This window comes from Ooceraea biroi, chromosome 5, assembly GCF_003672135.1.
Source record: "Ooceraea biroi isolate clonal line C1 chromosome 5, Obir_v5.4, whole genome shotgun sequence".
Classification (NCBI taxonomy): Eukaryota; Metazoa; Arthropoda; class Insecta; order Hymenoptera; family Formicidae; genus Ooceraea; species Ooceraea biroi.
This window is the reverse complement of record NC_039510.1, coordinates 6,365,346-6,942,061: the sequence shown is the minus strand read 5'-3', so window position 1 is coordinate 6,942,061 and position 576,716 is coordinate 6,365,346. Positions and strand designations below refer to the sequence as shown.

Genomic DNA, 576,716 nt, shown 5'->3' with positions numbered 1-576,716 from the left:
AACGATGACGTTCTTCCGCAAATACTCGTTCACGGATCTCCGCCGGGTGCGAGGTTTGTGCCAATCGAAAAGTCATTACAACTTTTTGCCGACTCAATCAAGAAGTTAATGTCCTTTAACCTCGCGGCGTTCCCCGTAGGATTTGCCGGGATCCCGGGAATCGTGTAAGAAATCGACGGCTCTCACATGCCCGGTAAAATAGATCACCGGCGTATGATTGATCGCCTATTGGCTCTCCGCAGCGGGTGGCGATAGTTTTTGCCCGTTGCACCCGCTTGTATCGGAAGTTATTTTTCCAACGCGAAACCACGATGCCACCCGTCTTGACTTATTTCGAGGTTTACGTGCGGGATCTCACTGTTAGACAATTCGCGACAATTCGTATTTCAATAATCGTGCAAAACAACCTGAGCTCTCAAAGAGAGCTGTAAACAATTCGAAGCATCGTAAAATAATATATTGCAATTATAAACATGTTACAATTATAATAAAATCGTGAAGGAATAATGATGCTGAAATAGTTATTGTATTGTATACAATACAATTAATATCCATAGATACACAAATTTGTATAAAATTATTTTTCAGTTGACTTTTAATACGCACACACAAAGCTAATCTCCGAAAGAATTTTCAAATTTTCTGGCTCGTGAATCAGTGTTCCTCCGCATTTCGCATACGCGTTTCTGAAGCGATCAGCATCGTATCAGCAAACTCGAGTCGTCTGTCGAACGTCCAATATACCCGCGAGTCGGCCATAAGAAAGGTTAGTAAGGCCGGAGCGCGGGCGCTAAAAATATTCAAGATCGTTTGTCAGGCTGAATTACAACCCCCGGTACCCAACCCCCGCGCCGCTGCCGCCGCCGTTACCGCTACCATCGTCGCCTTTGCCACCCTGGCTGAGCGGAATTCTGCAGAACGCGTTGCGCAACGCGAACAGGGTAAGGTAGTCGGGCGGCGGCGAGGTAAAGGGGTGCTTCAAGTGCCGACGACGGCGACGGCGACGACGACGACGACGACGACGATCCCGGGCACATGTGTCGAACCTGAAATATGTAGGCGTGGTCTGGACGGTGCTAGCAGACGCGTCCCGACGAGCGAATATGTTCACCCCGTTGCTACGCTCCACCCCCGTATAACGCTGCGCACACCGCCATTGGCCGGTGCCACCCTCGTCGCGCCTCCACCTGCCACGCTCGCGCTACCCTCCGCGGCGGCTACCCCTAAATACGGGAGATGCGCGAACGGCACCCTCATTTTAACGTGGACCACCGGTACGACACACCGAGCGTTCGCCACTTTAGTGCGCTCCGGACTGCACACTAGATCGGTGCGTCCATTAGGGGGCTTTTCACCCCCTTGTGATTTACCTTGGGCACTCGCGTGCCCGTCAGGGTCAGTTTTCGGCGAGATAACTTTGTGAAAAATAGTGTGATATGATGTCTTAGAAGAGATCGAACAAGCACCCAGAAGGGTGGAAGAAACGTGGTCCAGCTAACTAGTGTAGCAGACCTTGTGTGTTTGGAAGAAAACTGCTTGCCGTCATAATCCCGTAAGTAACTTTTAATCTATGTATTTATATAATTATTAATAACGACATGCACACATGAATATTTAAAATAAAGTATAACATTTTAAAGGTGTCCTGTAACTTTACATAATTCTTTTATGATTTTTAGAAGTCTTTTTGTATTTGTGAATAAGGTAGTCAATAATGATATAAAAATTCTTGCGATGTTGTTGACGGGATAGTAATTAATTGTCGGATTACTATATTTATTATATTACTATATTTATACATTATTAAGTCAGCTTACATATGATGTTATCAATCTTCCTATGAATTACAGCTTCATTATAGCAAAAGAAAATTTCTAAAACCAAGATTTCTCTACAATAAAATTTATTCGGACTATAAATCTCTCATATATCCATTGTTTATCTTCGCAGTATGTTTATTAATATTTTGCAGAAATAATCGTGAGCGCATTTTATTGCGATATATCTCAGTAATCATATATTACATTAAATACATTAAAGGAATAACGTAACTTCATATTTTATTTAAACAAAACATAACATTTCTCATTTCACTTTTCTTTGATTATCCTGACGGAAAACCTTGTAGGCATTTACGTGTCTCCAATGTAGGACATCTGGACCGAGTGTATCGAATCTTCGGGGCGATCAATCACCCCGCGATCACCTATGCAACGTTAGCATTCACCGTTCACTCGCCGTCATTGTCACAGGTTGATCATTCGGAGCAGGATGACAATGGAAGATCGCACGGGTGGCATCGACCGCGCCGCCCCCGCGACCTCGACGCCGGCCACGACGGCACTAACATCGGCGTGCCCCGCGTCCATCAGCGACGTCACGCCCGACGCCTCGTATCCCCTGCAGCGCACCAGTAAACGCTCCTTCGACGTCGCCTTCCTCGTGGCGCCCGATGAGAACCTGGCACGCCGTCAGAACGAGAAGCTGCGACTGGCTTCTGGTCGGAAGGATCGTCCACGAAATGAATCAACGGATAACATCCTGGATGCCGATCGATTGCCGCAGAATCTCACCATCAAGCACTACAACGACAACGATTCCGATCGACGGAGACTGCTACATTGCACGGAGAATTCACTGAGTCCACCCTACATGTCACCCAGGACCCTGACGCCGACCCTGCCGGGATTGTCCCCGGATTCAGATCACAGTAGACGATACGCGCCTACGATCCCCGGCGGTCGACTTCAGAAGACTCCGAGTCCGCCCACCTTCGTCAGTCATCAGTCCATACTGGTCGGTTGTCCAGATGCAGATCCTACCTCGGTCCTGGCGTGCGCGAAGAACGTTTACGAGACCGGCATCCCATGCGCTGCAACGACGACTGACCGCCATGGTGAATCCCGCAGTGCCTTCACCAAGGTAAACCTAGCGGGACAACGGGCAGTGAACGGGTACAGCGACGACGGCCAAGCATCCTCCAGGTCGTCAATGTCGCCGGACGACCATGCGGCTTATCAGACAGGCAGCGTGAGTCCGCCGGTGGTGACGTTGGCCGGCGCGACCAGCTACAAGTACGCACCATTCCCCGCCAAGATGGCGTACCCGTTTCTGACCGTGGGCACGGACGCCGGTCAGACCGGGCTGCTGGAGAACCTGAAGATCCCGCAGATCGTGCAACCGCCCAAGGTGCCCAGTCCGAAGGTGCCCACCTTCCGATCGGACTTGCCACCGGTCTACTCAAATCTCCCGTATGGTCCCATCTCCGTGTTCCCGCCGATGGCGGACGCACTTGCTCGGCCGCGGTTCTTGGCGACAGCCGCCGGAGTGGCCGGCCTCCTGCCGCCGTCGTTTGCCGCTCTCGCCCTGCCCGCGCAGAACGTCTGCGCCAAGTGCAATCTGTCATTCCGGATGACGTCCGACCTGGTATACCATATGCGCTCGCATCATAAGAACGAGACCATCGGCGAGGCAGCGAGGAGGCGGCGAGAGGAGAAGCTCAGGTGTCCCGTCTGTGACGAGAGCTTCCGCGAGAGGCACCACCTCACCCGGCACATGACCGCACATCAGGACAAGGAGAGCGACGGTATCGTCGACCAGGTCGCGGTCAAGAGGAAGGCCACCCCGGTGCACAGCAAGTGACGACGAAAACTGCCGACCGACGACAACATTCTGACGACAGGCTACTCCTTTGAGAATTGAACCGCGGACAGGTAGCGGCAAAAACAGCAGCCGGTTTTTGATAATGACGATGAAACTGTTTATCATCTGTTTATCTCGTTGCATCTCAGTTAGATCGAAAGAGATTCAGACCTCCTGCAGAGAGAAAGATGTTGGAACTACGAATATCAGAAATAAGCGAATTTAAGATCATCATTTCCTCGATAGTTTCGCGTATGCGAAGTTTTGCACGAAGATTTGGGGCACACTGTATTAGTGTACTCGCGGCACTTACATTGTATACGTGTATGATAAAGAAGAATTTAATGTCTATAGAGAAATTAATATCTAATGACTGTACGTCAATCGATATACATGCATACTCCATGCACTACGATCGAGACATTCCCTGTCTAGTCAATATTAGGTAGGAACAATTTGTAAATATAAATTTAACTTCTTAAAATAGCTAAACCAAAGAGTTAGTCGTACTCGGAGAGTCAAGTGTAAATAAGTCGACAGCGTGTATCTCTGTTTTCGACGAAAATAATTAGGCACGATCGTGCCGAGCAAACAATACTCAAACTTGAAGCATAAAATTCCATATTTCTTCATTCTCATTGTTTTCGGGATAAACGGTTTAATCGCAAACCGTAACTCTCGACGCGAAATCAACCGTCGCGATAAAGTATCCGAGAATCACGCATATTTGGTGAAAAGCGACGTGCTAAAATTGTCAGGGGGCGAAAAATAGTCGCGGTCGCGCGTATCTCGATGTGCTCGCAAATTACATACGGTCCATTCGAACGACTCCATTTCCAGGATGCAGAAACTGAAATATTTGCCGCGTATTTACGGCGGCAGGCAGGTGAAACAGGCTCTGGATGCGGAGGAGTTGCGCGTGCGGGCGAGAGGAGGACCGGGTGAGTGAGAAGAGAGGAGGAACGGAGGACAGAGGGAGGATTGGTGCAAGCGTGTAAAGCGCATTTCGGCCGTGCGCACGGAGGTGAGGGCGGCGTGGCAATAAATAGATCGTAAACCGTAACCCGCGTCACACACAAACCGTCGGAGCGCGCATAATGGTAGGAAACAATGAATGCCGTAATCGGAAACAGTGCCGGTTTGTTATCTGCCATTTACACTCCATTTAACTTCAAACGGCGAATCGGCCGGCGCGCATTCGCGTTTTAAATACAGCCCCGGCCTCCAACCGCCGTTGAGTACCGCCCCCGCCGCCCCGTCGTCCACCTCTCTCGTCATCGGGGGTGTGCGGCTTAACATAGGGTTAAGCTGTCGCCGAGTGGCTTAATATTGTTCGAAAATTACGTGAATTATCACGCTGCGTTCCCCGCCACAGCCGAGAGAAGACTTTTGTTCGCGCATACGCTCGTAAAGCTTGACTCCAAGCTCTTGCGAGGAGCATAATAAAATGATAACTGACTATAATTTTTTATTGACTCGTTTTCGCTCAGTCATATGGTTCACACTGCGCGTCTCGTAGTGTAATGGAATTTGGGATAGGAGTATTTATAAGAACCGAAGAGAGAGGTGTAATCATTAAGGCACCCCAGCAGTATTCTGTACAGCAATAATCGGAGTAGCTTGTAAATATTCATAGTAGGATTTTGAATACCAAAGAGATTACGATTATGAATTATGGGACTATTTGTAAGTTGATGTACATCGATATTGATTGAAGAAAAACCAGAATCTCGAATATCGTATAGATGTTTAACGATGAATTCGATATTATATTCTATAATTGTCTCATATTGACAGGAATATTGATTAAGATATCGCAACACGCGCGAAGTTGTTCTAGGATTAAATGTGTAACATATATATAAGTCTGTATATAATATAGCAAATGATTAAAAATCTGCTCTATAAATATAGAAATATCGGCGAGAAACGTTTTGTTTCGTTTTATAGAAATTGTTTTATTCAGATATCACGTTGTACTTCCATTTTGTTGTAAATATCACATTGTACATAAACACTGTATGTAATCTCGAGATCGTTGTTAATTAATAAAAGAATATCCGTGACATTAAACCATACATTGTATATTTTATATCCCCTTAATTTAATATCTATCAGTAAATTTTTGAAATTTATATATATATATATATATATATATATAAATACATAACATTACATGTAATTATCAGCTGTTAATAAGATATTCACTTATATCATAAGATATTCCTACTTTTATTTTCCTACATATCGTATTATAGATATTTATTAAAAAAGTTTTGCACAAAATATGAGTAAGTAATCGATACATTGACTTTTTTATCTCTCTTTGCAAAATGTTTCTTTTTTACTGAGTTTGTTAAGTAGGATAAAGGTTTGACACTTTAACTTTTCAGACACAGAATCGATCTTGCTTTCGCGTCATAGACGTCGTCCGTCCTTCTCTTGTCTCTTCGGTGCTAAATCATCAAAAGCCGATTACACGGCAATAGATTAATTTCTAACCACTCAGAGACCTCTCCCTAACATCCGATTCACGAGTATCGAATCGATTGTTATTTTATACCTATGTTTCGGTAAAATAATGCATGAATATAACCAACAAACAATTATATTAATTTATATAACATTTAAAGAATTTTGAATTATAAAAATAACTTTTTTAAATACTTGTATGTAAAACAGAGATTCAATTTCTTAATTAATTTAGCAAAATATTATTACCACGTATTAATATAAGAATATACATACTCGAATTAAATTTTAATATAACCTTTTATTACTTGAATTATGACATCAAATTTTCAAATAAGATCTTGTGTGTAAATCAATTGTATATGTTAGTAAAATGTGAGTTCTAAACGTGAAAAAAATGTATCGTAATTGCTCACGTGTAATTCACATTGGCAAATCACGTCGAGATAAATCGATACATTGACTTGTTGAATTGTTGAAATGTACGTTCTCGCGAAGAGAGGATACCTTAAAGACTCTTTCGATGAGACAACTGTCTCTCTCCAGAGAGAGAGAGAGAGAGAGAGAACCACCGCAAAATCCCCTAAACGGGTAACGTTAAGCTCGTCGAAACCGCAGCCAATACGACAAACAATCTCTTACCGCCCTCGTTCCGGCTTAAGCTCGCCCCTTTGCCACCCCCGAAGTAAGTGTACTTACCCTCTGCCCGAGGTCCATAAAGATAAATAACATGGAGCACCCGGATCTCGATGGTAGTTGTATCCCTTACAGAGCGACCAAGAGCCCCCTGAGGACTCCCATCATCCCTTCGCTCTTTTCGTTATCCCCTTCTCTCTCTCTCTCTCTCTCTCTCTCTCTCTCTCTTTTCCGTATTTTGCACCGAAGCGAAATTCTGTGCTCTACTTCTATTTCTTTTCGTTATTTTCACCTTTCTTCTTTCGATCTCGATTTTTAAGATTTACAGTTACTGTTTCGATCTTAGAGATATGCTTTGATATTTTACATTCTTTGGGTTATTATGAACATAATTGTTTCGAAGAAATTTAATAGTAAATAATTATTTCATGAATTACAATCAGAATTTTTTAATCTATACCCATAAAAATGAAAAGGAAATATCAAATGAAATAGATAATAGATATATATAAATAGATAAATTAATAATATAAATGAATCAATTAGAGATTCTCTCGATTGAAAAGCAAATGACATGAATTAATGAAATAAAGGCGATATGCGCGATCGGGACTCCCCACGTTTTTATTTAAATCGAACATCCCATATCTCTATCTTCCTCCCTCGCGATCGGTCTGTCGTTCTTCCCACCCTTGTTAGCGATACTTCCCGTGGAGAATCGCGCGCATGCTTGTTCTGTCAGTGAAATAATGACAATGTCATAGCGCGGGGCCGATTCGCCACGGCACCCTTGCCACGTGGGCGACGATTGGACGCGGATATGCTAATATGGCGTCCGTTCCGAGACATTAAGTTCTCGGTTTGCCGATTCTCGCCAGACGAGCCGCGTCTTGACGTCCACATCGCCTTCCACCATTGTGCGTTCGATCACCGGATACGCGTTTTCTTCAGGGCTCTTATGGGGCTTTCGTAAGGGAAACCATAAGTCATTCCTCTCATTCGTAGACTTTGATTCTTTTACAATTTTCACTTAGAACGTTCCTATAAAAATTCAAAAACTATAAAAATTTTTAAATGGAATTATGTATATAAATGTATAACTTATGTATAAATCTGTATATATATTTCTTAAAACAAAAGATATTTTAAATTAATATTGTTTTCGACTTTGCGACTTTTGGTTAATATGCTAACACAAAAGTTAATCGAATTTCGCGTCGCTTTGGGAGCTAGATACTTGTCTGTTCTTCATCATCGGCCACCCCGATACACGCTTCGTCATGCTCTTTCGGTACGATTATGTAACTTGACTGCGAACACGTAGCTCACGTCGGTTCTCACGATCCAGCTTGTTACAGCATTTTGTTGTCAACCAGGCGTCGCTAAACGATTTTGTTCGCGCGAATCTGGCACTTTTCTGGGGCATATGCTGCGATTTGCTTGTGCAGCTTCGCACGTATGTTTGGCACGCTAATAATGCACATGAGATCTTCATATTCCGCTGACCTGCGACGTCGTTTTCGTTTTAGTGTTTTTCTTAAAGAAAACTTTTCTTGGAGCACCAAAAATCTATAATTTGACGAAGAAACTCTTTTCTGCCAACAAATTCTTTATATAATTTTTACATATGAGATTCAATCGAACAATCAACGCTTCAAGCGACAGATTGTGATAAAGTATATCTGTCATCTAAAACTACAGCCGTAATATTTCTATAAGATGTATAAAATATTTAGTGTGATCGATGTTATATATTTTGCGCGTATTTTATATGATGCGTGTACTTTCGTTCTCACCTTATCATCAAATTCTTAATTACGACCAAACAATCACGATATTGTACGGTACGGATTTCCCGTGACGGACTTCCGCGGTACTCAACTGCCCCCGAGAGCGCAACGGCCGATCGAAGCTCGCAGTGGCAACCTTGAACGTTGAAGTGGCGAGCCGTCGCGGCTTATTTACGACGCACGTATGATGAAAAACGGAAGCGAGCTCCGGTCTGCGCGATCATGCGGCCACCTCCGCGCAGCGGATCGTCCGGCGGAGGGATGAAAGGGGTGAAAGGATCCTCTCTCGCTGTCTTTCCTTCTTTCTCTCGTTCTCTCTCTTCTCCGCTGGAGCACCTTGATTTACTGTCGACGATATTTTCTCGTTGGCGCTAGTTGGCGCCTACCGCACCACCGCGCCCGACAATGGCGGGCCCCGCTTGACATTTTGTTTCGAATTATTGCCCGCGCGCTCGCGCGATGCCGGCCCTTTCTATTTCGCCGGACCGACCGTTTCTCCGCCCGAGTGCGACAATGCTCTATTTTATTCCGCGCTATTTTTATTCTGTTTCGCATTCCTGTTTGCATTCTTTTCCTCCCGCCACCCTCCCCTCAGCCTTTTTTTATTTCACCGCGTTATTTTTCGGCAGCCGCTCGCTCTTTGTTACGCCGTCGCGCGACGTCGACGTGTATCCGCCCGAATTTTGCGCGACTGCCCTGGCACAGATTTATAATCGCGATTATCTCGCGCGTGAGTGATCGCGCAAATGGGATAAGCGCATAAGTAAGCGCATTCTTTTAAATTTTCTTTGTAAGAAATATGATTTTTTTTTAATGTAGCTCTTTGAGCTTTTTACTTTTCTCCGTTATATCCTTCCATACATTATGCGAAAAGTTCGGAAAATATATCAGCGGCACAACGCAGATTACGAGAATTACTTCACGATAACCATGGCATAAATTTGTTATCACGATGGGGGAAAAGATCACGACGACAGATTTGCCGAAGACTCGTATTCGACTCCCGCGTTATCTTCCTTTTTGCGATGTTAGATGTTCGTATATATTCGTTTTTAATCAGCAGCTGGCGTGGCGCGAATTCCTAATCTGCGAAGATCCATTTTCGCGAACGGCGGCGGAAAGTTAATAAAGGGAAGCCGGCGCTCTCTCTCTCTCTCTCTCTCTCTCTCGCCCTCCTCATCCCTGCCACGTACCGGAACATTCGACACTGGAAAAAAGACTTTCGACCCTGCTTAAATATGTCCAACCGCAAAGCAATAAAATATCTTTATCTTACTCGTGCCATTACCCCCTTGATTCGGAGGGTTCCAATTTACATTCCTATCGGGGGGAGACTTCGGCAAGATAAGTCCATTTAAATAAATTAGTAATGCTATCTCCCGCGCCGCGAAGGTGGTAGGTAGAATTGGATTAAATAATATTTTATCAATTTTCGCCACGATTCGTTACGCGATGCGCGGCGTGCCATCGCATTTCGAATCGCCGTTTGTCTCGATCGCGTGTTTCCGAGCGTTACGCATCACGGTGAATCATGGTGCCGCTAAAAGTGTTTAGGGTGACCGCATTGTTATCGCTGCGATTAAAACGGTACGAGGAAAAGAATTGGCGCAGCAGAAATACATTTATTGTTCCGACACGCGTGCTGCGTTGTGCACCAAAAGAACGAATTTCTCTGACATTCTCACAAGCAATATGTACGATGAACGATGCGAATTTAAAATGAAGACCATTACGATAAATTTTCTCGCGGTTTACCGTATTCGGAGCGCGATGTCGCGAAAAGCCTGTATTTAGCAGAGTCAAACGAAGAACAGACCGTGAAAAGGCAGAGGGAGAGAGAGAGAGAGAGAGAGAGAGAGAGAGAGAGAGAGAGAGAGAAAAGAGAGAGGAAAGGTTTGCGGGAGGCACACACGTTTAATTTTTCAAAACGGACGAGTACGACGAGCCTTTTCGCGGGCCGTGACGCCCGTCTCCACACGCAATTGCCTTTCCCTCCTTTCGCCTGTGTTGGTAGGACAATATAATGGGGCATAACAACGGCGTTAACACGCAGTGGCCGACCCCGGACACGACCCGCGACCCACCCCGGATGAAATACACCTCTGATAATTACTAGAAATTAATGCGGCAACCTTATACACGCACGTACACGCGCGCGTGTGCACGCCGCCTATTGTGAGTGGGTGGCGCGCGAGTTTAACCGGCGGTCGAGTTTACGCGACCTCGTATTTACCTGCGTTAGGGACCGTAATCGTCATGATTCTAACAACAGATTAGCGAGGCTCCCCGTAGCACGTATTAATTACTTGCTTGCCAGCGAGAAGGTGGAAATATAGAGAACATAAAAAGAAAGAAAGAAAGAAAGAAAAGAAGGAAGAAAATTACATTTCTCTCTCTCCCTCTCTCTCTCTCTCTCTAACGTTTGTTAAAACGCTTGTTCTTATAAGAATCAGTTGTTTAGGATATTTATCCAAATCGAAATACGAATAATATCTAATCGATCGAAACAATATTTTCATTTAACAAAAGAATTATATTTATCACTGCCGATTATTTATTACTACGTAATCGAAGATTAATGAGCAACCGTGATTACGAGAACGTACGAGTGACGCAAGCAAGATCGTAAAATCGGAAAATTAAAATCAGCGCCGACAATGCAGCGGATAGACCGTCCGTCGTCCGAAGCGGCGGGGGTGGTTCCGCGCGCAGAGAGTGCAGGGAACGGGGGCGTACAGAGAGGGGGACAGGATGTATTAAAGCTGCGGCCGGGAAGCACAGCCGAGCAGATAGTTTAATGTGAATTTATTGCGATCGAGATATCGCGCCGGCCAGAGAAAGCGGAGTCGCGTGCTACGCGCGCACCGCCAGGCCGATAGCCGGTCGCGGTAATGCCTGTGATGGTCCATTGTGAGCGGCTTCAAAACTGGCCCCCCAAAATCGCTCGAGATGCGACGACCCGCCCAGGGGTAGATCGCGGCCGTCCGCTTTAAAGCGGGGAGACCTTATCGCGGTATCGAGGAGCGCGGCACGTGCAGCGTCTCTCCGGGGGTGCGCGCGCGATTTGTCTTCGGCAGATTTTTCGCCGCGACAAATTTGCGTCGGTGAACGCCCGACCAATACGGAAGCCCAAAGAATGCTTGAGGGATCGCTTGTCGGCGTCAATCAGACTCTGTCGAGCTAGTTGAACGTTAAATTGATAATCTCACAAACTTTCTTCTAGAATTGTCAGAAAAATGCAAAATTTTATTCGCGTCGATGAATGTCAACGAAGCTGAATAAAAGAACATAATTTTTGTACTCACTTTAATACTATTTTGTATGCTAAATAATTTTATAAATTATGAATAATTAATTCTCTCTCTCTCCGAATCAATTCATCTTTCCTTTGGAATGAAAAGCATGATTTCTTCTTTTATCATGCGATTTTGTCCCCGTTAACTGTTCTCGCGAGAGGTCCAGCCTTTCATGGTTCCGCGATTCCACTTCACCGGCGCCTTTTCCGCCTTTCGCGTTCCTTGGAGCCGCGAGTGTCTTCTTCAAACGCGGTCGCACTGGACGTGTCCCATGATCGTATATCACATTACTTTAATTCATATGGTAATCACGCGGCTCAACCGCGCTACGCCGGCTCGCCGAAAACTTTCGGGACAATGCGAGGGACAATGCCGGTGGGGGGTGCGTGCGGGCGGGCGGGGGTGACGGGAACACAGAGGTGGCTGTGGAGGGTACCAGTGGAGCCGGAGGAAGCGGGGGCTGTGCAGGGTTCGACGGTGCGAATGCGATATTGAATTCGCCCCCTGGCGACGTGCCTGTTATCGACAATGTCCGACCGCTGGACCGGAAGCCATTTGCTCGCTCTGTGACGAAATTTATGAAAGTTTCCAGCGCTCTCGCGGTGTACAATTGCCGGCGAGAGACGGAGATAGAGGAATAGAGAAAGAGGGAACGCCCGGTGGCCGCGCGCGTGCGGCGGCGGCGGCGGAACGTGCGCTAGGTGTCCGCTCGTACGAGCATCGTCGCCGCCGTGAACATGTTCCGCTCGTTTCTGCATTGGAGTTATGTCAGGGTGAGGGAGGGTCATCCGGCCGGAGACCTGCATGCGGCCCTTTTTTTGCCGAGGGAAAGTTCGGCTTTCGAAACTGCGGCTTCGTCTGCCCGCTGAAAGTAGAATAATCAGTAGCAAATCCCGTCTTTTGTGCGATCCTGATCATTAAGTACGTATTTATATATTATGTGTAAATTTTCGCAAACTTGTGCCAACAATTTATTACAGTTAAATGATATTCGAGAAACGAATGCATTAATATAAAATTATTTTTTACATTTTCTTTGTATTTGTCGCAAATTGACAACTTATAATCTCAAACCGATGATGAATACAAATCAGTGGACAATTCTTAATCGGCACGATTTCATCACAATACATCTGATTTATACGGAAAAGTCGTGGAGTAATCTCGATGGCGGCTTCTCCGCGGCGGGCAATCGTAGACATGAATTTCCCATTAGGGGATGAAAACCGCGGGTCAATTCGCGACGAATCCATATGCTGAAAAGCGCGCCATCCAATCTGAAAGTGGCCGGCCAATGCAAATAGCTCGTACACCATACGTTATACGTGGCATATACACACATTTGTGTATAAACCTTCGTCGTAAAATCGTAGAATCATCAATTTTAGAAGACATTAAGCAAATATATGTCCATTATGCAAGAAGCTATACGCGTCCATCAAGTACACGTCGCATATTATTTCTTCTATAATTATTTAATATTATGAAAGAAATTTCTGTAATTAATAAAAATGTGTTACATTAATTATGTACATCGAATAATGTATTATTTTAAATATCTGCTTATTAGCAACGGCACTTAAGCATATTTAATTCGATGTGAACTAATTCTTTTCTTTCCAAGATTCGAAAGTTGCTATCTAGAAAAGATTCCAGCGCTTCGCGGCGGGAAAAACCAAGTTTCTCCACGGACGGAGAATTCTCTTGCTATATTCGCGATGTTGGTGTTTCTGCGTGCGAGGAAATTGGCCGGCCGGCCATATGCGTCGACTCTCGTGCGCACAGCGAAAGGTGGCGACGGCACGGGGTGCGAGGGCGGTGTCGTGACGCGCGGGATCGGGGGTGATGAACGGGAGAGGGAATGGAGAAGAGGGGAAGGTGCGCGGAGTGTGTTCCCGCATTACAAATTTAATCTTACAAATGGATCCGAAAACTTGGAAACAATGGAATATATGAAATGCGGCCGCGTATATCACGCCGCGGTGGAGACGCGGGGTGGTCCCGACGGCAATATTGTCAGGGCCGATCCATATTCTCCGGGAAGTGCGACGCGATGCACGAGAGTACGTGGGGGAGGAGTGCCGAAAGTGGTTGGTCCCCGCCTGGGACAGGCGCGGCGGGTGGCAAAACACGCTTCTGGCACGACAAGAAGTCGCGCGCGGAGAGGTAGACGCACGGTTCCTGTCGCGTTCGGATCGCGTGGCGTGTGAAAATGCCGCTGCATGGTACCAGCAGCCTCGTTTCTGCATCTGCATGCCAAAAAGACGGTTTTCCCTCGAAACGTGGGTTTTAAGATTTGTTTTATATAGGGATAATCGTTTTCCAACGCGCGAGAAAACAGTTGAAAATAATTAGTATTATATTTTCGTTGTTGGAAACTCGTTGCAATTACAGCTGAATTGCGTCGAGCTTTCTGGGCACGGCACCCTCAGGAATCTACGTTCGGGAAGTTTGGGCACCGAAGTACCTGTCTCACGGTGGTTCGGAGGAAACGAAAGGGGGATGGTTTTCTACGGGGGGAGTCGGTTACTTGTGTACGCAAGGCCGCGGTGCCGCTGCGACCCCGTGTATCTACCAACCTACATCGGCGGTTTCCTTCCTGCGGTACTCCCGGCTGCGGTATCCCGCGGGGAATACATACCAGCTCGGCGATTCACAGGAGTGTGACTGGGCGAGTCCCAGGAAGCGTGTGCTTTGCTAACGATGACAAACTGCCCCGCTCTAAGACGCCATATTTATGCTAATCTCGGCGCGAGGGTGGAGAACGGCCCGCCGCCTCGAACCTACGAATTTACTCGCGCCCCCAACCCCTCCTCCGTTTTCCGTCGTCGCTCCGTCCCCCCCGCTGCACCGTCGGAACGCTCCCGACGTCGAAAATTCAGTGAATTACGAATTTCGCGAGTGTGCGCGAGTTAGCTTCTTGCTCGTCCTCGCTTTGTCATCTGTAAAACGGCTTTTCTGCTTCGTTTAAGTCAAGCGAATCAATTGAAAGTTCTGATTTTCTACAACAATTAAAAATTGAAGTTTAATAATTTCTATGCTTGACACGTAAAAAATTTCTTCCAAGCAGCATAAGATTTTATATAAAATTACAGCGTCATGATTAAGTGCGGCAATAACGGTTATTGTTTTATGTATAATCATATTTATGATGCCAACGAGTTCTCGCATGAGTCACGGAGAATTATAGCGCGGATTCTGTCAGGACGGAACTTTTTTCCTTATTCGGAAAGATTTGTCCGATTCGCATTTCGATCGACCGCCGCTATCGTCACCAATCTGCTAAAACGCATCGCCATACTTCATAAACACCCCTGCGAGCCGTAAGGCCATATTACAATCCAGAAGTCTCGACGTAGAGGGTTGGACATTACTTTTCTATTAGAGTGATTGAATCAAACCGCCGGAGAATCGATACCATTCCACGAGCGATGCGTACTCATATCATTCATACTCATATTGAAATTGCGAACTGTTTAACTTGTATTTGCTACCGCGCGTTCACCACTAAACGCGATTAGCTAAATCCACGTTTCGACGAGATAGTGTGTGTTACGCATATTTTCATGTTAACGAAGGCTTATAGCCGAACAGCTGCATTTAGTTAAATGGCCGGTGATAATACGAGATTCCTATTCGAGCGGATTGTTAACCATTATCTAATCTAGTATTCACATGATCATTATCATTCCCAAGTACATGATGCAAAAATTTACAGTAAATTAATCAATTTAGCTTTATATTTTGTTAATTTAAGAAGATAACAGGTTTCGGTAAATAATGTTCAATTGTATTTGCTAGATTTGATTTTTAGAGGAATTTTCACATGCCGTTTGCACAGATTAGAAAATATTTACAATAAAAAATTTACAAGCAGCATTTACCGTATTTTACATATAACTAGAAATAAAGTAGTAAATTTTACGGTGTCAAATAGCAACACATCGCGATCGCGCGAGAAGCGGTTAATACGGCATTAATAAATTTAATAACTCCGTGTTGTAACAGCTCGCTTTATTAAATTTGGTAAATCCGCGATAATGCATTTAATAATTCGCGTTATTAAATTCGGTAATGATGCGTTAATTTGATACAAGCCGCGTTATAATAAATCACGCTATTAGATTTACTAATTCTACGTAAGTACATCATTTTTATTACGTATTATATACAATACCGCTTATTCATATTACCATTTATTGATATCGCTTTAACGAATCTCAGCAATAATTATTTCGCGCGTCCGCGTCCCGGTTCCGCGTTATTGAACGCCAAAAGCTGTCGTTGGGTCGATCATCGTCTTAGAATAAAATCGCAGCCGACTCTCGGTCTCCTTCCGATCATCCCCGTCTGTCCTCAAGGGAGCGTTTACCGCGGATAATTCATATTTATGACCAAACGCTCTATCAACCCCACTTGCCTCGTATACATTTAATTGAGACGTCCGTGTCGGAGGCAATAGGGTGCGAACCCCGTTGTCTCAGGGGGTTGTGAACACAATGCTTGTCGTGCGCGGGGGCACGATGGACTTTTGCACCCGATTCTCAGAGCTGTCGTTAGCGCTGAGATTTTCTAGATACGCGAGAGCGTGTCCGGCGTCATCATTGTTCGGGATCGTTGCGGTCGTAGCGTGGATGATTCGCGTGATTGTTGATACGACGTGAAAGCGAGCTCTACGTTTGAGAAGTCGTCGCGATGCGATTGAGACCAATACATTTAACGGCATTCATTTCTAAACATCATTATAAAATGCAGTGCATTCTATTTTTTACAAAGTGAGAAGTTGAATATGTATTTACTTGTTGTCAAGAACTTTATTGGAATATAATCAATATAATATAATCATTTAGCTATTGCACTTATAATTTGTTAATGTAATGTTATATTTATCTACATACAAAACATATTTCTCACGCAATTCTAAGCTCAGTAGGAAGTATTCAAGTAATATATCAAACAATATTATTGTACCTTTTTATCCTGTTATAGCATCTTTATACTTAAACATTAATAGTTAATTTAATTTCATACAATGTACATCGTAATAAATCTTTCGTTTTGTAATGGTACAGACGACACACGACAGCAGATAGTTAAGTCATAACTCTCCATGGCACTTGTTTTCGGTATCCCGCCGTCGATTTCTCTCTTCCGACTTGCCGGTGGCAGTAAAGATTTGTCGCCGTGATGGTGGCCGCAGTAGCCGGTAATTTTTTTCCTCGACTGTTATTTTCCCGACACGAGGGCTTGTAATTCGAAGGTTGTAGCAAGTAGTAAATTTTCTGCAAGGCAATACCGATAAACGAGACCATGCCGTCCGTCGCCGACTGCCGCTGCCCGGGCAGATCCACTTAGTTTTTAGAGAACACCCTCTCGCGCGTGCGACGGCCCCTCGAGTATTAAATACTAATTCCATTAAAGCGAGGAAGGGTTGCGCGCCCATATCTCTGACCCATATTTCATGCCGAAAGCTTTTCAATCTGAGAAAATACTTATGGACCTCGCCGTCGACCCTCGACAAAGCACGCCGCCAAAATATGGAATGCCGCTGTGTTCGACGGAGAGAAACGCACTTCGATGACTTCGAGATTCCAGAAATTCGTTTTCTCATTCATCTTTCGAAAAAAAGGAAACTGTAATGAAATAATCCGCTCGCGTGTCTCTAATATTCTTATTCATATCCAAATTTTCTTAAACAAAATCTGCAGAAGGGAGAAAATTTACGAGCAATTTATCGTCGGACGTTTCTGATACATCTGATGATAATACATCTTTGATTAAGCATCTTTACGTGGAATGTTAAAGCACCAGGCCTCCCTGGCATTTATGACGTTCAATCGCGGTTAATACGATCTTCGGCGGGAATAAATTGTCGAATTACTAAAGTATTCGGCTGGCTTATCTGCGGCGTGGCCGTGTAACACCGACGACGGGGGATCGGTCATAATTCAGACTCGATTCGAAGTCGGCAAGCGCGCGCCATCGGCGGTATCGGCTAAAAAGCGGCGGTTTTCGGCCCGGCACTTCGCCGTTGCTCTTCGATCGCGAAGTTCTTGTCGCGGCAGATAAACGCGGGCGATTCGTTGCCGCGCGCGCTCGATGCAATCACGTAGAAGACCGTGATAACGGGATTATTCAATTACCGGACGATTCGCGCGCGGTAATGGGGAACGTTTGGCCGCGAACGGCCAGCCGATCCGGGAATCGAAGATTACGAGATCCCCGGGGAACGAAGGGAGAAGGGAGCAGTTCTGATAAGTGTCCTGGTCCAGGTCGCGTCGCCAACTTCCGTCGGACACGCTCGCCGACTCGTTGTCGCTGCTTTTTCTTTGCCCCCCTCCTCCGCGACATAGTCGCCGCTATCGGGACACCTACTGCGAGGGCGGAAAGTTTCGTTTCAATTACTTGGAGAACCGTTCGGAACTATAGCGTGATAACTCAGACGGCTCGGGCAGATACATGGCTCCAATCGCTAAAAGGTCCTTGGATGATGATGTGAGTGTTCGCCAAAGCGTAACGCTATACGACTAATGGTGTCGCTTATGAGCACGTAATAATTCGCTGTAAGTTGTGTCTTATTCAAACTTTTGGTACGCACAAGTAAATGATTTTTTAAGAGATTTTTGCTTAAAGCGAACAATATTTGATATTGTTTAACGTAATACTTAAAGTATAATGCTTATTATTCTTCAAGCATTTTAATGCGCAAAGATTTTCACTTGAAGTTGCTGATTTGAAATCAGAATTTAATAATGTATTACACACGCATATATCGATCATACCTTTCTCGTGTTTTCCCAGATTTAAAGATCCAAAATTTATTTCCACGTTTGGTGAAACGTTCGCGAATCAGAGAATACCGTTGATGATTTCATATTGGTTTCCGTGTCGGCGTAAATCCGGACGGAGTTCCAAGTCACGAGTCTATTTACCCCCAGCGGTTTTAACTCGCACACGCTTCTGCTCAGTGCATCGGGGCTTGGCGGTCAATGAGCGCAATAAACTCATTCGGCGATTTGCCGCGAATCGCTTTATAGCCGTCGGTTATGACGGCACCTATTTCTATCGTTCCCCTTATAATAACCATCCCTTTCTCTTCTTGCATTCGTCCTTCCTCCTCGTACGACCGATTTCCCGCCGTTCTCGCGCGGTCTCGTCCGAAATGGGAGAGAGAAACTAGTTACCGAAACTGCGCTAGTTTAAATTACGAGCCGCGGCGCCTTCGCGATTTATTTTTGAGGGGTGGCCGCCATCCGTAGCTCTTCCTCCACTCGGTGACGGAACCTTGAGTATCCGCAGCTCCGTTGGCTGGTGACACCGCGTACTTTATTTCTCGAGCGTGGCTCTCTCGTCTCAGTACTCCGTCCGATCCTCTCCCTATTTCTCACCCGCCCTCTTTTCGCTACGGCGACGTGCCGCTTAACGGCGAACTTTCTTTGTGGAAGTTCCAGTCGACGATGGTACGGCGACGATAACGGGGTGAAAAGTTTCAAAGTGTTCGAAGATTACGCGGTACGGCTTTCTATTGGCTCGCAACAATAAAGCGTTCGCCACGTTGCTTTATGTCGATGATCGGGGTAGTACGAGAGTGTTTGTCTCAAAAATTGAGATTGCTAATATTTGCTGCTACTGTAAGGAATTATGGACATCACGTATCGTTCATGACTTTTCTGATTAACGGCTACTGGAATAGTTCACAAGCTTCACTGTCGATACGGACTGTAAATAAAAGTAAAGTAAAAAGTGGACTAATATTAAATTTTTCTTATTGAGAGCCGTTCTTCAATGTTATGAAATATTATGCATGTAGAAAAGCTTATATATGACACTGCCCGATTAATATGAATACTTTTTATTATTTGACAGCACAAAAGAAAAATAAATATTATTTTAATCAATTCTATCTGGCAATTCAAACAATTCACTTCTTAACTTCTGAGCAACGTAACTTTCGAAACAAAGTTTTCAGAATTTATTTAAAATAACAAGACGGTAGAGAGTGAGTTGAAAGTGGCAGCGTTTTCGAGTTAGTTCCTTTCTGCGATAAACTATGCGCGTTTGTCACACTGTTGCGCTTTTACTATCACTTTCCGCGGGGTTACCTTCATCCTCAGCCCGGAAAGATTCTCGGCAGATTCGGATGCAGCCGCGACGACCCGCGGATCCAGTCCTCCTCCCCGTCCCCACCTCACCCGTATCAATCTCGCGCAATCGTTCCCTCTCGCTTGGACATTTACATGGCAATAGCTGGTGCACCTACACACCGGCCAAAGTGTAGGTGCGCCCCGAGGCCAGAATTGAAACCACCTCATTACCACGGCGGACCGTGGAGGGTTGCGAGGTGCCGGGGGGTCAAAGGGGAGGGGGGTTGCGCCCTGGATGAGGCGGCTGCCGGAGAATCCGTTTTGCGAATATTGGAGGTAATGTCGCGAGCGGTTTTATACAACACCCGTTTCCCCCGTCCTTTCCGAAGCCGCCCTCTCTTTCCGCCCGCTCCTTCCGCCACCTCTCCCCTTTCCACCGCGTTCTATGACCCGCCGCCGTGGCATCTCCACCCATCCTCGTATTACGGGCATCCTGATGAAAAATGGAAATAGCGAGAGAACCCGTCGGTCTCTTCCAGCCGACGTCGTTTATATTTAAGCGGCCGAAGAATTTTTTCCTCGGGCGCTGTATGTCGTCGCACGAGCGGAAGCTGAATGCGCTTGTCACTCGCCTAACCGGAAATCCTTACGGAATTAAAGCTTGCGCGTAAAAAAACTGTGCCCACGTAATGAAAATATTCTATAAAAACGGTGGCGATAATGTCTGTGTTCTTTACATCTTTTATATTTTATAATTTCAGCGATTTACTTTATACCAATATAATTAATTCTCTGTAGAGAAATCGCGTTGCATAAAAATACGATATAAATGCATCCGCACATGCAATTGTATAAAACTTTATAAAGACTATTCATTTTAAAAACAATCTCTCAATTTAAATTTCCATGATGACATATAAAACATCGCAAACTGCCTCGAAAATACCCTGTATTCGTCCAAAAGTTAAACATTAAAAATTGAGGGTGAGTTATTTATGACCTTCAATATAAATCAATTGCGATTTCGTGATCACGGAAACTTTGCGATGGATCAGAAGCGAAAGGGACTGCATCTCGCCTTGTTACCGGAAGGTATCAGTCGAATAAGGACATCGGCGGGTGCGGAAAGAGCCGGGGAACAGATGACACGTTCGTCCGGGGCGAGATAAGAAAACGGCGGGTCGTAACACGAACATGAAGATGCCCGCATTACGAAACACGGCGCAAACCGGTAATCGCCTTTACGACGCTGTGATACGAGAGAGAAAGAAAAAGAGAGAAAGAGAGAGAGGGCGGATTTCTCTACGCCTCGCGCATAACAACGGGGAAAACCCTTTAGCCGTGAGAAAGGGAGTGAGCGGGCGCGTTGTTACAAGTTTAATTAAATGTTTGCCATTATGCCGCCACTAAAGGCTGCCGAAGAAAGCGCGTCTGGACCTTCCGAGCGTTAGGGTTGAACCCCGGATGGCACCGCCTCCTGCTCGTTCTACACCGTGAGCTTGCGTGCTTCGCGTCGTTATCAGCGCCGATAGATCGAAATTGTTACACGATTTTATGGACATGGATATTTTTCCAAAATTCGGATTCTTCCGAAACTATTGCAGATTCTCAGATAATTGAAAAATATATTTTTTACAATAATTTTATAATGTAATTAAATGGCGCGCACACTGCAACATGCATCAAGCAAACATATGTTTCTAAATCAGATAAAATAAGAATATAATTAATTATTTATATTACTTAGCAATTTGCAACATTGCAAGTGCGATATAAATCACAGAATCGATAAGAATTACTTTGCATCGAATCTCCCGAGAATCTTTCCGGATGAAACAAGTTACGGAAAAATATCTGGATGGTAACTCTGTTCCTGTTTCCATTCACCGAAAAAGAATGGACTCGCCGTGTCGCGGGCATATTGGTAATCTCGGGCGCGGAGAATATTTCTGCCACCTCTTGCCCCCGAACCTGACAAGACGCTATCGCGGTCAAGATGGCGGAGTCGGTACAGCGTGCTCGATTTTGTATTAGCATACAAAACACATCGGACCCGAGAAACCGTTTTTCACTTTTACGAGCGCGACGCGGAGGCACTTCGATCGTGCACAATTTGGAAAAAATTCCATGGACTCTCTTCCAGCTCGAACAGATTGAAACAATTCTTTTTTGCATCCGTTGTCTTCCGTCGCATTTATGCTTCATTCAATCTTCTACGAAATTATATCAACGACTTAATTTCTTTTTTAAAAAGTAAACGTGAAAAGCCTCGCGACAAATAACGTTATGTGTAAAATAAATTATTAAATTATTTCTTAGAAATAGTTGTAACTCATAAGAAATATAATTTTCGGAAATTTTTTAGATGTTAAAATAGATAGGAATTTTAAGATTTAAATAGAAATAATTTTTCCAAGAATTAAAAAGATATTCTCAGTTTTGAGAAATAAATAGTATCGTGGTGCAATAGCCATATTGGCAATCTCGTGGTTCGGAACATTTTGTGCTGTAAATTTCCAAGACGCTACATTGCGGTCAAGATGGCGACCGGTGCACAGTGTGCTCCACCTTATATTAGCATATAAACTCCTAGCCTCCAGCAAGGGCCACTCGGGCTTTGATTTATGTACTAAATATGCCTTCCTTGCAACCAACCACCGTGGATGCCGTGTACAAGAGGGAGCCAACTTCTCCTTGTCGAGTTTCCAGCATAGACTAAATTTCTTCCTCGAAATTACGATTTTCGAAGAGATGATTCTTTCAAAGTTTTTCGCGCAATTCGTCGATCTTCATCCTCGACGCGATAAAAGTTTTACGATCATATAAAGTCCTCTTTTCCTTCGAAAGAATATTGGCAGACTACTTTATATTGCACTTGCAATGTATTCCAGTTCACGCAAACGCTTTTGATTAACATAATTCACTGCGCGAAGAAAATTTTGGAACCTATAAAATGATTCTAAAGAATAAAAAGTATATTATTAATGAAATTATAATTAAAATATAATTTTAACAGGACCAGATTACAGAGACGAATTTGATAAACGCGAGACGAACAAAATTAATTAGTACGCAAGCAAGAAAGTTATTTACAAATACCAAGAAGCAATTTCTGGTTCTTATCGACATTGACGTTCAATAAAATTTCTTATTGTCATGGAGAGATTCTTGTGAAAACTCCTGTTAGGACGGATGCGGGTCGGCGCGACGCGAATGTCGAGACGCGAATCGCTTTTGCACGCTACGATAAAACTATGGTAATACGTTAGAATTAAAAGCCCGGTTAAGCCGGTAATAATTCAAGATCCGCGGGTGTATCAAGGCGAATAAGCATAAATGAATAATTGCGCGATAGATAATTTAATGTGGCCGCGTTGCTCTGCCGCGCCGCGCCGGGCCGATTCATCCTCCGGATGTGGCTGGAGGTTGGACGGTTGGTGGGTCCGGATCGTTATCGAGCTCAACGTTCTTTCATTCTCGGTACGCGCGTGTACACACGTGACATTTGCGACAATGCAAAACGCGCGTTTGAAATTTTATTGTGTAACATGAATTTGGCAGAAACGGAAATTTATATGATACCCTTACCGTATTATCAACGAACGTGCGGTAACAAACTGGTAAATGATAAGGTTACTGTTTATCGTTTAAGTTATCGTTTGTGTGATGGTTTGGAAATATCTGAGATAGCGAATCTGTGCCAATTGCGTAAAGAAAGAAATATACAAAAGAAAGATACACCTTTTGTTATCAAGAAAGAGTGAAGGCTCCGATAAGAATCTTAAACTGACGCAAGAAGCATGTCGAGTTAAATTGATGAATTCAGTTGATAAATAAAATATGCATCTCCCTGCGAAAATTTGAACACCCGAGAATTGAATAATATTGTAAAATGTGGACTGTAAAGATTCTTTCTTTCTTTTCACTTTGAATTTTCGAACTAATTTACTTTCGGAGCTAAAGCAACTTATTCACCGCGATTGCTTCATTGTGCACACCTGTTTGTCTCGTCTCCAGATCACCGAGAAGAAAGAAAACGCGAACATCAATCGATTATCAGGAGCCAAACGGGAGAAGAGAGCTCCCGGTAACAACCCCGCTCGAAATGATTTTGCGTGGAGGGGTCGCGCGCGTGACACCGGGCGCGCAATCCCCGTTTTGTAAGCGAGTTTGCGAAGCCGTTTATGCATATCACGCAATTTTCTTACGGTTTTGTCGGTGTTAAAATATGTATGGAATCGAGTTAAGCCGCGCCGCGCACAACACAACAGTCGGCGTGTCCGTCGCGCGGGAGAGCTACGGGTGCGGAAGCTGTTACCGGGCCATTTGCATGGCATCACCGCGATTTCGTTAAAATCCCTCTCCATTCTCGGTCTCTGTCTCTCTTTCTCTCTGCTTCTGCCGCTCTTTCACTCTGTGTCCCTGTCCTCTCGCCATCTTTCTCCCTCGCTGTCTCACCACCCCCCGCAGAACGCCGCGGCAGCGGCGTCTACGTTGAACTCGATTTACCGAGCGCAATCTAAATGCATCCATCACGCTCACGCGGGGACGATACCGTGCTTTATTCTAGCCGGCGTTGAAATTGGATATCCTGACGCCGTCGAAATCCATCGCGAACGTGCAAAGCGTCAAGGTATCCATGATCCCGGAATTTGCCGGAACGTACATGGTATCTTTGAAGATGCACGAGTTTTGCGCTTGTGACTGCAGATTCTTCAGCGAATGTGGAGTACGTTCCCTTCTTGATGTGAAATGATGCCGAGACGTGATTTCTATCCGATTTTTATTTGATTTGATGTATTTCTTTATCATAACATTTATCACGTTCTCTTAACTTTAAATCAATACAAATAAATCATAATGGCATTGCGATCAAAACGTATACCTACATTGGATCTTCATTACATAAATCAAATTTTTCTTACAAGAACTTTGTTCGCTCTCGTTGAACGTAAAACGAATCGTCGAATCGCGACAAGTCGAAAAATAATCACCCGGCTGTGCCACTTTGGCGAACGAAAGTGGTCGGAAAGCGAGATAGGGCGATGGTTCAAGCTCCGGCGCACCGGAAGTCGTGAAGTTGGAAACACGCCTCGCGACGTTCCCAGCGCAATATTTCCCGTTTCCGGGAGACATATGCACGACGTGTCGAAGAGAACAGAACCGACGTTACCCCCTGCGCGCATACCCCGCTCCGCCCGCGGTGCAAGGGCATATCGCCAAAAGTTACGGCATCCACGAGCCAAAGGGTGACGGGTCGGCAGACCAGATTCACCGAGGGGGAAATCAAAGAGGGAGAGGGAGATAGATCGGCGCCCGGCAGACTTTTGTTTCCGAAGAAACATAAAAATCGTTCACTCCCGACCATCTCCCCCGTCCCCATCACTCCTCACCGCCATCCGAGCGAATCCCGGAGACAGTTTTATGCGTCTCACATTAATTTGCATAATCGAATATAAAATTTGAATAACGTGTTCCCGCGGCGCGCGAAGTCGTGTGTCACGCCGTCGAGACCACCCTTCACTCGCGCCGTATTTTCATCCCTCCCTCGTCGCCGATTTCCGTTCCCTCACGCGGGGGTGATTGCTTGATTGCCTGATGAGGACCTCGGCGTCCGCTTCAAGGAAAATCAAAGATCCGCGTATGCCAAAGTCGCCTGACGAATAATTGATTATTGACGAGAGGGAGGATTGCGAAAACACGGGAGACAGGATTATCATCGCCTTTGGTATCAAAAGTGTAGGATAATGTAAAAACACTCTGCATCGATGGTTGGTAATAAAATTTATTTGACAAGTTTGTTTCAGATCTCATTTTTACCAAATATAGATAAAAGCAAAATTGTAAAATTTGTTAACCGTAGGATATATACCGGATGTTAGTAATCGAACCAAGAGCGATCGATTCTACCTGACTAAAGGGTGTTGAGCTAGAAATATCGCACACGGGATTTCTGTTTTACCCGCAGCTACTCGTACGAGTCGCTATTATAGGATTCTAACAAAAAATTGCACTTGATCCTGTGAAGTCATCTGTTTCACCGACGAAATATTAATTGCTTCTCAAACACGAATTTATTATGTGTTATTAGGATATGTTTATTGTGTAGAAATAAAAATCCTTTTCTAAAATATTTCAAAATTAAATTTTTAATAGAAAGTTTTGTCTTACCAGAAAATTCATTCCACATAATACGTTATTGATTAAATATTATATTAAATTGCTCAAAAAGAGCTTTAGTAATCGAGCATCGGGCGACGCAGGATCAACCGGAAAGTAAATCCACAAATCTTTCTCCACATTTTCCAGCAGATGTCGACACGTCACCTTTTAAAGATTAAACTCGTACATTTAGGCTGGTAAAAAATATCTTTTTTAAGGAAAAAATAACGTTTTAGCAATATATTTGCAATATGCATTATTAAAGTGTTGTATGAATATCATTTAAATAACAGTTCGAAATTATTATTACAGTTAAATTTCAAAAAGCGATTTGTGCGATTGTCACATTCTGCATTGCAAATATAATATCATTTTATTTTTTTACTTGTCATCGAAAATATAATTTTTCAACATTTTCACGGCAGAATGTCGTTAAAAATGGTTGTTGCTGCAAAGCACTGCAATTTATTTGTTTTGATTGAACAGAAATTTCATGAATTCTAGATGAACATCATACAGCGCATGCAATAATATTTTTATTGCGCGAAATTATAATCACGTTTGAAAAGTCCGAGGATAAACTGCGCTTCCCACATATCAATACCATGTTAATCCTTTAAAAATAAAATCACCAAACATTGATGCGCTGAAAACGATACGTTGATAACGAAAATGCTACATCAATAGATTCACCGGTGGTCTCTAATCCGCGATAATAATATGCAAAGTGGCATGAATCAATAATTAAACTAATTAATTAATCGAACGACCGGACTAATTCGATAATTAGAGACTACCGACTTTAATCCACAAATTACAATGGGAATAACACACGGTGACCGCTCATGCGAGATTTGGTGCTGTGCCGATCAGATATTTTAAATGAGCATTGGCGAAATCCGAGCTTAGCGTATGCATAACAAATCGCAAATCCGGCATATGGCTTAATTGAGCGATTGATACAATTTTTGATTGAAGACGGATCTCCGCGTGATGCATTTGTCCCAAGTCGTTTACGATATATTATATTTATCATTTGAAATTGAGAATTGAGATTTATGTTTTCCGGATGTGAAATAGCAGAGGGAGAGTAGAAAAGTGTCGATAAAGAGAGAGAAAGAGAGAGAGAGAAAGCGTAATCGCATAAAAGAATGCTGTTCCGCGTGAACTCTCGATCGCGTAATCTTCGTGCGCACGAACGAGACGAGCGGACACGCACGGATCCAAATGAGAAGTGTACTCGACACGAGAAAGCGAGGGAAGAAATCGTCGAAAGAGACCGCATGCTGGCGCAGATGTTACGAGGGGTGGAATGAGGTAGAAATTGGCAAATTGCCTATCAACACGAATCACCGGACCATTCAATATCCGCGCGAGATATTGTGGCGAGCGGACCGTCGTGGACGGTCGAAAGGGTTGCAGAAGGTAGTTCGATGGGAGCACCAAGCACGGTTAGTTTTCGCACGTTCGAAGGAATCTTGTTCGAACGATTTCCTTCCTATGTATTTGTCGCTGATGTCTCGGTCTACGAGGTGTCCTGTGGCATTTTGTCATTTGGGGAATTATCTTTAACAATTTTTGTATCTACCAAAATGTAATATATCTTTACTGCATTTTCCTTATTTTTTATTAAAAAAAACTCACTAACAAGATATATAAAATAAATAGATTAGATAATGCGTATAGATTATTCAAAAAAGTTCGAGAATTATAATAGATTAATAAAAGATATATTTATAACAGAGTTATAAAAGAAATAATTCGTTTTGTACTAACAACTTTTGTATTACCAATGTTACAGTTATGCTGCTTGATGTTAGTTGATTTAATTGTCCTCATTAAATGTAGTCCTTACGCCTTCAAATTTGCGTAAATATAATTGAGGTATGTAAAGAAAGTACTTTATTATCGGAATTTTATTATCCGAAAAAATGATTAGATTTGCTGCAATTTTAGCATTCCTGAAAACGTAGTCAGTTCGTAGCAGTCGCACTACTTCTGCAGCTTTATCGTATGTCAGACGATTATCTTAATTTAGTTTAATTTCGTTTGTCGTGCAGTTGCTAACATGCGTGTACGCGGTTACGTGCGATAGCTCTCTCGTGTTGTATCACGGTGGAAAGTTTCAAGTGTTTGTACGCTCCCAACGTAAAGTTTTGATTAATATTGCACGCGTTCTCTATTTATCGCGATAATTAAGTGCGCAGAACCGAATGCCGCGCTTACTGAGAGAGTACACCCTCGTAAACGCGCACACATGATGTATACCAATTGCGTGATAAGGCATGGTCTCTACCTACCTACCCTTATTTCTGGCCCAACGAAACCAAATCTCGAAAGTTACAATAAATCATTACGGTAATTTACGCTCCCTTTATACAAAAGACTTGCATATCAACGTCGACATTAGACAATCCAGATTTGGAACCTCAAATTTTCATTTCACAACTTTCTTATATATACATGCTTTTTTATTAATTCAAATAAATTATTCGGTCGAAGAGAGAATGCGGCTGAGACAAGAACACGGCAGTCATTGATATAAATTTAATATTCCGCGTTCTGCGCTTTTCCAAGCGCTGTTTAAGATATTTTTATTCAAGTCCTGGAGCATCCTCTGTGTGTAGAATTAAATTTCTTGTTCGTTTATAACGTTTCCGCGTGGCGCGCGCGGTGCAGCTGGGCAAACGTACGAAGAACACGGAAGAGGCGGTTGTGCATCCGGTTTGCGTACCTTGAGGTACAAAGGTGCTCCTCAGAGCTTACGCCGGCACGTACGAGCAGACTTCCGGACGTGTCGGACCTGATTACATCCCTTCAAAGGAACGCGATATCTCCTCGGATATCCCCCCTTTCCCCCTTATACATACGTCTCGCGATATGAGTGTTTCTGTCGTTCGTTGTGCACGCTAAAACCGACGCAGCACAACACACGCGTGCGTGCATCATAGTTGCATCGCGACATTTGTTTAACAAACGACTAAAATATAATAAGCACGCATCATTTGTTTTTCAAAATTGTACATTGTTAACCAGGCAGCATATTGTTACTTAAAGTACTTATATTGCATTAATAGATTTTTAATCATGATTCTCTTTCTCTCATGATTATTTCTAATTTCTAAGATAAATGTCGCGAAAATTACTTTACAGTATTTTTCGAAAGTTCAGTTCCGTGATACTCTTCGGAAAGATTTAGCTTTTGTGTTCAATTTTCTTTTAATTTATGTATTTCTTATGTATCTTTTTGGGAGGCTGACATACAGATCAAGATCAATTAGAATTAAATTAAATTAGTATTATGAAAAGAAGAATAATTCCTCAACACGTCCCTTTTTCAAAATGGATGATTGCAGCCCCATCTTTCCCACATGGTTCTCTCGATGATATCGCGCGTTTCAGCCGCGTCGCGTTTCAACGATTTCGCGTTCCGCGCTTAAACGCCGATATTGATGATATTAGCGTAACGAAGCGTTTTCGCGCGCGCGATCAAATATGCAGAGAGCTCGTATTGCGCGATCGCGCACGTGCGTATCACATCTGCATCTTTCATGCGCGTATATTTTCGCGCGAGAAAGTCTCGATCGCAAATAACGTCTGAACCGCTGTTACAGTGTGATCGAGCTAAATATCGACATCCAATCCAAAAAAGGATCTCGACTGTGATTTCAAAAGTGATATTTAATTGAAGTATTAGCTATAAACATCCCCAATGATCAATTTTTCATTTTGGAAAAATAACCCGATGCGACATCGTGTTATCGGATGTCTGGGATCAAAAATAATGCCGCGTCTGCATAATTGAACATAACACTTTCATCAATGGATACGTACTCATTGAGGAAGAACGTGAATAATATTTACGAATAAAACCATTTGAAATGCTTTCAATATAAATAATCAATCTTCCGTTCAGAAAAACACTTCATACGTAATATTATTGAATGCAACGGCTGAAAATACGGTACCTTTTTCTTGTAATTTTCTAATCATCGAAGGAGTAAAGTTACGCAATCTGTAACGAACCGCTGCACCGTGGACTATACTTTATTGGATTAATTGCTTCGAACGTGAATTTGCGCTTTGGTACACAAATATTACTCGATTTCGTATCCGCCGCGTTCTGTATTTCCGTATTTGCGTATTGAGTTATCTTACTCGCGTGTGCATTTACACTATCGCATCAAAACTTGTACACAATTAGCGCAATTGCATTATACGAGGCTCATGTATCGACATATTAATTGAGATTTCCGGAAAGTCGAGTCTTCAATCTCATTGATTTTATTTTGCTTTCAATCGTAAAAGTTTTAATTATTTTTCACGAAGCTATAATTTTCTCCTAATTTCGCAAATCCTATTTATTTTGTAGCGCATAATCTGTCGTATCGTCATCGAAATAAGAACAACATTTTTATTTTTTAATAATACTACTAAATATAGCAATATCATTATAACACGCCTCGTTTGTCTGTCATTAATCCTTTCACTATGGCAAAACCGACCAAACAGCAATTAAATAGCGATGTATTAAGACCGCTAGTTAATATTATTTTATATTATTTATATTATTAATATAATATATTTTAGCAATTAGAATCACTTTCTTTACTTACACCACTGTTTTAACTCATCACATTAAAGATATAACATTCCAAACATGAAAACGAAATGAATTCACACATTAAAATAATATTTATTTAATCTTTTATTTAGTCTATAAGCTGTTTTACATGAATAACGACTATAGTCAGCAGGGAAAAGATCGAAGATTGCCTTTGCATCGCGCTGCTTCGTAAATTCTCTCGAATTTCACGATCGTCTCGGCATTCTCGGAAGACGAGCGGGTGGATAACGAAAGCGGATTTCGTGATCCCGCCCGAATTTTTCCTCCGCAAAGATGCGCTTGGAGACCGCGGTGTACGTATTCATTTCACTGTCTCTCCCTTGTTGCGTGGCATCTGCCCGTTCGCCAACGAAGAGTGGAGTGCAGTCCGTTTCAGCGGCGCGGAGACGTAAAAAAGGACGACGATTCGTCGAAAAGATAGCCTGGCGCGGGCTACGTCAGGACTTATGAGCACGAGCGTGCACGTGGCGTCGCGGCTCTCGTCCGCGGCCATTTAGAGTCAGCCTTGTCTTCGGCCGTTTATGGTGTATCGCTTGAAAAACCGCTTCCCTCTCTTTCTCCTGCTCTCTGTCCTTCGCGACGCGACGTTCCCTGGTCCACGCGATTCTCGTCCCGGGCCTTCGTTAATCCGATCGTCGGAAAGTCTCGTTCAACAAATTTATCGGATAAGCGGGTCCTAAACAGGTACAGCCTATAACTACGACCTTCCCGAAGCAATAAATTTCACGAAATGTCTTGATATTTCGAGCTGTCAAATATCGTCGTTTTATTATAATTATCACTATTATGAAAACAAAACTTTCATCTTTTAATAACAGCGTGAAAAGCACTTTCGCTGCAAATCATTTCGAATCGTGTCTCAACAGAACGTCTCGTTTCGCTTAAAGTTCCTTCAAAGTGGCTTCAATCCCCTGTCGTTTTCTGTGATCTCATTCGTACTTTAATCAAATTCGTTCCTCCACGAGGGAGTTTGAGTGAAAACTGTTACGCTGTGAAATCGAATCCCCGATTCCGTGGTCGCGTCTCGATCGTGCGGAATCGCCGCGACTGATGGCCGTGAAAATCGACGGCGATCTAAGAAGGCGCTCAGGCTCTGCGCGGGGAAAAAATTTATGCGACGAGATTCGACGGTCGGCGAGCGCATATCTCGAAATCCGTAAAAGGCAGGAAGAAGAAGAAGAGGTTCTCCCGCGCGGCGGCCTCGTCCAGCCTCGTCCAGGTGGCTTCGTGGCTCCGTTTCTGGCACGCATGCATACCGCGGTGCACCTTAGAAGGCGTCGAACCGCCGTAAGCCTTTGTCCGAGATCCTTCGAGCTCTACCTTCTACGAAATTTCCCGGAAGCGCGTCTCGTGATAGCCTCGTGAGTGGGTAACATGAACGTGGTCATCGAGAGCGGGCGAACAATCTCATCTGGAGGATTCCGCAATGGCCATTTTCCGGTCGTTAACGAGATCCGCGTAGAAAGTCTTTACTTTATTAACGTGTTGCACACGCGTAATTGTACGATTGTATGCGTCTACAATATGTGTGTCGCGAGCAAATGCGAGCATCTTGATTTAACCGACTTCCAAAATTGATTTCTATGTTAAGGAACTCTAATTGACTCTAATCTTATTTTAATCATGATTTTCGATATCGAGATATTGGCGTGTCTGTGAAGCAGGCTTACTTATATCTTGTGATATAGAAAAGCCGAAATCCTGTAATCTGATGTATTTGGGATTATTAATTTATAATCCATCGGAGTAGAATGGATTAAATGTAGCTCTCGATAATCGCTTATGTAATACTTATTAATTAAGCGATAATCTGTCCAGATATTAATTAAACTTTCCAACATCTACTTTTTAATACTTTAGTCACGATTAGTTAACGCGAGAAGTCTCGTTCGTCTGCAGAGATATCTCCTTTATGATAATTTGATGCAAACTCATTGCGTCTCATATCTCGTCTGTCAAACCGGCTCTGTTCTCGCGTCCCCATCGCCCCTTAGTCGGGGTGCAGCTTTTAAGGCGCGAAACTCGTTCCCGGAGCTTTTTCTGCAGGCACTACACGATGCGGCGACGAGGAGCACTTTTCGCGCGACCGAAGACAGTGCATTCGCTTCAGTAAGATTGATGCTCCCGGAGGCAGCAAGAGCTGAGGTCGCGAGATCGGCGTCGAACTAAGACGCAGCGAATGAATTTTATACACGGTGATGCGGGAGAATACCGTCATCGAACTATTTTCCACAACATGTTTGAAGGATTAAAAGCAACAGAAGATTCTTACGATCCGTTTACGTTTTTTACGCTCAATTGTCAAATGCAGATTAAACAAACATGAAACGTTTCGCATTTATAAATGAATTTCTTCTGCTTATGCATGGAAGTTGTTACGTTGTCGAAAAAAATATCGTGGGTATTTGAGGTCTATATGCGCCTCAGTTAATCAAAAAGAAATTTCCAGGATGCGAAATGAATCGTAAACAGTTTTGATGATATTACTTTTATCTTCTGGATAGTTTCTTCGAGGATATGTAATGCCCAGATCACCCTGTGTAGATCGATCCACCCTGAAACGTATCCGTCCCGGTTGCAGCGGTTCTTCTCGTAATAAAATAAAGCCACCGCGACTTTTTACGGTGGCGTTCTTATTGAGTTTACCGCGTCGACAATATTACCGGGGGAGAGTTTCCGTTTCACGTGCTTTCGGTTTTCCTCTCGAGGGAAGCAACGTTGGTTCATGTGGCTTTAATTCTTTCTGCCTACCGGCATAGAACTCGTCGCAGGAAAATCTGAATTTCGCGCAAACGCTTGATTGACGAATAAATGTAGATAACAAATTTATGGATTTCCGCAAAGAACATTACAAAAACGTGTATATGCAACATCCCAATGAATACAGAACTTTAATTATAAAACAACTTATAAATTAAACTTACATTTAACAAATTTGTTTTGTTATTAATCAAAAAATTGAACAGAATTTCCATTCGTAGAATACTAATAGGTCGGAAAAATTATTATCCAGTTTACAATGGCAATTCTACAAAATCTTAAAAGTGTGCTAAAAAAGATATCACACATTCCTAACGTATAAAAAATCTTTTTAAAATCCAAGAAAAAATAACACAACGAAAAGATTTTATTTATTTAGATTTTACTCGTCGTCGTTGATCGTATCGTTAAACACAGATCGCACACTCGGACATTGAGTCCGCGGATAAACGTCCCGTCACAAAGCAGGGTTGCATCTTCGGGAAGATCTCTCTGTGAGAACGGACATTCCGCTCGGAATCAACATTCACGCTCTCGCGGGGTTCGCTCTTGTTCAAACATACCCACTAATTCGGGAATTATTTGGGCAAACATCGCTCTGTCCCGTGCATCACTGTGATCGACACACCGCCGGGCTTCGTTCTCGCTGGGGACGTGGGAAATTCAAGATGCCTACTCGATGTCGGTCGCGTGTGTATGTAGATCCGAAGCTTCCAAAACTTTCGAGGAGGAGAAAGCGCAGAAGGTGGTCGCCGCGGACCTTCGTCTTCCTCACGAATTCTGCATTCTTGAATCCCCTCTCTCTTTCTCTCTTCCTCTGTGTTTCTCGCTTTCTCGTTCGCTAGTTCTCTCTTTCTTACTCTCTACCTGTGTCTCCCGGTCTCTCCCACTCTCGGGTGTTTGCGCATCTCGTTAGAGCGCGGCTTTTCAAAGGGCTCGGGGTAATATTGTAGATCAGGAGTAGTTCGCTCTCGGGCCCATCCCTAATTGGATAAGCGAGCTTTAAAGGCTCTGCCATGACTAATTGCGTCCCGCGTAACGAGATGTACGTTACGTACTCATGAGGGATACTTTTTATATGCGTATACTCCTCTGATTTTAATCAACTGAACAATAAATATATTTCGTCGAATGGAATTAATCTTTTCGCGCGGTATGAAAACATAAATCTTCGTCTCGACAGAAAACTCAATTCACTTTATGCAAAAGTACAATCGAATTGATATATCGAATCGAACTGATATATATGATGTCGGCGAGGTGTGCCGCGTTCAGAACCTGACCAATAGCGTTACATCGTGATCCGACAGATCATTATCAAGGAATAGTAGGGACCATCCTGCAATGGGCTGCAAACCGTCGAGCGATAAGATTCGCTGCCGCCTAGGAAATCTCTTTAAATGCATGACGCAATAGCGGGATACGTATTTACAAAGAATAATGCATATAAAGTAAGCCGTAGGACAGGAGGTAGAGAGTAATACAGTGCCGCGCGCGGCCGTAATGGGAAAAGCGCAGAAAATAAAAAAGAAAGGGTCGCGCGCTCGCGCGCGCTTTCCACTTTCGTATCCGCATATGTGTACGTGTGTGTATGTACGTGCCATATATGTACGTATATGCGCCAGTCTCCATTTCTCAGTTGAAAGAGCAAGAGAGAGAGAGAGAGAGAGAGATTCCGCCAAAACGAGAAAACTGACATAACGAGTCCGAGGAAAAGGCGGCAGGGTGGTCCCGCAGAGCGTATCCCTGCGTAATAAAAGGAAATCGTTACGTACGAGCTTACGTATGTTACATAAATCGACGGCGACATTTTTCCACCGGATTAAAATACCACCCTACACGCAACGCGACTTCATTAAATTAATTCCGTGTATACTGGACCGTGCCACGGCTATTCGATATTAATTGATATACCAGCGATATCGATACCAAATCCGCGATTAATTGAACAGCGGCTTTGCTCAAGCATATTTTTTGGTCACATCATGTATCAAAATTTTTAATATTCCATTTTTTAAGTACTTATGACTGAGAAATGCAATCTTCTTAAGATGACTTAAGAGGTAGACAATATAACAATGTTTGCGCACATGCAGAAATATAATGTTACCTGTCGCTCAGAGGAAGAATTGAACCCTTACACTCTTTTGGAGGCAAGCGCTTCAATTGATTTTCGATATCGGGGAAAGTTGACACGAATGATACGATTGACTCGCGATAATATCAGAAGTACTGAGAAGGAGGGAAGAGAGTCGGCGTGTTCATTCATCAATCTATTATTCAAACTCCAATCAGACGGTGAGATACGAGAGAATTGCGTCTCCGTAGCTCGCTCGGAGTGGAACATTCGCGAGTAATCGGAAAAAACAAATTCTCTCTCATTTGGCGTTGGCCTCGCATTTCGCGACTTTACGAATGCTCGTTTACTCCCTTGCACCGAATGACGAGAGAACGAGCGAACATCGAAGAGGGTTACGAATGAGGTCGCGTGTCGCGTCTTTGGGATTCCGGTATACGCTCGTGACTTTACGAGTATGTCTCTTGTTCTCTCTTCCGCTTCATGAAAATCGCATCGCAAGAGTTTTTCACGGGTTTAGCTTTTAGGCACTTATCCTGACTTATTCTCACGCTTTTTACGCAGACGGAATTGAACGTCCCGAAACTGAATTTCTGAAGTTCTCTCCTCACTCAGAGAGAAAGGAATATGATAATATCGTTCTCTCTTTCTCTCGCGTGTCGTAAGAATAATTTATAGTATGATAATTCAAGCTTTAATCTACTTAGGAAACTCCCAGGCCGCGCTTGCTCGCTGCGCTTTATATTATCGCAAAGGAGACAAATAGCGCTTCATTCTTCTTACATAAATATCCGGAACGATCTGTTCGAAGATCACGCGAAGAAATGATCAAGAGGCAAACCGCGCGCTTTGATATGCGCGCGTTCGTTAAGTTAAACATACAATCTTTTTTTCTCTCTTTGTAGCTCTCCCTTCACATCATGTATAATCAATTTTCCATAATTTCACGTACTCACACTAATTACGGCTAATTAATTAGTACAAGTCTAGTACAAGTTCCAAATGACAGTGCGCTACGATGAAGCGGCTCGTTTAGGGTCTGGACGTGTAGGGCCTCGCGAGGGATCTCCGCGAAATCATTAGACCCCCCCCCCCCCATGAGAATGCGATTTAAAGGAGCCTTACGGCGGTGGGCTAAATCTCCACGCTGGCGGTCGACGGACGCGCGCGCGCGCACCCACCGTTCGAACGGACGAGCGGACGAGCGGACATATATAATAACGTAAACTAGGTGGCAGGCAGGACCTGTCCAGAGTAAACAACGCGGTGGCCCAGGACTAATCGCCGTTCGACTCGGGTTATGGTTCCCACATCGAACACCGTGGCATTATGGGACCCATCGTGCTCTCACGCCTTTGCCTCCCTCGCTCGCTCTTTCTCTTTCCTTCCTTTGCCTTCCTTCTCCTTTGATCTGTCTTCGTCCTCTTCCTTAGTCCGGTACGATCGCTTCTTCCTCTTTTGTTCCGTGCCGCCGTCCGGGCTGCCTAGACCAGTTTACCGTACAAGAGAGACCGGCTACCAATAACTACGTACGTGAGGACCGAGCTTAATGTTGTCAATAGACACGAGGGTGAGTGGCGCGGGGGAGGACGGGAAAACGCGTTGTCTCCACCGTTCTGGCACGACCAAAGTTCCAAAGTTCCTATCATTCGGGGGCGGCGCGACGGCGACATTTGCTGCTGCAATTAATTCTTGGGTCACGTCCTCGATATCGCTTACGCCCCGATATCGATGGCATATGATGGCTTATTTAATCGCGGAGAAACCTCTGGAATAGTTTTTGGCCTGCGCGCGTTGTTACTATCGCACATCGTTGCGAATTGCGTCTTGCGTGAAAATGGCGAAATCGAAGTACCGACTTAGTCCCTTCTAAATTCGCTTAAGTTCTTAAAAATAATTCGTTATGTAAATGCTCTTAAGTTTGCATCATATGCGCATCTACAAAATAAAATGTATCGGGTAATTTATCGGGATAATTAAGAAAAACTACATTTGTATTAAAAATTAATATAAAATAATTCTTTATTCTTTTACATATTTCTTTTACATAGATTTTAAGTTATTCATCAATTTAATTATTTGATGGTTATGTGAGATGAATATATTAATTGTTAACATTTCTTTATCGACTCTCTTTCTCCCAAACTTAATTTACAATTAATTGTGATCACAATTACAATTACAAGGTGCAATAGAACTTGGAATCTCGATCATAAAATATTTTCGCTTTATCCGCAATCGGAAATGTTGCAATCGGTAATTAAAAATAACGGAAGGAGGATTATCCTTGATGGGGATGCAGCGCATTGCTATTTTTTGTGCACGAGATTATTCGAAGGTCCAATTTAATGTACACAAGTAAACAAGCACGAACGGGGAAATTTTTCTCAAATATCGCAATCGCATTTCCCTGTTCGCTCTGTGTCGTTATGAAAATATTTCTCCTTCTGCCTTCTTCTTCCTCTTCGTTCATCAGAAACGTCGAGCATCGCATCGTTCGTGATTGAAGCGAGAGAAATGCTTCGTTTTCCATCGAATCCTCTTATACTGTCGCTATCCGTCCATATCCTCCCCTCTCGCAACTATTAACTTCAATATTCATGAGCATACAAATATATAAAAAATATAAGAGATATACATATAAAAATATAAATTCTATATTAATTATATACACGCTCGCACGCATGTGTGAGCGTATAGAATATATATATATATATACATATATAATGAATATGAATATTAACGCATAAATATTCATGGACCGAATATTACCCCCGAATAGGAAGCGTGTTTCGTAAGGTAGAATGAAGGGGTGGCGACCGGAGGGAGCTCCATGTTGAAACTGCATAGAGCGGCCTCAAAGGGGCGCCTTCCAATTCGCCCCATCGTTATCGGGAACGTAGTCGCAGCCTTAAGCGAGGCCGCCGCGAGCCATCTCGCCGACAAGCAACAACGAAACCGGAAGCGCGGAACCGAAATTGCTTGCTAATGTCATAATTGTATCTATACTGTGGTCGTGCCCGCGCCTCCGAAGAGACGCGGTGCGCCGCGACGCCTGCCAATTGTGCGCCCTTTGACGAGAGGGTACTCGGTTAATTTATTCGAGAGTAACGTGTATGCGCACACGCGCTAAACCGCGCGAAACGTGTAACGCTTTCGGAGTCGCGGCCGCTGATTAACGGCAACGCGAAAGCTACACGCCGCAGAGGGTTATTCGTAAACGCGCAATATGTCGATACAGTCGATTCCACTTTGGAGGCTAGATTATCCATCGGAAATGTATCGGCATGCGTTTGCGGATCGCTCCCTATATGTTCGCGTACATGCGCGCATCTGCACGAATCGAACGATCGGTCTTTCAATATGCCCTTCTAGGTGTCTCCTGCACGCTTCGTACCTGTCTTTCGAGGGCTAACTTTGACCCTTGAACGTTAAGATGCCTTGTAACAGCTCAAAGATAGGATCGAGCAAGTTAGCGACGAGGGCAAAGCGGCAGTTTGAACCACTCTCGTGGGAAGTTGGATTTATTGAAAGACCAGTGATGGCGTTAATACTTTAGGTCTCTTGATAATTTCTGAGATATATTAGTTGCCCATAACAGTCTAGAAAATTTTCTATTTGCCACCAAACAGTTTTAAAACCTGTTTTTCAAGATTTAAAGGGATTTTGGTATCATGAATCACTTCTTTCGAAATAATGTCGAAAAGTTGTAAAAAGTTGTAAAAATGTTCATAATTCAAGTATTAATAGATATTATAGATAGTATACTTATAATGATCGTAGCAAGGAAACCGAGTCAGTTACATTGAATGGCTTTTCTTAAAGATTTTGAGCCGTCTTGGAGTCGGGTAACTCAAGGAAACGTGCGTAATAATGATATCAACTTGATATGAATCGCACGTAGATCGTAAAAATTTTTATTTCTCCAGATTCATTATACGTGTCATCTGCATTAATGTTCGTTCCTTCACAGGCACGTAAATTTCGCAATTACTATGCGCTCTGTTATTAACGCACGCACGCACGCACGCACGCACGTACGACACACGCACGTGCGCGTACCGTTACCATTATGCAGGTTCGAGTCAGTCACCTCAATGGCAATCGATGGAACTGCGAGATTTCTAACGGTAAGATATATGCGACCGCCTAGCACGTACGAGCGAAAGGTTCCCATGATTTTCACGCGCACGCAATAGTTTAATTGGCGCTCGCGCGATCTAACACGCTTATCTGACTCCTTTAATTGCGTATACGATATCTGACCGTCCGACGACAATAAAAATGTGTCGAAAGTCTTGCATCGACAGTGGAACTTTTACAAGAGAGCTTTGGATAGCATCGACACCGTTTGATCCTCATCTCGTAAAGCGTTAAATCACTGATGAATGAAAAATGCGCATTAAATAGAAAAGAGATTATATATTATACATATATTTATAATAAAATTTAAGTTTTCTTGTCTTTTTTTCCTATTTAATATTTGTTTAAAGAATTATTTAAAAACTTGATATAAAAGTTGTCTTTCAAAATCAAAATTGGTCGCGTACTCATCCATCTTATTTATAATCGAGGAAAATATAAATTCTGCGCGACAGTTGATATTAAAACGTTCTAAAAAAAAAACAGTTAAAGCATCTGGCACTTACGTAGCAACAGTTCGCAAAAATTCAGACTACTTTTTCCTCCATAAATAAAGCCTCGTTGCTGAGAATGGGTTAAATGAGACGGAACCCTTCTCACGAAATCGTGCGGGTTCACAACTTTGCAGGCAGCAGCGCGCAGCCTTCTTAGAGCTCACTGGAATCGGTTAATTACATTTTCTACGGGGCTACGTCTGGACGAAATGCAATTTCGATTCGCCAGTTCCGGCAACCGCAGCGACTGGCCGCTTTAAAACAAAACAGTTGATTTTCGAGCGGAGAATCGGAACGCCGAAACGTGAGGATTGGCATCGTCGTCCCTCTCTTTCTCTCTCTCTCTCTCTCTCTCTCTCTCTCTCTCTCGCTTTGTCTCTCGCATCGTTTCAGATGCAAGTAAATTAGGTAAATTAAATAGAAAAGGGACAGTAATAATGGTAGTAATTTTCTGAAAAGTATTAGCTGGTTTCTCGTCGATTGATGCTAAAACTGTGCCCATCCTACAACAAATACAGTATTGTACTTCTGAGAGTACTTTTGAGATCAAAGTGTCAAGATTATTTCGCTTCCTCTCAAAATGGACTAGCATCTTGACTTCCAGAATGCAGAATTAGAATACCCTTGAGACACGATATTACTTTGAAGAGTAACTTTAAAGTGATTCTCTGCTGCGTTAATTACACGTCGGAGAATTACACAAGATCCATCACGTAATCCGTACGCTTCTTTTATGTAAACTAGAATGTAACGCCCGTGCTCGCTGCTCGTTATTGTTTCTCAAAATTGTTCAACATCAAACGGGAACTTGTATTACTATAATAAGAAACTCTGTTATATTAAAGGACACTTTTAATCACAATTCACAGCTATCTCTTATACGAGAGGCAAGTTTTGCTCAATACATTTACAACTACTGTATTTTCCGAAAATAGTTTCGTGATACAACGGCAACCAACATTCACTTTTCCAGATTTAACACAAGGAAACTCATATGTTTCTCGTTATAAGTTGTACATTCACCAACGTACGACGAAAATCCTCGGCGTCCATCGCGATGACGCTCGCGTGTAACGAGCGCCAAAAACGCGTCCTTCGGGCCGCGTCGAAGAAATCGCTTGGCGATAGCTCGATAGCGTTGCTGCGCGGTGTGTGGGCACAGCGGCACGGCGGACCTCCACCGTGGGGCCCAGGGCCCTAAAAGAAAGGGAGAGCGAGGGGGCGGCCTCACATACGGGGGCCCCGGCCGCACCGGCGTGAGTCTCGACGCGAGGAGGTCTCAATCTCACGGGATACGCCGCGAGGCCCGACGTGTATACACACGTACAGGGTGGTCCGGCCGACTTTATCACCTGGAATAACTCCCGCGCGTTTAATTTTAATTCGATCGGGGAGAGATGCCCGCTGGATCGGGCATCGATAAAATCGCGGTTGGCATAAAGACGACGGTATCTCTTATCTATTTGCCGAAGAATCGGATGAGGAAGGAACAAGGATGATCTCTTCTTAACTAGATGATCATCTCGATGGGAGTAAGATCGAAATTATGGCGGAGAGATCACCCTGTAGACTCACGTATATTTTTATACGAATGTATATACGTAATAGATACATGCGTGGATATGCAATGCCGGAAGGAGAGGGGAAAGGAAGAAAGAGAATAAAAGAAAAGAAGAGAGAGAGAAGGAGGCTAAGTCGAATCGTCTCGGTCGACTTTACTGTCATGATTAATCGGCACCGCATACTTATCGTGTTAGGTTTAGACGGCTGGGGCCGCAGGGCCGACCGGGCCTTGTATTTCGGGCAGTACAAAGGGCCTCCGCGCGCCTGATTCATTGGGCTGCGAAGGATACTCGACGTATCGGCCCCGAGCTTTCTCGGGCCCCGATTTTTCCTCCGTTTCTTTTTCTATCGTCTGACGAAAATTGTCTTAACGATGTTACTAGCGTCTAAAATTATCTCTGAAAGCAAATGACGAAGAATTACGGAAAATAAACATTTTAAAATAAAGATATTTAAAAATAGAAAAATGATATGCAGAATTTTTATCCATATCTTAATGCATTGTTTTTTATGTTATAATAAACAATATGTCGTAACGAAAAAGAAAAATTATCATCAATTTAACGATAATTATTCAGAATATTTTATAATGTTATAATATTATTAGGAAACAAGGGATTGTTAGGAAATAAGATAATTTCATGTATGAGAGTATCTTGATCATTCTCTTGATTACTCAGCACATGTTCGTTTTCTTCTCTTAAAATGTAATTATAGGACTTTAGTTCTCGTGAACGTCGACGAAACCTATTACAGCGGAAGAGAGAACTTAGGAAGTTTCGGATTTTCTCTGCGCAGTAACCCCGGTGCTGCTGCAGTCGCCGTCAAGAATCTTTCTCGATTTTCCACACGCGAAACCTCCACGCGACTCGAATCATGTCGTACGTTTTCGCTTTGTGCACGGTTGCAAAAAGCGATGCTTCCGAGTCTCAGTCTTCCGAGCCGGAAGATTCGAAAGAGAAGAAGCGACGCGGGGGATCGTTTGCGCGAGAATCGGGAGTTCGTTGGAGGGGGGTAAAAATGTCGGTAAAATATCGAAGACGCGCGCGACGTCGTCGGGACCGAAATCCGAATCATTAATCACTGTGTTCTCCGCTCGATGTGTACCGATTCCTCCTCGTGTATCTGTCTTTCTCTCTCTCTCTCTCTTGCTCTCTTTTTATCTCTCCTTTCACTCTCTCTTTTCCATTTCCTCATTCTCTTTATTCGACTAACGCGGCTCGCAAGGGAGGCGTCTTACAGCCGATAGCTCGGTGAATGATGTAGTCGTCGGATCGTGCCTGGCATTCGTCCCTTCGCCTTTCGCTCCGCGAGAAATCCTGCGAGAGGAACTTCCGCCGAGATTCACCGGCCGGGTTCTGGTGATCCCTGGCTTCTTCCGACGAGTTTCTACCCTTCCTCGGTCACACGACACGTCTTGCAACGAGGAAACTCATTACAAAAACTTGCCGAGTTACTACTCGTTCCGGAATCATGACGTGTCTTGCCGAATTTAGCGGTATCACGATAGCGTGGCAGAATCGCATCAATCTAATTAAATACGTTAATTATTTTTATATCAATCATTTCACCTGCTTAGCTAGCAGAAATGTTTAACTCGCGAAACTTTAATACTCCAATATCAGAAATAATTCATAGCAATATCTGCCTAATTTACATATTTTTTCCTGCCTTAATGGAACGTTAAAAATTAAACGAGATTGAATTAATTAAAAGTTAAGGCTCAAATTCACGAGTTAAACTTATCACTTATCCGTCTCTTCGACAATAGATATTCATGAGATATCGATATCTCTGGACTAGACAAGATCTGAAAACACGTGGCGAGTTTTAAACTCGCGCCTGATAAATGAACTGTGAAAGATCAAATCTTCAGGCGACTATAATAAGCCACGCTCGTGCCACGCAATGCTGATCGCATCTCAGACTCTCGGTAGTGAGGGTCGCAATGCCCCTATTGTTAGATATGCGAAAGTTTATGCATGTAATATCATGTAACATTATGTAATATATGTATATTACGATCACGTAGAGATACGCGTGCGGAATTTTTACATGCTTTCGTCTCAGTCGACTTTCGTCTCAGTGACAATCCTGATCAAATGATAAATGATCCTTTAATGCCTCATGTAAAAAATTCTCTTCCCGCTCACGACATCTCATATATTCATATATTAATTACGCTTTTTATTAATCCCGATCCATTACACTTTATTAAAATTGTTGGTCGCGCAATTGTGTAGTCGCGTGACGTCAACCGTTTTTTAACATGTTCCGCGAACATTATCACAGTGTTATTTCGATGATGACAATTATCGTTTGTCTCTACTGATTTGTTGATCCCGATCGATCGTATATTTTCTTCGCGACGGATCTTTAATTAAAATCAGTGAAAGATATCCTAAACATTAAAACAGAAATTCTCTTTAATTAACTCTTTGATCGAGAAATATTCAAAAGATTTATAATTCATATTGATGCGCGCATAGCGGTTAAAAGCTGGATTATATCCACTAAATTAACTCAACTATTGCGAATCGAAGCATCTATTATACAAAATTTCGTGTTTACGTATGCGTCCTCGTTTATTAATTCTTTCGCTCCTAACACCGATTATAATAGTCATCCGTAAAATTATCTATGGATACTAACAATAAGCTTATTTTAATAATCATTCATTCAAAATAACCTGTAAACTAAACTTAAATAAATATTGTTTTTAGTTAACTTTATCTTATCTATATGCTTGGAAAGTTATAGGTATCTTTAATATAAATTAATATAATAAGTCAAGAAAAACAATGCTAGCAGTCTACATTGCCATACTCTACAATCGCTGTTCAGTCGACGCTACTGTAGCGAAAAAGCTTAAGTTTATCTTACTTAAGTTTATTTTAACAAACTTCATTTCTCGCGTCTAATCGGCAACATGACTTTTGTTTCAGGCCGGGGAACGCGGAATGGCGATTCCGAGTTGCTGTTCCGGTGAGTGATGAATAGCAATATACTTAATTAATGACGGAAATGGTTCTCATGACAAATCATTGCAACGGACATTGCAAGGCGTCTCAAGACATCGAGACGTGCCGTATTGATGCATCGTATTGAAATAATAAACCTCCGACGCTCACAACCCCGAACCCCGCACGCGCTTTTTATCCGCGAATGAGAATTATGGACGCGGTAATATCGCAGTTGTAGCGTAAAAGAGGCTTTTGATTGCCTTTGGTGCTTTAATACCACGTGATATAAAACTTCACCTTACTTCTTCCGTGCCACCCGTTAAGAGCACCGACGTTGGAAGTGTTCGCGTGACTCCCGGCGCACCTCCTCGCGCGTCCGGAATTACTTTATTCCAGTGGGGGCGTTCATTCGTGTTCCTTAAAAAAGCATCTCCGTGCCGAAATTAACGGTCGAGCACTGCTCCACTTACCGCTGTTCATGTTTCTGGCAGGAAGAGAGAAAAAGAGTGATTCCAATGATCTCAGTACTAAATACGTCGTGTTACCTATGTGAACTTAAGACACTCCACTTTGAATAAATTATGATTCGAATATACGAAATGGAATATACGAAAATAATATTTCGATAATAGTTTGCATACCGTATTCACGATATTTATCAACATTTATCTTCATTATTTAAAATCGCCTAACATGTATCCTTGTCTAATATTTTATTTGTGACTCTCGAGCGACAAAGGTTTCGACTTTTGCTTGTCTCTTTCTTTCCAGAACCTTCCAGAACCTTTCCAGAATAGTCTAAAAAGATAAAATTTACATTCGTTATTGACAGAACTCAATGCCACTGTACCTCGCGTATAGAACTCGCGAAGCATCTATTCTCGGAGAGAGCGACAGAATGCCCGTTATAAACGCGCGATTCAGCCCCCGTCGAGAGACGGCGTCTACAAAATGGATGTGAAAGAGCGCGGGAAAAGCGCCCTTTTAATTTCCGTGGAGAACGTCATCCCACACGGCGGTGCACGGAGACCACCGGAACACGTCGCCCTTTGTAAAACGCACGTCTTCACAGAGATTAAATAGACACTCTAAGCGGCACGTCCGCAGAGCATGGCACGAATTTATTTTCCATCAACGCGATGGGCATCGTTTTACCCTTCGACGGTACGTATCGCCTTTCAGAAGGGTGGTAATTATTTCAAACGCAACGGCAGGAAGTTATTCACGCTCTTACGAACGCGTGTGACGTCGCAGCGAGCTGCTTCGAGCGTTTTTCTCTCACCACCGCGATCCGCCTGCTTAATTTATTCTCTTCTCTCTTTTCTTAGCGCGCACGAAACCGCGCAGCTCGTCTTTTAAGCGAATTTGCGGTGATTTCTTCTCGACGAAGAAAAATCGTGGTTTGTCGCTGTGTCTTCGCGCCGCGCGATTTTTCGAGAATTATACATTTACGATCACGTAGCAAGATACGATCTGTAATGCAAATGCGCGATCTGAATAAAAGAACTTCTCTCTGCCAAATATGAAATGTGATATGCAAGCAAGCTAAAAAATTAAAAAGTTAACTAAATTGAAGTATTACGATTCCAATGCGAGTATCGATATCGCAGGAAGTCGCTCAAGAACCGCGTTGCACAAACATACCTTACCACATGCGAGGGTTAGCAACGGCGTTTCTTTGCTTGTGAATTATTCATTTTTCTTTGATCAATTCCGGAATCGCGGGAGAGCGCGCAAGGATGCTGCATCTCTAAAGCGATGTCAGGCCTAGAATCGACGGGGCACGTCGCGTCCTGTCGTTGATTCTACGCTATGACATCGGACGCGCGTTGCACCACGTTGAAGGAATTTCATCCCCAAACGTAATCCCGCGATCGATAATGCGCATAAATATTGACGCTCGCATCTGAGGAGAAGCGCGAGTGCTTGACGTTTAATTTTTTCGCACTGGAAAAAGCGGCACTGCCGTTAGATTTAACGAATTCGGAAAATTCTCTTGAATCCTGCCGGTAAATTCGACGTTAAATTTGCCAGCTAAAATTACTTTGTAATTTTAACAAGTAAAATTAACAAATCATGTACCATTAAATTCACCTAGAAGTGCAATTAAACATCACATAAACATTAAAATATTAAGCACGTCATTCAGAGTAGCTATAAATATTCAAAAACAAACCAAAGAGCTATTTTAACGAGACTTTTTTCTGAATTCATGGAATTGATGAACCTCTTCGTTATGCATTAGATAATAATACCTCTTATCGCGTTTTATGTAATTTGCGTCTCTCCACTTACACACGAAACCCTACGAGTGTACTGATACGTCATCCGTCCACTGTCAGCGCCATTGAACTTGATTTCTGCTTCCTCCCTTCTTCTGTCGGGGATATGCCGTACGCTCGAACCCCCTGCGGCTCCTCTCCTCCGTGTGGCAAATAAGTCCTTCTGCCTTAACTGATTTCGCGGCGGCGCCAGACTTGTTTACGACGTCCGTCTTGCCTACGCGAAGATTCGTCTCTTGATGGAGACGACTTCGCTCTCTCGTGGGCGACGCTTACGTCGGCTCCGTGGAGACGACGCTCGTACCCCGCGATATTCGGTAGTTCGTCGCGACGGGGAACGACGTATATAAAAGCATTCTCGATGTGGAAGCATAAGCCGGCCCCTCGCGACGACGAGTTATCCTTATCTCGTCGATGTAGACCCCGATGCGATAGAAGCCGTCTGAGACTGGCGCCGTCAGTTCTCCGCCGGAAACGCGCAGACGACGGAAATTTGTCTCCATTGTCGACAAAGAGAACTTGAGACCTTGATTTTTACCGCGTGGCATCCTCGCCGCGCAAAACTCCTTTCGGAATTATAGCGGAAAAATCGCCCCGCGTCGTTAAATGCTCGATATCGCGCGATGTGCGTTCGATATGTTTATATTATACATTTAACATGTACGCGTTCCTCTTCTATAAACGTATTTAATATTAATAGAAATAAAATTTCCCCGTTTGATCCCTGCGGAACGCACCGAAGCAATTTTAATTTATATTTGCATTTATTTCTGTCCGCGCGCGTTCCGTTATTTTCGAGAGTAATTAAAGCTTCATCGATTACAGTCCCCCAATTAATCAGCAGCGAATGATACAGTGATGCGCATTATCCTTGATTGCATCGTGTCGTACCGCTGTTTTGACGAAGGACGTAATGTAATATTATTTTAATTGACTGGCCGCGCGGCGCGAACACGCTCGCGCATTCGCGCAATGTCCGCTGCTGTGCATATATTATTTACATCGCACGCGTTATTTGCTAATTAAGATTAACGGCCGCGCATACGGTAAACGCGGCCTATTGAATTCACTTAATGTAACGACCGATATTTATCGACTGCGTAGTCATAATTGAGAGCGCACGGAAAACATATTCCTGTGTTCAACCCTATCAAAGAGAAATATCGGACGCTCGGGTTAACTGCCCCCGGAGAAATTCTATCGGTTTTAATACGCGAGAAACTCGATTCGGCGAATTTCGCGGATTTAATCGAGCGCAACTTGGAGCTGCCTCCCATGTTTCTTCTACCGTCCTCTTCCGACAATTTTATTCGGGCCAGTTCGCTTGTATGAGTAAAGACGCACGCGTATGGGCCGTCTGTAAGATGTATCTCCTCTCTGTCTCTCCAGAATCTTTCTCGTATAAAAATTCCTCCTCGCATTCTCGTAGTCTCTTATTACATGGTCGTTTTCTTTATCGGTATCTGCTTGCCAAAATCTAAAGTAATAACGTGCAAGATTGAAGTAATAAAAAACTGAGACTTTTTCTAAAATAAAATGATAAGAGTCCTCTTAAAAAGGCATTTCTTTTTTCAGGCGAAGTGATGTACGATGTCATTTAAGCAAAACTTTAATTGTTGGCAGGGAACAATAGAGCGTACGAGGCGCTTCTCTCTCTTTCTCTCTCTCTCTCTTTTTCTCTGCGCGATTTCGAGCGATAAAATTGGTTTCCACCGCCAAGAAATAGATCCGGGACGATCGGTTCCCGACACGCCGCTCGCATTATGAAACCGCGTTTTTCTTCCCCGTCGATCGAGCAAGCTAATCAGTGACGGATGCGATTTACGATGAATCGCGAGGTGTGCCGCCACACTCTGATTGCCGCGATAACGATTTCTCCGACCGCCACGATAATTGACGCCTCGGATTCGCCATCAACGAGATCTCGTTCGTTTATACGAGCGGCAGGGCGATTCCGTGTAGGTAACGTAATAGGCGACCGACGTTCGAAAGGTCGCACAAGGGTTTTCGGGGGTTGAACGATTTATCGGAGTAGGGTCGGCAGTCATCACGCCTATATGAGACACTCTACAGGGGGCGAGTAAATATTTGTCGTAAATGCGTCGTTTAAAAGCCTGGAAATGAATAACGAGTCGATATTTAAATTGAGTTGGCTGTTTAATGCTTATTATTTTGTAATGCAATGCATGTACTTAACTTGTATGAGCAAACATTTACAATTACGTCAATTATGCGCCGAGCGTTTCACTTTATATACATGAATATTTTACTTTATATACATGAATTTTAATTACAAAAATAATTGTTTCAACATGTTAAATTCATATCGAGTAATTTTGGCAATCATTTCCAGCGCATAAAAAATGATCCTGACTTTATCCTCCGCTTTCCGATATTTACTGCGATTCCCTTCGAATGTGACGCGCGATCGCGTTTTTCGATTAGTTTCGAAAACTATTACCACAGAGGCAACGAACCGCCGTTGGAGGAGTACAGCGCGCGTTCGATTTAAAAACTTTCTTCGTTTCGGAGTTTTCCGCTTGATCATAACTTTACGTATCATTGAACAGATTCTTTCAGTTATTTCGCGAGTATTACGCCCGCCCGTTTCCTTGCGGAACGAATAACCACCGCAGAAATTTATAGTCTCCGCAGAGAATGAAGCCATACACCCGTGCCGCGTATCGCTTTCATCATACTTCCAAACAATCCTCGATTTATTTGATATCGTAAAAGGACCCTGCGTACGTTTCATCGCGGCGTCAAATCGCGATAAAACCGGGAACTTAGCTGGGAAATTAGTCGACGTTACTTAAAGAATCGCTTAAAGAGAGCTGAAATTAAGTAATAATAATATCAAACAATATCCGGTTCTTGAGAGTTACTCGTTTTTTCTTACTAACAATCTTAATATTAGTCTTGCTGGAAATCTTGCGATGTAATAAGATTCTCTTCGTCGGCTACGCGAACGGCAGGAATGCCCGTTGATCTTCTCGAGCTATCCAAGTATATCCCGTGCTACGTTTGAAGACAGGCGCGATTTTCTTTTTACTTTTTTTTTTCTTATATCGGATATACGTCGATTCGCGTCCGGATAAAACCAGCCATCGGAGTTAATTCGCCTACAAGAAAGCGATCCTCGAGATCCGAGATCGATCCGAACTTTCGTGGCTTCCGCCTTTGAGATATTCTTTTTATTTCCTCCCCTTTAACTTACTCCCTCTTTCTCTGACTCTCGTTGCCCCTCTCGCTTCCGCTTAAACCATCCTCCCGACTGTCCACAAACCGCAATATGTCAGTGAAGCAACGAGAGAAGGTTAACCTCTATCGACTTGTTGCAACCGGAAGCTCGGACCAAAAGGTCCGCCCTGAATTTTCCTCGCAAAATTCTCTGAAGGTATCCATCTCTCGCGCGAAATTTTATTCGCAAATAAAGCATTGCAATTACGTATGCGTTTATTCTCGAAACTTGGATGCGAGAAATATTCCCATAAATTATATATAAAGGCTCGAAGTACAAATCAATCAGACTATGATGATGGAAATTTTGTATCGTTACTTAATTAAGAAATTGATTGCACGGAGAAATTAATAGGAAAGCAATTAGCACGAACAAAGCAATTGTTTATCGTTCATCGAGATGCGTGCTTCCTAAAGCAGACCGCGCCTTTCGATCGCAAAGAATGTTGAAAACGCGGAGAAAAGGGGGGGCCAGAAACCAACGTTATTCATGGGAACGGGCACGTCAGTAAATTTCCCGTGGATTTCCCGACGTCGATAGCTCTTTTAATTCGAGTTTGCCGAACTGGCAACAAGTCGGCGGCGCCCCTGCCTCCCGCCCCGGAAGAAAGTTGAACCGTGAGTCGAAGAGGGACCGGCCGAGAAGAGAAACCGAGAGAGTGAGAGGAGGAAATCTCGTAGGGGTGAGTGCAGAGAAAGAGGAAATAAAGATGCATAAGGGTGAAACGGATGAAACGTGACAGACGAGATCCGCTGGCAACGGACGAGGATGGCAGGATCCGAGAAAGGGTCGATGGAATGCTTCTCGCAAGTCCATCCTCCTGCGCAGATCTCCCACCTTTGGAGTAATGTTAAATAAGTAACGCGAGCGAGGCTGCGGAGAGGCACGTTTTCGACCCCGCGAACGGTCGACCGGCGCCTGGCCGTTTCCTCCATTTTTCAGTTCGGCGATGCAGTCACGCCGGGGGTTGCATTATGCAGCCCACCCTCATCCCTCCGCGACAGGCGACGCGACGTCCCGCGGGACCTCCCGACGCGTTATTCCGGTATTATTCCGCGTCATGGAACTTCCGCGAGACTTCGCGCGAGATTCTCCAGTGGGTGGCGTCCTTGAAAACGCTGGACGAAATAAGGGTATTCGGATTTCGACGAGGGTAATTTCTATTCACGCCCGTTATTTCGCTCGAGCGTTCAATAACGAAGCGAGCCTCGTGAATTGGTATTTGATCGGGGATTCGACACGTGTGCAAAGAGTGATTCTGTCTTTCCATATTCGCGCCTCGGACATTTATTTGTCTAGACGCTTATTCATTTGTTTAGACATTTATTCAGAATGCACTCCAATTATAAATGTTAATTATAAATATTAAATATAATGAATATTTTTAAAATTTTATATAATTTTATACATATATTAGACATATTTAAAATATATGTAATAAACAGATATAATACAACACAAATCAACAAAACATGTTATTCACATCTTTTTCGTGATATTTTTCATTTATTTATGCATTAAAAACATTTATTTAAATAATCCAATGAAAATTCAGTATTCCTGCACCTCTTACAGAGGCAACATAGCAGACAACACAATTAGTGCGAAAAATATAAAAAGTGTTTTTGGCATCCGCGTGTTGTTCTCCTCAGTAGTTCATGATTATTGAAACACGCGATTTCAAGCATTTACGTGGCGCGCGGTACAGATGTGCTCACATTATTATCCAACGCATTGCAACTATGCACAACGTGAATTAACGCTGCAAGAGAATACTCGTGCAAAATCGGTAGAACCGTTACGCCGCGCGTGGCAGTTAAATCTTCCGAGATCAGGGAGAAAAACGAACGAGAACCATCGAAGTGTTGGTAGTCGTTAGCTCTCCCTTTCCCGCGGAATGGTCTCGCTCGCAAAGCACGGAGGAATATGACGCTCAAATTTCTCTCTAATTCCAGCGATGACGGTGGAACTATTTTAAAGAGGATTACGCGTAATTCCTCTCTGCTTCGGTAGGGCGTGGAACTCGGCGCGGGCGCGCGAGGAAGAAAGCGAGTAAGACAGAGAAAGAGATTCGTTCTGCCGTTTGGCAAAGTAGGACGCATTATGCTGCAAGAATATTCGCGAGACTTTGAAATTCGCGCATCTCACGTAAATCTTCGCTGGACTGCAGGCGCGCGCGCGCGAAAGGCCTCGCTTAAATATTTCAGCTTAAACATTAAATATTCGTCGAAGCGCACGCGCTCTAATCGGAAATAAAAAGAGACTCGTCTGATGTGAGTCGGAATGTGTGTCACGAATACGTAAAAAATGTACTAGTTAAAAACGCTGGTGAGAATTTTATAAAAATGTCTACAAAGGGCCATGAAATACATAAAAGAAATCATTGTTAATTGATGAGAAATGAAATCTATATTTCAGAAATATGTGTCTGCATGGCTCGTCCTGAAGTGTCACGAGTTAAACATTTTTTTAATTTTATCTCACTTATCACTTTTTTATGTTCTTAACTTGTGGAATCAACCTGTGTTTGCAATATGGTCATGCGAAACATGTGTCAAATTATAAAGAGCACCGAAATTCCGATTTCTCGCAGTTCCAACTGTATTAATCTTTTAATACCACGTACATATTTAAATACTCTGAGCAGAATTAAAATTTCAGTACTCGTTTTCTTGACACAAATTGCTCGAACATTTTTTACCGTTCTCCCATTCAATATAAAAATTGTTGGAAATAAGCGTGCCAGTAGTGAGGATTGAACAAAAGACCATTTATTGGTAACACAAACTGATAATTGGACAAACGGAATATAGTACGTGAGCGAGATAAACTCTTTGCTGAAAGCGTGTAGACGACTGACGACACGAAACGAAAAATCTAAATCTAACCGCGCTACAACAGCAACGCCATCTCTGTTAACAGTTCTTTACTGCTTAACCATTAACATATTAATCGCAAGATCGCATACCAATAAAAATATCCAACGCGTTGCGAAAAATATTTATAATGAAATAACCAGATACTCAATTGAATAATGCCTACACAAATACTTCTCTTTATCAGCAACATTATCGTGATAAAGAGCAGCAGAGTTCGTGGGAACCGCGAAACACGCGATTGAATTTCTGTCTGTAGCGGCGTCGCCGGACCGATGAAGATTTGTTTGAACGGAAAACGCGCGAAATCGTACGCGAGACCTGCGCTCACCCGCGCGAAATCGTTAAACAAGACAGCTTGCAAACCGAGCCCTTGACGAGCGCGCGCGAAAGGGCGAAGGGCGCCGCGGCAGATTGCGCGAGTACAAACGGCGCGTGCCGGGGGTGCCGCGGTTCACAAAGTTCGAACGTGAAATCGTGATGAAGTTTCGAGTCGAGGGTGGCGAGGGCCACCCTTTCAAATTGATCAAAGTGCGCGACGCTTTCGAGGATCGGCGCTCCGGAATAAGACGAGCACGAGGACTCGGCGCGGAAATCGCGCGTTTCCGCTTCGCGACGTTTTTCAGGAATTTTCTCTGAAGACCGAAAGGTACTTACGCGGCAGATAAAAACAAGAAGAAATACACGCCGTTTTGCAAAAGATTCGATATAATCACGAGCGTTCAAAGCGATCCTTTCCTTCCACATCAATACGGATTCAATATCTGTGTGCAGTAACTTCGTATAATTCGTAATTAATGCTTGCTTGCTTAATGATTAACGACAGCAGTTGGTAGTCTGCTGAATTAGCTGCGAGCAACAATAATACGTGTACGAGCAATCGTGTTGCAAATTGTAATAATTTAATGATAAAGGAAATATTTGCTCTTTGCTCTGTTCGTTGTACGATAACGTGTAAATTATCTCGTTTCCGACATTCCGACACCCACGCAGAGAGCGGAGTACTCCAAGTCGCTTTGCCGTTCACGGAGCTTTCAATTCCCCACCGATCCTCCGGCAAGCGTGTCCGGGACGCGCGTGCCATTTAATCGTCCCTGTCGCGCGACGCTATTTAACTGTTTGCCGCGGGGAATGCAAAAAAGCTGGATGGTGGCGTGCGCGAGAAGTGTTTCCGAGAGCTTTTTAACGGCTCGTGTTCGAGCGGGTCTAATTATTTGCGGGGCCCGCGGGTTATCCCGGGCGTTAAAAGCGAACGTGACCGGACTGCGGGACGCTTCCTTTCACGCCGCGACGAACCACGCGAATTCGTGAAATCTCGCTTCTCGCAGACCCATCGGCCTTCGTGATTATTGGCTCGTCGAGAAGCTTCTCGTGAGCCAGCTTGCCGAGAAGATTCTGAAACGAATAGTAGAATACCTAATTGTTGGCGATAGAACGCAACATTCACGAATTCATGCATAAATATAAAATTAAAGATGATCTCGCCACACAGAAAAATAATCTGTAGTAAAATGCAATAATTTAATATCAAAACGCTACATATATATACACAATCGGTTTGTGAATCTTATTATGTCGGATTGTGTAAGGTTACCCTATAGTTTTTGTGAAGGGTGGAGGGAGAAATTTAAAATTCCGCCTCGGGCTAATTATTCCAAGTTGTGCCGATGGCGACTTGCGAATGAATTTAATTAGGGATACAAAAGAAACGGGAATCAGAGCGCGACGGCCGGAGGCGCATCGGCCATAATTTGTTATTAAGAGTTTGGACGGGATTAAAACGTCTCCTTTACCTCGAGGCAATACCGACTTTACTTACGAATTAATTAAAAATTCGCGCCTCTCTTCTTGAGAATTTCTTGGCGAGATATTGCGCGTTGCAGCTTGCGCCTATAGAAATGAGCTCCATAATATTTCGATACGCGAAAGCGGGACAAGTGTTGGGACTCTACGGCGAATAAAGTCGGTTCATACAAAGGCAAGAGGAATTTAAATTTAATCATCGCTATTGTGCAATCCATATGGCTATGTAGCAAGAGCATTTAAATTAAAAAGTTACGTAGATTTTTATCAAATTACTCTGATAAAATTAATACTATTAAATGCCAGAACAAACGAGATACTTTTCACGGTAAAATACAATTGGTAAAATACAATATTGTATAATAAAATATACATTGCATACTATATTAAATATATTATATTATAATACGATAATATCATTATATAGTTTGCATATTGTTTATATTTTATTATTTGTTATTCTTATCATTAATGTTATATTTTACAGTTTGTGATATTAATTACATTTATTAAAATATTTTTTTAGAAGATAATCGAGACAACTTTGCAGATAATTTTTAATACAGATTCGTATTACATAAATCCTTGAGCGCACATTTATGTTTCCGTAATGTTCTCCGGAATGAGTTTTTGGATCCCCCTTATATTCCCCCGGCCAGCCAGACGCGGGGTTAATTCTTCGTGGCGGCAGCGGGAGAAGAAACGGCCGGTCCGTGCCGGTCGCTTCCGCGGGGAATGAAACCAGTCCGAGAATCGTTCGCGATGCGTTATTAGTATGTATTACGCGCGCGCAATGCGTCAGTTTATCGCGGGCGGAAAAAGCAGGCCGCGTTATTTTTCAGGCCGCGTATCGGCCGCTCGAGTATAAATCGATGCGAAATTACTGCAAATAACGAATGCGGGGCCCCGGCCGGCGGTACCGTCGGTTAACTGGCCGCCAGCACGAGGTACTTTGCATAATATTTGGATCGCGTAACGAGCCTGAATAAACTTCGTGTCGGAGGGTCGACTCGGCGATATTCTCTCTCTCTTCCCTCCAACCTACCTCCCAATCGTGTCTCTCTCGCCGATGGCGATGTCGTCGGGCGTCGTCCCGAGGTGTATCCTCCGTAAAGCTCTCCTCGCCAGTGACCCATTTCAATTGTTTGTCGCCTATTCTAAGGGAAATGAAACGGCTTCGAGCTCACGGGTAAAAGAAGCACCACCCGCGCGATTTACCGCGATAAATCTTTACGCGGAAGTTAGTTACTCGGTTCATTGCTCGATCAATTGAAAAATTACAATGCGGTCAATCGTCGCAAATGCGATAAAAACTGTAATTTCTAAAAAATCAAGAGGCACTTTCCCGAATAATTAACGCATGCGAACGCAATAATATTACGAAACTGCAATATCATTTTATGAAAAATAATTCGCAAATCACCGAGCTGATTCGACGTATAATACTCATACGTTTCGCATTTATTTCTGTATCACTTCGTATGCGCCATACGAAGTTTTATGCGCAATTAAGTTTCTATCGGACTCGGGGTCTCGATGAAGAATTCATGGCGGTTCGATGAGGGACGAATATTTCTCTAAGGCCGAGCCGTGTCTCAGCCTTTCGCGAGGTAGTCTGCTCTAAAAGCGTAATTTATCGATCATCCCGAGTTTTCTGCCGCTCGCAAAACTTGCGCGAAAGTTGTCGTGCCTGTTTATGCAAAGCAGCCCGGGAAACTGATCCCATATTCCGCATATACAGTGGCACTTTAGGCACTAAGTCTTTCGAGAGGCGAGGGGAAAAGAATGTAAGTCACCCGGGCTGGCAATGAATTTCAAGTCTACGTCGTTGCGTAACGCCGGCGTACGCGACAGCTCGCTGCATCTCTTTGGAATTAAGTAACGATCACAAGGTTATATTTTATGGCGGCCAAATTGTTTGTGCTAGAGTATATTATATCTAATTTTCTTATTTCTCACTCTCAATGCACTTCCGATTTCCATTTATGGTCCACCGAAGCAAACAATATAACGTACGCACGTAACGTAGTTATGTCCTGTCATTTCCTTTCAGTTTTATTGTGTACTATCTCCTTTTATTTAAATATATGCAAGCATTCGAAAAGTTACAGAATGAAGTCGGTTATTCGAAACTACAAGTTTCTCTTCACGCCACAGGCTCAAAACCTATCACGTTAAGAATTTATACATTAAAAGCCGTTGCTTCGTTATCTCTTATCGCCATCCCTTTTGGATCGATAGTTCGCGTAGTTCAAGGATGTCGGAGGTAATTCGGCCGTGGGCGCTGTTAAAATTAACGCACCCCAAACTTGCCGTCCTTCACGGGATGTATGTAGACACGTAAATCTTAGCCGAAACGATCCGTCTCTCCCATGCGCCTCGTTTACCCGTGTAATAATCTCAACGCGCCTCCGAAGCCTTTATTTGTCACGCGCGCGGTGTGTGACATAATTCGCACGCCAGCCCGCAGAAATATTATCCGGCCGAAAATGATTTCGTTCGGGCGATGATATATCGCGCCGGCCGTCGACGGTTCCTCCGTTTTCGCGACATCATTAATTTGCCGTCCCGAGAGCCATCAATCACAGCGCGAATCGTTCGACTCGCGTATTCGATTCGTCGCCATGCTCTCAAGGGAGATTCGCGCGAGTCGCACCTCTTAAAAACCAATCGCTCTCCCGTCTTCGGTAAAGTAATTATCCCTCTTCCCCGTCGATCACCAAACGCGCAAAATTTTCAATTGAACTCTCAACCGACGAAATAGACAATAAAAACTACTGCAAAGAAGAAATAATAGTATATAGATAAATGAAAATCTGTTTCTTCAGATTAATTTATCCTGAAATGAATCTTTTTAAGATTAATTTTTTTATGTTCTTTTGTCAGGAACATTATTTCTGGGAAAAGCGCTTTATAATCTTCTTGCTTTTCTGAAATATTTAAATCTGATGTGACGTCAAAAGTTGAATCGAATAAAAAACAAAGAATATCAAATGCACTCTTTAAAGTATTTTTATCTTCTATCATAGCAAATTGAATCGATGATTAGTTGTTGTGTGTAAGCCCACATGTCAATGGCTCTTATTAATTTGCTTTCGTTGAGGCGCAGCATGTCGGTTATACTTGAACGGACATAAATCTGCCATGGTTTATACGGGATGGAAGAGAGAGTAGGAAGGTGGAGCGGCAACCCTTATCGGTGTCGGTAGATCGATATCGCGAGCTAGGTAACCCACCCCGTTAACAAGGCAATCAGGGATAGTTTCTCGATACCGCACCAAGCTGGGGTTAACTTAATTAAGGGTTGTTCTACGATTGCCGATTGCACCGATTGCGCAAGTCGGTTGCATTCGCCATGTATGTGTATATATATGAACGCAATTGGACGCGTACCGGCTGCGTCTTTTCGTTAGAATTGGAAATGTTTAATGCGTTGTGTCTAGTTTCTCGGATGTTTATTAAGAGAAGAGAAAAACGGGAGAGAAAAGAACAGAGATCGGAGAGAAAGAGAGAGAGAGAGAGATTTACTCTGCGGTGTCATGCGCTTTAAAACGTCTTCTGGTACAATTAATAATATCCCATGATTTTATTAAATAAGATTGTATAATACATTTAGGAAATAAAAAATGAAATTAACTGTATACAATAAATATGTAAATTACAAGCTTTTATGTGTGTGTGATTACGGTTGTAATAATATTAATTACATAACTTAGTTTACGTAAAATGCGCAATGAACATAGAATCTTTGAAGAGCAAAGACTGTAATTGGTGGGTCAGTTGGCCATTTGCTAATGAAAAACAGCTTGAACATTTAACGGAAACGAAAAGCTTAAGAATAAATTTCTCTGTCCCTTTCCTCTGCCAAATGTATGAAAATAATGATCTTGGTAAAAGCGTCGGATAATAATGGAACTTTCCTTTGAGTAGCATGTAGCTCCCGGTATCCAAGTTCCATTTATCAGAATTCCAGCGAGCCGGGAGTCTTGCATTTCTAACAATTCTTTCTGACACGCCATTCTTTTGCCGGCTACATCGCCCGGGAGTTAAACAGGACAAAGAATGCCGATTGCGAAACAAAAGACTCGCCAATTATGTTGAATCCAAACGTCGTTACTATTTTCGCCGCTTTAACGGAGATGAGAGAGTTGGGCGCATTTTCTTTTTGTGCTCCTCCGGCAGAGAAGAGAAAAGTAATCAATCGGTGACGTATCGAAATTCTATCTCGATTGACTTGCACCATTGTATCTCTAAACGGCTCAATTAATTCCGCTACAATGCTTTCCCGAAATATTCCGGCATTGCTGCCGCTACTGCCAAGATGCACCGTCGCCTTTCTTCCGGTTCTCTCTTTTCTGCGTCCGTAGCGGACCAATGGAAGAAGAACGGAAGGCTCATCTCTCTCCTCTCGCTCCCGAGAATCTCTCGAGTTTCATCCGGATATTCTTTTTCACGTCGTCGACGAGCGCCGAATGGCGCGTCGAAATTGCCTCCTTTGGGAGACTGGAAGACTTTCGGAAACAATGAACCGACGGAGTTCAATGGAGGCCCCGGCTTGAGGGTGCCTTCGAAGCGTTCCAAAGAGCAATTTCGATTAACCGTAAAAGCACTCGGCGTGCATACACACGTATTCGCAAGCGGCGTAGCGTACAACAGATTCGAGAGAAAGACGCGGGCAGGAAGAAAGAGAAAGAGAAAGTAAGAGCGGGGAAGAGGGATATATGTAGCGAGAAAATCTTTCTCGTATCCGGCAATGAACTATATTATTTCCGGTGGAAGGCGCCCCTTGAGCGACTAGAGAGGAGGCAGTCGGGCCCGTTTCAAACGCAGTTCTGTAATTGGTTCACTTAAAAGCGGATCGATATACAATTACAGAGTAATTGGAGTGCCAATTAAGACGACGGCGATCCGCGCCGCGCTGTTTTCTCCGTCGCTCTTGCCTCGCGTACACGTTTGCATATGTGGTTTCCGCAAACCACCGTGGGATCACCGCACGATTAACAGTTCATTCCACAAGGAACCAGTGCGAGAAACAAGGAAGCTGCGCGATGCTCGTGACAGCTACTTATATTCCCTTCGCGAATTGCAGTCACTATTGAAATTTTTTTCCAAAGAAGATGCTGCGCTAAATCAAATTATTTAACGTGAGTTAAATCGAAGATTCGTATAACATTGCATCGTGATTAAAAAATTACTGGCATTACAAGTTGAGGGAATTGAGTAGCAACAATGAAGCACGCAAGGTTTTAAATTTTATGTCGTTGTTTTTCAGAAGCTAGCCGATCGCAAAGTCCGCTACGATAAATGTCAGTGCGCAATAAATTGAGCGGCAAGACAATATCGCGGGCCACTTAATACCAAAATAAAAGAGGGCAGGAAAATTGTGGCTGTGACGGCATTATCCTATTTAGGAAGTATAACGTTGGGATTCTCCGCGTCCCTCTCCCTCTGCTCCCTCGCTTTCTCTCACTCGGCGGCCGCTGAGCCGTAAGCGGATTGTACTGGCTGTTCATTAAATTAAGTAATTAATATCGGAAATGGCCGCGCGATACAGCGCAAGCCGACATGCCGAGGCTAGTGAGGCTGGCCGCGTTGCGCAAAATTCAAATAGATTTCGCGAAGCTCGTGCTACCGCAATAATGCGGATCAGTGCGCATACGGTTCGATATTATTTTTTCGCGGGTCAACGCTGAAGTCACAATCGAAATAAACGTAATGGATGTATTTTATCGGCATATATTCCAGGAGAAAAGGCAATAAAGATGATTTTTTAATAGAAAGTACATATCTGCTGCAATTGGCAAATATCACTATTTTTCGATATATTTGCTAAATATTTATTTCTTCCTGGTTTATTAAGGTAAAAGGTCATATTCACGAACATCAATTCAATCGTGCCGAGAGTGATTCCATTTGGAAATAAATATTTGCAAAGTTGGAATTTTACGTAAAAGTCATTGAGATTAAATATTTCAAGGAAAAACGCAAATAGATCATCTATAAAATAGTGCGATTCGATAGTGCCATTTGTTTTTTAATACATCCCTTTTTAGAACCGAAATATATTTTTGCTCTCTGTACGAGAGACAGAAAGCGTGTGTGTGTGTGTGAGAGAGAGAGAGAGAGAGAGAAATTTGTTTAAAAAATAAATCTCTGTATTATGTTTTTTCAACGGATATACTCTCATGTGTATCAAAATGTATTTTAAAGTAGGGATGCAAAAACCATTCACAAAATATGGCAATTTACGTTGCATCGAGCTTGATTCCAGGAACTTAGCAATCTCCAAAGTAATTTGCTGCCACCCCCTATTCTACTTACAATTTGTTCATTTCGTCATGCCGGCAGTCTCTTTATTTTTGCCCGCGCGCGATCTGTATCCGGCCATCTATATGATTAATTCGCTTCACTTCCAGTGGCGTTGTTTTTCCCAGGTCCACCAGCGCGATTCGTTCAGCAAATCTGAAAGAGCCGCAAACACACGAGCGATTCGATTCGATCGGCAGGTTCGCTCCGGCTTGCTCGCGAGTAACTATTGTGGATTGTCCGAGATAATCTGGCTCGCTCATCGGTCTTCGTCGGCCGACCAACCACATCGATCGTCCGCTACTCACAATTATTCCGGCCGGGCACGTGAGAGACTTGCGTTTGATATTTATTTATCGGCCGCACGGCATATTCCACGTCGCGCGAGCAAACAATCGGCCGCTCAAACACTTGGACCGCCCTGCGACGCGGCGCACCGGTATGCCTCGTCGTTAGGTGACATGAAATTCCGTAATTTGCGTGTCATCGGAACGACAAGTGCTCTCGATATTGGGGGAGCATATCGTGGTTAATTCAACGGCTAGCGAATATGCGACTCGCGACGCACGGCCAATAATAGCGTCAATCTGCTGTAACTACTCGCGAGCGAATTCGACGCGCGAGTATAATGCGACTGGATCCACGTCAAGTTTAGTTAGATGCGAAGAGTGTATGGGGATAGAGAAAGAAAGAGAAAGGAGAGAGAGACAGAAAGAGGACGCAGGATTATAACGAAACCGAGCTGACACGATGGCTTGTTAATTATTCGGTAGTTCCAGTTGTAAAATTCACCGCAAAACCGATTTCATGGATATTCGTATGGAGAATTGTTTCCTCGGGCGAATTTTACGGTTAAGTATCCGTGGGATGTAATCGAGGAGAGAGATCTGCTCATTCATTGTGTATCCATAACGAGATCCAACCCTCGATTGATATAATTGACGTTCATTATTTAAAAACAGATAACGTTGCATTCGACAGCGATAGGTTGCAACGCAACGTTTTTGCTTTGCGTTTTTACACGCTAGAATGAAAACTATTTAAATAATGTATTAAAGTGTAACGATCGTGATTTGCCTCTTGTTCTACTTTTTTCACTTATTTCTGTAATACGGATACAGACATATTCTTGACAAATTCTGTACATTTTTGTAATAAATCCTGCATATACATTGAATATATGGAATGCAGTGCATATGATGCGAGCTATTGGATAAGCAAGATGTCAATATATAAAAAGAGAAAACAATTATTCAAGTTGGATTATATTTTTTACCATAATCTCTTTTTAACTCGACGTTATACTTAGTACATGTTCGAATGATATTCCAAGACCATTATATCATTTTTGCAGAACGATTTCAAAATTTAGATTTTTTCAAAACAGTCATGCACAACATCGACTTTACTCTGCTGCTAGAAAATTCCTCCGAGTCACCTCTTTAAATTTGAGAATAGATAGAAGTTGCAGTGCGGTAACAATTCGAATATTTTAATCACTCGGATGAAACATCCAGTTCAAAGAGAATTTTGTTGTTCTCGTATGTAAATATATAACTTTAGCATATTATATTTTCAATAAAAATTTGCAGATTGCTCTTAAGCTGTATATGTGTTCTCCAATTATTATATTTATCGGCGCGCGTTAAATTCCAACATTGTTCTGGTGATATTAGGATTTACACGGTTTAATCGATGAACATTTGCGATACAATAGGCCGCATGAGAACAATGTAATATTTATAACCGAGAGGCGGGACAATGTATTTCTCGCATCGAAAAATCCGTGACTTCACTCCAGCTTCATACCGTACGAATATACTAATTACGCGGTGTGCCGCGCGACACAAAGCGTGCCGATGCGATACTTCGTAGTGTTACGTTAATGCGCGTCCTGTCGCATTGTTTCCCGTGCACGCGGATCTTGCGCTGCAGCGGGTAGTGCGGCCGCTCGAATTGCTCAATAATTGGCGGCATAACAATGGGGCTTGGACCATAATCGTGAGATCATTAATATTCGAACTCGCATTCGCGGCGAGAACGTACGCGAGCGCGCGAGCAATCAACGTGTCCGCCGCGCGCGCAACATTGTATTTAATTCATCGCGTTTTAATATTAATTTTAATATCCATGCATACAATTACCGGATGGGTTTCCCGTAATTTGCATGCAATTACCATGCGCCGCGTCCGACGCGCCGGAGCGTTTGACGGTTACGAAAATAACGCGCGGCCAACGCCGCGATGCGTTGAAATAATACTACCGTCGTAGCCGGTCCTCGAATTGCCCGCTCGTGCTAATAATTCCATGGCGATCTTCTGACTTCGCCAATGTTGGTCGACTCGTTGCGTCCAGCATCCCTAATTTCAAGAAAAACATTGCTCTGACATCATTTTCCACTTGAGTTATAAAATTCTTCGTTTACTCAAACAGCTTCTGTTTCTTAATATGTAAATTCTTGAATCTTTTATTTTCCACCTTATAAAAAAATTTATTAACGATCTTGTATATACATAAAATATCATTTTATATGTGCAAGTATTATTTTTTATTTGTTTAATTACTTTCTAATCTTAATAATAAATGCACACACGGATAAATAAATTGCATCTACAAAATATATTTATCTTTAATAGAAGAAGCTTCATGGCTCGTTCTTTGGTCATTTAGTATTAAGAATGATATCTTGAATTAAATCGGATAACGGAGAATGTTTTCTAAAATTAACTTGAAAACGAGGTTTCAACGACGAGGTTCATCTATATTACGGCGCGTCGTCTATCGGGAGTCAAGTCGTCACCGCGACGTCAATCGGCGCTCCGATATCACCTCTAGGTAATACGATTCCTTGCGGAATTACATCGTACCCTAGGATAATCCGCGACCCGGAATCACCTCACCGTATTATGTGACCCCGCGCGCGCGCGAGCGTTTCGTACGTTTCGGGAGACGAAACTGATGCTGCAACCAGGCGCGCGCCTATTCCCGAGATAATCTGGGATCGGTGCAAGTTTCAAAAGGCTGTTACGTGCCGCCACCGATTCAATTCCGAGCAAGCACTATTACCTGCATTATTTACAAGTCGTGTAACGTTGAAGAAAAGTGCTCTGCCCACTTCCTTGCCGATTCCTCCCGCCTCCCGTTATATTCGCCTCTTTACCTTTACCTCGTTTTACAGTTGAGTCAGCCAAGGTTTGGGAACGCCGCGTAACTTCCCCGATTGGAATTGTTCGCCTGAAACGATGAGAACTGGGCAGAAAGTCGAGCTGTTTTCAAGCGGAGTGATATCTCGATAGCAAAGTAGAGAGACTAAGAAATCTTTATCGAACCACGAAATATGAAATCAGAAGATTCTTTTGGCCGGTTTACTTTCGCTCAATTTATTCTGCATTTATCAACCTTTCGTGCATTATTTACACGCAATATTCTGTTCTGATTAATTTTTTTATCATAATGGATAAGTGTACTGTCAGAATATCTTTATATCGATGTATTAATCTCATGAGATGTATATTGTTAAGTAATTGAATAAATAATTTTATATCAAGAAATGCGCACGTCGAACAACGAGTAATTTGTGTAGAATACAAATCTACATTTCACCAATTTGTTCTGACCTACATTTTATTAATTCACCTTCATGCTTTATTTATAAAACTCGTTGCATTTTAACGTCTTTACGCGAGTCTTAAATTCGAACACGATATCTCACAACTGACGTCTCACGAGGGACATTAGTACTCCATTTAGCACCAGATATCTATAGCACTCTAATTTTTATTTGTTAGCAACATTGACATTACGCAATATAGATTACTATTAGTTCAAGACAGTATTAGAATCGCATTTTGCCGCGTTTAATGGCAACTATTCTCGGCGTATCCTAAATAAGGGTGCATCATCGGGCCACTGGCTTTTTCGCTTTCCCCGCCTTCGCCCTGCGCAGGTTTTTTTATTCGATCCTTCTTTCGGCTGTCCCTCGTTCGTCTGCTAAATTATGCATCGTGTCTAGAGAGCAGCGTTATAATCCTAATATCCGCGCGCGGTCGCGCCGAGGGAGGATCACGAGCGCTTGTAATATGAAATATTGATGCGCCCGCGGTTGCAAGCGCGACTCGGCTTATCCCGGGATCGCAAGAGTGGCGTCGCAAGAAAGGAAGCCGCCGTCGTAATATCGACTCGTCGTCGCCGTTGGACGCCGCTTATTTAAGCGATTATGGCCGCCGGCCTGCCGCGACGTCGAGCGCCGGCCTGAAGTTTATTAGCAAAGCCGAAAGTTTCACCCCGTGACGGGGTGGGGAAAAACGGTTGCGAGTTAGCGCACCAGGATTAAAGGTTTTTTCGGGGCTGCAGGGAAGCTTAGACCTTTTTGGCGCGGCGCGGCTCAGCGCGCTGAACATTCTGGCCGAACTTCGTTATGAAAATACTTTAGAAAATGGATTCTCACGTTTTACCGGTTTTACGAGCCGCCCCGAAGCATTAAAATAAAATCCGCGCCCCCAGACGCCCGGGGCTCCAACAAATTCTGCATCGTTAGACATGCTTGAGCTCCATTCCTCAGCGGTTTTCCTGTCTTTTCGCATTTCTTCAACGTTCGATCCACGTTGAATCTCAAAGGTACCAGCTTAAGCGCTCATGGGCGACTTAAATCTATTCGATACGTTAAATATCATTATATTCGAAAAGAGATGCGATTGTTTCGGGCACGTACAGTTGTCTAGTAAAGAAATGAGAAATCGACCGAGAGAGAAAGAGCTTAAATGCTATAGCGCGCCCCATAGGTAATTACCCCGCGGCGAAATTAATCTCCCCATCGCGGCGGAGAACGATGAAGATGAAATTTCGTGCCATTTATCTCAATGCAACATTTTCATCGCGCTGACGCGTCCGAGGGATCACTCGCGCGTTGGGGGTCACGACATTTTTCATCGGTAAACCTATTTGCGCGTGACCGCGCTTTAAACGTTAATGCAGATGCCGTCCGGCATCGGCGTGCGATGAATTGCAGCACGGATGATCCACCTAACTGTTGTCGTGACGCCAAAACGCCTCGGTGGGAACGTAATATCGCGTCCTTCCACGCTTTAAATTAAATACCAGGTCAACGCGCGAACGAGACAGAAAGATAGAGCGAGCGAGAAAGAGAGAGAGAGGGAGAGAGAGAGAGAGAGGAGAGAGAAGGGGGAAGGAGAGAGGGAGAGAGAAGCCGTGGCGAAAGGGGATTCTGACGAAACAAGCTGCTCCATCGTTCGAATGTACACGTTCGACGTTCGGGGGACCTCCGAGAGCCGAAACATTTCGAGAATGTCGTAGTCTAGAAGCAGAGCGAGCAGCACTGCGGGATACGCGATACGCTCGCCCCCGATCTATTCCCTCCCCTCGGGATGAGCATACCGAAAACCCTCCCTCGTCTCATCACGACCTCGTTTTTCTCCTCTCTGGGTCTTCGTCTCTTCGTCTAGTTTTTCTCCCTCGATCCGTCATCCCGACTGGACGGAGGCTAGAAACGAGCGCGCAAGCGATTTGCTTTCTATTGTGCGTTCCGGTCGCGCGGGAAATTGTAATTAATTAATATCGGAGATGTGTGTGATCGACAGTTATGGAACTTGATAGTTATTGAACGCGGCGACTGATCGATAGTCTCCTCAATCCCGTTTCCATCCGAACGTTTCATTAATTGTCTCACGACTATTGTATTCAGAGTATTCAGAGATTCTATCCAGAGAAATACAATATAACGATTAAAATAATTGTTAATATCAAATTAATAATAACAGTGTAACTCGAGTAGTGCTCAATTTCAAATTATCAAACTCGCATAACAGGAAATGCATTCCTAATAGGAAGCATGTTCGCCGGGAAACTCCTCATTTACTCTATATTTTTCCTAATATGAAATAACCGGGTCGGATGTTCGTAGATATACGTTTTCTTAATATATTCGTCTCCATCGCTTTTGAACAGTATAATATAATCATCATCGGCCAGGCCTCGACATTAGCGGCATTCATGGCGTGTCTCGCACATTTCTCCGACACCGAACGCAAGGAATGCGCAATTTGTTCGCGCGGAGTATTGTCCGTGCAACGCTCGTCGTCGCGGCACTCGCATACGACAGCGACGGACCCGCACGAGAAGTCGCAATTAATGCTTAACAAATATCGCGACGAATATCGCTGCCGTCGAAAGATGACGTCGCGCGGCCTGACGTGACGTCCTGCAATCGCGGATTTATTCAAAGCGACCGGAAGCTACGGGACAAAGATTAATCGTCGCGTGCAGCTCGCAAATTCGCGCCAGGACCATTCAAGTTCAAATCGTCCGCTCCGATCCGCGCGAATACACCGCTCAACTGAACTCCGCTCCTCTCGCAATATGCACCGACATCGCGCGCGTAACGTTCCTTCCGCGCGTATTACTCCATGTCATTCTTAGCTCATTCATCTATCGCGCCACCCTCGCACATCACCCTTGCAGTGGCAACGTTCAGCTTACGAGCACTTTAACGAGATTTCCTGACTCACCCTTTCCGCTTTTTCGATAATCTTTTTTCATAACTCAGACAAATCTGATGGATATATAAATACTAGGGTGGAAGAAATTTCTTCTTGATTCCTCGTGCGTTTTAAACAATTATCGGTAAATCCGAAAAATGTGTAATTGTCGTTTTAAATTGTTGAGTTGGAAACGTGGCGAGAGAGCTCGTTTTCCGAATGCCTGCTTTGTCCATTGTATTTTATGGAAAATTGAGTGAACCGTGTTACGTGCAAGAGCAGCCGGGTTCTTTCTCCTTTCTTTTTTTTGCTTTTTTCGCAAAAATATTTTAACTAGTGCAATTCGGGCGCACATCCCGTGCGCGCGGACGATGTTTGCTCGCGGAAATATTTTCACCCGGGTGTGCAATTTGAGTGCGTATTTCGCACGGCTCTCTAACGTTTTTTAACACCGCTCCGTTGCTCGTCCCGATCGGACTTAGAGCCGCTGCTGTGCATCCCCCGCGACTTATTCGAGAAAGGAAGAGACCCATTCCCCGACCCCGAGTCATTATCTCGTGAGCTTACAGCCGGCAGCCTCGCCGTAGCTTAACACCGCTTTAATCATGGTTTCCTACGGAGTTGTCGGAGAAGAGAACAGACTCCGCGCGCTCCGGGGATGCGGTGTGAGGAAGAAGAGGAGGTTGCAGTGGCGCCGGGAAAAGAGGGTGGTAAAGCAGGAGAACGCGAGAACGAAGGGAAGCTGCTTCGTCGCGCTCGCACTCGGAGGACGCGTCCTTTCGAGTAGCAGCTTAATAACCCGAGCTGACGAATGCGCAACGACTCGCGGAAACCAGCAGACGTGTTTCCTCGGCTGATGAACGAGCTGTGCATCGAGGAGCAGATGCGACGCCGCTATTCCCGCTCGATTGTTCCTTCCGCTCTGCCTGTTGTAATCGAACGTGAGGATTAATTAATCACGAAAATCATCGCGTACCTCTCTCCCTTTCTTTTTCTTTCTTTCTCGATTTCAGACTCGAGAAGCGACTTGTACAGAGCAGAAGTAATATTAATTCCTGCAATCGCTAATGATAAAAATAACTGCTAGTCAGCGACGAAAAAGGACAATAACGGATCCGACTGAATCAGCTGATTACTCAGCGGAGATATGTCTCTGTACACCGATAATGAATGCACGTGTGCGAGTTGGTTAGCGCTCGCGTACTTACGATTTATGTGCAGTATTTATATGGCTGTGCGTGCGGCGTACGGGGGGACACACAATGCGAAACACCGGCCGCTTCCGGAAAAGCGTCTTCTTCTCCGCGTTTTAAGGCCGCTCTAGCTACTGCCGCCGATGCTCGGGTATGGTAAGCAAGACGCGAACGCGGGGAGGTTGTACGGTGAGCACCCCTCGAATTTATATATGTGGTGGTGAGGTTGGGCCTCCGCCGGCGACGACGGCTTTGTACCCAGTAAGTAGCAGCCAGGAAGGTCGTATGTCAGAGCCGTAAAGCCGGCTCGTCTTCCTGCCGCGCTCTATTTTATTGTCCACGCGAAGGATACCCATCCTTACGGCTCTCTTTGCGACGTTTGTAGAGAACGACACGGTTGACTTTCTCTTTCTCTCTCTTTCCCTCCGTTTCTCTCTTCTTTTGTCTATCTATTTAACTATCCATTTATCTATCCATTTATCTATCCATTTATCTATCTCGTTCTCTTTGCTGGTCGCTTTACCTTCGACGTTGCATGCATCGTACGTCACAATAATAGTCGGTTTCGTGTGTCAATCCGGTAACGTTGCATAAGCCCTGTCTGTGCTTCTCGCTCTCGCGCATTGTCTTGCTTAATTAAGCGTACAAAGGACAGACGGTTTGCAGCACGGAATGCGTGTTTACCACGCGTTTTAATACTGGAAAACGTTTCCGCAATTTTTTTCCGTTAATCTCGGATCGATCCTTGAAGCTTAATGACGAACGTAATTATGAAGATATTTGATATAATTTATTATCATATTATATATATCGAGTTAAAATAGGTTGAATATAATTAGATATTTAATATAATTTCCTACGCTTCGAGACGAGCTGCTTTGAGAACGTGAGTAACAAGATATTGTTTCTGCGTTAATTTTGAAGTGAACTTTACCATGACCGAGATTCAATTTGAGGCTTAATTTACTTTAATTGAAAGCTAACAAATGATGGTCTTTTATTACATTTTTTCTGAAAAAAGAATTACTCAAAAAATTCCTCAGAAAATTTGCTATACAAATTCCTTGCGATAATGATGAAGCACTTTGTGCCAGTAGTATCGCATTAAAATCACATTAAAAGTGCTCCATTCCAAGATCAATGAATATGTTATTAAAACATTTCTTTTTGACAGCGATTATACGCTACATCCTGACTAGCTTGATGAAGTAAATCAGGAAGTTTTATTAAATTTTATTAAATTCTTTCCCGTTTACGTACTTTGCGGTCACGGTTATTGAAATTCAAATGTTTAATAATCGATTCCCGTAACTGATATCTATCAATTTTAGACATTGTTTTCTTTTATTATCGCGGGCATATATCAGCTCGTCGGAACTTAACAAACTTCGATAGCAAACTTCAGTACAACAATCGTAAGGTGTAATTCCGGCGAGGCACCGCGAGAGAAGCGAGAGGTTAAGCATACAAATTGCCTTGCAGCGCAAACAAACTTACATTAACGAAGTTTACCTCGGCGAAGTGGAGTGACGTGAGTCATATGGGAGGAAAGTAGCTGGAAGATCGAGTCGAAGTTTTATTTGCCATGTAGCAACTTCACCACGCGCGTCATTCGCTGTCCAAACTTTTCAAGTGCGTGCGCGTTCGCCGCGTGACCCCTTATCGCACAAGTTTGCCATGCAAAACGAAATAACTTACTCACGAAGCATCGAAGCGTCTTATTCACGATCTAAAGACTCCTCCTTCTTTTACACAACCGCTCGACTAAATTTAGATAGGGCAGATATATATATCGAAAGGTAATATTCATGAAAAACGGAACTCTGCGAATAGATGTTTCAAATTTGAGAAAACTAGGATTAATATCAGCTAAAACTTGAGCAAACTGTTAACGAAGGTGGAGTGTGACTTTGGAACTCCTGGAAGATTGCTTCTAGCTTGTTTACTATTTAAACTTTTTCATCTCTCGAAATAATTTAACTTTGCCACGCTTCGATACGCAGAAGAAAAACGTTATCAAGCCCAAATATATTTAAACGTGCATTAACTTTATAATATTAGCATTATATTATAATCAAAATATTTAATATGGAAAATTGGAACGTTGGAGGAAATGATGATGCGAAAATCTCTGGAGAGAAATTTAGGAAAAAATTAAATGTTCAGATTTGTCGAAAAATCGATAAATCGCGAGGTCCGTGTGATTTTTCCAACATTCTGTAAATTCCGTTTGCGACGATCGAATTCTCGGATTGGCTCCGTCCTGGAACTCGCATGGTTCGACGATCCTCACGTGTCTTCCAGGTTCGGTGCTGCGAGCCCGAAATCGTGGTGGGCGCGAACCAGGAGAACCTGCTGCACACCCGATCGAGGTCTCAGAATGCCATGGGCAGCGTTATGGGCCGGTTATTACCCAAGGCGTCTCGAGCGTCGCGAGCTGATGCGAGATCGCCCGGAACGTGGCGGCTGCGATGTCAAAAATGTCGATCCGGGGCGTAAGATTGATGCCTAACGTGCCATACATGTGAAACGTGTGAATCGACGTGCGAAATCAATCTGTAGTTACCGCTTTCTTCGATCTATTCATACAACGCGCGCGTACTTTCTTTAATTAATAATAATAGTAATAATAAACACAGTATTTTTAAGAGAATTAAATACAGTTACGGAGAAAGGAGAAAGATGGATATTAAATTAAACAATATCGATTTAGATGAATCAGTCTCATAAAAGAAGAGAGGGCTATTTTTACAAAAACCACTGACGCAAAACTTTTCGTAATTAAATTATTCGTGAAGAGAAAACTTTTACAGACAAAGTGTATTTAATGTTTTAATTCGGCTATGAAATTTAACATCAGTCCTTTGACATTATGTCAAAAATGTGGTCTAAAATAAATTCTTGCTCGTGGCAAAGAGACGTAATTCCCGTCTCTTTGAGGTCTTTGAGCGACGTGAAATGTGTTACTTAGAATTTGCGATGCGCATTGCAAATAAAATTACCAGGTGGAGTGTGTGCATGCAGGTCGTAATATTAGGTTGCATAATGTCGGACCGGACCGGATTTGCGCGTGCTTCGTCTGCTTACAATATTTTCCGCGATACGTCGACCGAATAGTCCGCGCCGCGCGCATAGCATTATGTATCCCGTATTTTCAGTGGTATTACACAATACTGAATTATCGATGCGAATATTGAAATCAGGCTCGGATAACATATAATAACGTCCACAACAAACAATACGTTCGCGACGAATACCTCCGCTGCTATTCAGTCACCGCATTTCAACATTAAATAACCGCGCGCGATCGTAATTTGAATATTAATTATATTATCGAGGTAGACCGACGTTAAGTCCCTCAGTGACATTTAATTACTACTCTTTAATTATTTATCGAATCAAATCAAAATTTTTGGATGAGCAATGCTCACTTGATTCTGCATTCTCGAGTTTCGAAAGTATTCTTTCGCTTTCACACATTTTCTCTATTTTCCTCGAAATTTCCGAATTTTCTCATGATGCACCAACGAAAGTCTCATCAGGGCCTGTCTGCACCGCGGCGGGCGACAGTCCTTGAGGCGGAGTATGCGGGGACTCCGTCTGCATGCGGGCCCCACGAATTTCGTCGTTTTTGCATCGTCGGAGTCCGGCCGGGCGACTTTCTTTGCCGCGTGCTACGGATTTTCGGTAGGAGTCCGCACCGCCAGTCGAGCGAGGTGGTCGTTCGTGCACGCTAAACCCTGATTAGTTTAGCCGAGTAGTTTAGTCGATCTACCGCGACGATCCCAGAGAACCATGGGCCCCTCTGTCCGGGGAATCCTCAGCTCGCGCTTCGAGCGATTGTGCCTCACAACGAAACATGTATGCTTGCCCTCACATTGAATTATCCCACGCCGAATCATTGAATTATCTTATAATGAGCATATGTATTCACGATAATTCAAAATAAGAAATGAGTACCTTTTCATACGTTTTCATATATTCGAATTGAAACAGTCTCTTCTAAAACATTCTTCTGCAAAATTGTTCTTGTTTTTAAGGCTCTTTACTATGTAGAGAAAAGTTTAATAAAATTTTCAATAATTGTTTATACATCAAAAGAATATATTTAATTATTCAAAAGAGTCAAATGATATACTATTATTAATTCAGAAAAGCTGTTTCTCTTTCGCTCTCTCCTGTTTTTCCAATTCTATAGAAACGCAGAAATAATGTACGTGATTTGTACTTTGAGCCATTCTCTTTGAGCCGATATAGCCGAGATACGTAAAAGGAGAGGCTAGGAGAGACATTCGCACATGGTTTTTTACTTGTCAGTGGCATGGGTGAGCTTTACGAGTTGTCAGCAACATTACTCCCTTGGCGACATCAAACGCGACCGATTTTATTAATTACAATTAAAGCCGCACATTGCGCAAAAGTCGTTTTTACAAGCGCGGCCAGAAGGGAAATCTGCCAACAAAAGTGAATAGTCCAACAGATTTTATGTTTATTTTTCCGCGTGATGTACTATTTAAATGAGGGAACACTATTTAAATGATCGCGCACTATAGAGCGCGAGAAATATTTTACGCCGGTGCAATTTGGGATGCGCGGTGGTATAATGTTAACTAGTCGACGTGTGTTTGTACAAATTTAACGTGGGAAATTTATTCATCGGTCCGATCAATCGCGACCGACAAACGATGGTAATGATGTTCAGCCGGGAATGACTTATCCTATTATTAATAATATCGGCTTTATTATTGTCCGACGCGGAATTTCAACAAATGGTGAATAGGCACGGGCGCAACGCTTCAATTGTTGTTTCGCTTTAGCTTGTTTCGCAAGATTTAACGATCTATTCAACGATTCATAATTCTGATTCGAACGATCCATGTTTCAAACCTAAATGGACAATTGCGTTTTTCCGCAATTTCTTTCATATATAAAATATTTATATGAATAAATACATTTATCCTTACGCGCTTAAATATTGAAAAATTAAACACAGTATTACGAAGCTGGAAAATGGTTTCGACAAATAAATTTACTTTAGAAAAGTAAACTTCTTTTTTACATGTTACGCAAAATTTCTCATCTACATGAAATGACTCTAAGTTTATTTTGTTTCTTGCGTTAAACTTCAATTTTGGTTAGAGTTGGATTAATAAAAACTTTATGCAAAGTTTAACGCTTATCCGGACAACGCGACCCTGTTGTCGGATAAAAATTTAAAAATGAAAATCTCACGTTGTCCGCAAAAGTTGAAAAGAACACTGTTGAAACTAACGTCTGACACAACCAAGGCTTAATCCACTTCCTCAAAAATTTGAAGAAAGATTAACCCGAAGTCGCTTAATTTTTGCAATTAACTTGCTCAAGATAATCTACACTTAATGTTACTAACTTAAAAATCTATTTCTTTTTCCACTCTTAAAAAAGCCGTGTTAAATCAAATCGAAATCATTGTTACCTCTTTTCCGCGACGCTGATTAGTTATCTCGATTCGCGTTGTGCGTTATGTTCAGTTTAGATTACCATCTAAACGCGCGGCTGTCTTTGCGTGGAGGTTAACAATTTGGTAGTGTGATAATTGTGCATATAATAAATAATAGATGAATATTATTATTCGAAAACATTATTAATATTGAAAAATAAAATAGCGCGCGCCTGTGTTGTACTGGTAACAATATAAATTCCTAGAACTCCTCGGAAAAAGAAAAAAATTTTAATGGCTAGAACTTTTTCATTTATTGTTTTAACGAATTTTAAATCATCGAGAACTCTAGGCAATATGCCAAATAACAATATAAATATACCAGAACTAATCGGAAAAAGAAAAAATTTTTTTGACTAGATCTTTTTCAGTTATTGGTTTAAAGGATTTTTAATCGTCGAGAACTCTTCGCAATATGCCAAATAACAATATAAATATACCAGAACTAATCGGAAAAAGAAAAAAATTTTTTAACTAGATCTTTTTCAGTTATTGGTTTAAAGTATTTTAAATCATCGAGAACTCTAGGCAATATGCCAAATAACAATATAAATAGCACAGAACTCCTCGGTAAAAGAAAAAAATTTGATATGCTAGAACCCGTAACTTCGCTTGATATAATATTATATACTTCACGCAATAACGCAATGAAAAAGATATAGGAGCGACGCGGTCGTCATCACCGTCGCCGTCGTCTGCGGCGGTGGCGGCGATAATAATTACGATCCGACAGTAACGGCAAGCAGAATAGCCGGCCACGAAACCCGCTGTATCATCCGGCGTTCCCGTCGAATACCCTCGGAAAAAATTAACGACTGGCCGAACCCCCGGAGGCCACCCCAGCTCTATTCGTGCCACCGCCGTCGTGCCGCCACGCTCAAATTTGCATTTCCGTCCCGGACAATATTCTCGCGTTTCGAACATATCTCCGCGTACGTGCAGCCGTATGCATAATGCCCTTACACGGTGTTTTCATCGCTCGCAGAAGGGCTTTTCGAGGGACAGACCTCCTCGCTCTCCTCTCGCCGGTTATCCCACTCGTCGGAGTGCGTTTAAGCGAAAGATGCTGCTGCAGAGGGAGAAGAGGATAGCTATGTCTCAGGACGCGTCGCGTCGCGTCTCGTACGTGTGCTACATTATCGAGCATCCCTTTGGGTTTAATTACTTTTGTCTCGCCGTCGCGGTGCCATGTCGTCCATCGCGCCGACGGTTTCCCGAAACCGACCGGTTCCCGATGGGAAACCAAGTGGCCGTTAATTCAGGCAAATCGGGCTCTTGCGTTTTCAGAGAACACGAACGCGACTTTGGTCTCTTTTGGTGGATTTCTGCTTTCCAAAAAGAATTGCTGTGAAAAATCAGAAATATTGTTGAATTAGTTGATTTGTTAGATTGACAAGTACATATGTATATTTATATATATTTATATATATATATATAATATAAAATTAAAAATATATTATTGTATACCAAGTGACAAAAATACGCACCAGAGATCGACGTAAGATGACGCGAATCAGTGCGAGAGATTATGATTAAATTAATTCGGCTACTTTAAATTTTTGAACGTAATAAACAGGGGATTATTGCTCATTCCGACGTGCGAGATCGGCGGCAGACGACAATGAAAAATTGCATGGAATACCGACGTGTCATAAAAGCACCATTTTGTTTTATCAACGACTTCTCATTGTGATAGCTGCGCGAGTCGAATTTATCACATGCTTCGCCGTACACTTTGCCTCCTCGTTCGTTAATTACGTGGTATCGCGTGTACTTTTGAACGATAAGATGCGAGAGATGTTCGCGCTTGAAACGCTCGAAATAAAGCACCAAACAGATGGGGCAACTTTTATCGCTCTGAGATGTTGTTCTCCATATTAAAATGCTGATTAAATCTGATTGAATTGAATCATATTTCACGCAGAACCGAGCTAACGATATCACAAATGAGAAACTTACCCTTCTTCTCGCGTGACAATTTAGTAACGGAATACTGCAGATCGCAGATCGAAGTGTCCGTGAAAATAAAGTTTCGCGAATTAAACGAAGAATCAAAGTAGCACAGGGACGTGAAAATTCGTCCCGTCTCATGAAGCGGAAAAAGTGCTCGCCTTTTCGGTGACGCGCACCTGCCGGGCGAGCACGTGCCAGGCGAAGTTTGAACGCTCATCCCTTATTCGTGATAAGGCGCCTCCTCGGTTGCCTCTCGCACTTGGCTTCGTTTCGCCGGAGCTCCGAGCCATCCCCCGTGCCTCGCCGCCGCGGTACTCCGTCCCACAAAGTAAACTCTCGTTATATTATCAGGCACGAAGGTGGAACACGAAGAACTTGGTACTTTGCGTCTAGCCACCCTCGCCGCCGAGGGCACTACGCCTCCTCGTTTACGCGGTTCTCCTCGCGGCGCTTCCCAGCGAGAAATATCGGCACCCCGTTTGAGGGTAAGATAACGAAAAATACGCGCGCTCGCGCGTCAGGTATCACGGGTCAGTCGCGAAGGGATCTAACTTTCGGTAACTGTTTGAGTTACTTACTTCCGCTGTTGCGCGCCCGATTTCGCTCGAGGGACGCTCGAGAGAATTTGGAGTTTCGCCAATTCGCATTTCAATTATACGCACATAGCGTGTTGGATCGTGTCGACAAATAAAACGATTGTAATTTATCATTTTCTATTTTTGTAGCGAGCATAACCGAATTGTGTTTTTCGGCCCGTCTTTTCTAAGAATTTCGTGAAAATTAATTTGCTAGAGTTAAGAATGTTAAATTTGAATTAATCTATATCTATCATCACCGTTTAAATTAGCCGATTAAATAATATTCACGTTAATAATTAGTCGATTTAGACTCAATTGCATTTTAATTTATATAGTTTTAATTATAACAATTAAGTTATACTAAAATACTCATTGAAGTTAATACTCATAAATAACAAATACCAACGATTCCGAAATAATAGCGGCATCAAAGTTTTATTAACATTGTTTGAAAATCAGTTGCGGAACAATAACAAGAACATATAAATACGAAGTGGAACATTATTACGTCTGTGTCTTGAGATAATCTTGATTTTGGCATCGTAACAGCGTTACACCGATGTTATTTTGAGCGTGAATATCGCAAAGATGCGCGTAGCAAATTAACACTAAGATCTAATTTGATTAAACTGCATCGCAAACTCGGCGTGGAGAAGTAGCTGTTCGCTAATAAGAGAGGTATACCGCGATAGCGATTCGTGATCCCGTTACTTTCCCCATGGCTCTTTCAGAAGCGAAATTTCTACGAAGGATCAATAGGATTGAGTATGAAAGCACAAGCGACAATCTAATCTGCTTCTCGTATCACTCGCAGCTTTCTTCTTTCGCTTGCCTCATCGGATTCGCCAATCTGATATAAAAAAAAGAAACTTATTTTCGAGTTAACGCATAAGCAACATCAGCGCAAAACTCAAGCAATGGCGATCATTTTACAAGTAACAATCTCTTCATCAACCGAGTTCGCGATCTTGCCCCAAGAGATCTTGGAAGCGGGTGACAAAACAGAGGAGGCACATCGGCGTGGCTGATTCATCGGTTTTACGCAGTGGCGGAAGGTAAGATAACTCGTTTGTCCCAGGGTCGTATCCGATAGGTTCGGCTTCTTATCGGACAATTCGGGATGAACTTCCTCCCCGGATCAGGGGGAGGCGGAAGTTTGTTTCGCTATTTGCCGCCGCGGCGGCGTCTTGGCGGACGGGCGGAACGACCCGGGGAGGAAATTATTTGGTGGAAGTTCACCCCCGATATCGGAATTCGTGCAGCCGGGACGGAACGCCGCGAGACTTTCTCGCTTCGGTTTTTACGCGAGCGTCTGCCGGCGTCGCCGTCGCAAGACGACGAGCGGCGGAGCGAGATGGTGATTGTGATTCTTCGTTGAGAAACTTCGACCCTACCGCGAATCTTTGTAACGTAGTTTGGCTCCCGGCGAAACGGCCAGATAACGAGGTGGACTTTTCCTCGGAAATCTGGCGCGACGGCGATTCCCGCGCGCGGTAACCGTCGATTCCACCCTCGTGCGCGCGTGAGATCGTATCCGGTCCGCTGATAAAGATGCCTCCACTCTCTTCGTCCTTTAGATATCGAATATAAATTCGTAGACACGTGGCGCGCTCTTAATTATCGGGGCACAATCAAGACCCAGCAAGAGATTCGGATTAAAAACGACTCGGTTATAAGGAAAACGTTATTAGCAAGATTTTCTTGATCGAGCGACCGAGCGAAGCATTATGAGGAGAAAAAAAGTGTTTGCTATTATCTGAAAAAGATTTATACACACTGCTGAAAAACTGCTGTCACTTCCATCATGAAGAGAAGAGAATTGGATGTAACTGGTTTATCATCGGAAATTTTCATAACGAATTACCAATAGATTTATGCGGTTTTAATCAGTCACCACGTTGTGTCGCTTGTTGAAGGAGGATGAGAGATGACTTATTAATTTCGGCGCTCGCCGTGTGTACGAGGCCAAGGCAGGAAACGCGGTTAGGTACCTACCGTTAATCTCATATTTCTGAGATGCATTAACGTTTGATGAAAGATTCAGTCGCTTTAATGAGATGCGAGCGCGCGCAAAATTCGTGCGCTACTTGATGAATATTTGATTGACCATTTCAGGAACTTTCTCTCTCTCTCTCTCTCTCTTCTTCGTTGTGCAACGCGAGCGTTGAACGCATCTATTCCGGAAATTCGGATGCTGATATAAATAGAGTAAGTCGCGCAACACGATGTTCCTTAAAATCAGTTTCCCTTAAAATTTTTGTCGGATTAGAGAAGTTAGGATAAGAGGAAAGTAACTTAATAATTATGAATCTTGTTAAGATTAGAATCGAGATATTTGTGCATTCTAGATTCGTGACAAACGTCAATAGCGCTTACGATTTATATAGGTGACATTCTCATCTTTTTTGTAACGCGTGTTACCCGACTTCATCGACTTGCAATATTGTCAGTTGTATTTCTGCCCGTCTTATTCTGTTTCTGTCATCTTTGCGCTACATCCTTACTCTTCTGCATAATGCAGAATCGCTTTATCGACTTATACTAAGAGATTTATAGCTTCTCGTGGATATTTCAAGGCAGAAAGGAATAAAATGCAAGAATAAAATCCTTTAGTAACGTCCGAGCATTGAATTAATACTTGCGAAACACGATGATATTTATTATATAAATATCGGAAAATCATTCACCGTGTGCAAAAACTACAATGTTAAACAATTTTAAATCTGTTGAGTATAATCGTCGTATGTCAATTACTGCTTGATTATTCTTATTTGATTTCGAGGATCTAACGAAACATTTACTGTACGACAAAGGAAAAGATCTTTTGACCTCCTCTTCAAAACAAATGATTCATTCGTATGCTAACCATCGGCTATGGATAAATTCTGCGGGGCAGGCAGGGAGGGGAGAGGAAACCTCTTTTTCTCGTGCGGAATTAAACGCGCTTCCGGTTCTCTCCTGTAAGGCTCCCGGACGATTATTCCTCGGAACGATTCCCCGGGACGCGTCACGAACAGAATGGAATCGGGAGCGCGAGCGTCCCGATTTCACGATTCCCCGTTCGCGAGCTACGGCCCTTCCTTCCTTTCCCCACGTATCGTCGATGAAATCCACAGTCTTCCCGCGAACGCGCGTTTATCTATTCGCGCCGCGTACGTCCCTCGATCCCCTAAAACGCAATCCATACGGCGTGCGGGGGTGCGCGCCGATTGCCCTCCGTTTCGACCTCTGAGAATAGGATTGACTGCAGTCGGTGGATTTTCCGCGCGACGCGATATCGGTGTTCACGGTGGATTTCACGCGGATCCGACAATGGGAAACCGCGAGCGTGCGGGCTACGACTTTTCTACGACTCGGCGAAATAAATTGAAATCCCGAGGGTGGCGGTGGCGGCTGCTGCGACGTCGGTGGTGCCGGCAGTCTCGTAATTTGCGGCGCGAAAGTAACCCCCATCGTGGCGGCGTTTAACGTCATCCGCGCGCGCGAACGCACCGTTGCTCCTTTCGAGGGAAAACCATGAAAAATCCCTGGCGCTGTCTGCCGCCGACGATAAGGCTAATAAATTACCATGCATCCGTCTTTAGCTCCTCTATCCTAACTCGCCCGGCGAGTCGCGGGCACCGTCCATTACGAAGCGTCACGTGAAATATTACGACGTAATTCGGTCGAGTGTCACTGGGCCAGGTGCGCGACTATAAATGACCGCTGAATCTGTATGCTTGTATTTCTGTATGCACTCGCGAGCTGGGAGAAACAATTCTTTCTGGAAAAGAGGGTGAGTTTTTTCTTGTTAAATATAATCTTTTTCTATAATATATTACAGATATATGTATAGATATATCTATTTTCAACTTTAAATTGTACATATTATATATTTTATGTATATTTTATGAAGTTGACGGCTCGAAAATTTAAATTTTAATTAAATCTTAAATCTGATTTTAGTCAATTCTTTTAAAAATCACTATCTTGCAATGCAAACGGAAACGCAAAGATATGTTCAAAAAGCTTCAAATCTTTATTTGATTGCAAATTTAATATTCTGATTTATATCAAAAACGGAAAACTTTATAATTTTAAAATCGAACTCGTGTTTATTCGAATGCGTTTTCGTTGCAAGCGCGTCGGTACGTCGCGTCGTGCGAATTCTCTCTCTCTCTCTCCATCTTGCTGAATTTTATCCTTCACAGAGAAGATCAGCCACGACGAATCACGAGGCATGGTCGAGCGGACGGCTGGCGACGCGTCGCGACGCGCCCGAAAGTGGAAGTTCGCAAATTCAATTTCCCGGTTATGTGCGACGGCGCATATTTCGCCGTCTCCGCCAAAGTACGCGAAGCGTGTAAAGCCGTCGGTGCCGCCAAGGAGTTCTCGCCCGGGCGGCCGCCTTTCAGCGGAGTTTCCTCCCGTCGCGAAAAAGGCAAGACAGAAAGTTTCGCGCGCGCAAGGAACGGATCTTGCACCGCGCCGCGCGTATCTCGCGGATTCCGCGAGCGTTCTTGCGAGACGCGATTCGGATAAGTCGATGAGGAAACTCGCGAGGAAGATAATTATGAAAGCAGGTCGGGGAGATTTGAAAATAACATAACGCTCAATAATATGCTTCTCTGAAGTACATTCCTTGACAGGCATGTATGTTCCGTTATTATTATCGAAAATATCAAAACGATCAGAAAAATGCATCTAAAAGATGAAAAAACCCGATTAATTTTTACAGACATGCATATAACCTCAAGGTACCAATATTAGTATCAATAAAAATAGGAAAAATAAGAGAAATCAAATAATAGAGTTGACATTTTGTGATCAATTTAGTTTTGCAAAATCTAAAATACCATGCTTCTCTAATTATTTCTCGTGGAATATTTTTTTGATGCTCGACCTGTATTTAAGTATTTAAAGTGCTACATCGGTAAAGGAATTTCGCGTTACTTTTAGTACCGTATAGTAAAAATAAGTTAAATAACTTTATTTAGAGCACGTTAAATTTCTTCGCATTATCGAAAATTGAAGTCACTGGAATTATATCGACTGCAATTGATTGTGAGACAGCGTTATTTTGAGCAACCTCGTTGAATTGGAGAGGAGCGTACCTGCGCGTGAGAGAGTCGCAAGAGAGAGAAAGAAAGAGAGCCGCGTGCTCGAACGGGCTCCTTTTGTTTTTCTGCTGGCTGGCTCGCGCGATGCATTTGGTAGCCGATTCGACCATATAAAGCGACAAATGTCCTTTTGTGGCGACCATTGCCATCCAGGGACCGCGTGCCGGGAGAATCCGAGTCCGGTATCTTATGCCAGAACTTTCCTAGTAGCGGACAAGAGCCCGTTCCTTCTCCGGACGCACACAGACGGGTATTTGATTAAAATCCTTAATCAAATATCCGATCCTCCGCCCTGACCGCGATGAAATTTGATGATCCCTCCCGCGACGTGTTTTGCTCGCTCATCTGCGTTTCCAGCGGATACCGTATGCGTTTTCGGTCCACTCCGATGCTGTTTGCTACAAGATCGCAGATATTCTTATCGATCCTTTAACGCCGCAGTGTGATGAGAGTTTTCTTACATATAATTTAATTCATGTAATTAATTTCATCTTCAATTAATTTAATTCTTTGATATTTGATTTATTTACAAAAGACATGCAAAGATAAACTTACGCAGATCAACTTTAAAATGATAAATTAATAAATAAAAATAAGGGACAATATAATAAGGAACATATAACAATAATATAAATAGTAGCTATTGAGTTCGGCGTGTACGTCGAGCGTTAACGTTTCTCCACTTGAAGACGACGCCTAGCGATCTCTGCATGGTTTATTCGGTTCTCGATACGAGCAAGTACCGCTGCATTCGAATTTGCTCTTCGCGAATCCCCGTGGCCAATTCTCGTTAAGCGACCCGAGAGAAAAATACCGCTCAACGAGTCGACGACTTGGCGGACAAATGGAACCGAGCTTATTCACGGTCCTAGGCTACCGCCCCGTACATGGGAAAGAATCTCGTACTACTTTGTATAATGTACAAGGGGCATATTTCTACGACGCTCTCGTTTACAGCGCAATAACTCGCGCCCCTCGGAGTTGCACTATTTGTGCGACATCTAATATTTAGCATTATTAATTTCCGGATGTTATCTAAGCTATTTATCTGGCCTCTTTTTGTTGGAAACAAGTGCAAGTACGTCCACATACGAGAATGCTTCAGCGGTCACGAAAGATCGTTTGACAGCTATTATAATTAAATCGAATTTACGCGAAAAGAAACTTTATCGCCATGAAGGTTAACGGGATTAGCTTTTTTTACATTTTAATTAAATTCTCGAGTCAGCTTTTTTTAAAATTATTGCAATCTTGTAAAATCTTGTAAATAAACGATAATGTTGATTGAAAAACGCGAGGTCGATATGGCCTTTTTCTGAATTCTGAAGATCGAAGATGGCTCGCGGATTCTCGAATGCGTCCCTGCGCTCGCAAGTGGCGAAAGGAGATCACTCCAAGGAGGTAAGCCCTTGTACAGACGGCTGTCGCTGTTTCTTCTCGCTCGCGCCCGCAATCCAGAGAGCAACGCGCGCCTTTCTTCGTCCATCGGTCGGCGCGGATCTCTTTCTCACGCACTCGCACGCGTGTCGGACGGACGCTCCTCGCGTGCAGCTGCCACTTGAAGCGTGTGCGACATGTTAAGCGCGTACCTGCTACGCCCGGACGCGCATCCATCTACGGCGGCATCATCGATAAGCAACCGGCGAACTGCCGTGTTAGATCAGTTTTTCAGAGGCATTCGTGGTTTACTGTGTCACAGTCTCGTGATTTTATCTCGATTAAGAATAATTTCATACGCGTCTAACTCTATCAGCGAAACTTCTCTTCAATTTTATATATCCATATCAAGTTGTTCAATCTATCTCGACTCAGCCAACAAAATTTCGCACAAAGGTGATACAATTTTATCAATAGGACGCTTACGACGATCACGCGGTAACGACGATAAGTCATGTATGAAAAACTTCCAGATTTTTATGAAGTTCGCGATTTGACATCTCAATCCGCGCGCGATCACGAGTAACGGACTGCAGCGCGAGCGAGGAGAAACAACCGCGGCCAGAAGCCGACGGGAAGCAACGACCGCGATCGACGAAATTAAAACGATTCTTTTTTGTCTCATGCGGGATCAACGTTAATTCGCGTACACGCAGTCCCCGCCGATATATTATCTCAACGACGTGAGCGTGATACTTATTTCGATAACCGTCGCGGCGCAACATTGTACTTGATATCGGATAATCGACCAGGGATACCACTTTGTCCGGTATAATTATCGCCGTCCAAAACGAAATGCAAATAGGCTCCCCTTATCCTTATCCCTCCGCCTGCCCTTGCCCTTTCCCTGCAGCCTGTAACCGTGGTTCGCCGGCGCGATCGTACCGCGCGCGATATTATCTTAAATGTAATATATTTAATGATGTAAAAAACGAGTTCAAACTCGGGCGCGCGTTGCGTCGCGCTCGCCTTTACATCCACGATAGCCGAATACTTACGAGCTTCATCACTGTCGGTGAGAGAGAGAGAGAAAGAAGAAAAAATCGAGAGAGGGAAGACGGCCAACCGAACTGAGACAGTTTTATATCGTTATGCGACCGGACTGGTCCCTGTGCGCGTGAAGTCGGCCTGATCGGTGGGTCGGTGATCAACGGAACACGGCGCGAGGAAGGTCCATATGGAAAAGTCGCCCTTAGAAATGAAAGAGGAACACAAGGATCGAGAATACACGAATAAAAATACGCGATGCAAGAGAAAAAATGCCGAAATGGATTTATGAGAAAGCAGTGACCGACTTTAGAAAAGATTACTACCAGAAAAATGCATAACGAGTTCCAAAAATCGAGAGCATCAAAGATTCGAAAGAAGATGAGATCGATAGGATATGAGGAACGATTTAAAATAGAATTTTTGCTTCTTCTGTTTCTCATCGTGACGTCAAAGCATATCTCTTCGCGACATCTAAACTGAATAATTCCTCTGATACCGTAATACCGCACACACCGTTAAGCAGAGCGATTACTGTGTCAGAGAGCCGGACGCTCGTAAGGTACCTTTGACGGATCGCGCGTGACCACGTACGCGTTTGACGCACCGATGGGGACCACGTGCGCGCACGCGACAGTTAAGTAAGGCTCGAATCTCTCACACGCGCGCGAACGTTCGATCGAGCGGATTTAATCACATATTCACGGGACACAATCGCCCGTACGCGCGATGCGCGGTGGCCGAACACCGTCCGGCGTTCCGGGTGCGTAGCGGCTGTGGGGGATTAAGTGGTTGAAGGCTCAAAGGGAGATAACCGGTCATCGAAGCGATATTGCAACGTATCGATCGAGAAGAGAGGGGTCGTCGTGGGTAGCCACAAAGCGCTATAATTGTTTGAGCAATCTCTTCCTTTTTCTCTCTCCTCCCTCTCTCTTTCTCTCTATCTTAATGCACGAAAGGATGACGCAGAGGCCAACGGGACGATCAGGAAAGATGCGTGACGCAGTCCGGAAGCTGCGAATTGGACACTTCAGTGGCACAGAGGGAAACTCCACACAAATAGCGGCGTCGATGTGCATTCCTCTCAATCTCGATTTAAGTCACCGGCTCGCGAGATAGCGCGATTCTCGAGGAGATATGCAACTGGTATCCAAATACAGTCCGACTATGTGGAACGCAGCATACGGACCCCGTCTCACGGAGCCGCGCCGCGCGAGCGAGCGAGGAATCACTCGTCGGAGAAACGGAACCGAGGTCGCGCTGACGTTAGCAGGAAGTCGAGAATCGGGTGCTGCACGTGTCCTCGCGGTGGAATCCGCGCTCGCGCACCCGCTCTGCTAGCAGTCGGCGCGGGAATGCGGTTCCGCGCCGGTTACCGATTGCCATTGCTATCTGCGGTGGACGCGCGCCGCCGGTTAGGCTCGCGGGATATCTTATCAAGGACGAGTGCTCGGACACGCTCCAGCGGCACCGATTCGTCCTCATTCGCTTTTTCCCGCGCGCGTAAAGTCGGAGCAGGACGAGCCGCTATGAGAACGCGCGGGATAAATTACGAGAATTAAACGATACGTGTGCATCGCCGGTCGTTTCAGATGAGATAAGTAGCCTGATATCATCTCGATGTGCAACTATGATTTTGTCAGGTGCTTCATTTGTGTGATCAATCATGATTTATCGCAAATTTATCGCAAAATTTATGGTCTCAGTCTGGTACTAGTTTTCATGCATATTAAACAAGCAATGTTGAATCAATATTTGCTACTTTCTCAGTGGTAATCTTGTAATAATTAATTTTATTATCAAATAATAATGTCTTGGTCACTTCGTCACATCACAGTTATTCTGTTGATGTTAAATATAAAAGAGAAGAACTTTAATCAGTTTCTTTAGAGATATCACGCTGATTAAAGAAAGGACCAAGACGTACAGTGACTTCCACGTAAGCCGTGGAAATGACCACATTTCAAAGTTAGTAATCCTTCTTAAGCAACCCCTATTTTACGCTCTGTCCTTAAATAACCGTGGACGGTTCGAGTCAAATTGGGATTCCGAAGCCCTGCACCGAGAACGGAAGGCCGAGCTTCCCGTCTCGCAAGGCGGTGCACTTTGATCGCATTCAACCTACGGATTCCCCGACCGGGTAGGTCGTGGCTAAAACGGGGGTTGACACTATCCCTCTTCCTTCCACTAAGCATCGCTCGATCCGCTCTCGCGTTCTCTCCATTGCTCTCTCTTCCTTCGTTTGCTTTCCTCTCCCCTTCCCCCCTTTCGCTTGTGGCTCCTTTTTACCAGTGGACGTGGCAGTGACTAATTATTTAGAGTGAGCTCACGATCCTCTCTCCCTGTCTCTCTGACTGGTGTTCTCGTCCCTTCTCATCCCGTTCTTCGTTAGAAGGAAAGGAGGAGAAAGAGAGAAAGGGTCCCGTCTCCTTTCCTCTCTTCCTAGCCATTTATTTTTCCCCTTCGGACTGCATTTCTGCGGAGCCAAACGGAACACTTATATGGACTTCGTCACCGGCGAACGCTCGTTTCGTGCCGGCGTAGGGTATACCGCTACACCGCGGCCGACCATTGTTTTGCACCGGTTAGGCCGAACTCGGTCCGAGGTAGAACTCGCGCACCGTCCTTATTAGCAATTCAAATTGGCGGCAATTTTTTGAGCGCATTTTTGACCTCCTGTATCGGAGGGGGACGGGGGCCGCGTCGGTCCACGGCTTTTGTCCCCGCTATACATCGGCCGAGGTCCAGCAAGCACGCCGAAACTCCCTCTCCCTTATTAAGGCCGCCCTCGCCATATTAAGGACCACGCGCGCATTTAAGGACCACGAGTAATAATTGGACCCTGTGTCCCGCGATTCTCCCGCCAGCGCGGCCATATTTTCGCTCTCGCTTCGTATTCCCTCGTCCTCTCCTCGCCTCGGTTTGCCGCCCACCACCGTCTTTTTCTTCCTTTTCCGTCGTCGCGCCGCGACGACGAGAGGAATCAGCGGGCTGTAAATCGCGTCGCGCGTTCGTGAAAGTACCGGCACATTCGTGAGGCGAAACGCGCGATTCCCGTGGAATTGCGTTTGAGGCATTCTTCGGTGAATTCCACGTGCGTAGTGTGTCAACGGAGAATTCCGCGGCGCGCTAACGCGATAAATTGACGCTCAATTGTTCCCTCGAAAATCGCTGCAAGCACCTCAAAAGTTGTCGCATCTACGATGCTCTAGCGTGGCTAATGTAACTAAAAAATTCTCAACTAAAATACGTCTCGTAGAATTAACTTGGAAATAAATAAAAGTTTCTTTTATAACAAAAATGCTGTCTTTATATAGCAAAGAGGTTCAATTATCACATTGGATTGTCACGCTCTTCTTTATCACGTTCTATTATTTACTGCCGCGTTGCATGTCGTGTAACGTGGCCATTAGATACAACAAGACTTGCACTGCGTGACAGTGTGCGGGGATGATCTGGGAAATAAAAGAACAGACTTTGCTGCGGAAAAAGACAGGGTGGCGAGGAGGGCAGCGATGCCTTCGCTCCGATGCATTAAGAATCCCCTCATCCGCCGACCGCGTTTACTCTCACAAAGGTACTTAAATTCAACCGCGCCACTCTCTCGACGATCAACAAGAGAGTCAATATTTTTGCGGATTACATTATGCCCTCCCGCTCCGTCGCATTACGTCCCCCCGTTATTTTCCCGATAGAACGCCTGAAAATTGGAAAGTTGGCGCGGCACTGCATCGAATCCTCTTCGTAAAAATTCGCTCCTCTTTGTACTCTGTGTGCTCATCGTGAAGTCCGAGAATAACCGGTGTCGCGTTTGGCGTTCGGATAATTTCTCCTCGTGACGGATGATCGGCATTCGCCGATCACGTCGCGAAAGCAAGCGTATAATTTATTAGTGCTCGTTAAATATTGTTTGCAGCTGCAGTTGTTTGAGTTTACTGATCAACAAAAAAATCCGATGTTATAACAGAGCGATTTGTTGCTCCCTCCATTGGCTGTCCCTCCAACACACTACCGTTATTATACCTCGGACACAATATTGGGAAACTGCTAAATCCGCGATATGCTCCCGAAATAAATTTCCGTCGAACATTCAATTTCCGTTTGCTTAAGTGGACACATTCGTGGACATAATTTTATGTACGTCGCGGAAAAATGTACGCGGTACACCTATATAGGGTGAGGCACCTAAAACAGGCCACCTCAATATCTCGGCTGTTATTGGTGATAGAAAAAAATGTGTCAGACCAAACTTGCATGGTTTCGAGGGACACATAATTTGTTCTAAATAATTTTTTATTAGGTGGACGCGTAGAGGTCATATGAAGGTCAACTTCGTTTTTTTAAATGGTATGATATGTTTTTTTACGTACCATCTAGTAGAGCGTTTGAAGATGCGCACATATTGATCTACGGGTCAAAATCATTCAAGGTCACTGAAGACTAAAATTTCTAAGTGCTAGAACTTTTTCATTTCTGAGTTTACGGTATTTTCAATAGCAAAGAACTCTAGGCAATATAAAAAATAATAATAACAACAACTCAGAACTTCGCGGAAAAGAAAAAATTTCTAACGGCTAGAACTTTTTCATTTCTGAATTTACAGTATTTTCAATAGCAGAGAACTCTAGGCAATATAAAAAATAATAACAACAACTCAGAACTTCGCGGAAAAAGAAAAAATTTCTAAGGGCTAGAACTTTTCATTTCTGAGTTTACAGTATTTTTAATAGCAGAGAACTCTAGACAATATAAAGTAAATTATTTTCCCTTGCAGTTGGCCTTCAGTGACCTTGAATGATTTTGACCCGATCAAGATTTAGATCAATGTGCGCATCTTCAAACGCTCTACTAGATGGTACGTAAAAAAACATATCATACCATTTAAAAAAAACGAAGTTGACCTTCATATGATCTCTACGCGTCCACCTAATAAAAAACTATTTAGAACAAATTATGTGTCCCTCGAAACCATGCAAGTTTGGTCTGACACATTTTTTTCTATCACCAATAACAGCCGAGATATTGAAGTGGCCTGCTTTAGGTGCCTTACCCTGTATACCAATATCGATACACTCGTTTATTTTATATCCCCGTCAACTTTTTCCCTCAAGCGATAAATAACCGGAGATAAACTAACCGAATAAAAATCTGTCCACTCGTAATCTTTTCCACTCAAGACGCGCGCGTAAAACGAAGGACGACCATCTCGCGAATGCAATCGAATTATTCGACGATCTAACGTAACGCATTTGTCGATCGCTTCTTGCGTCCCGCGCAGTTCTCGGGGGACCAAACGGGGAGGGAAAGGATCCCTTCCTCAAATCTTACGACACCGTGCAAGCGCGTCGTCCCAAGGCGGGTCTCAGGTGCGCCGATGGCTGCCGTTGACGTAAAATTTGTCAGCGAGTTCCCACGTTAAATTTTCGTGCTATGTGCGCGGCTACGATCCACTAAATTCAAAGGAGTCGCGCACACATTACGCGCGGCGCCGTGAACCGGCCGTGAACGTCCAATAAGCGAATTGAACGGCACGACGAGGGCCCGCGCGCAATATCTAAATATTCCACGCGATGTTCCATGAGAGCTTCACGAGACGTTGCGAAAAATCTCGCCCTCCCATTCCCCGAATCGACAGTCTCTCCGGATCGCGACTATCTTCCCCGCGCGGGAAAATCCTTGCGGATTCCCATCGGGATCCCTCGATTAAATCGCGCGAGCGAGAAAGTAAACGAGAGATTTCTTCTATGCGCACGAATAACGTGCGAGTAACGCGCGAGTACATCACGAATCTGGTCTGTTTCTTTTTTTTCTCTCTCTCTCTTTTTAATTTGAATGCTCAACTCGTAATCGACTTCCCGCGCGCGAACAGTCGTCTGCGGAGATTACGCGGATCGAGACGCTGCAATCTAAGCTGTAGCGTACCCCCGCAGCGAAAGAACGGTTGCATGAAAGATTCAAGTGAATAATTATCTCACGGACGGTTTTTGCATGCGTCTCGTTTGCTGAACGGAGCGGCTATCTCGAGGTAGCGTTCGTGCCATCGAGGGTACCATCGGGGAAAAGAGCGAAGACACTCGAGTGCTAAACCCTGCCGGACTTAAACCAGTTAGAGGAAGCAGCCACTAGCATAGTAAAAATAAATGATGTCGCTTGAGGCGCAGTAACGTGCTCTCTTCGAGAGTACCGCTCTATCGTTGGCACGTGTCTCTCCACGGATCGTTTGTATATCGCTTGCACGTTTCCGTGTTTGTTTAGACACACGTTTGGAAAAGACTGGATGAGGAATCTTAAGTCAGCCCACAAGCTCCACGAAAGGACGATCGTTTAATTCTCAATAAAGAGAGAATCGAGAGAGATAGAAGGTCGAGGGAGAATAGCACTCGAAATAAAAAATATACTGGACGACATAAAGCACAGCGCAAAAAGTGGACCAGCATAATAATTTATCTTAATGTCGTGCGGATGGTAGATACATTTGTTTATGACTATCGCGTGGCGCGACCGGGGAACATAAATTTGCGGCCGTTTTTCCGTATTTATGCTTATCCATATGTGCATATGTTTGCTGAACTTTGGTAACGACCACGCGCCGGCAAAACGCGGCTCGACCCGCGCCACGGTGAGGGGAAAATATGCTCTTTAAATAATTTTAAACGGCATTAGCGGGATCATAAATTTTCGCGATGTCGTTAATGACTCCAAACGTATGCAGAAATTCTAATTGTATTGCATCAATCGGAATACTCATTACACCTTACACGGAGATAACGCATGCAGAATGGGGGAAAGGATAAAATCATGGAATGAAATGGAAAAAGACTACAATTTTCTCTGGACAATGTTTTATTTCTATTACATATTGTCACATCAAATTAAAATCAGGGAATTCCTTTGACAAAGAAATAATTTTCCGCGAATACGGCGTTTACTGCGTCAGGACTGCGTTTGCAACGAAATATCCAGTCTCGAATTCCAACATCTCTACTTCACGTGTATGTAAATCGCGTCGCAACCTGGCCGGAGTGTATCTCGAGCAAAGTACGTTTGAGGACGAAAGCGCTCGCGCTTTAAGTTTATGAGCTTCCTCGTCGAGATGGAAACGCGATTTATAGGAGCGCGGTACGCGCACTCCGCTCCGCTCTCTTCCTCGTCGTCGTTGTCGTCGTTGAAAGACTACACGCGCTACGTTTACGGCGCGGACGGGACGGTACGAGACGGTAGAGATGCGCGTGCAACCCTCGCATACGGATTATTATTCTTGTCGCATCGGAAGAAATATCAAACAAGCTTTGCGCGCGCCGTCTGCCGCTAACGCTGGCTAAATTAATGTCGCGCCGGTGTCTCGTACGCGAAATGTCATTTCGGCTTATTTGGGTTATCCGTATTTGCTGCGTGCGTGTTTTACGCCACGAGCGGGATAAACCACGGTGACAATTTCAAAGCGCCAGTAGCAGCAGCAGCAGCAGCAAGGGTAGTTGTATGCTGAACGTCAAGAGTGTGCGAGCTAAAAGTTTGAAAATTTCCGCGTAACCGAATAGTCTTGTTTAATGCGATCAACCTCGATTACAGTCTGCTTCATCATTGCGAAGAACAGCATCGCGTATAGGATGTCCCAGGGCTATCGCATTTCCCTGCGATCGGGAATTCTCGGGTGAATTTTTAGCCGGCTTTTCATTAGTAAGAGGTAACAGTCAAAGACGAGCTTGAGCGGAATTGAATGCCCGCGGGGCGCACTCAGATGGAGACAAAAACCGTGTTTCCAATTAGTCCTGGACTCAAAGCTTGTGCACCCGGAGATTCAATTTACGAAAGATAATTATGGCGGGAGGTGAAAAAGCCGCTGGAATGACACATTTCCATCGTCACGATTGGAAACAATTCATTCGCGAGCCAATCCAACGAAGTCAATGCCTAATGACACAGGATTGAGATCGATCTCGAGAAAGTCTCGTGGATGATCGTTTCATATTCCGGTGGATGTTTGCAATACATCCGCACGATAGGGGTGACGCGCCCACCGACGAGACGAATGAAACGAACCTCGCGAATTATTATCATTACACGGATCCGGCGTTTTTCCACCCCCGCCTCGGCGGTGGTTTCCGCGTGCACGCGGCAGGGATACGATATATTTGATTGCTCTCTATGTGCCTTAAATCATAGTGCTCCGCGGCACGTAAACGAGGCAATTCATCGACGTGAACCCGCGCCGCGTTTCGGACGGGGCGAACGGGAATCCCCGTGGGTGGTACCAGCCCGTGCGAAGCGTGTCTCGCGAACGTTCGATGCCTCCCCTGACCCTCCCGTCCACAGGGGGGATTTTCATTCCTTCCCTTGGCAGTCTTTCTCTTTCGCGCGGGCTGCATCTTCCGTCTCTTTCCCCGTTTCCCGCGGGTTTCGCGCGGAACGGGCAATTTTTCGCTGGAAAACTCGCAACACGCGCACCCCCCGAAGAATTTTCTCGCGTCTGACGTTCCCCGGTAGAACTACCGTATCTCGTGCCCTCCTCGTCTCCTCGAAACGCTCGCGAAGCGTCACGCGCGCAGCGGCAACGCGATGGATAAACGAGCAGAAGTTGAGGAAGGAGTTGAAATTAGATTTTATGCTCTTGCGTCAAGACCGGACATCTACCGTCCATGAGACACGAATTCTCAGTATCCTCCAACCTCATTCGTGGATCGTTTCTCATGAAGAAATTGGATGACGCGCGCGCAATCGTAGCAATCGCGGGGATTTCTCTTTATCTTCCTCCCCCAGAGAAGTAAGAACGGAAGCAGCGCGCGCGGCTGTTATCCGCCTAATTATCGCGAGGCATCCTCGGGATAGGCGCGGTGAGCTCCCCGAGGGCAAGAAAACGATTTGCGAAATGGCGGTCTGATCGCGACTCGTAAAATCCCTTCTTGCTCGGACCATCACGCCCGGTCGCTGGGAGTGCGACGTGGCGGAGTTAACTGAAAAATGTACCCGCTCGACGATACAAATGGCGACGTTCACTGGCACCGATCGAGAGGAAGCAAAACGAAGCTGTGCCCCTTAAACGCGCGCGCGTATGTGTGAGCACGATACGATACGGAAAATAATTTCACGCCAGAAATTGCAGCACGATTTCGGATTTTCGTGAAATCTCGTTAGATTCCTCGCAAACGTGCTAACTTATTTCGCCTCGCTCTGATTTCCGTTAAAAAGTCCATCTGAAAGAAATGTTACATAGATGTATCGAAGAACATCACAATAAATTGTTTTTCTTTTTCGTTTATATACTCTTGTTTTCTCTTTATTCCTGCCAGAGTACTTTATATACTTTCAAATGTATTCTAACCATTACTGATGTATTTGCGCGCATCGGCATTGGTCAATATCCAATAATATTGCATCCATCGATCGATATTTATCCATCTGCGTTTAACCGCGAGACGGATTCACGTGCGCGACGAGGCGATTCGAGGCCGACGACGACGAAGACGACGGACGCGGCTGGGAACGCGCGAGCAGTTTCGGTTAGGAGCGCCTTCATAAATATGCAGAACCAATTACGCTCGGGCCCCACCGCCGTCACGTCGTTCCCGTCCCCGTGGTCGCCAGTTCCGAAAGAAAGACGGAGGGAAAGAGAGAAAGATTGAGCGAGAAAACGAGATGTCTCGGTCGTGGTGGCCCCCCCGAAGCAAACGGAGCTTTAATTCGGCCGCATTTCTTCACTCGCTCGAAAATCACCGCGTTCCCGGCCGCCCGGGCCGTTTTCTCGGCGGCAAAGGTGGTCCTCGGGGGCCCGATTGCCGCTCTGGGCCCACCGCCGGATGAACACCGCCTGAGGAGGAATGCCGCACGGATAATATCGCGATAATAAGGGCAATTAATTATCACGCTTAACGCGATTCATCGTGACGCGCTTAAGCAGTGCACCAAGACGGCTCACAAGCGCACAGCTCCGCGCGCGTTACGTGCGCGCTGCATAATCGAGATACGATTGCGATACGATTAAGTGCGGGGAAGAACGAAGGGAAATTTGTAGACTGCCCGCCGGGAGATTCATGCAAAGACTGATCTGGTATTATGGGGAGCAAAGGATTTAATTAATGGGAAGTAAACGGGGTTAAATAAGGGATTAATTGCTAGACAAAAGATGAAAGCTGAAAATCGATGGAAGGGAATATTGAAGCTTAACTCTAAAGAGATTAAAATCTCCCGATCGATATCTCGTAATTATATCGCATTTTTCAATAATGTATACAAGTTCTCTTAATACGAATATTTCTGACGTTCTCTTTATTTGCGATATTTTTAGTACTATTTTCATAGTTATTTCATAGTTATCGCATCATTATTTTTCGATTGATAATAATTCAAAACCGGATGCATTCATCTCTTCAGTCTATATGAAAAATAATTATCGTGTTATTTCTGGAACGTACTACGGTGATAATATCGCGTGTCACCCAGATGAGCGCGTTTTAATCTGCGCGCTATTATTCGGAAATCTTTTTCGATAGTACGCGAATTTACGGATTTTTTTCGGTCGATGAGCAAAACAGCGGAATGGACGAGAGCAGTTTGTACTTCTTCCCGTGTCTTCCTTTCGGTAACTGTAATGGCATTTAAAATACCCGTCCGATATGTTATTTGCATAATGCGCACATAATTATTTTCCCAACGATATTAAAACTCGCCGATGGATATTCATCGCTTTATCTGAAAATAATTATTACATTATCGTCGGCAGGAGGGATTGCGTAGGATGTAATAATACCTGACGCGCATTACCCGGAGACGGGCACATTTTAATCTGCACGTTCTTTCTCGAGCTCGCGCGCGCGCGAGGAGATCGCTGCTCCTCGACGGCGAAACAGAATCAAGCATGTGAGAACGGCGTTTCCCCACGCCAAGGAGATTCCGCGCGGTCGCGCGCGATTAAAAAGTCGCTCGGCATTTTCGAACGTCGAGCCCACTCGCGATCCGGACTGATGGTCGATCACAGCTGGAAGAGGGGATAGGAGGAAGGGAATGAGTGATGCTGCCCGATTGATCTCGGCGCGTTCATCTCGCTGCCCGTGTCCCTTTTCTCTTGCCCGCGCCGATAACTTTAATGGCATTTAAAATACTCCGCGCCGATGTGTTATTTGCATAATCGGCGCGTAATTATTTTTCCGCCGATGATAATTCGGCGATGGTGGGATATTCATCATCGCTTTACCCGAAGGATGATTATTACATTATCGTCGGTTGAGAGATTGCGCGTAGGACGTAATAATACCTGACGCGCGTTATCCGAGCGGGCACGTTTTAATCCGCGTCGGTGCGCGCGCGCAAGCATACATGCACATACAGATATACACACATGCATGCATGCACTCTCGGATTCTTCCGCGCGGCGGCGAAATAAAGTCAAACACGTAAAGACACATTTCCGCGCGGAGCGCCAAGACACGTGGAGAAAGAGAGAGAAAGGGATCGAGAGAGAAAGAGAGGGGGGAGTGACGGACGTTTTAATTACGCGACTCCTCCGGGCGTACGTAGCGATGCATTAATCGTGCGGATTCCGCGTGGAAGGAAGGAACGACGGTGCCACGGCAACGACTAACGACGACGGGGATAAAGGCGGCGACGAGAGGGGGTTGGACGATGGGGCGACAGGGTGGCAGATTACGCGAAGGACTTTCATAATATTCGGCGTTTAAAATTCTCGCATAATATCCGACCGCGCGCGGAGCAGTGCGACAGCGGGAAAAAGAAGAGAGAGAAGTATAAAACCAAGAAGAAGAAGAAGAAGAGCAAGAAGAAGAAGAAGTCAGGACAGAGGCATGCGTCGCCCTGGGCGTCTTGGGATAGGACTCTGCTTCTTGTTTGTTTTAGCGCGTGCTTCGACGTGCACGCTTCGCACACGTGCGTACGTGTGCGTGTGTGGCTGCATGTGCAGCGCGTGGACGCGCGCGCGGGCCTCGCCGTACGCAGGCCGTTTCACTTAACACGTAAAGACGAGGAGGGTTCAAATAGCGTGCCCATCAATCTTCCGTTTACGATTCTCGTAAGGCTCGCGACGACATTAATCTCGTTCGGTAGGAGCGTCTCGCAAGCGTGCTTAGGAAATTATTCGGGAAAACAAAGTGCCCCCTCCGAAAACGGCGAAATTGCGCGGTACGTGCCACGAACGCTCTAGTTGATTTATTCGCCTTATTTGGACGAATAAAAAGTATCGAAACAGTGATATCCAGGAATATCCAGGCTATATCCACAATATCCACAATAGAACTGAATTCATTTTAACTCGGCGATATACGCATTGTGTGTGAGATACGCAGCCGCTTCGCGAAACCGTATTTTTGGGACGTTTTCCATATTTCTTCATTAGAACTAACGCAGAGCCAATGTAAATTCGCCAAAGATACGCGGATTACCTTTAATTATACGTTTGCATACCTTCAACACATTTCTGCGCGGATTTCGTGCCGCGCGTAATAATCTCGGATTCGTCAATTTCTCGTTGCGGGTATATTCGCGGTTTCCTCTCTTTTTTTTTTCTTTTTTTTGCTTTCCTCGGCTAAACCAGTCCTCTCACGTGATTATTATTCAGCGAGTGCGAGGATTCGCACTCGCGCCGGCGCCCTCCAATTAGCAATATAAAGCAGTGTAAGCGGCGAAATTTCGTCGGATTACAGTTTCAGCTTGCCGCCCCCGGCCGTGGCACGAAGTTCGGCTACTCGGTGGCGACGATTACGAAAACATGGCGCAAGTTTTATCTGCCCCACAAATTTGCTATCGCGTACCGGGGGTTACCCGTACCGGCCATAACGACAGCGCCCGACCCTGTCCATTGAATACAAATAAGACGTTCGCACACTGGGGTAGAATCGATGATGCAAGTTAATAAAAACCGCTGGATATCCCTCTTTCAATTCATCACCGGAATCGTTTGCATAGCGAGAATAAGTATCCTTTATCTTGGGGTCGCGCGTGAGAACTTGCCTCCATGTGTTCGCGTACGCAGTTATTGAAATTCGTTGCTGTCCGCAGCAAGGATGATCACGTCTCTCTTTAGTATTCTATAGAATAAACCAAATTCCAGGAACCAAAAAGTAACAATATTGCGCTTTACATTTATATCGTGCTACGTATGTATTATAGCATCACATTATAATCATGTATGTACATATACCGCGCGCGAACTTCCTCGCACATCGTAATTTCCTCTCGCGAAGGCGCGCACATCGCCTCGCGGCTAAGGGAAACAAACGGGCCCCGGTAATTTTCGCGTCCGATTAATTAGCAAGTGTTAATCGCGAGTGAAAGGAATCGGGCACGAAGCGGGGCGGTACGTAAATTCACCCTCGGCGCGCGGAACGATGACGGTTAATCCGATCGCCGCTCTCGTTTCCCAGCTAATTGATATAAACATTTACGCCCGCGAGAATCCCTAACGACAGTCCGGTCTGCTATGTTCATCCCTTTCCCTCAGCTATGGGTGGCTAATTGATAAACATTAATTACACGTTCGCGGGAATGGCCGGAAGCGGCTTCGCGCGCTCCGTCAAAATCGAGTTTCTGAATGGGCTCGCTCACAAATCCGCCGCGTTGGATAATTAAGATCCCACAGTCCCATAACCCGCGCGCGAATTCCGATCCGGGCGGATTCGGTACCCATATTTATCTAATTAGCCGTTCAGCTAACGAGCTCCGCGAACGGAGAGAAGGAAGAAGGGGAGGAGAGAAAGAGAGAGAGAGTTTCAAGTTTCAATTAGCTTCGTTTTCGATGCGCTCCGCGAATTAAATCATCTCAGAATCATCCCGGTCGTCTCGCTGGCATTCGAGACGATTGATCTGACATCGATCTCGCATCACATTGCTTTGATTTTGACGTTTGACTCGCTATCTCATTGCTTTACTGTAGTGTCTTGTGATGCTTTATTTATCCTGCACATCTTACGCGAAATTCCGCTAAACCACGACAATTCTCAGTGCATTAACGTAATTCCAGCATGATGCTCGAAACTGCAGCGTAGGTTCTATTCTCAACAACAGATGATTCAAGCAAAATGTTTTCGTCTTTGAGCACCGTGAGAGAATTCCGTTCACAAATCCGCACAAATCCGTTTGCCGATTTACCACAGTTATACTGTTTCCACACAAAATAGATTCGTTAATCGTATCTTCGCTCCGGGGTTCACGTTTCGAGGACGAAAATATATAAAATGAAAGAGTCAGTCTTGGATTTTGCGCGTGATTTGCACGCGTGATGTCCACGATATTTCGACAGATAATACCGCTAATACTTCAGGATTGAGTGACGTGTTATATTCAATATTCGCATTGCGGCTTTGCGTCATTAGTCGGTCGCGACGTCTATCCGCGTTTGGCGTTGTTTTGGCACGGCGCTTACAAACGATCGCACGATATCTTGTCGGCCACTAGTCGCACGGGTACATATCGCAGGTGCGATATACCCCATCATTCCACGCTGACAGTGCCATACGACCGAGGTGACTATAACCGATTCCATTTATCTGTGCACCCTTCTCAAGCGCCACGTTAACCGTCTCGTGCTTATGTCGTCGTCGTAACGACGCTGCAGATCCAGCGCCCCGTTTTGTATCACGATAGGATGGATCAGTGATCGTTAGTTATTTCCTTATCAAAAACATTCAATTTAGAACTGAAAGATCGACCGTGCATCGCAAGAACTAGTATAATATTAATTAATATAATAATAATATAGTATCAAAAAGTATATATAATAATAAAGTAATCTTTTCTACGTAATAATAATAATAAATTCTTCGTTTAATATAAACTCTTCTTCGGAACGGTCGTATTTGAATTTTAATATAATTTTACTAATATAAAAGTTAATATATACATTAATTTGCTTTCAAATATAATATTAAAGTTGGGCAAACAAACCGAGCACGAGATATCGAGTTTTTCGAAGTGCGCGCAACGATGACGCGACGGAAAAGTACGAAGTCATTAAATTGGCACTTAAAGTTCGCTTAAGGCACTACTGCGCGATAGGAATTCGGTTGCCGCGTTCTCGTGGGAGCTCGCTCGGCCGGCGCGACGGGCGGCGAACTACTTGGCAGGTAAAAAGGGATAAAAATCGTGAGCGATTCGTCCACAACAAATCGGTGAATCGTCGTGTCATGTCCCTCCTGCGGTCGCCTCCGCGTTTCCCTTCCGTCCTGCCGGCGCATCCTCCCGATAAGGTTTTCCATTTCCCCCACCCTCGCCTAGCTCCCCAGGGGCAGCAACCCCCTCACAGGATTGGCCCCGAGACTCTCGTCTTCCCCGATTCCGCCTTTGAATTATGGCTCACAGATATCCTGGGCCCTGGTGGCTATACCAAGCCGACGTTATGTACGTGTACATACACGTGTACATACGCGTACACGCGGTGTTTCATAAATATGTGTCGGCGGATTCCTGCCGTTCACGATGGCCTTCCGAAATTTGCCCATTTAAATTCATCACTGTTGATCGACACAGTAATTTGAAGCCTACAACTTCTACAGTCCTATTTCTAATATTCTTCATAAAAAGAAATATCATATTAGAAGATCTAATTTTCTATTTTATTCTTTATAACAGAAAATTCTTCAAAATTCTAAACAAATAAATTAGCAAAGAGCGAATGAGGTGTAACAGCGTAAAGATTGCAAGATTCACCATGCAATCCCAGAGATCATGCCCGAAAAAATCGGTTACTTGCCAGCCACCTTGTACATTCGTGGACACATGGACGTACATGCACGTTCGTGTACGCCGCGATAGAATTCGTGTACATATTATGTAGGCGTAAGTTCGCGCACGTGTACGAGCAGGACTCGTACGTGTGCACGCGCACGGAGACTATTCTCGCGCCTCGCTGGGGAACGAGACTCGTTCGTACGATTCCTCTGAAAGCGGCCACCACTTCCGAGGGAAAACCAAGTTCCGGTGGGCGGTCGGGATTGGCCCGCGTTTTATCATATTTTATTATACATGAGGGAATGTTTCCTCTCGCCCTTCTCTTCCTCTCTTTCTTCTTCTTCTTCGCCCTTCGTGGGATACGTTGACTTCTTAGTCCGCTCCTTCCTCGGAGAACGCGAAGGACCGCAGTTTCCGAATCTTCCTCGAACGCGCTCGCGCGATCGATTTCTCTCTTTTCGCTCGTTGATTACCGAGACGCAATTCTCGTTGGCCGATCGACATCTCTCCTGAAAGAACAAGTTCCCCTCGATCTCTTGAGCGTCCACATTGTAGTCGCAACGGACTTGCGGTCAGCTGAATCAGAGCGGCGCATCTGCTCGGAAGAAGAGCTCACTTTGTTCCCTGCAGGCCGAAAAATATTTACGATTATTTTAGCTAGAATCTTGATTAGCGGAATTGCAAGGTTTACGGTACAGTTTATAATAACATTCGAAATATCGGAATTATCTATTTGTTTAATGTCTTATTCGTTTATATAGCGCCTTATAAACTCGAGTTAAGAGAGTCCATTATGATGGTGTAATAGTCTCTCCGCAAAGCCTCGAATTCCATCGGAACCGTAAAATCAGATTAAGATTCCGACAATTCGCACGGAATTGGTAGTATTACGAGCTCATTTATGAGAGATTCTGCTTTATACGACACCGCGACGGGAGTAAGCGCGGATTCAGTGGTCATTCTCCGCCCCGACTGGTTATACTGGTGCCGTACACCGATCCTAGTGAAGCAGCCAGTGAAATTAGGAACTGGGGAAATGGGAACTATTCGAAGAACGATAATAGTTCGCCGGGACTGAATTGCGCGAGGATTTGCGATCGGCGATCCGGACTGTCGCTTTTTGTGCATCGCGCACACCGACCGCACGCGGTGTTCGCGCGAGCGCGTCCGTACACACGCGGGTTAAATCCACTCACGCGCGTCGCGACGAGATTATGTTTTCGCTGTGGCATAATTAGCACCGAGAGTGGTTGGCCACCGAGTTCAGAGTACATTAAATATCGACCCCCGATACAAGCGTACGGGAAATTCGATTCTCTCGCGTGGTGTGTGTATCGACGAGGGATTTCGGAAAACATGCTCGCCGATCATCGGAATTAAATCCCCGCAACGTATTAATAGAACGTATCCGAATAAAGATGATCTCGAGAGAAAGCATCATCATCGTTTTGATTTATTTCGCACTTGATTTATCGTCCGCGTCAATTATCAAATAAATTTCCACAATTTTTCTTTCGAGAAGCTGGAGAAGGTCCGCGTCCCTCTCGCGGGATCGCTCCTTCATCGAGGCGCGAGGGACGAAACGCGAGCGCTTTATAAGCCCCGTAAGTCCTCGACAACGACGACGACTGCGGCGGTGGTGGTGGCGGCGGCGGATAACGCGAATCGCCGCAAAGGGCTAAGCCAGGGCAGCCTCGATAAATCACTGCGCGCGAGTTCTCATAGTCCTGTCAACGAAAGAGGCACCCGCGGGACGCGATCTTAGGGCCCACCATTGGCTCGGCTTAACAGCATAGTCCTTGCCATCCTTCTCGGTTTCTCTCTCTTCTCCTTTCGACCCTGTCATTCTCCTTCTCTCTCTATCCCTCTTCGTCTTCGTTCTCCCGTTCTCTCGCGCCGTCGGTGCACTCTTCTCTGTATTTGGCGTTGGCTTTGCCGTGGCTATAAGAGGCCGTAGGGAAGACAGAAGGGCGCCGCGGCAAGGAGTTGTCGACACTGAAGAAATAATGATGGCCGTCCCGCGCGAGCTCCGACCGAAGCGGAGAGTCCGTCCCGCTCGGCTGTTGCGGCTGCCGTGACGCGGATGCGACGCAGTCCTTGCCAAAATAAGGCTGCCTGGGGGAGAGACTCCGTTTATTCCGTTCCGCTGGTTGTCTACGGTCCCGTCTGCGCCAAAAGAATGAATGTTCCTCTCCTCTCAAACGAGAGACAGCGAGAGAGAGAAAGGCGACTGCTCGCTTCGTTTTATGAACGGGATGCGAAGCGGGATACACGCTGGAATACGCGCTACAAAAGCCGGGTGCTCCACACGCGTATGCGATCGTATTTGCGCGCGCGCCGCGAATTCCGGAAATTCCTGGCGGCGAGCGATTTCTCGCAAACGCGCGAAAAGATTCCGCGAGACAGGCGGATAAAGCACGTACGAGAGTGCTGCTGTCGCCGTAGACAAATGCGTCGTTTTATCGTGTGCGGAGGACTGCGTCGAGGTCTATTATCCCACTATTGTTGTCCGACACGCGTGGTCTTTATTTAACGTATCCTTCTCCACGACTCGTGAAACGTTTCCCGCGATTAAGTTGGGATTGTCTGTATTATGAATCGTGACCCGCTTCGATCAATCGCAAATTTTCAGGCAAATTTAGAAATCTTATATTGTAAAGATATCCTCTACTCAAAAAGTAAAAATAAGGACCAATGTAACAATACAACAAAATTAAAATACAGATTAGATATTTTAATTATATGCACATTTATTTCTCAAGTTGTAATTTTGTTGATCGCCAGAGATCAGCATAATGCTTGAGAATACTAACCAGCGATGTTCGTTGTAACATTTGGACTTCCCGAGAAACGCGGGACGAAACGGGTGGAACCGAAAGGGTAGAAAAATTAGCGCGGCTAAACGAGGCTGCCACACGGAACAGGTTAACCCCAATTTACGTCGCGACAACCAAGCCAGAACGATGCCCGCGAGGGTCGCCGGCAGGGCCCGGGCGTTTACGGATGCGTGACCGCGGGAGAGATGAAGTGCCTCTGAAAAGTCTAACCATCTCTATCTTCTTAACGGGTCGTGCCGGCGATTCGTTCCCAGCCAAAGTCGCAAGCGGCGCAGTTTCGCTGCGGGAGGTCGCGCGAGGGTTTGGACGGAGGAGGGAAAAAAGTCCCGCGTATTTCACCCGCGCGCGCACCCCCCTAATCCAATGAAAGTCCCCGCCTGAATTCTCACGAGCGTAAATCCCACCCGCTCGGGGAACGCCGTCATCCGCTTCTCGTCTTCGACGCTCCCGCCTGCTCGCTGCACTTGCGACGCTCAAAGCGCTAAAAAGCGCCGACGTATTTTATGAAGACACAAAAATCTCTGGTATTTTCGCAGGCGTGGCTCTTCGATCGTAAAATTCGTCGGAACTGGGCGATAGAACGAGATCGCGAACGCACGAGAATTCTCATCGTTGTCTCATTCAGCGAGCTCATACTTTGTCGGGTCGCTCTCGTAAGCACCTCGTGCGAGTTCATTGTCTTCGTCGGTGTCGTCGTCGCGGTTAAACGCATAGCAGTTATCAGACCGTACCGGCGACGCGCGTGCAGCAGCAGCAGTTTAATCCGACTTCCGGAATCGACGGGCCGTGCGGGACGCGGCCCGGTAATGAGGCGAGGATGTCGCGAAAGCACTTGTCGTCGGGATTTCGCGAAATCCTCGAGCGTGCGTGCGAAATTGCGAGACGGCGCGGCGCGTTCTCGTAATTTCGCTCAAAGAAATAATTTGCGCGTCGCGAACGAGAGAGGGAGAGAGAGAAAGAGAAAGAGATTGAGAAAGGGAGACGTCGAGCACATTCAACGACTATGTCTCACAATCTCGCTCAAGTATGCGTTAATTTTTCAATGTGCCGTAATTATCGCGCTCGCGACTGAGCGCCGAGAGAAGTATGCTCGCGCTTGACGAATATTTGTAATTAAGATCCCGGAGATCGGCCGTGCGCGCACAGAGTCGTGCAGTTCCACGCTCCAGTTTCGCCCGTTACATACATATTTCAGCAACGTTAATTGTATGTGCGGTTTAAGCGTACGAACGCATTTAACGTTTCATTTGCAGACAGAAACACGGAAATCTTATTTATAATCTAAATTATGTGGCATTAAATATTAAGTCCATCTCCTTCTTTGAAAATGACCTCGATAATGAGCGCGCGGTTGACTTAATGTAGTTTTTATTGAGTAAGACTTCGCAACGACTTCGCGACGTACTCCGAATCTTCGACATAGCCGTCCAGTTTGAAGGTGAACGACAATTAAGCGGAGCGTGAGAAGTCGAAATCGAGATTCGCGCGAACGATTGCCGGCTCTCGCACGGCGAAATTCGAAGGAATTCGATCGTCCACGATTTCCCTGCTAAATTTTAGTGTGGCGAGAGAGACGCGGTCGCGCCTCGATCGTCGAGGGGCCTCGCGCGAATTAACGAGGGCCCCAAATACCTCGGCGGACCGCGCGGAATTTACGACGCCGCGCCGCTCGCTACCGCGCCGATCGCCAATTAGATTCGAATCGTCGCAGGTTAAAACTACGGGAAATCTCGCTGGGATATTTCGGGCCCTGGGTCCGCGAAACTATTATCAGGTAATTGCCATATATTCCGTAATTGTAAATATAATGCGTTTTGCGTCTAGCTGTCTGTACGATTATCGCCGTTTTTACGATGCAAATAGTGCAGATTGAACTCTTTTATATAAATCCGAGATTCATTATAAATTTAAGAGACGACAAAAATTTCCCAACTTGAAACTCTGAAATATCTGATTATCGAGTAGTTTTTTTCAATAATTCAAACTACTTAAAATATGTAGAAATATGCGCATGCGTGTATATGTGTGTGTGTGTTCTATGAATTGTACAGAAATATATAAAATTTCCAAGAGGCTGATCAGATCATCAAGAGTTTTAGTGACGTTAAACATGCCAGCGTTAATTGCGGAATTTTTAGTCGTTCGCGTTTTATATTTGAGCGACCTTGAGGTATTGGTGAGTTACCCTTCGTACTGGCCGGAGGCTTCGGGTTTCGCTTTCGTTTTGCATATAGATGGACTCTAGCCGAATCTCTTATTAATGGTTTATTTTGTTGCGACAGGGAATAAATCTTAACGGAAGTAAGTGGGCGTTTCAGGCACGCGGCTAGTTTGCCCGCTGCTACCATCGCGGTTCGCCACGGTGGGACCACCCGCAAGTCCGACTTCTTCCTCTCCTTCTTCCTTTCCCTTCTTCCCCATCTGCCATTTCTTCGTCGTCGCCATCGTCGTCGTCGTCATCGTTGTCGTCGTTGTCTTCTTCTTCTACGCGTTGTCCGAGGTACCTCTCTCGTAGTTAATGACTGAAGTCCGAAAGAACTGACTCGCCTCGTTTCTTTTTTCGTGCGGACGCGAAAATCGCACGGACGGCGAAAATGGTAGGAACGAAGAATCCTGGACGCCGAGAATAGAATTCCATCGGGAGTAAGAGATCCTCATGCAGAAATAATGGACTGAATATACGTAATGGGCGTATATTACCTGAACCATTCGTTATTCAACAATGGAACACCGTAAGAAAGTAATTCAATAATCATTTCTTTAATTTGGTGTCTTAATAATCGCCAAGTTATAAAGTCGTTGATTTGTGAAATCTAAATATAGTAGGATATGTACAATTAAATAAATATCATTAAAATAATAATCCACTGTTAATAATTTTATTACACGTTACATTATATGGTAACATATTTTTATTCTAAAAAACAAATGTTTTATTTCTCATGAAGACTTCAGTTTTGAGTTTCATAGAAAAGTTTGAAAAAATTGAGGAAGTTATTATCTCTGTGGAATCATGAATAAACACGTTTAGAAAAGGAAGAATATGTAGAAAAACTTTTATTTTCCATTTCTTTATTTTATTTATATTTATATCTAGAGTATATTTAATAATAATTAAATTTATATCACGCTGCAAACGTATTAGTATATTAAATTGACTTTACGAATGTCATAAATAGTACCACGAATTTCTCTCACTCATTCCCAAGAGTTTCAAGAACGCCCCGAGGGCTCTTCCAGTCACGAGTAAGGGTGATCCGTCATTTACGACTCTGCGACGGCAAACCGCTGACCAAAAGTTTGCTGTATCCTAATTGCATAATAAGCAAATATTAGGTAAAGCAACTCCTATTAGAGATACACTGATATGTACTATGAAACTGGTACAAGTAATTTCTACATACTATACACTACATTATATATGTTTATATAGATTTATATCCTGTATCATATTATAATATAATCACATCGGAAGATTTAAAAAGAAAAGTTTACTGGTAAACAACGAATAATCGCCACAGTCCAGCAAAAAGTTGTTGTCACCGTCACAACTCGCAAGGCTCACCCTTTCGCTGGATTCCGTCCTCCAACTGTTCACCCCCCTCGTCCTCTCCTATTCCCCCGCGTGGCCCCGGGGCTTCTTCTTAATCAGCGATCGCGTACCCGAGAAAAATAAATTGTCGCATTATTCAACGGGCCGGTAATATGGATCTCTCGCGGGGGCAAAAAGAGAGAACACAGGAGGGTGAGTTAGGCGCGACGGACGATGGTGTGCGAGGGCGGCGCTAAGCGTCCGCTCGTCCGCCGGCGAGATAACTTTCTGTAATTCAACCGTACGGCGACGAATACTAATTCCCGCCATTAATCTCGAGCGGGTCCGAGCGACGCGCGCGTACCGGACCTGTTCGATCCTGGGCATCCTAGTCTCCTATGCCGCCGTCGATGGGGAGATGCTGGTCTCTCGCCGCTTTGAGAGAGCACCATGCCGCGGACGACACAACACGGGATCGTCGATCGCGATCGACGAGAACGCCCGAGATAAAACGAGACTATCGCAACACGTCGATGCAGAAGCAGCTTCCAGGGGGTGATAACGTCGGCAAACTCTGTTCTCTTTAGTCGCGTTCTTTGAGCTGTTTCCTCCTTCTCTGATTCCCTTGTGGAAACGTACGTCCACTTTGAACGCTGAATCTGAGAGAAAATACACAGAGGAAAACTTTGGTGCTACTTTTAAGCGAATGGATCTAATGCGTGCTGGATCATTAATTTCCAAATATGAAGAAAGTGTGGTGATTTATAAATATCTTACAAAAGGAAGGGAAATAAAGAGAGAAACAATTGGGAACACATTACCTAAATAATTCGATATGATTAATGGAATAATTTAATATGTTTAATATTTAATTCAAAATTTAATTTGAAATGCAATTTTATTCTCCGGGTCGGAAATTTCTCTAAAAATATTAGAAGAAATCAAATTACGTGCGATTCAACTTATCAATGAACGGATCATGTATATACGTATCATGCGCATACTACGATTCTATTTTTATGATCTCCAATTATGGGATTCACGCAAATATGACGAGTATTTTATTGAAAAATTTGACAAATGACGTCACATTGTACGTACACAGACACACTGGCACACATTTATGGGCCACGAATGAAGGAAGTGCGATGAATGCATCAACGAAGCGTGATGCAGGGTGAGAAGAGAGAAAAAGACGAAAAGGGTCGCCCTTCGAGCGATCATGGGAGGAGGCGATGGGGAGGTTGACTCCGGGGAGAAATCGAGAATTTCAAAGCAAATTGTCGATCTCGCCCTCGAGCCCCCTTCTCTATCTTGTCACCTTGTCACCCTTGCCGGCTGATTTTACGCCCTCGATCCGTCCCCTCGTTCGTACGTTTTTACTCTTCCCTTTCGCGTTCTCCAATTGTGTATATACTTACAGCTCTTTCGTGACGCGTTCGTTACGCCTACCTGTTACGTCTCGTGAAAACTTTATCCAACTGATTACGCGATGCTGTTTGAAGCCAATTAGTCTCCGTTATCGCGCACTCGCATTAATAACGCGCAGCGACATCATGATAAAATGTCGCTTCCTATTAAATTATCATGGACGGTACACTATCGCGACGCATTAACAGTTACAATTTCGGTACTTTAAAGCGTCGCATTGTCGGCTTACGAGTGATTTCCTTCATCAGAAACGGAAATTTAATCGGACGCCTTTAGGTGATTAATAAATAGTCGGGAATTTCATTAAAGCGGTGTAGATCGATACATGATATATCTGCGGGGGCGGCGAATGGGGAAGAGTGAGAGAAGAAGGAGAAGGAGAAGAGTGATGGAATAGACGGAAGGCAAGTAGCGTTAAAGACCCGCCGAGAGTAACAAATTGCTTGATGAGCTTGCAGATGAGACGTGGTTCAAAGGGGAACATCCCGAGGTGAGGATAAGTAGAAAAGGTCCCGATGTTACAAGACGCCAGAATCGGGATGGCAGGTACGGCGGAGAGATCCTTTGACCACCCTTCCCGCCTTCTCTCTTTTGCGACTCCTGCGAGTTCCTCTTCCAAGCATCTCCACCTTTTTCGCGAGAGGGGCACAGCTCTCGTCGCGAGTTCTCCACGGTTCTTCCGCGTTTCTTGAGTCCTGCGAATTCGGAAATTGGAGCGAATGCGCGTAACTCGTTTAAACGCGATCTCGCTCGTCACCTTTCGCAGACACGAAACTAAACTCGCGTCACTCGCGAAAATAAATTCTCACGGTCGCGGTTTAAGTACATTTCGCGAGAAAGAGCGAGTTGCTGATGCCTTGTAACTTGCAACGTCGAATCAGGCGAGTGGAAGGGAATGTTACAAGCGAAATGCGCGCATCTGCACGCAAGTATGCACGCACGCACGCAGCAGACACGCACGGTAAACGTAGCCCACGACGCCTCGTTACAAATTATTATTAACGCATCCTCTCGAAGGAGTTTAATGAGGCGATCAAACGCTTAAACGGGAACTTCAAACGCGTAGCTGCGGTAGCATTCGTTCGGCGCCCTTAATCGGGTGCGCTTCGCGCAAAGGCTGTGTAATTTAAAGTTAAGGAAGAGCCCGGGGCGGTATCGCGTTGTGTCGGCTTGTCGTAAGCGAATATTAACGCACGAATATGACCTGTTTAACAGGAGGAATTAACGGACTGCGCCCGCCTCCGTAGTTCGGATAGGAGCTTGTAAGAGGATTTGTTAAGCCGGATTACATGTTCCTATACAAGCAATAGGCTCTTTGCGTACCTCACACTACCCTGTTGCTAGTTAAGATCGTCTCCCTCTTTCTTTCTTTTTCTCTCGTTCTCCGCGAGAAGTTCTTTGCTAACAATTATTAATTCTAAAGATGTATAAAGCTGGGAAACGTGCGGAAAATTCAATTGCGTTGTGGAAAAAACGCCATTTATTGCGCGGAAATGTCCAAAGCAATTTAATATGCGGATATATCCTTGATTTTTCACGCGTCGGCGAATACGGTTAAAATTATATATTCGATATTATCAACATTTAATTTAATTTAATTTAACTTAATTTAATTTAATGTAATTTAATTTGACGCAACGCAAATTTCATGCTCATTCAGAGAGAAAATAATGATTCGTTCTGCAACCTGTGCATAAGCCGTTGCCCACTTTATATCGTAAACAAGTATTAATTATATGAATGAGGCTGAATTAAAAAAGCGCATAATTAAAACGATATTATCCAAAATCAGTTAAATCTTATTAATGTTATTTCGATCAGGGCCAAATCCCATTTCCAAAGGATTTTAATCAAAATTGTAAATGAGTGAAAGAGATTTTCCGTGGCCGATAATCTTTAAGCGAAATCTTTATAAATCGTATCTCTTTCTACATTATTGTATTAACTAATATAAATAAATATAATTTACAACGAAAAAAGCTCATTTTTATAATAATATTCTGCAAATGTCATAATAATTTTTTTATTCTTCATATACATGTATATAATATTTTTTAAATTTCATATTATTTATTCAAATACTTTTCTGCTATCTGTATCATCGCTTTTAAATATGATTTATTAGTAAAAAAATATTGTTGTATAATTACAACGGTGATGTACGTCAGCTAATTTGCACGTACAACTTTGTATAAATAAACTAGCTGGCGCTTGTTCCTCGCGCGCTTCGTGCGCTCGGTATATTTAGAAAATATAAAGCATAAAGAACGTATTTTTTTGCGACGCGCACATTTTTAGAAGTTGTAAGACGATTGCACATAGTCTATGTTACTCAGGAAGATCTAAGCTATCCACCAGTGAAAGAATTTTTCAAATCGATTTAGTAGTTTCTGAGATTACCCCGAACAATGGAACAAACTTTACCTCTTTATTATATTAGTATGATAGTATGATTTATAAAAATAATAATTCATATTAAAATATTACATAAAAGAATAATATTTTGCGAGTTGCAAAAATATAATTTTTTTCATCAGAGTGTCGCGACTCGGTCGAGTTGCTCGGTGCTCGCAATGATATTTCTCCTCTCCGTTCCCTCAATTTTTCGAGCACTTGGCAACTTTTCCAGCGCGAAACGTGCAGTTTCCCCGCGGGCGGAAAATCCGGCGATCGTCGCATGCGTGCGGACACGCGCGTTTCGGCAAAAATCTGCCGCGTTAATCGGTGCGCACCATCTCTTCGCGAGAGCGACGATCTATCGAGCGCGATTCCGCATTGATATGCAATCGGATCTCGCATGCGCGCGATCGGGACGAGCGATGGAGCGCAAACACGCGGCAGAATTACGCGAAAAGCGAGCGCACTCTTGCGCAACACTAAAATGATATTTACTTTCCCGGCGTTCGACTAAACACGCGCTACACTAGTGTCCGCGGGCGGTTTAATGGGGCTCCGTTGTTTCGATGACGTGGACGTCGCGTGTCGATGTTGACCGTACGTTAATTGAGTGACAGCGGGTAAATAGTCGCACGCGGATATCACCTCCATTTTCGATTGTCGTCTACGCGCGGTTATCGCAGGGTTCGCCGTCCTTGCTGGTCAAGTCATCGTGCAGCCCCGATGAACATAGAGTGGGAAAGCGATCCTTAATCATTTACTTCTGACGCAAACTTCTGCAAGATATCGGTTATTGAAAAACTATTTTTTATGTTGGAGTAATTTATATTTATTATTAATTAATTTATATTTATAACGTAATTATCGTCTAGACGCGTTCCTATACATATAATTTTTTCTTCTTAACAAAGATATATTATTAACACGTTTCCTGCCGCGTGTACCACTTTCAAACACGCTGAAACTCATTTTCAGGCCAAGTAATTGTTTTATCACTGATAGATAAAAGTAAGCAACAAAATAATTGTTGGTATCACTATTACATGCTCTATGATAATGTTTATTAAGTTGCATCAAGTTTCACTATTTACTCTACTAAAAAATAAATTTTCAGCTCAAAAAAATTGGATCAGTTTTACGTATTTATCAAACTCTACGTACTGGTACATCTACTTACGTGGTTCAAAAACGGCTTAGAAGGGAACTTTTATTTAACATGCATATAAATATATATTTTAATCGAGTTCAAAAAAGACTGATGGTATGAAAATTTCAGACATTACTTCCACTGCTCGAGAGCAGTATATAAAAAGTACCTCATTCATCGTATTTTTAATCGAGTATTTTCGGAATAAAATCGAGCATTTTCGGAAGATGCAAAGACACATTAAAAAGAAACTGACTACGTAATAATTCAAGATATCCGATTGTCTGAGCAATGTATAAAAATATTTCACTCATCATTTAATCGTAAAATCGTATATTTTGAACTACGATTCAAACACACGATGTCATATTCGCGTCATATTCCGAAAGTACTTTATTTCATCCCTTCTTTGCGCCCCTAATTACTCGATGCGCGAATATCGTGTTCGGTGAACGTTAACTCGATTACGTTTCGGCCAATTTCACTGGCAATGCGTATGCATGAAAGGAAGGAGGAGAAGAAGACGAGGAAGAAGAAGAAGAAGAAGACGGGCCATGACAAAAAGTGAAATCGTTATTCGCGTAGCAGTCCGGTGGTGGGCCGCGTCGGTGCAACGGGGTCCCGTTTGATAAGACCGCCCGCGGCGAATAACATTTTAATCTGACGGGGCCCGCTCGCGGTCCGTTCCCTACTCGCGTCGTCTCTCTCGCACCACCGTCCTTTCCTCAATAATACCTCTCACTCGCACGTTCACCTGGGCCCTCCTGCGAGCATCCATCGGTGGAGATTGCCTACCTGCCGCCTCCTACACACACCTATGCGGCTCCTCTACGCGGCTTCTCGCTCCTCGTTACGACGCGCTTCGTCACGCATATTTACGCTTGCTTTATGGGCCAAGCCGCGCGCCACTGGCGCGCGCCCCTAATTTTCGGTGGGCCCCTCGCGAAGGGAGAATTTTTTCTTGCGTCTTTCTCTCGTGTCCAGTCAACTCCAGCTACTACGTTTTAGATAATTTCGCGTTGTTGCCTTTTCTTCGTGTCTCTTGTGCGCTTGCGGGCGGAATTGGCACGTTTTTGACGAACTGACAATTAGTCGAGTTATATCTGTGGATTTGAGAAGCAAAATGAAGGTCCAAACTGAGGAAGAATAAATCCATCACGAAAAGCACATACGAACGTATGTAATAATCATTAAACGAACTAACTATTTACAAAGAAAATTTTTTTCTTATACAATATTCTGAATATGAAGTTGAAAATAGAAATCATCACGTACAATCTTGTTACAAGTCGTAATGTAACAAGCTGTTATCGAGTTTCTACATGCAGTTCAAAAACGAGGAGAATGAAATTTCTCAGGAATCTCCCGGGCGATCTTTCTAGATCAGTCTCTCATATGCGTGGATATTCGCTCTGTCTTTCCGGTTTTATTGCAGTCTTCATACGCGGGGTGTCGGCATTAAGGCGAACGGCGTCGGAACCGCGGTACGCTTTTCAATCGGGTGATATGAATTATTGAACAGTGCCCCCGCGCTCTGTCATATCTACGATCCGGCTTTGCCGCGATATTGATGGCTGTATTTCGGAGCCTGCGGATTATTCCGATTATTTATATGCCGCGTTACGTCAGCTCGCCTACGATCGCCCGAAAGTGTTTTAAGTCCTTTTGCACCCCTTTTCTCCTCCCCGGACGATATAATTATTTTTCCGATATCGTAGTCCCTCTCTCTCTCAACCCCGACGCGAAAAAAAGGGAAAAACGAGAAAAAGCTCACTCGACCGCTCACGGCGGCGATATAAAAATGGAACCGCGACATATTCATGGTGTTTCGGCATTTATTTATGGTCATTGCACCGTTGCTTTTCATCCGCTGGTTTTAACAATAATCAAAAATACAGTGGTATAAAGTGGTATAAAGTGGTATAAAGTGGTATGAAGTGTCCGTTATTAGACACGTATTATTTAACAGCAGAGTTTCTGTTCCAGATTTTGCGCGAGAAAAACATCAATCCTAATTGTGGGGATGTCTTTTTTGATTTCGAAGTATCTTCGAAGGTAACGCGAGAAACGAGAATAATTTAAATAGAGTCGATATCTTTGCATTACGTGTCTTTGCATGACACGGATAGGTGACAGGAGGAGTCATGCGACGTGAGGAGGTTCGTGTAAAATATTGTACATTTCGCTGCATTTTTCAGCGACGATGCAGAGGATTGCGATACCCACGACGATTGTCTCGCATCCATATGTAATGGTCATCCGGCGGATATACTGTTATTTATTCAATGAGTGCTCGCGCACGATCACGTCATTTTGTTAAGCGACTTTTCACGTTTGTGGAACTCGCGCGATCGTATTTCTTGTCTGATCTTACGTGTCTCGAGGAACGAACAAATATTTAAATAAATGTAATTATTTAGAAGAAAATTGGGCGAGAGCATTGATCGCGCTCTTAGAAAACGCCCTCAATTTTTGATGAGAATCACGTAAAAAGGGCGACACATGAACGTCCGGCTTCTCGCTCGGGATTAGCGAAGAAACATTTCTTGCGCGCCGTGTTCGTACGGTTCTCCTGATATTTAAACATTTATTCTTGCTCTTCCGCTTCAGCCTCGAGAATCCTCATGCAGATTTCACGAGCTCGTATCCGCTAACGAGCGCGACTGTTCGTTCTTCGCCACGCTGTCACGACTGCGCGAGCATTACACTCTCGTGTTATTCGAAGGCGAACACGCTCGACCAGCAGCAGGAAGTTACATCCGCGACGTATCGCGACGCGAATGTTTCCCCGTGCAAATTTCACGACTGCGACGTCTCAACTCTCGAGTTTTCTTAATCCACTTCGAGAAATTCCCTACTCACTGCGATGTACATGTACATCTGGCGATTGTGTTCGATAAAAACAGAACAGAACGCAAACTGCGTCAAGGTGCGCGCGTCCACGTACGAAAGATGGCTTCTCGTCGACGGGGCACTGTGACATCTGCGAATCAGATTTGCAAACTGAATGCCAGAAATATATCAATTGAACGCATTCCACACACAACAACCTACACACAAAGTGCGAGAATTGCAATCTAAGTTTTTCCAACTTCGTTGCATTCTGACAATCACGCGTCGTATAGGCAACCTATATTTCTGCGCGAGGAAATACGAATTGTCGACGCGAATTTTTAGGGCAATATCAGGGCTCGCTTCATCGTCCCAGCTCGACTCTTCGTTGACGCAGCCGAAGGAAATTCTTTGAACGAATCGCGAACTCACCCTTCTGACCCCTTCAACCTACAGAGGACCTGTACGGATCCTGTAAAGGATCGGGGAACCAATGCAGAACCTATGAAAGATCTATATAGACTTTGGTCAAACGAGAAACATAGCGCCATAGGATACCAGAGTAGACGAATGCAGAGTGTCTTTGTCTTCGTCGGCGTGCAACGTGAGCTCCCGCACTCCGGAATTGCCACGGACGCGATCCCGCGTTGGCGTCGCGTCGCGGCGGCGGCCAACGTCCGAGGAATGCACAACAATGTGCCCCCCGGAGAAGGCGAGTCAGTCGAACGGCACACCCACGTCGGCGGTGCTCTCCGGTGTCAAGAGAACCGACTGGGCGCCCCGTCGTAAAAGTGTTATTATTTGCCCGCGTACGGTGTAACGCGCCGCGCGGCTCCCCCTCGGCATCGGCCGGCTCCCATGCTCGATGCTTTATTAAGTTCTCCGTTGCGCTCTCTCGAGTCCGGCGTCACGATGGCACTCGCGTGAACAACGACGAGGTAAGAGACGGACTTCCCTGTGAAGCGTGGTACGCTTCCACGAGGTATTCAACTTGCAACTGTCTCCATCGCTGTCCCTGCGATCCACCTCTCGTCCACTCGAATTTCTCGAGGCTTCGCTGGACGAGTGTCCAGAGCTGGCGAGTTCTCGACGGGCCGTCATCAATAGTGGAAACGATAGAAACAAATTTAATTTTACTTGTACAATGTGTGACATGAATATTTGGAGAAATTATAATTGACAATAAAAATTAATACAAAATGTTCATCCTGTGATATTTTAATCTAATTATGATTTTGCTTAACTTAATCTCGAGAAATCGATAAATATGCACGTCACTTGTACGAATAAACTGGCGACAAGCGACACCGTCGATCGCCGTTCCGCCCCCGACACTTGACGGTCTCTGAGAAGCTTAAGTTTCATCACGTTGATTTCCATATAGATCTAACCCCTGGCTCGCACGCGCTCCGCTGGAAACTGGGTAATATTTCCGCGTGGAAGTTCCCGGCGGGCGGGGGTGCTCGCGGAAGCGAAGCGGGGGAGGGGGGGGGGGGATCGCGAATGGCGACAATCGTTCCACGGTTCTCGAGTTAATTCGTCGTTTCCGCTACGCGGGCATATGTCCGCCGTCAGTCCCCGACGTCGTCGCAGGGAACCGAAGAGACCGTAAACCAGTTCGTAGTGCATAAGAGGCGAATTCGTATAAGCGTAATCTCGCGGGTGCTGCCGACACTCGCTCTCGTCTCCGTTAAAGTCCTCGTGCCCCGTTCTCGTTCTCTGTCTGCTACGCGCCACTCCGCCTGTTCCGCGCGCGAGTCGCGCGTTACGTGATAACATCTTTATCCTTTCCCGTATAACTTTTACGGTCAACGGCGCTTTACCGAAATACAGCCGTAACTGGCGGCACAAATTATAAAGGATCGTTTTGCAGATTAAAGGCACCTTACCCTCTCGTCCGCAACGATAAAGGATTATTTTCTTCCTTTTCCTGTAAGAGGCAGGAAGAGAGAAGAAAAGGAGAGAGAGAGATAGAGATATTGTTCACCACTCGCGATACGAGAGATCCACTTTTGCACGCTCGCTCAACTTGGACAGACTTAAGAAGTCATTCGTCCGCCCGATGACCGCGAATGAGTTTTTAAGCGACTGCAGCCGTGCTTAAAACTGAAGCTAAATCGGCGCCCGTAGGCCCGACCTCATCGACGCCGCCAACTTGAAATGAGCTCGTCATCGTGATAGCTATTCCGATGGTTATGCCCTCGCGGCTCCTTGCGATTAACTTGCCCGTGAGGACACCCTCGCGCTGAAGGGGATAATTGAGACGATCCAGTTTTTGTTATCGCGCGCGCGAATGCATTTCTCTCGATTTATTGAGACCAGCAGTCAATTCGTTCATGTGTGGAAATATTTCATCACTGCTAAAATAACTATTTGTATTTTTCTCAAATAAAACGCTAGAAAAAAAATATGTAGGAGAGATATGTTAGTTTACTTTTATTTAGCGAATGAACTATTTTTGTCGAACGGATCGAGATACGCTGACTGTCGCGCTTGCGATGCAATGTATTTTTATTCAAAATCCAATTTTGTCCTTTTACGTACATCCCTTAGTCCAATATATTATTCAAGGTAGATTTTTCAATAACAGTTACATTTCAGGAGACCCGATACGGATTCTCGCAAACTATATTTAACGTTAATTATAATAGGAATTAAACAACGAACTTAATTTTACGAAAGTGAAAGTCGATCGAATTTAAAAGAAGAATAAAATTCCCATCAGTATTTATTTTCCTGCCTTCCTTAGAGCTTAACTTTTGTTTATTTTGTTAATGTTAAACTAAAACCCTTCAATGTTCAATCAGCAAGAGCCATTATTGTCTGTAAATACAACGCCCGGATCAAATTAATTAAAGACCAAGCAAGATTCTATTATCCACCGACATTTTAAGCGTGTTGTAATTTATCGTCGATTATTATATTATATTATAAAAGCATCTTTACTTGCTTCGAAATTTAATAGTCTGTTAATATAAATTTTAAGCAAGTGATCGAGAATATTATTATACATATTTCGCGGCGTATTAGCTAGTTATCATCCGGTTACTATCCAAGCAGCTGCTTCTTAAAGTCGATTACAGGCGAACAAGTTGATATTCAGTTAAACTGCGTGCACGCAAATTAGCTCTGTGTTCGCCGCTGTGTTGCATGCCGGCACCGCCGAAACTTTCAGCGACTGGAGAGTATTTCGCTTTAATATTTTAGGTATTTCAAGCACGCTCAAAATTTCAAGCTTGAGACCACCCTAATGTAGGTACAGTTTCTAACTGGGGACTCCAAGAAATTCCGATAACGTGTGGTACAGTTTAAAGACTATGGCGTGAACGACGTGGCGAAACTACCGCAGCCAACGGCGATGTTTAGTGATTCTCCGTTCTTCCTCATACATTGCGACTCGAATTACGCTACTATCGAGCACAAAGAAATATTCGTTTCATACGCCATTTCCGTCTTAACAAAGCCTAAAATTAAAAAATATCGTAATGTTTCCGCATACACGTGTGGAAACTACGTAACACCGCAATTTTACATTTTAATTTTACGCCATAAAATTTCGCGTTTAAAGCTTTCCTGTCCACTACTTTACTTTTCGTTGACGAAAATATTAAAACAAATGAACGCAGGTTAACGTAGAATTAAAGTTATAATTGGAAACACTTAAGTAAACGTGCCGAAGGAGGCGGAAAATGTCGCGTATTTTATTTGTATTCCCAGACCAATCTCGAATGTCTCAGTAATCTTAATATCCTGCACTCCCGCAGTTGCAGTACGCGTAGCGGTATTTGAATTTTGTCGCGATTCCACGCGGGTCCTCAGATTAAAAACATTCATAATTAAAAGTCGCTACTTTCGAGTGACTCGTGACTCGACGAGGAAATCGCTGAAGGAAAAGTTACTCGGGTAGCAATCGCGCGTCATAGATGCACGCGTGCCAGCTTGAATAACGATCCAAGATAAAGACGCGAGAAGGAAACTGATTGTGAGCTTCACGATGCTCGAATAATCATAGTCCGAAAATACAAGCGTAGGGGTGTCAAAGGGAGAGAACGCTGCACGTAACGCAATGGCTCTCACGATGGCTCTTCCGAATACGTCTCCGCATACAGTAACGGAGGATGGAAGCTCAGAAAAACGTTTGTTTAATGTGCACCCTCACCGAGTGAAGGTGGAGGGGTTGCGGGGTTAAAGAGGCATATTCAATCGTGCTTATGCAGATGCATGCAAATGCGCCCAGGGGAGAAGCTAAGCAACATCGGGTTCGAGCCTCGTCGCGGAAACGGACTAACTGGGGCGACGAATGGTGGAAGAGGATTGCGGCAGGGAAGGAGCAAGGGGCAGCGGGCAGAAAAGGGGTTGTAATGGAATTAAGCGCGATACAAATGAGAATCTACCGACGGCGAAATCTACCGGGCGCGCCAGTACACAATGAAATATTTATGGCGCTCCCACGCCCGTTCACGACCGGAAGAAATCATCGAGAAAATCGCGAATTATAAATCATCCCCGAGTCGCGCGAATAACGTTTTCGTCTTACGAATTATTCTCGCCGACCTGGTGTCACGTCCCGCGCAGGGGATGCGCTCGATCACGTGCGCGCATATGTGTGTGTGATCCGTGTGGAAACGCCGAAGGAACGAAGACAGTGGAAGGTAAAATCCAGCAAGTACGGATATTGGAGCAACAATGATAATAAGTAAAAATAATGTCGTGATATAGTCAAGATATTATTACAGAGTTATTTTTAGTGTGTTATCGCGTGACGTCACGCAGGGGGTCGTGATTAATTTATCTCCTCGCCGCTGCAATGATATTCGATCACCCGTACCTTTGTTTCCCCGAAATGTTATTCGGCCGCTCTTATTGCATTCAATTTTTACGTGCATGATTTCATGTTCGCACGATACGTACATATACACGTGTATGTACGTGCGCGCGCGCATGTACTTTTGTCGAATTGTAATTTCCAACCATGCGTTGGAATTGTAATTTCTGCTCATTTACATGGTCGTATTATTGGACCTTACGCAGGAGTGCTTTCTAGAGCTTTCAAGAGTTGGTCATTCCCGCTCGTCGAGCAGCACTTCGAGATCTAAAGCACCGATTACACGTTGCATTTGGACGATGGGACTTCTCCCGTTACAGACAATGTTTCCAGATCTGAAACACTGATCGCGTATCGCATTCCGCCGACTTTTCTTTCTCTCCTTTGCTCTCTTTTTTTTTACCGCCAACCGTGTTGCCATTTCTAGATCCACCCGGTTGATCGTGCAATTCGCCTTTCCTGGTTCGCTGAGTTCTCGCAAAAACGTGGTGTTTAATTTATTCATAATTTCGCGACAAGACTGCGGGCTCCGCGCATTGCCAGCACATGCAATAATATCTCCGATGCCGGCAGGATGATTGCGCACTGTATTTTCCAGTTGGAAACTTGGTTCTCTCTCGAGGAAGGGTCACGGCACGATCGTGTCAGAGGAAAGCCGCGATTATGCAAGCCATTTGTAAATGCATTTATAATGTATGCCAGCGTGACAGCGAACCTTAAAAAGCAACCTTAACAGTGCCGTATTCGAGAAGCAATATCTCGGGGCAATTAAGAAAAGTACATGATAATATGATTAAGAATAAACTTGAAACTTTCAAAGAGGAGAGAATATAATTACAAAAATCAAATATTTGATAAAATTCTTTATATTTATGGTAATATAACTTTAACTCACGGTTTCACAGTCACAAAGAAGCATCCTTTTAAATAAAGCATTCTCTTAAATAATAAATAATCTTCATAATGTTCTTTTCAAATAAGAGAAAGAGAAAAAGGGCAAATATAATTTCTATATTCACATTTTATCGTTTGTCTTCTGGAGTACACTCTCGAAACGATACGTTAATTAAATCGTGCCGCGCTCTCCGACTTCTCGCGACTGTAATGAGTTTATTATGTCAGTCCGTACAGTTGTGAGACTGCACTCTCGTCCAAGTTTGCATAAGCAGATACTGCTCGTGATGTCACGTAGATTGCAGGTGTCACGTGTTTTCGTTGCATCCGCACGGGAGATCGGGACCGCATTACCACCGCCCCCATAGTCATCAGTGGAACTCGCTCCTCTGTAGTCAGACGTCGTCGCTATTCTTATGAGACGATATCCCACGCCGTCGACGATATCGGGTCTGTGTGGCGCGACGCAACAACGTGGCACAATCCTCCATTACACTTAGACGATCCAGTTATAATGGAGGAAGTTTGATTCCGCGGCGCCGTTACACCCGCCGGGACGGGGGCGGAAGCGGCGCATCTCGGCCCACGAGAATACGCCCGAAATCGATCGATACTCACTACTCGCCGCACGCCTCGTAATATGCCGGGGGAACCGCGGCATAATACGTTTCCTCCTCACCTGATGTAGATCGCGTAAGCCGGCGATCGCGAAATTGCATGGGAGCGTGGCTGCCGGTGCTGAATTATCCATTAGCAAACGGCTTAATAAGACCTCGTGGCTAAAGGCACCCTCTCTTCGCTAAAGATGAATGATATGCACAAACGGGAAAATTGATACTGAGAGTTGCGCGCGCGGGAATTATGCCGCGACCGTAGAGTTATTATTAGTCGCAGTTAATCGATAATTTAAGTGATTTCCTGAGGGATTTCGGGGTTGATTTCTTTCCGCGCTTCGTTTACTCATTTCTCTTGTTTTGTGCTAACGTTTAATAAGTTATATGGATTGAATGTAAACTGTACAAGTCTTTAGAGAAAATAATTTCTCTAAAGACAAAATATACCTATTGAGTTGTCACATACAGGGTGAGGCACCTAAAACAGGCCACCTGAATATCTCGGCTGTTATTGGTGATAGAAAAAAATGTGTCAGACCAAACTTGCATGGTTTCGAGGGACACATAATTTGTTCTAAATAATTTTTTATTAGGTGGACGCGTAGAGGTCATATGAAGGTCAACTTCGTTTTTTTAAATGATATGATATGTTTTTTTTACGTACCACCTAGTAGAGCGTTTGAAGATGCGCACATTGATATACGGGTCAAAATCATTCAAGGTTACTGAAGGCCAACTGCAAGAGAAAATAATTTACTTTATATTGCAGCATCTTCAAACGCTCTACTAGATGGTACGTAAAAAAACATATCATACCATTTAAAAAAACGAAGTTGACCTTCATATGACCTCTACGCGTCCACCTAATAAAAAATTATTTAGAACAAATTATGTGTCCCTCGAAACCATGCAAGTTTGGTCTGACACATTTTTTTCTATCACCAATAACAGCTGAGATATTCAGGTGGCCTGTTTTAGGTGCCTTACCCTGTATATTCGTTATTGAAAGTACTAAAAAACAAACGACACAAATATAAGTCATAATATTTTGCACCGGAGCTTCACAGTTTGCGATTCGAGATTCAGAGGGCAAAATTGCAAATCAATCTCGGAGTATTTAGTGCGTCTCTAATCGATTGATTGAGGCAGGGATTGAGATGAGAAGGAGGAGGACAGGGATCTAAAGGCGAGGTCGACGGCATCAGGAACGGTGGTGACGGTTGGATAAGAGGAAGTTGTAGGTGATCCTAGTAGCTGGCGGCAATTCCGGGTTACATGCTCGTAGGATAGGTCGATCGATCGTCCTCCGCTTTGTTCTTAAGGGAGCAGGTTCTAGGGGGAAGGAATATCGATCGAGTGGTCGACGACGGTAAGACGACCGGGATGCAACGAGGATGATGACGACGACGACGGCGACGAGGTCTCTATCCCCAAGCGAACGAGCGCACCGAGGGGCCCGTTTTGGGCAGCAGTACGCGGTATGCGGACCCACCGCGTTATCGACTCCCCGGGGGTCCCTTTTGGGCACCAACGGCGTGCCGCCGTCGCTGTATCTGGTTACCTGGTCCTCCGGCCAAGGGAGAATGCGAAAAAGGAATGATGAAGAAAGAGAGAGAGAGAGAGAGAGAGAGACAGAGGGAGAGTGAGGGAAGCAGACCGCGGCGCGAACTAAATCTGTCCGCGAAACCGAGATGTCTCCAGCGAGCGTATTTACAGTGTCGAGGTTTAACTTGATTATTCGGCGAGCTGAATAGAACGGTTAATGTATGTATTTATCGATCGCAGCAAACTTAGATGATTTCTGACCGGCTAATTAGTCAATTGGTTAATTAAGTAATGACATGATTACCTTATTTTATACATTATTCCTCTTATTTATCGACTTTTTCATTACATTACTCCTTTAAAAATGCAAATCTGCATAAAATGATTGATAATGACGGTTACTTGAAGTAGGACAAATATCGAATTGCAATCAATGATTCATGAATCTCGAGATAAATCAAGATAAATCAAGAAAATGTTTTGTGCGATATACAGAAATATAACTATAATTTATAAGATGAATCATTCTCATATATCACTTACGATAAATCACGCACGATGCGGAGAAAATAATTATACGAACGAGTGAGATTAAACAGATACTTGATAAAACGCTTGTCAGATAATCGTGTTACGTTCCAATTAACTCTGATCAAATCGCCGGCGAAGTGGATCCGACAACGCAGAGTGGCACTGTTACAAGAAGAGAAAGCTTTACGCGCGATAAAGCGAGTGGAACACCGGAAGAGGAAAAAAAATAAGACGGGATTTACTCCGGAGGGATAGAGAGGGTAGCAGGGTGGTGAGGGCGTGCCGCGGGTCCCCCTGGAAGATTTCAGCGAGTGATAGGAAGTTTTTCATACGGCGACCCAACGCACCACTGATAAGAGGGATAAGGACAACGCGCGGGAGGATCCCAGCAGGAGATCTTTTCTCGTTGCGGAGGGGAACGACCGTGCCGCACAAGTTAGAGAACTGGAAAGATGTTCTCCTTTAGGGAGAACTGCCGTGTATACCGCGTACGTGCGCATATCATTTTGCCCGGCGCGACCCTTCCGATGTTAGAGGGACCAAAATTAGCGGTTCAGCCAAAAGAAGTCCGAAGGATCCAGTAGAACTTCGTGCGACGAGAAGCATCACATGACGTCAGGCTTATACAATCCGATGCGAATCTGATTCACGCGTAATCTGATTCTCGTGATTCTAATCTTATCCAATCTTATCGTATCCTATAATTCTAATCTAATCGTAATCGTAATCCAAGATAGGAGAATTCCAAGACGCTTAGGTAGAAATTTGATGAGCTGTAGGTGAAATAAGTCTTCTGAAAGTGGAGAAAATCACGACTGCGATATGCAGACGTTTGCACACAAAATTCTGCTTCGGCACTTAATAATCACCAAGAGAACGCCGAAAAGTCGAAAATATATTTAGATATATTCAAATGCATGTAAACTACCCGATACGTACGGTACTCTCTCCTCGCGCTACACGCCGTACAAAAGCTTGCAAAGGGATATTGCCGTTATCCCAGAACGAAGGTAACGAAGAACGAGGTTAATCCCATAGAGAAATACCGACCACGTGTACTCCGGACGTTCCCTTTTTCTTTTTTCCTCTCTCTTTCTCTCTCTCTCTCCTTCTCTGTCGGGCATCTTCAATTCGCACTTCTGCACGATCGAGAGACCAGGGTCGCGCCAGGATGCAAAGTAGCTTCCCCGGCTTCTCTTCTCCCACCCTCCCTCGCCACCCGGAGACAAAGGGACGACCGAACGGGGAACAAGGTGGCCGGCGGCGCGATCGGCATGCGGTGCCCTCCGCCACCCTCCAGGCGCGGCGGCCTTCTATTTTTAAATCCCCGTCGCTCTCGCGAAACGCGCGGGTGGCCGCCGTGTTTTCCTAAGCCGGCGCAAAATTACACACTGCCCGGTTTCGGTTGTTCCTCGTCCCCTGGTCCCTCCCCCTCTCCCTCTTCTTACCTCGCTGCCGTAGCTCTTCTCGTTTGGTCCTCCCGATCCGCCACCATCGGCCGAGACCTTTTTCGGAGTCCTCCTCTCTCTCCCTCTCTCAATTTCAGCCGCGGACCTGTGGCCCCCTTCGTTCCCGCGTGCGATCGGTGGCGAACAAGTGAAGAAGAAAAAGAGAATGTGGGTGTAGGTATGGTATAGAGAGGAAGCTTCGAGAGGAAGAAGACGGAGATAGTGCAATACGAAATACTATATAAATATACATAAATCATCGATTGGTATTACCAATCTTGAGGTATTACGTACCATTGACATTCGCGTATTGGATAATCGAGAATTATGATAGGAACAATAGGAAGTATGGAAACTAACGAGTCGATTGATGTTAACTGGCTAATTCAATTAGCGACCACGCGCAGTGGTATAATCTACAGATATCGATGACATCGACACGTTATTAGCAATAATCGTGTTAAAGCAACATCAATCGTCAGAGGCGGCGGCTCTTGGAAAATCACGAGCGGATCTTCCATTATCCGCAGCGTGAATAAATCGCGGGACTTCATGTATTCAGGAGAACAACAAAAAGAGCGATTTGGCGAAGAATGATAAAGACGGTCTCAGGTAATAAGGAAGCAAGCACGGATAAAAGCGGAGCGACGGGGAGAGGGAATTGCAACGGATGAACGATAAAATGAACGAGCGATAATCAAGCGGGAAGATTAGAAAGCCGGAAACGCGTTCCTCTCCGGAAGATGCAGGAGCCGCGGCGACGAGCGGAATTTCTCGCGAGGCGGAGTTTGTTTCGATCTCACGATGGCGTGATAGCGCGGCGATAAAAAGGTCGTAGATATTCGCAACCCCCGATGCACCTCCGGTGCGCATCCCGTGGGACGAATTCGTCGGGTACGGGAGCCGAGAATGGCGGTGACATTACGACGGGCAATCCCGGACGGCGACAAGCGGGATCGTAAATTTTCGACTTCTTTATCGGCGCATTCTGCCTCCTCTTTTCTCGATTTCTCGCGTCGCTCTTATTCAAGCTCCGCTCCACCGCCGACGCGGTTATCGCCGGCGACATTGCCGGCGATTGCGACGGATCGACGGGAATTAAGACGACGAATCTCCACTTGCATTGTCGCACGAAACTTAGGACAAAGATGAGCTTGATTATGCAAATTATATGGCTGATAGGTGATCTTTCCTTGATTTCGTTATTTCTGTTTAAGATAGATACGTTCTGTAGTATTCTATAGTATTCAAATTTCAAGAAAAATAATAATCTATAATGCTTTTAAATTATATTTGTAAATGTCGAGTTTTAAAAATTGATCTTATTGGCAAATATTGATCTTTGAGAAACTCAATATCGTTTAAAGATTAAAATACTGTACTGTTTGAATAAAAATATAACAAAATAGCATAAATGTGATATAGCAATTACAAAGATTTCAATTATAATCCATTATCAATTATTCAATTATAATCAAATCACTGATTAAACGAAATATTCGGCAGTATATTCCATTGTGTTTTCGCGAATCACTGCACGAGGAGATGCGGGGCCATCATGTGGTTGATGCTCGCTCGTAATCCGGGACTGAGAAAAACCGGAGAATTAAAAGCACACGGAATGAGGTGTATTCAACGAGCGGGTTGACCTTATTTCCAGCCGCGTTAATAATCAGAGGCGCGAATTACGGACGGTAGAGCGGAAGAATGAGAGAAGTCGTGGGACTCCTTCGGGAAGGATGGAGCAGCGGCGGAGCGGGATCAGGGGGAAAGGGGACGAACGTCGCCGTCTCTCTACGGGACGTTAACGAGCCGGTAAATATGTTGACTACCACATCGGAACGGTTTGAAGCCGGCTCATATATACGCCCGTGCATCCGTCCCGGCCGCCTCCCTCGCCATTCTCCCTTCGCTCTGTCTTGCCAAGTCCCCTTTACCTCGCCGTCCTGCTCCCTAACCCATCCGACGAAATGATTATTATAGTTCGTAACCGAAGAGCTGCCCATTTTAGAGCCTGCGGATGCCGCCGTATAATTTTCCACCCACTAAAATAGCCATCACCCTGTCTCCCCGAGCAGTGAAGAGGGGAGATGACGGCAAGGGGGATCTATCCAGATCCGTGATTATCGGCAAATAAGGTACAGTACCGGCAAAAATCTAAGCGCGGCGCGCTCGGGTCCGGCGATGAACGAGGTCGAAATCCTTCGCTCGAAGCGAAGCGCGGAGTGACGTCGACTTCAGCAAAGAATTTTCGACGTTGATTAACTAGATCCGAAGGTAACGACGTACAATAACAGCCTGATGGTAGGCGCAAGAATTCACGCAGTTACCAAATTGGAACGGGAATAGGAAGAGTGATACTTTGATACCGAAGAATCACAATTTCGATCTCCAGGTCGGAAAATTAGGTTGCCATATTATGTGAATTATTATATTCCGAATTGAATACATCGTGAGAATTTACATGACAATTACGTCAATTGCCATCGGCGGAATGCGTTTGCATTCGCGAGTTCTTATTCGAGTTGACTCCGAGTCGAAAACGCGAACCGCGCATCGAGCAATTGAATCGATAAATCGAACACGCAGAAGCTTGGAACAACAACGTCGGTTTGAAGCTGCGGATTAATTCTCCGAGATTTAATTGGCGACCTAATTGACTGTCAATACAATTCCGGTATAAACTTGTGTTGTCTCGATACGGCGCGCGTTACGGACGTCGTCTAAGATCCTCCAGCAGCGTCTGTCAAACAGATCTATTTGTGCGCTCGCAGACGACCGATGATTTCCCGGCCGGTTCGAGGGGTAGCTACGAACGGAAGAGGAAGAGCGAGAGTAAGAAGCTCCCGATTGTATCTCTTGATTATACAGAATCGTTACTATCGGGAACCACAGATATCAGAGGCCAAACAAAGACGAATGCCGTCTGCTCCTTTCAATAATATCGGAAATCAACGTGCGCGAATTCACTTTCACGAATCAAGGAGTGCGAACGCGCGGCGTGATTTTTGACGCGCGCTCGGTTCCGAATTTGGAACTCGCGCTTTTGAATATTAAAACGAATTAAATCCGACGCGCACGGTCGCATCTGCTGCCGAACATGAGATACGCGAGTGCGCCCTCGAATGGTGAATCACGTCGCCGTCTGCCGCGATATGAATTATTGATCACGTGGTACAATGTCGTAGATTGCTGGCCGTTAACTTCCGGATGCGGATTAAGAGAGAACTCACGTAAGCAGCTAAATGGTGCGCCGTCGAAACGTCAATTCGATGAAATCTCGATGCAGGGATGCGCCGGCGTATGCTCGGCGTATTGGTGTACATTCGGGGCATCGAATGCGGGGCAGCAATGTACCCGGTACACACAGGATTAATTGCTGAATGCGTTACAACGTTAATTCGGTTTGCAGACATACGCGGGATCAGGAACTTTCTCACCGATGGCCCAAGGACGAACACATCTCCTCTTCCTCCCCCTACTCCTCCTCTTCCTCCTCTTACTCGTATTCTCTCCCCTGCTGGGAGCCCTGGTGCGAACCTTTGTCCTGGACGATGTTAGCGCCTCGGTCAACACGGTGCTGTACGAGGATCCCTCCCTCGGAATAGCGCGCCAGTAAATCCCTTATAAACCTATAGAGGTAACATGATTCAGCGTGGTATAGGTCAGATTTAAGCCGCCTTTGATATTTAAATCGGGAACCGGCACGGTGAGAGGAAAGGGGGAGAGAAATCGAAGCTAGAGAGATAGAAAAAGAAAGAAAGAGAGAAGAGAGGAAGGACCACACAGAAATTTTCCACGTTCCGCACCTTCCTCGTCGGAAGGCCGAGTTTGCCGTCCCTCTGCACCCTTCCCCCTCTTCCGTCCCCGTCATTCCTCATGTTCATTCGATTCGGTTCGTTTCGACACCCCCTCGCTCGCGTGTGTGGACATACGAACCGCGAAACGGAAGGATAAAAGCATCCCGCACCGCCGTGCCCTGGCGAATTTATGCACGAGTCCGGGACTCTCCCTTGTAACTCGGTTCCCTTCTCTTTTTCGGCGACAGCGACGAGGAGGAAGCGAGGGAGGAGGAGGACGAGGTACCGCGCGCTATAACTTGTACGCCCTGTGAATTTGTTATGGGAATTGTCATTCCAACATCGAGTATCGAGACACATCGGCGCCTTTCGGTCCCCCGAGGGATCGGGGGACCGCAGGCGCGCCTCGAACAACGGAGCCGTCTGCAGGCCGAGAGCACGAAAATTCTTGCTCCCGATTATTTATGAACGTCACAGCGAAGGATTTATGCCGTTTTGTTACATGACTCAAGTGATGCGACAAGCGAGAAATTCACACAGCAAAAATACGCAACTCTGGGAGATATTAAACAGTAACGTTTTGCGTTACAAATGAACAATTTACTATGTTAATAAACGTTATATGTATCTTACATACGTAGTCATTACTAGTTAATGATATGTACATACGTAAATGTCTCCATATTGCAGTTCCCGTCCCCCATGGCGCATTGTTTGGTTCTAGAGTTAATTAATTTCACTCACACATACGCATACATACGCGTGCACATGTATCTTGGTTTGTTTAAAAGTTGACTCTGTCAGTATTTGCGATAAATTGTAAATATCAGGAAGAAAAATACTCCGTAATTTGATTGTAAAATTTTACCTGAAGTTATTCGATATGTGACAAACGATGATTAAAATCCAAATGCACCTACATGAATGTTTACGCCTTTTTCATTGCAATTTTTATCTTTATAACGCTTTGCGTCATCTCATTTGCTTTTGACACTCGCGGGTGTAAGGCGAACGGAGCTTTCTTTTGTTACTGGTCTTGCTTTCATCAGTAATAAGCGGAATTCCTTTTTAATTCCAACCGTGGTTGGAGGGAAGGGAAAACTACTCCTATGTCCATGTCAGCTACATGAATTTTCGCAGATCAGATTACTCGGTAAAAGCGCTTATGTTGTCATTAGCGCTGCGTCCCATCCTTTGAACGTAGCGATTTTGCAGCTCACGAATTTATTCTTTATTCTAGTGTGCCCGATGAGACTTGCAAATATATAGGCGAGACATTTGCATATCTCGTAATTTAATTCTAAACGTTCGTGCAATCAAAAATTTGTACCGCTTGCCCGCCGTTTTCATCCATTCGTTTGAAACACGAGGAGAAATCAGGCATAGCAGAACGTCTACCACCACGAAGTTGAGATCCTTATCAGTGATTAGCGGCGCATTTCTTTTTAATTCCAGTTGCACAAGTACGCGCCGACTGGCCAGCACCTAGTTAGCCGTGTGTAAATTACTCGATAAGCGCTTGTCTCATCATTAGCGACTTGCTCCATATCCTATTCTTTCTGGACGGTGGGAAGGAGTCGCTACTGCGACTCTTGCATTACTGTTTTATGGCACCGTAAGGAGTTTCGTAGAGAGCGCTAACAACTACACGACGGCTTTATGGCCACGCCAGAGGACCTGTAGCTCACCGCTAAATTATTCCGCGGCGTTAATGTAACGTACGACGCCACGCTGGAAAGGGGTTGGATGGGTGAGCGCGATTTGCACAAGAAATAATCGAGGTTGAGTCGCAGCATGAGCAGCGAGACTCTTCTATCCCTTTCCGGAGGGAGAGAGACATGCGTTTCCAACGAAATAATAATAATAATAAATTACGTAAAAGGATCATAAAAATAATTGAAAGGTATATGTACACACACGTACGCTTTCTTTAGTCAAATTTCAGACACGTTTGACGCGCTCGCATCAAGAATCCTCATTTTCGTCTCTTTTTCTCGGCTTACCTTCATCTTTTTATCCACATATCACGTATAATTACATTGTAATTCCGTGGGCGATCCAACGCGGATAGCACTCTCCCTCACAGTTGCACACAGTCGCGCTATCCATGCTGATCTCACAAACACACGCACACATACACCTGGTCGGTCGCGTGTACCACCGATAAAGCCCGGCTAGTCTCACGTGTCGACCCGCGAATCGTCGCACCTGCACGGGTTTATCGGACGGAAGCGACCGCGGGAGTCACGGTAGCTCGTGCGCGGGTCTTAAACGGTTAACGGCAGTCGTAGACCCTCTCCTTACGAGCTTATCGCCGCCGGGTTTCCTGGCAGTCCGCTTTCGCGTGGACGTGGACTGCGACCGAGAGGGCCCACCGTCGAGGATGCACCTTTAAAGTCTGTGCGCACCGGCAGATTTCCGGTAGAGCTCCGAGCGTGCTCGACTGCGCGCCTGAGAGAGACAAATCATAATCCTATTTATCTAGATTATAATCTTAGCTACTTGCCAATCTTGTTCTATTTACTCATGTACACGAACAGCGCCAAATATTATGTAACTTGGAAACTTAGTTAACCGAAAGTAGATTCTCTCAGTCGGCTCTCGCGGGTTCCGCGGGTTCGCGGACTTGTAGGTAAAGTCCATTATCAATCATATGCTTCATAATACACTCGTACGTATCATAAATTATGGCGAAAGGGCAAGTAACATCACATCTACTCAGAAGATCATCAGGAACTATTCCGAAACAGCAGAAACGTAATGCGCGAGCGCGCATTAGTCGCGTAATACGCTGCGTCAGGCGCAGTGGAGGGAAGATGAGGAAGGGTGTCGTAAAAATCGCGCGGAAATAAATCGTTCGCGTCGCCCGCGCCGAAATTCACTTTAGATTAGGGCGGCCGCGGAGCGTGTTGCGCGCCGTTGCACTTTTCTCTCACGGGTCGTTAGAGGCTGCGAGAGCATCGCCGCGTGCGAACCCTTAATAGGATCCCAGAATGAGGGGATGGGAATGCCGGGAAAGCCGGAATACCAGACTCGTCTCGGCCGCGTGAAAGACCCACGCCGCGTCGCTCGTTACGGGGTGATCCTGCTTAGTTTCACCCTCGGCCGCCGCATCCCTCGCGTATCTCGACCGTCCCGCACGCGTGTTATGCTCGGCGAAATATTATCCGACAGCCTCGACGCGCTCTTTCGAGCCTTTATATTCCGCGATGTTCCCTTTTTCGCGTCTGGCTGCGGTCCGAACCCGCCCGACGCTTCACGGCCGATGCGTTCGCGCTCTTACACGAGCGGTTCTCGCCCTTTGGAAGTTTATCTCTCCGCCACGTTCACTCCAGCCCCTACATTATCCTCTCCAGGCTAGCCGCGAGAATAACGCGAATAGCAGCAGTCGCTGTTACGCCGCACGGGTGGCCCGTTTTCGATGAATAACGCGAGCTCGGAGAGCACGCGGTTTTCCGCAACCACCATGCGGATGCGAGAGACGATATGCTTCCCCGCGAAAAGCTAACATTCATGAATCAAGTCGTCTGAATCAAAATGATAAGAATTTAGATCATGAAAAGTTTGTATCTTCATGAATGCAAATTAACATTGGATCGAATGCAGTTGTCCAATAAAATTTTTACTCCTCGCAAAGTCGAAAGACTGTTCATTAAAAATGCAATCTGGATGATTTGCGAGTTCCATAAAAGTTCCGATGCATCGTAAACAATGCATGCACTTTTGAGAATGTTTGGCCGAGGTTCTTGGACTAATATTAATTACAGTTTATCAGACAATTATCTCCCCCCGAAAGTATGCGCCAGGTCAGTATCCCGAAGTCCTGCATCCCAATAAATCTCTTTAACGTCAGAAGGGGGATGTGAAAATTCGCTCATAGAGATGCGTTTGCCGTGCTGTTTCACCAGACCAGACTGGACCACAGACGCTGATTAACTTCACGCTCGATTCTTCAACAATGCCGTCGTCCTACCGCTCTTATTCCGCTATCATCCGCTTTCCACTCGCGTCTCGAGAATGCCTCGCATGAACAGTCGCGTCGATAACGGTAACCCGGACATGAGAATAAGATCAGCCGTAGCCCCGTAGCCGTCGTCAAGCGAACCGAAACTGTTCCTGGGGATATCCGGGAGCGGATCTTCTTGCTGGCCGGAATCGCATTGGAATTCCGTTGACGGCACGCTTGCACGCGTTCCTACTACGAGCGACGTCTATAATCGACATGTGTGCGGGCATTTACAAGAAATTAAATATAGGAGTTTGATTTAAATTAATAAACTTCACGTGATTGAAATAAAAGCTGTCGGGCTCCATCGTGAAGCTTCCGCTTAAACGAATCCGATGTGTCGTTTTCCGAATATCTTCATCCGGATGTCAACGTGATCGTTCCTGAGGCTGTCTCGATTCACGTGGCGATCCGCGACAGCGAACTCGGCGATACGCGCGCGTGTAAGACGTCAGCGCTCGCACTCACCTGATTAACACATCACCAAGCCGAGCCTGACTACCTTTTCGCGTCGACTGTATCGCTAATAAGACACAGGTAGTTAGTGCGCGAGGCGGAGAGAGCGAGGAAGCGAGTGCGAAAGAGAGAGGAAGACAGGAAGAGCACGAGGGAGCTCGAAAAGAGGGAGCAGACGCGGCGGCGAAAGGATAGGAAGAATGGAAGAGAAAGGGTCAGGGGAAGCCGAGAGGGGGGAGATAGAATGGGTAAAACGAGACGAAACGGGAGGCGAATGAAGAAAGATGAGGGAGATAGAGAAAGAGAGAAAGAGAAAGATAGAGTAGGCTCGATGATGAGGTAAAGCGAGAACGGCGACGAGCGAAGATGAAAGAAGAGGACGACGAAAGAGGGCGAGGGGGGATAAAGTAACGAGGAAGAACGAGGTTGGAGAACGTGGCGCGGGTAGTTGAAGGAGGTGGAGGAGATGACAGAGGAGGACGAGGGACGGGGAATCACGAGAGGCGATGGTAGGTTGGTCCCGCTTGCTCCTGTGGCTGCACACACCGTCACACATCGCCATCCCGCGTGGGCCTCAGCGCGTTTGCGAGGGGAAAGAAGGAAGGGGGAGAGGGAGGGAAGGCGGGAGGGTGGTAGACGAGGGAGCAAGCCGAGAGAGAGGACCACCAGAGTACCCGAGGTGAGTGGCGGGTACTCTGTAATCACGGTGCCGAGCCGCGAGCCGGCAAACCAAACCAAAAGAGATAAAGATAAACAGAGATCCAAGCCTATGAGGCGCCCGGGCGGCCGGGGGGAGGGAGAGGGAAAGAATAAAGCGGAGGTACTCCGAATGGAACGCGAGGAGAGAGAAACGGGAGAGAAACGAAGAGAGAGAGAGAGAGAGAGAGAGAGAGAGGGATGGGAAGAGAGGCCCCGAAGAGAGGAGGAGACTCGATGAGAACGGGGGGAGAGGCATGCAGCGGGTCCTCGTTAAGTATGACGTGCGATCGCTTCCTTTTGTGCAACTCGTTGCAACTCGCCGCAACGCCGCGACAGCCTCTTCGCTTTCCCTCTTCTTCCTCCTCTTCTTTCTCGAACTTCCCCTCGCCCTCACTCTACCTCCTGATTTTAGTTGCTTGCCGGCTGCGTTCGCGACGTGCACCGCTATGCAATCGCGGCACGATGTATTGGGCACCTTTTGTCGTCGATCGATCGACTCGACCCGATTCGATCGGAGGGCCTGAGAAAGGCCCGGCACGACCCGATAAAGACGACGCTGCGGCTGACAGCGGCGGCCGAAGGGCAAAGCGATGGCCCTTACGAGGGGGCCCCGGTACATGCCAGCACGCCCCGCGTAACGTAACGAGACGCTCGTTACGTATAATAAAAGGGGGGATCTGTTCGCGTATTTGATCGCACCGCGTCACTGATTTGCGTTATCGAGCAACCGTTACGTAATTTGCGTACTTTGTACGACACAGCATTGAAGTTTACATTATTAAATATTTATCTATTGAAATTTCGTAATGAGCTTTTGTTTCATTGATATATGTAATTTTATGTGGGAAATAGAAGTGTTGCAACAGAATCCACATTGCATAAATTTTTGATATAAGTATTATTTATTTGTTGCTGGATTTAAGTTGTCATATAAACTGAAATTGATTTGGCAACATAATATGACCCGCGTGATATAAATCTCATTTATTTTAATTTCCTCAACCGCGCTATCATCATTGAAAATATAATATCATCAAAAGAAGTCATTATTTAACATCTGTGATGACTAATATTCTCTGAATAATAGAAAAAATACTTATTTTAATAAGAATTGTCATATTTCGGAGAATACGTGGGACATATCTGTAATGTTAGAAGACAGATTATTGGAATGACAAAAAGATGAGTCCGAATAAGAAGAGCTCCGCGCAATATTGTGAAATTTTTCATATTCAAGACGCGATATTTATCCTTTTACGAGCCTCCCCATTTTACGCTCGGGAATACACTCCGCAGCGTCATAAACGTCATAAATGCATAGGACCGCAACTGCGCGTAAAGCACTAAGTTACTTTACCGTAAATCGCAAACGCCCGAAACTTTTCATCCCGATGATCAATAGGAGCCTCCACGAGATTTACGATTCTGTCAAGCTTGTAGAGATAAGAATGTCCCTACGCGCGACGCGCAGAGAGAGAGAGAGAGAGAATACGAATCGCGGGTATTATCCGTTATCATAATGTCGCATCGGCAGCGGTAACGCGCCGTGATACGGTATATACACGCGAAACCACCCCGACAGATTAGATATTATGTTACGCGGATGCGCGTGTGTTTACTGCCAACAATGGTAACCCCCGGCATTAAGATCAGAGACAGCCGTTTCAATCAGCGCGATCGATCGATCCTCCCATCTGTTATTCCCCCCTGGCCCACCTTCCCCTCCGCCATGCGCTTAGTTAATAACGCGGGCATCCGGCTTAATTGAGACGTAAACGCGACGGTCCGGATTTAGCCGGCCTCTGCCATCGCCGCCGCCGCCGCGGCGCGGCACGCCGTGCCGTTTCAGGCGGACGACATTCCGCGCGCAATTTAGCCCCGGTCCAATTTAATTTCGGGAAATCTGCGTCACATCTTTGCAAATGCAACGTACGCCACTATCCGGCTGCCTCGATTGGTCCGCCTCGCTGTCCGGCCCGATTCTCGGGAGAACAACGAGCGGCTCGTCTAAAACGCCGGCTCGTAATGGCGGGCAGGGTCGGCTGAGCAGGTGGGTTTATCGAGCTACCCAGTTTCTCGTACGCACGCTGTCCGTGAAACATAGTAAACCCGCGCGCAGCTTTCGCGCTCGTTCGTTCGCGCACGTTACATTAAAGCGATAATGGTGATCAGAGAACAGAAGAAGAGGAGAGGGAAGGAGAAAACAAGCGAAACACACGATCAAAGCGCGCAATCGTTGCTCCTGAAATAATTAATTACTTATATTTCCTAAAGTTTTCAGGAAAGGATGTTATATAGAAATTTTGTGATATCATACGAAGATTGCAAAATACACAGGATACAAATAGAGCGCTACAGCCGACCTACCGCCGCCGAAAATTCGGTCTCTCGCGGATTTTGTGGCATCGCAGGGAGCGAGACGAGCGCAGCTTGATTTACGGTTTTTCCACTCGGGCAAGACGTTTACGCGTTCCATTAGGGATACGTCGGATCAACTTTGATGCATCCTGGCCGCGAGCGACTATCCGAGATCTTTTTAATCGCCGATGCGCGAGAGAAATAGAGAGAGAGAGAAAGATAAAACGCGCGCGGAATGTCATCGAGAGATCAAGGGGAGTCCGCGGAATCGCGGAGAACGAGCAATTCGACGGGGATCAATCCCGATCCGATCGGGATCGAATTCAATTTGGTTTTGGAGGGGCAAGGGAGGGAAGATGAGGAGATACGGGGAAGGAGAAGAGATGAAGCACATTCCGCTTTTACGAGATTAATCTCCGGGCTTACAGACACGTCGGTCTCTAAGCCACGATCAAACCGCGTGACGGAGGAACTCTTGCGAAGTTTCGGGACGCGCCACGCCGCGCGCAGAAACGAACGAACGAGCGAACGAGCGAGCGAACGGACGAACGAGCGAACGAACGAGTTCGGAACGCGTCCGCCGTGCCGGCCCGGCCGTGGGGGCGTCTCTTTCTCAGTCGCATCAGACCACCGTGATCGCGACAGGTGCGACCAGCCACCGCGCTCTCGATGCAGAGGCCAACACCATTACACCGTCGTTCGGTTCTCTCTTTCTCTTTCCCTCTCTTGCTCTCTCGTCCTGTATCTCTATCTCACTCTTTTGCTCTTCTTTCTCTTTTTCTTTCTCTCTCCCTCTACCGTCTTCTCGCTCTCTTTTTCTGGCGCTTGCTCGTCCTCCTTTCGCACTCCTCTTCGCTGTCCTCCTTCAACCTAAACCCGGTCCCCCCGATGTCTCCATCGCGGGACTTCGTGCTCCGCCGCGTCGCTGAATTACTCGCCCGCCGCGCGAGTGTTACCGGGGAGTAATTAATCCGAGAGCACGGAAGGAAAACGAGTTCGACGACCCGCAATTGTCGTACAGTATCGTTGTTGTAGGCTCCTCGACTCCCGCATTATCGACCAAGAAGAAACGGACCTCGAGCACTCAATAGGAGTACTCACTAAGCTTATTGGGGAAATAGTTCTGTGACCCTCTTTAGCAGTTACTTCTGATGACAATTACTGTTCAACAATTGGAAAGGAACTAATCAATGTCGGTATTTATCGCAGAAAATCGCTCTTGCCGTGTTGTACGCATTTGATGAACGATACTGAACGTATCATTGAAGATCTCGAAATGTCGATGGGTGGAGAATACTTCCTAGTATCGGAACCCCGGTGGTCGTGCCTAGCACGCATTCGAGAGAGAAGGTCCAGAACTGCGACGCATCGTTCGCGACTGCCTTGCGGGGTGATGCTTTTCGTCTCGCCATCAAGCATGGGTGGGCCGCGACGGTGGCGATGGCGGTTGCCTGGCCTAACGTACGTAACGAAGGCGTAGGTAGAAAGAGAGGGAGAGAGAGAGAGAGACCTCTTAATATATCTTCGCTGGCGAGGCACAAAGCGGGGGAGGAAGAGAGGAGGAAGAGGGTGGACGCACGCAACGCCCGGGCCCGGATTCCCTTGAATTTTTCGCCTCGGGGGACCCTTCAATGTATCGGGAGATGCCGGAGGTTCATTATATTGTCCCGTGATAGACAAACGGGGACAAAAAAACGTGGAACTGAGGGCGCAGAAAAGTAAGAAGAAAAGGTAGAGCGTCAGTGAATGAAGGGTGGAAGAGGACATTCGCGAGCACAGTGGAGTCATGAGAGGAAATACTGTACATTACGACTCCTCGATCTGAAAGCTCGTGACGATTTAGAGATTCTTCGGTTTGGATATTGGGTCAAGATTTCGTCGAGCGAGAAGTCCGATCAAATGCGAAACGAGAATTGAGATTCTTTCAATAAGCCCTCGGTCCCGAAAATTCCTGCCCCGTAATACGAACGGCAAAGAGGGATGACGAGGAGAGAAACGCAGAAGAGACCAAAAGAAACCTGTGCTGGAGGACGATGGAGAAACAGGGGACGAAGGGGAGCGTTCTCGGGCGAAGTGGAGCTGCCGCACGAGGGACAGGGATGGAAAGAGGGGTGAGGAGGAGAGAGGAACAACAACCCGGTAGCTCGGTGCGCGCGGCTTCGTGCGAGAACCGACTGATGATGCAGCCGGCAGCTGAACTGCATCGCGTGTTGTTGCTCGGGACGAGCACGCGCCATATGCCGCATTGTTGCGAGGCCCTCGGTCCTTTCTTCCTCCCGTCCTCCCGCCCTTACCTCCCTCCGTCCCTTTTCCCCGTTCTCTCGCATTCCCTTCCTCTCTCGGCAGCCACCCGCCGCGCGCCCTTCGAAGCACGCGAAATAAATGTACGCCTGGTCGCGCGGCGATTTAGCGGATCGAGCGCCACCAATCATCGTCGTACGGACGCCGCCACCACCACCGTCGTCTTGTTCTCCGTTAGGAGAACCAAGAAGAAGAAACGAGAGGAACACCAGCGGGAGCGCGCGACGGGAGGGAACGAGAGCGAGGATCTTATTGCGAGAATGCGCCACATTGTTATCGGCCCTCTTCGTCATCCTTCTCTCGAGCTACCCGCCTTTAGGCTCCGCTGCCGCCTTGTTCTCCGTGTCTCTTCCTCCACCGTGTTCCCCCGTTGTGCTGTCGCCCTTGCTCCTCGATCCGCTCGACATTTCGCGCGACTGCGTCCCAAACTTGCCAGTGCAAGATAAGTCGAGCGGACGTGCATTTTCGCGACAGAAGGGGTGCGGAATTTAGTATATTAAACATAACTCATACGTGCTTTTTCACAAATTCGCCAAATAAAAAATAAACGGAAAGAAAAATCGTTTTGAATCCTCTGATGTGCCATTCTCATCTCGACGCCATTGATGCTACAGAAAAGAATAATCGACGCTCGCGCCAGTCTTACATCAAGAAAAGAGCATCATTCAATGAAATAAAATCTATCCACAAACGTCTAATGATCGGCTCGTATTATAACGTTCGTTTCGGTCGTGCTATCGTGAATGCTGTTTTCATACGATGTTTTACGAATCACGAAGTGACCGGCCCACTTCGAGCTGAGAGCGGCCAAGTGGCGAAAGGCGTACGCGCGCACCTCGTCGTTTCGCGCGCTCTTGCAACGCTCGAGCAACGACGGCAGGCGACGCGTGCACGCGTCAAGGGGCTGCACTAAGGCCAATTATCACCCTAAGCCTAAATGCACCGCACGGCGTCCCCCCCCTCCTCCCGGGGGCGTCAACGGCTGCAGCCGCGCGCGTGCATGCGCCCCGTGGGCACGATATAAACATAGCGAGGAACGTGCGAACGCACGCACGTATGCACGCATCGTCGGATTATTTTCACTTTGCTATCCGCTCGCAATTGGCCGGCAATTATAAGGATGCTAGACATTCCGACACATCCAGTTCGGTGCGTGTGTTCCGATGATGTTAATGGAATAATGAAATACAAGAAAAATGTTTATCAATTATGAAATAATCGACGAAATATACGTTAATGCATTAAACCTTAATTTGTGATGACATTTATACCGAATATAAATTGATATTGACTTACAAATGTGCAATTGATAATCTATACGTGTAATTATTAATATCTGCCGGATTTAATTGATTTCGACGCAGTCATCGTGAATTTTAAATTATGCCTTATTTTGTAAATTGTTACGTTTTACAAAGGAAAATGATGATATATATTAAGCAAATTCTCGTTTTAACAGTACGTTGCTGCATTAGCGATTAAGATATAAAATAAATTCGTTTGAGAACTGCTTCTCTTTCTTACCATTGAGAGGCGAACAAGTTACTCGCGATGATAACGCCGATAGCAGACAAGAACCGCGGAAGTGGAATCGCTAATGAGTCGCGACTAGACGGAATCTTAATTGCGCAACATCTAGCAATTTCAGAGTTTTAATACAGTACGACTACGGCAAGATATATAATTGCACGCTAATGTGCGTTCGCTGGCTCGTCAAATTTGTAACATTACATTTTTCCCCTTTATGATGTAGGTTATCAAGAAGAATTCTTTTAGCAACTAAAATAAGTGTGTCTCTTATAATTTGTGTCCACGTTCGATATCATCAACTATTAATGATTCACTGAAAATTTAACGTTAAATTACACAGGCACACAAAATAAAAAAAGTGGTCGATCCCAGAAACCAAACTATCCTATCCATATGTATTTTGGGTTGCTGAACACGAATCCGAGGTTGGTTTTCGTCCATCGGATCTTGTTTTTTTCGAACCTGAAAAAACCTGAAAAAACTGAAAAAACATTTCCGTTCATTTCTTTCTATGATTGTTGTCAATCTCAATCAGCAACTCAAAACATAAGAATATAGCTTTCTTCCTCGTCACCGTACCCATATCTATCTTTTGCATAGCAAAAAATGCGATTTTAGCAACTTTTTGGCGGTTTTTTCAGGTTCGAAAAAAACAAGATCCGATGGACGAAAACTAAACCTCGGATTCGTGTTCAGCAACCCAAAATACACATGGATAGGATAGTTTGGCCTCTGGGATCGACCACTTTTTTTATTTTGTGTGCCTGTGTTATCCAAGCGTTTCGTCGGTTGGGATTTTCGAAATCGCTTTAACACCGCCAAATGTATAATATTTTAGTCAACTTTTCGTGCATGCTAATTGAATTATTAAGATCCACTATAATATATTCACATTTAATCATTACCACAATTTTCATAAATTGACATACTAAATTATTTACAGATGTGCTTTGTCTATTATGCTTTTCGATATTATTAAACACCCAGTTTTTGCAAATGCAAATAATTACATGTTATTACGTCTTTATACATTTTAACAACATTCATTGTACAACGGTCATCAGTAACTACCGAAAAAGAAGATGAACGTAAAGCTTAGTGTCGGTCACCGGTAACCGTCATGGTGAATGTGTTAAAACAGAATCTACACAGACGGACGTGACGAACGCGTGTGAACGTTCCTCGCACATTCGACGAGGATTGTCCAAGATCGACGAGGCCCAGGGAAATGACCGGGTGTAGGCAGGTAACCGGGGGCGGCCGCATCGGCGGACGTATGGCGGCTCGCGTATGCTCGACACATGTGTACGGGTAATGATCTATCATTCCCTTACGCAGGTGCCGGCAATTATCATCCTCGGCTAAGCGCCGCGGCGTCATTCCCGGGGGAGCCGGTCGCGCCGCATCGTCCGGGAGCATCGGCAGTCACGCACGTGCCGCACGGACGAAGGTCATAATCGAGCCGCACTGCGACCGCTTAATCCCGCACCGTGCCCTCCTGCTCCTCTTCCTTCTCTTCCTCCTCCTCCTCATCATCATCATCATCGTCTCTTCCCTCTTCTGCCAACCGCTTCCCACTTCTCCCTCTGTCAGCCCGGGAATGCAGATCTGTTCGCCGGACGATCTCGGGAATCGCCTCGTTAGAGGGCCCGATTATTTCTCCTCCACGTGAACAGCATCCAACTAGTCGCGCACATGGACACGGGATTTCTCTGCGCTCTCTCTCTCTCTCTCTCTCTCTCTCTCTCTCTCTCTCTCTCTCTCATTCTCGCACACGGCACGCGCGTTCCACAATCCTAACTCAGGCTGTGGCTCGCGACGAGATCGGTTAGTGTCACCGACGACAAACGATCGAGATTAGTCCGCATGCTATTCGAACCTCGTGGCAACCGAGCAGGATATGATCTAAAGTGGACAGTATTTCTGTTCGTTTTTATATGTGCTAGGGTCGACGAGCAGTTTCAAGTCATCTCGAGTTCACGGTTTTGAATACTAGTACAAACGTCATATCATAAAGCTCTCAGTGAATTTTCCATGACCTCTTACACGTAATTTTCACTTCTTGGAAAAATATGGAATTTGTAAATGTGTTCTTTGCCTCTTTCATTATGACCACATTTTTCATAACGGCGAGAGGATAACAAAAACGTGATAACGGAGAACTCCTCCGTAAATTTTATTAGCAAAAATTTTATTTTTCAAGCTTGTTTCACGAGATAGATTTCAAAAGTAGATTCAAAAACGGCACATCGCTGCACGTCACATAATTATGTTTTTACCATTACTCGCGACGGACGCGGTCGACATTCTTATTTCAGTAAATTTTCCTACTTTCCGGGTATTCACATTTCATGACTTCCATATTTCAGCATTCCGCGAAAAGAGCTTTTGGTTTTCCTTTGAATTCACAATTAACTTATCTCGATGATTCGATATATCCACATTTTCGATAACAATATTATCGATAATTGGCGACAGAGAAAAAGAGAAGAAAAGAAACAGAAAAAGAAAATGTTTTCAATAAAATCTCCTGGAACGTATCCTTAAATACAAAGATAAAAGTACAAAGATAAAAGTACAATGATACAATAAAAATATAGACTTAATATTATAACACATAAATATGCAATAGGGAAATCAAAAGAAGAAAAGTAGTAAAATTAAAAAAAGAAAGTTGTAGTAAATAAAACATTAAGAAGGAAGAAATGTTTTACATTGCAAATTATTGCAAAATTCAGTAAACAAGCATTCAAGTGCAATAATGGTTAATTATCATCTCCTAGTAAATATTTATTTTAAATGTAAATTAATCTATCGAATCTTAATGCGCTCTGCTTAATAAGGAGGAAAATTATTCCAAAGTTTATTTGCAGTACAAAGAAATTAGCGTTTACAGAATTCAATATAGGTAACTTTGTGGCATGGAGAATACATTAGAGACAGGCTTAGTGTTTCCACAGGATATCGCATTTCTAGATTATAGTTCTTTGTATAGAATATGCAACCGCTTCGTTATAATGTTGCATTAAAAAAAAACAACCAACAAAGTACACTCCACTAATATTAAATTTAAACCAACGCACAGTGGGCCAGAAAACTCACAAAAGTGGCAAAAAACCAACACTCAAATTTTTACTCAATTATCACGATATCTTAAAATAGAGTAGTTGAAGTGGCCGTAGCGAAATGTTTTTACAGGTTATTCAATATTTGTTCATATAGGGGCATCATGAACAAGAAAAATGTTATTTGTTTCCTAACGTATTTATAATTTCTTTTTCTCATATGAAAAATTTAGCTTATCACTTTTAAAGGTTTTTCTTTTATGTAATATCAGTATTACGGGTATTTGAATTTGAAAAAGCTAATAAAGATCTGTGGACGTTAACCTGATTTGAGTATCATGACTTCTTGTGAAATCAATTTTATTCATTTCGCTTTTGTACAGGTTATTGTTTTCCTGCTCCCCGAGATTCCACTTTCTAATCAAAAATTGAAGGTGTCAGGATCTTCATTATAATGTCTACTTTAAACTTATTCGGCGATATTTTGCGAATACTGTAATTTGCTATGTGTACATGAGTTTTAAATCGCCCAGATTTGCTACGATTACGCGACTAGATACGTACAATAAGGTGCATTAATTCACGTGATAGCGAATATTTATTAATAGTAATATATTTATTAATGTTAATATATATATTAATATTATATATATGTATAATATATAGGTATATATATAATATTAATATATATATGTTAATATATAGAATGCATTTTTTCACGATATAAAGCTAGTTTGACGGATAGACACCAAAGTTTTAAGTTCGACAATTTATCTCACTAGTTTATTTCTCATTGTTCTAAATGTAACAAATAGAAAATATTTTGTCCTACGCAACGGTGCCCCATCTGCTGATAGGCCGCTCTACCGTGCCGGCACTGTCTCTCGCGGCGCTTGTACGCTCCGAGTAGGGAGTAGGAATTTTTGATGTCAGATTCGTTATCAGCAACCTTGAAAACCATTAAATATCAAGTTCCATACAAATCCGATCAAAAGTAATAGATATTGACCGCCATATTGGATCCACTAATTTGAATATTGAATTTTCCATGTCAGATTCGTTATCAGCAACCTCAAAACCTCAAGTACCTCGAATTTCAGAAAAGTCTAAAGAAATCTTGAATTTTGTCCGCTTTTGCATGCTTTCTGGCCCACTGTGCAACGTAGGTAGTTGTAGAAGAATTTAATATACACATCTCCTTTAACATTACAGATGAATCTTATGCATGCAGTAATTGCTCTATATTATGATAAAGAGAGAGAAAGGAAAAAGTGAAAGAGGAAGAAAGAGAGAGAAAAACAGGGAGGAAAAAAGATAGAGAGAGAACCTTCAGCCGCGCGTGTTTGCGCTAAGAGATTCGTCCCGGCGCGGCAGGCGTGCACTCCGCGCGCATGGCCGGGAATGCGGGATCGTGGAATGCAGATCAGCCCGTTCGGTTTATCCAGTCGTCGGCAGGTGCCACGCTGGACGGTCACCGTGTCCTCGTCTTCTCCTTTTTGCGCCTTGCATAATCGGTAGCACGGGTAGCACCGCTGAGTAGTAGTACGCGCGGTGGATACCGCCGGGATTATCCGCCTTAATAAGAAATAAAAATTACTAAACGTGACTCTCTTCCGTCCGAGCGACAACGATTATTAGTCCTGCCGCTCCTCCTGCAATTCTCCTCCTTCTTTTCTTCCGCCGCCGCCTCTCCCATTTTGCCGAGCTGCCAGCAATCTCTGCGAAACGACCTTCGTCGGCGCGAAAGGACGACGGGGAGGCAGCGGAAAGGGTGAAGGAAAAGGGCGGAAAAACGTTTAATCGGGCCACGTTGAAGCGACGATTATTAACTTAACGCGCCACGTCGACCGGCGCGAGTCTCTTCGAATACCAAGGATAATCTCTGTGGTGGATAAAAAGAGAGAAAAAGACGGAAGGGGGTTTATTGTCCGGCGCAATCGCGCGCCGCTCGGACTGGGTCCAATGAACACTGCTCGCGCGTGAAAGTCACTCGCGCGAGCGTAGCGGCGTATCGTCGTGCCGATGCGCGCGATGCACCCGAGATAGATAAGGCACCACGTCGCATCGCTCGCGATGGCTTCCGGGATCTCCTGTTGGCGTGTTCCCTCGTTGTAATGCGCGCAAACGCGACTTTATCTGTCAGGACACACGTATTATCTCGAGCACCGGTAATCGAGGATGTCGGAATCAACCGGGATCGCCCGTTCACGGATTTTTATAAGTATCGAGTATGATGTCGTATTTCATTGGGTCCAGTCAAATCAGTTTTGATATATCTAAAATACATTCAAACGCGAATACGAAATCGTCAATATTATCGATTCCGTCGATGTCCGGTGCAAAAGAGAGCACATGGCAGCGATGGAACAATTTATTGTAGAACAAACTACTATTGTTAGCGCGTAAATTCAAAGAATCGGAGCATACACAACACGGCGCGCGAATAAAATAATAGCATTCTGTTATATACGGAAATTAATAATTGTATTCACATACCAACATTCCCAGTGTGGTTGTAACTGCAGATACAAACTGCGCTCGAGGCGAATTATTACGTGGAGTCGTCAATTTTGAAGAACGTTATAACAACGAGATGCTAAAATAATAACTTTCTGTTTTTTAAAAACAAATCTCGCTCTCTCTCTCTACCTTTCTCTCTTTCACGCACATACGCACATACATCGACCTGCCTACGCGATCGTCGCAACAGGCGGATGTTTACTTCTCGTTCACTGATGAGGAATCATTTACCGGTGCAACCTACTGCCCCTCCAGCATAATGTCCATGCCATCCCTTTTGTTCTTCTCGAAGGGAAATATAATTACCTTATAAAGATAAAAGTATATAATGTATAAGATTTACGCGCTGTTAAACGCGCGCTCCCTTTCGGCTTCCGCTGGCCTCATTAAATTCGCGTTTCGATCGCGCGTCTGGCTGCCCTATCTCTCGTTCGGGGCTTAAAAATATAATTATACTACTTCGTGCACGGCGATGACGGGAGATAAACGCGGATCCGCTTATCATCCATTGCTGAGGGATCAGCGCACCTGCCCGCCGCCCTCCCTTGCTCGCCCTCCGCCCCAATAATGTCGCGCGAAGTCGACGATAGACGAAAGCCGCTGTTATCGAATAAAAATTTAACCGCGTGTTGTTTCAGTCGCCCGGAAGCACTTCCAGCGTACCCTCTCGAGATCGATACAAATTAAATCTCTCTTTTTCTCTCGCGCGTGCATGAGAGAGTCACATCCGTCCTCGTTCCGCTCTCCTCGCGATATATCTCGTTAGGCGAGACAAGCGATTGTTTTTCCTCTGATCTCTCCCCATTTCGATCCCCGTTTGCATTTGTTTCGCGTGGTTTACCTGGAAATTCGGCGGCGGATTCCTGATTATCCGACGCTGCTTTATCGAGCTCCATCTTGGAGCTTCCTCTTTGTCATTGATGTTAAACCTCTGACAAATCGTTGCGTGATCCAGAGATTCAAAACGGCGATGAGCATTTGCGACGGACGCGATTTTTTCAGAACAATTGGACGTACGAAAATGACAAAGTATCGTTAAAAATATATAATACTTTAGCAATAAGAGAGGAAAAGCCTGATCGCTAAAGGTTTAAAAGTTTTTTGTTGCAAAAACTGGATGACAGAACTCGATGCACAGCTGCGATTCGCACGTGGTAAGTTTACAAATCTTTACCATCATGATTTTAATTTAATTAGTCTTTGTACATTCGGTAACAAAAAGAATTCGATTTTACAAATCGGGAGGGGATAAAAGATACCGACTTCCGTTCATGCGATTTTACATAGCGGAGATCGGTAATCGTGTTACTAGGAACCCATGTTTCCTATCTGTCCCAAATAAAACGAGGAGCAGACAGTAGGAAGGAGGCAGAGCATTGTCGGAACGTAGACAATCTGTAGCGAAAGTAATTTGCCCGCCGTCGCCGCATTTTGGAGCGAGGCGAGGGTGCAGCAGAGGTTGATAGATTATGCTGCACTGATAGCTCTGTGCGTTCCATTTCGTATCTCGTTGCGGGTTGAAAAGGATTCCCGTAAATTCCGGATAGTTGATTTTGTAGTGCAATAAGAACAAGTGTGTGGTATGTATGTCGGTGACTCAAGTTTTTGATATTTATTATATTTTTCTCAGTTAATGATCTACATTTAATTTTACGGTTATTTCATATAATGTTTTGTTTTTTTTATTATTATTAATATTAGTTGAATCAATTATTTAAAATATCTTGTTATTTTGATTTAATCTCTGTTTAATTAACATATAAATATTAAATATTCTCAAGTGCTCTTTACGAAATTTTCTAATTGTCTTCAATTAAAACTCTAATTGAAACCAACATTCAATTTAACCAAATAAACTTAATCTATAAATTTAACAAAGTCAATAATTTATTAAGCTTTGAAGTCTTTATCTTACTATTATATTTATATCTTTTCTCTATGCTCAGCCTCGATATAGAAATATTTAACAAGCGATATTTCACGGAACATGAAACTAATTATAAGATGAATATTCATACGGCGATTCGGATGTTACTTCTGCCAGATCCTTGAGAACGCGTCCGGAATTTAGCGAGAGAATTCGGCGACGATGGAAGCGACTCGCGTGAAATCGCAAATGCAACGTAATCGTTCGCCACCCACCACGTGACAAATCACGGCGGTGACGTCGAGAAAAAAACGCAAGCGCGATCATCTTATCAAAAACCGCACAAGTAAAACTCGGCCGAGGATCCACTGGGTGTCCCGAGGAGCGCGATTAAGGCGAAATTAAAATAATTAATCCAGTCGAAGTACAATCGGAATCCAGTCGGAGCAATTGTGTAAAAATTTCTGAGTTTGCTGGTACCAATAAAAATAAATATACGTATAAAATGTAACTTCCACATTTATTTTTTTTCTGATAGAGGATTTGGAGTGCGGAACATGTAAGTCCCATTAGGTCTATGGTGTGAGGCAAATATGTCCTATTAGATACATAGATTACAAAAGCATATATAGGAAGCTTCAATATCTTTTTGACAAAAACATTCGCTTAATCTTACTTCCAGCTACTTCGTGCTCGCGTTTGCGGCCACCCTGTGGATTCTGTTGGTAGAAAGTAGGGTAACCGCATAGCTTTGTGAGGACGATTAAAGGGGACACGCAGCAGAGAGCAGCCTAGAGAGAATAAAATTCATCCACTTTGCTCGGCAGATCCGCCTTAATTGCCAGTACAATAAATCGTAAATTATTGTACGAGCTATTTATTCTAGAAAACAACGCGAACTGTAATATTGCGAATATCATTAACGGGTAAGGTAACATGATGGTACGTCAGAATGAAATCAGGATAGTGATACACTTACTTGAAATTACATATCAAAATTGCTGACTTGCGTCATTTTAGAATAAAAAAAGGAAGACTTTCTATCATGCGCCATGAAAATGCGATATCCCGTCCACGCATTAATTTAGTGACAGTAACATTCACGATACACGTCAGATAAAAAAAATTCTCAGCAGAACTGATGTCATGACGTGACGTGGTTTTTTCGCGACGGGCTATTTGCACGCCGAGCGGCCGAGATAACTCAATTGTCGAGGAAATCGCGACCGATCGACTTAGGACAGATCCCTTGATATATGTATCGGCCATGCGATAAACAGCCGAGGGAAAAACGTGTCATTAGCGTTAACGACCGTCCATGGCTCATCAGCGATTTAGCTCGGCTCTCTTTTAGCGCAAGCCACGAGCGCACGCGTCACGACAGGATCGATCGATCGCGATAGCAGCTCGATAGGGGCGTATCGGGACCGATCGCGCGCGCCGGCGCCGCTAATTCGCGACAGGATAATAAACGTCGGCCGTACGGGGGCGAGAAGCCCCGTGCCGATCCTAGCGCATTTATTTATTGCTTATACGAGCGACTAATGACACGAGCGACGGGAAATCCATTAACCGGGCCACTCCTTCCGGCAGCGGATCCTGCCGATAAGTCGCTGTGCAAGTAATTCGTCGCGCGAGCAACGAGCAACGTCGCTCATTATGGCTGGGAGGATTCCAACGGGTAGGTAACACGTCACGGTCGAATCGCTTAGATCGATCTGGTCTCGGAGCACGTACGGATCACACGCTCGCACTCGTGCGTGTAACTACATAACATACTCGATCTTTTTGTGTCTTCGAAAGCGAGGTTGAGTATTTATCTCTCTTCCTCTCTTGCGTGGGTGATGAGTAATAAATATATAACGCCGTTCGCAGAAATTTTCTTGATTACTATAAATTAAATTTGTACTGTAAATTAAATAGAATTTTTTTAATTACAAGTAGCAAATATGATTGTATAAAATTATTGAAGTAGCAAATAAATCTCGGTTGAATAAAACTTTTGTCGAAAATTGAACGAGTTTTTCATATTCGAACAATAATTCGTTCGAGTGATTGGCTGTGTTTTCTTCAATGTCAGGTAGAAATTCGTGGAACTTACATAAGTGTGAATAGTTATCTCTGCGAAAGATAGGCCATGTTAACTGGCACGTTTAAGACTAGAGATTTATATTTTTTTAAAAGTTTGTAATCTGCACGTGTAAGAGTGGAGAAGATAACAGAGAAAGGAAGAAAGATTAACAAGTTTTATTTCGCGTCATACAGTTAAATTCATAATTTCATATAATGCAATGCCCGATAAATAATTACATGTAACGGCGTTATATATGTAATATTTACCTCTTAATATTGCGAATAGGATCTTGTTACTTTACTTACTTTCTTTACACGTGGCTTTTGTCGTCTTTATTCTCTTTTCAATCAATCCATTTCTTATAAAATAAAGCGTTAAACAGAAAAATATCGAATAACCTGCACAAGAACAGGAAGAATAATCGCCACAAATTCACAGCTCTTTCTATATTATTGGAAGCATTTATTGAAAGCGAGCATTCACGCGACGACTGTTACAAACGATCGAACATTCATACGTCGTCATACGTCGTATTACATCCGTTACAAATGGCCGCAATACGTCTTCCCTGCACGTTTAATCGATCCAACCGTTGATCGAAAGCGCAGCACGGTTTCGGCTTGAAATTCAGTATTAGACTACTGTTACGAGACGACTTCCCCGCGTACGGTTATCGTACGATCGTCATTCGATTTTCTTTCACTTATCGCGCGTCCCCATCATTCCATCGCAGTTTTTCCATCGGTTCTATCACCGTCGGTGTCCGTCCTATGGCCCCGTAATAAATCTCATTAAGCGCCGCGTGTACGTGCTTATCAGTGCCAATAAGGTAGCGTTTTTCTATGCTTTCCGTGAGTCTTGATAAAACCGCGGCGCCCCGCTTCAATTCCATCGGAAAGAAATCATCGTCGAACGCCACCTTCGCTTTACCTCTCCTGTATCTTTTTTCTCTCTTTCTCTCTCTTTCCTTTCCGCGGTTTGTGTCGCCTATGATAGTTCTTTCCTTAGTAAAGTCCCCGTCTAGTTACTGACCCGTCTAGCATACAGATCCTCGTGAAACGCGCGCGATAAGACAGCCGGACCCGATTATCACAATTGCAATATCGATTATCTGCACGGGGGGAGGCCCGCTGAGATTTATGTCGAAAGGGACGAAATCGAAGAGCAGTATTATCCAACCAAATGTGAAGGTTAAAGAGAAAGAGAGAGATACTGTGCCCCGATACACAAATATGCATACATTTTTCTTCCCGTCAAGGAAATTCGGCCGGGAATGTATCAGAAACGGATCCCGCAGAGCTTCGGATACTTCGAAATGCGCTGCAGGATGCTTCGAAATGCGCTTTCTCTCAGCATCGTGTCTATTTGTAAGTTTTGAAGCTTAAAGTCTCCTAAGTCACGAACCGGTAATTTAAAAATATCCCAAAGACCTCTTTCATTATAATAAATTACTTTGCATTTTTTGTCATTTTTAGTTATAATACTTTATATTGTATTCGAATCTTATCTGAAAGGAAAGATCTCCGCGTTGCCTCTTTTTTCTTTTCTTTAAGTATCACGTATCTTGGACTGACACTTCATTTTACCTCAATAAAGGACGAGAATGCCCCAAACTAGAGGAGCATTTGGTTTGAAAGACAGAGAAACTTACAATCCTTCGCGAGACCAGTGAGACGAGTGGATATAAGCGACTCGCCGAAAATGAGAAACATCTTTCCATCTGCCTCGCCGAATACGATCATCGTCCGGAAAGAAATCATCGTTATTTCCATTATCGCATTAATAAATCCCCGGCGATCGATTCACCATGGTATAGATGGGAATGTCCATGGCGAGCAGTCCGTTCGCGATCCGTTCGCGGATGGAAGCGAGACCGCGAGATGCGATAACGAGTGAGCGATATCAGAAACGAAGCGATGAAATTACTCACGGAATCGGACCTGCGATCGTAAGCGTGATGGCACGCGTGAATCACACGCGCGCGCGTCTCCGCTCGACCGTCTCGAGACATCTGTGCGGCGGAGTAGGTGCCACCGCGTCGGTTGGCGTTATCGATCCTCCTCCTCCTCCTCCTCCTTGGAAGAAGAGAGTATGTCTTCTTTGCGGGAGGCATCGGCCGTGTGTGGACCACCGACAGGCGCTTAGATAAGATTCCGATTCGCGATACGATCTTATCTCGACCGAGAGGAAGCTCCGTGATGTATCACGCCGGCCGAGACGAAACTCGCCTCGTACGTGCAAGAGCACCGCGATAGCGCACCGTCATTCTCCGCGTTCTTTTTCTCGCCGAAGAGGAGCGTCCGCTGACCGACCTATCGCTGGAGGCGCGGCACGGCGCCGGAAATGATCGCCGATATGACAGAATTGTCCGCGATAATGCCTCTAGATCCTCCCTCCCCTTGCCCCTTGCCCCGACGATTTCCTCCGACTCGGGAATTTCCAGCGGAAACGCGAGGCGAAAAATTAAAGGAGTAGCGATGGACGGAAGCGTGTCGACGATGGAACTTTCCGCGCGCGAGTTGCAGCCGCGGTCGCAATTGCATCTCCAATCCATCCGCAAGTGCGTCTCCATTCATCTCGCGGAATGTGGAGCGGCGCGTGACATCAGCCATAAAAATCATCGGTGCAAACTACGATCATCGATTCACTACGCGAATCTGCGCGAATACATTAAGTCGCACCCCATTCAGGCGCACGCAGAAAATACGAGTGTGACGGAGCCTGTAGCATTATTCACGAGAGTATGCACCGAGGATTAAATGGAATAATTAATATAATTTATTCGCGCTGGAGCTCAAAGTACCATGCAGCGGCAGTGGCCGCGTAAAATTCGTAGCGCGATCGCGCAATATCACGTATCGCGCCGATCTCCTCTTGCACTTGTTATTGCGGCAACGCGACTCTGTTTTGTATTTATGGTGTCTCGTTACGCATTTTCCAAATGGGATTTAGTTACGAAATACAAAATGTAATAATGCATCGTATTACGCGCTATTATTGATATTTCATATTAACGTACAGAATTAGTGATATTTTACATTAATCGCACGCGCGCACGCACACAATGCACAATGTTTAGGACCACCGCGTTTAGAATCGCCAGCCGCGTCAAACATCCGAAGCATTCGAACACTACGTGAAACTATTTAGCTTGTAAGGCTTACAGCGAAATTTTCGTGGAAGCCAACGGGGATCAGAGAAGAGAGAGAGAGAGAGTGTCGCTTCTCGGTCCCAGGGTCTCATCTTTCTTCACGCCTTCGTAGCGTAGGTCTGCACGTGGGAAACACGAGAGGTTACGGCTTTTTTTCCGCCGGCGCGGAATCGAGGAGCGAGAAGTCTATGGCTCGCTTTAAAGGCTCGGGAAAAGCGGAGGGACCCCGGGACGAGTCTCGACGATAGACACGTCGAGGGAACCGGCCCTTTCGATTCCGGTGCCGCGTACGTGCTGTGGGAGAGTATCGCGAAGATCGACGATGACAGGACGAGGAGGGATGAGCGGCAAAAGGGGGCTGGGCGAAGGGCACGTATTTTGACAGACATGGCAGACGCGTGCCCTGGGCGACTGGGATCCTCTGGTCGTGCTCAAAGGGCCGATGACTCTGAGCGTGGATGAGCGCATTGGTATCTTCACGGGATTTTAGAAACTCGAATTTTATAATTGAAGTCCTCTCCCTCTCTGCGGATGACAGTCAATCTCGAGTTTAATTTCCGAGTGGAGCTGAAATAGCACGACGCTTCGGTGTGCATATATATTTGGTTCTCTCGGAACACAGACACGTATTTTATTATTATTTTTATCACTTTTGTGATAATGTTAACAAGTTTATTCCTGCTTTGTAATTCTACATTTTGTTTATATTGTGCAATATTAGTATAATGTTAAGGTTTATTATTGCATTTTAATCTTGAATGTTAAAGACTAAAACTGTTTGTGAGTGTCTCTAATTATAATGAGATCATTTTGTCAATTTCTAAACTCGCGTATTCCCGTTGTATTCGGATACTCGTGCATCATCAGTGTCGAAACTGATATTCATCTGCTATTCGCGAGGGCGGTATTCATTAATTCATTAACATTCAATAACGTTTACGTACCTTAGAGACCTGCCGGGATACACACGCCGCGAATATGAATTGGTTTATTATTATATCACGATGCCCGGTAAAGCGGCCGGTACGAGAATGGTAAGGAAGGAAAACTGCCGCGGCCGCGTGTCCGAAGATATTAATTCCGAACGAGCGTTTCGGACGCGTACCTGGCGGCACGTACCGAGATACAATTACCCTTTATTACCTCGCGTGCCATACTTATCTCCGCCCTGACTGTGGCCTCTCCGCCCCGACACCGGCGATGGCAAGAGAGGGAGAAAAAAAGAGAGAGAGGGAGAGAGAGAGAGAAGGAGCACAAGAAGGACAAAAGTCCGTGCTTTCTCGAAAGCCATGTCGAATTACCGAACAACGTTTACTGCTAATAGTCCGCGCGCAGCGGAACGGGCACGGAGAGAGAGATATCTGAGATGGAAATCTTGTTAGGAACTCGAAACGGCGGGGGCGGCGGGAACGAGAGCGAGGGGGATGGATGGGGGTCAGAAGGGGGGCAAACGTCCGGAGGATATCCAGGGGATAACGACTCGGCCGACGCACGTGTGGGTGAAAGGGAGAGAGAGACGTATGTGCGCGATGGGAAGAAAAAGAGACAGAAGGAGAGACGCGAAGAGAGAAGGTCGAGAAGAAGAAGAGAGGAAGAGAATAGGCGGCTACATAAAGACAGGAGCCGGCGCGTGCCAGGTGCTTCGTTGCACACAATGTATCTCTGTTAGGCCGACGAGGAGAGAGAAAGAGAACGGGAGAGCGAGAGACCGAGAAAACGAGAAAGAGAAAAAGAGAGAGAGAGGGGGGGAGGGGGAAGGAGCAGCGGGAGAAGCCTCCGGAAGTCGAAACGCGGCCTGGCGGCAGTGGATGCACAGGCGGCTCTTATTAAAAAGGAAGAAAGGAGCGCGCCCGCAGAATGAGCGATCCTCGTTCGTGCGCGACTGGCAAATGGTCGTGCACTTTAATGCACGCCGCGACAACGACGACAACGACGATGACGATGACAAGGACGACCGGTGGTGGTAGGTCGCGTCGCGTTGCATCGCACGCGCACTGCGTCCTCCGTATCGTATACGTGTATAGGTGCTTGATCGCGGCATCCTGCACGGCACAAGCGAGCCTGTTCAATTGATGAAATTTTTCGGTTGCCCGGTGGACCTCCCGAGGAACGGATTCTCCTTGAGGCGTATCGCAAAACCGCCAACCGCCAACCTCATCTCAACAAGTCGCGAAAGTTGTATCGAGCGGCCGAAAACAGCGCGCTTTCGCGTTTATTCGAAATTATTTCTGATCTTTTATACTTTTTGATGCGCGTTTTTATTCGTGGAGATCGATTTTAAAGAAATTTGTGAGAGAAGCGCGACAATCGCGCGTTCATGGTGGATGTGAAGAAACGAAGCAAAACGATCGGCTGTCGCCGCAACTGCATTCGGGGGATTAAGTTTCTCAATTACCAACGAGTGTGACGAGATGAGATAGGAAGCGGGATGCAAACAGAGGAAGCAAATTAAACCGCCGGAGTTAAATGTAATCCCACAAAACATTATTTAGCTCTCAGCTGCTATGGCAGGTTTAAATTTGGCAGTAGGGCAGAGCGAAGGCAAGGGAAGTACTTTATAGAGTATCACGCAAGAGGTAGAGAACTTGTTTTCGTCTCATTGCTCCCCTAACTTCTTCATAATGCTATTTATTTCTTCTCGTTAGGAAATAACAGAAGGAACGAACGTGATTTCCTGTGAGTAAAATGGATATAATTTCCTTGCAATCACATTTATCGCAATTATATATTAATGAGTCACAAATAAGTTTCTAATGGATCGCATTTAATGTAACGTTTATCTAAATAGCTCAGCACGCGAATAATTTATATTTAAATAATTATTTATTCATTATACGGACTAATTATATTAGCTTTATTCGCATATTCCGAAGTATACTAACAATTATTTTCTCTCGCGCGCGTCACGCACGAATAATTATCTGCGCAAACATGACGATGTCAAATCATTCCATTAATGTCCTAACAATTTACCTACCGTGCGTGATAAACAATTTTTATAGGGGTAAATTAGTCAAGTTAAAAAAGTAGTCGCGATCAAATAATTTTTCACGGATGATTATGTCAAATTTAGTCGAGCGGTACTCGAGTTTCTTTCCAAGTCGTTAACGTGAAATATAACGTCATTACCGCGGCGATCAAATTGAACCTGTCGTAATCCTTCCGCTACCAAGGATCAAGGGTATTGTGATAGCTTCAGGGAACGTCAGGGTTAACTTCGCTCCTCTAATCGGAGATGTTTCCATTGATCTCGGATAAACGCAGCGTGTAAATGGATATTTTTAACCTCTTCCAATTACTCTCGGTTATTGAACTATGAGGGTTTTAAGCCTGAGGCATCGGGGGTGGTAACCCGAGGCTCGGCTCGACACCTCGGCGGCGTGAAGCCGGCTCGGCAACAGGCGCGGATAGTCGGATCGGCGACAGAATTGAGACGTTTAGGCAGCCCATTAAAGGAATGCCTTCGTCCAGCGCCGTCCCATAAATCACCGTCCTGTTTTTCAGTCCGCCGGCCGGGTGGAAAGCGGGGCGCGCTATAACGCTCCGAAAGATGTACGTGAGCGCCGCTGGTAGATTCGTCGGGGCGATCGAGAAAGTGGAGAGAAAAAGAGGGTAATAGAGTAGTAGAGAGAGAAGGGAAGAGGAAAAGAGCGCGAGGGGGTGCAGCCTTATAGTCGCGTGCCGACAAGCCTCTGAATAGCCACCGAACCCTCGTGCTCGCCGCCCCCTGCGGCGCACTCGCCCCCTTTTGGAAGGCCAATCCATAAATATCCTAATGGATCTAAACTGTCGCTTCTACCCTCTACCACGGGGGTCGCGTTATGTTGGCCAAGCCGTCCACGAAATCCTTCTCTTGATCTTCTTTCTTCCTTTTTCAATCCGCTTTACGTGCATCTTAGTGTCCTTTGGTCTTACGCACACTCATCCTTCCTTTCTCCTCTTCTCGTTCTCTTCCTCTTATTCTTCTCTTTTATTTCTCTTCCGCGTCCACCCACATGCGGTGCCTTTTCGGTGAATATGTCGCCGCCGGTGAAAAAGAGGGCCGGCGAGAAACGGCGTATTTAGAGCGCGCACCTTGAAATCGCTCGCCATTCATCCAGCGTTTCGGGAACAGATTGCAAATGCCACCGGTACCGCCGCTAAAGCTCACGGGTTTCCGGGTGAAAAGGGTGGTCAGCAGGTGAGGCAACATCGTACACGTTCTCTTTCGGTGGTTGTGCGCCGGAAAATTTCGAGCGCTATTCAGCCGACAGATTAAAAAATTGTAGTCACGGTCGTAGAAAGATTCCGCTACGCATCGTCAGAAAGAAAGAAAAAAAGATGGAAAACCGTGCAAAGTGAAGTGTGTCGATCAATTTGCTGCAGCTCTTTACGATATATTATTATTGTAGCGTGCTGTGACAATATAACGGAAACATAATAAACGTTCGCTTTATCAAAAAATGTCTCTGTTCAAAAGAATATCTCTTGACATTTGTTTATTGCATTCTTCATCGCATTCGTCACGTTTCGACTGAAGATTGAAAAATTATGATAACATTTCCGTGATTAGCCGCTGCGATCGTATGAGATAATACAGCAGAGAAATATATACGTACACATTTTCCAGAGGTTTTATTTTTCTCCGCTATCCGGGAGAAGAAATCTTTCTTCCTCGGCATTGATATTAAACTAGAAGATTGAAAAATTGCACTGTGCATTTTTCGCGGCGCTGTCCTTAATTAAACTGCAGCGTGTTTATCGGTACTATCGCGTCTCTACTCAGAAAAGCGTTCTTTGACGCCCTTCACGAGCATCGTCTGATAAGATCTCGGGAAAACTCGAGCATGATGATTAGAGGGCGACCCCGCCCTCGTTCCGCAAGTCGAAATTTCTTAGGCCAATCTTCCTTCCCAAATAGATGTGTGCGCGCGTACCTTTCCCTCTCTTCTTCTTTCTGCTTCTCGTTCAGTCTCTCAATCTATCGTTCTACTTGTCTGCCTTGCTCTCTCTCGCTCGCGAAAACCGTGAAAAATTATGAAAATTTCGGCCGACCCGATGCGGCCGCTGCTATAAATTATGCGATTGGCCGGAATCCAGCGTACAAAATTTACGGCAGGTCGGACTTGTATGTCGGAAGTAATGGCAGTGATGGCGTGTTAAATTTTTCACGAGTATTAGGGTCATAAACCTAAGCCTGAGCTTCCTGTGGATGATCGATGATCAATATCCAAATCGGAAATCGGGAGGGGACTGACGAATGACCGTCGACTGTCGATCAATGATCTAAATCGAGGACTTTGAATCTCGAAGCTTCACTGTCAGCCGTCGTCACTGTTTGGATTTTAGCTGAAACAACGATAGCAGTCCGCTTAAAAAGAACTACTTAGGAATGCAGTCCCGAAATCCATTTCGCGCTTCACAGATGTCCGTGGAGCGACATCGGATTCTTCGTTCTTGCGACGCGAATTCCTCGTTTGAATTTGCCAGCAGGCGTGTGTTAGCTCGACGCCTCTTTATTAGACGTTACTCTCGTTGAATTATTGCCGCTGTCGCGTATCGCGCCTCGTCTTTTTATGACGTAATATGCAGACCGGTGGCACTTAATATTTCTTTTACGAGCGTCACGTCATTCTCTTCACGACCGATCGACCGTCGTTCAACATGAAGGACGTCACCGGAATGCTTTCCAGGTATCGGCCATCGTCGGAATTATTAACATCATACGGGCGACACTTTTCTCGACCCTCAAATCGCCAACAGCCGCTTTGCCCATCACCCCAACGGGCAATACAGGTTACGACACTGACAGAAGTTCGATCTCTCGACAAGCAGTCCGCAGTCCTTCCGTCTCTGGCGTGAAAAGCTTGACGAAAGGGCCGTATCGAGGCGACGTATCGCAAGATTCAAAGCTTATGTCCTGAAAGAGAAGCTCGTTTATCTCGTTCTCTCTATACATCTTCTCTCAAGCGTGTCAAAGTGATGGTTGGATTACAAGATGCAGATTATAATTTTAACACACATGAAAATTAATTTAAACTCTATTTCACTGCGTATTTATTGGAGGATTAAAGACGTGCAATCAAAGACTGATGATGGCATATTTATATTTATTTATGAAATATTTTGTTTTTTTATCGTTAAGGGGTGCACAATTAATTATATGTTTCGTTAAGAGGAAGGTAACGTTATTTCCATTTTGTTCCTTATATCGTCCCAAGGCCTCAGCGTAGGGTGATACGCCATTGAACGAAGGGTGAGAAAGTCTCTGAGCCGAGGTCGGTCGGATATCTCGTTCCAGAATGTTTTTCCAGGAGAGTGTTACCGCGACTTTTGCGAAAGTGCTATATGCAGAGCCGTCAGAAGACGATAAGCTAGATAAGGATCATATCGTGACGCTTTGAGGTTGCGGTTGCTCGAGATATATCGGCGCGATTAAACATGTTTCCGAGTAAACAAATAATATGAATCATGTGAGATATAAAATGATAAACATAATAAGGAATAATAACACACGATGAAGTAAAGACAATTCTGCAAAAGTGCGTAAAAATGGGAATTATTCAAATATTACATAAATTTACATTAATATTGCATACATTTTATTCTCGATTACTGATGATTCTGCGACGTCGAGCGACTAAAACGCGAATGATTGACATTCACAATCGTACAAAAATAATAGCGCGTGGTCAAAGGCAAAAGAGGAAAAGAGAGAGACAAAAGAACGCTCTCTGCCGTGCTTCTATATTTAATTTCGTATCGCAAAGGGGTTGAAGTTGTTTTCGCTGCATCAGAGTTCCGGGTCGGGGCGAGGCGGGGCGAATGGCACGATCGACGCGGATAATCGACACCACCGGCTGCGCCGGCGATCATCGACGGTGGATCCGGGGTGAGCGCACTACAAACCGGGCAGTAATTTAACGCGGCCCGACGAATGGCCATTGATTTGCGAGGCATCAAACTTCGCGAAAGTTAGCCGCGCTGATATCGGCGGGCGGCCACGCTTTTGTACCTAGCGTCCCGGCGCTCGGTTTGTTCTTAGACTGCAGTTACCGGATTCGATTTAACTTCACCTTCGGACGACACAGCGACAAAGACAAAGAGAAAAGGAGCAAAGGACAGTGAAGCAAGGAGATTAAGCGGGAGAGAGAAAGAGGAAGGAGGATGCCGACAACAATTTGCCAATATCGAAAGTGTTTGCCGATAATCTGTTGCCCGGCAATCACTGCTACTTACCGGGCGTTCCCGATTTCTCTTGGATTTCTCGCTTCGATCGTTCCCTCTCTTTCTCTCTCTTCCTTTCTTTTTTTTCGTGCACCTTTTTTTACATTTCCTTTCTGTTTTTGTCACAATAAGAGACGGAAGGCTAGGTGAAAGAGGATTTCGTGTGTGATTTATTTATCACATCGTAATGCAACGTTTTTCTCTAATCCAGTCGTTCTACTCTCTGTCTTGCTCTCTCTCTTTTTCTCTTTTGCGCGCGATAAGAGAGAAGATAGCGTGCGTTCCATGTCATTTTTATTCGATTACGCGTAATGGCGAATAATGAAATATCTGATCACCGCAGTCCTCCCACATCCACCCCCTTCTTTCCGATAATTACACCGTCGTTATCGACAACGGCCGTATGATTTTATTGGTCCTTTATCAGTGATGACGTGCACGCGTAGAAATACTAATAATGTTCTCCCGATGCGAGAATTCTCATCGTTTTCATCGTTCCCGTCACCTGAATTGTAAAATTCTACGGTTTGTCATTACTAAGAATACTTCGATATTGTGTCTTTATCTTGTGCTCTTGACGCTTTTTACCGCTGCTTTGACGTTATGTTATCAAACAGATTGTAACAATCCATCCACTATCGATGAAATAAAGAGAGAGAAGCTTCTAGCATTTTGTCATAACTGTTAGTAATTACTTGAGCGTCTCGTAAATTTAACTTTCCAAGATGACGTCGAGAACAGTATAATTAAACATCGATAACTTTATTAGTAATTAACGCATCAACTCGAAAAATGATCACAAGTTCTGCTAATAAAATTGCAATCTTCTAATAAAAACTAATCTTCCGTATAATTTGATCATCACGTAACAGCCATTTTAATTATCTATTAAAATTCGCACAGGTACATAGACCAAATCATTATAAAAAGTTATAGCATTTTCATGATGTCTTCCATAAATTCGTATTTATTAACTTGGTTATTGTTTTCACAATTTACAAGTGAACTACAAAGCTGGTATTTATGAATCCATAACCGAACGGAATAAGAGATTGTTGAACCAAGTGACAACTGTATTATTAAGCAACCTAAAACGTAGTGGAAAATATTTTATGTTAAACTTGAAAAAGAAATGCCGTAAACTTTTCGGATAATCCAACATAAACGTTCTCGCTCTTACATTTCCTCTGCACTTGCGCATATGTAAGATTTCCCGTCCCCGGAGCGGAGCGCGCAATAAAATCCTCCGTCCTTCTTTCTCGTCGTGCGGAATTGCTTGCAGATCATCTCGGCGGACGACGCTGTTTATCGTGCACGACGTGCGAGATATCATCATGGTAAGGCCGATGATCGTATGTCCTGCAATCGAACAGCCGATTATTTCGTCCGATGAATCACGTCTCCGCTCGGCGTCGCGGGGATCCGCGCCGCGTTACAGAGCTCGCGCGCGTTCGCACATCCGTCTTTCTAACTTTCTAGAAATTCCGGTCTCTGTGCGCGATTCATGGTGAATATTAGCGAGAGATCGAGACGGAGCGAACCGGGATGAAAACGAGAGCTCCGAGAGTGCGTCTCAATTAATGACGGAAACTGAAAGCCCCGCGAACCAAGAAACTCGCCGCGATTCTATGAGCTTTCTCCGGCAGTACAGAAGGATTGCATTGCAATTGGCGATCGCAGTTGTTGCTCGATCGCTGGTTACTGAGAGCAGTGGAAATTGCTACTGGCAACAAATACAACAGTCTAACGTCAACTTCTTTTCAATGAAATCGTCATTGATGCCGATAGTTGAATGGAAGAGAATAATAAAGATTTTAGTGACCATGCGTTACTTCAATTCAGTTTAAGAGAGTGCATACAGGATGAGGAACATCCTTATCGCCATTCGAAATGATGTCCTTCTCATTTGCAGTTTGAGCGATCGGGAAGTGCGCCGATGAAAAGCGTCTCGATAAAAATGCACGAAAGCTCGTCTTTCGTCGAAGCACTCATGGGACACCTACGGGCACGCGCAGTGCCATTTTTATTTGCGTTTCGCTCGCAAGGAGAATCTCGCGAGAATTGGAGGATATATTCTTACGTATCCTTATAGGCATACCTCTTCCCACACTTTTAGAACAAGTCAACGAGAAATGACGCTGCGTCTCTCTTCCGATCGCGTTTCTGAGATGTTCTCGAGTGAAATCGAATCTCTATGCCCTGGAACACGTTTGTGCGTTCGTCGTTCGTTCGTACATTCATTTGCTGTTAGCGAAAGAGTCGCGATTCGCATCCGCAAACGCGTTTCTGCATTATGTGCGCGCGAAAAGCTCGTGCTTTATGCAGGCCGCGGCGGGCGACGCGTTCGCCGTTTGCTGCGAATTTCTCAGCTAATTTTCATGCAATCCACCTCGGCCGAAATTGGAATAAACGTCCGTGCTGTTTTTTAAGATTCAGAAAGTTGCGAGTAATCCTGGCGCCTTTATCCGCCGCGGCGATGCTACCTCGACGATTCGATTAACTTACTTATGAAGAATCAAAACGTGGATATTGTCCGCGAAACTTTGAATCGCCGAACTTTGAATTGCCATTCTCTTCTCTTCGGCCGCAATCCTTATAATTTATTGTTCAAGTTTTAAATACCTTCCAACCGAATCTCTCTCAATCTAAAGTTGCGTTAAAATCTTCATATACTTGAGAAATTGACTGAAACATCTGGATCCGTTAGCTCGGCGCATCTTTGGAGCTCCATTCGTCAAAATTCTCTTTAACGTTTAACAATTTTGTTGTTTCGTAAAGAGAAAGAGGGGAAAACGTTTGGCTAATTTACAAATTGGGCCGTTTGATATTTAACAATAAGTGTTATCCTTGAATGTCTTCGAGGCTCCCATTGTCAAAGTTTCTTTATTAGACTGTTTTTAAAAGAAAAACGCTGAAAACATGTATAAATTGAGATATTCAAACGTTTCGGCGGTTCGAAAAGATACATGTGATTGTCACAAACTGCTTTGTAAAGTCCGTCTCGCAACCGCAAAGGGTTGATGCATGGACAGATGGTCGGTGGAGCGCGTTGGAAGAACGGAGTGGCTTTATCCCAACGAAACTCGCGTCTTTCCTTGCTACGCCACAAGAGTTTACTCGATCGGCGAAACCTCTGTTGGGCTGTATTGGGATTGGCGAAAACGCAACTGGTAGCCACGATAAAAATATACCTCGCGGCTTATCCGCAGAATGCACGCTCGAATTCAGCTGTAAATCTCACTCCGCTTATCATTTATACTCTTCTCGCGTACTGAAAAGAATATCACGATACGAATCGTGTCAAATGAAGAGCCGAGATACGTTCTCCAACAGTGATATAATTAGTTATTTACGTTAGTGAGACTATTCAGGTAACATTTGAATGATTCAGGATCCAAGAACCAAGTTGAACAAAATTGTCACAATACAGTGTACGATACCGGTGTTTCATTCACGAGCATCTATTATGAGACCAGTTTAACTTTTCACTGAATAATCTTTATCCGCGAATCCGAGAGAGATACAGAAAAGTCATGATGCATTTGCGTCTGTATTTTGCATCAAGACATTAATGATAGAACGACAGTCCAGTCAAGATCTCAATGTGCTTCTTCAACATTTATCGCGATTGAAAATCTCGCGGTGGAAGCGCACGTTGCGATCGCCAATAATGCAAAAGCTCGCGGTGAAGCGGATACAGTGATTACAGAAGGTCGCACGCGGGACAATCGGCCATCCCATCGAAATCGATGGATCACCCTGGATGCGAATCCGAGGGACGAATTCGGCGAGGCGGGATGATTCGCGCGCGCGTTTTGCGTACTTGCGTATGTATAGCTGACTGCTCTTGGAGCCGAGGCTCGCCGAGTAATTCGATATTCGGCAAAGCGTCGCCGATCGAGCGTGCACTCCTCCCTCGCGTAATGCGCCTTGCCGATCGATCGGTTAATCGATCGGTCAACGATCGTCCGCGCTTCGCCGGATGTCTCGCGCTCCGCGGCACGGAACCGAATTTCGATTACGATTCGCGCCGCGGCCGAGTCGCGTCCGTGCGGACATCAAACGCACTTTACCCGAGCAAGTATTCTGGTTATAATCAACGAAACTCGGTACGCGTCAAGCCGAGAGCATGGAAAAATTGTGCGCAAAACGTGTGATAAAAGATGTAACTCTATTTATCTAAACTACATAATGTGGGTATTATCGGATATTTTCATTAAGTAATACTGCGGCGCGTTCATTATATAACGATACTTTAAGTTTTCATCCTCCATTCATGGAATATTATTCACGGAATATTGTATAAAATAATAAAGTATTTTATACAAACGTAATTTATATTTTAACATAAAACAATGTATTGTGTTGTTCATATTTATGAAAAGAAAAATAAGATTGATCAAATAATAAATATGTAGGAGGAGGAATATTCAGTGATACCAAAGGAAATATTGTGTTGTTTATGAAAGGAAAAAGATGAACCAAGTACTAAATATATATAACAGAATGCGCATTAGATTTAAAATTTAAGGTAATTTTATTATATTCTGGGTGGATGTTTTTATATTTCGACAAGAAATATTGTACTCTTTCAGTGATATTTCTTGATTTATCCAAATATTATTTATCGCTTTACATCATTTGTTTTATACCAAAAGTTATTTTCATCTAACAAGGGACCAAACATCATAACAATGTTAACAGATACCCAGAAATTTATATGTCACGTTTGGATATTTATAGAATAAATATTCTGTACGAAATTTGGAACGCAATAAAACGGGATTTCTTTCAGAGTTCAACATATCTAAAACAAATACGTTTATACAAAGAAAAATATTCTTAACACGACGCAAACTGGCTAGAAACAATTTGACTAATAGGCGAAACTGGACGATCCCGAAATAGAATATCTGATTAATTAATCTCGACGAAGATAATACAGGGGGAAAATTGACGAGGGATGAAAATGTAAACTAAATTTGCCGGAATAAATCGCATGTCCGTCATTTGTCATGTCGTCAACGATGCCTAATTATACAGTAACGGTATTATTATTCACGCCAGAAAAAAGCGTCGCCATGCGTATGCAGTAACGGTCTTTGAATAGGAATTTAATAGAATTCATTATTAAACTATCGACTACTAGCCAAAATGTGTGGTTTGTCCGTGCCAGGAATAACGCTGTATTGCACGAAATAACTGAATGAAATGTCAATCATGCGTGTATAAAAAATGATATATCAAAATTTTACACATGGAACTTGATCTTGTGAGGGTTGCTTAATGGGGTGGGTTGCTACTTCAAATGCATTTTGTATACGCTGTTTGCAACTTGCGATAGGTACTTACTACTGCACTTGCATCTCAGAAAGCATAGCGCGATATTATGCACTCTTCAATCAAATTAGGAGAACGTAAAGGTGCTTTAATTACAGTCTCGTATTTCAGAAACTTACTGAACCAAGAAATACCGCCGGATTTATGAAAGCCAACGTAATTGTAATCTTTCAATTGCTTCTCTTAAGTGTATACCGTTCACGTTAAAAATGACTTTATGCATCACGAGTCGCGGTAAATTACGTTGCGATCATGCGGATATTCGATAGATCCGACAGAGCATGGAGCTTTTGCGCGCGCGGGAAAGTGCGAGAGGAAAGACATTAAGAGATCGCCGCTGCGCGCGTTAATTACGGCGCGCGGCGCGCTTAAGTGTCGCCATTTAGCCCGGGATTAATCTGTCACGCGGCGAGCGTGAAAAACTATCCGTTTAAGAGGCCGACTCTCGTGGAGGACCGTTTGATTGGCAGTTCTCGAGACGGAGGGAAGGAAAAAGAGAGGCAGAAAGAGAGAGAGAGAGAGTGCGAGAGAGACGAAGGATCCCTCCGCGGTGTGCGCGCTCTTTCTCGCGCTCGCATTTATAAAGCCTCTTCGCTCGCGCGTATATTCGACTCGGAAGTGGTGCGAAGAGAGCGACCGAGAGACGGGAGAGGATCGGGAAGCGGAGCGGAGGAGAAAGACTTTATTTTCGGTAGTCCGATGACGTTCACCAGCTCGCGCGAGCAAAGAGGAGCGCGGTCCGGCACGGACGAAGATGAAGACGACGTAAAAGAAGAAGGAGAAGAAGAAGGAGAAGAAAAAGAAGGAGAAGAAGATGAAGAAGAGGGCACCTCCGAACACAATTTAAAAGATGACGAACAGCCGTACAAGCGAAAAGCACGACTGAATACGAGAGGAAAAGAGAGAAAGAGAGCGCTGTCTCTCTCGCTCGCGCGGAGGACAGGCGGACAGGCGGACGACGTAGGTTCCGGAGGAAAAGGGAGAACAACAAGAGGAACGGAGAGACGACGAAGAAACTCGGGAGCGACACAGAGAAAGAGAGAGATAGCGAGGGGGAAGCGTGAGAGCGGGACGGGGCTGGAGGAGGACCGTGAGGATCACGCGTGCGGTTCCTTCGGTTGTTAGGTCGTTGTTATACAGGTTCTTAAAGGCCCGTCGTCGCTCTCTCCGCGCTCCGTCTCGCTCTCGCGCGAACGCGTTGCGCGCGCAAGACTCGACCGGCGTCCGCCAGACGCCGCTGGCGCTGTGGCCGGCCTCGGTCTGCGCGAGCGGGCCGCTCAGTCTAATTTGAACCGTCGCGCGCGCCCGACGCGGGGCCACCGACGACTCTCTCTCTCTCCCTACCTCCGGGCCTCTCGCGCGACACGCGTGACACGCGAGGCGCCTCGTGTGTGCATGCCGCGTGCGACACGCGCGAAACGAACCCCCCCGTCGCCGGACACTACCTCGTCCGCGCGATCCGCGCGATTATTCTTCAGAGGAAGAAGCGATTACTCACGCGCGCGCGCGCGCGCGCGTGCGAGAGAGAGAGGGAGATTGTAAAAAAATAGGAAAGATCTAGGGGATTGAGAACGAGAGAGAAAGTTGGAAAACAGAACAGGGACGAAAGGGGTGCGATAACACGCTGGTGACTTTCATTATTTTCGTCGTTGTCATCGTCATCGTTATCGTCATCGTCAGCTTTATCGTCATTTTCGTATTCGTTGCCGTCGTCCTTCTTTGCGCGATATCGGCGAGGGTGGCCCGCTCCGATAAGCGGAGCTGTGCGCGGTGCGACGCGCGCGTCGGAGTGGTTAGCTGCGGCCGAGAAAGAGTGCAGTGCGCGCGCGAGCGAGCGAGCGAACGGATGGGCGGGTGGTCGCACAACTTGAGAGAGAGAGAAAGAAAGCTGCAGGCGTCTCGTGGATATATTTAAATAGTGTCTCGTCGGTTGGTCAGAGAGGAAGCCGAGAAGACGTTTTCTTCGTCGACGTCGTGCTGGTCGTCGTGCTCGTCTTCGTCGTCCTCATCATCGTCGTCGTCGCCGTCATCTTTGCCGTCCTCATATTCCCGTTCTCGATGTCGCGACGCCCGACTTGACAGTGTCCTCTCTCTCCCTTTCTTTCTCACTTGCGCATTTCCCGCTTCGGAGTGCAACGCGACACCGAGTCTCGGACAGCGCGACTTGTGCTGACGGGACGACCGTTCACGGAATCTCGTTCGATTCGATGTTGTTGAAGATTCGAAGAGGATCAACGCGTCTGACGGTCACGGGTGTTTCCTGCTGTGAGATTGATCGGTTCCGTTCACCCGCAAACGCGAGCAAGCACGTGGACTAGAGAACTGCTGTACTCGTCGTACGGCCGGCACGTAGAAGTTGATCGGTTATCAAGAATCGGAAATCCCCCTTGTACGAAAACGTAGGGGGACTCGTGGTGGGACAATCGACGGAGGAATCCCGGTTTCAAGAAGTCGGGTCGAGGATGATGATCGTGCCACTCGCGAGTCATAATGATAAGGAACTGTGAGGGGGGATCGATGCTGGTTGTCGCGTCCGCGATCGTCGCAGTCGTCGGTCGGGGTCACCTGCGATAATACAAGACACCCCCGCCGAGGAGGAACACAGAGACAGGGGAGGGAGAGAGAAGCGGCCGCGTGGTGCGGCTCGCCACGGCTGTCTGCCTCCGCCGGCTGTGAGAATGAGGAGATTTGCGTCGCGTAGGATGAAGACGAGTGTGGCAGAAGCACCGACGTCTCACTACCGGCGGTACAACACCTCGTGAGGAGCGCGACTGGACTCCGCGAACGGAAGAGGAAGCTGGCCAGAAGTCATTGATCCGACGGAGCGGGACGAGTCGCGAATCGTCTCGACCGTACAAGTGACCAGTCGCGAGGAACAACGAGAGGAACTGGACTCGGTTAACTCGTGGGTCCCGCGAGTGGACTTGCGGCAGCGAAAGGGGCCCGTTCTCCCCGAGCTCTCGTGGGACGAGGACGACGAAGAGAAGGAGAAGGAGGAGGTGAAGGAAGAGAAGGGGGCGAAGAAGCGCGCGTGCCACTGTGCGAGTCGGGGTGACCGAGGTGTCGACCTCACCCCCCCGATCACACCGCTAATCAGGTCGGATGATGTGGGCGCCTCTGCTTTTGGCCGGGTTCTTAAGCGGCTGGTGGGGCGCACTCGCGCTCGCTGCGGCACCCCCCGCCATTCGGGACACCCTCGGGAAGACGACGACGACGACGAGCGTCACCATCATCGAGGCGGAGCAGCATCGTTCACCGTTGATGAGCGTCCTGGACGGGGCCATTGATGGCGAGATATCAAAGTATACGCGCGGGGAAAATCGGTACCATCACCCGGAGTACTCGTTCTCCGAGACTTCCAGTGCCGCACGTCGTGACCTTGACGAAATCTTGCCACCCGACGATCGTGCGAATAACCATGCGAATGATCGCGCGAGCTCATCGAATCCGGGGATGGAACTTCCCGGACTGGTGGAGGAACGGAGTTTGCGAACGAGCAACGACGCGAACTCACATCGGTGCACCTCCATGATCCACGAAGGATCGTCGCCCGATGCGGTTCCCGGCAACGGGGCGGCGGAGCGCGTCCGCATCTTTCACCCCGAGATGAACGAGTCCGGTCTGACCCGCGCGCCCCGTCACTCCTCGACGCAGGAGCCTTTCGCGTATCCGCTACCGATGGAATCGTCGATGGAGCGGCCGCGGATCGCCCGATCGGCGAAGCAACGACCAAAGAACCGCACCAGGGCGGATTCGCCGCGCGAGCAGCGACGCCGATGCAGGAACAAGGACAGGGGTTGCCGCGGGCAGAACTGGTGCCCGGACCTCGACGTGGGCAATCGCGCGTACCTGGCGCCCACCGTGTTCGAGGGCAAGGCCCGCAGCATGTCGTCGCGTAAGTCCGGCGTGAACTACGCGGTGACATTCGAGGTGAAGCAGGTCTATAAGAGCCAACCGGGCTTCCCGCCGCTGCAGAAGAACGACAGCGTGCGGCTGCACTTCCGCGACAAATCGGCGCCCGGGAAGTCAACCGTGTGCGGCGGCCACGAGGCCGTCGCTGCCGGCAACAAGGGCAGCAAGCAGCAACAGCAAGAGCAGCGCGATAATCCGAGTGGTGTGGTGCGAGCCAATATTAAAAGGGGCAAAGTGTATCTAGTGTTTGTGAATCGCGTGGGACCCAGGAACTTCACGATCCTCGGCGAGCCGGTGATCCGAAGCAAGAAGAACGAACAGGCCGTCCAGGCTGTCGTTCGGCCGGATTACGGTGAGTCCCAAAAATTACGTATAATATTACGCGAGGTTACATGCTCGGTCAGAGATCGCGAGAGGCAATCGCGATCGATCGCATGCCAATAGCAAGCGATAATCTCGAAGATTGTTCGACGAAAAGCTTGTGCGAGCCGCGTCGTATGCTCCGAATTTTGTGGCCGATAATGTTGAAAGATATTTGTGCACATCTCAAAGCCAGTCTGAGAAATGTACTTTGTATGCTTGTCTTGTCGATAAAATGGCTATTGATTCGGCAAGTAGGTTCTTCCTGTTTTCTCTGGATTTTTCTTATTTTGGCACTTGTTGCGCTTTTTACGCTTCAAGTCTTCGATTTATCGCGCCGTTTATCACGGAGTTAATTCTTTCTGGAGCAGAAATTTCCTTTCCTTTTGCTCATTTTTACGAGATGTAATACCTGATAGCATAGCCGCTGTTGCATGTTATTTGATTGCATAGTAAATTTTCTTTCGGGACACTCAGCTTTTTGAAATGGAGATTCTCACATGGAGCGGTAGTTAACGCCGCTCTCGAGCGCAGTGTTAATTAATTCGTTAATTGGAGGGTTGTCGTGCTGCAAAATATGCATTTAGAATGCGTGTACGATTCTGAATAATTTACAATTAAGTGCTCCAGTTTCGAGCTGCTAAACAATAACCCTCGTCTGAAAGGGATTAATAGGTAAAGTCATTATTCGGCGAAGACCGCATTCCTGCAGTGATTGCTACTGCGAGTGGTTTTTGCGATCTGCAAGTCCCGCTGCTCCGAAGAAATCGATAAAAACAATCATAAAATCGCAGCAAACGAGTTTGCAGTATGCGCATTATGCTTTCATGTGATCGTAAATAGGTAAATCTCCTCTTTGTTTTACGCAAACAGTCATCTCTTCTTACATTATCGCACGCGATATTATTATGCGCAACGTGACATTCCTCGTCGGGAAAGGGGCGTTCTCCTTCGAGGGGCCATTAATCTCGGAACGTCGCCACTCTTGTCGAAATGAAACACGCGTTCAAATATCGCAGGAAATGGTTTCCCGGGATTTTTCACCAGTGAATATCACTCCGCAAAATATAGCAATATACGGTATCGTCGTACGTTCGAGCGAACGAAAGAATTAACGTTTCCCCAAGGGCGTGTGGGCTGGAGCAAACAGGAGCGCGCATTGCGGGATTTCTCACTTGTCCATGGTAATTGTTCGTCGCAGAGCTCGAACACCGGCACCGATCGATTTGTGATGACTCGAGGGCATGATCAAGCTCGCGCTCCGCTCTGCCGAGCGGACGGCTGATAGTTTTTTAGTTGAAACGCGCGTCGCGCCGATGTAGAATTCTCGATCAGCTCCGGGATATGCCGTGGCAATATTGTTAATACGAGAGGGAATGTTCCCTCCCTCGAACGGGAACGTACGGATGCATATTTCCCCTTTTGCAGACGGCGGCCGGCTGCGCGGGACCAGCTAACTTATGTAAACGCACATGAATATTTTAATTCGCGCGTGATACGACCGGGCACGATGCACGAGTACATTTTACGCTCTAAATTTGTCGGTAAGCTTTTTATTAATTTACGAAACTTGTTTTAACTGTTAATTGAAGCATGGACTTCGTCAAAAAACTCCGTATGGAAATTTATTTCCAATTCGTTTTGGTTTTATATTTTATATATGCCCGATGTAAATTTGTAATCCGTGCGACGGGTACGTATCGCTATCGGTGCGTTTTAATTTTCATCCCCACCGCTGCCCTCGGTATCGCGCGTTTTAATTCAATCTTGATCAATGCTTGATTTACTGAAATTTGTAACGCGGCGAGAGGTCGAGACCACCCTCGAACGATATTGAAGTCATAGAATTTATAATTCCTTCACTCCACTCCACTCTGAGCCTCACCTCGATCAGGTGGCGGATCAAGCTCTAACGATTACTTGATGACTCCATCCCTCATTTCAGCTCTCATTATCCGATTACATTCTCCGATATTCTCGTCGCCCTGCGTAAGATTCATATTTCTCTGGCAGATCGTATATCTCGTCGCGAGAACGTCGCGCGATGTCGTCGTGAGGGAAGCAGCTACGAGACGTCGCCGTGATATCGTTCACATAAGTGCACGGGGATCACAGTCAGTGAACCCCCTTGCTTCCGCGAATTTCAAGGACGTCGTAATCGACTGTGCGATCCATGCGATCGGATTATCTCGTCGCGACGCCTACGTGTCGAGGGATCAGGAGGCGCTCTCCCCGAGAGCGCGCGATCGTCGGCACGCGCGGCGTCTCGTCGCGCTTTATATTTAAACCGCCACGTAAGTCCGCGAGTTCGCGACGCGACGGCTCGCGCGACGGCGACGCCTTGCGACGCCTTGCTCATGCTTGCGCCCGCACTTCGTAATCGCCGATTAGTTGTACGCGCCTCTCTCTCTCTTTCTCTCTCTCTCTCTCTCTTTCCCTCTCTGTTGGCGTCGTGTCGCGTCGCGTTGGTGCATAAGCGGCGAGCGGCGAGTTTTTGAAGATGGTCCAATTTGCTGGCGGCTGCGACAGCGGCGGCGGCGGTAGTTCAATGCGCTTCCACCTCTCCGCGCGATCTCTCGGCGTCGCCGCGGGGGCTCTCCCACTTGGTCCTCGTCGTCGGCTGCATTGGACCGCCGCCGGATTGACTTCATCGCTGGCGAGACTTGACTCGCGTGTGACGACCCTCCGCGGCCGATTTATCGCGCCGAACGTGACGAACGATGAACGGAGTCTTGCCTGTCTTTCCTCCTATTTCCCCGAGAAACGTGTTTGTGAGCTACTCGCGAGCAATTCCGGAGAATTTGAAAACTCTCAAAGAATAAAAATAGAAAGTTGAACACTTTAAAATGAAAGTATTTGTATCTTGGAAGAGAAGAATAATTTGTCATTATTTTTCATTGATCTTTAGAAGTAATATCTATATTTTTCAGAAAATACTCATAGATGAAAAAAATTTAGAAATTGTAGAAAACTTTGGGAATTTAGGAAATACTCATAAAATGCCGTTTCTAGCAATAGTTAAGTAAGAGAAATTTTAATAAAAGGATCTTTAGGAGTTTCCGGTATAATTACAAGAAACCTGCGGTGCACTAATATATAATTCTCACTAAATCGCCTTTTTTCTCCCAGGATACAGTTCTGTTCGCGGAAGCACCTCGCTGAAAATTTCTACACCGCTCGTTCAACGCTCGGTAGAAATCGCTGACGCAATTGAGACACGAGCATAAGGAACGATCCGATTTGCAATTTACCTTAAACCGCCCGGCACTCGGAAAAGTAGAAAGCCGCCGGCGATACGACAAATTCCGCGCGGGCATCGGAGGATGACGAGGTCGGTCGCAGGTTTGCAAATTTCCTTCTTATCGTGAACGTCGCGTCGTGACGGTACGTAAAGCAGTAGTAATCATGAATGTGAGTGCACGAGCGCACTCGCGCGTCGGTTCCACCTGTCTTTAACAGTTAACAAGCGGCGCGTAATCGCGACGACGATAGACAGATTGGAGCAAGCGAACGAACGAGCGAGCTAAATGCGCACGATATCCGACTTTGACGGAACAAGAGTCATTAACGAAACACGATAGTCGACGACTACTTCGCACCGCGAGTACTACCCCGTGTACACCGAGTGTCCGAGAGACACTCATGCCGGCTTCCTGTCAGTTGTCGGGTTTTCCGACAAGTCCGACTGACTTCTTCCTCCTGAATTTCTCATGGGAACTGTCGAGAACCCCGGTGGCTCGGACGAGGTGTCACTTAATTGCGCCGATTCTCATTTCAGTTAATAACTGCTGATCTCTCCTCGCGATTGACAACATTCATGAACTATTTAAGAATGGATCTTAGGAAGATGCGATAAAGTATTAAGCATCTTTTTACTAATGCGAATTACTAATTCCTGATTAGATGGTTAGATGAAAATTAGTGTGCGCGCAGCTTTAATAAATCGATTTATTCCTCAATTTATTCGCTTTCAGGGTTTGGTTATACCTCATTACGCGCGAATCGTAGTTGCAATAATACAATTAAACTTTATTTCACTTTTCTTTTTTACTTTAACGGAAAATTCAGTCGCTGAGTACGTTCATCATGGAAGATCAAAAAACCTGTAGAGAAAAATAATAATCTCTGCTGAGGAACTGTCAGCTTAGTGCAAATATGTTGAAGAGCCTGCCTGCCGTCGAGGGGAAGTGTGCATATATCTGGGGCACCCCGTAGACGTGCAGAGGTCAGATCAAGCTGCTACTGAGACTGGCTCGTGATGAAACAGATAATAAGTTACTGACGTGTAATCGATACGGATACTTGCGTAAGACCAACACGCGGCGATCGTAAACATCAGGGAAAATTCATTGCGAGTACAATGCAGCGTTTCATGATTGTCACGGAAATTCGATTTGTCCAATTATTTTACTCCCAGAGAGCCAAATGCCGAGCAAAATGCTTGGAAAGCTAGAAAAGAGGAAAGGAGAACGAATTGTAAAACGATAACTGTTCTTCCAAACGTCCTTAATTGCAATTACGCGGTAGAGGCAGACCATTAGTCAAGGATTTGTGCGCTAATTAGGTAATCGCATAATACCTGGCTTTATTAGTAATTCGCACTAGTAACAATGCACAATAACGCGCGATTAAATCAGTGGTCTCTTATTTAATATCCGGTGATTCGTATGGTAGGTTCGCGAGCGAATTATTGCACGCAAAACTTCCATTGGAGTAATTCAACCAATAAATCATTATTGCTGAAAGTGGTGTATTAAAATAAATATCACAAAAACGGGGCTGCACAATATGAAATCGCGATAAGATAAAGGAGGAGAGTTTTAATATTCCAATAATACTTCGGTAATCCGCGTGGGGCTATTATTTATTTTTATGTAAACGTAAATTGTAGTCATATTGTGCCGTTTCAGATAATACCGTTAATTAATACAAACAATTGAACGTTACTTTACTTCGTTACAGTGCACATTAATACAAGATAACTTTTATTTATGAATAATATGTAAGCCAACCTAAATTGACAGCATAGATGGTTTTACTACCTTTACAACTTGAAACCCCTCTCACATCCTCCCCGCATTTTCCGTATCGCATTCGCGTGAATTTTATAATAACAAACGAAGCCGAGTTTTGAAGTGAAATGATTTATTTCAACGCTATCGACAGACAAATACGTGCGTTTTTCTGGGACAGAAATCGATTGACGCCACACACCGAACGGTTACCCACGAAAATCCAAAAGACGTTGAAGGCTGAAACGCAAAACTGATTTTCTTCTGAATTTTCCAAGCGAATCGTGATTGTAACGTCACGACATCGTGAATTTATTCTCGTGAATCTCTCGTTTATCGAATCGCATTGCACATTCCTCAGGGTTGCCTGTCCTGGCACGGGAAAGCACGGATTCGACATTCTCTTAAACGTGTGTGAAGGCACACCTTGTCTAGTTAAATACGTGGTCTCATAATTATATCACGCTGTATCGAGCGTTTTAATCATGTCTACGTAGATCCGCGCGAACAATGTCTCAAGACCGATCACTCGGCCAAGTTTTGGCGAAGATAAGCGAATTCGAGCGATAAAATGAGCACACGAGGGGCCCTTTGACGTGCTCGGAAACTACCGGCTGGTACCTATCTACCGTCGTTGTCGTTAGCGATCCCGTCGTCGTCCTCGTCGTCGACATCGTCTGCGTCTCCTCGACGTCTCGTCCGCGAGACTTCATAACTGTTGCGCTCGTTTGCTTAACGCCTACCAGCTTCGGGTGTTACATCCATCTCGACAATGGGGGAAGAGGATCGAAAGTTTTCGCGACTTATCCCATTATCGTTCGCTCGAAGATGTCGCGATCCCGACAGGATACAGGAGGAAGCCGACGGCAAAGCGGTGGCAGGGCTGGCTTTGTTGAGCTAGATAGATTCACAGGGTTGCTGTTTCTGCAATTTCGCACCTTCTGAAGATCATCGTGGAAACCTAAGCCTGTTTCCTTTCTGTTTCATTTACATAAACGTAGGGATTAAAACAGTGAGGATCTTGTGGCACGATGAAGAAGAAGGAAAAGTTGCGAATAAAGCGGATTTCCCGGAGGTCAAATTGCGGATTTAACCTGGGGCAAATTTGAGTTTGCGATCCAGTTTGCGCTCGAGGATCTCGGCCGGCCCTGCGCAGCAAGTCCGCGTACCTTCGCCCGTCCCGTGCCCCTCGTTAAGTAGATTTATCACGTGCGAGCGCGGCGGGGTGGATAATCGGATCTTCGACGGCGGCCCGAATCTTAATAATCTTAACAATCCCGCCGAGAATTGTCGCGACGAAATAATTAGCCCAGCTCTTTTTCCGAGGTGCACGGTGGTGGATGGTGCTGCGTAATCGTGTGACGCACTAATTAGCCGGTACACTAATTACGAGCAGCAAAGCGATAGAACACGTCGACCCGACGCGACTTCTTTCTGAGGAAAGGCTAATTAGCAACGTGGTCATTAGTATCGACCGATACGGGTCACGAGGCGTTTCGGGAATTCTCGTCTCCGGGATGCTTGCTGTTAAGAAGTCACGAGATATATAGTGAGTGCGCCGGGACGTATATACATTAATTGCGGAATGTCCGCGTAGCTATATAGGTAATATGCGACATTAGCACATCATTTATAATATCTCGCGTAAAGATTTCAAACACGATCTCCGTGATACATGTATATTTTGTAATTAAACTAGCAATCGATATGTCAAGATGATGATCGCAATATCACAAAACATTTACTATGATTTACTTAATATATAATATAATATAACAATGTATAAATATTTATTAACATAATAAACGCACACACAGAATTTATATTGATCTAACGTATGCAGAGAGTTGATCGCAGGTTACTCTGACTAAAGATCATGCAAACCGCGCCAAGATGATATACTCTCAAGTGGCGGATATACGGAAGGAAGGAGAAACTTGTAGGGTGTCGGGAGACACGCGGAACACAGGATAGACGATTCCGGGGATGTTCGGTGATGGTTTGTCGTAAGAGTCGGGTCTACCAACCGGCGTAAGTCGGAGGGAAGAAGGGAACCCTCGAAGACGTCAATTATAAGGCCATAATCGGGGAAACCCGTTCTTACATTCTGTTAGTTTATATTCGAGCGAAACGAAGAAGTGAATAAGAGGGATAAACAAGATCGAAGGAGACCATCGCACTCGCGCGTGTCTCTTCTCTCTATTCCGGCTTTTTGATCCTCTTCCTTTTCGATTCCCCTTTATCTCTCTCCGCTCTAGTTTCCATTTTCCTATCTCGATGCAACGGCCGCGTCGATCCGCGTCTACATTTTCCTCAGCGATCGCAATCGAACGAGCGCTCGCTCGCGCTCCCCATAATTTTTCTGTGTGCGCACTCTCGTGTGTCAACGTCATTCGATAGGTATATCGATGCGAGAACGCAACCTTGACTAGGCCGAATTCCAGCTATCCATTACCGTATCCAGTAACGTTACGAGGCCGCGGAGCAAGAGGGGGGTGGCATTCTTACGTACGTAAGTGGCCCGCAGGGGAGATCGCGTGGTCGCCGGTAATGGCCGTTTCCGCGACTCCGTTTTTCCATAAAGCCTTGTTACCTGACATGCGCGCGTGTGTTGTGTGTGCAATTCTTTAAAGTGCTCGAGCGGTGCCGGCCGGTCGCCAGCGAATTACGACGTCTCGACGGGGAACCGCCGAGCAAAACCTGTCTGGCGGCCGATAACCGTATCTGCGCCCAATCTGTCTGCACCGCGTGTCGAAACTGTCTCACCGGTGACTGTGCTCCTGGTGACGTTTGTCCCTTCGAGCATCCCTTCCCTTTATCCGTCCACATCGTTCTGTCGCCGCTTCGCGGCGCCTTCTTTTGTGACCGTGGGAGCGAGTTCCCCGCCGAGTTTGCCGAGTGGCTGCGAAGTTCAAAGCCACCCGTAAGGGATTCCAGCTCGAGCGGGAGTGTGCGTAAATGAATTAGCGTGCACATTATGTTGTGAATTAAACACGCGGCTTGGACACGAGCTTGCGCTGCGCTTTCGTTAATGCGCGCCGCAATTCATCCGAGAATGTGCGCACGCTCGTGCTGTTATATGTTTCTTCAAACGTAACTGATCAATTATTAGGGCGCGGGGCCCTCGCCAAATGCCATTTCACGATCTGCAACTGAATAGTCCCGAGCGTTCGACGTGGTTCTCTGGTTTACCGGATAGCTTATACGATTTCCTTGTTAACATGGCCTTCCGATTTTGTATGCAATATGGAATTCTCGATACGTTTACTATCGGGGAAGAATTCTTGCATTCGAATTTCTTGTTGCAGATATTAATGTATACGATAAACTCGTAATATCAGGCTCTGCAGACGTAAGCCTCGAGATCAAAGTAAATTCGGTATATATTCTTACGTATATTCTGTACAAAATCTACATATGTATTTTGTATTTTATATAAACTTGTGTATTTGTACATGCACATCTAAAAGACTCAGTATAAAAGAAATTTCGAGTTCTCCACCTCTCAAAGGCGCCGCAAGCTCGCCGGCGCGCAAACCGAGCGATTCTCTCCTAAAACTGTCGCCCTTGCGTGTCGCCGTGATGCGTAAAATGAAACGCGCGTGTCGAGCAGGCAATCAAGCTGATATTTCGAGTTTCCGGAAACAAATTGCTCCGGTGGTACGTAATTTCCCGCGTTCTTCGTGGTCGCTCTCGCACCTTTGATCGGCTCCGCGGCTGCCCTCCGTTCGCTGGCATTCGAGGAACATCGCGAGTCCGATTCGAATTAAACTTGGGTCTCGAATCTCTCCTGGCATCGCGATGGACGCTCTTGCGCGAAATTTTGCTAGTTGGATGACATTATAGTGCGAATTGCGTGAAAACTTTTAGCGAATTTCCCCTGGTTTCGAACTTTCGAAATCGCAAATATGTACAACGATTTGTGGCAATATCGTATCTGATCACTTCATGGATACTTTCGTGCGAAACTCTTTGATTGCCCGTAAACTAGATTTCTGTTAACGAAATTCAAAATTCATAATGCGATACGATTCCATTGTATGTTTCAAACGCAATTTGCCTGAAACTTTTATCGATATCTGCGATCGTATAACAATATAAGTGAAGACAAAGTGAGACTTCTGAATTTCATGATAGCAGTTATTTCCATGATATCAATCATGCTTTCACTTTGCATTCTTGATAATTCCTTCGGAAGAGATCTACTTCATTCGCGATGCAAATGTCCGATATATTTACAGAATTCTCTAATAGAAATTCCTCTCGCCGGCCGTTCCGGATTTAGGTCCGTTCAGGATCGATCGCGCTCAATAACGACGAGATCGCTCGTTGTCGTACACCTACTGCGTCGCTGCTATTTACGTAATGGGGTCCCAGATAACGGACGCAAACGCGTCGATATGCGTGAGGTCGTGAAATCATCAACGGAACGCCAACTGACTTCGCTCGCCCCCGATCACAGTCGCCTGACATCGCGGTTTCTGGCCGTGAATTATTATCGAAATTAATCGACGCCAATTATCATCGCGTTCTTGAACACACGGCCCGTAATGTAGGACACGCGTGCGTGCGTTGTGCGAACCGCACCGGTGCAACGGTGCTTCAGGTAAATAGCTGAGCAAACGCTGGACGATGGCTCGTCATCGTCGTCGTTGGTCGTTGTCGTTGTCGTGGTCATCGTCATGTGACACTTTTGACCGATCGGGAAAGAATAGTGACCCGACGATTGAGCCGTACTAGTTCGTTTTAAAAATGAAAAGCACTGTTAGTCTCGAGATGATTATACTACTTTTACACATGGATATTGGACCTGACATGAATATTGATCTGACATCGGAGAATTATCCACGTATAAGACACTTATGAGCGTCGGCTATGAAACGCGAGACGAACGAGCTGTTTTATGTAACATTGACCATGTTTTATAAATCTTCGTCCGAATCGAGAATGGATTCCACGCATTAATTAAACGCACGTGTAAGTGGCCCGGATAGTCGATACGTCATTCTCGAATGCGTTTCTCCAGCTTGTCTCAATTCGAGGCTCTCAGAAAATTCCGCGATTAAATCTTAAAGTGCATTAAAAGTTTCCCGACGCGCGGTTATCCTCCGATTTTATCTTATCTTTCTTTCCTTCTCCCGCACTCGGAGATTTATCCGAAATTTCACGAGCGTCGGAGACGTAGCGGCGACGAGGCGTATGCGGCGACTTAACGTTAACGGGAATAGAGTAGAGCTCGGGAGCCGAACGGACACCAGATTGGGTCGCATCATGCGATGCGGGGTGAGGCACGTTCGGCCGTGCCATCCTGGGTCCGCAGGGACACGCGGGGACGAGAGGAAATCGGCGTGTACGTATCCAGAGCACGTACGGTCCTGTGCCCATATCCGAAAGTAAAGGACAGAGAGAGAGAGAGAGAGAGAGAAAGAAGAGAGAGAGGGATAGGAAGAAGGAGAGAGAACCTACAGGTACACGCTCTGTATACTCTCCCTGCGCTCGCACGCAGTTCTGCACACGCAGAGGCCGCACACCGTGACGAATGAGCGATCCGAGGGGAAATAATACTTGTTTCGCCAGGTAAAACGTTAATCCCCAATACTGAAGGTTTAACGTGCTCCTTGATCGCTTTCCTAAGATCAGCTTCTTCTCTAACATGGAATTTGACGCAGCAAGGCTGACGTGAATTGACAGATCAATGATTTTTGCATGATTACATGAAGCCATCAGGAGCGGTAGCTGTGCAGCTCGTACGTGGCATTATTTATGCAAAGGGATCGTGAAACGTGAGCAGCGGCAATTTCACACGTCTCTAATCGTATTTCGCGTAATCATGAAGTCAGCGGGAATCGCAAGATTTAATTACAGATTCTAATGAATTCTCGAGTATAGAAGAACGGCGCATATATGCGGTGATAACTGGATCCCGCCGTTTCGCGGATATTATTTTAATTTGATCGGAATTGATCGTTATCCGAGTGGCAAAAAGTGCGCCGATGGGCACGCAGGTGGAGGCGCGAGGTAGGGCGGACGAGTACTGTGCCCCTTCTCTGATGGGGGGACCACACGTGTGGTGTGTGTATACACCATGCCGGCACGCGGGGCGACTGGGTAGACTGTTGGGCGGTCGCCGATCCAACGCATACCGGGCACAAGCACGCCAAGGATCGCTCGATCCAATGGAGTCGCCGTTCGATCGATCGATCGATCGATCGATCGATTGAGCGAGCGAGCGGCGCGTACGGGATCTTATCGTGCGTCACGATGCCCGGAGCAACAGAATTGCAGATATGAAAGGCATTAAGTGAGATTATTAATAAAATTCAGGAATCATATATATAATTGAAGACAATTGCTATTAAAATGAGAATTAATATGTTAATTAATGTAAATTGATATTCAGTGAGATCTATGTCTGGCATTCTGTACAAGGGACGCAATTTATGAAAGAATCATACAGAATCCTGGAATATACTAGTTGAATGCTGTTTAATACAGAAGAATAATTTTCGTATTTAGAACGTACAATTGTAATTAAAACTTTATATCTTGCAAAAGGATTAAATTCATCAACTTTGAGAATGTACATAAAAAAAGTACAAGCATGTTACTTTTACGAGAACATCATGTCGTGATATAACAAATCAAATCGCGAATCATCGGATCATCACTCGAAAAATTGCCTGCGCTGAGAATAAATTATTCTCTACCGGCACGAAATGCACTGACACGCGCATTTTCACAGGCGAGCGTTTGTTATGGGAAATAAATCCGATCGCGTTCCATGCCTGTCGCCAGATTTTCGATCCGAGTAGATAATAACATGCGGAATTGGCACGTAGTTAGGCCGTAATCGGCATTACGATATGCGCATTGCCGATAATAACAGTTATTTCGTCGCGATTATTATTGTTATCGCTGTCGTCATCCCCCACGTCGTACAATTACGAAACTAATTGACTGATGATTTAAATCGCGAACTTCATTGCGAGGTAACGTTATTACGCGGAAATCGATCTCGAGATCCGCTTGATTTATGGATTCGCGTATCTGCGCGATCGGAGACGCTCGATCGCGCGGCCGGGCGCGAGGATTTATATTAAATTAATGCGTCACACGGGCCAATTTCACAGCGTGTAACGCCGCGCGCTTTAACAATTCGCTATATCAATTTATTCACGAACCGAGAGAGCCAAACAATGTTTTAGGCTATTTGCTGGAATTTCGAATCAATCCTTCCGCGATGGGAATTCCGAGATAACTATAATTGATTTGTGTCAATTATACAGTCAATCATAGACTGACTTCAATTACGGTTATCTCGTGGGGATTTTTCGAGGTATTTCGAGGTATTTCAAATGGAAAGGGGAAATAGAGATAGACTACGAAAAATTCTTGCCGTAAATCCTGCGAAATGGACTCTGTGTAACCTGACACGATGAACAAGTCACGCGTGTCAGTATTCACACGCGTGACTTGTTCATCGTTCATTGTGAATAATATGCATACTAAAGAGTGCATACAATAACATACTAAATCTACTGTTGTCGACAATTATTCGCGTCTATGAATGCGGCATGAAACAACGCGAACCAGTGCACAATGCCGAGCGTTTAAATCCACATCTTGGAGCGACGCGCGGCGATCGGTACGTCTGGTAGTCGATAATGCGCGAGAGGGTTAATAATTCGGCGCATTAATTTAATTCCAGCGCGCGGAACGAGCGCTCGGCCTCGGCCGCGATCGCGAGATCGGCCGATCAGATTAAATCGGGCTCGCGAGCCGCGCGCAAGGCAGATTAATTGCCCGGCGTATTGGCCCCGGTATGCCCCCGACGATCGTGTAGACTGCTGGGCGGCCGCGGCCCCGCCGATCTCTCCTTAACGTGTCCGACTCCGCTCGCGGAGAGCGTGATTATTTTTAGCGATCTGACCGACCGTGCGATCACAGTGAACGGCGGTGCACTGCGAAACCGTGATCTACACTCGCGCGCGAACTCGCCTCGTGGAAATTTCTCTCTTCCCTCTCCTTCCCTCCGATCGTCTGTGTCGCACTCTTCTCTCTCTCCCTTCGGCGGGCCGTAATAAAGTGCGAGAGGTATCGCACGACACGATCGCTCGCGCGCGCTCTCTCTCTATTTTTCGCTTTTTATTTCGCGCGGCCTCTCTCGCGGACAACTGTAACAATTTCATTTCATCGGCGTGTACATACATGCATCTCGATATTTCCGTGTCGAGGCACGAGAACGAATCTCGCGGGCCAATACGCGTATGCGCGATTCCGACTGGAAATCGGCATGGCAATGAGCACTCGGGACGGGTTGGAGGGTTTCGATTACGCGTCAGACACGCGTACGCGCCGATCTCATGTAATGTTACCATTGTTTGCGCCTCTCCCTCTCTCTCTCTCTCTCTTCATTCTGCGCGTTTCGCTGATTATTCCACGCCCGTGCTAATTAGTGCGACTCGCGCTAAAAGCGCGAGCGCGCTACGCTAACGACTGACGGGCTGACGCAAAATAAACAGTTATTCTCGGATGACAATTAATTAGCCGATCTAGTTAGTTTACGTGACGGCAAACTGCGAAATCAATTGGTGTTGCGCGGTATGTTCTGGCAGAGTCTATATCTATCTATCTCGCGACAGAGAGAAAGAGAGATAGAAAGAGATAAGTGCAATTAGAGCTAAGCTTTGTTATCGTGTTGCGATACTGCTCGCGATTCGTCATTTGAAAACGAAGTATTGGCCCGTAAAAGAGAGAAAGCGGCAGAGAAAAAGAAAGAGACAGAGAGAGAGAAAGAGAGAATGATGAAAAGAGAGCGGGAGAGAGCGGCATGTTTTATATGATCCTCGGAGAGTACGTGGTTTTATTTATCTTCCTTGTTAACAGGAGGAACACGCGCGTGATTAATGTCCCCGGTGGATGTCCCATGAGGCGATAAGCATCCCTCTTCTCGGTATATATCATTTTTTTCAAAGGGAAAGAAATTTTAATATCGTCTCCCCCAACGGCGATTTATGATCACCGTCTCGCGAATCAGGATCGAGCGACATTCGCGAAGATGACGACGATCTTCGAAAGTGTCTTCGAAAGTTTCCTTTCTTCCTTCCTTCCGCCTCACCCTCAACCCTATGTCGTCCCGAGATTGGCAGGATCGACAGGTTCATCCGTTGTACGACGATCAATGAGGCCGAACGCGACACGTGAATCGGCCGGCGTAACGTGTCACCGTCGCGGATCGAATTACGAGCTCGCGCGAGTCGAACCGGATGAGTCACGCGAGCAAAGTGGAGCGCGCGAAACGGGAAGCGGCTCTTGGCTTCTATCTATCGATGAAATTGCCCGAAGAACTTTTTAAGTGGAGCTATTAGCGCGCTCAGCCGCGCTCGGAAAGCCTTGAAGCCTTCGCTTTTGCAAGAAAGAGTTTTCGAATTTTTTTCGGTTTTCTTTAGTTAGTGGAGCGGACAACGTGTATCGTGTGTCGTCCTTTTGCGACTGGTAAACGAATCGCAGATTTGCGAAGAGTGTTTCAACAAAGAGTATATTTCGGAAAAAGCTCGCGCACGCGCGCGTGTCTGTCGTTTTGCTCCAGCGGCTTGCGAGTAAACAGCGAGTAGACAGCACTGGTGTTTCGGGATTTACTTTGCGCCATTTTTGTGATAAAAGATGCACGCCCGTTCTCTCAGGCTCGTCTCGCTTCGCTGTGCTTCACTACGCTTCACCGGGCGAAAAAACACTCGAACGGCGGCGCGTCCCGAATTAGAGCGCGAGCGAACGTCTGCGCCCGAGGGGTCGATGAAGTGGAGTCGGTGCAGTAACACACTTAACCGCAAGTGGATTACGCCCGCTCGTTGCACCGTAAGCGCATCGATTCACCTTCGAGACGTTACTCAGCTCGCAATCTTCGAGTTTTCAACCCAGTATCTGTCACTGATTCGTCGACGATTATCGCGTCGTCAGAATAATCCACTTGACGATTCGTCATCGTCGTCGTCGTGGTCATCGTCGCCGGCGTCGTCGCACAATAACCCGATCTTCTGGCAATAGAGAGCATGCCATTTCTGTCGCGGCCGTCACGGCGGCATCGGCTGTTAATCTCCCGCAATGAATCAGCGCTGGCACGAATCCGAAAGCGCCGTCCTCGCCAGATTCAAGGCTCCGAACTTGAGGGCGAGTTCGATCGGACGCGCGCGTGCGGCGCGCCGCGCGACGAAGAATTATTTTTCTTCCGCGAGTGACGGCGATTAAACAGAGTGTCGCTTCGAAATCCTGCTTCTCGCGAATTAAAATGCGCGCGGCATGATGGGAGATGTTTTAAGCATTCGTGGAGTGAAACAGATTAGTAATAAAAAGAATTGTTATTACTCCACGAAATTACGAAAAGAGCGAGGAATACTAATGTTCTGTCGTAAATATAAAAAGATATTGAAAATTCTATTAATACACTCGAATTGTTATTTAGGATATTTTCTAGATAAATGTGTCTGAATAACATTTATATTTTCGGAAATGTTTGCTGTCAATGCGATTGCGACTAACGGCGCGTTTCTCCATGATGGAACCAATCAGGGATCAATTCGGAGCGTTGCGAGTCACGTCGCGCGGTCCTAATCGTCAATCATGACGGTTCAATTAATTATCCAACGAGGGGATGCACGCCAAATTTACCCTATTCGAGCGAAAAAAGAGCAACTCTGCCGGCTGCATTAAAGCGGAAAAGCTGAACGTCCAACGCGACGTTCGTGTTCATGTCTCTGTTCTCCCCGTTTCTCCCTCCTTCACCTTCTCTCCCTTTCATTCTTTTTGCCTTCTATCAAAGCGCTCCGGTATCTCGTTAAAACGTCGACAAAAAGTCCCAGTTAGCTCTGCTCTCTTTCTCTCTCGTCCGCTTTCTCTCCCTCGATGAGCCTCTTTCCCTCTCCCTTCGTCCTCGGAATCCATCCGCGCTGTTTCATTCCGCCCTCACCGCGAACGAGTCGACAAAAAAGAGTGGCCTGTCGATAACATGTGTTTTCCCTGCCGTTTGAACGGCCTCCAGCCTCCGTCGAATATATCGGCATCATCCACCGTAGGCTCTTTTCTTTCTCCCTCCCTCCCCCGTGTTCAGCGTGGGGATGCATGTGCTTAAAGAATCGTGAGACTTGGACGTCAGCTTGTGAAATTGCGTTCTGGTCCGTCGATTTGTACGAACATTTATGCAAAAGGGGACGATTTTGTCCCCTTTTTATCCATTGATCCTCGTACGCAGGGTGTATCAGGTTCATTTGATTCTCTCTGATTAATGTGATCAAAGAAAGAATAGATTTCACTATCTACCTGTGCCGTTGAACATTTTTAGATTCTCAAGCATTTATGAAAAAAAGATATATGGATCCTCCGATGCATCTCTCTCTCTCTCTCCCTCTCCCTTTATCTCTCTTTAAATACATGAAGATATATAAAGCTGTGCTTAAAGAACACAACGGTGAAAGCGAGCGCGTAGATTCTGAAACGCTTTACACGTCGCTGTTCGCCCTCCCGTAAACTTTTTATTCCCTTATTTGGCTAGTTTTTTGCTTGCGCTTCCGATTTTACGGCACTATATTTGAATTTTCGGAGCGTTCCTTCGGATTTTACGCGACCATACCGGGGAACGCATCCCAACCAGCGAAAATGCAGCCGGTGTGGGAAACCATAGCTCGCGCGCGTTGCAGCTCGCTACTGCAGCTTGGTTACAGCGCGCGGATTTCAACGGATGATCGCGCGTAACGCCCTTTGCGCCACCCCACGTTGTAATTATAGTGATTGGCGCGCGTATTGATGGTCCATTGCGTATCGTATTGTAATCGTAATGCAATAGCACGAGTACTGTAACGCAAGCGTACGTCAATTGAAGTACACGAATTATAGCCATCTACGAATGATTTACGCTCGACAGTCGTAATTGCCGTAATTTCGCAACATCAATGTAACATTTTCGGATTTTCGTTTCAAATGAGCCCTTTGAGAAAGGCGAGCGAGCCGGGGGTCACGATTTCGTTTCGCCGTTAAACCTGTCATTCCTCGATCACTTCGGTCTCGTATCACCAGAGCTTTATTCGAATTCCTTCGACGCTAACTTTTTCCGCACGTATCTCCCGCGTACCGCACTGATAATCAGGGAATATCGCACGATATTCTGAATATTTGAGACCTGAATTCGAGAATTTGCGAACTCGCGAGAGCGCGATATAATAAATATCCAAACTTAATTAACATCGACCCGCGACATATGTTTTCGTTCGCCGGCAATTGTTCGCGCAAATGATAATGTTTCCTCCCCCCATACACCGTACATCCGTTCCTACATTCTTCCGTCCGCCCGCGCGCACATTTTCGTGCCTTTTTCGCTGTTTCCCTCCCGCGGTCGGTTTTACTGCGCTGCTTTTCAATTTTCGTGCCCGGTTTACGCGACGGTGAACGTTCCTCCCTTCGGCGAAAGAACCACGAACGTGACTATCGCGCCGATGGATCGAAACGGATGTATATTGTAACTTTCCAGGAAGCTTATTCCCGCGTTTGCGTTGTCACAGCCTTTTCATCGACGCGCGGGTTTACGCGCGCGTCGCATTGTGCGGCGCGCAAGCGCGATATTGTTGCGCATCTGTCGATGTTTAACGAGCGTCGGATTTATATCACCGATCATTCGCCCTCTTTATAATGCCGAATTAACAGTCGCGTTCGTTACTCTCCCAGCCTACACGCTCATTCGTTGCATAACGAACGCAAATCGATCGATTCGCTTCGTGGAACAGCGCGAAAGACCGGCCAGACGGATGGATGATTCGCAAATAGTCAAGGCCGAGATCGAAACGTTTTGCGGGGCGTTGAAAAATATACTGTCGTCGGCGAGAAACGTACGCGGGCGAGTCTGGCGCAGCCAGCAGCGCGCCTAGAACTTGTTAGATCAGACGAGCCGACCCGCGCGCGCGTTGTTGCAGTTATAAATATCTTACTCACGGAGTATTATTTCCGAACGCTCCAGAATACACTCGGATCCCCGAAAGAGGTCACGTAATACGTGGGGCGGAAGAAGAGAGAAAAAAAACAAGGAAGCGCGACACGTCTGCCGCAACGAGCGGATCCTCGTCGCGGCTCTCGCTCGGCCAGCTCGACGCACTGCCACTGATCTCGACTTTGGGAACATTTAAATCCCATTTAAAACAGTCCGAATCCTCGTAACGAGCAGTCTGCACTGATGTCTCTTTCGATTTGACGGTTGAGATTTGAAATTAAAATTCTGATAGATTTATTATATCTTTTGATAAAATCGTACATCATCACGAATACGAGTGATTTTTTTTTACGCGAGCGCTGGAAAGTCTCGAAAGTCTAACGGTGCGCCGAATATACAGTTCTAAACGAGCGAATCACGACGATATCCTCATGAGCATTTTGGCCACGAGAATGGAGAAACTTGATCGGACCGAGTCCGATCATCGGAGCGAATTAATGAGGCATCGCGCATTCGGCTCGGTATCATCTCATTAGCGGCGCTGTAACCGGCATCCGCCACTATATTTCGGACGTTTCGCGGTGCTCCTCGAGGAGTATTTTCACGAGATCCGCAGGGTGCATCTCCGTGATTCCTCTCGTTCCGGTTTCGCGACGACGAGTCTCGCAATCCGGCTGGCTAATTTCGCCGCGATTTTCCGCGGGATGACTGACGTCTCCTTGTCTCCTTCTCTCCTTTCTCCTCCTCTTTCTTTCCAAGCGTGCTCTTTACCGTGATTCGCCTACTTCGGGCGTTTTCCTCGTTCCCTTTCGATGCTGGTCACGATCATCCGGCAATCCTCGCCGTCCGCGCCAGACGCGATACGCTATTCCGATTCGTCGCGCGAAAATCTTATCTCGCACCACTTACCTTGCCGAGAGGAGACACAATAATACGCGGAAGTGTTTGGCGCTCTCATTACTAACACTGTTAAGCACGTACTCCGTATGTTAATCGCGAGCATTCTCGCAACTTCCACCAGTGTCTCCAGCCGATCCCCGAATATCGCCTCCGCGAGGTTCGCTTGATGATCGTTTCACCAAACGCGCCAAAATGGTCTTCAAATAGCGTAATGTAAGAAGAAGAAGAAACATAAAATAATTTTTTGAAAAAATTGCCTATTTTACATATAAGGTTTATCTTTTATTGCTATATGATTATTAAAAAAAAAACAGATTTTACAAATACTCTCAGGAAACACTGAGTTAAAATTCTGAATACGAAATTACGTCCTCAGACGTTTTTTTAATCGCACCTAATAGCGATAGCGAGATGGAAAATTTTGCTTTCATAATTATGCTTGTGGCACGTACGCCCGTGAGAGATCTTGTTTTACGTTTTTCGGCGGAAAAGTGCAAGTTAACAGAAATTATAAATCTCGCGCGCTACACGAGATGGCTGGATCGTGGGTGTGGGATTTTTGCGCGGCCCCACGCGGCGTGAAATAATACGAGGAATCAGGCCATTATTAAAATAGCGCGTTTGGTCTGGCGTTAGCCGTCGGCCTGATGGAATTGCATCACCGCGCGACCTACAAAAAATAACGCCTTTCCTAAAAATATTTGGTCGAACAGCCCGGAAAACGTGGCACGGTGCCGCGGCAATAACACGAAGTCCGGGGTATTTTAATTTTTTTCACCATTCTCGGAGTTCTCGCAAGCGCGTGAATCGAAAAAGTTCGCGCTCTAGAACTGAACAAATTTTCGAGAAATGTGCTGACGAATTTCCGGCGAGATCGATCCCGGAAAATTATGGAACAATCTCGTCGCATTTGTAAAAGAAATAAAAGAACACTTCTTTTTCAAGCATCAAAAGTTTAAGCTCGCTTTCTTGTTGCATAGCACATACTGCAGTAGCGGTATGTGACCTGAATATGCCATAATTAGAATTGATTGAAATTAATTTGAAATGATATCTGCGCGATCTGTTAATTGTGACCAATAAATTGTTTGGATCTCGTTTACTTTTGAGTGACTTTTCAGAAAATAGAAGCTGCGTGCAGTCGAGAGTCAAAAGAAGGAGACGACTGTAACGATCGAGGGTGAGATGATCGCCACAAACGGACGGATGAACGAGATCATCGAGGAGCGAAACAGCGACCAGCGGTCTGGTCGTCGTAGCGTAGTCATAACATGCCACGAGTTATTGCCCCCGAGTGCCTTCACCAAGTCCTCCCCGCGCACCTCCGCCTGACATTTCTCAGTGTCTTAATTTCTCCAATTCGTGGCCAAAAAGGCGACAGAGGCGCCCGGCTGCGCGCCAGAGCGCGCCGAATTTCTCTTCGTCGACGTAACTCGGTTTCGTCTTGGTCATCTTCTTGTCGCCAAGAATTATCCGATATGTCTGATTCCGCTCATCCCGCTTTCAATTATTTCATTGAACCAAGATTAATAATAAACTAAAAATAATAAACTACAAAATGAAAAATAATAGGTTTCAATAGGCTAACGAATAGTTTCCGATACAACTGCGTTCTCTATTTTTACGTAAGAGAATGCGTGTGTTCAAGAGGAGAAGGAGAGTGTGCGGAGGAATGCACGAGACTCAATCCTTAGTCGGGATTTCATCTTGGCGTTTTGTATGCAATTGTATTATGCACTAGATTATATAATTTTAATAATTTTAATTTTACAACAAAGATTAAATTAATCTCTAAAGAATTTATTAATGCGAATTACACGTGATACATTAAGTACCAAGTTTCGTCACATTCTCAGAGTTCCAGGAATCGCCTAAAGAAGAATGCGCCGAACGATTGCAACCGTAACTTTATGGCGCGTCTCGTGGATTATCTCGTGGGACGGACGATATTCCGCGTGCTCCATGGAACATCATGGTATCCCGAGGCGCAGGCCAGTCACAACAATAACCATATTGCATACCGCGCAAGAGATATCGTTGTTATTCGCGGTCATTTGCGATACGCGTGGGTGGCACGCGGCACACAGGACGACCCTTGTTCGAAATTGTGCCTGACGTTTAGTTCTCCTTTAAAGTGCGGGGATGATTGGAAATGATTGGTCAATAAATCAGTTTTATCGATTCCATTTTATAAGGTATTGTGTTAAGTAAAACACAAATAAATTATACATTCTCACTTCGTCGAATTTATCAATTAAATTGATCATTTTCGACACGATTTTCGACACGATGTTTCACGGGATTTTCGATGGAAATTGAATACGCGCCCATGTTCTTCATGATCAGTCGGCGCACATTTAACAACAATGTATCTACGATATCAGCGTGTACGTACAATATCGCGGGTGTCCATTGTGCCCGTACAATATCTTAAACAACCAGCGAGCGATGTATCTGGTGGATTCTGACAGATATTCGCCGGGTAGAGCGAGCTTCCGCAGACCCTCCGTCCATCCCCGCGGATCTCCAACATTTTGAAATCGCTGTCACACGGATACATCCATGCATATTTATGCCGCGCGTCGACCGCGCGCAATTGTTCGCATTTCTGGTCGTCGGCGTTTATGCAGCTATTTGCATTTCGGCGGTATCGGTGTCTATCGGTGCACTCGGTGCCGCGACGGCGGCGGCCCGGGGGTAGAAAAGGGCCGGGGGATTAGGGGTGGCGGACGAGGCGCGCTTTCTTCGAGGCTGCATCGATCTGCGGCCGGCGAGCCGCACGACCGCTCGACGGCGAACAAATCGCGACGGTTTCTGCGCCGGGCAGCTCGCGTTCGTTCTTGTCCGGCTTTTCGGATACGAAGCATGTCCGTGTCCGTCTCTCGCGGCGAACGCAGAGGGAAAGAGGGAGCACCGACCAACAACGCGGCGCTCTCGCTTTAAGTTATTTTTGGCGGTGGTTTAGTTTTTGCCAAGACGATGGATGATCCCGACGTTTCGGGAGTCTCTCTTGCTCTTTCTCTCTGTCTGTATGTGTCTCTCGCCCTCTTCCTCCTTCCATCTGCCGCCCTTCCGCTATCTCGAAACTTGGCCGCGGAGAAGGGCGGAGAAAGAGAATCGTTTAACTCTTTAAATATATTGTTGGGCGGTTTTTTTTCGAAACGCGCGCGAACGAGGGATCTTCTCGTCAAGCGTCAGGGGAGATGTTTTCACGATCGCGATTAATCTCACCGCGAGAACGCCGAAACGCATTTGATTTAGAATTATAGCATGTAATTTACACAAAGCTTGAACCCGAAAAACGACGATTTGTTCCTCGAGGGAGGCCGAGCAGTCATCGAAGGATTAGAACGACGCGACGATTAATTGCTCTTATTCTCAGTATTTAAAAAAATGTTCCTTCTCCCGAGCAGCCAGTCGTTTGCGCTGATTTATATCCTTTCGTCATTAATTTTGAAAAATTGTGACATTGTCATTCATCGCTATTTTTAAGCGATATAACTGGAAGAACGAGTTTGAACGTATCGATTTCTACACGTCTATATAAAGTTTCTTTAATGATTAACGAAACACTTTTTGTGAAAAGAAATATAAACTCGCCCGTAACGCGGGAGTCTGTAAAAAATTAATAACCATTTGCTATCGTCGAATTCGCGATCTGCATCCTTGCAGACCGGCCGTTCACCGGCGCGGAAAGAGGTCGGGCGGGTATCCGCGGACGATAAACCACAAAGCATCCTTTTTTCACAACAAAGGGGTGAGTGTAGGTGGTTGCGGGTCGCGCGAAACGCAGGATTGTCGTGCAAAGTGTCGGACACGCGAGACACGCGCGACCGACGGCAATAAAAGGACCATTCATTATTAACGACGAACCCGCGACGTGCCGAGCGCACTCCTCGCGCGCGTTCGCGCGGGCAAAGTGCACAGCGCGATAAATTTCGCCGTCTCGAAAAAAGAAAGGAGAAAACAGAGAAACAGAAAGAAAGGCTAAAAAGAGGAGCGATCATTAGAAACTCGTTTCGCGCGATCCACACTTCGGCACGAAGCGGAGCGGCGGCGTTAACGAGCGGAGACGCGCGCTTGCGATATAATAATGACGATGGCGAAATTTAGCGACACGGGTGCATCTTCCGAACATCCGCTCGCTCATTCCGCTCGCGTGGACGATCCTCGCGTCGGATCGCTCCTCCGTTTGACAATCGTCGCGACGCGTGCACGTTCTGCGCGCGATTCGATGACGCGGTCGCGGCATCCGCGTGCGTGGGATCGCTTCGTCGTGACCGCGATATCATTCGCGAACGCACGCCGATCAAATAACGCACGAACCGTCCGCCGTTCAGTTCCCGGGCGTTTGGTTAACCAGATAACCCACATAATCGCCCTCGCTGCACCGTGAGCGGTAATGATCACGCAAATGTACTCCGAAGCGCACCGCCGACTCTGTCTGCTTCGAGAGATGCGCATGGCGATCGCACTAAGCTATCTCTCCCCTCATATGACGGAATTGCACCATCATCGCAATTTATCCTTGAGGCTAACCTCGTGGATGTCGGAGATTGTTCATTTTGGAAAAAGCTGGGAAAGAAGTTTGCAAGCGCTCAGCGAGAGAGAATTTCGTAAAATATATATATACAGGGTGAGGCACCTAAAACAGGCCACTTGAATATCTCGGCTTGTTATTGGTGATAGAAAAAAATGTGTCAGACCAAACTTGCATGGTTTCGAGAAACACATAATTTGTTCTAAATACTTTTTTATTAGGTGGACGCGTAGAGGTCATATGAAGGTCAACTTCGTTTTTTTAAATGGTATGATATGTTTTTTTACGTACCATCTAGTAGACTCTGCATTACGAATTAATTCATCAGGAGTCCTCGCATTACGAATAATTGGAAATCAGGAATATACTCGAAAAATAATCAGTAGCAGTCACTATTTTTATTTGCGAAGTACCTGAATTATTGAAAATACGAGCAGATGTCGGACCTTTATTCATCAATCTATTAAATCTGTACGTGTCAAATGGAAATTTAATATATATCGATCGTTTGATACTCGCTCAACAACACTCGCGATAAATCGCGAGAGCAAATAAAGTGGAACATTAAAAATATACTGGACGAGTATTAACGTCATCGGCAACCATCCCGGATTTATCATTTGAGAATCTTGATGAAGTCGAATATCCGTGACTATCAGAACTCGATTATATTCTTCGGATCTATCGTTCACCTGTCGCGATTCGTGTGCAGAGGAGACATCAAACGGGCACGGCTCTGGCGGACAGACAGACAGATGGACGGATGGACAAGCGGTGGCAGTTCTCTCAAATCGGCGGATCTCCGCCGCGTCCTTACTTTCCTCCACATCAAACGCAATGATCATGCTCTGTGCGCGATCATGGCGAACGATCATCGTATAAGGCCAAACTGACCACGGTTGGCTTCAGCGGGAAGGAGGAAGGAAGGGAGGAGAAATGGAGGAGAGGAACGACGACTGGAATTCTGTTGCCTTTAGCCGACTCGCGGAACTGTATCGCGGACGTTTATATGGTGTTCCTCCGCTATTCCGCGTATCCCCATCTTCCGCGGGAAAACCATAGAAAACAAACTCGTTTGCCGCCTTGCTCCCTCCTCGTGTCTCTCCTTCGCGGGGTTCTCGCGGTCTTCTTCTCTTTCTCTTGTCCGAGGTCTAAATTATAATTTAATCGAGAGTCTGAATTATTGATGCAATTGACGTTGGAACTGGAACATGCGGTGACCTCCTCGGAGACGAAAGATCCTTCATTCTCGATCCGTGGAATGCGATGACAGTGATATTGCATCCCTCTTGGGATGCCAAGCGATATCTTGCACGCGCGCGCGTGCGAGGAAACTTACCCTTCGTATTACCTCGGTGCCACGAGCGCGAGGAATATGAGTTTGCTCGGAAATATAGGGGCAAGAAAATATCGTGTATATTCAGATGCGAGATAACGAGAATCATTTCCAGCGCAGTCCATTTTAGGCGATTTATGTCGGCAGCCGCGCGCACGGAATCGAACACACGGCTTTTCGTTTGACGCCGTGGTCGACAGTGACAACTCATGTCGGAAGTTTCACCGATTTGTCGGCAGTGAAAGAGAGAGACAGGGAGACCAGCAAGCGCGGTAAATATTATTGATATCGATCCGCCGGTCATTAATAGTCGTTTCACGACACCCCGGACGCCCCATCCGTTCGTTGGATGTAATTCGAACGCGCACGGTGCCATCGTTATCGTTAGTATCACGGGGCGACTCGATTTACTGGTGACGCTTCGGGTTTAATCCCTCTCGCCGCACGGAGCTGTCATGATGAACACTCACGCCGTCGCGATTTTCTCACCGGGTTGGAGTCACGCTCCACGTTATTGCCGCTGCTACCGTCCTCGTCGTCTTCGGCCAAAGAAAAAAAATGCCAAATTCCATAATAGCCCGGCCATTTAATTGTCACGAGCCACGCGACGCTGCTTTTCGCGTTTCAGGCCGGCCGCCAACTTCGCGAACAAATGCTCGCCTGAAATTGAAGAAGAAAGTTCAGAAAATACTGCACATTATATTCGGGGATTGGGACAGTTGCTACCTGCATAACTAATGCTCTCTTATAGATAATATCCCATATCCCAATTTATTCAGTTTACTTGGTTTACTTCACCCTGAGAAAACGGAGAGAACGGAGAGAATGGAGTAGTGATGTCTCTCAGATAATATCGCGAATGGATGCTAATGCGTAATTCACATTTTCACCTTCGCCAAATCTGCCCGGCAATCTCACCCCCGCCAACGGACCCTCATTGAATCAAATCGTCGATCTGCCGCGGCGCGATACGCCGAGCCCGAACACACGAAGCAAAATATTGTACTTCACGAACCCGCGATCTTATCAGCGACAATGGTATTCATATCGCGATCACCCCGGGGACGATCGTGACGATAACACCGACCCCGGTTTCGCTAATCGCGCGAGCAATTGCGCGGTTGACATTCACTGGCGAACCCAGTCGACCTGTAAGCCCGATTCGACTCTCTCGCCGAATATCGCGAAAGATCGACCTGAAAATCGCAGCTCGCTCTACGACGGGGTGCCTCCGCCGCGTTTCCTTCCCTTCGGTCGCTCGTTCCTGCACGACGCGGTAGCCCGGACACACGCGACTTTGTTTTATGATTTACGGGCAATTACGTTATCGGCATAACGACGCTCGCTAATATTTCTCGCGCGCTCTAATGGCACGCGGCGCGCCGTAAAGGACGTCGGCGGGAAGCGCTTCATTTATTACCCATTTTACTAAGAAAGTATTTATAGGCAGGGTAGGAAGGCGCACATACGGTGCAACACGATAAGCAGGCACGCGTAATCTCTTAATCTACATGGATTTTTTGTATTAAGCATTAAACTCGACGAGATATAGTCGCAGTTTGGTTTTAGTTCTCGAAAATTGAGATACGAACAATGTAAATTGAAAAATCAAATATTAATCTTGAGATTAGTAAATATTAATTATAATTTCTTCGGAACTATCAACATTTGCAATTAAAATTTTAAATCGCCTTTAAATAGTTTTTTAAATAGTTATTAATAATTTTCCATTAATATAATTAAAATTTATTCCTGTTTAAGGGCTTCTAATATTCTTTAAATCGATCATAGTTGCCCAAGCTTTTGTGATGATAATAAGTGCTTATAATAATAATATACTAGACACATCGTGCATGCATTTCATTAATAGTTTATGCGCCGTCCACGTCTTTCCGTAGGAAAGCGTAGAAAGGAAAATCGAAAGCTTCGACGAAGCATTTCGCGCGTCCAAGCCAAGTGGGCCTCCTCTTCGCTCAATGGAAAGCTCGATTCGCCGATAAGCGAGTCGATAAATGTATTCGCGCCGAGCGATGACGAAAGCCACTTAGCCTCCGAGGTAGTCTGAGGGTCGGAGAAGAGACTCTTCTCGCACACTCGGCGGCGGCGACGGCGGCGGCAACGCGGACGACGAGAACCACGAGCAAGAAGACGACGACAACGACGACGACCATCACGACTACGACGATGTCGACGATGGCAGGCGAGGAGAAAGAGAGACAGAGAGAGAAAGAGAAAGAGGGAGAGATAGAGATGGCGCAAATGCGAGACGACGAAAATATTGGGTCTATTTCGAAATTCTATTTCAGTTCGTCGGCCGAGCGGCGAGCGCGCACCGCTTCTACACGGTCGGAGCGGCATGTACGCGCGCGCACGCGAGCGCGTGAAAGAAGGGTCTCCGACCCTCTCTGGGCGGTATTATTTGTCGGAAAATGTAATGATAGCCGAGATCGAGAGGCTTTTCGGAGAGGAGTAGTACGTAGAAGCGTGGTCCATGTTCGTTCGCGGATTAAAACGCGGATTAAAATGCGCGATGTTAGAACACACGTGAACCATCACGTTTAGCGCGTGTAATTGTCGTACGTGTTTCCCGAGAGCTGCCACGGGTTTCTCGAGCGCCTGCGTGCTGTACGTTGCAACGTATGCTCGTGTTGCACGCGCCATCGTCATGACACGCGTGCACGTACGCGCATCTTGGCTGCATCTCCCTCCCGGCTCGCTTGACCCTTTGACCAGAGGGAGTTGGCACGTGTTACGGAGTCGGTTGGCACGCGTTAGTAAAACAGGCGCTACTACTGCTAGGCGGGCTTACTAAATATCCAGTTTTACTAAATTGCGCGCGGCCCACTAGACGCCACCGTTGTTAGTGGAATAACAGAGGCAAGAGGAATTGTATTAAGAAAGTTTTCGAGGAAGCTGTTAGTCCACTTGCGCAGTAATTAATTTTCGCAAGTTGGAGCGTTCAATCACCCGTCGTATAATTAGTAATAGTGACACCGCGCTCGATTCCCGAATTTTTTTAACTTTTTCATTTTCGGCGCAATGAGAAACTTGATCCCATGAACATTGCGTGAATGTTCAATCTGTTTCTCTTTTCTTCTTTTTCTCTTGCTCTCTTGCTCTCTCTTTAGATAATGAGCTTGGATGCAGGCACGAGAAACGCCGCGAGGCGGAAAAAATAGATGACATCGTTAAATTATCGGAAAATATCGGAAAAACCGAACCACGCACTCAATCATACATTTTCATAAAAAGTGCTAAAAAAGGAGTTATTTTTAATTTCAATATTTTTAACATGTGGGTTTTTGTGTGTGTGTGCGAAAGATTTATGTTTTTTACAATATTCCACCGTAATTCCAATTGATGAAGATCGAGAGCAGGCGAAACCAGCACGAAATGGGCAAATGGAAAAAGCCGATGCTAGAATCTCGAAGCTTATTTCCGCGCAATGGCTTTCACGATAACGTGACGCGGAGTTTTTCCTTCGCCCGAGAAAAAAGGTCAAAACGAATCCCGAATCGCGCGCGAAGCTGAAAATAAATCGCGATCGCACGCGGCTCTCCTGCTATTACGAAGTATAACGCAAGATCGAGAGCACGGGTCAGTGCGAGAAGTCCGTAAGATACGCGCGCCGCGGTCTCTTGGAGCCACTCATAGATCACTGACCCGGGTTTACTACACATTTTCTAGTAACGAGTAGTAAATTTGTATCGCCGAGTGATATACAATCCCGCGTTTCTCCGCGGCTCGAGCGGTTGGAGAGCTCGCTTTCAAAGAGCGGCAAAACGCACGCGTTACCCTGCCCTGCCTATTTTCATTCTCACTTCGGCCTCGTGCGACTCGTCCCTTAACAAACCGCGAGTGTACTATTAAGACGTCTGTGCCAAGATCTCCTCGGCCGAAGATGCACCGGATGCAACTTTTCCTCGAACGGCAGCCACGGCACTCGGAACACTCCGATTTCTGAACGGGAAGATTGCAAGAAACTGTGTACTGCTCGGTGATTAATAAAAAACAATTTTAATCTAATTAGAATTGCTAGATTTTTATAATAGTTTGGTAAATTCTGAAATTTTATTTTACTTGAGAAAAGGATGCTTTATCATGAAATAGAAAGCTAATAGTAATTACGAAGGTGTCATCATGTGTATTGTGAAACCTGTATTTCAATTAGGGTGTATCATTGATATCGACATGAAACATAAAAATAAATATAAAAATGTCATAGAGTAAAATATTTATTTTCATTAGTGCGGTTTTGGTTTTCATATCCATGGTATGAAAATGTTTTATTCAGGCTTTTACACATTTATTTTGATCAGTATTTTTTCATGTGGACTCAGATTATGAGATAGAAAGGGTGATAAAATTATCTGTCTTAATTTTTCTTTCTGTTGGTTTATCTGGCGCAGAAAAATGCTTATTTTAATTTCAAACGTATTAATTTGAAATATGAATCGCGATTTGTTAATGAGGAACAAAGAGGGAACATATTTTGGCATATCTAAATAAGTATCAAATATCGCATGCCACAATAAAAAGTTTTCGTGTGATAAGAAAGACTGAAAATGTTTTATATTGCAGTACAGACTATTAATTAAAATTGTTTAGTTAAATGCTGTCAATTGCAATATTATTTGAGGTTGACTGGTTCTTTACCACGAATTCGCTTTACGACTATGATTTATAAATATCTGCATATAATACGTTCCTTCTGAAAATATCGACCTATTTAACGCAACATGTCCCCCTTTTTGCGACATTTTTGGACGTCGCCGCAAGTTTCTGTCGTTTAATATATCTTTATTTTTTCATTCATAGTACATGACTGAGATTTTTTAATTACAATATATTACAATATATTTAATTACAATATTGTATCTCTTGCATTATTTCTTTGTCCTATTAAGACTTTAAGTTCCAAACCGGGCGTATCCTTTAATAAAATTTACCGTTCATCAGTATGTACTTTTCAAAACAATATTTGTACAAAGAAGAGAAAATACATACACAACATTGTGATTATTACACTCGATAATAAATTACCATATCAGCCATTACCACACTTTTTTTCTTAGTACCTTTTCTTAGTTACCTCGGTTGCGTAAGAGAAAAAGAAAATATTTGCACTCGCCTTTTCGTTGGTGCACATTCGAGCTCGAGAAAAGAGATTCAGCGTCTCGCTGGAAAAGCCGCGCGCTAGAGAAGCTGTGCAACCGCGTATGCACGATCTACAGGCTGCACGGAGCGGCGCCGCAGTGCAGATGTAAGGACCACGGAATTCTTTAATATTGTTTCACACGGGGGTTGCGGGGGTTGCGCCGCATGCGTGTGACTACCGGCACCGCGGGTTTAAGCGTAATAACTGAGCGAATTGAGCGGGCCGCAACGCCCGGCGTCTTTTTCGCTTCTTCGCTCTGTTCCTCTGTTGCTCCCTCTCCTTGTCTCTCTTTCTAGCTCTTAACTCTCCCTCTGTGGTTCGGAAACATTTACCAAGAAATCCGCGAGATAGTCTCGCGCTTACGGGCTAAACTTTTTATCTGCCCGACGTGATATACGAGCCGAACTCGTACTTGCTTTGGGTGAGCCCTTGAATGGTGAACGCTCGACGTGAACGCTCTACCCGCATGCCGATAGCGATCTAATGCGCTAACGCCTATATTTGCTCGGCCCGACGTCCGCGGGAACCGAATGCCTCGTTTGCCTCGCCGAATGTCGCCCTTTTTCCCATTGGCGGCGATTGTAATACGTAATTGCTCCGTGCGCCGCGTGTCATGTTCGGCTAAAAGGGGTCGAACGAGTTAATCAGTTGGGTCTCGGTCTCGAAAGTGATTAATGGTGAACGTGTTACGCGGGAGATTGTTCTTTGCAATAAATGTGCCCGGGGAATGTGCACGGTGCTGGGTACATGTATATTTTATTATTTGTTTTGCAAACAACTGTGATTTCGATCGCGCACGCAGAACTGTTCCAGAACTGTCGGCCTCAATTTTAACATCCGATTCTTCGAGAAACACGGACTCGATCTTTCTTGCGATTCTCCGTGGGTGGAGAGGATCAAGGTTTGAGTAATTGCGCTATGCGGCCTTAGACGACTCGTCCCAGGGTAAATAAACTCGTCTATCTATCTACGTCTTTCTTGCGCGACAGAGTTCCTCATACACATACACATTCACACAAATCCTTCCGTGATTCACACCTTCCCGACAAATTTTCTCTTTCCAAGAAGATCGTGTTTATTCATCCCTTAATTATTAAACGACGAGAACAGATGCACGTTTACTCGGCAATGTCGAAATTTCGTGAAAAAGAGAAAAAATACACCGTCGTCTCTCTCTCATCGTAAATTTTTGAAGGACTATGCTTCCAAGTAATCTGGCGCATTGTGGCTTGTTATCGAGTAACAAATGAATTACTCGACGACAACTTTCTTTGAGCAAAAGACCGTTGAGCGAAATGTTATCAGTACTTTGTCTTAAATATAGCAGAAATAAGAGATAGCCGGAAAGCCCGCTCCGATCTTTTTAAGGCTGAGACTCAGGCGCGGATTTTAACAATATTTATGCACGCGGATCTCGTTAAAAGTTGTCGGGAAAAGCTGTAAGTCCCCATATTGATGCGCTAAAGGGATCCGAAGAAAGATGCAACAAAGAAATCTCGGAATACCACGATCGTCGTCTTTCTGCAGCCTCCTACGCAGATGGGTATAGCTCGGTTATAATCCCGCTCGTTTCTCTGCAAAGCTTTCGCTGTAATTATTCCGGCACCGTTATACAATAATCTCGTAGACTCTTATAGCTGCGCGAGGCGAGCGAGAACTTCTGTTGGCGCGCGACCAAGAAGGTCCGCCGCAAAACGTGGTTTCGTGCAGCTTCATTCGCCGGTCGTTTGCTCTACGCGGGTTTTTCATCCATCGTTTGTCGGTCACGACGATCGAACAATGTTTCGTGCGAAAATTTCCAAAAAGAGAAAACCAATTCTTTTTCTCACCAAAGCATCAAATTCTTTTTCTCGTCAAGCACAAAAATACCGCGGTATCGTTTCCTTCACGAGAGAACGTCGAGTTTACAATCTCGCGTGATTCGCACTTCTCGAGACCGAGTGATTTTCCTGCAGATAAGAGTTTGCATCGTCCGAAACTTTCCAGACGCGAAAAATTGAAAACGCGACGGGCAACGGAAGCACGGTTGAGTATACATGGCGGTTGAGACTGGTCTCACAGTGCAGATTGGTCCGATCAATTTGACGACGGTGGCCGGGCGAAAGCGTCGCCGTGTTGATCGGTCGTCGTCCTCGTGAGAGTAGCGTCGGTGTCTTTCGCGGTCGATCTGCTCGCGATGCCGGTATCGCGATCGCGCGGTTCGCGCCAATATCATGAATCGATGGGAACTCCGCATTGTCGCGCTGCCGTGGACCATTCCCACCGGACCGCGCGCTGATCCTGGGAGAACTTGTGTCGAGTGGTTTCGACGGCACGCGTGAGAGCCCAATACATGGATGCACACATGTACGTATGTATGTGTGTCTATGCAGGTAAATCTGCGCGAGCGTGCGCGCGCGAGTGACACGGAACTACGCGCGGCGCCGCCGCTCTCGATTCCTGCGAGCGAAAATTCCACCTTTCTCCGCCGGGACGCCAGCCAGCACGTTGCCTAAGCTCGCTTAGGGTAGTAGGACGAGTCACGTTTTGCGTCACGCTCTTTTCTTGCGCCGCCGCTTTCCGCCGACCTGGCTGGGAGGAATCGCTCGGCTACCCGATACAAAGTTTATTTCTATCGGTAGTATTTGTATGTGTAACGCGGAGCAAAATGATCGCGAAATAAAAGGAAGAAAAGAGAGAAATGACAAACCGGAGATTCCCGGGGGAAAGATTTCATCGGGAGCTCGGATGCTTCTGCCGGGAGCGCTCCTGGCCCTTCAAAGAAAACGCAGGAGCGTTTCTCTGACAAGCTACGTTATCAGAAACCCGCAGCTGCTAATTAGATTCATTATCATCCACCGACCATGTCGTCATGAGCATTAAAATGCGCGCGTTCGTTAGTTGAAAGGAACGTAGCGCGTATATTCGCTCGCGTGCGCAGCTTCCGTTTTCTCCCTTTAGGAATTTCGTGCCGACGAGTGAATTCTCCATTCGCTTGCGCGCGTGTGGATACGCGCACACGGCGGACGTTATTAAAAGCTTTACGGAAAGCTTTATGGAAAGTGGTACTCGCCGCCGCTTATTAGGCACGCCGATGCAGCTGCGGGAAAACTGCAGCGGTGTTTTCATTGACAGTATGGTTGTACTGTCGGCTGAGAAAAAGAGCGTGTTGTGTATCTCCTTCTCGCCTGACTGCGCGACTCTGAAAGTCATCCTCTGAGGATGAAAAGTCTTGTGCGCGAAAGCTCCAACCGGCCGACCAGTTTCACGCTCCAGACAGTTTCTCGAGCTCTTCTGGCTTTCGCTTCCGCGCCCACAGACTTCCCTCACAAACGCTCGCCCGTGCAAATCAGGTCGAGATTTTTCATCACAACGAGACGACAGTAGAGACAAAAAAGTGCAACGAGATCTGCGCGATTCTGCATTTAATGAACATGTTTTTTTATCGGCAGCTGTATGCTTGCCGCGATGTTAAATCAGACGTTAATGATGTTTATTAGGAAGACAGCAATAGTATTTATTACGTAATTGTACATATAATTGCATATCATAATTATATTCATTCTTCTCCGAAAAGAAATCTGGCAAAAATTCTGTAGACAAATTAGACAAACTCTGCCGATTTCAGCTTAAATGGAGATTAATACACACATAATACACATACGCGCATTATCAATTAGGACGCTGGGCGCGCAGAGTCGGGAGAAGCGACCGGAGTTAATTAACTAATCTTTCCCGAGTTCAGTAGCGCTTCTGGTGGGTCGTTTTACTGTTCGCCATACGTTGCTGTTGCGTCTGATCTTCCTCCACCGACATGACGAGAATCACACGCGCGTGCAGGTAACATCGCGGAAACGCCAAACGACGCGAAAGTTCTTTCTCGTGACGTGTGCATTTCCGCAACTTTACATATGTAAAACAGGGTGTCTACCCGCACCACCCGACCTGCTGCCCGCTAACAGTCTGTGGCGTTGCAGATTCTGTGGATCTTACGTAAGCGCCGTTGCATAATTAAAAGTTTTAATTATCAACCGGCGCTCGCGCGCCCGCTTGAACTTCCATGGGAAGGGCCGCCCGGGGATCGAGCACATTTACTCAACAGCTTCTTACATTGTCGCCATTAAAGGCGCAGCTTCTTTCAGCTGAGATCGACAACAGCCTTTTACGAAATAATTATGTTAAGTTCCGAGTCTAACTTTGCCGGGCGCTTCCTGATCCCTTCCTCGTGCATTCTCTCGTCCAAGCGTCGGAGCGGAATATTTTCGACCGGCTGCTTATTTTATTCCATTATTCCTGCGCTATTCTACGTTTTCAGATCTTTCGCGCTTCCCTCCCGCGCGACGTCATTATTAACAGCGTGTTGCTTCTGTTTGAGCAATAACTTCCTGTTTTTTTGCGATTTCTTCGTGGGAATTTTGCGACTTCCTCTGCTTGTGTAACGTTCGATGTCCTCTATATCCTCTTTTTATCATTTTTTTTTCATCAAACGTGCCGATTCATGAGTGGTCGATGCAAGTTCCAATTTTGGTTCAACTTTCTGCAGCGTACCTTAAATTTAAATGAACTTTACTTTTACATTCTTCTGCTTCACAGTTACGTCACATCGTAGATTATATGATGTTCCAGGATTCCATAATTCATTAAACGCGCGCAATCACGCGAGTCTTTTGATCCGCGTGTGTCCCCCTTTGTTGTTACCTTATTTACGGCCTCGTAATTATTTTCCATCACTAGTTTGTCATTTTCTTCTTAATGGAAAGTGGAACAGCTTTATTTTTAGTTTAGGCAGCAGAAGAGCGCTTTCAGCGTGTCCATCGGAACGCAATTTTGCGCAGCACTCGACGCTCCGGTAAACGCGCCGGTAAACTGATTTTCATTGTTTCGCATACGCATACGCACTCGGAACTCAAATATTACATAAGCCGTAACCGTATACCGTACACGGGCGTAAATATGCATACAGCGCCCGCATAAACAGGACGCGCTAGCGTGCGTCGGCGTTTAACATTATTCATAGGGACCCGAAAATCCTCTCGCTCGAAATTAGCGCGACGGCCGGCGTGTCCGATAGTCGCGTAATCTGAATGCAAATCCGCAATGGCCGCTCTCTTCTTTTCGCGCGGAGGGTTTTCATCAACCGCGCGTGGACGCAGATGTTTTCTCCTGTCGAAACGCGCGATTTACAGAACTAATTCGAGCGAAAAAATATCGCATCTCCTCCGACTGTTTATGACCTCAAAATCTGCGATGCTGCGACATACAATATATATTTGTTATTATATATATATTTTTAAATTCATTTCGGATTAATAAAAACGTCGATAAAGATTGACATAAAAAGGAAAAGTCTTTCTAATTATATGAATTAAATATTGCTTATTTAATTACCGATTAGCGTCTTTGTTATAAAATCCAGACTGTCGGAAATTCCAGCATCACATACGAAAAGAAAATGTAATGAGAATCTTATACTTTGATTAAATCAAACATCTAATAAACATTTGCATATCAGAGAAAATCAAAATTATTCTTCCTTATCAAGAAGTATCAGTAATAAATACTTTTTTATCGCCCACACGTGATTGCACTTATCTCGCACTTCCCTCTCGCCCACTCTTTCCTCGCACAGCCTAATCGCCTAATCGTATCAGGACTCCAGGATCTAATAATCGCTTCTCAGGATGGCACTGCGATTCTCATTACTTACTCGCTCGAGGGAAGGAGGAGAGGGCGGCGCCTGTTCCTTTCTGCCTCTATTTAGGTCGCTCGTGAATATGGGAATATGTGCCGTCGTGTCTTCGTTACGTGAGTCACCGTGTAGATTAGCGAAAAGAGATCGCCGGACTGGAAATGTCGTCTTACGCCTAATCGCCGTGCCATCGCGACGATATGATCGCGGTCATGAATATTAATCGTTTCGCACGCCCGGAGCGCTCTTTGTCCGGAACGTCTCGCGCTTTAAAGGCGGCCGTTTAACGCCACTCGCGAGCGTATATCTTGCCCGATCCCCCAGAATTTCAGGTATAATCTGCGCGAGTTTACGGTAAGCGCACCATCTCTTCCTCTCGTCCTCTCTCTCTCTCTCTCTCTCTCTCTCTCTCTCTCTCTCTCTCTTCCCTTTCTCTCTTCACCGCACGAGCGCGCGAATGTACACGCATAATTAAACGCGCCGCAACGAAAGGGAAACGCTGGTATTGTCGGCGCGTTGTCCAGCTCTCTATTATTGCGTAAGTCTCAGGAGGGTGTAAACATAAAAGTGATACTACTTCGTATTTCCCGTGATGCAATACTGTTTTATGCTCGCTAATATTCTGACACGTTCCGTCCTGCCACGACGAGTCACGTAAATACGCACGGTGAGACAGGCAGACAGCTGTGCGCGTTTGTAAAACGGCCTAAAAGTTGCCTTTCCAATCGCGACAAATGCGAAACGAGAAATATTCTGTTATTCATTCTTATTAATATTATCACATATATTTCTCGATTAAAGTGCGAATAAAATTATCGCTGCGTTTACGGAACATCCAAATGTAGAATCATCTACTCCTATCTGAGACAGACATAACTTTTACTGTAACCTTGCTCCTATTATTATACTTTCAATTCTATAATCTTTCTTTAAGATTCTCATATATTATTAATTCTCGAGCAAAGAATCGGCTGACATTTTAGACCGGACGACGTATGTGTTCATTCAAGCGTTGCCGCATCCAGGATAATTTCAGAGACACGTTAATGGAGCTATCATCGACCCATCGCACGATAACTCGTACGTGGAACGAACAGTTCCGCTTAAAACCGCGATGGTAGATCCGTTGGCTCGAGGAAGCAATCGATGCGCCGTCATGACGAGGTGCGTACACTCGCCATGAGCAAACGTACACGCACCGCTCCGTCGAGCATGAATGTGCGTACGCCGGTACGTGCGCGTGTGCCAACGTGCGTGCAGAGGAACGAACCGGTCCGGATGCATCGTCACGCCGACCGGAAGCTGCGGCGCGCTTAAGGTCCCAGCCACCGATCGATGCGATGCCACGCCACGACGCATTACGATTCAAACCGAAAACGGATTAGACGCTCGCCCGCGAGAATTCTCTGAGATTAATCGATCGATTATGGGAGCTCTGCTCTCGCGATAATTATTGCGGACAAGCGGAGTGGAGGTATGTGTCAATAGTCTTGAAGTGTTCCCATTTGGCGAAATATCGAATTGAAAAACCGAGCAAAACCGTATGTAAAGTCGCGATCTCTTAAATCTCTTATCTTTAAACCGAGAGACTGAGAATTAGCTGCGCGTAACTGTCAAATTATTCTCTTCGAAAACTCGAGCGAGTGAACTTTGTCTGGAAACGTCACTGAAATAATCATTAACTATTCTCGCGCGATATTAGATTACGTTTTGTTGATGGAACTTTGAAGTTGTCAGTCTTAAAATGTCAGGTTGCTTCAAAAGTCTTTTCGCGTATTTTTCTTGAAATTTTATGCATAGATACTGAAACGAGGTCAAAAAATAAATTAATAAGAAATGAAATTAACGTTTAGTTAAATAATTACAGTTGAGATAAGTAACATAATTCTCCTGCTTTCTATCTTCTCCTTCCTCCTTTCAACCGAACCGTATTGCAGATGAAAAACGTATACGTTACAAAGTGCTGCGAAATAAAATGCAGGAAGATTTTAAAAATGACCTAATATCCGTAATTACGATAACCATCTATTCGATACGCGTTTGCCCGCCTCAACCGAAATTTCTCAGCGACCGAGAGATAAACTCGTTACGAAATATTATTACCCACGGTTATCGGAGCGAAATTGCACGATCGTTTGCGTCAGGTGCGCTCTCGATCCGCGCAATATTAATTAATATCGGCGGCAGTTATCTGCGATTTATCTTTGGTCGGACCTTAGTAGGTGCACCGATCACGTTGGACTCGCTTTATTCGCGTGGTACCTCCGAGATAGAGCGAATCAAGTCTCGCGGTGCAATTCGAAACGCCGCGGTGCACAGAAATCTAGAAAATGATCGAGTGTGGTAACTGGCCTTCGAAAGTCTTTCTAATGTAATTGGCATTAGAAGAGATAATATTGTCGCAATGCTACTCGAAACATTTTCATCATGATCTCCGTCGATCAAATATTTGAGACAAGTATGTAGACGCATTTTATATTTATTACTTTTTATGTATATTTATTATGGTCAAAATATATTATATCAAAGTATACATTATACATTTATTATTTATTTTATGTATATTATATCACTTTGCAGCATCTTCCAAAGTAGACTTTCCGTACATCGAATATCGTTTATCCAGACATTGTTACGTACAAGATGCCCCGCCTCGGCGAATACGCGCATAACACAGTTTCGCGATGATCAATACCGTTCTCTTCCTCTTCCTGCGTATACCGAAAAGCTGATTAGCGCAGGCACTGCCGCAGGCCGCGTATTCACGCTACTCAAGATGGTCTCCGGTTACCTGTCTCGGTGCGAACGGGGTGGCCGGGTACAGTACTCACGGCTTTGATCAAGTACGTGCTTTCACGGTTTCAGCCGCGGCTGATGAATCGCTTTAATTCGTTTCTCCGTCTCTCTCGTGGAGCTCCCGCCGCCGAGGCGGCTGTAATTTTCAACGACGCGATCTGCCAATTATCCGAGCGAATCACAACGCAAACAATACTGGGTACACCCGGGTATCGTCCACTCTGATTCTAGCAATTCTCTCCATTCACGGACGACTTCTCTCACGGAATATCGAGACAAGTGACATCAGAATCGAGCACAAAGCATTGTTCACCGAGCAAGCCTAGTCAGGTCTCTCCCAGATTTGCTAAGCGGAAAATGAGATCCGCACGTTCCGCAATAAATTTTGCGTATGCTAAAGAAGTTGTCGTCAAAATTATGCGAATTTACGAGCCTGAATTTTGATGCGCGGAGCGCTGTTTCGCTCGCGGTGTCGATCGCAATTTCATTCGACGTTCTCCTGAACCCAATGTCACCCGCAGATCCTTGAGATTTACATAAATGTAGGCATTTATGATGGAAAAAGAAACAGCCAATGATTGTTTTAATCCTTCACCTGCGCCAGTGGATAATCCTTGGAATTTACGTAAGTCTAGGCACTCGAGTTTAAAAAAATATACAGATTCTTAGAACTTACACGAGCCTAGACATTTATTTGCTTTTCTACAAATGTAGTTTTCTAGTTACATAAATCGTAGACTTGTAAATACGACGGATCGTAAATTAATTTGCACTTGCGTGTTTAACACTTTATTGATGTAATTTTTAAGATAATTTTTTTCGCAATTGTTAATATATATTTATTAATGTATATTCCCTCTGGATCTTGTCCATTTCTTAATAAAAATAGGAATCGTTATTATTTCGACGTTAGAATGGGTATAAAGATGTAGTTTTTCGAATCGATCTAGTTTCTCGATAGACGCGGAGTCGGCATTACACCATCCCATAGAAAGTTAACACAGGAAAACGATCGGTGATTCGATCGGCAGTATAATACCGATTACCGCGATACATAGGTGCGGTATACCTGGTATACACGGCGGACGGACCCGTAAACGCCAACCTTGACCCAGCCAAGCCTTCTTTTTCCCAGCAAAAGCTAGGAACAAAATAATTGCCGCTGCAACTTCTTTGTGCGCGGCCGTTACGTAGCTACGTAAATTTACGGCTGTATTGCTATTTATGGCGCGGTAAAATATTCCGTAGGTACAATGGCCTATCATTGCTGCGAATTCATTCTCCGACGCTGACGTTGCGTGACGTCGAGATAATATTGGACTGGTCAGGCTGTCTGCGGGGAGGCTTCCATATTGGATCTCTCTGACCTGAAGAGTGGACAAACATAAAAGTGGAGAGTAAATAAAAATGAAACAAAAAAGAAAGTTATAAAATAACCTAAAAAGAGATCAAACACATTATACATATTAACTCGAATTGTGTGCTTTGAGAAGAAGAAAAGTTGCAAATAAAATAAGTAAGCTCGTGAAAAAGAAAAGAGTGAAAAGAATAACAATGAAATAAATGTGCAAGACGCGCTGAATTTTTACATATTCTTCACTGCAATGTACGCAACATAAACATAGAATTAATTAAAAGACCCAGTCGAGAAAGGAGAGGTACTTTACAGTCAAGTTCCCGAGAAAGCCGGTCTAGCCTCAGCGACGTCTAAACGGTGAACCTTCCGGGCACTCTCCAGAGCTATTGGAATACCGAATTGCTAGAGCTCGTGATTTTTTACGGTCAGGTGCACCGGGTCACCAGATTGCACGAGTTGTTCGCGGGATTCTCCGTTTCGGTAACTGCGAAATCGAGTCTCCGGGAATATTCACGTGCGAGAGACGTGTGTAGGTGGACTGAAGCGCTTGCGATGACGACGACGACGACGGCGGTCTCTCTCGCATGGAGATTCAATTATAAACTTGTAATCCACCGTAATCCGCGTTTGACGGCCGCGGCTCAACAGGTCAGGGGTGCCGGTGGGCGGCATTGTTTTTCGTAATCCTGAATGAATATTAATTCTGGTCTTGTGAAAAAAAGACCGACAGAGACAAAGAAAGAGGAAGAAAGAGTAAAGTAAGAAGTGAAAGAAAGAGAGGAAAGAGAAAAGAGAATGCACCGCAGCGTGAAGGACGATCTCTGTCGCTTTCTCAGCCTTTTTCATGTGTGCCCTCTCGCCTCTTTCCTCTCCCCTGTCTTTTCCGCCCTCTCGTTCCGTTCGCCGTGGCGGTACTTTCTCCCTCTCTCTTCGCCTCAGTATTCTTTTCGCGTGTGGTTTAGTCACACAACCAGAAGGGAGAAGAGGGAACGGGCGGAGGGAAAGGAGGTGAGTCGTGCGGTGGTGAGCCCGTGTGGTGAATCCACTTTACGTAGGTATTCAAATTTCGAGTGCGTGTGCCCGGAATGTAAGATCCCCGTCGTTGCCGCGGTCTCGTCCGCGTCATTCTCCGTGCCGCGGAAAGGAAGTCCTCGACGATTCGGCATGGATTTCCGACGAGAAGCTTCATAGAGATCGGACGATGCTCATTTCGTTTCACTGAGGTCTCCGGGAGACACTTCGTCGAGCGGCGGATCATTCCGACGATTTAAGGAATCCGCTTTTGAAGATCTCCCGCGCCGAACGCGACGCCGGGAGAAAATCCAGCCGGGATATGCTCAGGAATCCGACGGGCTAATACCAGCCACGCGAAGGCGTCAATCGCTCTTGCGCGCGCGTTGCAATTGCGCCGATCGCGGCGCGAACGTGCGTGAGAACGCCGCGCTCCGCGCGGGATCAATCGCGCTCGTTTGACGAAGATATCAGCGGCGGAGGCGTGCGCCCGTTGCGATTTACCACGATTCAAGCGTTCCATACTCGAATCGAGAATCGGCCAGGAGAGAAATCTCCTCTCGCGCACTCGGCACCGGGGGCGCGATTGTATTATACTTTCCGCGTCCGTTTCGCGTATCGGCTCGCGGTATCGCGGAGTCTGCTGCCGATCGAGAGCACGGCGGCGAACACACGCCGAGTAAGACTGGTGCCGGAACTGCCGGGGACGAAACGGGGCCAAGCCCGCGTAAATCCTTGAACGCTGCTGGGAGGATTGTCGAGCAAGGTGATAATCTTCGGGACACGTTGTACATCGCGCGCTCGTGGTAGACCTGCGGGGGATTGAGGCGTTACATGCGAGGGTGCTCTGTCGGGGTGGCGTTCGCGGCCTTAGATCGGGCAGACCTCGGGCGGCGGAGGTAGATAACACCTTCGGATAAATCGCTGACGAGGGAAAATTCATTCGGTGTATACTCGAGATCCCCGTCAACGACGGGACGCGTTTACATGCCCGCTCCTCTTACGGACTGCCGTTACGAAATTTCAAAGGAGACGTTGAGGAAAAATCGACGGGAGATCCGTATCGACGCATCAGTGCGATACGCGTCCGAGTGAAACGAAACTGTGAGAATCAAATCGAAAAAAACGCCGATGTCCCGAATCTGTATCGAATTGAACAAAGTAAATGGAGTATCTGGTGACGTGCGTGCGTGCGTACGCGCGTATATGATACACTTTCCGCTCCTCGCTTGTGAAACAAAATAAAAATCATTTTCTCTCTCTCTCTTTCTCTCTATTTTTTTTAACCACGGATGCAGTTCGTGAGATGTACAGATCGATTGACGGCGAAGGACCGCGCTAGTAGTCAGCCGCATCGGTTTCGACATACGCCACGCTACGAAAACACGATGCGTGCAATATGATGCGATATGATATATAACATCGTGCTCCAGCGGCCGCGCGGTATAATGAATTTATTAACGGCCAAATCGTTTTTAATGGCACTACGCCGCCCTGCTGATTATCTTCGGGAACAGTGTTGACCGAAACGTGATGAGCGTGATGACATTCCGGACGATATCCGATACATTAATTATCATGGTACAGTTATTACCTTACAAAGCTGTATAATGGAAAACGTGATCGCGCGACGTGCGACGTGGATGTGTTTCGAACGGGAGCTTCCGTTGAAAATTTGAAACGCCTAGTCGACGCTAGTTGACAGTACAATCGATAAATTGTTAAAATGTCTTGTTATCGACGTAATGATATGACATACAATATAATGATATATCCTTTCCCTCTCTTGTTATTCTTTCAGACAATATCATTATTCTTCGAGCCAATAAGAATTACATCAACGGAGGTTCTCTTGGTTCTTGAAATGCGAGCGGCAGAAACGAGGTGATAATTAGAGGCAAGACCGTAGAAACAAGTCGCGAAACGACCCAGGTAGTCTAACGTTTAGGAACGAGATATACGAGGAGAGAGCACGAGGGGAGTCGGGACAGGGGGACCGATCGCGCGCATATTGCGAGCGTATACGCGCTCGTATACACGCGTGTGTGCACGGCGTGCGCGTGGGAGAGCGGTGGCGTATCCTTGCGCGTGAAACTACGGGTTTTCAGTATTATTAGCCGGCGCTAGGCCGTTCGTGGACCGTGCGGGATAGGCGCCTTATTGGGTTGCACGAAAGCGAGTAAGATAATATACGCGCGCGGAAGGCGCATTCGCTCGCTCGCTCGCTCGCTCGTGGTAAAAGGTGTGAGGGGCGCCGGGCTGTGTGGCCTGTCGAGTCCTCGCGGTTGATAAAAGGTTATGCGAGGAATGCGGTCTCATGAGAGCGCCGTTGCCCCACCGATATCCGCGCGATATCAATTATACGCCGCGCGGAATTAGCCGTCGCCGCGAGCGGACCGAGTTATCGCCGAGTGATCAATCGCAAATTGTCGCGGCAGATGCGACCCTCGGTATTCGGCCTCTTCGGCAGATTGCAATGAGAAAGTTCAATAGAGAAATTTTATTTTTATTTTGGATGATAATGAAAATATACGAACTTGTGACTCGATAGAATAATAGGTAATTTTATATTCGGTATCTCTAATTGTCATGTTGCAGCATTAAACGTGTAATGATGATGTTACATTCTTGTACGTCTTGCGAGGATCTGATAAATTACCCCCTCACGCGTCTAGAATATTTCCTGGACGTTGTTAAGTTAGTTAGTCACGTTAATTGCTATTATATTACGCATTTATTTTCGTAAGGAAAAAAGTGCTGGAGAGATTAATCGATGTCGAGCGCACACACGCACGCATTCTCACGTTCGTATTTCATGCAATTAATTTTATAAAATTTTTCACTGCTGCGCGTAACTCTCTCTCTCTCTCTCTCTCTCTCTCTCTCTCTCTTTCTCTCTTTCTCTCTTTCTCTCTCGGTACCAGTACTCGACAGCCTGAAGGGTGCGGAGTTTCGCTGTTGGAAGGGCGCCGGCAATGTCGAAAATCATTAAAGCCGTAGCTGCACCGCGCAATTCTCGTTAGAGCGACGATGTACCTGTATTAATCGGTGCATCTCGCGTATGAGCGAATCGGAACAGATATTTGGCGACGTCGTCGCGGCCGGAAGGAGTCGCTCGCGCTCGCGAGTAGCCCGCAAGCGTCTATCCGGAATAATGACGTCGCGTCGCTCTCTCAGGAACGATATTCTCTCGTTCGCGCTCTCTCCATCGTCGCTCTCCTTCTCCCTCACGCCGTCGCCTCATTACCGATGTTTATTTGCCTAGTGTCAGTGCGGCGGTCTCGCGTGCGCTCGCGATCTAGATCCTCGTGCCAAGATTTACGGGCGGCTTTAATGATACTCCGGTAGAGATGCAATAATTACTGCCCGCGCGCGTTGTGGCGGCCACGCCGACGCCAGCGACGTCGGTGCGCCCTTCCGATCGTCAATTTTACATATATTATATATTTTACATAAATTAGATACTCTTACGTGTTTCCTTTTGCGTTATTATGCGTTTTATCGTTGTGATCGTGCGCGCGCATGCGGCAATCCACTCGGTGCCGATCGCTCGCGGTAACGGGATGTCGCGACGCATCCGGGCGATGCACGGCGATCCGGTGGCACACTTGGCCACTTTGTAGAAGAATTTTGTATCATCGTATCTCCAGATTGAAACGTAAACGAACACTTTTACCGTAACACCGTGGCGAAAGATCGCGAAATGTGGGCATTGCGATGTCCAGTTGTGGCTAGATTGGCGTCACCATGACTGCTTGACGCGGATCGACGCCGGCGGCGTGACTTACGTACGTTTGCCATTCCTTGAATTCCAATGACAGCATGCTCCGATTGTCGCGCACAGGTGGATCGTTCGTGAAAGGCACTGCGCGGCTATACGGCGCGTTAGCTCGAGAGCGTGTACGGCTGCGTGCCGCGATAGATTCAGAGGTGAAAATATCAGGAATTTTGTATAAGACTTTATCATGTGATTAACGACAAATTTTTATTTAATTTTGAATATTTGATTTATTAATCCGCCGATAATTTTCGTTTGCATAAACGCACGTTTTTCGAGTATCTTTGAAAATTGATGAAATACTTTATGAAAGTCCCAGGAAGATTTCAACAGAGATTTCTTCTGTCTCTACAAGTTTCTTACTTCGAGAGACGGAAGAACCACGTGCGCAAATGTTTCCTCGGGCCGGACGTCGCTGCAATGTTATCCTTGCGCTCTTCAGCGAACACGATGACAGACTTCGCAGCAGAATAGAGAAAGACAAGGTAACAAAGGCAGCAGAATCGATTAAAAATTTTCGTAAAACGATTTATTATGACACCGTGCGATCCGTCAAGGAACGTTTCGGTCGGAACGTACGCGCGGTGTCGAAATCGTTGCTCGACAGGTAATGAAAATTCCCGGGCGGCGTTTTCGGCGAGCTCGCGCGGAATTGATTTATCGCCGAGCGTTCGGCGGGCTTTTCCACGACCTCTCGATCGCGATCTCGAGGCGAGTGCACGAGCGAGCGCGCGAATAGAGGAGTGACGGTGCGAATTCCTGGCGCCGGCCGACGTCGATTCGCAACACCTTCCTACAACCAGAACTTCAACTTGAAATTATTTCTCCTTATCATAGTTCACGCAGTTAAGCGAATGACACTGCACCTTCCTGGGGTCTATCGTCGACGCGAACGGCGCGCAAATAAGCCGGCGGGACGTGTGTACGCTCGCTCGCTCGCTCGCTCGTTTGCTCGTGTGGCTTCGTCGTTCGCGCGCTATCGTTCTTCCAGTTTCGAGCCTCCGCGTCTATATATACTTCAACGTGTCGGCTACGCGCTTCTCCGGGATCTCGCGTAGCGTTGGGATTGCTTCCAGGGAGCATTACAAGATCGCGGAGATCCGAGTTGTAGCGCACGCCTCGGAACTTTGTCGATGCGAATCCCTCGCCGCGAAAGTCACCGTCTTCGTTCCGAGTATGCGGATTTTTCGATGAAGTTCGAAGTTTTTGGGAATATTATTAGCGCCGATCAATACTACCCGTTTCATTATCGATATGAAATGATTAATTAATCTGGCTTGGACTTGCATTGCTTTTAAAATAAAGATCGGCTGATCGCGTGAAATCGAGTTCAGTTTTGCCGGCTGCGATCGGTTTTCCCACTGTTTAGATCTCCCATACGAAAGGCAGCGACGGTTCATACGGCGCGTTTCGTGTTCTGGATCGCGCGTCGTGCCGCACGCACGCATGCCGCGCCACACCGGTGGGTAACCTGACCATCGAAAGGAGTATTCTAGGGCACTGTACCCGGGGCTTAGAATAAACTCGGTTTACTTAAGCATGACGGGCATGCATATGAGTACGGGGCAAAGGAGAGCCGCCAAGCGCCATGTACCCAGTGGCCAGAAATAATTGTCATTCTACTTGGGCCGGCGGTCGGCGCGGTACTCGCCAAGGCCTCGTCGATCTTCTCCCCTCGCCCTGCCTCTCCTCTTTTTGCGTCTTTCTTGTGTGCGTTTCTCTCTCTGTCTCTCTCCCTCTCCCTTCTTCCACACCCTCTTCTCGTGTTCTCCACCGAGTTCCACCTCTGGCCCTCCTCTCCGCGTTTTTCTCCACGCCACGAAGCTCCATATCCTCCCTCGTTGCTCGTAACTTCGTCTTTTGCATCTTCCACGAGACCGTTCACTCGGATATGACTGCGACTTGAGTTTGGATTGCAAATTTTATCACTCGGCTGATAGAGAGAAGGCCAAACAGGAGAGCAAACACGTTCGTCGTGCGTTCTAACTAGACGTCGGAGTAACATCCGTATCGTTATGTTTAATTGTCGATTGTGTATGTGTGTGTATATGAGTGTGTGGGGCGCGTACGACATTTGGAATTTATTTCGATTGAGTGAAACTTTCCGCCGAACGACGAGATCGTTAGTTGGAAGTCAGTTGAGTCTCGGGAAGCCGTCTTTCTCTCATTTCCGCCGAAGCGTTTTGAACGCCACGGTTCATTTGAGATCTCTATTCTATCGATTATTACAGCCGTGCCGGCTTTAATGGGTCTATGAATTGCTGGATCCTCGACTCGATATTCATTGTGAGAAATTTGTGCAAGTTCCGTGAGCAAGTTAACAGTCTGAAATGAAGCGATAAAATTGCTCGTGCTCGCGCGTACGTGCTCGTATTACGATTCCCTTCGTTTCATTATCTTTCCTCGCGCATTCATCTGCGTCGCGCGCTCGCGCGCGTGTTACTTTTTTTGTGCCGCGAGATTTCTCCCAGAATACAATAAATTTATTCTTTCCTTTTTTTTCCTCTCCCTCTCTTTCTTATCCCGTAATACGCCGTTATACCCTTTATCCCACGAATCTCGCGGAGCACGTTTGTCAACGTGGATCTCGTTTCTCTTGCCGCTTTTATTTTCCGTGTGATCCAACGCGAACTCTGAAAAAAAGATCTGCGCGCCGGGATGTATTCATTATTTTATCCTCCCGTACACATACTGAAGCGTCTCGTGAATTTTTGAGATTTCACTGGACCCCCTGCACAATCAAAAACAGCGCGAGCGCGCCTGATAATGACGCCTGCCAGTGACGGCTTCGTCATGCTTCAGAATTTTCCGCGCTTTTTACTTTTTGTCGCCTCTTGAGCGCGACGCTTGAATAACTCGCACACGATTACGTACAGTAACCACCGACGGAGGGATGTAAAAGCCGAAAGTTTGGAGAGTAAAAAGTCGGAGGCGCGGTAAAGGCAGCGTTCGCTAGACATCGTTATCGCGTTTTACTCCGCGACGCATTTACCGATGGACGGAGATAAACTATCCGAGCAATTTAATTAATTCGCGGATAAATATGGTGGAAATTGTGACAGTCCTTGGATGAATATAATCGAATAATTTATTTCTGCAACTGTATTTTCGCGAATTGCATTAAATAAAGAATTCAGAATTCAGATATTTTCAAACTGTCACATACAAAGATCGTTCGTCGCAAATTTATATAAAGTATTTGATTATTGATCTTTTGATCACATGGTAAATCATTCTCTCAATTCCGACGATTTCTCGCAAGTGTTATCTCAGCTGATTCGCGAGGAGGACTCGGTAGAGCAGGCCGTTTGTCCGTCCTGCAATCGCGGCTTAATCACGAACGCGAGTTACGGCCCGCAGTGCCACCCGGTATACGGTGGATTTATATCGCTCCGTGGCAGAACTAGTAACTAGATTATGTGATCCCACTTTCGCGCTGCACAAATTGCCGGTGTTCTCGCGCCGCCGTTCTCATTCGAGACGGCCCAGTCCGGAGAGCAGCAGGGAGCGTGCACTGGACGGGACAGGGAGAAAGATAGAGAGAGAAAGAGAAGAGAGAGAGGTCTATAATCCGGGACCGCGTTGTCCGTGTACCAGGGACACACAATCTATCCCACCTAATCATAGTCGTGCCATTAGAAGCGCGGGCTGTATCAATTAAATCGATCTCGTGGCAATAATTCCGCGGCGCGTAACACGTCGAAAGAGAGAGAAAGAGAAAGAGAGAGAACACATACGCGGAGAGGCGCAGAAACGTTTCTCTGAACCACCCTCACTTCCACAATCGCCCCCGCGACTACTTTCCCCGAGTGGTCTCCGCGGCTTCCGACCAGCCGACGGGAGTGCTTGGCATGTCCGCCGATGATTATTCTAATAACAGTTTATCGCCGACAAACCTGTCCGCGGCCGTTTCTATCGCACTCTAATGGCGCATTCGCCTGCGCCCCTTTCGTCCCGTTCCGCACCCGTGCCCGTCTCATTGCGGTTATCGTTCGTCGGAGCCGATGATCTACGACACGGTAACGAGATACGTGCGACTGAACATTTCGACGCGTAACGCATGCGACAGTATGGAAAAGTAGGAAGCCTCGTTTCGTTTCATGATCAGCGAAGTGCGCTTGCTGGATTCTCAAAGCTTGTCCTTTACGATTGATTGCATCTTTTATCTGTTCAATTGATATGATATACTTTTGTTTTTTCGTGTACTCTCGTATTGAGCAGTGCCTTCTTTTTCATAGCCTTTTTTAATTCTCCGCGTAATACTCGGCCTTGTATAATAATATTCGGACGGAAATTCCGCGAGAGTAAATGCCATGTGGATCTGAACAGCGCGGCCGAGTAAGCTGAAAGCGTTTTGTTATTCAGTCGCTTCATTCGACGAGAGTACCTCGATTGTCAACTACTCGGGCAAAGGGCTTTCGTCGCTTTGCGACACTTTCAGCCAAGGGAAATTGTACTTTAAACAGGTCAAGGAGTACGCAAGATGAGGGAAATGCAGGAAGTTCAAGATACGCCGGTATAATTCGGTAGTCAAAGCAGCTCCCGTGGAGAAAGCTGGACTTCTTAGCAAAAACGGAGGGTCGATTAATTCGCGTATCGGACGAAATGCCGTTCGGATGTCTTTTTAATCGACGCCAGTCGGTTAAGATTAGTGCGATGTTAGCAAGGGAATGCAATTAAATTCTTGCCGAATCAATATCCGCCGCGGTGCTCTCAGCTAGACTGGGTTACGTCTACCGGATTCTGACGTTTCATCTGTACGCGGAACGTTACTTCATTCCGTTGTTCGCTCCTTCGTTGTTTCACGCATAATAAACTTTAGCTCCTCGCGGCCCGAATTACCCTCCGTCGTTCGATGTATATTAAAGTTCTGCCATATCTCGCAATTCTTCTTTTGATCGCTCATTACGGTCGTGCTTACCTATGGAGATACGAGAATCGGATCGAGAGGAGAAAAAGATAATAACAAAGTCGTATTCATTTTTATTTCTGCGTCTTGTGTCTTAGCTGTAAAATACCTATTTTAAGATACTTCTCGAGTCTTATGATTGTTACATAATAATAAATGTATGAGTAATGAAATACGAAGTATGAATAAAAAATGAGAAGAATTTTTATTTAACCCGCATAGCTTTTCGACAGAAAATATATATTGTCGGATAGATTACAAATACATAAACTACAATTACAAATACAGCCAAATGTGTCGAAATTCATTTTAAATTCATTAATCTCCAACAGAGAGCACTTTACATCTGCTAAGGTGCTGCTCGAACGTCCATCACGGAAAATCGTTGTCGAAACAGCTGCGGGGATCGATGAGTAAAGACGCGAGGAATTTAAAATGCACATTAAAAAGGTATTACGGCATGTATCTGAAGACATTGTCGTGACAGCGCATGTGAGCCCACCCGGACGCGCCGGGGCCGCGTCGTATATGTGTTAACACGCTGAAAAGGTTGATGGGTTAATATACCGGGTGCGCATGTACATGTGCCACGAGAAGTGAACCCCGGGAAATTGGACTACCGGCAATTTTGGCGACACGACGTGTTAATGGGTTTCAGCTGCGCGCCGAAAACTGATTCGGAATTCTCTCGCTCTTTCCCCTCTCTTCGCCTCCCTCCCCCCTCTCTCTCTCTCTCTCTCTCTCTCTGTCTCTCTCCTCTTCCTTTCTCTTTCGGCTTTCGATCCCTTCTACAGACGACAATGTATGTCGACCCTGACCCTGACGAGAGCTGCGGCGAAGCGCGAAACGCCCGATAAGATTGGGACCTCCGATAGTCGCGCGAACCACCTCCTTCCGGTTACTACCTGTCCCAACGACTCCGGCGCGCGATAAGATATCGGCGCGCGCGACAATTCATTCGTCGCGTAATCGCCGACGCGTTCCCGCACCGGGATTGCCGCCGTGCATCGTTGCGAAGCGTTCTCTGTTTCAGTGTGCGTGCGTGCCTTTCACCCTTTCGTATTTATAACCGAGTTATCTGGCGGCGTCTCCGCGTCATCTGCTTGACGCGCCGCGCGAGAGATACCTCGCTCCTCGCGTCCTCGCGCGTCGCTACGCATCCGTTTCGAGATGCTTCGCGCGAGGAAGCGCGAGAACGAACGGCGCGATGAACCGTCGCTATCGCGAGGTAACAGGAAGAAAGGACTTTGACGATAGAACGATGAGACGTCGTCCGTCGTCTCTCGTAGTCTTCCTGCGAGCGTCGCAATTTCGTCCGTGAGGCAAGCCGGTTCGATCGGCCGCACCGAGAGAGAGAAAAGTCGCACGTGGTCGCGGCGTTCAAATCACCGTGGAATTTGCAAGATGGAGGTAGGCGTGGCGCCTCGGTGTGCGACGGTGACTTCATCGTCGTCGAGGTGCCGGAGAGATGATCACGTCAACGACTTCTCGATCGTCGCCGATCACCCACGTCGCGAGGAGACTCGCTCTCCTTCGGTCCTCTCTCTTCTTTCCCTGTCTCTATCTTTCTCTCTTTTTCTCTCTCTCTCTCTCTTTTTCTCTCTTTGCTCTCGCGGTCGCTTGTTGTGACTCCACGATACGTTTGCCATCCGGTGTTAGATTACGCGCGTCGTACGTCATCAGAGGGCCCCGCCGATTGTGTTCGTACAACACTGCCCATTGTCTATTGGGCCGGACGCGACCTAACGCTGATTCATGCCTGCCCGAGTACGACGAGAGATAAGGGAGAGAGAAAGAGAGAGAAGTCCGGGCAACAGTGATTCTCTGCGTTTCTGGTGAACCCTACATTGCCGTCGAATTCCCGAAGAAGGCGTAATACCGATCGCTTCCCACCGAGTCTAACATCATCGGCTTCTTTAGTACCATGGCATCATTCTGGATATCAGCTGCTTTTACGGGGCGGTTCTCAGGCGTAAGATGCTGTTCGTCGCGAAGGGACGTCCCGTTCGGGACGCGTTATCCGCTTCTGCCACCCCGAGATTTTACTCCCGAGATACGCGGAAATTGAATCTCGCTTTGGATCTCGATGCATTCAAGAACGTAGAGCCTATCAAAGATCGCGGAGGAGACGCGCGGCGGGGTATCGACGTGTGCGATCCACGAGCTTGCCGCGCGAGGAACAGTGAAGCGTCTAAATTCCGCGCGGATATTCTCGCTACTCTTCTTCTCGTGCTTCATCTCGTTCTCTTTTCGCATTCCGATAAAATGATTGACCGAGTCAATGATTGTTACTTTAAACGATATTATCTCCAAAACTCGAATGTACAAAAACGACACGAGTGAGGAAAACAAAGATAAAATTTAACATTTATATTGGAGTGTAACATATAATTGTTCCATTTGTTTAGTATTTTTAATAACGAATACATGTTTCAACCCAATATTTATGACATCGGCGCTACTGGAGAACCAAAAAATATTAAATTAAAAATAGTAACAGTTACAGTCAACCCAACAGTTCAATAGTTCACCGTTTGATTAAAATAAAAAAAGATAATTAATGTCAACGCGTCACTGAAAAAAATTGTTCGCGCAACGGACAATTATTATTGTGCGTTTGCATCGAGGGAGTAACGCTCGGTTGCTTTGTTCCACACCAGCCAAAGGCCGATTCTTTCGTTCCACGGTGTTACGAGCGGATGCACGCCCCACAGGCAGCAGCGCGGTCCGCGCGATTAAAGCGCGTACGTCGGATATCCCGCGGGATTCCCCGTGACCCGGGAATGGATAAATAATGGCGTCCACCGTGATTTCGGCCAGCTCTCCCGTAGCGCGGAGCGCGAGCTCGGCGACTGCCCGGATATAGACGGAGGCCTCGGCACACGTGCCGCATTAAAAAAGCCCTTTTGTCCCTGCGACGTGCCCGAGCATTTCAATTGCCATCGCGATCTCGCGCGGGATCCGCCCGGCGAAATGGCGCCCGCGTTTAAAGAGTAAAACCTCACTTGTGCAAATGTTTATTCAGCCCCGCTTATGTTCAACATTCGTACGCATTATGAATTTTTGTACTCCGACGAAGGTTCGAGTTATGGCAGGAATTATCTCGAATCGTTATTTCTTCACGGTTTCGAAAGTGACGGAAGAAAATGTGTTAGAAAATTAATATGTTATAAAAATACGCATATAAATACTGCACGTTACATATTATCAATTATATCTCATAACACATTAAGTTATATAAGTTATATAAGTTAATTAACAAAAATATCAGGTCAACTGTCAGATACGATTGGCCATCTTTGCCGATAGATTGGATCTGCTTTCTTGGTTCGTAAATACGAATAAATGTTAGACGGAATGACGCAGTGCGCACATGCACACGCACACGGCTGCATACGAGCGAGCAGATGCGCTTTTCGGGAGATTTTCGGCCGCCGCGGCCGCAAATATTTGTTTCGCAGGGTCACTCAGCCGGACGAGCGGGTGGGGCCCGTTGCGGTCGAAAAATCCGCGACGGTAACGGAGCATCCGGAGTGAATCGCGCCGAGTGAATTACCGGGAGGCCGACTGATTCCAATCAGTAACCGCTTCACAGTAATTATATTCGCATTCGAAACGAGACGCGCGTTGCGCGCGCGGGGAACGTTTGTCCATCGCTTTTATCAATGCGGGGGAGGAGGAGAGGGATGCGAGAGAGGGGTTAATAACGCGCGAACGCGCGTTACCATATTGCTGACGCACGGTCGACAACCGCATAATTTGTACTGCGAAAATCGCGATATGACGATCCAAGCGTTTTCGCGCGGACGGGAGGGCAGAAGGGGGTGGGTTGGGGATGGGTGGGCGACGGATCGGCGACGACGGTGATAACGAGCACTTTTAATTAAATGTGGTTACAATCGCTCGGCCCGCACACTTTTATGCGTGCATCGATGTTTGCGCGAGGGCGGGCGTATAACGAGAGGATTTAATGAAAAGGGAGTGAAAGCGCGGCCGGATTGAGGGATCGGTCACGTGCTGCGTTACAAGGGATGCGCATACACACGCGCGTTTGTCTTCATATATATATTTGGCACGCGTTACTGAAATTACGACGCGTTAGGTATTGGAATTACGATGATGGAATTATGTTCGTAATGTAAAGCGATTGGTAAAAATATCCGTTCTTTCGGAGAAAAAGAAATTCTCGCTCTTATCGGAATGCGTATAACGCCTCGTGATTGAGAAATGCCTCAGGAATACGTTCACGTTTCGAAAATCGCGCGCTTTTTCTCAATTTACGACTTTCCTAATCAGCGTGAGGAAATCGACTTTTCCTTGAAAATCGCGCCCGGAGCGCAGCGTTGCTGGTAATCCTGAATTTTCGACGTTAAACGTTACGATAATGCTGCGAATTAAAAGTCTCGTGAATGCAACAGAGTAGGGGCCACTTAATTAGCTAATCAGCAAGAAGTACACTGTTACATTTCATTTATACGGTTAAGTTCACGGTTACACGGTTGTATCGAGTTAAACGTCTCGAAAGTTCCGATGTTAAACTTTGTAATTACATCTCGTATCAATTTTTCGCTAAAGATAATGAAACTGGTTGAAGATTTCCCGACGAATAGCACGTGTGTAATTAAAGCACATCCTGCACACTCCGCTCTACTCTTCCCTATTCTTACCGTGCAATTACGTTATTTTTAATTCAGATCAAATAATACGTGTCCGTATTAAGATTTTCTACGACAATTATGCATTTGAGCGACCTCGGTGTTAACAAAGGGGAATTAACCGCAGCTTTCGACGGAGAAAATTCTGCTTACGGTGTTGCCCGATGTATGTAGGCCAAGAAAATAAAAACACGTTCGCGTTCACGCGAGAAACGCGCGGGCGTTTTAACGGCCCGGTCATTTTCGCGACAAATGACCCGAGCTTCTTGCGACTTGCTGTGAGCTTTTTTCGATCGAGAGTGACGCATCTGATAATTATGGCGGATCGCGGGCATCGCTTGCACGCGAATCATGCTTGCAACGATACGGCGACAAGTACGTACGTAGTACAACATACTACATGTGATACGCCTAGAATCGACTACGATGTTATCCCCGATGCAGATCCCCTCGAAAATCGCTGTTGTGCGAGCACAAACCCGCTTTACGGTTTGCGCTGGTCTCACATCACGAGGAAGCGTGAATTTATCGGCTCGCCGTGACTCGCGTTCGCCAGAATGCCAGAACAGCGACGGGGCACCAGACTGCGAGACGAGGAGCGTCGTGTCCGACGCGCCACGACGATCGCAATAATGCCACGGGACACGCTCGATCGAGCCTGCACCTCGGGTGGGGTCCATCGCGCTTTATGGGACCTGAGGCCCGCAGCCTGCGCGGTCCCCTCCGTGTCGGGTATTCGCTAAATTGCGTCCGGTACGGGGTTCGGAATGGGGCCTGGCATGATCGGCCCCGACTACCGCGACGAGACTGCATTCGCGATCAGATCGCTAGAATTTTCGATCTTCTTTCCCGATTAGCTTCGATTTTTTTTTTTATTCTCTCTTTTTAGCTTTATTTTCTTCTTTAATTTTTTCTTTTTATGGAGTTTCCATCGAGTCGCAGATTTAAACGGGCAGATTCCTCGAATAATTTGCAACCGATTATCTCTCTTAACGAGAATTCTTTTAAATTTGCGAACGCAAAAAGATGAAGAGCTCCTCGCGGGAAACTCGCGAGCTTCTTGTGACATTCCGAATAAGTAACGAGGTCATTCCGATTCTTCGTTGGACGCCGAGTGAATTTCATCGTTCTAGCAGAAACGGACACTTGCAGCTTGCTTCCGGTTTCAATAAGTCGCAGTAGCTCGAAATACGTGTGTTTGTCAGAGAAACCTTTTTCAAATTTCAGTCATGATATGTGATCGCGCGCGGATCGATCTCGCTGAAATCGTAAATTTGAAGAAACGTCTTACGAGTAGAGAAGCTTTCATCGCTCAAAATAGACAAACATATTACTTACGCGATGTACGACAATGTAGGACTTAATTCTAATGAAATCCTGATGGAACCACGTTAACTTTTGATCTTATCCACTTTTTGTTATCGTTTTATCGTGTTCCTCATCTACGGACGTGCTTCATATCTCGTTACAAGAAGTACGTATTCTAGCTTTTGTTGCGGAATGAAAGTGCGGTAAAGGAGAAGGGCAGGGGAAGGGAAGAGGGCAAAAGTACGACGAGGGATTATGAAGTGAGTTTACGTGCCTCGTCGTCTCTTGATCTAACTGTCCCGCTTTTCCGCCATTCCGCGGAAAATCCCACGAGCAGGAGGGGGAAGGGATGAGAACTCGAGCGAGGGCGGGACCGGGAGGAGGAAGGGTCGGTTCTCGATGAGGCGCACTTCCGGAAGCGCCTTCGTCCGACGTTTGTCTGAGCACTCAAGTCCCGGCGAGGAAGCGGCAGCCTGGATGACGATTGTTAAAAGTTGGCGGAGTGTCCTTAATCGCGCGCGAAATAAAGGTACGAGTGACTGCGAAAGAGCTCCCGAGTCCGTTCGCCTCGACGGAGTTGGATAGTTACCAATCGGGAATCTCGTTGCTGACGATCTAAAAGTAGATCGCCGGTGGAAGTTGCGCGCGTGAGGAAGAGAGAGAAAGAGAGGAAAGAAGAGGAAGAGAGCGCGCGCGATGTGCCCTTCGACAAACGGAACGGATTTGGTCTTCCTCCGGGAGCACCCTAAACTCGTTCGCGAGTCCCACGGCGCGCGTTTCGAATGGCAATTACGAGAGTATTTCCCACGCTTTTATCCGAGGCTTAACGTCTCACTTTGACGGTACTATGATGCCCCGAACAGGTTCCTTTGAGATGCAAAAAAGCGCTCCGCAATCGATGAAAATGACTTGATCAGAGGGGACGGTGCTCTGATTAATGAAAGCAATGCGATGACGCGGGCAGATTGACAAAAACCCGCGTGCATATTTCGGTGCGACATCGATCGATTCGACAGCAAATAGCTATAAATTCGCGAGACAATTTGCGCTAAACGATCGCTTGGGCCGCTTATCGGTACGGATCAGTCGCTGCCTTTTCCCGCGGCGTCGCGAAACGCAGAAGGAAACGAGAGCGGACGCGGTTGAAATCGCTTCGCGACACGATAGAAAGAATGAATTTATGACGAACTGGCACGTCATGCGGCGATGAATGTGATTAGGCTGTGTTAAAAGGCTGGAATATTTGATACGTTTCCGCTTTCTCGCACCGTACTTTTTTCGAGGCACTTTCGCCGTTATCAACATTATTAATCCATCGCTGAAATTATCCGTGTCGGACGACACGATTGTTCGTAATTTGTTTCGCGCAAGTGATCTGCCACTCTCTCTCTCTTTCTCTCTCTAAAACTCCATATAAAGTTGATATCTTTTTTCTGTTTATCCCCCTTGTCTACGCATTATCATTAGTACATTATCATTAGTATAGATAAATGGAGATTTACGTCAAAGAATAGCGTATCATTCGAGGAAGCTTCGCCGTGTAACCCTGCGTTCGCGTGAACCGGGAGAGTACTTTCCGAGAGTACACGTTACGTAATCTGAGAGCTTCCGTGGCCGCGCGTAGGTTCTAGCGGGATTCGCGAGCTTACATTACGATATATCGCCCGCGTGGAGAGACACGTTCAAAATAAGTGCAACGCCGAGACTAAGACGTGCCACCGTTCTATGGACTTTTCTGTCTACGGCACTACGTACTTTAGGTCCGCTAATGCACTTTTCATCGTCCATAGATGGCTTTCGCGTTTACGACGTTGCGAGCAGTTAGCGTTTGCTGGCGGTAAAACATGCCCGACGCTCGGAGCGAGCTAACGTTATGGAAGCTGTAATCGGGTACAATTTATGTAGCAAGAGATGGCCGTTTATCGCGGTGTATCGCGTAACGGATAATGTCGCGCGATACGGGCAAAATCGTATTATTACGCGGCGAGATAAGTGATATACATTATTCGGAACTGCGCTTTGTGAAAGGAAACCCGTGCCGACTTCACGATCGATCCCCCGCGACACGACGCGATCCGATGAGATATTATCCCTCTTTAAAGTTCTTTCTATCTTGCTCTTTCTTTCTTGAGCATGCAGATATTTCTATTATAAATCATCTTTTGTCAAAAATTGATAATAGTACGCTTATTATTTATAAGTCCCGGCGTATAAATAATGCCAATATTATGAATTCTTCAACGTATTGCAATGTTGGTCTGCGCTTTGTAAAATGTTTCTAAAATGTTAAATATACACTCTTTCTTCCTCTTTCTCTTGTTTCGCGATCAAGGAAATATGTTACATCCAGATTAGGTATTTACGATATGTCCGATACTCGTAGTAGTTCGATATTCATGATATATCCTGCTATTTACGTTACCTCGATATTATACGAGGATATTTTGTTCCGGAACCGTCTCTTGGCTTCTTATTTTAGCGGAAACAGAAATTGGCGTTTCGACGTCCCGCGATGCGAGATGCGATATTCCGATATTTATTATGTACCTCAATTCTGCCTTATATTTCCTGAAGAAGCGCGCCACGACACCCGATCGCCGTTCTATTCCATTTTGGGACCCGAGACGATCTCGGGAACAACGACGACGCGGCAATTAGTTTTCCAGGATAATCACAGCTTCCGCGAGAGATGCACCGCATCTCGGACGCTCATGGTCTCGCTCTTGTTCTGTGCTCGAAGAGTCACGCATTTGATAATGATAAATAACGAAAAATAGAGGGAAGAAAAATTACGATAGGAAACGTAGCGCGCGTTCGCCGTTCCGTAGGAGACGAGCGTTAAAGCCGACGAAGACCGGTCGACGCGCGTCGCGCGCGGATTGCGCTTTCCCGTAAAGAGCACGGCGACGTAATGCTTATTTATCGCCGATATTAAGTGCGAGCGTGGCGCGCGGCCACTGAAGTCAAAGTGGGTCGGCCGTCATTCCTATTATCATGGCGCTCTCGCGCGTGTGTTTTTCTAGGAAAACTAGATTAATTCCCCGACTGGACATCGATTTCTGTATTGCGGTGAGTCGGCAATTTGCCGCAATTTAACGCGAATCATCGGCGATCGGCGCGCCTGAACACGAGAGGCTCTGCACGCGCGCGCGAGTGAATCCATTCGCGCCATTCTCGCAACGCGGGCAAACGCCGTTCTCGTAAGTTTTTATTGCAGATGCGCGATGAAAGTGGACTTTTACGCGCGCGTGCGGATTCGCGCGCGCGGAATGTTTGCAGGCGCATTATAAAATTTTAACGCCCCGAGGAGCGTTCGCAGCGAGTGAGTGGGTTTGCCATGAGTTAGATTACGGGCGATCCGCTTAACGCGCGGCACGCTGTAATTTTTCTCGGTTCTCGCGAGGAGTCGCTCCGAATATATTTCCGTGCGAGTATGCCAAAAATAATTATAATAGCGAAATACATGGCGAAAAATAGAAAAAAGTCACTCGTCATGTTTTTGTAATAGCTTTATAGGTTATCTAAAAACATCTATTTCCGTTTATAAAAAGTGTATTCGCGATAACATCGGAATATCCTTGCGAAAATGTCGAGATATCACAAAACCTAAATTTGGATGCAGATTACTCATTTATCGCTCATTAAACGTAACGTGTGTCTGCCTCATCCATATCCAAAACCTGATTTCTATATCTGCAACAGTATTATATTTCGATTACACGCTAATGAAGATGCTTTTCTTGTTTTTCATTTCTATTTAGGGTTTACAATTTTTAGCAATCATCACAAATGCAACATTTTTAAATTTAAAATTGAACAATTTCTGTTACAATGTAACAATACAATTTTTTCCACCTGGCCTTTTGCACATTGCGATATATCGATATATCGTCTCCCTTCTCGTACAGTTGGTCACGCGCCCCAGGCGCGAGTAAAGGGCAGCCACCCGTTTATGTTCCCGGTGGCCCGGTGCCGCAGGCGACTTTCAGCCGCCCTTAAAGCGGAAGCTGCCTTTTTCGCTCGTTCTTCGGCCGTCACAATGCCGGATCGTCAAATGCCATCATCAAGTACGATGTAACGTTCCGCATCCGCGTCGGAAATTGAAAGGAGCCGCATTAATTCAGTTGGTCAGGTCAAAAATCACATTTAATCGAGTCGCCCTTGAATTCGATCTTCGTACATTTTCATTTAGTGGATGCTCCTTTATCTGCGGATAATATCTTCTTTATCATTCCTGAAGTCTTTTCATGAAAAGTTCGCAAGGTCGGGCATCTATAGTGCCTAAATGGATACCACGGTTTCTGGTTAAAAGCCTCTGTTTCTCTCTCTTTTTCTCGATATATATGTGCGGTTAATTCTGTGGCCAATCGATATCGGTGAGAGGCGAGTAGCCTGGAGTAATATTTTTTTATTGAGCCTCTCGGGAGCCAGGGGAAGGAAAGGGAGGAAAGGGGGAGAGAGAGAGAAAGTTAAATGTGATATCTCTTCTGTCGCGGGCGCGCTTTTGTTGCTTGCGGCGACTGTTTCACGTTAATCCTGAAATACTGTCTTGGATGACGCTTTATCCGGCAGCGAACGCGCCATTTTTACGAAACGCCTGCGGTAATTGCGGCAATTTTAATAACGCCGCAGCGCGTAATTAGCAGCGGTGTTAATGCGAAGCTGCGGTAATGACCCAATGAGAAGGGAATACGGGGATGAACACTCGCTCTCGCGATGGTGTTTCGAGAGCAATGCGAGGCACCGGCGGTAAAAATGAGTAATCGGCACGACGAGCGTTCCGAGAATCGACCGAGCAATATCGATCTGCGGGTTCGGCACTCATTTTAGTGATACTCGCAAGAAACACGTTCACCGACCTCATTTCCCCACATCCGATCTTGATAAAACTTGGTAAGCTCGTAGATCAGGTGAGAATAACGTTGCCGCTTCTCCTGTTCTTACTCACTATTCAATTTAAACGTTGCGATCAATCGCTGCAATCAATGGGAAGAGAGAGAGAGAGAGAGAGAGAGAGAGAGAGAGAGAGAGGGAGAGAAAAAACACACACACTTGTCCGATCGAGAATCGCGTGGTGCTCAAGGATTAGTTCTTCAATTCATCTGGTGCCTTTTCCGAAAACCACGTGACTTTCGTCGGAGAAATACGCTCGTCTTATCCTCCTTTTTCCCCTGTCGCCCGAGATAGTTCCTGCAAATTTCAGCTGATTTCTGAGTAACATCAAGCGGGCACAATCTCGGAGAGTGGTTGCTACCCGTAAACTGAATATCATCGTGAAAAATGAAGCAGCGCGGGAAGGGGGCGGGGAAAGCAGAAAACAAGTCGACTTCGTCGAAATTACATCATTCACGGGAATATCATTGGCGAAGTTTGACGATGTGGAACCTTCATACGCGATATCATAAATTTTAGGGGATGAGAAAGGGGGTAAAAGGGGAAGAACACATCGTTAGGCGAACGTTGCGCTTCGTCGACTTACGCGTCGCGGCGCCGGGCGGTCGCGATATTAATCGATTATTCCGACGATGATGCGCCTTATCCCCGGATTTCCCGGCAGTGAGCCTTATGACGAAGTGCCGGATAAAAGATTCTGTCGGCAGGTATATGAAAGAAGGATGAAGAAATCGTTCGGCCCCGGGATTCCGTTCGCCGTTCGGCTGGCGCGCCGCCAGGAAAGTAAATCGCGCCCGGGATTGATTTATGACTGACTGAAGTTTTTGCCCCTATCGCGCCGCTACGAGGGTGCTTATCAGGAATACCGTTGATTTATTCTGTTAATATTATAGGGTCGACTAAAATATATTTAATTAACGTGGCCTTCCTCTGCAAGCAATCCACGCGTTAACAAGATTTTAATGGCGAGCGGAGTAACCGCGAGTGACTGCAAAGCGAGAAGTTTCGTGCGGAAAAAAGACCGAGTTTGGGAACTTAGCGTTGCGAGAAGGAGAGAGAAGGCGAAAAAAAGATAGAGAGAGAAAGAAAGAAAGAGAAGGAAAGAGAAAAAACGCATAAAGATTGCGAGTACACGGAATATATTAGGCAGCTGTTTATGCCGGCCCGATTCTGGTACCGTAATATTATATAATACTTATCCCGCCATACTGGATGGATACGCTTTTACGTAACCGCATTCTAAAGGCGACACGGAACTTATAATTTACGGGAATCGATATCTGATCTATATTTTATGGTACTTACTCCTGACTTTACGAGTAATACAATTTCGTCGCATTATACGCGGCAGTTTCGGCTGAGAATAATTCATGGATGTGGGAAAAAAGTGCGTAGACCCTTTTAATTTAATCAATCAACTTGCATTAACGTGCTCTTATCGCGATGCCGCGATAACGATCAATCGTCGCGCACTTGATCGGGCGCCGAATCAATTTTACATTTTACGAACGCTTTTACATTTGATGAAACTTCATCATAAATGTTTATTCGTGTCGCTCTCGACGCTCTTGGTTTGCCAGTTTTCTACTCGCGGTTTCCAGCGAAATCGTTTGGGCGAGTCATCGAGCGAGAATCGCGGCGGCGATCTCTCGACCAGCGGCGCCCAGCGTCGCGCTTCATTTGGCAGATGGGATCGACATCTGCGACAGAACGCGAGCGGATTCTTCTCTCTTGCACCCGTTCGAGATTTGGGTCAGATTACGGAATGCGTATGTACGCGGCACGACGCCGTGCACCGTCCAGCACCGAGATATGTCACAGCAAAAGATCGTCGATCTTTAATTTCCACGAAGAGGCAGCTCGCTTTTCAGCGAGCGAGCCTGATTCTTCGCGTCAAGTTGCCGGCTTTTAAGCAAGACAAGTTCTAAGCATTTTTTAAAACTACTTGATGTTTCAATAAGACATATACTCCGAAAATATTTCTATGAAAAGGATTATTATTTATTTTTTTTATTATAATAATTTATAGAGCAATGTAAAACAAGAATCAATTAATATTATACATTTATGTAAATATGAATTAAATTTTGTCGATTATTCCAATTAATTTATTGACAGTGAGATTTGGCCTGGTTTCAATTTAATAAGCTTAATTTGTTTGATCTGTTAAATATTGTATATGTACCTATATGCATATGTATCGTTAGGCATTTTATTATTACGAGGTATGTAATATTATCGCAACATTATTTCTAGACAAAAAATTGTTGCAGTCTGTTCATTATCTTACAGAAATCCTTATGTTTTTTTGACGCGATAGAAAAATCTTGCTCTATTACTTTCACACGATTGCAGATTTTATATCCGCAAACGCGCGATTTCTCTTGCGCACGGCAGATAATTCAATTTCGCGACTGTCGAGATGGACTTTCGGACAATTCTGGTCAATTTGAAGGAAGAACTCGTTTCACGGCGGAACGACACGAAATCGCCAAGTATCCGGTCGATTCGCAAACAACGGTAATCTATTTGCCATTCACATTCGAGATTGCGTGGTCGACTTGGAGGCATGAGAAAGAGAAGTACACAGACAGAAGGAGAGAGAGAGAGAGAGAGAGTAAGAGAGAGAGAGAGAGAGAGAGAGAGAGAGAGAGAGAGAGAGAGCTCATGTCGATCGTGTGCTCGGCCGAAAAGCTCGTCGCAGCCAATCGTGGTACGTGGACCGTTAAGCGTGGAGAAAAACCGCGCTCTGGCAATCTCAGTGCTGCCACAGAGAGATTTTGCCCGCCTGCACGGCCAAAGATTGGCCAATTTCCGACCCATCGTGGGATTCGCCGGAGAATTCCCTTCGACCTCTCCTGCGCGGCCAGCCGATCGATCGATCCCGCCGAGTATCTCCTTTGCGAAACGTCGTTTAATAATAACGATACGGCGGCCAGCCGGGACCGATTGATCGCAAGAAGCTGTCGTAAACAACGTCAAGCCTGATGCAACATCAAACCGTAACAGGGAGGAACCTGTCCCGTTGCGCGCAATAAATATTTTCACGGGCGTATCCGCAACTCCAGGGCACGTGTTGCGAATCGATCGTGATATTTCGGACGAGTTAGATTCTATGTTAACGACGATCGATTGATCGCAAATGGGGCTGTCGCGTAGCTGACGACAACGTTAAAAGTTTGAACGCGATGTTGAAATGTAATAAAAGCCTGCAATTATGTATCCTATAAATATCGCCGCGAGCGAGCTATCACGCAGCTTTAATACATGTTTCATTGAATCAATCAGGATGTCGAGCAACTACGGTACGTTTATGTTTTTTGATGATGTACCTAACTGGTAACCATGTAATTTTGATACATATGATTTGATACATATGATAGTAATAACAACCTACAATCATTATAACGCTTTCACAATATTAATTAAACAAGCAGACGTCGGGATCAAATTACGATATCGTTATTTGAGTTGCAGTATCGTAATATTGTATTGATCGAAGAATATTTTATTCTCACGTTCGATTCGATGATCTTTTACTCAACTCTTGCATTTCTTGATAACCGTAATTGATCACGGGTATGTGCGGGGATTATAATGCGCACGAAAGCTCTGTCTAAGTTTTGCGCGGATTTATATTATATAATGCAACGAAATCGGTAGGAAACGGAGCAATAGAAGCGCGTACCGCTTTGCTCTCGAACGAGTAAATGCAAATTTAAGATGAAATCGACTCTTTTTACAATAAGCTACGCTACATAATACGTTTCATAATCGCAACCGGGGAGCAAGTCCGACAGCCACGTAAAACGAATCGACAGTCTGCGCGCTTGAGACACCTGCTTCAGCCACAAATTATATTTCGTTTGTCCCGATATTGGGAAACGCAATCTAGTGACTACTCCGTTGCAGCGGCTCTATTTTTTACACGGTGCTCGGGTAACGTTTATTGGTTTTCTTTTTTTATTATTTAAGAAATATTGTTTGCGCGGGGAACGACGGCTGCGAATTTTTGCAGTGCTTCGGAGAGTATTTGGAGCGCCTGAAAAATTGAATTACCACATAAAGTTATTAGCTTGAATTATTTAACAAGTGACAATCGCATAATAATTAGAAATCAGGAATTCATAGCAAGTATTGGGTCGTCCGGAAAGTTTGTGCCGATTTTTAATAGATGGCGTTGGAACATGTCTGAATATATCAACGTTATTGAAAACATACGATTTATATACACATGCTTAAAGGTGACATTTCAACGCATCTTTAGGAAAAAAGTTGTTTGAGATAAATTGATTCGTGTCAGTTTTGTACTCTTTTGAAGATGGAAGAAAACAAAGAACATTTTAGACACTTGATGCTTTTCTATTACCGGAAAGACAAAAATGCCTCACAAGCAACAAATTCGATATGTTCTGTTTACGGAGAAGGCGCTTTAGCTGAAAGAACCGTACGTAAGTGGTTCGCTAAGTTTAGAGCTGGTGATTTTAACCTTAAAGACCAAGAACGCTCGGGCAGACCCTCTACTACTGATGATGACCAAATCAAGACACTGATCGAGAATAACCCGCGCTACACGACACGTGAATTAACAGAGATACTGAAAATATCGAAAACCACTGTCCACGATCATGTAGTGAAGCTTGGTTACGTAAGTCGCTATGATGTATGGGTTCCGCATAATTTGGCCGAAAAAAATTTAATGGATCGCATTTCCATTTGCGACCCGCTGTACAAGCGCAACGAAAACGTACCATTTTTGAAGCAATTAGTGACGGGTGACGAAAAATGGATGATTTACAACAATGTAGAACGAAAAAGATCCTGGGGTAAGCGAAATGAATCAGCATTAACCACTCCGAAAGCCGGCCTTCATCCAAAAAAAGTCATGCTCTGTGTCTGGTGGGATTGGAAAGGAATCCTATATTATGAGCTCCTACCACACAACCAAACGATAAATGCAGATAAGTACTGCTCGCAACTGGACGAATTAAAGACAGCGATTCAGGAAAAAAGTCCAGAATTAGCTAATAGGAAGGGCGTCGTGTTCCATCAGGACAATGTCAGACCTCATGTTTCTTTGACTACCCGACAAAAATTGTTGGAGTTTGGTTGGGATGTGCTACCTCACCCACCGTATTCACCAGACATTGCACCTTCAGACTTTCACTTATTTAGGTCTTTGCAAAATTCTCTTAGCGGCAAGAACTTCAACTCTTTGATCGACATAAAAAACCACCTTGAGGAGTTTTTCACCGAGAAACCTAAGAAGTTCTGGGAGAATGAAATCTTCCAGTTGCGTGAAAGATGGACAAAAGTTGTGAAACAAAACGGTGCATACATAAGTCAATAAATATTTATCGACATAAAAAAATGTTGCCTTTGAATTTTCCTTCAAAATCGGCACGCACTTTCCGGACGACCCAATATGTAAATAAATTGCCAAATATATCGTTTGAGAATTAAGAATGTTTCCAGTGATTTCGACGCTATTTCGCGTTTGAAGCTTTTAGCAAAGTTTTATGCGAAATATCGGTTTGTTTTCTGTCTTATTTTGCGTACCGTAGAGACCATTATTACACAATACAAAATATACGAGTACAGCATACGGGGATACTCAGAAATGCACTTTCTTATCGAACGTATCGAACATCCTGAGATATTGAAATGCGCAACTGATCTACCAGTGCAATAACCGTGCAGGTACGCTCGTGTGTGATTAATGATATCGCGCGTATCCATACGCGAGCGCGGGCGTTCATTCGCAGCGTTTCAGGTGCTCATGCGGAATGCGGGAATATTAAATTATTCGAACAGTACACCCGGGCTGGCTCGCAGGAAAAGGGGGCGAGCGTGCATGACTTATGGTGTGTACACGCGCGGGCCGGCGAAACAGAGGGCGAGAAAGAGAGAAAGTGCAGGATGGAGAATAAGCGAGCAAGGGACGAAAATAGCTTTTGACAGCCGCGTGTAACAATCGCGATAAATCTTCCTCGATCGGGCCGTGTGCGCCGGAACGTTTCCATAATCCGCGACGCACGTTGCGAAAATCGGATCGCGCGCGCTTTCGCGGCGCCGCGATAGAGAGCGAGAGCGCGAGAAAGAGAGGAAGAGGAAAGAAACGGAAAGAAAGAGAGAGAAAGAAGATGAGAGCAGACTCCGAACTTTTCGTTCGCGATTATCGCGATCGACAATCCGTGCCGTCGTTATCATTTCGCCCTTAATTTATGGAAAGAGCGCGAGACCGGCAATTTGCCGCGCGATTTCCGACCGTGTAACGTTGCGCTTCGGGCTCTCACAGCGACGCTAATTTATGCATCGTACATTTACAGCCTTTCCCCGTGCACACCTCCCCGCGCCGCGAGTTTAATTTGATCACCAGGCCGTCACGCACGGTGCTGCGACGCCGTTTTAAATCCGCCCGCCGGACCGGCGCATTGTTGTTCGGCTTCTTCGGGGGTAATTCCGCGTTGCGTTGCACCGGCGATTTCGCGACGATCATCGTCCACTTGGCACGCCCGGAACCCGCTCGCTCGCCATGGGGGAGCTTGTCACGAAACACGCGTCGCTCAAGTGGAAATAATGGATATAGGGGTTTGTCCCGCGGTGTAGAGTAAATCCAATGCCCAACCACGTGTTTCCGGAATTATTGGGCTGTATTGCGGGTTCGCAGTCGGTGACACACAGCACCATGAAATTGATCGAGGACATTTAATTTTGACTACTGTTATTGAAATCTAGAAGACACACGAGGAGAACGTGTTCCAACGAAATAATCAAGTAAAAGGTTTCCCCAAAAATTCATCTTTCCTTCGAGTTCTCTGATTTATTTGGAAAAGATTCAACTGCCTAATTGTAGATTGCTTTTAATATAATGAAGGCGTTTTTCAGTAAAACGTGGTAATTTCTTCTTCCCCTCGTTTCTTCTTCTCTAATAAAGAAACATTCAAGAGATCGCGAGGCGCCGCGCGCGACGAATCCGGCGCGAAGTGGAAAACGACGGAGGACGTCAGCCCGACGGGCGGTCTCGCCGACTCGGCGCGCGCGAAAACTTTTCAATAATTGCCGCGACGGTAATAAAGCCGAACAAGCGCGAAATTACCGCGAGCACGCGCGTGGCCGCGCCGGCACGCCGCCGCGGCCCCATTATTCGAAAAGTTGGAAGAGTTTCGCGGCGGTTTTAATAGCTTTCGGAAAGGCGACGGCGCGTTCGAGCGGGTCGGAGGTCGTTCACCAATCTGCAACCCCCTTCCTCGTGACGCGCTTCCTGGCTATCCGTTCCCCATGGATGCCATTTCTGGACGCCATAGCGTGCCACGACTGCAGCCGTGGCTGTCCTTGAAAGTCATTTCGCTCGATCTGTGTCGCGTTAATTACTTGGCAACACGCGTCTCGCTCGTTACGAAGACGACCACGATGAGTCTCGTGAATTTTCGCCTCGCGCTTCTGCGCTTTTATCCGCGCGAACGGTAACGACCGACCGATCGATCGACATCCGTGTGAACGATTCGATATCCTTGCGAAACGAGAACGTTCTTTCCATTCGTCGGACCACGTAGCCCGCTGCAGCTTTTATTTCTTTTCCCCCTCTTCTCTTTTTTTTATGGTGAATTTCTGACGAATCACACGCAGTCATAGCGGAGCGTATTTGAGCATATTTTATTTGGAAAAAGAGTTGAGGAGTCTTTTTTTATCCGTACATGTCGTGCGATTTCATCTGTATTTGTGAAAAACTCGGAAAATCTCACGACGCGAGTTTTTCATCGCGCCGATAATTATCGGACTTTGTAAAATAGATTTCCGAGGGCGACGGTCTCGTTTTTTGTTGCCAGTTTTTTCCACTCCCCCGCCCTCCTCGTGACACATGGCGAGTGATTCACGAACTTTGTCCAATTTATATTTTAATTGATTCGACAACAGGCATTGTTATATTTCAATTTACAGGCACGGCTCGCGACGGTGAAATTGCGTGCTGGCTCTGCGCTGCGCAAACGAGTGTTCGGCAGATCGATGGGTTCAACAATTTCGCACGCAATTATGATCTTGCAACTTTTCGACGCTGATAAGCGGTTAGTTTTTCGAACAATTCGCGATGCAAATTGAAGCTGCGCGTGTTCTACTGCTGGACAAATTTGCAAATTGACACCGTACGTGAACTGTACGTGCAATTTTATAATCGAATGGAAAAAGAAATGCTCCGTTTCAAAAAACAAAGCTAATAAAATTTACTACTAGTTGTAAATTTTCCCTGATGTTCAATATCTGAGAAATTGTGAGACTCGCACTTTTGCGTCGGTGTCATTTCGCGTACGCCGGTAGCGTCGTGGAATCCGTCGCAGTGAAACTCTCCCGGATATCCCAGAAGACAGCCGAGGCACTCACGAGGAATAACGAATTTTAAAAGTGGAATTATCGCACGAGATAATCTCGTCCATCGGGGAGGGAACCGTCGTCCTCGTGTATCGCAAGTTCGCAACCGTCGAACTGGCGTGTGAGAGACAGATAAGCGGACGCATAAACGGAACGGAAGTCATAGGCCACGGGAACCTCGTTTGCACGGCAAACATGTATCTCGAGCCATCGACACGCAAGAAAAAATTGGGGTTACATATATTATTCTGTTCGCATTTCACCGGCCTTGGGAATTTTCGTCGCTCGGCCCTCAACGTCTGGCCAAGAACGGGAATTGTCTGGCAATAGCAAGCAAAATCTCACGAAACGATCGGTCGCGTTTTCGTAATCGCGAAACTAAAGTGATATGCAAACACGAATCTGCTTCTTGCTTTTTTTCAACAATAAAATTGATTATTTTCTTAGAAGCAAACCCGGACGCGAGTTTGACTGATGATCCAATGGAGAAACGAAAAAGGGGTTTTTTTAAGAGTTGGTCACCAGTCGGACGGAATGTCGAGGGCTGGAGAGAAGAGCAAAGGAGAGAAGAGAAGAGAAAAGACGGTACGGAGAACGGAAGACGGAAGAAACGAAGTCCTAGAGCTTCTGTCGAGTATCGTCCGTGCTCTCACCATAAATCTTTCGATAGCGGCCCGCGGGGACGAAGAAATTAGAGGCAAAGGTGGACGGCGACGCCGCTGCTGCACAGCCGTCGGCTTTCCTCTTTCCGTCTGAAGTTCGAATAACAAATAAACTGCGGCGCCAGCCGCCGTTCGGAGCTCTTTGGGACCGATTCGCGGAATCGATTAAGGATGATTTAGGACGTCGTTTGCGACACGTAATCCAGACTCCCGCCACCCCTCCCGCAGAGGGCTGCGTCGGCAATTTCGATCTATCGAGCCGGACGCTGGACGAGTCAATCGCGGACCTCGTTAGGCCCCGACCGGCCCTTGCCCGCCCCGACGATCCGATGAAAATCGCCCATTATCGGAAATTATCAAATTTGCAGGACACGCGGAATGTGCAGGAGGAAATTCTTCTTCTCGAGAATATTTCAACGTTAATAAATTTCCAGCCGAGTTTTGTTTCATCGAAGATTAATATATTTCTATCACTAGAAAATTTTATTTAAATTTGATTTCATAGACTTAATCTTTTAGTTGAATATTTTGTTCCTTCTTCTGCAATCATTTTAATCCAACCGAATCGTATTCATTTTGTACACAAAGTGTGACGCGGGATATATTTCCGTGGCGGGAAATCGTTGCTTAGAAATCGATCAAAGACAGGCCCGTTGCAAGACAGATATTCTTTAACCACCTAAAGATTAACGGCGAGCCGTTAATCCACGAATGCACCGCACGTCTGAATAAGAAGCAGATCCTCGGAATAGATTTAAAAGAGGAAATTCGCTCGCGGAATTCACGACGCTCGGTTTATACGCGGGTCCGTGATCCGCCGCCGTGATTCACGCTGAGGCATTAACGAGTAATTTCGATCCATCGTGAGAGGAAGAGAGATAGAGAGAGAGAGAGAGACAGAGAGAGACAGGAAGCCCGTCCGATACGGTATGCCTCTCCAAGCTGCGGCTCAAGCTCTTCGGCTTGTTATCCGCCAAATGTCTCTGTCGATACCGATTTGACGAGCGCCTCCTGTTATCAGAGATTAACTCGAAGGGAATTGAAGACGAGCCAAATGGGCGCGCCGACGTAATCGATGCTCTAATTGTTTCGCCGAACGGCTTATTATTTCAGCCATCGATCCCCAACGGTTCACGCAACGGTTCAACCAACGAACGTCACGCGGCTACCACGTAAGGCCTCATCCTCGAAGCGTCTTTGCGGAACGATCGTCTCATTGCAGAATCTTCATTTACTCGTAAGATATACGAATTTCACATGGACTGTCTACGCATGATTACTTATAATTTAGTGTACATTTTAATTAACTTTTTCTTACAAAGAAGTCCGTGTCATCGAGAACCTTGAGTGTCGAGCTCTTATTATCGCTACGTCGGAAATGATATCGATCTGCGCGACAAAGTATATGAGACAAATTTGTCGGCGAGACGATTCGAGGAGCGATAAAAAAAATTCTAAGGTTTAGTAAAAGGATTATAAGTGCTAGTAAAAAAAGTTATAGCGCAACGTAAAAACATTGCGGTGGCTAGTAAAAAGATTGCGTAACGGTTAGTAAAAAGATTGCAAGAGTTGGTAAAAAAAGTTACAAAGAAAGTTGGCAAGAGACACCTCGAAAGGGTTTATGAGAGAAAAAGAAAGTAATAATCAGATTTATATTGTCAAAGGTGAGGGGTCTGTTCACCCATCTGTCAGCGGAGTTTCCTTCAGTCTTGACAGGGGATAGGAGGGACAGGAAGCTTCCGGAAGGAGATTCGCGGGCAATTTTAATCTCGCGAGAGCCGTCGAGTCGACCACTCGGAAGAAAGAGCGCTCGTTAAGCGGTCGAGCGATGTCTTCCCTCAAATCGCCGGTAAAGAGATTGCAAGCGCGCAGGGGAGAGAACGTGCGAGTCAGCGCGAGCAGTTCGCTATCATCCTACCCTCCACTTCCGGTATCATCATCCCTGTGGATCAGGGAAGACCCGATCGAATCGGATCAACATCGATCAAAGAAGACGCGATCCAAAGATACATCCACGATCTCGATCCAGCACCGCCTTTTCTTTCCTCCCTCGTTCCGCGTCTTCATTTCCTCTCAGTGCGACGTGCGATTGCAATTTTAATCTATCGACAAGCGCGCAGCCAATCACGCGGCGAATGGGGGTGAAGTCGAATAGGTCTTCGTCTACTTCGTCGAACGCTCGATGAGAATCGATAATCGCGGAAGGAATGTCGGCGAGTAAGAAGGGTTGGGTTGGGAGAGGAGGCGGGGAGGGGAAAGAAGCGAACGGTCTCGGCCGAGACGTGACGTGAGCCGTTGTAATTTTAACGGATCGCGAAGGGATAAGCGGAGGGCTCGGAATCGAGTACTTAACGCGCGCCGGGATTGAAATGTATCGGTGTAAAATGGCCGATGGGAACTGTAAGTGCCGGTTACGAGATCCACCATTGCGCTCGTCGCTGTTACGCTAAACCGCGTGCTATAAAAAACCATAGAAACGACGAGTTTTGCATTTTTCTCGATTTCCTTCATTTGCAGGCGGAAATCTCCAAAATCCCGATTCCGCACTCGTTGGACTCGTAAAAAAGAAATGGTGTCGTTTGAATGGTTTAAAATAACATTTGATCAGTTTGAAACAGTAGCAGTGGTCTCATTTACGAGGTCGAGTGGAGGCATTTGAAACTCTCCGAAAATATAAGCGCGAGAATGAGTTTTCAATAATAAAGTTAATTTTTTATTTTCTTGACTCTTTAGTTATTTATTCTCTACCCTTAATTGGATTTCGCCCATTTTTTCGCTATCCTAGAACCATCGATTTCAGCTTTATTCATTATTTTAGTTATCGTCTGTGATTTTCGGCAGTCCGGATCCACTATGAGGGACGAGGGATTATTGAGCGCATTTAGATAAGGCATATGGCTTATTAGGGGAATTAGAGGCGTGACATACACGAATACAGGGCCCCCCGTGCCCCGCAGTCGCCGGGGTTCGCACATCCCAGTAGATTAATGATTTATAAATGGACGGCGTAATTAAAGGTTCGCGGGCTAGGCAGCGCCGGGCCGTCCAGCCGGGCAATTAAATCAAACTTGCTAATGAAACCTGACATCGACAAATCGCGACCGCGGCATGTGCCGACCCCGCACGGCGTCCCACGGGATCCAGGCACCGTCTGTTCCGCGTCGACTGTCCATGGACAAGATATTGGATTTTCGTGCGATTTAAGTCACCCGATGCGGAAAAGCAAGTTATGCCGATATCGAGCGTCGCGCAGCAAATTCAAAGAGCGCAAACCTCGACTTTCGTTAGACACATTTGCAAATGCTCATGCGGCGCTCCACGTGATTAAATCGACATGTAACGCAATCGGCTTGTCCATTTTCCGTCTATTATCCCGCGAAGGAAGGTCCTCGCGATAGCGAGAGCACGATTTCAGAATTCAGGGAACGTCTATCCGGCTATCGGGTGACCAGCGAATCTCGCGTGGCGGATAACGAAGTTAATGATCGCGTTAAAGCTCCTGATAATCGAGCAGTAGATTAAGCCAACGTGACAATTTTACGGCCATGTGATATTCATAAACCCGAAGGAATAAATTATACCGCGGCGTGCGCGCGTATCGACGTGCCGTGATCGATCGTTAACGCGACATCAGTCGCTCCCGCGGGATAAGAGTGATTCACAGATAGCGTTGCCCGTCACACCTCGCGGTGCCGTTTTTCATCCCTTTTTTCCTCCCAATCTCCCGGTCGCCAAATTCAGTCCCATCAGGGAAATTGACTTCGAAATTCGCGAATATGAATTTGTCCGAAATTAGAATCGTGCAGTATTCAAGAGGATACAATTCGTTAGTTGACACACTGCGCGACGGTAAGACGGCATATTGACGGATAAATAATATTTCGGGATCAATACTCATTTCAAGAGAGGAGAATGGATACGAATAGGGAAATTTCATCGAAATTTCATTAAAAATTGTATAATTAACAGAGAACCCAAGAGTGAACGAACTCGAGCATCGATCGATTGTGTCACCACACCGTTTCCCCCGATTTGTCCCTTCTGCCGCGTCTTTGTCAATCCTCGATTTTCGCTGCACTGCCGCATTAACAGCCTTAATTAACCTTCTGGGAAAAAACGAGCTTTCTCAAACGGCGCCGCGCCGAGCGCAGCGACGATCGCTCCGTCGTTCCAGCGAAGTGCTCGCAATTTGCCCGCGTATTTACGGGCTTTTGTGGAAGAACTCGTGAGAATCTCGCGGGTTCTCCCTATTGAGACATCCTCAGGGGACGAGGCAAGAGGAACATCGACGATTCTCGAGGAATGCTCGAAGAAGCGTCGCAAGCGCGAGCGCGCGTTATCGCGCTCGTTCGCACCGAGCGTGCGAAGCCATTAGGCGCCGCCGTTTCGCTCTGTTCGCGGATCATTTTTGCGCCCAGCGTATCTGATAACGAGCCAAAGAGAGAGAAAGAGGAAGAAAGAAAAAAAGAGAAACGGCAACGACTTGAATTGAAACGCGGTCGACTGTGTCGCGCGCGCGTTAAAGGTTCGTTGCACCTCGTTGCACCTCGTTCCTCGCGGCGCGACATTCGAGTTCTTTGCTCGCGTGTACGGGTGTCAATTGGTCAAACGGAATCCGTCGAGAGACACAAGATCAATCAGGCAGACGATGTGACATTCCACGAGCGAACGTCGCGCGCGCGATGTAATACGCTTCCTCTTGTAATGCTGTGATTGTTACGTGTTTACACGTATAGATTCTCACGATATGTTTTATCTCGATATAACGTTATCAACGTATCACATCGGGTACTCTTCTCGTCGAAATGAGTTCAGCTGCGAAATGACTCTCGATGTGGAAAGGTGACGACTGTTATGATCAATACTGGAAGATAATCGGATCTCGATTATATATATGCGAGAGAGAGATGAGCGAGAAGGAGGGAGGGAGCGCTGTTTCGATATCGCGGTATTTCATGCTCGATTTGCACGGCTAATCGGATATAAAACCAATAATTAATCTGCCAAAAGTCACAAAGAACGGGTTTCGAGAACGAGTCGCCGGTGCACCTGATCCTGTTTGAGATTAAGCGATAATAAACGTTTCAGCGCACACCGACAAAACGAAAGACTCGACGAATTTAACCTGATTACGGTATTGATTACGGCGCGATTAATCGACTGAACGCATCTCGTCACACTCGCGTGCCGCATTCTCTTTCTCATCATGAGCTCATTTTGTGAGGGAAGATCAGACTTGGAAAAAGCTTTATGTCAAGTACGAGGAAGAAGACAAGTTCGACTTTTCTCATCTGTTTGCTTAGCGCTCGGATAAAACTACTTTTTTTTCTTCTCTTTGATGGAAGAATAATTATTCGAAAATAATTAATTAGAGAATATTATTTTTTAGAGAATATTATTTATTAGAGAAAGCATAAAATCGTATTAATAAAAGAAAGAGAGGGTAATTCTTTATATAATATAAAAATATTTATGAAGAAAAATGTTATATGACAGATGATTAATATTTAAATAAATAAGTTGAGCCGCACGATTCAAGTTACTTAATTAACACGCGTTTATAATGGATTTCGCGAATTTCGATCAATCTTCAAGAACTCCGATCGGAGATTCACGGTCCGTTAGAGGAAGGAACATGCATGCACGGATCGGCCAATTAAGAGCGAAACGTGCGGAATGAAATTCCGCTGGGTGGAGATTCGCGAACGCTGTGCAGACGTGGCGTCGATTTCGTTTCAATCGGGTGCGCACTTTAAAATAACGAACCCGTCACTCCGTTCTCCTGCGAACGCCGGCGAATAAATGGAGGCCGGTAATCTTTAAGTCGTTATCCGCTCCGACGTCCGCACCATCGATAAACAATTTCCCGCGTCCGTGCTCGGATGAAGCGCGTGTGCACGGAATAATGCGGGAATGATTGCTTCTCGCCGGCCAACGCTACTGGCCGCGATGAAATATCCGCGATCCGTCACGGGAGAAAAAAGTCAACGTCTGCGAAGACGGTGGAAAAGGGTATCACGGGGGTGGAAATTCGTCGGTAAATCGCAATAATCCTTTGTGCGCGGCACGTAGTGCAACTTGTGCGCTCGGCGCCGAAATGTCTGAGAGGAGACCAACCGGGAAGTCGGAGGGAAGAGGAAGTAACGTCGGCCAATAAGCCGCTTTTGTCGGATCTTCCGGTCGGGCGGGCGAGCCGCCGATCTTCCGGTCGGCCGAGCGCAGAAAATATGGAATACTCAATCCAATACAGTACGATATCGCCCTCCTCCTCTTTCTGCTGTTCTTTTTCCTGTTCCGTCATCGTTCTCGTCGCGTGCGTATGCGAGAGGAAACGAGCTCCGTCACTGTTTCCCGTTTATCGAGCCTCGGGATCGAGAGCGACACGTCTTCTCCTGGGAAATGCGAGATTCACTATGTAACAGACGGTGGAAATAAGATTACCTTGTGAAAATTGTAGACAGTCGAAGAAATTAAATGAGACTGTAGAGAGAGAAAAGAAGAAAGAAGGAGAGAGAAAGAGAGAGAGAGAAATAGGAAAAGAGAGGCATGCTAGTTTCGGACCACGTGTCTGCATTGGATCGCATTACGCCATGAATAATATATTGTACCGTATAAATCATGTACCTATTATGATATATTGCTTACCGTAATAATAATATATCATGATTGCATTGTTTGGGAGCTGCCTAACGATTTACGTGACGGCTCAATTTCAATAACTCCTCTTTACGAACTTGTCATGAACTTCTATCGACGCGAAAGACCGGTAGTTCTATCATCACGGAATGATGACATTAAATATATAGAAAATCGATCGTCTCAACGGATCCGTTTAATCGAACAAGTTGGAGAGACGCAATTTCTGTATTATCGTTTGAATAATTTCATTTTGTGTAAATCATTTTCATATAATTTTTTAACAGAATAACGCCAGCTGATATTAACGTCACGTCGAAGCTAACTCGAAACGTACAAGTGTCGATTGGAGTGCACGAGGCAAGTGCCGTTTTACAATTTGGCATTTCCTCTTAAAACGTAAAAGGGCATTTCTCCCGGTATCTAATGCGACACAAAGCGACGTTTATCGCGTAAGCGACGTTTAACGCCGTTAAAACTCCCCGATAACCGATGGCACAATAATCCGAAGCGTGAGTAATAAAATTTAACGACCTCTCTCTCCCCATCAAATATTAACATCACGTATCCGTACTCGCGGAACGATTCATCGCAGGAACGTAATTCGCTTGCTACGGAGGAATTTAGATTTATATGTCAGAGGATAACGGTGAGAAAATCGCGACGGGAGACTCCGTTGATTCTGGAGCGCCGCATCGGGGTCGCAACCGAAGAACTCGGACGAATCAACGACGAATTTAGAATTCCTTAAATCGAAAGAAAACGATATTTAGAGACTTTTTTTTAGAAATGTCAAACTTCCACGCGCGCGGATATCAGGAGAAATTTTCTTAGACACAGTTTTTACAAATAGAAGGATCTGCGCGATTTGAGGGTTCTCTCGAATCTGCTCCTCCAGATTTCGTTACTTGGGGGAAACAAAGTCGCTTCCACCGCGGCAGAGCCATTAAGCCGAATAAGCGGGATACCGCGAGACGCAGTATTTGCGATCGAGCGACGCGCATTATTATTCCATGAATTTCAATGCAAAAACGCGCGCAGGCCGCGTTTATTTAACGCGAGCGAGAAAGACGCGGGCGACGCGTTGTGTCGCGGGCCGACCCGCGGCAAGTCCGCATAATCCGCAATTTCGCTCGGTTCGTCGCGCTAAGATTTTCTCCCTTTTTGGGAAACAGGGGGTTTCCCACGGCTTAATTTTAACGCTCCTGGGAATGACACCACGTGTTCGTAACGCCAGTCGTCGAGTGTGCCGGGCGCGAAGACCGACACGTTTCTCCCCTGGAGAGAGAGAAAGAGAGAGAGAAACTCCTCTCAATCCTTGGAATTATTTTTCAACTTCATTTTTATATGAGAAAAGAGAAGAAACGTAGCGCCCCCCCCCCCCTTTACTTGAAACGAATCAGTCACTTTTCCAAATCGCACGAGTTTGAGGATGGAAATCGCTCGGCCACATGAAATAAAAATATCACGTTTTTAAACTGGATATCTGTGAAACATGATATTATAGAATGAGATTAATTATATTAATCGTGAATCCGATTACGTATTTCGAATATATCTTGCTTAAATATATTATGCGTAATTTTTAATTCTTTCGTAAACGAAGAACCATATTTAAATCAGTCGCACTCGTCCTATTCAGATAAACTTCAATTTCCATTTTTTAATTGATTTTAACTATCTATGTAATATTTTCTATCTCTTTATGAAATTTGTCGAGTTCACGGATCGAGATTATATCTGAAAGTTTTCTTGCGAAAATGAGATGTAACTAACTTTATTATCTCTATACTCACGCAAAATTTACATAAGTATCACTTTGAAATGAAATTACTTCGATGATTTGATTGGAGAACCACATAATCTTCATGTTAGTGATTTAAGATAGAGATATTTCTAAAAAACTAAATTATTACATTTTCTCTAAAACGGGTTTTCTTCCAATAATGATAGTCGTTTCCTGACAGTCGTTTCATTTCTTAATCAGCAAATATCATATATTCTTAAATTAGAAATTTATTCTTTTATTTATCGAGTTTATTCCGGAATTCTACACTTCATAAATACACTAAAGAAATTTTTATTTCGTAACCGTTCGTTAACACATCCGTTGAAAAGTTACAGAATACGCCCACAGACTCGCAGGGAGAAAGAGAGAGGACTGGATCGTTTTTATACTAAAGCTAGCCAGATAAACCGGCCATTGTGTCGACTATTCAACGTATCAAACAACTTGTCCTTTTTCTCCTTTTTCTTTTCCTTTTTTTTATTTTTGTTAGAAGACACGCATCACGGAATCGTGCCAATAGCAGTAGATATCTGGCAGATTTGCGCGTCTGTAAAAATCCGCGGCAAATCGACGATTCGCTATCGGGCGTTTTGCTCAAAATTCGTGATGTCGGAAACGTTCTGCACGAGTCGCGTTCACGCGTCCATACTCGCGTTCTGTTCCCCGTTTCGTCTCTCGCGGCGAACTTTCAAACTGACGACGGTGCAGGTTACTATGCATCCCTCCGGTCCATCCAATCGGCAAAAGTACTGCGCAATAAAACCATACGATACGATACCCGCGCGAACAATGCTGCTCCTAACTTTGTTTCAGCAATGGAAAGTATCGTGTGCAATCTGCGTCGGGCGGCCGCATTTTTCGTCCGAAAATATTGCCTCAGTATGACTCGGTATCGACTATTATTTTCGAATCCGATTGATCGTTTTCTGGTGCATTACTGACAGTTCTCCGTTTTTGGCTGACTGTTGTATCATTTCAGGAACAGTCAAATCGAACGTGACAAAGAACTATATTTTATTTCAGTATTGGTGTTCTTCCCGATAACTGAAATATTCATAAAAGCAAAGCCAGACAAGAAACGCGACTCCAACTTGGAAAGAAAATCCAATTGTAGCGTTACTTTTGCTTACTTCGATTATCGATGCCAGTCGGTGTTGTTTGATATGATTTGTACAATCAGCGTATCGGTCGAAGTAAAATAAAACAATGCAAATAATTGAAAAGCTTGCAAAATAGAACAAGTCGTAAGATCTATACATAGAAAACGAACGCGAAAATTGAAATTGTAATTCTAAATAGTTTAATACTTTTTTTTAATCTTACGTACTTTTTAGCATTCAAACCGTAAATTCGTTCAACTTTAATAGTGCATGATTATTATTAATTTTACCATCCTTTTACACGTTATTATTTAATCAACGCGACTAATCTATTCGTCACCCGTCCAGACACGTTGCGCGACAAAAAGCGGGCGCATCAGAGATCCGGGAAATTAAGGGGGTCCAAGAAACATCGCGGACATCCGGCCTCGCAGACACATAAGAACCGAAAGACAGACGAGGGGAGGATCGGGGCGACTTGGGAGTCGCCGTTTTCGAGCCCAGGCCGATCCACCCACCATTCATTCGTCCCGGAACACCCCGTGCGGAATAAGTCTCGACCGTTGCTCACCACGTTACCTGGTTTTCTGCTCCATTCTCTCGACGATGTGTCTTGTGTCCAAAATAAGACACCTCGGCGAACGAGGCCGAAAGAAAGCGAGCCGGAAGCGCTCGCACGTGAAAGATAAACGCACGCGTGCGATTTTACAGCGGTTCGTACGTCATATACAGCTTCCGAAAAAATTCACGCAGCTGCCACGCGGACATTTCGCTATTTGCGGCCCGTTCCGCGAGAGACGCACGAGCGTACGAAGGATGCAAGTCGCACGTGCACGGCCACGCCGATGGTCGAGAGAGTGGTGGTGCTTTACTTATTTATTTGCCTGCCCGTCTCGCCCTCCACTGGCGTCGATGGAGAAAGGAAGAGAACTTCCATCGTTCGGGGTGGAAATACGCTTTTCCACGGCAGCCCCCGACGCCGTCGTGACTCCTGTGCGCCTTACGTGCCCGACTTCCGTAATGCGGTGTTCGTCCGGTTCGCCGATACGACCGAGGGATGGCGAGTACACGAGCGTACGTGATCGTGAACGTGAGGTAACGCGGGCGCATCTCGCGAGTGCGAATCGCCAATGGATCGCGGCCGTTACGAGCGACGACTTGAGAGTATCCCCGAGAGATCCGCGCGCGGACTCGCGCGCGTCGACCATTCGCCACTCGTTACGTATGGGGCAGCAGTAAAAATTTATTCGACGTATGTTCGATAGAGCACGTCTAACGTCCACTCCGTTACGTTACATTACGTTACGTTATCATTACCGTTACCGTTACGCCGACCGGAGATGATAGAAACGTGCGAATGCATCGATGCCAATAAAAGTCCGAGAGAACTCGGAGCACTTGAACGTCGATGAGAAATACTATAAGTAGTAAAAATTTCTACCAAAAGTATATTACTGACGTACTCTCGCCGTGTGTACCTATCAGTTTTCGTGAATGTGGTGTCCGAATGAGCTTATAACAAAAATATGGAAATATATGAACTCCGAATAATTAACGTCAAATCAACTAACAAGTGGGAATTAGAGCGGATTTCTCAGTGTGCGTGTTTTACGCTCCGCATTGAGAAGCACCTTATATCGGTTTTCCGAAGTGTTAATAAACGTCCGCGCTCTCGTCGTCAACGACTGTTTCACGTCGTGGAGCCTCATGGCGCAAGCAAGTGATATAGCCGTTCATGCGGGGCGACAGGTGTTGCATCGCCAAGTAAGAAACGAGCGCGTCGACATGTCGTGGGAATAATAAGACCCTTTTTGCTGCAACCCTTGCATCTTTCATACGTGTGGCAATGACGGGGACAATAATCTTGCGATATTGACTAATAAAAACGCGGAATTAACGCGACGAAGCATGGCCGAACTCGCGTGCATCGAACCCGAACGGATAGTAATTTTGACCGGACCGTTAAACTTACATACCATCGATCCGAATTACATCGTTTCGCGTAACGAGTTCCAGGGATGCGCGAAATACATGAATGACAGGAGTGCATGAGTCCATTTTGCGGAAAGCGAAATAACGAAAATAATAAAAATTGCAAGAGTTAAAAGCCCTGCAATCTCGACGAATTCGGATTTCCACGTTATAAATCAGAGACGGAACAAATCGTTACGTTGTTCCATACAACACGTTATATACACGTGTATTATATTATACATTTTATATTTAGTAGTTGAATAATATATTGAAAGCACGAAGAAAATAAAAATTTAAAAAAAAAGAAAAATGGAAAGTAAAAAAGGAAATGTAAAAGTGCAGTATAGGTATTTTAATACCATAACGATGTGCATGTGAAGCGCGTATATTTCAATGATAATAAATATCAAAGATGTACAACCAGCATAGATATATCTCTCTGCCTCCTTTCTCTCTCTCCCTCTCTCTATCTCTGCGAATGTTTTCATCTGCCGGATGTTAATTCATGTTTAGTCAGAGCGCGTTTAATATGTTCAAGCAACTATATGAAAAACACGAAAATACAAATAACATTGAAAACTCGCTTTTCTTCCTGTGGTAAATAAATGTTGGTATCTTTTTATTCTTTTCTTCGTCCATTGCATAGACATTAAAAATCAAACAGAAAAAGTTTTTGATACATTTGCAAAATGAATTGAATTCGTAAATGGCCAAACATATTTATTCTCTGTCTTTTCCCCCCTAGCTATTTATTATCTATTATATTTATATTATTAAATGTCTCTATCGCATTTATCACGCTATACGTATCTGTTAAATGATTCGTACAGCGAAAAGTTCCGTTTTAAAGCGAATCACACGATATTTTCTCCCGCCACGTGGGAGAAAAAAGGGAGATCCAGACGCCCAAATTGGTCCGCAATTGAAGCGAATTGCACGGAAGTAATCCACGTGATACAAGTCGAAATGACGCTTCAATCTCGCCGGCGAATTGGTGAAAAGCGAGCGCGCGATGTATGTATGCACACGGGAACGTCGGCGAGAATGCTGTTTCGCCGTTGAGATCCTTGGGATCCCCTCTCGTCTGCTCATTGTGGGTATAACATTCATTTCTATTAGCGAAGGGGCACGAATGCATTTGCGTAACTGTGCCACGTACGCGCTCACGCGTGTATATGCCGTGCAAGCTGACAGAAACATTTTTCCCTCAATTCTACAGTCGTAATCCGTTTCGTCTTCTCCTCACTCGCCTTAACCCTTTCAAGCGCTAAGCTCATTTCCGTCACGTCAGGTGCTGCTACGAGGATTCTCTCCCGGGGTTCTGTTTTTATTAAAGAAGATCCGCGGGTTTCCTAAATTATGGGAACGAGACCTTCGCGCGACGATACTTTCTGACCGCGAACGAAGAAGAAACCGGATAAAGATGAGAGAAACATTACGTAGTAATTTGTATAACTTAGGATTTCCGCGATTTTTATTCCAAACTGAATGTATAATATTATAATACGAGTATTTTGAGTTGCAATTGTACGCTTATTATTTCTTCCATCGTAGCGGCACGATGTCATCTTTGTAAAAACTTATCTCTTCAAAAGAACTTTTGAAGAAGTCGCCAAGTACGTGCACATACCGTTTCAATAAAAAAGTTTTGCATAAAAGTTGTGATATCAGAAAATCACTTCAATTGTAGTTAAGATATAACATAATAGACTATGTTATTTTATTATTTGTACATGAAAAAGATTTTATGTACAAAAGTTGTCCCACCGCTCGTTCATTGCTGACGCGTACGTTTGATGTGAAACGCGACCATGTCTCTTGGCAAATTTTTAATTCAGTGGCGTATTTGAATAAAAATAGCGTTGATTCCACGGTAACTGTATGTACATATATGTACCTCGTTTGAAATCTCGATGCTGCATCACGAGATAAATTTTCAAAATCTTTGAAAAGAACTCGAGTCCGCGAAATTTTCAAGTAAAATTAAAATTCATTTCGCTTCCCGAGTTTAATGGATCCCGATGTAGCTCTTCGGTATTAAAGTTTTCCTAAGACAGCCTGTCCGTTGGCGCGCGGCGAGAAAGAAACGGAGAGAGGCGCGAGAAAAGTTCGACCGATCGGTGTGAACGCAATTACCGGGATTAGCGGCAATTGCCAGGGGTTAATTCGCGGTCTGCTACTCGTAATTGGCGGACGTTAGTGGGTCAGCCTTCGCAGGATCGCCCGATCGGACGAATGGATATGAATACGTCGCGAGAACGGCCTCGTAATCATCTTCTGCCTAATCGTCCATTTGACGAGCTCACCAATGCACGAGGATTGCGTAATCGAACCGAGACTGTCGGAATAATTTCCAAATTTATGAGGCTCGTAGATAATCTACAAATTAATTATCAAACTTTTCGTTCGTCCTTTTCTGTAATATAAAGAACCCGGCTGAGTTTTAGATAAATTATTATGATTCCATATTACGAGAAAAGGAAAACAAACGATAAAATAGCAAAGTAAAAACCACACATACGTGATCACTTTCAAATTCTCAAGGAATCAATTTTCAATAAATAGTACCGACGTGAATGTACTGTATTAACGTAAAGATAGCAGACAGTTGTTCAATGACACGTCTCGCACAGTATAATTTTCTCCGAACAACCGTCCGAACAGAATCGATAACCAGCATCACGCTCGCAGCATATGTTGCGATTTCGCTGCGACGACAATCGTCCCGTCTCGTAATACAAAAACAATAATCTCACAGCGGAATTGCGGTCATGTGTAATATTATTAAGCGGATCTCGCGGATAAACCGAGTTCCCAATTAAGCCAGCGCGCGTTTTCGCGCTACTCGAGTGGCTGGAAATCCTGTCGTATATTATTTGCATAGTTATGGAGTTTCGCACGGATACATGCGCGATAGTGTTATCTGGCGAGAGGCGCGCGCGTATCGAAATTTTCGGCATTTCTTCGTCGAATAACGACGAGCGTCGTTATTCGTGGCGCCGCGCCGCCGAGTTTCGAATGCGAAGCGGACGCGATAGCAAGAGGTGAAAATCAAGGGTTGCAGCTATCCAAATATCGAGCATAGCCGGCATGCGTTGCGATTTCGGGATACTAACGCTACGGATTGTGTGCGAGCGTCCATCGAATCGCCTGCGATCGCGAATGTTTCTGCTTTCGCTTTCGCTTTGATCGGCGCGACGAACGCGAGGCTGGATTTCTCTATTTTTCTATCCTTCTCGATGTAACTTTAACGTAAAAGATGATGCGGAAGGTGCGTTCGTTTCGCGGTACTAATGGCGGAAGCAAGAAGTAAAACCCCTCTGCGCGTCTACTAACGCAGGATTGACGGAGAGAAATCTCTTGCAACGGAAAATTTCGCGTAATTATGGTGGCAGATGCAGCAACGCCGTGTATACGTTATTTGGCACATGCATATATGTAAATAATATGCAAAGATAATCTTATCAAACTTTAAATCAGATTACGATTGAATTAAATAAAGATGAAGTTAAAAATGAAATAGAATCTATTTTCTCTCACACGTAATTTCTTCAATTGATCGGAAAATGTGATTTTAGTATCTATTTGAATCTCCCTAAAATTTACACTCTGAAACCTATTGTCAATCACACATAATTCAGAGCTGCATATCGCTTTATCTCATAATAGATCGATTCCACATTGTTTATGGAATCATACGCTTGCAAATCCGCCTTTTCATCTATCCTGCTATTCACATCTATTCGCATGATAACTTCCAGTGCTTTCAATACTCCCAATGCCTGAAGAGTATGATCGATGTTCGAGATCATTAAAAGCTCCCTGAAACTTTACCATATAATTACCGTAGTGGTGCTCGTTTAAGGGCGCAACTTTTAAACGAACCGCGAAAATCGCTCGATTTTCAGTTTCTCTTGATTAAAAATATCGAGATGCGGAAATTCCGTCGCTTTGAGTAACGGAGCATGAGCAGTTGGAGATCGGATCGATGCGCGCGAAGGGCCAAGGAACACTTTCTCGGTTGATTCACGGCTAGCGGGAGCGACATATCCCTCATCTCTCTCTCTCTTTTTTTCTTCCGGCCACGACCAGCCCCAGTCTGCGCGGTTCCGGGCGACGTAAGAGGTCTCGGGTATATTAACCCGGAAACACTCGTACGGATTCTCTTGGCGGCTGCGAGTGCGGGTCTCATGAATATTCCAACTCCAGGCGCAGCAAGCGAGACGTTAAGAGGGTACGCGCGCGAATACCACATTCGCATCCGATCTCTCGAATTCGATGTCTGTCGACTGAGTTTTGAAGGAGGTGGGTGGAAAGGAGAGAGATCGTCCATTCCGTCGTTTCGAACTTTGAGCTGTACTTTCAAAGCCGCTTTTCATTATTAAGCAGTTTTCGCGATATGTGAATGAAGCGTTTCCGCTGTCGCTTTGTTGCGTTGCCAGACGGAAGATGGGGATGGAAGGGCGAGAGGAAGAGCGCGGAGATACGAGTGGAACGATATCGGAGCAGCGAGTTCGTCCCGCGGACAAGCCATCTGCAGCCATCGAGGATGCTCATATACGATTCATGCACAACGGATATTGTTAGCCGTTAGGGGAGGAGAGAAGGCGAAGGGAAAACCGTGTAAATAAATGTGATGTTGCGCAGCGAGTTTCCGTCGGAACGGCTGCCGTGAAAATTGATGCTGCGAGGTCGCGTTGCAATTCGCCGAACGTATCTTCGGGAATCCGGGTGCGCGAATAAGCGGGCGGATGAATAATTCCGCGGAAGACGGAGATTTGATTACGCCCGCGTTTGCCAGGAACGGGCAAATATCATTAATCTTTCACCTGGCGACGACGACGGAATCGTAAAACTTAATCGATATGCGATACTCCGTACACACCAAAATCGATAACAAAATTACACTTCGTCTCCACAATTTGTCACGGTCACTTAATTTTTCCGCAGCAAACAAACTTGTTACTTCCTTTTGTAATATGCAGTCATAATAAAAAAACCAAAATACACAACATGTCTAAAGAGAACGGTCGATAACGTCGTAAATAATTTGCGAGGTAGCGTATCTATCAAGTGACCTATTTTCTGAAAACTACACTGTCAATTTCACATGATTATGATAATTGAATTCAAAATGTACGATCGCGATTAATCATGCAAAATTCTCAGCGACAGAACACGAGAGTATTGATTTATTTTGGCGGAACGAACTCTTGTGCGATATCCAGCATTGTTGATTAATCTGAAATATTTATTTGCCGCTGAATTCATCTATACAAACATCCGGGTCCATGTCCACCGACCAACACTACCCATATTAAGCTGGACCCCCCACCAACCCCAAAACAATTCGGACCTATCAGAAAATTTAGTGCTAGTTATGTGCTAATTAGTTGCTCTATTCCCGATTTTGTTGCTCGAACCGTTTTGCAGGAAATTGCAATCAAAATGGGGGGGTCCAGCTTACCATTAAGCCCCCCCCCATACTGAAAAATCTATATAGAGTGCCGGAATCGAAAAAACAACTACACTGGAATTTGTTGCTATTTTGTTGCTCTAAGATAGTGTAAATTAATTATAAAAATATAATGTTGTTAACCATGTACTGACATCCATGACCAAGTACAACGCAGCGCGCAATATTATTCTCGACCAAACACGTTGCAAAAAGGTATTGCTCACACTTACTCACTCACTAATAGTTATAAATACCCAAATATACAACCGTAACACCATAGTTATTTATTATTAAACGAAAATCGGGCAGTCACAGACTAAGGAGTTTTCCATGACATACATTACTTAAATAATTTGTTGCTCGCATGATTTTGGTCTTAAACTGTTGTCTGTATCACGGGCTATCGCAAAATACCAAAACCTGAATTTGTTGCTAATCGCAAAGTGAAAAAATACTCGCCTACGTGGTCGCGGACGGGCACGCGCTATTCTTACATTCAAGATGCTGTAAATTGTTTAAAGAATTAGTTGCTCGCAAGATTTTGGTCTCAAATTGTTCCTCGCATCAAGGGCTATCGAAATATATCCATAACTGAATTTGTTGCTAACTGCAAAGCGATAAACTAACCGCCTATATGGTCGCGAGTGGTCACGCGTTACACTTAACTTTAAGATTGTGTGGATTGTTTAAAGAATTAGTTGCTCGAATGATTTTGGTCTTAAATTGTTCCTTGCATCAAGGGCTTGCATAAGCGAGTATTGTTTCACTTTGGAGTTAGCAACAAATTCAGTTATGGATATATTTCGATAGCCCTTGATGCGAGGAACAATTTGAGACCAAAATCTTGCGAGCAACTAATTCTTTAAACAATTTACAGCATCTTGAATGTAAGAATAGCGCGTGCCCGTCCGCGACCACGTAGGCGAGTATTTTTTCACTTTGCGATTAGCAACAAATTCAGGTTTTGGTATTTTGCGATAGCCCGTGATACAGACAACAGTTTAAGACCAAAATCATGCGAGCAACAAATTATTTAAGTAATGTATGTCATGGAAAACTCCTTAGTCTGTGACTGCCCGATTTTCGTTTAATAATAAATAACTATGGTGTTACGGTTGTATATTTGGGTATTTATAACTATTAGTGAGTGAGTAAGTGTGAGCAATACCTTTTTGCAACGTGTTTGGTCGAGAATAATATTGCGCGCTGCGTTGTACTTGGTCATGGATGTCAGAACATGGTTAACAACATTATATTTTTATAATTAATTTACACTATCTTAGAGCAACAAAATAGCAACAAATTCCAGTGTAGTTGTTTTTTCGATTCCGGCACTCTATATAGATTTTTCAGTATGGGGGGGGGGCTTAATGGTAAGCTGGACCCCCCCATTTTGATTGCAATTTCCTGCAAAACGGTTCGAGCAACAAAATCGGGAATAGAGCAACTAATTAGCACATAATTAGCACTAAATTTTCTGATAGGTCCGAATTGTTTTGGGGTTGGTGGGGGGTCTAGCTTAATATGGGTACCAACACTGACATTGTCAGCCGAGAATCGAAACTGAACGGAGTTTCGAATTCCGATCTCTCTTAGACTCGTGCTTAAACGATGCGCAGCGCCGGATGCTGGCGCGCACATACTTCCGGCATTGAGGTGCGCGGCCGAACTTCCGTGCGGAAAGTTAGTCCACCGTTCGCAGCTGGGTCCGGGTTCAGTCCGATGGACAGCCGTCGATTCAATTACTGCCGATTCGGCGGGTTACCGCGTTTTGATGAAGCGCGGTTTGTTAGTCAGCTCGAGCGAGCAAGCGAGCGAGCGAGCGAGAGAATGGATTGAGATCCTTGAGAAGGATCTCCGCACAGGACTTTGCTAGCTGAAGCGCAGCCGTCGAGCTGACGATGCCGAAGTTCGGTGCGCGCGCGTCACGGTACTGGTCAAAACTTGATGCCAACTATCGACGATGGTATTTCGAGTTTCGCACGGTGCACCGAAAAGCGGATCGGTCTATTTGATTATCATTAAATTCCGTGGAAACTGCGTTGACCGCGAAAATTAAGAATCACAAAGAAGATTTGGGGAATTCACGTTTGAACGCATAATCGTTCTTTTGGAAACCGATGTCTTGTAAGATTATATAAAACCTGTGAGAAAAACATTCACAGAAGCATATATTTATTGAAATTTTGATTAATATATCTATAAGATGAGAGGTAATTCTGTGGATTTTCTAAGCAACGTTCATAATGTAGGTTGGTTGGAAAATGTTACTCGAAGGTAAGGTAAGAATCCTCAAGTGCTCGATTATGCGTCGTGAAATGAATTCCAGTGCCGCGAGCGATCTTCGTGAATCGTGCGAGGAAGCCACTTTGTTGCGGTTTATGACAGCGATTAGCCAAGTTGAATTGCATTCAAACTCTCTCTCTCTCTCTCTCTCTCTCTCTCTCTTCCTTTCTTTGTGTTTCCCTGCCGACTAATGAAGCATGCATATTGACGAAGTAAGCGATGCGTGGGCCGCCAGGCAGAAGAAACGATCATCGAGGATATCATAAAGCGGAAGGGAAGCTTTCCCGATCCGAGACACGTTCTCATGCATATTCAGACGTCGTCGCTCGACGATGGTAAAGGGCGGAGCGAGCAATTGCGGGAAACACTTTGCGGGCTTAATTAATTAAAATACGGCAATATACGCGCGGGACGTCGATCGCGCGTCGCCGCCCCGAGGCAGCGAACTGCCTAGGCGCGCGGCGGGAAACCGTAGTTGCATTAATTAACGTTATTTCCGAACGTCACTCACATCCCCCATCGAGCGCGGATTGCTCGCCCGCGTCGTGCTTTCGCGCCCGCGCGCTTTAAATCGCCCTCAAAGGCATTCTGTATATTCCGCGAATTGCGCCGCTCCGGAGAAATGTATTAACATGGGCTACGGATACGAATTTACTCGCATTGCGCTGCGCTCCGCTGCGCTCTGCTCCGCGCGTGAGGAGCGGAACGAGAGGGGCCGTTCCGTTTGATGAGTCGCATGCTAAATGCACGCGGTGCACCAAGTTATTCCGCGCACAAAGCTACCATTCTGATAACGAAACAAACCCAGCGAAAGAGCAAAAGAATTAGCATGAAGGTAACGACCAAGCCCTTTAACCTGAATGTAAACTATCGGCGAACTGGAAACATCCGATAGGATACTTGAAAAAAAAGAACAGAGGGGCCCACTAACTGACCTGGTTAAAAAAACTGTTGCTACTTGTCCCTCTCTGTCCCCGAAATTCCATGAAATTTACTCTTCTTGCTTCCATCGTTCTCCCTCTTTCTCCCTCCTCGAAATTCACTTTCGATTCGTGAGGCCAAAATATTCGGCACCGCGTGTCGATAACGCGAAACGAAGCGTTGTGGTGCACCCTCGTGACAGCACCGGGTCGTTTAACGAGGCCTCCTCGTCGTCGTGGGAGTCGCTCGCTCGCACGCGCGCGTGAAAAGGTCGAACGTCCGTTAACCACAGTGCCACGGCGGGTCAGTCATTCACGAAAGTGGGCTGAATAATTTCGTTAGCGTTCGCCCCGGGGTCGGCCGACTGTTCGTGACCTGCACCGTTGCCGTTACTCGTACGGGAGATCAAGCCCGACTCTCCGATTTCGGGTTCGATCTCGTCTCTCTTTTTGTGACGTTTACGTGAAGCCGAAATCGCTTTTCGGCGCTCTGACGTGCATCTCGTTTCGCTTCTCCGCTTTTCCACGTTGATCTCTACGCATCCGCCACGCAAGCATGGATGACATTTCTTTCGCTCTCGTGTTTGCGAGAATTTTTTTTATCCGCGCTTTTTGCTCGCCCCCGGCAACTCGTTGCTGTTCGCGCGATAAATTATATCTCATTCCTTCGCTCCTTTCATCTCTCGACCCTCCGTGTCCCATCCCCAATTCGATTCGCGTCTCGCTTCGCGCTATCTTCGCGCCTTTGCTTACTCCGCGCTTTATCGCGAGATGTAATTAACGACGTTAATTTAGTTGTTCCGTCTCGTAGGGAACTTTGTCCTGCGACCTAATGAAATCTCAGACGGTCCCTTCGGACCTGCGCAGGCACCTTCTGCAAGCTTTCTTCTTTCTCTCCTCGCCTTCCCACCGCGGTTGTTGCCGAGATTCTCTCCTCGAGACTCTCTCCTTATCGAATTCAGAAGCGGGTGGCAACTTTTTTTTCGGGACTGAGACTAATAACTTGGGGAGACTCTCAGCGAAAGCATTAGCAACTACGGCGTTAAAGAGAATACTACCGCCGCATCCTGTCTTATGCAATACATAAGAGATCTTTGTACTTCTGTGCACGTTCCTGGATCCATTTTGGACGAGATTTAATTTTTGATAAAAGATGTATAGAGTAAAGGAAGTACGAATAGGTTTTTAGTTATGAATGACTCATCGTTCGTGATGTATGATATAAATATAATTTATGACATAAATTTTGTGGGCAAAGAGAGAGATGCACGAACCGATCGTCCCTCTTTTTTCCGCGATTTCGCCATTTACCTCTGTCAAACTCACCCCGAATCGCGATGTATATTTTTATTTGTTTGCTGATCCGTCCGAAACGGCTTGTCGCCCTTGTCCCTCTGTGTCCTTTGCACTTTGCGAAGAGGACGCAGAGGCGGCATGTCCCTTCGGCTTCGACCCTCTCGCGGTAGTTTACGGTCCTCGGGGTGAGTTTAACGACTCGCACGTCGATCCCGACCGTGCCTCTTTCCCGTCTCCCGTCTCTCGTTCCTCGACGTCCCTTTCCCGGTCATTAGTCCTCCCGACTCGAGATTTGAATCGCAAAAAGCGCGATACGCGCAGCCATACTGTGTTTTACTCGCGCGACACGTGCGAGCGTAACACGTCGGCGAATTAATCCACGTCGCTGCGCGAACCCGAGATTAACCCCTCGAAGCCCGGGGTTACGGTTTTTACGAAACTCATGTAAAATTGTTTCGATATATAATATTCAGCAGATACGCGCGATGTACAGTCCAGTCTCTTCAATTTTTAAGTAGTAAATGATTCCACTTTTACATGTTGAAACCTGATCAATTTTATATCGTGTCGTTACATTCTCCGTCCGACTTTGATTCATCGATTTTATTTATTTATATATAATACATCGGAAATTCAAGGGGTCAACCGGTAATTCTGGATCATCCATCCATGTCCATCTAATTTAAATGTAAAATATAAATGAAAGCTAGAAACTCTCAAACACCGACCGCATGAGCAATACTATTCGCGCAATGGTCATGCTCTTTCCCTCAACGCGAACGCGAGCGTGTTCTCATTCGCGAGCGTATGTTGCAGAAGTTATTCCAGGCCTCTCCGGAGTTTCGATCGACTCGCTCTGTATATTCCATCTGCGCGGTGGTCTATCCGACGATTTTAAATGCCGGATGCACGCGCGCTCGCCCCCATACGTGCTTCGTTTCCGCGATCGGTCGGTCGATCGGTCGACTCGTCGCCACGAGAGGAAAGTCCTGCCGGATACCGACGTTTCGACGACGTCCCGGGCCACGTCCCGAGAGAAATCTCATCGGATATCTATGCCAAGACGCCTACCGACGTCTGCTGCTGAATGGATCCCCGGAGTGGCGGGGTGGCTTCTTCCTCGCGAATCGGAGGAATTCTTGGGAATCCCCCTGCGGGACGGTCATCCCCGTTCGGCCCTCTGCCACCCAACTTCTCAAGAAGATCCGGTCGCGACGAAGCCCCTCTTCTGCCATCCCGATCCTCGCGGGACATCTCGAGACGCAATCTTGGATTAAGGTTCCACTCGCGCGCCCACACGTGTAGCCTTTGCTACCCCTCTTCCCTCTCCTCTCTCTTGAAGTCACTCTTCAGGTTCGCACGTGTCCGTGGCGGGGAACGTTCGCGTATTGCACTCGCGGGGTGTCCCGGAAGTCGTTTCTCTGAAGGGTTCCCTCATTCGGTATGCTATAGATACTTTCCTTTTTATACAAAGTTCTTATCGCGAGATTCTCTCTTTTTTAAGAATATTTGATATTCGATACTAAACATCTCTTGATAGAGTCTTTAAAGCTTTATTGTTTAATTAACTGCAATCGTATCTGATTCTCTTTTTGGTTTTCGTACGAAGCTGAGTGCCGTTGAATGGAGGAATAAAATCATCTTGAGGAATTTGAAATTAAAAGCTGAATTCTGAAATGAAAATATTTCTCGAACGTCGCACGCACAATCATGCGTTCCTTTCATGCTTGCGTTTTTAAATACGCGGGAACTCGCGTAGCGACCGACAGATTGCCTGTTATTAAGCACGCAATTGATTTTCGAGCTCGTTATTAAAACTATGCCTGTGTGTGTGTGTATATATATATATGTGTGTGCGTGTGCGCGGGGAGGTGCAATTCTCTCTCTTTCTCCGAGCAATTTCAAATTCAGCTACACCCGTTGCGCTCGTAAAGTGTGATTGGTTTGAAAACGTTCTGAAATATCTCTATATCGACGAGAGATTGAAATATTACGGCGCGGCGCCGGGTTTAAAAAGTAAATAAAAGTATCACGTTGCGGCGCAGCTAATTGCGGACAAGCCCTCGCGAATTACCGTGCCGCGGTGCAAAGCTGTGTAATTATCGTCGCGCCGCATTTAGAATCCTCACGCTCCGCGTGGTGCGATTCCGCGCGCGGGAAATATCGGGGAATATAATCGCGATACCGTTCCAGCCGCATCGGTTTGTTATCACGTCGATTTATGGTATCGCAAAATTTCTCTGCGTGTGGCCTGCGAATCGGGTTTTCGAATTATTCGTCGCTGCTCGTTAATTGAGTGATTTCCCTTAATGGACTGTGCATCGAGTTAATTTGTTTACCGCGATCATCGTTCCCGCGAGAGGAGCTTACATGTGTAAGCGACGCGGCAGAAGAAATTACTGTCTGCGCATATGCGACGGGGTGGATCTGACAAAAATTTATGAAGTAACAATGGAGAAACCTCGCAATCGTATACCGGGAATGGATCCTTTTTTCCATACAATTTGCAATGCGCGTTTGGAATCATCGAACTTTTGCAGAAAAAAAGTTTCTGTACGCTGTATCCTCCGATTGAACATCGGACAGGATACAACCCCGGGGTACACGGTTCTCATCCCCATATAGCGGCACAAAAAAAACACGTCAGAATTATTTCTGTTTTTTCTGCAGTTCCGTTACACGTAGAGATCGGCGATTTGAAAGATCCGCAGGGTCGCTGGAAAAGCCTCTTACACGGATTTGAATGGATCATCTGTTTTCACTCCATAATTCAGTTAGAAATATTGAACTCAAGCTCAAACATCGCCGCACTTGCATTTGTATATCTGGAAACGGCGCACGAAAAGCGAAACAAACAATACATTCGTGTTGCAAAGCAACACCTCTCTCTGCACCAAAAACTGCAACTCGTGAAATTTTGTGAATTTTGCTTTATTCGACTCGAACCTTCGTTTCTCGCTCATTCCCGAAAAATGATCAGATCCAACTTGATCGCTTGCAAGTCAAGGGAGTGCGACGGAGTAAGCCACCCCCGGGGTAGAAACGCACGCTTGACGTACGGTCGGTCGGGGATTCACCGCAGTTAACTACCCGCGGCGATAGGGGATGTGGGCAGCGCGAGAGTTAACTCGGTGAGACGGGGAGGATTGTGCACTCGCGCGCCCGCGCGCGATCCGGTAACGTATGCACCCATCGCCCTGGCTTCCTGGCGATGCGTTACATCGCTCCTTGCACACCCGATTCACGCCAGCGTATATCAATGCTCCTTTCGCCCGGCGACAATGACCGACTGCCAACCCCGTCGAGTGCACGGATCGAAACGGTGTAATTTCGATGAGGCTCGAGTTTCGATGCTGCGAACACGGAATGTATCTCTTAGAGCGGATACATTGGTTAACGGGCTTGATTAAAGCATATTGTGTGTATTCGTGTGCGTTTACTGGATAATCTCATTCCTTTGTTAGATAAGTGGAAGAGAGAAAGGAAGGGATGATATTACTGTAAAAAGATTTTAACTTTTAACGCGTTTTGTGCGAAACATGTCGTATGGAATTGCGAAATAAAACGAAAAACTATTGATGACATCGTTTTATAATAATTTATAACTATAACTATAAATAAGAACAGATAGAATATAAGGATATAATTTATTTTAATATAACTAATTATAATGTTATATCATAATTATAACATTGTAATATTACAATTTATACCTCGTTTTACATAAACATTGCAGAGCTGATTCAACAATTGTTTATTTATCTACATCACTAGTAGATTACGACGACTTGTTTGGACTTTTTCTTGATATATTTGTATGCGATGCAAAGGCTTAATACAAGGAGATTATATCACTAGTTTTTGCCTCTCTCGTCCTAGCAGCGTCGCATATACCGCGTGGAAATTGCGAACGGCCGGACGTCCCATCGGCGTACGGATATTGCGGTCGCCTACTTTCGCACGAAACTGCATTTTTATCAGGATATCCCCGAGGTGATGCGACTCGATCGACAAACGAGTATACTCGTCACCGATGCCGCCGTCGCATTGTTCGTCGAACGACTTCCTCGCGATGAAACGCACGAACGCGCTATCGCGTTTCCATAGCGCGATGGCTCGTTCCATTATCACGAGCCGGATGAAAAACGAACGGTTAATCATGCAAATACAATAATTCAGTTTACTCACCAGCTGGATCGTTGCCGCCGCCTTCTCGTCAGCCACCCCTCCTCCTCCTCTTCCTCCTCCTCCTCCTCCCTTCCGCCTCACTGGAGAGATGCTCACTCGCACCGATTATCGAATTCATCGAAAAAAAAACACTCATTCCGATCGCACGCACTTTATACGGCACTCCCGGCATTCCCGAACACTCATGCACATAATGCGTCTCGCAGCGCGTAATTCAATTTTAGAAATTCGTAACGCGTAACGCTTAACGCACGACCGTTCTCCATTGCTCCTTTCGAACGCCCGCGCCGTGAGGTTAGCCGCGTAACGTGCACAGCGTAACGCCAACTTCAGGTCGCCAAACTTCGCGCGGGCCGCTACGCTACGTAGTGTCCGCCATCTTTGCCGCGAATCCGATTCCGGGAATTCGAACGACTCAAGGCGGCTAACCATTATTGCCATCGGTAATTACGCAGGGCAATTAACGCCGTTCGAACATACTCTCGATACTTCCGATGCTCAATCACGCGCTACGTGACTCGACAGACGCGTAATGTCCGAAAATACGCGTCTCAATGTTGCGACACTCGGTTCGAAACGAAACGACACGGGCCGATCACGAATATCGCGACAATGCAATGGAATTAATGAATTACACTTACCAACGTCAATTAACGCTTCATGATAATCGCTCGTCGTTCGTTGCGGTACTTCCGACACTCGTTTTACACGAGCGATGCGCGTGCGATGGAGAAACGATGCGAAAAGCACGGAGCGCTCGTCCCGCGACGTGATCCGAGCCGGGCGCGAAGCAGTGTGAAGGTAGCGGAAGGTGAGACGAAGTCACGCGCGTACAACATGGCGAACGAGACACACGAACGAAGGAACACGCGTACGGTTTTTGTGTTTCTTGATGCTTCCGTTTAAATATCTTATTATTCTCGCGCACATTTCGACGTAGTAGCACGGATGGCAGCGAATTATAATCACCGCATGCTCCAATGCGTGATTAATATTTCAATCGCATTAATACTTTAACAATATATCGTAATGCGATAATTACATATTAGGCCCGATACATACTAGCAGTCCGCTCACGGTCCGATCAAATTTGTCTATTGTTATAATGGAGCGGAGCGAGACTTGAGCGTTACCCGTAATGTGAATACGTCCATTATAACCAATGGAAGAATATTTGATCGGACCGTGAGCGGACCGCTAGTGTGTAGCGGGCCTTATACGCACAAACGGCAAAAATATTAATTACGTTCCGTGTGGTAAGTGGTGTAGAGTGCAAAAGTTCTAAGTGCCTTCGGATATAATAATAATAACAATTCTCGGAGGGAGTTGAGACCACCGATGGAATTTCCGTGAAAATCAGGAAACCTCAAGAACGTCGTAGCTGCACAACGAGTGAGTACTCGCAACAAATACTGCATATTTTTAGCGCGAGTTACATTTTTAAAGAATTATTTGTCCACATGTAAAACACTTTCTTCATTAACCGTACCGTACCACCTCTGGGGCGAGATTTCTCTCCGCGCAATTTAAAGCAGATACACCGAGTCGCGTGTTATAACACTATAGTAACAGTTGTTCTCATTAAATCATAAGGTTCCATTCCGTCCATTCCGCCGATATTTGCATTCTAATACGACGACCGCATTACAAAAAATCGAACGATTCTTACACCGCCAGTGTGAGGGATGGAACTGAGTATTCGCTCTCTCTCTCTCTGTCTGTCTTTGTCTTTGTCTCTGTCTCTGTCTCTCAGTGTGTTTCTCCTGAGATTTCCCGCTTCATAGATATTCACGAGGATCGAGACGGCCGTCCGTTTAAGAAATTCCCGAGACATGACAGTTTTTCGTCGAGCTCGTCGAGTGAACGGCGTGACGGCGGAATCGCCAAATCCAATTTACATTATGCACCTATACGTATATATACCGAGGACGCAATTTAATTCGCGCTACTGATGCACATCCCACGCCGCGTGTAAGATAGGCAGAGGATTCACTTGACGAATAATTTACGCTCCGCCGCGCCGGCAAACACAAGACACGCTCCCGAAATTCCGGGTATCTTCCGCTTGTACGTACGGACCTCGTTTTCTCACCTACTCGAGCTGGCCTTATCGCATTCCGTAAATCTCCGTTAAAGAGGAGCATTTTTTAACGTATCCTAAAAGGATCCAGTTAGCCGTCGAGCACTGCTTCAACGCATATACCGCGTGGAAATTGCGAACGGCCGGACGCCCCATCGGCGTACGGATATTGCGGTCGCCTACTTTCGCACGAAACTGCATTTTTATCAGGATATCCCCGAGGTGATGTGACTCGATCGACGGACGAGTATACTCGTCACCGATGCCGCCGTCACATTGTTCGTCGAACGACGACTTCCGTTTACCTCGCGATGAAACGCACGAACGCGCTATCGCGTTTCCATAGGACGCAAAATACTGCTTGGAAATAGAAGTTGAGATAGAATTTGCTAATTTAGAGATGCGGAATGAGATGTCAGACTGAGCGGAAGGTAACAGTTGCGCGAAATAAGCCGCGTATCCTACATGATAATTTATCTTGATCTTTGAGTGTAATTGCAGAAATAACAAATATGGTTTCAATGCAATTTAAGCCTCCGGCTTATCATAAAATACATTTCTAATGTTCAATTTTCCACGCAACTTCCTCACAGAATAAATGATCCATTTTTAAGGAGGCCTCAACTCAACTTGATATTACGAGTTTAACGTTACACAAATCAAATTCTTTTAAATGAAAGATGTACCCCGCGGAAAACTAAAGCTTGCAAGTCATCGCTGAAATGGCATATTTTATTTGCATTATAATTTAATATGCAATATCTCGTTTCGGGAGCGCAATTATCTTCCTGGTCGACTCGTTTAACGATTACCTATTAAACGAATAAATGTCGAACTACATGCGGCCCTGCCGCAATTAACGAATTAATTACACCATACAGCATTTGCTCTTTAATGTTGCTCCAGTCCGCGGCGCGTAACTTTCTCGTATAATACGTGGCATCGCTTTTCGCGCTTTCAATTAACTTTGGTATCTTCCGGTCGCACGCCCGCTTACCTGTTAAATATCATCGTTGAGCATGACCGTGATATAAAATTCGATTATGCATTACGCAGGAATTATCCGCGCCGTCGCTTCCGCCGCGCGCGATCCGCAGCCGTGGCGCGGTCCGCCGCCGACTTCCTGAAGTGTGAAATTGTCACCGAACGAAATCCTCAGGTTTTCGCCGACGAGTCGTGAAATACTCCACGGAAAAGAGAGGCAGGGAAGAACAAGAGAGAAAGAGGCTATGGCAGGCGCTGTAAAGGGGGCAGCAAATTCCCCGAGTTTAAAGTTTTCTTGCAAATCGGGTGCTCCGTAGTCGGCGGTCGCCGGATTTTCTGCAGGAACGGCCCGTCTACGGTTCGGAGGGGAGAAAAGCCGAAGAAAAGCGGAAAGTTAGAAATAAATGCAAAGAGCAGCCGCGGTCGTTTCTTTCATTCCGTCTTGCCGAAGCGTCTCTTGCCGCGAACGATAGAGAATAAAGGAGCAAGATGGAGAGTGCGGGAAAGAACAATGGGGTAACGATGAATATCGATGCATTCGGTCCAGTAAATTCAGAAATGCATTTTATCGTCGAGATAAATAAGATTTAATTAGTCGCTTTTATTATCCGTTATATTATATATATATATATATATATATATATATATATACACACACACACACACACACACAACTCGCAATATGTATACAAGAATTTATATTTTTAATACGTACTCTTAGATATACATTATCTTTCTCTCTCTCTCTGCTCGTTCATTACATATAATATTTAAGACCTTTACAAATTGCCGACCTAATTCACTCTTACTCCGAACGCTGAGAACATCTTTAAGGGAGGCATTCGCATCGTTCTCTCTCTCTTTCTTTCTTGCTCGTTAAGTACAAGTACAGCATCCCGTGCATTTCGATCGAGAGACGTGAGGCGCGAGATCCCGAGATTACATCTTGGCCGCTCTTAATCCCGGATCACGTCCTAAATCATCCGCGATTTTATAATTCCCGGCGGATCTGCACCTCGCGCGAGGAAGCAAGAAGAAGCGAAGCATTTCGCGCAGGTCATGATGAAGTTACGAAGTTATAAAGAGAGCGCGAGGAGATCTTCGTGCGGTCTTATTTCGTTCGAGGTGAATGTGCGACGTGTTGCGCGACGGTTAAATTAAAACAGGGCGAGATATTTCGCACGCGGAAAACGAGCGTTTCGGTAGGTAGATATCGCACCCGTCGCGGTGTCCATTATTTCGGAAAAGAAAAGGAAAGTTGAGTTTTTGTTCCACGTTAGATGTGCGGCCGGTGTACGTGCGCGTTTCTTGTCGCCTTATCATTAAACTTGCAAGCGTGTCTTTTCTTTGTGAGTTTTTTCTTCGCCGTTCCTCTGCTTCCTTGTGCCAAACGGACTCCCTGCTCGTTTCCCTCCTCTGGTCTTCGACCTTAAACAGAATAAAAGTGGCGGAAGAAGGACGGGTGGAGATAAATAGGGGCGAAGAGACGCGCGCTAAGATACGGCTTTCACCCTTTCACGTTCTTTCTTCTCATATCGCTCCCGGCTAGGAAAGAAACGTCAAAGAAAAAGAAAAAAGAAAGAAAGAAACGACAAAAATGAGAAAAAAATACACGCGTGCTTCCGTTGCTTTCGCTTCTTCGTGGTTCGCGGTTCTTCCGCGCGGAACGGCGAAGTAGTTGGCGGAGGAAAAACCGGAAGGAAGCAATGCAGTGATGAATGCAACGCGACGCGTCGTAGCGCTAACGCGTCGCTGCATCCTTCGCTAGCCCCGTTTCTTTCTATTTGCCTAGGCTTCCCGTTTCTTCGTCCTACTTCGACCGCTTTATCCCATGCTATTTTCCTTTCCAAACTCTCTCTCTCTGTTTCTTTCCACGTTGCGTCTTCATACTGAAATATTTTTCTTCGTCTCTTTCCTTCACTTGAACCTCTTTCCCCATACAACGGTGATGTAACCATCTGACTCACACGTTGTATGAATATGTAATGCTAAAGATACACGCACGCTCTGTCCATTCTGACACGAATACAGACTCACGGCGGTGCATGCAGCGAATAAAGATAAAAGTATGACACAAGAGCCTTATGTGCGTCCGGCTAAATTCTTTCCTGGATTACATCCATTTATTTGAAAAATATATAACGAAAGATAATCTATGTAATCGTATAATAGATAATAAAAAGGAAATCCACGGTGTGCTCGGCATGTACCCACACATGTTCCTTAAACATGAAAATATCTCTGACCACGCGATATTGCGATATTTTTCATATCAACTCTTTGCATGCTCGATCGACGAGAAGTTCGCTTTCCGTTCTTCGAGTTTGAGTTTGCTACTTTGACGATTCGCCGTTGCTTTTTCTTCTCTTTTTCCATCTATCCGTCGAACCGCAACAGTCTCTTCCTCTTTCTCTCTCTCTCTCTTTTCCTCCGTCTATTTTTTCATCTTTTTTAAAACTATTTTCGATCGGTCTCCCGTTCGAATCCACGCTCCGCTCTTGCAGTCAGTTTTCTCACAGTCATGCTTTCGGCCGCTCAGCGCCCTGTTCTTTCCCTTTCGCTCGTCGTTGCTTTGCTCGTCGCTGCTTCGTTCGCTCGCTCGCTCGCATCGCACGTGACGCCGACGCTGTTTGCCGAACTCGTGCACTCGTGTTTCCCTCACGGGTCACCGAGCATTCGATAGAGCCCGGTCGAAACTCGTACCCTCCGGTCGGCCGTGAGGTTTCACCCTTCCTTCGTTCGGCCTCTCTCCTCGTCCGGCCTCACGTTTCTACCGACCGAAGTCGATTCTCCGGTAGCTACCCCCAATCCGCGAACGCCATTCACCGACATTCCCCCGTTCCACTCGTGCGGCCCGCTCGTCGTCCCACGAGAATTGGAAATCAATTTAGGAAAACGGTAATAAACGGTAATACGCCAGCATACGGTTACGGTCCCCGGGCGCCGCGCGGGCCGCATCGTACCCGCTCGCGGAAATCGTGCGGTTTTCGAATCGAACGTCTACGGACATGGTGCGGCGGAGCTGCCCACGAGCTTTCGATTTCCACGTGAAAACTTTCTCCGCTGCGGCGCCTGGGTGTTTGTGGGATGAAAATGATTATTCCAAAACTCGAACGTACTGAAGGTCGAAGTTGCCTCAGCTTAATCCTCATTAATTGTTCCGTTAAAAGCGAGCAATGGGTGAACGCTGAGCCGATAATGACGTGAATTTTGATGACGCGAGCATTGTGTAAATAAGCGATGAAATAATGTTGTTCGGCAAATTATTCGAGTTTAATCGGCTTATTAGTTTGTACATTGGCGAATATAATAAAACGGGATGTTACGCGGCAGGAAAGATTTAATCAAGCTTAAAACGTGAATCTCAGGATTTTATTTTCTTTAAGATTCTGTCTGATTGTTCATTTGGCTTGTTTACGGATTGTTGACTTGCTCGAGTTGCAAGTCTTCTTTTTTTTCTTGTCTCAATGCCGTGATACATTACAGACATTTACAGTAAATTATTTTTGATCTGGGCGACGTACGGAAAGAGTCTCGTAAAAACGAATTAACGGTTCGGCTGCACGCGGCGTCTGAAGATTCATTAATCTTAACGCGAATCGCGTATATTCTCCGGTACGTCTCGCTCTATCCGCTTAGCTCTCCGTTTCTTCTCCGCGCCGGTCGCAACATTACGCTCGTAGTGGTTTGAATGGCTGCGTCCAACCGCGTTCGCCTCGCGAAATGAGTGAAATACGGCACGCGAGACGGTATCCCGCGCGCACGGTACATCGCCGTGGCTTTAAATCGCAAAGAGAGGATTTTCCGAAGGGGAAAGAGAGAGGATTCCCGCGGGACAGTCTCCGCCCGCGCCTTCCCGCTTTTGGACCACTTCGCCGTGTAATCCCTTGAATAGTCGAGATAGTAACTGAAGAGGATATGCCTCTCGCTCGACTCGTAGCAGCGAACTGAATTGAGCGGTGCCAGTCCGCCTCCGTTTGCACTTTTCAGTAAGGAATAGTTCTTTGAGCGCGAGAAAATCGCGGGAAAAAGTTGCGCGGTTTGTAGTCGTCATTGCAGTAGAAAATATGGATGTAACGTTTGGGATAATTTGCGTTCTACTCATGTGCACTCGTTATGCTGCATTATATTTGCGAATATCGGCTTATTAGCCTCGATTCTGATAATGACGGAAATGACGGAAATAACGTAATTACGGAAAAATTTTTCGAATTCGATATGACTAAAGAATCATCGCTAATGTTCAATTTGACATCGTCAAATGTTTCTCCATTCGAGTGAAATGCTCGATGAATGTAAACGAGTGAATCATACGAATTCATATACGAAGGCAAGAATTTTACGGAAAATGAAATATTATTTATCAACTAATCGCGAAACGACACCAAAATGTATCATTAACTGGATAGACATTACCGGTAGGTTGCAAGATTATTTCGAGCTCGGCACCGGCTTCTCGCTCCGCTCATCATTCTCCCGTCAGTGCAATCGCGCCTCCACTTCTTCTTCCTGAATTCTGGAAAGTACAATCTTCCCGGGGAAGGATTGAGGAGAGAAGGAGTAAGAAAGAGAGGTAGAGCGAGCTAATCATGTCTTCTCCAGTCAGCGTCCTCGGATAGAACCGCACCTCCTGCAGGCGATCTTACGATTCATTTGCAATTTTTCCTCCCCTTTCCGCGCGCGTTTCATCATCGCTTCCTGCTATACAGCTGTCCGTCCCGCTCGGCGTAAAAATGCACGGGAGCACCCGGAAGGAATAAAATTGAAACAAAGCAGCGACCAATCCAATTCCGCCCCTAACAAAATTTTGCTCGCCTTCCGAGGCGAGATAAACGCCGCGCGAAAGCGCCAACTCGGTCTGAGGTTCGACAAATTGGAAATCATGACTCGGATAAAGGGCCGAGGGTGTTACTCGGGCTAACAAGCTCCTCAAAGGAAATATGCCTGCCCGGATGAAACAACGAGAATATCTCACGCGTTTGCCTTTTACGTCTTAAATATACCGTCAAGGATATTATCCTCGTACAATTCTATCTCTTAATTAAGATTCTCTAAAGTTAAGATTGCTGGATATTTGCCAGGGGATTAGATTTCATCTCGGATTGTTCTGTTCATGGTATATCAGTCGCAAGTTTAATTCGCGGAAAATCGTGTGTGCACTTTACTTTATTCATAAAGATATAAGATATGCTTTTTAAAGGATTTTGAAAAATTTCATGTAATCACGTATTACAGCCGAATATCAATTAATTTTTAAAACAGTTTTTTCACTTTTAAATGAAAATCAGTGGATGTAGCAATAATAAGTAGCAGTGACTGTCACGTTCTAATGAACGCGCCCGACACATGAATAAGGAAATCGCATAAGCATTCGAAGATAAATTGATTTCTCCATTCTATTCTGCTCTCTCTCGCCTTCTGGAAACCGTAGCATTCATTTCTCGCAGCAACGTCGGTAATCCGTCGCGTTTGTCTTTGAGGCATAGGCGGTAATTCCGCGTCGGAATGGAGCCGATCTATTCCCAGTTGTCTCGCGTCTCCCACGCGATTTCGACCCTTTCTGGGGAAGAGGGAGGTTTGGCCGACGCCTGAAATTCCGGGGAGATTCTTGAATACCGTGGATGGAGGATCCATATGGCTTCGCGGGAGAGTGGCGAGGAGAAACAGTGAGCCGAGCCGAACCGAGCCAAGCGAGGATGCTCGGCGGAGAACGCGGGGGATGTTGGAGAGATCCTCAGGTGGAAAGAGAGGTTCTGGAGTGCCTCGTGCAGTGGAGTGGCCTGGAAATGTATAGGCTGCTCGGCACGGAACATACGGCAATTTTTAAACGCACCGACGAGATATTTTTTACACGGAATGCATTAAGACGGATTACACCGAGGAGGGATGCTCGCTGATTAAAGTGCCGGGGCATCATTGCCGAGTGACCAGTAATTTTCAGCTCTGTCCGCTTGAATTTTTATTTTCACCGGCGCATTTCATATGCATCTGTAAAGATTTTCACGGTTCGGTATAAATAATTTTAATGCACATATCAAAGCTTACATTAAACCATGTATGAGAAATTGAGACTGCGATTTGCAGACTGAGACTTGGCCTGATTTCGCCTGCTACGTTTCGATTGATCAAATCCTGATCTCCCCAATGCATAGTCTGATACGGACTTAAGGGCCGACTCCTACCGTGAATTTCTCAACGACATTCCCGGACTTGCGAACGATCCCGTTTTCGACAGTCTTTCGTGCCTTTCTCTCGCAGCTCGAGTACCGCGTGTATTTTTACCGCCCGTCTGAAAAGCTACTCGTTCTCTCTCTCGGCGGACGAAGTTAGACTTATCCCCCGTAGTCCTGCGTCTATTTCGCGCAACAAAGTGCCGATGGCGCGGTCCCTAAGGCGAAACGGTAACGGTGAGCCCGTCCTTTCTTCCTGACTACCTTCGTCGTCGTGCGAGTATTCCTTATTCACGTCGGGGCACGTAACGTAACGTTTATTCGCCTTATGTAAATTCGCCGTAAATTGTCGACTCGCACTCGCGCCCTTCCGCTCGCGCCGCCGTATCGCGATTATTCTATGGTCCTTCCGGGCACGAGCGCGTATCTACGCGGAGACAAATCCACGTCTGATCGTGATACGATTACATTAACGTCGCTTCCTCGGCTATAACCAGTGAGCCGCCACCGCGGGTCGGGTGCACCGGGCGGAATTTATAATCAAACATTCGTACACCCTCTCGTGTGCTTTCGGTTATACGTTTCCAGCATAAGGGAGAAATAAGAGAGGGTAGGAGGGAGGAAGAAAAGCTTTCTTCGCTTATCTGTCACCGTATATTCGAATTTGTCACGAGAGATTAAAGGTATTAAATAACAGGGAAACGGAATTATAATATGTGGGACAAGCGAGAGAGGAGCCTATTAGTTAAATTATGCAAGTTAATTAAAGTGCTCGCTTTATTCACGGTTTTGTGTTCTGTAAAAAAAGTCAGAGAGTAAAAAGTTATAGTAAATAATTTTAATGAAATAATGGGTAGTATGCGTAACTTTATTATAATAATGGAATTTATGTTTAATTATAAGGATAGACAGTAAATAAAATTACTCAACTTGATGGCTACGCGCACGCATACTTTATTTCAGTTTTAAATTAGCTATTTCTCTTTTTTTTCATTTTTATTTCCGTACAATTACGCGCGTGTCTTTCAAAGACAGATAAATGTCAAGGCGAAAATGTAACTGATTAAAGATACGTGTTTGCACAAATGTTGCAAATATTTGATGAATTAGCACGGAAATGTTCTCTGCCGCTGTTAAGAAGAGTGTTCGTGACATCATTTCGCTTTACCGGATTCTTTATCCTTCGTGCAAGCAGCTTTTGGACAGCAAAGATGCTTCGACTACTGTATAGTCGTTCACGCGGATTACGGAGATTATCTAAAGCTCTTGTTAAAGCACGCGATAATTAATCGCCAAGACAAATTGCTTATGCTGTCGTTAGTGCGAACTATCGGGATTATCTGGAAGTCCTCGCTGACGAACGCACAACGGCCGTGATAATTAATTGTTGCAACAAAAATCCCAGACAACAGCATCCCACTGCACGGCATTGCTACATGATAAAAGATTATTAAAAATGATGCTCACGAAATTTTCTTAACATAAGCAAAACCCCGAACAAGCAAATGTTAATAATAATAATTTTAATAGTTTTCCATGTGTTGATGTGACGTTGAATCACGATAATGGTGAGTAGTAGTTAAGAGATGTTATATTATAATATAAATTTATGGTGATTAGTTTTATCTTTACAATACTAGTTAGATTTATTGAAGTTATTATCGTCATGCGTGGACGTTATAAAATATAAAAATATATGAAAATTAATGTACATCATAATGTACAGCTGTTGCGAATTTACGCATGTACACAAATTTGCGACAATTTGTCAACGACTATAAGGCGCCAGGTTGCATTTTTTCTCTTTGCATCGCAAATTTCGGTGAACCAGAAACTTCTGCAGGAGGGTGCCTCGGTTTTCCACGTTTTGGACACCTGTGTTTACGAGATTTTCTTATAAGCGTCCCGCAGTAGATGCCGACAACGAGTTCTACCTCGAGAATTTTCTCAAAGTATTTTATTTATGAAGGTACCGGCAACATTTTCTGCTCCAACTATCCCAGAGATTCCACGGAAGTGAATACGCTTCTTCCTTGCCTGCGTGTACACGGACGTGTAACGGTACAATGTCGGACAGTGTATAAATTTCAAACGATATTTCGTTGAAACATAATGAAATACGCGAGTTTCATTCTAAATCTTCAGATCATGTTCCGTCGAGCTTTAATTTAATTAATTCCTCTCTTAACTCGTTTCATTAAAGATATCTTTTTATCATTATCATCAGAGCACGTGATGTAACGTCGGATGTGTATTTAAGACTTTGTAGATCTCGGAACGAGAATGCAACAAGATTAATATTTACGTAAGCCGCGGTAAGATAAATTAACAACTCGCAGATCCTCGGAATATCAGAGCGATCCGCATCTCAAGAGAGAGAGAGAGAGATGATTCTCCAAAAATCGAGAATCTCGGAAATTTAAGAATACCGGAATGACATCATTAACGACCGCATTATTAAATTAGAGTTAACAATTGTAATTGACGTGCCGCTCGCTCGCATATGCCGAGCGGATGAACTCATCTCGCGCAATTGCGGAACTCGCATAACGCGACAGGACGCTCCGTTTGAAATTATTCCGGTCCGGGCTGTTCTTCCCTCGGCAATAACTAATGAGGCGCCTGTCATCGGGCATAATCGATGCGTTCGCGTTGTGCCTCTCAAAGATAGAATGTCGTGTGCTTAACTACATCGATTTACGAGCTCGCGGAAGCTACAATTAGGAGAGACGACGACGGCGCCTCGTTCGGCAACATTTACTTAAAGCAGTCGGTGATATTAATTATATCGCATATTCTTTTAAATCCATATCGCAAGAAAAACAGAAAGAGAAAAACAGCGTATCGAATACAAAGGGTTTAACATTCCCTGGGAAGAGACAATGATTTGACTGCAAGCATTGTAAGGGTGCAATCGTTCGTATCCGAGGAGCGACGAGGAGCACAATCGGTAATCCAGAAGAGTCGGAGAGTCGCCGAGTCTCGAATTCCGATTCACGGGCGTTCTTTCTCCCCGTCCACCCTCGATTCCTGCCCGCCACCGCCGCCGTCGCGTACTCCATCATCCCCCATCCCCTTCTTGCACGAATCCGCGGATCCTACGCTGGTTAAGTAGTAGTCAAGCTTCGTCGCGCGACAAGCTTTCCGAGCGGCAGGCTCCGGCTCCGACCGGCCATGGACGGACTTTTTGCGGCGAGTTACTCGTGCAGAGCACGAACCCTGTTATCTTCGGACGTGTCGAGTTACCTCGTTAACCAACAATGGCTCCGACACGAGGCCGGTCCTCCGCGTGGTCCCGCACCGCCCTCGCATTTCTCTTTCTCGTCTGTTTCCTTTTCTCTTTCGCTCTGCTGCCTTTCTTCCCTTCTCTCATTCTTTCTTCTACTTGCCTTCCGGTCGAAACGGCAACTTTTCACTTTACGACGCGCGAGCTACGTGCGAACGGACGCGGCTCGTCGCGCGAAAAATGGACTCGCGGCTGCTTGATGGCCTCTTGCCGGCACCGTTATCGTTTCATTCGCGCCGACGTCGACGTCGACGTCGACGCCGTCATTCACGAGCGCGCCGTGTGCCATCGAGGGGACCGCGACGCGATCGAGCGGAATGTTTGCGACGTGAGGTACCTCGGTTATTTCCCAGTTCGAAGGGTCGTCTGGTTTCTCCTTTCTTTTTCCTCCGTCTTTTTTTCTTTCTTTCTTTCTTTTGCGTCTATTTGAGAAAGAGGAGAAAGTGGTTCCCTTTTATATGCGTAAAATCAGGATGCCTCTTCCTCGCAAGGTGCGCGGAATTTTTGGTCGTGGTCGCGCTGATCTCTCAGGATGGAATTGAGACTGGCAAAACGTGGCAAGCCGTTAATTATTTTATATCATTGCATACGTTTCGCTTTTTTTCGCTACGTCGATTCATTTTGCGCGTACGAGACATCAAAAGAAACAAACTCTGATGGTTGTACTGAGGGACTGAAAGACATCTTTTATGAGAAAGGTTTCCTATAAATAAATAGAAGTACATACGGAAAGTTTCTGCGCTAAAAAGTAAAGAGCCGGAGAACTTTCCGTCGAAAAAAAGAGGATAAGGTGAGAAACTTTTACTTTTAAAAAAAATAAAAGAACAGCACTTTTTTGTTCTCGAGTTCCTCGGCTTCAGAGGAGTCAAAGTATTGGAATCTCTCCGCTTCGGGCCCGGAGATGTATAGAGATCCGTTGCTGTTGCTCGGCTTTTTTGGATTCAATTCAGAGTACCAGAGCCGCAGAGATTTCTTTGAAATTTACAGCTCCTCGTCTTTTGCACGTACGAGAGAGGGAGGTTCCTTTTTTTGAGATGCCACGCTGCTCCACGAAAGCACTTTCCTTTGCGTAGCCCGTTTTGCACATTTACGCGTACGCTGATTTAACGGGTAGAGTGTAATGCATCTCTAACGTCCCGGGCCCCAAGATCTCTCTCGAGCCTCGGTGTTTTTAACGTTTACCACGCTTCGTACGCTCGCTCGCCGGATGATTGATACGACGAGGGGGTTGGCGATCGCGATAACGAAACTGACTTCGCCCGCGATGTTATCTTCATATACGCAGGCCCGCTTGTTTCTCCGCGCGATCCGATTCCGTGTACATACGTTATCGCGACGGAATAATTAGTGACTGTATTACAATGTTACCTCTCTGCTTCGAAACTTGCGCGAGGAACTTGCTCGCGTGTAGATATGTCGGCGCTTGAACCCGCGTGCGGTCCCGCGAGCGATATTTGTAACGTTTTAATATAAATATATTCGTGATGCCCTTTTGCTTCCTCCCGAGGTGCCTCTCGGAATGAAGAAGATTCGATTTACGTCTCGAAGTTGAAATCTGCACGCGGAAATCGGTACGTTTCTGCGGAGATTCCTCGCGCGCGATGTTCCTCATTCCCGTCTTTCCGTTCTTCAATCTTTCGTTCGTCAATCGGTAAAATGTCTAATTTACGTCAATCGCCAGCACAGGTGCTATTTTCATCGTTAATCACGGCGGGTGAAATATTGTGGCCCACAGATTGGCTGCGCTCACTATTCGCGCGCGAGTCTGACCATCAATTGACAGTGGCAGCGGCAGAATTATTAAGTATACGTACGACAGATTGAACGTTACATGCGCATTACGCAATCACAATGGTCGTCATCGCGATCATTAATCCGCGCGTCGCCGTCGCATTGTCATGATCGAAACCACGTGAGCCGAAATGTAATCGGCTGACAGGTCTCTACATATTTCAGCCGGTCGGCTTTGCGAGTCACGTCGGCGGCTCCCAAAGAATCGATAATGACAGATCCTTTAGGAACGTTTAGGCGCGTATCATTGTTCAACCAGTGCAGTGCACTCGGACTAATGTCCAGTTTTCGCATTACCGAGCATTATTGTGTCTCATTGCGAAGACACGCGTCGTACTTGATTCGCTCTGGCCGATTTATAAATGAACGATGACTGTCATGCTGAATTACGGAACGAATTCTGAATGATCCGCGTACAAGGAGATTTCCTAAGGTTTCCGATATTCCCTTTCGTGACAGAATTGTATCAATTGCTGCAATGTTGCGCGAACGTTTCGATTTCTTCGTGAAAATTTTCATGGAACATGGTAAACGTCGCTCGCTACCCCCGAATCGTAAACAGTTCCATCAGTTTTCCAACTGCGAGTTCTCTTTGCGAATCGCGACGCAATGACGTTGCGCTGCGATTCAAGACTCAGGTCCAGTGAGACGCGTTCTCCATGGGACTTTCTCGGAATGGACGCAGATGCGAATCACAGACGAGACGGGCCGATTACGTTTTAACGACGAGGCGCGCGTCCCGGCGAATTTTTAAAAATACATCGTGACCCTTCTCGCGAGATGTTCTGCAGTGGAGCCGCTTTATCTTTTCATGTACGGCGCACTGCATACACGCGACCGAGGGTCTCCTTGCGAATAAAACACGACGTCCAGCGACGTAGTACATATCCTCCCCTGTTGCGAAAAGAAGCTCCACGGCGTGTATGCTACGCCGCAAGCATCCCCCGCGTTCACCAAATCGCAATGCGCGCAATGATCTTCTCGGTGAATTTCTTGGCGTCACAAAAGCAAAAAAATCTGTATTACAAATCACTCGGAATGTGGTCACATTAATTTTATATTATTTTTTATTCGTCATAATTAATCGAGAAAACAGGCAAATCCGATCCGCGCGTTCACGCGCCAAATTGTCCTGAAAAAGGAGCGGAGGTCGCTCGCAACGTCGAAAAAATAGCGTCGCGAATAAAACTTTCTCCAGTTTCTCTTTCTCGAGGAGAAGTACACACGTAGTATGTCTATGAGATGATCCGACGGTAAATTCTCGCGGAGTAAATTTCCCTTAAGGAGACGCCGGCGGTTTTATGACGGACGAGCATGGCGTCTCCTTTTCTTTACCGCGCGCCCGTTTGCGTCTTTCTCAGATATTTCAGGGAGTATGCGGGTACAAATATTTGCAGCTGCTGGAGTCATCCCCGCGTGTAGAATTTGAATGTCAATAGGGCTCTTTCTTCCCTCCCGTGGCGCGCGTTACGCGCGATGGTGCCTATCGACGCGAAATGCCGTCTTTCCCTCGCGTGCCCTCATCCCCTTTCCACTCACTCCGCCGTTGTCTTACTCCTCTCGACACGCGGAAGCATTAACCGGAATATCCGACGTGCGCGTCTTGCATCTTCCCTGGTCGTACGAGATACTCGTACCGTCGTTCGCTCCATAAAGCGAAAGGATGGGAAAGAGAAAGAGAGAAAACGGGAAGAAGAGCTTTTCCGGGTCTAGCCGCGAGAGCTCTCGCGGGTTTACTCCGCGACGAAGGCATTGTAAGACGACTTCGTCGTGCTGAAAGCGTGTGACATGCGAGAGTCATCGTTATACGATCGTTTGGATTCCACTAGCAGAGCATCGAAAGTCGTTGAACGCCTTTTAGTGACTGTCCGCGATCTTATTTTCGCGTTTGACGCCCGTGTTCGCGCGCGCGTAATGCATACGAGTAGAATTAAACGTTCGCCATTAGGACGAGAACGGCGACATAAAAAGGACGTGGATATACGACACCGGCCATTATCGGAAGAAGCGGTCCACATCGCCATGAAAGAAAATGAGTTTTTACCTCATGTATCATTTACGGCGATCGACCGGTCGTTCGAGCTCGATCGATTCAAGTTTAATTCCCAAAATAAAGATTAATCGTCGGAGAAAGCGAGAAAAGCTGCAACATGGAGAAATAGAGAAATGAGGAAGAAATACTCGACACGACTGTTAAGCGTCTGTCGGCAGTGCTTTGCTTCGAAACTGATGGTATTTGACTAGTATCGTTTCTATATACAAGATCTAGTATTTCCGTGCACTTGGCATGAGAAGAAGGGATTTCCTGCCGTCGTGATCGTAATCAAATACTCGTCGGACCGCCACGCCGCGTATTCATATCCGCGCTGGACCGATGCCAAATCGAGAGCTCTCAAAAGCCCGTTGTAAAGAACTGTCTAAGATTGATAATACTTTCATCCCTCGATTTTCACATCGTGTCATGAGCACTTTCACCCGTCACTATCCTCGCGCAATAAGTGCGGCAACGCTCAGACATACGTTCATCTTTTTGAGAAAAGAACACTTTCGATCTCGCTTTTAACCGCTTTTAAATAAATTCTAGAATAGAATAACTCGAAGCATCACTTTTTAAAGCAAAATTGAAATAGCACTCGAGATCGGAAAATTAACAAGCCCGACTCTAATTCGTCGGCAATGGCTGTGTGTAATTAGCACGATGACAGCAGCAATCGTAATTAGACCACAATTAGTTCTTTCGTGCTCGAGTCCGAATAAAGCGCGAATAAAGTCGATGTATATACAGGGTGAGGTACCTAAAACAGGCCACCTGAATATCTCGGCTGTTATTGGTGATAGAAAAAAATGTGTCAAACCAAACTTGCATGGTTTCGAGGGACACATAATTTGTTCTAAATAGTTTTTTATTAGGTGGACGCGTAGAGGTCATATGAAGGTCAACTTCGTTTTTTTAAATGGTATGATATGTTTTTTTACGTACCATCTAGTAGAGCGTTTGAAGATGCGCACATTGATCTACGGGTCAAAACCATTCAAAGTCACTGAAGGCTAAAATTTCTAAGTGCTAGAACTTTTTCATTTTTGAATTTACGGTATTTTCAATAGCAGAGAACTCTAGGCAATATAAAAAATATAGATATCAACAACTCAGAACTTCTCGAAAAAGAAAAAATTTCTAAGGGCTAGAACTTTTTCATTTCTGAATTTACGGTATTTTCAATAGCAGAGAACTCTAGGCAATATAAAACATAATGATATCATCAACTCAGAACTTCTCGGAAAAGAAAAAATTTCTAATGGCTAGAACTTTTTCATTTCTGAATTTACGGTATTTTCAATAGCAGAGAACTCTAGGCAATATAAAAAATAATGATATTATCAACTCAGAACTTATCGGAAAAGAAAAACTTTCTAATGGCTAGAACTTTTTCATTTCTGAGTTTACAGTATTTTTAATAGCAGAGAACTGTAGGCAATATAAAGTAAATTATTTTCCCTTGCAGTTGGCCTTCAGTGACCTTGAATGATTTTGACCCGTAGATCAATGTGCGCATCTTCAAACGCTCTACTAGATGGTACGTAAAAATATCATACCATTTAAAAAAACGAAGTTGACCTTCATATGACCTCTACGCGTCCACCTAATAAAAGTATTTAGAACAAATTATGTGTCCGTCGAAAGCATGCAAGTTTGGTCTGACACATTTTTTTCTATCACCAAATAACAGCCGAGATATTCAGGTGGTCTGTTTTAGGTGCCTCACCCTGTATACGTACGTCATCACTTCTTTCTTTTATCCTTCGTCCATGGATAACAATCGCTGCTCTCGCGAAATTGCGGCCGATCCGCGCCTCTCCTTCCCGCTCCCACCCGCCGTATGAACCTGGCAACGCCGACATCTTATTTCCGCGCCGACTGAAAAATGACCGGTGGCTTCCGTGCGCTTCTCCACCGAGGAACATGTCATCGTTTTTTTTCTTTTACCCTTTTTTTACAGGGCGACGCGGTCCGTGACGCTGCATCAGCGGCGGCGACGACGAACGCTCATGGAAATGTCGGCGGGACCTATTCCCGCGGATATCTCTTCTGCCAGAGGGATAAGCGAGGTTTCTTCGCGATGGGGAACGAACGAATACCGGGATTACTCGTAGATATTTGCGTACCCTCTCGCCTCTCGGTCGAGTGGATCCGTTTCGGCTCTCGCGCGCACGCACACGTTGATCTGACAAAATACTGCGCGCCCGCGAACCTGAAATTATACTCTGCAGATTGATACTTTGAGTTATTGTGGCTTACTTTGTAAGTAAAGCGCCGAGCTCAGCTTTCATCCCCTCGTTGTCTTCTTCAGCCGATACACGTTGTTAGTACTGAAATAAATGTCAAATTGATACGCACGGTGTTACACTTCTTTCTCGTGAGAACATACTCACAATTGAATTAAGTAAAATGTGGATTCGGATCTTTATTTTTTAAAAATAATTTTCATTTTTTATATCTCTCACATTCTTATAAAATCTTATAAAATTCCTTTTACATTTCTTTGTTTGTTTTAAACAGTGCATAAAAACTTACGTCTTGTTCTAAATTTTATTACTCAGATAGAGATTGATACTTTAATAGTACGTTGAAGCGGAACGTGATTTTAATTTCTTACAATTTCCTCGAGCGCCGTATACGTATTTCTAATAATATGATTGCAATTTAATCGAAGCACTTCGCATTATTAGTTCATCGCCATCTCCGCAATTAATCTCTTTTTACCGAGTTTTTCACATCGGCGGGCACAAAAAGGGAAATCCGCCGTCGCGCATTTCTCGCAATCGATCACACGTAACGTGATGAGAGACGCCCAGCCGCGGCAATTTCATTAACGTTTATGCCTCATAAGCTACCCTAATTATCCATCCCACGTGGATATTATTACAAAGATTAAAAACAGAATCGCTGCCGCCACCGTCTTTATCTCGCTCTGGAAACTATAGTTCGCGGACTCCCCTCATAATTCTTTTCCACCGTTGTTCCTCCGAGCAACCCGCTCGCGTCGATGACAGGTTCGCTTGTTGAAACTCTGTCTGATTTGGCGTTAAGTGAACTCATCCACAATGCGAGTACCTCGTGCATACTCGGCTCGCTAAACTTTAATGCCCCGCCTGATAACCGGCAGGCAGGCAGGCAGGCACTCTCGCACTCGAGAGCTTCCGACTTAAGTGCCACTAAATCGATTACCGGCTTATGGTTGTAACGTTCCACTTCTCTACGTAGGACCGTCTTCGGCATCCGGTATTGCCGACGCCGACGACAACATCGTCGTCGTCTTCCTCGTCGTCTTCCTCCTCGTTGTCGGCGTCGTCGCCATCGTCGTCGTTCTCGTCTCGTTTCAATTCGCATTTCATTACGCGGTCGGAATAATGGACCGCGCGTCCTAACTGGATTAAAACTCCGAGATTGCACACGCCGAAGAATATCGGAACTTTCGGATTCGATACGTGCGCCGCGATCGAATCGAGAAGGAATTCAAACGAAATCTTAATTCATCCGGTTTAATTGCCGAGAAGCACGCGTCACTGTCGTCGCGTTGATAGCTGTTCGTGTTTAGTTATTTGTTTAAAGATGTCACAAATTATTGTCACAATAACAATGTCTTCGTGTTTTCTTGCACCGTAACAAATACTTTGCAAATCTGTTTTGATGTTGTGTATGTAATGATCGGAAAAGCAAAGTATAAAATATAAAATATAAAATACTAATATAAAATAATATATATAATAACATAGAAAATATGAAATGAATAAGATACATATACGAAATGCAAAAAATGTATGCAGTTCTGCTTCTCGTTCATCATCTTTCAACGTTATTCTGAAAGTTTTACTTTTTTTCCCGTTTATACCGTTATACGTGTCCCATAATGTCCTTTTTAAAAGATGCAAGAGGTTTTAAGCTTTTAAATCTTTCTCTAAGGCAATGCCGCACACGTCCTCATTTTATATAGAGTCTCTTTTTGAAGTTCTGGGTTTACATGATGCTTTCGTTCCACGATTTTTAAGTACTTTTTTCATATGTCTTAATAATTCTACTTTTGTTACCTCCCTCTTTCTATTTTCTCATCATACGTAACTTCTAACGCGTAGATAACACTCAAAGCTCAGCAACAAGATAAGTTAATCGCAACAAAAAAACGCCAATGATAGATTCGGCGTTGCGAAACAGCATCCACGCGTAATTTATTTTGTTTATTTGCAAGCACGACGCGTATTCGCGCTTTAATTCTCATGCTTTACGAGATTACAGTCATTCATGAAATAGCCTGTAAACTAAACATAATTTTAAATTAATATAGTTTTTATATAAATTCCATTTCGTTTGCTTGAAAAGTTACTTCTTTAATATAACGAATTAAAACAATGGAGCAAAGTGAAGAAAGTACTTCTAATTGCTACAATGCGTAATGCCAACAGTCTACACTGGCGTTTTAATCGCTATTCGACCGACGCTTGTAACGAATGAGTTAATTCCGGGAGCAGCAGGAAAAACCGGATATTCGGGAGATTCTTCTTACTCACGAAAAGCAAGAAAGCTATCTTCTCTTTTCTTCTTTCGCACATCGACGTGACAAAAACGTACTCGAGAAAAATCGGCTCGCGTAGATCGCCTGCGACATGAGGACATTTAAATAGTTATTGATTAATGTCACCGCGTGGCGGTTTTATTAAACCATTATCCTTCCGGTCGCGGCAGTCCGCGGAAACGACGGATCCCGTGAGCGGATTGCGCTCGCGGTTTACGCCAAAGCCGCCATCGGGTATCACTTCATGGCTCTATCCGCGCTTAATTTCTCCATCGAAGATAATTCTGAGAATTAATATTGCATCTACGAGCAACAAGATTATTATGCGCTCTCAAATTACCACATTGCTACGCCGTGTTTTCCGGTCACTCATAATCGATCGATAAATGCGCCGAAACGGGATGGCCGTTAATAACGTCGTTAAATCAATGTGAGTAAGATTCTCACCTAACATTTCGCTTTTCTGAGACAAGAATTTTCGTCAATTTGAATTTTACCAATCATTGAAATACAAAAATAATCGGCATTCTGTTAAAACACGACGGTCATGAGCAACCGCTATCAGAGCGACTCGGCAAGCAGTCGAATGATTCACTTTTGCCGTTTCAAAGAAGTGGCACAAACCAGCAGGAATTATAATTCTTATCGGAGGGAAAACACCGGAGCGACGAAATTAAATTTCCAGCTGCGACTGTGAAGTCAGATTTATTGAAAATCGCTTAAGCAGCTTAATTTCTTTCATGGTAAATTGCATGTTCGCAGCAGCGCAACCTCGAGAATAATAAACGCGCTAAACAATAACGACGTGTACTCCACGATTGTTCCTTCAGCGATGTATTACTTTTCTTTAAACTCTACTTCAGTTCGAAATATTTATTGTTTTAATCGAATTTTTTGATCAAGCTGTTGGAAAACACTTTTTCACCGTACAACACATCTGAACAATCGCGATATGATGACATCAACGACGGCCACGATGATGTTCATCGCAGGATCTCATCGTGGATGCTCTCACACGTGCACGGGGTCGGATCGTGTGCCGTTCGTTACCGTGTGCGTGCATACGTGTACACGTGTGCATACGTAGGCAATCACCTTAATGATAATTTACGATCGGGGGCATAAACGTGTCCCGGGCCGGAATTGATTTGTTTACTCCCGAAGGAGATCCTCACGCGATCCTCGGCGCCACACTGCACACGGGTGGCCGCGATCTCCCTCCTCTTGCCCTCTCCTCGCCTTGCCGGTTGTATATTTTAGCCCCCTTCCGAAGTTACGATTTTTAACGTCTTCGTTTGCGGCCACCATCAGCCTCGGCGTTTACGACGGGCGTCTACCGCTTAAATTCGGGAATTTATGAACTATATCGTCGCCACTCGCTCGCTTGCTCACGCGCACGTCCGGGCCTGGAATCACTTCCGATGACGACGCGCCTGTGAGTGCATGCGTGCATGTGCTCGGTTGTTCGAGTTTAGATAGATGAATGGATGGGTTGATCGGTCGGCTCATCGATTGACCGATTGACTGACGGGGCAAGATTTATCGTGCTTGCGGTCATGGTGGCCCGGCGCCCGGAGTCCGTCGAATCATTCCACGGTTATACATGCGAAGTAGGCCAGAGGGATTTTACCCCTAACCGGGACCGATACATAATCCGTCGGCCGCAACGAACAGACGGAGGAATCAGAATAATTATTCACGACTCGTTGCTCAAAAGATCGGATCGAGATGTCGAAACTACGCAGCTGTCGCAGTAGGAACGTGGATAATGGTTCATAAAATAATATATCACCGTAATCTTTAATATATAAGTATGTAAAAATGCTAATAAATAGTCGCAAAATAAAATCGCTGAAAATATCGCACGAAATAAAATCACTTTACAGGCGGTGTTCGGCGATGTAAAGCATTTTGAGAAGCTTCGGAAAGCATTGCGAATCAAAACATTTTGAAAGCATTACTGCGACAACAAGAAACCGCGATATCGAGCAAGATATTTGCGGCACGAGCTCGTTTCGTTCGCGGTCGTCCTCGATCCGCTTTGCGCTTTCGCGACGAATAAATCGCGAATGGACGCGAGCGAAACGCCTGGTGCAAAAAGGACGTCGCGACGTTTTCGTATCCGGCACGACCCGATGTGAAAATCATCGCGCGTCGCGACGCTCTTTCGCGCAATTTCCCGCTGATAAGTACGCAATATGCTCCGCGTGAAATACAGTGAACAGTTGCCACCACGCTGCTGAAACCATTTCTGCGAGCTTCCGATGATTTTCCACCGCGAGTATACGCGTGCGCGTCGTTAATGGATCGTGCTTAATTCACGAAATAAAATATCGCGGCCCGCGTGACTCCGGACTTTCATATTACATTCGAATTTGCAGTCCGAATTACGCGATTTCGTTATATGTACTTGCATATGCATGTGTACGCACACGTACATACCGCAATTGCAAACAAAACCTGTTACACAACAGCGTGATCGAGACGTTGGCGTATGTGGAAAGTTCATTTAATTTCAGCGGCGCGGAAGTTTTGGGATTTTACGAATTTTTCTCATTTCGTTCTTCGCGATTGCGTGATGTTATCAAGATTTGGTTCCATCCGTGTGGCGATCACAGTACGATAATTCAATCAAGTTTTGATGTTATTATCTTCGTTTATCTCTTAAATATCTTCAACGATAAAACGGTGTGTTCTAAGACTTCTCGAAATTTTTAACAGACACCGGGAATTCAAAGATCTCCAATTTTACAGTGAGGATGCGATGGAAAATTGGCATGCGTCTGCCATCGCTGCATCGCTGCAGGAAGCAATTATTCGGTGCGCGCTCGAACATCAGCCGATTCTCGCAAGCGAAAGGTCGTCCCTCCTGAATCATTCGGCTCGATTTAATTAACGATCGCGCAGGAAAGGGACGCGCGATCGGCCCAATTGCTATACTTAGAGCCCGAAAAGCGGCGAATGGCGCGTTGCCTCGCGCTAGTTCACCGGCGCCTCAGCGGAATTCCGTAAACGAGAATGTTAGAGGGGAATAATGGAAGAGATGGCAGATTGTAGCCATCTGAGAAATGATGCTAGTCATGCGATCGCCACGATTTCTCGTCCAAGTTGATCTCCGCTCGTCGGCGACTCTTTAGCAACGCGTCGCGACGCGAACGCGCGGTTAATGGAATCCGATCTTCTTCACGCTCGGAGGCGCAGATAATAATGGACTGCGTGCAATCTAGCGCTAATAACTTGACCCTTTGTCGTCGCGGTTCACGGTCCCGATTTATTGCGCCGCGGTATGAGGCGTAGGCAATGTAGGCGAACTTCAACCGCTGCTTCTTCGGCCCGAAACTTCGAACTCGCCATATTCAAATTCCGAGGTTGAGTTATAACGAGGAGCGAGCATTAAGTACGGGAGTACGGAAGCGCATTTTAAATTATACGTCGTATGAATTTCGCCGTGAAACATCCACCTTGAGTTCTACCGACTTTAATTAAATCTTATTTTACCGCCGTTCAATCCCATGGGGCGCGTAGAAAGTTCCGACTCGGACTTTTGGAAATAATTGCTAAGTAGAATAAAGTAACAGTCGGCGAATCACACCGATTACGTAAAGTCTGGTATAAAAAAAATCAACGCAGATGTAAAAAAATTTATAACTTGTTGGCAAAATGCTATTCGAATTCCTCTTTTTCTTAACGTTACGAATTTCCGTGTCGTCCAATCTGACGAAATGCATGCGCGATCTTCAATCTAAAAAAAGAAGAAAACCCCAAAAACAAAGAACAAAAATATTCATCAATCCCGATGCACATTCGGGTCACTTTTGACTTGTGAAAATAATCGTAGCGCCCGCGTAAACTCTTTCGCGAGAACGGTATATTTCCCACGGTCTCTCTCTTGTGTACGCTTACGATATTAATAGCCGACCAACCGGGGAAACGGAGTCACCCGGTTCCCGCGGCGCGATATGTTTGGCGAATCAATATCCGCCATCAACGCCTCGACCGCAAGTTGGATTTGGGCCCGCGCTTACTCGCTTCCTCCCTTCCACCCCCGTTCCTCCTTTCTCGCCCCGTCGAGGCGTGCAAGGGTTGATTTTCACTCATCGCGCACGGAAGACATCCGTCGGACTAACTATCTCGGCAAAGTTTGACGTTTATACGTGATTAACGGCAACTATCTAAAAGTTATCAGCTTTCCGTTATCAGAGACGTGGAAGACGTAGGAAAATAATACCGCCACGCGATAACGAGACGTGCCGAATAACGTGAGGGATTTCCGAGTGTGCGTAAATAATCTGACACGAAACTTCGGATTTGTTTTTCAAGTTTTCGAACACTGTCGGGGATGGTTTGAAAACTCTGAACAATTTTCGTACATACTTCTCGATCATCAAGGGTTGACGCGAAGTCTCCTTCTGAAAAGAGGGATGAGAGGAAAAGAAGGATAGGTTTTATTAGGAAACCCCATAGCGTTTCTAACGGAAATAAACTTAAAAACATTCTACAAATTATATCCAAAAGAGAGAGAGAGAGAGAGAGAGAGAGATATATAGAGATAAAGATAGAGATAGAGCTAGAGAAATAGAGCTAGAGATAGAGAGGCAGGCTATGGGGTATTCTCCTTCGCGGTGGTCTCGTCGTCGCTTAATTAGTACCGGCGTACAATTAAGCGGACGCGGGAGCAGCAGCACGCTCAAGTTTCAACCACGTCCCGCCTCTGCGAAGATAAATTGGCGCCAATGAATGCCAATTGGTGTCCCTGCATAGCCTACGTTGCAGACCACGCCGTAGTCGCCGCGAGCGAGCGAGCTTACGAGCTTCCAGTAAGCGTCTTAAACTGCCTTGGGCGACACGACATCCGCATATATCGCGGACCCCTGATCGGGCGCGAGATTTACTCGTGCCAGATAAGCGCGGGGCAGAGGCGAGCAGATAGGAGCCTACAAATGTGTCGGTTTCGCTTGCGCTGAGTAAAAACGGTGCACTGAAGCAGTAAGCGTACATGTACGTACAGGTACATGATGTTCCCACGAAGGCGCATAATGACGTAATTTAAAATTGTAGCGATCATATTGTAAAAATTCCAAATAATACACATAAAAATAATTCATTCAGAAATGATAAGATCATCATACAGTTTCTTTATTATTCCATTTATAGTATAATCCTGAATTGCACGAATACAGTAGGCATTCAACGCTGACGGAACACCGATAAATTACCACAGTCGACGATTCTCTTCGTAAGAACCGGACAATTGCGCGTAATCGCGCGACGGACCAGCCGGCTGACGAGAGCGTGCTTTTCGCGTGTGACGAACAAACCTGATAAAGCCCTTAGCCAGGAACAATCGTTGTATCGGACTACTCGTAGCGAACGAGCCCGCTCATGTAGACGCTCCTCGCCACACGCTCTGCACTTGTTCTTCTATTCTCGACTTTTTTTTTCGTTCACCCTCTGTTCGCATTCCTCAACAAGGGCGATTCGTCACGCGAGGCAGTCTCGGCATCGCGCGAGCCGCTACATCGATCCGCTGCCCTTTCGATTGATTGGCGGTTTTCCTGGGGGCGCTTTTGACGATCGACCTTCCGCATTGTCCTCCCTCCTCTCTCCCGCCGCCCACCCTCAGAACGTGCGGGCACGGGACGGCGGCGCGAGGGGTCACAGGTCATGGGGCACACTCGGTCCACGTATATCGCCACCAGATGTAACTGACAGTGCTTCAGTCAAAAAGGCAAACACTAAACCAATTTCCGCCCCTACCCCTCAACCCTGTTCTCCCGAGCGCCGTCGGTCGCGGCATATTCATCGTCATTGTTCGCGTTTCCCGTTCTCATTCTGCCCATTGACAGCGGCAATAAGAGACTGCCGATCTCTGTATGTTTCTGCCGGTTCGTTCGGTTTCTCTGTCGCGCGTGCCGTTTTGTTACTTCGTTCACCGTACAGCGACCTCGTGCCTCGTGTATCAATCAAGCTTTCCAATTTGTCCATGTAAAGATCGATTCATCGGGCCGGAACATAAAACCGCACGATATCTACGGGCGGAGTCGTGGACGGGAGCGGAAGCGAGCTCGTTCCGCGTTTTCCCCTCTTCTGAAGATATATTAGAAAATAAAAAGTATACCGTGAGAAAATTGTGATCGATGACTGCAATTTTACGTTCCACTTTCACCCGCAGTCCGCTGTTTGATGGAATCCTGATTTCATTACGTCCAGTTGTGCAGAGAAATCATTACTCCCGCGAATGGAAGAGAATGGAGGAGGGAGGGTGAGGTTGGGGGACAAACTATAATTTTTGCCATTAACTCGAACCATTCAGCTCATCACCACGTTAAAGGGCGCTTATACAAAGCAAGCGTTGTAATAATATCGAATAATTAATGATACACAGTTCGGTATAATCGTAATATGACAGCCGTGTGATACAATTATATCCGAATAGATTGTCAAAGCTTAGTTAAATCTGCCACTCAATTCACGACAATTCGTAACAATCCGCGACAATCCAATGTGCGAATTTGCCCGCTGCAGTCGCGATACTCTTTCGCTAATCACGTTTGATCCAGGTGCATCTGCTGTTGCATGCTGCATATATTCGCATATATATTCGCAACTATTTCTTCGCGATGAATCCATTCAGTTTTATCGCTTCGTCGCGGTAGCGTGTTTTTATTCGCAGTGCATTTCATTAAGCTTGCAGTTTCGCTCTTTATGTATCGGCTGACATACGTCCGTTATTCTGGTGTTCTTCAATTAAACGACCGAGGTCATGATTGGTCGGTACCATTCCGCTCGCGACAGCATATTGTCGCAATTGTGGCGAGCGTCGTATTATCGTAATCGAATGAATCCCGTTTCACGTTGTTACAACGAAAATATATCGTCACTACAACGAACGAGCGAGGCTCGTTCGCTGTCGATTGTTGCCCGACTGCCGCGACAAATCCATTGAGGTTCGATGAAGTCATTAACGCGAGCAACACAACGGTACAACGACCGGACACCCCGTATTAAATGCGTCCTCGTAACGATCCGGGGACCAAACCTGGCTGGCTCGAGATCTCTCTCCCTCGTCTTCGCGGCTCGCGCCTTCATTACATAAAAATCCAGGGCCCGCCGGGATTCCGCGAGCCACGCGAATCCATACTTGCTGCCAGAAAAAGTGAGGTTGCAATGTTTTTTGCAGCTCGCAGAATTTAATTTCGTACGCCGGCATCTCTCTTCATCCATCGGCATGCGCGCGAGCGCGTTTCCATAAACGCATGCAAATTACGCGAAGAGAGAGAAAGAGAGATAGTGTGTGTGTGTGTGTGTGTGTGTGTGGTGAGAGAGAGAGAGAGAGAGAGAGAGAGAGGTAAAGAGCGAGAATGAGAGAGAGGAGGAAGCAAAAGAGCGTACCAGAGATCCGGCGAATTTACTACAAACTCACAAGACTCCGCCCGCCATTAAGCGCGTTACTGCTCCTCGGCGGACAATCGCGCCCGAATTTCCGAGGATGTCAAATCGTCCGGGCGTTAACCCCTCCATGTCGTTCATGCCCGCTACAATCGCGCGACGTATTGCGCCATAAGTTTAAACAGGGCGTCCCAGAATTGCCGCAGAGGAGCGGATATGTACATCGTGCATTACCCTTCCGACAAAATTTGATGGCAAGTTACGCGGCACCAGCTAGCGCAGATGCCATAGAAGATCATCAATTTGTTGCTGCTCTTGAAGTTTCAGCATTTGAAAGATGTTTAGTAGCTCGAATCATCGACTGTATAAATCATGTACATCCTGATTTATTATATATTATAAAATTATTTATTATAAATTAATTATATGATTTATTGTATTAGTTTTTTTTTATATTTAAGTTTTGTATTTTCCACATAATTTATTGACAAAGGTTGTAAAAGTTTCAGAAAAGTTCTTGTTAAATATTGCATTTATTTCTTGGCGATTTTGAAGCACCCCGTATATTTGCCCAAATTACGTTAATGCGCCTAATGTATTAATTGGACGCGCGGTTCTCGATTATTACAGCGAAGATTTTATCTGTCGTCTATTTCTGGCACAAGAATATACAGGGTGTCCGAGAGTTCTCGTTTTTTTGTTTTATTCATGGGCAATGTAGAGTTTCCTACAATGAGAATTCCATTTAAACGTTATCTCGTTTATAATTTTTTCTAATTTTTATTAGAATATATATTGCTCTCATCTCAACTTGGAAAAAATAAATTAATGAAAATGAACTATTTGATGATCATGCGCTTTTCAGAATCCAGGATTCGTGATTAAAATAAAATCCACTTTTTAAATTAATAAATATTGCGCGATTCGCGCATATTTCACTCGTGTGTGAGTGAATTAAAGTCTATATATGTTATTACAAATATTATCTGAAATATCGAGAGAATTTGCGGCAGGACTAATGCAATTTGGTATGCCGATTCGTCTACATTCCCGCGTAATCAAATTACGAATTAATACGAGCGGTTTTTCCTTCTCTCAGCCGCAAAAAATCCCGATGACATTTTATAAATGTCGCTTTATTAAATATGTCTTATTTATAACCGCGTAATCCTTTAAACTGTATGTTTCCGCGTTGCGGTGGAGGTCCCTCTTCCCCCATCCCCCAGATCCGCCTTTTCGGTGTCAGGTAAAAAAAAAGAAAAAAATAAGCAGACTTTACCCCCGGCGATTTTTACACGCGTACACAACGCCCCGAGCAAATGCATGCAAATTACAAACTTTAAGACCACCAAAGCCACCGTGCGCGCTCTCGCCATTAAATCTCGCCGCGGCGTACGATTGCAGCACAGCGGTGTACACGAAACACTCTTCTCGCGAGTGCTGAAAACTCCTCGAAGGAGGAAATTGCGTTTACCGCTTAAAACTGCGCGCTTCCTGATATTATCATTAAATAGACACTCTAACGGAGCCCAATACAGTCCACTTACCCGTAAATAACGATAACAAATTTTATTATAAAATACATTTATTACAGAATTTTATTTTATTTTATTTTATTTTAAGAAAAACTTTAAAAAACTTTATTTCATCAATTTATTTAGACTATTGTTAAAATTATACGCTTCCTGAAGCGTTCGTTAAATATAACTTTTAAATAAATCTTAGCAAATATTACTTATTCATGATTTGCATAAGGACAATAAAAGAAGTAGTTTTATTAAAATATGAAAATTCTGCTTTGTGCATTTTTATATGTAAACGAATAACAATCTTTAACTTATCTTATATATAACTGATGTAAAACCAAAGGATAGTTCGATATTAGTTTATTATAATAAATTAAGATCAGGATTACAATATCAGTGTACTTAATGCTTTATAAAACTTCCATGTCCACCGATCTATGATCTATCTCACGTAACTTGAAGTTTTACATGGAATAATATAAAGAGAAAGAAAGAAAAGTCATATTCCCGACGTGTATGAGTGTTCGCGTGAAAAGCGGCGTTTAATGTTAAGACATTCCTTAGACTTCTCTCGTAATAAATAAAACCACGGGGTACACGAGCAATTCTCAGAGATCTCAGGGCAGATCCGATCCCAGCATCCGTGAGTGGCACGTTTGACGCTTATCCCGCGCGAAACGCTGATCGCGGGATCGAGGACGAATCGGGATGCTCGCGAGGTGGAGATGCTCAGTGTGGCAGATAAAAAGCGGACGGCGTTCCCTTTTTAGACCGGGAAACCGTCGTCGCGGAGGCGCTCGAGGGAGAGGCTACAGGGAAAGGGCGGTCTGAGACCCATCAAAGCCACGAAAGCTGGGAATGCATGCGCGCGCGCGCGGAGAAATGGCATCCGTGCAAGGGGTCTGTTGCATTTTCAGACAGCGCTTTTACGGGAAATCATCGGAGTAAAATCCGATTTGGACGGCGAGACGGGAAAGTTACGCGTCCGGTCGCCCCGACATACGAGATCGTGATGTTTGGCAGCTCGTAAATTCGCTGTGTACTACTCTACGCGCGAAGACTACGATCGTTAGCAGCTTATGGAAGAGAGATGTACGAGGCATTTCGCGCGCGTTGAGTTATCGATTTTAGATTAATCTACGAATTTCGAATTGATGGTTGTCGGAAGAAATAGCATCGATGACAAGCGCGCGGGAGTAAACGCTCTATTTAAAAAAATGTCGAGAATTTATTATTATTATATATATGTATTAAATTGTATTGAATAATTATGTGTAAATAATCATTTGTTTTATGATATTTAATACAAAATAATATGTATATATGTATATTATTGCACATACTTCGTGTTACGTAAGGCATAAAGTTGTATCACAATTTCTATCAAGAATTTACATATTGTCATGCTTTCGTTGTATGAACAGCTCTCACGAACGGTAACTCGACGCTTTCCTATTAGGCCAGGATTCAGCATCCGGCTACGATTCGGCTGGATTTAGTCTGGGCGTTCGCGCACGACAAATATAGGACGTATCCGGAAGCGGCGGCGAAACATATTTAATCGCGCTGGACGCGTATAAATCGGCGGACGGCGTTCGAGGCTGCTGGGTCCCGGAAGAGAGCGACGGTTCTCTATTATTAGCGACGTCCTCCGTGCAACTTTGTCCCACCTCGTGTCATCGTCGTCATCTTCGTCTTCGTTGTCGTCTTCGTCATCATCGTCGTCGCCGTCGTGTTCACCGTCGTTAGCACCGGTGCCATAATTTGCGGTGCATCAAATGACGAATTTGTAACAGAACTCTAATTGACAAAATCACGCGCATGAAAGGTGAAGTGTCTCATCCGTCGCATTAAACATCTATCCATCGACAACGAGAAGATCGACTCGCGCGCGTTTACGTGAGATTAACTTTCGTGCTCCGGCTAATAACTCGGTGTATCTCGGCCATCGATGGACCACCGTGTAACCGACCGTGTGCGGGACAAACTTTTCCGAGCGACAGATAAACGATACACGTTAAACCGAGCACCGAGTTAAACTTTTGTTTGGACCGAACTTCGAATCTTTTCACGCGCTGTCGATTTTCACGTTAACGACGCCTGCTTTTCTCTAGTTGTTATGTTAGTTTTATTATCACCATTATCAGATATTATTATTCGTAAGGTATGAATTTAATGGAAAAAATTCACCATCTGGACGTGCCTATGTCATCACAATTGAGGATAATGCGTACATCATTCTCCTTCTCTCTTCCTTTTTTCTCTATTTTATTATTAATATAATGCTTTAAATTAGCGTGACATTTAAGCTATTGGAAACTTGGACTGTGCATAGGAATCTCGTAAACCTCAAGAGACTTAACGTCATCGATATTTCGCGGAGTAGTAGTGGAAACGCGAGGCCAGAGACCGGCTTGTTTCGGCGATCGATAATCACGGCGGACGCGAGAGTCCAAGCAAGCGTCCAAGCGAGCGAGTTTGCGCGCGGAGACAAACTGCGCGATGGCGAGAGGGGCCTGCCTGCCTCGGGGCCCTTCGGCTGTGCGTCTATTCCTGGTGTACAGCTCCTGGACGTCGGCACGTCCGCCGTTTGGACGTCCGCCTCGCGTGGCGAGACGTCTCCGCCGTATTTTCCGCCAATTAGACGCGTCGCGGCGTCCGACAGGTATATCCCGGTAGCTCGCGGTCGTTAGTAACGAGGCACGTCGACGACTCGGCCGGCTCGCATGCAATGCGCGTCAATTTTGAGAACGCATACGGGATACTTAAGGCTTCATTAATTATTTATTATAATTAAACACGCGAAGACTTTTGAAAATCGAGCGGAGTCACTTTTGCCTTCGAGACCTTCGTCATGACTGAATGGCAAAGTTTCGATCGGAAGTTCAATGTTCTCAACACTTTCATTATTTAAATGCGATTACACTACCTATTAACGATATACTGCCTAAAGGGATAGATGCTTTTAGCGACCATGATTATTAATATTGTCTGAAATTCAGTAAGAATATTTTTACGATCGATACTTTTAATGTCAGATGTTGAAACGCTCGATCTTTCTGTGGTTCTCGAGGTACGAGATGTCATCGGAAGAATAATTTCAACGATAAGCCGATGTTAAAGTCTCTTTAGAGACACTGAAACAATACGTGTTTCAAGTATACGCCAATTTCGAGAGAAATTTCAAAGGAGCGCACATCGCAAACAGGATAAATCTTAAGATTTCCCTTGTCAATTGCATCCTATAAACAAAGGCAGTCAAAGAAAAACATTTTCAGTGATATTTCCAGAAAAAAACAACGGAAAATCGTTCGCTTTTATCGAACGTAGAATCCCTCGCGCAATTTCCCAGAGTTTCTCGAGTTTTCGTAAGGAGATGGATTCAGTTAAAGCCAGTAGCAACGCCGCTCGTGTGCAGTCTTTATCTACTTCGTTTTCGCCACGTCGACCGAGTGATGCGTTTATGCTTCGGCAGGGACACTGTCGTGAATATACACAGCGCGTGCCTCTCTTTCCCCATTTAGATGCATCTACGTGCACAATATCTATACGCGTACGTACATACGCTTATGTACATACGCCTCTGCGTATGTGTACGTGTGTATGCAGGCGTAATGCGATTGCGTCCCTGCCTACGTGCGGGCGCAGCGTGATGTCGGTGTGTATTGACTTTGTCCGGTGCGGTTTGCACGCCAGTCCAGAGGACCACCACGACGTATGCAGGTTTATACACACGTCGAGTATCCCGAGATCCCGAGCATCGTGGCTGCGTGATTCGCGAATCATGATTGAATAATTAATCGGGAGCTCGGGGTAAAAGCGGAATGGCTTCGTAACTTGCGAGATGCGCCGAGAACGTGCGAGGAATCACGCGTGACTTTATTCAGCATTATTCTGAAAGTATATCGCTGTTGCTGTAAAACGTTATCCGCTCAGCATCCTGTAAGCGTTACAGCAGCGTTGGCTCGAGTTTGCTCTCAGAACGAGACATCGAAGCGGTTAATCGACGATCGTTCGCGATCAGGTAAATCGTTACAGTGATAGCGTTGAACGTTTCCATTAAAGCGACGTCGGACTTTTTTTTAGGGCTCTCTTTAAGCCACCGGATTGATTTGTACGCACGTGGATGGATCCGACGAGAATCGCGTTAAACGCAAAGCGCTTTCCGCGGCGAGGATTGCATGTCGCGGTATACGACGAGCTGCGCGTCCCGAGTTATAGGTATTCGTAATGCGGACGCTCGTAAATATATTTTATTATGTCATACGTTGCGCGTCACGACCGACGATTCTTATCGCCGCTTAAAACAAAACCTCGAGCCCCGTATCTCCCGCGATGCTGTAAATTGCGTTTTTATTATATAATACATCGCGATAACCGGCTGACTTACAGGCGCTGTTACGATAGCGAATCATAATCGATGACATGACATAAAAAGACGCTTTAGAAAATCATCATCATTTAACTTCTCACTGACCTATTTACTGCCATATCATTTGTTTCCTTTTGTATTAATAATTAGTTAAATAAACAATCTACGTTAGGTGACGTAACCGTAGCATACTTGAGAAATTCTGTAACTGTTTTGTAATTTTTGATATTATTCGGCTAGTCATTAAAATTTTATTAGAGCAAGCTGTATAAGTAAGAGCCTGATGATAAATAATATCATCCAATTTCGTCTCCGGAAATCGATTTATCCTTAGCAGAAGTTTTCCATTTTTAAATCACATATAAAATGAAAATCATGTTTCCATATGCTTTTGCTCTTTCCAAATTTAGTTTAAAAAGAAGGACTCCATGTAAACGCCTGATCTATTCTGATCTAAACGCCAAGTCGTATGAGGCAAATAGTGCAAGTTACTTGTCTCTGGTCTGGAGACGAGAAACCAGCATCCTCACAATTGTCACGGGAAAGTCGACCGTAAATTCTCTCAGTCTTCGTACCTTCAGTTACTACGTCCTCGACAGCGAAACAACGTCGGGACGACCGCGACGTCGACGTCGACGCCGGCTGACGGCCGACCGCGCGTCCGTCCGTAAGACGCGACGCAACGTGCACCATGAACGAGCGAGCGAGCGAGCGGGCCCGGGAAATTCGGCCGACGTGTCACGTTTAACGTACCGTTAATGGAGGCGCTTGTTATACGGCGACAACACGGCCAGGCAAGAAGGGTGGCGAGGGGAGGACCCGGCCAGGAGGCTTTCACGGTGTGGAACGGCGTCGCGATGCTCGATAACGCGCCTTGTCGTGGGCGGTACCGTGGAACAGCCCGAACGTCCGTCCGTCCGTGCCCGGGCCTCTTGTGCGTCCGCTCGCGAGAAACGGTTGGATTACCCGGAGTACTCGGGGACGAGGGTACGGAGATTCGTATTCCCGAGACGTATTGCGAGATCCCGTCAAGCGAACACCCCTTTTCCGGGAGGATCCGTACATCAGCGCGGCCGCGCGCGCGCGTGATACGACGCCCTGTACTAGTCCGATTCGATAATGTATCAGGCCCTGAGCATCATCAGATTACCCCAACGTGCGAGTTGGACCGCCGCCACCGCGCTGCGACTACTACTCTACTACTACTGGTATCCCTAATTGCACCCCAGCCGAACACCGCACGGGGGAACGTTTACCGGCCAACTCGGCCCGCTAATTGCAAGCGCCTGTCCGCTGATATTGAGATCGCGCGCGCACGAATGATGCGTGGCAATGGCTATGTTCTATGCGAAATCTGCTTGTAAAACTATGCAACCGCTGCTGAGATTGTTTATGAGGACCGAATGATGCGCGAAATAACGCGTTTGTTCACGTTAAAATTTGAGATGTTGGTTTCAATGTGTAGAAGATCGTGAGATTAAGGAATCGAATGGATATATTATATAAAGAACCAAAAAGTATTGTATATTATAATTTTAGAGATGTTTCTATGAATTATTTATTTATTCTAATGATTTGTAAGTGAATATTGTAAGTGATGGCAGTGGAAGATTATTTAAGTGAATTAAACATTTTTGCTTCTGTCTTCCGCTGAAATTATTTAAAATCTTTTACTTAATCTTTTTTCTCTTATTTCTGTTCTAGGTAGGTGTTCTATAATCTAGAAAAAGTGTGTGTGATCTTCGGTGCACCCGAGTTTGGGAAGCGATTGGATTACAAACGTAAAGACGTTAAATGTGTAAGTCTAACCAACTCGCGAATTGCGAATTAAAATTCAACGGAACTGATATATAAACTTTAATAATAGAATTCTCAGTTTAGACTTCATTATGTAACTAATTATGAATATATAACAAGTTTAATAACTCAATTTCTTTCAGTAAACCTTGAAAATAGCAAATAACTATCATGGGTTAATTATTAAATTCTTATTAGATTATATTGAGTTCGGACAAGAGGAAAGTGATCAGATCTCAATGAATAATAGTCATTAGTTTAGTCGAAATAATGTTTAATTTGCAAAAGAGCGGTTTCCTCAATATCGGTTAACGTGAGCCGCAGGTAGCTGAAGTTTCTTTCCCCATCTAAGTTATAGAAACTGTCTAGATAATCGCCAGACAGACGCAGTTAACTCCGTTAACTTGACTAACTCTCTGTATCACGGACAAGTGTCTTCTCTCGAACCGCCGTATTGTCGCATCGCGTTCGAGCTAAACTCGCGCGGTTTTCGCTCCGATAACATATTGAAGATGCATCGAATCAGATGCATTGAATTACCTGCATTGGAATACTCGAGCCAATTGAGAGAACAGGAAGGAGAGAAGGGATCGCAAGATCAGTTCAATCTGAAAACAGAATAAATTATTCCGACTTTTACATGTTATTTTATTTAAACTTTTTCCGTAAATGGAAAGTATCGGTCACTGATGACCGTGGACGAATGGCGAATGAATGTTTTATAACTCGTTCACTCGCATGAACGAATCGTGATCATCCCAATGAAGCTGCGCGACGTTTCCAATGACAGTTTGGCGAAGCGTCGCGATGCTCTCACCTTACACACGCGTACGCTGCGTGCTTTGTGACATCAAATATCTCTGATGTGCGTTCGTCGAGAGACGCGACCTAGGCGAGCACTATATCTTAATGGATCGTCAAGTTACCTTATCAGATGAGACGCCAACATCAACGCGTGCCGTCTTCGGTCTCTTTGTGTGCGTGCACGTGCACGCGTGTATAGCGTCGCTACACGACAAAGAGAAATATGTTGCGATTGTTTCGCTGCACCTGCCACAAGCAGCCACTCACGATCTAATTATCCGCGCGATTATGCATCTTAAAGTGTCTCACAGCTTGAAGCGCGCGCAGAGTTCAGAAAGGAATTTTGGATTCAGGGCGTGCGTCGGGAATCGCAAAGGGAAATTAACGTTCTCGTCGATGTGCGATACATGCTCCACGTTTCGCGAGAGGAATATACACACGACTCTCTTCTTGCGTAAGTCGCGCATTATGCGCTAGTGCAATCATTATCATACTGATGAATTAAATCCTCTACTTCTCAATAAAGCACAAGTCTACAACGATCACTTTATTTTAACGATTTTATTAACATTATATTAACGACCACGACAAATTTCTGATTTTTTTCTTACTGAAGATTGATGATAGCAAATAGCTTATTCTTTCTATTTTTTTTATACAATATTTATTGTCGGACGATCTCAGAATTTACGAGTTTGTCGCCCGCCAGTTTCTCAGAGTCGCCAAAAGTCTCGCGCGATTCGAACCTCGCGGAGCGAAATTTCGGCACGGTGTCACGCGAGGTGCATGGTTCCGAAAAGGAGAAGCTCTGGAACCACCTCTGGAATAGCGTGCTCGCGACAGGGATCGTACGTATTACCGACGTCACTTGCAATCCGGTGCGGGAGCGCTCGCGCGCTCGCACGAGAGCGGATAAACAATGACACGATAAATCTCGTCCACTTTCCGCTTCCGTCGCCGTTCCGTTCGGTACCGTTCATGCAAGAGTGCAGCGGTGGTTCCCGAGGGGGAAGGACGGGTCCACGAAGCAATTAAAAAGTGGGGTTCGCCTCGAGAGGGCTTGTTACGACCGCGCCCGCACATTTATCATTTTTCTGCCGGACCCTCGAAAGCGTCCGGCGAAATCTCCTAGGCATCCCCGTGCCGAACTCTGCCGGTGCCCACCCCGCGGGTGAGCCGAATCTTTCCTCTGTCTCTCTCTCTCTCTCTCTCTGGATCTCTCTGATTCTCTCCTGCTGCGAACCAGTCGGGCGGGCTTAGTTGAAATTTCATTGTTTCTGTTCTCTCGTGGCTTCGCCCGCGGCGATAAATCGGCGGGCCGGGTGCACTTTTCCGGCGCATCCACCGTCGGTCGAAGCGAAACGTTTGGGTCGGCGGGTGCTTGCCGGGTCCGATACGTTTCTCGTTTTTCGCGGAATATGGGAATAAATGCCGCGCGATGGCGGACAATCGAATTACCCGCGGTCCGGGAAATAAAAGTATCTTGAAATAACGGATTGAGCTCGTGAACGCAGCAAACGCGCACTCGCGTTCGCGCTTCACCGATAAGCGAAAGTCAATATTCGCGCGAGTCCGCGGATTTAGCGTCAATTGAGGGGGTGATGTGGTATTATTTATGATACTAGAAAGTATCGCGCGCTCTCACATGGTGCTTGTGCATACGAAAGTGGATAAAACGCAACGCGTGTTTCGTTATACGTCGGCCAATCGCAAATCTGAATCCTTTATTTATTGGATTAGCGATGCACGTGAGTATGCAGATATACGTGCGATCTGTTCTCTTAACGTTAAATAAAACATTTCAATGGCGGTAACCAGAATACTCCCCCGAAATGCATAACCGTTGCCCACTTTTGCGCACGTGTTTCCTCGTCCGCTCGTCTCTCTCTCTCTTTCTCTTTGCTCAGCGTGTCGTAAACTTTAGCGGGTTGCTTCGAGTAATTATTTACGCCGCAAGTTGAGGTCGGCTAACTTTTCCTTAAAACCGAAGGCGCTAAATCGCTGAACAATAATTTATACACCAATTCCCGGCTAAGTAATACCGGCTAATTCCAGGGCGGTTTACCCCATGCGGTCGTCCGATAAGCCCCCGTTGTTAACCCTCTGCGATTAGCGCTATCATTAAACGGGATCGGCGTCGCCAGTGGAGTACGGCGATAAAACCGTCTTAAGTGACCGTCGTGTCGCTCCGACGATTCGATATCGCGATAACTCATGGCGTAGAAGCGGATCATTAACAGTGGAAGTGTAATGGGCAAAAAGCGAGAGGTGGAATCGAACCGCTCGAGGAGAGCATGAGGATTTCTCTGCCTGCCGAGAAAGCAAGTCGCGTGATTCACGAACGGCGGAACGATAAAGCGTATTCTTTCCAACGATTCTTCCCAACCCCCGAGGGTTCGATCTCTTGCGTCCTGTTCGGATTGCGGAAGCCCTTAACCCTTGGCCGCGCCGCGAACGCGCCTGGGGAAGAAATATAAACCCTCCGAGGTAGAGAGAGCACCGACACGGCGGGATGCTTTAGAGACGGTTAGAGGGATGCGTAACGAGTAACGTTCCCATTCGCTCTCCTTCTTTCTCGTGAAGAGAAGAACGTTTTCCTTTTGCATTTCGCGGATGAACGAAAATCGAAAATCGATTGTACGTTAAAAGAGATTTTAATTCTGAAAAAGTCGCACTCGGGAATACGATACTGTTACGTCGTTATCGGGTTGTATTAATGAATCCGACTACTCTCAAGTTACAACGCTGATGCTGCTGATTAAATTTAAAAAATTCGATTTCGCCAAGTTTTGATATTAACGAAGCGGAAAGGAAAGGAGGAAGGCGCGAGCGGGATACGCACGTTACGCTTTCCGCTCGTAAAGCTGAACGTTCGACTTTAACACATTCGTTATTTTCGTACTTCAAATTTTCGCGTTCCAGTGACGTAAGCACAAACTGCGCGAACCACTGCGCGATAAATTAATAATTTCTCCTCACGCCGGGAGAGAGAATTTATTTTTTGAAGAACTCAGTTCGCATTTTGGTGTCTCGAGCCTCCAGAATCCTCTCGCGCGCTTCTGTTTCCTTGGTGAAGTGTTTAAAAATTCAGAGAAATGCGAATTGGCTTGACGGCTTAAAAATACATCCCGGCGATTTATTCGCGCGCGCGGCGAAAAAAATCTCACCCGCAAAAATTTCGACAGTGCGCAATTTTTTGCTCGATAAGACTGAGAAATCCCCTTCGCGGATTGCCGCTCGACGAATGATCTGTTCGGAAAAAAAGCTTCGCGCAGCGGCCGCGGCCGCGGTGGCGCGATACGGCTTTGACAATCCGGATCGTTACGCGCGAGTGCGGATCGATTATCGAAATGTACCGCATCGTCGAAGTATGCACTTGCATACTCATATGTGTACACACATACATACATATGCGCGTATGTATGGGCGGATTCCCATTGTCGTAGCACGCGACTGATGCCGAGTAATGCTCGCGCTTTCAACAAGGGAGTATCGAGCCCCCGCGTGGCGCGTGATTTAATGCGCCGCGCATTCACGTGTGCGGTGTAAGAGGATTACGGGGCACACAAAAAAAGAGAGGAAAAAAGGACGAGGAGTAAGGGAGACAGAGGGAGAAAAAGAGAAAGGAAAAAATACCGATACGGCCGATACGGTATCTACGGTACGACTGCGGTGCGATCGTGCGGGTATCGCTGGATTTTCGGGCGTATCCTTCCCGCATTGGGAAATATATCGCGTCTATATCAAATTCGAATTTTTAACTAACAGAGCAGATAAATAACTTGGGGGAGCACTGCCCGTTTGTGGACTCGCATAGGCACGCATACACGAGAGAGAGGGTGCCCGTGCGTGTACAATAAAATAAATTACACAAAGCGCATCGGATTTTATCCCGCCGCAGCCGCTATGTACGGAATATTTCGCGTGGATTCGGGATTTTTCCCCGCTGACGAAATCCGCGCTCCTTTTATTCAAGCGTGTAACCTCTGTCCGGAGATACACGCATGATTTAGGACGCCAGGGTTGCAATATGTCCATTTCAATCTCGTGTTGTACTTCGTCAAGCTGTTTGGTAGGGGAAAAAACGGGGAAAAAAGATACCGCTGGTCGATTCGATAGCGTTCGTTACGCGGACTTCGATCTTTCATGTTCGTTGGGATACCGTACTCTCGTACGCATACGTAAGCGATATCGTATTCACAGGCGCTCACGAATCTCACGGCAAAGCAACGTGCGATGCGAAGCGCATTAGCAAGCTGCCTCTCGACGGTCAAGCTCCATTTGTCAAATTGGTTGATCGATTAAGAGGAGCCTCGGCATGCGCAAGTTTCGTTTGTCCGGTGATAGGAAATAAATCCGACGGAACGCGTGATAAATACGCGTATCCCTCGGGGATCCCTTTGATCCCCTCGAAGGGTGGCGAAAGGAGCGTGCGTATTTTAGGCTGCATAAATCCCGCCGAGGAGAGCTTTATTACATCGCTGCACGGTTCACCGGTTTTATAATCGTTCGCCGCGCGTTTCGCGCGTATCTGGAGTAGCGGACGGCATCATAAACTTCATTTGCCTAGCTCATCCTGCTGTAGGACTGCGAAGGGCGTCGAGAGAACGCCTACCTCTCGAAACGCCGGCAGCGTAAAATTAACGCAGCCTTTATGATGCTTCAAGGATCGTGCGCGCGCAGGCGGATCGTCCGAGAGGAACTATGCGAGGGATGATCGGTGACCTTTGCACGGATCGGGGTGAAAGCGCGCACGGTCGCGCCCTTCGTCTCCTTCGGCTCGTTTGATCCACGTCGCGCCCTTCTGGCGCCGGCCGCGATCGATCTCGTCTCTCCGTACGATATCTCGTAAACAGTGAACGAAGGATAGGGGCGTTTATTGTTATCCTTGGAAGACACAAGGGGGTTGGGAGGTCAAAACCCCCCCGGGAACGACGACAGAAAGAGAGATGTGTAGCGCGGGATGATATGAGGAAACGCCATATCGCGAATTAGGATCGTACATGTGTAGCGCGTAGGTGTGTTGGATCAACACACGAGATGCATACACACACATTTTCAATTTCTTCTGGCGCTCGATCTAACCGTGTCCAAGCTGTCTAAGTAGTGTGCATACGTATCTATACCGTAATCTATAGTAATAAATTAATAAATTAACGCAAATAAATTAACGTCTGTTGGCACAGGAAAAATGTAACCATTAAAAATGTTTTTAAATTTGATGTGAAAAGTTGAAATATCTTGTTCAAATAATTGCGTTAAAATTAAGTTTCAGGGAATCTCGAACATAACATGTTTTGCACATAAAACATGGTAAAAAACATAGAATGCGTATTACGTGCAATGATATGATTATTAGTAGTATGAGAATTGCATTACTGTTAAGACACAGCAAAACTGTATTACTGAAAATTAAAACTTAATAAAGATACTTTGAGTTATAACTTTTAAACTGCATTTTGCGCGAATAATCAAATGTGCCAATTTCGCTTTTTAAGAGCCAAAATAGACTGTCCGGATCGAGAATGCGAACGGATTAAAGATTAATATATTAGATATTATAGAGATTATATTAGAGGGATGCAAAAAGAGAATGAAAAAGGAAAGGATACAGTGTTATCATCCGTTCTCTCATCGCCCTCCGTGCTCTCTTCCTCACCCTTCGTCCGTCTTTTCATACCCAAAAAACCAGATGCACCCAAAGTGCAACGCTCACAATTCCTGACCGACGCTTCCGCGATAAAGCGGGGGATGCGGCGCGTCAATCTTGAAAAATGGCGAACGCGCGCAGGAGACGCGAGCGTCGCGACGCCGCCGTCGCGCCCGATGATCACAGCGAGCGGCTACCGAAACTTTTCCGTTCAGCTCGGAAATTCCGCTCCTCTTTGCTCGTTTTTTCCCACGGAGAAAGGGCTCCACCGCTCAGGAAGGGTGGCAGAAAGGGAGGATCACGTGATTGACGAGATTGACGTTACGGTGCTGGGTATCGAGAGAGATGACTAACGGCTTTGCGGTATCGCGCCACTCGCCCTGCCGCTCTTGGCCGGTCCTCGGCGCCCTTCCGCCCGCTCACCCATCGAAACAATGCCCGCTCACAAATCGACTCCTCCACTGCGCTCGGTTATTGATACATCGTAATGTGCGATGAAGATACACCACAAAGACGCGCGACGTACTGCGACATAATTAGCGTTCGTGGTGGAAAAGCTTGAATTAGTTGTCAATTGTTGGCGATCGACTTATCCTTTTTTATTGAAAACTCGTTTTCCTAAAAGTAGCATATTGCGACGATTTTTAGCGGAAAGCAAACTGCAACTGATGCGGGCGATCTGAGAAAATTTGAGGCGCCGTTTTATCTACTTATTCGCTCTTGCGTTTTTAAGAAACGTTTGATCTCCCAAAGATGTTATTATATAACTATTTAAATTTGAAAAATGTGGATGTATTAATAGAATTGATTGTATTATAAAATATTAGCGGCATTATACAGGTAGCAGGTATAATAAAATTACAATAGGAACGCGCACAAAGAAAATGTTGCGGAGATACGCCGTGATATCTAGTTAAGCTGCAGATGGCGAACGTAAGTGGACGTGGAAACGTAGATCCGGACGTGTAAAATGAGAAATCAGGGACGCCTTATCCTCATTGAGAAGGATAAGCGGGGTAAGGAGGGCGGAGAAGGCGGGCAATAAATGGCGATATAAAGTAGCAAAATCTGTGATCTGCTTTCTCTCTCGGCCGAGAATAGAGCGCGGAGATAAGACGCCAGGTAAAAGGGCGAGAGAAGTATAATGGCGCGCGGGCGAGATAGGCGGAAGAGCGGAGAAGGGCTAATTCGACGCCGGAGGATGCGATGCGCGCCAATTACCACGTTGCAACTTATTTCAACGCGCGGAAAACGCCTAAGCTCGCTTCCGTTTCTTCGTGAACGAAGGTGCGTCTTCCACCGACCGCCTCCATTCCACGTGCGCCAATCGTGAATCCACTTTCCTTCATTTATCATTCAGCTTCAGAGTCATCGTTGTGTTCCAGCTCACGAACACCTTGCGAATTATAACTCAAGTTCTTCATCATTGTCCGCTACCGATGATTCGCTGAAGCGATTTTTATTTACCAAACAATAACGTGTTTGTGAGAAAAGAGCAAAAAAGTTTTAAAGCTTTAAAGGATCCAAACTGAAACGTAGTATGCCGAAATGACGAGCAAGAGATGTAAATTTACGAATGCAAGAATGGAGATAACGAAAACGCGACCGCAAAATAATAATGAGCCATTTTAGTAGATGTAAGGAGAGCGATAATTGAAATTAATAATCGCTACAGCTTCATGCGGCGCACGGATCTTAACGATAGTAAACCTGCCTTCAAATACGTAGAGATGAACAGATAGCTCATCCGTGAATCCTCGCGAGTCATCGCGAAAATGCATTGGATTGCGGATTTTTACAAACTAGTTGCAAAGCGCTGCTGAAAGTCACGCGATTATGGCTGCGCGGAGTGCCGAATTAACCGCGACGCAATCCGCTTCGCACGAAAAACGCGAAGTCGTAATACGAGATTTTCCGAAAATTCTGTAAAACGCGGTTGTGCCAAAAATTTTGCAAAATACGCTAACGTGGTATTAAATATAAATCCTTTAGGGATAATGCAATCGCGAACGCGCGCAGCTTTATTACGAAATCTCTGAAGAAAAATAATATTTCACACCGGTAGAATAATTTCACATAAACGTCGCACCCTCCCTCTCGGTTCTGCGATATTCTCTGCTTATTCGACGACGATAAATGGACTTGCGACGCGAGTTATTATTTGTAGCCACGGACTCAAATTTTTGTCGGCAAACGCGCAGCGTGCGGCGGACCGCGCGCTGTTTCGCGCGGACTTAAATCATTCTGCACTCTCCGCGAGGGATGTCAAACGTTCTTTCTTCGAAGAACAATGGACTAGAGCGCCTTTTCAGCAAGAAGACGACGCCATTCTCCTTCGAGCACTCGGCTCTATTAGGAAGAAGCTCGCCCGAGTAACAATATAGACTCACGAAGACGAGGCACCTCGGTTGCCCTTGGCAGTTTCCCCAAGTACTTGGAGGTAATACAACAAGAAGCGTTAATTGATCCTTTAGAACGACTAAATTAGTCGGTAAATTTGTTTAAAAAAAGCTCCAATCTACGCCTTCCAAGCTCGGCATACTTTCCGACTTATAATTCATCCTGGCGACTAATATTTCTTGAAGGCGATGTTACCGTATACAGCGACTATCATCGCCAGGATCTTCTTCTCTTCGTCTCTATTCCTGGCTTTCTCTTTTCGCTTCGAATGTTCCTTCAATGACCAAAAGAAAATATCTAACACGTTAAGGCTGATTACGGCTGATTACAGGTCATCTTTCTCTATTTAATTTGCCTTATATATATTGCGAAATTTAATTAATTATTTTACGTAGCTTGCATCAGTGTACTTGAATGATATACCGATCGCAAGCGTGCACTGATGCAGATGCTGAACAATTTCGAAACTGTCGTAACTTTTCCTTCGAAATTTAAACACATTGAAATTTCAGCACGCTCTCAAGTATTTAACATCTACCCGAGTTACATTCGCGCACTATTCCCTCACCATGTTCTCACATTTATTTCTCATTCCGGAAGTACCTATGTCACGCGCGTGCGGGCCTCTCTAAGGAATAAAGTTAAAGGGCGGAGAAAAATTTCGAGATTGTCGTTACATATTCGGGCGTTCACAATCAAATTTCCCGTATCTCTTTCATTACAATGTACATTCAGCTTCCTCGGCATCGAATTTTCCTGGCGAGAGAGCTTCCGGTCTCTCTCTTCCTCTCATCTCTTTCGATAAGGAAAGCTCGCCGCTCTCGGGCGGAAGTGGTTGGCCCGGGTCGACCCTGGGGCGATCCTTCGAAAGAATTCGAAGACGCGCTTTACATCAGGAGTTCGCTCGCTCACTCGCTCGCCGAGATTGAAATCCCATAGGATGGTAACGCCCTTGCGTCTTTCTCTCCCTCGCGTCGATACGTAGAAATACATCCTGCGTGCCCTCCTCCTCCCGCAGCTACGTACTCCTCCTCCGCCTCCATCTGCACCCCCAAGTCCTCCGCTTAGAGAAATGGTTGCAGGGAGCTACGCGGATGACGGGGTGAGGGAGAGGGAGGGCTTTTCGTGGGGCGCCGAAATATATTCAGACGACATTTACAAGCCAAATTGAAGGGAATAGAGAGGCGCCGTCGCGCTGTGCGAGCGCGCCCGCACGAAAGACAAATTGATTTTGAAATAGCGGGAGAGAGGAACACCTCGATAGAAAGAGAAAGAGAGAGAAAGAGGGGAGGGAGGACAGGCAGGCAGAGGTTGAGGACAGCACCTGAAGAAGGTGCAACCGAGGTTGTCACCGAACGAGCCGCCACGCGGCATTTGACAATTATTCAAATTACGGCAAAATCTATTCGAACGCCGACGAAATCACGGACGACGTGCCCTGCCCCGGTGCCCTCCTCCTCCCCTTCTCTCGATTCCGCGTCGTCTCTGTGCGAACGCTCTTCCATGCACGCTAGATCGCGAGACTTCAGAGAGTTCCAGTCTTCACGGCGAAGAGTGAATCGTTCGAGAGTAAGGCGAGCACGAGATTTGCCGAAAAATAAATTAATAAAAAATCGATGAAAATTATTCGATTTTGAAGATAAGAGGTCTTTAAGATATTTGGGTTGGCCAAATTGGATTTGAAAACTGATAACAGAATGTGAATAAAGATCGTGATAAAAATAATGTAACACGCTTTGATCCCGTTAATAGCGGGAAGAGTAATAAAGACAAGGACCACTTTAACGATAATGATAGAGTGCGCAAATAAGTAACGTTCATCCGGATTAAACACTGCGTCGCGTCGCTTTGTGAAACTTCGAAATTGGCATCCGATTATGCACTGTTTTGTCAATTAGCATGCGGTCGTGCGTACACGGCAAACAGTTCGCGCGCGTTAAATATTTGTATCGAAAGATCACACATGGAGGGAACAATGAAGAGAGTGAGAGGTGAAAAGCGAGAAAGAGAGAAAGATATCAAATTAACAACAGAGGAAGAGATAGGTCGGGAGCGTGTTAATCAACAGTAGATTAATCGGAGGGTTGATTAGCACGTAACGATCAACTTATTATTCGGCCTCGCGTGTGCACGCGGTCGTCCTCATCCCTCCTCCCCGCCGATTCCCTTATTACGGCGGCGGCGGCGGCGGGCCAAATCTAGATACGGTATTGGAAACTTCCGCTAATCAGGACGAGCACTTAACTCGATGGGTCAATAAACCGCGTGCGCGCGCGTCCGCCAATGCCGGCCAATGCATCACGCCGGGCGTGTTGCCGGCCAATGTTAACTCGCCAAGGCAAACTGCGGCACCACGGCACTCGGAATAATTGTAGCCGATGACCCGAAACGCAGCTATTTCGGTAAATTCTAACGCAACATCTCCCGCGCGTCCGCGCTAGCGGCCCGCGGTGGTGCCGTTTCGCGCGAGTAGCACTGCGGGGATGTCGAGGGGATGTAGGCTTCGGATCTCTGGACCGAGGCTAGTCTGATTTTTCAGCAGGCTCAGCTCGCTTTAATTCCACCTACAGCACGTTGTTGCAGCAGCAGCAGCAGCAGCTTTGAAATGTAGAAAACCAGAGCATTTAAAAATGTTTGATCTTCTCTTACTGCCTGCTTGCACATAAAAATCTGCATATTAAAATTGTATTTGCACATGAAATATTCTTTCATTGTTGTCCGGTATAAATATTTTTATTGTTTTCTCTTGTGAATCTTTACATATTTCCTTGTGCTATCATAATAATTTTATTAATTGTACGATTTTCTCTTCATGGACTTGAAAGATTCCCAAAGTCTTGGATCAACCTAGATTCATCTGTCTGTCTGTTCAGTTCCCTTTGTCTCGAGACAAGATTCACTTGCAATCTCGTGTAAAAAATTAGAGGGATTGTTTTTACCGTTTCGAGCAGTCGTGTCCCTTTAAGGCGTACGGATTACGAGTAAACATCGCGTCTCGGTGGCCCTACTTAGTCAATGGCTCTGGAACCTCGTTAAAACGGCCGAAGTGGCTTCAACCCCGACAGTCACGAAGAACAATTTACATGCCGCGTGTAACACGCCGGCATGCCGGCTGCAAAGCAAAGCGGCGACGTCTAAACTCACCCTCGCACGCGCGCGTCAATCAACCGATGTCGGGGGTTACCGCCGCATCGTACGTAAGTGTTTATTTCTGTGTGGGTACGCAGCCTCTCACGCAGGCATGTAGTGCATATACCTATGTGAGCATATACACACACAACCGCTTATGCACATACGCCCGCCTATATAAACCGCAGTTACGTGGCGCGAGTACTCGACCGTTGTCTGCGAAACTACACGAACGGCACTACGTGTTAAGACAAAAACGCATTCCCTTCCGCGAAAAACGGAATTAAATCTCCAAATGAACGTCTCTGTCAACGCAGTTATCAAGTCGGATTAATTAATCGATTGGAGAATGGACTGGCCGCTTTTATCAATTCCATTATCCGTTGATTTATTATTGATTAGTGTCAATTAATGTTGGAGCTCAACGAATCTTATAAGTTACAATGTGTCTTGAATAATTTTTTGATTATGACGTAATGGTCTTAGCAAATGTTTACAGAAGATATTAAAGATACACTAATACGATAGATCGCAAAAAGTTTGATTAGACGACACGAATTTCGAAGAGAGGAGAAAATTCTTAATTAGGCGGTCGATTATAGAGGCACGTTGATAGATAATGCCAATGATGTATCGAATGCAACGAGGATGGACGTCATGTTTCATGGCCTCCCGGGAGCCTCTGCTACGTGACCACGTCGTCCGTCAATTAGCGCGGACTTGCGTGCGCGATTTGCGCTTTCTGCAAATTACGCGTATTGTTTCCGTTAGGTTCGTGTTCCCCGCGAGTTTGCACGCGCGTTTACGCGCCTCGTACACATTAATACGTATGCTGCACGCACGCACGCACGCATGCACGCACGATCGACGACGACGACACCTTGTGCACCTCGGGGGCCCACCCGTCTCGATAATTAACGCCCGCCACATGCCACGGTCATTAATTCGCTGATTCTGCACGCCGGTATGTCCGGTATGTCTTTGATGACGCGTGACAGCCGTGAAAGCGGTACCCCGTTCGCTCCCTCCCGCTAAACTCCATTTCTCAGATCGAAGGCGAGAGCGCTGCCTAATTAACACCACCCCTCGGCGTTAAACCCCCTCGGCGAGGAATTAAACATACGAATTCCCAGTCGCTTCCTCTCGATAAATTACAGTTATGCTTCTTCAATTCTCATACTCGATTCCTTTCACTTTCTTAATAAAGTGATCACACGACTCGCCTCTGCTGTGAAGGCGAAAGGGTTGACTGATAAGCAGTGACAAAATGTGGTGCAGAGAGTTAAGTTACGGTCTTTTTCAGTACTTTTTATTCTTTTTTTACTTGTTCTCCGTCGAGATTCTTGAGCTTGCGCGATCGCACGCGGAACTTGAGTTCAAACATTTCGTGCATGCACATATCCGAAGTACATAGGTACCGAAAGGGTAATAAACGCGCGATGGTCGGCGATGAAGTTTAGCGACGGGCGACGTAACTGTTCGACTATTCATCGACTGGCGTAACTTCGACGGACGCGACTATCGACGTTAGAATTACCCGGGCCGAGTCGAAGCTTGGCCGCGCAAACTTAAGGACTCTCGGCGCCGATAGCGGAACGAATAATGAGAGATAATCGGATTTCATTGAACCGTGTAACTGTAATTGACGCATAACGGGATTACCTTTCGTTGAGGAACAGCAGATGGAAGGACCGCCGGGAGTTAGGGTGGATGGAGGAGAGGGGACCGTGGAATTTCTCGTTGAAACCCGCGAATTTATTCGGACGATACTCCCGGACGCGTTCGACGAGGGTGCGCGTAATTAAGAGTCGCTGTTCCGCGCAGCTCTTCGCAGTCCCCGACATTCCTTGAGTCGAGTCGAGAAAGAATTCCTCGTCATGTCGTCACGAACGACCGATTGTACGCAGGATAGGAACGATTAATTCCCGGCGACGAGCAAAGGCGCGGAGCGAGAAGGCCGCGAGATTCCATTTCCGATCACGGGGTTTTCACGAGCTCCTATTTTGCGATATAGGGACACGTCCGGGGCGACCCTGGGAAGGGATTTCCGGTGCAAAAAAGCGCGGATTATATGTAAGATGGGGGAAAAACCGGTGACGGACCCGAGGACGGATGCAATATTGGTCGTGTTCCCTTTTTTCTTATCGTCGTCGGGATGAGAGGTCGGCGAGATCGCGCTTAACGTACGCGAAATCAGGATCGACTCGTCGCGTTCCGCAGAAGGGGCAAGATTACGAGTGACATAAAAAAGAGGAAGACCGACAGGGCGGATGGATGGACGGTCCGTGGGGATCTCGCGCAGGAAGGGAATACATTTTTTTCATCTTCACGGATCAGCAAACGAACGCAGACACCCGGAGCACGTACCGCCTGCGAAGAAAGAAGCAGTGCTTCGCGTCGTCGCAATTTCGAATCGAGATTCACACGAAATCGGAGTATTCAGAGATAAATCGTCGCAAGGTATCATGACGTTGAATCTGGCTTTTATTCTAACGTCGTCCTAGAATGACAGACGATCCCGACGTAATTTTATACATTTTATTCTGTCAGATAAAATTAAGTTAAATAAAAATTAAGTTAAGTTAAATAAAAAGGACAGATATTTAGGGATGGCAGATGCGATTGACATACTGGGTCTGCTATTTGTAACCAGCTTTTAAAATAATATGTAAGAACTCGTGTATTTTTTGCCAGCTATTTCAGACGTGGAATAATAGCATTTGTCGCGTCAAAACTATTTTGTGGATGTCTCTCATCTCGCCGATAAAATGAAACTAAATCAACGTGTCCTTCAATTTTTGGTTGTTCAACATGGTCATTTTGACACAAAGTGCCCATAATCAAGCATAATATCCCTGTTTTTATAGTCACTATCAGTGTACCCTGTACCAAGAGCTCCACGTTTTTACTTAATATCATACGTATACCATAAAAGAAATTGCTTATGCCTGAAATTACGCGCGCAAGAAGGACCATTTTAAGTATGCATGTAAGAGACACAGTTACACGATCGCGCCGGTTAGCCGGCGCGTCCGCTCGCGCGAGATATTGGAAAGGCAACGCACGCTATAATGACGTACGCTAATTGATTGCGATCCTTATCGTTTCATCGGTATCCCCTCTAGTAGAAACGTTCGCGTCGAGATCAACGCGTGGTTTGTTCCACTATTACGCTTCGCTTCGCTGTTCAATGAATCGGGATATGAGATAAGGAATTACAATTGATTATGAGTGAGTGAATTATGAACGATCACAAATAGATAAGAAGACATAACGCGTAGAAATAAATGATAGAGAGGAGAAATATTGCTCGATTAAAAGCGGCTCGTGTTGATTAAGACTGACAGATTCATTAGACGCGGACATTTTCGCAATGATACAAATATTCTAGTAGGGTGCTGCTGATCAAAAGCAATAGGAAAATTGCTTCTTCACAAATCGCAATTATTTTCGCAGCGAGAGGAGTTATTTCGAATTATGCAAATGCAGGGAAGATAGGAAAATACTTTAAGTGACGTTCAGCAGCGATTCTATTTAGCTCAGTTTTCTAAACGAAGATTCGATTATCGATTTATCGCAACTGTAACGCAATAACGATTTCGCAGTCGTGATTCACTTCCACCGGAGAACCGAGTTAACTCGTTAAGCAAATATTCGTCGCTTCTCAGTCGACTCCTCCTCCCAGGGAAATTTCAAGATCCTCGAGAGCCGAAGACGTGCGAAATCGCGAGCGCTGTTAAGATCCCGTCTCGCGGAAGAAGTTCTCATTAAGGAGCTCCTCGGAGTATCATTACCGGACTTCTGCCGAATTAATCTTTCTCTCCCTTCCGTGACCGTCTCGGAGCTCGTGTTCCACGGTGCTTGCTGACGTTTGGTCCCCGATCGACGCTCCGCTTGCGAATCACTCGCGCAATCACGCACGCGAGGTCGACAGCGTATTTCTCGCGTGATTCTGAGGAACCTGCACGATCTTCTATTAAATGATCGGCGTCGCGAGGTCCTTGAGGAGCATCACCGGGAAGTGGAACGACAACTCGAGACGTCGAAGGACCGCTAAGTCGGTATCTCGTTAGTGGAGTTTCGAGATTACTGGAGAAAGAGAGAGTTAGGAAAGAAAGGAGACGAAAGGAGGTAGGAGAAAAGTGATAGAGAAAAGAGAGAGAGAAAGAAGTAGCAGAAACCTTCTCGACGGGAAACAGCGGGATCATCCTTCGCCGATAAATCTCGAGATCTATTTCGAGGATTCCGCCGTAAATTAATCCGCCGATCTGGCTCTTCCGTTCCGCCGCTTGATTCTAATCTGCAGCAGGCATTTCACGGATTCCGCCGTAGACTCCTCGACCTATCAGCCCATCCAGCTCGGTGACAGATATCCGTCTCTCTCTCTCTCTCTCTCTCTCTCTCTCTCTCTCTCACTCCTTTTCTTTTTTCTATCTCCCTCTGTCTCTCGTTACTGTTATACAGGCGAAGATCTTCGATGCTCAAGGACCTCTCGACAGTTCAGTCTCGACAAACTGAATGAAAGGTTAATAATAGGCGATGAATACATCTGTCTTCCTCTCTTTTGCTCGTCCTTTTAACATTATCTTTATTCGTGGATCGCTTCTCATGATTTCTATTTCCGTAGTAAGTTAAGGTGTATTTATAGCGAGTGATGTAACTGAACGTTACTGATAAGGTTTGTTTCGTCACATTTAAATACGTTATTTCTCAATGAAATCATAAAAAATGATGACAATCGTATACGTTTCTCATTATGCAGACGGAAGAATAGGAAGTATGTAATTTTTTAATATACTTGAAATTCGAGTTAAAATATTATACGTCTTATTCAACTCTATTTGTTTTTCTTGCCATTTCATTATATAACTACAGAGATGTTAGTTCGTTGAAAATATTATTTAATATCTCGTATATCAGATTGTATCATGCAAATGTAATATATATCCACTCATTTTTCCAAATTATTATGCGCAGCTTTACACGAGTAAAGCATAAAGTGGACCGCGCGAGCGGGGAAAGTTAACGCAGAAATGTTTCCCGAAACTATCGAAAAATATTTATACAACGTCAAGTGAACAAGTTGCTCTTAACAGAGTTTTCAGGGAGTTCGTCTAACATGACGGCAAGAGAAACGCGGACAGGTAGACAGTCACGCCCGCAAACTTTCCGAATATTTTAACCCCTCTTGTACACAGAGCGCAAATGCACACCATATTGCGTTCACGCAACGCCACTAGTGACTAATTTTTCCCTGGCGGATACGACCGTTTCGCTGATAGCATTCCTGACACGCGAAGAAAACAAGATTCGAAGAGTTAATCCATTCGCAAGCATAATTCAAGCCTTCCCCTTCCTTGAACGTCATACGTTACCATCATAGAACTTATTCGTGAGCCATCTTGAAGATCCATATTGTTGAAAGAAGAAATTATGTGTCACGAAGACGTGGAAGTTTTACGGGAAGCTATCTCTCCATAATGCTCCTCGAAGCGTGGAGAAAAAGAGATCGCGTAATTGCGATCTCATTGCGCCGGTAGGATGCGTAAAACGAGGCGAGGGAAATCAAGAATAGAGAGATGAGAGCGAGGAGGTGGAAGCAGGGATGTCTAAGTATCATCGGGGTTGCCGGAAGACGAGTTTTTCCGCGACGAGAAGTGATCCGATCGATCGATGTTCTCTCGCGATCGAACCGGCTCGAAGAGCGACGCCCATTGTCTCCGGTTGTAAATCCCTTTTTGTTCAGTGACGACATTAATAATATATACGTGTATATATCCGAGATATGTATGTATATACAGGGTGAGGCACCTCTAAAACAGGCCACCTGAATATCTCGGCCGTTATTGGTGATAGAAAAAAATGTGTCAGACCAAACTTGCATGGTTTCGAGGGACACATAATTTGTTCTAAATGATTTTTTATTAGGTGGACGCGTAGAGGTCATATGAAGGTCAACTTCGTTTTTTTAAATGGTATGATGTTTTTTTTACATACCATCTAGTAGAGCGTTTGAAGATGCGCACATTGATCTAAATCTTGATCGGGTCAAAATCATTCAAGGTCACTGAAGGCTAAACTTTCTAAGTGCTAGAACTTTTTCATTTCTGAGTTTACGGTATTTTCAATAGCAGAGAACTCTAGGCAATATAAAAAATATAGATATCATCAACTCAGAACTTCTCGGAAAAGAAAAAATTTCTAAGGGCTAGAACTTTTTCATTTCTGAATTTACGGTATTTTCAATAGCAGAGAACTCTAGGCAATATAAAAAATAATGATATCATCAACTCAGAACTTCTCGGAAAAGAAAAAATTTCTAATGGCTAGAACTTTTTCATTTCTGAATTTACGGTATTTTCAATAGCAGAGAACTCTAGGCAATATAAAAAATAATGATATCATCAACTCAGAACTTTTCGGAAAAGAAAAAATTTCTAATGGCTAGAACTTTTTCATTTCTGAATTTACGGTATTTTTAATAGCAGAGAACTCTAGGCAATATAAAGTAAATTATTTTCCCTTGCAGTTGACCTTCAGTGACCTTGAATGATTTTGATCCGATCAAGATTTAGATCAATGTGCGCATCTTCAAACGCTCTACTAGATGGTACGTAAAAAAACATATCATACCATTTAAAAAAAACGAAGTTGACCTTCATATGATCTCTACGCGTCCACCTAATAAAAAACTATTTAGAACAAATTATGTGTCCCTTGAAACCATGCAAGTTTGATTTGACACAGTTTTTTCTATCACCAATAACAGCCGAGATATTCAGGTGGCCTGTTTTAGGTGCCTCACCCTGTATGTGTGTGTGTGTGTGTGTGTGTGTGTGTGTGTGTGTGTGTGTGTGTGTGTGTGTGTGTGTGTACGGTGTCGCACATACATCGAGTATATCGATGCGAAAGCAATATCTTACACCATTAATATCCACGGAAAGGATAGGGCTTCTTCCTTCCTGCTGTTCCCACTTCCTCGCCCTTCGCTTCTCCTTAGTCCCGGCTGGGACTCAAATGCATTCTATTATACTCCCGCTGGCACTTGCACCGAGCCTGCTGTACCCTGCATCCCCCTAGCTTTTGATACCGTGCACCGCCGTCGAACTATCTCGTCACGGAGCTGCGGCGCCGCGTTTATGCATGCGCAGCGATCTCCCATGGAAAAGCTTCGAAGTAGAACAGAGTCCGCCGCTTAATTACCCATTGTAGAAGCAAGGCTAACTTCGTGAATGCGAACGCGTCTCGTTAGTAACGACAATGTGCTAGTTTCAAGAATTTAGTTAGCTGGTGAGGACAGCGCGAGGCGAGCAAGAAGCTCATGTAATTTCGAGAACTGATACTAATTGACAAATGTAACGAATCGGTTGATATACTCGAGATGTCTTCTTGTCCTACATCTGTTAGTATTGATCTCATTAAAATAATATCGAGGAAAATAGCGAGAAATTTTGAACGTACGAGACTGCTAGATATAGTTTTCAAAATGAGACCGAGACGTAACTGAATCAATTGACAACTTGATCGCATTGAAAAGTTAAATATTGTTCCAACGAGATATCTATCTGTTATTCGAAAAAACATAGAAAACTGACCTTAATCAAACAAAATTAAGATTAAATATATTATATCGCGATCTTTAATTCAGCCCGAAACATCCGAGATCGCGGACTCGTACGCGGGCGATCGAGATTGCCCCGTCGGAAACGGTTATCGCGGGGAGGGTTAAAGGAGTCTCAGATGACGTGAAGCGGGGACGACGACGGGTGAGCAAGCTCTGGGTTCCGGCGAGACATCGCGGCGTTATAAAATATGCATTGCCTATTCCCCTGGTGGAAGGTAGAACAAAAGCAAAACGAGCCCAAAACTCGTAAGGACCGTCGCCTCCACCTATTTCCATATCCGCTTCCGCGAGAGAGCCCGTTGGCCGGAACGACTACGACGGAGAGGAGAGAGGCGGATTGCCAGGACAGGGTGGCGGAGAATCAGCCACGAAGGGGTGGACGGTGGAGAAGTCGGGAAAAGCAAGTCGTACGGTACAAATTTCCGATAAGAATCCGACGACGCCGGAGGCGAGGGTGGGACGCGGCTGAAACGGCGAGGAAATAAAATTACAAGCGGCTCTGGCGCAAAAAAAGGCTCCGAATGGGGTCGACGTAAGGAGATGGGGGCTCGTTGAAGCAACAGCAGCACGGACTGTACCGGCATCGGTAATGGCCCGCGTTTAAGTCGGCTATCATTTATTTAAATTCATCGTTCGAGGCGACTTGTAAGAAGAACGTAACGACGCGCTATCGTCGCGGAAGTATTATACAACGCTGCTGGCAAGTGGCAAAAGTGCGCTCGGGTCAGACCGGGGTCAGCTGGATCGAGAAGACTTATCATTGAAAACCAATCGACTCATCGGCGATAACGATAAAATGCACGCATCCGCGACAATGAAGTGATTTCAAAGTGAAATATGCTGAGTGGAGAATTTCGAAAGAATTTCGGTTGCATTATATATTCGAAAATATACCTCTATATCAAATTTAGGTGTACTATACAGCGACGCTGTTTTCCTGCAATAGTTGCAGGATCAAATATGCTGCATTACGTTCAGCGTAATAGACAAACATATAACGCAATTAAAAAACCGTACACTCGGGGTAATCCCAGAATAATATTAAAATTCTGCACAAAAGCGAAGTTAAATTTGCAGACCAGTTGTCTAACGAGAGACACCCGATGAATTTCCGCAATTCGAGGACGAAATAACGGGAAGCGGGAACACAACGCCATTCTTTTTCGAGTGTATTTAGGCAACACCGACGGCGCTCTCGCGAAGCGCAGCGGAATTGTTTAATTTATGCGACCGCGAATTGTCGCTTCGGCATTCGGCGAGCCGCGTTTGCAACGTCGCCGGGCATTCATTGTCGGGCTTTAATCCGCGGTCGATGCGAAAAAAAAAGAGCGAGAGAGAGAAGAACGAGCCACCGAAATGAAGCCATTCGCGCGAGCGCTTAAACAGCCGTCGTGCCGCGCTATCGGTGCGTTTCGGATACCCGCGATTTGCGAATCGCGGATAATAGCGACCGCTCGAATTTTCATTGGCGCGCGGCTGAAACGCGAGCGCACTTATCGCACGTGAAGGGTTCTATCGCCGCAAAAATTGGCGGGTCGCCAACCACGACGCGCCGGCATCGCATACGGCGATCGAACGATCACGATTGTATAAGGTGTCCTGTAACTCTTTCACTGCTATTTCAAACTCTTCATTAACACTTGGACTGTCACCCATGTATGGGAACAAATTTCCACATGGACCTTGTCATCTATATTAGTAATGATTTAAGTAAAAATGATTTTATTAATTGTTATACTTATGGGATATTGAATACGAAAAAAAATATTATTTGTGTGATACATATAAGTGTAAGAAACAAAATTAACATTAGAGGCTCACGCTCAAAATTAACTTGGCAGTTTAAGTGTTAAGCAAAAAAGTTCAGACACGATTTTTCCCTCACAAAATTTTCTCTCAAAACATCCTTTCTCTTCCAAGCATCGTACTTTCAAATTATGCAAAATAACTTTTCATGTTCAACCTCATTCTGACAATGAAGAGTGAAATTTTATTAAATTCATTAAAAATTTAGTTTTAATTTAATTAAAATAAGACTGTATCATTTCTTAGTAGATGAAATTTCATTTCAAAATGAAGACTGCGAAATTAGTTACTAATGCCATGTTCTCTTAAACCTGCTTCCAACATGCGGTTCTGCTAACCCTCTGTGACGATAATGACGGTAGTTTCGAGACACCCTGTGCACGGGTGTTCTAGCGAACTGTAAACCTCCCTCTCTCCGCTCTCTTTATTGCTCCATCCCCGACCTGCCAGCTATTTCTCCGTTCGAGCTTCGGAAACCGCAGCCCCGTAACTTTTTTTCGCTCGCGGGGTTATTACTGTTTGATGAAGTTATCAGGCTAGTTCGTAATATTTCTATTACGCCTCGCGCCACCCGTCTCCCGTTGACGATACTGCTGTTCTTCCGTCTTATAGAATTGATCAGAGTTTACTTGTTTTCTAAATATTTCAACATGTAAAAGCCAGTTTCATGATTATAAAATATAAAGCAGAGAATTCTTTTATTATAATTTTTTAATGTCAGAAAGATTGAGTTGTTATCTATTAGATATTTGAATCTTTGCATCTCTCTCGGTTGTGTCAGTGCCGAGTTGTATAATAAGTAATTTCGGATTAGGGATGGGCGATGTCGGGAAAAACAATCGAAATAAAATCGAAATAAAAAACATCGCCGAAAATAATCTATTATCTATTATCTATCGAAGACCGATGCATCGAGACAACATCGCCCATCCCTATTTCGGATTTTTCAGATATAACCAAACCAGTTTACATATTCAAGCTTCTTTAAAATTCATTTCATTTAGTGTCTTGCTTTATCTTATTACACGTTTATTATTTTAGAAAGCTTTTATTTGGAAAATTCAATTACTGAAAAATTCGAAATTTTGTCGCGCAATCTGACAAAACAATAATAGATATTATGTTACTAACACACAGGCAATAATATATAACTTTGGTCAATTTTTCTTCTTTCCTGCTAAAAAAATTTGCTCCATTAGACTAATAGCCCTTTATTTGGCGATAAAGAATTCACGAAGAACGTCATGCAAATAACGTTTATCCGATAAATGCATCGGAATTCGGTCAAGCAGTTTTCTGCATAAAACGAATAATCAGCGCTGGCGAATTTATACGATAACGCGGTTACTATTCGCAACAAGTTCATCGTACACACTAATGAAGAGTCTCGTAATTATGGTCATACTCATTGTTTCATTCATATGAATTCATAATTCTCGCGTTCCTCTTAACGAAAGTGGATTATGATGATAAAAACATTGTCAATTTTATTAACGAGGGAGATAGAGGGCGAAAGGAAGGAGGGATGAGGGGTGCGACAGACAGGATCCGCAGGCTCAATTGAATCAATATTTCGCGAAGAGTAACTGTGTTAACGCTTCGTATGGAGAACGAGAATCATATTTCTGCGAATTACCGATCCGCGCAATTATCGAAACGAAAGATGAGAGGGAGAGAACAGATAGAATTCGTACGACGATTCGAACAGCCATCGCTTTGAACGCTCTGAAGGGGTGCACCGTTAAATAGCCATTAGCCAGTGGTCGTCTAGCTTTCTTTCTTTCTTTTTTTCTTCGCATCCGGTTTCATCGCGAGACGATGACAAATAGGATTCCGATACTCGCAGCAGCGCTCTTTCGCGAGGGAGATGCATTTTCGCGGTGACGTGAAAGATTATAAAGACAGATGGTGAATTAACAGCGGGCGGAGAAGGCTGGAGGCCTATTTCACGCACAGCTCACATGCCAACTTCACAGACGGATAATTATCGTTACCGCGCAACGGACGTGGACGCGCACAAAGAATCCGCTCGCGATTTCTTTGGAGCGTGCATACGGAATTTCGCCTCGCGGGCGCGCGCTATTCTTTGTTGAGCTTTCCATTTATTTTCGCGGCGATGGGACATCAAGGGCTGCCGTTCGCGCGCGGACTCATTTGCCGCCACTTAAGATCGTTGAATGCTGCGAGGAAAGAAAGTTGCAAGACGGAGAGAAGGACAGAGAGGAGAGAGGAAAAACGAGGGAAATCGGAACGAATGCTGGTAGCTGTTTACAATTCATTAAGTATGAAAGCTTTGATCAGTGTATATAAATGGCCATCCGTATTTTCCGTTTCTGCTTGGCGAGACGCCTGCTGAAACGGAAATCCGCGCTTGCGCGAAGTCCACTCGCGGGTGAAATCGCTGCGGAGGAGGACACGCGCTTCTTAATTGGCTCGCTCGGGCCGGTCGCGATTAAGTTCCTAATTTTCGTCACGGAAGTGACGCACCCCTCCAATCCCTCGGTGACCCAGTCTTAGTCGTAATTAGCCGGTCGCGAGCAAGCGCGCTAATTAAGACGTTCCGGTAATTAGCAGAATGACGATTGGCTCGGAGAGTGAAAAGATTCGAACTTGCGCGAACGAGTTCCAAAGACGTCATCGTCAATCTGCTCGCGTCACCCGCGCCGCGATTGCATAAACGGTCAGTGAACTCTTTTATCGTGAAACTTTTCGCCGCCTCGAATCTCACGAATTTTATCGAACTAAATCTTCCCGTTCCACGTCGAAAAAAGTTACGCAATTATTCGTCACTTCGTTATTTCGTCACTTCTGTCAGAAGATCCTTGTCTCTCTTCTTCTTTCGTTTTCGATGGAGAATCGCATGAAATCGCGCTGCGATCATTTTTCGGCCAAGATTTCACAAATTCACAGTCAAGCAGTCGAAGGTGTTTCCCGATTGACAGCTCGCTGATTGGATCGCATTCCGCGGAGAGAGAACCGAGCGCCGAATTTCCATCCAATTATTCCCGTCGCGGTAAATGGACACGTCCGGTTTAAAATTTCTCTCCCGAGTTCTCGGCGATAAGTTGGACGTTGGACGGCGGGATGCGAGAGTACAAATCGCTCTTAAGGGCGAATTTGCCGGAGGGCTTGATTGAGAGCGATTTCCAAGTTGCCGTTGATCGTTACGGTTCCTTGCACGTCATTGTCGTTACTCCGGAAACTCCGGAGCTGCTCCTTTGTCTTGGTCTAGCTTCACCTCCGTTCTCTCTCTCTCCCTCTTTTTCCCTTGCTCCATCCTCTGCACCTTCCCTTCGTGAAGGAATGCACCGATACCGTTTCCCTATGCGTAGCTTCGTTTCCCTTGGCGAGGGATTCGATTTGGCACTCGCGACCAATGGATTTCTTGCCAGAAACGACTGTCCCGCTCGCGATTCTTCGCTTGGCATGTGCCGATCGACGATTCGGCCGTTCCCTATATGTAAACGTCGAGGGACCGACGTCGCAGAATCTCGAGTAAGCCGTCGTTGCCGTCGCGGAAACGATCGGGGTGAAACTGCGCGGAAGAAACGGCGAGCGCGGCCAGCAGTATTACGTAAGACCGTTGATATTACGCGACGTTGGATTTCCGTCGTGCGCGGATCAAATCCGCTGCGTTGTGTCCTACGCTGAAAGTGCTTGTAACAGCGCAGAATGAAATAATAAAGCGAAAAAAGAACTCGCGCAGCAATTTCTACTAAAAGTCACGAGCGTTTTTCGTTTGCCATACGCGGCCTTTCTTTTGCCGAAAAATAAACGCATCATTACAGCCGGCAATTTTTCAACTTTAATTTTCAATTTTTCAATATCGGCTCTAATTCTTATTAAAGATTAGGCTGTTCTGTCGGAAGGATGGAAGAATATTGTATCAGACTGGGTGCAGCGCGTGCATTATTTAGCGCGTCTCGACGCGGCCGAGACGCAACCTCTCTCGTGCGATTCGCTGTCGCTCACCGCAACCCGAACGAACCCAATTCCGTCCAATTCCCGCGTTTCCTTCCTCCGGGAGAGATCGAGAGAGCGAGGAAGACGAGTGAGGAAAGAAAAAGAGAGAGAGAGAGAGAGAGAGGCCCGGAATAAGGCGCGTCGAACGTGTTCACCGGGATTCCAGCGCTCGCCGATAACGAGGCGCTTCCCTTAATCCGGCGAATTTATCGTGGCAGACGCCGCTCCTTTTCTTATTTCGACTCGGTTATCGATGTCCCGAGTAATCCGCCGCGTCGTAGATGAAATTGGACATACGCGACGAATTCGCGCGGGAAAATTGCGCGTGGCTGATCGAGGCAGGGGCAAAACGAAACGCCCAATGGGATGATCCAGAATGATCCGCCGTGTCGACATCCGCGTCAGATGATTCCGCTATGTGCGATACGCCTACGCGAAAAATACGGTACGTAGACGAGCGTTGCATTATCGACATCGAGAAAAATTCGCTATTGTTGTAGGATTCATCTCGAGTCTTTTATTTTTAGAGAATAGCGCTTAGAAAGAAAAACGGAAAATCCTCGCGTTTACATCTGTGAAACTCTCTTTTACAACGAGCGTAGTAATGGAACGATTAACTTTCACTCGACTAGCGGCTCTCTCAGCCGCGCAAACAATTTCATCCGTTTACAGCGTCGTGTACCAATTAAACTCGAAGCCTTTTCATAAAAGGCTGCGTTTTATGGCGCATTATACGGCGACAGTTCGTGACGCGAGGGCATATACCCCTCGGAGGGGGTAATCACGACGGGAAACGCAATTCTCTCGACGAGAGATAAATGTTTTTATCTTTTCGCGAGAACGCCGGCGGTTTTACGAGCGCAACTTTGACTCTATCGCAAACTTTGTGTCGTTTCGCAACGCCGTCGATGGTGTCGATAAAAAAAGAAAGAAAAAGAGAAAAAAACAACGAGAGGACGGAAAAGCAGACAAAGAGGATGGACGTTGAAGATCCATCCACCGATTGTGGAGGGAAACTGATAAAATGCTCAGCGAAACTAACGGAATGTCGGCTAACCGAGCGCCTTAAAACCACATCTTTTTTACGGCGATAAAGATTCGTCATGGCTCTCTTGCTTATTAAGCCACCCCGTAGATGGCACGTGGCCACGCAGGCCACTTCTTTTCTGCGACTCACCATAACAGGTGGAAAAGTGGAACGTGCAAGAGAACGCAGAGAATCGAGTGCGTATTCTCGCACTGCGCGTTGAATCTCTCGACTAGATAAATTTTGTTGGTTTTGTCGGGAACGAAGCGAGAGAGAGAGAAAGAGAGAGAGAGAGCAAAGCGGAAACCTTTTTCGGATCTAACGAGCGTAACTATTGCGCGCGTGAACGCGCTTCGTTCTGGCCCATGTATAGAAATAGACTTTTCCTTCAGTGTTTTTACTTTCTTTCATGTAACATGTCCAAAACAAAAAATAAATTTATATCAGGTGCCAATTGCTATTGTAGCGAAATAAACGATGACTTTATCACTATTGAAGTTATGACGGCTTTTAAATATTTGAAAATATACGTCCTGTATACATTATTTAATTGATTCGGAATCGACATTTGTTCGAGCAACATCGAAATGTCTTTTATTATAAACAGTGCACAACGAATGCGACAGCTGGGAACAGAATTTTATTACATTCTTTATTCAACGATAAGAGTATATGTTTAACTTTAATAAGATTCTAATTTGAGATCGTATTATAGAAAGCGAAAGAACTCATAAGAAAGAGCAAATAAAATTTCCTTCATGAAAGAATTTATTTCGAATTATAGAAATTTATGATGACTTTGAATAATTCAAAAAGGGGCCAAATGGCACACTTTGATATTCGTCAATGCGTATCCTACGCGTTGAAGCGTAAAGACTTTCCTCATTGTTGCGTGTAAATTTGTACAAAATTTGAATTTTGTCGGTATCAATAAGGTAAGCGAAAAGACGCAAGCGAAATGTCGTCGAGTAGATGAAAATCGAGAAATGATGGTAATTATAAAAAGGGTAGAAAGATAGATATAGACAGATACAGAGAGAGAGCTTAAATGATAAATGTCGCCCGCTAAGTGCAGCTTTAATTACATTTTCGGGCCGGCCCGAGCGAGTTCATGCGCGAAAGATAACGTCCTCGTTAACGCGGAGCCCGCGCTTAACGTAGTTTCGCTCTTAACCGCTATTTATGTTCAGTTTGGAGAATTTGAGAGGATATACGGATGCGCGCACGAAGAAGGTCGTCCAGGCTTCTTGGAGCAGTCTGGCTCCTTACGGCTAATCAAACTTAAATTGTACTTCTCGTAGATTCTCTCTCTCTCTCTCTCTCTCACACACACACACACACACACACACACACACACACACACACTCTCTCTCTCTCTCTCTCTCTCTCTCTCTCTCTCTCTCTCTCTCTCGACGGCGTTGAGAGGCGGCATGCCACGCCGCCGTGGAATTTATAGTTCATTATGATCAAATGAATCGTGGTTACCGCAGCGGACTGCGTTGCTCGCGATTATTATTACCAAAATTGGCCGAAAGTTCGTCGCAAACATCTATTCTACGAGAAAGAACTTAGACTCGAAGTGAAACACTTGGTGTGGAACATGTAGGAAACTTTGAGGAAAACGCGATTCGCAGCATCGCCGCCAATTAATGGAGAGTACGTACGATGCGTAACTCCCTGTTAGAACCGCAATCGTACGCGCAAAGCCGCTAGGCAGCATTTAACATCGTTTCGTCTCAAATTTGAGAAGATTTCGAAGAACTTATACTGAAGCAAAACTGGAAACATCGTTTGATCGCGTTCAACTATGAGCGGCGCAACTGTTTGCTGATTTTGCACATTGCAAAATGCATAGCACAATAAAAATGCGTTTATAAACGTAGAAAGATTCAGCGAGACCGTCATTCTCACTGCGGCAATTAATCAGAATTCCGAGGATTCTCTTTGGAAACCGCCTGTTGTCCCACCGGACGACGCGACGCGACGATTCCCCCGGGATCACGGATCGACCCGCGGTGTCGCTTCGCGGTTCGCGCGTTTCCCGCGGTCGATCAATCAATTTTCAACAACGACGCGTCGTCGACCTCCGGCGCGTCACCGCGCGAATAAGCAGCTGCCGGGAGCTGCATCTCGCGAAGTCCCGATAATGCGCGCGTAATGCGAAGCCACGCGGGAGAGCATTGTGAGAAGAAGCGAGCTTCGACGTTGCGGCCGAGGAAAGGAAATACCGACGTTTCCCAAGAGAAGATAGACGAGCGAGACGCGGAAGAGAGAAAGGGAGAAAGCAAGGCAACAAAAGCAAAGAAACATACAAAAAGAGGTTTTGTATTCAGCAGTACTTTTGCGAGAATTTTAGTAGATCCGAAAGCTAACTCGACATATCCAATTTTACCTAATTCTGAAAATTATTTTAAATTTGAATTCTTTTTTGCAGTTTTCAAATGTCAATTTTTATAAAGCGTCATGCGATACTGATAAGATCATTCTATTCTTTTCTAAATAAACTTTGAGTTTTGCGAGAAAACTCCGAGTTTACTTCTCATTGTCAGACCCAAGAATATTTCACTAACGAATCTACATTACGTAACTTTATTTCTTGGATTTCTTGGATTTCGTTACCATCGCATTGTGCATCTACATCGACAACATCGATCGCGATTGAATAACTGAACGATCTCGCAACTTCGTAAATAAAATCCAAGTATTCGCGCCACGATGTCGCTGCAAGGAAGAGCAATAATTATCTTCGGTGGGGGTGACTCCTTTCGCGATTCTTCTTTTCACGCCTTCACCGCTATCGTCGGCGCGGTGGTTGCCCGTATCCGGTGCCGGCCACTGGCCATCACCGAGGAAAAAGTAAGAAGTAAAACGGGAGAGTTTAGAAGCGCGGTGAATGCTCTCGGTGCTCCCGTCATGCACAAACACAAACGCCGTTACTGCACCCGCTCGCGCTATTCAGTCGCGACTTTCCTCGTCTCGTTTCTCGAGACGTCTTGCGCGGCTACACGAGAGAGACGTGTCGCACGGTTGGTCGTATGTATGTGTGTGTGTCTGCGCGGGTGGATGGTGCATACAGTCGTATATATCCGCGGCGGAGGAGGACGAGAGGTAACGCGTCAAGGCTTTAATGGGATTCTATTTACGGGGTTCGTGCCCCGGCTAGGCAAACACTCCGCCGGTGCCGACCCCTCCGAACGACTATCCTCCTCGGCGTCCTCTTATATAGGTCTCTCCAAAAGCGCCGGTATTTCAGAGACGGATCTCTCTCGGCGAAGTTTAGGCCTTTGGTGCCCCTTGCGACGAGGAAAGAGTCAGGTCACCGTTAAATACCGATTTGCGGTATTCGACGATTGCGTAACTGAAGGCCTAAACATTTCCAAATTCGGATAAATTTTATCTAAAGTGATTTAAAAAAATTGTGTCTAAAATTGGTTCTAAAATTAACTCTTGTCGTCCGTTTCTTCGTCCATCGCGCTTCCTGAAAGCTTTGGAATCAAAATTTGAGTTAGTGTATCTTTTCACATATCAATTGTTTAGCATCAATTTACGGTGCACCAGTCACTATATCACCGCGACAAGTAGTGGATGGCGACCCGACGCGGCGCGGACGCCTCGTGTCGCGAGCTTTCCTCTCTCGAGCGGTCGGGAATGTTAAGACGACGGTGACGAGAACGCGCGGCGGCTGTAATTTCCACGGCACTTCGTCGTGCACGATGCGGCGACTCGGTCGGAGGTGTCAAGTTGCGTTAACAAAACGTACAAACGCGCGCGCGCGTATTTAGTCGGAGGCATACAACGGCGGAACGCGAGAACCTCGAGTCTCGAGTCTCTCCTCTCCTTGCTCTCCTCCTGTTCCCGCTACCTTCCTCGGTCGTGCCTCTTACATCTTCCATTCGTAACTTCTCCCATTTCGTAAAGCGTTACTTCCAACCGAACGAGTTTACAAGCGGCAGACGCCACTTACCGTCTCGCCATGCTACGTATTCGCGGTGTAACTCCGTCTCACCCCTCGCGCACTCCGCTTTCCATAATCGCACGGAACAAGAAGCAAAGGAATTGAGAGAAAGGGGCTGTCCTGGGCCCGCCCTTGAGTCGCCGAGCTGGTCTCAAGATCCCGCTTTATCGTCGGCGTATACCGCAAAAATAATCGGCTCCGACTCGCTGCGTAACTGCGACAAGCGATCGTAATTCTGCTTTTATTGTTTCGCTTTATTGCGGATGAAAAGCGGAACGCTGACGCGGATCAATCGACGGTTCATTATTTGCGAATTACGGCGCGTTTTATTTCGCTGCGGCAGCGCGGATAATACTGGGCAACATTGCGGTAACGATGATGCCAGTAATTAATACCGTGTCCGTGATCCTTTTATTGAAAGATAAATCAAAATGCACATATCGCACTAATCTAACCGAATAATTATTTTGCCATGCAATTGTAGTCGTAAATATCAAGCGTTTTCGTCGCTGCACAGTTTTCGTAAGGGGAGGTCGACTTTAAATCCGGGATAGAACTTGGTGTTGAAAGGGCGTGTGATAGTTCTGGGCCATCCTGTATACGCGTCGGAACGAGGATATTGAATTACCGACGGAATGTTTGCCGATACTTTGTCGTCGACGCGCGCAGTACCGATAGTATTCGCGTCTACGGTTCGAGGCGGAGTATCGATATTGGAACGTTACTGAGAGAAAATAAACAGAGGGAGGTGCCTCTCTCACGGAGTAACCGGATCTCTCCCTCAGTTGCTACGAGAACGCTGCTCATCTTTAACCCCTCGATTCTTCGTTGCCGAGTGCGATGTAAGGTCGATAGGGGCTTCCGCGCGTGTTTATCTTCGATGCCGTATTTTCGCCGCATTTCCGCTTTTACATTACACGCGCGTTCTCCATTTTCATTCTAACGAGACGCGACATTACTCGTGCAGCTGGAAAAGGATGCGGCAGCGGTGCGCCTTCTGTAAATCGCGCGAATTACGAGAGTATCGTGTGTAAAGCCCGTTCGAAAGACGTCCGTAAGTAACTTCGGAATCGGACACAGAGGTCGTAATTTGCGAGCCTAATTCGTTTCGAATCCCCGCGGCAATTGAGTCAGCGTATCCGGGCGGAAGCAAGGGCTTGCAAACTTAATACCCCGTCCGATCGCTTTTTTGTTGCGAGACCCTTAGGAGAAATTGCTCGCTCGGCCCGAAAGGCGACTGCAGGGGCGGCGGCGTGTAACGCCTCCTCGACGAAACGGACGATTTCCAATTAAACTTTTTCCCCGGCCGAAGAGAAGAAAAGCGCATCGGTTTACAATCTACCGTGGCACCGGCCGGTAGTCAAAGAAGTTTCAGGTGTAACTGCAAGCCGTAAGAAAACGCGACTCGCCACCACGAGAGAGAGACAACGCGAAAGAGGACTAAGGGGGTGGACAGGGTGGTACTGGAACGGTCGCGGGAAAAAGGAGGCACGGGGAGGCGCGCGGGTCGAGAGGAGGATCAGTTGACGGGGGTTCGTGTGCCGGGGGTTAGTGGCACTCGGGAGTTTCTTATTTCGTTTCATTGCGACACTCCGCGCACAAACTTCCGTTGGCCGCTTCCGCTCATCCGTCTCGTCGAGAGTCTCTTCGTCGACGCAATGCCGTTTCCTTGTCGTGGTGTGAACGCGCCCTTAAAGGAGAACTTGCACGACAGGTACCAGTTCACCCCCGTTCTACGGCGTCCGTTCTACGGGCAACGTTTAAATTAGAGATGCCTTTCGAGCACGCCAGGCGGACGCGAGCGTCGGAACGCCTCCGACTGGCGATATAATCGTGGCGGACGCCGACCAGAAGCCGTCGGCGCACGTACACGCGATTGACGATGATAACCGACACGTCCACGATAATCGTCCCTGAAATTTCATTCACTCGAGTCACTCGCTCTCTCGAACTGGCGTTCACTTTAATTTCCAGAGTGCTCGCAAGGTGAACATCGCCTGTCGCCATGCGTCGATGACTCTTCTGATAATATCGCAAGGAAACGATATTTCATAATTGCACAGTATTAATGTATTTCGTGCAATTAAACGCATTTTTAAATGAAACGCATTGTTAAAAATGTGTTTTTTTTTTTTTTAATCAAATGGCTTTATGCTGTCTGCCTTTAAGTAGGACTTTTTATCGTAAAAAGCTTGCCGTGGAAAAAGTTCTTATGACATTTTATTTAGCATAAAGAGAACAATTTATTCCACTAAACGATGTCATGAAGTGGTTTTTGTATCTTCATATGACATATTTAAATCGCATTATGGAGCCTGTTATCCTCATGGCAAATAAAAAATTTGTCATTTCGCAATTGCGTGCAAGTTTTCTACATTTATCCAGAATTTTAAAAACTTACAGTACTTTTTATTTATTTGGATTCAATCGATCGGGCAGAGCAGTAAAATATCCATCACTGCCAACGTGCCGGCTTTAAGTAGTAAGCGGTACGTTTCATCGACCGCTATTAGCGAGACCGGTTTCTCCGCTGCGGTCATCATCAGGCATTCTCAACGATTCAAGCAAGAAAAGAGAGAATGCATAAAACCCGTAAGAAAAAACGAGAATCTTCGCAGGAATCCGCTTTTCTCTCTTTCTCTCCAAGCTCGCAAAAATTTCCATCGATCCCACAGAGCAAACATTCCTCCCAAGAGACGCCTGCTTACCCTCCGCCGAGGGAAAACAGCCGTCCTAAGATTTGATTTTAGCCACCAACAGAAACCAAAATTGTTGCTCAAGGCGGAAAGCCATTGCGGCCGCCGCATCTATCTTCGTCTCGTATTTTCGCAAGCAAGTCGCTTGTTATTTTGGATCCGGGGGTCCAACCCTTCGATGACAGCCCCGCTCGCCCTCTCCGCCAGTTGTCGCGGCTCCTTCAGCAGCCCTCTTGTCGTTTTCGCTTCGCGGGATAACAACCCTTCGCGATGAATACGCCACTTGCACCGCGGAGTGTCGACCCCCTTCCGATTCGAGCGCCTGTTTCGTATGTCTCTGTTTAATATTCTCTCTCCCTCTCTTCTTTCTCTACCTATTCCGCAGTCAGGAGAACCACACGCAACTCGTTAATCCGCGTGCTGACGTAATTACAGCAGCGCGCAGCGTTCGCGATGCGAATCGAGGAAAATGATTTTTCATCGAACAAGCGCGATACACGCGACTTCAATCTTCTCGGTAACGAATTACCACTCATGCTAATTAAATCCCCGATCCTGGTTCATGGTTCGCGCTTCACGGCGCGGCCTGGCCACCGGAATCAAGTGTAACGTAGACGTAACGCAGAGTCGCACGTCGATATCTCGATTAAGGGCGTTCGCCAGGGCGAGGAGAGAATGCCTCGAACGATCTCTAATTAATCTCGCGTTCGTATCATCCGACCGACGTCCTTTGCAGTATGGCGCCGTCGATCGATCACAAGCTCGTAAAGAAAACGAGCTAAAGCCATCGCTTATCTACGAAGCTGAGAAGTCCGTAAAAATTTGAAAGCATTCTCTTCACTTTGGTACGGGCTTGAAAAGTCAATACTCCGGCATGATCTGCTGGAGAATATAAGATTCATAAATCTATGTAACTTCGAGACATTTCACTTCTGCCTTATTATTATTCCCCGAGTGTCCTCAAGTTTGAATTCGCAGAAAACGTAATAGGAATGAATCCGAGCTAACGTTTAGATTGAAAAGTGAGTAAATCAATAGCTCACGGGGACAGCATCGGAAAGATCAGCAGAAATGAGAAACTTTTTCCGAGATACGTGAGAAAATAAGAAACCGAAGTACGAGAAAGAGTTAATAACGTTAGAGCGAGGAAACGGAGGGTAGCAAACTCGAGCGTCTGGATGCTTCCATGCATGTTTCATCCCCGAAGAGTCTCGGAATAGATTCTGGCCATGTAGCTCAATTCGCAGTTGCAATTTTCAATAAGTAATCCGCGTCGTTCGGATGGAGATTGAAGTCACAGACGGATGGTGTTAAAAAGTAAAATTGATCACAAGTTAGTTGGGGTTGGGGCTTTTTAGGGAACAGAAGCCACTCGAACTATGTTGGTTATTTCATGAACGAATGGAGGATGATCGTACGGGGGTCAATCGACGACGATGGCGACGATACATATATGTACATAGCCAGCGAAATAAATCGAAGAGAGACGCGAGAGAAAGAGAGAGAGAGAGAGAGAGAGAGAGAGAGAGAGTGCGAGAAGAGAATACTCGGGGTTCTCTCCTCCTGGTGTTATAAATCGTGATTTAGATCGGTCCAACCGCATAAATTTTGGATCACAAGCCGGCGCACCATCCAGCTGCATTATTTCCACGGGTCGGCCGTTAGTGCTGGTCTCAGGACCTTTATGGATCCTGGGTCGTTAATTTCGGTGCTGGCTACCCATCCACGTCCACTTTAGCCGAGTGCACTTTGCACCACCGTCGTCGTCCTCGTTGTCGTTGTCGTGGTCGTGGTCGTCGATGTCTCCGTTGCCGGCACAAAGGAAAGCGACGATGAAACGATGCATGCTCATAACGCAGACTTTGATTGTCGCTCATCGGCAGTTAACACGTTGCATTGCTGCGAATAGTCATGTGCGCACAACTCTCCGCGATTCATCGCGCGATGGTCAGTCGAGATCAGTCGCGCGCGGTCGACCGTTTGCAATCAAAATCGGACGTTATTGAGATAATTTAGATAATTGTAATCCGCTTCTGCTTGCCACAACATATATTTCTGCGTGTTCAGCGGATTCGAGATTGCAGCATTAAATTTCTACCGAGTAATTTATTTAGAATTGCGATAAATCATCTCGTTTATTTTCTTGCTTCTGTAATCGTCATTTATATTGATTGATACACCAAAGCATTACGTTTTCGTTTCTGTATTGATATTAATTATGGTATACACAAAAGCACGTATGTACAATTTTCCATTTTCCAATTTTCTCATTTACGTGGCAGTGCATATCTCTGTCTGAATGAACGCGAAATTGCCTTGAGCAAAATCTGCGTAATATAAAGGAAACAGCTTCATGTAAATGAAGCGCGCGATAACATGGTCCGACGAAAAGTACACGCGGATTTCGGGATACGCGCGCGGTCTGCTAAATCTGCGAGATATCTGTCTGTTCGCGCGAAATTCGCTCGAGAGTTCATAGATATATAATAAATATAGAATAACAGTCGGAAGATCGACGACGAAATTCGCGTGTAACGTCGCTATGAAAAGCCCGCCTTATCCGGAATCTGTTGGACCACATCCGGGATCGATCGGCGCCCGTAGTTTCTCTCAAGAGACGTGCTTTCGTCCGCTTAGAATTGTTCCTATGTCTCTCGTCGTGCCTCCGTCGAAATCGACGGAATACTCCCAACCCCCTGAATTATCTTGATGGGATCGCGGCACACGAGACGAATACGACGACACTCTCAAGACGCATATGTATGCGCATATATATGCACGTCTCGTGCTACCCTCCCGTACCCCTCGTATTCCCTTTCTTTTCCGCAGGTCGCACTCGACACCCTCGGGAGTGCCTGACTTCCTCCGCGGGATTCCCCCGTCGAGTCCCGCGCGCTCGTGAAACGCGCAACCCGACGTCGTGCTTTATCTCCGCAAACGGCAATACAGCGTGCACGCTGTTACCGCTAATCTCGCCGATCCGCACACATAATTTGCCTAAATTGGAAAGTGCCGCCGGAATTAATAGTTTTTGGCCGCGGACTGTTTTACGGCGACGGCGGTCAGATACCGCGCGCGATTACGTTAAATTACGCTTTCAATTCGGTCCGCGCAAACACCGTCTCGTCAGAACACCGTCGCGATGAAATTGCGCCGCTTATAAAGAAACGCTTTATTTTCTCGTCGACACTTGAATCGTTTCAGTCGTTTGGATATCGCGCGCGATATCCTCTACATGAAAAGGAGACGCAATATTAAATATTATAGATATTTAAAAAGAAAAGTTGATAAAGAGAATAATTGCATTGTAATGTTAATGGAACGTCAATATTTGAAAAATAGTTTCAAAAGCTAGAGTGTACCAGAAATACTGAACATACTGGAAAGAGAAATTAATAGCCCGTATGCCAACATTGTGTAATATATATTAATTGCATACGTTAATTTTTGTTAAATTATTATTATTGATAAAATTTCTTTCCAAAATGATAAATTTTATGTATAATTAAAATATTCATATCATATAAAATGACTTGCATAAAATGCAATTTATATAAAAATATTTGATATTCAAATATCTTTATATAAATTGCATTAGATGTACAAATTTGGTACTTTTAATTTAATCTCTCTCATTTCTCGTAAATGTTTAAATTTCAATTCGCGTGTACGAAAAACCGCATGACATGGCGAAACAATGAACCTAATTCTTCGGCGAAAATCAAGCTCAATTCTTACTAAAAAAATTGTCGAATCTCTTTTGCGATACACGAAATGATGGTCGCCATTCCATAACCCCCGAGAAAGATACCGTGTGGTATAGAGATACACGACACGGCTATTACGAGAACAATCACATCCGAGCCGATGCGGTGATCCAAAGCGTCGGGGCGGCGGCGTTGTCACGTTCGCGCGGATTAAAGGCGATTCGAATTTTATTAGGTCCCCCGAACTTGGGCTGATCCTGAGCAAACAGTATGACAAGCAACCCTATCGCTCAAACCGGCGCGCCCCATCGCGCGAGATACGTGGGATCCCAGCGAGAATTCGCCATAGCATCGTCACCGTAGTGGTTTTCGGTCGAGGGTCGCTCGCGCGGGGAAGCCACCCCACGGAAGCGTGCGTGCCTCCGCGAGGGATCACGTGCGCGAACTAATTTCCCTGGCAGAGCTCCGTGCAAGCTGCGCGTTCCGCCATCGCCGGGAACGTGCTAAGAAATTCTTACGCTCGGACGTGTCTCGGACAGCGCGATCGCCCCGGATATTTTATCGAATCGGAGGAGCCCGGGGTGGATCGCCCGAGAATTAAGGGGTTGTGGATCGAGACCCTGCAACGCGCATCGTAACGTATCGTCGCGACTCTCATGAATGTCGTTAATTAATTAATATCGCGGCGAATTCAGCGCGGGCGCTCGTTTGCAGTTTCTATCGAGCCTCTCGTTAAAAGTTCTACTGTATAATATCATATAATAAGCCGGTCGCATCACGAAACCGAGTCGTGTTCTACGCATGTTTCGCAGCCCGCACTCAAGACGGAATTCGGGAATTGCAAATTGTGTAATAGCACATCGTGAAAAGAGGACTTCGTTTCGTATTCTATCCGTTCGTGCATCTCGGCTTGATGAAACGTTTCTAATGACTGTTATTAGCTTCGTTGCTTTAATTTTTAATTGTTCACTTCTTTTAATGCGAGATAATCTGAACCGATCGGTATGTTATTTTCTAATAGCCGCTGCATCGAGATGCTTCTCGTTCGCAAATGAAGACGTGAACGCAAAAATATTTGTTTTTGCAGGAGCATTCCGTCGAATTGACTATTAAGCTATGGCGCTAGCTCATCTCGTCCATACAGTTCGGTCACGCCGGATAAATGTTCCGCGGAAACATAATTATTCGCTGTACTTCCAGCGCGACCGATTATTTCTATCTTGCAAAATATTTAACCGGCGTAATCGCGCGTGGCGCGGCGCGACGCGGCTCGCCCGTTTCTCGCGAAACTTATGAACCGCGCATGTCGGCGCATACAGATTTCCGCAAAGCATTCCAATTATCCTATTCAACGGCTCGAACGTACCTGGACCGAATTTTCGCGCGCTATTATGGGCGATATTTCGCGCCACGTCGCTCGCCTGAATAAAGCCGGAATTGTGGTCGGCACTGATAAAAAATTTCACAACCTCTGCGGTGGCGTCATCGCGTCAGAAATCGCCGTTATTGTAGTTTTCTTTTTAAGTACGCTTTATTAAACGCGTTATCCGGATATACACGTCCGAGTGTAAAGTATAGCCTTTCGTGGGAGAGAAATGCATGCGCTAATTGAGGCAGGTGCTATAATTTTGATGCAACTAATACGACGTACACTCAGAGTATTTTTTTTCTCTGGTATGCAAGCAGAATATTTATTTGTTTAATTTTTGCATTTATATTACTATTTCATAAATATAATACTTTTAACAAAACTCCATAATAATATATTCATATTATAATTAATATTATAATTATAATTAATAGTATAATAATCTTTCTGGTAAAAAAATTTTTCATTGACATTTTTCATTATTCCTCATATTCCTTACTGGAAAAATTATGATAAAATCATAGTACAACTTGCGTTGAAGCATATGATAATTATATAATAATTATAGCAATCAAATTTAGATATAGATACAATCCGAAGTTTATAGTTTATTAAGAATTGCCACTTCTGTCGCAGTTCCTATATTAATCAACTTTCTTTCCATTTACTGCCGATTTGTAGCTTTCTTTCCAATACACTTTACGCGCATTAATTTCCTGTTGTAATCTTATCTAATATCTAATCTTATACAGTGTGACGCACCCACAATATTTAGCTGCGGCTTTAGCAGCAGTAATAAAAAGGTGGATCAATAAAGACTCCCTCGCAACGCAAGAAATCTCCAGATAACATCAGCACGAGATCAACCGTATCAAATTCGCGGTATCGCTCGTGATCGCTCAGACGATTTCTATGCAATATTATTCCAGATTGGTTTCTCGCACAAATGTCGCTCGCTCGACGAATGTACGATACTGCGATAGCTCGTCGAGCAAACCAATCGCTTTCGATTCAGATCTAGGAAAATGCTATTTGTCGCGGCCGCTCCGCGTCGTGTCGCGTCGTTGTCTTTCACGCTGCAACCGATCGACGCCGCGCGACGCGGGACGACGCATTGTTCGTGCACGCGTGCTTCTCCGCTTCTCGTTCCGCTTAATAAGAGGAACGGTCGCGCGGATTAATCCTGACATTGTATCCGCGCGTGGGCGATGGTCGACACCGGCAGGCATTAAGTTCACCACCGCGGGTGAACCAAGCGAGCGCGATGCAAGAGGCGAGTGGAGAATGAGAACGAGCTAAACGGATTTGTCGAGACGACGCCGCGCTCGATTCCCTCGCACGTCCTCAGGCCGGCTAAAAGAGCTTTCAGCCGATCCCTGCAGCTACAACCCCGGGTGTCCCTCACGCGCTCTCTCGCCCTCTCCGTCACTCGCCCTTGCCCTCCTTGTCGCACTTCGCTTGTATTTTCTCTCTCCCTCCTTTGCTTGCTCGCTGGTATTCTCTCGCCCTCTTGCTCTTTCGCTCGCACCTCTCGGTCTCTCTATCTATCTATCTGCTCGCTCGTGGCATTAAGTACGCGCTTAATGGCACCGTAGTGTAGAGAGCGGCGCGCATTAGCGGCGCCGGCCACTAATCTCGAGTAGCGTCGATTAAACAATCGACGCCGGCCGGCATCCCGTTGCGCGTTGTGTCGCATGTTCGCCGCACGTCCGCCTCCCACCCTCTTGCGACCGCCCGGCATCCACTCTCTTCGCGGGTTTTAATCGTTTAAAACTTAAGGTGCGAAACGCGTGCCTCAGAAAGGGAATAAAGTAACAAGTAACAACAGTAAAAAGCAAGAATTCTTCATTACGGTCTGAATTCTGAAAGCGATAAACGAACTTCTAGCTAGAAGTAGCGACGTTTCCTTCGATGCGATCGACGCACGAATCTGATTTGCTGTCAGATTCGCTTGAAATTGTAAGACGTAAGTGTGCCAGGTGCTCAAGATAAAATGGAGCTACAAAATGAAGTCGGAACCGAAGTTCAAGCATCAAGCGAGACATTTTCGAGCGTTCTATCGCTGAACCAAACCTCGCAAGCTTGCGCACGGTCCGACTTCCTGCGGATTCGCCTCACGACGTCAAACGTCGTCGAGAGGTCGATTACGACACGAACGACACGAGGTTGCTGGTCGAGCTCGGAATTGGGTTACTTCCGGCGCGAACGCGATTCAAAGACGACGCCCACGTTTTTTCCCCCAAGAGGGAGAGTTTCCTTTAAGCCATTTCTTTAAGCTGGTCACGAATGTTTAGCATTTTCAGCACACGCGAGATACTAACTCCTCCACAAATGAAAGATCGCTCGTAAAATCTCGTGGCTTTGGAGCTGCGAACAGGAATATCTCGCGGCGCTCTCGCAGCCTGTTCTTTGTCCGTCGTCTTCCATTGCTGAAATAATAGAGTCAAGTGTTTGATTATCGGAATCGGCGTGGCGGAACATTTTAACGCACACTCGCGCGGGAACAATCACATAATTGCAAATCTCACGCCGGGATGGGACGCGTAACTAGGCGCCGCACAAACGCGCTGCGCAAACACAAAGATGCACAAAAGAGAGACAGACAGAAAGCGAAAGGGAGATCAAACAAATAATACGATCTAGAGAAGCAGCGTCGCCTAATAATAGCGCAGGTTCGTGCTACCGGTTCTAATCTACGAGAAACTAAAATAGAAAGGCGTCGTCAGAAGAAGAAGGGAGAGATGCGCGTCAACTGCAAGCGAGGAAGTCACACAAAATTATACAAAATTACTGTGCGAAAATTAATTATGCGTAGGCAGAATAATGTGAATTAAATACAATTTTCGCTATTTTTTATAGGACATTCTCATCGCACATGTTTTTACGATAAATTTACTTTATATTTTCACGAAAAAGATTATTTTGTTTCAGATATTTACCATCACATTTATATAATAAATTAGTTTTATTTTTATGTTTTATTATAATTAATATACTTTCTATTATCATATGAACAATTATATTAATCAACCTCAATAAAATTGCATGTGAAACGTCATGCACGATACGTGCAGAGAATTATGCGACTTTCCAGGAACTTTTGATCGGCTGCTATTTGATAATTCATAATGATGCTCATAATGAATCCAATTTCTCGCAATTAACTGCAAATCGAGAAAGCAAAACATGTTGCTTGATTGACGGAAAGCTGTTGTCTGTTATCTTACGACCTTTCTTCGCTTGATGCACGATACTGGAGCCGGTTGTTTAAGAGCTGCCCGAACTTTCTGTAAATTTACATTGCACCCTCTACCTATCTTCGGCCGTCGCCGCCATCGTCGTTTAATTAGAGTAATGCGCGAGAATAGAGCCAGAGTTCACCAGTTAAGGAGCTATGTTTTTGCACGTTTTACAAGAAAAAGAAAAAGAGAAAGACGAAGAGAGAGCTGCTTCACATCGATAAATTACAATTTCTGCGCCTCGCACGTACGATTCACCAGTCCTTCGTCGACCTCGCTCACAAAGCGTGTGCAAGCCGGAAACTTACGTCTTCTGTCAACGAGTACTCGTTACACAGCGCTCTTACGATCCAAGCTCGCTTGAGTGTACAAAGCGTCAAGAAAATTCGCGCGCAATAATGGCAAAGTGCTACGTTGTGCACCTTTCCGGGACACAATTTCCTCATCATCAAAAACTATCCCAGTAATTAAATCGTAAATGAAACTTCCAGTGAAAAGTGGAATGATGAAGTACAATATTATGTAATATATATACGTTGTTTCTTTATCAGCTTTTGAAGTTTAATTCGAAGCATCCCTTGATTTTCGACTTGACGTGCCTTCTGAATTTTGACTGGAAGAACAATTGGAGAACAGACGAGCGTAAAATTGTGATTTATCTATGACGAGAATTTTCTAGAGCATCTTGCACAGGATGCTGCAAAGTTTACTCCTAGTTTCCTTTTTATGATTCGCGGCGTCGTTGACGGAAAGAGAATCACGCAGAAACAGACTCGCGATTTACTCCGAGTGGCAAAGTGATCAAAAGACTTCCATAATATAGCGCGATAATTCGTCGCGAATTATTCACAGGCACTGGCGTTTCGCGTTGGTTTGCGTAATTTCGTGGGTCCATATAATTCCGTGCAAACGCACGTATATCGCTCCGCGCGTTCGTTCGCTCAATTTTAGACTAGAGCGAGCCTTACTAGACAGCATTATTGTTATTGCTCTTATTTACAAGCCTCGTGTAAATTCAAGAGTACGATCAAGAGAACTCGCGCCTGGTCTCGCCCGGGAAACTTTCTGCAAAACGAGTGCTTTTCTGGCAAATATAACCGCGCTTACAACGCTGGAATATTTGAGTACATCAATGAAATCGCTCGTGCAAAGACGTTGGCTTTTAATTACTTTTAGCTACATTGTATCGAAAATCATTTTTTTTATCAGAATAAATACATTACGTATGTCAAGCGAAAATAAACATGTACATATATTTACATATTTTATAACTAACATTATTGAATCTTTTTAATATTTCTACGCCACATGAATTAAATACTTGAACGTTTCTGAAAGCTTCCACGATTAGAATCTCAAAACTTCCAAGATTCCATAGTCGTCTCTTCGTCGAGTTACATTTTAGTCTCTATACGCGCGTGCGATCATCAAAGATACACAATATTGCAACGCGTCATGTATGCGGACAGCGATGGTCCACTGCACGCACCGACGCAAACGACGGAAGTCAGTACTACGGTAATGAAGCGGTACACAACGTAATGGAATTTGCTATGAAAATTCGCAACGTGCAATTGCGAGCGACAAAAAAGCAGTATTCGACTACACGGACGCTAGGGAGACGCGAATTATCACGTGGTTTCGCGCGAAAGACAGAATGGCCGGTAAATTACGTAGATCATGGATGAGACATTGCGTGTAAACGATATAAACGCGAGTTCAAAAGCATTCTAGGGCTCGGCTGGATCGAGCCAAGAAGCAGCAATGAGGAGGAGTTTCGGCAGAATTCATCGTTGCATGATTTCGACGTAGCAAGTATTCGTGCAAGATTACTACGAGAATATCTTCGAAATCTCTTCATTATTGCCGAATAGCTCGAGAAAACCATATGAACCTGTCACATGAAAAAATCATTCCTTGCAGATGTGCATCTCGTGTATGTGTGTGTATTATCAACGATTTGCTATCAAGAAAAGAAAGCATATAAAATTTCCGGAGTTTTAGTATAGTATTGATAAAATATATGGGATATATAAAATATATGGGACCGTAAAGTTAGCTATAAAATATGTTATACGTTAAACTATATGACTGACACCGCGTTCAGACTCATTTTTCAGAAAAAATTCATCTCTTTCAACTAACTCGGAAGCGTTATATTGCTTTTCTTCCCCCGCGATTTCACTAAAAATTTATCTCTTGGTCTCAAAAGACGCGGTTACGTTTCACAATATTGGTCGCGATTACGTGAGGGAATTGAAAAAAGGGAAGTGGGAAGATTCATAGTACGAAAGGTGAGAGCAGGTCGCACGCGCAGAACGAATTCGAGAGTACTCGAAAATCTCGCAGGCGCGCGCGCGCTTTTTTTTCCGCGGGCATTTTTCCCCGTTCCCGTGCCGACGGTGCGAGCGAGTGCTCAAATACACTTTGCCGGTAAATAAAATATCGCGGCCGCGCAAAAAGGACCCACAGGCAGTTTATTGAACGTCGCGCGCGTTATACAGTTACGCCACGTGCTCGTTCGCCCGCTCGTCCGCTCGCTCGCTCGCTACCCGATCGCGTCCCATTGTCATTTTTTCTCTCACCGCCAGTGTCACGCCTTTCATTTTTTTTTCCTCCCTCTTGTGTCCTTCTTCGCAGGTGCGAGGACGATGCGCTCGTAAATCGCCGGATGAAAAAGCACCGTCGAATTATTATAAAATCGCGGCCCGCCGGCGTGAAAGCCGCTGGGAGGATCGCATCAATTCGTCACGACGCGATGATGCATCTCCGATGTCACACATCGGTCGCGAGCGCACGCAACCGCATTTCCCTTTTACCCTGCCTTTGCTCGAGAGCACACCGTGCAATTATCATACAAATATTATAAAATCGTGACTTGCCGACATAAAAACACTGCAAGAAGGATCGCATCGATCCGCGATGATCATCGTCAATATCGCGAGTGCGATTCACGTGATTGTGGTTCTCCTCATTCACGCTCGGTCGGAATATGCTTCGATCAGCGCACGAACAACCGAATTTAATAGCCGACCTAATTACTTGGGATTCGGAAAATTAATTAGCGGACGTGCGTTTGACAAAACTTCACGCGCCGCATGGATCCGATTCCGATTTTCCCTCTCTCGGCTCGCATTTTCCGGCCCATTGTTCGCCGGCGTATTTCCGGACGGTTTCGCGCACGCAAAAAGGAACGGCATCGATATTGTATCGCGTCGCGATACCCCGGCAAACAGAAAATAAAGCACGCGGCGCAATTATCGCGTTATTATTGGCGAAACGATTCGCCGACAGCGATTCGGCGACTGCATACGGCGGAAAACCGGCGCGGCCGGCGATCATTGCGCGCTTTCCTCTCGCTCGTTCGCTTTGTTTACTCATGCCCGTGCACGTTACGATATTTTTCCCGGATCAGCGATATGGGGAGAGGAAGCGAGAGAGAAAAGGGAGAAAGCAGAAATGGCGAGCGGGAATGGAGAGGAAAATGAATGCGCGAGAGCGAGGGGAATCACCTCATCTCTGTAAAAATAACTTTATTTCCGCGAGCACGCGGGAACCATTCCGCGGGGACGACAAATTAGACCATTACGTTGTGGTTTTATGGGGAGGTGGTCCATGGTGCGATAAAAGGCAATAAGATGCGTATCGTGGGCGGTGACAATGCGGAAGGGCCCCGGCGAAACGGCGCTCATGAAAAAGAAGTTTACTGCTCCCCGTCATACAAGGAGCGGAAACGCGCTTCCGCGCGCGCGCGCACGTCTGCATTTTCGCACATGTAAATGTTAACAAGTCGTCCGGATCTATGTGGCGCGATCGTGATTTCGGCTGGTGTACCCACATGTTCATAAAGCCGCAGCTTTAAGCGTGCGATCAACATAGATTAAAATCGCGAAGACGGAATTGAGATTAGAAGTAGAACCGAGGTTTGTTTCTGAGTAATAGTTTACTTCATTTCGCCATCGTATCCAAGTTTTAATTAATTATACATTGATGATTTTAAATTACATGTTTATAATTCCTTAAGAGTATTAATGCCTCGCCATGTGATGTAATCAATTGTGCGGATATTTATTTGATTTTCCTTAAAATACTTGTGGTAGAACTGACTTGAAATAGCTTACGAGTGGGGGAAATCGATCGAACAGAAAAAGAAACGCGATTGAGACTGATACAATAATCAATAGTCTATAAATGCAATCGTGATTCTGTATATGCAATCTTGAATAATTTTGGCATTTCTGTACTATGGTATACTCGTGAGAAATTGAATAAAGCGTAACTCGATTCTTGAAATGTCAATTATTGAATCTCCAGAATTAATAGACTACAAAATACCACGTCTAATGTCAAAACGTCGTATGAGGTACGCGATTTATCGATTGTCAATGCCATATACACGAACGTCTATTAATCAGAAAGTCGACGATTGCGACGCGCTCGTCAAGCACACAATATTGCACGATATCACGCTATCGCTTCTCCAATTTGTTGGGTTTACGGCGCAATTCTTGTAGGATGAAAAAACGCGAAAAATGATCAGAAGTGGAAATCGCGATGGCACGTCAGGAATTGAATTAAAATTCATATAAAAATCTGCGAAAACAACACTGATTCATGCTATGACGAAATCTGTTAAATTATATGAATTAAATATTCGAATACATCAACATTTGGTATTTTTAATCACAAAGCATAGAGCGAAATTTAAATAATACGCAGATGACGGAATTTACGAGTAAAGGATAAATTCGTTTGCGATGCCTATCGCCGCGCGTCGATTTAACGACTTGGCCATTTAGGGAAACCGCGCCAGTGACGAGTTCGGCGACGAATTGCTCTTCAAATCATCCCCTTTATGCCCGTCACGGGCATAAACGTTACTCGCGGCCTCATGAAAACGAAACGAGAATAAGTTTGTCTCAACGCGGCCGCGCGGTAACGCGCCATCTCGTTAACTCGCCCGTCCGCAATTAAAACGAAAAACACCGGCAAGAAATTGCGTTTTCCTTTTCCCGACGGCTCGTTCCGGCCGCGGTGGTAATCTTCCCTCGCCCCGAACTAATGAGAAGAAGGCGCCGCCGGTGTCTGGGCGCCTTCTTCCGAACGAGCCCCTATAATCGTGATTGCTGGCATCGATTGTTAGCGGGGCCGCCGCGTGAAAACTCCGCGCAATATTAGTTGACTCGAGTTAAGTTTCATTAGTGACGCGCTTGCACCAATAACTTCAAGTTTGAGATTTTATATTAATTTGTTTATTTTATTTTTTATTTAGGGCGATATGGATAACATTTAATATTTAATTTTACCAAATACCAATTTTATAGTTCTGTATAATCACCTTTTGATTTTAAGTTACTTATGCATTTGTTTATTCATTTTTATTTATGCAAACGATTACTATTATTTCATAAAATATTTATTCGGTTCTTTATTTATTTCTATAATTTTCTCCAACACGCAGTTGCAATTTTGAGTTACCTTCCAAAAAGTAGATCTCTAAAATGTAGAAAGAAAGATAAAGCGTCGCGTGGAAAAATGATCGAATTTTCGTACGCGGCGGATCTTTATATTTATGCGACGCTTCAGCCTGGAGTATTAATCTTCCCGTACTCTTGGCACGACATATGACTGATTACGAACTACGATGTCTCCACGGTTCCATATGCCACTGTACATATAGTCGGTGGTGGAGTAATAGTCGGAGAACCAACGGACAACCCCAAAAGAGTTGCTGGATTTTACAGCTTGCTAGGCGAGTTCGGGAATTACCGCGAGCAAATCGGATAACTTTCATGGCGCAGTAAGGCTCGATATCTTCTTTTACTCTCGTGTTGAGAAGGATCGATACGATAAGGATGGAACGACGACTGCGAAAAGGATGGGGAGAAAGTTGAGCTCGTTACCTCGCTTGCGTACACATACATAATAGGCGTGCAAATTACATCGATGCTTCTAGCTTCATCCGTTTCTCTAAAAATATCAAATTTAAATATCGCGATTTCGAAGTGCTGCCATAAAAATTTACTAAACATAATACCGTATAACGTCTTCAAAATCAGTCAAATTTTTTTCCATTCATTCAAATCAGTCTTAATTCTAGTTAAAGATGAATTAATCATCGAATTGATTTACATACAGAACAACAGTTAGCTCTTAGTTCATACGCGGTTCATTATTATCGCTCCGTCTTAACGGAGTTTTGGCAAACAGGATTTCCAGCGGTCACCAGCGAAATCAAAAATCGGAACGAATGTGCGGAGATTTGCGGCGGCACGTCTGCTCGTTTTATCTGATAAAGCGAGGCTTTTAGAAGGTTGGCGTGCGTTTCGATTAACCCGTTATTAGCGTGGTAATTACCCCGCTTCGTTATCAAACGACACGGGACGGATAAATGCGCTAGGAAAATTAATCGACGCGGACGATTAAATATCTGTTGACAGCGATCGGTAATCACACACGGTCCCCGCGCAGCTGATCATAGCTCGTCGGCCCGTGTGTCCACGCGGACTCGATTACAGCCCGGGTAACCGGAACTACTCTTGCCCCCTTCTCCTCTCTCTATAGCTTACCCATCCCCTGAACTGGAAATGATGATTATCCGGATCGAATAAAGGTGCAAACCTCATAGTGTCATATCAACGGGTTGTGCGGACTCGCGTTTAATCGAGACTCGCGCTCTCCGAAACAAGGATACAAAAAACAAAGATTCGTTAACCAGAGAAACTAGGTTTGGTAACTAATCTAAACTTCAGTTCAGTGTAACCTAAACCTCTTTAAGCAGGATCAAATTAGATTAATTACAAGTGTAACAGCTGTTAGACATAAATATCTATATCTAGCTACGATATATTAATAGTATATTAATGATATATTACTGGTATATAAAAGCAATTAATTGTTGTGTACAGTAAAATATGTTGCAACGATTAGTTGTAGCGTGTACACTATTGAAATCTTTCTATGTGTTATCAAATATCGTATCCTCCTCCTCCTATTCTAAAAAAGGCGTGTTAACATCGTGAAGTTCTTTTTTATCGAATATTGAGGCCTCTTTTCCGCGACGCTGATTGGTTCTCTCACTTGGCTCGAACTTCGTGTGACTTGAACTTCGTGTTGCGAATGTCAAAATGTTATAGTGGCTGTCAGTGCGGTTATATTGACAATTTTATTTATTATTTCTTAGGAACGTGAAAACGGCAGCTGTCAATTCTGTCCAATTTGTATTGATGAAACACGATGAAATAATTAAATAACACCTTTAACGCCTTTTTTAGAATAGGATTTGTGTTATTTATTATATAATAAATAATAGATGAATATTATTACTCGAAAATTAAAAAATAAAAAATAAAATAGCGCGCGCCTGTGTTACTAGTTCATTATAAAAAATAAATAAAAATTCGTTGCTACTTAGAATCAGAGTATGTCATGAAAAGTCCAATATAATATAAAATAATAACGTTCGTCATTTGCTATAACAGTAACAACGTCTCTGCTGCAGCACAATTAGTGATGGGCAAAATATCCTTTCTCCGTAAACACCCGCGAGATCACGCGTGCGAGAACGCATTTGCATGCTCCTGGCGGAAGCGCGAATTCTCGTCACGCGTTTGCGAGGGTTGTCCGTTCGCGATGTCCGTTACACCCAAAACAAAGCAAAATCGATTCTTGAATTTTGTGCGAAACGTTAAAGCACCATAATAGCCATGAGGGCGAAACGGTGAGACCGACTTTTCGACCGAGACGACTTGACGCAAACCACCCTCGAGTCACGATAAAAGGCCCGCATTTCTCTCGTGTGCATTCGGCTATCCCCTCTTGCCGTCATGCAACGCGGGTGTCCGTGAATCAAACAGCGGTGCCGGCTAGGGTGAGCGACGGCAGCGGTGGCGATGGCGGCGACTGCAACTCCCGTTACTCGCGCGCTATTTGTTATTTTGCTCTTTTGGCGATGGCGTTCATTAATCAAAACGCCACCCTCTCCGCATCGTTCGTCCGCGGCGGCATTTTTCAAGCCCGCGACAACGTACGACACGCCGCGACTGCCGGCCGCTGTACTTCACTTTTTCCAGCTCGCTCACCCTCTCTTCGCGCTTTTGATGTTTCTTTTGCCGCGCGCGACTCACCCCTGGACGTCGCGCATCGCGCGCGCTAACGTTTCGCGACGGACTGACGAATCTGAGAGCGAGAACACCGGGATTTTCGTCCAAGACACTCAGGCTTCTGGCAGATTCATCTCTTTGAAGGGAAATGCGTCTCGCTGTGACGTATGATATTGTGTTACAAGGGGATGTTCTTTAATATTGAATCCGCATCCGAGTGATGCACGCGTCGCGCACCACCGAATAACGTATAGGGAAAGTAGATTGCTGATCATCCGTCGATTCGTCTTCTTCGAACATACACTTTCGGGAATGTTTCAAATAAAAATTGTATTCCTGATTTTGCTCCGACAGAGTCTTCATCTACACTCGTTCGTTTTTATGATTTTGGTACTTTAAATTTACACTTACATCAGTTTCCTTTATACACATAAGTCTCAACAACAAATCATGGACAAACATGATTAAAAATTTAAATTTTTTACTTGTGTGTATGCATCAATTGAGAAATGTCATCTAAAACGTGGTAATAAAATATTGTTCGGATATTCACGTGCGAATATCGGAGCAAAAAATCGGTTAAAGCATGATCGAAGTTAGCCGATACTAGCGAAACCGTTACTTAGAGCAACGAGGTTACGCTACGGACACGTTCTTCCTCCGCTTCTTCGCAAAGAGTATCCTCGAATTTCGAGACGCGGCACGTCCGATGAAAAGTTAATTACTCGAGGCGAAGAGCGGACCGGTAAAACGGTTTTCCGCGCGTTTTCGTCAGGTTGATTCGCGCCGGGCGTCATTATCCGGCGCCCTGCACCTGACGCTCCATCGAGTCCCTTTTTTTCTCTCGGCAGTTCGCTCGGTCTCTTCGACCGATGAATTTCAGCATAAATCCTCGTACTCTCGAATTCCATTCCGATTGAGTCCGCCGCGAGCTCCGTTTAAATTCGAATTTCGGCGTCGCGCCGGTACGCTAATTGTTAAATGACGTTTCGGACACCCCGTGGGAATACCGCAACAGTACCACCTTCTCTCTGCTGACCGTTTCATTTTTTGTTTCTCTTTGCACCGCGTGCATCCGATCTCTTTTTCTCTCGGTCGCGTAAACGCGCTCACGCGTTTCAGTGCACGTATGTGCGCCAAAATAATTACAGCTACCTCTCAATATTACTTGTTTAACATTACTCCGTTAATATAATATATTTATAAACAGAATATGTCAAAAATTATACAAAACTTGAAACATCTAAATTTCTCAAAATATTTGCGTACATAAATAATGAAATATCCAAGTTACTCAAACTTTGCCGCATCATTAGCAGCCTGCTTACATGTATCCCAAGCACTTTTAATTCATCGTTTTATTTTTCTCATTGCCACAAGTGACGATAGTTTTTCTTCCTAAAGGCGGATAGTTTTGTAACCGATCAGTAACGAGCCGATTGCTCGTTTTTCAAGGGGATCTAGATGGGAAAATCCTCTTCGCCGCCAAGCGAATTTCAGATACCGCGCCGGCCGCAATCGACCGGCCAGCTTCCGGCTTTCTCGCTTTCAGCGAAAGAAACGCGTGAAAGCGCTTCCGGCTTGGGCCGAACGGAGCGAGCATCGCGGCTTAATTCGGTTTAATATTGCGAGCAAAAATACGGCGGGCGTTAGCGGGGGCATTATACAAATTTCGCCGCGGATCGCCGTTTACCGTCACGGTCGATGATACGCACCGCCGCGACGTCGTAACTGCATTACGGCGCTTTTTACGCGCGCCGAAAATTGCTTTCGTTGCGGCCGCGATCCTGCTTCCGGCTCTCTTTCTCTCTGTATTTCTTCCCGTCCTTTTTTTCTACGCCCTGCGAATCCTGACGAGGGATATTTCCGCCGCATCGTTGAACAGCAGACGAAATTGCACGGCGCGAGACACGCATAGAAGTCTATTTCAAGTAAAATGCGTTGAATGGAAGACAAACGAATTCTGTCAGTATTTCGATTATTATTTTATTCGTTGAGTGAAATAAAATACAGATCAGGGTGCAATTGACTGGAGACATCTATAGAACTCGTGTTGATGCACGTCGCGCACACGTATACGATGATAATTCGTATTTACATACAATTAGGTATGTGTCATGTGTGATAATAATTTTCTTTACCGTATTCATTACTCACGCTTTTATGCGGGACACGTTAATGTTCCGCGCGATGCAACAAAATATTCTATTAAGGTTTTATTCGCGCAATGATGTATTGTATTATAAAAGCGGCAGAGTGAGAGTGAGAGAGAGAGAGAGTCAATGTGACAGGTTGAAATTAATTATCAGATATGAAAGTAAACGATATGTATCGCTGCAGGTGCATCAGCATTGATGGGGAAAATTAAAGGGAATAATAAAATTACACTAATTCCATTTAATCTCCAGCATCAATATCATTATGCTGATAAAATACCATTTCGCCAAGTTTATTGGCAACGATCTCCCTTTACGCGCGTATCGCCCGCACTTTCCATTCTCGTAGATGCGCGAACATCGGCTACACAAAGGCAGCGCGCACCTATTCGACGACGTACACGTGAATAAAAAGCGACTGGGAAATCTGTGTCTTTGAACAAGGATTCGATAACGCGGTTTGTCGCTAAAGGACATTGACAACGTCGGCAGACTGCTGCACTGCCGTCTGGTTATGCACCGATCGAATTCGCTGCACCTGCGCCCAGAAAATCCGCACGAAAATCATACGAGTTCAGTCATTCGCGTTACGCCCTTCGCGTTTTCCACCTCCCTCCGTCTTTCTCATCTTATCCTCTTATATTCTGCTAAATTAAGAATCTGGTTTCTTAATTAATGAAAATCGGTATGTCAATTCTGGGAATGTCTTGAGTTAAAGTAGCAGAATTAAGGAGTGAATTTCGAGAGAAATAAAATACGAGGAATACTGGATTGTATCTCGTATAAGCTATTTCTGTTTTTTTTCAGCGAAACATATCTCGACGTATTGTGTACGAAAAACGAACATGCTGTACATATCTCTGCAGTTAAACATTGTACATTTTTGACTAACGAACGTGTTGCTCACGATATATAGAAAATAAACGCAGAAATTAATTTTTAAATAAATGAATGCATGAAACACAGTATTTGAAAAAAGCCAGGAGTGCCCAAAACTTGAAGAATGCAATTTTGGTATACATGTGTTAATTGCAATTAAAAAATTGGATACTACTCCGCGTGGTTTCACGTTCCGACCGTGAAACAAAGGCGGAATAACCAACCCCGTGACTTTACGTTTAGTCAGTTTCATGAATGATGAGCTTCCCACGGTTTAATATCCATCGACGAGGCTCGGAAACGAAAACCATCACGATTCGCCGTGTCATTTTTCGCCGACTGTCCGAAAAAGGTTGAGCGGAAATGACGCACGCACGTTTTCGCGTCGCGATGTGCTAATAAGCGGCGGATCTTGCGGAAGGTCGCAAAACCGCTGACGCAATTCGCAACCCCCGTTCCCCGTAATATTCTCCGTTTCATATGTCGAGTCTGGCGTTCCGATATACGGCGCGCTGAGGGGGTGAGGGAGAGACGAAAGGATGAGGCGGGGGCGGCATATTAAACGCTTTAGGCGTTTTCGCGTACGGCACGACGACGTCAAACATAATCGGGACCCCTCGTCGCGTTTTCGATAAACTTCCCTGTGACACAGTTATCCCCGCGTGGTTGTCGTAATGTTCGCGGAAGCGTTCCGCTTGCGTAATGCATTTAACTGTCAGGCGAGAATCCTCGACTCGCGGGAACGAAATACGGAGCGACAGCGTCGTTTCCGATGCGAGGGTTCTTCCGGGTATCCGGGTATCTGTCTGGGGGAAACGGCACGACTACCGATTTAAATCAAAGGAATCGTGGCCGCCGCCGTGTTCCAATTAAGTGAAGAATCTGTTATGCAAATCGCGTGCTATCGATCACGCCTTCGACGAGGCGCCACGACGGATTTACGAGCAATGAGGACGTAACCAAAGGGTGAGATGGAGAAAGAGGAGGAGGAGAGAAGGGAAGAGGTAACTTGGAATTTCTCCGTAAGCTGATTATATATTGCCACAAAAGATACGTTAATAAATATTATAACAATATAATGCCGAGGCATTAAAGCGTAATTCTGAGCAACGTTTTGAAAAATCTGAATTATTGCAAATATATCATTATAGAAAATCAACGCTGCATCATACTCTATCGTTTAATCATCAAATTGTACGTTTCATCAAGTGGAAACTCGAGGGATTTCTCTGCTTCAACGGACGTGCAAAGTGTTTTGTCCCTGCGAATCCTTCGAGTAAGGAATCGGCGCAACTTTTCCGATCGCATTATCAATTCACGCCTCCCGACTCGATACTTTGATCAGTCGATCGATCAATTAGCGTCTCCGAGGGAGGAGCGCGGTCGTCGGCAGGCGCTCCGTTCACGTTCGATTCCTCAAAGTAAAATCGCATCCACGGAACGACATCAATTTTACTTGAGCGCGACACACGCGACGAGAAACGTATTTACGGTGGACGTGGGATTGCGCGTATGCACGTGAAAACATAATAAATCAAACGACGACGGCGACGTCCCGCGCTACGCAGTGCCCAACAAAGAAATCTTCGCTAACGGCGCCTTATTATCATTCCCTGTCATGCGACGTGAATATAACGGACGACATGGGCTCATTGAACGTGGCCGGTTGTATTTCCACCGGCGATTCCGTATCGTTGCCTTCGGAATCACGCGATCTCGCCGCGGGACACTGCTGTCGTTTTTATTAACGCAGGTCTTTCCCCGCGTTTATCCACCATATCCGATTGTCGAGTCGCCCCGTGTTTCGCGCACTCGCTGGTTTTAACGGCGGAAAAAAGTCGCGCGAGCTCGTACGGAACATCGCGATTGCCCACCCTCTCATTTTCGCTCGTTTAGATTCGTTCGGGACCGATACGAAGTACCCACGTTTTTCCTAAAACAATGGGGTCGCGGCAATTTACTTGGGACGGGGGGGGGGAGGACGGGTTGCAGAAATTGACTCAGGCATCTACTTTTTCTTTCTTTTTTTCTTTTAGCGAAATTCGACGTGAGGCACGATTACGGCAAGTCTGCGAGAGATATCTGATAACGCGGATCCGCGGATCGCATATAGACGCGCGTCCATATGTGCACCGGGCGTGTATTTCTGCACACGGATCGTTTTTACAGTCGCATTCTGGAGCAACGAAATTGTAAATCGATACTCGAACGATGCTGCGATATGTCGCTCGGTCCCCTGGCCGAAACGCGACGCGGCAAGCCTTTGCCAAAATCGACATATAGCTGTATCCGGTTGTCGAAAGGAAGAGCTCTTTCTGCGATGCACGATCTGTCGAAACGGTGCGAGCGCTCGTGGCGGCTCCGTTATTTTTCCGTTTCGCTCGCGAAAACACGCGAGTTGCGGCATTCATCGTTTGCACCTGAAAAATCTCCAGTGGAGTACTTTCTGCGAGCTGGCTCTTACGCTCACGTAAAATTCTCACGTAAATAAAATCAGGAAAAATTATTTAACGAATTGTTTAAAAATTGCGATCATTATGTAGACTAAATTTTATAATTATGTAAGTAAAGAACATAAATAAAGTTAAGAATAAAAATAAAAATACGCATTAGTATTTAAAATGCTAATTAAGAATGTTGCTCGTAAAAATAGCCGGCGAATCTAATTACGGGTCTCTTTAGTTTAATTATCGCTAATTATTAGAACATTAATTAAAGTTTTCTAGTGAAAGAAAACAGAGAGAGTGAGAGTGTGTGTGTGTGAGAGAGAGAGAGAGAGAGAGACATATGTGAGAGAGAGAGGCATATGCAGCGAGATGTTAACTTGTCCAACTTTTGATTTCAGTGCGAGAAGTTAAGTTGTCCGAACTCAGGGACTCGATAGCGAGGTTACGGGAGAGAGTGAAGCTAGTATGCAGGACGCGGGGCTCGCCGCCCCCGAGAGTGCACTGGCTGAAGGACGGTGTACCACTGCACCCTCGAAGAGGCCTCAGGATTCAGCACAAACGGTGAGCCTAACCAAAGACTTTATCACTAGCCGCGTGCACCCGCGGCGATTGCTTCTACGCCATTCCGCGCGCCATCCCGCGCTCGATGTCAGCTTTCGGCGCACCGACATACACCCCTCGTAATAACACATCCGAGCAAACTACTCAGACTATGGCGAACAGTTAATTCTAGATATCCGTAGCGACGTGTACGTTGTTCCCTCGCAAATTCGCGCAACACGACTGACACCCCAACTCCGAAACGGTTATCGATACACCGTTGAATGCCTGTCTCGAGAACAGTCTTCGTAATCGTCAGCGAATAGGATAACAGAGTGGATTTGATTTGAGCGTTTAGTTTATGCAAGACGTCACGTGATTCAGAATATCTATGTGTGGAATGATACACGTTGCGGAATAATACAGGAAACGTTTATGGTTCAGACTTTTTTGTGATTTTTATGATTCAGATTCTAATTTTCTCAAAATTTTTGATGTAGTAAAAATATGTGTAACAAATAAATTAAAAATTATAATAAAAGCGATTGTGTAATGAAATACAAAACTACAAAGATATATTTTTCCTAAATAAAGTTTTATATATGTAACAACATGTAATTATAAAATTGAATTATTGTAATTATACACAGACAAGAAATGGAGGCAAATATATTTCGTGCTTATTAAGAAAAAACAAACATATCTTTATCCAACTGATATATTATTGAGTCTTCTGACGATTAGTGGCATCAATTAACGGTAAAATTAAAGGTAATAATTAAAGGTAAAATGTTATCATACATTTCTTGCAATCGGCACAATAAAAATATGTAACTTGCGAGACAATTATGAAAAATGCCTCAGTACAGTGTCAAGATATTCTCGTCACGAAAGTTGGGAAACTACGAGAATTAGGGAGAGGAGCAACGTGTGCTGCCTCTCGCAGTTCGATGGATTTTAACGAGCTCTCAAACTCGAATTGCAAGCAGCTTGGCAATGGCGACAGCTCGCGTTTAGCAGCTTCGAAAACAACGCACATCCAATTCTCGCGCACTTAGCCGAATGAAACGTAAAAAGCAGTCATCACGAAAATTGCGAACGTGCGAGTTTTGTCCTAGAATAGACCTTGCAAAACGCGGTGGAAATGTTTCTCATTATCATACAGCATCATTAAAAAATAATACGCATCTCTCAGATGACGTTCCGTGTTCTTGGATTTACCACGACAACCCTTACGAAATAAATTTCCCTGATTGCAAATAGAGATCGGAGTCGTGCTCGAAAAGCGCGCAGAGAAGGTGTACATCATAAAACGTACATGTCTATTCATCGAGAGACGTCATCGAAACGTCAACGAAAAGCCTCCACGACATGGGTGGCGGTGCGAGAATTATTACACGCTGAAGTGATCGGAAAATCGGATATTTTATTTGCGGCAGAGGAGTTTGTTTCGTATCAGCTTCCCTGGTATTACGTGGGGGATGAGCAAAGCTTTTTAACGAAAAGAAAATAAATTGAGTGGGTATCCAGCCGCGCGATCGACGTTCCCGTGAAAGCACAGGGCGCCCGGCTCTGTCCGGAGGGATGGCGAAGCGGGGGAGGAAACGGGCCGAGACAGCCGGAGAATTTCGTACGTTCGTACGAAGAAAACTCACGGGGGAGCCCTCGCTCCAGCTACTTCTCGTCGACCATAATCTCGGGTGTGCCATAAATTTGTTTAGCGCGATGCACTTTTCCTCGGCGCGTAAGTCTCGGAATAATCTCGGGGTCGGCCCATAAATTCGCCGCCGCTCGCGGCTTTCTCGCCGGGCCACCCGTTATATTCCGACCGCGATAGGAACGGACCGGCATGGAGTCGCTCTTACGTGATCGTGCCACTACTGTGATCACGTTCCTGACAACGTTAAGGCGATTTGCACGCCGCAAATCTGTCGGGACGGCTCTGCTCGCGGCATTCAACGTCTGAAAATTATTTTTCGTGCCATGAATTATACCGCATTAATTAAATAAAACAGAGAATAGTGCAGAGAAAATTCACCGAGTAGATTGCATAAAAATAAGCCGCTTCGCGGTGGAAAACCGAGAGAAAATCCCGCTGAATTGCTAAAATCATCAGTTCAAACAAATATCCTGAATCAACAGAGTCCTGATTGAAACGAATCACGCGTTAACGCGAAAATTGATCGCTCGATTAATCGCGAATCAACCAATAATCTACTACAATAACTGTCGCATTTGTCCAATCGATTTGACACGCGCCTGAGCGAAACTTTGTTCATTCGAGCAAAGTTTCGCCGATCCAATTGCTCCTCTCAGCACATTCACTAGCATGAATTCTGAGATTGTGTAAGGATGAGATTACGAGAGTAGGGAAGAAGGGAAGGAGTCACACTATTGTACGTGTTGTACGGAACACCGGAAGAAGAGAGCAGGCAGCTACGAGGACGGTCATAAACACACCCTCTCGATGACGAGCGCCGTAGCGATCTTACGATGTTGTAGCGGTCGCGCATTCCCTCCTCCTCCCCGTACCATCATCCCCCTGTATGAAGAGTGTACCCGCCGTAATTTCCAATTACTGTCCCTCCGTGACGACCAGGATGACCAGCGGATGACGGGCTTCGCGCTGTCAATGTCATTCGGCTCGTAATCGTTACCTGGAGATACAACGGCGTCGTAAAATCGAACGTGTCCGCGCTATTTGATACAAGTCATACCGTGTATACCCGCGAATCTTCTTTCTTGTTCGCGTACTATGTCGTCGTCGTCAACGGCGACGGCACTCATTCGCATAACCGACGAACACCAACGTAAAACTGTCATCTGGCGCTTAAGCTTGTCTAGACCGGGCGGCGTGTATTTTATCGACGATAGTCTCGACGGACGCGAGAATATATTTCCCGGCCTTTTGTGTCCGCGTGCGATACATCGATAAATCTCACTCGCTCCGTTCGTTCCCGATAGCTCCTGCGCAAACAGTTTCGTTTGGCAGGGATCGTCGTCGTGATCGTCGTTGTCGTCGAGCGAAGCGACGGAAATATTGGAATTTCGAATGACGAACGTTCGGCTCGAAAATAGACTCGTAATCTTGTCAAATTACGGGCACGATGTATAAACCAAAACGAAGAGACGAGACGTGCGCGCGCGAGCTCTAGCTTTCTGTTCAGTTTCGAGAATAAAATAAAGATGACAGACCCGCGTCGCGAAATCTCGAAATACTGCCGGTGGGAGAATGTACTTCCCGTGGGAAATTGAATCTCCGTATGTAACAACTGCCATATTTCTGTTTCACGAGACTCGCACGGGAGTATAAGTGTACCCACTTTGTACTTTGCAACGCGCTAGGGTAAGCACGAGAATGTGACACGGGAAACCGCTTCGCCAAACGGAGGGACCAGAGTCAAGAAAGAAAACGCCGGAGCTACGCGCAACGGCTAGCTCGAATAAAATCGTTTTGAAGGACACAGTCCTCGAAGAAACGACGTACTCCGTCACGAATACTCTGAAAAACGGAACGTGGACGAAATAATAAAAAATAAACGGTAAAAAATGAGGGAACAAAGTGAAACAGTCTAGTCCAGTCAGAATGTACGGCTATCGTATACTATTAATACATGCCTTGTCGAAATGCGATTGATGTTCTACTTCACTAAACGGGATACTTCAGATGGATTCGAGCGCGCCGCGAGCATATTTCGGGGTAGATAACAGTCAGCGCGCGTAACCGCGCGAACATCGATAGGGGATCGTACAATCCCTCGAGGCAGTAACGTCTGAACGCCGTGCTCTGAGATGCATGAGGAGCGCGAGCGTTCGAGGCAGAGGAGGATGGCTTAATGATTTCCATGAAATTAACTCCGAGGCACCGTGAGATCGCGACGTAATACCGTTACCAGGTCCAAATCGAATCTCGTCCGCGTCAGATCGCGTCCGACTTACGGGAATCGAAACCTCTCGAGGACACCCGGCGTTCATTCGCGGGACTTGTTATGGGTTCGCTTTGACCCGCCGGTGACACAGGGGTGAAAGGAAAGGAGTAAGAGGGCGAAGCTTTGATGTTGCGTGTAATGGAGTTTTACCTGGCAGCGCGAGGAAGGAACTGGGAGGGAGAGGAGAAGAAAACTTCTGCGCGTTCCGCCGCAAGGGGAAAATCGGCAGGGGAAAATCATCGAGGCGGTGGTCCGGACCAAGGAGACGAAGAAAGGAACGCGCGGAAGGAGCCCGCGAACCTTTGCCGAAGGTTCTTTGGCACAACTTTTCGCGTTCCTTTGAGTTCTTAATCTGTCCCTTACATCGCGCCGCGCAATTAGGTTGAAAGCCTGGCCGGGCGAAAATTTTGACGAGACGGGCGGCTTGAGTCGAGTTATACACGCGAATCGATATTTGTCAAGGGTATCGCCGCGAGTGGAGGGAAGAAGGATAAGATAGAAGCGGATATAAAGTAAAGAAAGATAGTGTGAAGAAGAGTAGCAAGTAGATAACGTAGAATAAAAAGAATAAAAGATGTAGAGAGAGAGAGAGAGAGAGAGTTTCACAGAAAATTTCTGCAATTGGTATTTTGTAACCGTAGTTTATGAAATCTTTCGTGCTTTTTTCCCTGACTCCCAGAGAATGCATTTCATTGCCTTAATCTGTTCCGCTCATATTCGTAAATACTTTTTTAATTTCTTAACGTTATCTGGACGTTCGCAATGTGGAAAGGCGAAAGCTCGTAACATCTTCCGACCCATTAAAGCTTAACGAACCTATCAGGACGTGTGCACTCATGCAGCTACGAAGCTAATGCGGGCACAAAAGCGAGCCGCAATAACAATATTATTAAATTATTACGGCATTATGTAACTTTCGCAAGACCAGACGCACGATCGGATATCGGAGCTGCAATTACCTGACGCCAAATTGATATGAGCACGGTGGCGGCGGTATCAAAGAGCACGATCGGTTAGGTAACCGTTTAGTTGGAATTAGAACATCGACGTCGACGGAATTGCGGTGGGATCGCAGCGTCGACGTAATCAGACGCGAAGTCCCGCGCGGTACCAATATCTGCGGATAATTGTTATCAGTAATTAATCGTGAGTGTGCTCGCGCGACGCGCAACGATGGCATCAAAGATGCGCGCGTACGTTCGGCCTTTGATCGATTCGCCCGCACACGCGGTGCTTTACACTTGACAATTACTCTAGGATTATCGCGCGCGTGTACCTTCCACTGCGTTTATTATCCGACCGCGGTAGTTATCTCGCCAATTTGTCAGAGTCTCTGAGCACCATCGAACTGATACGTGAGCTCACTGGCCCGTGACCATAACTGCGAAAGAAACTTTTATGAGACATTTTTTAGCATGTTTTTCTTTTCGGAATGCAAATGTTAACGACTATGCGTGAGCATAGAAAAAACCCGAGAGTGTTCAAAACAAATTTCAAATAGAACGGTTCCAGAATCTTAACAAAAATTCTGTTAATACCCAGTCGAATCTCTAGCAGAGCTATTTTCAAATAAGAACATGACAGAAAGTTATCGTAAATCTCCGCTAAAAACATCTCATTAAAATTATCTGATATAAATATTTATCTCGTGGCTTTATATTATATAACATGACGTTAACACACGAGAAACAGCGCGGGTCGAAAAATGCAGCTTCAAGGAAACTGATGAGAGCTTTCGGGTGCAGAGATAGTCGAGCTATCGAAAATCTACGCGGGCACGGAATGTACCGGATAAAAATCTCGCAGCCGGTGCTCCATAGCTTCCCGAGCAGGATGTCGGGCATTTTAAGCGACATCAGTCGGGGCGAATGAACGATCGGGGCGAGACAATCAAGTTTATTCTGTATCGCGTTTCTGAACCTTCCGAATGCGATGTCGAGCAATATTTAAGGAGGAGCAGTCACCAGCGAGGAGATAGAAATAACCGACAGAAAACCGACGACGATGACAACGAGCGCTGCCGCCGATATCGTCGAAATCGACGCGGACAGAAGTGGAGAAACGAGAGAGTTGTTTGAGGAAGCGCCTTCGAATCGGCGATGTCGCGCGATGATTGCGGGCGAAAGGAAAAGAAGTTAGTAGAGTCCTTGCCGACTCTCGCGAGCGGGATCGGAGACGAGGACGAAGGACTCGTTCTTGTATGTGTCCGAGTATCCTCGACTTTATCGAGATAGCGAAGCGCCGTTACGCGGTAATGGTGCGAACGGAAAAGAGATTTCCCTGGGTGCGAGTAGTCGTCGTCGAGTATCGCCCTGGAGTACCCGGGACTGCCGCGGATGCATACCTGGTGTCCCAAATCGTGAAATAAACACACGAAACGACACCGGCGAATCACCGTGAAGTGAAATGGAAGGGGAGAAGGACCAGGAGAAAAGAAGCTTCTTGATCTAGATCTCGTCAAATATTCAGATCTATTCGGATTTATTGCAAGCATCGGAAGTAATCAATGTGGTAAAAATACCGAGGAACAAATTATTCGCGTTTCGTCTCGCTCGTCAGAACTCTTCACTACTGGTGGTACCACAGCTGCGTAACATTCTCCATTAAAGTCGCGCACGGATAAACATTTCCTGTTTGCTGAATTAATCCGCGAGATTATCTGTTCGTAACGTGAAAAAAGAGGCAGTGGCGATCAGTTAATTAGACGTCACTCAAATCCCTGTGTGAGGTTCGGCCGGAGCAGTCAGCGGGAATATGACGAAAAATGTCATGCAATTCACAGCCTTGAAACTCGATGTCCTAACCAACTTGCCATTTTCTCGTTAACAAGCACGTATATTGTCGGTATCGGGTTTCCGTTAGCACTATATACTCATGTCCAACATCGCGCTGTCCGGCGCGTCTGCGGGCCATTACGCGATTGCGTGATTGCAAAACGTATTCGCCGTCTCTCCGCTTCCCGCTGTCTGTATCATCGAGCACGTACGATTGGGAACTAGTTCGATGTTCGAGAACAACGCAAGCTCGTAACTTTCGAAAAGGCCCTCAGCTAATGCAGCGTCTTCCTCGAGAAATGAGAATCTACAGTATACGTAAGAGAACGCCACGTAATAATAATTTACGCGGTGCCTAATGGAAATATCACGCGCGATTTTAAAGTGACATTTAAATTTTAAACAAGCCAGTTTTATCTCCGACAATTTGAATCCTTGGATTTATGGTGCTGACCGATTCATTAACTCTGACGTTCGTCAATCGGATAATGCAACCGTGTGTACCCTACGGAAATTTTAATGAGCCAATTTTAATTATTTTCTCCCGCCCGTCTCGTCCCTCCTTCCCGTCGCGCCTCCCGTGGTGGTTAGGCGGAATTTATCGACAACCATCAAGGTCCCGAGTAGTCGCGAAGCAATCCAATTTATAAGTTGTCAATGGTTGATAAATAACTCACGAAAGCAAGCTGAATTAAGGCAGCCGAGTTTTCAAAGCAACTTCTCGAGATTAAATCGATTAAGAGTTCGCGCACAAAGATAGCAATAATACAATAACGCAAGTATTGCTTAAGTTCTTTGATCATTTTCGAGACTAAAAGGCTTCATCGAGCTTTGCTTGATTTAAGATAAATCGCCCAAAACTGGAATATTCATTTTTTCTTAAAGAATGGTAAATATTTAAATCTCTCCTCTGCTCTTTTCCGTCCTAAATATAAAATATTTTGGTTTAAGTCGATGTATCGGAAGTACCAGCAATTTATAACCTCAGGAAACCGGGGTCATGCGTTTATGCCGATACATTTGCTCCATTCTGAATCATCGATTTCCCGTAAAGTACGTATACCAGCACGATAATCTCGTATTTGATCGCGGTGTTATACATGCCGTGGGCGTGAGTCCATACGTTGCACCACGTGGCCACGATAAGGCGGACATAAAGACCGTCTTTAAGTACAATTAGGTGGTAAAGGAGACTGCAATGGCGAATGCCTTGGCCCTCGCTGCAGATTATTGAACTGGCTACGTCTTGGCCACCAACGAGCAACAACGTATTCGTCCGAGACGTGTCCAACAATTTCTTCGTCACCATTCCACCCTCAAGAACCGCTCAAGTCTCGATAAAATCACCGTCAACGTCGCGTGAAATAATTACGAGCGCCGCGGGGAACGTAAACGCATTTTATTCAATCTGATATTAAAAAGGTGACATCGAGACGAAGCGCAGTAAATCGCCGGCGACGCGTGCGAGTAAAATTAATTCGCTGTTATGCGGCCGCGGGATGAATAAAATATTAATCTCGACTGCGCCTGCATGAGTCGTAAATATGTACGAGAGACATTAATGGAACGAAGTATTGCCCGCCCTGCGACAATGGCAAGAACCGCTGCATTAAAATTTCTGAGAAAGCTTAATATTTAAAATCCTTTTCGTTTCTTCCAAGACGAAGGAACGAGATTATCGTCGACTTTGGGTCTGGCGCGTCATCCTACGGCAATTATTATCGCCGACTCCGACAATAATGGGAGAAAAAGGATGAGGCGAAGGGAGGCGGAGCAAGAAGGAGTCGGCAGTACCTTCAGGAAAGACAAATCGCTCGCAATCCGCTCGCGCCGCTCGAAAAATCGATACTCCCGATACGCGATCTCACCCTTGTATATATATACGCTCAGATGAATAAATCACTCGGTGCGCAACCTGCCCTCCTCTCCCCAGCTCGCCCCTCGCGCCCGGCGATCCGCACGTCCGTGGAAGTACGTCCTCGTATTTTCCGCGTTTCCACTCACAAATCTCTTCCACTGCCGTTCGCGCTCCGACTGGCCCTCCCTCGAAAAGCGGAAGCACCGCGGAAGAACTTATTCCACTGCCACCGCCATGAGGCCTCTCTCTCTTTGTCGTTACGTTCTGCTCTGCTCGATGTACTCGCGTTTCCGCCATCCTCTAGTTAATCGCAGCGAGCACCAACCAGGAGAGGGAGGGCTCGCCGGTAATAAAATGTTAACCGGTTAATTAAGCCGACGGACAAAATGAGTTCTCGGGGAAACGGGGATGTCGTCGTTGTCGTGTGAGGTCTGAGTCTCGAGAGCACTTCGAAGTGCGATTGGAAATAACTCTCGAGATTTATCGTCTAAATACAAATCGGAGATTACAAAAGAGTAATTGTAGCAGGAGCAAAGAGAGAAACGAGAGACAAAATACGCACGGATCCGAAAATAATATCTAGAAAAGGGAGATGTAACGAATTTGCATTATTGGAAATAATAACAATGAGAAGTAATAATAACAATCGTTGGGATGGCGTTGTCGCGTCATTATAAACAATACGGCACCCTCATCTCCGTGCTCTTTGTACCAGCAAAACGTGTAATTGTCGCGACAATTAATACTCGTCAAGCTGCAACCTCGCGAAAACGAAATTCATTAAATCGCGCGCGACAACGGGAATTCGATGGCGAAATAAAGTGATCATCGGCATAGTGATCCTCGCTACTGGCTGACTGGTGTGACGAGAAAGAGATAGAAGTTGGCGGGGAGGAGAGGGAGCGGAGATTTTCACGTCCGACCGGACGGATTTTCACATTTTCATCTCTGGCGCTCATTAGCGCGTTTGACGCGCGGCCGACACTTCAACTTTTAATTATAATCACGTAGAGACGCGCTCTCTTGCGCGGAATAAAGGGCTTTTCATTCGCGTTTATACGGCAACGATGTGTACGAGCCCGATGCCCGCGTGCTCGTAGCTCGCACAAAGCTTTTCGCACCCCCGTGTCAATCGGAATATAAAATAATCGCGTGCACGCGCGAACGGGCTCATTCGCGTCCCGATGAATAACAATAACCGGCGACGACGAGCAGCGATTGGCTGCTAATTAATTTCGATTGCATCTATTATTTCTTTGTCTCGTATCGGTAATGCGAGATTATGTCGCGTCGCACAACGATCTCGCGATTCGATCGATCGAAATGATGAAATTGCTTTTTCGAAAATTTGACAATGTCTGAGGCCGTCACGCTTGATTCACGTTTTCGTCGAAAAAGTTGATCACGGCTTCTTAATATATCCACTATCTCGCGCTATTTTGCTGACTTTCCATTCACGCCAACTGGATTGATTTGTTCATATAAAATCATTTGTATAAGTTTTATAAATAAAAGTATTAAGGTTACAATACTACTTTACAAATGCCGTTGCCCGTTATGCTTTTATTAATCATTATGCAAATATAAATAATTGCATGTTACGACATCTTTCATGTATTTTAGCACATTTATTGCATATCGGTCACCAGTGGTCACTATAGCATAAACGGAAAATTTACTGCCGGTTACTGCTGACCATTATGCTGATGGTAAATTGTCAAGAAGTGTGAGCATGTGTCTCTATATTTCTCAGTTCACGATGATTATTTCGCGAATGTGCCTTCACGCAACCCCGATCTGAACGACAGCCGTTGTCGAAATAAATGCTTCTTCGCATCGCGGGCGAATCGCGGCGCCAATATTTGCCGGCAAACATTGTGCCCGGCGGCATACAACGCGGCCTGAAATTTGCCGGGCAAGGAAATTGAACCGCCGGGGGGAGTGACACAGATCGGGAAATGCGGACGCGTGCAACGACGAAACGCAATGTCCGTCCGCTCGTTTCACAGTCGATTCGAGATCACGCGCGGATCACGTGCGGATTCCGGATGCCGTGTGTCGTTTACACGCGAATGTAGCTGCGGGCCCACCGCAAAAGCAAAGGCAAAACCTTTGTGTAAGGCTGCGAATCGTGATGATTTTCAGCCATTCGCTTTTCATATCAACGGGCTGAAGAGCAACAGATCACAGAAAGCACTGAATGAAAATTCGATTTTTAATATATATAATATTTTTAAGAAAATATTTGTAAATTATCGAAAAATAATTAAAATTTGCTCGCTATTGATTGTATCATCAATATTCTAATTTTATGTTAATTCGCGTCTTCATAACAATCAGAGGCTCGATTGATAAATACGTGTCGCTGATGCGACAACGTGATGACGGACGCTCGAAAAGTATGGTTCGATATTTTTAAATCATCGCGCATACTTGAAACGTACGCCCGAGTAGAAATTTGGTCTGGCATGCCTGATCTAGCGTATGCCAAATAAGGCCCGAATACGATTTTTGATCGGTATACCTGATTCGGCATGCCAAATCCAATAATTATTTGACATGTCGAATATTCTTTTTTTCTGATTTACCAAGCGACCGATAGATGGCCAGACCAAGCGTGACGTTCTCGCAAGAAACATTTGCTTATCACATTATAAATAACCATCCGGAAAACCGCAGTGGACTGAAAAAAATAAGCAGTGGCCTATTATAAATCATTAATATTAATTAATTGAGACAATTGTGAAGTTAAATTGTCGTTTTGCGGGAGGTACGGGGGGATGTTGATTAAATTGTCAGAATAATTAATTGGCAGTGTTTTTTCGAATTTTATAGCATTGTTTAAAATCGGCAGTGGTATACAAAATTTTGAGTTGTGAATTCCCCCCTGCGTTTACTTAGGAACAGATACGGCAGACATGATCCGGTCCAAACTTGTAAAATGCGTTACACCCCCTTATCCGGGCCGAATTTGGTTTACCGAATCAGGACCGAATGTCAGAGCCGGCATGCCTTACTCGGCCCTAACTTTTACCAAACATAATTTCTACCCGGGCGGTCTCTTGTCAAAACTTTTTTCGAACGCTCGGACATGCTTGATTTGTTGAAAAGCGAATCACTTCGATGCAGCAAAATCCGCATTTGATTTTGACAGCCACAATAGCGCACGAGGATTGCATAACTTGATTCGCGGGAGATGAACACTGAAGAGTTGTATCGGGTTTACAGAGTGCAACAAAGTGAATTATCTCACTAAAATGTAGGTAAAATCCACTAAAGCTCGTATTACGTCATCGGGCCGTGCCACATAATGTGCTTGGCCAAGCAACGCGGTTGCAGCACATGCAGCGATACGGAGCTACCGCTGCGAGCTGCCAACTCTCCTCAAAAGCCCGTTTTGCGGAAAAAGCCGGATAATCCGGCGTGCTCGGCGAGCCGCGCGATAATTTTCGCAAAATTTTTACCGCGACGATTCACGCTGGTCCGCTTGCGAGCTTTGATTTACGCCGCCCATTTACCAGCGCAATACCGCGCGCGCGTACATACACTGCTTCTAAATCCGTTAAGGTGTAACTATGGGCAATTTTCATGGTATTCGCTGCCTCAAATTCGGGAAATCAGTTTTCGTTTTATCCACCTCGCTAAAACATTCATTGCATTAATGTAATATAATTGATGTTTGGTGGGAGGTGTGATTGGTTTTGATATTTGTTATAACTCGGAAATTCAGACAAGAAACTCCACGGAAACGCACCTCCACGCTATTAGAAACCAACAATGCTTGTATTTTACGAAGCAAGGTCCGCCGCAACTCATCGCAACAAGAGGACACTTTAAAACTACTTCCACGAAGCGGAAAATGATTTGTTGAAGGAAAAAAGGGAAGGCAAGCGAAAATTGTGTTCCGAGTAAGATGTACCTTTACGATGTAGACTATTTTATTTGGGCAACATATCGAACCGTATGTTGCTTTCGAAGAGCCGCAATACTGTATAGACTGGGAATTCTCTCCAGCATTGAGTCTTATTATATTGCTTCAATTGTATAACGAAAACAGAGTGGAGTGCTCTTTGGAAAACGCAAACTCTTAATTCGCTTGTTATGTATTCCGCTAGATTTGATATTGACTGGTTTAATTGATCGGTAAAATCATTGTGTATAAAAATTATTAAACGAAAGGAGGAAGGCGTTTCGAGTTCCTTCGAATATTCAGCGCGCAGAATATTCGTGAAATAATGGGAAGGATATTTTCTGTCGACGCGACGGCACTTGCAAAGCGGCACTAGTGCGAACGAAGAATTGTTTTATAGCATCGCATACCGTTCTCCGTGGGAAATTTCACGCTACGCGGTGGCAATTGGTGCCAACGAAAACTCGGGCAGGCGCCTCTTTGCGCGCACACACACTGCGAGACCGCTAAACGTCGTTGAATTATAAACGTTTCGTTGCCACATCCGAGACGGTCGGTTTCGCCGAAGTGCACATTACTGCATGTTCGCGCACGAATCGCGTTTTACACTCGAGTCCTTCAGCTTTGCCAAACAAACAGGCGTGTCAAAAGTTATTCGTAATAATTCCAATTTGCTATGTTGACGTATAAATTGAAATCAATCTTTGAATATTAATGTAAAATGTACGTGCGAGACGTATGATCGTTCCAAATTTGTATTTTAAGAAATGTGGATTGTATAGATTGAACACTATATAGTTTATATTTTATATAGTCTATATAGTTTTATCCAATAATTCCATCAATTTTCTGTAATACGCTTGTTCTTTATTATATATATATATATATCTTTTGTACACTTCAGTTTGCTATTGAAAACATTATTAACATTGTTTTAAATCGAGGTTTTCAGAAAATAGATTTTAAACAAAATGGACTTTTTACGATTTTGGACATTTTCATTAATTTGCTTAACGCATTTTTGTAACATTTCCAGAATTTCTGCTGCAGTCGGACTAGCTTTAAAGCAAAATTTAATTGCGTCACATTGTCCTAGTTTTAAATGACAAAGAAGAAAAGTCAGTTTCGACAAAAACCGTATGGAATATATCGTGATAATCGTGATGGTATTGAAAATAACTGTTTCGTCAGCGTAATATTTTTGTAGAAATTACTTTTTAGAAGTATTTCGAATAATAATTACTAATCCACTCGGTACACAGACAGTAATAGACCGTGTTACCTTTCATATTCTCGGACAGTTCTCCATGCACGTGAATTTTGACGCAAATTGCGCGCGCGCGTACGATTGCAGCGCACTACGCTGACGGCCCGACAAAGATCCCGGTAATAATAGAGGCCCGCGAAAGTGGGTCGAACGCTCGTTTAGCACACCAAACTCTATCCTCGTCCGTTAAATTATATGTTTTCCTGTGCTCGACGCCGACGTCCACCGGATACGTAATCGCATTTACGGCGAGGTCTCGTTGTCGGAGAGTGTGCACTCTTCTTTTTTCTCTTTACCTGTCTCTCTCTCTTCCTCCCTTTCTCTGCTCTGGCCAACCAGCTCTCAAAAACGTACTCCTATTTTGCGTAAATCTGCATTTGCCGTGGCTTTCGGTTCGCGCGTGCACACCCGCTCACCCTTCTCACTCGCCGTACCCCTCGAGTTCCTCTCGCCGACTTGGCAAATATAATTTATCGGAAAAACGCGAGGATGGTGGCCGAGCGCGTATGTAAATGTTGCCGACGGGAGGCTTTCTCTCTCTCTTTTTTTCTTCGTCTACGGGAAAAGCGCGGTCCAGGGACACCGAAGCTGAAGCTGCTCGAAAAGCGGCGTACCGCGGACACACCGTGGTGTGTAAATTCCGCGATTGTCCTTCGAGCTTTCGGGGCGCTCGTTATGCTCGGCGATTGTGTCGCACCGGAGGGCCTTTCCTCTTGCCGAGGAGAGGTAAAAACGAATTAAATCGTTTTCGAATAACGTGAGACGTAATTTTCGTACGTGGAACCGCGGAACCGCGATGGTCCTAACAGCTCGCTTTAGCTTAACGAGAAAAGCACACAGTAAAGCACTCCACGAGAGCACTTCGTGAAACGAAACCGGCTCGGAGAAAATACCCGCACAAGTCGAGAGATTTTTCTTACAAGATTCAATTCTCAAGTTTAGAAAGAGAGAGAGAGAGAGAGCTTCTTCTAAAAAATTAGCTAATTTGAGCGCACGCGGACGGACTCTCAACACGCGTCGTTATAAAAAGCGATAATAAAAATGTAGATATCACGCGGCCGAGAGATACAAAAACCGCTGAAAAAAACCGAATCTGCCAACGAGCGGCGAATAAACGGCTGGGCTCGCTCGACCGCCGGTGGCAGTGGCGGCACCGATTATTTTTAAAAAGTACCGCCTGTATTTTCGCGCCTCGAACAGCGTAATGCGTTGGCAGAACTCGCTTTACGGTCCTGCGAATCAGACGCGCCGTGCAATTCCCGCTCGCTTCCGACAATGCGCACCAAATGCATTCGTGATCAACACGTCGCATTTGATTATCTTTATTTTTCTTTTCTTTTTTGTTCTTTTAATCCTTTTCTCGAACATTAGCTCATCATTTTGAAAACGCAGTGGTGCCGAGCGAAGCTCCGAATTCTACCGCGCATGCCGCAAACAACCGCGCTAAATCGCGCTGGACGCGCGAGTAAAGCCACGTGAATTAGGTGCAAATATTTCCTTCAGCAGCAGAGATTAATTAGCTCTATAATGGTGCAATTGTCGGTAGCGCAGCTGCAAATTGCTTAAACGACCCGCTCGCCCACTCATCCGTCGCTTAGCCAGCCTTAGATTCTCTTGGCCCCATTATGTAGGATAATTCATATTTACTCTGTACCCCTCTCTTCTAATTATTTAATATGTACGCATTAGCGAATTACTGTGCGTCAGAATGCTACTCTTAGTATATTTTTACTCGGTAATTTTTACGGTAAAGTTTCGCCGTTGCGGTTAATGGAAAGAATCGCACGAAAATATATTACCTAAACTGAAGACCGTCTGATCTAACTCAGGCATGCTCTACTCGTGCACAAAAGTCGAAAGCGCATCATTGATCAACTCAACTTATAACTATCATATCGATCTATGATTGCGTAATCAACAATTGCATTCAGTCCCCAAAAATCCAAAAATAATATTACAAAGCGGGCTTTTTTGCAATCTAGATAAACGGATTGTGCAATATTCCTTTGTGGATCCGTGAAAATTTCGCAAATATCGTATTCCTTCTTCATTACGGGGCGCAAAAAATGCGCGCTGCGTGCACGACGTGTGCGTTATTATTAGCGTATGTATCCGACGACGATGACGAATCCGCGTCGTAAATACGATCGTAAAAGCGAATGGCGGATATTCCCGCGGAAACCGGCTATCGTTATGACGCTGCATGTTACGAATTATCATCTGGCGACGTGGATTATCGTCCGGTGCTATTCCCTCATACCCTCATTCCTGTGCTCGCGAATCCGTCAACCCGAAAACCTAGTGGATGGCCGGTGGTGTAATTACCTAAAATGGACAGCATGTAATTGGACAAAGGAAATAAAGGCGACGTTGTACCAATCTCGACACGCGCTGCAATGTAAAACAGAGCGCTGCTATCGTGAAAAAAACCGCTCTGTTTCGTCCGGCATATAAAGTGTCGCGAAAATACACCGACGTTTTGCGAGAAACACGAACAGGCGTACAACACGAATATATCGCTCGTTCTCGTATTAATGTTTCGCGTCTCTCAGTTCCCAAATCTACACCGCTGAAATTAAAATCTACACCACGTGTTCTGTTAATTCATCCTTGCGTTACTTATTTCGACGCACGTAACACGATTCGTATTTCGCGGATTCATGTAACGCGAGACGTTTACCCCGCGTTACACATGGGGATATATTTTACTTAGAAAAGATATTAATCACAACGACGTTATGCCCGCTCGTTCGCTTGGAATTTCTGCGCGAAAATGCTGCGCGGAAATCTTTAACAAATTTAACAATGCCGCTTGTGCGATTGTAATCCGTGACGAGATTTGGTGCGTTCACTGGTACGGAATTTCGCGGCACTCGCGATACGGAGTGGCCACATGGTAATCCGTACGAGTAGATTCGTGGCTGAGCAATAGCAAGGCAACTCTCGAGTTTTTTGAAGAGTGCTTAACAGCCGGCGCGAGATCCCTCTTTGGAACAATGCTCGTTAATTTAACACTTCGAATTTGCGAGGGTTCGGGGATATTCGTAATGAGCTCCTGGAGCGAGGAAATTATGTATATATATCCCCATTGTTAAGTATTAATGCGGAAACGGAAACGGGGAAACGGAGTTCTCTTCCCCCGCGGGATACTTTTGATTATATGCGTGAATAAATCCGAAACTCTCCCGGAGAACGCCCTACCTTCCCTCACTCTCTGTCCTCCCTTACTTCGGTGACTCGACTACTTTCGGAAACTCGTTACATTGTTAATCGATCGTCACGAACTGCTCGCGACGAGCTGCTCCACGTGTTACGAGTTGCATGCAACATTTACGACGCCCCTGAAAATTCGTTAATGAGCGCGAAGAAGCGCGCGAGCTTCTTACGCGAATTTACGAATCAGGTTTCCAATCGCTGCGCCTGAGAAGGCGTTCCGCGTGTCACCACGACCAATAATATGTTTATATTATATAATTATTATATAAGAATTTATATATAAATTCTACTTTTTAGCAGTTGACAGTGTATACCGCATTACTGACTATTCAACTTTTTATCATTGTACATTTTAATGTTACATTTGTAATTGTAGACTGATACATTTTCGAGTGATTAAAAAATCTCTCTTACTTTAAAAGACTCTTTACAGCTGGTACATGTTTAGTTTCATTGCTGACGAAGAAAGAAAGAGAAAGCGAGAGAGAATAGTGCTAATATTTTAATATTCTCTATTTAGATGCCGTGTAGATAGAAATGCCAGCAGATGAGAAGAGAGAACAGAGTTTCAAACGAGCTTTGAATGAACTTAACTTTTCCGTAAGCTCTAAATTTCCATTTGCGCCACAAACGTACCAAGATTCAGCCAAGAATCGCAGGTAAAGAGTTTCGGAGCACGATCCTCGCGAGGAACGGGAGCACTGTTCGAGGAGAAGAGAGACGGTGTCGATTCGTCGCGTGCGACGAAAAAGAGAAGAGAGCGAGCTTAACGAGTAAACGAGCGTCGTATACACGTACCAGGAGCGTCTGCCGGCGGATGAGACAAACGTAGTTTTAGGATAATGGCCGGCGACTGGACGACCGAGCTCCTGGGTAACTTGTGTCCTGGAGGTCGGCCAAACGCGATTAAGTCGGTGTTCCTGGTTGCCACAGAGGCCAGGAAGGAGGATTCAAGGATGGGAAAACGGCACGGAAAGCAGCCAGAGCCGGTCGCGAGTCGCTGGAGATCTCGATCGAGAGGATTCTCGATGCTCGGCAGAACGAAGGGAAGAGAGAGAGGGAGAGAGAAGAAAGGCCGGTCCCAAGGTTTTTGTCCCTCTCTCGTCTCGCTTCGAAATTGCAACGCGTCTTGGAAGTGGTCCAAAGGCGCACCGGCCCGGCGAGTTTACCACGACGGGGGCCACCGCGTGGAAAACGAGCCTCGTACCGCGAACGCGACGAGGATGAGACGACAAGAGGGGTGGCACGACTCGAGGAGGACTCGAGAGATTGACCGGGCGATTTTCCACGGATCCGCAGCGGTCAAGGGGCAGCGACGAGAACGGTCAGTCGATGGCGTACTGCGGTATTCTCGGGTAGAAATAAGATATTTATAAGGCGAAAGATAGAGAGAGATGAACGGCTAGAACGGCGAGACATGTATTGATATCGGAAATTCGTCGAGAGGAGCTTCTTTATCGTGGTGATTAAGCTCTCGAGCTGTACGCGGCTTCTCTCGTGAGGAATGTACGTACATCGCCTTACGTTCCATGCGAGTATTTTCCTTTCTCAGCGTCTTGAAAGTAATGGGAACAAATAGAGGTTCCTTAGTTGGCACGTTTTCTGATATTTTATAACACATTAGCACGTAACGGTTGAACACAGCAATGTGCAATTTATTCTAGAGCTAAAGAATAAATAAAGAAGGATTAAAAATTATTTCAATAATACCATCAGTCAATTTATTAAAATAATCTCTGGTTTCTAGTAAAATCGAAAGCCTCCGCATACTTTCCTTACAATTATCTATTATAATAATTTGCAGGATTGATCTATTAAAATGGCCGTTTCAATATTGCGATGTATATTAAAGCTAGATGAGAAAACATCATTATTTCCTTACAACAGCGTATTTAAAAATTAAGATTTGGCTGCGAGAAGGATTTGTTCGCGCTGTGCAAGCGAGTTTACCGCGCTCTCTTATATCCGCATCCACACTTCTATTCGTGAAAAGAATAATCACGTTTATACGTTGCCGGGAAACGCGCGGGCGATGGAACGGGCGTCTGGTTAGACTCCAGGCCGACCCCATCAGTTTTAATTAATTATTAATTTGCGAACAAAGCCACACTCTGATCTCCCCGGCAGCTATCTTTCCGTCCCGCCGGCGGGAGTTTCTGCCCACTCTCTTCCTCCCCCCGTCTCGACTTTGCTGGCGAGAGATTCATCACGAATATTAGCCACTACCCCCGTCGCAACCTTCGCGCCGCCACCGTCACCGCCATCGCGCCGGACAGAAATTTCTATTATGATCGCGACTCTGTCGGCATGCACGAGAAACGGATATCGCTAATTAATCGCTCGTCGCTAATTGCCGCCGTGATGAGCAACGGCGACGCGACGTCCCATCGCGACCCCCCCTCGTTTTCTCGGCACCCATAGCGGCTTCAGGGCCAGGAACTTCGTTTCCGCTTCTCCGGGCTCTTTCGTTACGCCCAACGCAACTTTATGGCGCAATGTCGGTGCCGCCACCGCCAGCCAACCCACCACGATGCGGGCTCAAATAAAGGGGCAACACGCGCACCACCGCGATATATACGACGTGTAAATTACAACGTAAAGCACGTAATTTGGAGTTTCCCCGAACGGACGCGCCATTTAGCGGAAACCGTGTACGAGGTGTCCCATCGGCGGCAAATGAATCCCTCGCGACGAACTCCGTTCATGAGTTTGGTTACTTTCGAATACGTTAGGTGGTTAACGCCACAATGCCTGACAGAGCTATTCTGATTCCCTTAGCGTTCTCTTGCTCCGCTATCTTTCCTGTTTTGTGACGGAAAGAAAGAAGAAAAAAGAGAAAATAGGAAAAAAGTATAAAAAAGCTCGTAATTTTCTGTGTCTTTTTAGGGTCGAAAGAATAAGATGAAGGGGTAACGGTGGGTCGATAATATTTTGACGAGACATTTTGCGATTTTATTGGTCGGATTTCATCGAGGGTTACAGCGCTAAACGGAAGACGAGCTTTCTGCAGCGCCTCCCTCGTCGAGTAAGACGCTGCACGACGACGAATTTAAAGAGGACGCGGGATTTCACCGAAACTTGTCTATCGAGAGAAAAATATCGTCGGTTCGCAAGGGAAAGGCAAACGGAGGAGAAGAGAAAAGAGGTGGATCTCGCGCGGAGGATCGAAGTGATCGATCGATTCGACTTGCGGCTCGCAGAAGCTGATCAACGGCGACGCTCGCGAAGAGACAGAGGAGGAGCAGGAGGTGGTGGAGAAGACATCTAGGAGGTGACGGCATAGCCGGATGGCGATATAAATTTACCGCGGTTCTTACTCACGCATTTCTAAGCGATGTCTCGCTAGCACGCCGCCACCGACCAAGCCCACCCCCTTTCGTGCCCCTCCTCGCGTGCGCTCTTTCTCTCTTTCTCCTCCTCCCCCTTTTTCTCTCTGTCTTTCTCTCGCTCTCCGTATTTATTTAGATTCGCGGCAAGGTCCACCATCTCGCCTGCCTGCCTCGGATGACTCACCGCTCTCGATGAGTCAGAGACGGAGAGAAATACGGGGGCCAGAGGGACGGTGCGAAGGTAGAGCCGAAGTGATAGGTGAAAGAGGGAAGCGAGAAGACACACAGAAGTAAAAGCAAAAGCAGAAGAAGAAGAAGCTCATCCTCGTCGAGAGAGCTCGAGACGCAAGACCGCGTTCCCCTGCTCTCCTCCCCCCGTCACCATCGCGATCCGGCACGCTTGCCAAAACTCTGCTTAGATTTAAATCGGTCCCGTTTGGAAAAGTACCTGCCCGCTCTCTTTCTCCCGCTCGCTGCCATCGCGCACGGATTTCCTCTCCAGAAATATTTCAACGATTGGAGATATACTCCTCGAGGGTTACAACGATTTTCTCTTATGTCCCGACGCGCCGTTTCTCTCTCGCGATACTTGCCCGATGAATACCATTGTAGAAATTGCATCGTGGATCAATACGAGCCTTTGTGCATCGAATTCGTCGCGTTGAGAGGCTATTCAGCCGATATTAGAGAACTGTGAGTAGAATAGAAAGATGATTACGTTGTCTGAAACACGAAAAGAGGCAGGCGTTACTGCGCGACGCAAGAGAAACAAGATGAAGTAACAGAATATTAAAAGGATAAAAACGAAAATCGATACAAGTAATTTCGGTAAAGCAATTAACATGCTAATAAATAATTAAGGGAGTAATTAACGGCCTATCTTAAACGGAAAACTTTTAATTGTCGAAAACAGGAACGCTTCGAACAAAATAGTCGAGTACTTGATTATTTGCGACTTCAAAACCAGATAAAGTATCTCTATTTTTCGTGGAAAATAAATTTTTCTATTTACATATGATTCTAGTTTTCTCTCATGATTTATAAATATTTTATGTTGCGTAGAGAATATATTGTGAATTTCGTGTCTCCCAAAACAGAACATAGCTGCGAGAAACAGTCGATGCATTGTGTACGAAGCGTTCGAATCAAAGATATCGGAAGCAGCATCGAAAAGAAAGAATGAAAACGTGCGACACATCGGCTCGATTCGCTTCTTGTCGCGCGTGCAATCGGCGGTATCTGCCAGCGAGATCTTGCCGAGATCTCCCGACGTGCGGAATCCCGATACTTTATTCAGCACGATGAAATCGCGCCCTTCAGCGACCGGATTTCGAGGAGCCGACGAACCTTCTGAGAAGACGCGCGCTTTGCAACACGCGCCTGTAAAGCGCAAGGGGTTTCGAGTGGGCCCTTCTGGGCGGGAATATTGTCAAAGGGCACGTTGCGCCTTTGATTCTGAAAACGTTCGAGAGGGTGGCCTGGACGCCCGGCGGCTCCGCGAGGACCGAGAAAGGGACTGAAAAACCGCTTTGTAACGCGATATCGCCTGCCGGCGAAGACTCGCCTTTTAGGAAAATTGGACCGCGGCGGCGGTGACGGGTACAACGTAGCCTCTGCGTTGTACGCGAACTGACGTGCCGCCTATTAAGGATTAACGGGTGTTTAATATTTCATTCCACCGTAATCTTCGAAACGCTTCAAAAGCGCGCTTAGGCGCTCGCGAGGGTGAAAGGCGCTCCTGCCGTAAGCGTGCAATTTAATCCGCCGCTCAAAACAATTAGACGATTGCGTATTCGCGTAATCCACCTGTGTATTATATGTATTATGATACTTGAGACTTGAAAAGATTTCCCTCAGTATAAAAAAAGATGGTACGAATTTACAGTGCTTGGAAGATTTGAATCTCTGCGAGCGAAAGCGAGAACCGGGAACGCGCCGCAGTTTTCACGACGGAGAATGACACGATCGCGACTCATCCGCATCCTGCGAAAAGTTTTCCTCCAGGTGAAAAAGAGATGACAGAAGTTGGCGCGAAAGTCTATCACTGATAGCAGAAGACGCGGCGAAAATCGGGGGCAACAACGGTTGCCAGAGGATGGCAAAAGAATGCGTGAAAGAACTCGTGAGAGGACAGTTTCGAGGCGATAGGGGTTGTATGAGGAAGGCAGAGGTTTTTTATGAATCAGCGCATACTCGTGATATGCATCACAACCGATATTAGTCGCAACTTTCGCGGAAAGGACGATGTAGCGTTTCTGTGAAGACGTAATAGTTAAGGTCAGAGGTTGACCAGCCGCAAGCACCGAAGCTGGCGTGAAAGGGAGCGAGGAATGAAAGCGGACGTGGACTGGCAGCCACTCGAAAAGCTCTCCAGAGGACTTGGGCACTATCGAGCACTTCATCCTCGCTAAGAACTCCACCGAATTCGGCGTCGTCTTCTCTTTTGCACCGAACAGCACCCTTCGGACCCCTAGTGCCTCAGGACTCTTGTTCTGATAGGTCAGATATTGCGCTGCCATTTGACCTTTTCTCGCGGCATTCTCGAGGCATCCGTCGTGAATTCGTGACCTTATTCGTGCGGATATTTCGAGAAAGGACATTAAAAAGTGTCATAACCGTTTACTTGTAAAATAATTATTAATACTGTGACGTCAAAAACGGAAGATCTCACTTTAATTACTTAAATTTTTTGTTTTTTTTTTACTTTTATTTTTAATTTACTTAAAATAAAATTAATTCGAATTAAACGATTTCGCAATTTGCGCGAATGCATGGACTCGTAAAAATATTTTCATCCACGCATTTATCTCATTTATTACATTTTTCTAAAAACCGGGAAAATAAATTTAAAATAATTCAAGAATAAAATTATTTCTACATATTTTTATCCATAAAATTAAAATATAAATTGATATAAAATTACGATACAAGTAAGATAAATAAAAACCTGAAATGCAGTTAATGATATCTATGAAGCTGAAGCAGGTGACTTTGCAATTTGCGCGAATCATATATAGAATTAGTATAATTATTTTACTATTATGATTTCATCTTTATTTTACTATTTTATTGTGAAAAATATATACGTCGGTTTATATACTTGTCACGTCTGTTTACCACAGAGAAAGAATCGCGCGTGCATTCCCAGATTAAACCAATGGACCGAGAACGATTTCGAATCAAAGAGCGTTCTCGTGAGATAAAGACATTTTCCTCGCGGCCTCGCCGAGAACAAGCTACAAACGGGAGAAATGGTGTAAATGTAATAACGCAATATTGCGGATTTTCTTCTGCTCGACGAAGGTACAAGCTCTGGGCGAAACAATCCGCGTCGTCGCGCATGGACATCTTCGGAGCATCAAAGTGAAGCTTCCCGAATAATGGAAGAGACCGTTGACAAAATTAAGGTATTCGCGTCAATATCCGCCACAATGGAGAAAGGGAATTAAAAGGGCTTGCGATCTTTCCTTTTTCGCAACGACGCTCACGTGATCTTTTTACCTTTCCATTTTTCCTCTTGTACTTCGTCCTTTCTGCAACCGAGACTAATCAATTAGCGTTAAGGCAGCCTTATTGCATCGCGGTAAAAGGGACAGAATAGAATGAGAACGAAGTAACGCTTCGAGGTCGCAGTTGTAACGGTATCCGCGAATAGCGGACACCGACAAGGCAGAGAAAAAGATGAGGTAAAGAGAGGAAGGGAACGAGCAGGGCCAAAGAAAGTTTCTCGACTCGCGCGAGTGATTATCTTCGAAGGTACTGGAGAACTAACTCCTGCGCCGTCTTCACAAAGCGCTTCACCTTCCTTCCTGTGTGTGCATCCTTCGTTTCTCTTCATCGTTATAAAATATTCACCGAAGCGCGCGGAAATGCTCAACTGTAAAAGATAACTCTGCGACTCCGCGACGTTTTTCTTTGCACGACACTTTGAGCGCGAGATCAGTTGCAGATGAAGGGGTACAAAGAAAGAGGACTGGAAGGGAGTACTTCGAACAGAAGATATCGCGTAATTATACGATCCTTAACGAAGCACTGGAAATCGGGCGGCTACAAACAGTAACGCTCAAGTTACAATAACGCTCTCTCTTTCTCTCTCTGTTTCTTTCTCCGCAAACTCTTTCCTTCCTCCATAGCATCGAGATGAGAGAAATTCTCACCGTAAGTGGCATCGATACCTCCCTGCTGCGAAGATATCATTGCTTCACGAGTAGTTTTCACCGTATCGAAAATTGAACGCGTGTTCCCGTAACTTTAAACGATGGCTGTTATCTCGCATGAGTCCGTACGTTAGGAATATCCGCAGATTGCACATGACATTGATCCGAGCATCGTTATTCGAATACTGTCGAACGACGTCGAGCTTTCGGAGTTTCAATCACGCGCGAATGTTCCGGTCATTTTGATTAGCGGCGTGTTTCATACCGCGCGCGAAACTCCGCTAAATTTCGAGGTTGCTGCTCGATAAGCGATCACCTATCTCGTTTTCCATATCCTCTCTGGTGTATCGCGGTTTTCCGATACGGAGACTCTTTGTCTTCCCTTTAGTCGCTATTGGATTCCCCTGAGATTCCCCCTTTGTTACTGAATCACACCGAGATTCACGGAAATCATCTGATTGTATAAACGTCTGCTCTTCTCTCAGCTTTCACCCGCTGACCTTTTGCTCTCTCCATGCCACCCTGTTCTCTTCATCAGCGTCTCTCTCTCTCTCTCTCTCTACGACGCTCTGAATGGCGGCGATTGTGCCATTGATGGGTCACGGTATTTATAGCTCTACGTCAAACTCGTCAAGGAAGCATCGCATGGCCGATGAGGCTTTTGATGACTACCTGTGCTTGAAGCGCGAACGCTCGGCAAGCCGATACTATTTCGGCGCGTCGCTTCGACCCTTTAGACTCCGGCACGGCTCGCCGGAACGGAAAATCGCCCTTTAAGGTCGCGGGTGCAAGAACAGCGCCATAAATCAAAGCTCTTTTTCCGTCCCACCGATGGCCGGCGCCTTTGATAAACACGAGAGAGAAAAGGGAGATACTCGGTCGCGAACGCGGCTACAGAGAGAATTCCCCGACTTGCCGGGTAACTCGACTCCGAGGAGCGTACTGCGGAATCCCAGCTGGAATTTCTGTCGATTGCGCGGCGATACAGCTACGACGATTGATTTATCGTCGCCGATACCCGGCAAAGAGGGCCGGTATCTAGACTGTAGACCGCTCGGCGCATCGGGCGGGCCGGCTACTTTCGTTTTATTGACCATGATGCGTCTTCGTGTAACGCCCGGATCGCTTTTAGAGCGCTTTCACGGAACTCCGTGTCCATTAAGATTTTTTGTCTATTATCTCGCGCGATTGCGCGGCGTTCCCATGCTTAAGAGTCTCCCAACTCTTTCATTAAAGGATAAGCTGAGGATGAGCTAACTAATCGATAGATCGTCGCGCACGTACACAGAAAAATGGACTCCAAATCTTGAAAGAAAAAAAAAGCATTAAAAGACATTTTCGATAAAAACATAGCGATAGAATCACGTTGCGAGAAGAGGGATCTTGCGGAAATGACGAATTGCGAACTTTGGTGGTAGAACACGAGGGAACCCCGAATTTGAAGACGAGAGGCTTCTTCTGAGAGGAGTTTCGTGGCAATTATCGGAGCGCTTTATCGCTTCGTGCAGACGGCAAAACTTGGCCGCGACTTTCGCGTCGCTCTGGGAGCCGGAGCGATGCCGCGGAGATTCTGCGCCGGAGGAAAATCCGCATGCGGCTTAACGAGGCGCCACGACAAGAGTTGGGCCTCCCATCGGGACACGATCCTGACTATTTCTCAGGAATATCCCCGACGGGCTTTGCATCGAGGATGTTTCTCCCCCGTATTCTCAACGGTCTATCAGTTTAGTTCCCCGTGTTGGCTCCGCGAAACACGTCAAAACTTCCGTAACGCGGTAACGTCGCGCGCACGCCGAGCCGCTCGCACCGAAATTAATATGATGCACGCAATGCATCTCCAACATGATCCTTAAGTTTGTCTCTCTTCCTTCCTCGTCTCTCTTCTTTTTCCTGTTGAGAGCTGTGCTACAGTTCCAAATCGACTCGTGCGGATCAGATTTCGCGTTTGACGGACAACAGAACTAACGGCGTGGCGCTATTTCATTCGGCCGCCAAAAATATGTTTCTGCAATGATTAGCCGCTGTCTGCTTGCCAATAAAACGACAGTCGTGTAAAACATACGTGACCTACTTTTACAGTCTGCTACATATTATTTTTACTATTTATACAATATCATTTATGTAATTGACATATTGATAAGAAGATACTATGTGATATTTATATTTTAGTCAATGGTCTTTTTCCTAGTAGAAAATATTATTTACGTATATTTACATATTTTTTGGACGAAGTGTGAATTTTTCGGTATTTTTGAATTTTATAAGGCAAAATGTGGTAATGTTATATTCACTAGATTTCTGCAAATAAAATTGATTATATTTTTATATCTTTGCATTGTACTTCAATAAAAGTAGAAAAAAATAAAAAAGTAGAAAGTGTAGATTCAATGATTACTATTGCACTTAATAGAAATACAAAATATATTGTAGCATTATTATAAATGGCCTTTTGCATTTATTCCAGTTTTATATCTTGTTTTAAAACATTTGGATAGTAAAATATACACATCTTTATACATTTATTAATTCCATTACGAGAAAGAGAGAGAATGCGCTCTTGGGTTAAGAAAGAGACACGTCCCTGGACTGTCGCAACTAAAATTAGAAATCGCGTACGCAGTCGCGGCGGAGGCTGCTAAGAAGCGTCGTGTTGTCTAGCCGTGGTTATTCGTATTTCACTAACGTAACTGATCCGTAATCGAGACGACGATGATCGCGAAAATGACGGAATGAATCAGCGGATAGCGGTTCAGTACGAAGAGTTTTCAGGATCTACAAGTAAAAACGAAGTCAATCTAAAACGAAGATGTAACGTAAACTGTGTGTGTAAAAAGTATATATATAATATATATATATAAATGTACACACACAGATATATATAAGATATGTGCATAACAATATATAAAGAAATATGAGTATCAGGAGAACAATCTTTTTCAAGAAATACGAATAGCGTAAAATATTATTATTATACATTGTGTTAATAAAATAAAAAATTCTGTTCCAATTGCATTTTGATAATATAATAATGTAAATTATGCAACATTATTAAACGATTCGCATGTATCTCGTAAATTTTTAACTTTCGCGTTTATCATCTTTGGACAAATTCATAATTAAATGTCAATCGCACAACCGGGAATATTTAAATATGAATACTAATTATTCGACAGCAATGCGTGCAAATTTAACTGGACAAATTAATCATAAATAATGCAGCGGATGCCACAAAATGCCAAGTCAGAACGCGAATACGTCAACGTCAATATCCATCGACTGGCAGAGCAAGTGATAAAGGTAGACGAGTGGTCAGCCATTGTTTCAAGCGGATCGCAAAATCAGAAGGAAAATTGTTGTCTGACAAATGTGACCAAATCATCGATATCTCGATAATGATGCGAAACGTTCATCCGCTCCTGATTAATCATTAACTTCGACTATAATTAAGAATATCACTTTTATTTTTTATTCTAATCCAGAAAAAAAAATGAAGAAATAATAATTTAATCAATTTGAGTTAGTTTCTTATTACTTATATTAAAGTGGGACCAAAAGCAGGATCGCAACGTTCGAATTTATTCAACTTTAGTCAAAGAATTGAAATATACGCAGCATCAATTACAGTTTAGACTCTCACGTTCTTGTATTAACATCGTTAACTTAATTGATGTCGACGCAACCAATTTTTCTCCCAATTTTCGGCGACTTGTAGCGCACATGCGATTCATGGTACATACATCGTATATGAGACTTTCTTCTTACGTGCTTTCTGTCGCATCGAAAACCATTTCCACTTATCAATACAATCGCCCACTGGGGGAGACGGACATCGACAGACGGAACAGATGAAAGTATGCTTTCGCGCGGCGAGGACGCGAGAAGGAAGGAGGACGAGCATGCGAAAAGACGAGGAGCCGAAACGGGAACGAGAAAAGAGAAGATGACAGAGAAAGCGAAAGAGCGAAAAAGGAGGTAAGGGGAGAGGGATTTTATTCAACCGGCAGAGGCATTAACACAGCGAGGCAAGTTGCCCAAAAGAAAACCATTAACTACTTCTACAGGATGGAAGAAAAACAGACTTTACGGGAGATGCGGAGAGGGGTAGCACGTAGGAAGATTCGCCACCCCTCTTTCTCTTTCATTCGATATCCCACCGTTCGGTCCTGCCCTTTCCGCACCATCGTCCGGCCCTTTTCGCCTTTGTGAATGTATCTTTCTTCCTTTCTATCCGGTCGGAGTCGCTGCTGGTTTCTACGACACGCTGCTTCCATTACAAGACTGATAGTTCAGCCGCGCCGTTTGCAGTGACGTTCACCATTAGGAATCCATTTCCCCCCGCCAGCTGGTCAATCGAATTACAACATTCCGCGGCATTTGCCACGAACATCGGGGTCATTGCGAAAGCGCGCGAGAAACTTCTATCTGTATGGCGGTTTTGTCGGCGCGTCCACGATGGCCGATACATTTTCCGTTTTGTCCACTGACGACTTAAAAGCATTCGGAGTCACGAGTGATTACCAGTCGAACCCGGCGCGGAATTACGATCGATGAATGGCCACGAAAGGGTGAAAGTAAGCAGAAAAGTTCGCTCGTTTGCGCTAACAGCGCACGGTCCTTTAAGACCCCGCGACGCACGCGTATCCTCGATATTCCTCGATTTCTGTGTAAGTGCCCCGCTGGATGTAAAATGACGGAGTAAATAATATCTCCTCCTTCGTGAAATATCGTAAGATGCGCGGTAAGAAAAAGAAATTGGCGGTGATCAAATTCGGATTCATGCAGAATCCAATCCCGACCTCGCAATCTTTTTCCCCACTCCGCAATCTTTTTCGTCACTTTAACTCGAGTTCATTTAAACTGCTGCCGCGACATATCTCCCCCGGGCAGGGACAACGACAAAAAAGAGACAGGGGCAAACGGCGGAGAACGCAGGAGGCAAATTAAGCGTAATGCTCGCGTCGCGACGCCGGCGTTCCTGCTGGAAGCCGACACGCGAACCGCAATTCGCGGCGAAATGTCCGGCGGCTCGACGCTTTATTTTGCTCCCCCTTTTGCCCCTATTTCCCCGCTTTTTTCCAACACCCTCTGCCTCCACTTTGGTTCTTTTTTCTTTCCTTCCTTCCTTCCTTCCTTCCTTCCTTCCTTCCGATTTTCCTTCTTTTTTTCGTACCCTTTCTTCTGCTCATCTCACCGAAAATCCAAGAAAAACGAGAAAAAAGGTCGCCAAAATCAGGAAAACCGCAGGGGTAATGAGAAAGTTAATATGCGTTAATAACTGGCGTTTTGTATACAGGACTTGTTCATTTTCTCGCTCATACGCGGGTATTACGCCGGAACAACCGTAATTATTTCCCACGTTACTAACTGCGTATTCATTACGCGGTAACACGAAAAATCCCGCGGAACATTTCGCGAACCTTAAGTCTTTCGACAGACAAACTTCATTTTACGCAAACGAGCTTCGTGTTGAAAAATTTTGTTTCTCGCAACGTGAAAATAATGCATTCATCACATCGATGTTTTTTGGTATTTCACGTAAAAATGTATCTCGCTGTTTTTTTCATATAATAATTAATGTAAATAATGAATATAAGTGGTAATTTCTAATTTTGACATTTTGCATTTTTATGACATTTTGGCAATCTCTGTCGAATGGAATTTAGAATATACAAGTATTAATATGATGCATCTTTAAAAACTTTTGATAAATTAGTCAACGTATTCAAGTTAAAAAATATGGCAAATCCATGCGCATTGATGCTCAATAAAAATTAGTTTACATAGAACTTGAATCTTTTTTATATACTTTGCCTTTTGATAATAATGTCGCCGCTTTTTTCGAGCCAAGTCTGCAATAATCGTCCGTATATTATAAGATCCTTCAAAGAACAATTTAGTACGAAAGTCCATTAGCTCAATCGTATGATAATTGATTCACACCTGCCTTTGTTATCGCGCAGTTCGCCAAGTTCGCGGAGTGTATTCACTTAGGATCATCGCGCAGAACCCATTCTTAAGACTAATACCATCTAAGCTGAAAGTTACTGTCTAATCCTGCCATCGCCGATGCAGCTTGCCGGAATATCGGAATATGCATAATTTGGAACTTTCGTGCAGCCCTAAAATGCCATTCAACATTTTACGCTCTCGTCTATATATAGTAGTATATCATATTATAAAATGAACATCTCGTATTCTGTACAATAATAAAACATTCAAGAAGCAAGACAATGTTCAAGACGACACATTCCAAGTTTCGTCGATCGATGGCGAATCGTCGGTAGCGGCTACCAAGATTCTCGGATGTTCGGATATCTCGCTTTCTGACGCTTTTGAGTGCTTAAATTTGAGCGGCAGCATCTCTGAACCTTCGCGTAACTTTCGATAACTTCCGGCCGATAACTTGCCACACTCTCGCTCGTGTCCGCAAGCGGTGTTGACCCGCGTTTGATCTCTCCGACGAACCAGCTCCTCCTACGCGCAATTCTTGCGTGACTCGAGCAAACGGAGAAACTCAACGGCTTCGAGTCGAAAGTCGTCTCGGCCGCACGAGCGAGCCTTGTCAGGCTTTAATTAAAAACAAACGGTGCTTATCGAACGACGTAACTAATTATTTTGCGAATAATAGCCAATTACGTGAAATGAATTTTAATCGGCAAACGAGGGATCCCGGCGAATCACGCAAATTTGAATTCGCCGCTATTTCGCTCTCTTTCTTTCTCGTATCTCTCTTTCCCTCTTTCATTTACTCTTTCCCGCTTTCTTTCTCATTCGTCGTTTCGAAGCCGCGTGCAAAACTGCACAAATATTTGCAGTTTATTTATACAATAAACAAGCGGAATTTCAATTGAGATTTAATTACCGCGTTTACTAGCATGTTACACGCAATCGGTATAGATAAAACATTAAACATCCGCGAACCACCGTCGCGTTGTTGTAATTTACAATTCTATTGGATATTAATATCGCTTTACCATCTGTTTTCGTGTTTTCTCAAAATTACTTGGCGATGATCAATGTACACAGTATCGAAAACACGAATCACGATAGCAAAGCACAATATCTCTCATCAAATCTTAAAATATTTTCCCTCTATAAAAATAAAACTTTGATTTAAAAAGTACCTTGACGAACTAAAGTAACCTTAAAATTCTAAAAGTAAAGTATATTATAATTTCTCTTTCCGTCAATATCCCGGATAGCTTAGAAGAAAACGGTTACAGATTGCCAAGTCGGAAAAGTGGCCGGAAATGCGAGTGCTCGCAAGATCGAACCGCGCGCGCGTAATGCACCGTGTTTGTCGAGGAAAGGAGAGACTAGAGAGAAAGGGAGATGGAGAGGCGATCGCAGACACTCGATCCGTTCCCGACGGCTACAGCGGAGAGATGCAGCCTCGGAATAGCCCGAAGAGATTTAAACGCGTCGAGGGGCTACACACATGCAGCGCGATGGACGTGGTGCGAGGGAAGACGCGAGATCGCCCTCGTGGTATTTCATTGAAAACCGCGAGATCTCTCGAACCCTCGTCATAACGGCGAAAGCCTCGACCGCAACGCACCCCCTGGGGGCGCGAATAAACTGACCCTGTTCCTCCCTCCCGTTCTCACTCCCGCTCTCTCTCCCTCTCTGTCTCTTTCTCTTTCTCTTTCTCTCTCTCTCTCTCTCTCTCTCTCTCTCTCTCTCTCTCTCTCTACATACGCGATTCGACCTTTCGGTAACTTCGGGAAATCAGTTCGCGAGCGAGAGCCCGATCCGCTCGGGGCGATGCGTACGTCGATTCGCACGAGGGGAGAGGAATACCTTGGCGATTTGCCTGGCCACGTCGTTGGGAAATGGATCGACTCCGTTTGCCGTCAAAGGAAGGCAAGCAGGCAGGCAGGCAGGCGGGCTGGTTCCGTCCGCCGCGAGAAGAAGCGAGGACGAGGGGTGCGGTAACTAGCCGCAGAGACGTAACGAGATGAAAGGAGAGCGCGAAGAGGCGGCCAGGGAGAGCCATGAACGAAGTGTACGTGTATATAAATAGGAATCTGCTAGCGCGCGTTCTCTCTTTTTCTCTCTCGCGGCCTCGCTTCGTTCGTCTTCCCTCGCCTCGTGCCCGTTATTCCCTCTCACGTTTCGTCGGGGATGGGGCTCTTCCCTCCCCCAACCGGCGAGATATACAAGGCGACTGAGAGGAGATAGAGAAAGAGAGAGAGAGAGAGAGAGGAGGGGGAGGGAGAAAAGGGTGCCGGTAGTCTAGACGGAGTGTCGATTTTTGCCGCGGCACGAAATTAGAAACCTCGTTCCCTCCCTCTTTCCCTCTTCCTCTTTTTCGGTTGGTCCCACGGTAGTTCACTTTCCTCTGCCTCTCTCTCTCTCTCCCTCTTTTTGTTCTCTTATTCGTTGCTTTTCCTTCCGTCGTTCTCTCGTATCCTACGTACCGACGCGCTGTCCTCTTTCTGCATCCGCCCCTTCTCGCGCTGCCTCTCTCGTTCGCGACGTGTGTATCTCGTAAACGCGTGCATGTGAAATTGGTTAAAGGGGATGAACGGGAACGTACTCACGAGGCGCACTTTGTCGAATCTATCCCCGAATTGCTAATCGATCCGTCGCGATGTCTCTTATCGGGAGCAAATTATCAGAAATGTGCTGATGATCTCCGATATACTCGCGGTGCAGATTGATCGATTTGTTCGATATTAAGTTTTCCAATCGTAATTCAACCAGAACGCGGACTAGCCGCGTGTATCGTACATCAACGCATATTCAAGCGCAGATTCCGCGTCGTTGCGAAATTTTTGCGTCATGCGGAATCTCCGGGAAAAATACTGCGCGTCGAATTCCAGATCCGAACAAACGCGATATTGTCGCGGCGAGCGCGAGAGTGACGGCTCGATTAAACCGCGATTGTTGTATACCGCGATCGTCGCGCTCGTTTCGATCCGCTCGCGATCGAATCGCACGGAGATACGCCGACGCGGTAAGAATCGCGGCGCGAAGCACGCACGAACGCGTTTCACGCGATGACACGGTAATCGGCCAAAAAGCAATTCGGGATGACAGACGGTCGCGTGTCCCGCCCGGTTGAATATAATCGACGTTTCAACGTCCGCGAAGTTGCGCCGCTCCAATTATCCGTTACAATATTTGCACGGCCGGTATGTGTACGCGCGCCGCGCGACAAGCTCATTTTACAAATTGCGACCGCTGCTTGCATCCGTCAAAGATTCAGCACAATTCGAGCCTGTCCTTTCTCTCTTTCTCTCTCTCTCACCCTGTCTCTCTCTCTCTCTCTCTCTCTCTCTCTCTCTCTCTCTCTCTCTCTCTCTCTCGGCGTTTACATCGCAATTAATCTCGCGTCGAGATCTCTTTGTGAAGATCGCGGTCAGAGACTCGCTATTTAAACGCCTCTCGCGTAATGCCACGCCGACCACCCGCGATTTTCGCGTAATTTATGGCCGCCGCATACGGATTTCATTCCATCGCACGCGGCAAAAAAAAGCGCCATGCCACGCGATCGAACGCTACGTCCGTAATATTCACCGCTTGACGTTTCGCCCGAAAATTAATCCCATAAAGCCTTCCGCGTCCATGTGCCATCACGATACTCACAAATATTCCGCGGCACTCATCGCCCGTGTTCCTTTTCTATCCATGCGGTTTCATTTGCTTTATTCATCCCGGAAAAAAATACGAAAAATCGTAATCGTTGCGATATAGGCTGGACGTACGGTAAATGAAAGTGACAAAGCCGCGAATTAAAGAGATATCGTGTTATGGAAATCATTCTCGTCGGCGTGTTACGTAGTACATCCGTACGAGACGTAGACACGTAGACGCGCGAAATGGAATACGTTCTATTAATATTTCTCACAATTTAACGTGCTTGTCGCGCAAATGTCTCGCAAGACGCGGTCGTGATACGAGACACCTTTATCGTACGATGATCTCTTCGCTCGGGACTGAACTTAATAGCTCGCGACTCGTTTCGCGCTGCGACCGGCAGGAGCTCGTTAGTCGGTGTCACGTAAAGGCAGCTAAAAAATGCAAACGTTTAATTATAACGCGTAGCATATTCCGCGGAGCTCCCTTTTCCACGGCCTTTGACGTTGATACGCCGTCGAGCAACGGCAGCGGGAGATAAAATGGCAGTCGGGAGGGGCATAGGGGCAAAGAGGAGGGACGGGATCTTCCTCTCCGACGGTCCGGTGAGGAATACAGAGATATGTAAATGAAATGAAATCTCTTACTGTAGAGATTTCCGGCATCGCGACTCGCCTTTCGCGGTGCACCGCCGCACTTTTAAGAAGAAATACTTCCTCCAGATAGACAAACGCTTTCACGTACCGTCACTTTTTCACCGGTACTTTCGATGCTCTGGAAATGCAAAGGGATTGTAATTATACCGCGTGTTTCTTTGGAAAACGACACGAGACTAGCAACTTTTCTGAGATCGCGTAATAACGTATTAGAAGAATTATATGAAAAACAAATTTTCAGAAAGAGATACGCTTAAAAGCGATGCGCGGAATAAAGTATTAATGGCTGCTCGAATTTTTCATACTTCGTTAGATTTCCAATAATGTAATAGATATATGTGCATCGAAAATTTATTTGGAATGTTGTAATAAAATATTATAGATTTAGGGATTAATATATAAATTTATATTAAAAACTATAAGAGAATATCACAGGATTATTTGTATATTATATTTTATATTTTTTCACAATGCATTGACATTCTTAATTCAAGCCAACGGGTCAGAAAACAATTAATGAGCAAACCTATCATACGGTAGCGAGTTTCATTTTTATATATTTTAGGAAACCGAAAATATCGATTAGATCGCACACGGACCGACCTCAAAATTGATCTGGGAAATTGCATTTTTTATTGCCTATTTCAATCCTGCCCTTAATTTAATCAATTTTAAAACAAATAGTTATTAAAGTAGACCGCATATAACGATTGAACCATTAATTCTTCCTGCATCACAATTCCTGCTTCCTGCTCACAATTTCGAATCGAATGACCGACTTTTTTTGCTTACGTCCATCAGTTAGAAAGAGATTAAAAATAGATCAATATATTAGAAAGATAGATCAATAGCGCAGACAAGTGCACGGAAAACAGAAATTGCGGAATCGAGGTATCGTTTCGATAAGCGTAAACTCTGAGAAGAATTGTTACGCTTTCCCGTAATAGTAAACGAGATCTATGCATTTTTCCATACCAGCGACATTGAAAACTGATTGAATCCGCCGATGCTCCTCCGTTTCTCAGTTTCCAGCGGGAAGCATCCGCGAGAGATACGTGAATGAAAAACACGGCACGGATCGGCGGCGCGAATCGACTACAGCCGTTCGGAATTACTTTTCGTCGGCCTCGTCGACTGAGTTTCGTCATCGGCGTACGTGCGCGCTTCAACTTATTAAATTTGTTCCCGTCGCACGTTCGAAAATATGGAACTTTCGCGAGGTGAGGCTGGAGGTCGCGGGCTCCTTCGTATGAAAAAACGAGTTTGTCCCGACTGGAAAGAGTCCGGACAACCCGGCTCGCTTCCCCGTACCCCCGACGCGTACATCCGAGTCCTCCTCGATTTTCCCCGGGGAGAGAGAGCGAAAACTTCCTGCCCCTTCGAACTTTACGGAATCTCTTTGAGGAGCCGCTCGAGCAGGGGAAACCGTCCGGATTCGGATTTCGAAATCCCGGCGAAGATAATAATAAGTTAATCCCTCTCTGCGTCGCCTCTCCCCGCATCACGGTATCTTGGTGGCCAAAGTTATCCAGACGTGACGATATGGCGCGAGTCTGCGACTCTCAACCCTCTTCTTCCTCGTCGTCCTCCTCCCTTATCTCCTGCGACAAATCGGCCGTCTAATTCCATTATTCGACGTCGATAAACTCGAGCTAACCGTGAAACGAGTTAACGCGCCATTTACGCACGGTCTACGAGTGGATGAAGCTACGAGAGACGCACGTTCGCGTTCGATTCGAATTGACGAGTTCGCGAGGCCTGTCAAACGTACGGAACTGTTAACGAGTTCATTCGCGGCATCGATACGATGCTGTACGTCCCTAGCATATTATAAACATTATAAAAGTTTTTTCTTTTTTTTACACATTGACATGGTGCATTTGACATCGCCTAAGATGGAAGGAGAGGATGTGTTGCTAAAAGTTTATGCAAAGCGGAAGGCCTTGCATCGAGATTCTCTTGTACCATTGTTCTCGTGTAACTCGTTGGACGATTATGGGACCGTAAGGGACACGTTAAGTCTACAGAATCCGACGTTGCGAATGATTCGTTAATTGAAATAGTTCGGCGGAAATGCTGAATACGTTGAGTTTTTTTCTGGCAAACTTCCTCTCCCTTGATAGAGTTAGCTGACGCGGAATGACGGTAGAGCGGCGAGGGTCTCTATTTTATCAAAGTAGCTCCCAAACCCGTTGTAGTTACAGAATTACAGTGCTCCCGATCTAAGCGGCATATAATAGCGATGTGGCACGCAATTATTGGTTAAATGAGCGTCTGTCGGAGTCCTCTCTGTGTACCGGTTGCACGGATTAATTCTCGTCTCTCGCATCCTCTCACATCCGACGAGAATCACATCACGATCATGCGACTCCGTTTAATTTCGTTAGCGTATACTATCTACGAATGAACTCTCCGGCACTATCTCTCTTTCACTCTGCGATTCTCCTTTTGCAATGCACCTCCCGCTCTCTCGTGTAATCGGCGCGAGTTTTCGGCGCGAGCAATCAACCCGGTAATTGAAATGCAACTTGGAGACACGGCTTAGGTAACGTAAACGCGATATCATCGGTGGCCAAAGTTGCACGATCGAGTCTTGCAACGCGGCAATAAGCGCGCTGCGAGTCCCGCAATGCGAGATTTCGTTAATTACTAAAATCACGAGTAATGCACCGCACGGCCAACGGTCTCGATCGGACTCATCGAAAGCTAATAACGACGTGAATTTCCGACTCGCCGACCGAGCTTATTGAACCATCGTCGCGGCACGCGTCAACGGTTCCGCTCTGCGCTTCGGCAAATCCACTATTTAATTCCGTTACCGACGCGTCAATAAATTTGATGTAATGCAAGCGGGCCCCGAGACGGTTAATTCCGAGATCGCTTTGCGCTCCCGCCTCCGCTCTACCCTTCCAATTATGATTGACGAAACGAAAATCGGTCGAGCTCATTGAACGCAACGCAGATTTATCACGCGCAGATATACAGATTGAATGCTCGTTGACACCCGACAAATGAATCTGATGTAGCCAAACCCGAAATTGCGTATTTGCATACTCGAGTAATTGATCGTAGTTAAACAATATTCAGCTTTCTAATTTGTTCCTTTTCATCTTTGTTTAACACAACGATTCGCGCTTTCCGTGCGTTTTCTGCGACGTTATTCGCAACGGAAACTGCTGAAAACTGGGTCGTTCAGAGCTGGCGAATGATCATAGTTGCGAACAGAAGAAATGTAGTATAGAGCATTGCAATGATTTACAAACGGATGCTTTTTTGATTCACAGGCGGAGATCGAAAGTCGTGATATCCTCCGCGAAGCCTGAGGACAGTGGCAGATACGAATGCGTGGCTGAGAGTACTTCCGGTCATCGGGCCTCACTCGCGGCCCAACTTCTAGTCGCTCACGATACCAGAATTCCGGAAACAAGTGAGTACACACAACCATTGCTTGCTCTCTCTTGCTGTACGCAAGTATTTTTGCGGAAGGATAAAGACTTTGCAAATATTCGCAAACAATGGCAAATTTTTGTACAGTTGTAAAAATATAAATGTACTACAAATATGTTACAACTTGATGTGCTATGACTTTTTATTATAATAAATATAAATCATAGTAATTATGATTAAATGTAATTCATTAGCTTAAATAGTAAAGTTTTCGCTTCAATATAGAAAATTACGAAAATGGGTATGCAAATAATTCTCAGAGCTTATTCGCTGAGGGCATCTCGTAATTAACGTGAAATAGTGGTCACAGAGAAAATTAGAATAGAACGACGTTCCCGAGATGGAACATCGTACATCATTGAAAAGCAGTACGCCTCATCAATACTGTCGATAGAGACAGTACGTTTTGGATATAACGAAACTGGCAGAGATTGTTAACCGAATGCAGGATTTTCGTGAGTCAATCGGGACGCATACACCTGTCGATACCTTATGCAGACTTTTCGGATGGAAGCATCTCGCTTTCTATCTGATGCTATCACGGTCGCTCTTGTCATGATGTGTACAAAAGCGCGAGAGAGAGTACGCGACTCGAACGTTTGTATATCTTAAATCACTGCACGTCAGAAAGCATCTCATGACTTTTTAACGTTATTATCCCTTCGTCGGATTGCGTTCGAGGGAGGCCAATCATGTATCGCCGACAACAACACAGAGAACCAATGAGCGAGAGCGATTACGCGCGATTGTTCTCGCGAAATGAGAGCACGCGTTTGGTGTTGTTGGGAAAAAATTTTATGGTGTCCCATAAGGTTTTTCGTCGTTCGTATCACATGGTAAGAGGCAACGATCGCGACTGGCGCGATCAGCCATTCCGACAATAATACATGACGCGACGCGACGGCGATTCCGCTAAATCGACCACGAAATATCGATCCCGGCGGTTTCGCATTCAGCGAACGTACGAAGGAATCTGGCTGCTCTCTCGGTGCTACCTTCCGTGACACGCCCATGCCCCCGAATCCTTCTCCTTTATCCGATAAGCGCGAAACGAGGAGCTGCAAAATACACGCGCGCCGAGAATGCGCTCGCCCCCGCGCGCGGTTTTTCACGCACTGCACCTACAGGAAATCCGACGTGACGGCGGAGCTAAAAAGATCCGAAATCGATTGCTCGTAACCCGGGCTGGGGAACCCGGCGCGCGCCCGAGGTTCCGGTAGGGCTAACTTCGAGCGGACTGCAAAGAAGCTGCGCGCCGCGTTCCTTTTTTTTGTACGAGTTCCGAGTTTTTTTTCAGCCCCGCGTCTCTGCAGTTCGCTGCAAACTGTCTGCGAGCCGTATAAAGGAAAAGAAAACGAAGGGAACTTATAATTAACGAAGCAAAACAATTTTTAACTGAATAGCTTTTTTCCTTCCTCTTTTGCCTTTTTTCTTTTTTTTTTATAAAGGAACCGAGTTTTTCCGGCAATTTTAAGTCGAAGCCGCTTTCGAAACTGCTCATGCTTTGTAAAGAGAAAAAAGAATGTGTGTGTGAGAAAGAGAGAGAGAGAGAGAGAGAGATGTGCGAAATAGACCTGCTCGATGATGTATCGTCTGATGGTGGGTACATTCGCGATATCCGTGCGTGGCACGAGCGTCTGCGACGATCCCGCAGTCGCTGCGAGTCGCGACGCGGATTATCGATCCTGCGCACCCCGAGCGGCGGCTGCCCTTAGGGCAGTGGTTTATGGCTTTTCATAATGCTCGCAATATTTGGAGGGGGATCGCGCCTTTTATTGCGATATTTATGTTATTTCCAGATATACACGTGGAACGCACCGGGTTTATCGATACCTTCCTAGACTTTCCACATTTTGCACCGAGTGATATAACAAGTATTACCTAGAAGAAATGACACGTAACAGAAAGAGAAGAGAGAGACTGAGTTGGAAAATATGGAATCTCTTAAAGCTAGTGGCAAGTATTAAATATTAAAAAGTAATTCGTTAAAGGATCTTTTAAGTATATAAATATATATTAAAAAACAAAGTCAATTCTTACTTGATCCAAGAAGGTCTGATTGACCGGAAGTATAACAGTTCTGTGATGCAATCGATGGAACGAGGATATCCCCTCTTATCAGATGGCAAAGCATGAACTCGGATGAAAACCGTGCTGCCTGCGTGCATCTCCCCATGCAGTTTCATTCAATTCGTAGTATACGATGTGTCAGCGGGAAATTCGCGACAACAAGGAAGTGAAAACTGGGTTGGCGAGTCCTCGGTACGAGGTCGACAGCAGTTGGCATCGCAGGTGATAAACCAAGGATTAAGCACCTGATGCGATAATGCTTGTACGGCTCAGTGGTTCCAACAAGGTCGGTAAAGCTTGCGGTTCACCGCCGAGCGGTTCCGCAAGCTCGTATGACGGACAAAGGACGACAATTACAACCCCGGCAGCCACGTCAGGATTTCATATAGCCCTGCTGATGGCAGCCCGCTGGCGGAATGTTTCCGTGTACGATGATTCTATACGATTCTCGGACTAGTACAAGTCGAGAGCACGCCGGAATCAAATCTTTTGACAGTTTCTTAAAAATGTGATGTTATTCGACACTGAGCGACATGTTCGATAAACTGCGGGAAGCTCAAAGCGAACGAAAAGTTTTATCAAGGAAACTAAAAAGCTGTTTTATTCTGTTTAAAAAATCTTTTTGAGAAAAATTATAGCTTCGCTACTGATTTAACTTATTATTTAACATTTAATTTATTATGATATTATTCGCTAAAATTATTCGCTAAAATTATTCGCTAAAATTATTTGCCTAGATTATTAGTTTATTTTACGCATAAAGCAGTGAGGAGTGAAAGATTTGCAGATACAGTTGCGGGGCAAGGAAACTTTTTAATTTACAACTCAATGTTGTTGAAATATATATCGAGCGAAAAATTTTCATTTCGAATTTCCATTGGTCCTTCCAGCTCTCCGAGTTATTTTCCATAAATTTCATGCAGCTTGCACGAGAGAAATTATAAAATCGCGTGAGTTATTTACAAATTAATCCTGTTATGAATGAGTAGAAAATTATGCGTTAGCAAATTGGGAGATGGAATAAACTATAATATGCTCTTCGTATGAAAAAGTTTCAAACCGGTGGTCTAAAAGTGTAAAAGTGTAGCAGCGGGACGTACATGTATAAACGTGGTCTACAGACTCTCCCTCGCCACAAGTAGAGATTAATAAATCTTATGTTAAAAAATGGAATAAAACATATATAAAAAAATTTATATACGAGCGACACACAAACTTTGCGTATGAAATTCTAGCACCCACGAAATAAATATTTCACTCACGACGAACACCTATTCCTGAAAGAGTAATGCATTTCTTCCTCTCTTTTCTCATTCGCTCATTCTCTCTCTTTCTCTCTCCTTCCTCACCCTGAGCATATGCTAATTTTATTTCACGATTCTGGTTCCGCCAGGAACCCTCTTTCTCTCGCGCACGTCGCCGTTCCACGGCTCAAACGCGATCGAAATGGAGGAGAGACGCTATTCATCCCTCGGGACGATATGCCTATCGATACCAAGGGTTGTCACGAGGAAACCTGCAAACTCTTGACTCCCTGGTTCTCTCCCCCCATTTTCTCCGAGCCGCGTAAGTCAACTCTTCCCGGGTAAACGACGCGGAACGCGCATTATTGTATCAAGTTACACCGCCGCGCGGCAGTAAAGCGTGCCATTGTAGCTGCACCGGCAATTGTTAGAACGTAGTGCCACCCCCGCCGGAGAATATCCGGGGTCCCGCGGATGGAGTAGGGTAGGGAACATTTGAGCTGTAGTAAAAGTTTGTGGTAAATGTTATTGCAGTCTAGCGGGCACCGACACCGCGAGCGCACTTTCGAGTAACTCTAGGCTTATAAAGTTTACCACAATCTGTTACTACAATCGAGCCCCACTCTCTCTCCCTCTCACCCGCCGTGGCCGGGAGGAGTGACTGAGGGCTGAGGGTTTAGACCGCGGAGGCAAGGGGATTAACGTCCGTACGCTTCGTCTGGCCGCCAATATCGAGGCGCGTAGCTCTGCTCTTTTTCCTTCTTTTTCTTCTCTCTCTTTTTCTTTCTATTCTTCCCTTTCGCTTCCTTTCCTCCGCTTTGCGGAAGCCGCGAGGCGTGGAACCGAAAATGCGAACGAAAATTCGCTTTCCGGTGGCAATTCTTTTTACACGCTTCTATTCTGTTTGCGAGAGCAAGGGGGTACATTTCAAAACTGGAACACATTTGAATGACTCAGATATCACGCGCCGCAATGTGTAAAGCTTTCAATTCTTTGTATTTTTGGAATGTGCAGAAATATGTGTCTCTTTTTCTTTCTCTCTCTTGATGCAAGAAGGTGAGGAGAAAAGTTTTCTATTGGCATTCTTATTGGTTTCCTAATGGCATGATGTTTAAATTGTTTAAATCTGATCTTTTTTCCTCCGGAAAATTTCCAAAATAGCGCGTGCATGCGAGACATATCATCGATAAACTCGCGGCGTGACTTTTAATAGCGCGTTGTAAAACTCGCGTGTTCACCACGGGAATGGTTTTCGATACCATATCATTTCCCGAGAGAGAGCATCGAAGGGGTGGAAAATCGAGACGAGAGGTACGCGGATTTTAATTCGCGTGCGTATGAGCGTATTCCAAGAAAGAGGATGAAACTTTGAAAACCAGGAGACAAAGATAAAGAGAGATCGAGAAGCGGAGCGAGAGAGACCAGTGAATTTATTGTACGGAGACTGGAACGTTATGCTAATTTAATAAGAAAGTTACGCGGCGGTTGATAAAAACGATATTGCCTGTAACATTTCTCGTAAATCAAAGAAACGACGAAGCGAGACAGCTTCAAGAGACGGTAAGAGAATACTTATGCGTATAATTCAAACATAAAGATGGGGAAACTAAGGATGAAAATAGGATCGCGTTCAGCATTTGGTCACGTCGAGCGCATTTAATGCTCCCTCTCTCCATCTTCTTCTCGCTCGCCTATCTCGAAGGTGTAGAGAGGAAAAACAGAGACAATTAGGAGAGTCGGGCCAATGGGGCACGAGGCAGAATGACGAGATGGAAGCAATTACAGCGGGAAGGTAAGCTCTTCTTCGCTGTGTCGGCGAGCTTCGCGCGGATGCCGCGAGAGAAGAACGATAGTCCCTGTCGCTGCCTTGTCTCTCATGCTATTGTCTCGCAAGAGGGGGAGAGAGAGAGAGTCGCACGCTGGAGCGCGTCGGAAGGTCGGGGGACTTGTGTCACGGATATACGACTGTTCTTGCGGAATTAATTAAGAGGATCGATAGGATCGCTTAAGCAACGGCGAGTCGATTCAGCCTCTGGCTTTCGACCGGGAAACGCGTCGAAACTTTTAATACCTCCCCGTTATATCGCAACTGCGTCCTCCCGTTTTTCCTTGAGCGTTTTGTTTTTTCTGCTCTCTTGGGAGTAGGTAATTATTTTAAAATTTGAATGAAGTAGTAATTACTTTTAATTGAACGCAACTGAATAATAAATAGACATTGTTCTCTAACATAGGTCTTTCGTAAAGGGAAAGAAATTTTCTATTGACGTTGAAGATCGCTCTCGATCTATTCATTCTCAGAACAATACTACTATTTGACTCTCCTTGCAACTTTGCTCTTTGTAGAGAGCTCGTCATTTACATTACATTCTCAATTACGTATACGCACACTATCACACCGTTTTGTCCCTTATCTTTGACAGACGCCGCGCTCGTACTGACAATCACATCGCACTCTTCAACCTGTTCCGAAATTCTCTCAAATCCCTTCCGCTCACTCACTCTCGAATTAAATGAAAAGCCCATCGACTGCCGTGCCTCTAATTCTCACGCGTTCTTCATCGCAAAAAAGACGATCCGCCGGAGATCCCGAACGCTGCACGAGACGCTGTCGTTCGCAGCATCGTTTTGCAAAGGGAATGCATCAAACTGGAAAGCAAAGCCAGCGACCGTGACGTGCAATTCTCTGCGAGGCTCGCCCGAGCGTGCTGAATAAACAAACTGGACCGAAGTGGAAAGAGAGGACGCGGCAGACGGACCGAGTGTAGCGCTCATGCTACTGCTGTACCACTTGCGTTCTCGAGAGTCTCACGCGAGATGCGCGGACAAGGAGGCGGCGGGGGTGTTATGCACGGTTCTTGAGCGCGACGACCACTGGAGGATACGGGAAGAGAGAAAGAGAGGGAAAGAGGGACCACGATGTTGATCCTCAAGGTACCTTCTCGCATTGTCTCTATGGAAAAGCAAAAAGAAAGACAGACAGATAGAGAGAGAGAAAGAGAAAGAGAGAGAAACAAACGTGCGGAAATGTACAAACGAAGATGACGTCGTCGGCTGAAGGAAACTCGGTGCGTTCGTCCGTTACGACTCGCGTAAAGGTAAAGGCTGCTTGGCGTGTATAACAAGTACGAGATCCACGACGATCTCTCCGCGCGCGCGGAGACGAGGCGAGAAGACGCGTCGTCGTCTCTGTGAACGCGTCGCGTCGCTCTAGAATTCCGCACAGTGCGCGCTGTGCTGCGAATGCACCCGTTAGCGTTTGTCGGGCGTTCTTGCGAATCCGGAGAACTTTTCATGCTTTCTGCTTGTAAGCGAGTGGATTCACCGAGAGACAGACGCGACCACGCGTACATGCAATTATGCAATAAACTTGAATGTGAGAGAGAAGGTAGAAGAACCGAAGAACTCGCGAAAGAGGGTTGGTACATCGACACGAGAGCATGATGCGCACCATTTTCTCTTAAAAAAAAAGACAAAAAGGACAGTAGCTTCTGTGTTAACTTGCGGAACGCCACGAGATAGGCACTACTGCAGTTGCTGATTTTAAACGATTCGATTAACGAAACCCGCTCGTCCCGGCTCGATTACATTATGCAAATTAATTTACCGCGCTTAAATAATTGGATCGTCGCGATAACCGGATGTGATCCATAAGGAATCCAACTGTGCTCGCGAACATCTTTCTCGGAGAATCTCGCGAGCCTGCGTTCCCCTCGTCGGCTTCCCCGCGAAAATATCCAGATGGGAAACGGAAAGGGATTTATGCACCCTCGCGACGTGAATTCCGAAGTTACAAACTGCCATTTGAGTCCGCGGGGCACGTAATTGCCGTCGGAGCTGTCGGACGTTCAGCAACGACAGTCATCTAGTCCCGAATGCACGAGCGCAGCTCGTGCATTATGAGATACGCCCTTCAGGGCACGCCTGGGGCCCATAATGCACACCTAAACGAGACTTACCCCTCGACAACGAGCAGATCCGCGCAATTCTGTCCACGTTATTAATCTGCTCGTGTCCTGTGCTCGGCCATTTCATTTATCCAACGATTTAATTTTTAAACTGCGGCTTTGAGCGCGGTTTCATACGCACCGGCAGGAGAGGAAACTCGCGGATTTTTCAAAGCTAATCCAGCTTTTCCACGCGCGTATAGCGCCGCCGGAATCGCGCCGCATCGAAAATAGCGCGCGAAAATATTATTCTATTATATTTCATCGGCGCACATCCTCGCACATGAGACACACACGAATACACACACACACACACACACACACACACACACACACACACACACGATACACGGAAGTTCGCACTGGCGTGAAAGCCAGGGCAGCGACGAAATTCAATGGCGGTCCCAACGTGCGGTGCGGTCGACGATACTGCGGCATACGGTACCCACGGTACAAGGAACGTTTACACGCCTACGTGCGATTCAGCCCGCGGAGCGGAGAGAGCGGGCAGGCGACGCTCGGCCGTCGTGCGGAGAATTTCCCGCGGCCCCAGAATCCCGACAATGGAGCCGGCCCGATGAATAGATAGGGTCTGTTTGCCGCGCGAGAGAAAGCGCACCGCCGCCACAAGCATCGTCATCAGGACCGCCGTGAAGCTATATATGCATGAGCTTGATATATACGTATATATGTTGTGTGTGTATGTGTATGTGTGTGTAGATATATTACATATCACGTTGCACGTCCGCCTCCTACGATCGCACCTGCACCGTGCAAGCCGCGCGTAAATTATCAATGACTGCACCCCCCAGTTCATTAGCCCCTGGGCGAGAAGTATTCAATTCCGAAGTATCTCTATCTAACGCGAAGATCCTCCTACAAAGGAGAATAGACCGGCGCTACTGACGAGAACGAGTAGGCAGCTGTAATTCAGGCGGTTCCGGGGATAATTGCACTTCCGTGCGTATAACCGAGTCGTCGTTTCCACTGGATTTATTCGGTTCCGTTCTTTTATCAGGCCACTTTTTATTTCATCGCGAAGCTGGAGCGTCGGAGTCGAAGCTCACGAGCATGAAGCCACGTTTTACTGTGCCAGTAGAACCGCCGTAAACGCGGCCGCTCGTCCTCCGCTCCTCTATATTTTTCAAAACCGTAATTAAACAGGACGACGAGAGCAAACAGAGAGAACGAGAGCAAAAAGTCCGCTCGAAATTTCAAGGTGAAGAAGAAATTCGAAAAGAACGGAAAAACCACTCTGTACTGCGTTTCCCGCAAAAAGAGCGTAGCGAGCATTACGTCATCGAGATTCTGCAACTCGAATCTCAAGATGAAATCCGAGCGACTCCGAGTTATCAATGAGACCGCCAGGCGGAAATGGAGGATCAATATACATCCCCGTCGTTTATTAACAATACATTTTTTTTGTATCGATCCACGGCGGATCACGTGCGATCGCAGAGCGAGCGCTGAATCCGCGAGGCGCAACGCGACGCGTGCAAAGCTTTCGATTTATTTAAATTCCACGAGGATTCTTCCCGTCGGCACTTAACTTCATTTTCCAGTTCGTCATTCCGCTCGCGCGACGCAAGCGTAAAAACCCCCGACAACGGCCGCGAAAGAGCCGCGAGTCGTGAAGAGCCGTCAGCGGCGCGCAAACACCGACAATTTTTCCGTCGTGTTTGTCGGCGCGTTCTCGCCGCACCCCTCAGTGCAGTTTTCCCGTCGCTATCATCGACGGTGGATGAAACGTGGGGAAAAGCGCTGGCACTCACGGAGAGTTTTCCGCACGTCCACATTTTCCCATAACGCCCGATGTAATTCGGCCACAAAAAGCGACAGCGAGACCGTTCTAGTTTCCATCTTTTACGCACTTCCGCGTTACACCGATTCTCGCGACTCGCGCCGGAACACGGTGGTCGATTCGACGCGATCGTACTCTTCCACATTTCCGCTTCGTGCACCAGCGAAATAGCGGAATTGTCGCACGCGAGCGCGGCACAAAAATTTCCCGGCTTTTCTCGCGCTTTTTTCCCGCGAGTAATAAACTCTTTCTCGTTGCTCCGTGTAAACCGCGTAAACCGGAAAACCGCGGTACCTCTGCGGAGATTACTTCTGCGGATTTAATTAAAGGGGACTCATATTTTTCGTGTACGATCGTTAAGTTTACGATATGTAATTATTTTTAGTTTTCTCGTTTGGACGCCACTGCGATTCATGAACCACGTGCCGCTCTGTTGCTACTTTATTTTGTAGATGTTACAAAATTAACCACCCATCAGGGTGTGATAAAATCCCACAAAGTTCATCGTAGTCCGTTTACGAATAGCGTGAAACCTTTTGCATCTCTGGAATCTTACGTAACTTTGATTGTTGCATTTCCTTCGTCGATTATATTTCCCATACATGCATTTTTCGTCAATTACACTTAACATATATACACATTTATATATTTGATATTTTTAATGATATTGCAATATTTTTTTTCTTCTTAATATTTATAATATTTAATAAATATTTTTATATCAAGATGCGTGGATTTTATAAATTTGTTCAATAAACATTTATAGAGAACCTACATGTTCCGGTATTATATTGCACTTCGCTCAGGAAATGTAAATAAATGTAAGAAAACGCGAAATAATTCCGCAATTTTACCAACCCGTATACGAACGCGTATACAAACAGAAATAATTGCCATTATTACAAAAATGATATACTTCTTTGAATGTGATAGGTGAAATGTATATGAATGCAACCACACGTAAAAATCGAAAATTCAAAATCGATACAATTGCGAAATCCATTAATATGAATACACGAGTAAAATAATTCAATTAAAAAAGTTAAATATGTGGAATTCTCAAACTTAATTGCTTCTCGAAATTCAAATATTAAATTGCTGTATTACTCGCAATATTGCTCGTACAATCATGTACGTTCATGGCAAATAGTAACTCAGTGTTAAATAAAATAAATAGTATAAATTAACAATAAATATTTCTACATTTTACAACATATAATATTTTATTAACTTGTTAAACAGCTTTTAGAGATTAATCTTTAGTTTACTTGTTTGCATAGCTTCTCTCTTTGCAATTATGAAAGCAATGGGCTAGATTGACTAGATGTTAATATATGGGCATTTTATCTAACAAAATATAAAATATAAAAAGATTTCTGAGTACTTGTACGTATAAGTTATGATTTATACTATTTTTAATATTTCGCATGTCTACAGATAAAAAAATATCTACTTCAAAGCAAAGTAAATTGCATTACTGATTTCAACAAAACAGTCTTTATCTTCAATATTTTCTATTATTTTCCATTTATTACAAATCTGACATAAAAATCATCTTGCCAATTGAAGTGTATTAAAAAAATCCACTTATGTGCGTATGTAAATGTAATAAATTATTTTTAAATATTCGCAATATTTTAGTTAATTTAATAAATATATCTCTGATTTTTGTAACTAAAGAATGTACGAAAATATAAAATTCGTAAATTTATCTTCAAGCTGATACTGCTTGACCTAGATGCTCCGATGCTATACATCTACTGCAAACTCTGTTCGACTCGAAAATACAAATAACTGTTCCAATTTTGATTTCGATGCTATTATTACTTACTGATATCAATGTGACATCCTTTACAGATTCAATAAATTATGGCATTTGAAGCATAATAAAGAATGTTCATAAAGAAATTTAATACAAAATTCATTTTCCTCTGATTTCCTCCGATAACTTACGGTCTACAAATTTCAAATTCACATGTATTATGCATGATACTATAATATTTATACTGCGAGAACTTGTTGAAGTATCTTATCGCAATCAGAATTGAATAAAAAAAATGGCGAGTACCATTTGCGAGTATGGACTGGCATTTCCTTGTTAAACATTGACTATTTTTCCAATTAAACGACGTGCTGGATATTGCTATTGCATTCTCGCAACGTACATATGTCATCACCGTGTATGAAGCACTGTAACAATTGTAATACGTATTACGTAACAATTGTAATATGTAATATCTAACATCTCGTATACAGAATGCAAATCACATAAATACATCATCAGCATGTAATAGTAGCGAATAAAGCGCCGTGCATTATCGCACCGTTTCTCCACCTGTCGAAGCTGTCGCTCACTTTTCACCGCGGAACGCGCTGCCGAGGGAAAGAACGAAGCACGCTCCGTGAGAAATGGCACTGTCGAGAAGTAAGGGGTGCGGTGGGTGGAGAGGAGGAGAGGGACCGGGGGTGACTCGTATCGGCCCGCGAGGGCGAATTTCGAATTCCGCTCAGAACCGCTCGATAACGTAAGTTTGGGTCAGCAATATCCACCTGGTCTTATTGAATCTTGCCCGCTTGCTCTCGATACGGTCGGTCGATCGGTCGATCGCACGAGTAAGCTAGCGAGCGAGCGAGCACACGCACGCATGCATGCACGGGCTGTCCGAGAAAATAATCCAAAGTGAATATCGACTCCACTTAGCATCCCAAACAGGCGAACGGTGGCTCTTTACGCGCGCTACGCTCACGACCGTTCACGGATCTCATATCGTCTCATTAACGTTGTTTAGGCGGTAAAATTACGGGAGACGCCGGAAACGCGGGTACTTTCTAATGCTCAACTGATTCTCTTCCGGTAAGTGGATTCTTTTCCGAGTTTTTTATTTTTGTTGGTCATCGCATTCGAAACATGCGCGACTCCAGCGTAAAAACAATACAAGCCGATAATAAAATGCTCAGATACAAAACATGATGCTATTAATGAATACTGTTGAGAAAATATACATCTGTTTTTTTATTAAATTTGCATCGATTTGGCGTGTTTGGTTTTATCCGGTCCTGATAACTATTTAAAATTTAAATATATTTTCTTTCTCTTTTATGATTTTATATAATGACATTATTGCATATTATTTTGTAAAATATCAAGTAATTTGATCATTTATTTTATTTATTCTTTGTACCTAAATTTCGAATTTTACAAGAACATTCAATTGATATGTTGACAGTTTACGTTACTAGCATTTTTATATGAATAAATATAGAAAAAATGTTTTTTTCAAATTATCGTGGACATTTCAAATGTTTACGTTACGACTCGAGCATCTATAGATTTGAGCAGCGTTATTGATCCTACCACGTAAGCTTTCCCGAAAGATCATCCTCTTCAAAGAGGAGGCAATTTATAGTTTATTTTCACCAACTCACGCGTTATTTGTTGAGAATCGACGCATCGAGCTCTCCCCTAATCCTCGATAGGGTACAATACCTCCTCCGCGCGAAATAACATGACGTATTGTGTTTAAAAATTGCTCGGGAAAACACCGTCGATACAGTCTTCATTTTCCCGGGCGCACGTATGCAAACGTTGTTATACGGAATATTTTTTTCGGGATTAAAACTAAAGTGAATACATATTTATGGGAACGACCTGCGCGCGCTGCATCATTCGCGACCCTCACGTGTGTACCGACGGATATTTTCGCTCCGAAATAAAAAACGGTGAAACATATTTTTACTTTCGTCGTCGTCGTTGATCGTTGCGCAGGCGGGCATGATGAAAATGCGATGCGCTTCGGAAAAATTCTTCGGAGATCCGCCGAGGCGTATCCGTCGGAATATATCGCTGCGTGGTGCGTGAAAAGCTATCTCGCGTCGACGGGATCTATTAAACGAAACTCGCTAAGAATGGGATACAACCAAATTGCGGATGTCAGAAAATAATTCGCTATAATACGTGGTGATGGAACGTTGCGCTGTGCGCGCCATGAGTGGAAGAGAGGCTGGAAGAAAAAAAGAGGACGAAAGACGGAGAGAACCACGTCGAACGTGCAGCTGCACCCGGAAAACCACGCCTCTTTCACGAGTAGCGAAAAGTTTTTCCTTTGAAACTCTTTGTCGTTACTCTTCCAGCGGCGAAAATCCTCTTTGCGAGGATACGTACTCGTTGTTCGCGTCCTCGGAAGCAGTGACGAGAGGAGGAGGGAGGAGGCTGGAGGAGGAAGACTCGCAGGAGTCTTCCGGGCTGAATGCCGATCTCACCGGCAACTTCGCCGGACGAGCGGGCGCGATATCGTGCCCTCTCCATAAAGATTTAATGACCGGCCTCGCCTCCTTTCTTCGTATCTTCCTCTCTCTCCGAGCAGTCGAAAGAGAAGCACCGAACGTAGCGACGTAAACTACGGAAGCGGAGAGATGCCGCTACGCAAAAGTCGACCGTTTCCTCGGAGAAGGCGGCGCAGTAAAATTTTCATCCACGGCATCGATTCCCGTCAGGAAAAACGCGCGTCGAACATCCCCGGACTCCGTAACGAGCCGCGCAAGCTTATCAAGCCCCTTTTCTCGTCGGACAACGCGCGCGAGCGAGATTATTAAAATTGTAAGCTGTTACCAGAAAACCCGCTCGTGTTCTCGACCGATTCTCGATTCGTTTCCTCGTCGAGCTCGAGCTCGTAATGACGTAACTCGGGAAACGCAACATTCGACGTGCTTCCGACGCCCCAGAATCGCCCTTTGTGCAACGGGGGCGCATTTGCATCCCGCAAACGTCGGTGGCTTCACGTCACGTATCGTCGACACGTGAAACGACGGATGAAACAAACGTGAAGCGTCACAGCCGTGCACGTGCGAGCACATGAGACTTCCCGTCGAGTTTCCGCGAATCCTTTCGCCAATCTAAGATGCATTTTCCCGTTTGTGGAAAACGATCGTTTCGACGAGCATCGTTTAAACGAATGGCACCGTTTAGCGACTGTCAAGCGAAAAAGGAAACGAATTTGCTTCGTTTGAACGTCAGGCGAGAAATGGAGCGATCACGCGCCCTTACGAAGCCTCCCTGTCGCGCAAGAAAACGAGATGGGAGAAGTCGTCGAACGATCTCGTCGTTTTCGTTAACGAAGCTTCTCTAAAGTGTATTCAACACTGAGAAATATAACCCGTTCTCCCCGTCCGTTTCTCTTTTTCATTCTCTTTCCTCCCCCCTCGCTTATCTTTAGCGTGTGTCCAAGCTTTGCTCCGTCTGCCCCGTTCGCACTTCTTTTCTTGTAAGGCTTGCGAGATCTATTCAATTTACTTCGTAACCTTTTTTTCCCCGCCGAGTCGGAATCCGCACCGAACAAAGGGAGGAAACGTACGTCCTCTTCCGGGAGGAAAGAGCTACAGCCTCCAGAGCGAGAGGGACGAGGCGACGAGCAGGAGGCGGCGGCGGAGAGGAAAGAAGAAGAGAATTCCGCTCAGTAAAGCCCATCGTGGAGAACCTCGCCGGTGCTTAAAGCTTCGAAGGTGCTTTGAAACTTCACAATTTCATTTCTGCAGACCTGGACCGGTACCAGAAGATTCCGCGCGATTCTCTGACCCCTACTCGTTCCCTCCCCCGTCCTCGTCCCTCCTCCGCCTCACTACGCGCAACTCGCTGGTCCCGGGATTTTTATCTCGCCGCTCTCTTTTGACCCGAGTTTGTGACTTTTGCCCGCCGCCGCCGCAAGCTACGAATCCGAGCGCGGAATCACGTAAGGCAGATTATTCGCTCTCGCTTTTTCTCTCGTAGCCGACTTTACAAAGGGACGGCGTTAATTCACTCACTCAGAGGGAGAGAGAGATAGAGAACGAGAGGGAAAAAGAACGAAGAAGCAACACGATTCGAGATCCGATCGTAAACAGTTAGTGCTTGCGACTCGGGTGCTTACGGAACGCGACGATCAGACGACGTCGTTCTGACTATTACACTAAATGTTATGGGATTGTTATAACGCAAGTGCCGCGGGGGAGGAAAAGATCACTGGCGGCGCATAACCCGTACATATCTCTACGCGCACTCACGCATACGCATGCATCATGACGTATCACGTAAAAATCTCTCAAAACATTCCCGAGCGAACATATACAGTTCTCTCTCTCTATACAGTTGCGCGCGCGCGCGTCTGCGGCGCGCACCGGGATCAAATTTAGCTTCGCTTTTTTCCTTTTTTCCAATTTTTTTCCTTGTTTTTATCGCGCACTGCATCATTCGCGATAACAAAATATTCCGACACGTTTATTTGACAAAAATTCATTTCCCGCTATTTCCCACCGCCCTTGCTTTCGCCGACTTCTCATATGCCGGTGCGAGTAGCCGCGCGCGCGGGCACACACACACACGCAGGGGGTCCTGTCCATTAAACGAATTAAAGTGCAGAATGGCGTGCGCGTACGCGCGCACACACGCGAAATTGAGCCGCGACCACCCTCGCATACGGGACATTCCGGGCCGCACGAGGTAATATTTTAGAGAGAAATGCCGCACGCGCGAGAGGAGAGCGTACGCTTTCTCTCTATTCGCTCCTAAACCGAGTATTTATTGCATTAGTGATCGTAAAGGAACTACGTTTTTTGTCGAATTCAATTCAATCCATTTCAGGAAATGCGCCAATCGCGATCGGCCGCGCACGAAAACTCGCGCCGATATTTTTGCCGAGCAAAAAATCAACTGTAAATTTCTCGAATATCAGAGGATCGCGTTACTGGGCGCGCTGTGTGTATCGAGCCATCATCTTGGGCCGGATATTTTCTTTCTCTCCTTTTGCCCGGCAAAATCACGCTCGATTACCGGCGGCAAGGGAGAGACAGACGTCACTCGCGTACACCAGTGATGTCCAATAAAGAAAGATACACGCGCGCAATCGAAATTCGATATTTCGCGAAACGCAAATGGGACAACTCGGTGTAACAATACGCGAGCCAATCGTGGAAACGAATCTCTCTCGCAACCGGGGTTTGCACGAGGATGCTCCGTTGACACGCCCGTAACTACCCCGATATAATTTAACGAACGTGTCGCGAACGTAATTAATTCCTGAATGCGCATTCTGCCCTACTTAGCTGCCGTGCTACATGTTTTCCGTAAGCGCGCGTGCGCGCACCAGATGTACTCGCTGCATCTTGTTGTTCGCGAAATAATAACAGACTTTAAGCCGCTTAATTTCAATCTACTTAACTTTGATCATTTCTCAAGGAATAAACGGCCACTGTGTGTTTGATTTTACGTGCCATTAGGAAGCATACTTCGCTCAATCTGCGATTCCTCATAAATTTGATTTTCACCAGATTGAAAAACAACGCTGTTTTGAATAATTTATAGCAATATTTTTCTTTAAGCAAAATGAAAACGAAAGGAAATCAGGGTAAAATAGTGACACGAGATAAGTGAAATATTATATAAAATATAGCAAACATACTAAATTGCATTTTTTCGCCCGTGTATAAATGTTCCGATTAATCTGTACTAAACTTTTCATAGAAAAAATGTAGAGAATATAGAGAATAAAATATAGAGAATAAAATGATTACCCAAATTTGTTTCGAGATACAATAAAATTATTTGCAATTTTAGACGTAGAGTAAAAAATGGTATAATCACGAGTTGCTTTAAATCCGATTGAATTACGCATCGGAAATGGTGTGTAAAGGATTACGTTTAAGAGTTAATTACGCAGCATTGCGTGTACTGGCCGCGCGAAAAGTACGGAAACACTCGCTGGTGCGTCGGCGAGCGCATCATCGGCCCGTCTTGGCGGTTCCGCGGCATTCAACCCCAATAGCGAAACCCCGCAAATCGACATTTCGGTTTCGGCCAACCACCGGCCACGATTAATGTTTTGATGGTGCTCAACCGCTCGTTATCAGGCTGACCGCCATAGGTTTAGAGCATGAGAGCGACTCTGCAGAGAGCTTTCGCAAAAATATAAATCACGAGAGCTCCGAACGCTCGTACAAATTGTTTTCGAGTGCGCCACGATTACCGTCGCGATTTGCACCTCCTCGTGTGACGTAATTCTCGTCAACCCTGAATGCTCATTTCGGTCAATTCGCAGTTCCGATCGTGTCACCAAGCACTTTAACGGCGAAAAAAAGCGAGAGACTTGACAAGTATTCGGACGTTTTGTCGCTGACACTCTATCGAGATGTGGCATGCGGTTTTTTGCAAATTTCTACGATGCGCAATTGTGGAATGGTTGCGATCGTGCGCGGAATGTCCTGAATCGCGTTTTCGTGCGATCAAGCAAACAGGTGAAATCCCGAGATGCTTCTCTCTGTGGTGTCGCAGCTGCCGATTCGACTTGCAACCCCCAGCAGGAGGCTGTTTGAAATGGGATTTAAAGTTCCACTGGGGTCACTGATCGCCGCAAACGCAAACTCTGAAAATGCACTCGGATATTCATTCATTGTGTCTCGCGTTACGAGCGGTGGGAGGAGGAATAACGGTGCGGGCAGGGTTTTGTTGAAAATTTCGCTGTTTAACGCTCGGTGAATAACGACCGGCAGCGATACCCGACACGAAAATGTCGCTGGTGGCTTCCGACAAGAGAAAATGGAAAAAGAGACAGAGAGACAAAGAGAGAGATAAAAAAGAGTAAAGAGAGTGAGAAAGAAGAGAAGAAAGCGGATAAAAACGACGCGGTGAGGATTATTTCAGCGGGCCCATAATGAGCACCACGTTAAGTTCTTTATCATTTATAATACACGCTCAGGTACAAAAGAGCTGAGAGATATTCGCGGGAGTTAAACGAGCAGCAACGAGCGCACCGAATAACGGCGATACTGAATTTATCAGAAATCAGGAATCGCGACAAGATTCTCGGGAGACGGATTTCGGAATTCTGATTTTGGGACGCGGATGTAGTGATGAAGTGATTGCGCGTAGCGATCTTGCGCAAGAGTGCGTTCCCGCACTCACGCACTCGTGGATCGCGAGTGGCCATCGAAAGCAACCTCGTTACGCTCGTTATCATCAATCGCGCTGATTGAAGCCCCGCTGGCCGTTCGGCCGCCAACAAATTTCGACAACATCGCTGTGGGTTAGGGTGATAGATCGCTCCTGACGTTAGACACGAGCTAATGGCTCCCTTCGACCGCTCGTGTCAAACGACGCCACGCACATAGGCGCACACAAAGGCGTCCGTCGATATTAACGACGAACTTCGGTCAAAACGGTATGCAGAGAGCGATTCGATCTTCGTTACGCGGATAATGATGAATTTCATCCTTTTGCCCGAGTATTTACCCATTAACTGGACTAAAGACAAATTCAGACGAGTTATATGCGACTCGTTCGGAGTTCGAAGCAAAATCGTTCGAGGTTCGCGGAAGCGCGAATGAAAGAAATCAATGGACTACTGGAAACCGGCACGTGCGGGCGTACGGATCGAGAGACGTCATTGTCACGGAGTCACGATGGATAGCTCGATGATTAGGTTGAAACTAATGGCTGCTCTCAAATTAATAGAGAACGCATTAGAAAGCACAGTGGTGATTGCCCGCACGCCACGAGCGTCTGAGTGATTAAAATTGATCTCGTAATCAGGCCACAAATAGACGCGGAACCGATTTTAGTCGGCGCGATGAGCTATCACACGATGCTTTCAGCGATGTTTTCAAATCGCTCGCGCATCGCGGTCTTCGAATAGCGCTCCATCGCTGCCATGTTCATCATTTTCTTCTTTTTTCTTTTTTTATTATTCCTTCGATTTAATTTTGGATTTGCAAGCGTACTCATCGTAATCTGCTGAAAACGGTAGTAAAACGTCATCGAATCGTGTAACGATCCAATCAAGGCGAATGTTTCGCTCTCCCGTGCGTCCGGCGGAAATCCGCTTTTATGCCTCGGACACGCGCGCGTAGCGTCCGCGTCGCTTTACCATCGCGAAAAATTACATGAAATTCACCGACCGGCTGAGAAATGCACGCAATTAAATTTGTAAATATTCCGACCCGAAATTCCGCTTCTGTGTATTTTTAAAATAAAAAATACACGCGCATAACGTGTCAACGAGAGGATACTCTGGAAAATCATGACGATTTCTCCGTCGAAATGGAAGTTCACGTTAAGATTTGCGAATCGCTATAACGTAAAGTCTGATAAGCAAATTCTCGGTGCACGTTGTTGCTTGCCAATATCCCGCAAATATGAATGGCAACGTCTCGTTGACTCTGTCGTGCCTCGAGCGAGGCTGTCGTGCGGCATGCAGCACGCGGACGTCATTAGACCGTTGCTTCGTTTATTTCATGCATCGCGATCGGTCATTCGTCTTCCAGCGAAGACGTTGTAAATCGAAATCAGCGTGGCCGGCGACGGTCTAATAAAAAAAAGAAATTATGTTTTCATCGGCCAAACCGTCTGGGTGAACCAAGCGTCCGCTGCCTTCCCGCCTCCGCAAGGGTTGATGCGGTTGCATGACCGTAATGTGGTTTAAGCGCTGCCGCTCGTGACGAGCGGAGGCTCGCAAATCGCGCACGAAATTCGTGCGCACTTTGTTATTACTAATCTCGCTTCGACGAGCTCCGGAAATGGGAGGAGAGGAAGGAGGAAGAGGACGGGACGCGCAGGGGAGAGAACGAAAAAAAAGACGGCAGGAATTTAAATTTAATCGCACCCGACGCCCGACTGTTCGATAAACTCGACCCGGTGCGCGATGGCGATTCGTTACCGAGGGGTTCAGTCCTTTATGCGAGCGAGGAATCCCTCGACTCTCGTCCTCCTGCTCTTCCACCTCCTTCTCTTCCCGCTCTGCCGCTTTTCACGGCCGTCAACCTCTCGGCCGGAAGTATTTAATTCCATAACGAACTGTCCTATATATCGCGCGGGCGCTCTTTTTTCCTGCGGCCGCCAGTACTCGATTAAATCACAATTTTCGGCCGGTCGGTGTGTGCGGCTTGAGCGTCGCCGTTATTATTGCGGGAATACGCGGACGGTCATCCGCGCCGATCGACCGGGCATTTGGCTTTGTAAGCGGATGGTTCCTAATTGCTCCGTGCAAAAAATTATTGCTTCAGCTTTTTGCGGATTCCTCGCGAGTGATCGAGGCTTCCGACAAATTAATTCATAGGCATCGCGCGGTGCCCTTTCGGCTTTCGTTCCTCGAATACGAACAAAGTATAATGATGAGCAAATTTATCATCTTTAGTTTGATTTAGTTAAAGAAGTTTGAGAAATTTGCTGAATTCATAGGATTTTTAATCGACTTTTATAGGCAGAGAACGCATCAGAATTATTTAATTAATTAATTAATAATCATTCGTAAATGTCTCGATATAAATCTCTATAAAATTTAAGCCAATTTAATTTTATTCTATTGTGGCATTACGTATATTTATTAATATATAACAATACTATTTATAACTTCTTAGCGTATTCTTCTGTTCGCGCAGAAAATAACGGAATGCACGTGAACGATGAGAATACGCCAAGTTGACGTCAGGTGTCATGCGGTTATACGCAAAGTATCGTGAATTAAATATTAAAAGTCTGCTGCGCGCGCTACGAAGAACGGAGCCTGCATGTCTGATCAGTTTCGGGCTGCACTACTGCCAAGCGAGTTAGACGTCCGTATTCGCGTGTATTCCCAGATGGTCGGATGGAAAATTCATCCTAACTTGAGCTACGAACTGCCGAACGAATTGTTATAGAGCATTTTTTGTAACGTTTTACCTTAAATAATACCATCGGAATGTCGATTATACAAGGTAAACCCAGCGAAGAGTATTGGCGTGTCGAAAACGCCAGCGTTCTAACAATATCTGACCAATAATGATCAATAATTTCATATCTGCACTCCTCCCTTTTCGTAATAATTGAACGAAATTAATATATAAAAAATATCGCAGAGTTATCAACTGTTCCAATTTTTACAATATTGATCCGTCGATGATACACCTACTATTTCAGCCAGCATTTTCTTTTGTTCTCTTTTTTAAACACAGCAGTGCTAACAATATATTTTTGTTTAATACCTTTGCACATAATTTATCAGATATTAATTAGACTGATTGCATTCGCGTAAAAATCGACGACTTATTAGATTTAAACGCATTCCTGTTCATCAAACATCATATTCTCTTGAATTCGTGAACGACCGGGTGAAAGATTCAACCGACCATGTGCGAACCGATGTAAAATCCGTTTTGATTGACGAGTCACAGAAAGGATCAGCAACCGGTCGTCCGTGGAATTTTATTAAAAAACAAAAAAAGAGAACAGTACAGAGAACCGTGAAATCGATCCTGTTCAAGCTCATCGTGTTCGGAAACCGGTGTAAATCGGTAGGCGCGCGCGCCCGAGTGCGAGTATGATTTTTACAAGCCAGGTCACAAATGCCCGGAGAGAGGACACGCAGAAGGGCTGGAGACAATTCGTATCTTTCGATCGCGCAACAACGGCGAGGGGGGCCGCTGAAAAAAGGAGGAACCAGCCAGATAATGACCGCCAGAGTTTTCGGCCGGTGGCGGAATCGCGTGACGATCGGCGTATGATCGATTGTCGGTCGGCGTCGGTCGAGGGCGTCGATACGTCGGGAAAAGGGGATGAACGCGGGCTACCACAAGAAAAAAGAGTATTAAGGGAAAAACGAGGGGAATTCCGCTGGTCGACGGACAAACGCACTCGCGTTCTCTTGCTCTTTCTCTCTCCATCGTTGAGTTCATAGCCCTTCAATCTTCTCCGATTCATCGCTCACTTTTATTTTATCACCGCTGCGGGGGGTCGAAGCCTTGTAGACCCGCGCCAAATGTTGCGCCATAATATTTCTGCAAGAGCATGGTCCGTAAATATATCGGGCTTTATTCCGGATGCGATAAACAACCTAATTCCCTGGCGGCGTTCGATGGTGAACGGATTTTGGCTCATCATTCATTGTATATGACGTAACCGTTGCTAGACACAATATGCACAATATTTGATCTTAACTGTTGTATCTTCGTTCAAACGCTGATGCCGCGCAAGTGTAGCGGCGCAAAGTTAATACCGCGTGATCGCTTAGGACAATGACGTCGCGAGTCGTTAAATTTTAATGATCTGCCGGTAAAGCCCTGGATATCCGCGCATTATTGCGATTTCATCGGTAGCGGGAGATTGATGAATACCGCCCGATAAATATAAGATTAATGGCAGCAATCCGAATTGATTTACACATTATTGCGAATTGTGGATTTCGTTCATTTCAGTTGCAAGTGTATACACGCGTGCGGACTTCGACTTTATTTCGTTCTACGGTGTGCTCGATAAATTGCAATTTTCCGCTACTCGCGGGAGAACGGTGTGTCTCGCCCGTTTCATTTTGACAGTCAAAAACAGTGAAATATAATATAAAGTCGCGTTCTCGCATTCACATTCGCGCAACGTAACAGCAGCTGTCATTTCTGTCAATCGGTCTCGAAAGCCGAAATGAGTAATTAACAACTAGGGTTCATCAGCGCTCTAGAATCGGGCTGGCGTTCCGAATCGGCTATTAATGGTCGGCGAAATTTACGTCGCTCCTACGTACAATCGCATTTGAAATTACAACGCCTGCGTAATAATTACCTAACTGACAGCCCGTACTAACGGCGCAGCGAAATTTGCATTGCATCGTACGCAAACCTACGTTTCCGCGAACATACAACAACTGCAACGCGACGCAGACGGATATCTCAAAAATCATTGAAACCTCTGCGTGCACCGCAACTGAAGAGGTAAAATTAAGAAATTGTTAAGTTTACATATCACCTTGAAGATTAAGATAAAAATTGTATTATTTTCTAAAAAAGAGACGATTTCAATTTTAAGAGAAAAAAATAGATAGTTTAAAGAAATTTCTGATCTTTTATCTTTGATTTTTTTCTGTGTTACAAAAGAGGATAAGCAAATTTGGTTTCAGCAAGTTCCAAATCCGAAAACAGTTCGTCTCAACTTGGAAATACACAGTTTGCAGATTTCTCTTTAGATGAAAATAAATTAAGCTATGAACGAAGGATTAAAATACTTCGGACTTATTTAATTAACCAATTTTACTTTCTCGTGATCATTACGACAGAGCTTTCTTATATGCGTCTTTTTTAGACGTAAATAGCGAACGCTTTCCACGTCATCTCATTGCCTTCGTCGCTTTGCGCGAGGTTCGACACGGTGCAACGAGCAAGATTCATGTCAGCAGGCCGTGGTTTTTCCAGAGTAGCCGCTTCTGAGACAATGCCGCCGCTCTCCCGTGCTGCAATTCCTCCAGTGAGGCGAATTCTTTCGCCGCGATGAGAAACGACGTTTTCGCGGATGAATGGACGAATTCGCGCGCGGATGTAGAACGCGCACGCGATTGTACGTTTAAGACCGAACTCTGGCGTTGTTACTATTTGTTACGAGCGGGCTTTTTTCTCGAGCGAGACTCTCGCGCCATTCAGACATTATTGACATTCCGTTTCCTTCGTTTCGTTTCGTTTCTGCGCCCGACGCAATTGTACCATTTTTCTTGGACCGCGACGTGTAATCCCGGTGACGAGGAATGAACGGTTATCGTCGCCGACGACGTGTGCACGAAGGACGCGTCCTCAAAAGCGGCTTCGAGAGGAATCTGCAGTTCCCGTTTACGCCTGTTTCGATTCGAGGCCGTCGTCGCACGTACAGAGGACTTTCAGCACCTTTTAGCGACGAACAAACACGTCGTTGCTTATTCTTTCCTCTCGCGAATGCTGCTTGTCGTCGTCATCGTTGTACATAGCGGTTTTTCCTATTTTTCCCCGCGTTCCGTTTGCGTCGCAACCTGAAAGCTCGATCGACTTCGCATCCAGTAAAAGAGCGAGAGAATTCTTTCCAAGGAAATTTAATTTGTCCCGGAGTTATTTTGTTCTATGTTCACTGATGTGCATAGTGGTTAATTACTTCTCACTTACTACGAACGCCAACAATGTCGCGTTTGTAATATAATTAAAAATTGTAAAATTTAAACCTATCGCAAAACGAGTAGAACGTTTGCTTTAAAAGCGTTGCGCTTTGTTTAGCAAAAAGCTGCTGATTTTTTTATCAGCCTGCTGTACACTGTCGAGATATGTAATACAAGCTATTTGACCGATTGCTAAAGCAAATGTCCAGTATAACGCATCAATAAATTAATACGCATTTGTGACTTCATCCATGGAATATCAACACGGCCTATAATAATTAACTGCATTTTCGAGTTTGCGGATTAGATAAATATTTGCATGACGCGCAAACACATCAATAACGTATTTAAGCGCGTACTTCACGAGGAGAACTCTTTATCTTAACAGACTTCGCAGTTGTAAATTCAAATGGACCTCACTATGTAAATTCAAATGGCTTCGCACTCGCACTCGGCTACGAAATAAATCAGAGAGAATGATTGTCACCTTCCAAATCAGCGCCCAATGAGATCGGTCGTTTGAGTCGCGTAATAATTTACAGGCGCGATTCTCAGACGAGAGGATGGACAGGGCCGATTTGAATCGATTTATTCTACGATACGCTTAATGGTTAATCCCGAAGCATATCGTGTGTATGGAGTAAAATGGCCATCTGTCTATCTTTAGCGCTGAGGGGCCTCCCGTGTCACGAGACAGGTCCTCTCGATCACCCGCCGGCATGTAACTGGAAAATCCGATGGACGTAACAGCAATAATAGTGTCCAAACAATGCATCGTCCGTGCACTCCGTGCTGAAACCGTTTTCCACGCTTTTGTTTGGCGCAATCCGGCGGAGGCGATCCCGATGAAACGCTCTCACCCGGCCGGAAATTCACGAAAACAAGAACCATCGAAACGATGGACCTCAAAGCGCGTTGCCTGTGCCGCACGTCGACATGCTTGCAATCTCTGGAGCTATATCGTTCGACATTAAAACAAAAATTTCCTGCCGAGTCCATCTGGATCTGTGTGCACGCCTCACGCTGTTCAGACGTTGCGTTAGGAATTCGCGGATGGAAAAACGTGGAAGAATATAATTGTAAAGCGATACGTCTGAATACAAAAATAAAACATAAAAATCAAGAATTTCAATTTTTTTTATTTATCTCTTCTCATTACGGCAATGCGGATTTAAATTGTAGCGAATTTAAATTGCCGCGTTCACTTTACTTCACGGAAATCTAAATGAAGTCTACAATTATGTTTGTTCACTTTTACATAAATTATGCTTTTGAAATTAAACAGAATTAGAAGAGAGAAAGAGAGAGAGAGAGAAACCGCGTTACGTTCAATAAAACGAAGCGATTGACGAACCTCCCTCCCCCCTTTCACCTGTGTTCGCAGTGTCAAGAAGTTTTATCGTCGGTGGATTTTCATTGAATTTCAAGCCGTGTCGCGCGGGCCGAAGCGAATTCAAATAGCTGCATGTTATCGTCTCTCGAATCGATACTAGCGCGTTTCGATGCTAGCTCGTTCCACCCTCCGTCCCACCCTTCCTCCGTGCCCTCGCCGTACGCATAAATCTCCGCAACCGTTTGTCGTTGTCGGTGTTCTTGTAAATCGCATCCTTACAAACTAATTCCACGCGGTGTAACGATTTCGCGTGCACGAGCGCATTGCGACGAGTTACAAACGGCCGTCCGCAGCCTCGGCCTCGACGTCGACGTCGGCGTCGCGTAAGTCGCGACGTTTTATTTCCGCGCGGGGTAGCACCCGCGACGAGCCGTGAGCTCGGCGCGGATAATGCACGATCGTGCGTGTCGCGCGCGCGATAGCCCCTAACTCGCCCCGATGACTAATGACGTTAGGAAATTGAACCGGGGGCAACCCACCCCTCCGCGATGCGGCCTCGAAAGGGAGCGGCGAGAACAACGGCGTGGCGGGAGAACATCGCCCGGCCGAATTCAGGCGCCGATTCAATTTTCCGGCATCATTTATTCACGCGCGGTTAGCGCTTCCAGCGTGCAAGGCGCGCGCCGCGGCATAATCGAACGGATAAATAACAAAACACACGCGGGATTAAGCGCGAGGAGCATTTTCCACCTCATTTGTGCGCCTCCATCGTGCAAGTCCATAATCATCGTTATTAAAATTGCTTTCTTCCTACTCGTTCTCCAAGTTTGAGCTGTTAAATTGCTGGAGAACAATTCTGTATCATTATGTAATAATGAGTATTATCTAAGTGTGAGAGTACATATCATGTCTGCAGGTAAATTTGTCAGTATGCAATTAAACGTAATAAACTAGAATGCAATATAAAACTATCAAAGTTTTTTAAAAATATATTTCGGAAAGTGATGCCAGTTTAATTTTTAACCGGCGAGTTCAACAAACTCGCGTTGCATAGATAAGGCTTAGTGCACGTTCAGTGCCGGTGACGGTGATGAATATGCTAGTTTTGCACGCAAACACCTTGCCGATATTGTACTGCTAGTCTGCTACGAGGTGAAGACGCATTAGCGAAAGCACCTGATACCCAATTGCCTGTACGCTAACATGAAATGGTTACTGATTAACGTGGATACAGTTTCACGCGCGTGATCGATCAATCTCCAAACGCTACTAATTTCCACTTTTACACTTCTCCGCAAATAACGGTTTGGGCAAACTTGCCGGCAGAGTTTTAGTTGAACTTTGATTTTCCGAACTTGCCGGCGACTCTTGGACGCATGAAAAGGAACTTTCAGTGTCAGGAAAAAACTTGTAATTATACGACACATATTATTTGAAATTATTTGAAAACCGTAATAATCCTAAGTACATTCAGCTCTCAAGAACTAACGTGAAGCGTTTTTGCGGCGGGAACCGTATAGAACGGTTGTCCGTTGAAAACTACCTTTCAAGGCAAATCGCCATCGGAAAAATTCGCCGCCCTTCTTAACGCTCACCTTCCACTAATACCGGAAACACAGTACAAAACCATTCTCCTCGTACGTATTCGGGATTAGCGGACGTCGTTACAACGTGTGGAACAACGAGAAGAGCCAATCCCATCAGGAAAGGGCAAAGGAGATTGCGCGACGTTTCGGCCAACGTAAATGCATGGGAGCGCGTTTCCGGTGGCGCATCGGCGACGAGAAAATTGAAATTTCGCACGGTGGGACGCTTTTCCCGCGTGCACCAGCTGGTCGGAGCTAAGCCGGTGAGAGCTTTCGCTGCGAAATGTCTTCTGCTCGTTAACGAGTTAACGAGAAGAAACGTGCGCGCGCGAAAAAGGGCGATGAGACTCGACGGGTGATGAGGGGCAGCGCGGGGGATGATATGGCAAGGAGAGCGTTAATTCGGTGCTTCCTGAAGCTGCCCGGGTGAAATTCCGCTCGCAAAGCGCGCGATAATGCCGGACCGACCGAATGGTGGCGAACTGCTAATCCGGCTATAATAATGGCACTTTCGAAAGCTCGCTGCCCCCGGCGCGAGTTCGCCCAAGCGAGCGAACGTTTCACGTCCGGACGAATGTTAACGTCCGCCTCCGTTCTCGTCAAAGACGGTACAGCCGCGTGGTTTTTAATACGGCACGTCCAGCCAGTCCGCGCAGACTGGTAACTTTTTGCAATTAACAGATATACCTTCCCGCGCGCGTGTTTGAAGTTTGCCACACGAGTTTTCGCCGGGCGGTACGAGCGGAAATCCGAGCGAGAGCTTTTTCCGTCGAATCCTCCTCTCGCTCGCGGCAGTTCAAGCCAATTCCGTAAAATGGGCTTTTTATCGGCGTCAATCGGGCTAATTGTAACGGAGTTAGGCGTACGTAAGCGCGACACGAGGGTATATATATTCTTTTCTGCTGGCACAATTGAGTCGCGAGATTATGTCACGCTACGACAGCCGGGAAGACCATGGCCTCCTTGTGCAACGATCTTTTACGATTTTGCGGAAAGAGTTTAACATAAACGTATTATGTTACGTCCGCCTTCGCGTCCATCAATCTTCCGTCGAGGAAAGACTTCACCACGGCGGACGATTTTCGCCTAATGGCGAAATCCAACGGCCGCCAGACTGTTATACGCACGCGGGTCCACTCCCCGTTTAATGCATCGCGATACGGTATGTCGCGTTGGAGCGGCTCCAAGCGCACGATCTCGAGATGAGGGCGAGAGCCCGAGCCATTCTCCGTTGTAATAAAATTATCCTTCGCAAGCGCAGCGATCCGTTCGAAGGACGGCTATCGTACGTGTCAGCGTCGTCGTGCGATCGTTGCCTACGTTGCGGTTTCGCGACGAGAAAAGTGACAAGGAAGGAGAAACAGCCGCGGATGGTCAAAGATCGGCGAAGAACCCTCGAGGGTCGCGCGCGCGCGCGCGATGCTCCGTGATCTTCATAAAGCGGCCGGATAAATCGCTTCCGCTTGAGATGGCAACTCTTGGCATTTGCATGGCAAAAAATAATTCCACGTGAGTGATTGGAGGGATGGAAGAAGGGGTGAAAGAAATGTATGATCGAGGGATGAAAATGCACGGTGGCATTTCATGGTGTTTCGTAAGCGAATATTATGAATACCGTGTTCTCCCTCGCCTCTTTGCGCGCGGAAAAAAAGTTTTGGCGTGCACGAGCGAGCGAACGGAGCGGAGCGGAGGCCTGGCGGAAATGCCGACGAGAAAGCAACAACTTTTCGGTGTACAGGGGCGCGCGCGCGCGAGGGGGTTGAGTATCGATTCTGTCGACAGCTTGCAACCCTTCCTCCCTTTCTCCCTTCCCCACGAAGCAGATGCAATTCTTTTATCCTTGTTCGCACATCGCTCTCTGTAGATAAACTCGATATGCGCGCCGGATAACAGATTTTTGACTGCGCGAATGTTTCCAATATCTGTCGCTAAAAAATTCACGGTGTCGCTTCCCCTCTCTCATTCGAGCGTTCAATTAGCAGAAATTGCGTGTTTAGCGCGATTTACAGCTTCTCTCTCTCTCTCTCTCTCTCTCTCTCTCTCTCTCTCTCTCGCTTTCTCTCCTTCTTTCTCGATTCGATTAACGTTGCGGTGAATGTCACAGTTTATTTTAACGATATTTTAATGGATGCACCCGTTATTAAATTAAATTAATCATCAAATCAGTAACTCGACTGCACCAGCGACCGGCGGCAGTCGAGTTTTACGCGAGAATCTGCGAAACGTTCAAACATGCACCGACAGGAGAGACTCGTAACGCAACGCGAGAGTTAATTACGCGCGGCGTTAGTAACGCGCATTCTGGTCTCATTGAATGCGCCATCGTGTTTAATCCGCGAGCGGTTTTTCATCCGCAAGCAGCGTCATGCATTTTCCATCTTGCCGCGGCGCTTGCCTCGTTTTATCACGCTAACGCGCATTACCGGGTACTACGTCGCAAAACGACCGCAAGCGCGAAAGATGGAAAATTTTCATCCGCAACCTCGCAGACTCGCAGAATGCGTTCCTCTGCGCGATTCTTCCCCGATCGCACAAGAGATGCGAGTGCATCTTTTTGGGCATTATTATATACGTATACGTATACGTCGGGCGAATCATTGCGTAAGCGAGGCAGAATATGATTTTTAAAGTTTACATAGAACTGTTTGCATTTCGCTTGTGGGAATATTTGCATATTTTTTTCGCGCGATAATATTATTAATCTCTTTACACACTGATTTCGCAAAATACTTCTTTCTATCTTTTTAAATACTTTTATATTATTTTTTTTTTATAATTGAGCTTAATCGAAAGCTCGTTACAAAGCAGATACAAATTCGATCTACATCTCGGAAATGAGGTGCGTAGTATTTATCTATATATTTTCCCGTGGTAACGAATTTATAAATTACGTTATGGGAACATGTGATTAACGATAGCATATCTCTTTGGTTACAGCGACAGCGGCGTGGCCGCGGCAGGAACAGCCCTGTCCAATTGCAGGGGACTTTTGCATGAACGGTGGTACCTGCCTATTTTTCGAGACCGTCGGTGAACCAGCATGCAGGTGAGCAAAAAATATTCTGTCGATAATATTCTTTCGATATTAATATAATTTCCAGATTATCTGATACGTTTATCTTTTTCATTGTGTCGCGAACGATTGCAATTGGAAGAAATTTGTTCGCTCCGGTTCTTGTAAAAGCTGCTAAATATTTAAAGATGATGTATGAGTGTCTGACTATAATCACATTTGATCACTAACTTTTTGTAAGTATGAAATATGCAAGTGATTTCGAAATCATTTTAATTAAAGCGTGTTTATTGGAAATGTAATCGTCGATAACGTTTCTGAAAATGCATTAAACAGATAAAACGACTTTATTAAAACAAATAATGAAATAAAATAAATAATGAATTTTTTGCAAAGAGGTCGCTACAAAAGTCATTATAAATATTGCTTTCGCAGTTGAAAAAAAAAGATTTGAAATAACGTTTATTTTCGAAAGAAAAATGAAAAATAAAATTAGCTAAACTGCACACTGGAATATGCTCACAAGTGTAAATGGTATAAACGGCCGGATGAATCTTTTTTATAGTATTACAATTGAGCAGTAGGTTAAATCCTGCGAAAACATATGTATGCAAAATCCATCAGTTTGGACGAAACGTGTTTACATATTTCGAACGTACCGCGTTTTGTAAATTTACCATACATTTATCTTACTGGATTTAATCCGTTTTACATGATCGCTCATCAATTGAACGCTCACCAAGCCAGGTAGCCAGTAACTGTGCGATCAGCAATAGTACATTTTATTCAACAAAGGTTTATTCGCGTCAGAAATCGTAACTGCTAATCCAAAACTATATTTATCGCGTGTGTTGTCTCTTAACTTTCAAACGATTCAAAATTATTCTTCTCTTTCTCTCTCACTTTTCAACACTAGCAAATTTATCTGACTACATCGAAAAATCGAAAGACCGTTAATTTTAAATTTATTTAAAAAAATTCTATCGTTAAAATTTATTTTATTAATTTTAGAACATTGTACAGAGCAAAGGAAAAAGCAAGAAAATATTTATTTGGTACTTTAGCGAGGCAACCCTCTCGAGAGCAATCGTAATAGATAGATGGTACATATACCACTAAAACATGAATAAAAAGGAAAGAATAATAAATTAAGCAGTATTTGCAGACATTAACAGACATGTAAAGATAATATTTATTATTTCATTAGATGAAATGTATAGAAACCTGACACATTATCGAACAATATACACTAGCAAACAGTAACAAGAAAGAAAGAACGCGAGAGAGAAAAAGAGACAGAAAGAAAAAGAATGAATGTGCGTGTAGGTGTGCACAACTACGACGAGAAAAATTCTCGCACACGTGGACTCGAGTCTCCACTCGACTCGAGAGAGAGTGCACGCGAAATCGAGCTCCCTTGTTACTCTCCTTTGTGCGGCTGCCGACGAGTTAACGGCTACCGGCAACCACGAGGTCGGACGAGGTTTCACGAGATGTTTGCCGTCGATTGAGCGAGAGGTCGAGGTCCGATAGTCGACGGAAAACGTCGGACCCCGGTCGAGCCGCCGCTACTATTTTTCCTCGGTACACACGTTGGAGTGCGATCTCGTCCCGTTTCCCGTGGACGCTTTCTCCTCTATTTCCTCATAGATGCTCCTTACCCTTACTAGGTGCCCGCATGCCTCCGCCACCCCTTCTACGTGATACCTCTTTCACAAGAACGGATACTTTCTATAGATCTCCCTCTACCCCGCATCGTTCTTGCTGCCTCCGTTCTTCCCTCAAGTATCTCCGCGACTGACGTCTTCGACTTTCCTCTCGCCTTCCTTTCTCCTTCGCCTCCCCGTTAGTCTTGGCGACAGGGATAGTTTTTTTTCCTGTTCGCATTCTTCCAAATTCTCCGGTGGCTCGACGAGCACCAGTCGTTTCTATTTATCTTCCCTTCGATCCGCGCGCACTTTTATTGGTCCTTTATACGTGCGCCTTTTATTTCTGCCGCGCTCGTTTCCGTCCGTTCGTTTTTTCGTACGCTCTTTCGCCGTCTCGTGCCCGGTCGCTATAAAGTCCACAATTGATACTTCCATGCTCTTTTATTAGTACCGGAGGAGGATGCTTAATATCTCCCAGTTATATTCCTCGCTGGTGTGCAGCGGTATTTTCCGTGAACACGATCTCGCGATTGAGTATTCGCGTACCGCCTGCCGAACTTTTTAGATTCGAACAATTCGCAGTTCGGCCTTCAAGATCAAATTATTGAATCGCGCGCGATTGCTGATTCTCGATATTACGAACGGACCGATGCAAAATGCTCGGCAGCCCCCAGGCACCGAGCGAATTTCCCGAAATGACCTGGACCTTACTTCCATCATCGTTTTTTTTTTCATTCATTGAACGATGCTTCCGAAAATTAAATTTCTTGGCGGTCTCCCGTCCCCTCTCGCCCCCTTGCGTGTATCAAATTGATCGGTATCCGCCGCGTAGCCCGAGTATCCCCATTTAATTAAAAAAGTTTGCTCGTGAAATGTTCTCCGGCCGGACTCTCCAGCCGGTCACCAGCAGTCCGCGCGCTCGTTCGCGCTACGCACACATCGGATGCACGTCGATTTGTCAGAAATTCCAACTACGCTACACTGACGACGCGTATTCGGCAGGCTCGCCGGGTTTTTTCAGGACATTAATAGCGAAACCGGGTCAACTAAAGGCAAACGAAATGCCTTTATTATATCCCTTTCTCGGTAATTTTCCGCGCGCGAGCGCAGACTGTGCTCCCAGAAATTCCGCAGCCACATTTTCACAGAAAAATCTTACGTGACGTAATGTCGAGCCTAACGAAATATAACCGACCGGCTATGTAAAAACAGTAGAAAGGTTACGAATAAATATCGACCGTATTGTTTCGTAGCCGTGAACTTCTCGTATCAAATATCTTGTCCAGATCAAATTATAATTAAGACTCCACGAGGTAAAATCCGCTCTAGAAGTAAAGCTTCGTCGTTCAATAATCATGAAACTTAATTTACGCGAGCGTCTGAACGTTGTGTTGCGACTGTGAATTCAGTTTATCGCGGCTGTGCTTTATCGTCACGACACCGTCAATTCCCTTGGTCACTTCCGGCGGAGCGCGGGCGGGAGAAAGAGGGATGCACGCAAATGTAAACTTTTTCGCGCCGGCCGGGCAACGCTCGTAAATCTCACCCCCGAAGGCAACTCTCGTCCCTCTCGAGTGGCGCGACACGGAACACCACCGTCCGCCGCCACCTGTGCGGGGAGGTTTCTCGTTTGTTTCTGTTAGCTCGGCACCCCTTCTCCTCTTCCCCATCCTCCTACGACTTGTTAACTTTACGTTCTTACCGCTTACGGCCAAATTGCTGTATAAAATATGTGCCTGCGCGACTGTAACCCCCCTGCGGCATGGGGTTTCGCACCCGTTGCGGTCATCCCTCGTTACGTAACGCTTCTTCCCCTGCTGCTCGCGGGTAATTAAGGCCATTACGTAATTATCGACGTTAGTGTGATCACACTTGTCGTTGAGATTGACTTGAACATTAGAGAGATTTAATTGCTCTCTTTTTGGGGATCATCGGGATGTAGATGCAACAAGGAACACTCTTTGAATTTTAACCCTTTCTGATTTGTTAGGACATATGCGTCCTAGAAGAACTTCTCTCAGCCCTAAGAACCTAATGGAATTTATTTCGCATCTCAAACTCTCTTACAGAAAAAAGATAAATGCAGAAATTATATTTTATGCATACATATTTATTCCGCTGATACTTAAACAAACTTAACAATTTTAGCACGAGCGCTCTAACTCGATTCCGGTTCGTAAATTAAATAATCGAAATCACGGGATTAAAAAATAAATGTTTTAATAGAGTCTTGCGTCAGTCTCGATTGCATTGTAGAGAAGAATCTTCTTTCTGTCCCCCGCAAATATCTACTTCCTTAATCCTAAACCTATGCACGGCATGAAGAAGGAACGCATGACGGAGGCACAAAAAATTGCGCAGGCACGAAACGCGAGCGATGCAATGCAGTCGCGAGCGGTCGGACCGGCGGAAGCAATGTCTTCTTTCTCGTGTCGCTCGTTATTTTAACGGGCAGCTTTTGTGCGAAAAACGTCCGGTAGCTCACGCGACGTGATGAAAGCTCTGCGCAGTCTTCATTCTCGCGAGGGGGAATACATTAAAAAAAGCGAATACGTGCAGCGACATTGTCTGTCGCGGTGCATTAAGGCGATCCATAATGATGCACGCGTCCAGAAGTCCTTCACGTTGTCCGTTCTCGCGATAGCGACGTAGAACAAATTGGACACGATAAATCGATCGAGAAAAAATGGGACGATTTTAACGAGACAGAATTGTCCGATAAAATGTTAAATTTCTCTTTCTCCTATTTCTCTCTCAAAATTCAAAAGTCTTATTTTATTGAAAACAACGTTCTTCTGTGGCATTTTCGTACCGCGTTAAACAATCCATAATTGTTTAAATTATGATATATCTTAATTCGTGCGATCTGATTGAATTTGAAATAATTAAACGTCAATATCGAGGAAAAATTTCAATCCGGGAAAAATTCTTATAAGCTTACAAAGCGCGGTTATTTTTGAGGGAGGTCGGCGATAGCGCGCGCCGTAGGATTCCGCGGGGAGTTCTCTATGTGTATCCCGGGATTTATGATATTATTTCTACGGCGGTGATAGCGACGATGTAGCGATAATATACGGCGGAAATGTGAAATATTTCCCGCGAAGTACAATGTAGCGCGCGCGAGACGACGATGGTTCGTCCCGTAATGTATGTCCCATCGTTACTCGCGTTCTCCGTTTTCGTGAGCGCAAGAACTCGTTCGAAAAGATTAAATTGCGGCCGGCGCTCTTGATCGAAGGAAAGTGCGAGAACTCGCGGGAAGATCGAGTGTGCGTTGCAATTGTACCGGTTATCGATTTCCATGAACTTAACTTTGTGAAATGTGAAAAGTTACGATGGCGACCAAAATTTCCTAATGTTATATCGGAAGTTCGCGTGGCACGCAACGTCCCTCGGCGCGATACATCTTCCGCGTGCGGCTTCGCTCGCGCTCATCCGCGGTAAAGAGAGATCGCGAATTCGCTTATACGTTCGCACTACACATATGTTTCATCGGGGGTAAAATGGATCGCGGACGGCGTAAAGTCTCGGAGAGATGTAAATTATGCGCGCACCCCGGTATTCTCTGCGCGGTGTGTATCAAGCGAGAAATCATAAGCGAGAGAGAGAAAGAGAGAGTCGTCGCATACGATCAAATGCTGGAAATGACAAGATTCTTCGATATTGTTGTTTGTTGATAATCTCAAATATTAACGCTTCTTATTGATACTTTACTTTTTTAAATAAATTTTTTATACTTAAGCAGTTCACGATCTTTAGAAATTTAATCTTTAGAAATATGTAAGTTATCGCTATACGTCGAGATGAGACATCGCTAAATGAAGAAATAATTATAGCGGATTTCGCTTACAATTGTTGTATTATTTTAACAGACACTACACTTTTGCAGTCATAGTCATTTAATAACGTAAATGTTGCGAATGAATTATCTACGCATATATATGCCGAGTTTCCGAATGAATACGCGATAGTCACGTAAACTGGAAATATGCGAGCAAGCATCGCGATTGTGAGCATGCAATTCAGGAACACATTGAGTACTGCTCGCGACTGTTTGCCAGGGGGTGAGCGTCGAGAGGGTCGACGCGGACACTTCACTACTCATCATTATCGATGAGCATCACGCCATTCCGGAGTCGCTGAACTTTTGCGCGAGGACGTGCATTTCCCGATGCATTCAAGAATTCATCAAGTATTTCAATTTTTTAGTAGTATTCGTGCTTGCGAGGATTCACATTTCGGGGATTCGCCTTTCCACGCACGAATGCGAAGTCGGCTGAATGCAACGTGTCGACCGCAGACACGGTTTATCGTCGGCTCGATAAGATTCTGCATTCCGGGAGGGGACAGGAACTTTCTCTTTCTCTCTCTTGCTCGCTACAAATATACTCCGCGTTTCCAGACCGCTGCTACGACGCGCTGCCACGATGTTCGCCATAGATGTGGCCAGGATCGTTCGAGAAACCGCGAATCGTCGGTTTAGTCGGCGCAGGCAACGTTTAACATCTTAGCCGCGTGCACCATTTGTAGCCCTTGGCTTCCGGTGTAATCGGTTGCAGACGAGCGAGAGAACAGTTCAAAGTGCTCACCACCGTTCTTCCTGCTGTCTACCAGCGGCATCTGCACCGAACCAACCCCTCTTTACGACCGTACTCCGTGCGACCGTATTGCGTAATTCAGCCGCAAAATGTCGGCGATATATAAAGGACGACGCAACGCGTCACAGTGTCACGTAAAACACGACGTCCGCCTATCTACAGAGCAGAGAAATTTTGCAAGATCGTGCCATATTGCAAGTATTACACGTTAAATTATTCGCGATACACTCACGATATTTGCGACGATCGCGACGATTGTTACGACGCATTTGACGATGAATAATTCATAATATGCGACGTTTAAAGAGCGATTTAAATGTAGGACACAAGTAAACCCTGCATCGTGCAACGTTGTTCTCTTCCTTCCTCCCTCTTTCTCTTTCTCTCTGGACGCAAGTGAATTCCCAGGCTGAACGTATCCATATTGTCCCACTACAACGTCTAACAAATATTACCGTCCGTATGTGAATGCATAAGCGCTCGGATGCCGTGCGGTTACCCCCGTTACAAACGGACGGTAATGGTCGAAAGTACTCACGAAATAGTTCGCTGGCAGGCGAAGGAGAACGCCAGCCCGCCACCCGCCGTGTGTCTACGGCATACCGCATAACTGCACCCGCAGTTCCACACCGGAAATACAGTCGGATTCGGTCGTCGCGGATACGCGGTGGTACCCTTGCCGCGAAAATCGTAATTAAGTCCACACAACGCCTGTCGCCGAATTTCCCGGCGCTTTTTCCTCGCTCGTACCGTTCCATCAATCCCGTCGACAGCAAACACGCTTTACACGGGGTGAAAAGGGGAGAGTTTCTGCCCTCAAAATTAATTCGCGCGCGACGCGATGCGATTAGGCATACCAGAACGTTCTAATTGTGATCTACGCGATGAAAATCGGTAAATCGTGTCGCGCTAAAGGTAAGGGATGATTAATAGACAGGATGAGGCGCGCGATAACACGCGGAATGGGTATCATTAATCATACGGTGTGTACAATGAAATTTTGTCGTAGTATTATTTCGGCGACGATTTTCCTGCGTGCACATGGAGTCACTTTCTTTGACGAAGCCGAGGCGCTAACCCGTGTATCAGCGAAGAGAAATATTTCATACAGCGAATTTCGGGAACAAAAGGAAAATGAGATAACGTTGCTGCTCGTCTAATCCGAGAGCTTTATCTTGAAAAATAATGTTGCGCGGAATTGGGTACAGGAGGACCGAGGAGATTCATCGTCGAAATTAAAAATGACGGCTTTGATGTATAATACATGCCTATACCTACATCCCGCGACATCTCGTTTCGCATACACTTTGGACGACAGAATGAGTTACACGGGCACGATAATACAGAGTGGAAATTGCGAGAGCGATGCGCTACAGACGCGCGTGGACAACAACTAATACCGATCCTGTGCGGCACTTATCAGCGCGCGCGTATCGAGAGTGCAAATATCGCGTCCCCTTCCCCACTTCGCCCTCTGTGACATGTTACAACCCCCGGGTATAATTCGAGCGCGTCTCCCCGGCGAGCTAATCGCGATCGCGCGTACGTAAATCCACCGGGTGTGCGCGTTATAAAAAATATCCGTGCACGCAGTAAAAGCGAGCGTTGAATTATGTCCGCGGAGAACCCGAAGAAAAGGAATCTGCGAATTATACGCATAATGCATTGCCAGGAGAGAGTGGCAGTTAAGCGGTGCATTAAAATGCGGATTATGCGTCGTTACGTACTTTCAAGAGCGGCTGGCGCGACCGATAAGATGTTCGTTTGCAGCAGGTAAATTCATTTTTATCGTCGCGCTTTTATGGATCGAGCGGCCGCGCGCGTAGGTCGTTATCGAACCAGTGATTAACTTAATTCTTTCGGACTTACGTCCACCGTGCACAGGAGCACGCTTTTTTTATTGCCTGCGGACATGCGAAGTATCGCGAAAAATAGGTGGTACGCGTGCCATGGAAAATCGCGGGAAATGACTATGCGGTAAACTACGCGAGAATCAATCACTGCTTTCAATTATTTCATGGCTCCATCCAAATTTTTGGCTTTTGTAGTACGTTCTTCTATTGAAATCGTCTTAAGAAATGAATGAAGCTTTCTTAATGGCTAATGACATCTTAAGCACACGCTTATCGATTTTCGATGTGAGGATGAATTATGAATACCATTCTTCAAGCGTTCATAGACAATCGTGGGATGAGACAATCGTAAGCATTAAGGGGATGCTGCAGTTACTGCCAAACTTTAATGCAAAGCTCAGTGGCTCTTTAAATACTCGTGAGAAAATAGCGCTTCTAATGTAATGATTTTTGCGACACGTTTACTGCAATTATTCGCGAAACCTTAGTGGAGCAATATTTAATATAATATAATTATAATTATACTTCCATTACATAAAATTTTTCATTTTATTCGGTTAATTAATCTCGATCCAAAACTGGATCGCTCGCGCGTGCTATTGTTGTATCTGTCGCGCGAATATCTGGCGCTGTCAACGTCGCTTCCGGTCGAAGCGCCGGCCTTTTACGGGAACCACATTAAAGCAGCGCTGTACAACAAGATACCAAACCCCATGTTGCGTCGGTTGCTTTCCGCGCGGCGGTCGCTTCTATTCACGAGGGCGCGCGACGCAAAGAGTGGCAAAGGGGGTTCTACACGCTCGTCGACTCTGTTCAAAAGTGGTCCAGGCATCAGAACCACCGCCGCCGCCACCGCTTTGTTGCTTTGCAGCTTTCGGAGCGTGTGAGAGAGAAAGAGAGAGAGGGGGGAACCCTCGTTACACACAAATCCCTGTCCCTGTCATGAAAACTTAACCGTCGCCATGTCAGTCGACACTGGAGAAAACTCGTGCGATCTAATAATTCATACCGGACGCGTGTATATATTAGCTTCCTACTAGCTTTTTTCCGATTCCCGGCAGTTGCGCGCAACGACAGAACGAACGCCGTGGACGGATTCGATTGGTGGTAGCTTATGAATCGCGCCGCTAAGTCGACCAGAAATCAAGCACTTCGCGACGCGCTGTTTTATTCAGAATGGCGGCGCTTTATCCCGAAATAGTGATTTATTTAGACGCACGCCGCCTGCGGAAGATGAGGCCCGGATGAGAAAGCGCGGCGCGACTCGGGGATGTAGTTGTTAGTCGCTTTTACGAGGCCATTTCGCCCTCGGACGTGCCCCAGCAGGGCCTCGATCACCCTTATTTGCGACAGCTTGCCGTGAGACGCAAAGACGCATTCTCTTAAATATCTTGAAGTGAAGTAGAGCAAGGTGAATTTGCTTCATGAACTATTATGTTAAGGGATGCAGCCAGACTTTTTAAGTAAAAGTAATAATTCTCGTCTTCTACACCACACTAATCTGTTAATAAGTTATAAATATATGTAATAATGTAAATATTAGAATACCCCATATTAACAATAATAATGTAAATTTATTATAACGTAACATATAATATACAAAAATACCGAATCTAATACATTAAAATAATAGAAAACTCTGATAAACTGATAATGATTCATTATTGGAAAGTCATTTTATCACAGACAGAAAGATATTCTTAATCATCTTAACGTCGCCTCTGAAGAATTGAACGTATATTCGATCAGCGATCTTTTCACGCAAGAGAACTTCACGAATCGGCGTGGATACGCGAAGCAACTTTCGGCACGTGTCAGATACAGCCCTCCTCGCGATAGTCGCGATTCCTCGACAATGGGGCGGCAGGCACGCGCAGCGGGCGCGAAATCAGTGCAAGAACGACGTCGCACGGCAGCCGTCGCAGACGCATCGCCGATACGATAACGCGTTCTGACACGTAAAACTCCGGCAAATCGACCTTCGTATTTCGTAGACGTCGTTACAAAGAAGAGAAAGAAGGGTCCCCGAACAACGAAAATATACGACAAGGTGGCAGGAGATGGCGAGATAGAGATAGAGATAGAGAGACAGAGAAAGAGAGTAAAAAAGAAGAGAGAGGAGTGCACGCCAGGCACCCTCAAGAAGGCAAACGGAGGGGAGTTACACGGTCGTCTCTCCCAGACGTGTCTCTTCCCGAAGACAAAATAAAGCTTCCCGCTGCCTCTCTCTCTCCGGCTCGGCCTGTGTTTCCTCCGCCGTCTTCTTTTCTCGAGCGAAATCTCGTAACCCCGCTCCCGTCGCGCCTTCGTCGGAAATACTCTCGGCAGACGGTAGACCCGAGGCGGTGCCGTGTCAAGACCACTTCGTGGATTCGCCCGTCCTCGTCGGGCACGTGCGCGCGAATAAAGTATCTCGTCTGTCGCGATGACGGCGCGCCCGGAACGTTATACGAGCTCGTCCCGTTATACCAGCCGTCCTTCCGAAATTTATGAATGGCAGAATCGTTCACCGACAGCGGACAGCGAAACGCCGCCTCCGGTAACGAGAGCCTTTCGTTTCGCGCGAGAAAGCGAGAGAAAGAGAGAGAGAGAGAGAAAGAAGAGCATTTGTAAAACAAACAAAAATAATTTCGATGTGGCATTTTTTGCTCTCGCTGTCGGTGTCCACGGTGCGCCGGGAAACGGAAGCCACCCCACCGCAAAGTTGTACAACCCTCGGTCTCGCTATTGGAAAGTTTCGCGGATAAAAATGAAATTCCGCCCGACAAAAGTTTCATGGCTTCAAAAACGCGATGAAAAGTTCCCGTGCATCAGAAAACGTATCGCCAATAATTCTCGATGCGCCGTTGAATACGAAAAATCTGTCGGCGATCAAGTTTATCGAAATTGTTATAGCGGCAAATAAATTTGATTATCACAAAAATAATTAATCTTGGTGTAATTGTATTTATTGGATAATTTGTGTGCATAATAAAATAATATTAATAAAATTGCTTAAAGTCAACTTATAAAAAGTTTTTTTAGTTCTATTTTATGTATAAAAATAAGTGCGATATTGTTAGATATCGCTTGTTGGAGCAGCGAGTGGACTAAAAATTTATTGCATGCACAAATAGTCCTGACAATCCGATTTTGCGTCACATGGAATGTTAAGTATTCTTTTTCTGAACGTCGCGTGTAAAATTTGTAAATGTCACTGAAGGCTTCGCGTCGCGTTCACATCGGCAGACATGAATACAACCGTCACCAATTTTCAATAATAAATATGCTGGCAAATGCGAAACCTGTTTTCTGACACGCGGATATATTTATCAAATTCGTTTACATTATTCGATACAATTTTAACTTCGGAGGTAGAAAAACAATCGATGAGACAAATATATTAATTACTCAAAAATTCATTTAGAGTATCTAAATGTTTTCTCTCAATCACGCGCACGTAAAATTAGTGCCAATCAATATCAAGTCAATAAATTAATATGAATCCATTAGTACATGCACAAGTATATACTCGCACGAGCAAATTAATATTCTCATATAGTCGCAAAGATACGCGTATACGAGCAAGCCTTTAATTGATTTTGCTCTAATGAGACCATCAGAGTACATGGAGTAAGTTTTCAATCGATATAGAAAGAATGTTATTTATAGGTATATCAATATGAAAAAATTCAAAAAGAAATAATTTCGCAAGATGTTAGGGTAACATTCCTGATCGACACTCGCGATCGCGATCTTCGTCGTGCAATGAACGTGAATAAAATAAATCCCCCTTGTGCTTTTCCCTGATGCTTTTCACGCGCACGACGAGCTTTTTTTACATCCGTCGCGCGTAAGCACGGTAGACAAGGCGGTACCGTGCCACTGGCTAGCCAAAACATCCAACTTGATCGCGAGCCAAAAATCTCACCACCCCGCCAAAAAGATACACCTGGTCGACGTAGACAGTCGGGTATACAAGAGTGAAAAAGGAACACGTGGAAGCAGCAAGATAAATCTCGCTTAGGCATGCGCGAACGATCTGCACGCTGCAGATTGGTATGTAACAGACTGCGGCGTTAACGAACCGTATCCAATAATGAAAATCAGACATCTGAGAGGAATTTCGAGAAACGAACGGCATTACTTGATTAAGCCTCGATTTCAGATACTTTTTATATTTATTCAATGGTGTAATGAGAGTCGTATAAGAGATCCGAGCGCTGTATAAATTATTAGGATTACGTTTCCGCTCCGTAAATAAGCGCGCAGGAGAATAGCTGAGTATATCATTATCAGCGCGCATGTCAAACAGTCGATATTTTAATTAAAGCAAACCGGTCAGCAACCGGTCAGCAGCCAGTAAAAGGGATGCTGTGCGGTTATTTGCGAAACCGTTTTCGCTTGACGTATTAAAATACTTATAATATGCGGAGTAAACGCGCGTGCGGACGCGGATAAACAGCGCACGAAATATTAACGTCAAACGATATAGCCGCGGCATTTATTTACCGTCGCCAGCATCAAAACGGCCATTATTACAATTCGCGCGGACCACGAATAAGTTAACACCGCCGCGTGAAACCCATTTCGACCCCTCGCGAATTCCTCGGGCGGATGTAATCCGCGATATTTAATAGCGGACGCGGTTGCGTTCCGCCAACTTTGACAGAACTTAATATTCTTCCCCGTCGTCCTCATCGCCGTCGTCGTCGTCGTCGCCGTCGTCATCATCGTAATCGTCGAATAATTTCGTCGTAGGCAACACGCACCCACACACGTGCACGCACACAAATGAAGCGGTGCGCACACAGAACTTACACATACACACAGACACGTGCGAGCCGACAAACATCGTTTCCGCAAATATTTGCTACCACCTTCATGGCTTATATTGTACACGCGACAAGCAGTATCGTTAAAACGATATCCGCGGGGTTGACGACCCCCGCGGCCCGGTATGCTTAATGCACACACATCGATAAGCTTTTTCTCGCGCCGCTTCCGGCGGGATCGACAGTTTTCTCAATCGCGAAAAACAGAGAGTAATTTCCCGAACGACGCGTCAGATCAAAGAACATCTGGAAGACGTCTGAACGACGTCCGAAAGATGTCAGTACACCTATTGGATATTTGACGGACGAAAATTGGATGAGGAATGAGTAGATACGTTATTATGAACATCGGCGCTTTACACGTTCAGCGATGCGGAAATGCAAACTTGTCGGAGGTGTCGAGATGGGAGCTGTCTCAGTGCAAAAAGTATGTGAAAAATTTACTTTCTGTTCTTATTGAATTTTGGTTCATTGCGTAAGTAGTTCAGAAGAGAAAATTCGGAATAAAATTATTATTCAGGCTATGTGAATACTACCTATTTTAGAAACAAAATGTTCTTTTCAAGCGATTGAGACATAATATTTTCACTTTTTTCTCACGAGAGAGTCTACATTAAATGTCGAGTAGATTCAACGAGAAATTCAGATTTCGGAAACCCGAATGCTAGTGTTTTTCTTAACTGATAGTGATCAGAGCATACAATTATTGGGGTTGAAGCGTCTTGTGAATTCCATGAGGTGTATCCACCTGTGGCTTTAAGATCCACGATATAAATCACGTGAGAGAGGGAACGATCGCACGCTGGATAACTCTGTGGATTAGCGACGTCCAGTTCGGGTAGGACGGTATTTCTTATCTTTAACAATAGGAGGAGAAGCAAGAGAAGAAGGAGGAAGACGAGGATCAAAGTAATATTCCTGAAGCTACCGACGTGTACTATGTCTTCTTTGGAACCGGCGCACATATCCGTGCACGCGAAAGCGTATCATCCTTCTTTTTACGAGCGAATACGGAAGAAAGCATGTTGAGTATATCGAGCGCATCTTGCGGCCTTATGTCGAAAGAATGCAAAAAATATTTGCTACCCTGCACGATAATAAAGAGGGATGGGATTTACGGCTAATATCGCGGCAGCAAAGATATTTTTCTTGCGCGTCAGATCGATGAAATTCCACGTCGTGTGCGACGCAATCTTCACAATTGCTAAGGATCTGTTCCGCGCAGACAAGATCAGGTTTGAGAAATCTTTAGAAATGTTGCAACGTGTAAAATAAGAGTCAAACGAGAGAAATCCGTTCTCGCGAATGAGAATCCTCGGAAAGTGCTCGAACATCGTTTTAGCTGGCTCTTTTTCGATAGCGCCGATGTCGCGAATGATAATGCGATTGCAGATACGGCGGGGTCTTAATGTTTACGTCGCAGTAACATCTGCAGAACGTATTAATCAACGGCGCTATTACTCAGCGTGCCAAGTGTAAAACGCGCGAACAATCTGCGACGATTCGCCTTAATTAATTACGTTGCCGTGCGCGCGCATTGCGCGTTCCATACGCGCGCGCGTGCTGGGAAACGTGTGATTTATTTCTTACATCGTAATACGCGTCTTCATGTTGAACGCATCGCTCGGAATGGGAACATTTCATCACCCGCGATCTGCAATTCCACCATTTCGCAGTCTCACCGATAGACCGGTGATCTACGATCTCGCGCGCGACATCGTAATTGCGCACAGCGAGACGTCGCGTCGTGACTTGCTTGACTGTCATTCTCTTTTGCATGACGAACCCTTCTGATGTTAATCTTCTCTTGATAAAAAGTTGATGAAGGATTATTTTTAAGCTGCCTTTGACAGCTTATACAAAATTTTAAGTACGATGTTTGCTACGTGCAGCAATTTGTCGAATATGTTCCTCTTTATTTATTAAAATAATAAAAAATTCGATCTTAATCCAGATAACTTCAGCATTAAAAGGAAACATGCGCTGGAAATGCGCCTGGAACATTCTGTGCAATCTTTCACTTTCCCAGACAATTCTACATTTACTCCCGCACAGTTGTGTATCAAAGGCAGCGCGGTAAAATGATTGTTTGCATCGTCGAGCGAAAGCTTTACCGAGATAGGACGAAACTTTCGTACAGCGATCCGTGCGGTCGATCTCGTCCCGTGATCGGTGCGGGCAGTCTCAAGGGGTGAAACGGCGAAAGGAGGACGAATGACGATGGGATGGACGCGTGGACTGGGGAAGCGAGAGGCGACGTGTGAGGGTGAGAGCTCGCAAAAGTTAGTTCCAGTGACATATGTGGCCAACACACGTGGAGGCGGAAGTTGAGCCTGGTGCTCCGCCCGTAACCATCCGGGCCGAGCCCGGGCTGAACCCTCTAGTCCGCGCGTACCTCTGGCATCTCCACCCCCTAACTAACCGTCTCTCTCTTCCTCTTCCCTCTTGCACCGGCCGTCGCTTAAGGAAATAGAGCTGTCCGATGCAAGCACCGCGATCCCGTCGCTGCAACGAGCTTTCAAGATGTGCCAATAAATGGTAATCTACGCCGCGAAAATCCGCTTTTGCCGTCTCGGCCGATTCAGGGGAACCCATCGTCGGTCGATGTAAACATCCCTTCGGGAGATTGAAAACGCACGTGCTCGCGGGGACGAAATATCCACAAGTGAAGTAGTGACGCGACCTGATCGTGTCGCGACGATACGCCGTTTGAATTCCGTGTTAAAACCGCGTCACAGAATGACACGCCGATGTCACATTTACCGGCTTGTTCCTCGATCTCGCAGCGTTATTGCGACATTCAATGATGATGGAAAAGACGAGCGCGGCCGCGGGCGGCGAGTCGAAACTTATTCCGTGATTTCATAAGAGCGTCCCGATGAAGTTCGAAGCTGCGAAGGACCGAGGGGGTAGAAGGTTGCATCCGCGAGGAACTTTGGAAGTATCACCCTCGTGCGCGGGGCAACGGGAAGTTGCTGAAATTATCCGGCACATTGGCCCAATCGGATCGAAGTGCTTCTCGACGTAGCAAGCGACGGCTGTCACTTTTTGTAACGGCGTCGAGTCAGATCGAAGAATTTCAAATGTTCACGGAAACGAAGCTAATTAATGGTTTCCCGGACGTAAATGACGTCGAGATCTAAATCGGGATTAAATTGATCGATCGCGTAAGATAGCTTGCAGTCGAGCTAATGACGAAATAAATAATGTCTCAGAATATTGAACTATATGAAGGAATTTTATTATAGTATATCAATTATACGTCACTCGAATTCGAATTCTATTTTGCGATGCGATCGATGCAAATATAGCGATTATTGACGATGATATGTGGCGTTCTAATCTAAGATTCGCCAATATAAGTATTATACAAACGATCGGAATACGCCGTACACATCGTTAGACGTTCGCCGTGGTAGTCTCACGCTCGTAGTTTCATTACGCTGCCATCCGACCGGCGAAATCCGGCCATTTAACTTAATTAAACGCGTCTCTAATTAATTAGAGAAAGATCGCGCGCGCAGTTTCCCCGGGACAGGCGTTGCCCGCCAGGACGCGCTCTCGCAACGATCGCAAGTCAGAGACGCCGTAAAATTTCCTTCCCTCCTTCTCTCCTCCTTACCCCCTCCCCCCTCATCGTGTTGTTATTTCCGCTTCGTACGCTTTTATTTCCGAACACGGAATTCTGTCGGCGGGGGAGTTCTTATTGAAAGCGCCTGGCGGTTGTTAAGGGGAAGTTTTTCGACGCCGTGATATATCACGGTGCCGCGCGCGAGCGGCACCCTCGACCGATACGTATAAAGCTTCCGATACGTACAAAGTGCCGATTTCCAAGTGCCCTCGTACGAGGCGTAAATCTCGCTTTAAGGCCACTCGTAGGCGGCGTGCATTTAATTAATTGCACCCTTCTAATTGATTGGAGAACGATCAACGGCTTTGAGACGTGAACGATGGCGCGCACGGGGCACGAACTTTCTTCTTGCGCGAGTTGTCGCGCGTGTCGTCTAAAATCCACACGATTGCTACAGATGGAAAAGAGATGGCATCCTCGATTCTTTCGCTTTTCGATTCAGACGAGAGATCTAAAGATTCGCGCTTTTTTCTGTATTCAAGTTCTCCGTCCAACGATAGTCATTGCTGTGTGTCGCCAAGCGAGTCGAATGAGACAAATTCGAATGTTTTTCCACATTAACAACCTCCAGATTTACATATCTTCTCCCATTCGCGCTATTATGTAAGAATTCAAGGAAATATCGAAATATTAATACCTTATCGTGTGCTCGCACGGTGCAATTGAAGCGGCGAGTGAGATTAAATTCGGGGGAATCCCCGCGCGCTCATCAACGCGCGAACTCCTGCTGGCGTCGAATCAAGTTTCGTGGTCATCGCGCGGCCACAGTCGAGCTAATTCAAGTTCCAAGTGGACTTGGACCCGATGGTGGATAAGGGTGAGCCGCTCTCGAACTTGCAGTCAAGACTGCACCGGAGAGATATCGCGCCCCTTCGTCCGTCCACTCGCCCACCCCTTTCCGTCGCACGAAGGGAAGAAGCGGCACACGATGTTGGAAAATGATCGAGAGCGAGCACCGTCGGTCGACGTCCCAATTTCCCAGACGGTACCCTGTCCCGCCAGCTGGCACCCTTTGGCAACATAGAGCTTCACTATCTGCGCTACCTTCAACGATGAATGAATCCTGGGTGTGTATACAGAGCGTTAAAAATAGGGGGATGAAGATTCGCGATTCTTGCTCTGATCGACTCGAAATCGATTTTCCCTCGAGGGGAATTCGTTTGAACGCTATTTCGTACGGCTCTCCTCCTTTTTAATCTTTTATAGATAACAGTTCCCAGCTTTGTTCCGATTGCACACGTTAACGTTTGATTTTCAACATCGGGTGTCCTCGTGACTGTAAATATACAATTTGATCCGCTGGAGATTCAATAAAATAGACAATACTAAGTTTAACGTCTGAGGGGCTATTTCAACAACAATAAAAAAAAGAGATTCAATATAAACGTAAGGTTTGTCTATTTATTTTCGGCCGCATTACGTGACATCCTGCATCGAGTCGGTACGAAAGTAGAAAAAGAGCAAACCGGAAAAACAAATGGAAGAGTGGAAACGGGGGCAAAGGGGCAACTGAGAGGATGAAGCTTGGCCGAGTAAATGGAAGAAGGGGATGCGGTGCAGGTGCAACAAGGGGGATCTCTCGTAGCTTTGCTCCAATCGCGTTGGTATGCGCGGCGTAGGTGCGGATGCAGCTGTACCGAGCAACTAAGTAACCCAGTTTACCCCGCTGGAAGCGAATATGCGAGCAGGGGTGGAGAGTGCGAATCGCGAGCCGTTTCGAAATAAAGTGCGGTACATTATGAGCCGGAGTTGTTCCGCGCATTCAAACGCACGGGAGCGCGAACGTACATTCGAATATCTGGATAGAGCAGGAGAAAGAGAGAACTCAAAGAGAGACAGAGGAAGAAAGAGAGAGAGACTGAGGAGAGATGGTATTGAAAAGCTACGGGGGAACATCGCGCGTATCGTGCGTTATGTTTGGACTATTCGGCTAAATATTCCTGAAGCATTTGGATATTCGTCATGTTTCTCGTCACCTGCGAGAGACAATCTCAGGACGTGTCGCGTAATGCTGCAGCTGGTAATTCATTTTATACTTAGCGTTATTGCGACTTACTGCAATTACGCGACTTTACCGTCGTAAAAGCAAAAACATATTACAAAAGAAAAGCAGCAGTCTCTCTTTAAGGAGACGCGTTTAAACGTCGGTCCCGAAGAGGGTGACTCGTCTTTCTTCTTCGGGATTGCTGCTACTTTTAATTAATACCCAGAAAAAAGAGAGGCGAGCGTGTTCAGGCTGGCGTGGAAAGGCGGCATCCGCCGGATTACCCTGCTCTCCTCGCGGATTTTCCGCGTTTTAATTAGTTTTTTGTCTCCGCTTTGTTTACTCTTAATCCGTGCTGCCACGCGGAAAAACGTTTTGAGTTATTGCTGCGAAGTGCAGCGCGTGCAGTCTCGTCGCCGACGCTCGTCTCGTGGCCGCGCCATCGCGTGGCTTAAATGTGATTAAAGCATCGTTTTCTGTAAAATTGACTTAACTCGCGCGGGGATGCTGCCGCGCGTATCTCATTGTTGAAACAAAGCGCGCGACTTTAGTAAATTGAACGCCGCCGGAGAATTCGTCTTCGTCCTGTTTGGTACTTCTTCCAAATTAATTACACGAGACGTCATCATTTAATTACGGCGTCTTCCCGCGGACGAAAGTGGCTTGTGAAACATGAATCTTCTCAATTACGCATACCTGAAAGTGCCTCATTAAATATTGCCACCGATAGTCTGCATGATAAGAATATTTGGTCGAGGATTATTCAATTGTCACAATTCTGTCGGCGACAATTAATTCAGTTAGGAATATTGAGCTCAGTCAATAAGGATTCGATTTTTCAATTTCCTCCTATCCGTAATTTCCGTTTGTTGGAAGTCACTAGTTATAACTAGCTTAGATTATTTTTTGGTTTGTATAGAGGGCACCACGTGGGTTTTGTTAATAGCGGCATGTATGCCGGTGTATCTATGTTTGTTTTATAATTCGAGCTTTTCCTTTTGTTTTAACGTTTTGAAAATTGTGTGTGCCCTCAAAGAGCTTGTAGTAAGAATAAATATAAACGCATATATATTGTTCAAGTGAGTGTGATTATTTCCACAAGACTGACACACATCGTGCGCTCAAGTACTAACACCGTTATCTCTCTCCTCTTTGATCAGCAGTCGCGACGCTGATTATTACTGCATTAACATTATTATTATGGGTATTAGCATCGAAATTACCATCGATTTATCTTTATCAGTATACACTGCATTGTCGGTGAATCTGCACAAAACATATGCGAAAGATAATATAGATACACGAGAGCAGCGTATATTTTCACGTCGCGTGAGATTCTAAATTTTCAATTTTTGAGTCAATGGCACTCACGATGCAGCCTTTTGCAAACTCTTCCACCGTCGAAACTTTAGCGATTTCTGAAAAGTTTCTCGGTGATGACGACGAAAAAGGTTTTCGATGTCGCCGTGATCGCGCCGACTGCATTCGAGAGGTGCTAATAATACTTTATTAAAAGCTCGCGCGCGACAAACAGAGAGAGAGAGAGAGAGAGAAAGGAGAGACGATGAACTCCCGGAAAAGGGAATGCGGATCGATACGTGAAGAGCGGTCACGCGAGAAAAGCGATGGATCCACTGCACGACCCTGCCAACGATCCTGAATTAATGAGCCGCGTTAATTTACGATTTTTCACGAGTGCACGAGCTTGCATCGTGACATACGTGCGGGCGTCACGACGGCACGCGGCGTCGCGAAGCAGCTGGCCGTCGCGCCGCGTTTCCCCATAAAATCTGTCAATGGGAGAATCGATTTTTAACGACCGTCCGAGACTATTCCCAACGGGCATGTTTTACTTCCGTGCGCGAGCCATAAAAGTACTTTAGAGACGCGATAACGGGCGAGGCATTTTCGGGTTAACGTCTCCGAAGACGACCGTGAATCTTCTCGCGAACTTCTCTAATTTTCACAGAAATCACGCCAGCCGAATCTCCAAGGGAAAATGACGCTCGGAGCATGGTGATGCGCGGGGACTCTGAAATACGACCTGGCGTTCGAAAAGTCACCGCGTTGCATTTCGTGGTTCCTCTTCTTTTTACATTTTATATTCATATCGACATTCTCTCTATATAATTTGACAATTTTTTTCTGATATAATAGAATTCGAGCTGACCCCGGTTCTCTGTCCAACTCGGGGGGAAACACTTCTACGTACGTTCTGGCAAATTAATTCGCATGAATGGACTAGTGTGTCTCGTGGGCCTCGACTCGCGAATTCGCGCGACTACCGGCGGCGGGCGGAAGAGTCGGCCGAGGTGCGGCTGGCTGCACGCATGATCGCGATAAATCTCAATGGAAAGCCAATTACTCGGTGTCGGCCGGGGCGAAAGTTAGCGGGGGCGCGTTAATGGGGTTTAAGTGAATGGTACTGTAAATTGTGCCATCTACGTCGCTGTTTTAGTTCGGCGATAAATTCACCGAGGCCCGGCGCGTTTAACGCGGGCCCTCGTAAATCCCAGCAGAGACAGCGACCGAAAAACTCGTGCTTGCGAAAAATTCGCGAGCGAGTACCACGATACGACCCAACCGTCGTCGTCGCCACACGCACCGGTTAGCCTCCGTCGGCGCAGATAAATATCGCTGCCGACGCGGCCTTCGCGTCCGCTTCTTCACGCGTATTTATCGCGTTAACGACCCTTAGCATATGTCCCCTGTCACTCTTTTAATACAGTCTAAACGCGGCGCTCGCGGATACGCTCGTGCGACAACTGCCCGCGAGCACGAGCGGGAGCTCAAAGAGAGACGACCCCGAGAGACGTAATTCTCTACCGAAGCGTCTCTCTCTCCGCCACCCCCTTTTTCATCGGAGACGCTTCTGGAACGGTGTATCACCATCTTCTCGCTCCTCTCTTTCTCTCTCTCTCTCTTCCTCTTTGTTCTTCTTTCCTCCTATCTGCTCGCACCTACCCCGCTCACCCTGTCTCTGTCTGTCTCTGTCTCTTTTTACGTACGCGCGCGATTTCGCGAAATAAAAACGTCGCGCCAAGCCTCAGACGCTCCAAATTTGTCGTGACAAAAATACGCTTTATCGCACGCCGCCGGGTCTCCAGACGCACCACAGCATAGGTAGACTCTTCGCCGGGACGCTTCTACCGCGCAGTGCCGGATTAAGGATGCCCGACGAGCGCGCACGTCCCACCGAAAAGAACGCACGAACCGCGATTATTGTCGAATATTTATGCGTCTACTCGCGCACGCATGCGGCTGTGACTTTAAATTAGATTAAATTAGATCGCTTATGAAGCAGCACGCACCTCGGCTCGCGATTACGAGCGGAATTAATGCGAGCGGACGCAAATGGGACTGCACGCGCGCGTGGTTTTTATATTGTTTGCCGTTAATTTTCTTGTACACGCAAAATTCGACAGCGCGAAAATACGACACAATGAAATTACCGAGTGGAAAGAAACGAGAAGGCGGAAGTAAAGAGAAAATTCTGCTTTCTGAAGAGAGAAAATTCACGCGTCAAAGGAAAAATGGAAGGAAGGTCGCACTGTAATTTATTTATCCGGCACCGGATGAACGCATCCCCCCGGACCTCTTTTAATCCCGTGGTGGCTTCGAACGACGCAAACGTCCGCACGTGAACGTCTCGGTCGTGGTTAGTTAACCGCGGCCTATAAATAGCCACGACACGACGGCATAACATTATTTTTCCAAAGAAACGACACATCGGCCTGTCTCTCCGCAAAATGCCTCTGCTGCTATTCCGCCCGCGTCGCCGTTCCTTCACTGCTGCACGTTCGCGCGACCGCCACGCGGGGGACGCCGTCGCGCGAATTCTGCGTGATGCGACGCATACATTTAGTTAAATTAAGAAACTCACGTGCTCTCTTTCTCTCGTGGTACGCGCGCCCGAGAAAACTCCCGAGGCGGGCCAATAAATTTCGTTCGCGGCGACGACGCGGTCTGGTCCGGGAGATGCATCTCAGGGACGAGGATGAGGGATGACACAGTGTGAATTAAGAGAACGAATAGTTGATACGTATCATTAAACATAACTTAATTCCGTTGCTGAAGATGATGAAGATACGGTCTAGTTCGTGTAGAGTTGTAAGTGTAGGGATTGATTCTTTTCTTTCACACGCACGAGAATGGAAGAATAACTTAATAAAAAAATAAAAAGAATAATAAAAGAAAAAATAAGAGGAGAATTTAAAAAAGAACTGACGATATCATGTCTTTACTTTTCAAGAAGAGAGGTAATTGATAATTTATCATATACACGTACTAAGTTAGACATAATTATTGTCATCGACATCTTGTCCAAATTCTCGCAAGGTCTTAACAATACATGTGGAAATTTACTGTTGCAGATGCGCGGAGGGCTTCACGGGTCTGCGGTGCGAGACGAAGGACGTCAGCAGCACCGGAAGTGTGTATAACCGGCGTAGGGCGCCCTTCTCCTGCAAGCTGGGACTCTCTACCTCGTACTACTGCTAGCGATAATCGCGCGGGGCCCTTTAACCTTAACATGAGTAGACCCTTTTTCTACCCTTGCGGTGTACTTGGAGCCTACGCGACAGAGTCGTGAGAGGGCCAACGCGCGACCAAAGAAGGAGGAGGAGAAATCGTGCGGAGAAAATCACGCGAATCAGGGGCGCGAACACGGGAGACACGATGATGACAGGGCGAGACGATTAGCGAAACGACATAGGGAAAGAAAAGGAGGGATATAGGTAGAAGAGTCAGAAGCGACGAATTTCGGTTCCGCCGATCTCGGGCATTAGGACGGATCCTGCGTACTTCGTACAGAAACAGGTTCCAAAACAGTTCGGACCGGACATTCGTACCTTTATTTCTGTTCTCTTTTTTTTCTTCATTTCTTCACTTTTTATCCTCCTTTTGCCATTTGTTCGCCTTCTTTATTTCTTACTACTTGCCGATTTGTTCTTCCTCTCGTGTCTCTTCTACTGCCTCTCTCGTACCCTCCTGTCTTTGCTGCTTCACTTCTTCTTCTCTCTCCTTTCACCGCTCCTTCTTCTTTTTTTCGCTTCTTCTCCTTCGAGCGTTATTACCGGTAGCTTCCTTCCAGAAAATCGTCGAGAATCACGATGATGCTCGCGGAAGGTTCCGCGACGTGAAGGAGGTAGAGAGAAAAACGGAAATGGCGGCGGGGAGAATAGGCGGATGATGCAAGAGATCATGAATGTGCAAATGAGCGTATGCCAGCGCGCGAAAAGGGAAGGAAAGGTGAAAGGGAGGGACGTGTCGGTCTCTCGACTCAGTCAATGCTCCCTTCGGCGCCATGTCGTCGGGGGAGAATTCTCGAGTGACTATCGCCGACTATTCGTACTTGGCGGTGCTTGACCTCCGATGGGAAAACCGCCGTCGATCGCACGACGGCGTGGAAACGCGTCGAAGAAGCGGCTCGTGTGTCCGCACGTACTTCTCCGGGGATCTCCGCGAACGGGAGAATAATACCAAAGAGCCCAGGGTCTCGATGAACGGGCGCGAGCAGCGGCCGACGAAATCGTCGCCGCGACTGAGAGCGATCGGATAAGAAAATCGGTACTTCGCTCCTCCTTTCGGCGAGTTCTTTTCCCTTTGAAGCCGCGCGACGATTGGATCAGCGAATACTTTGAGTGATCGGATGATCCACAAGTATCGAGCTTCGGTGCTTAATAAAACCGCGATCATGGGATAACAAATACACGAGAAAAAATGGAGAGAAAAGTTATTCTCTCGCGGTTTCGCGGATCGTAGCTTTAATCCGCGCGATTCGAGTCAGCTCCGTTTCGCAAAAACAATTCTGTTCTTCAGCGGATCGCCAGTGATTTAACGAGTTGCTTGATGAAGCACGGACAGCGCGAGAGAAACGGAACGTTGATATTCGACCCGTCCGTATCCTCGTGTCCTAAAAGTTGTTAATTATTTCTGAACGGACGAGAGAGAGAGAGGCACGTTTCCACGCGCCGAGAAAGTTTCTGCGGATTAAACTTGCGGTCTACCAAGCCGACTATCTTTTTCCTCGATCCTTTTCTCGTTTTTTAAACGGGTTTATCGTTCCTCGGCTCGGTTTTATTGAAATCGCGGGAGGGCTAAGAAACTTTAGCCATCGCATGTTCGTCGCTGTAGGGAGGTCACGAAATCGGTTCAAAAAGGATAATGCAGCGAGAAAATATTTTAACCCGCGTGTGGCATTTCTATCTTTACACTTCGGAGAACATAAATCTTAATTTAAAAGATGTCCAAGAACATCCTTAACATCGAAAATTATTGAAATATAATAATCGATTTTGGTAATAAAATCTTAATTCATGAAATAAAATTTCACAACTGTTAATATGAAAAGTCATGAGAAACATCTTTAAAAATCTCAAGAATTTTCGATGCGATAATCGATATATATTTATGATGGAAGTAATTAAAAGTGAATATGATACCTTTATCGTAACCGGAAAAACGATTCTTTTTCAACAAAAACCGACAAATTCCAACAATAGCGACGACGTCGCGACTGCGAGTTTCCGAGAATGTAAATTAAATAAAGGCAAATTACAAATCGTATCTGTCAATTGAGTGGACAGGGAAATGGCGCGAAAAAAGGGAAAAGAAACCGATCGATGAGTGAGTCGCGGGAAAGAGACCACGGGGCAAACGCGATTTAATGTAAAATACGATAGCGTAACGCATTAGGCTAGCAGAGGTATATAAAATAGATAAAAGGGAAAAGAGAAAGATAGAGAGAGAAAAAGAGTGAGGACAAGGAAAACAGAGAGAAGGGAAAGAAAGTGAGAGGAAAAAAGTGAGAGCGAGTCCTCGTCTCGTCAAGGAAGAGAAAGACGAAGTCGATCGTGAGGTTTTTGACCCAGAAAAATAACCCGACCTCTGAAACCTTCTCTGCCCTTATAACACAAAAAGGGCGAGGGAGCCAAAGCGTTCACGAAGCGTCCACCAATATGCGTTTTAATTAAAGACTTGCGTGTGAAAAGAGCGTCAATAATAATGGTGGTCGAAAATCATGGAAAAAATCAGGGGGAGGAGAGCCGAATCTTCGGGTAAATTTTATCCAGAGAGGCGACAATGATCTCAAAATCCGTCAGAAACCTCGACGAGGACGACGACGTGCTCCGCACGCGAGTAGAAACGGGACGGGACGGTATGGCGGAGGAGAGCGAGGGATGCGCACTGTGCTCCAGCAGTCTCGGGACCCTATTTATGTTTTATATTATATATTATATATATTATATATATAAATATGTGTATAAACATTTTTAATTTATTTATTTAATTCATTAATTTTATTGATTTACGATTAAACGTCATCTCCACCTCGGTAACCGCCTTTGTTCTTAATCTTCCGTTGACCTTTCTGCACCATCTGCACTCTTCTGTTCGTATCGCTTTTCAGCTGTCTCGTGATATCCTGGATTCGCAAGAAGAGCACACGAAATCTTTCACCTGGGTTTCGCTCGAAATACTGCTCTAGACACGAATGGAAAGCCGAACGGGGTATAATTTTGGAAGTTGTACCCTCTGAAGAGAAACGAGACATCGCGCGTTTCCTTCCGCATATATCTCGAAATTAAATTAAAAATGTCCTGCTAGCCAAGTTCCATTTCTCCTTTTCATCGCAAATATTTCCGACTCTGCAGTTCTCGTTAAAACGTATATATGTATGTATACTATATGTCACACTCTGTCTTAATATATTTTTGATTAAGCTATAACGGAAAAGGGAGAATAGTTTCTGCAACAAAGACTAAGGGGCAAGAGAAAGGTCGGGACATCTAAAATTACGACGATCTGGTTTCAATATGGCCGTTTGCCGTCTCTTCCTCTTTCTGTGCACGAGCTGTCGTCTAAATAAATATTTTATGCTCTGTCCCGTTGCATTTGTGGCGAAAGCTTTCGTGTCGCTCTTCCACTATTCTTCAAGCAGGTAGGTGCACGTTTTTTTTCGTTTGTTTTATTTCGCCACGTTACGTTCTAATTTACGTATCATCGTTTTATATACATTAATTTGCATTAATACATTTTATAGACATTAATCTCACTCTGCGATTCTTTCATCCGGACGTTGTCGCCGAAATTTCGGACGTTGCACGATATGAGTCTTGCCAATTTGCCGACTCGTTTCGCAACATTTACGCGCTTAAAAGGCTCGTATTAATTAGGGTTTTCTCCTTGATGTCTGAAAATCACGTCACGGTTAGCGTATTAGCGAGAGTCCGTTGCAGCTGTGTCGAAATATACCAAAACTCCTATTCAAAGATCAAAATTATACGAATATGGAATACGAAATTGGACGTTAACAGACACGTGTTCGCATCAAAAGTCAGAATTCCGGAAACATTTATTATATTACGAAATGAAAATAAAAGCTAAATACTCTACACGAATTTCCGCATTTTCCGCACGAACGGATACTTTTCGTCCCTTTCACTGTAAGAGATTTGCTACGAGCGCCGATCGCTCTCATTAAATTCGCTAGGGACGAGATTTCCCGGAGCGAAAAACATTTTTGGGCGAAATAAGCGAGACGGAATTTCAAAGGGAGACGAGAGAAATTTTCATACTTGAGGGACAACCCGTTGCTACTCTCGGCATCTTATTGCATTCCGGCGAGTCGTTTTGGGACAAGTCACTCGTCTTCCCGCGGAGAAATAGCTCTTCGAGTATTTTCCTCCGGGAAAAACTGGGGAGCAACGCGTAAATAACGCAAACGAAAGCGGAGTGACATAAATTTCGGAATCGTCAAAGGATAACCACCAGGAGGGCGAAAATTGATGGGACCGTGAATACGGAGAGGAAAAACGGCGTGCATTTATCGCGTTTAGCTGGGTGATGAGGTGAAACGGCAGCTCGATTCGTAACGTAGAAATATGGAGAGTGAAATTACAATTGTAACGGAGGTATTACCTGTCGAGAAGCACGGTACATCATAAAAGCAAAATAAACACAAAGTCGGCGAAATTATCCTAACGCTTTGCCACAAAAGCGAGAAGCAATTCATGAGCTATTACCGTATCATTACCGTACTCTTTGATCGATCGAGATGAAAGAAAACGTGTTTTAAGCAGCGCCCGACTGCCTGCCTGCAGTCGTTTATAATTCACAGATTGTTAATGCACATTTTCAAGAGGTGGAAGTCAATTGCAAATTTATGCAAACGAATTTAATGATATACGTTCCGTGTAGAATCTAGCAATTTCCATTTTCCTCAAAAGAATGTATGAAATTAACTAATTAGCGCACAAGCAGTCAGGATAAAAATGAAAGGACCTCGATATTGCACACAGTATCGATTCCGTTGGATAACTGTTTCGTGCGACTCAAAAAGCGATGCAGATTGACGAAACAAAGGGAGAGAAACCGAGAAAAAGACAGCCGACGGGAACCGGCCGGCCGGGAAATAACCATGGAATACACGAATATTCACTCTCGATCCCGGCATGTATTTCGCGGGCTTGTTCCGTCGTAAAAAGCGTTCTCCGTGCAGTCCATAAAGTTCGAACTGCCGCTACAGCGATCCTCGTAAACGCTTCTCTTAATCGAACTTCGCGGAGCCCCAGAAGCAACTTTCTTCGTGGAAATCGAGAAGGCTAGGGCAATCACAGATGAAAACTTACGAGTTAAAGTGTAAACTGCAGATTTATGCGGTAATTAAATCACGGAACATGTAGAAATATTAGTACCATTAACAGATTCACCGCTATGACGGTCACCGGTGACCGTCGTGGTGTAAATGAAAATTCACGGTCATCAGACCGACATGCAATAAATGCATTAAGATACGTGAATATTATTATAACACGCAAGTACTTATATTTGCGACATAATGTGACTGTTTCATGATAATAGAAAAATATGAAATAGATAAAGCGCACTTGTAAACAATTTGATATCTTTATTAAAATTATAGAAATGATTATGTGGATACGTTACGGTAAATCTTGATAATCCAATGATGTGAACGAAAAATCAGCTAAATTACGCTTATGATGCGTTAATGTCGAAGTATTAATTCAGTTAATATAAGAATTTTCATCCAACAAAAATAACTACAATGCAAAAGTATGTAATTGAAATTACGTTATAGCGCACAACAGACAATTTTGCTATTGTAGGAATATACAAGAATCGGGATCGTAATCTTGGCATCATTAGTTTCCCTGCCCTCGTTGGCTCGAGGATGAAAAATTAAGGACGATGACTCGACGACGCAGATAGCGATGCCAGTTGGACCAGGAAAAATCTCAGGGAAATTCAAAGAAAAGCCCTTTCACCGGGAATTTGATCGTACGCGTCAGTGTTAGTCTCACGCGGACGAATCCGCTGTCCGCTTTCTTATTCTCCGTTCTTCCTGCGCGTCCCGCCAACGTACTTTTATTATCCTGGCGTATCCTCGGACATCCTCGAGACGCCGGTGCCCCTTTTGTGCGCGCCGCCGATTTATGAAACACACAATAACGTCCGCCACAGGAAGGAATAAAACCGTATGAATATCGCACGATATGATGCGCGCCATATTAAAGTTGCCTGACACAGCGAGAAAAATCATTTTCCATATGATCGCCAGCATGGCGGAAGATTGCGTCCCTGACCGCGACAATGAGTTTTATCAAACTAATTTCCTAGAGATACATTGATGGATATATAGATCATTCGATGCGCAAGCAGCTCACAGTGCGACAGACACATTGCTTATGATCGGCATGACGAAAGTAACTTTGAATAAAATATTCAAGTGCGGATGATTATTTATCGGAGTTTGTGCAACTGATAATGCGAAGCGCGTTTCAGTGAACGCTTAAAACATCAGTAACGAGCGATTTCACAGGAAAGATCTTACAGGACTGGATGATAATTAATAGCAGATAATGGATGAATAATTTCCGATATTTATCGAGAAATGCAATTAATTGCCAACGGATAAAATGTGCAAAATAATGGGAGAAAAAAGGAATAATTATATAATATAATTAATGATAAGCGCTTTTCTCTGTAATTTCTATGTAACTGACATTCGATTTTGCATGTCTAAAATTGTTTGAGAGCACTTTGACGATAACCTGATTGCTGCTTCATTTCCGTTTGATGAATATCCAAAATGCGAGTAGTTAAAAATTTGATAAAGATGATATATTGCCTGACACATATAAAAAACTAAAAGTCGTCACGAAGAAAAAGCATGGAGTAAAAAATTAATATTAACATTTATAATATTAATGTTCTTTTAGTTTTTAGATTTTGACACAACCATTTCAAAGTAAGGTATCTTCCACTTTCTCTAGGATCTTATAAAATATACGTGTATAATATTAATATTTATTAAATCCCATCAACAACACTGCGCTCGATTTACTCTTATAAACAAATTTTGAACTAACACATTGCGTGTGATTCAATTATATGTTCTCATAAGAGTGACCTGACAAGAAGTTGGAATGATTCACAAGTAACTTGATCGTCCCACAATTCCTTAGAATTCTCATGATTCGTGCGACGGTCATACCATCCGACATTACTAACGGTGCACGTGCACCTCCGGCCTTCACGCCCAGCCTCCGTCGAGATCTTGACACGCGAACGTGCCTTTGCAGCCGGTGCGAGCGTACCCTTCGGATATGTCCGACTAATTGACAGCGGACGTTGAAGGTGTTCCGCGGAGAACCGGACCCGACCTTTGACAGATTAATTCCTGAGGGAACCTACATGTACGAGGCCCCAGAGATGACACTCACGCGCTATCGAAAGCTCGAGATCTCCAAGAGGCCGGCGCCTATCGAATCAAACGTATACTTGACACAATGATTTTCATTCGCATTGATCGTCATGCAGAAATATTTCATGCGGTGTGTGCGCGCGCGTTGATTGCTGACTGGATTTTCGGAACTACGCGATTCTGTCAATAACGGAGCAATTATTATTAACGGATAATACTCTCGCATTGCGAAATCCCGAAATCCGACCTGATTACACGTTTAATTAACGCGCAACTAAAGCGCGTCAACGCAGAAATACTCGCCGATAAAACGTCGATGCGCGGAGGTATTACGTGATTTGGGTTTGTTAGTTGTTTGCTTACTGCCGATTTGAGGGGGAAGAGGAGGCCGGGGAGCATAGATTTAATGCCAACGGTTATATAACGGAGCTATTTATCGGGACTGAAAATATTTCATCCGTTTTGCAAGAACGGGAACTCTGGTGCCGAGCAGTCGGATTTAACAACAATATTTATGATTCGCTCGCGGCGATAATAAGTGCGCATAAACATTTAGCGCGACGGGATCATCATCGTCCGGCCGGTGATTTTCGATCAACCAGTGCACGCCATCGCGAGCGGAAACAATGCGCTCCGATGGGAATTCGATCACCCCGGGAACGTCGATTTCCGCGCGCGAATAATCCGACAGGCTTGTTCCGCCTTTTGTTCGTACATGACAGCCACGATAATAATATTACCATCCAGCATCACGCGCAACGGGATCTGCGAAAACGGCCGAGGGCAACGCTCGTGATGTTCGATTTAGAGTGTAACGAAACACGATTACGTCGTCGTTCGATTACATAATCGCCTGGCGTCTGTGAAATCAATTGCCCGCTTCACGAAAGAACCGCTTTGCTCGCTTGAAACGGGCCAACGGAATCCTAGATAGTTTCGAATTTCTCTAAATAAATCAGAATTTCTTGTGGAGTTAATCAAGCTCAAGAAACGATTTATCAATACGTCATAGATTTCCAGCGATCGCGGATATTCCGATCGAATTAGAGCCGATCTGACGCGTTTCGCGATCGATGTGTCCGGGCTCACCCTCTGCTCGTGCAACGCTCCCCGTTGATGACGTCCCATCAATCCGCAATCAGGAGAACCGATGCAAACCGGACAGCCAACGACGACTTTGGGCTTGCCGGTCCCAAAGGGGACCGATTGTTCGTCGGGTATTGTTAATTGTCACGAACGAATAATCCGAGGTGGATGGAGGAGGAAGAGGAGAAGGTGTAAGAGGGGAAGAGGTGTCTCGCGTCGCGCGTGTCCGCATTTGCACGTGCATCAGGCCAGCTCATATGCAAACTGAAATCACGGCCTCGCAACGGCTAGGCAGCCTGCATAAATACGCGCCGACTGTGGCTGCCTCCTCCCCCCGCGGGAGCTGGACTAATCAATTCCGCCGAATCACAGAGAATTTTCGATTGCCGCTTCCCCGCGTCTGATCAGCCCCGCGCCCTTTTGCTCTACCTTGCCATCGTGTCCCTGCAGCGCGACGCGACACGACACGGGGAAAAGGGAGTTTTATTGTCAGACTAATTCGGCAAAAGAGAATTGATTGCCGGCCCTCGTTGGCTCGGTCGCAAACCCAGTGTTAGCTTCTCCGCCCCGCTGCAGCCCAGGTTCACTACCCGCACCCTTTGTCGATAATCGAAATTTAACAGTATCCGGTGGCCAGCGAATCGGCCATTAAGGGACGCGAGAAAAAAACGGGGTACACATGTGGGAACACATCGGGAATCTACAGTCACGCGTTCACGTGATTTCCGACAAACGGGGGATGAACGAAGGCCGCGAGTTGTACCAGAGAAAAATGTTAACGTCACGTGCGTAATTAGAGAGTTGGTCGTGAAAAGCATTATCTCCTCAAAATTGTTGAGAACTTAATTCTCGAAAAATGTTTTATATTTTTTTCAAGTATGTAATTATTTTTTTACAAGTTTCTTCGATCGGTCGTTTTCCGTTCTTTTTCTGAACTATCAATTATACCTAGTATCAATTCACGAATTTTGCGTGAAAATGAGAAACGTCAGCACTTGAAAAATTGCAATATAACACACACACATACACGCGTGCACAGAGAGGCACCAATGCGTAAATAATTCGCGCGAACTTGGCCAACTCACCAAGAGCTCCAACTTATTCGCGCGCATCGGCGTAATTTATTACTCATTATGCGGTACAATTAGATCGCGCTAAGCGACTGTTTAACAGATGCACAGCGAGAAAGCGCAGACGTAGGATGCACAGAGAATTCAATTTGAGCAAACCCAAATGGTGCGTATGTGTACTGTAGCGTAATAATAATGCAGATATTAACGACGGAAAATTACGAAATGGGCGAGCACTGTGCTCAGTTACACCGTATACGTTTTAATTATAACTAACTAAACAACGTATCTGCATTTACGACCTGACATCACGGAAACGGACGTGGATATTCTCGCGCCTTCATAATCTGTTTCCCGAACACGAATTATATCTAGCGCTGCCAGGCAAGTTAAAGGAATGCCTCGAGATGAGAATTTCCTTCGATCGCACGACTTTCGTTGGTAGAATCGTGGCTCTCGCATTCCGCGCGCGCGCTCGTAGGCAGAGAGATCCCTATTTTGAGATTCCTTCCGACGCCTTCCATCCTCATCGCGCGAGTAATCAACCCCGCGTTAACGATACCACGGGATTCCCTCGAAAGATACCCTCGTCTTCAACGTCAAACGGAGATCTCCATTTGTGCATTGTATGATTTATTTAGCGAGCTAAGCGGCGGCACGCGACGTCAGACATACTTTCATACAGGGTGTATTGATTTAAAACCCGACAAAGTTTAGGCGAAAAATATGCTTTCAAAATGCACAGATCTAGTTTTTTTTTAACAAATAGACTACATATTTTCTTTGAATAATATTACTAATATTTTCAAGAATATAAAACGCGTATCATTTTTTATTGCGATTTAAATGAAATTTTATTAAGCTGAAGCTTGCTTCAGATGGAACAGAAAATCATACTTTGTTATTTATTCCGGCTTTTGAAATCTGATCCGCTATTGTGACTTTCTTAAAGCAATTCGTGAATTAATATATCATTTAAATTCTCTAAAAGGAATACTGTACAAAAGGCAAAATCTAAAACTTTGCCGAGCACAGAAAACATTCTCTGCCGGGAACACCCTGTATATGCGTATACGTGTTCCTCATCGCGTGTAGACTTGATTCTCGTCGTTTCACGATCATCCATCCATCTTTCTCCGGTCCACTGTGGAACGAGCGACGAAGGGTGAAAGACGAGGGATGGCAGTTTCTCATAGGAAAATGGTGAAAGAAGGAAATGCGTGCCTCGAATTTCACGGGACCGATCTTGTCGTCGAGGATCTTCATTAGCGCCTTAATTAGCGCCGAATACTGAAGCGAGCTTAAGCAAAATCGGGTTTCAAAATGCGTTTTATGCTCATCAAGCTCGACGTGTTAATCACACGAATTTTTTCTCTGATGAAAATTATTTTGATAAAAAAATTGATTTGAAACCGTAATTTTATAGAAAGATATAAATATAACGTCGCTTTTTTGGAAGACAACAATTTCGCACGCGTGCAGATGCATCTTGCGTACGTTCCGGTAGCTTGTACTCTCGCGAGATTCGTTAGTTGCACTGCTGCATTTTTTACACACGAATACTCCCGGGAACATGCGTAATTCTTTGCAATTTGAAGAAAAAAAAGCAAAATTAATGTCTCGGCTTCGAAACTTCGCGCAGAATGCTCGCGCGTGCTGCGATATATGTATATTTAATAATCGCGTCACTACATATGCTAATCCAGACGATGATCGGATTAAAACATTGCGCGCGAGCCTCGTTTCGCCGCATTTACATGTTTCTCCTCGTTAAAAAAATATAATAAAAAACAGAGGTAAAAGAACACGTAGATACACGGCGCTGACCACTCGTATTAACGAGAGGGCGGTTGTTATTCATACATACGTACATGCCAGTATTTCATAAATTTAAGGTCACCACCACTGACGCGTAATCGCATGAAAAATTCAGAAATGTCGCGCTGAAATTATCATTGGAATTACGAGCGACTCGTAATCTAATTAATTACAATATTAATTACGATCTTTCACTCACTCGTCGCTCTGATCGGACCGCGGCTACCGTTTACTCGTCGCTCACGAGCACACGAGTCGGACGTTTTAAATCGATGAAAGCCTCTACAGCGAAAACAACGTGACAAAGGCCATTCAACGTATTTCGCAATATATCCGGTGCAGATAATAACTCGTCTAATGAAAGCGTTTTACGCCACACGCGAGAACGCACGAGGCTGTCCATAGAGAGATTGTATCGCGCGCTCGAGTTTCTGTCTGTAATTCCGCTTGCATGCGAACATTTAGACACATGATTAAAAATTAAAAAGTGGGACTAATTATACCCGCACCAAGGGAGATACGTCTATTGATTTTAGCGCATTAGAATACCGTCGCGTTGTCCGATTTGTCTCAATGATTTCGATTACCGTATTTGTCATTGTTATTAGTTTAGCAATGTAATAATGTTGTAAACAACTTAATAATGTCAGACGAAGTATAATAATGTCAGAACAAACGCGAAAATGTCAACGCAAGATATCTCTCGCAACGTGACGCAAGCAAATAAAGAGATCTTTAAAAGATTTAAAGAAAAAGAAAATTATATCATTTACGGGCTAAAATATCGAAGAAGAAAATCTTCTACTTCTGCAATGTTGAAACTTTTCATGCAATATTGAAAAATCCAGCCGCGCGCAACACATTCGCACTATCCATGCTCAAGAAAATTCCATTGATGGCGAAATGATCGCGTGGGAAGAGGAACCATGAGAGACAACACGAGAACGGTGCTCGTTCGCGATACGCTTTTCCGGACTCACGAACAGTTTTTCGATTACATCCTGTCACACATGACGCTGCGGAAAATCGCATTAGCAATTTCGCAATAGCGAAAAGGTCGCTCGATGCGGAGAACAGTTCGACGGAACTTTATCGCGAGTGCATCTTGCAATAAATGCATGGACCACGCTGCACGTGTTCATCTCTTGCCGCTTTGACGGTCAATAATCAAAAATTCATGCAAAATTAAAAAATCATCGTTGTCTTGGTACCTCTGCCAAAATGAGATCTTCATTTTCCCTAACAGAGAATCTCCGCAGATAGAAGGATGCACGCGGTACATTTGGGGACACTACCAGATGCGTAAAAAATACTCGATATCGCGCGCCATCGAAAGAATTGAATTGGAAATTCAATTTCGCGCATAGACGATCCTATCTTGACAGAGGAGGAGGAGGAGGAGGAGGAGGAGGAGGAGGAGGAGGAGGAGGAGGAGGAGGAGGAGGAGGAGGAGGAGGAGGAGGAGGAGGAGGAGGAGGAGGAGGAGGAGGAGGAGGAGGAGCAGCAGCAGCAGCAGCAGCAGCAGCAGCAGCAGCAGCAGCAGCGCAGCGCGTCGGGTATTCGAAATCGGTATTCGATTCCTCGCACTATTATTAAAAGTAAATAGTCGCCGGAAACGAACCGTTCTCCGCGCGGTGCAAACAGCGAAAAGTTTGAGAGTAAGGAGAAAGAAAAATAGGCGGGAGAGTCGCCCCTCGGCCCTTCGCCAGCGCCGTTTCGCAAATTCCGCCGGTCTTCGGGCGAAAGTTTCCCTTCGCGGGGAGGCAGGGAGGGGGTGAAGAGTCGAGGCGTCTAATAGGGAACGCGGGAAACATCGCGGATGAATACTGGCCCGCCGCGTCCGAAGGAACGAATATCGATTTATCGTCTAGGAAAGTTCCGATTCTCGGCCACACCGCGACTCGATCGCTGTTTGACTTTCGGAAAGAAAGGCGCAACCGAGGGATGTAATGTGTGGGTGTGTGTGTGCGCGCGTGTGTTTTCCTCTTTCGAAAACCGATTGTAACTTCCCTCACGGATCGCTGACGCGACAAACTTTCGATAAAACAACGGACGGATATCGCGTAATGCTCGAAGTTGCCGGAGAGTTTACCCCCCCCAGGAGATGTCCCGCGTTGTATCGCGGGTGGAATATAACGCCGAGGGTTTGCATAAGAGAAACGTTTACGGAAACGTTATTTTCCCCCGTCTGATATTCCAAATATTCCGGCGTGTTCGGCCCCATGCCAAAGTTAAGACTTCAGAGTTGTCGATTTATTTTTACAATTTCTTACGCGATACGTGATGAAAATATTTACTTAGTAACGATGTTCCCCAGTGTTTACTAAGATTTATCAAGAGATTTAGCACAAGATATACATAACTTTATAGCATACGATATGTAAGATACATAATAATCAATTTCTTGCATTTTGAAACTTAAATTTTTATTTCTTAAACATTAAAGCTGAAATTTTCGTTAAAACGCAAGATTGACGAACATAGTTATTAAATATTCGTTGAATTAATCAACATTTACTGACGTCTCATTTTATATGTCTGTGTAAGCTAACTTACCGGCGCTCGGAGCGTCGCCTTTTCGCGCGTAACCTCAAAGGTGCAAGCCGTGAAATTATGCCGCGCCGCACATCATCCGTGACGCTGCGGACGTCGCATAATCGAACGAGAGGACTCGCCACCCGACCCCACGGAATCACTCACGTCGACGGACGAGGGAACGGACGCACTCGGCGACGCATAAAGCACAGCCAGTTCGAATGCAAATCTTCGTCCATTTTGCATTTCGTCATCCGCTCGTCGTGGCGGGCCCGGTGCAAGAGAGCGTTACGGAGCGCGATTGCGCAGTGGCGCTCAAGTGGATCGCGCGCGAATTATTCAAACGTTGCCATTATTCCTGCAAAACTGTATTAATTAACGAGCGCACCGCGAGCGGTCAGATGTTTGTGTAACAGCTTCGTACGAGAAATACTGAAGACACTTATTCATAAACTGTAGACATAGACGAATCAATAGATATAAACGCTATGCAATTTTTATGAACCTGTTGCAAAAGCCGTTACTATTAACGCCGTTATTTGTGGAATTGTGTTTAGTTAAAGGAAAGAATACGAATTCTTGCTTTACATTCTTACGCGAGAGGTATTCGAGAATAAAGTCTCTACAGAGAGTCTGCGAGTCTGCGAATAATGTATGTAGGCTGATAAACTTTGGCGCACCAGTTGGAAACTATTGTAGTCAACGTCGCCATTATTTGCGAAATCGTATTATCCAACGACGGAGACACAGTTCTCCGTTTACATGACTAAACAAGAAGTATCGGAAAACGAACGGAAGCTATTGTTAGTGAACATCGTTAAGCAAACTTCGGCATTACTGATTTACTCAAAATTACTCTATAATTGCCGACTTTCTAAAATTACACATTCGACGAGAAAAACGCGAACTCGTACTTAAATCTGCATGTAGCGCAAAAAAACACGTTTGAATTATTACTACTAATTATCGCACTTCCTCTTATAACACGTAAGCTTTTTCTAAAATCTATAGTACGTTTTCATTTTAACTACAGTCTGTCAGACAAGTTAAAAATTGTCCTTTCAATACTCGATAATATTCTTATAAAAGAAACGTATAGGTATTGAAAATTAGAATTAGATCGGATTTCAGCATAATACGAGCTCAAATTAACTGACAGGATCATTCAACTATAATAAAATTATTAAGATTTTCCAAGACGATTTTAAAATAACGAGGTTTATAAATATAAAATAACCAGGCAGAGAAATAGCCGTGGTCGACGAAATTAATTCTAAACAAGCATTACATAACGTTTTACGCGCGAGAGAAATTTTCGCGTGACATCTCTACAATCCGACTTGTCATCGCGCACGGGGATTCCTCTTGTGGAATCTGCGCGAAAAGGTAAACGAGGCACCGAAAATTAAACAGCACCCAAGCCAGCTCGACGCACAGTTCGCACATCCGATACGAGATGCAAAGTTGCATCCGATCGACTCGGAGTACGAAAAGCGGAGTCGAATGAGCGATGTAAATCCTGGTTTATTTAACATTATGCCACCTGTCCGAGTGCGGGAGAAAGAAAGAGGAGAGACTGAGAGAAAGGGAGAGGCGAGATCGCGAGGTAAATGCGCGCCGGCTACGCGAATGACGGTGATGCTGCCGCTGTTTGCCGGCTTTTACGAGCGCGCGGAAAATCTGCTTTCCGCGCGCGTGTGCGTGTGTACTGCCGGAGCATGGTGTTGCACATATGCGCGCGTAGCTCACGCGAGTGCATAAATACAGTGATGGGTGCACGCCAGTTTACATGCAATATTTTATCAACCCGCGCGCGCGTGAGTTACCGAACTATTCGCGAGCGTAAAACTACGCGCGAAATATGCTGCGAAATGCGGCAATCCATGTCCGCCCGTACATTCCTGCGCTTTCAGAGAATTCGAGCGTTCCTTGGATGACCGCCGTGGCAGTCGATGTGTCAAAGAGTGTTACATGGAAAAAGGGAATGGGAATGACGGAAGTTATACAGACAGAATTCTTTTGCAGGAAATGCAAAGAAGAGAGAAAGAGAAGGTCGGAACGAGCGATGACGGATTATGAGAGCTCCATGACAGCGTCTCCGTGTCCGAGCTTAATCCCCGATCGAGAAACATCGCGTGAAAACGTCCCGATGTACGGGATGCAAATGTTTATCCGACGATATAACGCATTACGGTATGATACAACGATACAATGCGGCGTTGCACGTTGACGCGTCCCGGCGTCAATTTGCTCGCTCGGTGCACTTCACTTAGCAAAACCGTCAAAGAGTTGGTGCACGAACAATGCACGAGCACCGCCACGGCACGAATATAGGCAGTGCTGTGGCGGCATCGAGAGAAAAAGAGAGCGATGATGGATCCGGTCGCGGAACAAAAGGAATGAATTAAAGCGCGGGCGTTATACATGATGGAAAGTCACCAAATGAAAATGCATGAATACACAGGAGGGAGTATCGCTCGGCACTGAATACCGCAATACGGAATTAACGATATCCACCGTTTACAAAGTTTAAAGTCAAGCGAAGCGTATCCTCGAAAATTTCCCTACGAACTTTCGAAAGCTCGTATATTTCTCGCGATAGAAATCCCCATCAAGTAATGGGGTGAACGTAAACGATTATGGTCGAATTGATTAATCTCTGGGACATAAAGCGGTAATTGTCCATGGAACAAAATCGACGCTGATGAGTAACGTGATGAACTACGAATGATGTTGAAAGAAAATATTCGAGGAAAGAATAAAGATGTAACAAATTTAAAAAAGATGAAAAGCAGAGAAATATTTGTTCGCATCTATTTCCTTTTGAAGAAAAAATTTCGAAAGACACGATCATAAGTCTTACATGTGCTCATTGAGGACTTCGGGGACAAATGTGAGAAACGTTATCGCGTTATATTACAATGGTGCAGCCTCGACGCACGGAGTTTCCCGATAATGTAAACGGCAAACATTCGCTAACGATTTAATACATTCGCGAACTCTAATCGCAGGAGTTACACAATATGAGGGAGTTATACGTGAACCACAAATCTCCCCTTACGCAGTAATCGCAGTGCTAATGCAGCCCGCATGAAGCTTAGGCTATTAAATCTATATCAGCTGTTCCGCGAAGCCCTGTTGCTAGTTAGGGCGAGTTCCGATGGACTTTTGCAGCGAGACGCAGACGAAAATCGGATACGAGCGCACATCACGAGTTCCCGCAAAATACAACGGATAAGAAAAGAGTACTCACATAGGAAGCATTAGCTCATTAACTAAATAATCTTGCGTTTACGTGGCGATGAATCAAACTTATGAAAACATATACTTATGACAGTACAACGTAACGTGTCGTATATCAATTTTAATATTTTTACAATTTAATAATAATAGGATAGGCAACCTTTAAAAAACAAGAAAGAAAATTCTCCAACATTGCTACATTGAAATGTATCGTTATCTAGACGCAATCCGGATGACTCACGCTAATGTCTAATATTTGCACGGAAAATGTTTTGCGGAATGCTTTTTGGCAAAGGAAAAGAATTTATGCTATACGGAGCGACGCGCGAAAGACGAGTGACAAGCACAATCACATTTCCGCCGAGAACGATTGTGTTATCGCAAAATATAATATAACAGATTTTCCGTCGCTTAAGTTTCTTATTCGTGCGAATAAATCTCGCGGACATGTTTTATCGCTCGCACATCATCCGCCACCGTAATGATAATTCGCTGGTCGTATAGCTTTGTTCTGACAAATCGGAGCTTAATCTGACGTTTCGCGAACTTGAATTCTATTTGGACACGGACAGTATTCCGCCGAGAGGAAAACGCTACTCAGTGTCGGATAGATATTGTTCTCTTCACCATAATAGCCAATGTGAACATTTCTGAACTGTAGCCATTCAGCGTTGGTCTGAATATTCAAGAAACACTCGTATCTCTTGACAATGAAAGTAGCCATTATCGTTGAGCGCATCAACTAGGATAACGAAATTAATTATTTGTGTAATTGAATAGTTAATAGTTTGATATGTAACATCAAACAGAAATTTAGTGAGATTATCAAGTAATGTGTTAATTAAATAAATATTGGCTGATAATGTTTTGCATAAATTGCTGTCTATAGCCAATGAAATTTGAAATTTCAAAAACAGATGCATTTGTTTGCAAAAGTCGATATAAAACAATATGTGTACATATGACTTAAAATTTCGAGATTGACCGGTTTGAAATAAATAAACTTTTATAAAATTTTAATTATAAACGATCGATCTAATTAATCTTTATAGCACCTAATTTAAAATTAAATGAGATTATTAAATTATATATTAATAAAGTAAGACTAAGTCTAAGGCTATTATTCTGAGAGTCAAGTTATCTATATTTAGAGAGAACTAAATCGGCGAAAATATTACCGAAATTAGTAACACATAATTGATTGAAATTTCTATTAATTTTTAGTGAACTATCGAAAATTAATAAAGTTTTTATCAATTTTTAACACATTTTGCGACATTCATTTATTTCATTTTTGTCAATATTATTCTGTGCTTATTTGCTGTTAGTCAAATATAACGGGGCTTTTCGACTCATTTTATTGATTCCACACGTTACTTGTATACCCATAACTAAACCCATTAACTTTCAGTAAGAGCGCACCGATTCCTGCCCTTTAAACGTTAGTTTGGAAGCAATCACTACCCAACATAGTGCAATATACGTGTATTAATTTGCCGCCTTCCCTTTGGATGGAGTTTGGGAAATTCAGACGCGTCCGAGTTCGATTGGAGTCCGTTGGATCTCGATATGTGTACGTGTGTACGTGTATGTGACGTGTATACATCTACAGAATTAAGCCACATCTACTTCGCACGAATGTGAGCCATGATTATATCGATAAACACACGAGTGGCTCGCGCGGTAATCAACGCGCTAATGCCGCCGGCAATCGCGGGTCGCCGCATCAACTCGCCTTTTCAATTCGCAATGCTGGAATACGTTCCGTTGCGGAAACCCTAACACCATCGAGTCCGACCATCGACGTATAATGTCCTCCACGTGGTTCCTCGCATCGTCCCAACGTCAACGGCCCTCCGCGTCACCAAGCTCGACACGGAGGGCGCGCTTTACGGCTCTCATTAAAGGCAACCGAGGTGAAATAAGGGCGCGTGTCCTCTCGGGGCAAACGAGTGACGCCGGGGGTTGACGGACGTCAGGGACCACCACGACGAGGAAAGACGTGGAATGTACGTACACGCGCAAACACGCACGATATCACGTTGGCTGGTTGGCTGTACACGATGTTTACACGAACGACTGCCCAGCCGACGTTGCTCTCGCTAGCAATGAATCCGCATTACGGTGGCGCCCGGACGCATTAAACTATAACGACTACCAGGACATTCGGTAGACCGGATATCTACCTAAGCGACGGACTGCGAGCGCGTGTAAACGCCGCCACTAGCACCAACGCAAGCAACTCTTCCGCGAGTATTTCCTCGTATCAATTGTCTATTCGCCAACGGTATGCAAGAGCAAAACGTGAACTAGACAAAACGGAATTTTGCACAATTTATTCAGCCCTTTCTATTCTTAATAAATAAATAATACGAAGAAAAATAATACACGTGCATCCTGAAACGAATAAAAACTCATCAAAATAATAGCTATTGCAAGATTTAGCAAGCTATATCAATGAACAAAATTAACGAAATGACTAAAGCGCCAGGAACGTTCCAGCATTCTTTCTTCGAATGAAATCGAAATCTTCGAACATCCAGAAACAATCTGCCGCGGAAGGGTTAATAGTGCTTGGGGAAGCGGCGCAAGTTACTCGTGGTATTAAAAAATGCGTGGAACATGCACGCGCGCACACGAAGTACTTCCGTTTTCGTAGCCGCGCGGCTGTGGAGACAATAGCCATCCTCTCATCCCTTTTTGCTTTCTTTATGTAGCACTAACAAAAGACTTTCGATGGGCGACCCTTTGCACTCACAATGCCTCCCTTCCATCTGCAGCCCCCCGACACGTTCCGCCGAAGGTGCGAACCGCAGGAGGAGCATGCCTTAAGAAAAAAAGGGGGAAAAGAAAAGGAAATTATAAGAAAGAGGGTAAGAGGGCAGAAGAAAGGGGGTAAGATGACTGCCAGGCGCGATAATTAATAACCGATCCTCTTTCATTATTTCGCGCGATCCTCTGGATCCCCCAAATCGGGCTCAACGGATTTTCAGCTGCGAGCAGAGAACGCGTGATAAGCCGATAAATCGCGCGTGCGCTCACTCGCTCACCGAATCGCTCGGAACGATCTAAATGAGATTCCTAGCTCCACTTTTCAATTTTGCCCGACCTGAAGGAGTCTTTCCATAGATCCTGCGAGATAGAAGTAACCCGATAGGTAGGTAGGTAGGTAAGTAGGTAGATAGGTAAGTTTCCCGTCTCCAACAGCAGTGGAAAAGGTGTATGCTTGCGAAGGGATGGATACGAGGTACCGTAGGAAGAAGCCGAGGAAAGATCGTCGCGCGGATGGCATATGCGCGAAGCGTGTAATCGGGTGCATTTAAAGACTGTTACGTGTACTTGTATTCGCAAAGGCATTTTGCGATTCACCGATTATTTAGGTCTTTGTAAATGCAACTTTAGCTATACCAGTACAATTAATTGTAAAATATTCGTTTGAATATTACGCACATTTTTGACGAGCGAATTTAAACGCACCAGGAGGCGTTAAACACTTCGGCTGGCAGATTTAAATTCGCCAAAAAGCTCACTTTGTATGAATAATTTGTTTCTGACAAATGCAATTTGTTTCTCAAATATATAATATTTGACTGCTTCGACATCAAACACTTCTATATAAATACTGGATAAATGAGTAACAATGATTTAAACTGCCATGGATAAAAGGACAATGTATTCACAGGTGATACTTACACATATTCGTGCAAACGATAGAAAACGAGGTGAAGTATCAATATGCTCGACCGTACGTGGCAAGAAAATGCGATTCTCAGATTCTCGAACCCGGCGCGCCAAGAGTCGGGCCGGTCTCCCTCACGGACGTCCGAGACAACGTTCGGGGCGGTTGACGAATTCACCCCCGCGCGAGAACCTGACCAAGGCTGCACGGTCGGACGAGCTCCGGTCGAACTTGGGCTCGCTCACTCGCTTGGTCCCGGTAATACGATGGAATTAGGTATAGCTGGCTGCGTTATACCTTGGCGAACCCATTATATCGCACTGGGAATCCTTTGGGAAATAGTCTATGGCGCGGTGCCGACCCGGCGGCGCCCGGCCGGCCCGGGCCTCGATCAACCGTGAAATGTAGTCCGATACGTATTACCGGGACAGCGGGATACTCTCCCTCCCTCCCTCCGATCTTGCTCGGCGTCTGGCGTGTATATTAGTGAGCGTACGTACCTCACCGTTGCGGGGAGACGCTTCCCTACCCGAGAATTACCCCAGAGAGAGCGGAGATTCACCGAGCTTGCTACACTCGAATTCCGCCACCTTCGGCCTGCGAAACTGCGGCAATTTCTCGCGCGTTCGCTCGCGAACGCGCGTACAGTTTGTCATGGCCGACACATGCAACACGGTAACGTGTGTTAACGGGAGGGTTACACTCGGAGAGGGTAAAAGGGGGGAAGGGGATAGAGGGTTACTACCTGCTGGCGGTTTGACTGGTTACATAAGCAGCGACCACTAGTAGTCGATCTGACCTCGATAAATAAATGACGTCATAATCGGTAATAGCTCATGTGGAACTAATTCCGCTACTTGGGGGACTTCTGATTCTGCTCGTTTTGCAAAATTAATTGGGATTTAATCGGCACATTTGAGGAAACCCCGGGATATAATTATTCGGTTAATATTCGGAATATTCGACTACTCTCGAGATGGATTTGGAATCAGTGAGCCTGACATAATGTTTCGGGGAGCAGAATATATTGGATTGTGTGATAAGTAATTCCGGATTTTCCTCCAATAGATGAATTTCAATCAAAGCATTAACCCAAAATAACCAAATCGAAGCATTAATTCAAAATGACCAATGCGCTACAAACAGCATTAAGGATATTAAACAGAACCATTGCATTTATTTAGGAGCTTACGTTACGTTGAATTACGTTATTAGAATGAGTTATTAGAACCGGTTCGGTTTTATCTGAAAAATTTGAAATCTCTTGTTGCATGATCCAATTATTATTATCAATATAGTATCATTATTCGTTTATATTTTTCTGAAGAAACCCTAGCTAAAAAATTCATTTTCGGAATTAATTCTGTATTGTATAATTATTATATTATTACGATCATAACTTTTCTATAATAGAAGATTGCACAGCACAATACTGTTCTGTTATTTTTAACATTTTTATCCACGCAAAGAGCGAAAATGAATCTAATATAAAGAGTAACAACGTTGTATACCCTCACAGAAAAATCGTTTCGTTAATTTCTCGATCGATTATACAAGCGTGCAAATATACAAATGGACGAATATCGACTACAGAGGAGACAGAGTGCGAGCAGCCGCATTCCTGCGTCTCGATCAGCTGCGACGTCGGAACTTTTATAAAAATGGCGCGCGAATGAGCATTCGACAATATTTGATTAGATTCTGCAAACAAACGCCACCCAGACGAGAGTGCTCGGCGTACACGTGTAATGAATTTACATCGCGCCCGGGCGCGATTGCCCCTTTTATTCATTCGAGAACGCGCTTGTCCCGCGCCACCGCCGCCCCCTACACCTCCGGCCGCGAAAACGATCATGAATTCAATGGTTTTCGATAATAAAGGATGGCAGAAGGGGGAAGAGAGGGGAATACAAAACTAAAAGAAGCTCTCGCGTATCGACAGTGATTTACATAGGGGTATGTTTCGGAGGTAACGCGCGCTTCGTCGCAGCCGGGAAATAAATGTGTTCGTTCGCTCCGACGATTTTTCTGATACGCGCGCGCGATCGAGCGGAGTCATCATCCTCATCGTCGTCGTCGTTGCTCGCACATGTCTTTTGAGAAATCAACAGCCTCGGCAAAGTTCTCTCGAAGTCAGCGACAACTTCAAGTGCCGTGAATAGAACCGTGTATCATCGATACGTCTCGTAGGGTAGAAAAGTTTCCGACAAGGCGCGCGTCATTCATCTCATTCGTCGCCGATATTTCGCAGTAACGTTGAGTCGTGCGAATGCGGTACGAAAAACAGTTGCGCTTATTAATTATTAATTCGACGGAAATGCCACAAGTTGGATCGCACAGCTAATTTCGAGTGTGAACTCGTGGTAATGTTAATTTGATTTCTTATATCATATTATACAAGTGATACTTCAGCTTATTTTCGTTCTACATTTCTGCAAATAGTTAATAAAATCAGTCCTACTTAAATTCTATTAAAACTGTTATTCGTATATGAGTGACTTGGTAGTAAATATAAAATATTAGAATCGACAGATATCAGGGTATCTTCTATCGAGACATTCTAACTTCATTCACGATTAAGACTGTCGTTTTGATAAACCTTCTAACTCGGTATGGGAAGACTCAAGAGAATCGGAAATACAATTTCCGCTCGTCTTCAGACAGCGATATAGATTTCAGTAATTTAAATCTCAATTAAAAAGCAAATCGAGAAAATTATATAATTCCACTGCATCCTGCTGTATTCCAATTCACCGAAATTATCGGAGTTTTCTCATTGTTCTAATAAAAAAATCTTCTGTTAGGTTTCCCGCCATTTTCCGGTCAATTTTATCTTACGACTGAGGAAATGGCGGGGAAATCGTATCGTCGGGCAATTCATTGTATCGTTTTTTCACGTCGAATACGCAACGCTAATACACCTAAACGCGGCTCTCGGCACGATCCACCCATTCTCGCACTAAACGCATGAATCCTAATGCGGTAAAGCCGGGAGGGTGCGCAAATTCGCGAAACGACACTAATAGTGGTCAGGCTGACTGCAGCGGCACAATACCGGTATCGGCGCTATTATCTGCAAGTTTATTGAATGTTAAAGTTTGCCGGAGAATTCTCCGTTTCGCGTTTGCCCGCTGAAATTTTGCCATCGGTGTGTGCCATTGCACCCGCGCATTACGTGCTTATGAACGGCACGTCAGGACAATACGGCGTATCAGCGAAACACCGCCGCAACATTCATTTAATCAAAAACTACGACGGCAACCAAATCGAATTCCTTGCTGTTGCACGATCGTCCAATCCGAGTCAGATGTCAAGGATGATGGCTTCCGTTTGTCGTGCTTGCAATGAAATTGACTTATCGAACGCGGTGGTCCCTCTGTCGGCGAATGCTGCATTGTTTAAACATCATTGACTAGCTGTTCGTTTGGATCCGAAAACTTTCCGTACGTGCTTCTTCTCTTTACTAACTTTTAAAATTTATTATTTATTATGCATTTTGTGTGTAATTTATGTGATTATGTGTAATTTCTGAGATTATTTTTTATGAGGTTGTTTGTACATAGAGAATCACAGAAAAGAAGATTAGATTATACTAGCAAAAGATCTCGGAAGAATTTAAAGAAGATAGACGAGGCTGCGCACTAAGGTGTTGTCAGTGAAACATACTCTCGTCTGAGAAAGAAAGCGTCTTTATTGAAGAAGATTTATATCTACAAGTATTCAAAATTCACGAAAGTGATCGAAAAATAAAGCCTATATTCTTGCTTTTAAATATATTTTACTAGCGTTGCAAATTATATAATTTTAAGATACATAGAAAGTTTCATCTGCCTATGCATCGCGTTAGTCTCACGAAAGAGGGAGATTAGCGTTATTACAAGTAATCCGCTTACGAAATCATCGTTAAAAGCGCGTGTTATCCAGGTCATCCACCTTTCGGCATGGCCGTATAAGGGTCTTTATACGCGTTAGACGAGATAGGTGCGAGCGGAATGATTCACGAGCGACAGAAATAGAACTACGACCGTTCACCGTGCCCCTCGTCTCGTTCACTCTTCTTCAGGGTCGGTGAAGAGCCTTGAAGAGCCCGTGGGGTCGACAGTCGCTGTAGTACGAGGACGAGAAGCTTGTGCTTTCGTAAGAGCATGAATTTTTTCCGATCTGACACCGTACGGGAAACGTATAAATTATGACTCGGCGATTTTTTAGCCTTTGATCGTTTTAACGCCCAACAAAATGTATCGAAATTACGTCAGTATTCAATGATTTCCTATAAATCTATCATTGGAGTACGTAGAAATGAATTTTTAATAACTAAAATGTTTCATATTGTTTCTTCAAATCTGAAGCTAAATTTCATACATGTTACAAACGAAGAAAATGCATGAGGGAAATGCATAATAATGCACATTCTACGCGAAAAAGAGAGGGCGAATTAATTTTTATGTCTCAGTTTTTTTCAAGATCCACAGAGGCTACGTTTCATTCATTCCAAGATACTTAATGAAGAACTATTTTCTTTTCTTGCTGACACTCAAGATATGGATAAGTTTTCTTCGTTCGCCGAGGACGTGACGCTCGCCCGCTTCTAGCGCATCTAGCGGCACTGTCAAGGTAAATTGATTTATTTTTGTTATCTGTGCCCATTAGATATATGAATCACCCGATCGCAAAAAATATCTGACAGTATTAAGTCGATAACATTTCATATCGTATCGGATCCAAAGACTACTGTGACAAATGTTTCGCTAGAATCAAACTAATAATTGAAACTTCTTGATAAATTGAGAAAAGCAATCATCTTTGAATAATACAATATCCTTTATTATTTATATATTTAAAAAATTACTGCGATAATAATCAGCTTGTTTCGAGAAATTTGCTATTTTTGGAGGTGACTGTTAAATACGTATGTTACATGCATGTAAATATAACAGGTAGTTTTATTTGAATTATTAATTTCACTGCTTTGTTTTTTGTATCACTGTATCATTTATTAATCAGACAGTCTGAATTTTCCTCACAATCGGGCTCACAAATATTCTATGTGCACGCAAAATTAATTTACAATCTGCGTCCCGTTTCGAGCCTACCATAAAATTTACATAATGTCGAAACGCGAGGCACCATTCACGGCAACAGCAATCGCCAACGATAAACGGATCCTTCGTGATCAAACAGAGCGCTCTCGCAGCTTCCGCGGATCCGCGCGATCTCGATTTCGATTTCGGGATATTTAACGGTCACCCCATGCAAGGGTGAATCCAGCGGTCGCGGCGGACGACGCCGACGCCCGCCGGGCACATTTATCTAGATAATTCAGGACGCGCGACCGAAGAGGACTGACCATCGATCTTCGTGGCGTTCTTTCTGCTTGCAGCTTGCACATCGGGACATTCATCGTGTTTCGTTTTGTTGTAGCCTCGCCCATCCGACCGTCCCCCACATCCCCCTGACCCCACACAGGTTCCTGCATCCGCGACTTCGCCCTCCGCGTTCTCCTCGGGCTCCCCACGTTTCACCGTATTATCTCCATCCACCGATTCGCGTGACCATCCCGAGCGCTCGTCGCTCGTCCCGCGCCACCCTCCCTCGATTTCGCTTCTGCGGATCGTTCTTCACCTATCCGTCATCCCTTTCCTCCAGTGTACGTTTCGTCCACTGTCCACCGTCATCTCTCGGACGGCGACGATCTGCCTCGAGACGACGACGCCAGCCATCATCAGGAAAAACCCCCATCATTTCTCAACGGTGAGTTTCACATGACTTTATTGCACCGTGAGTGACACTTTGCAGCAACTTGACGTCGAGTTATGTTGCGACGCGTTACGCGGGATGACCGAATGGAACTTCCACGATCGCCGTGAAGCGCATCCTCCCGTTGGGGTCAGTATTTGTCGCGAGTTTCTGTGTCTTTCGTCAGTTCAAATAAACGGAGGACGGATATTTGTATCAAATCTTTTGTGTTAAGATAAATCCAAGTTAAAATTAACCGGAGGGCCGCACGAGCGCGGTTTATTTACATCCTCCGGGATTTGACGCGTTCTTCAAAGACTCAAGGTTCTCCGATCGTTAAACAATTCCGTAAAGTCGAGTTGAAGTTAATGAAAAAAGCAGAGGTATGATTATACGTTTGCACACGCGATGCAAGCGTGTTTGTTCAGGGCGGTGCCTCTACACGAGAGCCTGTGTAACAGCAAAAACTTGTCGCAACGACACGTCACCTTACTGATGAACGGAGGACTTGGAGGAGAATAAGGGGGCTGTTTTCGCGGTGCGCCGATATAAAGGGGCTCAACGGGTTCGCCGTGATTTATCGTCTTGGCGAAGGGTAGCCGGGTCCTTGCGACGCGAGTCACGCGCTGTGTTCAAAGTTGAAGTTGCACGACTCGACGAAAATGAATCTTCGAGATCTCTGCTGAGGCTCTTCGAGAAGGCAAAAAGGAGGGAGAGGCAATGAGAAAAATAGAGAGAAGAGAGAGCGAGAGATAGTAAAATTTGTTTATGGCTTCCCGAGTTTATGGGGGAGATGTCGGGCTGCAATTGTACCCCCGCACGAGTACGCCATAATTTGCGTAGGACGCTCTATCACCCATCTGCAAACCGGGACGCGGAAGGGGAAAGTAAGGGAAGTAACGGAAGGAAACGAAGGAAGTAAGGTTTGGTTTTCGTTCTCTTTGCAGTTCGCGTTATCTCACGCTCCTTCGAACACGCTTTTACGACTACCAAAGCCTTGAGAGGGTCACAATCGAATATCGATAACTGTTCGAAAGGAAGTACCGTACGTACCGTACGCTTACGTACGGTCGGGGAAAGGGTGGATACGTACGTATGTACGTAGACACGTAACTGTATATCTCGTGCAATAACGTCCAGTGGTCCCCGATGTCCTTAGACGGTGCGCTAGGTCGGGCGGAAACGATACGGCTGACCGTTTTTCGTGAAGAAGAACCACGCCAAAAGGAAAGCCAAAGGGTAAAAGCTGAAAACTACGCGCGGCACGGAAAAGAGACCGCGGGGGATACGAGCGAACCGGATGTCTCTGCGGGGCTCTTCCGTAAGCTCCATAGTAAGTCGCTGCGCCGCGCGATGCAGAAAGCTCTTTGCGGGAAAAGCAGCAGCCCCGGCCACGTATCCTCGAAACGCACGACGCATAAACGCTCCGCGTAAAAGGTACTCCGCACGGTCGGCCACGAAAATTCACGGCGGGATCCTTCGTATATCACCCAAAGGAGGAAGATACGAATCTCGCGGCTGGAGCGTGCGCGGCTCAGCAAGTTCCCCCCCCCCTCTCCGTTATCGACATTTCTTGCCTTGCCGGACTTGTCCGCGAAGGGAGAGTTGAAAATCCGCGACCGCTTTGTATCGCAAACAGTGAATTTTATTATTTTGTTACGTTATATTGTTGTAGAAAAGTGATTTTTCGCTATCACTACTACTATTACATATAACATAGATAACAATAACTGTAATTCCGTAAATCTGCTTTTTATCCGTAAAATGTGTTGCGGATTAGCGTGAAGCAAAATTCCGTCAGCTGACGTCTCTTGATTTTCCTTTTCTTCATTTTTCACGTTACGTGATTTTTTAATCCAGCACATCTGAAGTTCCGTGCGAGAATAAAATCCATCTGTCGCGACGCGGCAGAAGACAGGACGAAGCGGTTAAACTGCGATTAAACTTAACGATGTTGCGATGAAAGCAACTCTAAGATCCTGACGCCATGGTATCGCGCATCGAGACGCGCTAGTTTTGTCAGTCTAGACTGCGGTATGTCGTAAGTCCAAAGTGATCCGCGTGTCCTCGTGGCTGAGGAAGAACGCCGAATGCAAACGTTCAGACATGCACGTGCGCGATACAGATATATGTGTATATTCTTAATGCGTCTGTAATGGACTTGCAAACTATTCAACGCGCGCGAAACTCGCGTTAACTTAAGCACGGTTACAAAGCCGATAGTTGTTAACTTCCGGGATAAGGCAAGGGAGAGCCTCGAGACACGGTACAAGTGCGCTGGTTACCCGCGTTCGTTAGACGAGCTAGGAACTTCGCCAAAGGGGAAGATATTGTTAATAATTTCGTCTACGAATAGACTTAAATAATTTTAATTTAATGGTATTTTAAAGGCAAGCACGTGGCAAACGTCACATGAAATTTCGCGATACGTTCCTGAAGAGTAGAGAACACGTCGAATCATAATTATGGCACAACAGATATTGTAATAAAGTTTTAAATACGTTTCAAGGATGTTTGACTATTTGATATATGACTCTGTTACAATGTTTTTTGCGTCACTTTACACTAAACGCAGATAAACTTTCTTATTCCAAAATTGATTTAAGAAACATGTTGTGTATTTGTTTCTAAATAAGAATAACGTAATAAGATAATTACCCTAAATATTATCTACTTAGGTACACGATATTTGATGATAATTTCAATCGTCCGTGTAGACGATTAGTTAGGCATTAGTAACAATTAATATATTAGCTCTTAATTAACTTTAAGTATCGACCAGCCGCAGTCCCATAGCAGTCCTGCAGAATCGATAACCCACGTCGGAGCGTCGGGAACAACCGCACAACTTTCCCGAAAGTAACAAACGATGGCTCGGATGTGTCAGGCTTGGTGATTAACGATAGCCCGCGGTTCGTGTTCTCCCGCTCATTGCTAACGATCGCCGTCGATGTCAACGTGATTCATTTCATCAATTATCGCCACGACCGGATCGCGTCGTCGACGCGATAATGACGACCGGACAATTCGCTGATGATCCTCGACCGCGAGCAGATCCGCCGAATTTTACGAGCCTGCTCGCGATGACGTTTTATCGGGCTCTTGTCGGATAGAGCGTCAATCAGATAAGACAGAACGCAGTCATAATGTACATCATGTCAAACCTTCTACGTGTTCGCCTGCCATTAATTCCTCTCACCGCTTTATCGATAGCCACAAATTCCCTTAGAACATTTATAGAGAACAGACACGACATTCTCCTTTTGACGTTAAATTGATATCTTCTATAAATAAGTAAATGCTGTCGTACAGAATTGTCGTTATTTCAATGTTGGTACATGACGAATCGTCACGTCGAATCAGATATTCAAGGATGAATCGTTTTACTTTTACGAGTCCTAAATTCAACTCTGTCATGACAGCTAAGCGGTTAAATCCACGTCTTTATCTTTATCTCTCAGATTACTCGTCGACCAGCCGATTAAGGTTCGAACTTAGCTTTGAGGATTTGTCAATAAAACGCGCGATCCTCTCGATACGAATCCACGCAAAATCGGTATCCGACGAGTCTAACGATCGCGGATAAACTTAATGATCCATTCTAATTAATAGCAAAGGCCTATTATCGTCACTAGATACTTGACAAAACTCATCGGGCAGACCACATCTATTACCCAATTCTGACCACTTGTAGCGCAATTGTGCCTTAGCGATTACCAACAATTTGCGAATTTGGGAGAAGATAGAAAACACAGAAAGAACGATCGAAATAAATGTCGTATAAAAAAGTCATTAGAGTGCCTCGATTACCTCGATTAAATAATTGTGGCAGTGGTTAATTAAGTTTACAACGACCGAATCGTTTCCGGAAGTTAATCCCCCAAGACACTGGTTCGTTAACTTTGCTAACCCCAATTAAGTTCTCTTTCTCTCTTTTTTTTCTCGCAGAAAGCGTGATAGGAAGAATTAGAATCCAACAAATCCGAACTATTTGAAAAAAAATTTTTTAACTATTAATTTAAACATTCACCTGTAGCCTTCCATTTGCAAGCAATCTTTTTAAAACAAAATTTCATGTGTTAATAAGAATCCATCCCATTGCTTCTATGTCGCGTTTATTCTCACGATTTAAAACCTCGCATTTCAGAATTCGTGAGCAAGACATCAACCCCTCTCGACGCCGAAGCAAAGTGTATTATTCCCGGTTTAGCCTTTCCCATTCATAATCGCGAGGAAAGAGCTCGGTACACTTCCCCTCGTCCAATAACTTGGCTGTGCCCGCATTCGAACTTAATCATTCAGCGCTTAACTCCTGGCGCGAAAGCGAATTTCACCCCTCGCCATCCTCGATCTAACAGTTTCCTGACGGGGGGAAGGTCGATGACCCTGATGCTCGTAGATAAATTTAATGGTTCCGGGCTAATTAGGCCGGAAAGTCCGCCGGAGTCGGCGGTATTAGCGGCACCTTACGCGCTACAGGAATAATTTGGCCCACCACTTTCCACCGCAGGAGAGCCTCAGGAGACGAAGCGAGTCGCCGACCAACGTCATCCTCGCGCACACCAGCGCATCCTGGACCGTCGTGAATCAAAATTTCGCGAGCTAGCCCAGACGAAGGCCGTCGCGCTGAACGTCCTTTTCTACAGGATGAAGATCGGACCGATAAAACATGGCGAATAGTTTTCCAGCTCTTGCGTGAAGTTCAAGTGAAGTTCTTCGTCCTGGATCGCGACAGAGGTGAGCAGACGGAAATGTGAAGCGCCGCGAGTTTGCTCGAGGTGAAAACGTCAGTCGATAGTTCGGTCGGAAAACAGTTTCTTCTAGGAACAATCGGAGATTGTTCGGGACGCGATCAGAATACTGCTCGAGAAGCACGATTGAAAATATCCCATTTTTTGGAGAAGAACAAAGTTATAATTTAAATGTTTCAATTTCGGGAGCAAATTCCATTCACGTTTTCCGATAACGATCAAAATGATCATTCTCCTTTAACTTATCATTTTACTGCTTGTAGGGCGTCCCTTATTGATCTCGTCGCATAATATTGAAGTTATGTCTAATTTAAACATTTTACGTATTTGTATTGAGATTATTGTGTTATTAATTCAAATCTCGAGATGCCTATCTTGTTTCGAGTTCACTGTTCCATTAATTATGCTACATTTTCTTAATTAGCGAGTCTACTAGAATACGAGAGGATAAAGTGGACATGGACGTAAATGTGTTTGAAAAATCCAGGCGATGTTCGTTTTGCTTACAAAACTTTTTATTTCACATGGCAACGCGCGTTGAATAATTCTTACCGTTTACAGATCATCAGCACAGAGTACTCGTTGCTCGAAGGAAGCCAACCACCTACATGGCAAGACGGGATTAGAAAACTTTCAACGACGCACCTCGCCACCTCATCTGCAAGAAAACTTTGGTCCTCTGTTCAACAAGAAGAAGTCATGAGACACGACGACGACGATGCGAATGTGGAAGAGAGTATCGCGGACGACTTACTCTGCCACTTGTTACAATCCATTGTTCCCTGGTTGAAATATTACCATGAACAAACGTTATCACAGTCAGCTTATTACGAAGCAGAATGCAGACACTGCTAATTGCAAATACATGCAAATTGTTGTATCAATGAATTCGGCAATTATCAACGGTGTGTCGATCTATTGACGCGTGCATACATTTCCATTTTCTACAAAATTAGTTCTTGTGGTTCCTTGATTATTAGTAGCATTCTAGTAACTTGTGTTTAACATATGACATATAACATATAACATATTATATTATATGACATATAATGTATTATATTATATTATAATTCAGATATCAAGATCCTTAGTACGTAACATGGGAAAGATTCCAAAGAAAAGACTATTTTTTCAACCAGGTCTGCATTCGCGAGTTTTAAAATATACAGAATATTTAGAATCAATCACAAATCAATTTTTTATATCCACTAACGCTACTTTCTTCCACAAAAATCAAATCCGTTATCGCCGAATAATTTATCTCACGTTGTACAATCGAATCGTTTTAAAGTCGACATTGACTTTGGGACGATTCGGTCGAGGCACGAAGGCGCACTAGCGACATTTCTGATAGGACAGGAGGAAAAGTGTCAAAGAGTCTCGAACCACTCGTTTCTGGCGAGGTTTGCACCGGGAAAGCGGAAGAGGAGTGGAAAAGCCATCGTAAAACCATACCGTGGGGCACGCGCAGATCGACGTAGTACCACAGAAAGGTCGTGATATCATTTTACGGGATTGCAGGGACAGGAACTCGCGAGGATGATCCCGAGTACTGTAATAGGATTTTCGGGATCAGAGTTTTACACGGGAAGAATCGCGATATCTTCCGGGCGCCAAGTAACGCGTGACGCGAACTTTTCAATTTTCACAGACAAGGCACCGTAATTAACGGAGCGCTCCACAATTACACAAATCATCTCAGTGAAATTGTAACCAGATGTCTGGATAACTTTGGTCGATAAAATTTGCAAAATGAAACGACTAATCTCATATTGTCGGGAGAGAGATCCTCGCTCGCGTAAAGATTAATTGTGATTTTTAAAAAATTTGAGCCATTGAACTGCTTTCTTCTTCAAACTTTCTTCATTTTCGTGAGAATACGATTTTGTTGGATATGTAAATTAATTCTGTGTCTTTTCATCAAAATTGACTTTTGTTAAAGAAGTTGGACCGATTCACTTATATTACATGGCGTCTTATATTGCTAAATTCTTCAAAATCGTAATGTTTAAATGAATTTTAAGTTTCAAACATTCATACAAATAAATTTAAAAATTGTTAAAACTTAAAGATAACAACTAAAGATACCGAGTTAATTTTCACATTTAATATCACAATAACACGATTCTATAATCTCAGTTTTGTGCCACTTTAGAGTTAAAAGAGCAGACATAAATCAAGCGCCGAGAAAAAGCTTAAAACCTTAAACTGCGAAAAAGTACTCTTGATTAACTAAACAATTTGCGTTTATTAACCCGGATATTTCGTAACCGCGTTTACACGCTGAGAAAAAGAGACAGCAAGAGAAAGAGAGAGAGAGTCCGATCAATCGTGAAAGGGCGTTTCGCGACTCCCGAAGAAACTTCGCCGAAAAGAATCCTCCGGCCTCAACGACGCGTTCAGGGCGCTCTTATTGTACAAAGTAAATCCCCCCATAACCCTTTTTAGGCATCCGGTGCAAATGCATCAACTCTCGAGCGATCGAAACGTCGAGCGGGCTCACCGTGCTTCCCTCGATTTATCCTCCCCGTTTTCTCGTTCGCGGAGCGAGGAAACGCAGGAAAGAAGCGAGAAGCAAGATGAGGTAACGCGAGATGAACACACGGTGTAATTGCACAAGAGTGGCAACGACGACGTCGTCGTCGTCGTTGCTACCGTACTTCCCGATCCTGACAGTTACGTTGTTACCACCCGACACGGTGAAATCGACTGCACTTTAATTAACGAAGCGCGCAATGAGCGTAACGATGCGAGGGTGACTTTCCGTCATCAAGGAAAGACGAGTAATTACGTCTCATCCTTACCTCGCGTATTTTGTACATCTCGCGTATACTGAATCGTAAATGAATACGAACGACTACTAAGAATTTCTTTGAATCGCCACAATTAGATTTTAGGACCGCGTAACAATTTTTTCGAGCTGATTTTTTGAGTATTAAAATATATTTTTATCAATTCAGCAAAAATCATTAAAAATTATTTTAACGTTCACGGTTTTAGAATAGTAGTAAATTATAAATTGTCTTACTTTTTTCGTCTTTCCATCATTTTACGCTATCAATAAACATCTCGGAATTAATATGTGGAGCATTACGATATTTTAGGAAAAATTTACAAAGAAATTCTCTGGAAGGTCGGAAGCTTTCACGCGATTCGCTATGGACGACTAGCCTACTGGTATCGATGACGGGCACGTCTCGCGTTTCGTCGACGAGAGTGGACGCATAGCGCTCACTTTTTACATTTTAGGAACGTACACGGTTACGTATAGGTAGTCTTGTGGGCGAACAAACGAGCAGAGTGTTCCGAGCCGTTCTCACGCGATGAGAGGCGGAAAGTACTTTGCGATTCTAGCTATATAAACCAGGAAGACTCTCGAGCGAAAAGAAAGAAAAATAAAAGGGAGAGATCGTCTCGTAGCGTATGATGTCCGTGCAAGCTTACTAGTGCCGCCGTACTTTATTTGTTGAATTCATTTCGTCGCTCGTACCTATCGAACGATTTGTATGAAAGTCATCGTGAGTCATCGCGAGACTCGCCGTAATGATCGGTATTACGTGACGTCGACGAGCACATTTCAATGTTAACGAAGAAAAAGAAAAATCAAACAATATCAAATTTACATCGAAAAATACTTTCGCATAATTTACGATATCCATTCGCGATCATGCATCGGCGTAACAACATTAAGCTCATTCATTATAGTGTTATAATATTAAATTATATTGTAACACAATATAATGTTATAATGATCATTAATTAATATATTATAATAATTATTATATACATATATTATGCTGTTATGTGTTACTCCATAAAATGTTATAATACGAATACTGCGAATAATTCGAAACATTTTAACAGATGTTTAAAATGCAATTGTGATGAAATACATATATAAGATACATTCTATTTGCTTTTTCATTTAATAAAATTAATAAAAGAGAGGAGATACGATATTGTATTAACAGATACGACGCATTAATTCATTTTCGACTCGAAGTACGCGCGATTACCGAGACGAGACGGCGAGTCCACGAATAGTGAACAAAGAAAGAATGTATTTTATGATATTTTACGCATAAAAGAAAAACGATTGTAAGTCGACGTAGCGTTAGTCCAAGATAAACTTAAGTAGAAGTGTATAAATAAAATGACAATTTCGGAAGCGTGCCGTTTCGCGCGGGACACCGCGCCGCGATCGACCGCGATTTTACACGTAAGGAGAATCGATTTTCGGTCCACGGGGTGGACGGGGCCGCGGAAGGGTGATTAAGCATTGCGCGCGCGCACGTCCATCACACCGGCAATTGATTAATTAACGATGGACGTTTACTTTATCCATTATTGTGGCCGATATCGACAGCCCGCCAACGATACTTGATTCCTATCCTCTCGCGCGCGCGTTCGATCGCAATCTCGATCGGAAGCGCCTCCGTGAATTACGCGCGGATGCGACTCGATCGACCGGATGAATCACCGTTTCGCGAATCATGGTACCCAGTCGCTGGTATACTAAGCGCTATTGTAAAATATTGTATATTATTTCGCGTTGTTTATTTTTCAATGTTTTTACTAGAACACGCGTTTCTACGGTATCTACGAAGAATTACCGCATAACGTTATTGAAAACGCGAACCGCGCTGCTCCGTTGTATCGTGCAGTTGAAAAAACTCACCGCTGTTCCGCATTACTGAAATTATAGAATGAAAACGGAATAGAACAAGAACATGAAAGGACTGTCGGGCGATTGCTGTATGAACAAATGTCCTAGTACTATTGTTATCGATAAAATATGAATTAATGCATTCCAATAATTAAGAAGATAGATTCACAATTCTCTCTCTATATTACACGTTCTCAAAATTTATTTCAAAAATTTATATCGATTTATATTGATTTTATTCGAAAAAATACTCTAACTTTCATATTCGCTGTATAATGTTCAAAACTTATCAGCTTTATAAAAAGCAACGTTCTTATGATCAACCTCTTTTTACCGATTTTTCTAACAATTCCCATTTTCTGCTAATTTATATCTTGAGAGGACTTTAAATAATTGACAAACCGGCAAACTCTCCATTTCCATTAAGGTTCCGCGGTATCTTACGGAGGTATTGCGGAGCAGCGGGATAAATTTATAAAACTGCAGCGTATCTCCAGCAGCTTTTGCAGTGTGAGCTAAAAACGAATTCGGAGCAAAACTAGTCTAGGGCACATTTAAAGCGTGTGGCTTGGATGCGGAGGATTATTACGAGCGTAACGTCCGTCTTTGGCATAAGCCGCGTGCTTTTGAGAAGAAAGAAAATATTTCGAGCAAGAAACCTCATGTGAACGTCTATTATACACAGTATTGTACGAGTATGAGATATTGCAATGCCTCGAGCTGAAAACTAGAAAATTATCTCTTGTAAAATGTAAAACTCCGCGGATATTCATCTCAAATATCCTCAACTTCATTATTGGAGTCACTCTACAGTGAATCGCGAAAATTAAAAAATATTCATTACAATTTCAGACAATTGAACTATTCATTAATAAAATTGGTCTCTTGACTTTGCATAAATATAGAGTACTCGCACGTTTGCATAAACGGCTCATTAAAATCTGAGATGAAAATACATCGAGAGACCGCGATACCTTCCGCAATCCTAAATGCTCGGAAATTCCTGCTGCTTTCTCAGAAGTACCTGGTATGTCACGAGTCGGGTGAACGAATCGACGCGTATAAAGCGACGGCACGTTCGCGTTTCGCGATAGTCTTTATAGCGACGAGACTACGCACTGTGGATTAATATGGCTAATTCTAGCAGCACGAAGTATTAATGTTAATAGAGAAATTATTATAAGGGAGACGTTAACGGGCGAAAGTTAACTGATAAAGGCATAAGTCGCCACCAGATGTTTCCCAGAACGATCTTCTTTGATCGTATCTCGATAAAACCGAGAAGCGCTTGGAAGAGTACAGATGTGAGTGATATAGAAGCGATAATCTTTTATTCAAATAATTGATTACTCTAATTCTGCGTTTATTATGATAGTCTAATGAACGGTACGCGCGGAAGCTGTCTCTGCGTTTTACAAAATATTATTTTCTGTATATTAAAAGAAGTAAACGTTGTTTGCTTTAAATATACTTATATCTTTAATTGTAATATAAAATAGGAAAAGTGTATTTATTATTACGCTAGTTGAGTAATTGTAACGACATAAAGATGCGTGAAAAGTTTTGTAGATTTTACAACTTGATCATTTATTTTGAAATCACTTTTTCTGACGTAAAGCACTAAAAAAAACGGAACTTTTAGGGCACGCATCGATTATTCGAATAAAAGACAATCACTTCTGTATATTTAAATCTGTCATCAGATCGAGTGCCGATTATTCGGCATTGCGGATAAAGAATAGCGTGTATAAAGCACAAGATGATTTTTTTATTATTGACTTTGGTTCGTATACAAACGAGGCAGATTACGATTGAATACGTTACTTCATTCGGGCCTACGGGTGTATATAAAATACGACTCGCTTAAATTATTAAACAAGAGCACGATGCTCGATCATCGTTTTAATTGCACGCGATTCCGAACTTACGTTTAGAATGCTTTAGGCTCCACGATGGAGCGTAACGTGAGGAATCGTTAGGGAATGGCTGAGACTAGGATCAGAGTGCTGAGAGTTCGTGCGAGAAAAGCTTTACGCTGGAAGACGCTAGGCGCTAGGCGATTATCACGAAACGCCGATTAAGCGAAAACACTTTATTCTAGTCGTATCTCTCATGCTTTTTGCCAAGTAACCAAATGTAATTCCTGTGTTAAGTGTAATGGTCAATTATGTTTTAATAAAATCTGCCAAGATTCTTGTCAGCATCATGTGCCTCCTTACCTTTCTATTCCTACTTCTACGTGCGTCTTTCTCTTTCTTTTTAATACAAAAAGTGGTCTTGTAAGTTAATTGTATAATATTTGCGAAAACAACAGTAATGTCAATTATCAATCTTAAAGAAAAAAAATATTTTATATAATATTCTTATCTAAATATCATTATTTTAGTTTTTAATTCTACATTACTAGTCTTTCATTCAGTCTTTATTCATGCTATTGTTAATCGCAGATCTATGTACAATATTCTTTAAACATATACCCTTTTTTACACTTGTACACATTTCTGGATACTAATCAAGAACTTTTAATCAAGAATTGAAATTGATTTTTTTCTTAAAAAATATATTTTTGTACATAAAACTATAGCAGAAATAACTTACACATTAAGCCACTGTTACAAATGTTGTAGGGAAGTATCGTATAAGTATTCTCCAGTACTCACCGATTGACTCGACTGGAGCACATGTTTTATTTGATCAGTGTTGTGGAAATCATTTTTTAATTACTAATTTACATAACAATATTATTAGTCATTGATAGTGGCATTTAACACATGTGACATAAAACGCTGCTTATATTTACCATAATCACATAAAAAACAGTAGAGAAGCATCAAGAAGCCTCAAGTGTTCTTGTAACTGACTACAGTGTCCATTTTGTGTATGGAGGTTGAGAATGACCTGAGTTGTACTTCTTGACTATTAGCTATAAACACTGGCTGGGTCTCGTCCCACTGATTTGGAATGGAACAGTTCGGCACTGTGTACGTAAGTATATCAAACGAACACAGGCAGTCCAAGAGTGGGAGAAAACTCACTGTGCCTGTACAAAACGACATTCCGCATTGTAAATGAATCCAAAAAAGTAAATCAGAGTTGCTTCATCCAAAATGTCATAAATTATTGGAATCTCTAATGAGACCAGGACGCTACCTGTGATTTGGCGTATCACTTCGCGTATCTCCTTCTGTATAGTCTTTATGTCCTTCGTTCCTGCAACTCCTTCGGATGGATCAACGTTAACGTTACTGTTGCCGTTGTCGTTCAACTTTTGGTCTTCGTAGTCGACCCTGAAGTCCCACTTTTCCAGCACCTCCTTTGTGTTGACATTCGTTATGACAAGGGTGATCTTGCGTACTTTGCGCTGGACGAGCCACTCCTGGATTTGTCCGAGAACGGTATCCAGGAAGGACGTAATCTTCTCGTCCGTGGACATGAACACAAACAGGCCGAAATGCTCGGACGGCGTAAACGTCTCGGGCGGGTATATGCCTCTTTGATACAGTATACTATTGACTCCATAGACTGCAACGATGACAATTTTTTTTTGGTTTTGTGTCTCTTGACATGCGTCGTCAACCGTACCCGCAGGTATAGGTTATTTAACGTAGACGAGGATGACAATAAGAGGGAGAGGTTACGAGCACGCTTATATATATATACTACTACACTTACGCAGATACTGCTTCACCATCTCGGCGGAACCCTTCAGAGTAATGCATCTAGTCTTTTGTTGTGTCTCCGTCATGATTCGACTCGGAATTTTCTGTCGAAAACTCGATAGAAAACGGGCGCCAACAGTAGATCGCGTATTTCAAAAGAAAACGGCCGGGGTTCGACTTGCACTAGCTGCGGCCAATCGCACACCACGGCGTGAATACAGCCACTCATCGTGCGTTCCGAGGAGGTCACGTGTTCACGAACCAATTGGTGAGCATGCTTCGAATAGCTAAAATATAGATAGATGTCTTTTCCAAATGTCTCGATCTCTAGCAGAGCTCTTATTGGATGACGCTCGTCGCTCATCACTAATCGCGTTCAGTGTGCAGTGGCTACTATGCGTTATACTAAAGTTTGTGTTTTCGCCTTAAGGTGCCAATAAAAAGAATGAGAATGCCGGCGCGGCCGGCAGAACGGGTGGGAACCAGCAATGAGAAGGAGTTAGTAAGAGTTCATGAATGAGAAGATTCCTAACCTAACACAATGTCGAAATCAATGAATATCACGGGGTTTACTATAAACGGTCTTGTTTATCAGTTCTTGCTGAGTATAGACACATCATTAGCCAACGTATTTCAAACGAAGACGAAAGCGGTGAGTACTTTAATAAATTATAATCAATGGACACCACGCGGCACCGAAATTCCGCCATTCGCCCATACCACGTGGGTGCAACGCGCTGAAACGTGATTTTCTCTTACCCCACGTGTTCTCGAGACTTTCATTGCCCACGTAAAATTTAGAATGTTGCATGCAATTTTATTCTGAACGTAGCTATTTAAAAAACGTGTCGGATTACTCCCCAGACTAATAAGAGGTTTTTTTTCAGCCTTTTTTGCCAAAGGGATCTCCATCCTTACTTCAAGTATTTAAGTTTTTCCAAGAAAACTCTCCCAATAGTATTACACGTGTAACATCGGGAAACAAAAGCAGTTCAGATTCGGAGAGTGAAGATGAGGTACCGAAGAAGACCATGCAAGTTAATGGTAAAGAATGGCTGAAAACGGTGCCACTTAAGCAAGTAGCACAGCTTCCGGACTCACCAGAATCTCCATCACCAAGTGAAGACAGCAGCGAGGATGAAGCTGCCACAAAACAGGCGACTCCTATTGCTAGTAAATCACAACCGCAGAAACAGAATAAGCAGACGCCAGCTGTTACGAAACCAGCATCCTTGAGTGAAGATGAAGACAGCAGTGAAGACGAGATGCCCGCGAAAAACTCCGCTGTTACTAAACGTAGTACAGTTGGCAAATCTGTTCCTAAAAAGGACTCTTCTAGCAAAGATTCTAGCAAAGAAAAGCCTGCTAAAAAAGTAACTCCAACAGTTAGTGCCAAGCAGAAAGATGCTTCCTCAAGCGAAGACAGCAGTGAGGATGAAGCTACTGCAAAACAATCAACTCCCGTTGCAAGTAAAGCACAACCGCAGAAACAACAGAAAAAACAGACACCAGCTGTTACGAAACCAGAATCCTCGAGTGAAGATGAAGACAGCAGCGAGGACGAGGCTCCCGTGAAAAAATCCGATGTTACTAAAGGTAGTACAGTTAGCAAATCCGTTCCTAAGAAGAAATCTTCTAGTGAAGATTCTAGCGAAGAAGAACAACCAGCTAAAAAAGTAGCTCCAGCAGTTACTGCTAAGCAGGAAGATGATTCCTCGAGCGAAGACAGCAGCGAGGATGAAAGTGCTGCAAAGCAATCAACTCTCGTTGCTACTAAAGCACAACAGCAGAATAAACAGACCTCAGCTGTTATGAAACCGGAATCCTCGAGTGATGAAGACAGCAGCGAGGACGAGGCTCCCGTGAAAAAATCCGATGTTACTAAAGGTAGCACAGTTAGCAAATCCGTTCCTAAGAAGAAATCTTCTAGTGAAGATTCTAGCGAAGAGAGCAGCGAAGAACAGCCAGCTAAAAAAGTAACTCCAACAGTTGCTGCTAAGAAGAACGATGCTTCCTCGAGCGAAGACAGCAGCAGCGAGGACGAGCCTCCCGCGAAAAAATCAAATTTAACTAAAGATAGCACAGTTATCAAGGAGGAATCGTCGAGCGAGGATTCAGACGAAGGACCTACGTCAAAACCAATCGTGAAACAGGCGGATAACAAAGCGCCAAAGCAACAGGAATCTTCCAGCGAAGATTCAGACGATTCGGAAGACGAAACATCAGCTGCAAACTCAGCCACCCAAGGATTGAAAAGAAAACGTCAAAGTGAGGACGAAAGCGAGACCCCTGCCAAAATTACGAAGAATAATTATGGCAACTTTGTGAAAGCTAATAATAGCTTCAATGAAAACAAACAAGTATGTTGAGATGTGATTGCTTTATAATGATGTGCTTTATAATGATGGGCGATTGACCTGTTCCCTTTTCTGTTTTAGGATAAAAACGAAGATGAAAATAGTTTTACGAATAGAAGAGATTCGGGACGAGGTGGATTCAGGGGTGGATTTAGAGGCGGACGGGGCGGTAGAGGAGGTTTCCGAGGAGGACGCGATGAGGGTGGTTTCCGTGGAGGACGCGATGAGGGTGGTTTCCGAGGAGGACGCGATGGGGGTGGTTTCCGAGGAGGACGCGATGGGGGTGGTTTCCGAGGAGGACGCGGCGGTTTTAGAGGCGGACGTGGCGGTGGTGATAGGGATGGTCGTTGGAGCAATGACAGAAATGGTGATGGCGATAGAGGTGGTCGTGGAGGACGTGGCGGTTTTAGAGGCGGTCGTGGCGGCGGCAGGGGCGGTTTTGATGGTAGGAAATCCTGGGGTGGAAACGATAATAACGATGGATTTAGAAGATCATGGGGTGAAAATAGCGATAGAGGAGGTCGGGGTAGTTTTGGAGGTGGTTTCGATAACAAAAAGTCTATCGATTTCTCAGCGCCTGCTCAGAACAAAAAGATCGTCTTCGATGATTAATGGTAAACAGACAATTGTATAACTAGGTGAGAGAAATATCTAAATTATGTGAATACAATATATCAAAATTTTTAATTACATACAGATGTTAACACCCTTGTTTTGTTTTTCATGATCAACAGAAAGTTGCACGCGGATTATGAACGAGCCAACTCAGTGTTAAAACACGCGAGGGGCAAATAATTCCGACATGTGAAGCAAAAAAATAAAGATAATTACCGCGATGGACACATATATAGATACAAGTGTTAATTCCATTAAATTTGAAAACTAAGTTAATAATTGCAGATATCTTAAGATTTCCTTATGTATTATGTGTTCAGGCCACTATAAGATGCTAAGAATAGCACATCTAATGTCTACTATATAATCCGAATTCATCGAAATCTTTTTAAGATTTTCAAAACAGCTATCCTACGATACTTCAGTAGAAATGTCTGCAGTAGTGTCAATATGTTTGTCTTAATTTACATCTTATATGAACCTGAACTGAGACATCAGATATGCTAATGTCTACTGATGTAAGAACCTTTTATATTATATATATATATATAATATTTTATATTATATATATATATATATATATATATATACGTATATATTATATAAAAATGAAACTAAGTAAATATTTGTCACATTATCTCCAAAACTGAAATCTCATAGTACTCCACATAGTAGGAGTACTTTAATGTTTGAATAATTTTATAGGCAACAATGTTTTTAATCCACATCAGAAACTGTGCATTTATAACCAAATTCATATAGTCTATCATTATCATTGAGCAATATATCTTTGGCAAAATTAGTTCTAATTTGTTTGCCTAATTGATAATGTTCATAATGTACTTTCGTGCATTGTGTCTATGTAAGACAGTTTGTCATAGTAATTATTTTCTATTAATAATTACTATAACAAGCACTAATTATACAAAGACGTTGTCGTTTTTGTAATCTTAATAAAAGTAATTTGCAGAAATTATTATAACACTAAGAATATTTTTAAATAAAAGTTATAGATAAGTTGAGATGTGCTTTTCTTATAGTGAGTAAATGTTTGGTGGCTATCTAGTTTTATTTTAAGTTTTTAACATTCACTTCTTGTATCATCAAACAAAATGTACTTTTCAATTTTATGTTTATCAATTGTTAAAATAATTTAGCATAAAAAGAAAACAGTCAAACAGCATAGCAGATAGTGCACTGTTACAAAACAGAAGGTCTTTGCTTTCCGGCAGAATCAAAACTTATAAACGCATATAATTATAAACACATGTATTAGAGCGAGTGAGAGAGAGAGAGAGAGAATATATCGAGATACACGCAATAGGACTGAAGGAAAAAGATTAAGTACCATTGATACGTTATGATTTGCATTTTCCTTTAGCACCTTTTGATACCTCTGTTATCAATCATTCATTGTTAACGAGCTTCTGTATTGTAAAAGAGTTTTGAAACGCTGTATCATTACTGATATATAATAATGTAGTAACATAAGAACGAATTATGAATACCTAAGTTCCATTTGGCGATCGCATCATCTTATCTCTGCTCAGTATTCAGTGAGTCGCTAACGTGGTTCAACCACCGTGGTCGCTAACAATAAATAGAATTTATCTTCTAGATACAGTGGAGATATCCACAACTTGAACAAATTGAAATTTAGAAATCGACCAATGAAAAGATTACCTGCCACAAATTGATTGGCCAATTCCCAAACACCAATGACAGTCTCGATCTTCCTTGTGTAGGCTTTAAACTTCGAACGACCCATCTATCCACATTACATGAACCGTGATCAGCGCCGCGACTCATGGGCCCTCAAGTAAGCAAGAATATAAGCTGCGCCGGCAAAACGCGTGAGAGGAAGCGATGAGAAGAGGTTGTTTGCTAGCGAGAATACGTGGTAGAGGATTCCTAGCTTAGCACAATGGCGAAATCAATGAACATCACGGAGTTTACTATGAACGGTCTCGTTTATCATTACTTGTCGAGTATAGACCCATCATTGGCCAACGTGTTTCAAACGAAAACGAAAGCGGTGAGTAATTCAACAAATTACGATCAAGAGACGCCATGCGGCGCCGACTTGCCGCCATTCGCCCATGTACCACGTGGATGTAACGCGCCGAAGCGTTTCTTACTCCACGTGTTTTCGAGACATTCACTGCCCTCGTAAAATCTAGAATGTTGCAGGCCACTTAATTTTGAGACACGTTGATGTTTAAATAAACATGTCAATATTTGGAGGATTACCTCCCAGGCTAATCAGTGTTTTTTTTTCAGCCGTTTTTACCAAAGGGATCTGCATCCTTGTTACAAGTATTTAAGTTTTTCCAAGATAACTCTCCTAATAGTATTAATAGTGTAATATCGCGAGGCTACAGAAGCAGTTCAGATTCTTCAGAGAGCGAAGAGGAGGTACCGAAGACTAAGAAGACCACCCAAGTCAATGGTAAACAGTTGTTGAAAACGGTGCCACTTAAACAAGTAATGCTCCCGGACTCACCGGACTCTCCAAGTGAAGACAGCAGCGAAGATGAGGCTCCCATGAAAAAATCCAATGTTACTAAACGTAGTACAGTTGGCAAATCCGTTCTTAAGAAGAAATCTAGCGAAGAAGACAGCAGCGAAGATGAGAGTAATGAAGAAGAACAGCTGGCTAGAAAAGTAACTGTAGCAGTTATTGCTAAGCAGAAATATACTTCCTCAAGCGAGGACAGTAGCGAGGACGAAGCTGTCACAAAACAATCAGCTCCTGTTGCTAGTAAAGCACAACCACAGAAACAACAAAAAAAACAGACACCAGCTGTTACGAAACCGGAATCCTCGAGTGATGAAGACAGCAGCGAGAACGAGACTCCTGTGAAAAAATCCAGTGTTATGAAACATAGTACAGTTGGCAAATCTGTTCTTAAGAAGGAGTCTTCTAGTGACGATTCTAGCGAAGAGAGCAGCGAAGAAGAACAACCAGCTAAAAAAGTAACTCCGGCAGCTGTTGCTAAGCAGAACTATACTTCCTCAAGTGAAGACAGCAGTGAGGATGAAGCTACTGCAAAGCAATCAACTCCCGTTGCAAGTAAAGTACAACCGCAGAAACAGAATAAACAGACAGCTGTTACGAAATCGGAATCTTCGAGTGAGGATGAAGACAGCAGTGAAGACGAGGCTCCCGTGAAAAAATCCGCTGTTACTAAAGGTAGTACAGTTGGCATATCCGTTCTTAAGAAGAAATCTTCTAGTGAAGATTCTAGTGAAGAGAGCAGCGAAGAGGAACAGCCAGCTAAAAAAGTAACTCCAACAGTTGCTGCTAAGAAGAAAGATACTTCCTCGAGCGAAAACAGCAGCAGCGAGGACGAGTCTCCCGTGAAACAATCTAATTTTACTAAAGCTAGCACAGTTGGCAAATCCGTTATCAGGAAGGAATCGAGCGAGGAATCAAGCGATGATTCGGACGATGAACCTGCGGCAAAACCAGTCGTGAAACAGGCGAATAGCAAAGCGCCAAAGCAACAGGATTCTTCCAGCGAAGATTCAGACGATTCGGAAGACGAAGCTCCAGCTGCGAAATCTGCCGTTCAAACACTGAAAAGAAAACATTCAAGTGAGAACGAAACGACACCTGCCAAAATTGCGAGGAATACTTACGGCAACTCCGCGCAAGCTAATAGTAGCTTCAATGATAACCAACAGGTATGTTGATTGTACTCACGCACCAGGTAACATTTCGAATATTTGTTGAAACATTAATTCTTGTCGCTTATGTTTGTTTAGATCAAGCACAATTATATGTTTCACCGTGTGAAAACCGATGAAACTATATTGCATCCCAAATTGGCTAACAATTCGTTTGAAGCAAAGGTAAATGCTCGGAAATGCCGTCCGAGAGGAACAGGTCACTCGCCCGTATTATAAAGCTTGAGACCATTCTTGAGACTTTGGCTGCGTTCCGATATTCACTGCCAGTACTGAAAATCTATAGTGTATGTCACGTGAACTATAGATTTTCAGTACTGGCAGTGAATATCGGAACGCAGCTTATGTTTCCGTGCATTCACCAAACAAAAATTGATAAGCGAAAACGGGAATTGATTGCTTTATACTGATGTACTTTATAATGATGGGCGATTGACCTGTGTCCTTTTCTGTTTTAGGACAAAAACGAAGATGAAAATAGTTTTACGAATAGAAAAGATTCGGGACGAGGTGGATTCAGGGGTGGATTTAGAGGCGGACGGGGCGGTAGAGGTGGTTTCCGTGAAGGACGCGATGAGGGTAGTTTCCGAGGAGGACGCGATGGGGGTGGTCGCGGCGGTTTTAGAGGCGGACGTGGCGGTGGCGGTGGTGATAGGGGTGGTCGTTGGAGCAGTGATGGTAACAGAGATGGCGATAGAGGTGGTCGCGGAGGACGCGGTGGTTTTAGAGGCAGTCGTGGCGGCGGCAGGGGCGGTTTTGATGGTAGAAAATCCTGGGGTGGAAAAGATAATAACGATGGATTTAGAAGATCATGGGGTGAAAATAGCGATAGGGGTCGGGGAGGTCGGGGAGGTCGGGGAGGTCGGAGTAGTTTTGGAGGCGGTTTCGATAACAAAAAGTCTATTGATCTCACAGCGCCTGCTCAGAATAAAAAGATCGTCTTCGATGATTAATGTTAAACAGACAATTGTATGAATAGGTGAGGGACATATCTAAACTGCGCGCCTACAATATATATAAATTTTTAAGTATGTACAGATATTATAATATCCCTTTTGTTTTTCATAATCAATAGAGAGGTGCACGCGGATCATGGGGAGAACGGGCCAACGCAGTGTTAAAGCACACGAGGGGCAAACAATTCCGACATGAGAAGCAAAAGAAGAAGAGAGGTAGTTACCGCGGTGGACACATAGACACAAGTGTTAATTCCATTAAATTTGAATACTAAGTTAATAATTGCAGATATCGTAAGAATTTCTTGTGTATTGTATTCAGGACACTATAAGATGTAAATTAACATCATATTGTCACTACTGCAGACATTTATACCGAAGTATCATAAGAAAGCTGTTTGAAAATTTAAAAAAAACAATTTAAGAAAACTTAAAATATTATTTTGAATTAATTTGCTTAGATGCGCTAATATCTACTGCTGTAAGAAGATAATACCTTTTACCAAAATTGACATAAGATCATATCATATCTATTATATAAAATGAAACTAAGAAAATACTTGTCATATTATCTCATCGAAACTGAAATCTCATCCTCTAAAAGTGCTTTAACGTTTGAATAATTTTATACGCGACCATATGTTTCATCCAGACTATGGATATATCAATTAAATTCACATAGTCTATTATTGAGGAGTTTGTATTTGACGAAGACAGTTATAATCTACTTGCCCAATTAATAACGTTCATAATATTATTTCGTGCGGTATGTCTATATCATATGACAGTTCGTTATAGTTTATTATTATTTCATATAAACTTTAGATGTTTATGTTTTTATAACCTTAATGAAGATAATTTGCAGAGATTATTATAATACCAAGAATATTTTTAAATAAAAATTATAGATAATATTGAGATATACGTGCTTTGTTCTTATAGTGAGTAAATGTTTGGTGGCTATCTAGTTTTATTTAAAAAAAGACAAACAAAATGTTTTTATTCAATACTATTAACAAACTTTGAAACTTATAATAATGGAAAGGGAAGAGAATGTAAGAAACTAGCGGAAGCACGTCTATTAATTACAAAGATTCACGAAAGAGTTTGCAGAAAACAAGAAAGAAATCTTCTGTTTTACTTCTACACCTCTCCAGTCCCGTTTCCCACGGGCCAACTACTCGGTCCACCCAACTTACAGGTCGCGGATACAGAGTGTTTAGTGGCAGCCGCGGTAAAATCTGGAAAGAATAATTGCTAAAAAAAAGGTACGCTGACCAAGCTGTCCGGCTGTTGATCTACTCGACGATTTTCCGACACTAGACTATTGATGTTGCTAAGCGCTTTTCCAAATTTATTAGCGCTTTTACAAATGAATAGTTTCTTTTTATTATTTTATTGTTATTTAATATAGAAGAGACAAGTATCTTTTTATTAATCGCGAATCATTTACTGCTCGACTTAAATTAATATTAATAGTACAGCTTTTAACAAAAAATATCAGACTTGCCATTAAGATCGCAAGAATTGTTATTTGTTATACTACTATATAATTATTATATAAGTTATATAACTATTATATAAGAATTGTTAGTTTTTACAGATAAGACATACAATTTTTCTAGAGAGGGCCGTCGATTCTAGTGATCGCTTTACTATTACGAGAAAAACTTTGGCAGCTCTGCGATGCCTGATCCGCATCATCAACTGAAAAAGGGATCCGTGGCAGAGGCTACCCTCTTTCACAATGGGTCGTCTTCTCTCTCCATCGATAGGCGGAAAAAGGTTTTAGAGGTACAGAATAGGGGCCAGTATCCCCGGTCAGAAAGAGCGAGAGAGAGAGAGAGATCCCCTCTTTTGCCCCGGCTCGCTGCCCAAGCACGGAGAGCGGTTACTTACGATTCTACAGTCAACCTCTGGACATCCACCTGCGAGGAACGGAGGTGCTCGACCCCGCTCGACATCCGGTGCAGTGACATGAACGGTGTTTGAGAGAGAAAGACCGAGAAAAAGAGAGACCCGCGCGTGTACCCAGTTATTGCAATATTCCCTGTTTCGCTCTTTCCCTTATTTTTATTTTTTTTTACTTTTTACTTACCCGATTTCGAGGACGGCCTGACCAATTTTAATGTAACACTGAGGTCGCCGGACGGGCCGACGAGGAAGGACTTGCAACGCAGCCTGAAACAAATGTTCCTCACGGTGAGTAACACAGCGCAGGCTGATTCGTATCTTCTAATTTGTAACGCCAGATCGATCTTCGCGGGGAGCAAAATTTTGTTCGCTTTGGATGATTTGAGTTCCGCGTCAAAAAATCCGTTAATCTGCCAGCTTTGCGTAAGTTTCGGTCGTCTTGTAGATTCGAGTGGACAAAAGCCACCCCCTGAGAAATTCGAGATATTCTCACGCGTAGGTAGGCGAAAGAAAAGGCGCTCGGGAGGCGCTTAAAAGGAGGTGATCATCGCTCGGCTGAGCACTTAAAAGGCCGGGGTGGTGTTCTTCGGACGTTTATTATCCAAGGCGAATGCGTAACGTTTAGCTGTTCCGCCGCACTTTGGACCGCGAGTTTTTCTCGTGGTACACACGGCCGCGAAATTACGATTCGATCACGTTCATTGTTCTTTCCGCGAAAAGCATCGAACGATCAAAAATTTCCCCAATAAATAATGTATCGATATAATCGATAGTTAAAAAAAGGTGGAAGATCTTCGAATCGAGAAGGAGAGAAAAAAAAACTGATCGAATTATCGTCCAACGAAATTACTTAGATTCTAAATTTTCTGTATTTCTTTGATATTGAATAAGCGCTAAATTAGAATTACGTATGCGTTTTGCATTTAAATTTTCGTTAAAAATTCACCTCATACTGATGACATTGAGCACAAGATCGCGAGAAGGAATTCCACACTTGCGACATTATGACAGTTATAATTTATTCATGGAACGAACCACCGAAACGCGTGTACCGTTATCGAATACGAGGATGAGTAAACGTACGCTCGATAACGCCCGACTTATACGAGAGGAAACGACGTTTTGGACGATTCGACGTTACCGTTAGATTCGGTGACGCATGGTATGTGTGTATAGAGTCTGGAAGGAGTCTGTTTCCGAAAGCAAGCAAAAACAGAATTTCCTCGATCTGTGTTATTTACTTAAATTCTATATTAAATTAAATTTTGAACTCTATCAATAATTTCTCTAAGAATTTACTGCATGCTTTAGTGAGATTAAGAATTCGTAAGAGTTTTAAAGCAGCGCTTTTATTTTTTTCGATATTGAATATTCAATGTTCATTCAATGCTTATCTATCGAAATTCTTTGATCTGCAACATATATAGAGAAACCATCAACGTCTATTAAAAATGATATGAAAATGGTAAAAGAGAAGATATAATAAGCAAGAAATAAAGATAATAGAGAAAAATAATTTACGCGATCAGAAATAATCATGTTTGCGCATTCTTATTGCGTTGTTGTACGACGTATGTCATTGGCACGAAGAAACGAGAGACGGCGGTTTTGTTTCCGGGCCGCAAACGGATTTACGTGCTGCACGCTTTAACGTGCCCGGCCGAGAAGATTACGGAACGACGTGAGAAATCGCCGTCCGGAATAATTGCAGCATCCACATCCGAAATCGCCGCCAGCACAGGAGAGTCGGCCAGCCAGGGATCTCGATCCCGCGGAGTCTCAAGTTCACACGATTCCCACGTGCGCGCCACTTCTCTTCCTCCTGCAATCTTTGATCGTTCGCCCACGTCGACGTCCGTATAGAGAGACACATTGAACAATACATTATTCAACTGAAGAACCCATGAAAAACGCAAATCGTGATTGTCGATAGCCATTATTATAGCCACGGAAAGGTAGACCCGCAAGTCTTCATCACACAAAGTTGCGGCAAAGTTGATCGTATCGCGGAATCCCTTCGCACCCCCGCCGATTCATCGACTTTTCGACGCACGATTTGTCTTTCTTATCTTCCATTCGGCTCTTTTGCGTCAGTCCATCAGACGCCACGTCATGGATCCGCGAAATCGGGCGCAAAAAGTGCGCGCCGCGGTCTCACCCTGACGCGCGCGCGCGGAAATCGAGGGCGAAGCGGAAGACCGTGAAAGAGGCCTGGCGATCGGTCGATCCGCATCACGGATTCGAGAGCCGGCCGGCATGAAAACGCTTTTAATTAACCGCAAGGTCGCGACGGTGAAGTAAGTAACGTTACGCGTTAGCGTGATGTATATCGGAACGGAAAAGACGCGATCGCGAGATCTTGCTGCCTTTCCCTCTCTTTTTTTCTATTTCTCGCGGTCCACGAAACGGATCGCCGCTGAGATTCCGATTAACCACGACGTTAATCGAGCATCGATCGCGCCTCTTCCGCGCCCACAAAAAAAGAAACGCGGCTCGGTCTCGCTCGATTGTTGCGTTACGATACTCCGCAGATAAGGTAACGTCAAAAACACACAAGCGGCGGAGCGGAAAGAGCAATCGGAAGGATCACGAGGAAACTGCGAGGGCCCGTAACGAAAGTAATCATCTCCTCTCGGTCTGCCGCGATCGTTGCGCGAATTTATTACGTAGCCGTAGGCAATCATCTCCTTCGCCCAGCTTGACTTCGCGCCAACGATACTCCTCGTCCGGAACGCTCCTTCGATGTGAATCGGCGTCCGCGGCGCCCATCGTAACGGTCCATCGATCTCCGTTCCGATTTTCTCGCGAGTGTCTCGTTAATGGGGCTAAAATCCTCAACGAGTTTATAAATCGTAGCGATTACCGGTGATGGATCGGAGGAGGGGAAACGCAAGGATCCGCCGAGGTAACAGGTACACCGAGCGCGCGCGGCGCCCGCTCTCTCGACGGTCACGGCCATTGACCAACCTTGGATGGTATCCGTTAATGATTTCCTCGGTCTCCCGTTGTTGACCGTGGCTCGTTACCCGAGCGCCCGTCAAACGTCATTCAATTCTCCGCGGGGCGGTAATCTCCCGAGATTTTTATCGAGCCGGGCTTCTAATTATAACAATTCGGTGGCGCGATGCGAGAACGTGATAGCCGGTCGACTCTTGTGTGAGAGATCACCTTCATACACCACGAATATCCGCTAGTAATATATAATACGTGTATTTTTCACTTTGGCGGCCCGTCGAGTGATCTATACGGGAGAACGAGAACGAGATTCAAATTTGGAGGGAGAAGAATAGTGTGTGAGCTCGATATAAAATGATCTCGTTAATCCGCGAGGTATAAGAATAAAGTTGCGTGCCACATATAAAAGAATGCTTTAAGTAATATTTTTCTCAGAAATTCCGGAGTAATTATCTCTAATTTTTCCACGACGCAGATCTGGGACCGGTCTCTCTTGATCATGCGGAGGCTAATTAACTGGAGCCTTGCCGGACGAGAACACGTTGGAAAGCAATTGCTTATTATTCCTCGCGGTAACGCGGGCACCGGTATTATGCGTGAAAACCATGATCCAAATGCGACGTGTCGCACACGCGATCAACGAGCTTCTTTTCGAGCGCGCGATCGCTTTCGCTCGTAGTAACAGCGCGAGCATATACATATATGTACGAGCACACATAACGGATTTCGCGTGGTCCCAGCAACCTAGAAACCCCGAACCGCATGTAGATGCAGTCGGAAATCAATTATGCGACCGTGATTAATCGTTATTCTGAATCACGCCTCGTCAGTCTTCGTCTTCGTCGCTTGTACGCTCTCTTCCATCTTTCTTCCGCATGTATCGTCGCCGGGTATTGGGTTGTAACATATATCCGTTCGTTTAATTCGTTTGTTTAATATTTTTAATAAGGAATATATATTACAAGATAATATTCTTTTTATCGCGCTACGTACGAAACGTCGCGAAAGGGAAGAAAAGAATTTTTCGGTCGGCACGAGTCTTCGCTTTTATTCTTTTTTTTACGGTGGTCTTCACCCGCGCGAAACGGAAGTTCCCTCGGCGCGGATTCCGAGAGCGAAATGATAGCGAGCCTCACGAGAACCGGTGATTTCTCGGCGAACCGACGATCATCCGTTACATCAAATTACTCGTCGCCACTCGTACGCGCACGTTGCTCGGACCGTAAAGGGATTAATCAGAGCGATACACCGGAACGACAAGTGAGAAACTGCGATCGAAGGCGAGCGGGATCAGGCATGTACACTTTTCGATACAAAATTACAATTTCCTTAATCCGCGAAGTAAACGATACGAGCAGACCTTTATCAGACCATGAAGAAATTTCAGAACGGCTTCTTCGTCTTGATGTAATCATATCTAAATTGCGAAATCTTTACAAAAATAAACGCACACAAATTAAAACGAGAGGAAGTTCCTTCAGTATATATGTTTCTTCTTCCGGAAACTTGTAGGAATAAAAAATTTCTATTCCTTCTTATCCGAGTCTGCCGATCAGTGCTCGTTAATTTAACATGAGCAACTCTTGTGAGGAGGAAGGTTCCGGTGGATTATTTATTAAAAAAATCCTTCTTCATAAATTTTCGATCGCGAGTCGTTCGACGTGGCCGTCTCGTTTCAGAAAGCCGTTGGAAAATCTTTTTTCAGGACGTGCTCATGACACACCTGCGTGTGTCGCTTACTCTTGCTCTTGACCTCTTGCGAACTCGAGTCAAGATCGCTCGCTCGCTCGCGCGTTCTTCCTGCACGCTTATCCTGCCTACGCATGCTGACGCAGCGCGGAGCTCATCGCCGGCGGTATCAATCTTTATTAACAAGAAAATAACGCCCTCCCGACGGGATTTCGCTCGCGGCACAGCGCTCCTGCCCGCGACTATCACTTTATCTAATGTGGCGTTACGTTACGTTACGTTACGTTACATTACGCTACGTTACGTTACGTTACGTTGGCGGTCCGCCGCTGCAAATGACGCTAGAATATCTACACGTAATATCTGCGCAGCGCTTAACCGTCGCTTTAGACATCATCTAAATGAGCAATCAGGGATAATGAGTATCATCTGTCGATGATTGGCGTTACGTCTTCAGGGAAAGTTCAGTTACACGCGCATTGATGTGCATTGATCCTATGCATGGACTCTATTCCAAGCTTTATGATAACATTTTACAAAGAAATCGTCTAATTTGCGCGAGTACTTTAGAATTTTAAGAGTCGCGATGACACGAGAACTCGTTTGTGTCGTAGAGCGTCGTGTAAAATGATGTAAAAAGAACATGCCATCACGATACATCCAGTTGTCTGGATATACTATTTTTGAGAACATGTTGACATATTTTGTTTTTGTGTGTAATTACAGATGTCCAGGTATCTCGGTCTGATACTTGTTATCACAGCATTCACGCATGCATACGGTGCCAAGAAGTGCGAGGGCAGTGGTCTAGGTCTGAAATATGTGTGGGGTGACGCGCTCACCGATTCTGATGACTGCATAGGACCGAATAACATGCAGTATCCTTCGTAAGTAGCATATACGACAATTTTTAAATACATTTTTTAAATTGAAATAAATTGATTCATCACAAGAAGTATAAAGGTATAAAAGATATTTACATCAGAATATTTTTAAAATTCAGTTTTGTCGTTCGTGATAACTATATCTGATATAGTTTGACTGTTCGATATACATTTACCGAGATATGCTATGTTACTTGAACAAAATAATTAACAAAATCGAGATAGAAATAATTTGTGCCTCGAGGAAATGAATTTGCACTCATTCGTAAAATTTAAGTCTACGTCGAAATCTGCACGTAAAGAGCGCAACAAATAATGACGTATTATTTTTGCAGCGCCGCGATATCGAAGAGCTTTAAGAATCTCTGGGCGAGCAGTAGTCGAACCGCGCGATCGCATCAGCCACGGACGATTGATCCCCAACTGACGAGGCAGACGCTGCTGCACAACTACAGAGCGGCCCACGGGGACTACTCCATCGCCGGAAACGCTCGGACCGGTGAGTCTGAGTTTTAAACAAAACGTGTTTCGCATCTGAGCACGTAGCGTTTTCTTCCAGACCGCACGGGTCGTCAATTCTAATTCAATTGATGGTATTTTTATCTTTTGTTCGCGAATTACCGTTTTTTTAACATTTTGAGTCAAAAAACCATAAAGAGTTAAATTATGACTCACTTGGAAGCCGTTTGTAACACTCCTTAATCTCTCGTTAACCGGTTTTATAGGTGCGCGCGTGCAACATTTGCCTCCTTCTATTTTTCGATCCTTGTCAAAGTTTATTTCAGTTATATGTTACGTGAGAGAGGTATAAATGGAGAAACTTTTGATAAAATGATAGAATTAATAACCACTTCGTGCTTCTCGCAATTTCCGGGTGTATAAGTAAACGGATTATCCGTTCTCCCATCTTTATCCTATCTCGGAACAAACTGCTGAACAAAAACTACTACTAGTTATCGCAGCAAAAAAGTCACAAATCAAAGAAGAATCCTTACGTAAGACGGAGATTGTGAGATTGCGAATTATACCATTCACTTAATTCGCCCGATTACCCAATGTGTTCGCGGAAGTAGATACAACAAAACAATAAAACTGATTAAGCTCCAGTAGATCCTGGTGCAGCGACTTTCAGGATCAACCACGGTATTATCCTCCTCGATAAAATGCAAAACCGTGTTCGCGAAACGCGAGTCGAGGAAGCGCATGCACGCGCGCTTCAGTATCAATGGTTTCCATAAAACGACCCTGTTCCCACGCAAAGCTGAAGGCCTCGAAAGGATTCGCAGCACTCGAGAGACTCCGAAGAGGCCCCACGAAAATTGGAACGACCGGTCGCGAGGTAGACGCCGCGACCAGCGACCTGGCTTTACGATTGTGGCTCTTGCGCGCTGCCCTGCAGCCTTGAGTTATGCAGCTGTCCTTATGACACGAAAACCCGCTTCCAGCCGCTTCGTGGCTATTTCCTGCGACTGGAGTCACCGCGTTTTCTGCGAAATTCGCGGCGACCGGCGAGATGATCCACGCGCGAGTTTTCCCGATCGTGGGCCCGTTGGCGAGGTGCTCGATCCTTTGCCGATAATGGTGGCACACCAGTAATAAGGCACCGTGTTATCCAGCCAATACAGTTATCGCTCGTTGTACTCATAACGGGACCCACTAGCGACCCACTCATCGTTTCGAGAATATATATATATACATATATATGTATACATTGTATCGTACTGTATATGTGTGCGGATCGTCTCTCGAGATACCCGACGAAAGCCACTGATTCTGATTGTGAGAGCGAACTTCGACCGAATCTCAGACAGTAAATGATAGTATTTAGTGAAATGTTTTAGTCGGAGGAATTCATCGCTTGCTTGTTGTGCCCGAGTATGTGTTCTGTTTAATATTTTATCTCTTTAATATTTAAAATAAAACTGTATAATATATTATATATTGGTCTCCCTTTTTTAAACATTTTGCTAAATAAAAAGAATAAATATCTTATCTTGTGTCCGAGAACAAGTCTTTACTATTTGTAATTTACTTTTATGTTATCTCTGCAATTTAATAAGAGGTCCAGATCACTATGAAATTTTTCGTGCGTTTTGAAAAAGTACTATTGACAAACGATGAATTATGTGCCTGAGAGGAATTATGCTATTTTACTCTTCATAATTCCAATAGGGGCCCGCATGAATCCCGTACTATTACGGGACCATCTCACGCTATAGCGTTATTCTAACGCTGTTGATAAACAGCAATAACTTTTTACATTATTTACATTAAACATAGCGATAAATATACCATAGAAAAAATACGCGATAAATGACGTACTGTAATTACTATAATACGTATTAGAATTGTACTTTACATTTCGCTGAAGAAATATTCCATTATTACAAAACGATCGTCACTGGGTTTTCAGGCCGTGCGTTTTCTGCGAAGGAAAGTTGCGGCTCGCCCGCCAGACTCTGCAAAACGAGGTACAACACCACGGCGCCTATGTACGGCATCAGCCTAACCAGCGGGCAACCTGTAACGATCGTTCAGAAGTTCCCTGATCTTCTGCAGCAGGTTGTCTTCGAGGTCTGCGAGTAAGTATCACGAGCGAGATTCTTGGGCGAGTCTGAAATCAAAATTTTTTTTATCTTAAACTTCTTAACAAGCCTCGAACAGGGATTACGTTAAAGTTGCACGGCCTAAAATCAGGTGAAAAAAATCTTTAGAATTTTTTTATATTATTAAAATCCGTTTTTATTTAATTACGAAAAATTCTTAATTTCAGTAGAAGCTATCCGCGCGTTTTGATAAAGGCTTGTTTTGATAAAGCGAGAATGGAGCCTAAACTTGTCCGAAATTATCTGTACCTATCTGAAACGTATTTATTAGAATCTTGGGACCGATCTATCCTGTTTCTATCTCCATAAATAAATGTTGAGAGAGAGAAAGAGAGAGAGAGAGAGAAGGTATAGGTCTCCCTAATTAATTTATGCAAATGGGATTCGTGTGTGGTCAACATTTATCGACGCGACGTATTGCACGAAATTTTGCGCGGTGATTTATAAGAACGACGGGACATCAGACCCAGATTGAAATTCACCTGAGTCTCGGCTGCTCGCTGAATTAATTCGAACGCGGCAGTATAGTAGGGCGAACTGGTTTACAACCGCGTGTTCGTGATCGACATACGCCTACTTTTGAGGTCCTTTTTACACGGAATTCCTGGCCGGATAACTCTAACATAGTTCTGTTAGCGCAAAACATCGCCGTGCGAAGCACCGGTGCACGCGCGGTGAATCGTAATGCAGTCGAACTTGAAATTCTTTCTCGCGCGTGCAGCTTTCAGCTGAGGAATGTGCGCTCAGGATGTGTACGGTTCTTATCGGAGGAAAACATCCACTCGGGGGAATTCGGGAATAACATGTTGAGCAACACGAGAGAAAATGATCCAAATGATTCACTTCCTCTGTTTTATTTTCGGCTGTAACTGGTAGGAGATCGTCTCTCAGATTTGCAAAGCTGCAACGTGCGCAGATAACTTTCCGTGATCTCATGAGTGTCCCTATCATCATCTTTGATGATCTCGCTGGCAAAGTTATGTCAGCAACGCTTACGTGTACGAGCGCGGGTCGTCCACCAACGCGAATGCGACTCGTAAACAGCAGTCCGGCCCGGTGAACGAACCCAGCAGAGTTTCTCTCATCGGTCGTTGTTTCAGATCGAAGGAATGCGACGTGGTTCACGGCGAGTGCACACAGACCTACGTGCCGTACCTGTTCCTAGTGATTCCCCTCGGTCCGGTGACCCTGACCGGCCAGGATTACGTGTTGGTGGAGAGCGGTTGCGTCTGCAAGCCGAGAAATTCGGCGAGCGCGTCCACGGTGGATGCCCCACCTGCCGTACCAAGCTTCTAAGCTTCATACGTGTCAAAACCGCAAAGTCACACGCATCCGGCACTGCTGATCGCCGGGATGACGACGATGGAACCCGCCACGAACACCGCGTCCCATCTGGACGCCATTTCTCGGTACGGAAACGACTTGGAGAACGCCAGAGTTCTTGGATGGCTTCGGCGACCATAACATCGACACTAAGCTAGATTGTTATTTCTCGAGAGAAATCTGCAAGAGTGCATGGCTGCGCGTGAGGCTGATTTCTCGGAACGAAATCAATTTGTCTTCTATCTTTGAAGGAAGACATTTTTGTCGTTTCGTAATCGTGAAATTTGGACATTGAAGGGCATTGACTCATTAAAGGCTATACAATTCCTCCGCGATTGACTTCATTTCTTATTTTTTATATGAACAATATCAAATTATTTTTATCATCGTAGATTGTGATTTGTAAATTATAGAAATTCTGAAAATTTTAAATTATTCTCTCTCCTTTAATTAATTATAAGTCATAATCAGATCTTGTAATAAAAATTGTTGAATGTTTTTTTTATATTATCTGTTTATAATCTCTTAAATAAGATATAATTTCCTAACTAAAAATTTCTCCTCATTACATCTGCCTCTGAAAACATCTTGGATCTTATATATCATCATAAAATAGAATTTGATGCCGTAAAATGAAGATTAGCCGATAATGAGTTAATTAAAGATACAGCACAATGAAGATTTTTCGAGAGAAATACTTTCAGCGGTTACCTTTCGTCGCAAATTGTACTCTTTTACGTTATCTACATTTGCGACGTTCGGTTAATTCGCGGCACTTGAATGAACTGTTATACTTGGCGCATATGCGAGATGTGTGACGAGAACCTGTCGTCTGATAGAAACTACGAAAGATAAGACTGTCGCAATTGATGGATTTCGTTCGACGATAAACTTCAATAAATTTGTATCTTTTTTAATAAGTTTAAATACGTATTTCTTATGTAAGGGGAAAGATTCCAAACTGCATATTTCTTAACGTGAGTAAATTTATAAAAATAAAAATTACACATGCAGTCCACTGAAATTAAAATATTCAAAGCAAGCATGGACTAAATCCACAACTTACAAGATTTATTTTTAATTTTTACGTTTAACGTGAATCTGAAAAATAACGGAGTTATTACTGTAAATAAAAAATGACACGGAGTCCTACTGTAAATCCTTCAACTGTGATAATCCCGGCGGGAGACGCGGACGCGACAATGCTCAAACTATATCGAATCGTAATTTAAGGACGTTTCAACCGGAATCCGCTCCGGATAACTCAAACATCCTCCGCGCTCTCCATCCTTCTCTCTTTCTCGTGCCAAAAGCCGCCCAAAGTCGGGGGAAGATACAATATTCCGCCGGCAAATGAAAAAGCAAATCGGGGCAGTGGACGGCCGGCGCCGTTTCACGGAATCCGGTCGTGGAATTCGATCGAGTTCACTAGACTCGTTGCGTTTCGAGCCGGTTTCGTGCAGGTGCGAATGGCACTTGAGGTGAGCCTGGTTGTCGCCGAACGGGGCGAGAGAGATCATCTGCGGACCAGATGATTCCCCTTAAAGCCTCCACGTCGTCGTAAAGTTATCGTAAAGTTATATCACGCGCGCCGGAAACCGATCCACGCGGGCTGTTACGCTCAGATAAACGCGTTTTGCGGAACCGTAAAACGAGGATTCGCCGTAAACCTACGCGAATGGCCGGTCGTTATTATGTAACTGGTCCTCACGGATTACCTTTAGGATTATTATCGCTTTTGGAATTGTTCCTGTCACAGATAATTTAATCACGGACGCGAAAGATGCTTAGAACCTAACTCAGGAGGAGTGTCAGAAAGATTGGCGCGTCTTTTGCTCGGCCGTTTTTCACGTTCTTCGAACACTATTCTGTTCCTCGCGACAGTAGCGATTACGGTAACACCGATTACAAGTGCCGGACGATAAATGTCTCTCCGTTTGCCGAGAGTATGTCATCATCGTTCCGCGGAGACGCAATGTCGACTTCAGCCTGCTGACCTAGAGAGAGAGAGAGAGAGAAAGACACAAATAGAGAGAGAGAGAGGGTCAAGATCACCGGGACAATGCACGGGGCAAAAGCGCAATCTACTTCCTGCTCCCCCTCGTGTTACACGCAAGTCTCCCTTGACTGGACCTCGTAACAAAACCTGCATCGACACGTACGTACGTACATCAAGAATAGAACGTACCATGAATTCCGATGAGCCCGTAATGTACCGTTACTCGTTGCTTTGCGGGACCCCTCGCCTCCGGGCTATCCCGCCCCTCCTCGCTTGACTGCCGCTTCACATCATCTGGTTGCCGAGATGATGAGACGCCGAAAGCCGAGGCCAACGGAAGACTGCGAGGTTGTCAAGCGACTCCAGAGAAATCTGTAAAACGAAAATATGTATGTACAATGCGAAGCACCCCGGAAGCGTGTAATTTCAGAGACGATTTTACGGAGACGTACCTGCGATGGGAATATACGAGAAATGTAATACATTGATTCGAGACCAAGTTGTATGTGTGTGTATGCGTGTGTGTGGATCGTACCGACGTCTCTCGCCGACGTCCGATCTGAATTACTCGACGCTCTATCCGGTTCTGGAGAGAAACACAGCAATTCCGAATACGCGATATAGATAGCTATACCTTCGTCATTTTCACGTTGCCTTTATAGTACGTCTTTGATACGCGCATATTTATAGTTTTTACTACGTGCATTTTTATGTATTTATAATTTATTATTAGATTATTATGATTATTCATTCCTCGTGTAAACTTCTCGCCCTTTCTCACCGCCTTCCTGACCGTCGTCGGGAATTATTTTACAGCTCTACGTAATGTATCGGACAGAGTTTTCGGCACATTTTATAGGCTTCGAGATTGCAGAAATATGGAAAATAAAAGCGACTTGTGCATTTAAAATAAACAATTTGTCAAAATATATATTCAAACATTTGGAGACTTGAAATGCAGTTAATATATGAATAAACGAATATTAATTAATTGAATTTAATTATTGTTTAATTCTATATGAGGTACATGCCAACTGAAAACTTTCATATTATTCGTGCTTATACTTTTCTTTGAATAACCGAAGAATTGTGGTCATTGCATTTTACCTAAGTTCTTGCGATACACTTATTGTTAGCTACATCGCTCAATTTTACCATCTTCTCGCGTAGGAATTTTGTATTTTGTTGCCTAAGCGATCTATTTTATTAATATAATGGCAAGACGAGCAAATATAATTAAAACTATTTCCATATCTCAAGTGTTTCTTCCACGTGGTATAATTAATATACTATTGTATATAAATATTGTAAATAAGATAATATAAAATAAGCTAATAAAAGTCTCTATAGCGGGGCAAATTTACTTTAAACTTACGACATATTTCAATTTCATTGTTTATAACAAACCGCTTGGCTCGTTACAAATAAAGACGTATAAATACAGACGTCGTCAGTAGAAAAGTATGAGAAGAATTTGCTTAATCAGGCGTCATATCAGTCCCCACAGACAGCTCTGTTACTTTTCTTGTGTTTTTTACTTCGACGTGCGTTTAACTTTTGTTGTAAAATAAACGAATAAGTAATAAAACATACTTAGAGAAAAAGAACACCCCAACTCGACTCTGATCCGACTGTAACCCGATTTTAACTCGACTCGGTGGAAACAGTCGCAGTAATGCCGCATAACCCTTTTGGACTGCTACAAAATATTCCGGTTGCTAATGCGGCATTGCGACATTACCATTAACTCTCCACCACTCTTCACACTTAATTCTTGCTCACAGTGTTGTGCGAAAGAGGGTGCTACAAACGCCGGTCATCGCGAAAGTACGCGAGTACATACATTTGTCGACCCTGAGACTCATCAAGGCTGAGTGAGGCTGAGTAATCGTCGTCATCGCTCGCCGAACCAATGTCAACGACATAACCAAACTCTTAACCGAACGATATGGAGACATTGTACCATCAGACCAACAAATTGGTGCAGGAGACACAGCACCTCTTCTCGCAACTGGAGACGCGAACGTCTAGCGCGGATCAGCAGGAAGTCCAGGAGGCGATAGAGAGCAAGATCAACCTTATCAATAGGTAGCCAAACCCAGAACGGTGTTGCGTGCGTCGTTTACAATTTAATGTATTTATACTTGTTTCATAATTTTTATTATTATTCTTCATCTGCACTGAGAGTCTAAACAATTTAACAAGTAACAACATGCGCAATTACAAAAAGATATAACACATACAGGACAGTGGTTAATAGACTCCATCATGGAACAAGATTGAACTGATGACAAGTAAAGTCGTTTTTCTCTGCAGCAATTGCGAGCGTCTGGACGTGCTGTGTCTGAAGGGTCCGGTGTCGCAGAGACAGAATGCCCGAATGCGAGTGGACCAGCTGAAGTACGACAGCCGTCACCTCGGCGCAGCTCTGACCATGTGGCGCAACCGTGTGCTGCGCCAGGAGAGGGAAAGGACAGAGAGAGAGGCCCTACTGGCCAGGAAGTTCACTACTAATGATCACGTGGATATTATGATCGATCACACCGCACAGCATAGCAACAGTTTACAAAACGCCGTTCACGGCGTGGACGATTTGCTGCATCAAGGCAGTAGCGTCCTGGACAACCTCAGGTCGCAGAGGATGACGCTGAAAGGAGCCCACAAGCGGCTGATAGACATCGGTAATACTCTGGGCCTCTCCAACACCACCATGAGGCTTATAGAGCAAAGAGCCAAGCAGGACGGATTTATTTTAATCGCCGGGATGACGTTCACGTGTATAGTAATTGTTCTAGTGATAGTTTATCTTACTTAAGATCATTCCAAAGATTGCCCAGTGTAATATATATATATATTGTAATTGTTAATCACAGATACAGACATAATTAATTTATATTTTTCTGATACTCGATTCGACTCGCGATTACTGTTGCATGTATGATAGATAGCAAACTTGTATGAAACTGTTAAGAATTTATATGTACACACATTAAAATAGGCACGATCTACAAGATGTTATACGTTTTATATATTCCCATTCTTATTTATATGTACATATAACGACACATCGCATATTGAAATAAAATGATTGAATAAATATTGAGAATTTTCATTCTATATATATTTATTTACAAGAAAACTTACGATACAAAATATCTCTTACAAACGTCTAGATGTTTCATTTCCTACTTTTCTTGACTCCATTCTTGCTTCTCTTTCAGAATTGTACTGTTGCAATGCTTGCTCATATGCTTCGTCTTCCTCTAACTTTTCCTTCTGTTAATAAAATACATTTTCCAATTACTTTCTCGTCATTAATTTAGCCGGAAAACTGATTAAATAATTACACGTACCTCTCGTATTGATTTGTACGTTACTAGAAACCTCTGTGTCATGGATTTTACGTTTTCTGTTGCTAGATCAGTTGCTGGCATAAAGCTCTGATCCCTGTGAAACTTTCTGCAAGAACATATACAGTATAGTGACATAATATTAGTCTACAATAAATAACTTGTATAACATGACACGAAATTATTGCACTGAATATGCTGAAGCATCTTACGCTCGGATGCGATCCTCTCTGTAAAAAATTGGAGCAATCTTTTTTCTTGGAAGTTGTCTGTCAAATCTAGGTTCATACTTTGGTGGGAAAGCCTCATACACAGACACCCATAGTGGCTTATCTTCACTCTTCATACCTTTACCCTTTAACAACGAGATAACCCTGAAATTTATTTATTTTATAAATAAAAAATAATTATTATACATATATGATTTTAGTTCTGTGTAAAAGTTCCTTCAAAAAGAGATTACAATAAAAAAGGTTAATTTTTAATCAATTTAGCTAAAATGTTTCATTACTAAATTACATTTATTTTGCAACTCTTTGACAATTACTAACCTAATTCTTATCTTGTTTGAAAATAATCGTGTCCAATTATATTACAATAATTAAATAATTACCTAGTATAGACTGTACCAATTCTCTCCAATCTGCTTTGCGCCATTCTTCTTTTCGATGTAACAATACACAAATAGCTAAAGAAAGCACAAATCAATCTGAAGAACCGCACACGTTCTGCAGCCCTACTTCTAACCTAACTTTTCTGACAAATTGTGGGAATCTTTTGATCAAAAGAACAAGCAAATAGAAGGAATACATACACAATTAATCTCCTTGTTTATTTATTAATCATTTATATATTAATGCTCATTGCTCGCTAGGGACATTACAATTCATTAATTTTAATCTATTGAATGACTTCGGTAATGTAATTTTTAATTTTTTTCCATTGAAAAGAGCCTTTTCTAAAATAGTATGGTGAAGCGAAATCAGCATGTTACTAAATAACAAAATTACTCAGTAAAGTAAAATTATCGTAAAAACTGCTGATGCAAATGATATATTTTTGCGACAAAAATTTAATTTAAGCATTTTGTATTTATTACACTGTGGACTAAAATGAAACAGAATTTGTTTTTGGCAACTGCTATACTTTAGTATAGTGTTTATTTAGGAAACCATACATATTTCAATCTAAGATCATGTATGTACATACGAAACACATAAACATTTTCTCACACACGCACTCACGCATACAAATATATATACAATGTATATACGATAACTCACACGTGCAGTATGCACGCTATATTTTGTATTTTGTTAAATTTCATTAAAATATTGTCTTATTCTATTTCTTCGGAAGGAATCTGTTTAATACACCATAATGTTTGCTTTGATCCTCATCAGTTTTTAGTGTTGCTTCCTGCCGTGTTTCTTCGCGATGTGCCTGAATCTTTTCCTAAAAGTAAAATACCGATTTATATTACCGTACATACATTGAAAATAAACTTAAAATATCTGAAATACTTACCCGACGACTTAGTTCTTTCAGTATCCTTTTAGTTTTTATTATCTTCGCAGTGCCACCTTTTCCCTTGGTTTTCGTTCGTCGGGGTTTGAAGTCTATTGTTTTCGGTTTAATATACTGAAAAGGAATTATCCAGTTACAATGGTATGTGCTCAACAAACTATTCATACGATTAAAAAATACTATCACTAGTCTGTAAGATATTTTTCATTTTCTATTTACCAAAAGATTCTTCTTCGCTTCCACTTTGTCCTTCAAAGTATCCACATCGACCTCAGCTATATTCGTGGGCTCAAGAGTGATGAATTCCGGCTGTATCTTTTCCAGAAGCGCTTTCACTTCCGTTTCTCGCCTCTGGCTCTTGGTCATGAACGGATTAACTTCGAGCGCGTCGTAATTCGCTTCCGCGCTTCCCGGCACGAGGAGCGACGAAAATTCATTCGCCGTGGACATTCCCAGCGCGTCTTCGTACGGGCAGAATCTCACGCAACACACATTGCGGGCGGTCCTGTGTCGCAGATATGGCTTAAATTCGCTAGACGTTTCTCTGAAAAGATGGACCGTGATAATAACCACTCTTACATCTATCGTATTGAGCTCATTAAATCGACAAGTACCTGTAAACTTCTACTACATTGCCCATTGCGAGTGCGAGCAAGCCACGCTGGCTGTAAGACATGCGATGAGCAGGGGAACGAAGATTCACGTGGCTCACTGGTCCCGCTAGCTGTCTAATGTCCCATATCTTCAAGGACCTATCGATGGAACTGGTGGCCATGTACGTCCCGTATGGATGAATGGTGCACGTCATCAACGGCTGATGATGACAAAGCATCTTCGCTAGTGGTTTAACAGAATTTGGAGACCACATGGACACCACTCCCTTCGAGTCGCCCACGCACAGCAACGCATTGCTTGGATTTTGTGTCATCACCTGCCGTAATATTCGCTCAAAATACAATCGGTACAAGATTTAATAAACAAACGTAATTTTTTTTCAACACTTACAGATATTCTGCCCAGATTCGAATTGTAACGGGAGACGAGCTTGCCCACAGACACGTCCAACCAAGCCACATGGCCGTCCCTCGATCCGCTGGCGAGCAAGAAATGATAGGGCAAGAATTCCAGCTTCGTCACGCCGTTCATCCTTTTCAGGCAATGCAACTCGATTCCCTGATTATCGTACACGTAAACCCAATCCTTTTGCGCAACCGCGAACATGGTTTCCAGGTGTAACCATGTAACATCGTGCACGGACTCCATTACGTTCATCTCGCAGGCCAGTTTCTTCGTCACCCAGTCGAAAGCCGCCACATGGCCCTGTTTACCACCCAACAGCAGGTGCCTGCCGTTTCTCGTGTATCGGAAGCAGTACGTGCCAAATTGCAGATCGAGCTTAAACTGTTTGGTCGCGCTCGTTATATCCACGTTGTCCACAATTTGCCTCTGTCGATACTGAACGGTGACTTCACCAGTTTCAGCTTCCAAGTAGCCATCCTCCTCCGTCAGTAGGAACTCCGATCGGGCAGCAGCTTCCGTCGCCTTCTTTATGGCCTTTTCCTTATTCCGTAGCTTTGCTCTAAGTACCTTGTGTTTTATCGCACTCGTTTCTGGCTTCAAATCAATTCCAGGACCTCTGGAATATTTCTTCAATAGTTTTGGATTGACTGGTGCCTTCCCTCGATATTTTTTATTAGTTGGTTTTGTGCCATGGTATCTATTTTTATTCGCTAAAAATGGAATAAGCACTTAAGTTAACGATCAATAATCACCTTAATACTTAATCATCTACTTTTTTACTGTGTACGTTTATTTGCTAATCCATTTTAATTGTATATTTGTTAGTTATATAAACACTTAGCGATGCAACAAAATAGAATAGAAATTAAACTAAAGATCTATAGCGAGTAATTATAATAAAAAGAACTAAAGAGTTAAAAAATCATAAGATACATGTGATTTAAGAGTTCTTTTTGTAAACAGTATCATTGCGTTTTGCCTGTACCATGCACGTGTAATAACCTAAAACTAACCTTACCTATTTCAGTTTGTACACGCGATACGTACGTTACGAAAAGAGTAATACATAAAGACAAACAATAAGAAAAGAAAAGTTTAATGCACAAACCTGATGGCTCCATTATTAATTTAATGGATTACATTAATTTATATGCAAATATATTATCAACTTTTTGTTAGCAGTCGGATCTTGTTTCCCAATGATCACCAATAAGAATTGACTTGATTTTTAGTTTATATTTTTAGAAGATTTCATAGCAGATAACGCTACTGGTGAGTGACGCCATAGCCTGGACAAGAATTCCCATTGGTCGGTTTTTGAAATAATCGATTTCGATTGGTCACTTCTTACTGTTTATCCCGGTGTAGAACCTCAATAAAGTTAGCCGGACAACTTCGACTTTAAACATTTTTGTTTATACGAATCTTTTGTTAGTGGTTTGTTGTTGATTGTTAGATTAATTAAAACATTTGTTAGACAATATTTTCTATGTAAATACGAAAATAATTTGTAATGTCAAGATAGTCGGTAAATTACAATTTTTGTTTCAAAATAGGCTTAATCGATGCGGAATCGTTTGTTGTTTCCGATAAAAAAGCGAAATTCTATTCCACAGAAGAGACGAAATTCCATCAGTAGTTGCCCTTCTATGTTATTGAATGATTTAAGGTATAAGAAATACTGTCACGCCATTTTAGTCCTTCTCAGGAATGCTCACGGAACATGTACGATGCTCCAGCCGGATGACAGGATAGGAAGAACTCTTTTTGGAAATCAACAGTGTAACGAAAGTTTGCTACAAGAACGGTGTAAAGAGATATTTTAAAAACTTTAGAGCAGCAAATAGACAAACTGCAAATACAGAGGAATTCATTACTTGAAGCCAAAAGAAAGATCCTCTATCTTAACCTAAACGTGTGAAAGAGAACACGTGGAGAGTGTAGTGGTATCAGATATAATTCATAGTTTGATATTTTGTGCGATTTAAAATATCAGCAATAATGGATAAAGTATTGAAAGATCCACGTTTCACGCATGTATGGACAGATCCGAAATTCCGACGTATTCCCGAAGCTAAAAGGAAAATAAAGATTGACCACCGTTTCAAGGATATGTTTGAAGACAAAAAGTTCACTGCAAAAAGAACCGTCGACAAGCGTGGCAGACCACTTAATCAAACTACCACTGAAAATCTTCGGAAATACTACGATCTGTCTAACAGCGAAGATGAAGACGCATCTGTGCCATCTACGAGTCAAAAAGACAAGAAGAAAAAGAAGAAATCAAAAGGAGAAACCAAGAAACAAGCAAATGATAAACAAGAGGCAGTGAAGGAGGCAGAATCAGACTCTGCAAGCAGCGAAGATGCATCGGTGCCATCTACGAGTCAAAAAGACAAAAAGAAGAAATCAAAAGGAGAAACCGAGGAACAAGCAAATGACAATCAAGAGACAGTGAAGGAAGCAGAATCGGACTCTGTAAGTGATCTTTCAGATGAAAAAGATAAAGATGAATCTGAGGATGATACATTGTTGGATGGTAACGAAGATCTCCAAGAGGAAATTTCACAATTAGATTTAGAGCAGAACAAGAAGCAGTTGCATAAGAAAAAGAAGAATGAGGGAGAAGAACTCACAAGTAAAGTTAAAGAGAGACTGAGAGATCTTAGCGTGGATTATGCCAGGGGTCAAGGCATTCTACTCACTGAGAGTTCTTCAGAAGATGACTCATCTGATGAAGCTAGTGGTATATAATGTTTTCTCGTATTTTTATATTGTCATTTGTAAATATTTCAACATGTAACATTAATGTGTCGTTTGTTTCATCTTTTTCAGACACCAACAAAGAAGAAATTGAACATAATTGGGGTGAACTGGACAAAGAAGCTGAAACGACCGACGAAATTACACGCAGATTAGCCATTTGTAATATGGATTGGGACAAGATACGCGCTGTTGATTTGATGATTTTGTTGAATTCATTTTTATCCAGCAGTGGACGCATACATTCAATTATGGTAACAATACATATATGAACAATTAATATTTACGAAGTACCAATAATTGTAGATATAATATATAACATTGAGAAGTTGTGTGTGTGTGTGTGTGTGTGTGTGTGTGTGTGTCTAAAAATATATTTATATATAACGATTCTACATTTATCGTTTCTATGTGACTCTAGATTTATCCGTCAGAATTTGGTCAGCAACGGATGAAAGAGGAGGAGATTAATGGACCAGTGGAATTAAGGAACAAAGACATTGACGAAGAAGATGAAATTAACATTGAAAATGATGTATGCAATCATAATTCTCCTATTTATTCCAATTTTATGATATATTTTACAATCGATATCAATTTTTCTATTTCTAGAATGAAGAAAGCGCGAAACGTCACATGGAGAAATTAAGGCAGTACCAGCTAAACAGATTGAAATATTATTACGCGGTTGCTGAATTCGATTCCGCGGAAACAGCAAATAAGGTGTACACTGAATGCGACGGTATCGAATACGAATCGACAGCGACTAGAGTGGACCTCAGATTCATTCCAGATGACATGACATTTGATCAGGTGTCTAAATAATCTATAAAGTTACTCTCAAAGCATCATAAAATAATGAAGCTAATTTAGAGTCACGTAAAATAATTTAAAGTACGATACAAATAATTTATAAAAAATTACTAAAACGTGAGAACTACCAAAATATAGATTTCTTCATTCGTTGCTTGTTGAAGGAACCCAAGGACACGTGCACTGAAATACCGGAACCTACGAAATACCAACCGAGGCAGTTCACGACGACAGCTTTGCAACAAGCCAAAGTTGCATTAACGTGGGACGAAACAAATATGGAAAGACGAGAGTTTTTCCAGAAGTTGAACTCAGGAAAATGGCAGGATATTAGTGAAAGTGATTTGCGAACATACATAGCGAGCCCTAGCGAAGATGATTCAGGTATAACATAATCGTGACGTAATTTAATATCGAATTTACACAGCTAACATAATAATATTCCTGTTTTAGATACCAATAACGATACAGTCGAAAAGTACAAATCTTTACTGAAATCTATCGAAGAAGGAGAAAAGGAAGAAGAGGCAAAGAAGAACAAAGATGTCGTATTAAAAGTTACGTGGGGATTGGACAGTAAAGAGAAGTCCGAGAAATTAGTTGAAGAGAGCACGAAAAACAAGGAAAAGCTCACACCTTTCGAGCAATATCTGGAGAAACGCAAAGCGAAGAGGCAGGCTAAGAGAGAAGAAAGAAAAAAGTTCAAGGACGAAAATCAGAGAGGTGACTCGGAAGATTCTGTGCCATCTGACGTTGACATGAACGATAAGTATTTCGCAGAGGAATTTGAGAACGGCAAATCGTCAGCCCATAAAAAAGAAAAGAAGAACGTGCTTCACGAGAGAGACTCGTCGAGCGAGCGGGAAGAAAATCAACGTAAAGCAGAGTTAGAGTTGCTTCTGATGGATGAAAAGGAGGATGGCAAGAAGCATTTTAACATGAAGCAGATCGAGGAGGCGGCCACCATGTCGAAGTCCAAACGGAAACGTCTCAACAAAAAGAGGGACGCTCAAGAAAAAATACAAGAGGAAGACGATTTCGAAGTTAATGTTAAGGATCCACGATTTGCTGCTCTGTTTACGTCGCCTGATTTCAATATCGATCCAACGGATCCACATTATAGAAAAACGAAGGGTACGGAAGCTATAATCAACGAGAAGCTGAAGCGAAGAACTGATAATGAAACACATGCGGAGGACGTAAGTAGAAAAGAGTTTAATATACAACTCGTGACTTTTTCATTTCTAATGAGCCTTAAAATTTTCAGGATAAGCAATGCAAAAAGCCAAGAACAGGTGGAGCACTGTCGACGGAATTACAAGTGCTGGTTAAATCTGTCAAAAAAAAGGCACAAAATATTAGGCAACCAATAAAAAATTAAACTATTATTCCATATTCTCTTGATGTGCTTGCATGCCACAAAGTCATTACCACATTAATCAATATTTTGTACAGCACTTATCAATGGCGCTTGTAAAAATGTATCATAAATGTATTAAAAAGTTACGTCATTTTACAATTATAAAAATTTTATTATTATTAGTTATGCAAAATGTCTGGTTTCGTTATAACCCTAATCTTTACGAAATTTTATATAAAACACCATCGCACATATAAAACATATCGCGTACTTAAAAGCATAGGTGTAATTTTCATGTTGGAGCTTCATGTTCTAATATGGGCTATAATAAATTTATAAATTAAATGCTATCTCGTATTATTTCTCTAAAATATCACACAATTAACAATATAATCACCGATTACAAAAAAAAACGGAAAGCAAGCGATGTCGCATGTTTCTTGCATGCTGTGCGCGTGTGCCACCAGGTATGACTAGGGAATTCCGTCACTGTCAGGTCAAGGCGTCAGTCGTCGGATTTTAGTAAACGCGTTCCACGAGTCGACGGGGCATCGACGGGGATACCGTTTCAAACCGTATAAAACGTAGGCTCTCGTAGTATATCGATCCCGTCGTCCGAAACTGCAAGACGGATATCATCGGATGTGATATTCCACTCTTCGGGGTAACGTCCACTCGTGCGACACTCGCACGCGCAACGCGGTGGCATCGGATTCGCGCGCAACCGAGCGGAGGAAGAGATGTTGGTTATGTTCGCGGCACGGGCGAAAACAAATCGCGCATCAACGGTAAGTAACTTACGGGCTCGGTTGCTTGCGATAATATCATCACGCATCACCCGTTTTCAGTGACGGAATACGACCGTCGATCGCCGGGACAAGGGGATTCTTTGCGTACGACCGGTGGGGAAAAGTCTGCATAAATGTACGGCGGCGGCGGCGGTGGCAGGCGCGACAACGTCCCCCGTGCATCGGAACGTCAGAACAATGTCAGAGGGTTTTAAAATGGGCCTGTTCGGGTCCAAGGACAGGAACGGGGAACAGAAAGAGAAATCTTCCAAGGACAACTCACCGGCGCGTTATGCTCCTTACGGCAACGACAGCGACACCGAGACATACGATACCGAGGCACTGAGCATGATGGACATCAACGACATCATCGGCGTGCAGTCTGAGCAGGTCGGCGACTCGACGCTCGAGAGCGAGATCGCCGCACTGTCTGAAATCATCACGGATTCGAAGGTGGAACCGGCTGAATCAGTATTAGAATCCAAGCGGGAGACGCAGCGGCAATCGTTGGAGACATCCAGTGTAGCTTCAATGAACATTGATAACGCTGATGCTTCTGATGTTGGTCAGTCTGATATTATGTCGGACAAACGTATAGTTTCTAAAGCCCTGAAAAAAGAGACATTTGCTTGTGCCCAGGAAAGTACAATGTGTGAGAAACTATCGTCGACTATTGCGGAGGACCGTGCTTCGAAGAGTGTAGAACCGACTTCTGTCAAATGTGGTAAGACTTCCGATGTGAGTACTAACGAGACGATTAGTGATACATCTATGGTTTGCACATCTAAATCGTCTTCCAGTGACGGGTCACATGTTGAAATTAGCTCATCGACTACTGTGTCAGACGATACTCTTCAAGAAACTGCCCAACGTGAGCGACAAGAAGACGTTGCTTCTCTCACTGGCTGCAAGAAAGATGACGCTGATAAGATAGAGGACCAGTCTACTGACGAGATTAAAAGTCAAGACAAGTTCAAGAGCAACACAAGACCTGTAACAGTCGGTGGCATCAGCAAGAGCTTGCAATTAATAGGAGAAGCATACAACTCGGAAGATTCTGAGGAAACAGATCTGAATGATTGTGACTCATTAAAAGACACCCCGCCACTTTCTATTCCTGAAGAAGCTTCATTGGCCACTATCTCTGCAATACCACACGTGGAAGATAAATCTGAAGTGATTGGAGTGTCAGAGAAGAACGCAGAAAAATCTATGAAGTTAAGTGATGGTGCGAGTGAAACTTTGGAAGAACCAGATGTAAAAGTGGAAGCGATCGCCCATAATAGAACAGAAGATTCAAACATCAGACTTTCGGAACCAGAAGATTCTAGTCAAAGTGCAATACCACAAGCTTCAAAAGAAGATACAGACGGCTCTGTGTTAAATAAAGCAGCAGAATGGATTGATAATGGCATATCAAGTAGCACGCATGAGCAAAGTGAAAATGATATGAAAATGGATACAACTGAAGGAATGTCATTAGAACATCAGTCTTCCAATGAGACTTCTGAAGAAATTAGAGATACATCTGCAGATGCTTCTATTAAATCACCACAACAAACGATGAAAAATACAGAAGAAAATGAAGAGATCGAGACTAGAACTGTTGAACCAGAATCAAGCGTATCAACACTTGTTCCTGAGCTGGAAAAGCTAGATTGTTCCATGACTTCTAGTGCAAATGACATATTAGATACAAGAAAGGTAGATGATAATTGTTCTCTTATAAACGATAGTGTAAAGAAAGTTGTAAAAGACGAATGCAAGAATGAGGATGCTCCTATGGAATCTGCAAGTGAAGCTCAAGATTCAGCGTCGACTGAGATGCCTGATAAGAAATTCAGTGTGACAGAAACCGCCGGTAAAAATGACGACTCTCAAGAGGCAAGTATCATCAATGAGAACTGTCAGATAACACAAGAGATCGTAACGGATAAAATTACTGACGATTCTCGAGAGGCAGATGCTACAAAAATGGATTGTGAGATAACTGATTCTGATAATCAAGATGCTGCGGATTTGGACACCGATGCGAAGGCAGCATCTGCGCTAATGGATACAAATGCATCACAAATTACGCCAGGTAACAATGAAAACGTAATCTTAAAAGAAAATACATCATCAGCACGATCAAGTACTGATGAGAAGACTGTAACGACCGATGTACAATCGATAAATACTCATTTGCCGAACGAGGAAAGCTCAAATATATGCTCCACAGATTTAGTAACACAAAGTGATGCAAGTCCGATCGATATGAATGATTCCACAGAAATGGTTGGTTGCTCGGAAAAGGATACCAGTGCGAAAGCACCAATTTCAGTTGAAGATATTGAACCTACTAGACAGCTTCCATCTGTATCAGAAAAGTCTGAAGTCAATGCAATTAATGATACAGTGTCTAGCGAGCTTAAAGACTTGCATCTGTCTCCGACATCTCGTGAAGATTCAGATGACGTAGTTAAGGATGTACGCGAACCACTCGAAGTTGAGAAAACGGAGGATAAGGAGACGGAAGTAGCGCCGGCCGTTATGGATAAAAATCAAAGCAAAACAGGATTGACGGAAGATGAACTGCTTGATCGGTCCGAATCAGCAGTCGATGAGGAAACTGATTGCCGTGCTGTACAAGTGAAAGGTAAATTAGCTTCGGGAAATGTTACGTCCTTCAACATGTTATTTAAAAGTGATAAAAGCGCATCACTGATCGATAATTTAATTGTTTCAGGAGATAACGTAACGAGTTCCTTGTGTAATACGACACGGAATAACATCGCGGAAGACATCGTTGAGACAGCGGACAAGACCGAAATCAAGAAAAACGAAATTCTTGCATCAAGCTTAAACCAAGAATCAGAAAAGGATACCGAGGAAAAAACAGAGGCTCACGAAAATTTAATTCTGGAACCGGAAGCTTCAGCGTTCGATACTCGAGCAACAGATTTACGAGAAACTCACTCACAGGATGATGAAGAGATGAAATCATGCGATGAAACTGCAAGCTCGCTTGAAAAGAAAATGGAAGAATCAGTTGACACCAATGAGAAGAAGAATGACGAATTAATCGAAGGATTTACTGATGCCAATATAAAAAACGTACAATCGAGTGACGCTTCTATACCACAAGATACAGAGAAGAAATTACCGGAAGAACGAAGTGAAAGTATTGAATCGAAAAGTGATACCGATATTTCGAGTAATGTAGGCAATATCGTGCAAACATTTTCAGACATAAAATCTGTGGACAGCACAGCAAACGTACCGAGAGATGACAATGATGCAACTGATGTTAGAAGCATCGTAGAAGGTGAAAAGAGCGTAGATGAAAATGTAAACACTTTGCAAGATTCCATGGACTTGCTGTCGGAAACGAACGTTGAGAGCTTGACGGAAAGATTGTCTCAGGATTCAGAAGTAATAAATGACGAGATTACCATGAAAACAATAGACTCTCTAAAGGGACTGCTGAGTTCCCATCTCGTGTCGGACAGCGAAAACTCTTCATCGAAGGAGGTAAAAGTCGAGAGCAAAGCTTCGGCAGAAGAGACGGTAAATAAAGACGTTAGTCTCTTACTAGATTCAGGCGAAACGAGCACGACACAAGATTCGGATTATATAACGAATGTAATCGCTGACTGTTTGACGAGTAGGGGCGAAGCTGACATTAATGTATCGGCTAACAACAAAATTACCAAAGGAAACGAAGACGGTGGATCGTTCAGAATAGATGAAGAGGCAAATGCGGTAGTAGGTGAGACTGTAGATGACGAAAAGGCAGAAGAGCCGCTTGGGACGAACAGTAGTTTGCAGCGAAACGATTTAGACATGGACTTTGAAGGTAATCGATTGGAGTCGGTCGGAGATTTAGAAGAAAGTGACGCTAAACTCGAGCTACCGCAGGACATTCTGCTAGATAGCGTGATGTCGCGCGAAGCTCTTCCTCGACGCACCGACACGTCGACCGTCATCGAGAATTCGCAGTCGAGCTCGGAGATCTCGGAGTTAGAATCCGCGGTGAAGTTCCTGCAGGAATCCGAGGAGCAGACAATTGACTCGCCGCTCGTGTTGTCGCCAAAAATGGTGGAGAGCGTTGTCGAGGACATAACGAAGCAAGCCGGTGCAGAACTTTACGTGCCGGACGATGAGGTTGAAAATTATACCAACACCGAATCCGAATTGGACCTACGAGACGTTGCCGCGGATTCCATCTCTATCTCGGAGGCCGAAATCATATCGGAAGCTGCGAAGTTGGAGAACGAGCGGAAATTTGCGGTGCAGATGCGAAACGTTCCTGCTGCCAACGTGGAAGAGAAAGAACCCGAAGAGATTGATAGGAAGCTCGAATTGAACTTGAAGAAAGAAGAGGAACGCATGTTGAAGACCTCGTCCGATACTGTCGCGGATAGTTCTGTGAACGCGCAACGAGAAGTCTCTATGTCCGACATCAGACCACTGTCGAGTGAGGGTATTCTAAAGGCATGCGACTTGATTCCACGAGCATCTATATTGGAGGAACGATTGAAGGAACCGCCGAAGATTGAGATACCTGTTCCAGATCCAGCTAAAGTATTAGCGTCCGTAATTAGTCCGAATGATAGTCTTCTCATACCGAAAGATGCGAGGGCTATGTCGTATCCGAGGATGCTCGACTCGCCGAAATCTAGTGAATCGAAAAGCGTCGATACGCCACGCAAGGATTCCGAAAAGCAGTCGGACTTCGAGAACATCGGCTCGCCGAGAATAATCCTGAAAATCGCCAAGTCCGCGATTGCGGATTGCGGCGAGCCGCGATCGCCGAAGAGCCCGAAGATACGATCCGCTACAAATTCACCTAATCCGGAGGATAGTCCAGGTCAGAAGTTGGGAAAGATTAAGCTGAAGCTGTCGAAGGGCGGTCACCCCTCTATAATATCCAATGAAAATCTAGAAGAGACTAATCAGTGGCACACTACCGACAGTACATCGTCATTATCTCCCATCGGCATGAAGATCAAGTTGTCCAAATCCGGCGATGCTTCCATAGTAGGCGCAGAGAAGCACGAGAGTCCGGATGACTCGAAAGAAATGAAGTATAAGGTCGAGGAATCGAAGCGAACGGATTCACCCATCGGTATGAAGATCAAGCTGTCCAAATCTGGAGATGCTTCGATCATCTCCGATTCGAAACAACAGATTCCGGACAATTCCATTAAGGAAACTCTCACGAAGCATAAAGAGAAGTTAGAGATCTCGCAGGGAAGCCCGAAAAGGACGGAATCACCGATAGGAATGAAGATCAAGCTCTCTAAGACGGGCGACGCTTCCATTATCCAAACCGACAGACAGGAATCCTCGGAGGAGCACAAGGAAACCATGCCGAAGCGGACTGACTCTCCAATCGGCATGAAGATCAAACTTTCCAAGACGGGCGACGCTTCCATCGTGTCTCCGGATGCTCCTGAAGATTCATCTTCCAAGGTGAAGGAAAAGCAAGAATACTCAGAACTGCCAAAGAGGACGGAGTCTCCGATCGGGATGAAGATAAAGCTGTCCAAGTGTAAAGGCGGCGCGTCTATTATTCCCATGGATAACACCGAAGACGCGAGGGAGAAATTGGAGATATCCGACCTACCTAAGCGCACCGAATCGCCGCTCGGTATGAAGATAAAGTTATCCAAAAGCGGGGATGCGTCTATTATACATTCGGAAATTGCAGACGACATTAAAGAAGCGAAGCACAGAGAGAAGCCCGAAACGGCGCACGACCCACCGGCGAAGACACTGGAATCTTCTGGTCTGAAGATCAAGGTGCTGAAAACTGGCGAGGCGACATCGTCGACGCTGTCGGACGTGACGGAGGAGCAGGACGCGGCTCAAGCTTCCGAATCGTCCACAGGCGGTATCCCAAGGATCATAATATCGAAAGCTGCGTCGGTAGTGACCGACAAAACGGAACCAACGGAGGAATCGAGGCCACGGGAAGGTCAAACAGAAGCACCGAAGAGGACGGAATCTCCGCTCGGCATGAAGATTAAGCTGTCCAAGAGTGGTGATGCTTCTATCGTACAGAGCGAAGCTGCCGCTGTTGAAGATCAATCCAAGGCCGCACGGGTTCTTGATGCGGAATATTCCAAAAGTGGTAGCGGCAGTGATACATCCCTGGGAATGAAGATCAAGTTGTTCAAGACAGGTGACGCCTCAGTGGTGGAGACACCCTCCAGTACCACCGACAGGAAGGATAAGCAGCAGAGGCGTAGAGACCCTGTCGACTCCCCGCTCGAGATGAAGATTAAACTGTCCAAGACTGGTCATCCGACAATCGTGGCGTGTGACAGTCACGGTGAATCCAGCACGCACAAAAGTAAGGAGCTACCAGCTCTGGACTCCACGCTGAATTTTCCTCAGAGGTACATGGAACATGCCGCGGTGCACAAGGAGCCGCCGTTGAAGATCCTGAAGAGCGGCCACCATCCGTCCATTCTGCAGAGTGCTCGATCCGAACTGACGATCGAGCCGGTGCAGGTGCAAAGCAGGAAACCACCGGACAGCGCCCAGCAGATCGACATATCGCCCAAGCGTAAAGACGTTACGATCTCACCGATCGAGAGCAAGAAGTCTAAACTGGAGGCGCAACTTTCGCAAATCCTGCCGGAAGTTACGATTCAGCCGGTAATGTGCCGCGATCAGAAACAACAACAACAGCAACTGCTTTTCGATCCAAAGACGAGCCTGATCAGTCGACAGCAGATGAACGTGATCAGCCAGGAGATCAGTATCACGCAAGTGCGACCGACGAAAGCGTCGACGGCGTCAGACAGCGCTCCCGTGGGCGACAAACTCAAGCATATCCTGTGCAAGAATACCAATTCACCGGGTGGGTCTTCGGACTGTGAGATTATCGAGCATCGTCCCGAACTGATAATCGTCAATGAGAACTCGAACTCGAGCCAGGACGTCGTCATCATCGAAGAGGTGATGCCTAACAGGATGGCTAACATAAAAGTGCCGAAGAAGAGAGGCAGGCCGCGGAGAAATCCGATAGTGCAGCAGCACGTTCAACAGCAGCAGTCGTCTGCGCAAATGCTGATGCCCAGGGATCCCCTGGCCCTGGATGAAGTGCAGCAAGTTCCCGTGCAACAATTCGAGCACAGAGAAAACGAGAGACCTAAAAGAACTTGCAGGAGTCAGAAGAGTTATGCTCCCCCCAAGAGAGGCAGAGGACGAGGTCTGTTAATTTTATAATTAATATCTAACGCGTACAAAAAGTATATACAAGGGTATAAAAGTAAATCGTCGTTTTTAAAGGAAGCAGTTCTTTATTGATGGACGATTTTACCTTATTTTCAGAATTTTTAAAGTAACAATTAGTTTTTTACATTCCATTTTCTGTTATTAATTTTTGAACATCGAATATCGTAGCCACAAATTAAAATATCTCATAAATAGTTGTGTATTTCTGTATAAACATTAATTATATTTTTAATCTTCGAACAGAATTATCAATATTCTCATCAAGAACGACCAAGTTTTTTGTGCTTCAGGACAAGCCTTATTCTTCTGTATTTCCGATTATTACGTGTTCAATATAATGAAATTGATTCACGAATTGCATTTATCTATTTTTATTAACAAGCAATAGTAATAAAATTTGATTAAGAAGATTTTTTGAACTTATTACTTGTATCGCGTCTTTATAATTGTCGCAGATATTCCGAGTATTTAGAGTAAATATTATTTTCACCGTCTACAAAAAATTGAATCTCTCTTTGTTATAGGTCGCGGTAAACGAAAACTCGATAATACGGATAATTCTCAAATTGGAAAGAAGGCACGTATAGACCAAGATTTGTCCGCGATCGAAGCATCAACAATGGCTGTTATTACGATCGATGAGACAGCACATGTACAGCAGGATACACTTCGACAATCGTCAGAACTGTACAAGGCATTGAAACAACCGCCCATAGACCGTAAGGGCATAAGTCCTACGGGTAAAATGGAGAAGCTCATTTCGCTGACGGGTCGCAAGGAAGGTGGTAGGAAGGATTTGTCCAAGTCCTTGGATTCTGACATGGCGATGCAGTTGGATCACGCGAGGTCATCGCACGAGGAACCGTCCAAGTCGAGTCAACTGTCGATGACAGCGTTGGACTCGAAGAACGGCGAGCAGCATAAGAGACCGGGCGTAGAGATAGTTTCCGAGAAGATGCAGAAAACATCAGCGAAACAATACGCCGAGAATAAGGGTAAGATGTCGGACGGATCGTCGAGAGCGCCCGAGATGAAGGAGATCCTCGTGCCTCCTGGACATTCGAATTGGTTGACGCCGACATCGAAAAAGCAAGCGGACACGACGCTCATCAGGGGCGAAGCGGTGTCGACGGTGCAAGTGATCGACGAGGAGACGAGGATGAGCGCCGAGTCTGGCTCAAGATCTCAAACACCGGCTAGAAATATACCAGCACCGGGTATGCATTTTCATTAACATTAATAATGAATAGAAATTATATAACGTCGATAACGTTTATAAATATAATTAAAATCTTAATAATTTTAAAATCTCTTAATATATTTTTACATTCTCTCGAATTTGTATTAATATTTATATCACATTTCTTATAATTTTTAAAGTTCAAGAGTCATTTTCTCACTCAACTTAATCTAACTTTAAATTCACTCGCATCATTAGAGTTGCATTTTATTAATTATATAACTTATTGTCACAAATGAAATTATATTAACGATAAAACACACATACACACACGCGCGTGGTTTTTTATTGTATAAAAATATTGAAGAATATTCTGAATTTAATCATCGAACAGCTGAAGTCGGTTGAATTGGATGTATTGGTACACATCCAACTCTAAGCCGGCTAAAAATAGATCTTTTCTTGTGCGGCATATAAGATGTCTCTCAAGTAACTAAATGTGAAATTGTAATGATGTGCTCATGTGCGAGGCAGTGTACTTCGTTTCTTTTATTTGCAATATGCGTGGCAATTATGCTGTGCTTGGCGGCGCTAAAAACGCTCATACTAATCCGCATATCATCTATATAAGTATATATACCATCTATACGTACATGTATATACATTTGTGAAAACTAGTTTAGAGACATGTGTCAATACGACGTGTAATCTTAAATTTCCGTAAAGTTCTGGATTCTATTGCAAATATTTTTTAGAATGTTTAGTAGATTCAGACTAGGAGAGAAAAAGTACAAGACATAATTTATAATTATAAGAAATATAAATTAGCTTATTAGCTTATTAACAACAATAGCAAAATGCCAATTTTTCACTATTTCCAGCAATATGATATCTTATTTGATAAAAGACTGATAATAGAAAACGTACGACGAAACTGGTCAAAACTGATGGAACCATAGAATTTATTTTTATTTATTTTTAATGGACACGTGCTGTTATGAGAGTTTAATAATGTAATATTGGTTATGTTTTTCCACGTGTAAGCTAATTGTTGGAATCGATATTGTAGCATCGGAAACAACAATAAATGAAGAATCGCAAGGGAGCGTCTTGAGCACCGCCACTACAGAATCGGAGAAGGTCAAAGTGAAGAATCGAAGGATGGAGATCAATTTTGATCCCGATGAAGGGCCTTTCACCGTGGACAAGATAGCTGAATATGAATGGCCGCTGGATCGAAAGGGCGAAACCTTCATGATACAAGAGCAGATCTCTCAGTACCTTGGCGTTAAGTCGTTTAAGCGTAAATATCCCGATCTCAAGCGCAGAGTCGTCGATATGGAAGAGAGAAATTACTTGAGGGAGAATGGATTAGTCAGCGAAGCGATGTGCGATATGGGTAAGCCTTTTCCGCGAATTTCCCGCATCGTATGTAAAAATGTAAACAAGACACACACATCAATTCTGCAATGTCCAAGATTTCCAAGACAACAATGTTGGAATGTTCAAAGAATGTGTTTCATGTACACAGATTGGGACGAATCAACGGTTTTTTTTTTTCATTCATTTTTTTGTATGATATGATAAAACGGGAACTCGCTGAGTAAAATAAAGATGTAAAATAAAATAAGATAAGAGTAAAATGTGAACTTTGCGCGCGTCTGCACTCGTCTTTCTCATATTATGTATCATTATGTGATATTATATAAAATTATATACATTATAAAACACCCCTCATTTTACATTATTATATCGTCACAGGATTGACCGCGATCTGTAGCTCGGAAGTATTGGACGTGATGTGCAGTGATTTCCCCGATCAGTACGAGGAATATCGCAAGCATATGCGTGAGAAGCAAGTGAAGGAACATTCCAAGAAGCAGAAAGAGTTGACAGCCGCGGCGAATGCGGAAAGGAACAGAATAGATCTCGCGGAGATGGCGGTGCAGTCCGCGTCGTCCTGGAACAGTAGCTTGAATAAGGCTCGTAGGGAGAACCGTAAGTGCTGCTTGGATCTGCAAACGTTCACGATTCACGTGCCAAAGAAGCAGCAGAAGGTTGACCCGGAGAACAAAGTGAGTCATTATCCCGTTGCATTGATGCCGGGTCAGTATACCGATTATTATCAGGTATACACGCCGGCGGAGTTGAGGTATTATCCGTTGAACACGGTGCTCTACGGACCTACGCGACCCAATGAACGCAAATTCGATAGCCAATCGGAAGGTTCTCAGAGCGACAGCGACAGCGAATCGTCTTCCGACGATTCGAGGTTGGTATAAAAATGTTACGCGATTTTACGTATAATTTCTTTTTAAGATTCAAAATTTCATTATTACATATATAAAATAATTCCAAAGGTGTCAAAATGTGCAATGAAAAGATGCAAAACTTGTAATGCTTGAACAATTTAAAATAAAATTTTAGGTATGATATTTTGCAATGTCTCTTTATACAGTATTTTATTATATTTGTTATTATATTTTATTATATTTTTTAATCTTTTCTTCTATCTCTATGTAAAATTACAATTAAATAATTTTTCTTGAACAGTTCATCCTCTAGTGAAGGCACGCAAGACACGGAAGGATCTCAGTCGACCATGGACGAAGTGGACATGGAAATCTCGAATTCGAAGGACGACATGAAATTGAAGTGCAAGATGTGCTTGAAAGTCCTGAACAAACATAGCAAGAATGAGATATTAATCCAATGCGGTACCTGCAATGGAAACGGTAAAGATTACAAGTCAAATTATACATTTTATTAAATGTTTTTTAAAGTCGATTAAGCTGATTTATATGATGATTTTACTATTTTTTTTCTTCCTTCAGTTCATCCATCCTGTATAGACTTGACACTGGATATGGTGCCGCACATTCAATCGTACGCGTGGCAATGCACCGATTGCAAAACGTGTGCGCAGTGCCACGATCCTGCTGATGAGGATAAGATGCTCTTCTGTGATATGTGTGACCGTGGGTGAGTTATCCATATAAATATTTGACAAACATTACATTACGAGTTATGTATTTACAACACACAAAAACAATAATTGGTATATCTTATAATTTATATTGATACTCGATGATGTTCACTTCGCTGGAAAAAGGCATTCTGCGTGGATATAAATATAAAATCATATCAATTCTTCATTTCGCAATTTCCTAAGCAATTATCCATGGACTCTGTTACGTGATTAATTTCTAATTAAAGTGATTTAATACTGTGTGCTTAGGTATCATATTTATTGCGTTGGTTTGCGACGGGTACCACAAGGCAGATGGCATTGTCAGGAGTGCGCCGTGTGCGCGAACTGTGGCTCGAGGGAACCCGGTGGTGCTAATTCAGATAGGAACAGCGTCGCACAATGGCAACACGAGTACAAAAAGGGCGAGAAGAATACTCGAGTATACGTCTCGACGCTCTGCGTACCGTGTTCGAAGTAAGTACTGCTCGCAATCATATCACTTTCTTCAAACTATACGCTGGGCTTCAGTTGCTTGACGATTTTTCATGGCTCACATCATAACACACTTTCAACACTTTCTTTTCATTAGATTAAGTTTACACAAAACACTCGGTAATAGACGCATCTGGCGAATGGGAGACAGTACTTCTTTCCAGGAACAAAATAATTTTTCTCTTTCCTTTTTTTTCTAATTTCACTAAATGCCGACGAGACATTTTTATTTTTATTTTTTATATTTAAATTTCCACGGTTTTACAATTTTCAAGAAAACATTTTGATAACTTGAATCAAGATTTACCCAAAAAGAATTAACTGAAAAAAATTATATTGTCGATTTCTCTTCGATTAAGGCAAAATCTTGACTAAATTAAATGATGAAAATACATGATCATGTGAGATACTTTCAATTCCCTGGTTCCTTCATGTACCAAGCACCGCTATAATACATAATATACCCTTACCTGAATTCACTAACCACATTGATCTTTATGCGATAACAAGGCTATGGCGAAAGGGTCGCTATTGCCCGCACTGCAGTCGCTGTCATACCGCCCAAAGGCTCGACCTGGAAACGAATCTAGTGCATTGCAGCGCATGTGACAAGTATCTGCACTTAGGTATTGACACCAACTTTCATATGATTCTGTTGAATAACACTTTGAACGCTGTCGATACATGTCCGCGTAAACGAATTAATAATACATTTATGCTTTGATCAACGAAATTGATTTTTGAATGCAAAGTCTATGAATTGAAATACAGCAGTATTTTTATCCTATGCTGAATCATTTCAAAAAATCTTTTTTACGTACAAATATCCATATTATAAACTTAAATTTCTCTTCAACTGCCGTTCAAAGTGTTAAGCCATTGCATGCCGCGATATAGGTGCATCTGAGCATTTGCACGCGCCACCGAGTTTTGTTTGATCATCGCCATTTCAGAGAGCCACATTCGAATTGTTTGCTACTTAGTACGTATGTTTGCATACCTGTCTTATTACTTTCTTTGCCAGATACGGATTACGGATTCCAGCGGATACCATAGTGCAGAGGTGTTCAGATAAACTCAGACGATAGATCCAATATACCTTTGTCAATTTCATTTCAGAATTCAAATGTAGCATCTCGGTGCTATCTGTTGATTTAAATAATAGAAAACAAGGATTCTCTCGCAACGAGAGAGTTGGACTAGACACCTCTGCTCTTTTGCAGCTTCTGGAATTGAGTGAAGCAGCTCCGCAGCAAGATACTCGGGTACACGAGACACATCTGTAATAATCATCACGTGCATTGTTTTATAGAATGCGTGGAGACCAAGGGAGCAGCGGTTGACAAGAAAAATTATCTGTGTGATTTCTGCGCACCATCAAGTCGGCAGCAAGTGACGAGACCCTTAGTGTCGAAGGTGTCCAAGACGTGAACCTGTCGATTGCGGACATCATCGTTGTACGTGTGTGATCCCATCGAACTGTAATTGTACATCAATATAAGTGCAGTGTATTATATTAAAGTAGCTAAAATTTTTTTAAAACAATTGTGCACGTTTGCACGAGCGTCAACGAGCCCGCGAGATCTTCTTTGAGTACTTCATTATACGAATGAGTTTACATTGTACATAGAAATGCGTAGTTCAACTTGTGTGACATTGAGTTTTTATCGCGTGTACATTTGTCGGAGAAAAACGGCGAATTACGTCTAATAATAATAAAAAAGGCTGAACGTTCGATTGTTGCTGTGTAAAACGTCCCGTCTCATGCAGAATTGCAGGACACGGTGTGTAGTGTGTGCGCGCGCGCGAATTTCCGGACGAATTCGAAGTTAATTCTTGCACGAATGAATTCATGAATTGCATTATGATGAATTTCATTTTGAACATCACCTTATTATACACCAAAAAGGAAATATAATATACGTATCTACTTCTTTTGAACTAAAATTATGTCGACTTAATCGCCAATACGTATTCACAAAAATGCTGAATTGACGTCATTCTTTTTGGAGTTACTGCTATAACGGAAAAAAAAAATAGAAAACGAGCGATCTTCAGAATTATTCTATGTATGTAAAAATATTTTTGTTTATGTAAGATGTCCATCTTTTTTATGTTTAATTTAATTGTAGTGACGAAAACAATATCTTACGATTTTGCACCTCAAGTAGGATATAATTTCTTATCTCATAATGATCATGAATATTGAGCTGATGATTATATGCGCTAAAAAGGAATCAGATCATATTTTTTTACCATCTATTTTATGACGATACTGTTCCAAGAATGATATTCAAAGTATTACTATCTCATTAAAAAGACTGTATCTCTTCATCTTCTTCATTTTTGAAGAACGTAAACTACTGTTAGATAAATCTTGTAGCTCTTTCCTTCAAATTACCAATTCTAATGTTTCCAGCGAAAAATGATCATGTCACTAAATAATTAACAATAGTTTTGTAAACCTACTGTCTTCTCTTCGTCGACCGCCATATATAAATATATATGTAGAACAGAAGGGAAAAGAATAAACTACGAAAACTGAAAGGAAAAGCGATTTCTTAAAAATATATATCGTTCTCTTTATTCTTCTTTTATGACATAATCCTCGGATTAGCGCTTTGTTTGCGAGAATTGGATGCAAATAGACATCTCTCTTTCTCTTCTTTTTTTGTTTTTACATATCTATCGTAACGCAGTATCTGCATTTTGAACAGTGCGCTCTTTCTCTCTCCTTTTCTCTCTTTCCCTTCGCGTCAGTTTCTTTCGCTGGAAATCGATTACAGTATATAAGACCGTGTTCGATCACGTTGCATTATGTACACACACACAGAATAACGACGGTATAATTGCGATCGTTTAAAAAATGAGCAAGTTGCAAAATATAAACTTTGGCATGTCGTTGCATCAACCTTGTCATAATAGTACGTCAGAATAGTCTTATTAGTTCGTATTGTAATGCAATCTGTACAAGATACTTCTAAAGCAACAGTGACGCGTACGTACGCGTGTTGCTGTGCAGCGTCTTGCTGCGGAGTATCAGTCTGCAGTGTTCACGCGGAGATTTTAGTTCCTCCTTCGTCGAAAAACCTGCAACATTTCGTCGCAACCTTTTGTAGAAACGAACGATCGATCATCAGCAACACGATTACGTAACGAGTACGTGGCTTGATCCGGCAGCGTTTTATCGAGAATGAAGAACATCGTCGAACACGAACGGGAAACGTATACGCTCCATGTTAGTGTGCTGCGCGTCGCAATCCTATCAGAATCGAGCCGTATTTATTATACCAAGAGAATCACGCTGTCCCGCGATTTCTTTCTCCGTATACCTGTCTTCTTTCTTTCTTTTTTTCAGAATTCTGAGAATGAACGACAAGTGCTACTGCTTAAGACGGCACGTGCACGATTTTTATAATGCTTGCTTAGAGAAACGCCACACACGTTATTAATTAACATTCCGCACATGATTACAACACCGTAAAAGTAACGTGCATTTTGAGCAAAGTAAAGGAAACAAACGAAACATCTCGTAGCTTAACAGCAGTACAAGTCGTACGTGTATATATATAATATTACGAGTATTATTATATACCTAGAGTGCACACAGAATCGCGTTGTTAAAGAGCACTTACGCGCTAAAACGGGGGACGGGCTCGCAGCTCGAAATTGCACTTGACCCGTCATTGACTAGTAGTACACGGTATACAAGATAATATGAAGTCTGTTCTCTCCGGCTGCACTTTGTTTCCTCTATCGTTTCCCTGCCAAAGGAAACGACATCATCTATCTCATCTTCCGGATCTGGAGGGGGAGAGAGAGAGAGAAAACTGCGAGAAGACGCAGAAGATGCAGCTGGAAGGAACAGCGATGTACCTACATCGTCAGTAAATGTCGAGCGAACAGCCGTGTCTCTCGCACACGAAGCGCGAGAAGTACTCGAGTAGCCACCGATGACGCCGGCGTGTAGAAGCGAAGTAACGTCGAGGATTATTCGCGCACGTAGGAAAACTTAACGGTGCGTACGTAACACGCCTTGGTGCCGTTTCTAACGCCGTGAAAGGTATGCGCGTGTAAGCGGAAAACGCGATTCTGAAAGAGGAGAGGACGCATTTGGAGCTTCAAGACTGCAAATTGCATCTTCCTCTTCGTAAAAGCAGCACGTTTCGCTTACGCGCCGTTCTTCCAGTAACGACTGCGACCTCCCTCGTACTATGATGCGCGCTTCGATCTCGACGGATAATTGACAGTGTAAAAGATCAACTTGAGTATTTTACTCGTGCCTAATTCCATATATAGATAACAAAGTACTGAAGTTATGTAAGTGAGTAGCCGGTATAATGGTGATCACTAGATTCTGCGTAGAAAACTTCGACAGGACGTCGTGGAGGAAGTTCGGGCCCGGGAAACTGCCGACTTTGTAAAATATCCGCAGACTGCACGTCGGGCTCGCGCTCTGCGAGCCTTTCCTGAGTTTGCATAACAGATACTCAAAGGCTTCCGACAGTTCGTTCGCATTCAGCTCCATCGATGGCAAACTCGCCTCTGTTGTTAGATTGCCAGTCGAATTGGATGAACCTGAATTACACATGGATTTCATACGTTTTTTTACATTTCATACGCAGAAACGGAAAACGAGAGAGTGAAAATTATTATGCATTAACAATTAATTAATAATCGATATCATTAATTTTCATATATCATTATTAATTGTTATTACATATTACGATATATTTTTCAGAGTTTTTGTGATTGCCAAGAAACACTTACCTGTAGACATGTAACACACGATAGCCGAAACATTATTTTCATAATTCCACCTGCGTCTGATGGCTATCCTAAAATTAGCTACGCATTTTCCCGTTTCTTCATCTGTAATGAAACACGTGAAAATGAGTTGCACGAAAGTAAAAAAATATACCATGTGTCATAGACCGAACATTACAAGAAGCCGAAACTCGAAACTGTGTACATCTCTCAGACAAGATTCTCAAGTACCTTTGAATACTCACATTCGAATCGGTTGTTATCTCTGTGAGCCCAAACGCACCACTCGACTTGAGCACCGCGCGGCAGGTTCGGTACAACGACGTAATCTACAATCGCATTCCTCGTCCTCCTCTCCCACTCCTTTCTCGCGTCCACGATGTAACTGGGATGAGTCAGGAAGCAGATACCCTGCACTATATCCCGCAGCTTCGCGTCCATCGCCTTAACGATGCGATCTATATGCCTGAGCGTCAAGCGACACTGTCGCTTAATGTTCATGTCCAGAAGATTCATGTTGCCAGGCACCAGAGGTATTTGCCCAGCCACTAAAATAATATCACCCACCTGCAGGGAGAATTAATTCCTCGATCAATAAAAGGAACTCGCAGGTAATTGCTCAAAATAATTAATTCGCGCTAGGAGTACTTTCGTCGTACTGTACTTACACGAACAGCCTGAGAATAAGGACCAATATTGGCCGGCGCCCAATGGCTTATGCTCTGAACGTGCATCGTGTGCCGTTTACATGCCCACTTGTCGCCGCTTTCTTGGTTCTCCTTGTACGCGGTCGCATCAAGCGCGACGTGTACATTCAATGGACACTCGACGCAAATACGGACGGGCGGATTTCTCTTACCGAGCCAGGAGACGTACGTATCGTTTATGGCCTTGTAGTTCGACATGTCTTTTATGTACAACGTCACCGCGACGATATCGGACGTGCGTAGATTCTCATTTTGGACCAGAGCTGCAATTATAGACGTAACTAGCGTGAAACGAGACTCATCTGTATGCCTTGTTAAACGTTCTGCCATTAGATCAGAGTAATTAAATTTCGAGTAATTGCTAATATTGAATAATTACTAAGCCGAAAGGTATGTGACTAAGATGGAAATTTTACTGCTTAATTTCTCCAGTGCCTCTTCCACGGCGGCCGTGACGTCGGGATGTTTCCCCACGATGCCGCCGAACCAGAACCATCCCGTTTGATTTCTATTAACTACTGGCGCGTCTGGATAATCCTCCTCTTCGTACAGAATTTCCATTGGACTTGGAGGATGAAATTGACCTATGTATCCAAATATACTTATATATGTATCCACTTCCGACCATTCTCGATCAATCTTGATCACTCTCATACCTGAGTTCGACGCTTTTAAACTATTGCTTTCACACGCATGCTCATCATTCTCGTCCTCCGACAAGTTACAACCGTCATGCAACTCTGGACCAATGATCTCGGCGATATAATCCTGTGGTGTTTTTATCGAAACCGTTTTTAGTCTCTCCGACAGACTTAATTTCTCCAATTCCCCATTCTGAAAAGCAATCCTCCGCTTTAATAGTCGATTGGTGATTAATTCCATGCTATTTATGAGACATTTCAAAAGACTTACATCCTTCTCTTGCAAATGAATCTTTGTGAATCTGAGATATCCTACAGGCGCCACGTCATCCCTCGAATTTACAATGCTCTCATAAGCGTCACTGAAAACCGAGGAAAAAAAACAAGACAGAAACAATTACACAGAAAATCACACGTGTAAAAAATTTACACAAAGAGGAACGTGTCATGAAACTTACATCACAATACTCTTGGCAAATAAAGGACAATCCAGAGTAAAAGTTTCATACTCCCCTCCCTCCCCACATATATTCACTCCATACTTCTCTTTCTGTGAAGAAACAGTTTTTTATAATCACTTTTATCGAAAATTTCCTTCTTTGCTCTTTTATTTGACGATTAATGCATAATTTAAGGACATAATACGATTACAGAAATATTAACAAGAGAAAACAACAAGCAGAGATCAAATTGTTACGAGCAAAATAGATCATCAGATAAATCAAAACGATATATCACTCACTATTTTAACAAGATGAGGTTGCATCTCGGATATAGATTTACCCAAATGTTTAGTTTCAAGACCGAGAGCGGCGACTTTGATCAATACCGCGTTAACTGAACTTTGTATCATTTCATTCAACAATTCCTCCTGATCCCGTTTCCACAGGTACGATAGGGAAATAAGACCTAAACGATTGCACCTGAAAAAACGGGTATTCAAAAATACTAAAATAGCAGCAGTTAACTATGTCACCGACTTAATGAGCTGCAAGAAATGAGCGATAATTACACATTTTCCACGCGAATTCGTTGATAATCACTAAGAATAGCACCACTTGACACAGCCTCGATATTTTCACGTTCCTAAAAAAAAAAAACATACAAATCATCCACAAATATCAATAAAAAAAGGTAGATGTTTTTAATACTGTATTACAATCCTAAATTTTAAAAATTTTCTCTACCTTCACTGTATTCAGAAGTTTAAAAAGATCCTCAACCTCGTCATTCTCTGTGGGATAATAACATTTTTCTTGCACATTGGCCTTGCCAAATGTCGGGTAACGATATATAGGTAAGCCCATAGCTTGAGCAATGTACTTGATGCCTTGATGCCCTACCGTTTGAAACATGAACGAGTCCAGATCATCTAGAAGCATTGCGTTACACCTATGTTACATCTGCATAAATTACAAATTACAACATTTATGTTAACGTGAGACGTGTATTTGTATCTCAGAAAATATTCCTTTAGGTATGACGCTCCAGTAATCAATAATGGAGCGATCACAGAAATGGTTTTGTGCAAAAACTAATCTATCATCTTGGCACCTTTTTCAACAGGATATAAATTAGCTACAGCCACTATCTCATGGCCAGCTGTTATGCACTGCATCATATTAAAACAAGAATCTTTGCCACCACTGATTAGCGCGACAACCCTCATTTTTCTTCCTTCTTTTTTTTCCCTGGATCGTGCTGTGGGTGCCTTCCACGAGGAACAATTTAGGACTAAGATTAAAGCCAACTTTTCCGTTTAGATAACCATCTGCAATAAACATTAAAAGCGTGTGAGAGTGCAGCTTTTATGACACCTGTCTTAAACTAAGTTGTATCAATTTCAAAGTACATGGACGGCAATATTCGCAGAAGCTACAAAGTACAGATGTGAAACGCACGAATGGAAAGTCACGAGTGTAAACAGCAAAAATGCGAGCGTCAAAGATAGCGTGTGCAAATTATATATTAATATATATGTGTATGTGTACACACACACACACACACACACACACACACACACACACACACACACACACACACATAGGACGGTTGGCTGGTGAGCAAAAATTTATCGCGACCGACGCGAGCTGTGAATCGCGGGGGAAGCGCCGAGACTCCTCGTGTCCCCTCGATCGGTGGCGGACGTTAGATCGGTAAACAACTCCGGGATAATCGTGATAAAGCGTGAAATTATCGCGACGGGGTGAAGCACTGGCACTGCCTGAATATTGGGCGGATTTCTTGGTTAGCGCGGAGACAAGCGTGCGGGCAAGACGACTGGTAACGTGACGACATGCGACGGAACGCGATAACGGATGCAGGTGCAACGGTCACGATGGTGCATGCGGCAAGATCGACGCCGGATCCTCTCGGCCAGTGTGATATTTACGTTAGATCGGCGGCGAAAACCCCTCACAACACGCTCGGCAGTTCATGGGAGACTGGTGGGATACCGCTGGGATCATGGATAATGAGAGAGCGTGATGACCACGATCGCCGCCGACGGTGGCGCCGCCGAATGGCGCTTCGATCCACGAGTGTCTCGATTGAAGTTATTCTGGATATTGAAAATAGCCATCGATTCAGATCGCAAAACTCGTCGCGATCATCTCGCCGTTTCCTCCCGAGTAATGTAACGACTTCATTTTACACAATACGGAAACCGAGTTCAGTCGGTATACAAAAATACGGTAATGTAATTAACCACGACGCCGAGAGATCTATAAATGAAGATCCGCGCGACCGTATGACGTCATAATTTACATGAAACAGGACCAATCAAATGCATCTGTTGCATCACGATTATAATAACCATACTTGCTGTTCCTTATCAAAATTTTGGTCTCTTCTTATTCTGTCGTATAAAATTATAGACTATTTCTCGACGATGGTACATTACTTGTACATTAAATAATTATTTTTACGACTTGGTGCAACCAAGACTTTTAGTATGTACAATTTCTAAAATATAAATATAAAGTAATCAAATAATTGTAACATATAATAATTTAGAAAGCAAACTGTTGACAATGCTGACAACCTAAGAATAGATTGATATAATGAATGAAACAAACAATAGATATCAAATGCGTTTATAATAATCCACATTTTCCGTTTTGTTCGCAGAATTTACACAAAAGTGTGATTATAATAAATAGCAGAAATCAAGCAGAACACAGTTTAAAGCGGCACATCCTCTTCGGTTTTCGCGATCTGTTTTTGACATCGATGCTGAAAATCTTACCAACCTAAAATCATATCTATAAATGAAAATAAATATTACATATTACAGGAACTCGTGTGTCTCGTTTTAGGCAATTATTAAAGAAAACCAGGTAATATCAGTATCTTTATTGAATTCGAAGTTACATCAACGTTCTATCGTAACGTATTCGCATTTATTTCGAATTTTGACTTTTCATCTCGGCAAATTGCATCAACTTTGACTTTGAATATCGAAGACTCGTATTCGCCATTTGTTGGCACATACTCCTCAGCGATAACGAACTTGAAAATGGCTCACAGCTATAATCAAAACTATTGTTAAATTGTACCTTCGTGCAAATTTTAGATACAAACGAAATAACGGAAAGTTGCATGAAAAGAACGTAAAAGCGGAAATAATATGCGAATGAGTGGTTAGCAGTAACCGAAATCGTTTCTTCAGAAATTACAAATTTTGTTTCATGTCTGCAGCATAGTTCACGGTGCAGCAATTGACGTATATACGCCATCTTTCAACGTACGCGCTCGGCTGGCCAATGAAACGGAGCGCAATTGGCGGCCATTTTACTTTCGCTACGGTCGCACGGAGCGCGATCAGTGCGTCGCAAACGGACTTTACATCAGTTTCGTGCAATCTCCAGGCGATTTGCGAGCATTAGTCCGTGCCAGTAACGGATTTTCTACAGGTCCCAGGCTGCATTGTGTTGCAGAAACGTCAGTGATTGATGATTCTGTCGGCATAGCTCCAACTGAAGACGGCACGTAACTTCACGATGGTCCTGGCGGAGAGAAACTCGGAAAATGTGCGAAACGGTAGGAGATCGCGGGGCCCCAGCCCTAACGCGCAGACAGAATCTTCCAGCGAGGAGGATGGTGGTATGTTATTTCTCGCCAAGTTTAATACACGATGCTTCGATCGTCGGTCCTTCCGACGCTTATTCCGCAGCGAAAACACTCGTAGAGTCCTCTCAGGTTTTGCCTCGAGTAAACCATATGAACGACGGTACAGCTCGATCGGGCCGAAATATCTCGGAGGGTCTTCAAACAGCGCGCCCCACTTTTAGTTATTTAAATATTCTTTGTAACGGTTAACGTTACATCGGAAGTTTTATCCTGACGTATCTTTGCCTTACGTAAAATTATCTTTCCAAAGAAATATATATTCTTACGTTGTGCACAATAATGATATGGTCCAGAATAAGGTAACTGATGTATTATCTTATTCTGGGCTTATTCTGGGTTTCCTGGCACTGTGCATTTATATATTTATAAATTTAAATATATAAATATAAATCAATGAAAATATGCACTGGTAGTTGCATAAAAGAGTAAATATTGAAATAATGCTGTTGCAAAATTTTATGATTAATTGTTACAATTATTACTTGTTACAATTATGTTGTTACAATTACGTACACGTACAGACACGTTTCCCTTATCTTTTAAATAATATTTTATGAATATGAGAACGTTCATTTTTCAATTTTTAAATGTTAAAAACATTTTTATTTCAAGTGCCAGCAGAAAAGATAAGAGTAGGAAGAGATTATCAGGTCATTGTTCCAGAATTTGTTCCTGTTAGTGGTACGTTCATATATATTTATGTATATACTTATATATGAAGTATGTACTGTACAGAGTATCACAGAGCTCGTTACTCGTGACAGCCGTTAATGAAAAGATTCTCGAGAGTATTTGGAAACGAAAATCTTAATATCAAAACTTTGAGGCTACAATAGTTTTTAAATGGGAAGCGTTTAAAGTCGAACCAATCATTGAATCATCTAAAGTTCGCGCACTCAGGCACGGTACATTGCACAGCAGTGATAGGCTCTAAGTGGCCTGAGTCTGGATCACGTGTCATATTACAGTATCAATTTTTGATACTTCTTTTTATTTATACGTCGATAATGAATGAGTCGAACAGTCTATGCTCTGCGACATCCTGTATATACTTGTGTATTGAATTCAAGAAAATCAATTATATTAGACTTCATATTGAACTTAATATTATGTATATTTCAGAACGTCGGTTGGATCAATGCCCCGATAGGGCTTTACTGGTCTGGTCACCTACCACAGACATACCGGATCAGAAATGTAAGCAGCAAATTTATGCTCAAATTGTAATACGTAAAGACATAAAAATTAATACCGCCATAAATACATTTTTTTCTATTCTTTTAGTGGATGAATATATTATATTGGCTAAGGAAAAGTATGGTTACAATGGGGAACAGGCGTTGGGAATGCTATTCTGGCACAAGCACAACTTAGAACGTGCCGTATTGGATCTGGCAAATTTCACACCATTTCCTGACGAGTGGACGGTCGAGGACAAAGTGTTGTTCGAACAAGCGTTCCAGTTCCATGGCAAGAGTTTTCACCGTATTCGGCAAATGGTAAATATTCTATCTTTTGTCAAATATTTAGATTGTATATTAATTCTTTCTATTTATCACATTTTCTAGTTGATAAGGCAGTTCACTGTTTATGTTAAGATTTAGATGTTGATATGTAAGATTCAGAATGATTTTTCAAGATATGCTTAAGATATTAGCAGTTTGGAAATGTAGTAATAATTTATCCAATTTGGCAAAACAATCTTATGCGGATGCAAGGAATTTAAAAAAATATATTTTAATCGCATGTTTTCTATATCAATTAGCATAAAATGATTGTTTCAAGAATGATCTGAGACAGTAATTTGCATTAATATTTAAATTATTCTCTATGTAACATATAGCTAAATCAAGTTTATGGATTGCTTAATATGAAATTTATGTGCGCGAGGTAAAGGAGATACACAAGAATACATTCCGTTTCCATAATATCTGAAATGTTAAAATCGATATAAACGACGATCCACTTATATGATGATGATTTGTGTTTATAGTTACCCGACAAATCTATCGCCAGTCTTGTGAAATATTACTACAGTTGGAAGAAAACGCGAACCAGGACGTCACTGATGGACAGGCAAGCACGTAAATTGACAAGCAAGGAAGGCGAGAACGGCAGCGAAAACGGAAGCGAACTTGGTTCCAACACGGATAGTGAATCCGAGGAAAAAGTAAGATCTTCTTTCAAATAATTCTATATTAAAGTAATCACGACTGCGTTTTACGTGAAGAAATATATTCTCTCCTCTTTTGCAACTGTTTTGTCTCATCTTGATATATTTCTTCGTGTAAAGTTATATATAATCTTGAATATAACATAGGTATATATAAATCTAAAAATGAAATTGAAGCAAAATGAAAGGCAATTATTTCTGTTGTAATTATAAGGTCTTAATCGATGCAGATGCAATATTTCAATGTACACAAATATCTCCCTCCTCCTCTCCAATTTGTGATAAATATGCCTTTTCCATGATGCCATTTGCCATGCAAGTTTACTTTCCTGACTGTTTCGCGCGATCATATTACATACAAATAGTATTACGCTATCGTGGTACGAATTGGTAAACTTTGAGGAAGAATGAGTAAAATTGTTCAAGAAACTTGCTGTACGAAGATTATAAAAATTATAGAAATGTATCCACACGATAATGTATTGTGCGTAATGAAAATGGAAAAAAGGAAATTGTTACTTCTTGCATAACACCAATAATCAAGCAAGAAATCGATACGCAAATCTAAGCGTAGATCAAAGATATGTTTGTGTGCACATGTACATAAGATACGAAATTTATGGCAGAAAAATTTGCAAATTTTACGATATTATTTTTTCGACATATCACGTCAATCAAAATCAAAACCAATTAATCTGTGTGATGTTTCACACGTAAAAGATAAGTAATAGTTTAGTCTAGACGTCGTCGTATGTGAACGTAAATGTGGGACGTTCCAGAAATGGACGATCCACCGCGGAATACGTCGTGGAAAGAACCAAGCTGTGCCAGGAAGCCAAGGCACTGACGCTAAGGCCCCATCCGACTCGGAAAACGCCCCTCAGGTTCAGGTACTCAGCCTAAACCTTACCCACTCGCATATATAGTATAGTTTACTACTGCTTTTTACTACAATGTTTTTGCTACCTTCAATGCATCATATGGATATCATAATGTACATCATATTCATTCGCTTTAAAAATCGCTCGTTCAAATCGCACGTACCATCGAAATCGACAGGCTGAAACCTTACTGAGGAAACAAAATGGAACAAAAAAATGCAAAACATTCTGAGAAACATTCACGAAGTTGATTTTTGAGCGATACCATCGCGAGGAATACTTAAACCAACGCGATTAAACGCGTGCACTTGGTCTCACGAGGAATGTTACGGGCTCAATATCTCCTCTTTCTAAATTGCACTTTCTTCTAAAATTGCAACACGGAAAAATGAAAAATTACAAACAGTGGGAATGGGTGGGGGGGATTATCAAAATTTTTGTCTTAAAAGGGTGTTATGTGTTGTAGGGCTCGTGTAGCAACTGTGGCGTTGCTTGCCATAGTGTTCGTGCGACGCCCAAGGGACACGCGTGTCATAGCTGCTATCTACATTGGAGGTCAGTGAATGTAACGTAACGTAAATACGCTAATGTTTTTATAAATGATTTTTTTTCTACGTAACTCGATAAATGCCCGAAAGAATATTTAAGCCAGAGAAATCTAGGGATATAAGTCGGAATTATTTAGAACTGAATCGTCACTTTTTTTCATCTCAATGCTAATCTAAAATATCTTGTTTTTGTTTTTTACAGATAAAAATAGCCACTTATATTCACGTTCAAACAAGTAAAACCTAACGAAAATATCTCTAGATAATCTCTCTCGCTTATCCTGTGTATTGTTTCAAGCTAATAATCAAGCAATTGATTTTAGCGACATCGGGTTACAGTGTAGATTAGTTCCATCTCCACCTTAAGACTATTTTATGTAAACTGCACAACTACAACAGCAAAGTTGTTTTCTGATGGTTTAGGCGCACTGGTGTAGCGAGACCGTTAACTTCCATGCCGGGTCGTTCGAATAAAAGAAAGCCACCTCGTGGGTTGGTTGTGAATCACGATGATCTGGCGGCTTTAGCCGGTCAGCCGAACCAGGCCAACAACAGCTTACAAGCTATCGACACTGAAATCGTTAGCCTTAAGCGTCAAGTAGGTTGATGGATAAAAGCGAAAATACTCGCAATATATACATTGTGTGGATACATTCTCCTTAATACCTCGCAAGATTCATTATATCATATAATATAATACAGTTATACGTACGTGTTTATATAATTATATGTTGTACAACTTTTTTTTAATACTGCATAATTGATTTAAAATCACAGATACAAGCGAACAAACAACAAGTGAGTGCGTTGAAGCGGAAGACAGCTGACGGCGTCGACCACTTACGGCCGCCGGAAGTGTCGAGCCGCATAAACGCTCGTTGGACGAACGATGAGCTGTTGCTGGCCGTTCAAGGTATTAGAAAATACGGGAAGGATTTCGCCGCGATCGCCGAAGTTATCGGGACCAAAACTGAGGCCCATTTGCGATCATTTTTTGTCAATTATCGACGAAGATATAACTTGGACGCGGTCTTAAAGGAATTCGAAGCTGAGAACGGTCCAATATTGATCGACGATGAGAAAGAGGAAAAGGTATGCGATGTTATGTATCATGTTAAACATAAGTATAATATTCTGCATAAATATAATAATTCACAAATTAAAATATTAAACAACGAGAAAGATGGAATAATTGTTAAGAAGTTTGATAACAACGACACAGAAAAGATTAAATTGCTGGGGATTTTGTTAATTGAACTTGCAAGATTTGCTCCTCGACGGCTATTGGGGTGCTGAATAACAGCAAAATAATAATTCTATAAAATTTTAGATGGACGTTGACCAATCAAACGACACCGCGGAATCGTCTCAGAAGGGAAAAGCTGCCGCTGGACCTGGACAAGCCGCTAAATAACAAATGAACACAATCGCAAGTACAAAACGGGAAAAGAATAATTTTAGGTTTACTGATAACAATCGATAGTGAAGGTACTTTCGCATTATTTTCTCTGTTTTTCCTTTTTTTAATTTAATACCGTTCTCTATATAGAGCGACACGAAGCACGAGAATATGTTTTTCAAAGATTTGAAATTCACTCGCTTGTGCGACACACAACACACACACACACACAATTATATAGATACATGTATGGATCACATACGATAAGATGAAATGTTAAGATAAATTTGCAGTTCAGTATGTATTCCTATATAGCGAGTTTTATCTTTTGCACCTAAGGCTGGGACCGTCCCAGCCATCTGTAAAAGGTAGCATGATTGCGTAACATTAAATTAGAAATTCTATCGCACTGTAAGGAGTCACCCACAAAAAGTATATATATCCAGATACGACCGTAAAATGCTTTTCGCAATAATGGTAAACGCAACTTTTATATATATATATATATGAGTAAATTTTCGATAATGTTTCCAAAGTGGAATGGAGACGTGTAGAAGATTACGTTCTTTGTTTATGTGTATTATTTGGATATACATATTTTATGGATTTTAATTGTATGTAACGCTTAAGAGGATATAATATAACATAAAAATTGATCTCATTTGAAAGCTACATATTAATAAATTATTAAACAGATGAAGATGTTCTAATAACACGTGGAGACACAATTCTAGTGTTCAAATCTCTTCTGTCTTGCGTTTTATTATAATTTAAGTAGGAAATGAACTATTCCTCTGCTTTTTTGTAAATATCGTAATTTTAGTATCAGGATATGTGTATGTATAATACTCAAACACTGAAGTTGAAAAATTTTCAAGAAATTAAATTGATCACTCTAGTTTCCAAGGGACGTTATTACTTTTCATGTAATGAGAAATGCTGCGGATTTGCTGATCTTACTGCTCCTGCTTTTGCTTCGGAGTATCTTTTATCCTATTGTTGCAGAAGTTTCAAAGAACCGTATCCATTAGGCAGTGTTGACGCACGTTTAGAAGTCAAAATCTGACGTGATATTCTTATTATACAGGATGTCCCAGAATTCGCGGATACGGAATGCACAGTATGATTGTCTGTACCAATAGAAACAAGTTTTTCCTCTGGCAAAATTACGTCTGAACACTACTTTTTAAACAATAGCAATTTTAAGCTAAGCAATGAGCGCTCTGGGTTACGCGTGAATCAGGAGCGGCACGCGCACAGTTTTCATGGCGCATGAGAGCGTCTACGCTATTTTACTATTTCACGAAAGATTTTGTAAGAACAATGTATGAAATCTAAATATCGCTATTTTGATTATAACTTACGTAATAAGAGAACATTTTTTAATCAATATCATTGAAGTAAAGACTGAAAGTAAAATAAATAAATTAGATAACATTTTAGTGAATAATTTTGTGAATAATTGTTCTAACGTTTTAAAAATGTTTGTGGCCCTGAAAAGGGCCGATTACATATTTTAGAGCATATGCTCGAAATGCAGGCCTTCCATTTGTATACACAAAATCTTATCCGCAGAGCAAATATGTGTATACAAATGGAAGGCCTGCATTTCGAGCATACGCTCTAAAATATGTAATCGGCCCTTTTCAGGGCCACAAACATTTTTAAAACGTTAGAACAATTATTCACAAAATTATTCACTAAAATGTTATCTAATTTATTTATTTTACTTTCAGTCTTTACTTCAATGATATTGATTAAAAAATGTTCTCTTATTACGTAAGTTATAATCAAAATAGCGATATTTAGATTTCATACATTGTTCTTACAAAATCTTTCGTGAAATAGTAAAATAGCGTAGACGCTCTCATGCGCCATGAAAACTGTGCGCGTGCCGCTCCTGATTCACGCGTAACCCAGAGCGCTCATTGCTTAGCTTAAAATTGCTATTGTTTAAAAAGTAGTGTTCAGACGTAATTTTGCCAGAGGAAAAACTTGTTTCTATTGGTACAGACAATCATACTGTGCATTCCGTATCCGCGAATTCTGGGACACCCTGTATATATATATTTTTTTTTCATGATAAAACGTCGAAAAGTTTACACTAAAGCAGACTTTATCATAAAGAAGTCGATAAAACTAATTAAGTACTTTAGATAGGCAAATATGTAGATTTAATTTTGATAGAGATAGTAATAGAAATAAATAATATTAAACAAGCATATGCATAAGCACATGAGGAATATAGTACTTCGTCGAATGTATTCAAATTATTAGCAAATTAACGTTTACCTGTGAAAGTACACGTGACAATGAGTACGTATGCATGTATACTTTTGTGTAAACGTTTCTCAAGCTCAATCGCCATTAACCACGCCGCAGAGCAGAGCCGTATTTTACAAATAAACGCGATGTTTTGATATACTTAAGGACATTAACGATGATTTCGTTAATGAAATAAAAATTGCGTTCAAAGCCGATAGTGACATATCACGGAAGTGCGACGGATCCTGTTAATTATCGATATGACATGATGAAAACGAAACACCAGTATGCAGTAAGAGGCATTGCTGTATTTAAAAAAAAACTAGGATTCTGTAGTTAGAAATTCGTCGTATGCGAGAACGTGCATATTTATAGTAGTCAGAAGCACGGTGGTTCCTGCGCGAAATCGATCGAGTTTTACTTTTATCGCGGATCCACCTTTCTCAAAAATTAAATTACCGACTTGTCCGCACTTCGGTGCGTGAACGTTTTCACAAAACATTGAGAGGTATGTGTACGTGTATCGCGTTTTATTTATTTTTATATTGATTTCGATATCAAACCTAATAGGTATGTTTTTATTGTAGGTGTAATTATTTAATGTTATTCATGCATCCACCTTTCGCCAAAAAATAATTGAAAGGGATATTTCCGGTTCTTACTAGCAATATCAGCTATTTTAACATAACAATAAAGGTGTTATGCTATATGATCAATCAATTTGATATATGAGGATATACAGGTTTTCTCTAGGTTTAAGACTCTATTTTGTGCGACAAGCGAAAATTTTGCGAAGCAGATCTTCGCTGCGTACGATATACATGCAATCGTTCAAAGCGTGAGAGCCGCGTAAAAATCTTCGCTATCATTCATAGCGTGGGCATTTACAAAAAGAGATCAATACTATCGTCATGTAATTATAGCAACGTAAGTTTCGCTATCTTCTGTAGCGCCAATAGTTGCAAGGAAATTGACGTTATTTCTGTCACTATTAATGATTATAATGTACATAAGGAAGGAGAAGACCAGTCCATCTCTTCAAAAAGAAGAAGTGGATTGGAAAAGGAATGAATTTGTGAATGTAATGTAAATATATGAAGAACAATATAAAACCTATGTTTATATATACATGCGCATATTCTCGAGAATGTGTGTATCGCACATTTGGCTATTTGTAAGTTGTACACATGTAATTACGCAAAATTAATTAAATACGTTTTGCGCATTTTGCGAGAAATCGTAGATTGTTTATTTCTCATAATATAACCATAATATCAATTGCGTTATTTTTTAAGATATAAAATTCTTTGATTGCTCTCGCGTCGTAATCGGTTACTATCGATCGGTACTTTCGATATTATTCTACATTTCACAACTTAAATGAAAAACAAATAGACAAAAGAATGACCGTATTATTATTACTGCTGTATAATAACATCTCGTTTCCGTGCCAGATAATTCATTTCTTTTATGTACAAAATTACTCGCAGATCGTCATAGATAAGGCCGGCCTTCTCCCGAAACTTTTTGAAGTGCCTTGTTTGTATCGCCTGCGTGACATCGAAACAACCTTCCCGAATGCCACCGTCATCACCGGCAGATTCGTCATCCAGCCGGAATTTCGCGTGAAGCGAGTACATGTTCAAAAATTTCGACTCCTCTCTGTGAAAGGTGCTGTCGTCGTGATTGAACGGATTCTCGATTATCGCGTTGGAATCGACATCTCGGACGGAACGTGTGAAACATCGTACAAAATTGATGTCGTCCTCGGCAAACGCAGCGTCGAATCGACAACGGAACACTTCTCGCAGGAGACGTTGGTACACGACCTCCTCGTGTTGCAATCGACTTGGCGCCGTAGAATTACCATCGCGAAATGCGTATCTCTGCAATGACGTCGACGCGATCTCGCGTATCTCCGCGATCTCGTCCTTCATTAAAATCAAACAGCATCGCATGACGGTCAATTTGTTGCCGTTTTCCAGCTGCGTGAAACGATGCAGCGCAAGCTCGACGTATTCTGCTGCTGTCAATCTCGCTGATTGCTTCTCGTCCGTGCACATGCGAAAGGCACGCGACAGCACTTCCGTTATTAATGCTTCGCGCCTGGAACACGCTAGGATCAATGAATTTCTCACGCTAATCATGCTCGAGCTCGTCTCCATCTGATTAAGTTCTTCTATTAGCGCATCGAATTCTGGCACGTCGGCTTGCGAGCTAGCACGCTTTATAGTTTTTAATGTAAATGTTACCATCTCTTCTACAAGTAACTGGTGACGGTCTTCCTGCAGCGATATCAAATGCCCGAGAACAAGTCGAAGCAGAGGAACGCAATGTGACAAACTACTGAGAAATTCGATGCTCAGGTCGGCGCAATTCGAACTTAAAATACCGCGTACCATCTCTCGATCAGAACCGTCCAAATCTGGCGAGACACATAATTTTTCTTTAAGATGAACAGCGTACAATCGTGCCCAGAGTCCAACAAACTGAAAAAATCCTGGCTGGATCTTTTGTGATGATGCAATACGTTCGATCATCGATAAACTGCAATGGGAAAATAATCTATCCGCGCAAAGCGTTCCGTGGGCGACTGATTCCTGAAGAAACAACGTTTCTAGCACGTAACATGGTTGTTTGGCTACCTCGCGTTTACACATGTTGCTCCAAGTTTCCGATACACCGAGATACCTCGCGCGATTTTCGAAATTAAATTCGCCGTGAGTTTTTGTTTCTTTGTAATTCACATTCGCGAAGCTTTGCGTGCAGTCATTCAGTTTGTCTTTCAAATATCCACGAGTTAACAAGTATCCGTGTGAAGTGTTAGTGTCGCAACTTGGAAGAGCCTCTCCGATCGCCTGAATCTCCAGCTGAATACGTGCAGAAGGCGTGAGAGCTGCGTATGCTTTAGCGGCCAATTGCCTGACGTACGTCATTGGATTACTGAGAAAGGCGCGTACCAGGTGCTTCACTTCCGCCAGAAAAGTCAGCGTGGGATAGTCAATAAGATCGCAACCGCCCGTTGACAGTTTGGACAACAGCACGAGAGTGTGCGCGACGCTCGAGTAGGAACGTAATGACGCGGTTGAGGTACCGCGTAGTCTCGAAACGTTATGCAACTGCACCCGCATGCGGCTTGCCAATGACGGATAATGCGTGACGAAATGGTTAACGGAGTAACCGTTGCCGAAATCCAACGATCCGCCACCTTTGCCGGAGCATTGGCCCACCAATCTCGGCACTACCGCGCCGTATAGCTGCAAACTCGCGTTCCTGAAACGACGTACAACGTACAAGCTTGGTGAGGAGGAATAATTAAATTTATATGATTAATTTATATGATAAAAATTTTAATTAAGTCATTATTTCGCAAAAATGTGCGATGTCTAATGTTTAGGCGTAACTCAGGCAATGACAAATTCTTAATAAGTCGTTCCTAAATCTTTAATTTAATTAAATTGAAATAAGACTTATAATAATGGATATCTCCAGAAAAAATGTATCTGCCGTCCAGATATGGAGCTCATCATATTAAACGAAGATATAATAACGCTACATTGCTTTACCTCACGGTCCAAACGTCGGATTCCATGTACTCGAAGCACGTCAAACAGATGTTTTCCATGTACGGAATCAATTGTGCGTGGATCTCCCTGTCAGCCACCAACGCGCGCAGAAAGTGCAAGCGTTTCGCCCACGGTGAATCCTGCCCGGCTTCCGCGTGTCGGACGTCCGCTGCTGAATTTTCCAGCGCACGCAGCAGCGTCTGCACAGCGAGATGCACCGTCGGTCGATTTCTCCGAACATCGCTGACGACTAATCTGTGAAACATGATCGACAATCCGGCACCGCGTCGCGTCAAGTGTAACAATTTTTCCGCATCATCTTTTAACAGGTCCAACAGGTACGTTCTCGGCAGATCGGAGTACTCTTTCCTCTCGTACAAATTCCTACAACGATTAAAATATTAATTATAATTAACAGTACATTAGAATAGTTGTTAATTACAAAAGTTAATTGCAGAGAATGGACAAGATAATTTCTGTGATGCGTGCTTATATTATTTTGATTTATACGTCAATTTACATTACATTAAATAAAAACTTGTGTGAATGATCACCTAGATAAATTCGCGATTGCTACCCCAGCGGATTCCACCACGCCTTTATGCCGACACTTTAATAGTACCGTAACGATAATGTCCACGGAACATCTCACTTGTGCATCCGATTGCATTAATATCCCAATTTCGCTGGCAATCTGACACGATACCTGTGTAAAAAATTATTAGTTATCTATCATTTATATTCTCCTTATGGAGAATTATTAAATAGCAATAATTAAGCGTAAAAATGTATTTTTATTACGATGTTAAATCGAGTATGATAAAAGCGCGTAATTATCATGTACCTTTAAAGACATCCAAATACACGAGATGAGCACTTGATATGCCGGCGATAATTGTAATTCGTCATAATTGGCATCGTCTACTTTGCTAGTCTTAATCTTCTCATCGATCGCTAATCCCATTTCCGCAAACGAGGATGAATAAGCTGTAGAGCATTCAATCGTTTCATAAATCACATAATTTCACATTAAGAAATATATTATATCACATACTAGAACAATTGTCCTTTACATATTTGAAAAATAAAACAGGAATATTTTGGAGAAAGTCATCCATAGATCTAATAAAATGTATTTTGCATATTTCATTAATATTGACACCTGTATTCGATGCTGTTGTAGATAAAGTGGATAAAAAGAAGTTAACGGCGTCTTTCAACAGATTTAACACTTCCTCCGTAAATCCTGGTGTTAAAATCCAATTTTCTGGGCCACTGTGGAAAGCAACTGTCAGCAAAGCAGTCAACACGCCATAAAATGGTCTGTTCTCGACAATAGCCTTTAAAATATCGCCCTTCATCTCCGTTAATTGACACCGAGCTTCGTTTAATAGAAATTGTGAATAATTCGAGTAAGCAACAATATTAGCTTCTTCATTGTCGACAAATACTGCCGTTGCGTCCTTAAGGACCTCGTTCGAAGGTAACCAGTGTGCTATTATCCTCATAAGAGCTGCGCCGCTTTCAATCTTGTAAAACTTGGATGAATTACAGTGTTTCCATGCACAGTCATAAAGTATCTGAAATTATATATATTTTTTAATCTTCAAATTCTTCTTTTGCGCTTTGTAAAACGATATGTTGGAGTTGGTGCAAGGCATTAAAATATAATTATGAACGAAAGATTTCTTACATGTTTTTCCGTAGTCGATAAAACATCTTTCGTAAAATATTTCAAAATAAGAGCGGCTGCTAATTGCCTGATATCGAGTGCCGAGTCTAATACGAGTCTTAATAACACGAATAGGCTTTCCTTATCAGTGAATCTCCAACTGGTTTTTAGACATTTGTCAATCGTCGTGACATAACGAAAACAGTCCCTGTGATGAGCGCAGCTGCTATGAAAATTTCCATCCATGAAGGAGAGTAAAGTCCTGTACAGGTTTAAAGCAAGGATCTTGCGCTGATAGCACGAGCCGATCTCGAAACAATCGAGGAAATACTCGCTCAGCCATTCCATGAACTCGGAAACGGATCGTGCACAATCGTCCTCAACGCCGGTTGCTTTCAAGATGTTCGAGCACAGTATTGCGAAATATTTTATTACTCCTTCCCTCATAAGAATTGTCGTAGCATTGGCGTTGAACCACAAAAATCGTTTTATTAGAAAAAAGGGATTCGTTTCGTTGATGTCGATCAGATCAACGGCACGGTAGCAAAGCACAGCGAAAGCGTTTAACCGGACGATTTCCTCCTTGTCGTTTACGTAAAGATCAATTTCGTGCGCTCCGTGTGGCAACTCCACGTGCAATTTGCCGGCCATTCTCTGCAGATGCGAACGGAAGAAGTAGCCCGATGAATCGCTGCATAACATCCACAAGAATAGCAGAACGCCCCTGTGCGTTTCGATGGTCGGTTCGAGCCAATATTTGAACAATGATTGAAGAGCGTTGTGATCCTCGCTGTAAAAAAATTAGGATGAGCGATTTGCAGGATAGAAAGTTATAAAATAATGAGAAACGCGAATTCCTTGCACCGTGAATCTTGAATTACACCTCTTAAATCATAAAAAAAAATATATATATCCTTGATTGTTGGCAGAAAGGAACAGGCTTCACACAGAATTATCCCGCGAACTTACTGCTCTCCCGATTCCCAACGCTCGACAACATGTTTTATAACGTTCCCGAACGCCTCTTTCCACTCGTCCTCGTTCAATTTTCTCAGGATTACCAGGTAAAGTTTGGTACCGCCACAACGCAAAGAGTTCTTCGTCAAACTGGTGCACAGGTCGAGTAAGAAGTCTCTCGTCGTCATAGCTCTCGTAGCGTCCCACACTTGACAGATTTCCGCCAGAATAGTGTACTTCGTCTCGTTTTGCCACGACACGTCCCTAACGCACACGTGAAACACGTGCTCAAGAAATCCGTTGTACTTTCGCGACACTATCCGCAGGTAGACGTTAAAAATCTGTGAGTTTTGCTTGCAGACGTCGTTGAGCGCGTTGAACCAGTTGGAGAATATAACAGCTTCCAGTTTTCGCTCCAGGATGCAATCATTTTCGTGCCAGAAACGTGTATCGGACGTCTCCTTCAATCTCCTTAACCACGTATGTAATACCTTATAGGCAAAGTAGGAGTATCGCGTGTACTTCATACAATTCTTGTGTATCACGTCGAACATGGCCAAGAGAGTGTCGTACTCGAGGAAGGTTTCTCTTTGACTCGCTTGCAAGTACCCATAAGCATTTAACAGCTTGAACAGCTCGGGATCGCAAACGGTATATTGCTTCTCGAGGAAATGCAGGTCGCGCGAACACAATTGCTGGCAGTGCACGGCGGTGTCGTTGACGAACCGCGAGTCGTACTCCGTCGAGAGTAAAACGTAAAATGCATGACACGCTAACGAGGCACGTTCGTCTCCCAATTCGCAGTTGCTACTGAGTATTTCTGTAATGTGCATGAGAATTGCTTGCCTGTCTTTCACGGTTTCGTCCGTCGAGGAATTATGCGCATTGCTTATCAATTTCTGAAAAAAGGAGAGGAAATTGCTGCAGTGAACATGTCGTACAATATCCAGTTCGTATATCGGAAGGGGATACTAACTCGGAAAATCGATACATCGTCCTGCCGCTTTTGTAATTCGTCACGTAGATCGCTCGGTTTCATGTTTTCGCGAGAAAAAACGTTGATTATCTTAATGTAAAATAAAAATAACAGCAGTTTACAATTTGATCTGATTTCTTCTGCCAAACTCCTTACTTCGTAATGTATCGGCAGTGATGCTGAAATAATCTTTTAATTGCGTAAATCTTTATTTGTCGCTTGTAAGCCAACAGCTTGACTCTTCTCATCGAATTGATTCGGCGAACTGGATCGAGGCGGTAAGCTTTCGGGACTTTGCATTGAGCCACCATTGAGGCAACGTATCCTGCAATTAACGAAGAATAATCACGTTCTCGTGAATATACAGCATCGATCAAAACAAAAAAAAAGGAAGAAAAGAAAAATAAAAGTCATTACATTATACTCAAATCCGCAGAAAGCTGTGACGTATAATAATTTTAAGAATCTTTACGAGAGAGAAGTTATTAGCTCAAGTGTAAGCGCATGATCGAAATAACTATCGGATTAGCTTGTCCCAGGATTACAGTCTGGGAGGAATTTGAAAGAGAGAGAGAGAGAGAGAGCAGCTTCTGTAGAAATACCGGTTAAGGATAATAGAATGTCGCAATAAAACCATTGTTTTGTTATGTTTAAGCATTCTGTTTATTATGATCCAACAGATAAAGACAACAGAGGGTAAACTCAAAGAACATTCGTATGAATAATGTATGAAATTAATAGTTAATATCGATAATTCAATTATATATGGATTTCTATGAATGTAATACAATCGATTAGTATCTTATGTTTCCTTTGGTTCTGCAGGAACATACCCCCCCTTTTCTATTTGCTCTTTGAACTTCAAGTAATCTCGCTTACGATCAAAGTGTTTCACCTGTGCAACAACATGGCATAGAAGATTAGAAGTTAGACAGTAAAAAAAGGTACTAATTACCGTCGATGTTAAAGACAAAGTACTAAACGTACTTTTCTACGATCCGATATCCGGTTGTGAAACAGGATACTGTAATATCTGTAATACTTACCCATTGAGAGGGACAGAATTTCTCATATTGTTTCCTAAATTCTATGCACTGCTCATCAGATTTGCCTTCATCCAGGCACTGCCAATAATCGTCCCTGCGGCTCCAACAATTCACACGGTCCTCTTTGTTTGGGAAAGACATTCTGTAACATGGCAATATAAAAAGTCATTTAAACATAATGTGATGCCTCATATGCTATTTAATGATTATATTAGTATTTGTGTGATAATTATATTTCAGCCCTTTTTTTCCAAGTTTGTGTGTAAATGTACAAGTAATGCACAAGATGATTTTAAATTTTATTTCTTTGTGTATGAAGAGGTACGCCACTTTATTTAAAATAGTTTATTATTGGTTAAGACTAATATTTTTTAAGCAGATTAAAATATGTAGACCTGATGTTTTCTATTATATGTATATTAGTAATTATACTCATAATATATGGATATGAGAGTACAATATTGAAATGTAATATGGTAGGAACACACTTACCTACAATGTGTGATTTCTTATTAGGACAATTTTATCAAAGATTCACTCACTCACTCTTAAGCTGTTATACTAATGCACAAATAGATGAAATTGTGATCATGAAATAATAGATATATTTAATTCTTAAATATCCAGTTGATTTTTATTAATATTTTGTGATTTTGTTCAGTCAATTTATTTATCAAATATATTCATAAAATAGTATTTAGTTTTATTTAATACTATTTAATATTATCTAGTTACTAAAATGTTTTCCTATTTAATTGCATTTTTATGTACACTTTTAGTTTATCAACAAGTATTAGCGATTTAAAAAAATAATCACTTGATATTTTTATAATATAAATTATGTGTTATATAAATTTCTTAATTGTGCATATATATATATATATATATATATATATCTTAAAATTAAAATAACACAAGAGATTCTAACTTATTATTTAACTCACTGAGTCAATAAAAAAAATATTTAGGGAACAAGACTGAGTAACAATCTACATAGTATAATAAATTTATATGTATAAGCAAATTTGTATGTAAGAAATGATAAGAAATATTTTAATTATATGTTTTTACTTTCAAAGCATACACTTTGACATCTCTGATAGAGATCACATATTCCATTACCATTGCTCACTAACTCTAGTTCCAGTAAAGTTTATTTAAAGTTTATTTCCGACTTTGTAAAAATAGATTTTCGAAAAGTCACATGATCAACTTATATAATCAACTGTATAAAATAAGAATATTGATTTATTGTTAATTAAGATATCCCGCAAATGTAAATTAACATTGTATAATTACATAAAGCAATGATGACATTAGAAATAATAGCAAATAGGAATTATCCATTATAAACAGTAACTAACAAATTCAATTTCTCTTATAATGCATAACCTTTAAGTATTGCGAATAAATATGGTTATATAAATTTTTGTAAATTTAATTATTAATTGCAAAGTGCAATATAATCATCTTTGATTCCTGACTAAATATCACATTTGTATGTTTGTTGAACATACGCTTAAATAAATATAAAATGATTAGATAATTTGTGCGAGGATTCAACTAACCTGAATTGGTTGTATCACGGAATGAAAGCAATGACAGTTCACAATTCGTGCTATCTCCTGTACACAGAAATCATTTAGGTCCTCTCTCGTTTAATTTGGATAAAAGGAATGAATTGTCGTTGGACTGTCAATGATTTCTAATTGCCAAAATGTTCATTATCCATGCGCCCAGTCGATTCCTACAGAATTTGTTCTACGTGACAACCTGTATAACCTATACGCACATTACATTCCGGCTATTCACGAACTTTGATTCATGCCAATCTTATTTTTAAGCTTGTTGAAATTAGCAATGTTATAAGATAATTTTTAACTTATTTAATACACAAAATGATAAAATAGATTAACAATTAATTGACAGTGACTTTTTTATCGATTATCGATACAGCATTTCGAAACAGACTATACAGATTCGAGAGTATACGTGTTGATTGGTAACTGACATATCGACACTAATAAAAACCGACATTACCTAACGATTCCATTTTACACGAGCGCACGCGATGGTCGCCAATTATTCTCGGGTTCCCGTCATGAGCGGGCGCTGTGATAAATAAGTTTTTCCGGCTGTGGTGTATGCGTGGTGTAATACGCGCACTCGATCGAGTGACACGGGACAAAAAGTGCTGATAAGGGGACTCGTATTGTGGTGTGCAATTGAGTTTTATTTCGTGTTAGAGTAGAACGTTATTTCGTGTGGACAGTAGATGCGCGTTTCCGGAGTTACATCGAGGCGAGTTGGGCGGACGAGGCACGCATATGTCCACGTTCGATGATACCAAGATTGTGGCCACAAGACAGGTGAAGAAGGCGGCCACCGCTGTCGCCGGTGCCGCCGCCGCTGCCACTGTCACCGTCGTCGCTGCTGTTGCTGCTGCCGCCACCACTGCCACCACCGCTGCCGCCGCCAGCGATCTGAACACAGGCACAGCACTGAACTACGCGAGCGCTGCCAAGCGCTTCAAGCTGGCCGCGGTCACGAGCATCGCGCAACGAGACGAGACCGACGTGATCGGGAGGGACGAGATCATCATGACGGACACGGCGACTGCCGCCGCGACCGACACGCAGAAGCGAGCCAATTTCTCGGCGTTAACCGTCGGCAATTCGAATGGCGTCAACAAGATCTCGCAGAATCTAGCGAACGCGAAACCTGGCTCCGCCAAGAAGCTCATCATCAAGAACTTCAAACGTAAGCTAGAGTACGCGGTGCCCTGCGCACGACCTAACCTCAAACAACTCGGCCACCGACTCGCGCGAACCTATTGGCATATTTTAATTTCGTTTCCGATACGTTTTCTTTCGACTGTGGTGTTCGTTCCGTTTCGCCGGCACCATCTGTCCCGCGAGAGTAAAAATGAGGATTCTCGACTCCCGAAACGCGAAACGACATAACCTAATACGCAAATTAAAGTAACTTGAGAGATCGTTCTTCCTTAACTGACATTTGCATCATTGAACGTTAGATTGTTATAATTGATTCCAATATTCCAACTGTGATTTAATGGAAAATACATTGATGCGTCATTTACGTCTATTTATTTATAGAGAGATATATTGTTATAATGTCATGATGTAAAAATCTATAAATGGACATCCAGTTTTGACTTGACATTTCACTTCTTGTGTTTACGTAAATCGCACAATATTAAAACGCATGTTATTGAAACTAAAAGAGCTGTTTCTCAATTGGGCAATTAACGTAGAAAACGTCAGTTTCCTTATAAGAGTTATATATAGGTGCAAAAGATTTAACTAAATAAAGCTAACTCAAACCTTTATTTACATTTAGTAAATTTATTTTGTATAGTCTGAAATATAGAATAATTTTATGTGTTTAAAACTCAAATTTTTATGTTTATAAATTATAGTCACATATTTTTTATCAATATGAATTGCATATTATTATTATCATTATTACAATATTTGAGAAACATGTAAAATTAAAATTATAGCTGTTTTGCAAATGTAAAAAAGAAAATGTCTCAGAAATTCTATAAACTATAAACAAAATAAAATCTAAATAATACAAAATTATATACCATATGAATATATAATATAGTATTATATTTATGAAATCTTTGTCTTGTTATTTAATTTAATTCTCAGAGTAATATTTTCTTATAGATAAACCCAAATTGCCAGAGAACTATCAAGAACAAACATGGGAAAAATTGCAAGAGGCTGTGGTTGCCATACAAACCAGCAAAAGTATCGGCTACTCTCTGGAGGAGCTCTACCAGGCGGTTGAAAATATGTGTAATCACAAAATGGCATCGACGCTTTATACAAATTTGACTATTCTGACAGAATCTCACGTGAAAGCTAATATCGAGCAATTTCTGGCAGAGTCTATGGACAGACATATATTTCTTAAGAAAATGAACGAGTGTTGGCAATCACATTGTAGACAAATGATCATGATCCGGAGCATTTTCTTGTATCTCGACAGGACATACGTTCTACAAAATCCAGGCATATCGTCGATATGGTAACGCATTAATATCTGATGAATAATGATGAATAAAAAATGAACTACATGACCAATTAATTTTTTCTTTCCAGGGATATGGGATTGCATCTCTTCAGATTACATATTGTGTTGAACAACCTGGTGCAAACGCGTACAGTTGAGGGTCTGCTTATGCTGATAGAAAAGGAACGGCAAGGCGATACCGTAGATCGTACACTTCTCAAGTCATTGTTAAGGATGTTGTCCGATCTGCAAATCTACCAAGAGGCCTTCGAAACAAAGTTTGTTGATAAATCCAAGAAATATACGTTTATCATTAATTATGAGCGAATATTATTATTAAACTTCTTTTCTTTTCAATGCAGGTTCCTAGTAGCTACAGAAAGATTGTACGCTGCTGAAGGTCAACGATTGATGAGCGAGCATGACGTTCCTGAATATCTGGCTCATGTGGATAAGCGACTGCAAGAGGAAAATGAGCGACTGTTACATTATCTCGATACAACGACCAAGTAAATTTGTTTATCGATATTTATCACATTTATACATATTATATCATGCACACATACATATACATATACACTTTATATCATGTTATTGATGTCTTAAAATTTTTATGTGTATATGTATGTAGAAAATATCAATAATTGGATATAGAGCATTTTTACATACTTTGTACAATTTCACGAAACTTGATTCTTTTCAGGTGGTCACTCATACACACTGTAGAAAAGCAATTACTCTCCGAACATATTACTAGCATTTTACAGAAAGGTTTAAGTGGATTGTTGGACGAGAATAGGATTAACGATTTATCGTTACTTTACAACTTATACAGTCGGATAAAAAATGGCCTTGTGGAGCTTTGTTTGAATTTTAATTCCTACATTAAGGTACATTTCTCATCATGCCAGGAGTAAATATCGTATTTATTGAGTAACAATTACGGCATTCTCTGTTCTTTTTATACTTTTCTAGAAAAAGGGCAAGACAATAGTTATAGATCCCGAAAAGGATAAAACGATGGTGCAGGAACTGCTAGATTTCAAGGACAAAATGGATAACATAGTCAACACGTGTTTTCATAAAAATGAGAAGTTTGCGAATAGCTTAAAAGAAGCCTTCGAAGCTTTTATTAATCAGAGAGCAAACAAGCCGGCGGAATTAATAGGTAATTGCGTTGCATGTAATAATAATAATAATAATATCCTTAATTATTAATGATGTAATTGTAAAAATGTTAAAATATAGTACAAACAGCTGTTCAGAAAATTTACTTGGTTACGCTGTCAGAATATGTGCTTTTAAATTAAAATAAAATTTTAAATTATGAAATTGTGAAAATATATATTTATATTTCAGCTAAATTTGTCGACTGTAAATTGCGCGCGGGTAACAAGGAAGCGACGGAAGAAGAATTGGAAAGATTGTTAGATAAGATTATGGTGCTCTTCCGATTTATCCATGGCAAGGACGTTTTCGAAGCGTTTTACAAAAAGGATTTGGCCAAACGTTTGTTAGTAGGAAAATCGGCATCGGTGGACGCGGAGAAGTCGATGTTGTCAAAGTTAAAGCAAGAATGCGGTGGTGGTTTTACTAGTAAATTGGAAGGAATGTTTAAGGATATGGAACTTAGCAAAGATATCAATATTGCGTTCAAACAGGTAAGAAAAGTGACGTGAGTCGTACATATCTATGTATTCAGCTTTATTGTTTATTAATAATATTTCTGTTCCCAGTACGCAGGAAACTTGCAGAACGAGCTAGCAGCAAACAATCTGGACTTGACTGTGTCTATACTAACTATGGGATATTGGCCTACGTATCCTGTAATGGAAGTCACCCTGCCGATGGAAATGGTGCAGTATCAGGATGTCTTTAACAAATTTTACTTGGGAAAGCACAGTGGCAGAAAATTACAATGGCAACCAACTTTGGGACATTGTGTGTTGAAAGCGTGGTTCAATCAGGTATTGAAATCAGACGCAGTATTGTCTTCAAGGGATATACATGTAATTACTGGCTCGATGCACGACAAATAATTTTCATATAAAAAATACAGGGTAATAAGGAGCTACAAGTATCGCTATTCCAAGCATTGGTTTTAATTTTATTCAACGACTCTGACAACCTTTCATTGGAAGACATCAAAACCGCCACGAATATCGAGGATGGCGAGCTGAGGAGAACGCTGCAGTCTCTGGCATGCGGAAAAGCGCGTGTCCTTCAAAAGAATCCGCGTGGTCGCGACGTCGCCGACAATGATAGATTCGTGTTCAACGCCGAGTTCACGAATAAACTGTTTAGGATCAAGATCAACCAAATCCAAATGAAGGAAACGGTATTTCATCTCACAACAGATTTTATGTCATTTTATCTTATCATAATTTATTCTTAATATATAATTTCGAACCGTTTTTCAGAACGAGGAACAGAAAGCGACGGAGGAGAGAGTGTATCAGGATAGGCAATATCAAATAGATGCTGCTATCGTTAGAATTATGAAAATGAGGAAAACGCTCACACACAATCTTCTCATCAGCGAACTGTATAATCAACTAAAGTTTCCTGTAAAGGTATGCGTCTTTCCTGTAAAGTGATTGATATATTTAGTATTAAAATGCGACCGTTTGATGTTCAGAGAAATTAATTATTCAAAATTAAAGCATCGAATGCCACGCTTCGTTTACTGAAACTCTTACTAGATCACAGTTGTGCGTTTGGAGCAACACATGCATGTTGAAAATATTCATAAAGTAACGCTTATCTTATCTTCTACTCTATCTGCACGATACCTTATTGCCAAAAGAATTCTGTTCAAAGACGAGTGTGACAATTTCAAGTGATGGAATAAATAAAACTATTATGTACACAATCTCTGGTTAAATAAACGTGTCACGTTTATTTCACTGGAAATGCTTGTAAAAAGCTTCGAAAATGTCCTTTCCATGGATAGACATGTTTTCATATATGGACAGCAGTCAACGTTAAATGTTGTTATATATTTAGTGTTAAAATCATCTATAAATATCATGTCGCATATTTGCTCTTCATATTGATTCATCAAATATTTGTCGTTTCAGCCTGCAGATTTGAAGAAACGGATCGAGTCTCTTATAGACAGAGATTACATGGAGAGAGACAAGGACAACGCGAACCAGTACAATTACGTTGCGTAACCTAGAGCAAATGCCAAAGTTACGTTGAATCGTCGGATCGACGCTAATTTCTTTAGCAAATTGAATCTATTACAACCAGTGTTTTTCTATCGTGAATGTGATCGATTGTAGTTATCGAGCGTGAGAAGCCGAGTAACCGAGACCCAACTCTCGGCATTAACATCATAATGCGCGTGTGTGATCAGTTCGTACAAAAAGAGAAGGAAAGGAAAAGGAAACGGAATCTAACTCGACAGTAAATCGTTTTGATTTTCGTAGTGCGTAATGGACACTGAATGGTTGCAATCCCCTTTGACCAGTGTTGTGTTGTTTCTGATTTTCATAACAAAAAAACCAGAAAAAGAGGAAAGACCATAAGCAGAATATCTTCGATGATACAACGTCCTAGAATATAATAATTTTTTATGCGTTAAGTGAAATATAATAAAAGATGCAAGATGTAGTATACATACTTGTGACACTACCATGAAAAATAGAGTAAGAGTGCAATTTGCAATATAATTAATTAATTTCAGGAAGTGAATAACAGTACAGTATTTATAATGCAAATAAAACAGCATACTATGTCTACGCGATCCTGGTACTTACCTTCGAAATCTGGAAATTGTATCTGCTGTACATCACTCGCCTTCTCGTGCAATTTCGAACAAAGGGAAAGGGAGAACCTAACCATACATTTAACGGATTCTTTAAAACCACGAATAAAACTAACGAAATATTTTGAAACACTGGCTCTTTTGACGTTAGAGAAGAAGTTTACAAGTCTGCAATTTTAATTAGCAGTATAATCCAGAAAATAACAGAATGTAAAAAAAGGAAACAAAGAATAGCCAATACTTTATTGCGAATCAAAGCTCTATTTCTAACACTGTCAAATAATAATGTAAGATAAATAAGATTTTTCAATAAGCAGAAAAATAAATAACAATGACTATTAAGAGTAAAAGAGATTGCTATTAAACAGGAAAAGGATCTACATTCTTATGGAAAGTAAAACTAAAACTTACGCTCCAGAATCGTTCAGTGGCTTGTTCAATCGTTTTGTGTCCATATATATATATGTAAACTAGATTAGATGATACATTTTTACGAATACACTTATTGGCGCGAATTATTCTGCTCATTGTGATGGAAAACACTCGTACAGAGTTTCAACGTTTCAAAATTTCGAGAAACGTTCACGCAAATGCAGTATATAAATATACGTACTGCATTTTAATTCAAAGTTAGTCTTTTAATCGAGGGAAGACTAGTATTGTCAGCAAAAAACCGTTTTGGTATGCCACTAATGCTCCTAGCAGGAGCAAATCATAGCTTTACTTTGCCATGTACAGATTTAGGGGTAATCTCAGGAAAGTGAAGGTAGAGTATATGAATTAATATCCTCTCACACGTGAATTACCCTATACTGCGTTTGAATTATATGTACGACGCAACAAAACTTATTTTTTTGTAATAATTCATAGATCTATCAAAATTGTACATAGAGAGTAAGGGGTACTGTACTTATAATAAAATGCAAACAAAAAAAAGATAAAAATTAACGCCACTCAATAAACGGAAGCAATATATTATCGCAATTGCACATAAAGTCGCGACACGAGAATTTGGTTTATGAAAGGAAAGATTTTACAGGATACTCCAGGGGTTTATCAGCGTTATTCTTTAAAAAAATAATGCAATCTGTTTTTATTTACAAGTTAAAGTTGATTTTTCATAATGAAAGTATCAAGAGACACATGTAATGTTCAAGCAATAAAATGTAAAATTTTTCTAGCCCTAAACCAAATTCCAAAACGAAAATATATTCTTCATATGAGTCAAATGAAATAAAAATCGGCCATTAGAAATAAAAAGGCTATCATATGTATACAATTTTCTAGGAACAATTTACGCATTCCAATCATTTCTTTAAAAAATGTATTTTGCACATTTTATTTTAGGAAATTTAATAACACTAAAACTTTCTATGAAATATACATATCGCTATGTATTTGTACAAGTTATGTATTTACATCGCCATGTCACTTTATCATTTGCACGTGTAGATTCTTCATATCAATTTCGTTGATCAATGATTTTGCAAATGTCGCGGCATTGGCTTCTTTACCTAAGAAATCTGACACTAACTGCGACGCTGGCTTGCCTCCTCCGTGTGCCAAGCACTCCTTCCGATAATGATCACCAGCTGACTGACAGAAAGGATCGTTGTAGAAATATGTTTGCCAGATCTGCGCGGCTATTGCACGAGATATCAGATAAGAGTAGTACTTCGCGCCGTATCCGACCAGATGGGAGAATCTTAATTGCCATGCCTGTAAATAATGTGGATACATTTAGATAAATTCTAATCAAACTTTAAGCTATTACTTTGTTTTTAGACTGCACTTGTTATCTGATCTAGCTAATCCTTTAAAAATATGGTCCATAACAATTTGACTGACGATGAATGAAAAACTGATGAGTTATTCAGTTAGAGTTAATTTAGATCATTACTAATTAAAGCTTCTACTTGAAGATATAATTTAAATCATGTTCTTACTGTATTTTCCACATACGGAAGCCCATAATATCCTTTCTGTACATCCGCTAGAACCTCGGTGGTGGATTTTGCCAATTTACCGTCGTGATACACTTGATCCAGCATACTATAAAATACTTGATTTTGCAATTCGGAGGCACAGAAAATGTTCTTGGAAGCGCACAGCTTGCGCAGTAAATTTTCTGGCATCGGTTCCTGAGTTTGAAAGTGTTTCGCGAATTTCGACACGACCTGCGATTGCGATAACGAATTCATTAGCACATTTTTATCACATCCGATATCGGCAAATACACGTTGCGTTGACATTAATCCTATATTGCTCTATATTATTATGTGTTTACCCTAGGATCACTCGCGAAGTATTCCATTAGCACGCTCGGCACTTCCGCGAAATCCGTACTACACCTGGTACCAGTTACATGCTGATACTTGGTTCGACCGAGCATGGAGTGCAACGCGTGTCCCATTTCGTGGAACAGATTGTCCACGGATGATGGGCTCAACAAACACGGATTTGACCAACGTGGGTACGGCAGGGACAGCATAAGTACAACTATAGGACTCTGACAATAATGACAATGATAACGTATTAATACGAGTCTGTATAATCACGTGTAAGCATGTGTAAATAAGAATTTGGGAAATCGATATCAAGTAATTGAGCTCTAATAATCAAAAAGTTATTAGCGAAATACTAAATTGTTACTTATACGTGACGATATACCTGATAGGAACCATCCGGCAGCTGTTTTCCACCTCGAATCGTAAAATGGCAATCTTGATTCGGCTTGTTGGCTCTTTCGTAGAAGTCGCAATAGATGTGACCTAAGATACCCTGTTCCTCGTCTATCACAGCTAATTTGTGAACATTACTCGCCCAGATCTCTCCGGACAACACCGGGACAGATTCGAGCTTGACACCGTACAAGGATTGCGTGAGGATGTTTAAACCCTCCATGCAAGTACCGAGGGAGAAGTACGGAGCGAACTCGGCAGTAGAAGTGTTTAGCCAGTTCTTCTTGGCTTTTGCAGTAAAGTAAGCGGTATCCCATGGCATCAGATCCTGTTTAACAATTCGGATAAATATATATATATATATATATATATATTTAAAAAAACATTTATTAAACAATGTACAACTAGAAATAATTTCGCATAAAATATAATTTTAAAAATTAATAATTAATTCGTTCGATATATATTAGAATAGTTACATTAAAATTAACATATTTTTATATAAACATTACTTTTTACAAGTATTATGCGGTATAAATGAATACGAACTTGTTTTGCATACGACTCGGCATTCTTCATCTTTTGCATTTCTTGAAAGTCTGCTGACGCTTTGGACCGCAAATTGTCGTTTAGTATATCGAGAAACTCTCTCACCACGACTGGCGATTCGACCGTACTTCCCTTTACAGCTCTGCAATAAATTTTTTAATTTAACTTTTTCGCACTTCTTCGTTCGTATTCATAAAATTGAAAATTACCTGTGCGCGTACGACGCGAATCCGCAAGATTCCGCGAGCAGGTGTCTGGAATTCAAGAGCTCGTACAGCAGATACTCTTGCTCCTTATCGGGGTATAGAAACAACTTGTACGCCGCCTCGCGAACCGCGGTATTCGAAGAGTCTGTATAAAATCCTTGCACTAATATTTGACCGTTCTCCGTCACAAAACTGCGAAACGTATCCGATATCAGCGAGGTACCATTCTAAAGTTTACACCCCTTCGAAAAAGTGTTGAACAGAATGATAGAGTTTCGGTTGGGCGCAACAATAAGTAATCGATTCAATTACCGCACTTACTACTGCCTGATAAAATCAGGTAACAAATTGGCGTCGACCAGTCTCGGGCTAACAGCACCAGCCATAAACCTTTGACCTACCTGCAAATTGATAGGAGAGCACACACATTTACGATATTGAGAACTAACGATGTGTATCATTAATTCTTTGATATCTATTTATCAAAAAAATATTTACTTGCAGGATATAATCGTTTAGCTCGACTACCCTCCTCCTTTGTCGCTCTGGCAAGTGTATACCACATTGCTCAAAGTCGAACAGAAATAATTTAGCTACGTGATTGTCTATGTCGGCCGTCGCTTGAATATCACCGTTACTTGCCACTTGCTTCAACGAATCATATAACTCACGATGTGTATTCAACCTATCAAACAGATATAAATGAGAATAAATGCTTACATTTTTTAGAAATAATAGCAAAATGTTATGTACACACATTTGCAAAATTATATCATGTGTATAAGAATACTTTAAAACAAGAATTTCTCAGCTATACAGAAAAGATACAAAATTTAGGAGTTGTTATACAAAAGTAAAATACACAATTAGCTTTAAAAATGGACTTACTTTTCGACTACACCACTGATAGTTATACAAGCATCCTCAGCAGCTCGAACGTATTCTCGATTTGGATGCGCAATCCTTATGAATTCTGCCATGTCTGCTACTTTACACAGTGTATCAGATAACTCATCAAATATTTCCACCATCTTTCTATTTCTGTTCTTACTCGTGGCTTCTTTGATGAGCACATCTACCTTTGCCATCGCACGTCTTTTCAATATAGTGAAGCCATCCTCATCTTTTAATTCCAGAATACCAAACAGTCCCTTTAAAGTATTATTTTTATATAATAATACATATAACAAATCACAGATATATATATCAGAGTTTTTATGAATTGCATACTTATTTGTTTTAATTATTTTAGTAGCTATAATATATGATCCAGTAATTATAATGCATCAATTAAACAAATAAGTGTAATAAAATTATGAATTTATTATTTCTATTTCTGGATTTAATTAAATAATGAAATAAACATTTGACATGTACCGTTTCTTTCTCCAATACATTTACTGAATGCTTCTCATGGGTCAGAGCAGAATTAAACGCTGTGGCAAGGGGCGACCATGTATTTAATCGTCTGCTGCATACACTCCGTAGGATCTGTTTTTCCAGTATTCGTAACATCTTTCATCAGAATTATATCCTGAAAGAAGAAACTCTTTGAAACTAAACATTAATACTCGTCAATATAATGTATACATGATGTAACGAGACTACAATACTTTTGGTATAACCATAAACCTCGTTTAAAAATAAAAACGAAATAGTCGTAATAATTAATACGAGTCCTTTGCAAAAATAAATAATGTGTGACTATCTGTAATATTTGAAAATATTTGTGATATCTCTTTGCACTGACAGACTAGTACATAATAACCTGTCAGTCATGAACATCACCTGTCACACGTCTATCAAAATCTACTTACTAGTTTTCTAAAGTGAAAAATATGCACGCCAGGTTTATTTTCTTTTTTTATATAATTCTTTTACACTTGTAATTTAAAGGAATGCAGAATAATGCACCGGGAAATAACGAGGCATCAAACATCTATAATCTACTATGTGTCGCTTTTATTCGGCATGGTTATGGAGACAGGCAGAAGTGGAATATTGCGTCTTCCGATACCTTCGAAAATTCGTCACAGTTATTAAAAGGCAATACCACGGGAAGAAGTAACCGAAGTGAAGTGAGCTGCTAATGAATTTGAATTCCGGAGCTACGATCTCGATAGTAGGAGAACACGATTGGAGATGGTGGCGTAAATTAAAATCCTGAGGTGGCTCAATCTGTGTTTTCAGATAGCGCGATTAAACGAGCGAGTGGCGCGGAGTTTCAAAAACAATTTTTTTCTCTGTTTTTTTGCTAATAACATTTGTGTGTTTAGAAGCCAAACGCTTTAACCTTATTATCTTCTTACCGGTGTATAAAAGTCAGTTAAATCAAATTTATTGGCTGACGAAGATATTCAAATGTTCACAATTTACTTCCTCCGTGTGCTGCTTTCTTAATCTTAACCTCAAGAAAATCGCGAAAGCACACGGACTTATTTTAATCGACGTGTGACATTAGTGAAATTAGATCACTGTCATTATTAATGGAAGTTATATTTAATGTAGGAATTATTACAGTGCGCAAGATCAAGCAATGTTAAAAATGAGCAAGCAATTAAAAAGGTATCTTCTCTGGTTTGCTCACGAACATGTTGACTTTCGAGTGGCAGTAAGTATTTTTTCATCAAAGATTTCTTAATGACGTTACCGATATCTTCGTAAATATTACATACAGAAGATGAGTATGAATAACTTATTCTCACGTTCCTCATGTTTCAGGAAATGGAATCTATATTTGATATGTTCAACATTAACCTAACCACAGTAGTCAAGCCAAAGGAACATGTAAGGAAGTATGAGGATTATTAAATATGTATTTATCTTGATTACGTTTGTAATCCTTATAGTAGTAGATTATATGCACTTAGGAGCAGTTTCTCAGGAAAAGATATTTCTTAATTACGATTTGTATCACAAAATAACTTATTGTTTCATCTTATAGTTATTCTTACAGAGGGATAATGTTGAATTAGGAAAAACATAATTGCTCTTGCTATCAGTAGCATAAATGTTGTATTAGATTATTATTACTTTAAACAATAGGGAGTTTATCTTTTATAAAAAAGAAATTGTAAACAAGAAAAACAATACATTACTGAGCTATATTTTGAGTAAATGATACAATGATATATCATGAACGAAACTCACTTATTGAATTTTCTTTCCAGCCTTATTGGATTGTAGATTTGCCTGACGAAAATGTAGTGCATCAAATTGCCAGTAGAGCAGTGTCATTACGCTTCTGTTTGGAGCTATGGGCACAGGGCAAAGAAAATAAGGACTTACACCAATCATTGAAGGCCTATGTAACTGAAAATTCTGATACCGTTGCTGGAGATAAGAGACCATTTAAAATTGTAGTGGAGACTTTCTGCAAACATTTTTCGCAACGTGAAAAAGTAGATAAAATTGAGGTAAGTGAACATTTTGATGCTAAACTTGTTTATCTCGAAATAGCATTCTTATGATAAAATAGTGAATGTTTAATTAAATATATGTACTAATTATTTATAATAATATTCTTGCATTAATCGATGTGCCGTCATTAATTTAAGGTAATATTTGGAAGTCTTTCAGTTATCTGCCTCTTGAAGGACCAGTCAAATTGAAGAATCCAGATATCACTTTGTACTATATAGAATATTATGGACTTAATCCCAACGACATCCCCGAGGAACCCTACGAACACTTCTTTGGCAAATGGGTAAGTAACATAAATGCGCATCGGTCATTATTTATAAGCTGTAAATATTATTTCATTATAGATTGCCGACGGTCAGCGAGAGTTAATTCAAAGGTTGTCACTAAAAACTAGGAAATTTATAGGCAATACGTCAATGGACCCGCAGTTGTCGCTGATAATGGCAAATCAAGCGCAAGTTAGAAACGGAGACCTAGTTTATGATCCTTTCGTGGGGACCGGCTCCTTGCTGATCGCCGCATCTCACTTTGGGGGATACACGTTCGGGACCGACATCGATTATTTGATGTTACACGGTCGTACGAGACCCACGCGAATATCGCAAAAGGTACACGTCAATGATTGACAATAATTGTCAATGAAGATCCAAGTATCTCATTCCTATCTCATACATACAAAATCCACATTTAATATATAAATTAAAATTAGAATTCAGAAACACTCGAATAATTATTGCATTTTATCAGATGCGAGAGAAAGATGAAAGTATCGCAGCGAACATGCATCAATACGGAATGAGTTCCTATTACATTGATGTCGTGGTGGCAGATTTTTCATATCCACTGTGGCGACCGAATTTACGAATAGATGCTATTATAACGGATCGTAAGTGTGAACGTTGCATGAAATGTGCAGAATTTTATTAAGATTCAAGTCTGCAAAGTGCATTATGTCTTGTATCATAAACAATGTATCAGAATATACATCAAGTATATTAATATAAAAAAAAAGAATGTTCATTTTACAGCACCTTATGGTATAAGGGAAGCTACAGAGCGTATAGGTACCATGAAGATCAATCCAGTGATAGAGGAGCATCAGGCAACCTCTCACATTCCTTCTAAAATTGACTACGGCCTGAACCAGATATTCAAAGATCTGTTGTGCTTCTCTGTGAGACATCTGAGACTTGACGGCAGGCTAGTGTGTTGGTATCCGCTATTCAGGTACGTGCGGCAATTGCTCTAATTATAAAATAATTAATAATAAGATGCAGTAAAGGAACTTATCATTACAGAGATCAATACTCAGAAGATCAGTTACCAGTGCATCCTTGCTTAGAGCTGATCGCCAATTCCGAACAAATATTGAGCAATTATACTAGCCGAAGATTATTAACTTATAAGAAAATTAAAGAACCAGAGGTACGTGTTCTAAATACGTTTTGTATGTAATAAATACGTTTTCTATATAATAAAATAATATTTGATGATATAGATAAGTGACGAGAATATCACCATGAATTTAACCGACTTTCGTGAGAAGTATTTCGCTCTACGTGAAGAAACCAGGAAGGAAAAGAGAATGAGGAAAGCCGCAGAAAGAGCGAGAAAACGAGAGGAATGGGAACGTAGCAACAAAGAAACCACCGAAAGATGACTGTAGAGTTGTTTTATTACAAAAATCGACATTACTTGTTTTAATTCAATCTGATCAGTAACTTTAATTATTTATCAGAGTATGAGTTGAAGCTTTTGAACAGTATGTAATAAAAAAAGAGTTTAAATTGCTACAAAAATGTAATATTGCAGCTTAAAAGCTGCTGCAACAATCTTGAAATAAATATTTTTTGCACACTTCTTACCTTATTAATCACTTTATAAATGTATAAACGAAAATAATCAGTTTATTTAATTAGGAAAATTCATGAGAATCATTGGACGAGTCACAGAGCCGAGAGAGAGAGGGAGAGAAAAAGCATTCACACGACGTGAACTCAATCGTTACATTTATTTGATAACATATACAATAAAATATGGAACACGAATGTGTATCTAGAAAGTAATCATGTATAGTGTTCTTTTCAAGCATGAAAACGGAGAGCCCAGTTAAATTATTTAACTAATTAATACTAGTTGTTCGATAACTAGTACATTAACATATTGCATCATACGTGACTGACACTGAACGTGAACAAAATTATTATCGAAAAACGAAGTGATGTATATCGTAATCGGGGAAACTAATACTGCTCGCAAGCGTTATCAATCGTGATCAGATTTTTTCGTTACTTCTTTCTCTTTCTGTGCACAATTAAAAACCCGTGCTCAACATTTCTCGTGCACAGTGGATTCCTCGGAAATCATGTTATTATGCCTTTTAACACATGCACGTATTCATTTACATATGTTACAACATTCAGATATACAAATTGTCTTAAATAGTATTAAAACTTAAATATAGTATCTAAGCTTCAAGTTGCAATTGTCCTAATAAACGCTCTACATTCTTAACGTCTTCATTCGAAACTTTACTTTCGTACTGTTTCTCGATTTCTTTGCTGGCCCACTCGCTCAGCTTCATTACTTCCTTCTTCCTAGACGCCGAGCATTTGGATGATGTCGCAATATTGTTTGTTGTCTGAAGGAGCAAATAGGTATTTACAAACAATTACCCAATAACTTTGCCATGCAATGTTATAACAGTGCACTATAACTTACTAATAACAAGCCATATAGAGCCCTGATATTATTTGGATTTAATTTTGCAGCTTGGCAGAAGTATGCTTTTGCTAACTCCATATTATCAAAGCCTCCCTGTAACAAAATACAATTCGTAAGTTGATTTCTACATCAATTTTATTTCAAACAAATATTAATCTAGAAAAATATTCAACTGCATACAATTAATTCAGTAAACTGATCGCACTTTTCGTTATCTAGCAAATTAATATGGCTATCAATAAAAAGATACGATCACAAAATTCTAGATATTTACCTGAGAATATTTTATTTCCGCGTATCTTTGGTAAACTAGATGGCTATGTGGATTATGCAGTATAAGCTCCTCCATGCAGTAAGCTGCCTTGGAATACTCCTGTTCTTGCAAATATAAGTCACACAGCTCGTGCCATGCTTCTTGATCGCTCATAAATCTAATGGAGAGATTTTTTAATATTGTTAATGTTCAGAACAGAATATTCCATTTTGATGATGCATTAATAAAAAGTTTAAAAACAAGAAATAATAAATTTTAGAATAATTTTGAAACATCATTTATCCATTATACCTTTTCAGATATTCTGCGAGTTCCTTGATTGCTTCTGGAATACGCCCTTGGGCCTTTAAAATAGCAACACGACGTTTCCTTGGTGCGGCATTGGTCTCGTCTCTTTTTATAATGGAGTCCAGAACTTCCATTGCCTTGTCGTACCTGGAAAATATATAGATAAAGCATTATTACAAGTGTTACATGGTACACATATATATAGTAACAGTATGCTATAAACATAATTACATTTCTAGAGCTTCCAATTGCATGGCATGATATTTGTGAACCCGCAAACTGCCAGGAAACGCACGCATTAAAGCTTTAATGCAGTAATCAGCTACTGGTAAGCGGTAGCAATCCAATGCAGCTAGAAATACTTGTTCCAGAACCAGATATTCTGAATAACAAGAGATAAAATATTACATATATTTGTAAAGACTTGATAAAGTAACAATAATAATTATAAACGTAGGTTTTTAAATAATGTAGGTAGTGAATAATCATACTTTCATTGCCCAAATGATCGACTTTTCTTTTTAACGTATTTTCCCAAAAGTCCACTACATCTTTGCTCCGCCGCTCAGAATCTTCCCTCCAAGTTCTCAGCAAATCTCGTACTTCTATAGTCAACAAAAACGTGGATAATAATTATCAAAACAATTTATAAAATAATGTTCAGAAAATTAATTTGCAATTTCTTTTACGCGCGCGCTTTAATGTATAACAAATTTATAAATAATAAAAAACATTAACTTTATAATGTTAGAAATGAATATAATATATAATATATAATAATGCATGCCATCAAAACCTGCTAAATTAGAAATATGCTGATTATGTTGCATGTGTCTGTAATTTATAAATTTTTTGTAAAACGAGATTTATAAGATACTTTACATCTTCTTTACAAGATATTAGAATTAACGTTAGAATTAAATACCAACGAAAGTAATGTATCTTATACGTATGTATATAGATATTAATTCCAACTTTTGGAATTTTCTAGTTTTAAATCTCTTCTTCTTTCAATATTATTGCGTTCTACAAAACATGTACGTCAATTTAATGCATCATTTGTATTTATACTTTAAAACTGTGACCAGTTTGCTTTGGAATGAAACATGATTTAAAGATGACATACATTAACTTATTGTGTTAACTGTCACTCGTGACACACAACTTACCCGTCCAAGATAATTTATCGTAACGTCCTGCCATCGTTACACGGCTTTTGAGGAGAAGCAATTCGTATGAGTAAAATAAAATAGAATTAAATTGTATCGCGCACTGTATTCCGGAGGTTATGCGATGTGGCATGCAGCGCTCGCGATGTGAAGTGTAAACATCGTCAGATTAAACGCGTTTGCAAAAGTCCTTTTTATTTTTGTTGCGAAGGCACAAGGATAGCAATTTAAGATTACTCTACTGTTACAGACAAGTTATAACATGTTGACTCGCCTCTCACTCGACAGTATAACGAATAATTACGATAAATAATAGACATACATAAGGACGAAGGGGAAAAGGGAGGTGACAACTGATTTAGCTCGTCATGATCGTCAAATTAATGTGCCTGTGGTCACGATAAAGCATATGATCTACAAACTCTTTTATCATATCGATGTGATTAGTCAACTGTAAAGTTCGAGTGTCGAAAGTGCCAAAGGTGTAACTATACAAATATCATATGCACGTGTACATAAAGCTTATATCAGAATGCACATTAAAGATCGCATCTCGACCAATCACGAGAAAGTAATCTTAGCTTGCAATATCCTGATTGGTCACATTCTAATCTGCAATTTACGACATTAATTCGTAATTTATGTAAACAAAGAAATCTCTTTATTAAAAATTCCATTATTTATTTCTCGTTCAAAAGGTGAAGCATAACGAAATCGGACGATTAAGTGCAATCTAAAAGTACGTCTTTATTTTTAATTAAATTAAATTAAATCAAAACTAATCTTATATAACATATAATTTATGTTATAACTTTTTAAAGTTAGCATCGCGTGGTATCACCATTCGGCATGCGCTGACATCATCGCGCGTGGTGCAGTGTTGGCACAACGCGAGCGACGCGAGCATGCGCGAGGTTAATGAGGTTAATTTCGTCGCACGATCTATCTGTATATATAGATGGGAAACAGGTGTCGACGATTGTCACGCAGGATCGTATAGAGGGCCGGGAACGTCGAGACAACGGGACAGGCGGCGCCACATGGCCACCATGGCCCTCGGTAGCTCTTGTTGCTCTCGTTCCCAGGCGGAATTATCATAGCCCGTAGCTGTTTTCTGTTGTGTTTTTGGGGCCGCGTTCGTATCGTCGTGAGACATGCCGTCGCGATAAACGGAGCCACGGGGGAACGGACACAGCCGGGTGCGTGCGCGAGTGCCGTGTGTGGCCTGGGACGGGATCGTGCATCTTATCCCGACGCGCATTGTTCGCTGTGCGCTGATCGCGACGCGTGCAGGCAGGTGTAATTTAATAAGCGCAGGCTGGGGTGGCAGGCTGGCGGCTGGCTGGCGATTTAACAGGATATCGATTTGTCTGGTGGCGGCGAGCCAGTGCCGCCGCCGCTGCACTGTTGTGCCGCCACCGCCACCGCCGCCGCCGCCGCCGCCACCACCGCTGCCGCCGCCGCCGCTGTCGCCGCTGCTGCTGCTGTTTGAGCACGCACAGGCACGCAGCGCGCACAGCACACCGCGTACGTCAGGCCGTCGGGCGTTACGGGGACAGTCATGGACGTCGATATTTTTGGGGCACAGCGATGGTCGGCTGTGCCGTGTGCGTGCGCGACCGCGTGCCCGATGGGCGACGAGATGTGACGCGAGACGGCCGCCCCGGCG

The 576,716-nt window shown here is 44.3% G+C and overlaps 17 protein-coding genes across 26 annotated transcripts; 10 read left to right on the top strand and 7 right to left on the bottom strand.

Annotated features, from left to right (window-relative positions):
- The first annotated feature begins 1,308 nt into the window (after nucleotides 1-1,308).
- On the top strand, nucleotides 1,309-5,715 carry LOC105287538. The gene is made up of 2 exons (XM_011353128.2): nucleotides 1,309-1,552; nucleotides 2,253-5,715. Exon 2 carries the CDS (start codon nucleotides 2,272-2,274, stop codon nucleotides 3,640-3,642), a length of 1,371 nt encoding a protein of 456 aa, XP_011351430.2. The 5' UTR covers nucleotides 1,309-1,552; nucleotides 2,253-2,271; the 3' UTR covers nucleotides 3,643-5,715.
- Nucleotides 5,716-165,768: 160,053 nt separating this feature from the next.
- LOC105287539 (protein vein) lies at nucleotides 165,769-484,247 on the top strand. Of its 2 annotated transcripts, XM_020034337.2 has the most exons (9): nucleotides 165,770-168,779; nucleotides 355,070-355,232; nucleotides 393,174-393,316; nucleotides 423,131-423,239; nucleotides 446,109-446,167; nucleotides 471,434-471,508; nucleotides 472,275-472,645; nucleotides 477,141-477,367; nucleotides 477,943-484,247. In XM_020034337.2, the coding sequence occupies exons 1-6, from the start codon at nucleotides 167,618-167,620 to the stop codon at nucleotides 471,484-471,486; spliced, it is 1,689 nt and encodes a 562-aa protein (XP_019889896.1). In that variant the 5' UTR covers nucleotides 165,770-167,617; the 3' UTR covers nucleotides 471,487-471,508; nucleotides 472,275-472,645; nucleotides 477,141-477,367; nucleotides 477,943-484,247. The 2 variants fall into 2 exon arrangements, with proteins under 2 accessions (XP_011351432.1, XP_019889896.1); XM_011353130.3 differs by lacking the exons at nucleotides 471,434-471,508; nucleotides 472,275-472,645; nucleotides 477,141-477,367; nucleotides 477,943-484,247 and having other exon boundaries at nucleotides 165,769-168,779; nucleotides 446,109-458,161.
- Nucleotides 484,248-484,451: 204 nt separating this feature from the next.
- On the bottom strand, nucleotides 484,452-485,909 carry LOC105287536 (mitotic spindle assembly checkpoint protein MAD2A). The gene is made up of 3 exons (XM_011353123.3): nucleotides 485,720-485,909; nucleotides 485,198-485,569; nucleotides 484,452-485,087 (listed from the first exon to the last, which is right to left on the bottom strand). The coding sequence occupies exons 1-3, from the start codon at nucleotides 485,790-485,792 to the stop codon at nucleotides 484,888-484,890; spliced, it is 645 nt and encodes a 214-aa protein (XP_011351425.1). The 5' UTR covers nucleotides 485,793-485,909; the 3' UTR covers nucleotides 484,452-484,887.
- A 185-nt stretch (nucleotides 485,910-486,094) lies between these two features.
- LOC105287773 (nucleolar protein dao-5) lies at nucleotides 486,095-493,529 on the top strand. Its single transcript, XM_026969614.1, has 6 exons — nucleotides 486,095-486,358; nucleotides 486,594-488,066; nucleotides 488,145-488,672; nucleotides 490,959-492,365; nucleotides 492,827-493,347; nucleotides 493,444-493,529. Exons 1-5 carry the CDS (start codon nucleotides 486,248-486,250, stop codon nucleotides 493,319-493,321), a joined length of 4,014 nt encoding a protein of 1,337 aa, XP_026825415.1. The 5' UTR covers nucleotides 486,095-486,247; the 3' UTR covers nucleotides 493,322-493,347; nucleotides 493,444-493,529.
- Nucleotides 493,530-494,738: 1,209 nt separating this feature from the next.
- On the top strand, nucleotides 494,739-505,109 carry LOC105287533. The gene is made up of 5 exons (XM_026970008.1): nucleotides 494,739-495,526; nucleotides 500,609-500,769; nucleotides 501,102-501,265; nucleotides 503,180-503,348; nucleotides 504,473-505,109. The coding sequence occupies exons 1-5, from the start codon at nucleotides 495,515-495,517 to the stop codon at nucleotides 504,666-504,668; spliced, it is 702 nt and encodes a 233-aa protein (XP_026825809.1). The 5' UTR covers nucleotides 494,739-495,514; the 3' UTR covers nucleotides 504,669-505,109.
- A 3,247-nt stretch (nucleotides 505,110-508,356) lies between these two features.
- On the top strand, nucleotides 508,357-509,769 carry LOC105287535 (Golgi SNAP receptor complex member 2). The gene is made up of 2 exons (XM_011353122.3): nucleotides 508,357-508,782; nucleotides 509,011-509,769. The coding sequence occupies exons 1-2, from the start codon at nucleotides 508,643-508,645 to the stop codon at nucleotides 509,507-509,509; spliced, it is 639 nt and encodes a 212-aa protein (XP_011351424.1). The 5' UTR covers nucleotides 508,357-508,642; the 3' UTR covers nucleotides 509,510-509,769.
- A 31-nt stretch (nucleotides 509,770-509,800) lies between these two features.
- LOC105287532 (28S ribosomal protein S23, mitochondrial) lies at nucleotides 509,801-510,817 on the bottom strand. 2 transcript variants are annotated; one of them, XM_011353118.3, is made up of 4 exons: nucleotides 510,658-510,817; nucleotides 510,257-510,418; nucleotides 510,048-510,153; nucleotides 509,801-509,970 (listed from the first exon to the last, which is right to left on the bottom strand). In XM_011353118.3, exons 1-4 carry the CDS (start codon nucleotides 510,699-510,701, stop codon nucleotides 509,854-509,856), a joined length of 429 nt encoding a protein of 142 aa, XP_011351420.1. In that variant the 5' UTR covers nucleotides 510,702-510,817; the 3' UTR covers nucleotides 509,801-509,853. The 2 variants fall into 2 exon arrangements, with proteins under 2 accessions (XP_011351420.1, XP_011351421.1); XM_011353119.3 differs by having other exon boundaries at nucleotides 510,257-510,399; nucleotides 510,658-510,809.
- A 354-nt stretch (nucleotides 510,818-511,171) lies between these two features.
- Nucleotides 511,172-513,826, bottom strand: LOC105287530 (WD repeat-containing protein 46). Its single transcript, XM_011353117.3, has 6 exons — nucleotides 513,700-513,826; nucleotides 512,577-513,301; nucleotides 512,186-512,502; nucleotides 511,791-512,115; nucleotides 511,572-511,685; nucleotides 511,172-511,499 (listed from the first exon to the last, which is right to left on the bottom strand). The coding sequence occupies exons 1-6, from the start codon at nucleotides 513,710-513,712 to the stop codon at nucleotides 511,389-511,391; spliced, it is 1,605 nt and encodes a 534-aa protein (XP_011351419.1). The 5' UTR covers nucleotides 513,713-513,826; the 3' UTR covers nucleotides 511,172-511,388.
- Nucleotides 513,827-514,181: 355 nt separating this feature from the next.
- On the top strand, nucleotides 514,182-517,877 carry LOC105287529 (ESF1 homolog). Its single transcript, XM_011353116.3, has 7 exons — nucleotides 514,182-515,337; nucleotides 515,427-515,608; nucleotides 515,776-515,889; nucleotides 515,967-516,167; nucleotides 516,332-516,551; nucleotides 516,621-517,366; nucleotides 517,435-517,877. Exons 1-7 carry the CDS (start codon nucleotides 514,593-514,595, stop codon nucleotides 517,546-517,548), a joined length of 2,322 nt encoding a protein of 773 aa, XP_011351418.1. The 5' UTR covers nucleotides 514,182-514,592; the 3' UTR covers nucleotides 517,549-517,877.
- A 153-nt stretch (nucleotides 517,878-518,030) lies between these two features.
- On the top strand, nucleotides 518,031-532,225 carry LOC105287528 (microtubule-associated protein futsch). 3 transcript variants are annotated; one of them, XM_020034338.2, is made up of 11 exons: nucleotides 518,031-518,315; nucleotides 518,376-520,953; nucleotides 521,044-525,519; nucleotides 526,070-526,762; nucleotides 527,795-528,124; nucleotides 528,487-528,997; nucleotides 529,279-529,460; nucleotides 529,560-529,707; nucleotides 529,964-530,170; nucleotides 530,699-530,814; nucleotides 531,501-532,225. In XM_020034338.2, the coding sequence occupies exons 2-11, from the start codon at nucleotides 518,514-518,516 to the stop codon at nucleotides 531,617-531,619; spliced, it is 9,222 nt and encodes a 3,073-aa protein (XP_019889897.2). In that variant the 5' UTR covers nucleotides 518,031-518,315; nucleotides 518,376-518,513; the 3' UTR covers nucleotides 531,620-532,225. The 3 variants fall into 3 exon arrangements, with proteins under 3 accessions (XP_019889897.2, XP_026825793.1, XP_019889857.2); XM_026969992.1 differs by lacking the exon at nucleotides 530,699-530,814; XM_020034298.2 differs by lacking the exons at nucleotides 529,560-529,707; nucleotides 529,964-530,170; nucleotides 530,699-530,814; nucleotides 531,501-532,225 and adding an exon at nucleotides 529,086-529,152 and having other exon boundaries at nucleotides 529,279-529,371.
- A 629-nt stretch (nucleotides 532,226-532,854) lies between these two features.
- Nucleotides 532,855-539,562, bottom strand: LOC105287527 (diphthine--ammonia ligase). Of its 2 annotated transcripts, none has more exons than XM_011353114.3 (13): nucleotides 538,696-539,562; nucleotides 537,858-538,074; nucleotides 537,491-537,675; nucleotides 537,316-537,389; nucleotides 537,046-537,226; nucleotides 536,762-536,853; nucleotides 536,575-536,665; nucleotides 536,319-536,496; nucleotides 536,079-536,246; nucleotides 535,624-535,925; nucleotides 535,201-535,522; nucleotides 534,959-535,060; nucleotides 532,855-534,766 (listed from the first exon to the last, which is right to left on the bottom strand). In XM_011353114.3, exons 2-13 carry the CDS (start codon nucleotides 537,970-537,972, stop codon nucleotides 534,462-534,464), a joined length of 2,115 nt encoding a protein of 704 aa, XP_011351416.1. In that variant the 5' UTR covers nucleotides 537,973-538,074; nucleotides 538,696-539,562; the 3' UTR covers nucleotides 532,855-534,461. The 2 variants fall into 2 exon arrangements, with proteins under 2 accessions (XP_011351416.1, XP_026825804.1); XM_026970003.1 differs by lacking the exon at nucleotides 538,696-539,562 and adding an exon at nucleotides 538,451-538,461.
- Nucleotides 539,563-540,072: 510 nt separating this feature from the next.
- LOC105287526 (REST corepressor 3) lies at nucleotides 540,073-546,292 on the top strand. The gene is made up of 10 exons (XM_011353113.3): nucleotides 540,073-540,407; nucleotides 541,047-541,115; nucleotides 541,557-541,631; nucleotides 541,719-541,933; nucleotides 542,428-542,604; nucleotides 543,387-543,497; nucleotides 543,955-544,043; nucleotides 544,460-544,634; nucleotides 544,814-545,128; nucleotides 545,367-546,292. The coding sequence occupies exons 1-10, from the start codon at nucleotides 540,305-540,307 to the stop codon at nucleotides 545,448-545,450; spliced, it is 1,413 nt and encodes a 470-aa protein (XP_011351415.1). The 5' UTR covers nucleotides 540,073-540,304; the 3' UTR covers nucleotides 545,451-546,292.
- Nucleotides 546,293-548,800: 2,508 nt separating this feature from the next.
- LOC105287524 lies at nucleotides 548,801-558,087 on the bottom strand. 2 transcript variants are annotated; one of them, XM_020034333.2, is made up of 10 exons: nucleotides 557,958-558,087; nucleotides 557,486-557,664; nucleotides 554,872-555,196; nucleotides 553,908-554,794; nucleotides 552,960-553,728; nucleotides 552,429-552,846; nucleotides 552,111-552,253; nucleotides 551,821-551,972; nucleotides 551,267-551,650; nucleotides 548,804-550,973 (listed from the first exon to the last, which is right to left on the bottom strand). In XM_020034333.2, exons 3-10 carry the CDS (start codon nucleotides 554,932-554,934, stop codon nucleotides 549,119-549,121), a joined length of 4,671 nt encoding a protein of 1,556 aa, XP_019889892.1. In that variant the 5' UTR covers nucleotides 554,935-555,196; nucleotides 557,486-557,664; nucleotides 557,958-558,087; the 3' UTR covers nucleotides 548,804-549,118. The 2 variants fall into 2 exon arrangements, with proteins under 2 accessions (XP_011351412.1, XP_019889892.1); XM_011353110.3 differs by lacking the exon at nucleotides 557,958-558,087 and having other exon boundaries at nucleotides 548,801-550,973; nucleotides 557,486-557,951.
- Nucleotides 558,088-558,211: 124 nt separating this feature from the next.
- Nucleotides 558,212-564,671, top strand: LOC105287523 (cullin-4A). The gene is made up of 11 exons (XM_011353109.3): nucleotides 558,212-558,677; nucleotides 559,613-559,976; nucleotides 560,051-560,239; nucleotides 560,324-560,470; nucleotides 560,665-560,851; nucleotides 560,937-561,129; nucleotides 561,321-561,622; nucleotides 561,698-561,928; nucleotides 562,021-562,299; nucleotides 562,382-562,534; nucleotides 563,042-564,671. Exons 1-11 carry the CDS (start codon nucleotides 558,245-558,247, stop codon nucleotides 563,135-563,137), a joined length of 2,574 nt encoding a protein of 857 aa, XP_011351411.1. The 5' UTR covers nucleotides 558,212-558,244; the 3' UTR covers nucleotides 563,138-564,671.
- Nucleotides 564,672-565,040: 369 nt separating this feature from the next.
- Nucleotides 565,041-569,699, bottom strand: LOC105287520 (mitochondrial intermediate peptidase). Of its 4 annotated transcripts, none has more exons than XM_026970006.1 (11): nucleotides 569,479-569,699; nucleotides 568,547-568,703; nucleotides 568,058-568,320; nucleotides 567,668-567,854; nucleotides 567,491-567,570; nucleotides 567,173-567,361; nucleotides 566,964-567,105; nucleotides 566,404-566,742; nucleotides 566,021-566,242; nucleotides 565,680-565,910; nucleotides 565,162-565,452 (listed from the first exon to the last, which is right to left on the bottom strand). In XM_026970006.1, exons 2-11 carry the CDS (start codon nucleotides 568,682-568,684, stop codon nucleotides 565,162-565,164), a joined length of 2,082 nt encoding a protein of 693 aa, XP_026825807.1. In that variant the 5' UTR covers nucleotides 568,685-568,703; nucleotides 569,479-569,699. The 4 variants fall into 4 exon arrangements, with proteins under 4 accessions (XP_026825808.1, XP_026825807.1, XP_026825806.1 ...); XM_026970005.1 differs by lacking the exon at nucleotides 569,479-569,699 and adding an exon at nucleotides 569,187-569,313; XM_026970004.1 differs by lacking the exon at nucleotides 569,479-569,699 and adding an exon at nucleotides 568,987-569,124.
- On the top strand, nucleotides 569,226-572,452 carry LOC105287521 (tRNA (guanine(10)-N2)-methyltransferase homolog). The gene is made up of 10 exons (XM_011353108.3): nucleotides 569,226-569,337; nucleotides 569,690-569,780; nucleotides 569,891-569,956; nucleotides 570,340-570,585; nucleotides 570,741-570,875; nucleotides 570,937-571,200; nucleotides 571,340-571,478; nucleotides 571,621-571,819; nucleotides 571,891-572,017; nucleotides 572,091-572,452. Exons 2-10 carry the CDS (start codon nucleotides 569,706-569,708, stop codon nucleotides 572,250-572,252), a joined length of 1,413 nt encoding a protein of 470 aa, XP_011351410.1. The 5' UTR covers nucleotides 569,226-569,337; nucleotides 569,690-569,705; the 3' UTR covers nucleotides 572,253-572,452.
- Nucleotides 572,453-572,584: 132 nt separating this feature from the next.
- On the bottom strand, nucleotides 572,585-575,467 carry LOC105287519 (ER membrane protein complex subunit 2-B). The gene is made up of 7 exons (XM_011353105.3): nucleotides 575,048-575,467; nucleotides 574,370-574,483; nucleotides 574,110-574,260; nucleotides 573,882-574,025; nucleotides 573,591-573,747; nucleotides 573,314-573,409; nucleotides 572,585-573,233 (listed from the first exon to the last, which is right to left on the bottom strand). Exons 1-7 carry the CDS (start codon nucleotides 575,178-575,180, stop codon nucleotides 573,060-573,062), a joined length of 969 nt encoding a protein of 322 aa, XP_011351407.1. The 5' UTR covers nucleotides 575,181-575,467; the 3' UTR covers nucleotides 572,585-573,059.
- Nucleotides 575,468-576,716: the final 1,249 nt, after the last annotated feature.

What these genes read in the sequence shown, in the direction of transcription:
- LOC105287538 (XM_011353128.2), top strand. Translation starts at nt 2,272, where the DNA reads ATGACAATGGAAGATCGCACGGGTGGCATCGACCGCGCCGCCCCCGCG.
- LOC105287539 (XM_011353130.3), top strand. Translation starts at nt 167,618, where the DNA reads ATGATGTGGGCGCCTCTGCTTTTGGCCGGGTTCTTAAGCGGCTGGTGG. An exon ending in TGTCGTTCGGCCGGATTACG is followed by an intron (nt 168,780 to 355,069) that starts GTGAGTCCCAAA and finishes TTTTGATTTCAG; the next exon opens with TGCGAGAAGTTAAGTTGTCC. An exon ending in GTCGGTGAACCAGCATGCAG is followed by an intron (nt 423,240 to 446,108) that starts GTGAGCAAAAAA and finishes TTACTGTTGCAG; the next exon opens with ATGCGCGGAGGGCTTCACGG.
- LOC105287536 (XM_011353123.3), bottom strand. Translation starts at nt 485,792, where the DNA reads ATGACGGAGACACAACAAAAGACTAGATGCATTACTCTGAAGGGTTCC. An exon ending in GATGGTGAAGCAGTATCTGC is followed by an intron (nt 485,570 to 485,719) that starts GTAAGTGTAGTA and finishes TCATCGTTGCAG; the next exon opens with TCTATGGAGTCAATAGTATA. An exon ending in AGTGATACGCCAAATCACAG is followed by an intron (nt 485,088 to 485,197) that starts GTAGCGTCCTGG and finishes CGTTTTGTACAG; the next exon opens with GCACAGTGAGTTTTCTCCCA.
- LOC105287773 (XM_026969614.1), top strand. Translation starts at nt 486,248, where the DNA reads ATGTCGAAATCAATGAATATCACGGGGTTTACTATAAACGGTCTTGTT. An exon ending in TTCAAACGAAGACGAAAGCG is followed by an intron (nt 486,359 to 486,593) that starts GTGAGTACTTTA and finishes GTTTTTTTTCAG; the next exon opens with CCTTTTTTGCCAAAGGGATC. An exon ending in AAAAGATCGTCTTCGATGAT is followed by an intron (nt 488,673 to 490,958) that starts TAATGGTAAACA and finishes TTTTTTTTTCAG; the next exon opens with CCGTTTTTACCAAAGGGATC.
- LOC105287533 (XM_026970008.1), top strand. An exon ending in AATAACATGCAGTATCCTTC is followed by an intron (nt 500,770 to 501,101) that starts GTAAGTAGCATA and finishes TTATTTTTGCAG; the next exon opens with CGCCGCGATATCGAAGAGCT. An exon ending in GTTGTCTTCGAGGTCTGCGA is followed by an intron (nt 503,349 to 504,472) that starts GTAAGTATCACG and finishes TCGTTGTTTCAG; the next exon opens with ATCGAAGGAATGCGACGTGG.
- LOC105287535 (XM_011353122.3), top strand. Translation starts at nt 508,643, where the DNA reads ATGGAGACATTGTACCATCAGACCAACAAATTGGTGCAGGAGACACAG. An exon ending in AAGATCAACCTTATCAATAG is followed by an intron (nt 508,783 to 509,010) that starts GTAGCCAAACCC and finishes TTTTCTCTGCAG; the next exon opens with CAATTGCGAGCGTCTGGACG.
- LOC105287532 (XM_011353118.3), bottom strand. Translation starts at nt 510,701, where the DNA reads ATGGCGCAAAGCAGATTGGAGAGAATTGGTACAGTCTATACTAG. An exon ending in AGAGAGGATCGCATCCGAGC is followed by an intron (nt 510,154 to 510,256) that starts GTAAGATGCTTC and finishes ATGTTCTTGCAG; the next exon opens with AAAGTTTCACAGGGATCAGA. An exon ending in CGTACAAATCAATACGAGAG is followed by an intron (nt 509,971 to 510,047) that starts GTACGTGTAATT and finishes TTTTATTAACAG; the next exon opens with AAGGAAAAGTTAGAGGAAGA.
- LOC105287530 (XM_011353117.3), bottom strand. An exon ending in AAGCGAAGAAGAATCTTTTG is followed by an intron (nt 511,686 to 511,790) that starts GTAAATAGAAAA and finishes ATTCCTTTTCAG; the next exon opens with TATATTAAACCGAAAACAAT. An exon ending in TGAAAGAACTAAGTCGTCGG is followed by an intron (nt 511,500 to 511,571) that starts GTAAGTATTTCA and finishes TTTTACTTTTAG; the next exon opens with GAAAAGATTCAGGCACATCG.
- LOC105287529 (XM_011353116.3), top strand. Translation starts at nt 514,593, where the DNA reads ATGGATAAAGTATTGAAAGATCCACGTTTCACGCATGTATGGACAGAT. An exon ending in CCCTAGCGAAGATGATTCAG is followed by an intron (nt 516,552 to 516,620) that starts GTATAACATAAT and finishes TTCCTGTTTTAG; the next exon opens with ATACCAATAACGATACAGTC. An exon ending in ATGAAACACATGCGGAGGAC is followed by an intron (nt 517,367 to 517,434) that starts GTAAGTAGAAAA and finishes TAAAATTTTCAG; the next exon opens with GATAAGCAATGCAAAAAGCC.
- LOC105287528 (XM_020034338.2), top strand. Translation starts at nt 518,514, where the DNA reads ATGTCAGAGGGTTTTAAAATGGGCCTGTTCGGGTCCAAGGACAGGAAC. An exon ending in CGAAGCGATGTGCGATATGG is followed by an intron (nt 528,125 to 528,486) that starts GTAAGCCTTTTC and finishes ATATCGTCACAG; the next exon opens with GATTGACCGCGATCTGTAGC. An exon ending in CGGTACCTGCAATGGAAACG is followed by an intron (nt 529,461 to 529,559) that starts GTAAAGATTACA and finishes TTCTTCCTTCAG; the next exon opens with TTCATCCATCCTGTATAGAC.
- LOC105287527 (XM_011353114.3), bottom strand. Translation starts at nt 537,972, where the DNA reads ATGAGGGTTGTCGCGCTAATCAGTGGTGGCAAAGATTCTTGTTTTAAT. An exon ending in AACTTCTGAATACAGTGAAG is followed by an intron (nt 537,390 to 537,490) that starts GTAGAGAAAATT and finishes TTTTTTTTTTAG; the next exon opens with GAACGTGAAAATATCGAGGC. An exon ending in TTTAAAAGCGTCGAACTCAG is followed by an intron (nt 536,247 to 536,318) that starts GTATGAGAGTGA and finishes TTGGATACATAG; the next exon opens with GTCAATTTCATCCTCCAAGT.
- LOC105287526 (XM_011353113.3), top strand. Translation starts at nt 540,305, where the DNA reads ATGGTCCTGGCGGAGAGAAACTCGGAAAATGTGCGAAACGGTAGGAGA. An exon ending in AGACATACCGGATCAGAAAT is followed by an intron (nt 541,632 to 541,718) that starts GTAAGCAGCAAA and finishes CTATTCTTTTAG; the next exon opens with TGGATGAATATATTATATTG. An exon ending in ATAGTGAATCCGAGGAAAAA is followed by an intron (nt 542,605 to 543,386) that starts GTAAGATCTTCT and finishes GGGACGTTCCAG; the next exon opens with AAATGGACGATCCACCGCGG.
- LOC105287524 (XM_020034333.2), bottom strand. Translation starts at nt 554,934, where the DNA reads ATGAAACCGAGCGATCTACGTGACGAATTACAAAAGCGGCAGGACGAT. An exon ending in ACGATGTATCGATTTTCCGA is followed by an intron (nt 554,795 to 554,871) that starts GTTAGTATCCCC and finishes TCCTTTTTTCAG; the next exon opens with AAATTGATAAGCAATGCGCA. An exon ending in GCAATCGCGAATTTATCTAG is followed by an intron (nt 551,651 to 551,820) that starts GTGATCATTCAC and finishes TAATCGTTGTAG; the next exon opens with GAATTTGTACGAGAGGAAAG.
- LOC105287523 (XM_011353109.3), top strand. Translation starts at nt 558,245, where the DNA reads ATGTCCACGTTCGATGATACCAAGATTGTGGCCACAAGACAGGTGAAG. An exon ending in TATCTCGATACAACGACCAA is followed by an intron (nt 560,471 to 560,664) that starts GTAAATTTGTTT and finishes GATTCTTTTCAG; the next exon opens with GTGGTCACTCATACACACTG. An exon ending in TCAATATTGCGTTCAAACAG is followed by an intron (nt 561,623 to 561,697) that starts GTAAGAAAAGTG and finishes TTCTGTTCCCAG; the next exon opens with TACGCAGGAAACTTGCAGAA.
- LOC105287520 (XM_026970006.1), bottom strand. Translation starts at nt 568,684, where the DNA reads ATGTTACGAATACTGGAAAAACAGATCCTACGGAGTGTATGCAGCAGA. An exon ending in TAAACGATTATATCCTGCAA is followed by an intron (nt 567,571 to 567,667) that starts GTAAATATTTTT and finishes ATCAATTTGCAG; the next exon opens with GTAGGTCAAAGGTTTATGGC. An exon ending in ACTTCGCGAGTGATCCTAGG is followed by an intron (nt 565,911 to 566,020) that starts GTAAACACATAA and finishes TCGCAATCGCAG; the next exon opens with GTCGTGTCGAAATTCGCGAA.
- LOC105287521 (XM_011353108.3), top strand. Translation starts at nt 569,706, where the DNA reads ATGTTAAAAATGAGCAAGCAATTAAAAAGGTATCTTCTCTGGTTTGCT. An exon ending in TGTTGGTATCCGCTATTCAG is followed by an intron (nt 571,820 to 571,890) that starts GTACGTGCGGCA and finishes TTATCATTACAG; the next exon opens with AGATCAATACTCAGAAGATC. An exon ending in AGAAAATTAAAGAACCAGAG is followed by an intron (nt 572,018 to 572,090) that starts GTACGTGTTCTA and finishes TTGATGATATAG; the next exon opens with ATAAGTGACGAGAATATCAC.
- LOC105287519 (XM_011353105.3), bottom strand. Translation starts at nt 575,180, where the DNA reads ATGCCACATCGCATAACCTCCGGAATACAGTGCGCGATACAATTTAAT. An exon ending in CAATTGGAAGCTCTAGAAAT is followed by an intron (nt 574,026 to 574,109) that starts GTAATTATGTTT and finishes TATATTTTCCAG; the next exon opens with GTACGACAAGGCAATGGAAG. An exon ending in CTCGCAGAATATCTGAAAAG is followed by an intron (nt 573,748 to 573,881) that starts GTATAATGGATA and finishes TCTCTCCATTAG; the next exon opens with ATTTATGAGCGATCAAGAAG.